Genomic DNA, 497071 nt, shown 5'->3' with positions numbered 1-497071 from the left:
CAGGGGAAGGGACCTCGAACTCATGAACAAAAGGTGAACATACTCGCGTCACAAAGAACAGCTTTCTTAAGGAAGTGTGTCGCAGAACGAAGCAGTTAGTCCACTTTCGTGTTTGGCAATACTGTACCCTCCGCAGGAGCCAAAGCAGAACGAAAATCACCTCAGTTGTCCCAGATGGCTCAGCCTCAGGACTGAAGATAAATTCCTTCAAGAGATGCAAATTACAGTGCATTACCCAGATGAAAAAAATCAGGCACATCATTTCATTATTTCCAAGGAGTGGACGCTGGCATGCAGTTTTGATTGATACTTGGAAAAGGACCAACAAAACCCTACACGAAACAAACAAACAAACAGAAGTCTGGTGTATGGCAATGCATTAAGAGAAGCACGGCGAAACTGGTTAGGTCACAGGATTGGAGCCTCCTCCAGGAGGGACCAGGACTGTATGGTGGGGTGTGGTAATGGAGGGCTGATGGATCTTTTCCCTCTGAGACTAGGTCTGCACCGTTTCTTACCAGTTCTTCTGCCTCATCTCATCTCTTTCAGCAACAATGGAAGAACTACAGGCGGGGGGATCATTAACCTTTCTCATCCCAGAAATTACCTTGGGCATTTGACTTTGGGTCTCTGTTCCAGGGCTGGGTCTCTGCTTAGTGTTATAAGCACCTCTGGTGTGATTACGAGCTTCCGGAGGGGTTCCGTACCTCGGCTTTTGTACTCAATGTGCTTCCCCAGATCTTTGAGTGCCTCGTTTCATCTTATTCAGATCTCAGCTTGCATGTCACCTCAGAGATGTCTTGGCTGACAACGTGGCTACCCGCCCCAGTCACCCTCGCTATCATGTTTTTGTTTTAATTGCTTCACAGCACTTATCTCTGATATTGTATTTTTGTTTAGCGGTTTACTGCCTGTCTCCCCCTACGAGGATATAAGCTTCATGAGAACAGGGGCTTGTCTAGCTTGTCCATCCTCAGGACACAGTACAGTTCCCGTTATACACTCATCATTTATTGAACTCCTGTGTAAAGGAAACAGTCCCACCATCCCTGCCCTGTCAGTGACTTGCAAAAGGCCTTGCCATGGGAGTGCCTCAGCAAATTTTTGCTGAACTTAAGTTCATTGATTTCCAATCTGTGAAATCAACAGGAGGGCCTCTGAACTACTTGCCTCATGGGAATGGCTGTAAAGGTTAGATTTCAAACAAAAACAGTTAGGCAGCATTATAGGTTTCTCAGAGATAAGTAATGTAGGTTCACATTGCTACTGTAACCACATTGTCATCACTCTTCTAGACTGTTCTTTGCCAGCCTTTTCTATACATTGGAAGTTGAAATACTCCCTTTAACTGAAACTGTGATTTTTAGCTTGGCGTTGGCCCCTTTTACATCACATGCCAATTATGCACTTGGTTCCTCAACCTGTTGGAGTCTCTGACACGTGTTGTTTCTAGGTTGCCAAAATTAAGCATAAACTCAGACTCCCACAGACAGAAAGATCTAGTCATTTCTGTGTAGAAATAAACCTATGTTCAGTTTATTTTATGAACTACCTATGCTTCTTGTGCAGGTTAAACAGTAAGAATGGGTTTTAGAAATACTTTCACCAAGGATTGCAGTTACAGTCTATTAGGGAGAGGAGAGAGGAGAGAAACTGTGATTCAGAAAGATGGATGATTTGATCAAAGAACCTCAAAGGAATTGATAAAGGAGGACGTTAGCTGGTAATAAGCAGGCAAGTTTAAAAAGCCTGGCAGACAGAAAAGAGAAAAGGCCCAGTAGAAAGAGTAACTTTGTGAAAGAGGCCAGAGCCAACTTTCCAACCCTCTATAGCCCTCCTGTAAAGCGATGGAGATTGCAAAAGGCAGTCTGTTCCATATTTGGACAGCTCTGATCATGAAAGCAGTCTCATTCTGGGCTGCATCCACCTCCCACTAGCTTCTCCTATACATTGGTTCTTGTTCAGCCCTCTGGAACAATTCTGAATAAGTTTAATTCCTCCTCTGTGTGAGATCCTTTTAAGTATTTCAAGATATCTATTGCGCTTTATAAAAGTCTCCTCTCTCAGCTAAAAAGAACAGTAGTCCCTGAGCTGTTCCTCCTGTAGCAGGAGTCTGCAACCCCTCAGTATCCTCCTTGTCCAGTCCTGGAGACACCCAATATGGAACACAAAAATCTAGGCAGCCTCGCAGTGGAGTGATCATTGTCTGCCTTTGTGCTGGACGCTTGCTCCTCACACGGTTTATTTGTATTAACAATCAACTGAAAACTGAATTCTGTATGTATAAACCGTAGTCATGTGAAATCTTCCCATTGTGTCCTCAAACTGTTGAATTTTTTTTAATCCAGGCACTGAACTCTGACTATAATGGAATGTTCTTGTGTTTATTTTGGCCCATCTTTGCCGTTTATCGTGGTCTTTTGGAGTCTTCATCTTCAAGGGATGTTTTAGCTATATGTTCTGGTTTGGGTGACACACAAATTTGATAAGCATGATTTATGACTTCTATGTCTTTACTCAATAGAACTTCTAGACATTCATTCCAGATTAGAAAATAACCAATCACCTGGATTTAGTGGTTCAACTGCTATACGAGTTGTGATCAGATAATACGGTGAATGTTTAAATAAAAAAATTATTACAGTAAAAGGCACATTGCCATTAATCCTCCTCAAAATACTCCCCCTCACTTTGAACATGGGATAAGGCATCGTTCTTGCCACTTTCTGAAGCAGTATTGGAAGTTCTCTTTTGTGAGTGCCTTTCGTTGTGCTGTCATGGCTGCCTCGATGTCCTGAATTGATTCAAAACGTTTACCTTTCATGGTCATTTTGACTTCGAGGAAGAGCCAGGAGTTGCATGGTGCCAGATCTGGTGAATAAGGTAGGTGAGGACACATTGTAATGTTTTTATTTGATAGAAATTGCTGTACCAGAAATGATGTGTGACATGGAGCCTTTTCTTTGTGATCACAAAATATGGTGAATGCCGCTGCCAAATACCATCCCATGGAAAGGCAGGGATGGTCAATATAGGAAGCGGCACATTGAACCTTGGTAACTGTGTGTGACAAGTTTCAACTTGTTCAGTCAGTGAGGTGTGAGCTATGGTTGAGAGAAGGTGTGTTTTAAAGTGTGCTATAAATCATCCTCCATCGTGACAACGCTCCATCACACATCACTTCTAGTACGGCAATTTCTGTCAAATAAAAATATTATGGTGTGTCCTCATCCACCTCATTCACCGGTCTGGCACTGTGCGATTTCTGGCTCTTCCCCAAAGTCAAAATGATTCAGGACATCGAGGCAGCCACAAAAGAGCAACTAAAGACTCTCACAAAAGAGAACTTCTAGAACCGCTTCAGAAAGTGGCAAGAATGATGGGCTAAGTGTGTTCGAAGCGAGGGGGAGCATTTTGAGGGGGATTAATGGCAATGTGTCTTTTACTGTAATAAATTTTTCTTCATTGAAACATTCACCGTATTTTTTGATCATACCTCAAATCAACTTCACCATAGGTTCCAAAGTCAGGAAATGAAAATCTTATAAGGCACACTGCTGCCTCCTTATCTCCCATAATACTTTGTTATACAGCATTAGAACAGACCATTCCTTTGGTTGAGCACCTGATGCAGCCAGCTTAAGGATTATGTTACATGAAAAATGCATATTTATGTGCTAGATTCAGAACTGGCACAGTAAGGTGTTTATAATTTTAGGCAGGTGGGAGCTAAGGCCATCCAACTTAATCACATCTGCCATCTCTTACTCTGGAACACATGCTTGTTGAGTGGGCAGTTGCCTGCACTGTTTAAATTCTTTGTTATGTAAATTAAAGTCTCTTAAGGTGATTATGGGATGTTAGTCCTCTGCACTATTAACCAGCCCACATTTCTCTACTTGTCCATAAGAACTTTCAAGGACTCTCCAATGTGTTGCTAAAATCTAGGTACAGTGTCTACAACAGGCTCCAAATCCATTCTAGTGATCTTTTCACAAAATGTGTCTAGTTTAGCATGGCTGGTGTTACTGAGCACATGCCAGAATCTAGTGACCACATTTTCTACATGCCCACAAACTATAATTTTAACTTCTGAGAATTTGCCAAACTTAACAGACTGTCTTTTCTAGATTTGCCTCCCTACCTCCATTAATAAGCATTCTTTTGATGGCTCAAGGTCAAAAAGACGACTGACTAGCTTATGCTTATTTAAAAAAGGACTTATTGGAACTAGAACAGCTTGATCCAGGAGCTCAAATGAAGTCACTGAGAATCTCTGTCTCTGGGTTCTGCTCCTTACCTTAGCTTTTTTGCTCTCAGGTGGGTGCTCACCAGATGGTAGCAGACATGGTCGCCAGCATCTCCAATTTAGAGTCCACCAAGTTTAGCGATGTCTGTGAAGGGAAAGGCCTAATACTTTCTCAAGGTCATGAGCCCCTCACTGAAGCAGGAGCTGTGGTCAGCCCCACCTGAATTACATGGGCTGAGAGTGGGGAGGAAGTGATTCCCTAGAGCAGTGGTCATCCAACGTTGGCAACCTCACCTGGAGGACTTATGAAAACACAGACTGCTAGCCCTATGTCCAGAATTCTCATTCAGCAGGTCTGGGATGGAACCAAGAATTTGCATTTCTAACAAGTTCCCAGGTGACAATAATCTGCTAGTTCAGGACCCACACCCTAGAAAACAACCCCCGAAAGGAAAATCATGGTGCTGGTACCAGAAGGAGGGGAATAAATGTTGGGGTGGCCAAACAAAAGATGTCCACCTCACTGAGGAAAGTCAAAGATCTAACTGGTTTGGAGGAATCAGAAGCAAGTAGCATGGAACACTGGAAACCTGGATTGAAGACGCCCTAGATTCTTCCACTGCATTTTTCAGTTTCACCTGCCACCACACCCTCCCCTCCAGTTCTAAGCTCCTGCCATAATAAACCGTTATCCGTGCCTCTGTACCTTCGCTCAGGCTGTTCCTGCTGCTTAGATCCGCCTGCTGAGCCCCTAATCATACTTCAGGATGAAGACTCAAATCTCACCCACTGTGGGAATGGCGCTCTCCATCACTTCCATCCCCACTACCCCAGATATGGGCTGCTACTTCTATGTCCCACACAGCATTTTGTGTATCGCTCCACTATATACTACAGTAACTCGGGCTTGCTTCCTATTTCTCTGGCTGATGCTTTCAGGCTTTTCATAAACCTCCCATCTTCTATTCCACTTGAAACGTGCCATAGCCCAGGACTTAGCACTTGGACTTCTTCCCTACCTACAATCTTCCCTTAGACACATTGCTTTAAATCCCACCTAAATATTAACATTTATAAGTCCAGACTCCTATACCCAGCTGTCTCCTTGGCCTTGCCCCTTGACTGGGATGCGGACTCACATGTGAGAGTGACAGGCGGGGGTGGGGCAGTAGGATGGTCACCTCTCTCTCTGAGACGTGAGCCATGACTCACATACAGTCATTGCATATTCAGAGCTGAGAAGAACAGCATTTGGGGCAGAAGGAAGAGCAAATGGCAAACATATGAATAGTACTCTTTCTTTCACAGCACTTACCACCTCAGTCACTTGTGTATCGTCTGTCTTCTTCTACCAGATTGTAAACTCCAGGAGAACAGGGATCATATGCACTTAGAAGGTGCACAATAATGAAGGAATGCATGATAATCATTTGCTTTGAGGACTTTGAGTCCCAAATTTGCTTTGTCTCCCCAGTGCCTAGTGTGGGGCATGTACCAGGCGCTCATTCCATATCCACCGAATTAATTCACTTCCTTTGCAACTGCTCTGAAAAAAATGTTGCCATTAGAAAAAAAAAAAAAAAAAACTGCTGAAGAAACCCATGCAGCCGTGCCAAACAAAGTACTGTGGAATGGTTTTCAAAACCATAGCTCCCTGATGGGATAATGTAGTTTAAATATAGAAACTATGTTTCCCTCTAGTCGGTTTGTTCTTTGATTTTCGGGGAAAGATTTCAAAAGTCTTCCTCCACTGCCCTCTTTCTTCACCCCTTAAGGTGCTCAGACCTTCAGCAGCAAAGCACTTAAAATGCAGGGATGGCTGGGCCTCCTGAGCTTGGTGGAAAAATGAACAGTGATTAGATGTGATTTTAATTTTAAATGACGAATTGCTCAGCCTCTCTCGACCCTGCTGGGTGCCAGGGTGCTGCTCCAGCAGCGGCAGTGGCACAGTGAGCAGGTAGAGTTTCCATCGGGCAGAAGTCCAAGGACTGAATGCAGTGGATAGGGTTGCAGTGGACAAATTCCTACAATAGGATCTTTGTTCTCAAGCTGACCAGCTCGCTCCCTTGATGTCCCACAATAGAAAAAAAGGGGGGGGGGTGGAGTATGGGGGGGTGCAGGCATGTTTGGATCTCCCGTTGTGATCCGGCTGTAGTTACCTGATAGTTCACAAAAGGTCCCAGGAGGTTGACTGCCCTCCCAAGTCACCTTGTGATTCTCTCCTGATGTGGGAGAGGGAGAGGAAGGGGGACAAGGTATCCTGAGGGAAGCATGTCCGACAAGCCTGATCTGTTCCATCTGGGAGGAGGCCTCAGGAGCCCCATGTGGCTCCAGCAGTCGCTGAGGCTCAGGCCGTGGTCCTCTCCCAGCACACCCCACCTGCTCCTGTCCCCCTCCAGCCCTCTCAGCCTTCACCTTCTCCCGAAACAAGAAGCTCCCACTTTCTCTCAGTGGCAAGACTACCCTCTCTTCCTAGCCCTTGCCTTCTCTGCTGAAGTCCCCTTTGCTCCTTTCTCCATCCTTCTGCAGACGTGGGATTAACTGGAAGTTCTCTCACGAAGGTCCCTTGGGACAGCTCTATTCATTCACTCAGTCCTCCTGCCACCACCCAGATCATGTCCTAATTGGAAGACAGATACACCCATCGTAAGGTCTTGTCCTGCATCTCACATGCTGGCATCTAGAGGTACAAGACAACTGCCTCCCCTTCTTTTTGCTGCTTTCCATCTCAAACCCATGCCTTCTGCTTTAGCCTTCAAGGGCAACATTTGAATCTTCTCAGGTGGGTCCAATTTCTGCATAGGTGGGGGATGGGTGGAGTAGAAAAAAGCAGAGGCTTGGCTGGAGACGTTTGCAAACGTTTCTCTTCCATGAGTCATATCGGAGGAGAGCAGAGTCCTCCCTCTTCCTGGAATGCAGCAAACCCATGGCCAACTCCTACCCCCACCCCACCCCCAAAATAAAACAACCCACACAGAGAGCTGTGTCCTCAAAAATCACATTTCCCTCAAAGATCTGACATGGCTGCTTGGGGGGAGGGGAGCATTTTTGAGGCTTCACACGAACAGCCTCTAAGGGCATTCTCTGACCTGGGGACAGAGGGAGCTGCACAAACAGCCTAATCATTTGAAAGCAAAAAAAGTGTCTGTATTGTTAGGATGGGAATTTTCGAGAAAGGTGCCTTCACCGTCCCACTCCCTTCTCCCAGCCTTTCTACTCAGTAGCTCCCTAATAGAAAACCTTGGATAGACAACCTTAAGATCATTCCAGCTAGGCTTGATTTCAGTGGTACATAAAAGAGTTCTAGGGAAAAGAAAAAAGAAAAAAAAAAAAAAAGGCTGATGCAGATAAAAAGGAAGGAAAGGAGACAAAAAGGAAGACATCATTTATTGAACATGCATTTGCCATGAATGCAATGTGTTAGGAACTTTTCATGTGTTGTCTCACTCCATCTTCAGGACAAGCCTGTCTGGCAGGTATCATTATCGTTCCTATTTTTCCAGATACTGAAAAATGATTCTCAGAAAGCTCAAGTCATTTGTTAAAGTCACACAATTAGAAATCACTATTCAAATAAACAGTGTTGAGAATAGATTATTTGTATAGAGAAGAATTAGATTGGATCCATTCATTCCTCACACCATGAAAAGCAATAAACTTCACATGGGAAACAGTTAAACATTAGGAAAAAATCTGTAAAATAAAAGAAGCAACGAAAGCATATATGTATGGAAAGGAGATACATTTCTAAATACTTCAGATAAAGAAATGTTTCAGATAAAGAAACGTTTTAAACTTGCATAACAAGACATTACAAAATAAATGGAGGGAATAGATGCAGTGTTTTGGAAACAAATTAGATGATTCCTGAAAAACCTTTAATGCAAGGAGTCTGTGATTCTGTGACTTTCTCAGATAAAGACACGTGCACACAGATCTCCACTGTAGCAAACATCTCTGGGGCTGGTCCTTGGACCAGTTTAATTTCTTGGTCCCAGACTGTCCCTTCTCCCACTATGGTAAGGGGAGGGGATCATTTTGAGTCCCACAGAACTGTGGCCTCCCCAGGGTGGGGAAGGGACATCTGTTTAATCCACTGCACATGGAGCTGAGAAAGAGGCAGAGATCCATCCACTAAAAACTGCACGAGAAGGCTTCCGCCAGCCGAATGCGGTGACCTGAGCTGGAATTCTGCCAGGACAACGGGATTAACTTTCCAAGCGCTGGCCAAAATGGGCCCCAGGATTTTTATTTTTATTCGTTTTCCATTACAACTGCACAGCAACGCAAACAAGCCCCAAAACAATGTGAGCCACCCAGAGTCATTTTCCCTTGCGGGGTGTCATCTCAACAGCACACACATCTTGCTGACCTTATCTTACCGAAGTTTTAAAACCAAGAGTTTGATTACTCACTTTCCCACCAATGATAATGGGGAAAAGGCATTATGATTGCCTGATTAAAGCAGTGTGCACACAAAAAGGGAAATAAAACAAGATGTGCCCATAATAAACAGGAATAATAACTTGAGAAGTCAGTGGAAATCTAAGAAGACAGCTCTTCCAGTCCCTCAAGATCAGGGGGCCAACACACTGGTATTGAAAGAGATTTGACTGCAGGCAACTAAATGTCAGTTAAGAAGATCACACGGTCAGGAGGGAAAGGGAAGGGCTTAGTGCCTTACACCCAGACTTCAGGCTAATGATACTCTCAGAGGATACTTTGTACTTGTCAGACATTAGGTATGTTTTCACTTGTGATTTGCTGTTCTTCCAGCTGCATGATTCCATGTTATCACAGATCTTCCACGTTTCACCTTTTGGAAATTGTAGGGAAACAAATTCAGAGAATTGCAGCCATCTGGTAACAAACGTATGCTCTCAGGCAAGCTACCTAACCCCTTTTCCTAGTTCCTCATTAGTCAAATGTGCATAATAGAATCTATCTCCTTTGGCTTTCGTGAGGGGTAAAGGAAAGAAGCCTTGGGAAGTGCACAGCACAGCCCTTGGCAGAGCTGGTAAGAGACTTTATTTTAGGCTCATCTTAAGATCCAGCCCTCTTAAAACAAACCATCTGGTTCAATCTCACAACAAACGCATCCATTAACATTATAGAGGATATAGAGACTTCATATTTTTCCTTTTTCCTTTTTTTAGTAAGAATCATGCCAGACATAAAAAAGTACAATAGAGGCCGGCCCAGTGGCTCAGGCGGTTGGAGCTCCGTGCTCCTAACTCCGAAGGCTGCCGGTTTGATTCCCACATCGGCCAGTAGGCTCTCAACCACAGTGGGCTCTGCCCGCTGCAACTAAGATTGAACTCGGCACCTTGAGCTGAGCTGCCTCCCCCATGGTTCAGTTGGTTGGAGGGCGGGCTCTCAACCACAAGGTTGCGGTTCGACTCCCGCAAGGGATGGTAAGCTGTGCCCCCTGCAACTAGCAACTGGCAACTGGACCTGGAGCTGAGCTGCGCCCTCCACAACTAAGATTGAAAGGACAACAACTTGACTTTGAAAAAAGTCAAGTACACACTTGAAAAAGGAAGTACACACTGTTCCCCAATAAAGTCCTGTACCCCTTCCCCAATAAAAAAAATCTTTAATAAAAGTACAATAATTATAATAATAAACACCCAAATAGCCACCATCCAGTTCAAGATATACAACATGATTGGTATAATGGGAGTTCCTTGAGAGCTCCTTTTCCTTGCTTTCCCAGTGGTAACCTCTATCCTGATCCTGAATTTGGAGTATGTCATTCTCATGCATAGTTTCATATTTTCACTACAGGTATATAAATCCATAAAGAACTTTACAAACTGTAATGTTTTCATTTTTCCAACTGTACATAAACCTTACCCATTCTGTGCGTCTTTTTTGTTTTCACTCACCATTGTGGGGTGTTGTTTTTTTCCAGGTTTATCCACATAGATATACATGTAGCTTTAGTTACTTCATTTCTGTTGTTATATAGTTACACATAATTTTTAAGTAAACAAGTGAAACTACATAGAAAACGATAAATCCTCATGGTTCCCTTTCTTCTGCAGTCTCTATACATGTAGTTTACAATGTTAGGTTTCCCAGAGAAAATCAAAGATGAGGATATCACTTTCTCTCTCTTCCCCAAAACACTTAGCTCTGTCTGTTCCTCTGCTTCCAAAATTGATGAGACTTCATTTATGGCTGCCAATTTTCACACAGCAGGTGCATGTAAATAGATTGGTTTGCCCTGTAGAGAATTCATCTTTGTGGGACAATCAAGTCCCACCTCCTCTTTCAGACCGAAGGCTGTTCCTACCTTGAAGAAAGCTGAAACCAGCATTGCCATGGGATCTGGGCTGATGACAATTTCTCAATTGTCTGGCTTTTGATAGAGCCTTAGTATTAAAGGAGAATAGAGTAAAACCTGCAGGTCAGCAGGAATTTTTCACTTACAACCCCACTCCCCATTAGAAATATTTCACAGTTATCTTAAAGGGAAAATGGTATGAATGCATGAACATCTGCATATAAACTTTCTGAGATATCTCACTAATTCTAACAGTTTAATTTGCCTGAGAATTAGTATATGGGAGGGTTGTTTACACAAAATCACATATAGTGTACTTTGTTGGCAATTTAAGGGACTTTCAGAGGTTGTTTTGACTATAGTTAATTTCCACCTTGCTCATCGTATATCATGTCATTCCAGTGTTGTAGTTTTCAATAAATGCTAGTTATTACTATTGTGATGATCGCAAAGTAAGTAACTGATTTGCAAAAATATTGGAAGGACAAAACCAGTTTGGGGTATTATGGAAAATGGCCAATGGGTATGAAGATGATGCTTTGGGTCTTCTAGATAATGTGTTCTAGGGTGGAACAGGTGGCTTGGTGAGGTTTGACAGGGCGCATGCCACGCCCTGTGGGTGGTGTACACCCATACAGCAGTCAGGCTTCCACCCCAAGAATCTGTACTGAGCTAACTAACCTTCAGCCCATGCATAATTGGAGCTTATCGTGCCCCACCTCCATTTTTTTTATTGTGGTAAAAACAGTAACATAAAATTTACCATCTTAACCATTTTTACATGTATAGTACAGTAGTATCGACTATATATACAATTGTCATGCAACAGCTTTCTAGAACTTTTTCATCTTGCGAAACTGAAACTCTATACCCATTGAACAACTCCTCTTTTCCCTCCTCTCCCCAGCCCCTGGCAACTACCATTCCACTTTCTGTTTCCAAGAGTGTGACTACTTTAGATACCTCAGTATTTGTCTTCTTGTGATTGGCTTATTTCATTTAGCATACTGTCTTCAAGATTCATCCATGTTGTAACATGTGACAGGATTTTCTTATTGTTTTTAAGGCTGTATTAATATTCCATTGTATATATACACCACATCTGTTGATGGGCATTTTGGTTGCTTCCACCTGTTGGCTATTGTGAATAATGCCGCAATGAACAGGGGTGTGCCAATATCTTATCAAGATCCTATTTTCAATTCTTTTGGATATATAGGCAGAAGTAGGGTTGCTGGGTCAGATGGTAGTTCTATTTTTAATTTTTCGAAGAACCTCCCTACTGTTTTTCACAGAGGCTGGTCCATTTTCCATTCCCCTCAAAAGTAGCGCCCACTTCCTTTTGATCCTTGCTATCTTGTCCTGCTTTGTCCTACCAGTTTGGTGAGCCCACCTTTTTACCTGTGCTCTCTAATCCTGTTCATTCAATTCCGGGTACACTACAGGCTTGGGGCTCTGGCACCTCCTCCCCACTCAGTCCCTTTTGGATTTGACGCCAAAAGCAAAAGCAACAACAGCAAAAATAGACAAGTGGGATGACATCAAACTAAAAAGCTTCTGTGCAGCAAATGAAACCATCAACAAAATGACGTTTCATTTCAACCTACAGAATGGGAGAAAATACATGCAATCATATATCTGAAAACGGGTTCATATCCAAAATATATAATGAACTCATACAACTTAATAGCAGGAAAACCAAGCAAACTGATTTTTAAATGGGCAGAGAACCTGAATAGACATTTTCCCAAAGAAGACTCACAAATTTCTAACAAGTATGTGAAAAGACACGCAAAAATCCCAAATTATCAGGGAAACGCAAATCAAAACTACAGTGAGATATGGCCTCACCCCTGTTAGAACGGCTGTCATCAGAAAGACAAGAAAGAACAAGTGTTGGTGAGGATGTGGAGAAAAGGGAACCCTTGGGCGCTGTGGTGGGAATGTAAATTGGTGCAGCCACTATGCAAAACAGTTTGGAGGTTCCTCAGAAAAATTAAAAATAGAACTGCCATATGATCCAGCAATCCCACTTCTGGGTGATTATCTAAAAGAACTGGAATCAGGGTCTTAAAGAGATATCTGCACCCCCATGCTCACTGCAGCAGCATTCACAATTGCCATGACACGGAAACAAACTACGTGTCTATCAATGGATAAAGAAGATGTAATACACACACACACACACACACACACACACCCCAGAATATTAGTCAACCATGAGAAAAAAGGAAATCTTGTAACTTGAGACAACATGAATGAACCTCAAGGGCATTATGCTGCGTGAAATAAGACAGTAGGAAAAGAGAAATATTGTGTGGTTTCATTTATATGCATATGTGGACTCTAAAAAACGAAGTCAAAATCAAAGAGTAGAAAAGTGGTTGCCACGGGCTAGGGGGTGGGGTTAGGGTGCGAGACATAGGGACAGGTTGGTAAAAGGGTACAAACTTCCAGTTATAAGACGAATAAAGTCTGAAGATCTAATGTACAGCACGGTGACCATAGTTTATAAACACTCTTAGATAATCAAAATTTTCAAAGAGAGTAGAACTTAAATATTTGCATATATATTATTTACATATATATATAAAATGAGAGATGACGGATGTGCTAATTAATTAGATGAGAAGGAGTTCTTTCACAATGTATAAGTGAACACATCAATTCGATTTGTCAATTATACCTTAGTAAAGCTGAAAAACACCGAAAACCCAGTGGACTTTAAGTAAACGAATGTATTCTAGACAAACTGGGTGGGCCTCATCCAGTTGGTTGAAAGACCTTAAGAGCAGAGCTGAGGTTTCCTTGATGGAGAAGAAATTCTGCCTGTGGGCAGCAGCTTCGGTTCCTGCCTGAGTTTCCTTCCAATCTGCCCTTCCTGATGGCAGGCCCTGCGGACTTCAGACTTTCCCGGCCAGCTCTCACTATCACCTCAGCCAATTCCTTCCAATCAATCTCTTACTGTACATCTCCCACTGGTTCTGTTTCTCTGGTGGAACTCCGATAGATACGGTACCCTGCCCGTGTGTTCTGGAGCAGCAAGAATGACTTTGCCATTCCCAAGTGTGCCAGTTGCATTTCTACCTCTGTGTTCCAGTTTGTTCCTTACCCCGCGCTGGAGAGTCCTCTTTCACGAGGCCACTTTTCAGGTCTTCTGTCTTGCCTTCAAGGTCCGGTTTGCAAAGCTGCCTCTGTGAAGACTGCCTGGCTGCCTCGGCTCTGCCCGCACTTCCTCCTCTGAATTCGTAAAGGATTGTGGGTGACTCCTTGCCTGCCCTGAAGACCAACCTGATCTTGTTACGACTCCGTGAAGGGTCAGAGGCATGACTTCGACATCTTTATTTCCCTAATCTTAACTGCTATTCTACCCAAAGATGATGCTATGAAGCTCTACTTGCATAAACAGAGTGGCATCTTGGGCTTTTTGACGCTTGTCATCATTCTGTCTCTTCACAAGTGCCATCCTTTTCAGGGTGTGGTGCACCCCACCCATCTTCCGGGGCTCTGAGATGCTAGAATAACAGAAGGGGGCCCTTTGAAACATGACCCCAAATAGAGCCGAAGACACAACTTTGATGTAAAGACACACAGGAGTTACGTCAAGAGGCTGAGGACAGGTCTTATTGTGCTGTCCTCAGGCCAGGTTTCCACTTTCTCTACTTCCCTGACCTGCGAGAATGTGAAGTCCCCTCTGGCTCATGCAGGCAAAACCTGACAGGACCTGAGCCAAAGTTCCTCAGTGGAGGTGAATAGCGGGACAATGGGGGCTAAGAGCTGGAGCTTGCCAGAGGAAAGAGTCCACAGAAGAGAGAGTCCCAAGTTCTCCAACGACAACAAGAGGAGCACCCAAAGTGAACACACTCTGTCTGGACAGGCATTTCAGCTGAGCCTAAAGCCAGGCAGTCTGTGCAAATTTCTTCTGGACTCTGAAGGTGCACATGACTAACTGTCTCTCCCCGGGCACTGGGCTGCACCACCTCTTGCTCCAGGGAGAAGGAGGGGATTACATAACCCATCGGAGATGATGGTGCATTCCTATCTAGCTCAAAGGTTGGCAGGGCACTTCAAAGACAGGGGTCCCTGTCAGAAAGCTCAGCCAGGGGGCTCATGAGAAAGCAAGTTTCTTCTGGCCCCCATCCCTTTCTCACCTCCACTGAGAACAAAAGGAATTGAAGTTTCTTGGGAAGAGAAAGCAGAGTTCATGGGCCTTCTGGCTGTAGCTCATCTACTTCCCGAATAAAATTATACTGTGTCCAGAATGGTCTGAGATTGCAGATTGACTGAAGGGAAACCTTGAACTCTGGCCTTTCCTTTGAGGTGGGGCAACTCTGAGGGAGTTACACAGGGTGGTGGGGGGTAAAAGGCAGAAGAGAGGGGCCAAAATGGGGACACTGGTCCTCATTAAGACCAAAGTTCTACTGGATATGTTAGACATGAAATTTTCCTTTGCTGATGCACCCCTAAATTATCTGGGTCCAGAATGAAACTCAAAATCAGCAGAGAGAGTGAGTGAGAGTGAGAGAGAAGTGCCAGCAGGACTGACAAGTTGCAATCTGTGACAATTACTCACGGATCTATGACTAATGAATGCACAAGAGAGAAGTTCAACCCCACTAGCAATCAAGGAAATGTAAATCAGAGATACAATTTTTATTGACCCAACTGGATTGTTCTGGAAGAGGATCTTCTCTTATACATGCTGGTGGGAGCGCATACTGGCTTTCTTGAAAGTCACTTGGTAATAAGTAATAAAGCTTTTCAAATGATGACTCAGTAATTTCACTTCTAGGAAATGATTTTAAAGGAATAACAAGAGATGTGAACACAGATGATTTTATGCATAGATGATCATTACTTCATTATGATAGCAAAAAAAAAAGGAAACAATTGAAATGTCTAAAAGAGAATGGTTAACCATGATGGGTCCATATTGGAGAATATTATGTAATCATTAAATAGGCAATTTGATTTTAAAATATGCATGAAATCCTGCGGGCATTTTAAGTCTTTATTAGGTAGGACAAGTTCCTTCATCTCTGTAAGGCCTCATTCCCTGTATCAGTATGTACCTGGAAGAGTTGCTGTGAGAATTAAGTGTGATAATTTAACTCCTAGCAGGGTTCCCAGCTTATGATAAGACTCAATCAATGTGAGCAATGATTACGTAGAATGGACATGGATATGATTTTAATAAGGAAAACAATCCCAATGTGCTATTTAAAAATATTTCAGGAGAATGTTTGGTGAGACAGAACACAAAAATAACATACTAAATATAAAAGCAGAACACCAACAATGCACGTGCATATAATTCCACATTTGCAAACGCACACACAGATACACACATGCATTTTAAACCACTCAAAGGAGCTACCTCAAAATATTACTAGTAATTACATTGTGGATTATGGGTGATTTTTGTTTTCTTCTTTATGCGTTAGTGTATTTTCAAAAGTTTCTACTGTAAATACTTTATCATTTTAAGAAGTAAAAATTGTCAGAAGATTCTGAATCTGCTGTGGGCAGAACCCAGAAGGGAAAACTGCGACCTCCAGGTGTGAGTGGCCCCTGTCGGTGTCATGCTCTACAAAAGCCGAGTCATCCCTGTGGGGCCAGGGTGTCCTGTGAAATATATAGACCAGGGTCAGACCAGCTCATGAGGCACGATGGCCTCGGCAGACCTTTCTGGGGAGTGGGCACTCTGCCACCGGGGCCTGTATCGTAATGAGATAATGTCTGTGAAAGCACTTTGCCAAAGAGAAAACTCTATCCAGATAGGTGATTCTGGGCTTATTCTAGAGAAAGGAGGCCCTCAGAACACATTCCATTAAGGAATTTCACACTCTGCCTTCTCCTCATCCAAACTCTTCTCCTTTTCTCCCTCCCCTGAACAGAAATATATTTAGTAACCCTATCTAAATCCCCTTCTTTCCATTAATTTGATTAAGGAGCTACGGGAACAAGGGATGAAGTGGGGGGTGAGAAGAGGGGGAGATTGAGTTATGGGGAAAGATTAGAGGAGCGGAATGGCTATCTCGGGCCGAGTGATGCCTGAGTGTGGACAGGACAAGGGCCTCCAGGATCTCAGTACAGAAGCGCAGAGGACAGAGGGAGGGGACACAGCTGATCACGGAGCAACCGCCTCTCTGGGAGAATGAGAACCAAATCAGGGAGAGTCAGGCTTTAAGGATTAACCGAGAGAATGGGGGACATTTCCTAAAGGCGGCGCTGGCATCTTCCCGAGTCTCTCCCGGCTTCCTGGAGCTTCAGGGTCTTCAGATCCTTAAGAATTTCCAAGAGACGAATGTGTTGAACTCCTGCTGTGTGTTAGGTACTTTCACATATGCCAGCTAATTCACTCTAAAGAAGGAAATTACTATCACTCATGAAGCTGATGCTCAGAAACGATTATTTTGCCCGTAAGCATACCGTCAGTACTGGGTGGAGACACTGAGGTTCCAATCCAGCTCTGCCTGCTTCTACCACTCTCCTTGGCAAGCATTATCTCAGGAGGAAAATAACAACAGGCAGCATTTATTTCGTCCTAAGTGCCTTACAAATAAGTAGTTTTGTTTAATCCTCATAAGGTCTCTACGAGATTAGATACTGTTAATAACCCCATTTGACAGATGGGCAACCTGATGCTTAGAATCAAGCTGAAGTTACAGAGTGAGAGGGTGGCGTCTAGATGATCCTGGGAAAGTAAAAGAACGTTGGGTCTGAGGCATTCTGAATGATAGGGGTCCCTGTCTTATGTGTGTCTGGTCACCCCTCAAAGACAGAGACCTTACCTTGTTTATCCCGTATTCCCAGCCCCGAACACAATGCCTGGAACGAAGGGAACATTTGCTGAAAGAACTAGTGGTACTTGATAAGTTTGGCCAAGTGAGTCTCCGCTGGGGGCCAGCTTGGTGAGGATTAAGTGAGACATATTTGTCTAGGGATTTCCAAGTCTGGAATGTCACGGTGCAGGGCTTCAGAAAAGGCTCCGTTGGCAGTGGGGATCCCTGTAGGAGGCTTTAAAGGTGACCAGGACCTTGACAATGGGCAGGCCCAGGGAGAGGGCTCCAGCTCCCCTTGTGGGTTTGGATTCAGACCAAAGTGACCAGGCAGGGGTCTGGCACACACTCCCCACTGGTTCCTTCCACAGGGACACCTCAAGGACATCTCCAAACCCTGGGGGATAAAACAGTACTGGAGATGGGTGGGGAAAAGGGTGGGGAGTGGCAGGAAAAGTGCCAACTGGGCAGCTCAGAAAGACAGGACAGAGAGAGAAGTGGGGAGATTAGTGCTTAATTAACAGAGGCCTTAGACTCTTCCTAAAATAGGTTTGAAAGAATAAAGGGCAGGAATTTGGTCTCTTCCAGAGAGAACTAATATCCTCCAGGAAGGGATGTCAGGCTTCAGCAAGAGTCTTCTTGTTTAATAAATACCCCATTGCCTTAGGGTCCACTGCAGCTTTAGATAAAGCGCTCCTGCTTTTCCTCCTTCTTTAACCCGTGGGGAAGGCTCCCAAAGGGCAGAGAACAGAAACAGTCACCCAGTTCCTGGGCCAAGTCCAGGCTTCCTGGCCTGTATTCAGACAGCCTCGGCCTTTCTCCCCCTCTTGCAATCGTTCTTGGTGTCTTTATGTGAGCTGCTTATTAACCAGAGGATATCAGGACGCTGGGAGAGGAGAGTTGGTGCTGGTTCCCAGTGCGTGTAATTCAGAAACGTAGCGTGGGGTGAAGCTGATGTGTGCAGTCTATGTGACAGAGGTGGCCTGGCAGGATGGAACCAGACTCTGCTCACCACACTGGAGCATCACATTGGAGGGTCCTGTGACCCAGGAGAGAGGCCAGGAGAGCCGGGGGTTCAAGGCCAACACTGTCGATCCATGGAAGAGTTCCGTCAGCCAGGACGAAGGACCATAGATGGCTCTGAAGGCAGCTGGAGGACTCCTAGTTGGGGTGGGACGAGGCATTGCATTGACACTCTTCTCTCAGAGCAGCACATGGAGGGAGCTCTTTCCATGCTACAGGAACTCCTCTACCGTCTTCCTTTTCCAGAGGCGACTTTTCAAGAAGAGGCCCCCAATTAAATTCACAAATCCAGGCCATCTTCCTCTCTCCTGTAAGCTGCAACTGACAGTCCCAGTCTGTAGAATTACTATATGGGCTTCAATAGCCAGCTGACCCCTTGGGTTCAAACCAAGGAAGCCGAGCCCCCTGGGGCCCTCAGATGGTTCCTTATCCTAGACCACAGAACACCTTCCTGCTGTGTCTAAAGAAACAGGGCTTAGCCAGGCTTCAGTTGGGCTGCAGAGCTATGTGTCTTAGGTTTCAAGTTGGTACCAGCTGCATGGAGGGGAAATGGTTGGGGAAGTTCTCCCATCTGGCTTCTTTCCACATGGAGGACGGCTAAAGGAAGAGAGAGCTTAGAGCTGCCGGTGCCTTAAAAATAATGATATAAGCACAGCCACAGGAGTCAGCCCGTGGAGTCCCTGCCGTGGACCGAGAAGGGTTGTCCTGACTTACCCTTCAATCCGTGTTCCGCAAACAGAAAAGACCCAGCACTCATGTATCACCTCAGAGGCTAAACAACTTCCTCAGATGGCACCATGCAATATAAATCAGCAGGGCCTTAGCTTCTAAGAAACATGTACACAACGACAGCCCTCAGAAATACTTGTCCTCGTGGTTTTTCTTCTTCCACTTTCAGGCTAGAGTGCCAACAAGTCATAATTGTAGATGAATACAGCAGGTTACCTTAAATATGTTATTCAACTTCCCTGAGCCCTAGCGCCTAGCAATGTTCTCACCTGTGAATGGGGATCCTGTCATGTCTACCTCGTGGGTTTGAGGTGGAAGTTAAAACGAGATAATTCAAGTAGAGGGCTCAGTATAGTACCTCGGTGAATGTTAGCTGCTATATCATTGGCTGAAGGCCATTCATTCCCAGGTACAAAGGAAAACAAACAAAAAACAAAATTGCCACTCCGAAGTCTAATCCCAAACAAGAAGAGCTGTGTGCCAGAGCCTCCGTGATCTCATAATGCACAAAGCTCCTTCCTCCTGCTGGCTCTCTCGCCAAATCTGTGCCAGACCTGGTTATACTTGGCAACCTCGGTGGCTTCCAACTTGTTTAAATTCTCACAGAGAATCCCAACGGATACTTAGACCTACTGAAGCAGAGACAAATTCAGACACACTGGGGGTGTAGTATAAGAAATCATCAAAAAGCACATTTTGCTGAAATCCTGAGTGCCTGAAGAGCTGGGGTGTGCACAGAGAGCCCCCATTTTTCAGACAAGCAGGGACACTAACTTACAAATCCTTTCCTCTCACACATACTTCCACAATAGCATCATAACATGCATAACAAACATGTTTGGCTCCCAACTGAACAGGTAAAGACACGATAGCACTTCTGTTTTAAAGCTATTGAATGCCAAAGCCTTTGCTTCTGCCCAGGTGTCCTAACCTTCCTGGCCCGGGAACTGGATCTGGGGTAATGGGTGACCCAGCAGGCACAGAGATGACAGATTCCTGCCTCACGTTGCCACACTGGGATAACCTGAGGCATCTTGCCTGCCAGGCAGGAAGGCAGGCAGGCAGGCAGGCAGGGAGAGGCAGCCTTAAGTACACTGACCTTTGTACCTGTTTGCTCTTGGCAAGGGCAGGCCCTGCCAGTGCCACTCTCCTCACTCCGTGTCCACTTGGGACTCCTGGCTAATCACAATGTTCTTGGGGAGAAGGCTTGACCCTGACGGGTGGCAGGCGGAGACCTCTTCAGGCAAAGGGCAGTCAGAATCTCGTTCGAGACACGGCAGGCGCAGAGCTCACAGGCATGGGTACATGTTTGCCCCCAAAAGAAATCTTTTCCCTTCCGGCTTTTTCCCCAGCTAGAAGGCTTATCATTAACTAGCTGTCCGCCCCTTTAGGAGACTCTGTCTTCTCTGGGGCACTCCTTCCTTCAAACCACGAAGGGGTCCAAGGGAACATATTAAAGGACAGTACCCCTGAGTCTGAGCTCAGCAGGGCTGCTGTCCTCTTTGCAGGCTTGTCCTCTGGGGGGCCAAATGCCCCTGTATCCGCCGTGCTCATGCCAATGAGCTGGCCATTCTGAGGAACCTGTGTGTTCTTCCTTCTGGCACGTTCTCCAGCCCTCCGGTTCCCCAGGTTGGACAACAAGAGGGTGATGGACACACCTATCTGGTGGGAAGGTGGGGGCATGCTTGGGTTCTTTCATGGCAAATCCTTTTTCATTTTGTTTTCTTTCTTTATTTTTATTAATTTTCCTGAATGATGCTTCTGGGACTTGAGACGTGTTGAAGCAGAAAAGCAACCTTTCTTGAGAAAAGTCTGAGGGGTTTCTCTTTTACGTAGGAAGACAGGCCCGGGTTCCCTACCCCCTTCACCTGCTGGAGGGCACTGCGCCGGCTGGCTCCCTTCCAGCTGGCAGGGGAGCCCATGGTCCGAGAGAAGCATCCTTCTCTTTCACAAATAAACAAACCCAATCCATGTGCTAGAGGACTTAGGGTATATTAATAGCCAGATATTTTGTTTTCCTATTCTGGTGCTTATCCCCTTCCACGAGTAGGAAAGATAAGAGAACACAAAATGTTCTCCACCAGCCACCCTTCACCCTTCTTCCCTCCCCCACGGAGAACCAAGCCAGTGGGGGTGAGCTATTCTGTTTAAAGCCCTTGCTGATGTCTGAACTCTGAGAAAATAGACTTAAAAGTTTATATTCGGTCTCTCTTAGCTACTGTTGCCGCTCAGCAAAGAAACTCTATATTGTTTAAACCCTCCAGGCACACAGGTTGCAAGGCAACCTTCAAACAATAGAAAATACCCCAAACTAAAAATAAAGGCACGAAAGAGTGGGAAGCATGGTGGTGCTTTGGCGAAGCAATTCCAAAATCAGGGTGAAGGAGAAGGCTATCAACTAGGCTGCTTTTACTCTTGTTAATCGCGTGTCTTATAATCCAGACACATTGGGTGCCTCTTCTGTTTATTTTGGGACTCAGTTCTTCACGGTCATCACCCCCTTTCTGGGGGACGGGGCTCAAAAGGCCTTTATGTCGGACTGCCTCCTGTCCTAAGTTAAGTTCCAAAGACTCTAACCAATGTACTTCTCACCAGCTCCCGGTCCTGACAATGACCGGAACTCCTGTTCCTGAGAAGTCCTTAGAAACCCAAGGGAGGAGAAGGCCAGGGCCCAACTTGATCATAAGTATCTTTGTACAAGGGAGGAGAGCAGGAGAGTCAGAGTTAGAAATGTGACGACGGAAACAAGGTTGCGGTGGTGTGTGTGGAAGGCAAAGGACCAGAAGCCAAGGAGTGCAGGCGGCCTCCAGAAGCTGGAAAAGACAAAGAGTAGGCTTCTTCCCCGGAGCCTCCAGAAGGAACCAGCCCTGCCCATACCTCGATTTTAACCTCATAGACTCTGACCTCCAGAAAGGTGAGAAAATACATTTGTATGGTTTTAAGTTTGTGGTAATTTGTTACAGCAACAGTAGGAGACTAATACAGCAACTGAAGACGCAAGGATCTTTTATAAGGACGAGAAGCCTGTGGGGAGTTCTTGGGCATTTTGTATTCTAGCATCGCAGGCAGATGACTGGGAAACCAAGGTCTTTCCTTCCTGATGCACCTGGCCATGCGTTACAGACCATCAGAGGGCACCGCATCAGCTGAGCTGATTTGCTGTCATGTATCATGGTTTCCTTTAAACAATCAAACACAAATCAATAAATAGGTTCCTCTTGCTCTTACCCTCCCTGACAGGGCAGGCTGATCAATGTTATTACCCGATAGAAAGATTCGAGCAGCGGGGTTATTGTTTTTCCCATAACCTACGGCTCCACCCTAACCAGTGTCAGTCAGAGAGATCATGCCAGAAAGGGAAACTGGGAGAAAGAAAAATAAATCACCTCCCACTCCAGGTTGCTGGCCAGAAACTGCCGAAGAATCTCTCGAACTTCTGTCTGGCAGGAAACTCTTAAGAGACTTCAAGGATCTCTTCTTTTGAGAGCAGTTTTGCTTTTTTTCCAGACTGTTTTCTGATTAAATGTCTTCGAGGGGCTTGCATAAGAGAGCCTCAGCAAAACCTATCTCAACAAAAAAGGAGAAAAAACACAGGGTTTCTCTAGTTCCTTGCCTCCTAGAAGCATAAGCAGGTTATGGGCATGATTTACTCTGTTCTTAACATTGCTAAGCGCTAAGAACCATCAGTTCGATGGGATAATTTGGGACCCTGAATTACAGCGAGGGCAAAGAACAGGGAGAGTCACATAGCAAAGCAGAGGAATTCGGCCAAACCAGAGCACAGCTTTCCCTCCCAACTCTCAGACTGGCACTGCCTTCCTGTTCTCAGGCAGTCTCAGGCCTTGCCTAACCAGGTCAGTAGGCTGTGGCCTCTGGGTAGGTGGTCTCCGTCAATGCAGAGATGTAAAACCATTAAACCTGTCATCACAAGGCAAGCTCCTGACGCCCCGGGGAAAGACGTTCCAGACCAGAGCTTTGAGTTGCTGTGTATGTCTGTTGTATGTATGTGTGTGTGTGGGGGGGAGGTTCTGGAAGGTAGGCAGGAGTGAGAAACGACTGCCAGGCAAAGGTATTTACATTCTACCTTGCATAAGCAAACCCACGGAGAGCCCTCATTGTTTTCCAGCATCAATACAAATCTTTTTCTAGATTCTCTCACATTCATCCATCCTCTTCCCTCTACCATTCTTCTCAGAGCCTGGGATCTAAGTTAGGAGCAAAACTAATCGCTTCCCAGGCTCACTGCAAGGGGGATGGAGCTGGCTGACACTGAATAGCTGCGGAAGCCTCAGGGCCAGAACTCTCCTGCCCACAGATCTGCGGGAATTGAGACGCTCCGCACGTCCTCTGCGTTTCTACTGCCCTTTCACACACAGGGGGCTATGCAGAGCCACGCTCATTTCTTGCCACCCACATTTGGGGACTCTCAAAAAACTGTGAAAGGATGCCCCCCTCTCTTTTCCTTAAGGTACAAAGGAGAATGGAGTGATTTGGTTTAAGTATCTTAAAAGTGCAACAGACTCCTAATGGGGTTGTTGTGGAGAAGTGAATGTAGAACTTAGGCTGGGGTGGCGAGGTGCCGACCCTAGGGGCCCGAGTGGGCAGAGCCACAACATGGACCCTCTGTCACGTCAGGCAGAGGGCAGAGGACAGCAGCAGACAGAGGCCAAGTCCCAACCTGAATGGAGGAAGGCGATGAAGCAACAGCATGGGGTCCAAGGATGCCAATACAAGAAGAAAGTTAGGAGTGGTGTGACATGGCAGGTGGAGATTGGCAGCGTCTCTTTAAACTTGAAGCTATCGGTGGACTCAGGTTTGGGATTGGTTGACTATCCCTCGACCTTATACGAGTCCTAAACTAAAAATAACCAATGCCCCCTAATTCCCTTCCCTTATGCTAGATACAGTATGTACACACAGGCATGGTAGGATGGAGAAATGGGTGTTATTGGCGGGAGAAGTAGGAAGGAAAGACTGTGATCCAGGGCAAAGGATCACATGGGGACATTTTCATAAGGTTGACTTCTGAGAAGAAAACGACTGAGGATCCAAAAGGTCTGCCACTTAAAGGCAGACACGTCATAAAAGATGTGTGGGTCAGGTGACTGGGAACTTCAGATTACTGGGGTAACTTCTACGCGTCTCTTAGATCTTTTTATACATGACATGCCTCCCCACTGTGGATAATCCAGGGAGAGTGCACCGTACTCAACCATCCTCTAATTAGACTCAAGAATGTGCACCAACAAATGAAGGGATGGCTTACAGGACATTGACAGAAGGAGGACCCTCTCACCCCCAATAAGAATTTGACAGTATTTATATAGCTTTACGCAGATGAGGACAGACACTCAGTCTCCTGGGTCAGTTTTCCCACCACCGCAGAACTGTACTTACATACTGGGAAGTAAAAATACCTTAGAGTCTGCAGCTACTTTTGCAGGAGCCCTGTAAGAGCTTCTGATTACCAACTGGGTGTCTCAGATCCCCTGATAACTGGAAAAGAGACAGCCTGGGAACTAGATAGAAACATTCTGGGCCCTGGGATCAGCTTACTAGATCTGCAAAACATTTAAAAAATTGTGGTAAAATATGCATAACATAAAATTTACCATTTTGACCATTTTTAAGTATAAATTTGGTGGCATTAGTGCATTCACATTGTTGTGCAACCATCACCACCATCCTAGATCTGCAAAACTTTTAATCAGATTCTGTAAAGTGATGATCACAGGAAGGTATTGATTTCCCTGGGGGGCCCTTCCTGGCCTTCCTTTATGACATCTCTCTTAAGTTTGAACTATAATAGCCCCCCAAAAGGTACCCCAAATCCTTGAGCTGGAAGATCTGGAAATATTAAGGTGGAGAGTAGTAATAAACCCTCCTATGTGCCGTACTGATTCCCCAGTCCACTTTCTTTTCAGGCTCCACCATCCCTACCACGTAGCAATAATTTTTGAGCTGATCCGAACCGAACCAGCCTGTTTCCAAAGTTCCCCTCTGCCAAACTTACTCCTTCCTTTTGCTTTCCCTGAGTAATTGCATATTTTAATATCTAAACGAAGAGGAACACTTGAAAGGTTGAGGGGTAAAGGTTTTCAGAGAATGACAACTGTGAAAGGATGCCCCTCTCTTTTCTTTAAGGTACACAGGAGAATGGAGTGATTTGGTTTAAGTATCTTAAAAGTGCAACAGACTCCTTATGGGGTTGTTGTGGAGAAGTGGATGTAGAACTTCTCTGGTCTGGAGAAGGGGGCAAACTCTCTGGTCTGGAGCACCTGTGAAGCTGTAAGGAAATAACTTGAGGAAGACTGTTGGGGGGAAACCCAAGAGAGCACAGAGGGACAAACCGGGGGATGGGAAGGGGCAGTGAGACCCACATGGTCTCTATTCTCACATCTTTATTTATCTTTATCTGCAGCCCTGACTCTCCTTGGAACACCAGGCTTCTAAATAAATGTAGCTCGTACCTGACAATTCCTCTCGTGTGTCTGAAAGGCACCTCAAACTTAACATGGACAGAGCTGAGCTCTTCGTTTGACCCACCTTACCTAAATCTGCTTCTCTCTTCATTTTTTCTCACTCAGTATATGGCAAAAATCTGAAAGTCATCCTTGACAGCCCTTTCCCCGACCCTCTTGCCTGTGGAAAGTCTTATTGACTCCACCTGCAAAACAACCCGAACCTGTCTACTTTCTCCACGTCCACTGCCCTCGTCCTAGTCAAAGCCATCGTCTCTCATCTCGGCTTCTATCATGGCCTCCCTAACTGATCTCCCTACTGTCATTCCACAACCCCTACACTCCACTTTCTACCCAGTGGTCAGTGATCTTTTAAAATTCAAATCAGATTGCATCACTTCCTTCTCTGCTGAATAGCTTCCAAGGTCTTATCAGTACTTTAAGAATAAGATACAATCTCCTTTCCCTAACTTCCACACATTCATAATCTGGACTCTATATTTCTTCCATTCCCTCCCTCCCTGCCTTCCTCCCTCCTTCACTCCCTTCCTCCCTCTCTCTTCCCACCTTCCTTCTCTTCCTTCCTTCAACTGTATCCTTCTTCCCCAACTCTGTTATAGCACACAGGCTATCGTGTTCGTCCGCAAACACACAGAGCTTCTTCCTACCTTGGAGCCTCCACACTAGTAGTATACTCTGTCTGGAACACTCACCCCACATATCAGTCCATGGCTGACTCCTGATTTATATCTTGGCTTAAATGACACATCTTCCGGGAAACTTTCTCTGCACATCTCATCTAACGTGGGCATGAGGTAATTTCTTACTATGTGATTCTTTTTTGCTTATTTGAGGGTCTTATCACATTAGAGTATAAGATCCATAAGAGCAGGGAACTTTGTCTTTTCTATAAGGGATCCCCAGTGACTAAAATAGTGTCTGACACAGAACAGGTATTCAATAAAAATAGTTGAATAAATGAGTCTAATGTGGAGAAACTGGAATCTTCATACTTTGCTGGTGAGAATGTAAAATGGTGCAGTTGCTTTGACAACGTTTTGAAGTTCCACAAAAAATTTAAACACAGAGTTGCCACATGACACAGCAATTCTACTCCAAGGTATATGCCCCAAAGAGCTGAAAACATCTACACAAAAACTTTAACGTGAATGTTCACAGTAGCACTATTCACAAGAACCCAAAAGTGGAAATAACCCAAATGTCCATCAACTGGTGAATGGATACACAAAATGTGGTCCAACCACACAATGGAATATTATTCAGTCATAAAAAGGAATGAAGCAGGAAGGAAATTCTGACACATGCTACAGCATGAATGATAAGTGAAACAAACCAGTCACAAAAGGACAAATACTGTATGATTCCACTCATGTGAGGTACCTAGCGGAGCCAAATTCATAGAGACAAAGTAGAATGGTGGGTGCCAGACGCTGGAGAAGAGGACAATGGGGATTTGTTGTTTAATGGGAATAGAGTTTAGTTTTACAAGATTAAGAGAGTTCTGGAGATTGGTGGCACAGCAATGTGAATATACTTAAAATACTGAAATGTACACTTAAAAATGGTTAAGATGGTAAATTTTATATTATGTTTATTTTTCCACAATTAAAAAAAAAGGAATGAAGTAATGATACGTATTATAGCATGGATGGCCTTGAAAACATTATACTACGAAAAGAAGCCAGACACAAAAGACCACATATTGGGGCAGCCGGTTAGCTCACTTGGTTGGAGAGTGGTGCTCTTAACAACTAGGTTGCCGGTTCGATCCCCACATGGGCCACTCTGAGCTGTGCCCTCCACAACTAGACTGAAACAACTACTTGACTTGGAGCTGATGGGTCCTGGCAAAACACACTTAAAATAAATAAAAGTTAAAAAAAAAAAGACCACATATGTCGTGCAGGGTCTCAGCTCCCACTCCCCGCCCAAGAACGCAGGACACGGTAAGGCCAAAAAGGAACACCCACGGAGCCATAAGTAGGGGAGTCAAACCAATATATTCTCGCTGGCGGCTGGGCTGGAGACACAGGAAGCAGGATCTACATAATCTGCCTAACAGCAGTCCACGCTTGCCAGCCACCATCTTCTTGCTAGCCCCCATTCCCTTCTCTGCTAGCGTAGCCACAGCCGTTATATTAGTGGCCAATGGCCTACGGGTTACAGCTGACGGCCAACTAGCCACAGCTGCTGGCATCTGATCACAGTTGATGGCCATTTACTACCCGAGCCAGCACCTTTCTATGTGAGGCCGAGAGCCTGGAAACTGCTTTTTTGGGGTTTTGTCCCCACACTCCACCCCTACAGGGTCTCGCCTCACAATCTACGCGACAAGCGTCTTCTGCGAGGGGCCCTGTGCAAGGAGCCTGGAGGTGAATACAATATCCTGGACACAGCCAGGCTCTCTGGGCACAGCCAGGGTTTCTCAGGGCACCACCACAGTACTTCTGGGCACAGCCAGACATCCTGGGCTTCTTAGGGTACCACCTGTTTCCCTGGGCACAGCCAGCTTTTCTCAGGGCACCACCACAGTACTTCTGGTCACAGCCAGACTTCCTGGGCTTCTTAGGGTACCACCTGTCTCCCCGGGCACAGCCAGAGTTTCTCAGGGCACTGCCACTCTCTCTGGACACAGCCAGACTTCCTGGACTCAGCCAGGGCCTCTCAGGGCACTGCCACTCTCTCTGGACACAGCCAGACTTCCTGGACACAGCCAGGGCCTCTCAGGGCACTGCCACTCTCTCTGGACACAGCCAGACTTCCTGGACACAGCCAGGGCTCTCAGGGCACTGCCACTCTCTGGACACAGCCAGACTTCCTGGACACAGCCAGGGCCTCAGGGCACTGCCACTCTCTCTCTGGGCCTCTCGGGGTACTGTGCTGGAACAACAGCGGCTCACATCAAGGTGCTTACATATTATCAATGGCGGCCAGTCAAGACACAAAAGCAAACATCCACCAGTCCCACTACATGATGGTATGTTCCCAAACAGTCAAGTGTCCATTAAGTTAGGGATGGAAGGCAATTCCCCATAGTCCATAGTCATTTGCCAGGGCTGTCCTGGGGGTGAGGGATGACCTTGACCTCGCCCTCATCTCCCACGGAGGACTCAGCAAGCGTTTCCTCCTGGGACTAAAAGTCCTGCATCCGGGCTGCCTCAGCAAGCAGTTCCCAGCCCACAGGGCGGCAACAACCTTCGCTTTCTCCACTTTCTCCGGCCTCTGCTGGTTGGGGAACCATCCACGTCTTTCCACCCCTCCACGGGAATCGAGCTCTCCGGCAGCTGCTCCTCCTGGTCTTCCTCAGACTGAGCTTTCATACGCACAAACTGCTCCACTGCCCTTCGGAAAGCTTTGGCCAGCACCGTATCCTGCCGACTACGCCATGTGTCACGCAGGGGACCCTGCTCGCTGCGCCATTTGTCATGCAGGGTCTCAGCTCCCACTCCCCGCCCAAGAACGCAGGACACGGTAAGGCCAAAAAGGAACACCCACGGAGCCATAAGTAGGGGAGTCAAACCAATATATTCTCGCTGGCGGCTGGGCTGGAGACACAGGAAGCAGGATCTACATAATCTGCCTAACAGCAGTCCACGCTTGCCAGCCACCATCTTCTTGCTAGCCCCCATTCCCTTCTCTGCTAGCGTAGCCACAGCCGTTATATTAGTGGCCAATGGCCTACGGGTTACAGCTGACGGCCAACTAGCCACAGCTGCTGGCATCTGATCACAGTTGATGGCCATTTACTACCCGAGCCAGCACCTTTCTATGTGAGGCCGAGAGCCTGGAAACTGCTTTTTTGGGGTTTTGTCCCCACAACATATTATATAGTTCTATTTCTATGAAATTTCAGAATAGGCAAATCTATAGAGATAGAAAGTTGTTTAGTGGTTGTCTAGGGCTGGGGGATCCAGGGTAAATGAGGGGTGACTGCTAATGGGTACAGGGTTTCTTTTGTGGGTGGTGAAATGTTCCCGTAATGAATGTGGTGATGATTGCACAATTCTGGGACTATGCTAAAAACCACTGAATTTTTAAATAGGTGAATTATATGGCAAGCAAAATTATATCTCAATATAGCTGTCAGAAAATTAAGATAGGAAGACTGAAAACTGAATAAACTTGTTTTTAAAGAATTACTATGGTTAGTCTCTGTGACATAACAATACATAGAGTTGACGGTTGCCCTCTCTGGAGCATGGCATTGTGGAGCACGAGGCTGTTGCCGGTGACAGAACAGGGGAGGAGTGTTATTCACAAACAATACAGCTAACTCAGTCTGAAGAAGTTGGAAAGATGGTCTGCAGGTGTGGAGAGAAAAAATAACCCAGCAGCAGGGACATACAGAGGGTGCTAAAAAAATGTATACACATTTTAAGAAAGGAAAAACCTGTATTAAAAGTGCAATACTCAATATATACCAATAACAAAAAATAAATACAAGTCACGTTTGACTTCTGCAATTACAAGAGGTGCTCAACGTGGTTACCATCAGCGCCCAGACACTTCTGATGATGGCAAACTACTGCTTGAGCAAAGTTGACCAAGGTGTCCACCTGTATATATTGTTTTAGCACCCTTGGTCTTAGAAGTTACTTTGAAAAAAAGGTGTAATAGGTCAAATATGTTTCCAGACAAACAAAAACAACTCAAAACCTTCAACACAAGGGCCTTGCAAAAGATCTTGCAAAAGACGTAGTTGCTAATTTAACATCAAATAGTTTTTCTCACACTGAGGAAGTCCACAATTTTAATTACTTCATAACCTCTTGATTTCTTGACAAGAGAATTTGGAAGGATAAGTGCGCCTTTCAACTTGCTTCTCATCATTCTGCATTTGATCGTGCTCTCGGACATTAAAATAGACAATACCTGCAAAGATGTTTAAAATTAAAAGAGACTGTACCATAAAAATGATACTAAAAAGGACAGTGTTCAGTCTTAAAAAGGAAGGAAATCCTGTCACACGCTACAGTGTGGATGAAACTTGAGGACATTATGCTGAGTGAAATAAACTGGTCACAAAAAGATAAATATTGTACGATTCCACTTATATAAGGAAACTAGAATAGTCAAATCATAGAGACAGAAAGAAGAACGGTGGTTGCCAGGGGCTGGGGGAAGTGGAAAGGATAGTTGTTTAATGAGTATAGAGTTTCTGTTTTGCAAGATGAAAACATTCTGGAGATATACTGTACAACAATGTCAACCTATTAACACTACTGAACTGTACACTTAAAGATGGTTAAGATGGTAAATTTTAGATTACGTGTTTTTTCACAATTAGAAAAACCATTTTTGAAAAGGACAGAGTTACAAGCCTTAATAAAAATTTCATTTTTATTCTGCTATTAAGGTATGACTGACATGGAAAGAATTTTCAAATTTGACAAAAAAAGTTGCTGGCTGTGTTTACCTTTACTTTTTATTCGCTGGAAAAAACAGATCCTTGGTTTAATTTTGTGATTATTTTTACTTCCTGGTTCCTGCCTGATTATGCAATGCTTTTGGTTGCAAATAGAAAAAAAGTAAAGTTTATATGCTAGCCTATTATTTTTACGGTATTACATTAAAGAGAACTGGATTGAGAAATATTCCTACTTATGTCAAGTTTTTATAAAAACTTATTTCTAAATAAATTGAAATATTGAGGCCTGAGCCACGGGGTAAGCTATCTTCCCTAAGGGCTATGAGCTGATACTATTTTGTATTTCCAAGAGTATTCGAACTGATTTTACAATAAACTTTACAATCGCTTCCTCTTTCAACTAACTTAAAAGCTCATAGAATCTATCTTGAGTAATACATAAAATCTTTCACTGATATTTTTTATTTGATCACATTAACTCCAAAGTGTAACCACTGCTTGGAAATTTCTCTGACAATTTGACACAAGGTAAGCCAAAAAGGACAAACGTTCATTCTAATAATGTCACTGAGAACAGCTACTAACTATTCCATACATATACCACATGCTTTCCTGAGTTATCATCTCTGTTCTTAAGCAGTAATCCTACAGATGCATGTCTAAAGTGTTTTAAAGGCATAACATTCACTTTCTATAAACTTTATCCTAGGCCTGATGGGTTTTCTAGTATTGGATTTTGAACACTGAGAATGAGGCAGTGGTTAAGGGGTCAAAGTCTTCAGAACACACTGGCGATTATTTATAATTATAAAGCTGCATTATATTTACTTTATTCTCTATTTGGTTAGCCAAAATGATCCTTGGGCAGTTGTTACAGTATAGCTTCCTTGACTAGGGCCTGAATGGCAGCTGATTTAGCTTTGTAAAAATAATGAGGCAATCAGCTTGGAGAGGGCTCACAGTATGACCCACCAACTTCATACATTACAGCTGTCCCTTGGCATCCGCGGGGGATTGGTTCCAGGACCCTTTCAGATACCAAAATCCACGGAGGCTCAAGTCCCTTATATAAAATGGTGTTGTATTTGCATGCAACCTACACACATCCTCCTGTATACTTTAAATCATCTCTAGATTACTTCTAATACTGAATAGAATGTAAATACTATGTAAATAAACGGCATTGTTGAAGGAATAATGACAAGAAAAGTCTGTACATGTTCAGTACAGATGCAAAGATCAACCACCATAGCCTAACTACGTATTATACGTCAGTAACAACTTAACTGTTTTTTTAAATATTTTTCACCCACGGTTGGTTGAGTCTGCAGATGTAGAACCCACCGGTATGGAGGGCCAACTGTACCTTATTTGATCCTTTCAATAATTCTTTGAAATTGTCAGAGAAGGAAACTGAGGTCCGGAGCAATTAAGTAATTTCCTCAAGGTCTCAGTCTTTCACTTTCATTCATTCGTTCTTCATTTAACTAGTATTTATTGATCAAAATTGCCTATGTGCCTCAGTAGTGAACACAAACCAATCCTGCATTCTATGTTCATACAAGACAAAAGGAGAATCAGATAAGGAAACATGATTACCATATAGGACTTGTGTCTTTGAATAGCTGACCCTGTATGTGAATCACTTTACTGTCTCCCAGGTGGCCACCACACTTTCTGCATGTTCCTATCCTGGCTCACTGATCTCATCTCCTGGTGTGTGTGTGTGTGTGTGTGTGTGTGTGTGTGTGTGTGTGTGTGTGTGTGTGTGTGTATGTGATAATTATATATATATATATATATAAACACATACATATATAACATAAACATATATACTTAAAGGACATGTTGTGTTCATTTTTTAAGCTACAGAATTCTATCTTCCATGCCATTAGGGATCATAGAGCCCCCTCTCTGCTAAAAGACCTATTGGCTCGTAGGAAATCCCATCCAGCCTGAGCTCTGGTAGTGACAGGACAGTGCCAAGGAAAGAATGCTAATGATTTTTCCACTCACTGATCCCAATGAATATTTACACAGTACCTTGATTAAAAGAGCTCAAAGCAGTATTCCAAGTAGCTGAATTATGGCCTCAGCTACTTGGTTATATAAATATTTTGTATTTAAATACGCAGCATTTAAATACAAAAATAAGCTCCTTTACCACTCCTAATTATTTCTTAAAAACAATCAGAAGATAAATTTCATGGAAGACTAGAAGTAAAACTGTAAATGGTGGTCACCTCTGGTTGCTGGAATTATAGGTGACTTTATTTTCTGTTTCAAAATTTTCTACAGTTAACATTATGGACAAGTGTTACATAAGACATTTTAAAATAGGCCATAAAAAAACTCAACTTCACTCATAATTTTAAAAACAGAAATTAAAATAATTCTTTAAACCTATCACATTGACACAGATGTTGTAAAGCCAGTATACCTAGCATAAGCAGGGGGACAGAAACTAGACAGTCATACATGACTGATAGAATTACAAACTATTACCAGCGTTCTGGAGGGCAACTTGGAGATATCTATGAAAACTTCTGAACTCAACCATTTTACTTCTAAGATTTTTTTCTCTTATAGATATACTTGCATAAGGATACAAAGATATATGTAGAAGGATGTTCAATAAGGAACTTGTTAAATTGTACTATATCCAGAGAGTGAAATCTTCTGCAACTGTTAAGACAACTCTATATATACATATGATTATAATTTACTGTTTAGTGCAAAAAGCAAATTGCAGGATAGTGACTTTTTATATGCAATTAAATAGTGACTTTTGTATATACAAAAGTTTAATGTTTCCAATTAAAACATCTGGAAGATTATTCTAAAACCTAATTGAAAATACCTGTGAGAAGTGAGAAGACTGAGGTAGGTGAGGGCTATTCATTTTTTTAAACTAATATTCCTTAAATTATTTGAATTGTTACACTGAGCATGTATTATTTTAACAGCTTTATTGGGACATAATTCTCATACCATACAATTCACCAACTTAAAGTGGCTCTTAGTGTGTTCACACATTCAATGTTTTTTGGTATACTCAGAGTTGTACAATCATCTCCACAGCATGTATTTTTTATTTATTTTTATTTTTTAGCATGTATTTTTTAAATGAAAAATATTTTTGAAAGATGCTCCAAAAGTAGCAAGAGAATGTGTGTATGAGATATGATCACAATAAGTTTGAATAGTAAGGGAATGATATACATAAACAGGAAGAAAAAATGAGAACAGAAGAAGATGGAGAGGGTCAGAGATGAAAAAAAAAAGATGTTAAAATGAGTTTTAATGAGGAACATGTTAAATCTGCCTTCACTAAATAAACACATCTGGAGTTTGTAACAAAAAGATCGAGGTAAGATATTTGGGCATGATAAGAAAAAGAAAAGAAAATAAAGAAACTCTTAATTTGATGGTACTGCAAATATTTGGATTCTATCTAAATCTGCAGACAGCTGGATATGAATGCTGTCTACAGAAGACACAGATAAAAAGAGTTTAGAGAAATATATTTACTTTGCAGTTGCTAGAAATCTCCCCTGTCTTACGGAGAACGCCAGAGAGATACTAATTCTCAAGCAAAGAGTGCTTAATGAACATCAATAATGCTCGGATTTGCTTAAGAGTATCTAAGACTATCAGGAGAGCTGGATAGAGAGAAAAGGGCACCTGAAAACACACTGACAAGCTTCAGCACACACCATGCAGGAATATTCTGACTCTTTGGCTCCAAGTTTTGTATGTTTTTAAAAGAAGGATGAGAAAACATACACCTGAAAGATAGCGTTTTATGAAAACATTCAGCAAGACTCATAATTAATCTCTGTGTTACTTAGAGTAAAATTACTTATACTTTGAGACTTTTACCTCATTTAAAACCTTCCTTGAGCACTACAGATCTTAGGAACGTTTTGTAGAATATCACTTTTATTTTTCCTTTTTCATACCTTTAAAAAGCACAGCTCAAAAGCTGTCTATTTGGAGGAGTCTCTGGCACCAGGAAAATCGATCTTCACTGCTTATCCTATAAAATCAATTAGCTTGGGTTCTATGAGCTCTTATTTACTTAATTAGGGCAGTGGTGACTGTAGCAATTGCTCTAGTTCAACAGCAATAAAATAATGGAAATGTACACAGAATAGTCACGCCCATGCAAAACCTGTTTTTATAAAGGAGTAAATGTCAGATTGAAAATAAAAGTCACCAGTTTTTGAGTTAGGAAATTGCAAAGTAATGCTGGTGCGATAATTTATAACAATTAAAAACTTAAGTTCGGTGTTATCTGATGGAACAGATCATCTTTAAAAGTATCATAAGTTAATAATTTTAAAATCTCTTGACTATCTCTTCAGAAATCATTCACCTTGTGGCTAACAGTTGATGTAATACTTGATTCCAAATCAAACAACAAGGAATCCTTGAGAACAAGCCATCCTTTGAAGTATTAAAATATGATATGTTTTTCTGTTTCTACATGTGCTTGTATGTGTGCACATGTAAGTAACACAACATTTTATTGGGAATTAATGTACTTCCCATGCTGGAGACTGTTGCTAACAACATAATTATCTCTATAAATGCTCTGATTAACTTTTAACATCTTAGGAAACCATATGAAAATAGAAAATGTTACTATCCCTGGTAATATGCCATGTGGGACAATAATCATACTGTAATTTTTAGTTATTTATTTGCTTAAAAGTAAAATTGCTTTATCTAAAAGATTACCTAACTCTTTTCCTGTGACTGAGACAACAAATTAAAAATGGAGCTGCTTAAACCTCCAAAATGGTAACTGAATGAATGTCATTTTAATGATAGTTAAAACCATCCATCTCCAGGGGCTAAATGTAGATAAAACTGGAAGCTAACCTTGGCTTTCAGGCTTGAGGTTAGATGAAGAGGCCTTGTATTGTCATCTGGACAGTTGGCAATAAACTTAGACAGGGATGTCAGCCTCCAAAGTCTTCTTTTAGATCTTACATCAAGCTACAATGAACCCTGGCTTCGAAATAAATTTTGAATGCCAGAAAGCAAAGGTGAAGGGTTAACTGCTTGTTATTTTTTCATTTCTTAGATGCTAAAATGTTTTAAAAAGAAAGGACAGCTCAATTTAGATTACTAAAAGGCACTCTGATGAAAAGCCAATGTGTTCCTAGATGTATTTTGAAGTGGATGGTTAGAAAGCTAATACAGAGTTTGTGGTCTAAATATATCATTCTTTTTGAGGCAGAACATACTGCTGGGGGGAGAAAACCCTCTGCCATACGACTTATGGCATATAGTAACTGAAATGTTTCTCCGTTAGTTGAATTTTCAATGTTGGGGAATATTATTCAGTAGAACCAGAGAGAAGTCCTAAATTGGAAAAGCAGCTGAGTCCAAGGTCATCTCTCTTGTTTCCAAATATATCTTGAAACAAATGCAAGAAGGGCACTTTGCTGAGTGTTATCTGGACATATATAGTTTCAATCAAATTCTTCAAGAAGTGTCAGAATAAACGTTGAACATTTGTTTGACATTGCCAAGTCACTAGCAAGTGGGTCCCTTCAAGGGCTGAGGCTCTCCTTGCAGACTTGGCAATTATTACAACAAAAAGGGGTTCTTTTTCTTACTATCAAGAAGAAGAAATCAAGCACAGTTAAACAGCAGCTCTAAATTTTTTCTCATATTTTTTGATATATAGGAAATCATATAAACTTATAAAAAATGTTTCCTGACAAAAATAGGACTTTTAAATATTCTGTTTCCCAGCTAAATTCCTTGGAATTATCAAATCTTTTCACATATCTGAAAATGTTATATGTAACAAAAAAGTGATGGCATAGTGATATACAGCTGTAAACTGAATCAACGACTAAAATGCTGATTCTCTGAGTTAGTGTAAAAAATATCCCCCCCCCCAAATACAATGAAACAAATAACTGGCTTATTGTCTATACTGCTCTCCCTTGTCATAAAAAATAAACCAAACGGAGTCCATGACAGCAGTCTTCTACGGAGACTGTCATTTGTCATTCTCTACAATGTATTGTATCTCTCCTTTCATCAAGGGTCCAAAAAGAAGCAGGAATATTAAGGACAACTCTGATTATTATATAGCAAATAGACAGTGATTCACAGTCGCAGAACTCAAAACTTGCAGCAGTTTGGTTTCCAACTCCTTTTCCAGTTTCAACTCCCTTATTTGCTCCAGTCTTGTCTGGCTCGTATCTCAGTGTAGTCCCTTCTTGGGGCTTCCTCTTCTGAGCCAAATTCTACCCATGCTTCCAGAAGGGTTCTAACTTGTACTGCCCAGATTGCTCCAGCCCTTTTTTCCTTTGAATTGCCTTAGGACTATTAACTTTTGATCCCATTCCAAAAAAGCTAAACAAACTTTTTAGAGACCCTCAACCCCAAAAAGAGTGTAGGGAAGCCCAACAGAGTTCTGATATTTTTCTAATGAAAACTTCTCTGAATTCTGAAATAGCAAACACTTTCAGAAAATTCAGGGTGCCTCTGTGTGCCCAGTGGATAGTCCAGTGCTGGAAAGTGCTTCGACCATTGCTTACATTTCTCATCTTGATAACTAGACTCTAAGTTCCCTCAAAGGAGAAATCATGCCTGTACCTGCTTGAAACGGAGCTGGAGGCAGGAGAGGGCAGATGAGTACTTGCTGGTTTCATTCTGGCTATCCATCCTCTTGTGCGCTCCCACGCCCCTGTCCAAACCTTACTTATCTTCCCATGTCCAGAGCATTTCTCCCTCTTTGACGAAGACTCCTGGACTCTCCCCTCTGACCCTTTCGTTTTCCCTAGGTCTCCGCTTCAACTGAAGTTCAATAGCATCACCAAATCGACCATGTGGCTATTAGGTTTTGATATATTTGCTGTTGTCCAATGTATTGTTAGTCCTGTTAAATGACAGGGGCCACGTCTTGTATGTTTACTGTGCCTTTTCAGAGTCCAGCTGAGTGCCCAGCACATCAAACTACAGAGCACAAGAGCTTGGCACACAATTGGAACTCCTTTCTCTCCCGCATGCACCTGGGTAACTTACTGCCCTACACTAGACTTTCTGTCATTTCCTGAACATGCCATGTTCTTAATGCCTTTATGGCTTCCACCTTTCCTATGCCTATCAAGTTCTTAACTCACCCTTACAAATCTAGCCCAAGTCCTACCTCTTCCATCTTTCCTCAGGCCCCCATGTCAGAATTAATTGCTTCTTCCTCTGAGATCCTTGCTCTTTTTATACATTTTTAAAGAGAACTTTAAAAAATTTTGCTACAGGATATTAAAGTTCTTCTAGAAAGTAAGCTCTTTGAGAGCAAAAATTTTATATTTTAGCACTTAGCACAGTATCAGGCACACAGAAGATACTCAATTAATAAATGCACATAAATGAACTTACAATTTCATTCTCCAATTAAGCAGTATCTTGCTAATTTCCTTGGTCTAGCATGTTCATAGGGAGAAGGCAAGAAATGTGAACAAAATTATTCAATGGGTTCTGGATTTGACCAAGTTAATTGTGTGGTTTTGCTTAATATTTTATTGTATTTCAATCTTTTTAAAAGTTTCATTGCATTATTACCCATAAAGTAAAAAAACTGGAATTGATCTGAATGTCCAGCAACAGGAGACGTGTGATTTTAACACTTTCATGGAGAAAGATTTAATTATAACTTATAAAGCTGTCATTTGCTCTGTATCTAAAACTACTATTCATTTCTTTTATGCATTTACTTGACATTCATTTTTAGTATAATTCCCTGATCTGGTTGGTTGAGTTTATTTTTAATCACTTAGTAAAGTTTGTTCTTCAGGTGTGGTAGCTGAACACATTAAAAAAAAGTTGTAAGAAGCATTAAAAATGTCACACATATTACAGTTCATAAATGGACTCGAACCTGTCTGCACATGTACAACCATATGTACATGGAACACACTGCATACAGTGCAGTAGTTAGGGGTACAGGTCTTAGACCCTGGCTCTGCCACAATTATTAGCTGTGTCAGACTGTGAAAGCCTGTCTGTGCCTCAGTTTCCTCCCTTATAAAATGGGATAATAGCACCTACTTCAGGCAGTTATTGGGAGAGTTACGTGAGTTCTTACACACAAAGCACTTAGGACAGGGTCTGCTATGTACTCAGTGCTCAGTGATGGGTTAGCTGCTAGCCTCCTTCTGATCATGTCCGTTATGGTTACAGAGCTACAGGGAGTCAGTCAGCTTGTTCCATCTGGCTTTGCCTAACTGCAGTTTAAACATTTTTCCTTCCTCTGTAAGTTTGCTTCAGTTTGAGACCAAGGAACGAGTCCGACTGGGCTCTTTCCCAATGTAACAGGTTCCCTCATGGGGAATGAGCTGCCCTGCGGTTATTCCACCACGCCTGGAAGGTGATTTGTGACGAGCCCTACAGCACCGATTCCTGCACTGTGGAGAGGCTGAAAGAGATCCTTCAAAGGTCCCAGTCTAATAAACAAGGACATGCCTCATTCTGGGGTTCCTTTCCAGCTTCGGAATTCTGTGACTGTTGATCAGGTTTTCACGTGCCGTGTTAAGCAGGGCCTTTCCAGAACCTGCTGTGACACTGAACTGAGGTGGAAACTAGTACTTTCACTGCAAAACAGGAATCTTTCATTTCCTCCTGTGGTCTGAATAGTGAATTTCCATAGCAGTGAACCAAGTTTGGTGACTCAAGTCTCTCAGCAGTTCAGGAAAGGAAATGGTGCAATTGTTTGCTGAGAAAGTACTTCCACTTGGCCAAAAGAGGGAGTACAGGAGCAGAGAGAGTATGTGGCCCAATCTTTGAAAAAATACTTATTTGGATTCTGGGTTTTCAGTGTTTGATTTCTTTTGCAAGGCTGAGATGGGACTAAATAACAGTTACAGCCAACTTTCTCTTTTCAAGGTTGTCTTAAGATCTGAGGGTCAAATCTTGAAAATATCCAGAGAACTTTGAATGATCCCTCTCTGCCCTCCCCAGACAAAGCGCTCACCTCCCGCCTGGCTTCCACACACCAATCAGCTCTGATGAACTGCTCTCGTTAGAAGAAAAGGGAGGAGGAGCTAAGCCAGTAGTTCCTCCTGAGTGGAGAAACAATTGCATATTTAATAAAAATGCAACATTACTTCTCTCTTGGCTGCCATGAATTGTTAAAAAAAAAATTCATTGTATATATAATCTGGATCACACCTTCACTAACAATGGAGAAGTTACTGATAACCAAGTTTACTGAAGGTTAATCATCAGGGTGCTAACTTACCCAGTCCCTAGGGCTAAACACTCCTTGTGCCAAGCAAGATGTATGATGCAAGCGCCTAGAACCCTCTGTAGAAACAAGTCTTTGATTCACTCATTAGACACTAATATTTAGTGAGTGCCTCAGTAAGACAGGGAAGATTCTATAAGACACATCTCTACACAAAGTCATTTTTCAATACAAACTTGATTTTACCTTCGCAAAGGCAGATTTGGCTAGTTACGCATTTGTGCATATTTTCAAATTCAATTCAGAAGAATTCTGCAAATTTATATTATTTTTAGTTTGAGCAACACAGTCAATCTCTTATTTTACTCAAATTACCAGAAAGTACTCTGATATCATGTTAGCCTAAAAACTTAAGAAACAAAACTATTTAGAAAATGCACAGAGCCAAAAAATTTCCAAAACATTTATATATGTTATACAAATTAGGTAGAATAATGCATTTGGATTTATTTGATAGTTTAATGAAATGGCTTCTTTTATTATTGCTGCCTCCTGAATTGAAGGAAAATGATAGAAAGTATTAGTCTAAAGGAGAAAGTTAAGTGTTCTGCAATTTCTTGAGATCAGGTTTGGTTTCCACATGCCTTTGAACAATGTTCTAAGACCCTTCCGCTAGTCTGGACCTGGAAAATACATGATCTTAGATTAAGTTGTCAATAGGTTTTTTCTTTTTCCCCCTTCTTCCGCCTCCCCACTCCATCCCACCCCAGTTCAAGCTGTTGTTTCTCAGTCTAGTTGTGTAGGACATAGTTAGTTCCCAAGCCCATGCTGATCTCTGAGCCTTCCTGCGCACGGCAGCTCTCTCCAGCTGCTGGCGACTGGCCGCTCCTGGCAGCACACAGCACGCAGCAGCTCACACCAACCTCTGGCTGTTCACGGCAGCCCAGCTCCAGGGAGAGCCACTGTTCTCAATCTTAGCTGTAGAGGGCGCAGCTCACTGGCCCATGTGGGAATCGAACCAGTGACCTCAGTGTTAGGAGCTGGGCTCTCCAACCACCTGAGCCCCAGTTGTCAATAGATTTATAACAGAAAAGACATTACCTATTTTGTAAGATTCTTCTTAAAGGACAACCATTAAAATTGGATTATTTCCCGAACTAATGCAGAAAGCAAGATAAGCAGTGGCCTTTTGAAATTTACAGTTTATACAGTCAGTTCCATGCAACAGTTGGCAACACTGAGTCCTAGGAGAAGGAAATCTGTGAACACAGAAGCAGATTTCACAGGCTACATTTTTCTCCTTTATTTGGGCCATCATGTGGAAGACAGATTATTTTCCGAAATGATTAAGTACTCTCATCAACCAGCCAGCTAGAGTGTCAATCCTGAAGAAAAAAATGTAATAAGCTCTTCTTCTGTTAGTGCCAGCTGTCAAAAACTGTTAGAGTTAGTCAAAGCTTTTTAACGTCACAATCAAATCACAAAATGAGTGGAAAGTCACTGTATAAAACCCATTAAACTGCATTACTAAATGTCCAATGTCACATAAAAACTATAAATAACTTTGTACTTTTGGGATTTTTTTTTTCAATTTGCTTTTCTTGAAGTAATGATGATGTTCTGCTTCAGTTAATAAAGTAATTTTGGAGTTGCTTTAGTGTTTAATCCACATACTCTTTCTGTGTGGAATAAAGATGGCAAGCAATGACCAAATCAGAATTAAAAGCATTCCTTGGAGTATCTGTCGTTAACAATTTTAAAAATTAAGAGAAGAGCACCAAAGATAGTGAATTTTTAATTTTATAAAAAAATTAAATACTAGGCATAATAATCTTACAAGTTGACTTTCCTTTGGGGAATCAAATGCTCTTTCTGTAAAGGGCATCTAGTCTTTTTCAAATATTTGCAAAGGAATTCATACTCTGGTTATGAAGGAACATTACTTACTACTGGCTTAAAAATAACAAGCCAGTAGCCAACACTGAATAAATACAGCTACTTCAATGTTCAAAAACTGCTTATTGAACTAAGGTTTTGTTTCCACATACTGAAACACTGCCTTTACTCTTTTAGTATATGGTTGATCTAACAGCTGATCTAAAGGCTCAAATGAGAATGCTGGTAGTTAATACTTGCCCATATGAGAGACGAAAGCTGAGGACCAGATTCCAACCACTTAATAACACTGAAATGCTTTTCTTCTTAAAATTTGTTTAAAATTTTTCCTTCTACACTTTCGTGGTAAGTTCTTCCTTGTTCTGATGGATCCCATCTCTTCTGGTAATAGCGCCTAGAATTACCAATAATCTCCATGCTAGTTAGTTTCTCTTATTACCAAGAAAGGAGCTTTGAAACAAAAATTAAGAGTAGAACACACCTGGGAACAAAGAGATCTAAAGCCATAATCAGGTTTGTATATTTTACAACGGGTAGAAACAATTTTCTTCATTAATTCTTCCCCATGATAGCTAAAAAGAACTAACCCAAATGGACATGCTAACAATGTGAAATTTGAGTTTTCAGATCTAAATGAAAAACATTTTGAAATGTATCTGAACACTGAAATGAAGTAAATGGTGGCAAATAAATTTAATATCTTTCTTTAATGAAAGATTTAAAAAAAAATCTTCAAATACCTTGTACAAATGAAGCAGAGATCAGAAGCACTTTGAACTCTTGAATTTCACTTGGAATCCTGTGCTAACATTTTAGCACATAATAACATCTATATTCTATGACAATTTTTTGAATTTAAAATAACCGTCCCCAAGACCTAAATATTCTATTAGATTTTTGGTGAAAATAAGTGGTAATCCTTAAATTTAATACAATGCTATAAGATGAATACTAATTTAAAAAATAAATTTTGACACAACTATATGATTTTTAAATAAATCGCCATGATTTGTGCACTGAGTTTTATTTGCCTTTAAATAATACAAATAGAACAAATGTTATTCAAAATATTAAATTTTCTTGAGTTTTACAGAAGAAAAAGAAACTGAAGTGAAACTGTAGGAATTGCTGAACTTCAGATTAATGTTTCTTCAAAACAAGAGATATTAGTTCCTAAAAGATTCTTCTAAAGTTAAAAAAAGATTAAGAAAAACATTAAGCCATTGGCTTATTACATTTAAAAAGAACTACATGTTTCTTAATGGAAATATGTTTACATTTACAGATAGTAAACTTAGTCTCCTGTCTCATAAAACTCAGAAGACACCACTGATGTCTAAACTCAGCAAAAATAAAAGGCTTTTTTTTCATATTAAAAAACTTTGAAACCAAAATCTACCTTAACATTATTTTCCAAGAAGACTTAATAGGGAATGGCTAATCTGAAAGCAAAATGTTGTACAAACCACTTTAAGAAATACAGCATGGGATTATGATCATAGATGGTTGTATCAACTAAAACCCCAAATGATGACACATGAATTCAGAGTATCAGGCGGTCCTCTCCTCCCTCCTGAATTACCTGACCAATGGAAGTTTGGCTTTGTTGTTTCAGAAAGCACTGTTTCTTACATTCCATCAATTGTTCAAAATCACGCCACATTTTTGCTTGTTTCATATTTGGACCATGACTTTCTCGTACAGCTCTTTGTTTTTCCCGAAGTTTCTATCATAAAAAAAAATGAGAATAATTAAATCTCAGTTACAGGGATTTACTTCTACTGCTATAATCAGAAGAATGTGGTACGCTTTGTACAACTGATGAGTAATAGTTAAGTAAACCAGGTTCTTCTGTGATGAATGGAAACTTAGATTATACAAGTTAATTAAATTTATAATAGACGTAGGACAGCCTGAAGTTAAAAAGAACAGACAAAAATAAAGGGAATCAGCAAAGTGGAACAGTATCATGGTGCAGAAAAAGAATGCAGATTTTGGAGTCAGAAGACTTGAGTTTCAACCTTGCCTTTGCCACAAACTCTAAGTAAGGTACTTAATGTCTCTGGACTTCAGTTTTCTGTCACTTAAGGCTAATTAGTGGGGATACTTATATAAGTATCTGCCTTATAAAATTAGTTTTTCCCACGACATAATTGATATAAGAATATATAATAAATTATCATTTGTTACATGTGTTACTGTTATTAAATATTGTATTCTTTCCTCACTCAGTGTATGCTCTATGTATGCCCAAATAAATCTAATTGTATGCATGTATTTCTCACAGAGAAGGTGTAGCGTTTGTTTAGAAAGTACACTTATTAAACAAGCCCAAATCCTTATTAGAATTGTTGTGGTTACTACTGGCTTACGTGGTTCCACCTGCCAAAACTGTTCTACTCACTGACTCCAAAATTATAAACAGGAATAAGGAAATATTTCAATAAATTGCAAAAATATACTTTGGGTCTATATTATGACAGATTGAGGAAGGGGGACTGAAAGGAGGAGTTGCATGAAGTCACAGATAATGAGAGGAAAGAAAGGAAGGAAGGAAAAAGGGAAACAGAAGACGATAGTGTACACATAAGGAAACACAGTGTGACCGAAATACATACACTGACATTGAGTGTGATAAATCATCAAAGACAGAAAAAGAAGAAAAGACACAGAAACGGAGTACAAAGAAATGTCCCCATCTTTTCCTCTTTTAGTATATCGTTGATCTAATAGCTGATCTAAGGACATAAATGAGAAGGTTGAACGTTGGTACTTGCCCAAATAAGAGGCTAAACTAAGCTGAGGACCAGATTCAAACCACTTAACTTACAACTGCCCTCCCCAGCAATGGCTAATGAAAGCAAAGCTAATAGCAAACAGCAGTAGGAAACAAAACAGAATTAAGAAAATATAATTTAAATATAACCAGCAAATTTCTGACATCATACCTCGCATGCAAATACATCTATTTAAGTCTGTGTTACAAATAAAGTATCTTAGAGCAAATGTTTTTATCCTCATAAACTAAAACAAAAGAGTGAGTCGGATCAAGAATTTTAAGAGTTCTGAGCATGATTTTAAGATTAAGGTACTACTTAAATGTAACTTTTTTTTATATTATTGGAATAATTTTCTTGTCAAAAATTCTAACAACCTATAAAAGTTATTTAAAGAACCAAAGACAGGATGTGGGCACTGTCTTGTGTCAGAAATATTAAACTTAAGTTGCTTCACAACCACGTGTGCTTGAAACCTTTAAGTTTATGAATGCAACTGACGTTAGTATAGAATTTACTTTTAATGTTACTGTCATTTAATACAGATTCATTTTGTTGATAGTTGCAATGTACAAAAAATACCCGTCACAGATTCCATTGTTCTTTAAAGGGGGAGGTGGGAGAGTGGCGGGAAAGCAGCACTGCTCAGTACAACATTCCGTAGTCCTTAGTCAGGCAAGCGCTAGTGTATGATAGTTGGGATTGTAGCACTGCTGGTTGGCCTACTTTCAGAAACTCAGTTGGCCTGAGGAGGTCTATGGATGTCCAGTCGATGCTGGTTTGGAAGGCTTAGGCTATCATCCAGCTGAAAGGCTAGATGTGTTCTGTTTGTCTCAAAAACGCAGACCATTTTTTTTCCCTTTCGAGTATGGCATGTCATCCCATGAATGGAATAAGGGGCCTAGAACTCACAAATTCTCTGATAAAATGGAGGAATAAGCTTTAAGGTTTCCTTTTATTTTTTACTTACTTGCATTATGATGGACATTTATTCACAAGTCGTACAGAAAGAACAGATGGATACTTTTTAGAGAAATGACGGATTCCATGTTTGGGACAGAAAATGTACAGGATAAGCCTGGAACATTTTGTCATACCAGAAAGTAAAGAAGCCATCAAAGTCTAGCAGGATTGTTTCAAAGGGATTCAGGAGCTGATTTCAAGAGACTTCCACTGGCCAAATATGGGGCAATTTGCCCACGGCCAGGAATAATAATTGCAGTAGATTGAAACATCAAATATGTTAAATCTATAAGTCATAAAGATAGTTTTGAAGGATGATACAGAACCAACGCATCATTTTGAAAGCCAGCAAATAAGCAAATCAAGCAGCATTCTGCCTTTCTTATATGAACTGTACCTTAGGGTAACTAAATAGTTGATAAGAAGAAGTGGCTCTTTACAGACTTATTCAGGCCATTAAATGAAAAAGGAACAACTTAACTAGATTGTCACCTTTTTGCAACATCTAATGAATTACTGGATCTAGGAAGTGATTATTAATGGCTGCCAACATTATAAAAAGAGAGCCTCCTGATAGAAGCACATACTACCATTTATGAAGTATGCTTCGCAAACATTGAGTCATGTATAATCAAGCCTATAGATCTAACTACCAATTCACAGGACATACTAAGGACAGAAGAACATGGTAATAACACCACCAGGATGCCATCACAAAAGTGCAGGATGTTGGAAACCCATCAGGCCAAGTGATCATGTATAAGTTTTCTTCCAACAAATCAATTGTAAAGAAGAAAGATGGAGGAGTAACCTAGAGAAAAAGAGACGTAGGTACAGCAACTAACAGCAATGTATGAACTCTTGTTAGGATCCTGATTTGAACAAATAAATCATTAAGAAATTACGAGACAGATGGTGAAACTGGAACATCGATTGGGTATTATGCAATTATTGTTAAATTATTTTTGGCATGATATGGTATTGTAGTTAAGTTCAAAAAGAGTCTTTATGATACATACTGAAATATGACCACATAAAATAATATCTCTGAGATTTGCCTAAAAATGATTTGGGCTGGGAAATGGGTGGGATTATAGATAACAAAAGACTGGTGATGGCTACATGTGAGTTCATTACATAATTTCCTCTACTTTTTATGTAGGCTTGAAATTTTCCATAATAAAAAGTTTTAAAGTCTTTCTTTAAAAGACTTTTAAAAAGTCTAGTTAACAATTACTCCATGGTTTTTCTGAAGTTCACCTTTATTACTTACAGGTTTATGGGAGTTAATTCAGTTTTTATGAAAAAGCATAGATACATGTATGTTTCTAATAATGATTCAAACCAGAAAATGTAAATAAGAATGAATAATTTTGTCATCACCAATTTATTGAGTCAGACCAAGAGCTAAATTATGCAATGCATTAAGACTGAAACAAAGTCATATTTTTCATTTGTACTTTCAGAATAGACAAACTTCAATATGTATAATCCTTTCCAGGTTGCAGACTCAAGAATATTTAAACAATGAAATTGGACACCCATATAGTCAATATTTTAAAGAAAAACTGCAGCTAAACAACCCTTACCCATGATGCTATAGACTTGACACTCTTGTTAGAAAAACTAATAAGAAACCTCAGCTTTCAATAGTGAAACTAAATAAGAAACAGGTAAAATGGTGCATAGGGAAGCGCAGTTAGCCTGCCATATGCAACACGGACTTAAAATAACTGAGGATGATCTTAGAACTCATGTAGATAATTTAATTAAAAATTTAAATCTACCTATTTTAGTTTAAATGTGAGGAAATGAACTCCAAAGTGGTTAAGGGGTTTATTCAGAACCACAAACTTAGGACTGAAGCCAGCCTAGTCCTGAGTTGTTGATAAATATAGATTGTTTTTTTTAAAAAAAGAGAATGACAGAAACGGTGTCTTTAAAATGACAGTCAAAACGTGTTGCTTTATGAAGTCAATTAGGATAAACAACTAGTTGGTCATTTATGTCCTGATGGTCCAGCCCCTTACTGTCTGCTACCTCTTCTACTTGGAGTAGCTCAGAGAACTGAGAAAACAAGATTCACTCAAACGCCCCTATTTTCAGCAGCCCTCATATAAGACTGGCAGGGAGGAAGCTGATTATCTCAAGGTTTTCTGATTATTTGTATTAAATGAATCGATGTTTGTAAAGTGCTTAGCCCAGAGCCTATGCATATTCAATAAAATAGATGAGTACATTTATACTTATCTCATAAACAGAGACACCTGAGAATAATCTGAAAACTTGGTAATTCATTACACATGGCATTTTTGTTTGTTGTGCAGAATCTTCTCATGACTTTTTGCTACTTAAAACTATATATTTTTTTTCTCCAAAAATCCATGTGCTTTCATTTTTATAAAACTAAATTCCGAAGGAAGAATCTTAATCTTTGAAAGGGATTAAGAAGGATCCAATTTCCCCTTGGAAACTGTACTGTAACCTTTTAAAAAGAATGACAATGTCAATCATGAACTGAAAGCCTGAATTAGACACATTTTAAAAAATAAATAATACATTCTTACCTTTCCAAGGTTTTCCTGTTCAGCAATATTTTTGGTATACTGTTCCCTAGGGAGTCAACACAATGATTAGTTTCAATTTCCTTCAATTCATTTGATCATACAACTAAATTATAAATCAATTTATCTACCTAAATATATTAAACAATATAGTTTAGAGTACTGGAGTCAGAATGAAACCCATTATTAAATATTCTCGTTCCCCATTTTCAGTCAGTTCATCTAGTAAATAGTAATTTAAGGGGAAAAAAGGCAAAACATTGCATAAGAAATTAAGAGAATTAAAATGTTAAGTACTATTTCTGGTTAATCTACCCTTAAAACAATGGCAACCCATTTGTTTAAATTACACTTTGTTATTGAAGAGGTTTCCAGAAGGGAGAAAGGATACACATTTTAAATAAACACTAGATAGCATCTAACTCTGGAATTCCACTTCTAGGAAGTCATCCTACAGAAAAAGTCATAATAAAGATAAAAGCAAAAAACATTTACTTCACCATTGCTTATAACAGTGCACATTTGCAAACAAACTAAAGTGGATAGATGGGGAAATGTTTAAGTAAATTATAGAATATCCATTCAAAGGACTAATTTAGAGCTGTAGAAAAGAATGAGGGAGATCTGAAAATACCGAAGTGGAAATAATTCTAGATAAATTATGAAGAAAAAAACTGTATATGTAGTTTAATTTTATTTTTGTATATACACACACAAATTTCCTATGCACATGCTACAACACACACACACACACACACACACAGCAAATGAATGGGAAAAGAATATGGAATAATGTACACCAAAATATTAACAGTAGACATTTCTGAAGCATGGCAATGTGGACATCACTGAATTTTTGTGTACTGTATTTCATAATGGTCACTTTTTGTTTTTATAAGTATTCTTTTGTAATTGAAAAAATCCCACAAGTTTTTAATGTAAAAATACAAATACAAATAACGTATTGTGTTTTTTTAAGTTAAATTTATTGGGATGACAGTGGTTAATAAAATTACATAGGTTTCAAGTGTACATTTCTATAATACTACATCATCTATATTGTGTGCTCACCACCCTGAGTCAGTTCTCCTACCATCACATTGTATTGTATTTTTAAACAAAAGCTTTTTAATATTATATAAGACAAAAAGTGAAATTTAAAGTATTAAGGACAAAGATTGAAGGATGAAGACAAAAGAACCAATGACAAAGAAGAGAGGCGTTAGACTTCAAATTTGGATGGAAAAAGACTATGTTTCTGTGTAAAGCTACACTGTAGTATTTAAGAAGAAATTAAACACAAAATTGGGAATCTAAGAAATCATGAACCACAAAGAGAAACCCTAGCAGCTTAAGTGAAGGAAGATAAACGTGATTAGAATAGAGAGAATGTCAACTGAAAGTAACCAAAGTCCTTACAGAGCTGAAGTGAAGGTAGAATTTTGCACAGGAATGAGGGTGGAAGGGAATAAACACAATCTTGATGAACCTTCATTTTGCTCTTAAAATTTATGAGACACTACATCGAACTGTTGGCCTTCCCAGCTCTCCAATGAAAAACAGCTAGGAGGATGTAATGACATATTGGCTCAAGAAGAATGCATGGTTATAATTCAGATGGCTTTCAAAAATTCATTTATTACCCTAGGACTGAGAAATGTCTAAATTGTTTTAGAATTTCCATTTATATTTTATCAAGAAATCAATAGGCTCATACTCTTTTACCATAACACTAATACGTAATTTCAATTTATTTAAGACATAATTATGGAGCACCTACTATGCACCAAGCTTGCCCTGGGATTTCAAGGAAAAAACAGGACAGACTGGGTCTTGCTCTCCAGGAATTCACAGGAAATGTAATTTCTAAAACACTGCTGCACACATTGTATTTAACTTGATCCTCTGTAGTATATATTGTTTACTTTGTTTTATAATAAGGAAGTGATTTGCTCAAGGTCACAAAACTAGGAACTAGAAAAACCAGGTTAGAAACAAATTCTGTAGTCCCGCTCTAGTATTGTGAAATAAAACAGGCTGCCTCTTTCAATAAAATTAAAATTTGCAGATGATCTTACAAAACCAAACTAATTTCTTAGACCTTTGGCCTTAAAAGAAAGTATCACAAAAGCAGAAAATGCAATAACAATAAAAATATTGTATCTATAATAGTAATAATGTTTTAAATATGTATCAGTGAGTTTAGAGTATAATTAACTCCATTATATTCCTAATAGCCTTATAATGTACTACTCTAGTCAGGGCCCAATATTTTTCTATAGTAAAACTAAGGAATGATAAAGGTATTTTATAATAATTTTTTAAATGATGTAGATGAACATCTGGTCAGAAAACTACTCAGAAAACCAATAGTTCAGGAGCACTGTTTCCTTCTTTACTATTTATGTTGATAATTTTGGAAGAAATGGAACTTAATTTCTAAAACTTTTTATTTTTCAAGAACAAAATTAACTTCTCACATTTGTGAAATATTAGCATTGACCATATAGATTTATTTGAGCTAAGTTTACAGTCAATGAAAGAATCTGAATAAGTACATTTAATATGTTTAATATGTTAGAGTATTAGAAAAAATATTCTATTTATAGGATATCTTCAGTCTGGCTTGTATTCCAGTGTATTATACGAGTACATATAAAAAACTTAGACTCTGCAAGATATTGTATTTCTTAGATTCCTTTTTTAAAAAATTACATATTTTTCAGTTATAATTGACATTCAATATTATTTTATATTAGTTTCAGGGGTACAGCATAGTGGTTAGATATTTATATAATTTATGCAGTGGTCCCCCTGACTAGTCTAGTACCCACCTAACACTATACATAGTTGTTGTTGCAACGTTATTGACTATATTCCCTATGTTGTACTTTACATCCCCATGACTATTTTGTAACTGCCGACTTGTATTTCTTAATCCCTCACCTTTTTCACCAGATCCCCAATCCCCCTTCTCTCTGGCAACCATCAGTTTGTTCTCTGTATCTGAATCTGTCTCTGCTTTGTTCGTTCATTTATTTTGTTCTTTAGATTCCACATATAAGTAAGGTCATATGGTATTTGTCTTTCTCATTCTGACTTATTTCACTTAGCGTAATACCTCCTACGTCCATCCGTGTTGTCACAAATGGCAAGATTTCATTCTTTCTTATGGCCAAGTAATATTCCATTATATCTAAGATTCCTTTTTGTAACACCAGTGTATATGCCACTAAAAATCTCAACTGAAATCTAGAATAAATGTGAATTCTACACTTTGAGTTCTCCCTGGATGATAAAAGCAAAACATCTGAAGTATAAGGGGCAAAGAAAGCTTATCTTGTTCAATTACTGCATTTTATCACAGCTGGCAATTCAACTACAAATGTAGTTTTTATGGCATCATTTGATTTATTACAAGATGCCGCAAGCTGGGATTACAAAAAACAAAACAAAAGAAAACCAAAAAACAAAGTCACCGTCTAAGGACCAGTGCTATTTACACACCCTTCCTTGTTTGAAGGCTGACACACTGCAATCACACGGTTTCTAGCTGAAATGTAGTCACTCAAACACTGTACAATGTCAGGCAGATGACTAGAGTCCAGGCCACGTGGGACTTTCAAAACAGACAAACTTTGTGCTTATAAAAAAGCAACTATGAAATTATATATATTCCTGAGAGTGGGGGAATGGACAGTTATTGATGATTACAAGAGTTCTTGTTTAGGGTGATAAAAATGTTTGGAATATACAATAATGATGGGTGAATGACATTGTGAATGTAATCAATGTAAATGAACTGTACAATTAAAAATGGCTACAATGGAAAATTTAATGTTACAGATCTTTTGCCACAATAGAAAAAGTAAGCAAGGTAGAAAATTATATGTATTCCTATTGAGTTAGCAGGATTGGACTATCCAGAAGATGTTTAACAAGATTTAAACCTAAATAATACGTTAGTATCTGCTTATTTAAGTACTCCAGATTCTACAATTTCATCTTATTTTTAAAACTTTCATAGGTGAAAACATTAAGTATCGCAATATAAAACAATATAAAAACAGTGAAATGACTTGCCTAATTGCCTTCTTTTTTTCTTGTTGATCAGAAGAGACATATGCCTTCATCTCATCAGTAGCACGACGCAGCTGTACTTGTAGGTTCTAAGTGGAAAGACTACGTTTCAGGTTAAGTCCTTGATACACAAAAATCTCAGAGCTAAGTTTTTGATCCACTCCCTTTGTCTTACCTTAGTCATACAATTTGTATAATGGTATTTACTTTCTTCTTGAAGACATTCTTCACGGAGTCCTCTGACTTCCTACAATATATAATTTTAAATGGGCACCATTACTGAAAGAATAATCAGATGCAGGGAAGATGACTAGATGTACAACAGAAATACTAGCAGTCATTTCTCCGTCTAATGGTAACTTTACCTACTATAACAGAGCAGCCTGCAATCTTTCCTAGAGACTATTCATATCACTCTCAAACCACAGGCTCTGTTATTTATTTATTAAGTACTCCTGTACGCCCAGCCCTGTGTTAGGTGCTGGAGACACAGCAGTGAACAAGACAGGGCCCTGCTCTCCTTCAAGTAGAGGAAACACACAAACAAGGAAACACATAATGAGGTTTTAGATGGGGACAAGTGCCATGAAGAAAATGTAGCAGTAGAATGGGATAGGGTGACTGAGTGGGCAGCGTTAGATAGGGTGATCAGAGAAGATCTCTAGGAGGTGACATTTAGGCTGAGGTCTGTGAGATGAAAAGGAGAGATCAAAGCAAAGAGTTGGGGGCAGAGTATCCCAGACTGAGAAGCGCACACGCAGAGACCCTAAGGTGAAAACAAGCTTGGCCTGTTCAAGTCCAAGAAGGCGGCCAGTGTGGCCTGAGCCCCATGGGGGAAGAGCAGAGTGCATGGAAGTGAAGCTTATGAGGCGAGGGGGCTTTGGAGACCATAGCGTGGAAGTTAGATTTTAAGTACAACGGGAAGCCTAAGTTTTATACAGGTTTCTTTGGCTGCTCTGTGGAGAATAAACTGCAGGAAGGCAAGAGTGGAAGTGGGAGAGCAGGTGGTGGGTTACTGTGGGATTCTAGGAAAGACATTCTGGGGCCTAGACTTTGGCAGCAGTGGTACAGATGGAGAATTCAGGGTGCACACATGAAGTTTGAAGAAATAAAAAGCTCTGGAACTTAGGAGAAAGACTCAGGGATGAGGGAAAAGACTTGGGGATCCTTTGACATTGGTGAAGTGAAAATATGCATACACATGCAGTTTCTGCTAAATTGTTAAAAATAAAAACTGTCTTCTTACCTGTTCTAATTTGGAACGATTGCTTTCGAGGCCTGCTGCACAGCTGTCATACTGGGATTTCTTTTCATCACACTCCTGGGTTAGTTCCTAGTATAAAAAGGGGAAATGACTGAATAAGTGAAAAACAAAGGACTTAAATGTGGCTCTGACATAATGCATGCCCTTGTCAGTCTTGTAACTTAACTCTAAGCTTTTGGCATACTTAAGAGTTATTTATAAAACAATCAGACATTTGAGAATTGTGACAGATGAAGGTGCTGATAAAAACAATAGCTACCATGTATTAAGCTGTGTGCCAGGCTGTTTGCTAGGAGCTGGGAATACAACAGTGAACAAAACAGCCCCAAACCCGTCCCCTCAAGTAATGTTCTGACAAGTAAACAGGCTGCTCAGTGCTGTGATGGGCAAATGTGAGGTGTTATAGGGGCACATGGGACTGTCACTGGACCTGACCCAAGCTTGGGGATCAACGGGGACAACTTCCTGGAGAAACTGATATCTAAGTTGAGGTATGAAGGATTAGTAAGAATAGTTAGGGGAAACATGGACAGGGGAGGAGAATGTTCATAGAAAAGAAACACCATGTATAAAGGCTTGGAAGCTAGAGGGAAGAGCAATTTAGGGTGTACAAGGACTTTATTACGCTGGAGCGCATATGGGAAGTGTGAGAAGAGGCTGAAGATTTCAGCACGGGCCTGACTGGAACTTTGTAAACCAGGTTGGGGCATCTGAGTTTTACCCCTGATGAAAACTAAATCTCACAAAACCCCCTTGAGGTATTAACATCCCCAGATCCCGCTTGGAAAAAGTTCAGGGAGGCCAACCACCTTGCCAAAGAGTATAGTGCTTGAAAGAGGTGTTGGGATGCGAATTCAGTCTGTTGGTTTCAAACTTTCTTCTAGGGTAATATTTAGAATTAGATAATCTCAAAATCTTCTACTATAAACACCTAGAAATGCCAAAAGTATCTACAATTGCTTGACTAGGTACAGTAAACATCCTTTCAAATCCAGAGCTGAACTGAACTTTCAAGGAAGTAAGGGGAACTACCAGGGCCAGGAACAAAGGATGACATTCTGTGGCTACTCTTGGTGGAGAGCTGGGAGCGGCCCCTCTTGGTTACCAGAGTGATTATAATGTCCGGGCAGGGCCGAGGACAAAGCCCTAGGCCAAAGCCCTAGGCCAGTGCAGAGTGGGAGGTCAGGACCAAGGACCCACAGGAAATCCAAACTGTTTTTCAACCGGGGAACCTGTGAGCAAAGGGCCAACCCCAGGCCTGGACTGGGGCAGGCCAGCCTCAGAATGACCTGGGTTTCACACAGCACAGTCTCCTTGGGAACCAGAGAGTGAACATAATTGGGTAAGGCTGTGGGTGTTTCCTTCATTGCGTGGGACTGCATCTGGTTTGGGTGACTAGCACAGTATAAGATTGGTAGAAAAAAGGAGCGGTGGCTTTTATGTATCAAAGCGACCTACAGACACCTAGGCTCTCCTGGGGGACAGTCATATACCCCCAAAGTGGGAGAAGGGGCACCAGAGACTGTGTGCTTAGGGAGCATCTGAGATGAAGATACCTGCACTTGAAAGCCTTTTTTTTGTCTGTGAGTCTGATGGCCAGAGTGATCAGTCAATAAAACTGTGCTGCTGCAGAGGTAGGTGGAAAAGGAGCCCATCCTGAGGCAGGTCTGGGGTTCGATGTTACCCCACCAACATGATCTGAGAACTCCCCAGCTGAGACATTTACTCAAAATTAGCTCCAAGCTGTGATACTCGTAAGACACCCGGCAGAACAACTGCAAAACCAGTCTGGAGGGACACACCTTCCATCCTAGCTGCCAGAATTCAAGAGACAGAACCTCAAGATAAGCTCACAATCCAAAAGTATAAACATATAAGAAAACAATCAATCCATTATGAGTGACAATCGGAAAATATGCAAAACAGGACTATACCTCCAGAAACTTTGACTACTATAGGCAAGCCTATTAAATAAGTATGTTTAAAATAATTAAAGTTATAAATGAGGAACTAAAAACAAGAGATTAAAAAAAGGTACAGTGAGTAAAAAGAGACAAAAATGAAAAAAAAGTCATTGAAATTAAAAACTAAGTAGTGGCATAAACGTAAGATTAGACACAGATCAGGAGACAAAAGAAAATAGAGTTGAAGAAATGATCCCAAATTCATCACAAAGAGACAAAAAGATGAAAATATGAAAGTGAGGTTAAGCAATAGGGAACGATATAAATATGTCTAACATATATCTAATAGGAATTGCTAGAGAACAGACTAGAAAAACCAGGAGAAAGAATATTTGAAGATAGTATGTAGAATTTTTCCATAATTAATGGAAGACAAAAAGCACAAAATCCATCAGGGCAAACAAAACTAAATCTATACTTAGATCATGATGGTGAAAATGGACAACAGCAAAGACAAAGGTAAAAATATTAAAACCAATTATAGGGAGGGCATTACATAAAAAGAAATGATAATTAAAATGATAGTAGACCCTTTAAGACAACAAGAGAAATCAGAAAGCAATGAAAGAAATTTTTTCCTGACCAAGCCCTTACTTAAGAAGAAGAAAAAAGATGGTTTACTTATACCGGTAATAATGATTCTTTACTGAGAGAATCATTAAAAGAAAACAAAACAACGAAATTTAATTTCAGGAAGAAGGAAACTGAATCCAGAAGGAAGGATTAAAATACAAGAAGCAACGAAGAGAACTGAGAGATATGTGGGTAAACCTAAACAGGAAATGATGACGAAGTAGTAATTATAACATTAACGACCACCATGACAATCACTCTTAGAAATGAAGAAACAAAATGGAAATAAAATACCAGATGATAACAACACACACGTAGCAGAAGAGGGTGTTAAATTATCCTAAGGTCCCTGTATTGTTTGAGAGATGCTGATTAACTTTAGACTTTAAGTCAGGAAAATATATGTTAAAAATTTAAGAATTAAACAATATCAGAATAGAAGACAGAAAAAAGAAAATGAAGGGGAAAAAAGATAAAAGAGAACGGGATTGATATAATGGAGGATGCACAAAATAGAAATAAACCCCAATGTATCAATAATAAGAATAAATGTAAATGGGACTAACATCACCAATTAAAAGATTCTCAAATTGAATATAAAATCATACCCACACAAAATCCAGCTATATGCTATTTATGAGACATATATAAAAATAAGGACATAGAAAGCTGAAAGTAAACAAATAAAAAGATATATCAAGCAATATTAATCCTAAGAAAGCCGGCACACTCACATTAACAGCAGACAAAATAAGACACCTCGACAAAAATAATTACCAACAATACAGGGAGTCAGAAAATAATGATAAAACAGATAATTTACCAGGACGTTGTTTTAAACCTGGAATCTATGTGACATTGTGGTAAAATATACATAACATAAAATTTACCATCTGAACCATTTTTAAGTGTACAGTACAGTAGGGTTATGTCCATCCACACTGTTACGCAGCCATCCATCTCCAGAGCTCTTTTCATCTTGCAAAAGTGAAACTCGGGACCCATTAAACAACAACTCTCCATTCACCAGGAAGTCTTGAACAACACATTGAAGAAGCTGGATGTGATGAATACATGGAGAACCCAGTACTCGACAACTGGAAAACACACATTCTTTGGAAGATCAAGTCACTAAAAAAATTAGGTTGGCTTCAGATCTCTCCATGAACACATTTAACTCTCAAAGACCATGGCACTATACTTTAAAAATCCTCAAGGAAAGATAGCATGATGTAAGAATTTTATGCTCAGTCAAGCTGTTGTTGAAATATTTAGGGCAACAAATTCTAGAACACGCAAGAACTGATCAGAGAATATTGTTCTTATGAGCCTGTTTTGAGGCCTCTACTAGAGGACAAATCAGAGACAATAAAAAGTGGGGGAAAGGATTGGTAATGAGCATTGAATCTAATAATTACAGACCTAATACTAAAAACAAAAGAGGGGACAAGGGTAAAAGAACGATGGAAATGTTCTTAACAACGTAGAAATCCTACAATAAAACCTGCAGGGAGGAGACGGGGTGGGGGGGGGGGGAGAAAGTAGCAGGCAGAATAAGAAAGCTGGTTTCCTCACTCTCTAATTGCTGGGGATAGACAGGTGGGGGGATGTCAAAGGATATAATGCGAAGCTGAGGAATCAAGGCATCGCCTACGCATATTAAAAGGATAAGGCAAACAGTAAGAAAGAATACAATGGACTAAAATCAGGTGCTAATGGAGAGGGCAGGGAGGGAGAAGGAAGAGGACATATACCAATTTCATCTCTGTTCACAGTGCGGATCAATAGATACTATCTACAGAAACAGATGATTAATGGTGCAGTTGCAGAACCACTAGAGCAAAACCACAAGCTGGAATACACACACACACACACACACACACACAGCATGGCGGTGGAGAGGAGGGAGAGAGAGAGAACTAGAATGAACAGAGAATTTTTTCATAGGCTTCAAAATCGAAAGCAAAACATAAAATGCACGGCTAAGGCCAAATATGTCTGCATATCAATAAATACAAACGGGCTAAATCTTATCTATTAAAATAACCTTTCAGATTACATCACATAACAAAACCCAATTCCGGATATATTCAGAGACACATCTAAAACAAGGTAATATTTTTAAAAGTTGAAAGCAAAACATGGGCAAAAGTATAGCAGGCAAATGCAAACGAAAGGAAGCAGGCATTTTGATCGTAATATCAATCAAGAGTTGAATTCTAGCCACACACAAAAAAAGGCTTTTTTTTTTTTTTTAATGAAGTAGAACAAAAGTGTGGAGAGCAAACTTTGGTAGCTAGTAAATAATTACCTATTCATTAATTCTCAGGAACTTTCTGTAAGACTAATAAGGAACTGTTAACAGTTATTACTTCTGGGGAGTGTGCTGGTGGGGTGCAGAGAGAGAAATAATTTCTATTCTTTCTTTGAAACATTTCTTTACTGTTTGAATTCTTGCTAATAGCATGGTTTTACCTTTGTAAGAAACAGTAATCAATAAGAAATGAGTAATTATCAGATTGCAAACTTAAAAATGAGTATTTCAGCCCTTTCCCATATATTAGCAATTATATGTCTTATGTCATTTAATTACATATGACTTACAGAACTTCTCCTAAGAAAACAAACATGAAATTTTCCTAGGTGCTACTCTATTTTTAGATAATTATAACAGATGTAAACATAAGTCATACATCTTAAGTTGTGATGCTCTAATTTTTAAACAATTGTTAATATTCATATTTAGAACAACACGCAATTACAAAAGAAGGGAAATATAATAATACTTCATTATAAAGTTTCTTAAATATTTGAAATTTGTCCCTTAAAGCAAGAAATAAGAAGTATTTTTAAATACTCCTGCCCTTTAATGTATGTATGGTACTACACCTATGTAGTTCCAAGTGTTAAATACACTTAAACAAGTTAAAAATAAATAGTATTCAAAGTAGAGAACAATTAAGAATTTCGGTTAATATTTAAAAACAGGTTCAAGTAAATGAAGTGGCTGACTTTTTTTCAGTATACTTTTTATCACAAAACGTTTCTAGGTAAAAATAGAACTATATGTGGATGTAGGAGAGTGGCAAAATGAGCATCAGCGCAGAACTCAAACATTAAAACAAAAGAACCAAACCAGTTAATGAGAGGGTAGGCAAATCCTGCACTCTCTCTAGATTTTTTTATTGTGGTAAAATATACATAACATAAAAATTACTACTTAAACCATTTTTAAGTGTGCAATTCAGTGGCATTAAGTGCATTCACATTGTTATGCAACCATCACCACCATCCAGCTCCAGAGCTCTTTTCATCTCCCCAAACTGAAACTCCACACCCATTAAATACACTGACTCCCTTTTCTCCCTTTTCCCTCTCCCTGGCAACCACCATCCTATTTTCTGTCTCTACAAATCGGACTATTCTAGGTGACTCATATAAATGAAACCAGTGTTTGTCTTTTCAACATGGCAGAAGACAGATGAAAATTCTTAGATGGCTTAGGCACCACTATGACTTGATGAATGTGGAAAGAACTGGAGAGCTGTATTATCTGAGAATGGTGGTGAGATAGCTACATTTCTTTGTAATGGGAAAGGTAGGCAGTGCTTCACACAGAGAGAAATCTAGTTACATCACGGGAAAATGAATATAATGTTGGATATAATGTTGTAATATATATAATGAATAAAATGAATATAATGTTGGTTACATTATAATAAATGACTTGTTAGAATTTAAAGTCTAGTATATGGTTTTACTTAGAAAACAATTGGGTTGAAAAGCAGCAATATTCCTTCTTTTACAGCTATTTTTAATAACTAGAAGGATAAATACCTTTTTAAAAAAGTTCTTATGTATTAGTCATTGTTGCAAAGTGCTTTATACATGTTATTTACTTATTACAACCACCCTATTAAGAAGGGACTAGTTTACAGAGAAGGAAACTAAAGTTTATAAAGTCACTTACCCAAGGTTATCTAGGGTCTGCCTGATTCTGCAGCCCATGTCCTGATCATTCTATTCAGATTGTCTCCCTATAATTAGTGCAACTGGTATCATTTGCCTTTCACCTGCTGAAGTGTTTCCCAACCATAGCATGTTGTAAAGTTTATCCTAAATCTATACTACATATGCCCTTATTGGTCCTGTATTGACAGATGGCACAGTTTAGTCACATACACCAAATGGCTCTTTTACTGAACTAATAAATTAGTAATATAGTTCAAAAGAATAAGCAAGTATGGAGAAGAAGGGATTAGTGTAGAGAAAACGGGCTTTGGACTCACATAGACTGTAGTTTGAGTCCCTGTGCCACCACTTAAACCATCTTAAACAAGTTATTTGAGTTCTCTACGCCTCAATTTCCTCATCTATAGAATATCTGAAAATATCTAATATTGTGAATATTAAATGTGTAAATGAGACATTGCAAAAGCTCAATAATCATTTAATTCTGTAGAGGTCTGCTTCTAGTTCTAGAAGATTCTTGACACGTGTATACTTGATTTGAGTTTTTACAAATGCTCTGTTTATTAATTCAACAAATATTTATTGAGCACCTAAATTATTCTAAACTTGGTTCTATAAACCAGACACTTACAATTCTGGTAGAGAGTATGGTAAGGATCTTAAAAGGGACATAGCTGTTTATTTTTTTTTTATTCCATAAAACCCCTCTAATTTAGTTCACAAAGTAATTTCATTTGCATTACATAGTGTTAAACCAAAATTCACATGGTCTTTCCTGAGGTGTTCTCCTCAGACTTCATCTATTCTCACACCATGCTCTGTGCTGATCGCCCCTTCTCCTGGGCTGTGCAAACATCGGATCTAGGCAAATGCTTACACACTTCAACTTGAGCCCTGATAGCTCCTCCTGAGTTCTTGTTGGATATTAACGTTTGTGTGTCTATAATGAATTCATCATTCCCTCTTCTTCACCCACTGCCACCACTAAAGTTAGCTCTTCATCATCCCTAACCTGCACTGTCAGTGGCTTCAAACCTCAAAAAAATGTTTTCGCTAGTGTTTTCCCGAAAATAAGACCAGGTCTTATATTAAGGTTTGCTCCAAAAGATGCATTAGGGCTTATGTTCAGGGGATGTCATCCTGAAAAATCATGCTAGGGCTTATTTTCTGGTTAGGTGTTATTTTCAGGGAAATGAGGTATCTTTTGTTCCCTTGCCCACAATTAATGTTCTTCCATATACAGAGGGTGCCAAAAAATGTATACATATTTTAAGAAAGGAAAATTATTAAAATTGCAATACTTTGGAAATGAAGATTGGTACAGCCACTATGGAAAGCAGTGTGGAGGTTCCTCAAAAAATTAAGAACAGAATATGACCCAGCTATCGCTCTCCTGGGTATCTACCCAAAAAATCTGAAAACATTTATCTGTAAAGATATATGTGCTTCAATGTTTACTGCAGCTTTATTTATGGTAGCCAAGACATGAAAACAACCAGTGTCCTTCGATAGATGATTGGATAAAGAAGATGTGGTATATATACACAGTGGAATACTCTTCTGCCATAAGAAAAGATGAAATAGTGTCATTTGCGAAAAAAATGGATGGATCTTGAGACTACTATGCTAAGCGAAAAAAGTCAGACAGAAGAAGTTGAGAATCACATGATTTCACTGATATGTGGTATATAAAACTGAAAACAACAAAGAAAGAAGACAAACAAATGAAGAAACAAAAACTCATAGACACAGACAATAGTTTAGTGGTTACCAGAAGGCAAGGGGGGAGGGGCCTGGTAGATGAGGGTAATGGGGGTCAAATATATGGTGATGGAAGGAGAACTGACTGGGTGGTGAACACACAATGGGATTTATAGATGATGTAATACAGAACTGTACCCCTGAAACCTATGTAACTTTACTAACCATTGTCACCCCAATAAACTTTGATTTAAAAAAAACTGTAATAATATATACCAATAACAAAAGATGAACACAAGTCACGTTTGACTTCTGCAATTACAAGAGGTGCTCAAGTGGTTACCATTGGCGTCCAGACACTTCTGATTACGGCAACTACTGCTTGAGCAACCTTGACCAAAGTGTTCACTTGTCTACATTTTTTTGGCGCTCCTGGTACTGTTCAGATCTATTTCTTCTTGTCCATTTCTTCCACCCTCATTACTTCTAACCTAGACTATCAAAAGACATTTGATGCTACTTTTATTTGTTGAAAGTATAATTATAAAGCCACAGAGTGAACCTGTGAAAATCCTAACAAGAACATGACAAACAAATAAGGAAAACAAAACAGTGAACTATAGACTGCAAAGGCTCGATACATCTCAGTCTTCAAGAAAGGAGATGCCAAGGAGTGTAATAACTATAGGATTACTACTCTAACTTCCTACACCAGCACAGTAATGCTCAAGGTGATGCAACAAAGGCTTCTGCCTTAGATGGAGGAAGAAATGCTGGATGTATGAGCAGGATTAAGGGGAAAAAAGAGGCACTTGAGACCTAATAGCAGTTATTTGCTGGATACTGGCATGGCCCTAAGAATTTCAGAAGAAGGTTGGTCTACATTTTATGGACCACAGGAAAGCCTTTGACTGCATCAATCATGAAAAGCCATGGGCTGCTCTGAAAGAAATGGACACGCATCAGCAGCCGACTGTCCTGATGTGTAACCTGTGTTGTGGACTGGAAGCCACTGTCAGGACAGAATATGGAGACAGAATGGTTTCCCACAGGCAAAAGTGTCAGACAGGGTGCATTTTATCTTCCTATTTGTTTAATCTGTACACAGAAAACATCATAGGAAAAACTGGGCTAGACTCAGAGAAAAGAGGAATGAAAATTGGTGTAAGAATAGCAATAACTTAAGATATGCAAATGATGCCATCTTCCCGGCAGAAAGTAGCAATGACCTGAAATGACTTCTGATGGAAGCGAAAGAATAAGTGCCAAAGCAGGACTGCATTTGAACATCAAGAAGACAAAAATCATGACTACAGAAGAAATACACAACTTTAACATAGACGATGAAGACATGGAAATTGTTAAAGATTTTGCTGACCTTGGTTCAATCATCAATTCAAATGGCGATGGCAGCCAAGAAATCAAGGGAAGGCTGAGACTCAGACGGGCAGCACTGGAAGGATTGGGAAAGATCACCAACAACAAAGAGGTGTCCTTGAAGACCAAGGCTAAGGTCATCCACGCCCTCGTCTTCCTAATTGTTGTGAATGGATGAGAAAGAAGACTGACAGGAAAACCATTCATTCATTTGCAAGGTGGAGGAGGTGCTGGAGGAGAGCTCTACAGATACCCTGGACTGCCGGAAAGACGGACATGTGTGTTCCAAACCTGAAACATCGCTCGAGGCAAACATGACAAACCTGAAGCCGTCCTGCTTCTGGTACATCATGAGAAGGCAGGGCTCTTTGGAAAAGACAATAATGCTGGGGAAAATAGAAAGCAGCAGGGAAGGAGGAGGATCAAATGTGAGGTGGAGGGACTCCCTAAAAGAAGCCGTAGGCACGCGTCTACAGGAGCCTCAACACCCTGCTGAGGACAGAACGTTGTGGACATCACTCATGCACAGGGTTGCACGAGTCAAGCTGACTGCATGTAACACACATAATTATAAAGACTATGGCAGACAAGGGCAATATGACAGAGTAACTGCATAGAACCTTAAAGTAACTGAATGCAATACATCCTACTACGTCACATTCTAACCATGTACAAAAGCAGACATGAGAGGACAAGGATAAAATGCAAAGATGAACACTGTTCAGTTGTTAGTAATAGGAGGATGGGTGGTTTACTACAGAGACCAATTAAAGTACCTGACATACGCATAGCCTCTCTAGAGGGAAAATTCTCTAGGCAGCCATGCTTGGTACCATGTCACCCTCCTTTCTTCCCACCCTTACCCACAAGTATAGCTGGCTAAGCTAAGAATCGACCCCTGAGGATAGCCTCACAGTCTTTCAGGTAGTCTGACATGAAAAACTGCCCAAAAAAGAGAGGAGCTGCACTAGGAATTTGAATTAGAAAATGCAGAGAAAATAGGGCAGGTAGTAGTGAAAACTTCACACAATGTGATGAGAAAGGCCATAGTGTGAGATATTAATGACAAGGATCCAGGAGCAAGCTGAGGTTACAAGTCTGCTAATTACAAAGAGCAAGGAGAAAGTATGACAGAGAGACGAGAAACAGAAGTGAAAAACCTGGCTGGTGGCAGGAACAAAGGGAGATGCCAATGCAAAGAGATTCACCGAGTCATGTTATTGGTGTAGTATTAGCGTGTAGAACTTGGCTCTGCCCTTTACCAGCTGTGGGACCTTGGGCAAGAAGTCCTTTACCTCCCCATGCCTTTATTTGCTCATTTGTGTAAAGAGGAGTCCCTACCTTACTGGGTGGTTGGGAGGCCAGAATGAGGAATGTAATAGCACTTGGCACACAGAAAGCACTCAATCAATGTTATTACTATCTTCTGCATCATCGTTATCCAAAAGATCCTGCTGCTAAGGTTCCTGAAGTTTCCCTGAACCAAAATGCTCTGTGGTTACAGTACCTCTATCTGTTCCAGATAGACTATGCTTCTGATTCTTGGATTTAATGAAAGAGCTAATTACAAACAGATTAATTAGCTTACTATTAGGGAGAAATGTTATCATCACTAGAAATACACATACCTGGTCCCTTGTGTCTCCAAGTTGCTCACTCAAGAAAAGCTTTATGAAAATCAATGAATTAGAAAGTAACTATGAAAATAATTGTTGATGTCCTCAATCTGAACACTTTGCTCAAAATTCTCCTTTCTGAAACCTTTCATTTCTGACAATCACTTCATTTGATTCCTCTTTCCTTATCAGTTAAGTATAAGATTCTGATTGTATTTCGTTCTATATTGTTCTCCAGTTGGGTTATCTTTTTTCTTGAATTTCTTCATGTGTTTGTCCCATCTTCATACCTATTAGAGTATGAACTCCAGAGAACAGGGACTTGTCTCTTCCATTTCTTTTGTGATGGCATTCGTGCATAATGGAACAAGCAGGAGGTTTGAAATAAGATGATATAGATGCTAGAGCCAGCCCCTAACTCTCACTTCCTACTTCTCTGTTTGTATATGTCACTAAAACCTGTCTCAGACTCCAGGGTATTTTCTATAAAAAGGAAATGATGTCTATCTGATTTCAAAGCCCATGTGATTTTTCACTGTGCTTCTCTGACTGACGGATGCCACTCACAAAGAGTTCTGTAGTTCCATCCTCAGGCACATGCAGTACAGCTCACATTCAAACCTAAACTACTACACGGAGAATGGTAACTACTGCTAACGTCAGTTAGCCACCTGATCTGGATTTGTGAAGGGCATTACCTTCTAACAGTTTATCTTTAAAACAGTGGTTTGAACTAGCTTCCAAGTCATGGTATTTCATCACTTATCATAAGCTATCATAGTTTGCCCCCTGGCAAAGCAAGTTCATTAATCTGAAGTTAACTTGTCACCACTCGTTGGCAGACTTTGAGCTTTTACCTGGCCACAGAAGAATGTGACTTCATATTTATAGCTCTGACATGCATATGATTTAAAGCAAAAAGCTCATCTGGCTGCACTTGTGATTTCAGCTTAAAACTCCTTCTTCTCCTTCCCCCAATAATATATGACAGAATAAGCAGCATAAATTAAACAGAAACCTTTGTAGGTCATATTATTCACTCTCTTTTGCAAAATAATATCAATATGATAGTAGTAGTAATAATAATAATAATGTTTTCTATAAATTACCTAAGTAAAATATTCAGGATTCTAACTACTACATCTCAACAAGATAGAATACTAAAAATATCACAATGTCAAATTCACTTACTTGACATTTCTGACGCAGCTGTCGTAGTTCTTTTATAACTGGGGCTAAAGCTGACTTCTTTTCAGATACCAGTGAATTCAGTTTTTTTACCTGTCATTTAAACAAAACATATCACATCTAAAAAAAAGAATTCAAAAGAACAAAAATACTCCATGAATCCAGGTATTTACTGAAGTGTTATATATATGTAAGAGTAAAAAAACTATAAATTACTTCAGTGCCAAACAATGGGGAAGTGATTTAGTAAATCTTGATTCCTTAGTAAGATGGAATGCCATTTAACTATTCAAAATGTCAATTATTAAGACTGCAAACCAATATGGGGAAATATTTATAATCTAACATTGAATGACCAAAACAAATTACAAAATTGCCTATATACAACTACAATCATGTTGTATTATGTAAAAAACACATAATTACATAGTTTATACAAAATATACACAAACATGGATGAAGTGATATTAAAAACGGTTAATAACCTGAATGGCATAAAGAATGACCAATCACAGTGGACAGCAGCCATAGAGGTGAACAGGGTCTCGGAGACCTCTGCTGTGATAAATGTGCATCTTTTTAGGAGTTACGACTGTGGTGAGATCCAGGGGGTTCTGGGCGAGTAGCCAATATGGACAAGACAGGCAGAGGTGGGTATTCTGAGAGTTTGGGGCAGAGCTATTTACCAGTAAGTAAGGAAAGATTTCAACATTTTAATGCCTGATGAGGGTGTACCAGTGAATTCTAGTTAAATAGCAGCCTTGAATATCAAAAGAGACTAAGGACATACATAAAAATCAAACGATTTTATTAGTTAGGGTGGTATGATTTGGGAAAACTTGTTTTTCATCTTGAATATTTCTTCATGTTTTATAACTTTCACACACCTCAAAAAACACAAAATATATAAACTGTTATAAGCTGAATAATCTTACTAAAATGGAAAAGTTCAAAACAGATTGATAGAATATAAAGAGAGGAAAGAATATAAACAATGTGCAGAAGTGAAAATTTGAATGTTTCACTGAAAATAGGACAAACACAAAAATATCTGCATTCTAGCTACACAATAAAAATTTTAAAAACCCTAAAAAAATGTGTAATCACCATTTCAGACATGTCATCCAGTGTTCGTCCTTTCATTTCATCAACTTCACTCTTCAGTGCAGATACTCTTTCTAGCTCTTCTTGAGTGTAACTATATCCAGATATACCCTTTTTTTCCTCAGTAGTTTGCTAAAAGTAAAGAATAAAAATAGGTGTCAAAAATGGGGTCCACAAAATGGGTATCAAAAACTTGATGATTCCATAAGAAGTATATAGATTTAATACATCACAATAAAGTTGTAAATAAATTAATTTAGAATCCTAAAGGACAATCTCTATTGACTTCAACAATAATTATAAACTTTATATGTTATAAATTTACACCTAATTTTATTATCTTCAGGTGCATAGGAAGTATTTCTAATTTTAGACTTTAAAATAATGCTGTGTACAAGTATTCTAATAATTCAAGTTAGAGGTGATGGTAGCATGAATCAGGTGGTGAGGGTAGGGGTAATGAGAAGTGGTTCTGTGTATATTGTGAAGAGAGAGCAAACAAGATATTGTGGCAGCTTAAATGTGGGGTGTGAGGAAAAGAGGGGTAAAGAATGACCCAAGGCTTCTGGGCTGAATAAGCTGGAGCTGTCATTTGTTGAAATGAGGACAACTTGGGAAGACCAGGTTTGAGGGAGCAGTAAAGATTAGAAGTTCAATTTTAGACATGTTACAAATGTGAAATGTCTAATAGACCCCCAACAGAGAGGTCAAGATGGTATAGGGACAAGATTGGAATTTGAGGAGACATCTAGACTGGAGACATAAATTTGTGAGTTGTCTGAATGGAGAAGGTCTTTTAAGCCATGTGACATGATAAGATTGGAGGAGTGAGGGTAAAGAAAAGATCCAAGGGCTAAGCCAAGGGAACTCCAACATTTAGACCTTGGAGAAATGAGAAGAAATCATCTATGGAGTAGAAAGAGGAATGTTAGTATTAGGTTGTTGGAGCAAAAGTAATTGCAGTTTAAAAGGTTTTTAAAAAAATTGCAAAACCCGCAATTCCTTTTGCACCAACCTAATATGAGGAAAACACCAGGAAAGCGAAGGGTACTAGAAGACAAGTAAAGAAAAATTTTACAGAAAGAGGGAATCAAACACTGCTAATAGATCAAGTAGGAAAAGAGCTAAGAACTGATCACTGGATTTGGCAATGTGAATGTATTGGAAACCTTGAAAAGACAAACTTCAGTGAAATGGTAGGTGTGAAACATGACTGGAGAGGGTTCAAAAGAGGACGGAACAACCAAAAGTAAAGAAAGACAAGAAGAGAGGGAATAAAATAAGAGTTGGAATTTGGGGTTGCCAATAAGATTGAAACTAATTCTGTATGCAATTTCCTCTTTGGCATCACCAAATCCTAAGCTGTGCAGATGCAGGGTAAAACTCCCAGAAACCAAGTGGAAATCAGCCGATGGCTTTCTAAAGAGATAAGCAAAGATGTCCCGTAGTGCTGGGGAGTCCGAGGTAGGAATGCAAGACTTGTCAAAGTGTAGGCGCCTTGGTAAGTGCTCCAGACTACAGAGGAAACTCCTGACGTTAGTCCTTAGGAGTAAGGGCTATAACGTAGGAGGAAAGTCCCTGCCACAAGTATAAGGGCTGCATCTTAGGGGTAAAACTGGGAAAATACCAGCTCAGCCAATGGCTGAGCACAGCAGTGGCACTAGTGTCGGTCCCTTCCTGCCTGACAGGGGACTCGGCTAACTGGTGACTGGCTCAGGAACTCACCATCATCCTGACCAAGACTTTCTTAGAGCTGCGCTGCAGGCTGAGGCCCTTCCTACCCATGCTCCTTCTTGCTCCCTCTCTCTTTACAGATTCCCAGACTTGCATTAGAGCCTAAAGGCTTTCCCTGCCTCCTCCTGCTCCCTTCCCTTTATCCTTCACAACTGTTTCCTCCATTAAATCCCTTCTACATCTAATCCTATCTTGGTGTCTGCTTCTTGGAGGCCCTAAACTGTCATAGGGATGTGCTAACTAGTACAACGTCACTAGCATTTGAGAAGTATGGAGAAATAGTAACTATACGGACTACAGAATTGGAGTGGCTGTTGCTAAGGTCCATTGACAGTTGAAGAGACAAAATGACAGGCTCAAATCCATTAATTAATCATTTAAAGCCAAGTGATAAGGTCAGAGAACCTCCTTAGGAGCTTTCATGAAACCCTCATTTCCTATGGCTAAAGGGAAGAGGGAGCGGAAAACCAGGCATAGGACTTAGTTGTAAGACTAACTTGAGAGTCTTACAGCAAAACTTGAGAGAAGGCTGACTATATCCCATAGCAAAGCCAGGACTCCGAAGGGAAGAGAAAGATGCTGAATCCGGGATTCGAACAACCGGATAGACTCACTTGAGCACCTTGAGCCCCCAGATTATCCTGTATCCTTTGGGCAGTGGCAAATGGCGTGGCTTGTTGGTCAGGGGGCTGGATGAAGCAAGATAGCAAGATTGGAAGATTGGGGCCAAGGAGGTCTGGGAAAGAGGCATGTGGATGGACCCATGTGAGTAGACAGACACCAAGTGTCAAGAGCTTTCCATCACATGTTACCGGTCACAGCAGAAGAGGTACTAAACAACCAAGTAGTAAGGATGGCCTGTCTAGTAGCTGTCAGCCAGCTTCTGTCACTGGCCACCCAGTGCTTAAATAATGGGCTCATGAACAGAATGGCTATGTTGGCAAAGATGGAGGCTAAGCTCGGGCAAAACAGCATGGGCTCTCTCTCACTAATGCCCACCTAGCTGCTGCCGCTGTCACTACCGAATGTCGGACCTGGCAGCAACAGAGACCAATTCTGAACTCTGGGAATGAAATCAGCCCTTGAGGAAACAAATCATCTACTTCGTGGCAATTTGATAACAGCAGATCCTTTCTGCTCTGAAAAGAACATTTCATTCTGACTGGGACTGGCCGATATTCTGGGTAGGGTTTGATTTTCTTGCCCGCAGCGCTTCTGCCAGCACCACCATGCAAGGGCTCAGAGTATCTAGTCTACTGAGGTGGAATCCCACATAATATCACTGAGGACCAAGGGACCTACTTTATGGCAAAGGAGGTACTATGGCAAAGTCAGTCACTGTACCACATACTACACCATCCAGAAAGCTAACAACCTGACAAAAGAGAGGAACAGCCACGTGAAGGGACAGCTAAGTTGCCAGCTTGGAAATGGTAGCCTGTGAGGATGAATTCTAGTCTTCAGGATGGAGTGTACATCTTAATCCAATGCCCATTAAATGGTGCTGTGTTCCAAACAGAGAATACCTGGGTCTTGAAACCACGAGATAAACATATGAGGTTGGACAATTAAGTTCGTGAACTTTGTTGCAACCATGTTGCTAACCTTTTTTTATATCAGAGGGATTATTCATTATGAATTTGTACCAACTGGACAAACTGTTAACCAACGTCACCATTTGGAAGTGCTGAAAAGGCTGCGTGAAAAAGTTAGACCACCTGAAGTTTCCGCCAATAATTCATGGCTCTTGCATCACGACAATGCACCAGCTCACATGGCACTGTCTATGAGAGCTTTTAGCCGGTAAACAAATAACTGTATTGGAACACCCTCCCTACTCACCTGATCTGGTCCCCAATGATTTCTTTCTTTACCCAAAGATAAAGGAAACATTGGAAGGAAGACATTCTGATGACATTCAGGACATCAAGGATAATATGACGACAGCTCTGCTGGCCATTCCAGAAAAAGAGTTCCAAAATTGCTTTCAAGGGTGGACTAGGTGCTGGCGTTGGAGGACTTCAAAGGTGACCGTAGTGATATTCAGCAATGAGGTATATAGCACTTTTTCTAGGATGAGTTGCAAACGTAACTGTCAGGCCTTGGATGAGTGTTACCACTCACCAGGATTCCCATGTATCTACTTAGGGAATTACACTTCCCTTCTCAACAATTTTAGGCTCTGTGGGTATAGATCTTCCAGTTTCCAGAGTGGGCATGCTTCCACCAGAAGGTATATGAAGAGGCACTCTAAACTAAATGCTCTGTCTGCCATCTTGTCACTTGGGCTCCTCATGCCAGTGGACCAGCAGGCAAAGAAAAGAGTTTTGAGGCAGGACGTTTTGAGGCTATATAAATGCTATTATATACCGGGGGCAGATAGGAACATGTCTGATGCTAAGGTGATCCATTAGGACATATCTTGGTACTCCCAGACCTAGCTTTAACAGTAAATGAGTAAGTATAGCACCCACAGCCTGACAAGGGCATGGTTACTAGAGTCTCATTCCTCTTAAGGAAGAGGCACTGAGTCACCCTACCAAGTGAGCCATCTAGACCAGTGGAAGTGCTAGGCAAAGGTGAGTGACATCAAGAGTGGATTGTAGAGGAAGGAGATGTTGAGTATCAATTATGTCCTTGGGACCAAAAGTAGCAATGAGTTTTAAATTTGTCCCAGAACCCTCCTCCTATAATTTTTCCTAGAAATTGTGACAAATCAGAGTCCTGTAGAAGCTATACCTGGATGAAGTGAATTTAACATAAGAAACAAGTAGATTTCAGCAGGTCAAGGGGTGGGTGGATTGTAGTGGATGTTGTTGGTGCCCTACTCAGACCTCATCTGCAAGCTGCTATGAGTATTGACTGCTCCTGGCTCATGGTTGCCCCCTTCTCCAGAGAATGCCCTTAGCCTTAGGGGAGCTGCCTCATCTAGGTGGCTACACCCTGCCATAGCCAATGATTGATTAATATGGGAGTACCCTTGCCTCAATGTGGAATCAGCTCTGTGATGCTATTTGTCCTCCAAAGTTCCTCACTGGATCAAAATGAAGCTGTCTGCAGTTGTGACTATGTCCTTGCTTGTTTTTTTTCCTGCTGCCCCATCTGTTTCCCTCACTCTCCTTCTTTTGATGGCACTCCCTCCCTCAATAAATCACTTGTACAAAGTATTTCCTTCTTAAGCTCTGCTTCTGGAAACCAACTTAATAAATATAAAGCAAAAAGTGATGGAACTAAAAGGAGATGCAGACAAAGCATGACCATAGTTAGAGATTTAAACACATCTCTATCAATAACTGATGGAACAAGTAGATGAAAATATCAACAGAAATATGGAAGATTTGAATATTATGGTTAACACACTTGACTGAATTGACATATACAGAACACCATTCCCAACCACTGCAGAATACAGAGTCTTCTCAACTGCACATGGAACAATTACCAAAACAGAACATATTCTGGGCCATAATGCAACACTCAACAAATTTCAAAGGACTAAATTCAGAGTATGTTCTCTGGTTATAGTGGAAAAATTACCTAGAAATCAGTAACAGCAAGGTAACTTCAAAACCTCCAGATGTTTGGTTTTAAGCAATAACCCATAGGTCAAAGAAATCACAATGGAAATTAGAACATATTTTGAAGTGAACAATAATGCAATTACTACATATCAATTTTAAAAGTTAGTGCTGTTAGACTCTATATTTGATGCACAATAAATTTTCAATCTTAAGTTCCCTACAAACAAACAATATCCAACCACATTAGACAGAAAAGTTCATATTGCCAGCTAACTACAACTGGTTGAAACTTCATTTACCTCTATCAGATTATTGTTAGTTGGTAAACAAACATCCTGATGAAATAATTTCCCCATAGGAGAAAGAAATAAAAAAATTCAAACCAAGAAAACTCAGACGAACTGGCACCCACAATGAAAACAGCTTTGCTGTTGAGGGATTACTTTGGTTTTAACTATTCTATGACAACCTAGGCACAAACAAATATGGAACAAGCCTGCAGACAAACTTCCATATAGAACCTTCCCTGAATATTTCTTTCCAAAGCTCCATGGAAGTAATTGCTTAGAAATTTCTGTCCAGCAGGCCGTGATAAATACATATTTTACAGTCAATCTCTTGGTATGATAATTTTGCTCATATTAACTAGGTACTCAAAAGAAAAAACTACTTAGAATTCAACTTTTAATTCCATCAAAGTCAGCATGCATAAAAAAGTTAGTGCTTACTGCTACATTAAAAATAAACGAATCAGTTCATATGACATTTCTAATTAATCAGAAAAAATTAATAATTTCATGGTTTTTTCCCAGCAGAAACAATGACTTCATTATAAGGCTATAAACCATAAACCTGGCATTTGGACTTTCGGTACCCAAAGATAATACTGCATTACCAGTTGATGTTGAATGTTTTCATGACGTTGCTTAAGCAGTTCTTCTGTCCTCTGCAAGATACCAAACTCAGCTTTAAATTCAGCTATTATCTGATGCTTCTTTTTGAAAACTGTACTCTTGCTTCGAAGTTTACTGACATATCGTTTGAACTGTAAAAGAATACAAAATGTAGTCTAATGAGTAGAAATATACTTGCTAAATATCTTATATTATCTCAATATATTAGAACATTTTTCTTTTCTATTGTCTAACACATGTGAGGTCTGACTTTGGGTGGTGAACACAACAATGCAATATACAGATGATGTATTATAGAATGTTACCCTTGAAACTTATGTAACTTTATAAACCAATGTCACCCCAATAAATTTAATTAACAAATTTTTTTAATTAGAAAAAAAAATAAGAAAATAAAACTTGGAAAGACTAATTGCTCAATTAATATACTTTGCGTATGTTTTCATTTTTTGAACCTCTTTAAATATTGTAAATCCTTTTGTAAAAGCTATTCATTTGGGGCTTTACAAATAAAGATGAGGAAGACAAACTCAACCCTCTAAAAGTAAAAAAGTTTAAAAAAGAAGAAGAAAAAGAGGAAGAACAACCTGGTTGTGGTCTTAATCGCGGTATCTCTTATGTACTGTACTATTTTGGGTAGCATTGGATCTACTGGGATTAATAGCGCCAACCAGAATTCAATACTTGTAGCCACTATTTATCATTTAGGAAATGTACTGTGACTATATACTCTAAGAAGCATCTGAGATTGGTAAACAAACATCCTGAGATTGGGTGAAACTCATCCCAAATGTTAAAAAGCTAAGAATATTCCAAGTCAGTAGGAACTCATAGTTGCCTAATTCAGCTATTTACCTACTAATGATATTAAACTTATAATTGCTCTATTGAAATGGAGACCCCATTATTAAGTAAAACCAACCAGAGTTTGGAAAAGCAAATAAAATAAATAAAAGAATTCATTTGATAAGTACTGTTTATTAACTATTTGGTACTAGGCCCTGTGCCAGACACTGAGAGTACAACCCCAGACAAGATACTCACAGGTCCTGCCCTCATCAAGCGTAAGGAATAGTGAGTAACCGATATTTACAATCATCACGAACATTATGAAGAAGTAAAGGGTCCCTGAGACTAAATAATAGGAGTTTAACATGCATTGGGATGAAGGTAGGAAAGGTGGGGGTGGGATTTAGGGGAGGTGGGTTATGGCAATCTTCTCAAAATAATTATATTTCAACCAAGACTAAAGATGTAGGAGTATGTTAGAGGAAGGAGAAAGAGGCAGGGAAGAGCATTCCAGGTAAAGAAAACAGCAGGGGTAAAGGTCGTGAGGCTCTGGCTCAATATGAAAAGCAAATGCCAAATGTGAGAAATTTCTGGTATTTCTGAAACAGAACATAATACTTAAAAAAAATCACTTCCTCTTATGTAATATTAGTACTAATGATTTTCAGATATTGTTTACTATATAAGTTTTACTGCTCTAACTATCCTTTTATTAACTACATTATAAAGAAAATGTCCATCGTAAGAATCTGGTCTATTATGTTTAAACACATCACTTGAAAACAAAAGCTTCCACATTACCCCATATTACCTAATATGCGATAATTCTTTGCAAATCTTAGCCTTTTTAACTCCCAGTCCTTTTGAAGGCTAATTTTTTTGGGGGTATTATAAATAGTTTTATAAATAATAAAAGTAATGAATATATTTCAGAAATTTTAGGAAAAAGGAAAAATTCCCTCAAAGCCACTATCCCAATGGAGGCTCTATTGCCGTGTTGGTTTTTTTTCCACCTACAGCCTTGATCACATTTATTCTTCACCTTGGTCGCCCTGGTCTCAACTGAGATTGGGGTTCGATGCTGGGGTAGATTTCCTCTTGTTGACCTTGACTGGAGAGGACTTCGCCCCAGGCTTCTTGGCCTGGACTGTGTTGTCTCTCATCCTGGGTGATGAAGACTCCATCATATCCTCACTGGAAGGTTCTTCCTGCCTGGGGTCACCGTAAGCGTCCTCACTCTCCAGGTCTTCCCGGCTGTGAGGCCTGGACTGACATCCTGGCCAACTAACTCCCTTGGGCTTATCGATCTGCTCAAGTCCAGAAGTGAAGATTCCCATTTAACTGGTCTTTTCTTCTTAGTCAGCTTGCCCTTCTTGACTTTTTTCTTCAGCTTTGCCTTCTCCTCCAAGTCCTCCTCCTCGTCTTTCTTTTTTTCCTTTTTCTTCTTGATAACCTTGCTGCCCTGGGACTTCCCGTGTGGGGCTCTCAGAGCGCCAGATGGTGATGGGAGCTGCTGAGTCCGGGCCCCCGTGACTGTGCCGTGGCCTATGCCTGCATCGGTAGGTGTGGTGCCCCTCCTGGGTTGGGATGGGAGGCTTGTTCTCTTCCTCCTCCTCCTCCTCACCTTTCTCTTCACTTAGGTCATCTGCCCTACACTTATGGTGGGGTGGGTCACTGCCTGTAGCTTTGGCACCAACCATACCAGAACCGCAACACATACTCTACCCCTGGGATGGGCTCACAGCAAGGGGTCTGGATGATGTTGAAACAGGTTGAGGCCACCTCTCGGGAGTAGGTTGGGCCTACATTTCAGGAGCCACTGCTTTCTGTCTTCTCTTCACACTCCTTCCCCCTAGAATCCCAGTTGCAGTGCAGGCAGATGCAGGTTGTGGTGGCCACAGCCAGTGGCGAAGGCGTGGGCCATGTGCCTGGTGCACTGCTTGTGTTTCCAGCAGCACCTGTCAGTGTCCTTGGATTCACCTTCAGAGGAGAAGGCAGAGGCCACAGTGCTAGACGCCACGCGCAGTTGTCCTCCTTTCCTGCTGGGTAACTTGTTCATATCCCTGCGGCTCTCATCCCAGACGTTGGCACTGTCCTCAGTCTTTTTCTCTGTCTACCTTTCAACTGTCCTTGTCGTCCCGACCCACATCGCTCTCAGCCCAGTTTGTCCTCTCTACAAGACCCTTCCTCGCAGAAGTCTGACCCTGAACCTCAGCTTGGCCAAGCCAACTGTAAATGCTAATCTCAGCCCTTTGCCCCCTTCCGTCTCGTCCTCGTGCTTGCCCAACCCTTTCACCACCTCCCCCGCCAGGTATTTTTCTTTTTTAATTTTAAGGCTAAATCTCCAGTCAGTAATTCTAAATTTGTAAGGCAGTAAAATAGAAAATATAACAATTCTAAAATATAGGTATTTTATTTTCTTAAAGACTTGATTCACTTCTGAGTATACACAGAATATCCTTAAAAATAGTTAAGATAAAAAATTCTTCACATAACAATAAACTTCTAATTCCTAGTTTAGACATCATTTTAAACTTGACTTATACTTTGAAAGAAATAAAGAACACATTGTGTTTTAAACGAAGTTCAAAATATTTTTCTATCCATAATGAAGTTAGTTTTAATATTAAGGAATTCAGTCCCCACACCATAAATTATCAATGGCTGGATTACAGTAACGGTTTTAAAAATTTTAGTCATTACCAATGTACCTAGAGCCTAATAACTTGCAATTTTTCCTTTTAAAGAATAAATGTGTAAGCCTGACATAACCACAGATTTAGAATCCCTAGAGTAACTATATGTTCTATTAAAAGTGTCCTGGGCAAAATGCCCAGAATGAAATCAACCCTGTTCATCTGCTATCCTCTGTATTATCTAGGCTAATTTTCTCCTTCTCCATCTTGCATGCTCCAGAACTATTTTTAAAAGCTAAAAGCTATAAATGTTTTCGGTGAAAGAACAAAACCCACCAATTACTCAATGTGCTTTATGCTGATTGGTTATTACTTGACATTCATTGGACAAACTACCTAAGGGAAGGGTAGTTGGGGTCAGATTAAAGAAGTTCCATACAATTAAGCAACAGGTGGCCATCAAAGCACTCGAAGGGCTCTACTATTATGCCCCAAATGATATGGAGGAAAGAAAACACATTACCAATGTGTTTCTTCCATTGGAAGTTTCTCCAGTTAAAAAAAACAGACAACAGGCCCAAAAGGAGTCCCTTATGCTCAACCCCACGTCACCAAACTAAGACTTAATACCTAACTTAATTATAGTTTCAGCCTCTCCCAGGAATGGAATCCTAAACCAGTCAATCAGGAATTACCTGGTCAGCACTAATAAGGTAATCTGCTAGATCCCTGACATCCCCTGAAGGAAGGTGACCTTGCCACAAACAATCCGCTTTTTGCTAGTATAACTTCCTCGTCTGTTCCCTTCTGCCTATAAAAGTCTTCCATTTTGTAAAGCTTCTCGAACTCCTCTCTATCTGCTAAATGGGATGCTGCCTGATTCATGAATTGCTGAATAAAGCCAGTAACATTTTAAAAATATACTCAGTTGAACTTTGTTTGTTAACACTTCTAACTATAATTTGGATTTAGATTATTTCTGAATTTTCAAGTTATAAAAAATAAAACCATGAGAAACATACTGTAGATAAATCTTCAGACATCTTTGCTTAATCATTTCTATCGGACATATTTCCAGAAATGGTCAAAAGGAAATAAGGTTTTGATACATCCTGAGAAAATGCCCTTCGAAGATGATTTATAGTACTTTCTATAATTGTCAATTTTATAAATAGTATCTTACTTTTTATTTGCATTTCTTTATGAAGGAACTTCATTTTTTCATCATGTTCATTGTGCATATGTGGGGATTTTTTTTTTTGTAATGACGTGCCTGTCTTTGGCTCACTGTTTTATTTAAGCCTTTGATGTTTTCCTGTGGATCTGTAACAGCAACTCTCTAAGTTTTTGGTCTCAGGAGTCCTTTATATACTTTAAAAATTATTGAAGATATCAAAGGGACTTTATTTATGAAGATTTGCCGGCATGGCAAATTTGAGGGAAAAGAATTAAATTTTCAATTAACAGCATAACATATAAAAATCAATTTCAATTGGATTATAGATTTAAATATGAAAGACAAAGCTAAAAATCTTTTAGAATATAGGAAAATATCACTACGATTTTGAGATAGGAAAAGATTTCTTAAACAAGACACACAAAAAAGTATACACTGAAAACAGATTGATAAACTTAACTTTGCTAAAATTAAGGACTTTGGTGCATCAAAATATATATTAAGAGATTAAGAATATAAGTCACAAGTTAGGAGAACATAGTTAGAATACAGTAAGGATTTGTATCCAAAATATATAAATTAAACCTACAAATCAATGAGAGAAAAGCAGATAATCTAATAGAAAAATGGATAAAATACTTGAATAGGCACTTCATAGAAGAGAAAGCCCAAAATGGCCAATAAACATATTAAAAATGTTCAACATCATTAGTAATCAAATTAGTAATAGAAATTAATACCACAATACGATACCGTTTTAATACCCACCCAATCAGCCAAAAGAAAAAGTTCTTCAATGCTAATTATTGGTAAAGATGCAGAGGAAGTGGAACGCTTATGCACCACTGGGAGTGGGGGATATAAAATTTAGAACAATAGATTGGAAAACAATATGGCATATATACTAAAGTTGACATTGTGCTCACCCTATGCCCACCAACTCCACTCCTAGGAATAGCAAGGCTTTTCATAGTGTTGGGCCAGTTTTTTAAAATTTCTAATTATTTGTGAACTGGATACTTCATAAGATAATAAAAATGTTTAGATAATATCAAATAACTGTAAATGTTTCTAAATGCTTCCTCTCAACTTAAATGGTTGTGGATTAGTAACCAATAGTTTGTGGACTAGAACTGGTCTTCAGACCACATATTGAGTAGCACTACTCCAGAGCAGAGCTTCCTAAATGGGGTATATCCAGTACACTCATATGGCACAAATATTATATGTGTGCCAAGATATTAATCCACTCAAACTTCACAGCAACATATGGGCAAGATATTATAAAGCACTCTCAAACCGGTCATGCTCAGCTATAAGCAGCCTTGTCTTTTTACCTCAGTATGCTAAGCAATGATCATTTTCTGTATGTGTCACATGCAAAAATAGTTAGAAAACACTGCCCTGGAAAAAGTCTCGCTCATGGTCAGTGGGAGACATACATAAGAGTGCTGACAGAAAACTGCAATAGCAAAAAACTGGAAAACAAGCCACAACAAATTATTGTATATTCACACATGTATGTTCATATGTTATAGTATATAGAATATATGTAGAATATACAGAGAGTATGCTTCCATTAGTATTGCTTAGGAAAACTAAATAATATATTGTGTAGGGATACAAGGGTATCATCAAACAGCAAATAAAAGAGAAATTGGATGAAATAGGGGAGAGGCACACAGGGAATCTCAAAGTTTCTTTTTTAAAGCTGAGTGATAAATATATATATTTTCATGACATTATTCTTTACATATAACACACACACAAACACATTTATAAACACAATTTACAATTTATAAACACTTACATAACACAATTTAAAAAATCAAACACTTAAAAAAGTAAATAAACATTAAAGAGTCAATCTATAAGGTCCCAAATCTAACCAATGAGTCCCAGGAAAAGCAAACAGAAACAAACAAACAAAAAAGCAGAAGCAATACAAGAAAATTCCCAGAACTAAAGGACATAAGATTCTAAATTAAAAGGGCCAGTGGAATGCCCAGCTCAATGAAAGAAAAAAAGTTATACTTAACTCCATAATCTTAAAAATTTAGAAAACCAGAAGTAAAGAGAGGATCCCAAAATTTCCAGAAGAAGTAAAATAACAATAACAATAAGAGTGCACATCAAAGGACTGGGAATCAGAACAGCCTCAGACAGCAAAAATGAATACTAGAAGACAAGAGAACACCTTCGAAATTCTCAGGGAGAAAGATTTTCAACCAGAATTTATTACCTAGTCAAACTATCAATTATGTATGAGAATGGAGTAAAGACAGTTTCAAACAAGCAAGATTCTCAAAAATTTATCTTCCAAGTATCCCTTTTAAAGAACATTCTCTGTTACAACAAGGAATTCAGAAGACTTAGGGTGTAGAAAGTAGGGGGTCCAAAACAGGAGAGTAGGAAGAGAAATTCTCAGGATAATGACTGTGAAGCCCCAGATTACAGTTGTATAGCAAGCCTAGAAATTTACCTCCTCAGACTGGAACCGAAGGATGAAAAGGGCTCCAGGAAGAATGAATCCAAGGTTTAAAAAATGTAATTAACAGATTACTGCGTATGACCATATGCTATATTAAGAGAACTGGTACAGTTCTCTGGAGCTGAGTGAGTGATAGATACATAAAAAACTAACCAAACAAAAAAAAAAAAAGTAAGGTTACAGTATCAATTTAGGGAAAAAAAACGAAAGTATGAGAAAGGATATATAATCAGTATACTATGTGGCTCAGCTATATACAATATGTTTATCCAGAAGGTGCCAAAAAAATTTATACCCATTTTAAAAAAGGAAAAAACTGTATTAATTGTAATACTCAATATATACCAATAACAGAAGATGAATACAAGTCACATTTGAGTTCTGCAATTACAAGAAGTGCTCAAAGTGGTTACCATCAGCATCCAGACACTTCTTATTACGGTGAACTACTGTTTGAGCATAGATAGCATCTCTTAAAATGTGTATACATTTTTTTGGCACCCCTGGTACAATCACCAAATTAACATACTAAATAATGATTTAACAAAAAACTATAATTCTATTGGGAGGCTATAGAAAAATGGAAGGATGGGTTTAGGGTGTAGACGGGGAATAGGAGTAAAGGGCTGAATTCTCATTACCTATGGAAGTATGTCTAAAATTGAAAAAAAAAACCAAGAAATTTTGTCATAAACATGTTATTTAGAGACATAGAAGTAAATTCTAGAAGAAACAACTAAAAGCATTAGGAGTAGTTGCCTCAAGGAAGTATGAACTTGGAAGTATGGAAAGGGACCATTACTTTCATTATGTGCTTTATAGTACTGTTTTATTTTTTAAACTACTTATTTGTATGAATCAAAGAAACTGTAATTAGGGGCTGGCCCGGTGGCTCAGGCAGTTAGAGCTCCATGCTCCTAACTCCGAAGGCTGCCGGTTATATTCCCACATGGGCCAGTGGGCTCTCAACCACAAGGTTGCCAGTTCAATTCCTCGAGTCCAGCAAGGGATGGTGGGCTGTGCCCCCTGCAACTAGAATAAAACGGCAACTGGACCTGGAGCTGAGCTGTGCCCTCCACAACTAAGATTGAAAGGACAACAACTTGACTTGGTAAAAAAGGCCTGGAAGTACACTCTGTTCCCCAATAAAGTCCTATTCCCCTTCCCCAATAAAAAAATAAACTGTAATTAAACTAAAAGAACAACTCAAAAAGCCCATCACCAACAAAACCTAACAGCTGATAGATTTCATTTTGAACAGACTTTAAGTATTAAAAATTAAATGTACTCATAATTCTGTGTTGCATAACTTCTGTGAGCAAAAATTCACCAATAATTTCATTTAGAACTTAGTCACTAAAGGTCCTAGGAGCAATACAACAGTCACAGAGGCAGTTCAGAAACTTATTAAGATCATGGGCTTTGCAGTCTGAGAAACACAATTTCAAATCGTGGCTCCCCCACTTAAAGTAACATTGGGCAAGTTACTTTTCTTTCGTCTTTACATATCAATTTTTTTCAACTGAAAAAAAAGAGGAGATAACAATACTTGGGAGTGATATGAAACTGTATGTAACGCAATTAGCACAATTCCTAGTGTAACAGAAGCTATCATTGTAACAATTATGCCAATATTGATTTAATAAAACAAAACAAAATTTTGACCTAAGTGTCTGCAATTATTAACAATCATAATTGCTACTGTTTAGTAGCCAATTCTTGAATATCCTTTATTACTGTGTAAAGGGTTCTTATAACCTTTGAGAATCAAAACATGTGTTAAACATTATATAATGAATATTTGTCTGTAATAAAACTAGATAGTTTTTAAATAAGACCTAAAAATGTACTAAAATTCTATAAAAATTGAATAATGGATAATGATCAATAATGTCTGTCATTCTGTTTGAATAGTTAAAGAGTACCTAGAAAATGAGATAATCACCATTCTTTCTATGTACTAAAGAAATGTCAAGTAATTCAAATAAACAGAAAAGTAAAGATCTAGGTGTGCTGAATACTCTTTAGAACTAAAATAGAATAATCCTTACTGCAAGCAATTACACACAAGTCTACACACTCTGAGTACAACTATGTGAAAATTTGTATACATGTCTATTAACCAAGATTAGGAGAGAATTAAGAAATTAAAACAGCTGTTGTGTTGGGCAGGTACAGTTATGAGTGAATTACCTGAGATTTATTTATTATTTAAAAAATTTAAAAATATTGCTGAAGGAACTCTGGAATAGGAAATATGTAATGAATGCTTGGAACATTAAGGGAAAAGCTTTCTATAGTGCACTCGGCAGGTCAATTAAGTAAATATGTCATTAAAATGACCTGTGAAGCTTGTCACTGCACAGGAAGGCCCATGATAGCAGCCATTACTAATCATGTGGACCAATACACATTTGTAATCTAAATTTGTCATTTATGAAAGAGCAGCCATTATTTTAGATGCTGAGATTGGTAAGGTTAATGCTTTCTAATGCTAGCTTCTGGCTTTGGGACCAGTTTTACAGACACAGCTCCTTTGTGATCAAAAGGAAATGTGACAGATGTGCTTTCTCCTCTTGTCCACTTAATGTTTTCGAACCTTTAATAGAAATGATCAAAATCTAGGCTAGCTTTTTAAATGGACAAGGCAGCTTCTTTCCCTAACTATGTAACCATTTCCAAATGCTTTCAAAGCTTATCTGGAACTCAAAAGTATTATTGGATTCCAGATATCATTCTGGATATTTATGTGGAAACAAGAATCTCTGCTCCTGCTGCAAATTTTCCATCTCAATACCTGGCGTGAAAATATTTCCACAGTAATCAGCTGTGAGGACTTTATAAGACAACACTATAATAAGGACTTCATATTGTCAAGAACCACAAAGAGCTATTTTTCTCTTTCAAAAGCATTATTCCCCCTTTCACAGAGAAGGAAACCTATAGAGAAATTAATACAACTCACCAAAGTTCAGCAAGTTAGAAAAACTGAACTAGAATGAGTACTTTCATCCTATTAGTCCAACATCCATGCTCTTTTCCATTTCTTAATTAAATCACATCTTTGTCAGTGATTTCATCAAAAGATTTTAAAGCATAGAAACCCACAAAAATAGGCCCCCAAGAATTAGGTATTAGATGACATAACACCAACCGTTCAAGAGTAGCATGAAAACACCCAATGGCCACATTTTTTTTCTGCCCACTTGTCAGTGTCTTGTATTCTGTCTGAATTCAGACTTGCAGAAAACCTGAAAAGGCCATCGTTGCACATCACACTTCATGTCATAAATCATTTGGACTCCCTGAAGTCTGGTCTTAGAATTGCTATTTCTTTTAAGGCAAGAAAAATATTTCAAAGCAACCTTTGTTTTCTGCTAAAATGATAGTCGTTTTAAATCACCCATCGTAACTAGTACCACATACAAATACAATTCTAACCTTTTCCAACCTGTTAGTATTACATTTTTACTTTAAATTAGAAAATATCACCAAGCCAAGCATGAACAATGTAATTACCTACATAAGGTAGTGGACAGTTAACTAATTCTTTTGAGAGAGCCTATGATAAGCAATGTGATATATGCTGGTAGAAAACTGGTTTAATAGAAACTTGCGCACAGGAACAGCCATGTGTGAGAAACAGTTAATCATACCATCCAAGGTCTCTGTGCTTCTATTATAAATCAAGTCACCGCCACACAACTGTTGCTATATCTCTAATGGGTTTTCCAACTGCTGTCCAAGCAGTTCACTCTCAAAAACAAATTCCTGTGAGAAGTTTGCAAATTTTGAGTTAAAATGGTGGCATTACCTAGATTGCATACATAATACACTGCTTCTATTACAGTGAATTGAGCCAAAGTTATTTGATTGTTTTGTTCCATCTCCTGGGAAATTTTAGGGGCCTCAGGTCCCGCTATGAACTCTTAAGAGGGTAATATGATCTGAAAAGTTCTAAAAATATCACAGGTTTTCCTAGGTTCACTGAGAAGGGTGGATGATTCAATTACCAGTGTCAAAATTTGATTCCTAATTTTTTGGGATCTGACAACTGCAGTAAATCTTGCCAGGATTCCCTTATTTTCATTGTGTTTCTCTTTGAAGTATTTAAAGAAGATTTCATAATCTTTGCAATTTAGCACTAGGATTTCTGTCAGTAGCTGTAGAGTAAATTGGTCGGGACTTTCTTAAGCTGCTCATAAATATTATTTGACCAAGCCCATTTTATTAAGTAGCCATTAACTGCAAAACAGCTGATCTTCTTGTAATGGTTAGGGGAGAAAATACAATGGACTCAACACCCATGCACCATAAACCTGGAGTGACCTTGCAATGGATGAAGTGGCAATGGAACTTTCACCACAGGTTCACCTGTTGCTATCACGTTCAGACCCAGAAGGCACGCATTCATCCGAATGACAGCTCTGGGAAGGGTACTAGCACTGCACCCCTGGGGCTGATTTTTTGTTTGCTTCTCAGATAATTAAAGCAGAGATTCGGAGATATCAAGGTGACTAAGATGGTAGAGGTCAGCAGTTACGTGGCACTACTGCAAGCAGCACAGGCTCTGTTTTTGCTCTTCCATTAAGTGAAACAAAGTCATCCAGCTCAGACTGCTGCCTATGAAAGGGGAAAGAAATCATACCAAAGAAATTGACTGGAGGCTACCATATTAAATGCCAAATTTAGGCTTGTGGCCAGGTTTTTAGAAATTACTTTATCTATACAATGAAATAAACAACTATGGTAAGAATGAAGAGTTACATATAAATAATTTTTCTTATTAACTGAAGTGCCAAAATATTTTTAATATCGTTTCCCCAAAAATAAGACCTAACCGGAAAATAAGTCCTAGCATGATTTTTCAGGATGACATCCCTTGAACATGAGCCTTAATGCGTCTTTTGGAGCAAAAATTAATGTAAGACCCGGTCTTATTTTCGGGGAAACACGGTAGTATGACTTTTCTAATGAAAAAAATGTATCTACATTAAACTATACATTTTCGTTCGGGTTTTCTACACATTTACCGAGTGCCTATTACAGGCCAGGTCTAAGTAAATGGTGGTGAACATGAGACCTACCTGTCATCACGGAGCCTATTGGTTTCTCAGGGGAAACAGAAATTGGACAAGTGATCTTAAGTGTGCTACATGTTACAACACACATGAACAGATGCTATGGGAATACATTTCAGGGTTGTGGGGTGTGAGCTAGGAAAACAGTAATAGGCTGTGCTTCCTGGAAGAGATGTTACTTAAGCTCTTTCTGTTATCTTTAAAAAAATCCTACTGTTCACAGCAACCTTTTATTGATAACTCAGCATCATAATTATGACCATTAACTATTATATTATGCTATAAAACTGTTTTTCTATGTCCTCTCATACTGAATCCTGCATAAAGTGAGATATTTCTATGCAAACATTTTTAAAACACTCCAAATTATGGGAAACTAAGGTCACTTAATATTAAAATCCTGTCCCAGTATTGGAAGTATAATATCTTGGAATAACAGCAATAATTTGCACTTTAAGTATATGCAGTTTATTGTGTTAATTATATCTCAATAAAGCTGTCTGGAAAAAAAAGGGAACAAAACCCTTTGTGACAAAAGACACCAATATACAAAGAGACAGATGATAGACTAGCAGAAAACAATTACCATTAATAACCAAAATAAATGTAAAAATATGATAAACAGATAAGAAAAAACATTCAATACGTTAGAAAAAAAATGGAGAAAGAAAATAAACAGGCAAATGACAGAAGAAATATAAATGACCAAACATGGTCATTTATGTGGACAGAGGCTCAATCTCACTCCTAATCAAGAAAAATGAAAATTAAAACAAAAATACTGTCAGAATGGCAAAAAGTTAAAAGACTGAGCATCAAATGCTGGTGAGAGTTTTAAGTAACAGGAAACAGATACTCTTGTACACTCTTAGTTGGAATAAATTTGGTACTTTCATTCTATGGAACACAATGTAGCAGTTAACTGAAAAGAAGCACATGATGATTGTTATTATAACTGTAGGTAACATTTATTGTTTGCTACAAGCCAGGCACTATTGTGGATTGTTTATTTGTATTAACTCATTTAGCCCTCACAACCACCTTACAAGGCGAGTACTGTTATTATCCCCACTTGATAGACAAGAAAACTGAGGCACAGAGGAGTTAGATACCCTGTTAAGGTTAAACAGCTAACAGGTGGCAGGCAGAACAGCGATCTGCACACAAATGTCCGTGCTCCAGAGCTGATTCTCTTCACCTCTACAGAATGGCCTCTTAATTTGCTGACATGGAAAAATCTCTAAGACATATTATTAAAAGCAAGTTGCACAATACACACTGCATAATACCACTTGTATTTTTAAAAACCCACAAAACAGTATTACCTATACGTATATTTACCTCCAGAGAAAGAACTGCAAGAATATACGAAACTAGTGGCAGTGGTTTCTCTTTGGAAAAGCAACCGAGGGACTGGGATTAGGGATAGATGGTAGTCAGGGGGACTTTTGTTTTATGTGTATTGTTTGATTTTCATACCATTATAATGGATTCAGGTAGTATTTGTATAATCAGATTTTTTAAGATTAAAAACCCCAAAGCATTGATCCAGTCCAATCTTTTTTTCTACTCAATGCACACATTACTTCTAAAATGTTGCTCGTCCAGTTTGTGAGACTATTTTAAATAGTGGAGCATTCTATTTCACCAAAGCAGCCTGCTTTATTACTGAAGAAAGCTTCAGTGTTTCTTACTAACCACCAGCCATTGGTACTAATTCTGCTTTCTGTCAAACAAGAGTAACACTAATCCATATGTATCTGGGGTCCCCAAGACCATCCCCGGGTTCAGTGATTTGTTATGAGGACTCACAAGAGTCAGCATCTAGTCATACTCATGGCTATTCTTTGTAACAGTGAAAAGATACAGAGCAAAACCAGCCAAGGGACAAGGGCACATGGGGTAAAGTTTGGAGGAAACCAGGGCAAGCTTCCAAGAGTCTTCCCCTTAATTCCTCCAGCAATGAGTCGTAACAATACCTGTGAAATGTTGCCACCCAAGGAAGTGCATTAGAGACACAGTGCCCAGCGTTTTTACTGGAGGCTGGTTACAGAGGCATACTCTGTGAAACCTATACCAAAATTCCAGACTCCCAGAAGGAAAGCAGGCGCTCAACATAAACCACACTCCCTGTACAGTGAGCCATTCTTATCAGGGAATGGTGGGCATCCTTGTAAAATCCAAGATCTCGGATGCCAGCCAAGGGCCAACCTTGCAAACAAGCTTTTCTAAGAATAGCAGTTTCAGTCCTGCTAACGTTAACTCTTTCCTGCACACCATCTTTTCCATAATCCTTTTGATATTTAAATGCAATTCTCTTCTGTCTTTCTTTCGTTTTTGATTTTTTTTTTGTTCTCAGTTAATACATAACTCTTTCTATGAAAGTTTCCAGACTTTTCATCCATTTTGGTCACCCTTAATTGGACTTTATGTCTCTTAAAACATGAAGCCAAAAATGTAAAATAATATCCCAGGCATAATTTCATGATAAATAGGGTATTACTTTTTTTAAAAAAAAGATTTTTGGGGGGAAGGGGAACAAGATTTTATTGGGGAACAGTGTGTACTTCCAGGCCTTTTTTCCAAGTCAAGATGTTGTCCTTTCAATCTTAGTTGTGGAGGGCGCAGCTCAGCTCCAGGTCCAGTTGATGTTGTTAGTTGCAGGGGGCGCTGCCCACCACCCCTTGAGGGACTCAAGGAATTGAACTGGCAACCTTGTGGTTGAGAGCCCACTGGCCCCTGTGGGAATCGAACCAGCAGCCTTCGTAGTTAGGAGCATGGAGCTCTAACAGCCTGAGCCACTGGGCCGGCCTGGGTATTACATTTTTATGAATAGAGTATAATATTTTATTTTTTTAAAGCTGCATTACTAATGAATGATATGTTTTGTTTTGTTTTGTTTTTTATTAGTTTCAGGTACACAAGACAAGGTAATACTTAGACGTTCATCATTTATATCCTTCACACTGTGGACTCCCCGCCCCCCCATCCCCCCATCCACTATCCCTCCGACATCGCACCGAGCCATCACATTATATATATAAAATTATAGTTGGCACTAATGAATGATATGTTGAGTTGGCAGACAAAACCTGAATTCTACAACATTATACTTATTAATATAATCCCATTAATGGCATTTTGTTTGTTTAAGCACAAGGCTCCTACCTACCAAGATAATTTTGAATTGTAATTCTATCATCTGTCTCAGGCTGACTGTTCCTTCTAGCTTCCTGTCCTATGCAAATAATTAAGGGTCCTGGAGTCAGACTACCTCAATTCAAATCATGGTCCTACTACTTATTAACAACATGATCTTGGGTCAGTTAGCACAAATCCTCTGTGTGCCTCAGTTCCCTTATCTATAAAAGCTAGAAACAATAATCCTATCTATCTCATAGAGCTGTTCAAGGAAATAAATAAGATAATGGATATCATAAGCTTAGCATGGTTTCTGGCATATTATAATTGCATGATAAACATTAATTATTATTAATCTAAATTATTGATAAGACTAATAAACAGGTCAGGATCAAAGACCAAGCTCTATAGCATTTTTTGGGTGACTTCATTCTGAGATACAGCAATCAAAGTTCTTTGAGAATATCATTTCAACCAGATTTATGCTGAATTATTTTATACTTAATGTAGATATAAAACAGTCAGAGAGTTATTATTATCAATTTGTATTTATGTTGAGATTGTGGCATCTAAACTTAACCTTTTCATCACCTACCTGGTGTGAAGAGAAATAAATCAAGACAGATTAGACTGGCAAGAAAATCTCTATCACTGAGAAGGTAATTTTAACTACTCAAAAAATTTCTCCCTATGTCAGAAGTCTGGCAGAATAAGATACACATATTCCTGTACTTGCTCCTATGTATGGCCTTAAGCGAGGCACAATGAAACTAAAATGTTAAAATGATAACCAAAGTATAATGAAAAAAAGAAGCATTTTTAGACATTTCATCTTTCATTAATAAGAAAAACCAAGGGAATGCTAATGAAAAGTCTATGAAGAACAAATGCCTCTAACACTTGTCTTCTGCAACCAGAAGAGCTCAAATTCTTAGCCAAATGTAACTTTAATGGCGGTGGGTGGCATCAAAATGCATACTTTAACACTGAACTTCAAAAACTACTAACTGACCTCTAAAAAGAAAATGACAAAGGAATAAAAATCATTATGAGTACAGTATCGTTACATTTATCCATATTAACAGTCACATTCCTAAATTTTCCCAGGAAAAGATTAATCAAGCAACTACATATGGATAACCAAGGAACGAAGGTTTCCACCCAAACAAATGACTGTCACGCTTTCTAGCAAGCTAACACTTTTGGTTAATGACTGCAACACAGTCCTCTTTGGAGTCAAGTCTGAATCTTGAAATGAACTCATTTTAACAGCGCCCTGGAGAGCAGCACAGTGTTCTCTCACGCACACAGCTGCAGAGGCCCTGAGATCTGGGTTCAAATCCTTGCTCTGCATGCAACTCACCGTGTGACTTTGGGAAGTCACTTGATTTCCCCTACGCCTCTTTCCTCAATTATAAAATGAAATTAGGAACTACCTCATAGGCTTTTTGAGGGGATTAATTAGAATATATTGTATGTGTGTTTTATGGTGAAATATACAGAACATAAAACTTACCATTTTCACCATTTGTAAGCGTACAGTTCGGTGGCACTGAGTGCATTCACACTGTTGCATTAATACAAACATCCCCAATGATGTGTTTTTAAAGTGCTCAAGACTGAGCACACAGGAACAGTTCAGTGAATGGCAGCTAAAATAATTCATTAGTGCTATCTTCTCAAACCATCTCAAATCTATGTAAATTATTTATCCCTCCACAGGAACTATTTCATACCGTGTTTCCCGAAAAATAAGACCTACTCAGAAAAGAAGCCGTAGCATGATTTTTCAGGATGACATCCCCTGAACATAAGCCCTAATGCGTCTTTTGGAGCAAAAATTAATATAAGACCCAGTTTTATTTTCGGGGAAACATGGTATTTCTTTCTACAGAACTGCTCCCCAATCTGGGAAATACTAATTTCAAGTTTTAAGCTATAAACTACATTCCTAACTTTCAAATTCTTCATTCAAGTGAATGACAAAAATATACAAATGTTAAGAGCTAACACTTACTGAGCACCTATATGTGCCTGGTGCTATTCTAGGCACTTTCCATGCATTCACTCATTTAATCTGCACAATAAGAATTCCAGGAGCTATTAATATATACTAGCAGCAGCCACATTTCACAGCTGAGTACAAAGGGGTTAAGGAATCTGCCGAAGGTCATCAAACTGGTAAACTGACAAAGTCAGGACATGCACTCAAACCACCGAGCTCTGGAGCCCATGCACTTCACCATTCCACACCCTGCTTCTCACACAGGCAGTAACACGCAACCCACAGGAATGGTTGTTTTCAGGCGTCAGATGTTATATGTTGACGGAGCCTTTGAGTTCTCGGAAGCTGTGACATCCACTATTTCGTGTGTCCTTCCTAAGGACAACAAAGAGCGATCACCCCCATTTTACAAACGGGGAAGTGATTTGCTCAAGGTCAGCCGGAACACGTGAGAGAGACCTGGATTCCGGCTGGGCCCTGAGCTTCACCCAGTTGTAAAATGGAAATAACATCTCTTACAAGAAGTAAAGGAGTCTATGTTTGCAAAATATCTAGCACAGAGCCTTGTATAAAAAGTGCTCAATCAACATTAGCCCCACCTCGTTCTCCTATTTGTGACTCCTGGCATAGAATTCTTTCCAAACCTCATGCTACTACATCCCAATACCCTCTCACCAACTGTGTTGACAGATGGGTGGCAAAGAACTGTTTTTTGGTGATTACCATGTGGTTTTAAATGAAACCTCAGTCAAGTCCAGCTATATTATATAATTATAACCAACTTCCTCACTTTTGTCCATATGGCCTATCGCTTTACCAAAGTAGAAAATAAAATTGGTCTACCAAGATTTGTTCTTTATAAAATTATGCTTAATGTTCCCCAATACCTTCTGTTCTTTTAGGTGACTGCCAAATGGTTTACTTGATTTGTTCTAGTTTCTGACCACTATTTAAAAATTAAGTTGACCTTATCATTTCCAAAGCTATCTTTCCTCCCTAAAAAAAGAAAAAAAAGCATGCTTTTTTTCTGTCATTAGATACTTCTCCGATTCACTACAATTTGTCAAAATTTGTCAAACATAAAGGCTAACAGCTTGGCACTAGGTTCTTTGCTCTCAAATTTACAGAGGGAATAGCTAATACTGAATTATAAGCACTACTCATGCCAAATGTGGCCATAGCAACTGGGCTATGTATTTCCTTCAGATGGGCAGCATTTTCTTAAGAAAAAGATTTTTTAAAAAATGCTAGGAGGTAACATGAATTTTGCTTCTCTTATGAAGCAAAATTGCTGCATATTTAATCTTTTTTTCCCCCTGGATAACAAGGATGTCATGCATGAAGTATACTTCCAACAAGTATACTTGTAGGCTTCCAAGTATCATTTTAAATACTCCCATGTCTTAAAGCAATCTGGAAGTGGATACCAAAGGCTGACTTCTGAAATCCACCACTTCCCTCTCAGCTAAAAGGCACATTTGGGAGGCCACAATCCAAAGTGCCACGGAAAAAAGTGTGTGGCAGTCAGTGAAGGCTCTCTGCCAGTTTGTAACAGTGAATTCAGCAACTTTCCAAAGCCAAAATGAAATCTGGACATGAGCAGCTTTTCAAAGTAGCTTTGCTGAGGCTTAGTAACTAATATAAAATTTAAAAGGCTGTAAGAGGTAGTGAAGTACAGGCAATATTTAGGAATTAAAATATGACCTATCACTTGATTTGCTAAAAAAAAGCAATGAGCTGAAGACAACATATTTTGCTTCATTCATTCATTCACTCTTTCTTGAGCTAACTTAATGAAAAGGCGATGAGGAATTATAGTTTTGGTGCTTAAGGTTAGCCATCCGTGAAGGACAATATTACTTGTCCTACTGATTTATGAGTCTGACAAAAGGATAAACGAAATAACAGCTGTTTAAGCATTGTTCAAAATTTTAAGCACATAGCAACACAAGTTATAAGTGTATTTTTAAAATTTGTAAGTATCAACAATGAAGTCATTTTAATGGTGTTAGAGCAACTGGTCAAACACACTACTGACAAAGTACTTGGTGATGATTTTTCTCAGCCCTTTACGGAATTACATTTATCAACAAATACGAATGTTTATGTTGTCTGTTCCTACTCATTTTGTTTCACTTTTATAACAATACTCAAATAAATCAAGTATAAACCCACTTAATTAAAAAGTGAAAATTTGGAACATTAGCTCATAAAATCACTAAGATCTCTATCTACTATTATACTTCACAAATATCTCAATATTACTGCAGAGTTTTCAGTTTTAAATAAATGGGTTTTATAAAATGAGATTAACTTCTCATCATTGACATTCAAAATAAAAAAGTCAAAAACATTAATGGCTTCAAACAAAAACAATACTCCTACCCTTGTCTCATGAGATACCTCAACTTACCTCATCTCCCTTCAAAACTTCAGTGCCATCAAATTCCCGGGTCTGATTTGTCTTCACTGACACCTCTTTCTCTAGGCTGGCTAACTTCTCCTTTGCTTCCTGAAGTTCCTCCGCTTTTGCTTCTTTTTTACGAGAAATGATGGATGCCTAATTGAACATTAAATATGAATGTAAAATAAAACATACCATCAACTTTCTATTATCTTGTGAAATTATCTATTGTTTAGATTTTACCAAGCTAAATTTTCAGTATCATGTTGGCTTCCCCTGACCTATATATAACTTGCCCTGCTGCCTATAATCACCAGTTACACATTTAGTGTGAATATGCAATGCACGTTAAATACCAACCTAAAAACATTTTGGAAGACCAAAGCCCTGAAAATATAGGACATATTAGCAAAGAAACAAAAATGCAATAGTAACAATATATTAAAATCTTGTCAAGTAACACTCAAATGCTAATGAAAACACATTCTAGGTGAGTACACAGAAGCTAATACTAAGTCTATTGTTTTTCTGCATGGTGAGTTTCCTTTCATTGGAAGAAAACAGGAACACTTTATTCTCAACACAGGTCATTTAATCTAAATTCTGTATCCATACCTTTAAAATGAAACGTTAAAACATCTATTATATATATGCATTTAAGATTTTCTAATAAATAAAATGCAGGTTCAAAGTCACACATTTAACTCACTAGAATTATGCAAATGTTTGCACAATCCAAATGGCTGCTCTTAGTCATGAATGCAGCTTTTTATATTAGTTAGCGACTCTCGGGGGATTTCCTTAAATGAATCATGGCTGTACTCATTTAAGACAAACGATAGCCAAACTGTCTTCTTAAGTGAAACAGTACAAATATTTTCTTCAAACAAATTTGACAGGAGAGGGGGAATCTCCAGTGCAAACCTTTTAAAAAGTTCTATTGTCCTTCCTGTTTAAAAACATGAAAAGACAGGTGATAAAGGAATGTTTCTCTTTAGGGAAGTATTCCAGCTAAAAAAAAAAAAGAGAGAGAGAAAGAAGGAATAAGAGTACCAGGGATTGATGGCGTACTTTCTTAACATGACAAAATAAATATAAACCTTAGCCCAAACCAGGATATTACTTAACAGAGCAAAGTGAGGGTATCTCCCAATAAAGTCTGGAACAAGATAATAATGACCACCACCTCCACTACAATTTAATACTGTGTTGAATGTATTTGCTTATACCATTGGACAAGAGAAATCAAAAGAAGCATAAGAATTGGAAAGGAAAAATTGGAATTTTCATAGCATATGATTATGGACCTAAAAGGCCAAAAGAATCTATGAGGAAACTACAGTAATCAAATCAATAGCTTTCATGGACAAATAAATCAGTCAGAAGATAGACATAAGGAAAGAAAAACCCTCATTTATAAAAGTAAAAAATAAAATATGTAAGCATAAATTTAACAAGAGAAATTCCAAACTTTATGAGGACAACTATGAAATGCCCCTGAAAGACACAAAAATAAACTTGAATAAACAGAGGGATATACTATGTTCTTAGACAGGAAGACGGAACATAGCAAAGATGTAAGTTCTGTGGTAATTGATAAATATAAAGCAACCCCCCCAAATTAAAAATTATGTTTTTTTCCCCTAGAACTATACAAGTTGATAATAAAGTTTATTTGGAAGAACATACAAACAAGAATTGTAAGGAAAATCCTGAAAAATTAGAGCAGTTGGAAATGAAGGTGGCTACTTTTAGTAGATATCAGAACTTGATTATAAAGCTTCTATAAATAAAACAGTTAATATGGGTCATGAACAGACAGGCCAATGGAAAAATAGAAAATCTAAAATAATCCAATAGCATTTTTTAATTCGGAATAAAATAAAGGCAGAATTTTAAATCCAGAGGGGAAAAATGGACTTTTTTACTAACTGGTATTGGGACAACTGGATAACTGGATAGCTATATGCAACAAATACCATACATCAGAAAAATTCTACATTGATCAGAGATTTAAATATAAAAAAATAAAATCATAGAAATCCAAAAAGAAAATTTGAGTAAATTTCTCTGTAACTTGCAAGAGGGAAAAATATCCCTTACTATGACTCAAAATCTGAAATAAGAAGAAAAAGAATTGATAAATTTCATTTCATACAAGTGTAGACCTTTCCCATGGCAAAATAACACCATAAACAAAATAAAAAGGCAAATATCATACTGAGGGAGGAGGAGAATGTTACACTTATAAGCTAGACAAAGAGTAAATATTCCTAATATATACAGTTTCTAAAACGAGGGGGGGAAAAAAGAGTCCAACAACCCTATAGAAAAATGGGTATAGATATGAAGGGACAATTCACAGAAAAAGAAATTTAAGATGAGTGTTACTCATGTGAAAAGATGTACAACCTTGTTTATGATAAGATAAATGAAAATTAAAACTATCATAGGATACTATCTCTCATCTACAAGAATTGACAAAAATCTAAAAGTTCAAAAACACTGTATTGGTGAGGCTGTGAGGAAACAGGCACATTGATATATTGCAGGTGGGAATGAAAAATGCTATAACCCGTATGGAGATGAATTTGGCAACATCTAGCAAACTTATATATGCATTTACCCTTTGATGTAGCAATCTTACTTCTGGGGCTATATCCCAAAGATACACTGGCAAAAATATGCAAAGAGGTAAATAAAAAGCTATTCATTGAAGCATGATTTGTAACAGCAAAAGAATGGCAACAACCCAAATGTCCATTGACTGGGGATTGGTTGAATGAACTGAAGTATACCCATACAATAGAGTACCATGTGACTGCAAACAGGAATAGCATACACACTAGGATGGTTATAATAAAAAAGACAGATAACAAGTATTGGTGAGAATGTGGAGAAATCAGAATCTTCATACATTGTTGGTGGGAATGTAAAATGGTGTAGCTGCTTTGGAAAACAGTTTGGTATTTCTTCAAAATGTTACATACAGAATTATGTGAACCAGCAATTCCACTCCTAGGAATATACTCAAGAGAAATGAAAATATATTTCCACACAAAACCTTGTACGAGAATGTTCATAGCTGTATCATTTATAATAGCCAAAAAGTAGAAACAACCCAAACATCCATCAACTGACGAATGGATAAACAAAATGTGATATATTCATACAATGGAATATTATTCAGTAATAAAAAAGAATGAAGTATTGATACATGGATCAATTTATTGATAACAAAAAAGAATGAAGTATTGATACATGGATCAATTTTAAAAACAGTAGGCTAAATAAAAGAAGACAGACATAGGACCACAATTGTATGATTTCATTATATGAAATGTCCATGACACAATTTGGTAGTTGCCTAGGTTTGAGGAGAATGGGAAGTGAGTGCTAACGCATTTATGATTTCTTTTCGGGGTGATAAAAATGTTCTAAAAATTGACTGTAGTGATGGTTGCACAGCTCTGTAAATATACAAAAAAGTCCCACTGAATTGTAAATTTTAGACGGGTGAATTGTATGGTATGTGAATTTATCTGTTACAAAAGAAGGAATAAAGATTATTCTACTATATACCAGCATATATTAAGAATAAAAAAAAATCAGAGTCATACAATGTGATATATAGATGATGTATTATAGAAAAGCAGACTTGAAACCTATGTAATTTTACTAACCAATGTCACTCCAATAAATTTAATTAAAAAAATAAATAAAATACTTGGAGGAGGTATACCAGTTGATGAACCAAGAATGGCCAAGAGGGTTTATTAAACTATTTTCTCTAGCTTTACATAGAGTTGAAATTTTCCATTATAAAAAGGGTTTTACAAATCCTAACATCCTTGAATAATGCTTTGTTATGCAGCTGTTATGTATTTTCTGAGGTTACAGAAAGCTCTTCACACTAAAGTCCTCCTGCCTGGGTTCTTTTCAGATAACCCATGGTTTTCGTGGAATTCTTTTGTCTAGAAATACATAATAACACATATACCCTCATAATCTAATAGTGTGAATAAAATGATAAAGGCCTTTGCACTAAAATTTAATTTACTCTATACCTGCAAACGAACTTTAAAACTTGAAATAGTATATTGCTCTTAATTCATAAAAGGTTATAAATGTTATGATTTGTATCACTTAAGGTAAGCTTTCGCTTAAACAATCAAATTCCACACTCACAGATATAGACACAAACAGCTCTTATCACCACAGTTGGCAGACACTAAGAAAACTAAGCATTATCAGGCGGATTGCATTTCAAATTTGAACATGCGTCTTTTGTGGCTTTTCCAAATTCCTTGTTATAATCTGGAGATTAGCAATGACAGAAGAACATTTATTCTTTACTTCCTTCTCACTTTAACACTATAGATAATACAGCCTGTGGTGTTTATGAACATGTTCAGATCTAAATAGGAATGGTCTTACCTGTTGCCTGTACAGTGAGAGTTTGCCCTCAATTGGCTCATTTCTCATCATTTTCTTTTCAATCAGCTGATTGATCTGTGTGTTTATTTCATTTATCTAAAACAGTATGAAAGTAAAAAAGGTTAAAATTCTCCCTATGATTACACAAAGGAAAGGACATATAGGCAAACCATGCTTTGAATTTACAGTTCCTATCATCCGTGATTTGATTGGAGGAACAGTTCCATTAATGTTATGAGTGGACTGTAATGATTACTTGAGAAATAATGAACATTTCATTATATATATTTATACAACTTGATTACTTATATGGATTTAATCACCCATGTCTAAATTATCCTGAAGTATTCTACATGAGATATTTATATATTATCAAAAAGACAATTTCTAAAAATCGGAAGTTATCCTCTCACCTAGTTGTGACTTTCATCACAGCAAGTGATAAAGCAAATCCAGACTAACATTCCTCAGGGATTTAGTACAAGGAATTCATGAACTCAGCTGTGAGTTGACATGAATGACATCTAAAAACCCTTCCTGTTCTAATAATCTGCAATTCTACCATAGCTATCATTTATCCTACTCATTAATCCAAACCTTTCCCAATGCAATAAAGTAAAACTGAATAAAGCCAATAGAAGCATGCAGTCTCTTGACAAATCAAAAAAATTACATGGCTTTCAATATATATGTGTCCTTTGAAAAGACTAGTATTCTTCTGTTAATTCTATGAAATTAGATTTGAGCCAAATCTGACTGGGACATCTAATTTCTGTAAGTAAATTAAAAGAATACACTGATCAGAATTATGCATTTAATTGTAGTTATTATTAAGCACATTAAAGGATTAGCACGTCAAGACTGTTCAATCGATTTTCAGAATATTTAACTGTTATTTAAAAATATATATATCTGATTAGTGTTTATCTCTAGGGAACAAAAATGTGATAATATGACACCAGGTTTCAATGAGCATTACAAGAAAGTATAGTAATTCCAAAGCTGGCATAAAAGACTAATAACTATATTAGTTTTAAGCATAAAATTGTTATAATATTATTCTTAGAAATAAAAATTAATATTTAAAATATACATATTTTAAAATTTGTTAATTATTATGCATTGATTATGTATTATGAATACATAAACCTATGAGTCAATTATATGCATTAATTTATATATCCAAGTTATTTAGTTTCTTAATCAGTTGACTAGGTTTTTATAATATCATGTATATTAAGCACCAGCATTTCATGCTATAATTCCTCATAAAGAACAACTCTTTACAAGAGGTGTCAACTCTTAGCACAGATTAACTTAAGAGTCAAGAATAGGACACTATAGAAAGTAGTTCACATAATTTTTACAGGACTGGTGATAGGATAAAATTGGGAGCTATAAAAAGAAAATGATTGTCACTTACTTTAGATTCAAGTTCAAGAAGATCAGAATGGCCCATAGCAGGCTCTGAAACCACTTTTTGTAAAAAATGCAGTTCTTTTTTCTTGTTCTCTAATTCTTTAGGAAATTTTTCAGTTACCATATATGAATTAAACTTTATCTCCTCCTCTAGTCTCTTCATTAGACCTTTAAAAATAAAATAAATGAATATTCAGCCCAAGAGAATATAGTGATATTCTGTACACTTTAAAATAAGAGAGCCGTATAGTAGGATGTATCTGTCCACATACCTAGTATATTTATCTGCATAATATCATATATATATAATATCAAGTATAGTACCATAAAAGATTGGCCACTGAAGTCTTTTGATGTTAATTAGAATGATAACAAAAAAAGACAATTTACATGGAAGAAATGTTTAAATAGCTACAGGAAAATTAATATTATGATCTTTCCAAATTGCCACCTAATTCTTTTATATTCCACAATATGCAAAAAGAACATTTGCAAAGTCAGATATACTATTGGGTCATATTTTGCCTTCTAAGAAATCCATGAATCAAATGACAAAAATCTAACCCAGTTTCTTTCCTCTGTAAGTGGTCATTTACTCTTTTTCTTTTGTAATAATTCTGAGGTGATTTACATTTCTATTATAATACTTTATAAATGATAATACATTATAATTTGTCAGCTTCAAAGCAATGAAGACATCACTAAAGGTACATGTTAAAATCCAAAAACGAGAAATTATCTACATTCATAAATGTTTTCAGTCTTCCATGTTTAGTAGTTTTGATTTTGTAAAGTATTAGTTTATAGTTAAATGGCAACTTACAGTTTTAAGATTTAATAGTTTTCTTATTTTGCAGAGTGCACAAATAAATATATAACCACAGATTTTCAGTGAATAATGGTTTTGTTATAAATTCCCAGCCTAGAGAGCTTTTAAAAGTTTATTTCAGATCTTTCCATTACAAATTCTGGCTTGACTTTTTAAAACACTGGATTTCCGGTTTAAGTAATCTACGTATGTAGATTGCATAATAAACCTGGCCCAAAGCCTTAAAATTATTTTTAGTTCTGTTATGCTAACCATATATTAACATGAAAAAATTTATTAATGGCAAATTCACCAATTTTTCATTCATCCCTACATTTTCCCCCTTTTTGTAGGGACTGGGGAAAGAGAGGGAAGAGAAAGTGTTTAATGAATCATACTATAATTAGGCAGTCATTCCTATGGTGGTTTCTGATTAAATCTACATCCTGGCTTCTTTGGCTATTAGATGACTAGTTTTTCCATCTTCAAGTTCTGAAACATACTGCATATAATCAGAGATGCAAGGAATCAAAGTCTAAAATTAAAAAATTTTAGAGAATTTTTATGAGTCTATTTGAGCCAAACTGATGACATATGCTGGGGAGCAAGATCTCAAATGCTTCTGAGAAAAGATTTAAAATTCTTAAATGTTCTTTTCCCTATTTAAAAAAAAAGTTTCTAATTCTAGAAAACACAAACTAATCTATCGTGACAGAAAGCAGATCAATGGTTGCCTGGGGATGGGTAGAGGGGCAGAGAAGGTCAGGTATGAGATACAACAAAGAGATATAAGGAAATGTTTGGATATATTTGGAGTGATGAATATATTTGTTATTGTGATTAGGTTGACAGTTCCATCAGTGTATACATGTCAACAGCTATCAAGTGTATACTTTAAATATATGCAGTTTATTATTTGTCCATTTCATCTCAATAAAGCTGTTAAAAAACATAAAAAGAGTTTCCATTACATTTTAAATTCTTCTCTTAAAAATTTTAACTTAGACCTTGAAAAGAAGTCATGCTTCTATGCAGTTTTTTAAAAATTATCTTTTGAAATCCTGGTGAAATTAAATATAAGGTCACTAAGATCTCAGAAACTTTTTGATTAAAAACCCTTCGAAAACATCTCACTGATCCTACTACATAATCAAATGAGTAGGCTCTTTTATGTAGTAAATCTCACAAATGTGTAGAGTATAAAGATGAATGTTTTATAATATGGCTGCTACTCTGAAAGAATACAAACTACATTGTTACACTAAAAATACTTTTTATGTTATCTAAGTAAATTGAAACTTCCTGTAAGCCATTTTTTTGTTACTAAAGAATTTAGATAGATACTATTAAACTAAATACCTGGATCGATTAACATCTATTTAATCTACTCTTTTCCTAGGCTACTTAATACAACCCTTAAATAGTTTCCCAGAAAGATGTCAACAAAGCAAGAACTCCTTAACTTCCTGCTCCACTTCCTGTCCACCCACAAAAAACACATACATACACATAGTATTTTATTTCTATATTTCAACAATTTTTTTTTCTTTCTTGGTCCCCCTCCTGTGTGTGAAAAAGATCCTTTTCTTCCTATCCAGGGTTAAGGTCTCTGTTCCCACCTCCCATCTACTTGACAGACTATTTACTGAATGCCTGCTGAGTGTAATCTAGTGTGCTAGGCCTGAAAACAGAAAGACCAATTACTACTCGGTGACCGGGCCTGGAGCTGAGTTGAGTCAGAGGCAGACACACCAACAATGAACACGTTGTGGTAACTGTTACAGAACATTCTATGCAATGCAGGGAGTGCAATGGGGGCACACAGGAAAGGTCATCAATTCTCACCTTTTCCTCCTGTATCTTTCCTCCCACATATAAAACCACTCCACACTACCCTCCCTCAATGTAGGCACAGTGCTGTCTCTCGTTGGTACTCTCTCTCTTGCCTTCTTTTCAAAGACAAGCAGTCAGAAGCTTATGCTTTGATCTCTACTTCTTCATCCCTCATTGCTCAGCCCATTATCTTTAAGTTCCTTCCGGTCACAGCGTCTTGGCGTGGAATGTCTTCCACTCTCTCACCTTTCCAACTTTAACTTAACTCAGTGGCCACCATGTCCCGGAAGCCATTTAACACTGTGTTAGGGTTTGCTGCTTTGCTTCTCTGTTCTCACAGAACCCTGTGCTGAGACTCCATCAGCACATTCATCACGCTGCATTATAACTGTCCACTGTTTGTTATTCCTCCATCAGAGTAGGATTTAATTAATTTTATAATTAATTAATAATTAATTATAATTAAAACAATTAATTAATTACAAAGTAATGTTTTCCTAAAATATTAATAGGAATATTTTTGCTTTCTATTCCTAACACTTAGCACAATACCTGATATGTAGGTGATCGATAAATACTGAATTAATGTACTGTTGGTTTGAGCCGATTATTTCTATTACTACTTAACAAAGCAATTGATTTTGTTTAGCAGCATCTACTAACATGTTACTTACATTACTATTTTAAACCAACATCCCAAGAGATGCCCCAAACAGAACTTTGTCCATTTTATTACTAAATAAATAATTATGCATTTCCTGGCCCAAGTTCTATATACACTAGACAGCCAAAGCAAAATAAAGACTATCAACTCAAATAAAAATTACTAATACTGGAAATATCTTTGGATATTCTGTTTAGTTGTCAGAATTAAAACATAATAACAAGAAATATTTAAACTAATAAAATTGAGGATAATAGATATTACAGAAACACATGTTCAAGCCAACATTTTAAATTGTATCAAACTGTACTGATCAACCAATTATTTATCTGCACACCAAAATCTTTCAATTCTTACATACATTACCTTCATTTCCCAAAATTTACTATTAGTGGTAAGTTCTAATAATTTCTTAGAAATAGTAGGCTTAGACAAACAAATTGCTTATTGATATTAATTTTTAAATGGCTATATTTAATGGATTTCTTTTGAAGATTCATCTCAATGTTTTTAGAGTAAAGATGTGAAGGAATCCACATCAAATCCAAAGAATATATATTAAAAAGATATATGCTACACCAAGGAGAAAAAGTATTTAAAAATTTTCTTTTGTCTTGAAAATTAACATTCCACTAAAAAGTGAAAACTCAGTGAATAAAGAATCAAATGACACCAGAAACTAACTGTATGACAACACCCAGGTATTGCTTGAATCTCAATTCATAATGACTGAGAGTAAAGATTCTATGGAAAGCCACTAGTTAACATGTATTAACCGTTTTGTAGGGGGTACTGCATTGGTTTTTTAAATATCAATTAAATATACCATATTTCCTTGATTTATACGATATCATCAATTTTAAGATACCATCAACTAAATCACAAATACCATGTTAAATGTACATATTATGTAAGATACATTCCAATCACAACGGGAAAGAATATGTGTCTAGAATCAAGGAAATACTGTATTATCTCTTTTTACAGCTTTCTTGAGATATTTTCATGCCATAAAATTCATCCATTTAAGTGTACAATTCAATGGCTTTTTGTGTATTTACAGAGTTATGCAATCATCACCACAACCAATCTTAGAACATTTTATCAGCTCCAAAAGAAGCTGTTAGTAGTCACTTCCTTTCCCCCCTCAGATGTCCTTCCCTACAATCCCCAACCATAGGCAATCAATCACTAGTTTGATTTCTATCTCTATAGATTTGCTTTAGCTGGACAATTCATACAAATAGGATCATATAATATGTGGTCTTTTGTGACTAGTTCCTTTCACTTAATGTGTTTCTGAGGTTCATACATGTAGCATGTATCAATACCTCATTCCTTTTATTATTGAATAATTTATTACATTGCATGGAGAGATCACATTTTGTTTACTCATTCATTAGTTTAGGGACATTTGGGCTGTTTCTACTTGTTGGCTATTATGAATAATGCTGCAATGAATATTGCTGTACAAGTTTTTGTGTGGACATATGTTTTCAGTTCTCTTGGGTATTTAGATATTTAGAAATGGAATTGTGGGGTCAATGGTAATTCTATGTGTAACATTTTGAAGAACTGCCTAACTATTCTTTAAAGAAGTTGCACTATTTTACATTCCCACCAGCAACATGAGGGCTCCAACTTCTCTCTACATTCTCACCCACACTTGTGATTATCTGTCTTCATTATTATAGCCATTCTATATATTGTATCTTAGAGTTAATATTTCATAGACTACTACAGAAAAATGAATTAACTCTCTATAGTTGGGTATTCTCAGTGGAGTATTTCTCCAATTCCAGTGGGAGCTTTGCACTGTTCTTCCACTTTACATGGTCTCCCTTCTGATGAACAAAAACACTTTAAAAATGCCTAGGATGGATTTCAGGGTGTAATCTGGGATAGCAAAACAATTTATTCTCTATGTAAAGCTAATGTGACAACAGAGCCAGGGACACTGATGTTATTTATTAGCACAATCCCAAATATGAAAAAGCACTCAGTTTTAAGGGTCCAGCATTTAATCCTTTTTTTTTTTTTGATAGCCCTGGCTCTTAAACAATGATTCACATTTTCTTCCATCCATCTTTTTCTTAACATCCATCTTAAGTACGGAACACACCACAGAGCCCCCCTCTACAACAGTTTTCATTACCTTTCATTACCTTTTACTCTCTGACAAAACACTGAACAGGAATTTAGAAACCCAGGTGAAAACAAGAATGTCTTCACCAGCTAGGAAATGGTGCTCTAAATGCTGAAAAATCATTTGACCAAAATTCCCATTAGTTAATTGCTTTACGGAAGATGACTGATGTAAGCTAATATTCTCTGATCATCTAGACCATATATTAATTTCCACTTACTTTCAGGCTTTGCATCGGCAGCTGCATGGCGCATACTTTTCAACTGGTTTTGTATTCTTTGCAGTCTCTGCACTGCATGAAATAGCTTTAAAATACAATTCAATCCATTACTTGCTTAGTCTGTTAAAATCTACCACTCATATAGACAAGCAATGAAAAATACAAGTTCCACACAATTCTTGTGATATAAAAGCAATACCTTTTCATGTAAAAAAAAAAATTTCTTTAATGATTTGTTGAATTTGGCGATCAAGGAAAAATACTTTGTCAAAGAAATATATGTACCAGGCTCTTCTTATTATAAAATGGTTTTCTTAACTTTAAGGAATATAAGCATTCTCACAAATGATGTCTCAGAATCAAAAATTGATGCTAAGCAACCATTCCGGGCCCAGGCAATGTAGTTCACTGCTGTAGTGGAACTACTATGACGCCAAGTCAAGTTCTAAGACAGCCAAATACCTAAACTGTCCATTTAGGAGGAGACGATTTGAACTATATTTTTAATGTATAAGTCTACTCGGTTTTAAAACACACTGCTAACAAAATAAAAGTAATATTTTCTGGCCAAATTATTTTTTCCTTAAGGCAAAGTCTAAGAATATGGAATACAGGTGTTTTTGAGCCTTGTCATGGTTTGCTTATTTGTCACTGGAGTGAAGGGTAAAGGATCCTATGATCAGTGGAATAGAAAGGATGTTCTCATAGCCCCAGAATCTCAGGACACCCTTGAGGAATTCTAGACTTTTTATCAACAGCAGTGAATATTCTGTAATGTTGAAACAACATGAGTTAAGCATAGGCCAAAAGGATAGTCTACAGATACATACGGAGTATAAAACCCAAAAGGTGGTATTGTTGCTGGTGGCACCACAAAATACTCTTTAAAAAGTGTTTCATCGTGTTCACAATGGGAAACATGAACTACAATTCTAAAATTCTTTCTTCACATTTGAATTACCAAAAGGAACTATTTCTTTCATCATGAGAATATAAACTCTTAGATGGATACCTGATTCTTTTGTTCCTGTTTTTGTTGTGCAAGAAGTTCTTCTCTCTCTTTTTCAACTCGAAGTTGTCTTGCTATTTTAAGCATTTGTTGATGATTCTGAACTGTCTCCACCTACAGTGAGGAAATAAGTAGTACATGTTACTGTCAGGTTTAAGAAAGAAATCAGCATGTCACGTGACTCAGACATCCACTTACCATTTCCTTTTGGTAAACCATACTCCCTAGAGATTCCAGTAAAGCTCCACACCCCAGCTCCTTAAAAACATTTTGGGCTACTGCCTAGGGAGATTCCCTTTCAGTGTTATTTGAGTTCATCCTCAGATGTACACCATGCCTTGCTTAATCTTTATTTGCATTCCTAAGTCTTTGCAAGTTCTTGGGACTTGGGGCCAAAGTCTTATAGTGCTAATTCTTGCCTTACCCTTTTCTTCAAACGTTCAACTCTCTTAATGAGCTGATCCTTTTCTTCCTCCATTGCACTGATATCCTAAAAAATGGTCAAGAAGACATGATAAGAAAAAGTATTTTTTGTAGAATTCAGATAAGAATTTTGTGTGATTATGGATCTACCATTTTCATCACTTATAACCAGAGCATTAAGGAACAAAGGTCCTCATTTGGATGAAGAACATTTCTATTTCCCCTCAGGGTTCTTTATGCATGGTAATTTATTTGGCAGGTTGGTGTTCATCAAGAAAAGCAACTAAAACAGGTTATAATGTAGCAAGGTAAAGTTGCCAGCCAGCACATTTGTGTTCTGATTCCAAATATGGGCACATGACTTTTCAAAAATCTTCTATAATGAAAGTGTGTAGGTCTAAAAACATGAACAACAGCTGCTGACATCCCATCTGCTCTGCTAAGTACCAAACTATATATTCTGCCAATTTTCCATTAAAATTATTTTTAAGACTACAGTGTTTTCAAGACATAACTCTGTATCTGGTTTTGTCAATTAACCAATTCCCTTCTTAAAAATAAAGACTTCAAAAATAACCTACCTTCCTTTTAACCAGCTCCATAATATTTTCTAAAGAAATCAAACAAACAAAAAAAATCCTTCCTAAACCTAAAAAACTAATAGCCTAACTAGCACAGTAATTCTAAAAAGGAAAACTATACATAGTAGTCAGTATAGATAGAATTTGGGGAAACAGGCATTCTTACGCACTACTGGTCTCATTGTATGAAAGAACAATATCAAAAGTCTTAAAATAAATGTGTATACCTTCTAGACCAGTAATTCTGCCTCTGAGAATTTGTCCTAATAACATATCCACGAAAGGTCACTGAGTTGCTATAAGAATTCTCATAGATGCTAATTATATCTAAAATTTGGAAATGACCCAAATGTCTGAGGATTGTCAAATGGAACTATGGTATAATACAATGAAAGTCATTAAAAATTATGCAGAAGAATGTCTAATGACATGAGAAAAAGTCATAATATGACATTACTTGAAAGCAGCAGATTACAACATTTATATATAATACCAAGAAAAAGATTTAAATAGATTCACTAAAATGTCAATAGCAGTTATCACTAGAGCACGGAATTATAAGTGAAGTATTTTTTTCTTTTTCTTTTTCTTTTTCTTTTTTTTTTTTTTTTGATGTATTTTATTGGGGAATATGGGGGAACAGTGTGTTTCTCCAGGGCCCATCAGCTCCAAGTCGTTGTCCTTCAATCTGGTTGTGGAGGGCGCAGCTCAGCTCCAAGTCCAGTCCCCGTTTTCAATCTTTAGTTGCAGGGGGCGCAGCCCACCATCCCATGCGGGAATTGAACTGGCAACCTTGTTGTTGAGAGTTCGTGCTCTAACCAACTGAGCCAGCCGGCTGCCCCTCTGGGAGCTCAGTGGCAACTCGTTGTCTTCAATCTAGTTGTGGAGGGTGCAGCTCACTGGCCCATGTGAGAATCGAACAGGCAACCCTGTTGTTCAGAGCTCGAACTCTAACCAACTGAGCCATCTAGCCACCCCAAATATTTTCTACCTTTCACTTAATCATATTTTCTACAAAGAATATGTTCAAAAATACTTTCTTTGGTAATAATTAGTGAAATTAAAATTACGGACTCTATTTTATCATTTTTGATTACTCATATGACATAATAGAGAAACAGTAGATGGACATTTATCACTCTTCTTCCATACTACGTTATAAATGTCTACTTACAGGTCTTTCTCCCCCATGAGATGTGAGTTCATCTTTCATTCTTAATACATTCAGCAAACTCTTACTGAGAACCTACCATTTGCAGGGCACTATGATAGGCAATGGGAATATAGAGGTGAACAAGATATAGAGACATGGTTCTTGGCCTCAAAGGGCTTAAATAAAGTTGGGAAGACAGATATTAAAGTAATTATAAGCATAATGAGTGTATAAATGAAAAGAACTGGGGGAATTAATCTATCTAGGGAATCAGGGAAGGCCTCCCTGCAGAAGCAACTCCCAGTGTTTCCTGATTGAGTTAGAAGGTAAAGATGGCATTGATAACTCAGGAATCATAAAAATACAACATCCATGAAAGTGAGAATCAGCAAATATTTGGGGAAAGAACTTACATTCCTGGTGAGGATGTAAAACATTTTTTTGGAGAACATTAAGTACCATGCATCAAAAGTCCTAAAACTTTTCATGTGCTTTAAAAAAGTAGTTCCATTTCTAGAAATGTATTCTAAGAAAATAATCACAGATATGCAAAAATAAATTTATATAGAAGACAATCATAGCATTATCTATAATAGCAAAAAATAAAAAAAAATTTAAAAAAACCAAAAGAACAAAAACGGTTAAACTATCCATACTATGGAGTACTATTTAGTCACTAACAATCATCATTTTGTAGAAAGACAACATTCTACGATATAATGATTTAAAAAGCAAACACAAATAATCATGGATAGTGTGATCCCAAACACACACCACACACATGCACACATGCTTGACAGGATATACAACAAAACATTAACAACTGGACAATTTTTTCCTTGTTGTTCTTTTCCCTACTTTTTATAATATATATCAGATATCTATATCTATATCCATGGTAGTGGTCTATAGCACAAGAGGACTCATCTTGAATTTACTCTGGCCTCATTAATTTCTTCAGTGAAGAACTAGCAAAGGTCCTACAAAACAAAATCCATCTTTTGCTGTCACTAAGTTTCCATATTGTCTTAAAACTCATACTGAATTAATTAAAAACAAAAATGATAAAGCTAATATTATTCAAATAAAAAAATATTATATTTTCTTTTCTTTACCCTTCTTATTTCTGCTGTAGAAAATCCAGATGTCTTAAGCTGCTGACATTCTTTATGCAAAGCTTTAAAGGCTTCCATCAATTCTTCATACTAAAAGAACAAGTTAAAAAACTTATAAACTAATGACTAGATCCAGTAGACTTTTCTTCATCAAGTTATCTATTAACTTACAGTAATTACTTAAATCATTATAAGAACAGAATTAAAAATACATCTTTAAACATTTATATAGGACACAAAAAAGTAGGTCTATATAATCTGGTCACTAAATGCTTCTTCCACTTCCTCTTTGGTTACTTTCCTACCTCGCACTCTATATTCTAGCCACATTAATCTTTTAGTCCCTGGAACATTCCACGCTCTCCCCTCCCATTTACACACACTATTCCCTCTGAGAATACTGTATGACTCTCGTCCTGGATAACTCCTATTCATCCTTCAGGTCTCAGCATAGATACCATTACCTTCAAGGAAGGCTTTTCTAGCCCTATATCATGATATCAGACTAGATAAAACTTAAAATTATAACTGTCTAATTACTTAGACAGTGAGAGCTAGAAAGACAAGAATCATATTGATCATGTATACTTTTGTATCCCTGGGGCCTAGCACAGTGCATAACTCATATAAGTGTTCAATAAAAAAATAGATGAATGAATGGAAAAAACTCAACTCTTACCCAAAGTTTAAAAAAATAGTAGTTTTTTGTGGGCAATGACAGGAAATTAATATTTTTCTCGACTGATCATATCCTACAAATCTATAAATCATTCTAAAATTCTTTATTCAGAGAGATAATCTTCATTTTTTTTATTAGTGTCTTAGCTAAATGAGTGGCTAATGTGTAAGCTATTTTATATACACACCTCAGATATGCTTCAAGAACAAATATGTCTTTATTATCATTAATTCTTCCATTAATTAGCTGGGCATATTTAGTAAAAACTATTAATAAACTGCCTTCAGAGGAATTCGTTATCAAATTTATTATTGAAGGAATATAGGGAGGAGAAAATATTTTGCATTTACACTTCCCTATTTCCTACATTATATAGGAATTACATAATTCCTACTATATATAATATATTACGTATTATATATAATGTGTATATACACATACATTATATATAAAGCTTTCAAAGGTAGGGGCTGGGGTGGTCTCGTTCTGCCATATTTCTCCAATGGCATCTAATATAATATTTGATATAATATTTGCATAAACCTTTCAACCCCAGAAATGTCTTAAGAGATCAATATTGGCTCTATTTTGAGTTACTGCCATGGCTACCCAAAATAACAAAATACATGGAAGAAAAAACATGTAGTTATTTTGATGCAATCCAAATTTTGAGCACAGACCATATAGAAGCAACTCTACAAAATCCTGGAGGTAAAAAGAAGATGATAAGACATGATATTTGTTTTCATAGACTTAACAGTCTATTGGGAGAGACAGACTGACAAACCACTCACAACTGGCACAAATCAGTCTAGGTATACATTATGGAATAAAAGCACAAAGTGATAAATGCAGGCACTTTTTCGTTTTTTTAAATCAAAAGCCTTTGGAATCTTAGCCCTGAATCCTCTCTTTCCATAGTCTCTGATCAGCAATGTACTTTGAATCCCAGGACACAGAAGCCAGACCAGCCAGAATCCTTAGCAGTCGTGAGCTTTAAGGCCTTAAGGCCCAAACCCAGTATTACCACCAAAACTCTAGTGAGGAAAGTATACTGAAATTTCAAAATCCTGGCCCTTTCTCTACCTTCTGCCTGACTGGAAAGTCCTTTGAGATTGCAAGCGTAGCTTCTTTATCTATATACAATCTTTCTGGGGACTCATACATGCCAGTTTATCTGGGATGGTGTCAATTTATACCTTCTGTCCTGATGTAATTGTCATGACAGCCCCTTTCTCTCTGATTCGGGTGACAAATTGTAGTCACATAACTGATAAGCAAAGTGCCTTGCAGTCCCACACCCAGGATCCTGTCTACCCACAATTCTTAAGCAATAGATTATCTTCAAATCCTAACTTCAAGGTTTCTTTTTTCAAACCCCTATCACTGAATTGGTACAAAGTCAATATATTGATACATGATTACAGTTGAACATTAGCTGATAACTGCTTTACTTTTTGGTGCTACCTAGAAATACAGAGACAAAAATAGAGATTAACACGTATTTGAACATGTGCACCTTGAAATCCATTACAGATAGTTTAAAAATAATATTCATATATTGACTACCTGTTTATTGGTATCAGCCACAGTTTCATCCTGAAGAAACTCATTGGGTACCTCAAGTTTTATCAAAAAACGGGCTAAATATGCTCTTTTCTTCAGTTCATTAGTCCTCTGAAGAAGCCAGTGGAGCACTGGGTAAATTACAGGTTTACTTCCAATCACCAGACCCTGACGAAAGGTACTCCTATGGAAAGAACACACACACACACACACACACACACACACACACACACACACACACACGCTGATAAGTAAACCTTGAAAAGAAGTCACATTTACTCAAAATCTGATTTACAATATGCTGCTTGCTTTCCATGACTATTTTAAAAAGATAAAACCAAAGCTATTCTAAAATCAGTCTGTACATCAACAACAAACATAAAATTAGGCCTTTAACATATGCATCATTAGAATATATGGGAAGGTTGTGTTGGAACCATCAACCAATCAGTCAGCCTTAATACTTCACTTCATTGACCGGGCAGGTTTAAGTTACTGTTTTTATCTAGGATGGCTACAGATGATAAAATGTAATAGATTTGCCTGACTTTCTTGATTAGAAGAACAAACGGACCCTCGTAAGACTTCTGCATGACAAAACAACACGAAAAGTTCAAGATTATTTTGAAAGTCAGTGATGTTTGGAGGCCATTGACTTAGGGAGACCAGGAATTGCCGAGGAAGACTGACAACACCCTAGGAAGGTTTGGATTGTAAAGCATCGTTTTAAGAAAGCAACAAGTGATCAGATTCTTACATGTCCGTGGCATTTCCTGGAGGTTTATATTTAAGGATACCAAGAAGGCTCAACATCCGTTTGGCTGTCTGCTCTGGCATCTCCTCTCTGATATCAACAACTTGCTAACAAAGAAAAAAATTGAAAAAATAGGTTATTGTTATTATTTCTAACAAAGAACAATACTTAAACTCACAAAATTGTTCTGCTGGAGCATAACAGGCACAATGGTATGGAGGTCCCCAGATTCCATGTGACGGTGCACACAAGTCAGATCAGGATTCATATTAAAAATGTCATGCTTAAAAGTCTCCAGTGGAAAATGGTAGACAAGAGACATGAGCTGACTTGCAATACAATAAAACCTTTTATAAAAGCATTTTCATTCCAGGACCCAATCTATGTATGTCTGGAAGTAGAGTCACTAAGGTACAAGTAGATAATGTAATTTTTGCACTAAGAGAGAAAACTTCAAGATCATTTACTATTGCACTGCAAATATAAAGCCTGTAAAATAAGACCTTATGAAAATAAGGCCTCGATGGTTAAATAATTTGCCCAAGACAGATATTTAGAGGCAGAAACTGGTTTTGCTGCCACCTTTTTCATCACAGAGGAAGGAAAAACTCTTACCTTTGGGTCAATCTCAGCCAGGACATCATTGAGAATTTGTAACAGTTGCATTGGCTCCAGGGAATCAAATGTGATTAAATTATAGTTCTTCCTAAAAGGCTCTTTATTGAGACTGTCCACAATGAATTTGATTTGATCACTCATGATTAGGTCTAATAACTTGAAGAGTAAAAGTAGAGAAAAAAATATTCCTCAATATTGATAACAAAATTCTGGAAAAAAACAATACTAAGTTTATAGGAAGTGAGCATGAAAAACATAATTCTACATCACATACAAAAGCTGTGACCAGGGTTATTTTGCTGAAAGAAATCAGAGTGTGAAGACTTTATTATGAATGCTATAATACATACTGTTAATATTTAATGCCAGATGTTTTTGTACATATATCTGGTGTGATAGTAATCACCTGAATTAACACAGACAAATCAATACTAAATCCCACTCACATTAATATCTCTCCCATTCAGCTCCACAACGTCGACTCAGGGAGAAAAACTTGTTTGCAGATATGCTTCTAATTTTATTTATTTATTTATTTTTAGTAGTAGCCCATGTTTAAAAATTGGGAGATATTCTTACATGAAAACCCAGATTTCCACTGTCTCTTGAAAAATCAGATCTGGCAGCCCTGGGCCCACATTTTTGCATGGCCACACCCAGCGGAAGCTGAGTAGAGGCTGCAAGCTTTAACCTTTCGCTTATTTTGTTTTGGTTTCCTCCACCAAGCACTTTCTACCCGTAGGCATCGACTCTGTCACCGCTGAGGAAGTCAGGCCTACATTAACTTTACCTTCAATAAGGTAACAGGCTCATGCTCCAGGTGCCCACCTTGCACATTCCAAGTCATTTGTAGGTTTCTCATTGCCTACAAAATACAGTTCAAACTTCTTGGATTTTGAGACACTTCAAGATCTAGCTCGATTTAGCCCTTCCCAACTTTATTTCCAAATCGTTACTTTTCACCCTTTCAAACTTCAGCAGATTGACATGGTCACGGCTCTCCAGCTGTTCCACCTCTGCCTTCAGTTAATGCTGTTTTCTCTGCCTAGAACTGTTCTCCCCTCTTCCCTCTCCAGTGGTGCAAATCCTAACCTTTTCTCAAGCTCTGCCATCCGAATGCACGTTCCTCCAGGAAATCTTTCTCAAGCTATCCCCCAGGTTAGCTTGAGATCACAATAACAGGGCCTACCCTCCAAGTTGACCACACTTTTCTATTTTGTACTAGTTACTTATGTCCATTTTCTTTTCTCTACTAAATTGTAAATTCCATGAGGCTATATCTGTGCCTAATTCCATCTTTGAATACACTGCATCTAAAATAGTGACTTCTTCCGCTAGACTCAATGAAGTTCATAGGCCCAAGGTAAAAAAAAAATGTAAGCGGTAAGTAGGTGAGCAGTGAGGCCATCATAACTTAAAAAAAAAAGGAGTATACCTGAAACTAATAATAAAAAAAAGGAATATCTGATTATTTAATTGCTGAAACAACTTTACCAATGTTCCTAGCGTTTCCTGCATGCAGGTATCACTTGTTTAATGTGGGAAAAAGTAGTAGAAATTTTGCAGGCAGGCAATTTTTTTAACTAGCAATTTTAAAAAATGAATTAAAAAATGAACTGGTAAAAAAAAAGAAAAAAAATTACTTCCGTACTCCTTAATAGTTTTTAACCATGTTATTTTTTATCCAAGGCATTAGTTGGGGCAGCATGCATCTTGCTCTGAAATAGGTTTCTTAAATTCGGTGGTTGGAGATGGATATTTAGAAAACATTAAAATGTAAAGACATCAGCATTTCTCCATAATCATGATAGAATTATGAGTAAATGATTATTATTGTTAAAAAATAAGTCAGAAACAGTAGAAAGGACAACCAATGTACTTTATAAATTGGAAGTTTTTTCTAAGCTGTGAAGAGAAAACCTTTACATAAATTGAATTAAAACCCACAGTGGAGATACAAGTTTTCAAAAGTATTTGAAGTGAAAGTCCATAACCCTCACACACCTATATAATTTTTAGTGATTCTGAAATTATATGTATATATATATATCACATTTTTCCCTTTCAAAAAAAACATTTGAATAAACGAGTAAAACGTTATCAAGGAGAGGACAAGAAACTAGCTGGGTTTCCCCCTGGTTGCCCACCAGAGATGGTCACCCATTAAGGACAAGGGTACACTGAACAGTTAGGCTGTCTATGCCCAATGGGCTCTGTGCTCTAAAATTAGCAAAAGCAATTACTCTCCCTCTTCCAGCGGAAAGTCGCCACACTAATTCACAGGCACTTACCCTCCTAAGAACCCGAGGGGATGGGGTGGGGGAAGAATTAAAACCAGGACAAGCGTTTATCTGGCACAACTGGGACAGAAACCACGCTGCCCTGGTCTCAGGCTGGCACGGCCGCTGGACCAGCACGCTCGTAGGATTCCCAAAAATAGTGCCCCCGACCCCGGGGCCCAGGACAGGAGATAGGGGGCCCACATCTGACCGAGGGCAAGGCCTGGATCACGGTGAGGCGCCGCAGTGGCCGCCCCCCGATGTGGGGCTTTAACTGCTGCGACCCCTTCACTTGCGAGATGCTGCACTGGGAAGGGCAGGGGAAGGGCGTTCTCTCCTATTCAGGGGTTCGGAGAAATTTCCGACCGCGAGTTGGAGAAGTTACCTCAAATTCTCCTCACGGAACCACTTTCCCCCACCCCCAGGAGGTATCCGGGGTCTAGTAGGATCCTAGAGACGAACTCCTTGGCAACGGTTGCTAGGCCGTGGCGTGCGTCACTTCCGGCAAGGAGGGCCGGCGCGTTTCCGGGGGCCGGGGCAGGGGAGCGCGCTGCGGCCGAGGCCCTAGAGGGCGAAAGGCGGAGGGATGAGGGATGCCGGGCGCTTGTGCACAGTGGGTTCCTCGGTTCTGAGCCCCTGTGGGCAGCGTAGAGAATTTGGGGTTGTTACCGATAATGAACCTTTCCGAACGTTCTGCGGTTTGCGTTTACAAATACTCTCTTCATTAACCCAAGTTAAATGAGTCTGCCCCTTCCTTCCCTCTTTTCCTCCCTTCCTTGCTTCCAAAAAGGACCAGCGGGATTTAGGTTTAGGAAGCATTTGGCCTGAGCTTCATATTTAGGTTTTTGATATAAGTATCTCCAAATTAGGTCAGACATAGGAATAACTGTAGTCTCTGGCAGGATTAAAAGAAGATACATTCATCATAGATTTCAGTTTCTTTGTCACATTACTGGGCCAAATAGCCTGTACTGGGAATTAAATTTTTTAATTCCAGTCATTTTTTTTAATAGGCTGAGAGCCTGGGGGGGGGGGGGGAAGGAAATGCCTAAGGCTCCTTAGGGCTTCTAAGAGCCTCTTTTTAGGCACCTGCAGAAATGAATGAAGTCGTCCTTGCGCCTTCATGGAGACCATGTCCTATGAAGTAAGCAGAAGAAAGATCTTCTGCCCGGATCACAGATGAGGCCAGAAAGTCCACTGGAACAGAACCCCCTCCCTCTACCCCCCAAAGCACTGACTGGCTTGGGAGAGACCTTACTTGGTGAATGGTATTTTGAACCCCTCCCCCATTAAACTGGAGACCACTGAACTTTGTGATGTCTAGTGGCAATGAAAAAATGAGAAAAAAAATGAAATTCCTCACACCCTGAAAACTTAGTTGCTTGCTCAAACATCTTGGAAGAAACCAACTATAGATTTAGCATCAGACCTCTAACAAAACAAATTCCCCATTAGGCGTCTATATGCCTTGTACTGTGCTGGCTGCTGGGGATGCCGTCAGGGGAGAGCAGGAATTACTGGCCCCTGTCCTCTGGAGCTGACCATCTAGTGCAGGGAGACCAGTGAACGGGCAACACCTAAGCAACTGTGATAAATATAAAAGGACCCAATGATGGGGGATCCCAGAAGTTTACTTGGGGCTGAAAAGGCCATACTATCAGGAGAGATTCCATCCGACAGAGTGATGTTTAAGGATCAGTAAAAACTAGCCAAACAGGAAAGGGGAGAGTTTATCAAACAGAGGGAACAGAACACTCCAAGATGGGTCCATTGCTGACTGCCTTATGACCATGGAACTATCAAGTGAAGACACTCTGCAGGGTGCTTGGAGAGAAACTGAGAGCAGTCCCAGCTCACAGATAGATACTCATGACCAGGAGCAGGCAACACTTAAAACCTTGACAAATTAAATAACTCTGGGAGAAACAATAAGTTTCATACAAGGAGTTACGTAATTAATTAATCCTACTGTGTGTGTTAGGACATTCTTCTGGCTGCCCGGATTTGAATCCTGGGTCTGCCATTGTGTGGCCTCACCTCTCTGAGCTTCTCTCATCTACAAAATGTGGCTATAATAAAACCTTCCTCAAAAGGGTTGATGTGAGGATTAAGTGAGTAGCTACCGGTAAAGCGATTAGAATAGTGCCTGATATTGGAAGACCTAAAAACATTTAACCTTTCTTCCCCTCCTTTTTAAAAAAGGAGACGGTTAGATTTGCTCCTTCTGTAGACTCTACAGATGTAGGCTATACAAAGATAATACTGGCTTATCTAGTAGTTTCTTGTTCCTCCTCTGCTTGTTGTTGCTGTTACTGAAACACATAACTGAAATATAACATTTCAGTTATGAGAATACAGTCCTGTGTAAATTCCAGTAAGCAATGGAATCCACTCTTTGCACTCAAAGTTGAATGGATTTTATGCTTCATGTGATTGCTCTGGAACATGGGAAAGAATGTGAAGCACGCTTCCTGAGATCTATATACTGAGAAGTTTATATTTCAACTTGAAGCAAAAAAGAGAGACATGGAGAGGCCTGCACATTGTTGGGTCACTACCTATATTTAGGGCCCAAACACAGGCCAAAGGAAGACCTGTGTGGGGACAGAGCCAGGAGCTGAGACCCCACATGACACCCTGCATGACAATGGGCTACCATCCTGATTCATTTACGATAAAAAGACTCAATGAGATGTCCAAGAGCTTCTCAGCAAGTTTCACAACAGTGAAGGCATCGCAATCCCAACTCAAGCCACCCACGTGAAGACTTTTGTTTTTCCTTAGATGCTATGTTGTCTTCCTTGCAAGCTTCCAAAGATTCCTCTTGGCTGAACTATATTTGACACTTTTAATAGGTGAAGGGAAGTCCCAGTCATAAGAGACAGCCCTTTGGAAAGATTCCTACTTCTACCCTCTCTCTCCTTTTTGTTTAATAGACTTAAGATATAATCACATGCATACAATTCATCCATTTAAAGTATACATTTCAATTGCTTTTAGCATATTCAATTGCTTTTAGCAACAGAGTTATGCAACCATCACCACTATCTAATCCCAGAACATTTTTATTACCCCAAGAAACCCCGTTCCTTTTAGCCATCATCTCCCAGTTTGCAATAAAAACAAAATAATGCCACTTCCCAGCCCTGACAACCACTAATCTATTTTTCTTCTCTATGGATTTGCCTTTTCTGGACATTTCCTATAAATGGAATCATAAAATATGTGGCTCTTTGTGTCTGGCTTTTTTCACTTAGTACAATGTTTTCAAGGTCCATCCATGTTGTAGTGTGTGTCCGTACATCATTCCTTTTTATGGCAGAATATTTCATTGTATGAATTTTTGTTCCTCCATTTATCGGTTGATGGAAATTTGGATTGTTCCCACTTTTGAACATAATGAACAATACTGCTATGAACTTTGGTGTCCATATCTCCACTCTCTTATGAGTAAAGCACTTCCATTGACTAAGTCAGGTGAGCAGGGTGTATATGAGTACATCGGGGATATGGGTAAGTGTGTGTGTGTATGGGGGGGTGTCCATTCATTCTTGGGTTTGTGTTTTTCTTACAATTGTTGTTAATTTGTGGTCTCTTGGGTGCTCACGGTTGCAGACTACAGGATCCAAGATGTGGATTCTACAGCAGTTTTTGGTTGTAACAACAGATTGTTGTTGAAACCTACTTATCCTTTGTTACCAAAGCACTAAAATTCCCAATCTGCTTTTCACCAGAAGCCTTCTGGTAAGATAATGATGTCATGTAGACATGAACTTTAAATGTTCACTGGCCTCTGGTGGAGGAGATGGTGGGAAGGGGTGTGGAGGAGGTGAAAGAGAAACCGGAAGCAGCCCCTTCCAACTCCCTTAATTTAATCTTGTAGGTACTGGAAAAAATATACACATCTGTGAACCTCTGCTCTGGTTATTTTGAGGGAGGGGGAAAAAAATCACTGCTGGTCACGTGTATTTTTCAAGACACAGTTTAATACAAGATAAAAATAAGGAGGGGTCATTATTTCGTGCAATTGTGAAGTCCCAGGATATTACTACCTTCAGGTATGGCTTGATCTATGAGCTCAGAGATGCTTTGACATTCTTTCTCCATCCATCTCGCTGTCTCTTATCCCCACTTTCCTCTGAATGCGCTGTTAGTAACAGGAGGCTTACATTTTTCCAGCCTAGCAACCTCAGTAAAAGTACAGTCTTTTCTTCCATAGTTCCAGCAAATTGCCAGGGCTGACTTTCATTGCTCTGAAGTGCGTTAGACCATTCTTGAATCAATGGCTATACTTTGGTGGACACAGTAATAGCCTGGGTGAGGGTGACTCCCGAAAAGGAAGGGCCAAATTCTGTTACCAGAGGTAGAGATGCTATGCAAACAGGAACAACAGATGCGCTGTACAGGTGGTCAGGGAAGGTGGTTGAATCTTAAAAGCTGGGAAAGCAAAACCAGAAGAGAAAGAAATGAGCTGATACTTACTGTGGGGAGTACCTGTATCAATGTGAACTTTCTCCCTGATTTCCTAGCAGCAAATTATCTTTCTTCAATTGTGGGCCAAAAGGTATCATGGGATAACAGCAGTCCCTCTAGGTCCCCACAAAAACCTGAGGATGCTGTGAACATACTGTCTCCAGCCCCTTCACATTTCAGAACTTCCAAACAAGAACTTTCCTGTGCAGAGTACAGAGAAGCCAAGCCAATTTTCTGTTTTTGGTATTAAATTTAGACCTTTCATCCTGACCATGAGATATTTCTGGATTCTGCACGAGTATTCAGCGAATGCCAGTTTTCAAGATGCTATCCCATCTGGGGCTACTCTGCACATTGCCCACTTTATCTCATTCTTTTAAAACTGGGAAAAATGACCCAGACACAGGAACAAATTCGGAAGTGGGTTATTCTGTTATCCATTAATTGTCATTTAATGCCTTAGCCATCTAGGTTACTTGGAGATGAAAGAAACTAAATTTAAATGGAAACCTGAATTGAGTTTTGCAGATATCCCAAATTGTCTCTGCTCTGGCAATTTAATCTTGTGGGTATGTTTAGTAGCAGAGTGTGCTTTCCTAAAAGGTAAAAAAGATAAATAATATGTGAAATATTATTTCAACTGAATGGATGACATGGCAGAGGTCTTATTCAATATGTGCCTGGTGCTACATTTTTGTCAAATTGTATTTTTAATGGGTTTGTGAGATTAATGAGCAACGTCAAGGAGTCAAGATAATATACAACTCATATTAATTCCTCAGTTATAAATATGGATTGAAAAATAGGAAGCACCTCACATACTTACTGGGCTCAAATAATAATCCATGTCATCACTTACTGAGTGCTTACTGTATGTCAGGAACTTTGTTAAATACAACACATGTGTATCAGAATTTATTAAAATATTAATTTATGTGTGTACTCCTTCTGTTTTCCCTCCTCTTGAAACAATTTGCATTGTCTTGAGTTTTGCAGGTTAGAATCAGAAGCTGTACCTCCTGTTTTTGTAAAGGTTTGAAGTCTTTGGAAGAGATTATACTGGTTGTCCTCAGTGGGGGAAAAAGAGAAAAGGGTTCCTTCTAAAGTAAGAAGAGAGAAGAGAGATGCTAAGAAGACTGGGAAAGGGTCCCAGGTTGATCATTCCAGGGCAGCTCCCGAGAAGGGGGAAATCCCCCAAAGAGGTATTTCTGGTGGCTTCCACTGTGGCCAAAGCTATCCTTGTCCCAGGCCTGACATGGAAGCATTAATGCCATTGGATCTGAAAGGACCAGGCAGCCTGGGATGATGGGTAGGTGACCGAGCAGTCACCAAGATGGGCCATTGACAGAAGACTTCAGGTGACTATTTAAAGCTTTCCCACTGCAACAAAGCCCAGGGACTTGGCAGCCCCCCAGGATGTGTATGAGGGGGAGATGCCAAATAATGACAGGATGGGGGCTCAGAGTTGGATTTCAGTTGATTTTAAAATCATATACTTCCTCTTGCAAATCTGAGTAGTGGACTGAAATGGATAACCTCAGTATCAGTCAGCGTCCTGGCAGGAGAAAGATGGCACACTCTGGGCAATTGAAGAGAACTTAATAAAGGACTATTTATAAAAGTGTGGACCGGGTTTAAGGAAACCAACAGGGTTACCAGCCATTGCTGCCCTAAGCCTGAAGCAGCCAGAGAAGAGAACAGGCACCAGAGTAGCTGTATGGAGAAGATTGCCTAGTATGAGGAGCCTTTATATACAGCCAGTCTGACTTCACATCCCTCCCACCCTCTGATCACCCAGACTGGCTTCCCATTAGCTAAATCCAGCAGGGCGCCAAAGGGGCAGGCGACCCTTTGAGGTCATCCATGCAGACTGGCCTCCCAAGGAAGGAAATCGCAGAATGGGGACCTGGAAGGGCAGACGGAATGAATTATGAATCGAATTATCTATTGAATTACAAAAATGATGAGCAATAAGGCCTCGTGAGGTCAGCTGAACTACCCCCATCTCCCAGCTGCCCTGGCTCTCTGGCCGAGTTCCAAGCATCGCATGGAGTTAGGCCTAACTTCATTTCAGCACACTGCCACCTCCCACATCATCTCATTTAAGCCTCACAACAATGCTGAAAGGACAGTATTGCTTTTTCCCATCTTATAATTAAGGACATTGAGGCCTGGAGAGTTAGTAGAGGACCCAAAGTCACACAGGTAGTAGCTGGCTAAGTCGAGACTCAAACACAGGTCTGCCCAATCCCAAAGCCATTCAATCAACCTCCTAAACTGGCTGAAACCTGGCTCAGCAGAGTCTGGATGAAGGACTGTAATAGACCTCTGAGGAAGGAAGTAAAGGGATTTTCTGTGCGGGATGGCCAGGGTTAATGCGCCGTTTGGCTCTGTCTGCCTACAAGGGCTTTGTCAAGGAAACTTCTCTTACCCATGGAGGCTAATGGTTCAAAATCCAAGTGCTTACCCCGCAATCAAAGGGGGGTGGGGGGGAGACGGAGAGAAAACACTTGGCCAATGATGGGAAAAAAGTGTATTTTCATTTCAGATGCCTTTCAAGTTCTTTTTTTCCCAGCTGAGTGTTGGTGTATTTATAGAATTCAGGGGGAGTATTTAAGGGTAATCAGCAGTGGAGCTGCATTTTGGGCTATCAGGAAGCTCCAGATCATGCAGGAAAAGGTTGATGGGAGGGGACAAGAAAAGGGCAGGAGCAGTGGGGCATTCTCCTTCATGCTGCCAAGGCCTTTTCTCCCTCCTGGGCTGATGACGTCAAATCAAGATCTGTAAGAATGCTATAGATGGAATTATAGAATCAAAATGATGGACAAACAGATGAGGTGCTAAACAAATTATGGTGCAAACATACACCAAAATATTATTCAGGCATAAAAAGAAATGAAGTACGGGTATGTGTTACAACAAGGATGAACCTTGAAAATATGAAGCTAAGTGAAAGAAGCCAGACACAAAAAGCTACATATTGTATGATTCCATTTACACGAAATGTCCAGAACAGGCAAATCCATAGAGACAAATGCAGATTCTTGGTTGCCAAGGGCTGGGAGGTAGGGGGGAACAGTGAGGGGTGGAGAATGTGGAGCAACTGCTTAGTGGGTACAGGATTTCTCTTTGGGGTGATGGAAATCTTCTGGAAATAGATAGAGGTGGTAGTTGTACAATATTGTCAGTGTACCACATGCCCATGAATTTTCCCTTTAAAAAGGCTAATTTTATGTTATGTGACTCTCACGTCAATTAAAACAAACCGCAGCAGTCAGGGCCTTGGGAGGTCAACCGTGCTCCCCAAGCCTTCCAAGCTGTCTTTGCTCTCTACAGCTGAGGTAACACGTGTGGCATGGCATAAGGCCTAATTTCATTCCAGGCTTCCCTTCTCTCTCTACTCCCCAACCACTGGCTTCCTTTCTGTTGCTCAATCACACCAAACCCATTCCAACCTCAAGACCTTTGCACTGCTGTTTCTTCTGCCTGGCTGTTCTTTCCTCAGATCTTCCCCAGCCGGGCTCCCTCTCTTCATTCAGGTCTCAGCTCAGATGTTACTTCCTCAGGGAGACCTTTTCTGACCTGTTTACTAAAGTAACCCACCTACCAGTCATCCCTCATCACCGTTTTTCAGACTGTTGGTAAGGGCCTATTAGTGGGTATTGAATTCAGTTTAAGAGGTCTTGATGAACATTATTTTAAAAAATGAAGTGGAATAAAAAATCTCACACAGAATAAAGGTAAATACTTCTGTGTCGGAAATACACATATTTTTTTGCTGTGTAACAAACCAACTTTATTGGCCTAAAACAACACCTTTCCCCCCCACAAATCTGTGGGGTGACTGGGCTCAGCTGGGCAGTTCTGCTCAACTTGGTATCTGCTGGGATCAATCACCATGTGTCTGAGCTCAGCTGGGAGCTCATCTGGAGCTAGAACATCCAAGACGGCTTCCCTCCTTCCCCAGCTTCAGTGCTGACTGCCGTTTCTCCCTCCTGTGAACTCTCTCTTTCTGCTTGTGGTCTCTCATCATCCAGTGGTCTACCCTGAGCTTCCTTACCTGGCAATGAAGTACTGTTAAAAGATAAACTGAGGCATATTAAAATTTTTAAGAGTTTATTTGAGCAAAGAATTGATTACCGGCGGGCAGTGCCAAACCGGAAGTGGTTAGGAGTGCATTCCGCTGATGGGAGCCAAGGGAAAGACTTCTGTAGAGAAAAATGTGGAAGCAAAGAAAAAAAATTATTTGATTGGCTATAGCTAAAAGCCTGGTTGGCTGTTTGTGATTGGTTGTCCTTTGTGTTTTGATTTTGTAACCTTGAGGCATTTATAGGCTTAGATTTTGGTTTGCTTACATAGGCTGCCATGGTGGGAGAACCACATCAGTCTAATGGCCTTCTTGTCTGATTAATTTAACAGTACCAAGAGCACAAAAGTGAAAGCCATCAAGCCTCTTAAAGCTGAGGCCCAGAACAGGGACAGCGTCATTTCCATCACATCCTATTAGCCAAAGCACGTCACAAGACCCACCCAGACTCAAAGAAAGGAGAACCAGACTCTACCTCTCCGTCAGGGAGTGGCATGTGCATACCAGCTAAATTGTTGGTAGACATCTTTGCAGGCAATCCACCACAACTGTTTTGTGAAAGTTTTATTTCAGTTTCTTAAACATGCATGTGTGTTCATTGGGTCACATAATAAACATTTTTTGCTGTGTGAGTCATAGTCCATAGGTTTGAAAAACACACTTCTTCCACATCCCTTTTAAAATTTCTTCCATAGCAAGTTGAATACTCTCTGAACTTAATTTACTTGACTGTATATGTCCCCCATTAGAATATAAGCTCCCTGAGGTCTGTCTTGTTCACTGCTCTATTTCCAGCACCTATCTGGGCTTTGGCACTTAATAGGTGCTTAATAAACATCTGCCATTGTTGAATAGATAGTAACAGCTATCATTTATTTGGTGGTGTGCACTTAAAAGCATTATCTCTTTAATTTGTTCAACACATATTTGAGCACCTACTGTGTGCCAGGCACTATTCTAGGTGCTGGTGAAACAACAGTGAACAGAACAGACAATAATCGCAGAGTTCACATTTCAATGTGATACTACAATAGTTATCAAGTAGATTTGTTACTATTTTGACAGATAAGGAAACAGAGTCAGAGAGGTCGGGCAACTTGCCCAAGGTCGCAGAGCTAATAATTTTACCCTGACACCTGGCTCTTCTCCATTCTGCTGCAAATGTTGGGTTTTGCCCAGCAATGGGCCTAAGTGGTTACAGATCTCAGTTCCTGCCATTGCTTCTCTGAAACATCAAACTTGACTTTCTCAGAATCAGACACGGGCTAGTGGGATGAGGTGAGTTCCATGACCTCAGAGTCCCTGCACACACCCCCACCCTCAGTCTGTGACCACAGCTCACACCTGGGGTGTTGCAGATTTGAGCCACAGGTCTCAGTCACCCCTACTGTCTTATCTGCATGTGACATCCCCAAGTGGCTGGGGCCTTGCAGGCCTGGCAAAGAATGCAGCCCGAACAAAAATAAACCTGCCACATTCCTTGGCAGCCCCCTGCCCCTTCCCGCTCTCTAGCCATCCATCCTCACAGCATAGCTTGCCAGGGAAGGCTGAAAGAGGGACAGTGGGGTGGAGGAAGCAAGTGCTGCTGCTGTCCAACCCCGAGAAAGAGAGGGAGAGGGGAAGAGAGGAAGAGAGAGAGAGAGAGAAAGAGAGATCACCTTATATGGGAACGTGCGCAGACAATGTGTGGCAATGGCTTAGAGGGCAGCAGAGGTCAGATACCAGACAGATGGAAGAAATTAAACATGGGACAGAGCGTGTTCCTGGGCCCTGCAAACAGCTCTTGTTTCGCAGCGAGTTCGCACAAAGCCTGGCCCCGTTTCCTTTTTTGCCTAAGCCGAGCAAGATGTGTGTCCTAAACTACAGGACTTTGAGCCAGGCCCCGGATTTTGGCTTGGCAGAGGTCTCAATCCCCTGAAGTCATTTCTTTGGTGAACAAAACTCCTCTTTGCAAATTAAAAGGAAAAGACTGGGCCTATTTCCCAAGAGTTTCCAGTATCTTCCTAAAGCACATAAATTAGTGGTTAATGAGTAAATACTCCTTCATTTGTCATTCATTCATTCATTCATTCATTCATTCATTCAACAAATATAAAAAACCAAGTCCGAACTGAGCCAGGGACCGGGAAGACACTGCTGCTGATGATAGTTACCATTTGTTGATTTGCATTCATCTAAATATTTCAATTCATAGTAATTTACTTAGCACCTTCTATGTTCTAGTCACTGGCGATACAGAACACTAATCTAGAATCATCTGGTCTCTGACCTGTGGAGTTTACAAGGCGGGATGAGTAGAAATGACAGATACAGAACAGAAGCTCCCACTGGATCCTCCTAACGGCCTTTTGAATTAGCTGTCATTACCATTCCCATTTAACACAGCATTTCCCCTCCTCAGCACTACAGCTATGTGGGGCTGGATCATTCTTTGGTGTCTGTGTGTGGGGTGGGGCTGCTTTGTGCACTGCAGGATATTTAGCAATATCCCTGGCCTCTACCCACTAGATAACCCCTCTCCCTCCAGTTCCTCTGGAGTAACAACCAAAAACTGTCTCTAGACATTGACAAATGTCCCCTAGGGGACAAAATCACTCCTGGTTGAGAATCACCGATTGGACAGATGAGGGAGACTCAGGGACGGTTAAGAAATGTCCTGAAGGTCATCCATTGGCAAGGAGGAGTCACATTTTAGTTGCTCCAATTCCAAAGCCCGTTGGCCTGACCATTACAATGTTAAACTCTGCTTCCTTGACAACTGACCATTGTGGGTTTGGATGGTTGTAGACTTCACTAGCTCATTCTACAAAATGGAGGTCATCTGTGTTAGCTCAGATATTCTGAGAAGCAGACACCAAGGCTAGCTTAGACTTGCAAAAGATTTACTGAAGATTTATTTATTCGTGCCTGTGAAGGATAAAGGGGAAGGGAGGAAGAGTAAGCAGGAGAGTCTTCAGACGGTGATGCTCGTCTGATACCTGTGAAAGGAGAGGGGGAAGGAAGGACCTCAGACAGCAGTGCAATTCGAAGAAAGTTTCCGCCATGTTGATGGGGAGTTCCTAAGCCAAAGTCACTTGTAAGAAGAATCCCAGATTAGGCAGCAGTGGGGCTGCATGTGCACTGCCACTGTGCTCAGTTATTGGCTGTGGGCAGCCCGGGGAAGTATGGCCTTGGCATGAACTTGGTGCATCCAGAGGGATGGGAACTAGGGCTGTCAGTCAACCGTGCTCTTTGCAGCAGCCTCTCCTGAAGGAGATCTGAGTGATGAGTGATTCACTCTGTGGCTGCCACATCGTCAGAGAAGTGCTGCCCAGTAGTTACATTCACCTCAGAGCAACGAGATTGAAAAGGCACCACAGAGGCAGCTGGGTATCAGATCCAGGCTGGCAACCTTTAAGCAAAGGGTTCATTTTCCTCGCACTGACCTGAGCTTTAGTGATCTTCGGTCAGCTCCCACTTGGGTATCATGAGCAAGGAGGTAAACAGTGCAGACTTGAAGGGCTACTTGGTAGCTTGTAGATGTGAGTACTCTCTGAGCCTCAGTTTCCCCATCTGCATAATGGAATTAACCTGCCTTATCTCCTAGGGTTGATGTGAGGACTGAACAAATGTTTATGGAATTGCTTCTCAGGAGAAGATGGAGGTCTTCCTGCATGAACTTTCTGCCCATCACTTGGTTTTGTATGCTCATCTCCCTGCTAGCCACCCTCTCATCCTTCCAACTAAGATTCAACTTGGCACCTACACAGGGACAACAAACTAGCTTCCCAGGGCTAAATTTGACAGACAAGTTGTATTTGGCTCACAGAGTGCTAAACAAACAGAATGCTAAACTTTTGTCCCTAGCAATAGGGAGTGGTGGGGACTGTGGCAAACTGGACAGTGTGTCTCATCTGAAGCAGGCAGCCTCTTCTCAGCTGTAGCCATCTGCCACACAGCATATTCAGATTTCCTAAAATTTCAAGGAAACCCAGAAATCCAGACAGTTCCAACAAATGGAATTGAGTCACAATGGTCTTGATTGGCCTGATGTAGTCATATGCCCATCCTTGAGCCAATCACTGACCAGAGGGATGTAGTGTTCTGATTGGTCAGACTAGGTCATGTGACCACCTCGAAACAAGGGTATGAAGTTAGCTTCACCAGAACAGGAGCTGAGGGTTGACGGTGGGTAAGAAGTGACTCCCCAAAGGAAAACTGGGTGCTGCTATCAGAAAAGGGAATGAATGTAGAATAGACCAAAAAAAGCAAATATACATAACACCTAGAATCTTCCCTACCACTAACTCCTTCCCTCTAACTTTCCAATATGCACCAGTCTTCTCCCCTACCCCTGTCCTGCCTTTGTTCCTGGGACATGCCCTTTCTCTCATTGCAAGGCACTCCTTTTATCCTCTTTCCTCACTCAAATGGATTTCGAGGCCCAGGTCAAGCCCTCCATTCAACCACTCCTGGCAACAATGAAGGGGTTCTTCTGGGAACTCCTAGTACGGTGAGAACCTGAACGACATACTCCAGCACTCAGCTCCATAGCTGTTGAATGAATGAACGAATGTATGATTTGCAATAATTAGAAAACAGGGCCAAGATTAGAAGGAAATAAACACAAGTGTTAACGGTAGCTGTCTCTGAGTGGTGGTTTATGGGTGATTCTGGCTTTTCTTCTTTATTCTTGCCAGTATTTTCTACAATAAAAAACACAAATGACACTAGTAAAAAGGAAGTAATGTGAGTCTGGTTTACAGTGAGACTACAAGCAAGGTGAAGACAAGGACCAAGCGTTGATTCTGTATTGTCCCCTAATTCCTGGCAACAGGCACCAATGTGTAAAGAGCTAGTTAGTCTTTGGGAGCTCAATTACAGCCTCAGGGTTTGTAATAGAAACTTTGATTCCCTTCCTGAAGTCAGTCCTCCTTTCCTCTTTCAGACTCTGAACTCACATTCTGCGAGGTGTCCTCCCACCTCTTCTCACTGCCATGGGCTCCACTGAAGCAGACCCCAGCCCCAGCCTACACTAGAGGGTGAATCCTGGTCAGTCTATCTCAGCCGAGGTACTACTGAGCTGGAGGCAGGATCATTCTGCTGGTGTGGTTCAGTTGCTCTATGAACCAGCTTGGGGTTTACAGATAACGCAAAATTTTCCTTAATGTTTAAGCTAATTTGAGTTGGCCTTTCTTTTACAGCATCTTAACCAACCCCGGGGTCTGATAAAGACATTGCACAAACATACATGTAGAACAATCCATCAAAAACAGCGGTTCTTTGGGTGGTTGGGGGTGGATATCAGAATCTGAAGTTGGGGACAGGTGTATCATTTGACAGTCCCTTTTGAGTACCACTGTTGATCTATAGCTACTCCAGTTCCACGCAGGATGCTAATAACCCAGGCAGATGCTGAGACAGCGAGAAGGGCTTCATTCCTTTTGCAAAACAAGGAGCAATATTTGGACTCGACCCCACTATATCCCATCACAACAAGTTGTGTAGCTTTTTTTTTTTTTTTTTATCGGGGAAGGGGAACAGGACTTTATTGGGGAACGGTGTGTACTTCCAGGCCTTTTTTCCAAGTCAAGTTGTTGTCCTTTCAATCTTAGCTGTGGAGGGTGCCGTTCAGCTTTAAGTTGTCCTTTTAGTCTTAGTGTGGAGGGCATAGCTCAGCTACCGTGTTCAATCTTAGTTGCAGGGGGCGGAGCCCACCATCCCTTGCAGGACTCGAGGAATTGAACTGGCAACCTTGTGGTTGAGAGCCCACTGGCCCATGTGGGAATTGAACCTGCAGCCTTCGGAGTTAGGAGCACGGAGCTCCAACTGCCTGAGCCACCGGGCTGGCCCAAGTTGTATAGCTTTTAAGCTAATATTTCTGGGAATCCGCCAAACAGCTTCTAAGATAGAGCTGATTAAGAAAATGCTAAGTCAAATGGCATAACCTCTAGAAGCTTCAGTTTACTCATCTATCTGTAAGCTGGATAGAATAGAGGAGAATTTTCTGACACAGAGAATCAGAAAGTGCTTCACGAAGCATAAAGAGGGTAATGGGTTATCAATGCTAAGCAGCCCATACATACAGCAATGCATTCCTAGCGTTCAAACAGTCTAAATTTAGGATATGGTGTGACCAAAATTGTCAGTGAATTGTGAATTGTTTGTATGTGGCTCTGTTAAGTTTCTGAGGCTCTGCTTCCTCATCTGTATGCTGTTGCAAGACCTCATTCTGACTGTGCACCGAGTATCGAATGAGGATCGTTGAAAAAGTGAAACCTATGCCACCATTATCATTTCACAATTCTCTTGTCCCAGGTCAGCAGATAGCAAAACAGAAAAAAACTGAACTTGGAGGTGGGCTCCAGAACGGATGTTGGTGCATCGCTGCCCTCTGCTGGTCAGTCGCGGTGCCACAGGTGGTTTCAGAGCGGACACAGTCTTTGGAGAGGGACCCCTGGGAAATTGAGGCGCAGAGACAGGAAGAGACTTGGCCGAGGGCACCTAGCTAGCTGTGGACAGAGCAAAGTCTCGAATCTGAGACTCCTGACTCTTCACTCTTTCTAGAGGGCAAAAAATGAGGACTGGAAAGTCACCCACTATGGTTTCACTCTGCTAGGCTCTCAAGGAGCTTTTCTAGGTGCTCTTACTAGGATTTTTCTTTCTTGCCCGCCCTCACCATCCAATCTGTTTGGACTTCCTGCCGTTTTCTTCATACCATTGTAGCCAGAGTTCTGATGGTTGTTGGGTGATTTACAAAAATGATCTTGTATCCTTACAACTGCTTTGTAAAGTGGATCAGGGTGGTTCAGACACTTTCCCAAAGTCCAACAGCTGGTAAGCACAGGAGCTGGGATCTGAACTCTAGCCGGAGACCCACATTCTAACTGCCACTAAAAAACAAAACTAAGTAAAACATCAACTTGTGTTGAAATGATAATTAAAGGTAATCTTGTATTTTTGGAATGCCCACAGTGGTACTCGCTGGGCAGACACATAAGGGAAATTTTTTGAGCACCTATCCTATTAACACATATATGATCTTGAATCCTGTCCACAATGTGGAGGCACAAAGGAGGAAACTCAGTTCAGAAATGTGCCCAAGGTCATTGGTGAAAGCTGCCATTCAGACTGTAATCCCCCTGTTTGGTGTCAGTATATAAATAAATTATGCTCTTCAAAACATAAATAGAGTAAGTACACAGTAGCCTGGGTCAGGCCAGACGACAGGCCTCTGCTACAACACCCCTCTGACTCTCCTGTAAACCATTACCTTCCTGGAGGCCTCAGGTTTCGAAGTCCTCCTGATCTGGGTTCGAACCCCAAATTTCTGACCACGCTATGTGCCAGGCCCTGGCTGGGTATATTTTTTCATTTAATTCTTGTGAGAACACTGTGAGGTAGATACGATTATTATCCCCATTTTACAGGTGAGCAAATCGAAGCTCTGAGAAGTTGAGTATCTTGCTCAAGTACATGGGTGAGCCTAGGTGTTGATAATTTGCTAACACGCTAGGAGACATTGTCTTCAGGTCGTATTCTTTCCCATTTGCAAACAGGAAAACAGAGTTACAGACAAGTGGAAGGGACTTGCCTCAGGGCCTTTGCAGTCACTGAGCTCTCTTCCTGCAATGCTTTTCCCAGACTTCCTGGTACCCACTCTCTTACCCTCTTAAGGTCTTTAATTAAAAATTATCTTCTCAGGCAGCCTTTTCTGACAACCCTATTTAAAAGTTCAACCCCCACTCTCACATCTCAATGACAAAAAGACAAACAACCCAATTCAAAAGTGGGCAAAGGACTTAAATAGACACTTCCCTAAGAAGATATACAAATGGCCAACGAGCACATGAAAAAATGGTCAACACCCAGTGATGTGTATTAGGGGAATGGCAAATCAAAAGTATGTGAGATACCACTTCTTACCACTAGGATGGCTATTATTTACAAAATGGAAAATAACAAGTGTTGGCGAGAATGGCGAGAAATCAGAACCCTCATATATTGCTAGTGGGAAAGTAAAATGATGCAGCTTCTGTGGAATACAGTTTGGCAGTTCCCAAAAAGTTAAACATATGACCCAGAAATGCCACTCTTAGTTTTTTTCTGGAACAACTGAAGACAGCAACTCAAATACTTGTACCAGAAAGTTCACGGTAACGTTATTCACAATAGCCAAAGGTGGAAACAACCTAAGTGTCCATCAACTGACGAATAGGTATATAAAATGTGATATATCCATACAACAAAATATTATTCAGACATAAAAAGGAATGAACTACTGATATATGCTAAAACGTGGATGAACCTCAAAAAATACTACACTATGTAAAAGAAGCCAGTCATAAAAGGCCACATAGTACATGATTCCACTCATGTGAAATGCCCAGAATAGTTAAGTCCACAAAGATAGAAAGAAAATTGGTGGTTGCCAGGGATTGGTGAATCCATAGAGACAGCAGATTGATGGTTGCTAGGGGCTTCGGGGGAGGAGGGCATGACAGACTAATGGGCACAGGGTTTCCTTTTAAAGTGATGAAAGTGTTCTGGGACTAGATAGACATGGTGAAGGCACTAACTGCCACTGAACTGTACCCTGTAAGATGGTTAGTTTTATGTTATGTAAATTTCACCTCAATTTAACCACTAAGTTCAACCCCAAACACATCTTTCCCTGCTTGGTTTTCCTCCATAGTGTACATGGCCCTCTCACATTCTCTATATCAGACTTACTTATCTGTTGTTCATGCTGTTTCTTTAGAATATAAGCTCCAAGCGGGTAAGGATTTGGGTCTTTTTGTTAACTCACATGTCCCCCAAAGAGTCCCTGGCACTCAGTAAATATTTGTTACATGAATGAATTAGGAAGAGTGTGGTGATACTGCAGTCCTGCCCCCAGCCCTCTACCCTTCTCTCATCCTAATGGACTCTTGATCCTCAAGCATGTTAACTACCCTTAGTCTGGGCTCCTTTTTTCCTCTTTCCTAGAGAGCTGAATCCACAGGCTCTTGCTCAGCTCAGCCCTTTAAACCCTTCTCTGCTGAGAGTTTGAGAGAAGACAATAAATGCATCACAATGTGGAGAAATACTGTCTGCCCCTTTGGTTGGTGGCTTCCCACAGAAAGGTATTGTGACTCCAAACTGTAGCTGTCAGGCCATCTTGTTCCCCAGCCAGGAGGACATCATTCCCAGCTGTGCACAGGTGGCTCTTCAAGGGGAAAAATTTGCGGGAACGGGTCAATAACCTTTTACTGAACAGCTACTCTGAAACAGTCCTGTTCCAGGCACGTGGCCAAATTACAAATGAAAGATATAACCATTCATTCATTCATTCACTCATTATCAAACATTCATTGAACACCCTCTATGTGCCTTGCACTGTGGCCCTTGAGTTCAGTTTACAATTGAATTTACAGCTTAGGTGCCAATACCGTGCAGACCAGGGTTTCTCAGCCTTGGCACTAGTGACATTTTGGACCAGACAATTTTTGTCATGGGGGGTTGATCTGTGCACTGTCAGTTATTACCTGACGTGGTCCACTGTCTTGACTCAGAAATAGATTTTAAAAGTTCCTAAGGAGAACATATGTCTTGGGCATGGATGGAGTGGAAAAGAGGGGAGGTCTTAGGATGAAAAGAAATCCAGCATCCCTAAGAAGGATAGAGCAATTATACCCAGAATAAAGTGAGTGAAGCAAGTCATTCCGGGTGCCCGGGTTGAATTAAGGGGCACAGAGAAGCTTCCTGCCCTGTGTTGAGGGGCTGGCAAAGGATGCGAGCTCCCAGGGAAGGGTGCTTTAGGGGGAGGGAAAGACAGACATGTAGCTTTGCTCACGGTTTCTGAAACAAATGCAGAAGACACAATAAACGTAGTACATACCAATGATTACAAATTCTGAAACCATTCGAACTACTGGGCAAGACCTGGTGGGTCTCTGTGTGGGGAGGTGGACCCTGCAGATGGGAAGGCCCCCCAGCCGTCCGGGCGTAACCTCAGTCATTAGCCTGTTGCAATGATAACTTTAGAGTCTTTAATTGTCGACGCCACCCTGGAATTCCTGTTTTCCCTTTTGGCTCTCTTCTCCTGTTCACCATAGCAACTGTTTTGAACCTTTTTCACTCTCATCAAACCTCCCACCCCTCTGCCTTCGCTTTCTCTCTCATCAGGCAGCTCTGCCTCCTATCTCACACAGAAAATAGATGCCATCTGATTGCACCCACCCTATCCTTCCTCATTTACCTGCAACCTCACTCCCCTTTTCCTCGATCCCACATATTTTTTCGTCAGTGGTGCGGTTTAACAGCACTTTCTATGATGGCGGAAATGTTCTCTATCTTCACCATCCAGTGGGGTAGCCATTAGCCACTTATGGATATTGACCACTTGAAAAAGGGCGGGCATGACAGAAAATCGAATTTTAAATTTCACTTCATTTTAATTCATTTAAATTTAAATAGCCACATGTGGTTAGTAGTCACGCTGTCAGACACAACTAGTTCACTAAAACTCAAGGAAAACCATTTTTGGATACCAGGTCACTGGGTTTTCTCCTAACTCTGCGACACCCCTAAGCAGCCAACGAATTAATTATAAGAATTCTGAATTAAGTGATGAGAAACAAGGAAGAGAGGGTCAGAAACGCATGTTCATGAGAAATTGCCATGGAGAAATATAGAGGGGGGGAAAAACATTACTTTGACACGCTTTTTTAGTAGCTCCAGTTCCCAAGGAAGAAACCACAGTGAATCCTGGCTGAAACATTGAACTCCTGAAGGAGAGTAAGAGTCTGGTATCATTGTATCGCTGCAAATCCAAGCTGCTATTGACAGCAATGTGGAGTCTGAGTGGGAGGAAGAACAAAATGCCAGCCTGGTGAGAGTGTGGTGTCTTACCGGCTTCCTTCAGGGATCTGCCCTCAGCCCTCCTCCATGCCACTATAGCCTCTCTGGGCAGACCCCCTTCCTCCACCCTCACCCCTTCCGTTTTCCACGTGCAGCCAGAGTGATTTTACTAAAGTGCAAATGAGCTCATGCCACACTTCTGCTTATAAACCCACCAATTGCTCTCAGGATAAATTCCAGACTCCTTAACAACAGCACAGGAGACTGAAGTCTACGCGTATTGGGTTTCCTTGAAACACACCCTGAGACAAGGATTCTGGTGCAAGTAGATTATTTGGCAGGCTGAGGCCAAAAAGGAGAGTGAGGAAGTGAGACAGGAAGGCAGTCAATGCAGGAGGCATTCAAGAACAGGTCACTGCTCTGGGCATCAGGGGCTCAATGCCACTAGGGACCTCTGTGAGACCGCCCAGACGGCCTCAGTGTCGTGTCACCTGGGACAGAGGAGCTGGGGTATTTAACTACAGTCCCCAGGCTTGGAGTCTCTATTCTGAGAGCTGCACCTTTCTCCCTCCCTTCCTTCTCCTAGCTTTTCCTCCTCCCCCTCCTCACAAAAGCAGCCCCAATGCCTTGTTTGTTCTGTGAACCCACCCACGGCCATACCTAATCGAACCAGAAATAAATAGCTGGACCAGTCAGATTCATTCCTCTGGGATTCTGAAATAGGGCAATGATCTGGAGCTTTCACTTGGCAAGTGGACACATAACCATGATAGGCGTGTTGGGCCACATGCCCTCAGAGAAGCAGAGAAGTCACACACATAGTGGGTGCACAGGGAGACAGGCAGAGGCCAGACTGCACAGCTTCAGACAAACTGAACGAGCACCCTCAATGCAGGACATTTTAGTTTCTGATTCTACCACCAGGTTCTTGCAAGGTTGGGCCACATTTCCTGTATTTGAGTTCTGTGACATAACAGTGTTTTCTCTAAAAATCTCCCTCTTCCACTGAAGAAAATCACTTGATTTTCTGCGCTGTAACCAGAAACACACACACATACACCCCTTGACTAAGAAATTCACCCAAGCCTCTCCAACCCCCAATTCCTTCAGGTATTCCATTCTGAAGATGTGATTTGAAGTGTCTGTGGGCTATTTAGGTCTGGAGGTTCATAGACTTATACGCCATAGGTGTGGAGCTCAGAAGGCAGCAGAGATGGAAGAGCACGAGCGATCAGTGTGAATTCAGCGAAAGCCTAGGGGAAAGCATATGTCTATGGGTGGTACCACAGGCAGTACTGGACAGATGTGCCCCTTCTGGACATTTCCTACAAATGGCATCATACCATATGTGGCCTTTGTGTCTGGTTTCTTTACTTTAGCATGTTTTCTAGGCTCATCCACGGTGTAGCGTGTGTCAATACTTCATTCCATTTTATGGCTGAATAATATCCCATTGTATGGATAGGCCACATTTTGTGTATCCATTCATCTGTTGATACACATCTGGGCTGTCTTTCCTGTTCACTGCTATATCTGCTAGTGGCTGGTGCTCTTGGGAATGAATGAAGGAATAGCATAAACAGCATTGTCCAATGTCACTAAGGTGGTAAGGTGTGACACCAGAATTGGAAGCCAGACAGCTAGTCCCACAGTGCCTGTGTTCTAACCATCAGGCTTTACTGCCCTTATGGGAGTCCTGTGGAACTACTCTTTTACTGGTGAAGATGACTGTATATTCAGAGTCCCAGGAGACAAGTGATGGCATACTCCAATGGGGTAACTAATGGCGGGAAGCATTTATAAAGATGTCAGCAGAATAAAGAACAAGCAATAAGGGATGGTGAGTCACCTGGGGCTGGCAACAGCAGGAAGCCCTTACCACCCCGAGGTCTGAGGAGCAAAGAGAGAGTGGTGCCCCGAGAGGAGAGGAGAGGAGCCGGGAAAACTCACATTTACCCTCTCCGTCCTCCTGCTCTCCAGTCACCCAAACTGGAAACCAGGAGGTAAAGGAGCGCCTGAGGCAGCTCAAGTGCGTGGGTGAGAGGAACGTTTAGCTCAGACTGGAAAAGTGAAAACCAGCCTGGCCACTTAGCAAGCTGGAAGAGTAGAAATGGACAAAGTCAGCTGCAAAAATAAGAGGAAACAATGTTTCTCTGGAGCTGCTGTAAAGTGATGCCTCCCATCTTTGAGGAAGCGACTCCTGCTTTCTTACTCACTGAGAAATGTCACCCTCTAAAATGACAGACTGTCAGAAACGTTGCTATTTGAAACTGTACCAGTAAGAACCAGAGACTCCCCTTTGCCTGGAGGATCTAAGCCATTTTGCCATCGAGAAGCAGCTTCAGTGTGCACCTCAGGTGCAGAGCGTCGGATCAAGGGTTCCTGGACACAACGTTCGAGAGCCATCTCAGCTTCATCGCTTCCAAGCAAACAGGGCCCTGGGTCCATTTAGCAATCCAGATCTGACATTGACTGTTTCATAGAAAACCTGCTTTTATGTAAAACCTCACCAAATGGGTCAAAACTTAGTTTTGTTGGATGGCAAGTTTGTTCCTGGTGGTCTTAGGCTGATTGGCCTAGGTCATGGGGGGGTCCTCCCGGGGCACAGGGCAGGAGGAAGAGAGGGATCCAGAGGGTCACACGGGAAATATTCAGCATAGGAATGAAATCCTCCCCCTAACCCCTTCAGCAAGTCTGATTCCCCCTATAAACCGAGTGGGGAGGAGGGAGGGAAGGGGGGAAGTGTTCATATACATCTGGGGCTGAATGAAGGGTTGTAGAAATCAATCACTCTCTGAGTGGGGCTTGAGGCAATGGAAAGATCAAGGCCCTTTACTAAAGCACAATGGAAGCACTGGGTCCCCTGACATTTGAAGGGCTACCCCTTTCCCCCCAACTGAAATGAGTCAAAAAAGTGAAAGGAAAAGGGGAAAAGGCAGAATTCTTAACATGCCCTTCCTTTGAACACCGTCTTTGTGCAGGCATCTGGGGGAGGCCAGCTGGGGCGAGGTCATCTGCCAGGCAGGCCTGTAGGACTTGGTTTCTCTTGTTTATCCCTAGCCACATCTGGGCAGCTGCCAGGGCCCGCCCCCACTCTGCCATCATTGGAGGAACTCAAACTTAAAGGCTCCTGCTAAGAATCAGGATGTTTCATTTTCCTCTTGCTGGTGGGCCTGCTGCGACCCGTCCCGGAGGGTGGAGTCCTGGTCCAGCCCGGAGCAGACAGGGAGCCTCTCACCATGCCAGCCTGCTGTATATACAGTGATGTTTTCCAGTACGAGACGAACAAAGTCACCCGGATTGAGAGCATGAACTATGGCACCATTAAGTGGATCTTTCACATGATCGTCTTTTCCTATGTTAGGTAAGTGGAGTGTGGGGATGACCCCAAATCTCTGCAGTGGTTGACAGCCTAGGAAACCCCAAGGTGCAGCTTTTAGTGCATATCCAGAATTCCACATGGTGTAAAATCTGAGATGTGTGTCTCTCAGCATGCTGGGAGGGGGAATGGCAAGGAAGCAATAGGCAGGAGGAAGCAGTGCCAGTCTGCGGCAGACAGTAGCCACAGGAGGTGAGTGTGATACTTTGGGTTCTATCCCAAGCCTGTCTGGATGAGCCAGGCAGGGCATGCCTGGGGAAAGTGGGAAAACACAGGGCAACACCCTAGATTCCCAGGGAGAGGCAAGGAATCAGGGCCCACCTGGCGATAATGCAGGCAACTTACCTGAGTCATCACCGCTTAGGGGGAGGAACAGGGCCAGACTTGTAAATGTGACTTTAGGCCTCTCCCTTGCCTTTTTTTTTTTTTAACAGTTTATTGAGATATAATTTGCATACTATACAACTCACCCATTTTTAGTGTACAATTTAGTGGTGTTTAGTATATTCAGAGTTGTGCAATCATCACAATTTTAGAATGTTTTGATCACCTCAAAAAGAAATGCCCCATTCTTAGCCATCATTCCCCTGCAGCCCCAGGCAACAACTGACCTGCTTTCTCTCTATGAATTTGCCTAGTCTGGACATTTCATATGAATGGAATCATATAGTATTGTGGTCCTTGGTGTCTGGCTTCTTCCACATGGCATCATGTTTTCAAGGTTCATTCATGTTGGAGCATGTATCAGTACTTCGTTCCTTTTCATGGCCAAGTAATATTCCATTGTATGGATGTGCCACATTTTGGTGGACATTTGGGTTGTTTCCAGTTTGGGGCTATGATGAATAATGCTGCTATGAACATTTGTGTACAGGTTTTTGCATGAACATGTTTTCGGTTTTCTTGGGTATGTAACTATGAATGGAATTGTTGGATCATTTAGTGGCTCTATTTTCAACCTTTTGAAGAACCACCAAACTGTTTTTCACAGTGGCTGCAACAACTCGTTTTCCTACCAGCAATGTAATCCAATTTCTCCACATCCTCATCAACACTTGTTATTGTCTGTCTTTTGAATTATAGCCGTGAGATGTCATGTGGTAGCTCCTTGTGGTTTTGATGCACATTTCCCTAATGGCTAGCTAAGGGTTAGAGCAACCCACTTTATAATCCTGGATAAGTTTCCTTGGTCAAACCACTTAAACTCTCTGAGCCTCCATTTTTGCACCTATTCTTAAAATTGTTGTGATAATTAAACCAGAAAAGGCATGCAAGCCCTTATTGATGCCTGACATAACATAAGAGCTCCACAAATGGTAGCCATTTTTAAAAATAATCTTTTTGAACCTAACAGGTACTTTCATATACAGTACATCCCCTCTTTGGACTGTCAAAGTAACCACACTCAAGCTTGGGGTGTGAGATCTGAATGTGGATTCAAAATCCTTCACCTCTTTGAGCCTTGGTTTCCTTATCTGTAAAATGGGGATGATGGTTGTTGTGAGAATTAAATGAATTAATAAATGCAGAGCTGCTAGAAAAATACCTAGCATATGACAAGCCCTTACTAACTGTTAATTCTTATTAATATTAATTATTAGGATTATCATTATTTGATTCATGTTTACTATGCAACAAATATTGAATAAACATGTTAGAATTCTAAAAAAAGACACATGACTTAGACCATATATCATAGAACTGATGATAAAGAGCATAGTTGGTAATTGTTCCCTTATGTATCAATACATAGATCATATGTCACAATTCCATGTAAGAGATGATGAACTTCCTGGTATTCTTGGGTTCAGCACACGATTTTTTAAAAGCAGATTACTGTACATATAAGAACAGATTATTATGCAAACACTTTGCAATGATATTTTTCTTTCATATGGTGGCATCCTAACTTTACCCACATTTAATTCCCTCAAATTCAGTTATACATGTTCCACGGGGACACGGAAAGAGACTGCATTTTAAACCAGACAATGATTCAGTGACTGGGTGCTCCAGCGTTAAGTGTGAGATGGGATGCTGAGTTGGGGTTCCCTCAGTTAGTGTCTTCCCACATGCTTCTCACAGAGGGATCATTTTGCTGCCCTACCTGTGAATCTAGACACATATTTTCACCCAACATGTCCACTAAAATAAGCCAATTCCTTCACTTTCACCTGGAGCAAAACTGGAAAAACAGCACTTTGTTCCAGAGCTGGAAAAAAAATTGACTCTGATGGCCTCACTGGGAGGTGGCAGGTCTGTTTCCTATGCTTTGTGCACAACGCAATTGTTTAGCAAAGGCAATTTTGACCAGACACAATTTTTACTTTAAGTGCTGACTTTAGAAGGTAACCCCGTGTAAGATGCTTCTCCATTATTTATATTTTAAAATATACAGTTGAAGAGAAATTATTGCCAGCTTTGCTTTGCCCCACTATGTTCACAGAAGATTTACAGCTCTATGGGACTCACTGAATAGAGTCCCATAAAACACAGCTTGGGAAATACTGCCTTAAATTAACTGTACGGTGAGACCTCAAGTTGATATGACTGCAAGCTGGCCATCTGTGAAATTGGGGAGACCCCTAGTGCACAGGGGCTGGGGGAGGTTGCTGCATCATGTAGGACTGGTGTGGACCAGATAATTATCCAGATAATTCAGGATCTACAGAAGCAGGTGGTGGGTCCTGGGTTCAGAGGCTGTCCATACTAGGGCTGAAGAGACAAAGAGCCAGGATAATGAAATAAGACAAGTACATCAGTTATTGAGACTGGGGTACAAAGCAGGGGCTGGCAACAGAGGAAATAAGACAAGAAGCTGATCAACTTCTCAGAGTCCCTCGCAACCAAGTTCAGATTTAGAGTCAAGGGCAGGGGCTGCAGCTTTCAGGGTTGCAGGAGTGTGTAGACAGGATGCTGAGTAGGTCTGTGTTAGAAAGAATTATTTGGATACATTTCAGAAACCCTTGGCAAGCTGCCAAGCCACACAGGGGGATTTATTGTCGGGTCACTGGGGAGAGGAAGAGATGGAGCTGTCCACAGACATTGATGGTTATAAAAGTTCAAACGGTGCCATCAGGGCTGGGTCTCTCTTCCCAAGTCTTGGTTCTATGTGACTTTCTTCTCAAATAGGCTCTCTATGTAGCAAGATAGGACAGTCATAGGAGCCTCACATCCTCCCCTTCTAACAGCCCCTCAGGAACAATCAAGTCTGTCCTGATAGCTCTGTCAGGAAAGTCCCAGGAAAGACTCTGATTGGTTGAGCTTGAGTTACATATCCATCCCTCAACCAATCGCTGTGGTAGGGGCATGGTGTCACCTGGTTGGCCAGCCCTGGGTCATGTGTTCCCCACCCCCAACACACACACACAAGAAGTGGGGGTGGTGGAGGGAAACAGAGCAGTATGAACCTGACCTGAATCATATCCAGTGGCTTTTCCTTAGGAAAGAACAATTCTGTGGCCAGGAGAAATGGGCAAAGAAAGTGGCAGGTGGGGGTGGTAAAAGACAGACAAAAAACAAACATCGATTACAATGTCTCATGGTGGGTAATCATGATTTGAACAGCGTTTAACTATGAGGAAATCTCATATTATGGACTCTACTTCTTGACTACGTGTCATAACCTTATTTTCCCAGACTCCCTTGGAGCTAAAACACAGGCATGAGACCCAAGTATTCCAAACGTAAGCGCCACACAACACTTTAGTACACAGGGAATAACATGAGGTGCTGGGTGTGAGCAGAATTCATCATTAGGAATTTATGGGGGCAGTACCAACCTTGACTTACACAGTAGGGACGACTTTCTTGGATCCCATGCTTTCGAAACCCTGCTCTGCTGGCCGCAAGCTTCCCCATGGAGAAAGGAGCCTGTGGAGCTGTATACTTTTCTATTGCTGCTTAACAAATTACCACAAACTTCAAATCTCTGGCTTCTCTTCTGGGACCAGCCAAAGAAAACTTTCTGTTTTTGAAGGACTCATGTGATTCCATCAGGCCCATTCAGATAATCTTTCCTTCTCATCTTAAGGCCAAGTGTATAATATAACCTAATTGTGGAAGAATATCCATCATACTCAAAGTTTGGGGGATTAGGCAGGGTGTATACACCAGGATATAGGAAATATTGGGGTCATCTTAGAAGTCTGCCTGCCACAGGGGCAGAACGTGCCCATCCAGAGCTGCACTCCCCCATCCCACCATGCTCTGGGTCTGCAGATTTCTCTTCCAAATGGCTCTGAACCTCTTCGCAGATTTCTTCTCTTGAGAGAAGACCATAGCATCCACGGGCATGGCAGCTGTATGATGGTGGAAGAGATGGAGGGAGCCTGGGCACAGAGGAGATAGGAATACAAATGGACGAAGAGAGACCATGTAGGAGGCTATTGGGTGATCGGAGAGTGATGGTGGCCCGGACTGAGGAGGTGACAGTGGTAAAGGAGAGAAGTTGAGGGATTTGAATAACATGAGGAAGATAACACAATAGAATGGCTATGGGAGAGTGAGGGAAAAGATGAAGTAAGGAATGTGCCATGTTTCTGGCTTGGGCAACTGAAGGGTAGTGGAAGAACTTAATGGGATACGAAATATGGGATAAGAAGCCCATTTGGGGTGGAAGATGAGTTCAGAACTGAAGGCACTGACTTTGACAGGTCTATGGGACATACAAATGTCATAGTGGGTGGTTGGATATATGAAACTGGAGCTGGAGATGTACATTTATGTATCATCAGCATATATATGATACACATACATATATATGGTAACTAGAACCATGGAAGGAGCTGCAACTGAGCAGCAAGAGAGGTAGATGAGAAGGCAAGATGGCTTAGAACAGACCCCTGAGGAATGCTAACCATGTAGTGATGGGGAGCACAGAAATCCCCAAAGGATTCTCAGGAGGGTGGCCACGAGACCCAAGGAAGTCAGGAGAATGCAGATTCCGGGGAAGCTAAGGAAAAAAAGGGGAGGGAAGTTGTGCATGATCATTGGAGGCAAATGCTGCTGAGAGTTCCAGGAAGATCGGGTCTGTGGGTGTCTGTCGGATTCAGTGAAGAGGAAGTTGTTTACTTGGCAAGATAGGCTTTAGAGGAGTGGTGGGGGCGGGAGCCAGACTGGAGTGGGCGGAGGAGTGAATGGAGATGCGGAAATGGATGTGGTGACTCACTCTTTCAGGGACTTGAGGACAAAAGAGAAGAGAGGCATCAGTAGTGGCAGAAGAGGAATGTGGAGTCCAGGGAGGGTTTATTTTTAAGGTGGGAAATGGTGTTGAAATGCAGATGGCAATGGGAAGGAGAGAGGGAGATGATGTGATAAATGGAAATCATCATCACTGTCACCAACTAGCAAGCACAAGGAAAGCTAGTTCTGTTCTGGGACTGCTCTAATGGTTAGACATTTCTTTTTACGTTGAGTCAAAATCTATCTCCCTTGCAAGTCTCCCCTTTGGTTAGAGTTCTGCCTTGTGGTTCCCTCTTTTACTTGACACTCTTCAAACGGCTCATCCCTGGTTGTTATTATTTCTCCTCTTCTTCAAAACAGTAGCCCCAATCCCTCCAGCCAGGTGTCCCCAACACGGTATCCAGACCTTTTACTATCTCAGCCAAGCCCACACAACCACACTTGTTTGTCAAGGCCCTCTTAAAAAGCGGTGCATGCACTCTGGCTTTGCTGGTGGAAGCATGGAACAATTCAACATTTTGTGGTTTGAGATAAAATGACCACATCCAGAAGTTTATCTTAAGGTGTGAACAGATTCTTGTACAAGTGGCACATGAGAGAGGAGAGTGGAGAGGCAGTGAAGCACAGTGCTTACGAGACTAAACAGAGCCGCCATGGTGAGACTCAACACTTCCCCCAGATCAAGAACAAGACAAGGATACCTGTTCACCACTGCTATTCAACACTACTGCAAGTTTTGGACTGAGCAATGAGGCAAGAAAAAGAAATAAAAGGCATCCAAACTGAAAATAAAGAAGTAAAACCATACTCAGATAATATGATCCTGTAAGTGGAGAACCCTAAAGACTTCAGACACACAAAAAAACCTGTTAAAGTTAATAAACCAATTCAGTAAAGTTTCAAGGTGTAAGATCAACACACAAAAACCAGTTGTTTCTATACACCAACAATGAGCAATCCAAAAAGGACATTAAGAAAACAATTCCATTTACAATAGCATCTCAAAGAGCGTAAGCTGTGGAGCCAGTGTTGTTACTTACTATGTGTCTTAGTCCGTTGGGGCCACTATAACAAAATACCACAGACTACATGGCTTATAAACAACAGATATTCATTTCTCACAGTTCTGGAGGCTGGGAAATCCAAGATCAATCAGCAAGCAGATATGGTGTCTGGTGAGAATCCATTTCCTGGTTCATAGATGGCCACCTTCTTGCTCTGCCCTCCGGTGATAAGAGGCAGGGGTCTCTGAGATCTCTTTCATACAGACATTAATCCCATTAAGAAGGCTCCACCTTCATAACCTAATCACTTCCCAAAGGCCCTACCCGCTGAGGGTTAGGTTTCATCATATGAATTTGAAGGCAGGTGGGGGAGGGGCAGGTCACAAGCATTCCATCTGTAGCACTATGTGAACCTAGGGTCACTTTCTCTGCCAGCTTGCTCAGCTATAAGATGGGGGTAATACTAGTATCTTCATTACAGGGTTGTTTTTGGGGGGGAGGTGAGGGTTGAAAGAGTTCATATATGTTATCCATGAATGCTTAGAAGAGTGCTTGGCACATAGTAAGAGCTATGTCAGGGTTACCAGAAAAGATGTTTATAATTGGGGAAACTGACCAAAAGTTCCCGTTCAATATCCATCAATAATAGACTGGCTGGCAATAATCACAACTATCCCCTTAGGTGAGTATTCCATTTCTCTCACCGAAGCTTAAGATCACATGAGTGGTTTTGGTTTTGGTTTTGTTTTATTTTTTTTCCTTCCTGGATGATATAACACAATGTTGGTTTATATGAGTTTAGGATTATCTAAAATTTTCGAGCCTGTGACATAAACCTCTGTCAATTTGGGTGGTTCATGGCTTGCATTTGTGTAACTAAGTTTTTGGCTCAAGACCAGGACTTTCCATGTATCAATTATATTTCCTCTAATTGGTAACCATTAACTAATAGGTTAGACTCACTCCCCACTCTCTGTATAGTAGAACGTGTAGTAGACTGTGTTCTGGGGTAGGAGCCTTTTGAATGAGAGAGATAGAGAACTCAGGAAGTATGAAAAGGAAGAGTTTTCCAGACGTGCTAGGTTACAGAGGAGAAGCACAAGAGCCAAAGGGAATTAGAAAAGAAGATGATGTCTTAGTCAAGCTGTCAGGCAGCTCAAGGAAGGTGGGGCAGAGGGTAACGGGGGATAAGGGGGGCTCTTAGAGATAAAGCTGCAACAGGCCTACCATTAATATACTGTGATAGGCTGAGTAACACTCTCCCCTCCCCCGCCCCAAATCTTAAGGTCCTAATCCCCAGAACCTGTGACTATGTCACCTTATATGGCAAAAGGAACTTCGCAGATGTGATTAAGATCCAGGTCCTGAGAGGGGGCGAGTATCCTTGATTATCTGAGTGGCCCCAATGTAATCACAAGAGTCCTTACTAGAGAGAAGCAGGAGGGTCCATGTTAGAGAAAGGAGATGTGACAATAGGAGCAAAGGTTGGAGTGGCAAGGCTATGAGCCCAGGAATGTCCAGGCGGCCTCTAGAAGCTGGAAGAAGTGGGGAGGAGGCTCTCTTGTGGAGCCTCCAGGAGGAGCCAGCACTGCCATCACCTTGATGTCAGCCCTGTAAGACTGATTTTAAGCATCTGACCCCCAGAATTTAAATAGACTAAACCTGTGTTATTTTAAGCCACTAAATTCATGATTTGTTACAGCAGCAATGGGTAACTAATACAATCAGTATTTAACTTGCCCTGAGGGTCTAGGCTCTCTCCCACTTCCTTCTTTGTGCACCTCTTGCTGCCCTGGCCCCTTGCTGACCTCTCCCCACAGCTGAGTGGACCAGGGATGGACATAATCTGATTCTTTTCTTGGGATTTTACACATAAAAAGCAGAGGTCTGCAGGCCCAACTTCTCCACGAGGCACAGAAGGCACAGTGTATGGGCCCACAGTTCTTCTAGGGGCTCATGAAAATGTCTGCTGCCCCGGGGGGGGTAGGCTTTGGTTAGTCAGATGGGAGGTAGTGCACTTTCAGTTCCTGTCCTTTCACTTTAGAGTTACCTTTGTTCAGTGAGCTCAGACTCGGTGAGGGAAAGCCAGGCTTGGCCGAGAGGCACTTCCTCCCCACTGAACTTTGAGGACCCTCTCACCATGCCTGCAGGGGGCCAATTTGCGCTGATATGCAAGTCTGTGAAAATCACGAAAGTCATTGAGATTCAGAGCATGTGGATTGGGACTCTGAAGAACCTCTTTACAGTGGGCACCTTCGTCTACATCTGGTGAGTTGGGTGCAGTGTGCCAGCCTGAGGGCTCCATGGGCTGACCTCACTCTCCATCCTTCCCTCCACCCTCCTCTTCAGCCTCCTCTCACGTTAACCCTCTCCACCTTCTCAGATTCTCTTCAGCTTTCCTCTCCCCCATCATCTCTACCCATCCTACAAGGCCCAGCTAACTCCCAAGACCCTTTGTGCCTGTTTGCTCCAGGGACCAGTTTTGCAGGCTTCTGAATGCACAGGATTGTAGCTTCTTAGAGCTGACAGGTCCTAAGGGTTAGGGAGCCAGGCAGTTATCTCATTTAGTGAGTCAGGAAGAGAGCTGCTGGGACAGTCGTTAAGACTGTTCTTTCTATAGGGCAGGGGACTGCAAACTCATTTTCCATTGATGAGGCTCTGAAGCACTTTAATTCTTAAAATGACATGTTCACTATAATACAAAGACAAGTTTTCTGATTTACGAGAGGGCTAGATTCCATTACAGCTAATCTCTAACGTGTGCATTCTGGAATGAATATGAGAGATCAGAAATGAGCTTCCCAAATGGTGGGCCATACTAACCCAATGTTATTCCGAGGGAACGCTGCAATATCCCACACACAAAACACGGCACATACCACTACACATTGTGATGCAATGCCGAAATGTATTGTTGAACAAGCGTTTTCTATTTGTCTATGGAATTATATTTAATAGCTTAGTCTCATATATGCTGATTGGATCTCAAATCTGAACTCTAGCCCAATGTCTTTCCTGATGAGCTTTCTTTTTTAATGGATGTTATAGAGATATTAAAATATATTGAGAATAATATGATAAACACCCATATACCACCATCCAATTTAAGAAATAAAAACATTACTAATCCAGTTTTAGCTCCCTGCAAACTCAGCCTTTATCCCATTTCCTTCCTCGCTGCTTAAAAATACCATCCTGAATTTGGTGCTTGTCATCCTCTTTGTTTTTATATTTCTACAACATGTTTATATCTATAAAAATATTTTCCCTTTTTTTATTGAGGTGAAATTCATATAACATGAAAGTAACTATTTTAAAGTGTACAATTCAGTGGCATTTAGTGCCTTCGCAATGTCGTGCCACCATCACCTCTACCTAGTTCCAAAACATTTTTACCCCAAAAAACCCCACACCCATTATGCAGTTAATCCCATTTCCCCCTCCCCCAACCCTTGGCAGCCATCAATCTATTCTCTGTCTCTATGGATTTACCTATTCTGGATCTTTCATATCAATGGAATCCGACAATATGTGACCTTTTGCCCTGGTCTTCTTTCACTTGGTGTCATGTTTTCGAGGTTCATGCACAGCATAGTAGGTCTTAGTATTTTGTTCCTTTTATGGCTGAAAAATATCATATGGATGGACCACATTTTGTTTATCCATTCCTCTACTGATGAACATTTGGGTTGTTTCCACCTTTCGGCTGTTGTGAATAGTGTGAATATGGATGTGTATTTGCCTGAGTATATAATATTGTTTAGGATTTCTTTAAACCTTGTACTGTGGGATGCTCTGTGTGATCAACATCATGTCATTTTCATCCTGAAACAAGTAGTTCTCCTTTCATTTTCACTGCTGTAGAACAACAGCCCATTGTATGAATCCAACAATTTATTTACCCATTCGGTGTTCGAGGACATTTAAGTTATCTCCAGTTTTCCCTCTTACAAGTAATGCCGCCATAGATATTCTTGTACAGAACTCCATGGGCACACGTACGAGGGTGTCTCTAGGGCATGCATCTAAGTGGGACTGTTGGGTCATAGGGAATGCACTTCTTCAAGCGGATTTCATATTGCCAAATGTGAGCTGTCTTTTCATGAGTCTCCCAGGAGTTCTCAACCCTGGCTGTACATTAGAATCAGCTGAGGAACTTTTAAAAGATATATAGATACCTGGATAACCACCCATACCTACTGAACCAGAGTTTCCAAGGATGGGCCTGGGGGGGCTGCAATTTTGAAAGCTCCCTGGGTGATTACACATCACAGCCAAGATTGAGAGCAGCTCGGGCAACGTCTTAGCCCCTCCTCTGTTTTGCTTTCCAAGGTCAGCTGCTAGAGGGCAGCCATTGGATTAGATGTCCTAATAACGTATTAGGGGCTAGACAGAGGGAAGAGACCAAATAAATACAAGCTGAACAAATAACAAAGCATCTAGAATACACACTTAATTATTCAGGGCAATGGGAGACCAGGAACACAGATACCTGGGATGGGGTCTACTTTTTTGTTTTTCAATTTGTATAGGGGAATATTGGGGGACAGTGCCTTTCTGCAGGGTCCATCAGCTCCAAGTCATTGTCCTTCAATCTAGTTGTGGAGGGCGCAGCTCAGCTCCAAGTCCAGTTGCCGTTTTCAATCTTTAGTTGCAGGGGACGCAGCCCACCATCCCATGGGGGAATTGAACTGGCAAACTTGTTGAGAGCTCGCGCTCTAATCAACTGGGCCATCCAGGCCACCCCTCCGGGGGCTCAGAGGCAGCTCAATGTCTTCAATCTAGTTGTGGAGGGCACAGCTCACTGGCCCATATGGGAATCAAACCAGCAACCCTGTTGCTCATAGCTCGTGCTCTAACCAACTGAGCCATCCGACCGCCCCTACCATTTTTAATGATCAATTCCACTCTCCCCCGCCAGTTCCCCCACCTTAATAATTTACACTTATATTCTAAATAAGGTATTAACAGCTAATGAACTGACCAAAAGGCTGGAAACCAGAGGCAGAGCCATCTCATGCATGAACAAATAGAGCAGATGATTAGAGGTCTGGCTCCAGGCTATAAGGGAGACCAAGTGAGGACTTCAGTGCTGCCACAATCTGTGTGACCTTGGGCAAGTTCCTTCACCTCTCTGAGCCCATTCCCTTGTCTACAGTAACAATCTCCTATTGTGAGGATTAAAGGAGATGATGCATGCAGAACATGTGGCACCTATTAAGTGCTCAATAAAGGGTAGCTCCTATTAACATTATTTATAAACCAGGTGTGTCTTTCTGGCAAATAGGTGGCTGACCTGCCGGACACACCCTTAAATAGGTGCTGATGTGTTTACGGAGGCCCAGAACAAAGCTGGTGAACAATGTGGGGGTGAACTCGGGCATTTGAGAAGCTGTCCTGTAGACAAGGGCCTATATTAGGCAGTACTAGAGGTTGGCACGGGGGCCATAGTTTCCACATAATGAGCGCTCACTGCGTGGCAGATACAATACTAAGCAGTGTGCATACATAGCTCATTTCATCCTCCAAACAGCCCCATGACTAGTCTTCCAATCTTACCCATAAGGAAAATGAGTCCCAGAGAAGGCAAGTCACTTACCCAAAGTCACCCAGGACAGCTAGGGTTTGAATGGAGGCAGCTTTCGGCACCTGCATTCAAAACCGCTGCTCTGTGCCTCTCTGGAGCAAACCACTGATGTTTTTCTGTGTTTGCCACTTAGCTTTGCTCTGGTGAGTGACAAGCTGTACCAACGGAAGGAACCTCTCATCAGCTCTGTCCACACCAAGGTGAAAGGTGTAGCAGAGGTGAGAGAGGAGATTTTGGAGAATGGAATAAAGAAGGAGGTGAAGAGGGTCTTCGACACTGCGGATTACACCTTCCCTTTGCAGGTGAGCACCTATCAGCATCCTCCCAGGACTCATCTCTTGTCACTGTCACCAGGGCTTGCCCCGTCCATCTCCAGAAAAACACTGAAAAAGCTATTTGAAAAGCTCTGTGAAAATCCCAACTGAGAAAACCTAAAAATTGCAAAATTGGGTCAGGTCCAACAGCTCCAAAGAGATGATTCTTTGCTTTATTGAGTCCTGCAGGCTTTCTCAAAATAGCAGGGTGTCCTAGTGCATTTAAAACACGATTTAATTCCCTCACACTCTGATTCACACGCCGCTTTTTAGAGGCAGGGCCATCGAGTCGGCACGAAAGGGCAAAGAACTTCCTGCCTGGAGAGGACCTGCCCTTCTATATTGTTTATGTGGCATTTTATCAATAAAAATGTCTCCAGAAAAATGCCTGGGTATGTTTTTGCACAAAGGAAGGAAACAGATGACAAAAAGAAAGAAAGGGTGTGGGTCACAGAGAAAGGGCACGTGACTGTTTAACTTTGAAATTAGAATTGTCAAAAAAGGAGAAATCCAAGTGGGGTTGAGAACACCAAAGAACAGACACGGGGGCGGGAGGGGCAAAGGTTCACACATGCAGGTGTGGGAGCTGGAACGCTTTGCAAAACCATAAAATCCAAGTTGCTATCGGTTTCTAACTGCGAGCCATTAAAATCTCCAGCTACTTCCCGAGTGGTGGGATGTCCTATTGCCCTTTCATGAACAACCCGGATAATCTGAGCAGCACGGTGATGAAGCCAACAGCCCCGCCTCCGCCTCCCCAGGTCTCTCGAGCTTCAGTATAATGGGATTTTACTGTGTCCAAAAAATGAAAAGGCTGTTTTGGAGGCTGGAACGGAAATGAATACTCAATTGGTTTCAATGTGCCTCTGCTCCCCCTTGGCTCAGAAGGGGCGGCTCCTCCAGCTTTGATATTCAGCCCTCCATGTAGTCCTGAGTGGCTCCTGGTCGCTGATTTTCTAGATTGAAGCTTAGAAGAGTGGAAAGGTTCGCCCTGGCACTTAGCAAGCTGGTTTATTGTGATTAAGTGGTTCTGTTCCCAAAGGCTTGGCACTTGACTTCTCTCCTTTTCTCTGCAGGGGAATTCCTTCTTTGTGATGACAAACTTTCTCAAGACAGAAGGTCAGAAGCAGGGGCTGTGTCCTGAGGTAACGAGGGGACTTAGAATTGTTGATGGGTGATCAGAGTTACTGGAGGAGGCACAGGTCAGAGGAAGCAGAAATTGAGGTCAGGGGTATCTTCGAGCCCACAAATGCTTATTGAGCCTCTTTTGTGGGGAGTAGGTCTGGGCTGGGTGGAAGAAGAGTGAGAAGACGTCGCAGTGCTCTCTGTAGCCACCCAATCGGTGTCTGTACCCACGGTCTCCAGCTCTGGCATTAAGAGCCTGTGCAGACTTCGAGGCCTGCTTTCTCCATCGCTTGCTCCTGTGCAGCTCATGGCAACTGATCCTTGGCACTTGGGCAGCATTTCACATTTTAGAGGGAGCCTCACAACAACCTTAGGAGAGTAACAGCACTCCCAGCCCTATTTTACAGGTCAGAACTCAGATCAGAGAGATTAAGTACTTCACCCAGGTCACCAAGCTTGCTGGAGGCAGAGCCAAGCTTCGAACCCAGGTATCCTCTGACAGTTTCTCTTACCGTGTTTCCCCGAAAATAAGACCTAGCCGGACAATCAGCTCTAATGCATCTTTTGGAGCAAATTAATATAAGACCCGGTCATATTTTACTGTAAGACTGGGTCTTACACTAAGTTTTGCTCCAAAAGACGCATTAGAACTGACTGTCCGGCTAGGTCTTATTTTGGGGAAACGGTAGCACAATCTGCTGAGAACTGTCTGCAGGGCCAGGCCTGGGAAGGTTGTCACAAAGCTCAAGTGTGCCTTTTCAGCCCAATCTTAGTTTTAGCCTCTAGTAGCAGCTGAATGCTCCATGTCCCCCCACCACCACAACGCATGCAGTCTTTCCCAACTTGGCTTCGCCCTCTCCAGACTTGTGACCTTCCCCTATCTGTTTCTGGAAAACTTCCCTCCCTATTCAAATGTACTGGTCTTATTCTGTCCCTTCCCAGTCCTGTTCTCAGCCCTTTAAGATGATAACTAGCTATTCTGGTAAGTTTATCTAGAACGATGTGTTACGTACTAGGCATTACCTGTTGCTTGCACCCTGCCTCCCTCTCCCTCTCAGGTAACATACCTGCTCTTCACCAGGGAACATCCCAACACAGCACTGTTGACTATAGCAGGTCTCCTGCCTATGGGAGGACCAGCCTTGCCTGTGGGTCTTGCTTATCAGCCCACTCAGGTGACAAGCTTGAGAGCTCAGAGTAGATGTGCTCTCTCCTACTACAGTCTTTGCTGTCATTTCTACCTAAACTTGGAACCAAGCTAACATGCCCTTGGTATCTATCTCAATAATGCTCATTTAATCTTCACAATAACCACTTAAGACAACTCTGTTCATCCCCCTTCGACAGATGAGAAAACTGAGGCTCAGAGAGGTGCCGTGACTTGGCCAAGGTCACTCAGCTAGAAAATGGTGCAGCTACTGCCCAAACCAGGTGTCCCTAAGTCCTTCCGTTGGATCCCTGTAAAAGCCACAAACTGCACAGAAGATAATGAGCAGAGGCCATTTCCACAGGGACTATGTCATGTTCTGGTTTCCCTAAGACTGGCCATTAAACCTGGTCCCTGGAAAATGGGAAGTCGAATGTGCATAACCACACATCTCTCTCTTCCTTATTCTGTCCTTAGCCCTCAGTGCTGAGACCTGACTGCTGTCCCTTATTCCCACATTTCCCGCTGAGCCTTTGTGTCTGTTTGCTTCACTCAGTTCTGCAGCCACAGGGCTGCGTGGGCCAGGCCATCTGGGCTTCATCCACCCCAGGGCTGTCCCTGAAAGTGCTCCCAGCTGCCCTGATGTCCACTTCTTAGATTTTTATTTATTTTGTATTGAGATATACTTCAGATACCATAAAACCCACCATGTTAAAGTGTATGACTCACTGGTTTTTAGTATATTCACAATGTTGTGCAACCATCACCACTGTCTCATTTCAGAACATTTCCATCACCCCAGAAAGAAACCTCGTACCCATTAGCAGTCACTCCCCTCCCTCAGCCCCTGGCGACCACTGGCCTACTTTCTGTCTCTATGGACTTGCATATTCTGGAATTTCATATAGATGGAACCGTACAATACGTGGCCTTTTGTGTCTGGCTCCTTTCACGTTCCACAGTGTTTTCAAGGTTCACTCATGTTGTAGCGCGTGTCAGTACTTGATTCCTTTTTTATGGTCAGATAATATTCCATTGTGTGAATGTACTGCATTTTATTTGTTCCTTCACTGGTTGATGGATATTTGGGCTATTTCCACTTTTTGGCTATTATGAACAGTGGTGCTATGTACCTCTGCGTACAAGTTTTTGCATGGCGATAGACATCTGCTTTTCCTCACCTTAGGGACACACGATGCTTACTCCCCACTATCCTGTCCTTCTCTCTGCAGCATCCTGCCCGCAGGACACTCTGTTCCTCTGACCGCAACTGTAAAAAGGGATGGATGGACCCGCAGAGCAAAGGTATGCTCCGGTTTGGGGTGGGACCCTGGGGATGGATGGTCTGGCATCTTGGTGACATTCGCAATGTTCTAAAGTTCAAATCTTTAGCTCTGGCTCTCAGCTGCCCTCTCCTTCCCTCACTAAGCCATAGGCAAACCTGTTGTCTGCCTCATGCTTTGGCTGTCCCCAGAGGACCAGCTGCTGACTATAAATGTGACTCTAATTCCCCAGTGAAGGCAGCTCCTGAAAACCTTGCCGAATAAGCACCTTCAAGGTTCTGACAGAAAAATCAAATGACCTATAGCATCACCTGAGCATTCTAAACTTTCTCTCTTGAATTTCCCCAAAGATTGAGGAGCTTAAACTTATACCCTCAGGACACCTGGGGCCATCCCTACATCAACCTGGGGGATTTCCATATCTATTGTTTAACTTAAAGAGGCACACGACAATAAAATAAGTAACCACAAAAGAAAAAAAATCAGTGGTTATAAAACACACAGACACAAAAAGCCATACGAATGTTACATTTTTCCATCATACATGTGTGTTGGAATTGGTAGAAAGCCAATTTTAACATGACTTACCATTTAACTTCCCCCTTGGAAATCTCTGACACTGAGACTCCAGAAAGATGCACCATGTTTATTCTGTGAGCGTGCACATCCGTGGACATGCTGGACACTCTGAAGGGGACTCAAAGGCCCACTGAGAAGCCAAGTTCTAGTTCACTTATTGCAGGCGAGAGAATACACTCTGTCCAGGTCCCTTCTCAGGACTCTTTTCTTGCAATGAAGCAAAAAAGCCACAAGCATCCATGCTCGCTCTGTGTTCTGATGCTTTAAAAAACAACCAAAAAACCATGTTTGCTTTGTTGTGTATTTGTTTGGCCTAATATCAGTTTGAGGTTTCATGGAAACTGAAACTGCTCAGGTTGAAAAACATAAAGTCTCTCGCTTCGGGTGAATTAGTGATGAGCCTCCTGGAGTTTCCTCCCTGCCTCTGCCATTTTTTCACACATGTGCTTCTGTGACCCTTTGACCCCACAGGAATCCAGACCGGAAGGTGTATAGTGTATAAAGGGAACCAGAAGACCTGTGAGGTCTCTGCCTGGTGTCCCACCGAGGCAACGGAAGAGGCGCCCCGGTGAGTGGCAGGGTGGGGACACATATGGTTGCCCTCAGCAGTGAGCAGATGAGGCCTTGCCAGGCGCGGCCCCAGCTTCTCTTCTCAGGGAAGTCCTGCAAAGACCCGGGTCCTACAGGCTTGGTGGCCCCTGTGCCAGGCACATTGGTGGCCGCTGGGAGGGCCATGCTGGTTGTTAAAATACTGAGGTAATTCTGACTGGTTGGTGAATAGCTACTACCCTGAGCACTCTAAGGTGCCCCTGTCCCCCCTCTGCACCAGCACGTCCCAGGGCTCCTCCAGATCCCTCTTCCAGAGCTACAGCAAGATCCATGCTGGCTAGTCAGTGTCCATGCTGAGTGCTTAAGGATGGGAAGGGAGGGTGGAAAGGAAAAAGGAAGGGAGGGGGAAGGAAGGAAAAGGAATGGAAGGAAGGAAGGGAAGTTTGCTTAAATTAAATGGTCACTGTGACATATAGATTTGGAGGTCCCTGTAATGATTCTTCTCTTGAACACACAAGGTCAGGCGCAGAAGGCAGAACTTGATGTTAAACCTCAGAAACCATAGGGACTGAAGCATTTCAGCAGAGACTAGAGAACTGATTCAAATCCTGGCTCTAACACTTTCTTTCTGTGTGACCTTGGGCAAGTGGGTTAACCTCTCTGAGCTTCAGTTTCCTCATCTGTAAGCTGAGGTAATAACTGCTCCTACCTCACTGGGCTGTTGTAAGAATTAAATGAGATGACACTTGTATAGTGGTTGCAATGTGAGCCCCAAGCCTGGCATATAGTAAATGCTAACACACACACACACACACACACACACACACAATCTGCCCCTAGAAGTTTGGTGTTTCTAGACTAGCACTGTCCAATGGAACTTTCTGCAATAATGGAAGTGTCCTGTGCCTATCCCGTCTAACATGGCAGCCACCAGCTACAGGTGGCTATTGAGCACTTGAAATGTGGCTACTACAACCGAGTAACTGTATCTTAAATTAAATTAAATCCAACGAAATTTAACTTAAATTTAATTAGCCACACTTGCCTAGGGGATGTTGGACTATCCTGGACAGCACAGCTCTAGACAAAATGTGACTCAGCCACCCCATCAGCATCTGTGGGGCAAAGAGAAGACTTTCCTCTAACTGACTTTTTAGAAGATTCAGGCAAAGGTTCCCAATGTCAGGGTGGGAAGCACCAGGCAGCGTTAGCCTGTCTGACCCTTAATCAGTTCATGGACCCACCCAGGTTCATTTCCAAGTCAAGGAAGTTTGTCACAGAAGGAATTGCTCAGGGACAGTAGCCTACACTCAAGTAGTCCCTAGTTCAAGGCAAGGCGCCACTTGATTGTCAGTGGCTTTCAGTCCTGGCTCTGCCACCACCTCACTCATCAGATAAATACTGTGTATCTCCCATGTGCTGGTCTCTGGACTGCAGTTGTACATGACCGTGGGCGAGCGACTCCCTGAACTTCAGTTTCCTCATCTATTACATGAAGGTATTACCAAAATCATTCATGTAATGATTCATTCATTCATTCAACACATCCACTACCATGTAGTAGGTGTCAGGTATTTAGTTCCTGTGTAACTATACACAAGAGGCTGTGCTAAATTTTATGTGAAATACCAAAAAAAACCAAAGATATGGACCAGGTGGCAAGGCTCTTGCCATCTAATAGAAGAGATAAAATATATGCACAGAGAGCTGTAATTCAAGATAGAAAACTATACTCGAAAGTGTCATGAGAGAGGAATAAAGGGCTTTGACCCTTAAACTTTCGGGGTCCTGTAGTCCTCTGATTCTTAGAGTGCTGTGTAGGAAGCATGAGCTGTAGAATGCTCTAAAGGCAAACAATCTGGCACATAGCAGGCATTTGTCATAAATAAGATTTTCTTTTATGCAAGTGACATATATAACCTAAAATGGCTTCAAGAACAAAGGAATGTTACTTTTTGGCTTGTGTTTTTGACTCCTTTAAATGAGAAGTCCAGAAATATAGCTTCAGGCAAGGCTTGATCCAGGCTTCAAGTGATGTCATTAAGATTCTCTCTCTCTTCCTCCCCTCACCCCCAGTTATTTTTCCTTTCATTTTGGATGTCCTCACACTGTGGTCTGGGGAACTTCAGGTTTACACTGTCCTTACCACTAACAGTCCAAATGAAAATTAATTTTTCTTTCCCACTAGTTCCTACAAAAGCACAGAAATGTTCTTATTGGCCTAAGTCATGTGACAATCTGTGACCCAATCCCTATGGCCAAGGGGATTGGATTACACTGTTTGGCCAGCTCTGGGTCACTTGCCCACACCAGCAGCTGTAGGGATGAGCAGGAGATGGACTCTTCCCCACCCAACCCTCTAGTCTGAGAGACCCAGCTTCGCCAAAGGGAGAAAAGTGAAGAGCTACTGACAGAAGGGGTATGGATGCTGAACAGGCAAACATTACACTGTTCTCTATGATTATGTCCCAAACAGAGCCAAAGTTGGGCTCTGGAAGTCCTGGAATGAAAAGCAGATCATTCTTGGTGCCTCCCCCACTCCAAATTCCCTCCACCTTTTCCTGGTGCTACTCCCAACATATTCTGCCCTATTCAGTCAATGGGTACCGGCTGTACATTTTTATCCACAGCCAGTTCTCTCCATCTTTAACAGATTGTTAAAAACCTTGACTGTATCACTATATCCACAATGCCCAGCCCCATGCCTCGTACAGTAAGTATTTGCTGGATGGATGGATGGCTGGCTGGCTGGCTGGCTGGCTGGCTGGCTGGCTGGCTGGATGGATGGATGGATGGATGGATGGATGGTGGGTAGACCTTCCTGCAGTCTAGAATTTGGGCTCAACTGACTCATGCAAAATTTTATGATACTCAGAGCCTCTAGAAAATGACTGATAGAGTCAAACAACGGGAGTGGCTCCATGCTAAAGGATGAGAGTGTCAAGATAAGAAACCTATCATCCCAGCCTTGCAGTAACGCCAAGCCTACTGGGAAAGATACAAGATGGGGTGTGCTGGAGCTGGCTTGTACCGGCTCTGAGCCAATTATGCTCATCTCTTCCCAGCTCCAAGTTCAGTGATGTCCCATTGGTAGCTTGAAATCAGACACGGAGGGAGTATTTATACCACAATAATCAGTAAATGCTACATATGAGGGCTTTTTTTCTTCCCCTTGGAGAGCTGGTTGGTAAATGTTTACCAGCACACTAGTGCACATACCTACGCATATAATCATATCGGAGTGTGAGAAGTGTCACAGAAAGTGCCATCAGGTCTCAAGAAGGGAGAAATTCTTCCTGGAGAAGCTGGAGAATTTTAGTAGGTTTTGTCCACCACCTTGCATTTCTCTTCACTCCTTACAGTGACCCAAGCAAGAAACCAGAAGCTTCTGGACCCCTGGGCGGCCGACTCCCTTGGTCCCTGTAGTTACTGACCCTGGTTTGTAGTCACTGACCCTGGTTTGCATGTCTCTCTCTCAGGCCTGCCCTCTTGACCAGTGCCGAAAACTTCACTGTGCTCATCAAGAATAATATTGACTTTCCTGGCCACAACTACACCACGTAAGTGAATGTCTGGCCATGTTAGTTATCTACTGCTGTGTAACCAATTACTCCAAAAGTTAGAAGCTTAAAACCACAAACACATATCATCTCAGTTTTGTGGATCAGGAATCTGGAAATGACTCCACTGAATGGTTCTGGCTCACGGCCTCTCAAGTTGCAGTTAAGCTGTCAACAAGGCTGGAGTCACCTCCACATTTGACTGGGGCTAGAGAATCCTCTTCCAGCCACTCATGTGGCTGTTGGCAGGAGGGCTCAGTTCCTCACCACGTGGACCTCTCCCTAGGGCTGCTTCAGTGCCCTTGGGACATGGCAGCTGGCTTCCCCCAGCGCAAAGGATCCAAGAAAGACAGAGCAAGCGAGCAACACTGTAACCAAGATAGAAGCAGTAGTCTCTTATAACCTAATCTTGGAAGTTAACACACCATCACTTCTGCCATATGCTACGGGCCACACAGACCCACCCTGGTACGAGATGGGAGGGGACTAGTCAAGGTGTGACTATCAGGAGGTGGAAGTCACTGGGGGCCCTCATGGAGCCCAGTTACCACACGGGCTCACTCCTACGAGATATGGATCCCAGTTTTCAATAGCGATATTTGTTTGTTTGCTTTCCATTATGTGCAGGAGAAACGTCTTGCCAGATTTAAACATCTCTTGCACCTTTCACAAGATTCAGAATCCACTGTGTCCCATTTTCCGACTGGGAGATATCTTCCGAGAAACAGGAGATAATTTTTCAGAAATGGCAATTCAGGTTGGTGGTGCCTTTGTACCATGAGGCGTGAGTGTTGGGTTGGAAGATGTCAAATGGCCAAGAGGCTGGGCCACTGGGTCTTAATACGATGGCTCCCTTTATTGAGCATTCAGTAAATCCACGCACAGTGCCAAGGATTTTCAGTACATTACCTCATCTATGTGTGACATACAACCTTATGAGTGACATACTTGGTATATTAATTTCCTAGGGCTGCTGTAAAAAATTACCACAAACTTGATGGCTTAAAACACACCCACTTTTTTTTTTTTTTTTCCTTTTAACACTTCTGCAGTCAGAAGTTCAAAATCACTTTCACAGGGCAAAATCAAGTTGTCAGCAGGGCCACTGCTTCCACCAAAGGCTCTAGGGGAGAATTTCCTTGCCTTCTCCACTTTCTAGAGCTGCATTCCTTGCCTTTCTTGGCTCATAGCCCCCTTCTTCCAGCTTCAAAGCCAGCAGCATAGCATCTTGCTTCAGTGGTCACAGTGATTTCTTATCCTGTGTCACATCTCCCTCTGCCTCCATTTACATAAGAGGCAGCATTTAGGGCCCATCCAGATAATCCAGGACAATCTTCCCATCTCAAGATCCTTAATTTAATTGCAGCTGTAACGTCTCCATATAAGGTAACATATTTGGAGGTTCCAGGGATCAGGACCTGAGGTTAGGAATGTCTTTGGAGGCTATTGTTTAGACTCCCACACTTGGATTAGTCAGGATTCTTCTAGTTGCAGTTTATAGAAATCCAACTCAAATGATGTTCGCGAAAAATTAAAAAGTAATTTTTGGGGGCAAATAACAGAAACCAAACTCAACTGGCTTAAGCCAAAAAAATGGAACCATATTTGTGTAAAAAGACCACGGGGAACAGACCTGCTAAGAGACCCAAGGCATCTTCCTACCTCGGGAATTTTCTCTTGCTGTTCTCTCTGCCTAGAACAGTCTTGACCCAGACATAGCATTAGCTGTGTCCCTCACATACTTCCAATATTTGCTCAGATATAAGCTCAGTGACGCTTTCCCTTACCACTATATTTAAAATTACAATTAATAATTTAATTAAAATGAGGTGAAATTAAATTTTATTTATTCAGTCATACTAGCTACATTTCAAGTGCCCAATAGCTATGTGGCCAATAGCTGCTGTTTTGTACAGCATGAATATAGAATATTTCCATCATCATAGAAAATTCTATTGAACAATGCTGGTCTAGACTTCCATTCTTAATAGCTAGTGGTTCCAGCCAATAGAGGACCTCTTTTCTTATGGTTCTGGCAAAAAGTCTCAGGGAGGGCTCTTATTGGTCTACCTTGGGCCACATCCCTATCCCTGAACCCATCACCAGGCACAGCGGGACACACTTTCCTGACTGGGCCTGGGTCATGTGCCCACTCCTGGAGCTGGGAGAGAGGGCAGCCCCCGTCAAAACACAGAGTTGGAGAGGTGTTTCTCAAAGGAAAGTCCAGGTCCTCTTAGCAGAAGAAGGAGAATTAGATGCTGAGTGACAAAAACATTAGATATTCACTATAGTATGTAGCGTGCTTGGCTTAGTGTGTGACAATAAGTGACAGTTGAGATTCTTCTGTATTATTTCCCCTTTCTCCAAGTCAGAGCCTGCCTGTTATTCCTCTGTATCCCCAACATCTAGCATATGGTCTGGAAATGCCGGATTTCATGATTCAAAGACAGTTTTTCACATCTTAATAGTTCTGAAATCAGGAAATGCCTTCAGTTGATGGAGTCTCAGTTTAATTGGCAGTATTTTCTTCTTAGAGGAACATAAAAAAAATTACATGTCTTACAAGCAATGGTGGCATAGATTAAATGAAATATGATAGTCAGTGCTCAAAATATTTGTAGAATATAAAGAAGTACAAGTACAGGTAAGAGATTAAGAGATTCCTTAGAATTTCAGGGTGGGGAAGGGTGGAGGCTGAGGAAAGAGGTAAATTGGGTCTTTCTCGGAAGATAAAGGGGATTTAGCTAGAGGAGAGGAGAGAAACATTTCATTGGGAGAAAAGGGTAAGGGCCAAGATTTAAAAGTTCAAAATGTCTCCAGCAATTCCACTCCTAAGTATATACCCAAGAGAAACGACAACACATGTCCACACAAAAACTTGGACATAAATGTTCACAGCAGCATTATTCACAATAGCCAAAAGGTGGAAACAACCCAAATGTCTATCAAAGGATGAATAGATACACAAAATGCAGCAGATCCATACAATGGAATAGTCTTCCACCGCACAAAGGACACATGCTATAATGTGGATGAACTTCAAAAACATTATGCTAAAGTGAAAGAAGCCAGACACAAAAGATCACATATTATTTGACATCTTTCATATGAAAGTTCAGAATAAGGAACTCTGTAGAGACAGAGAGGAGATTAGTGGTCCCTTAGGACTGGGAGAGGAGACACAGGGATGATGACTAAAGGTTATGGGGTTTCTTTTGGACAGTTGCACGTATATGTGGACATACTAAAACGTGTTGAATTGTACTTTAAATGGCTGAACTGTATGTCAATGAAGATGTATTTAAAAAAGAAATGAAAGTACAAAATGTGTTCAGGGAAAAGTGTACACAGTTTGGAATAAGAGCTTTCTCTTAGGGGAGTGTTGGCAGGTAAAGCAGAAGAAACATGTGATGGAGCACCCTGAATTCCAGTCTAACAAGTTTCAACTTAATCTTTAATAAGGGAGCTGGTAAAGTGTTTGATTACGGGAGTGGTTTGTTGAAAGGTACATTGTAGGAAAACAGATCTAATTTTTTCCTACAATCTGATGACGGGAGGAGCAGGGAGCTGTTTGCAGCTGCCACAGTAATAGTAATACCTGCGTGAGTCGGACAGGGCTGCGCTCATGGCTCTGAAACCTTTAAGCAGCATCTTTCCTTGAAAAAGAAAACCTTCCCTTCAGTGATCATCGCTATGCAGGGAGATGTCCGGTGGCTTCATGCCACGTCCCGCAGGACTCAGAGATCGCCTCTTGTCTTCCCCAGGGAGGAATCATGGGCATTGAGATCTACTGGGACTGCAACCTGGACAGTTGGTCTCATCACTGCCATCCAAAATACAGTTTCCGTCGCCTTGATGACAGGACAACCAATGATTCCTCGTACATGAGTCCAAGGAGTCCTGGCTACAACTTCAGGTAACAGCGCTCCAGGTCAGAAAGGCCACCCTTGGCTCCCCAGGGACCCAGGCCCAGCTGAACTGCATCATCTCCAGCAGTCAGCAAGACCAGATTGGGTTCCCAACGCCACAAGATAAATGAAAAGGACTTCCTCTCAGAGCTAGGTGGTGACTGAATTTTTGTATGACTGTTTTTTCTTTTTAATTCTTAAAGGGATGCACACTCTTAGTAAAACACAACAAAACTTTGGAAACAGAAAAAAGAACAGAAAAGAGGACAAAAATCACCAATTCCTCTACCCCAAGATAATCGATAACCCCCTGGTGAATTTTCCTTCGTGTAACCAATTCTTTCATGAGGCTTATATGAGATCATATCACAGTTATGATTTGGCATTCCTATGGCTGTATTTCTCACTTGTCGGATTTATATTTCTTTCTTTCTCAAAGCCATCTATTATTGTTTCAGTGAAACCCATTCTTATCTTATGGATCCTACCGTGTTTCCCTGAAAATAAGACCTAGCCAGACCATCAGCTCTAATGCGTCTTTTGGAGCAAAAATTAATATAACACCCGGTCTTATTTTACTATAAGACCAGGAATATAATATAATATTAATATTGATATAATATAATATAATATGACATAATATAATATAATACTAGGTCTTACATTAATTTTTGCTCCAAAAGACGCATTAGAGCTCATGGTCCAGCTAAGCCTTATTTTCGGGGAAACAGGGTATTCATCTGGTCCCTTCTACTCTATAACCCCTTTCACACTGACTTATCACCCACAGTAACGTGCATGGAATTTCTGCTGTGGGGCTTTGGCATCTCTGTTGGTGGGCTTCCGCTGGAATGATCTTGTGTAAAGCTGTGTATGCCGTGGGACATGGAGGCCTTCCTCGGGGGTGATTATATCATTTTGTAGTTGTTCCCTGCCGGGACTGTCTGGCATCTAGCCATTATGACCAGGTTTTAGTTTAATCTGTGGGCACCAGATGTCTTCGTCTGCTAAAAGTCTCCCACCCCTGTTCTCTTACTATGTAGGGCTTCCGTAGCCTCAGCTCCCTTCCCCGGAAGTGTGTTAAAAGTCTAGCCCCTCAGGTACAGACCTGGCCCGGTACGCCTAGGGGTCACAGGGCGTCAGTCCCCACTCCCCACTTATCTCTAGCACCTAGAAAATGCCTTTCTTTGCTTTGAGGTCAGTGATATATTAATATGATTTTTAAATATTTCATCTTGCACTTCTTTGCGTATGGGGTGAGGGGGGGTGGGCTCCCTGTACTAGCTCAGGTTGCCACCTTGATCTGAAGTCCTTCTGGTAAGAACATCTTAAGGACTCCTGATATCCTGGGCCATGTTGCTTCTTCACTGCAGTCTGGTCTCACTTTCAAGGTTCTTTGCAGTATCGTGTGTGCTTCTGGCTTCTGGACTTCAACCCTGTGAGTTCACTAGAATCCTGGTTCTTGTTCACTCTTACGCTGGCTGGTGCTTGGTTTGGTGCTGATTTATTCTTGTTTTGACCCTCTGTACCGTTCACTCCTCTGATCCTGACCTGACTTTTGCCCAGTGGTCACCCCGTGCCATCCTAACTTATTTTCCACATTACCTCCTATGTCTGCGTCATTTTTTCAGCCTGTTCCTACAACTCTGTCCCAGCACTAACTTGGCCTTCAGTTCGAGGTTTCTAACACAGCCTCCATGACTTATCTTTGCCTATGGGAGCCCGGCAGGTTTCTGTAAGTGTGGTGATGGCTCGTCATTTTATGCCCGGGTTCCAGGAACAAAGTAAGCTTATGCTGTTCCCTTTTCAGAAAGAGTTGCCAAGTTGCCATATTCCCTACAATCATAGTTATACAATTTGCCTATAAAGGTGGCAGGAAATTGTTATTGGCATTCCTCATTTGTTCATTCATCAAACATATGTATACTGCAGAAAAAAGTATTGGTTGTTTTAATGGGTATATATTGGTAAACAAAATAGACAAAATGATTTAATGGAGCTTATATTCCAGTAGGACATAAATATAAGAATATTATAAGTATAATATATGACAAAAATATAAGTAAATTAAAAACTCCAGAAAGCAGCATCATTAATCATCAGGGAAATGCAAATTTAAACCACAATGAGATACAACTACACACCCACCAGAACTGCTGAAATTTAAAAAGACTGGCAATTCCAAATGTTTACACTCCAGGTGGGAGTGTAAGATGGTACAACCACATTAGAGAACTGTTGAAAAGTTTCTTACCAAGCTCAACATACATTTACCCTATAATCCAGAAATCCCATTCTTCGGTATTTACCCAAGAGAAATGGAAACATATGTCCACACAAAGATTTGTACACGAACGTTCACAGCAACGTTTGTTCATAATAGCCAAAAACTGGAAACAACCCAAATATCCAACCACCGGTGGATGAAGAAATAAATTGTGATATAGTTATACAATAAAACACTACTCAGTAGAAATAAAAAAGGAAGTAACTATTGATACATGCAACAACATAGACAAATCACACAGACATTATGTTGAGTGAAAGCAGCCAGATCTAAACGAGTACATACTACTATATGATGCCATTTATATGAAATGTAAGAACAGGCAAACTTATCTATTTGATAAAAGACAGAACAGGGGATTCTGGGCAGGGGAGTAGGGGTTATGAGAGGAGGGGGAATAGGAACTGATTGGAAAAGAGTACAAGAGAATTTTCTAGGGTAATGGAATGTTCTAGATCTTGAGGAGGTATAGGTTACCCAGGGTATTCATTTCTGAAAACTCACTGAACTGAACCCCTAGGACTTGTGCATCTTATTGTATGTAAATTATACCTTAAGAGAACAATAAACAACTCCAACAAGACCATTTCAGATGATGATAAATGCTGTGAAGAAAATCAAACAAGATACTGTGATGAGGGGTGCGCAGTTGGAGACACGACCAGGGAAGGCCTCTCCAAAGCAAGCATCATGTGCTTTCCTGAGGACCGGCTTTCTTAGTTGAGAAGAGAAATTGTACACACAGGAGTCCATGTTAGGGGAATCCACTTGCAAAACATTTTAGCATCTCCTGATACCTTCAGCACGAATGGTCTAGACCAGTGGTTCTCAAAGTGTGGTCCCCAACGTCAGCATCACACGGGAGGGAACTTGTTAGAAATGCCCATTCTCAGGCTGTACCCCAGACACCCGAGGGGATGGTCTTCACAGGCCCATCTGGTGCACACTCACGTTTGAGAACCACTGATGTATAAAACTCAGAATGTGGTCCTAGAACCAGCAGCAGGGGCCTCACCTGGGAGCTTGTTATGCAGAATCTCAGGCCCCAGTTGCTGAATCAAAAGCTGCATTCTAACAAGATTCCCAGGAGATTCGTGTGCACATTCAAGTTTGAGAAGTGCTGGTCTAGGATACATCATCTAGCACCCCAATTACTTCCTTCTCAGATGTTACTTAAAGCAGCCTCATAAACTGGTAAGCAGCCTTCAACTATGGTGTCTTTTCCAGGGCCCATCAGCTCCAAGTCGCTGACTTCTATCTAGTTGTGGAAGGTGTAGCTCAGCTCCAAGTCCAGTCACTGTTTTCAATCTTTAGTTGCAGGGGGCGCAGCCCACCATTCCATGGAGGGAATTGAACCGGCAACCTTGTTGTTGAGAACAAGCGCTCTAACCAACTGAGCCATCCGGCCGCCCAACTATGTTTTTATTTTTGTTTTTTAACCTGCATAATGTTTGGAAAGTTGGGACGTTCTACATAAAAATCTCGACTTCCTACTTTTCTCGAAAAATTAAACTATTTGGAAAAAAAGAAATTAAACCATTTGACAATTCTGGGTTTATAACTTATACAGCAGCACTCAGCCAGAGCTATTAGTGGTTCACTTTAGATTTGCCACTGTCCCCACCATTCCTTATTGATTGATATGTGGCCTGCATGACCCATTTCTGTTATCTGCTGGGCCTCTGTAGGAATTTGAGTTTGAGAGCCTTGACCTAAGAATGGCTGAGATCAAGACACAAGAGGTTTTTTTAGGGGGGGGTTTTTTGGCCTCCTCTGGTCACCATAGTTTCATCCAGGGCTTTGAAACCAGCTCCTAGTTTATGGAATGTTTTGCTCATCCCCTGCTGCTCTACTGAGTAGGCTTATGGCCATTAGCAAGAAGAAAGGATGGGATCAGTGGTCCCCTGACTGCCCTCGCAGGCTGCTTTTTTCATTTTTTTATTTTTTTCAGCAATCAGCAGAAGCATGCAGGGCAATGTACCAACCAGATGTTAGCAAATGTCCTTCAAGTCGCTGAGTCAAGCCCAAGAACATTAGCTCCCGGAGAGATCTGAGCTTTCTGAAGAACTGAAATTGTTATGATGTTAATTAAGTCTTTTAGAACAAAGTGTTGAGCATTTGTTGTGTAGAATAAACACCAGAAGAAACCTTTGGCCAAAAATAAACTGTCCAGATCTGATGGGTGAAACTGGCCAAGTTATTTTCAAATAGCCACACACAAAAAATGGTAATTGCTGGTGGTATGAGGTATATGAGAAAAATGTAACTTTCTAAAACACAGGAATTTAAAGAAGTTGATCATAGTACAGAATTTTGTCCTTTACCAAAAGATGTCCTTGGCAAAAGGTCCTTAGTAGGTGAACATGCGATTCAGTTTATTGACAGCATGTGTAGGTGGGGCAGACCCACACAGAGTGCCTGGTACACTTCTCTGGTTCAGAATGGGTATGTGATTGTATTGGTTTCCTGTGCCTACTGTGACAAATTACCACATACTTGGTTTAAACAACAGAAATGTATTCTCTCACAGTTCTGGAGGCCAGAAGTCCAACATCAAGGTGTTGGCAGGAACACACTCTCTTTGAAGGCTCTAGGGAAGGATCTTTCTTGCCTCTTCGGGGTCTTGGTGGCTCTCGATGTTCTTTAACTTGTGGCTGCATCACTCCAATCTCTGCCTCTGTCTTTACATGGCCTTCTCTTTTGTGTTTGTTTCAACTCTCCCTCTCCTTTCTCTTGCAAGGACCCCAGTCATTGGTTTTAGGGCTCACTCTAAATTCAGGATGATATCATCTTAAGATCCTTAATTACATCTGCACACTGTATTTCCAAATAAGGTCACGCTCACAGGTACAGGGGTTAGGTACTTGGGTGTATTTTTTTGGAGGGAGCTATTCAACCCATTCATTACAGGGTGCAAAAAAATATACCTGCTCACGACCTACTCTTTCTCAGAACGTGACCCACTTAACACCTGCACCAGAACCACCTGGTACCTACCTTTCCTGGAAATACAGATTCCTAGAAACACCTCAGTCCCTCTGAAACCACCCTTTGAGAGCAATGCCCAAGGATCTGCATTTGAACACACTTCCCAAGTGATTCTTGCTCTCAGTTTGAGAACCACTGTACCAAGACCTTGAAGGCAGAAATTCAACATTATCGCATAATATTAACCTTCCCAGTCAAACCATCTTGCATAAAATGATAATACACCTCCTGGGCATGGAGTGACCCATGCTTGCTCCGTGTATTAAAAAACAAGTCACTCAATAGAGCAGTAGAAGAAGGAACTGTCATGAAATGAGAACAATCAGATGTAAAGATAGATATTGAAACCCCTCTGGCCGGAAACCTGCGCCTGAAAATATCTAATCCATCTCAACGTCAGATTTTGAGAGTTAAAAAAAAAAAGTTTCAGATGTTCCATACTGTATTGTGGCAGAGCGTCTGTCTCCTATTGTTTTTTTCTCCCTTCACCTGTAAATGGACTGTGAATTAATAACTCGGAAAGAAAATATATATACCCTTACCTAAAAACCACCACCAAGAGATGGTAAGAAGGAGAGACAGATTTAAGAGTTTCTTGAGGCATGTGGTTTAAGCTTCCCTAATTACTTATGAAAAAGAAAACACACCACTTTTTCTGACTGCAGCACTGGTGAAAGATGTGTATTTGGGGTGACTGTGATTTGTGCCCCGGTCTTCACTCATAAAGGTGACTGAGTGATAACAGAGAGGTGAATGCCTTTGAAATGAGAATTTTATTCTACTCCCAAAGAGGACAGGCACGCCAGCACACACAGGGCCACAGAGGGAAGCACCCGGTTTGGTTAGGAGGTAGCTGGAGTGAAGGGAAAGCAAGGCCCAGAGCCTTGTGGGAAAGGCAAGGCAGGGCAGGGAAAACAGCTTAGGATTGGCTAGTTTGAGTCATGTGGGAAGACTCTGGGCTATAGGCTTGATCTCTAGTTGTCTGATACCTGGTCCTGGGTGATTCACTGGCTGAGTGTGTGAGTTACATCAAAGAGGTGATTGGGGATATGGTCCGAGGGTCTGTAACATGATTTTCATGCACTTGCAAAAGCTGGATTACAGGGGACATGTAAACAACTTTAGTTGTTAGTTCGGTCCTGTGATCATGGCTGCCAAGTAGATAAATACAGAATCTAAGAAAATAAGAGTTAGAAGAGATTGCTGAGGGGCACCTGTCCCCGATCCAGCAATTACTATCTAAGATTCACCCCCGCCCCCCACAAAACTTGGTTCTAGAAAACCTATTTTTCCCTCTTAAGGAATAAATCCGATTGCTTGAAGTTTTTCAATTTCTCTGCTTTTTGTTAATCCTGTGTTGGTTTAAAAGTGGTCCTTTTAATCTTCAACAATAAGCAATTTTTCATTACTCTGTGACGGCAAAAGTGGAGGAGGTGATGTGGGCAACTGGCGCTTCGGTTCCAGGTGGTCACAGAGAGTAAGCCCTAGGTTTGGACTGTGTTCTTCCCTCCACCAACCACCACAGAGCCAGAGGATGGATTAAGAAGACTAGATTAAGGACCGGCCCGGTGGTGCAGGCCCTTAGAGCTCCGTGCTCCTAACTCCGAAGGCTGCCGGTTCGATTCCCACATGGGCCTGTGGGCTCTCAACAACAAAAAAAATAGTAATAAAAAAATAAAAGAAGACTAGATTAGCTATGGTTTTGATTCTTCTTTTCCTAAAATACCAGCACTTTCAGACAGATCTTTATAAATACGGATCCTTTTCCTCCGACAGATACGCCAAGTACTATAAGGAAAACAATGTTGAAAAGAGGACTCTGATAAAAGTCTTTGGGATCCGTTTCGACATCCTGGTTTTTGGCACCGTAAGTCTCTGCTCCCAGCCGCTGGCACCTCCATTCCTATGACCATGTCCTAATTTTTGCTGTCATGCCTCAAGGGGTGAATGCTGGGGTGATAGTCATTAGCTGACACTGTGCATCCCCCCTGTGGGATAAGAGACGGGGAAGAGGTGTCCTTGAGGTTCTGTCCGTGAACAAGTCATCTGATGAATACAAGAGTGAGAGTGGGAGGAAAAAATCTAATAGTCAAATTTAAAAGTATTCTGATGCTTAAGAAAAAGAAAAGAAATCCTTCTGTAAAATACAGTAGTTAGTTAGTAACGGAATCCAACTCATATTGCCTTAGGAAAAAAAAGAGGTTTGTTTGTTTGTTTAGTTCGCATAACTGACACTTTCAGGGGCAATTTCAGGCTTCCAACATGGCTGGATCCAGATGCTCACACGGCGTTGTCAGGAATCTGCCTCCCTCCACCTCTGACATCCGTTCTCGTCTGCTTTGGCCTTATCCTCAGCAGTCCACCTCTACGTGGTGGTGTCAGGCAGCTCCTTATATCTTACCAACCTCAACTAATCACTGTGAGCAGGGTCATGTCATACTCTAAATGGCTGGTCTTAGACCAACCCTGAATCAGCCCCTTCCCCAAAAACTACAAGGACCAAGTGTTAGTACACAGACCCAGGGAAAGTTCCAGGAACTGAAAATCTACCTCTGTAAGCAGAGGAAAAGAAAAGACCGAAGAAAGAGGCAGGCCACTCCAGTCTGATAATTAACAAAGTTTATTAAGGGAACTTACTACTTCCAAAGTGCATCTTGGGTGGCTGCAAAACAAAATGGATTCCTGTGCCACTTACCAGGCACCAAAGAATTACATAGGGCAAAAGGGGACAGTCACAGGTACTAGTACATGAAGGCTAACAGGTACGGGAAATTACATACTTAACCAGGTCAGGACAATGGCCTGTTCCAGGAACCAGCAGGTAGCAGGAGGCAGGGAGGGTGCTGATTTATGTCAGCATGAACATCGATTACCATCAGACAGTCTCCAAGTGGGGGTTGTGGTAAGCAATATCCGTTCTGGTCCGGGTCCAGCTCTCGAGTCAGACAGCGGTAACATCATGGAACAGTCTTTCCTACACACTGAATACGGGCACAGATAGTTCTCCAAAGGAAAGCTGGGGTGCTGTCTCCGGAAGAAGGAAGGAGGACATGGTGGGCATGGAAAAATCAAGATGCCCCCAACATCTTGTCGGACAGCCTATTATTTATGTAACATGGTGATAAGCATCACAAGAATCAATGAGCCTTAGCTGAGAGGGTAGAAAGACCATTGAGAAGAAAAACGACAAGGATGCCTAAGGGAAAAGTTTGTGCAGACATTCCTTCCCTCTGCTTCCAAAGTAATCTCAAACCACTTTCAGGGAAAGCTTGCCTGAAACTAGGTGTATGGAAAAACAACCTCCAGTGGTTCTCTCAATGTGTGGGTTCCAGTGCTTCTCTGTTTAAAACAGTCATGGTTTCAAGCACATCTCGGAAGGCAGAAACAGGACGATGAGAATCACATTTTCAGTCTCTGCAGTTTCTGTTGCCGTGAACACCTTGGAGGCACTTATCAAAGTCACAGCACCAGACTCCCCCCTTTGTTGAAACTAACAATTAGACGTTGGAACAAAAGAACATGGCTCTGAATTTCAGCCGAGTAACTTTTCCCACTCTGTTCTCAGGGAGGAAAACTTGACGTCATCCATCTAATCGTGTACATCGGCTCAACCCTCTCTTACTTTGGTTTGGTAAGGCGTTCTCTTTCTCACGCTTTATGAAAATGATTTGGCAAAAAAAAAAAAGTTTCACTGACACGGCACTTGTCGGGGTTCTTCCCAGGCCACTGTGTTCATTGACTTCCTCATCAACACGTACTCGAGTAAGTGCTGCCGATCCCACGTGTATCCCTATTGCAAATGCTGCGAGTGCTGTGCAGTCAATGAGTACTACTACACGAAGAAATGTGAGTCCATTGTGGAGCCAAAGCCGGTAAGGCTCACTGTGTTTGTAAGACACCCAATACCTGGGCAGTCCGTTAGATCACCGAGAAATGGGCACCAACAGGCCAGAATCACAGGTGTGACCACATGGCGGACACATCTCTGGACTCTACCCTGATCCATCATCTCGCAGATGAATCCTGTGGTCTTAGAGAAGAAGGGGAACAAAAATGGAGGCAAGATGTAGGGAGAACAAATTTTTACGTTCTAGGACTTGTCAGTTTTGTCAGATTTACTAAATTGGGACAGTCAAAAAACTAGCATAATGACTCGGGAGAACAATTAGGCAGTATCTAATAACAAATGGGACATATGTACAGCCTGGCATTCCTACTTCTCCATACCTGCCCTAGAGCAACCCTCACATGAGTACCCAAGTACTACACGTGCACAAGACGTCCACTACAGCACTGTTTGTAACTGAAGAAAGAGCATCCACCCAAATGTCCTATAGGTGAAGGTACATGAAACTATGATAAATCTATAGCAAGAAATGACAGGCACCAGGTTGAGGTAGATAAGAATGAGGTAGGTAATAATAATAGGAAACATTTATATAGCACTTTGAAGTGTTTTATCTATATTAACTCACTGAATCTTCACAACAACCCTATAGGTAGGTGCTACTATTATGTCTTTCTATAGTTGAGGAAATTGAGGCACAGGAGGGTTGAACGGTTTGTCCAAAGTCATACAGCTAGTAAGTGGTGAAGCTGGAATCCCAACTGAGGCAGGCTGGTTTCAGAATCCATGTTCATAACCACTATGATACAGGTACTGGCGCAAGCAAATATTCAAGACAGTTTCTTGTGGGGGGGGGGGAAGCAAACTATAGAATAACATATGTGGTACAATATATAGGTTAAAAAACAACTACACATATAAACTAATTCTATGTGTTTTCTACATGTATATTACATATGTACATATATACACACATACATATACATTCTATATGTTTTCTACATGTATTATACACACATGTGGGGGGTGGGTAATATGTATGTATACAAAAAGGCATGGACACATACAAAAAAGCGATAATAATGATTCCTTCTGGAAAGAAGTCTAACATGGGGGACTAGTCAAAGAGAATTTTAGCTCATCTGTATTGTTCTGATTGCTCAATTTGGACTTTACTAAGCAGGTCCTCTACACTTGACTTCCCCCGATCAACGAGAAATCTCTGGTCCTTAAAAACAACAGAGGGTTTCTTTGTCTTTCCCTGAGCCACGAACATCACTGTCCTTTCCCAGCAGCTGAATGCACCATTCATTGTCCATTGTACGTGTATACACAATTTGAAATAAAAGTTCATCTTTGCAAGTAAAAATCATCACTATTTCATGGCCCAGGATAGGATGAAATTTAATGAAAATATAAATAATATAAGTAGCAACAGTATAATTTTCTGGAGATATTCAATCTAGAGAAGCTGACACTGAGGAAACACAACAAAGAAATTTTCGATAGTCTTGGGGAACCTAAAACATTAGGCATTAGGCTGAGGATACTCTGAGTCCACAAATTAAGGTGCATGGGGTTCCGTTTCTGATTTTCCTTTAAACTCAGAAATCTTACATTCTTGGTTAGCAAGAGATTTGGGTTAACTTGTTTAACAGTTTGTCATTTGGTAAATGGGAATAATACTTGCCTTTAGATATGTTCAGGTAGATAATTCTTGATAATTCTATGCAAAAATAGGTAACCGTTTAAACCTTCTTTCCCTAGACGTTAAAATATGTGTCCTTTGTGGATGAACTCCACATTAGGAGGGTGGATCAGCAGCTACTTGGGAGAAGCCTACAAGATGTCAAGGGCGAAAAAGTCCCAGTAAGTTAAAACATATAGTTGTGTGTGTGTGTGTGTGTGTGTGTGTGTGTGTGTAAGAAAACTTATTACTAAATATAAATACATCTAGAAATTTGTACAAATCACACTTGATGAATTTTAACAAAGTAAATACATGGGACCAGCAAACCAAGCACGCAGGTTAAAAAAGTGGGTATTTTTACTAGCAGAAGTAAAAATGCCCTTTCATGCTTCTACCCAATCCCCGCTCTCCCTTAAAAGTCATCATTATCCTGTATCCAAAGGTTAATTTGATCTCTTCTAGAATTTTAAAAAACATATTTTTTATTTTTTATTTACAGTTGACATCCGATATTATATTAGTTTCAGGTGTACGGTACAGTGGTTACCTCTTCTAGAATTTTATAAAATTTGAATCCTATAGTATATACTCAGTACATATATTCTGTTGCGTGTCTGCCTTCTTTCACTCAACATTATTTTTGGAAAAGTCATTCATGGTATTGCATATAGCAACAGTTCATTCTCGCTGTTGTATAATTTCTATTTTACAAACATCCAGTTTATTTATCCCTTCTATTGTTGATGGACATTTGGATAGTTTTCAGTTTGGGGCTCATACCAGTGATGGTAAACATATGGCACCTAAAAGTGGAACTGCTGAGTCACGAGGCAGGCATACGTTCGGCTTTAGCAGGTACGACCAAACCGTTCTCTAAGTGGCTGTTCTAATTCGCACTCTCCCCAGCAGTTCTGGTTGGTGGACATCTTCACTAACGGATTCATCTTCTATGGCTGCCGTAATAAATTACCACAAAGTAGCTTAAAACAACAGAAATTTACTGTCTCGCAGTTCTGGAGCTAAAAGTCTGAAACCAAGGTGTGCTGCTGTGAACATTCATGTACAAGAACTATTGAGTTGTAATGTACTTGACTCAGACTTTATCTGGTGAATGAAGGTATACATCATGAAGAATAGACATTTATAAATGATGGCAATTATGGCAACTTCTCTTGGAGCATAACAAATGGATTCGTCAGAAGAGAGAGCCTGGTGGGAAAACAGAGAGTGGAGTGAAGTCAACAACTATGTACTGTCTCCTATGTGCTGGGTCCTGTCTGTCCTAGGCATTGGGGATGTGACAAGAAATAAAGTAGACAGGCCCATGCTGTCATGCAGAGGGAGAATCACCAAGTAAACGGGTGGTAATGAGTACTATAAAGAACGTAAAATCTCATGACGCAGTAAGCGAATGACCTGGGAGGAGAGGGACTACCTAGATTGGGTGGTCAGGGCAAGGTCTCTTTGAAGAGATGATATATGCATTGAGGCCTGGCTATTCTGAATTTCACTTTCTAAATATGAACAGTGGCGATAAGGACACATACACATATCTCATGAGGTTCTTCGAAGGCTTAAATAAGACAATGCTTGTAAAAGAGTTACAGTCCTGATACATGTTTAATAAATGATAGCTACTCGTATTGACGTAATATTAAATGTAATTTTATAAGTTAATAATAAAATGAAAGAACCTAGAACCCTAGGGGTTGTCCCTGCTGATGGTTATGGAAACTTGACTTTTTCAGAGACCCTTGATGGACTTTACAGATCTGTCCAGGCTGCCACTGTCTCTCCAAGACCCAAGCCCCATTCCGGGACAACCAGAGCAAATCCAGCTGCTTAGTGCAGAGGCGACTCCGAGACCCGGCAATAGCCCGGGCTGGTGCCAATGTGGAAACTGTCTCCCATCCCAACTGCCCGAGAGGCGCCGAAGCCTGGAGGAGCTGTGCTGTCGGAAAAAGCCGGGCGCCTGCATCACTACCTCAGAGCTGTTCGGGAAGCTCATCCTGTCCAGACGTGTCCTGCAGTTCCTCCTACTGTACCAGGAGCCCCTGCTGGTGCTGGACGTGGAGTCCACCAACAGCCGGCTGCGGCACTGCGCCTACAGGTGCTACACCACCTGGCGCTTCGGCTCCCAGGACCTGGCTGACTTCGCGATCCTGCCCAGCTGCTGCCGCTGGAGGATCCGGAGAGAGTTTCCCAAGAGTGATGGCCAGTACAGTGGCTTCAAGAGTCCTTACTGATGGCACAGGGCTGAGCCATCATTTTGACACCACCTTTGCTTGCACCTTGAGCTTCACCTGCAAAGATCTGTGGCCAGATTTTCAGACAAAGGGAAATGTGCTTTCCCCTGCAGAGACCTGGGTAAACACATACACACACTCCAGAATCCCTCAGCATGGACCAAGAGTCTGTCTCGATTCTGTCCCCAGGGAGTTGTGTGATCCCAGGCCTCGAGCCTCTGTACCTCAGGCACCTCCTTATCCAATCTACTATCTCACAGAGACACTGGGAGGAAAAACGGAGACAGTGTACATGAACTTTCTTGTTAATGCATGAAGAGCTACATGAATACAAAGCAGCTCATTATGAGATCAGACTAGGATAATGGCCAACTATGAAGAAACCCTTTGGGTCCTGGTTGGAGAATGTGCGGAATCAAAAGTGACCACAAATTCTTTGGCACTTGTCCCTCAGGACCTGAGGGTTATGTCTCTTCCCTTTGTGTCTGGGCAGCTCTGATTGCTTATCCAATAGTGGAAGTGACACTGTGGCAGCTTCAAGGTCTCAGTCTTAAGAGGCTGTAGCTTCCACTCCCTGTCTCTTGGCATTCTTGCTGTGAAGGAAGCCAGCCACCAGGTGAAAGTCAGACTGTCCTGAGACCGCCCTGCTGTGAGGAAGCCCAAGCAGCCACGTGGAGAGGAGAGATGCCCCACCAGTCCCCAGCTGTCACACATCCAAGCCCAGTCACTAGATGTGGGAGAGAAGAAGCTTTCAGATGACGCCAGAGCCTGCCAATATCTGACTGCAACTTCACGAGACACCTCAAGTGAGAGCTGCCCAGTGAACCCACAGAACAAAACTGTTTTAAGCCACTAAGTTCTGGGTAGTTTGTTACACAGCAATAGATAACTGAGACAAGAGAGCAAGCCTGACTCGTGGGGCCACACACTCAGCCCATACCTTCCCTGGTTCTAAAGTTCTTAGGGAGCCTGGAGCACCCGTGGAGCCCCTCAGGAGCCTAGGTTTCTATTGGGCAGTTCTAGGAGGGCTGCAGACCAAATCAGGTACCGCACCAGCCCAGCCCTGGAATCCCATCAAACCTAACTGCCGAGCTACCCAATACATGCCAATCATATCACATTTCTATTGACTGGAAGTCAGCTGTTCTATTGACTGGAAGTCACTGCTGTTCAAACTGGAAAAGCCCGCCTTTATGCCTTTAACATCTGTTACTTTGCAGCCAATTAGAATGGATACAGTCCGGATGCTACTTAAAAAGCAACCCACACCCAAACCCTTACTATTTCTATACATCAACCACTAAAAACATGAAAATGTCGCAGGTTTTAGGATCCTCCTCCAGGATTTCCTTTTCATGGTTTTGGAACTAGACTGGATTATTTCTAAACAACTGTTTTAAAGAAGAAATACAGGCCGCTATTCAACACTGTGACTGATGAAGGATCTGTTTTTCATACATCCTCGAAGATTTACCATTTTGATACTTTTTAAAAACCAGCAGCTTTGAACTGTATTAATGTAAACTAAGATGAACAAAACCCATCTTTTTGTGACCCAGGATTTTATCTGGCTTTCAACTCAGGAATCAAGTTAATTGGGCCAGACTGAACTTTCATTTTTACTACCTTTCCGAGATATTTTTGAAAAGTGGATTATATATGACTTCTTCAGAATTGAAAGAAGTCTTACTCCTAGAATTCTAGGTAACGACTACAGATTTCCATTCTGATGGCCTCTGAGCCTTTAAACCTTTATTTTTTGGTGCCTTATTACTGGCATGTTTCTCTCACCTTGTGGAGGCCCCAGATGGAGTCGGAATTTGCAATGACAAATAATCACTGGATCCACCCACTGCTTTCCCTCACCCTCACCACAGATGTTTTAGGTGAGAAAATGATGTGTTACGCCAATGTGTGTAAAATGTCTGCCACTTCCTACAATAACATGTATCATATTTGTATTCTTATTTTTAGTCTACTGCATAAAATGATGCCATGGCCAAAGGCATGTCAAAGAGAATCACATTTTGTAGGATCTGTTATCTTACACGTAAATCTATTCTTCTTTTGTGGTCACTGCACAGTATTCACTGCTCCATCTGCGTATCAGAGACCGGCTTTTTTATAACACTGACTGATTTCAAGCAGAACTGGTAATGGACTTGCATTTCTCTTTTTAGAAGGAACCATTTTTTAAAAAACACTTCTTAATTCTGGCTTGGCAATGTAGGTGTCTTTTTTATTTCCCCAATGTAGATGTCTTAACTTGACTGTTTTGATAATAAAAAGAATGTATAATTCATGATTATTGAAGTGTTCCTTTTATTTTCTCAGCAAATCCCCGAATCACAGCTCATTCATTGACATTCATTCAATTGAGGCGCTGTGACATAACAAGATATATATTTGGTCTCTGCCTCCGTTTCCTGACACAGAGCTCCTAATCGCTTGGGACTTCCTGAGTGATAAGAGTGTCTTGTGCTCTAATGAGGTGACTCCTGGTGAGCTCCTGGATATCTTCAGGATGGGGACTGGTCACCAGAAAGACCAAGTTATGGTTAGGATCTTGGGACTTTCAGGCCCACCCCCTTATCCTCCAGGGTGAGGAGGGCTGGAAATTGAGTTAGTAATGATTGTGTCTATGTAATGAAGCCCCATAAAAATGCCTAAACTATGAGGTTCAGAGAATTTCTGGTTGATGACCACATCCACATGCTAGGAGGTGGTGCACCCCAATTTCACAGGTACAGAAACCTGCGGTCAGGACCCTTCCGGACCTTGCCTTATGTAACTCTTCACACAGTTGTTCATCAGTACCTTTTATTATATCCTTTAAAATAAACCTATAAATGTAAGTAAGGATTTCCCTGAGGTCTAAGAGTTGTTAGAGCAAACATTTGAACCTGGGGAGGCGGTTATGGGAACACCCAATTTATAGCCAATTGGTCAGAAGTACAGGTTACAACCTGGAACTTTTGACTGGCATCTGAAATGGGGCACCATCTGGTGAGACTGAGCCCTTAATTTCTGGAATCTGTGCTAACTCCAGGTCGTTAATGTCATAACTGAATTGTAGGACACCCAGTTGGTGTCTGGAGTGTTGGCTAGTTGGTTGGTGTGGAACGAACCCCTACACATTTGGTGTCAGAAGTGTTATGAGTAAAGGAAAACAGGAGTTTTCTTTTAGGCACTCACTGGAGCCCAGCGATAAGAGAAGTTTGCTGCTGTCATAAAGATGTGAGGAGACAGACATTAATCATCTAATTCAAAAAAATGTAAACTTGTATCTTGTGAGAAGTATCATGAAGATAAATTCCGAGATTCCGAGAGCTTATGATAGGGATATTTTCCCTCTTTGAGGAGATCAGAGAAGTCCTGAAAGAGTCCTTCAGCCAAAGTCTGAAGGATAACTAGTCAATAACTAGGTGAATAGGGGAGGAAAGAGCTTTCTAGGCAGAGACACCTGCATGTGCAAAGGCTCAGGGGCAGAAAAAACACAGCAGGTTTGCAGAACTTAAAAGAGACCTATGTTGCCTGTTCCATAAATAGGAGGAGGAAGAAGGGCACAAAATAAGACTGGACAGACAGGCAAGGGCCAGACTGCATGGAGCCTTGTAGGCCATGGCAAGGAGTTTGGTCTTTCACCTGAGAAAGACCAACGGAGACCACTGAATAGTTTTAAGTAGGAGACTGGTAAGATTATAGTTGCTTTTTAAAAGGTCATTCTGATTGCTGTGTGGAGAATGAACTACGGGTGATGGAAGACATACATTTTCATTTTTATTTCAGTCTTTCCCTCCTCAGTGAAACGTTTGCCCCAAATATGCAGCAAAGTGGACTGATTCTCTTTTCTCTCCTCTTCCTCTTGGGAAGTCACAAAAAGATCAGCCGCAAGAAAAAAAGAGGGGAAAGCTTAAATATGCCTTTGGTTTAGACTATCTCCTGTCCCAAGTTGGTGAGAATGAGACCGCTTGCTGAGCTTCGGGTCTGGGGCAGGAATGTGCCAAATCTAGAGATGAGGGCAGTCGTCAGAGCCTGCTGATGTGTTCCACCCTGTAGCGGAACACAAGGCCCGTAAGGTCTTAATACCAGGACTAATAGCACATGCTGGCTTGACATCTGGTGATACAGGAGGGCCTAAAATGGCTTCACTGCGTGTTCCTCTCCCCATCTGCTCCTTCCTTATCAAATGGACCAGATGTGATTCCTGCTGACACCTAAACAGTGGGTCTGAGTTCCCCACCAGTCCATGGAAATTATCCAAAACAATCAATCACATCCTCCTGTGGAAATCACAGGAGACCTCACCTCCTTGATACTACAAAGTAAACTTGTCTCCTTGCCTCTGGTTGTTCGCTCTGCTCCCAAATGCAACCCCATGTGACCCTGCAAGGCATGTGGTGTCCTCTTCCCTGATGCTGTGAGGATATGTGACTAATAAATTACTGCCAGCTTCAACTGTCCAGCACTGGCTGTCATGTGCTTGGCCATCCCCATAATCCTAGGTTGGGAATCCCTCCCTCGTTACCAAAGGGGTAACGAGGATGTGATTAACGCACCCCTAATTCCAAGCTCACCAGCTGCCCTCAAAAATTAGAGGCTTGGCTTTTGTAGTCATTGTCTACACAAAGCCCTGCTTCGGGGAACCCACAAGGAACTGAGATTCCTCCCTCCCACCCCCCCGCTGCCATTTATTCAATTTAGCCACATGAGTGTAGTGGGTGTGGTTTTACTTTCTGGGGCTTGTGTATTTCTCAACCCATATTCTAATCCTGTGCAGTCATCCCTGAGTGGTTTCCTGACCCAACTCCTTCTGCTCTCTTTTGAATAGGTCCAGACATCACTACCTTCTTTTGCTTTTACTGTGATATTTCAGTTTCCTCTTTGCAGTCCCAGAAGGGTTATGAATCATGTTTCTAAAATAAATGATGATCTATGGCAGGTATTTTTCATTTCAAACATCCTTAGTTCTTCTTAATGAATTACCAAGGCCACATCAGCCTGAGCCTTCAAGAATCAGAGGAGGAGGTGGCCAACACTGCCTGGCCATTTTAACGAAATAATTGCTGTACTTGACAGGCTTGGATAAGGGCCTTATGCAAGCCTGTTGAGAATAGAGAGTGACAAGTTATATTTTACTTCCCCAAGCAAACAATAAGCTCCTCAAAGGCAAAGGGCTCGTCTTGGTTTTGTGTCCCTTCCGTGCCTATTCCAGCACAGTGGTGCAGTGGGGAAGAGACACTGGAAACTGACCATCTGGGTTCAAATCCTGGCTCGCCCACTAATGAGCTGTGTGCGGCCTCAGACAGCTTATCCAGTCCTTAGACACCTCAGTTGTATCTTTGTGTCCAGGGGTTGTTTTAAGTCTTAAATGTTGTAAGTGTAAATGTAAAGCACTTAGCTCACGGCCTGTTTCAGAGTAAGCACTCAATAAATGTTAGCTATTAGTATTAATGCTATTCTTCTTATTATTATTAAAGTATTAATTATACGTCTAACTATGCTAGCTATTATTATTATTTGGATAGTGCCCAAGCATCCCTCCTAAGCTCCAGGCCCATATGCCATATATTTAACCGCTTCAGGATATTCTATTTAAACAGTTTAGAGGCAAAGCAAAAGGAGAAATCACTATCCCTGCTCCCTCCACCACACCCACAGGTGCTCGTCCCGAACTACCAAGCTCAGTTGGTAGCACCAGCTGCCATCAGCTCAGTTTCTCAAGCCAGAAATCCAAGAGACAGTCTCCACGTCCCGTCTCCCTTCTTCCCCGTTCCATCCAATATCATTAATTCATTCAGCTAACATTCATTGAGCAGCCTGGCACAGTGAAGGTGCTAGGGGTAAACGGGTGAACAAGACGGCTTGTGAGGTGTAGGAGGGAAGACAGACATGCAACAAATAAAGAAGTGAGAAGAGAAGAGCTTGGAATAAAAGAACCAAGCAATAATGCTGTGATAGAAACAATGGGGTTACTTCTGATGAGGGTCAGGAATTGCCTCTCCAAGGAAGTGACAGTTAAGCTTGATTTCAGGGTCAAGAAGCAGCTGGCTGTGACACTGTTGGAGGAAGGGCATTCTAGCACAGAGCACTCAAGTGGGAAAGAAATGCGTGTGTTCCAAGAACTGTCAGATGGCCAGCGCCACGGGGACCTTAAGGACATAGTCCCCACATTATAAGTCTCTCCAGAGAGGGACACAGGCTTCCTTGTTTTCTTACATCTCCAGGAACTGTGTGGCCCCATCTCAGTGAAACGAAAATGTAAAGGCCAAATCCATACAGGCAAGAGTAATCACAAGGGCTTTCTGAAGCTCGTAAGGCATAAGCTGGCCCTCGCCACATGAAGAGACCGGAAACGTGGTGGGAGGAGATGAGCTATTCCCAATAGGACCAGTGGCACAAGCCAGGTCCAGAAGGAAACGAGTAAGGTATGTGCCGAGATTACAAATAGACTTGGCTGGCTCCGAAGATTGGAAAGACAGTGGATGGAGGTCAAATAGAGACTGATTTGGGGAAATCTTAAAAGAAAAAAAAGGCTCAAATGTTTAGCCAAATTACAAAGTCAAGATGTAACCATTCTTGGGCTGACAGGAGACAGGAGGAAAGCAGTGAGTTAGGACATCCTTCAGACAGACATGAAAATGTGGATGGATGGGGAAACCTGGGGAAGAAAGATTACTTAGAGGTCAGCTGGGGTCATATAAGAGTGACTCAATAAGCACTTGGACTACTAATTGAGTGGTGGTGGTAGAAAGAAAAGGAAGAATCTGAGAAAGAATTTTTAAAATTCGTTTAAGTCCAACAATAGAGCATGGGTAAAATAAATGACGTCACACTCACGTGACAAACTGTATGCAGCTATTTAAATGATGTACAAGAAGGAAAGCAAATGACATGGAAAGATGTTCAAGGCAGAACACAATCTGCATGACATTTCTTCCTTAAGGATAATGTCAGCCTTCAATTAGAGCTCATTTTTTTCCCTACAAGAATTAGTATTTATTAAAAGCTTTTAACCTTGAATGCACATGTAAGGTGACAAAGAAGAACCACCTCATTCCTTATTGGAATATGTCATGGACAGTGACAAATGTAATCATTCAGAGATACCAGAAAAAGTCAATGGCATTTCCTAACACCCAGAAATCAACCCTGAAAACCATCTTCTGGGTTTTTCTCTACCATGATTTATTTTGGGTAAAGTCAATTAAGAGTTGGCAAATCGATGGCTTTCTCTCTCTTATTTGGGGCTGAAATTTGCACTCCCCACCCCCATGCACATGTATTTGGAGATGGAGCCTTTGATAAGGTAACTAACATGAAAGCCCTAATCCAATCTGACTCCTTGTGCGAAGAGATTAGGACACAGGCACAGAGAGAAAAGCCAGGGAGAAGATGGCTATCTGGAAGACAAGGAGAGAAGCCTTAGAAAGAAACAGATTCTGCCGACACGTTGATGTTAACTGCCAACCTCCAGAACTAGGAGAAAAATTTGTTATTTAAACCACCCTATCTGTGGTGCTTCGTTATGGCAGCCCGACCAAATACAACCTCTCTTCTTTCTTTTTCATTGTGACAAATACATTTTGAATACAAAATCTAATGCTTGGGCTTGGCAATTCCTCTAACACTTAAATATAGAGTTTCCATTCGTTCCAGCTATTCCCAAACGAATTGAAAGCAGGGACTCAAATAGATACTTGAAAACAAATGTTCATAGCAGCCTTACTGAACAGCCAGTCATAAGATGGAAATAACCCAAGTGTCTATCAGCAGATGAATAAACAACATGTGGTCTATTCATACAATGGAATATTATTTGGCCATAAAAAGGAATGACATATTTATTGACTAACACATACTACAACATGAATGACCATGAAACATGATGCTAAGTGAAATAAGCCAGTCACAAAAGGCCACATATTGTATGATTCCACTTATATGAAATGTCCAGAATAGGCAGATCCATAGAGACAAAAAGTTATCAGTGGTCACCAGGGGCTGAGGAAAGGCGGGTAATGGGGAGTTAGTGTTTAATGGGTACAGAGCTTCTGTTTGGGATGACAAAAAAATTCTGGAAAGGGATGGTGATGATGGTTGCACAACAATGTGAATGTACTTAATGCCACTGAATTATACACTTAAAAATAGTTAGAATCATAAATTTATGTTATACATATTTACCACAATTTTTTAAATTGCCAAAACCAAAAACTAGAGGCTTGGGTCAGCTTTCTGTTCGTATTTCCTCGTGTCCTCCAAATGCATATAAATGTGTCTGGTAAGAAAATGCTCCAGAGGAGATCCCCAGCATGGCCAGAAAGCCAGAACAATATTTGCGAGGATTTGCATGGAAGAAGGGATGAGCCAATGGTTGGCGGATATAAGCCTTACCTTTGGCTTTCTTAAGGTGGAATGTGAGCCACTGACCTTGCCTGCGGCACTGACTTTGCCATCCACCATCAGGAAAGAAATTTCTACTTTTCTGATGGGAATAAATCTGCCTTCCAATTCAGATAAAGCACTGAAGGACAGGTCCACAAAGGCACTTGCTGATCAGGTCGAGCCAGGTCACACACAGGCAGACCCTGTATTGTGCCGTGCCTGGAATCAGCTTTTGCTTGCTCAGGGTACACACAGGTTTGCTCCCATGTCAATCTCAGGAGGGTCAGGTGGGAAAACCCGTGTGCAGCCAGGTTGTGCCAATGGCTAATTACTATGAGTGTCTTTGCAAATGGAGGCTTTTGACTGCGCCACAGAGACCTCATCAAAAGGGCTGGGACAGGTTGTCCTGGACATGAAGGTGGCTCCCAAGAGAACGCAGCTGCTGCCTCACAGAGACACAGATCCAAATGGCGAAGTGAAACAGAGAGAAGTCAAAGTAAAGTGAGCAGAGTATTTTCGGAGAGGAAGGAATACTTGTGGGAAACTCACTTTAAATACATCCAATGTATAAAAATCTAGATTTATAAAGTAAGTAAATAGGATGTGTGAGAGTGGTTTCTGCTTCACAAAAGGGTTCATAACAAGATAAGATTCCTTTCAATAACATTTGGATGAAATTATATAAAGATGGACTCCTGCTTTTTTAGAGCTTATCTATCAAAGAGACAGGGGTCATGTCCAGAGTCTGGCTCCCACTGACTAGCTCCCCTCTTTACCTCCTCTTAGTTTCCTTACTTTCAAAGGAAAACCACTGGGCGCAATACAATCTCTAAGGTACTTTTAAGCTCAAAATGCGCCCTCCATCGTATAAAATAAGATCACTTTGAACTTGACATTAATCTTATAGGAATTGTTTAGCACATTACCTAGTAAGTGGTAAATGAATATACTATTAATTAAAAATCAAAAGTCCATACCATGGCCTCTCAGGCCCTACTTATTCTGGCCCCTGACTACCTCTCAGGACCTTAGCTCACCTCACCCTCCTCCTTACCCACTAGGCTCCCTCCATTCACACTGACCTTCTTTCTGATCCTGGAAACACCACGCTCATACCTACCTCAGGGGATCTGCACTTGCTGTTCCCTATTCCTGGAATCCCTTCCTCCCAGATTTCCAGAGAGTAGGCTCCTTCCTGACATTCAGATCTCAGCACAAATATACTTCCTTAGAGAGGGCCTCCCTTGAGCTAACAAATATATAGACAATTCAATACCCAAGTAAGTATGCACATTCTTTTAGGGTCCACATGGAACATTTACAAAAACAGACATGCACCAGACCAGGTATTTCCTTCAATACATTCCCAGTGATTAATATGACACAAACCAGGTTCTCCAACTGCATTTCAATGAAATTAGAAATTAATTTTAAAGAGATGAATTTTAAATTATTTGACTATCAAATAAAATATTGCTAAATGACTCTTGGAAATATTTAGAACTGGAAGATAGAAAACACTACACGTCAAAATTGGTGAGGCAAAAAAAAAAAAAAAATTTGGTGAGGCACAGTGAAATCACTACTTTACAGGGAAATTTATAGCTTTCTATACATTTATCAGGAAACAAGAACGGTTTAAAAAGACATAAGCTAAGCATTCAACTCAAAACATTGGAAATAGATCAACAGAACCAACGGAAAGAAACAAGAAGGAAATGATAACTATTAGGGCAGAAATCAATGAAATACAGAACAACTGAGACAACTAACAAAACAAAAGTGGGTTCTATGAAAGATTAATAAGATAGAAGTCATGCCAGAGGTGTCAAAAAAGTAGTAGGTAACTATGGTCACAATAGAGATTTTTTTTAAATAGTAAGACTATTACAAACAAGCATATGCTAATAAATTTCCATGGCTTTCCTTCACTGCCCCTACCTATTATTTTATTGCCTGTCTCCTGGCCCTGGAATGTAAGCTCCTGGAGGCAGAGATATTTGTCTGTTTGGTTTATAGATAAACACCAAGCACTGTAACTATTTGATGAATGCACAAATGAATGTCCTCAAAAAGCCTGCAAGACAAGGTCAGATAATTCTTCCCAACACAGATGTTTTGGTTTGTCTTTAGCAGATTCACTCAGGTACAAAAACAACTGCAGAGGAATACGGGCAAAGGTCTGTGTTATCTGATCATACCAATGGCACAGTTTACTGTACCTTCGTTATTTCTGGAGCCACTCAAAGAATCTAAGACTTTTTGGCCACAACTGTGTGCACATCCTGGGTATGAAAAGTAAAAGGGGGGCCGGCCCGGTGGCTCAGGCATTTGGAGCTCCGTGCTCCTAACTCCGAAGGCTGTCGGTTCGATTCCCACATGGGCCTGTGGGCTCTCAAACACAAGGTTGCCGGTTCAACTCCTCGAGTCCCGCAAGGGATGGTGGGCTCCGCCCCCCTGCAACTAAGATTGAACATGGCACCTTGTGCTGAGCTGCCTCCCAGATGGCTCAGTTGTTGGTTGGAGCATGTCCTCTCAACCACAAGGTTGCCAGTTTGACTCCCGCAAGGGATGGTGGGTTGCACCCCCTGCAACTACCAACGGCAACTGGAAGGACAACTTGAAGCTGAACAGCACCTTCCACAACTAAGATTGAAAGGACATCAACTTGACTTGGAAAAAAGTCCTGGAAGTACACACTGTTCCCCAATAAAGTCCTGTTCCCCTTCCCCAATAAAAAATCTTTAAAAAAAAAAAAGAAGAGTAAAAGGAGAAAACAGTCTGGTGGCGCCTCAAAAACTTAAACATAGAATTATCATAGGACCCAGCAATTCTACTATAAGGCACACGCCCCCAAAAATTGAAAACAGGGACTCAAACTAATACCTGTACACACATATTTATAGCCACATTGTTCACAATAGCCAAAAGGTAGAAGCAACCCAAATGTCCATCAATTGACAAGTGGATAAACGACATGTGGCCTATCCATACAACAGAAAATGATTCAGCCATAAAAAGGAATGAAGTACTAATACACGCTACAACGTGGATGAACCTTGACAACATGCTAAATGAAAGAAGCCAGACACAAAAGGTCACGTTACCTGATTCCATTCATATGGACTATTCAGACTAGGTGAATCCATAAAGACCCCGAGGGCAGTTTGGTGGTTGCCAAAGGATGGGGAGGAGGGGAAATGGGGAGTGACTGCATAATGGGTTGGGGTTTCCTTTCGGGGAAATGAAAGTGTTTTGGAACCAGCTGGAATAGTGGTTGCCCAACAATGTGAGATGCCTACTTCAACATCACTTCTGGCCTCTCTGAACTTATATGTGATCAGTGACTGTGAGATCACGTAAGTAATCATTGTCAGAGTACCAATGTCAGTGATAGAAATGAGGCCCGCCATTGGGATTTGTTGTTAATATGTGGATATTCACCTCTGAATGGAGGTGAGCATTCTAGTTATAACTGCAGTGGAAAAAAAAATCTCTTTAGATACTCTATATGTTGAATTTCTATCAGTTTAAGCATACATTGAGAATTATTATTGCTAAAATAAAATAATCATTGATTAGAAACTATTTTATTTTTATATAAATAAAGTAAAAAGAGAGGGCAGCACTGATGGTAATGGAGGCATCTGACTGCTTGGCCTTCCAGAAGCTGGGACCAAAACCAAAGCCAAATGGCAGATTTGGGCCTAACAGAAGACTGAAGCTGACGGGATCTCACCCCTAGTAAAGTGGTCAGCAGCAGAGAGCAGGAGGAGATGAGCATTCTGGATAATTCTCAGGGCAAGAAAGAGGCAACCTTTACCCTCAACTGACCCAAAGAAAGTGACTGCAGTTTGTCACCACACTTCTCTATGGAATTTCTACTGACTAAGAAATGGAAAAACCAGAAAAAGGGAAGCAACCAAAGAAAAGGACAGGACGCTACCCTCCGCAAACATTTCCTGTTGGTTGTGCTAACTTACAACTGCACGCCACACATCTCATGTATCTCAGCAAGGTTCATGTCACACACGCCTAACACTTGAGAGTTATAAAACTACTCCGGTGCACAGTGTCCGCTGATTTTCAGGGGCTACACTTAAGGACAGGAAATTGGGAAAATCCCAAGAGAATGTTTTGGGATTTGCCTCCGTGAACTTAGAGGTCATTCTTATCGGCACCCCGACAATGGAAATTTAAAATGTTATCATCGGGTTGTCAACCCTCTGTGCTTCTGTTCTCTTAGCTACCAACTGTTATCAAGAGAAATCTCTTAACGAAAGATAGAGGGAGACAAGATAACTAGAAAACACAATAAAACCCAGAATGTTTTTTGTTTGTTTGTTTGTTTGTGGGTTTTTTTACGCCCTTTCCCTTTTAATCTGTTTGTGTCTTTGGATTTAAAGTGAGTCTCTAATAGACAGCATGTAGTTGGATCATATGTTTTTACCCATTCTGCCTATTTGTCTTTTTACTTTTTTTAAGATTTTATTGGGGAAGGGGAACAGGACTTTATTGGGGAACAGTGTGTACTTCCAGGACTTTTTTTTTTTTTTAATCAAACACTAATGAGGCTGAGCTCTGTCTCAACTGTAAAACGGAATTCTGAGTATCACTTACATGAAGGTGGTTTTCAAAATAGAAACTGCTGTGAGGAGCTGAAGAAACATGGATTCCCACTGTGCTGGATTTAGATCTACTAAAAACGGTTTATTTAGCTAATAACCCAATAATTGTTAAGGGAGGTATGGGAGAGATGAACACACAGTCAGTGTATTCCAGAAAACTTTCTTCACTAGAGAAAAAAGCAGATGGGTTTTCATAATGGGACAAGCCCCATAAAAACAACTTTATGCTATTTGTTGTTTTGTTTTTATTCAAACGTCTAAGTCAGCTTGAAGTTGTCTGATAAAAGATGAGAAGTACAGTTACGAGGCTACATTAGACCGCTTCTTGCAACAACCTCTTGTGTTTCTTTTTAACAGATCTATCTCAAGTTTAGTCAGTACAAGTCTCTAGAGTGCAAAGCTTGGGGTGGACAAACTGAGGAAATGTGTCGATGGCCTCTGGGGTCCTGGCTCAGAACCCAGAATCATGTACTGTGTTTCCCCAAAAATAAGACCTAGCCAGACAATCAACTCTAATGCGTCTTTTGGAGCAAAAATTAATATAGTAAAATAAGACCAGGTCTTATTATAATGTAATATAATATAATATATAATATATATAATAAATATGATATATGATATGACGTGACGTGACGTGATGTGATATGATATAATATAATAATATAATAAACCAGGTCTTATATTAATTTTTGCTCCAAAAGACGCATTAGAGCTGATTGTCCAGCTAAGTCTTATTTTTGGGGAAACAGGGTATCATAACTATCTTGAACCCAGCTAACTTAATCCTTCCGAAGGTGACCAACTCTTCCTGCTTGCAAGTGACTTACCCAGTTTTAGCACTGAAAGTTCCACATTCTGGGAAATGTCTCAGGGCCAGCAACACAGGACAGTTGATCATTTAAGGATTTACCTCCCTGGCTTGAAGCTATACCATACACAAACAAGACATCCTGAATGGCATTCAAACTGCTATATGCTTTTCAAGTTAAATCGATATATTTTGTAGCCTTTGTCTCTTTGGTCTATTACATATCACAGCATCAGTCTTCTTCTACCATTGAATACAATTCCGACCTAGTTATCGCCAAAATGTATTAAGAACATTAAATGAGGCAAACATTTCTGCTGTTAAAAATCTTTATTTTCCACTTAATTTTTAAGGGCAAAAAAATCTAAATTCACACAAATGGTCTTGAACTTTTTTTTTTTTTTTTTAAGGAGGGCGCGGCTCACAGTGGCCCATGCGGGGATCCAACAACCGGCAACCTTGGTGCTATTAGCACCATGCTCTAACCAACTGAGCTAACCGGCCACCCAGATCTTGACTTTTTTTAAGTTCTTATTTTGTCTGGGTAAGAAATTTTCTGTGCTTATAAAAATTACTTTATGGACAAAAAAATCATGTACCTAGTATAGTTAGCTTTGTATTTCTTCCTTAAGCCCTGGTCTCTTGCCACCTATTTGAGTGTACATAAAAAAACATAAACCAAAATCTCCCCAAATGAAAACAAATCAAGCTATCCCAAGATTAAAGAAGACTAAAGATAGTAAATGACATTCTTTGTGGCTTAACCTGAATTAAGAATCTTATGTTTCTAATATTTCTATGGAGCTAGTAACTGTATTAGTTTTCTATCACTGCTGTAACAGACTACCACAAATTTAGTGGCTTAAGACAACACAAATACGCTCGTGTATTATTTTACAGTTCTGGAAGTCAGAAGTCTGAAATGGGTCTTATCAGCTAAAATCAAAGTGTTGGCAGGGCTGCGTTCCTTCTGCAGGCTCTGGGACAAAACCCATCTCTTGCCTTTTCCAGCATCATTCCTTGGCTCATGGCCCTAGCTAGCTTTCTCATCACTCTGACCTGTGCTACTGTCATCACATGGCCGTCATAGTGCCAGGTAAGATAGCATATTCTGGGAATTAGAACATGAATATCTTGTGAAGGGTGGTGGTTATTCTCCCACAGTAATTAAGATACCATCTAAGAAAGTTACCAGATTTGACACTAATGGGACTTTTTCTTTGGGTCTTATTCTCCTGAGTCTGTTGGGTCATCCTTCCAAATATTTAGGTATCTAATAGCTTCTAAATAAATTTGAAAAATATTTCATTACACTGTACCCTAATGTCAGGAAACATGTTGGAATGTATAGGAGTTCCAATAACTATCATCTCCACAAGCAAGATTTCTCCCATTTCAAGGTGACCCCATGATCCTAATGATCCTTAATCTTGGGACACACCAAGCAAGGCAACCATAAAAATAGTCCCACATAATATTATACAATGTTTCAGAGGAGACAAAATGATTTCACAGCACTTTAAGGCTACATAATAAAATGATTAAGAGCAAAGATTCTGGAATTAGACAGGGAGTGAGATCTTGACTTAACCATTTGTATGATCTCTATAAGTCTCAGTTCTATTTCTCAGTGCCTACCTCACGGTTCATGTGAGATTGAATGAAATGAAGCCTATAAAGCATTTAGCAGTGTGTCAGCTATTATCATAAAGATGTCATACTTGACACTCAGAACAATGCTGATCCCTATTTTATATATCAAGAAACAGATTCCCGTGCACAACTAGTAAATAATCTTACATATATCCACACACAGCCTGGCACACATAGTATCCACTCCTGAATCCTGTTGTTTTCAATAAAATCAGACACAGTCCCCACAGGTTGACCTCCCAACTGCTCCATCACTTCTTGTATTCATGGCTTTTTTCCCCTGTCTGTATTCTATTCTCCGTTGCCTATCAAAGGATGTGCTCTTTGAGGTCTTTTTACATCCTAGAGACCCAATGTCAAATGTGCTGGGATTTCAAGACACAATTACAAAAATAGGTCCAGTTCATCTGCAAGAATATCATACATTCCATTTTCTCCACTGCAATCCTCTGTAATTTGCCCTGCCCACTCTATGGGAGAAAACATTTGCAGATCATCTATCTGATAAAAAATTTTATCTAGATTACATAAAGAACTCTTACAATTTAAAATAGACAACCCAATTTAAAAATGGAAAAAGGAGCTGAACAAACATTTCTCCAGATAGGCAAATGGCCAATAAGCACATTAAAAGCTCAACATTATTAATCATTATGAAAATGCAAACCAACGTATTTATATACACATTTATATACATACATATTTAATTGAGTTCAGGAAGATTATATTCTATATTAATTTCTTTCAGGACTATTAATGGGTATTAGAAAATATTGCTTTCTAAAGGGACATTGAGTCTCATAGGTTTGAGATCCACTGATCTAGCAAATACCGCAGAGGATTATCTGTGATCAGCATATGGCTTATTAGATAAGAGTCCGTTTTTTTTCTTCTTTGTCCACAACAACTTCACCCTCAAGGATTCCATGGGGAAAGCAACAGCAAAATGATAACATAATTTGTAATTCCTCACTTGTGCTACCAACTTGTTCTTCATTTCGGGGATGTGCTATTTTTGGAGGTATATATAATTATACATTTGGACCACATGTACCTGTCACTATGTTATACAATGATGTATTTCACAATGAGTGCCAGATAACTGAATCTTATGTCTTTAAATGTCTGAACATTTAATTTAAACATTTTTTCCATTGAAGCTGATCCTGAATAAAGGGTACTGCTTCATCTGGCTGGCCTTTTGTAGCTCAAGGCCATGGTGACAAACATTACTGTGACATGTTATAACCAAATGACACCCTAAGGCACACAGAGGTTGGCCACTGCTGGCCTCTCAACTAAATGGTCCCAGACTGATGAGCTCTAAGGAATTCTTGGCTCTGCTTTTTATAGGGCTTATTCCTTTTTATGGGCCATTATTGCTGCTCTTAATATTGGAAGCCTCTAGCAGTGCCTCCCATGGCTCTTTCTAATTTGCTACATTCCAACAAACATTCATTTTAACACCTACATTGCCGGTGAGGGTACATTTTTCATCTCTTGGAATCTAGCACTGTACCCAAAGTTATTTTCAATTCCCAGTTTCAGGAGCTTACCAGCTTAAGGAAAAAAATGAACATTTATTTTAAGGGTATGGAGGTATCTTAAGAGCCAAGGTAAACCAAGAGGACAGAACCAGGAAGTAGAAACTCAGCAAAAACCAGAGGCCATTTCCTTAGTCTCTCTCACCTGCGCCTCCCTTGCCGTGTGTTTCATTCTTTTGCTTCTGCAGAGTCCCTTTCTTGGCTTCTCTACAAACACGACTGCCACAATCTCTGAGGTTACTCAACTCAGTTCCAGTGATTTGCAGAGAACAAAGTGCTGCCTCTCTCCCGGTACAATAGTCCCAGAGGAGAGAATCAGAATGACCCTATTTGGGTCAGGTTCCCTCTGTGGTTCAATTGATAAGGTCCCATAGAATAAAAACCGCTGCTGGGGCCATCTCCTTGAGGAAGGGCAGTTTTTAGAGGAAGGATGTTGCAGTGAACTGGCTTAACATACAACAAAGGATACCACATAAGCCAGACTGTTAGAACTTTATGTAACATAAATATAAGCCGTGTGTGAGGGCCTGCGGTGTTCCCCCATGAAGAAAGAACATGAGGTATGGCCCCATTATTTTGTGGCATGTACTTTGTTTTTTTCTCTGAGGACTTGGTTGTCTACTCCATTTCTTTTTTGTAATTTGAGATGTAATTCACATAGCATCAAATCTGCCCTTTTAAAGTGTACAATTCAGTGACTTTTCGTATATTCACAAAGGTTCTACAAATAAACTTCCAGAACATTTTCATCATACTAAATGGACACCTCATATTCTTTAGCAATCACTCCCCATTCTCAATGCCCCTCTCCCCCTGGAAACCACTAATCTGTTTTCTGTCTCTATAGATTGGCCTACTCTGGACATTTCATATAAACAGAATTATACAATATGCGACCTTTTATGACTGTCTTCTTTCACTCAGCAAAGCATTTTCAAGGTTCACATGCATTGTAGCCTGTATCGGTGTTTTTCCTTTTTATGGCTAAACAATATTCCATTGTATAGATATACCACATTTTATGTATCTATTCATCAGTTGATGGATATTTAAGTTATTTCCACTTTTTAGCTATTAGTTAGGAATAATGTTGCTATGAATATTCATGTACAAGTTTCTGCATGAACATATCTTTTACATTCTCTTGGGTATATATCTAGGAGTAGAATTGCTAGGTCATATGGTAATACTGTATTTAAAGAATTGCCAAACTGTTTTCCTAAGTTGTTGTACCATTTTACTTTCCCATCAGCAGTGTATGAGGCTTCCAATTTCTCCACAGAGTTGTCATCTTTTTGATTGTCCCTTTTGATTATAGCCATGCTGGTGGGATGAAGTATATCATTGTGATTTTGACTTGCATTTCCCTAATGACTACGGAACATGTTTTCATGTCCTTATTGACCATTTGTGTTTCTTTTTTGTAGAAATGTCTATTCAAATCTCTTGCCCATTTTTAATTGGGTTGTCATTTTTATTGATGAGTTGTAAGAGTTCTAAAGATTCTTAAGATACTAGATCTTCACCAGATATAGGATTTGCAAATATTTTTCCCATTCTGTGGATTCTCTTTTCACTTTCTTGATGGTGTCCTTTGAACCACAAAAGTTTTAAATTTTGATGAAGTCAAAATTATCTGTTTTTTTTTGTCACCTGTGCTATAGGTGTCATATCTAAAAAACCATTGCCTAATCCAAAGATTTACACCTATATTTTCATCTGAGTCTTATAGTTTAGCTTTTACATTTAGGTCTTTGATCCAATTTGAGTTAATTTTTATATATGGCGTGAGGTAGGGGGTCCAATTTGATCTTTTCGTATGTGGATATCCAGTTGCTCCAGCACCATTTGTTAAAAAAACTATTATTTCCTCACTGAATCGTCTTGGCACCTTAATTTATGTTTTAAACTAAATCTTATTTCTTTTTAAACTAAATTCCCAAGGTTGCTCAATAAGTGACTACACTCAGTCAAACACACTATAATATAAACTGAATGAGGTTAAGATGTGTGTATGTGAAAAGCCCCACCTGTAATCATCAGTTACTTTCACTTTATATAAACTAAGAGTATTCTGGCCAGTGCATTGGATATATTCACTATCTTGACTGTGGTGATGGTTTCATGGGTGTATACATGTCAAACTTATCAAATTGTACACTTTACATATGTTCAATTTATTGTACGTCAATTATACCTCAAGCAATTTTTGGTTTTTTTCTTTGTTTTTTTAAAGAGATAATCTAAGGGCAAGAGAGTAAATGAAATAACTTCTTTTCCTAATCAATTTTTAGGAGCAGCTTCTCTGGACCTAAAGATGTATTACCAACTAATAATTTAGGAAAACTTGTACTTCTACATTTCTCTTAACCAGCTTTGTTTCAAAATGTAAGGAAACCATTTAAATTCAATATTTGTAAGGCTGGGACCAACTCATCACTATGGGATAAGAATTAATGAGAGATGGAAATGTGTTTTGACTCTTAAGGAAAAGCATTTTTAGGTCTCCTTCCAGTGAGAAGTTAGAGACTGGGTTTTCTTTTTCTACATAAAATGTAAATCCTCCCAACGGCAGCAAGCTCCACTTTGGTAGAGACTTCATGTCTATTCACCTTCATATTCCTATGAAGAACACGTCCAACCACACAACAGGCACTCAGTAAATATCTGCCCAATGAATGAATAAAATCCCACTTAACCTGGCACCAGTTTTTCCTGAGACCATTTTGGCCTGAGGTAGGTGGCAGCTCTGTTCCTCCCTCTAACTCAACAATTCCATCTCTTGAGACAGATGCTGTTTTCTGCAAATTTTCTTATTATTCAACTTTTAATGTTTGGAAAAACAAGGTAATGTGGCTTAAGAATCTCACATCCAAGAAATGGGCTAAAATAGTGTATAAAATAGTATGCATAGGATCCATATACTAGAAGCAATCAGATGAAAGCAGTTAGGGAAATCATAGCATACCCCATGGAAGAAATAGTCCATAGACTTAAAATGATAATTATGATGAGTCTGCAGTAACATGGAAAACGAGTAGTGTGAATCAGGAAATGAAAAGCACCTCATTGACTATAATTACAAACTAAAATTTTATACACAATTATCTGCTAGAATTTATACTCCATGAAGGCAAGATCTTTTGGCTTGTTCTGATTATTGGACAGTGCCTGGCATATAGAAGGTGCTTATTAATACTTGCCAGGTGAATAAACGAAATATAGAAACATACCTATGAAAACATACCTGAAGGAAATGAACAAACGTGGGAAAGTATGTTCAGGAAGTGGAAGTGAGTTGTTTCTCCATTTCCCCTCTAGTTTCCACTTCTCCCTAAAGTTGTAATAAGACTTTTTCAGTTGAAAGGATGGCCACAGAAACACCCTACCAAGCTCTGGCTGCTTCCTTCCCTGTCCTGTAACTAAGGAAGCATTTGATTTGGAGTGGGAAGTGGCCTGGCTTCAAAACCAAGAGGGGCATTTTACAGGCTGTGTGGCTCCAGCCAAGGGCTCCTAGGGCACCTGGTATTTAGGCTTTCCCCCCCCCCCACCCCCCCAGAGGCTGAGATGGCAGCGCCGCCCCTGGCTCTCCCCGTCCCCCATAAAAGCCTGAAGTCTGGACCTCCAGAGGCATCTCTCTTTCTCCTAAGCTGCCCCCACGCCCGCCGCACTCCCCCGCTTCCATCGTTCGTAAATTCTTGACCCCTAAGGGGGTCGCGCATTACCCTTGACTCGAACTAGATCCCTGAGGGGGCAACCCATCCCCAAGGGAGAAGTCACTCTCTCTTCGAGGGCTCCATCTCCTCAAAGAGGGTCATTCATTGTCCTCAGCCCTCCTGAGGGGATCGAGTGATGCCCTGTCCCCAGGCTCCTCTCAGGGGGGCGGGTCACTTGTCCTCCCCGTCCTCTTGAAGGGGTAATTTTGTCCCCGAAAGGAAGGTCATTCCTTCCCGGCAGAACCCATCCCACTTGGGGGCGCCGCTCGTACCCGCCGGCAGTTTGAGGGAATCATTACTCCCCCACCCGGCTCCTGAGGGGAGTCATTCGTCCCCAACGGGGAAGTCACCCCTTCCCCACGGGCCCCAGTCCCACTGAGCGGGACTTTCGTCGCCCCTTTTCCCCGGGCCCGCGAGAGGCATCACCCATCCCCGAGGGGGAGGTCACGCCTTCCGCCCGGCCCCGTCCCCCGAGGGCCCGCCCCGCCTCCTTCCGGCCCCCCCGCCCCCGGCGGACGATGGCGCCGCGGGCTGGCGGGGCTGCCTGGGCTGCCAGGGCGGGGCTCCCGGGAGAAGCCAGGCGGCGGGTCCCGAGGCTGGGCCCAGAGAGCGGAGCCGCGGCGTTGCGGCAGCGGCGGGCGCAGGCATGGCGCGCTGCTGCTCGGTGCTGGCGGCCTTCCTGTTCGAGTACGACACGCCGCGCATCGTGCTCATCCGCAGCCGTAAAGTCGGGCTCATGAACCGGGCGGTGCAGCTGCTCATCCTGGCCTACGTCATCGGGTGAGCGCGGCGGCGGGCGGCGACCCCGTGGGGTCCGGGGACCAGGGGTAACCCGATCGCGGGGGACTGCCCCCTTCGGGTCCTCGCCGTGCGCCTGCGTGTCCTGGCCTAGGTCCTCGGGTGAGCCCCGCGGGCGCCCTCCAGGTGGGGTCCAGGGGGTAGCGACCCGAGGCCGGTGACACCCCTCCTGGGACCCCACGGAGGAACTGGCTCTGTGCCAGGAGACCGCTTTGATGTTGTATTTTAAGGGCAAAGCCTAGCTAGACCTTCATCCTCGCCTTTCCTGCCTCTTGTCATTCTGATCTGCTCCATGATGTCCATTGGCTGGGAATGGGGGGAGCGCTTCCCCCCCCCCCCCAAACGTCTCAATCTGTTACTCACTTCCCATTCTGATGATCTGCTGACAGCAACCAAGGTTGGTGATTTCCACATGGTCCTTTCGGGTCTGTGGCTTCCGGTTCTGTCCTTTCAGCACCATGTGGTAACCCAAGATAATCGAGAGGTCATACTTCCAAAAAGCATTTAAAGTTCACTTCCTTCGGTTTGTGGCGTTGTTGGTGTAGGTACGTACCTGCCGTTAGCCTCATCACTCCCGATGCTGCCCTCTTAGCTTAGATATGCCCTGACATCACATTCCTCACCAAATGTTTAATTGTAATTGAATGCATCGCTTACAATTTAATAAAACTCGAGAGAGGAGGTGGAAATTAACTTACCAACTGGGCCTGCTTTCAAGGTCAGCCTGGGGTATTATGGTGTCTACAATTGCTGTGCTGACAGATGTTATCTGCTCAGTCTTTCCTTTTAAAAGGCCTAATGCAGTGGTCCCCAAACTACACATAGAACCATTTGGGAATCTTTAAAAATCATCGACTGCTGGCTCTCATCCCCAGGCCTTCTGATTTCATTGCTATAGAGTATGACCAACGACCCAGGTGATTCTGATGTGCAGCAAAGTTTGGGAACTAGCATCCTTGTGTTTCCCAGATCTACCTGATCAGAAGTGACTCACCTGAGGAATTGATTAAAAGTAACCTGGGGTGGTGCTTGGAATCTGTTAACACTGCCCGAGGGAATTCACCTGATCAGGCAGGTTTGGCCTCTAACATCTCAGCCCAACAGCAGTAGGTGCTGACAGTATTCAATGAAATGGATTTCCAGGTGTGGACTCTACATCAGAACCACCTAGCCAACCCCTAGGTTTGGACTTAAGTTTCATTAAGTCCTGTCATGACCTCCTCACCCCTCCAGTGATTGTGATGCCCCCTTAAATTTTGAGACCCAATACTAGCTGGTTAACGAAGCTCACATTGCTGAGTTGGACCTCAAGCATTTGGAACCAGGAGCTCTCATAGAGCTTTTTCCTCTTGGCTTTTGATGCTTATGGGAGGATCAGTTGACATCTCCCTTAGGGTACCAGTAAAGTTCTAGACTGCAGAAATTGCAGTTAGTCCCCCCTTATCCATGCTTTCGCTTTCCACAGTTTTAGTTACCAGCGTCTGAAAATATTGAATGGAAAATTCCAGGAAAAACAATTCATAAGTTTTAAATTGCACGCCGACCATTCTGAGTAGCATGATGAAATCTCAAAGGCCCTGCTCCATTCCATCTGGGCCATGATCATCCCTTTATCCAAGGTCTCCATGCTATATGTGTCCACTCCTGCTAGTTACTGAGTAGCCATCTCAGTTATCAGATGGGTTGTCAAAGAGCGGGAGACCACATTCACATAATTCTAATTACAGTATATTGTTATAATTGTTCTATTTTTTTCGTCTCTTACTGTGCCTAATTTATAAATTAAACTTTATCATAGGTATATATCTATAGGAAAAAACATGGTATATACAGGGTTCAGTACTATCTGAAGTTTTAGGCATCCACTAGGGGTCTTGGACCATATCCCCAGCAGATAAGGGGGGAGTACTGTATCTATATCTGCACTGTGCGATATGGTAACCACTAGTCACGTGTGGCTATTGAGCACTTGAAATGTTCCTACTCCAAATGGAGATGTGGTATCACTGTAAAATACACACTGGATTTCGAAGACATAGTACAAAAAAAAAAACTCAGTAAAATATCACACTAACATATATTGATAACATGTTAAAATATATTGCGTTACATAAATATATTATTAAAATTAATTTTACCTGTTTCTTTTTATTTTTTTAACATAGTTACTAGAAATTTTTACGTTACATATGTGGCTCATGTTATATTTCTCTTGGGCAGCACAGCTTTCTAGGGTTCCCATGAAGTGGAATCTTCCTGGATTATGAGAATGTTTAAAGTGGTAAATGCTTTGCTTTCATCCATCTTGCTATGATCGAAATTGACTCAGGATTTAAATTAAGGGCTTTTTTTTTTTAAACTCATCTCTTAATTTCCTGAACCAGTTCATCTTCATGACCTACAGCAGTCCTTCCTCAAACAAAGACTGAACATTCATTTCTCAGTTAACTAATTCTGTTATAAGTCACACAATAAGGAAATTGTATGAAACAATGTGTCTCTGATTTAGCAACTCACTGTACCGGTAGTAAAATAATAATGACCTTCCTGCCCTAAGCTTCGATGTATCCAACTAGAACTCAAGGGAAGCTTATATTGCAGCTGAATTCCTAGAATCCCTGAAGAAGAGGACTTGTTAGGGGAAAAGCCCATCTCTAGGATGGGCAATGAATTTGGAAACTGCTCAGATCAGACAAACCCATAAAAAGTAACCAAAACCAGTGAATTTCTGAAGTCTTAGCATCTAGGGCTTATAAGGAGGGGAGACGGATGCTAGCATTTCTTGACTGTAGAAAAATAACAACAATAATAGTCACTAGTAGATGATTAACAATAGCTCTGGTGGGGAAGAGTTCTGATTTGAAGTATTGGCCAATTTCCATGGTGTGAGATACTCCCATCATGGCCAATTTCAGCCCTTCCCCCACCCCCCGTCAGATGGTGACTCACAGACATTGTTCTAAGCATTTGACATGCATTAACTTATAAAACCTCCCAACAACACTCCTGCATATGAAGTCTTGTTATTCCCATCTTATAGATGGGAGCAACTGAGGCACAGAGTAGTTAAGTAGCTTGGCCAAAGTTATGCCTAGTGAGTGGTGGAGCTGAGACATAAACTGGAGATCCCCTGGCTTCAGCCTGTTTTCCAGTGTCCTAACCATCATGTGTCAATGCCTTTAGATTTTTAATTATTCATACTAATAGTAATGCCCCCACTTCAGAGGAAAGAAACATACATGTGACTTGAATTCATGGAGGAAAAACAAAAACGATTCTGAAAAGCTATTTGAGGGGCGGCCGGATGGCTCAGTTGGTTAGAGCATGAGCTCTCAACAACAAGGTTGTCAGTTCAATTCCCGCATGGGATGGTGGGCTGCGTCCCCTGCAACTGAGATTGAAAACGACAACTGGACTTGGATCTGTGCTGCATCCTCCACAACTGGATTGAAGGACAATGACTTGGACCTGATGGGCCTTGGAGAAGCACACTGTTCCCTAGTATTCCCCAATTAAAAAAAAATTAAGAAAGCTATTTGAAAGGTGTCTTTTGCTAGAGGGGGGTATTGCATAGAGGGCAAGAGAAGAGGTTTCAGAGTCAGAAGGCTTGAAGTCAAATCCTGACTCTGCCACTCACTAGCTGTGTGACTTTCGGCAAGTGACTTAACCTCTCTGTGTCTCAGTTTCCTTCTCTGTAAAATGGAGATAATGATGCCTGCTTTACAAAGTAATCAATTAAATTAGTTAATACATATGATGAATTTAGATCAGTGCCTGGCACCTAGAAACACTCAAATGGTGACTATTATTATAACTTTTATTATCTCTTAGTGATTCTGCAGGTCATAGTGCATTCAAAGTGCTCAAATATCTAATAAAGACAGCGTTCACTGAGCATTTTTCTCTGTGCTGATCACTGCACTAAGTGCTTTACTTGCATCATCTCATTAATTTCCCACAAACCACCGTGTGGTTTAGGTGCTATAATGCCTATTTTGCAGAAGTGAAAATGGAGCCCCGACTCCCACCCCCTATGAAGTTAAGCAGCTTTTGCCAAGTCACATAATGAGTGAATGCGGTACCTTCAGCCTCTGGCTATCAGAAGCTCCCTAACATCAACTTAAATACACCAAATCCTAATTGCGATTCAAGAGGCCTGTTTTATTTTGTAGGTGGGTGTTTGTGTGGGAAAAGGGCTACCAGGAAATGGACTCTGTTGTCAGCTCAGTTACTACCAAAGCCAAGGGCGTGACTAAGACCAACACTTCTGACCTGGGATTCCGGATCTGGGATGTGGCTGATTATGTGATTCCAGCTCAGGTATGCCACCCGCTGTATCTGTTTAACCCTAAAGCCTCGTTAGCTCCTTTCTCGCTGCTGACTTTGCACACCTCATTAATGATTAGCGTGGCCAGCGTTCTAATGTCACAAGTGCCCAGACTGTTCATCCAAGAAAGCAGTACAGATAGATTTTGGCTTACGATCTAAGAGGTCACATTCAATCAGCTATGTTTCTTTAGCTCTAGAACATGGCTGGCCTAAAACACAGAAAGCTTTCCATATGGATATTTCAATCTGTCTCAAGCCCTGAAAGGTGAAAAGGCAAATGTCTTAAATCCTGGGGAAAATTCCGGTGGAAATAACACGTTTACACATTTTGTATTTGCTTTATGGTTGTAAAGCCACAAGGTAAACCTCTTCAGATAGCCTTGAAAACTTTCACAGCAACTAGAGACCAAAAGCCAAACAAGAAGGAAACAAACATACCCGCACAGGATTCCATCAAGAACAAAAGCAAGAAAGTGTTTGTTGCAGGATCTTAGTCTGTTAATCCACCAAGCTCCCAGTTAAATATTGACTCCCTTTCACCTTGGTAATGGCTATGGTCCACATGGCCAAACCCCAACATACCCCTCCAGATGGCTTACGTGCTAGGGTGACTGGGGTGGCTAAGGGCAGATAAGCTGTCAACACGGCTCTGCAATGGAAAGCAGGGACTTCAACTCCTTCAAGTGTGTTCATTTTCTCCCTGCCTTCTCAAGAGAGAGGTCTTGCAGGGTTTCACAGAGAGAAGACAGAGCTAATGAGCCATAAAGGTCAAATGGAACAAGGGATTTGTAGTTGGCTGGAGGTAGCTGGTCCTGTTGGCATACACCTGTCTCAACAGAGACCTCTGCTTCTGTGCTGGCACAGCCTTGTCCTGGCAAGCTCTGGAAATATCACTCAGTCTATTTACTAGAACCAAGGAAGGATACGGCCCTCGGCTTCTCCCCTCAGTGGCAAGGAACACGCAGCAACTCTGCCTTCCATCTTGGATCTGGGCTGGGGGCTGTGTGAGTTCCACAAGGCTCTCTTCATGAGCTTTCATGACGTCCTTTGCTTCTGCAAAGTGGAACACAAACGTCTGTTTGTATCATATCTACTTGTCTCATTTTCAGACTGAAATTTCCCTAAACTTAAGAAAAAGTAAACCATATTGTTCATATCTAACTCAGGAGAGGCGTAGGAGCAGCCTTCTGTAAACACCAGGTAAATAATAGTGTGTTTACATATGGAACACCTGGGAACCTAACAGGTGCCAGGAGAGAAACTCGGGCCCCATGCCTCCTCTGGTGGTCATTTCCTCGTCTGCCAACATGGTTTGTTCTGGGCCTTTCTTTGGAAAATGCCAGCTATTCCCAAAGCTTCCACCACCTTGTCAGACCTGGGGGTGGAGATACCTACAAACCCCTTGGTACTCAAGTTACTCTGATCCCCCAGGTGGCTCCCAGCACTGGCTCCTGTCTTCCCAGGACTTTGAGATGCCAAGAGAAAGCTCCTGGCATTTCATTTTAGAATGGAAGCGCCCAAGGAAGGGGAGTCCAGCTAGAATCTTTGGGGTCTTTGTCTTTTACTCCTTATACTGGGAAGTCATGATTAGCAATTCTTCAATCTCATCCCTAGCAAATTGCTCTTGAATTTGTTAGAAATTCTAATAAATTAATCATTTGGCACCTTCCTACTTATGAGAAAAATGGAACCTTCTCAAAGGTACAAGTGTCGGTTGCTGACCCTGACTGAGTCTTCTCTAGAATGTTTTATTTATTTTAATTCTGGTTAGGGAAGAAAACCAGCCAAATGTGAGACCTTTAAAGCCTCCTGTTTTTGTGCCTCGGAGATCATCTGGTTGGCAGAAAATATTTTGAGCACTTGTTGGCTCTTCCTTCAACAAATCAAACTTTATTAAGGAAACATTTTAGGTGATAGACTTTTTTTTTAATTGAGGTGAAATTCATATGTCATAATGTTAGTCATCTCAAAATGAAAAACTCAGAGGCACATAACCATCACCTCAATCTAGTTCCGGGACATTTTCATCTCCCTCAAAGGAAACCCCTTGGTCATTATTAAGCTGTCACTCCCCATTCTACCCTCCCTCTCACCCCGCAGCAACCACTAATCTACTTTCTGTCTCTATGGATTTGCCTCTTCTTAATACTTCAGATCAGTGGAATCCTTCAATACGTGGTCTTTTTTCAATACATGGATCATTTTTGAGGTTCATCCATGTTGTAGTGTGTGTCAGTGCTTCCTTCCTTTTTATGGCTTTCTCATATTCCATGTATAGGTATAGACCACAATTCTTGTATCCATTTGTCTGTCGATAGATACGGGTTGTTTCTACCTTTGGGCTCGGAAGAGTAATGCTGCTGTGAACATACATACACAAGTATTTGTTGGAGTCCCCGTTTTCAGTTTGGTTATAAACTCTCCTAGGAGAGTAGGGGAGACCATAAGATCAGTTTTTTTCATTCTTTTCTGCATGGCATGTGGGAGAAGTGAAAGGTACGGTCCTGCTAAATGAACGTCCGGGTTTCTTTGTGGCTTCGCTTGGCTCCTCCAAAAGTAACACGGCAGCGTTCTCCCCCCTCTGCCCACTCTGCAGGAGGAAAACTCCCTCTTCATCATGACCAACATGATCGTCACCTTGAACCAGACCCAGGGCCTCTGTCCGGAGGTAAGTAGCTTCTTGGGAAGAGCCTCAGGACTCACACCCCCTTCTCCACGCCTGACCCACTGTGACTGGGGCCGGACCACGTAGAACTTGTTTTCTCTCATTCTTCTTTCTCCAGATTCCAGATAAGAGCACTGTGTGTAAGTCAGACGCTGACTGTGCTGCTGGCTCCACAGGCACCCACAGCAATGGTAGGAACACGTGGCTGTAAACCCTCAGCAGACACTTAGCCTGGGGACAGCAGCCCTGACCTCACCTGTGGGCTTCCCTGATAGAGAAATCTCAGGATAAAGAAATTCCCCATGTGCCCCCAATGCCTTCACATGACCTGGGGGAGCCTGGTATCCAAATTAAGATGTCCCAGGACCTTCTTGACAGTCATCTGTCATCTGTGCCCCAGAAGCCATTGCAGATCTTGCCCTATGCTGTGGCTCGGTAGCCCTGCATTTACCCTAGCCCTGCGATTGGCAAAACAGAGATGTGCCTAGAACTCAGGCAGCCCTTGTTCTCCAATTCCAATTTTTGGACACAAAATCCCAGAATTGGAATAGCTCAGGACTGATTGCATAGGATGCAATGTGAGGCTTCCACTCTCTACTTCACAAAAGTAGAAAACAGGCGCCCACCTGTGGACCTGGGTCCTCCTTGCCCCTGTAGGAGTTGCAACAGGAAGATGCGTGCAGTTTGATGAGACTGTGAAGACATGCGAGGTGGAAGCCTGGTGCCCGGTGGAGAATGACACATATGTACCCAAGTGAGTCCTGACCAGGGGAAAGAAGTGCCCTAAACTCTGGTTCTCAGGACGGAGGGAAGACAGCCAGGGGTATGAGTGAAGCCTGTGTGCTGCGGTCTTGTGCTTTTGGTGTCTGGAGTCCGTCTTTCCTGGGGTGGTTCTCAACCACAAGGCAGCAATCATCAGTGGTGAGGTGGGTCAGTGTTTGTCTTAATAAGAGGGCAGATGACTTATTTCTGTGTTAGGACTCTGTCAATTGCAAGCCACTGACAGGAAACAGTTCTCAGTGCCTTAAATTGATTCCTCATAAAGAACAAGTCCCCACCCTCATCAGCACCTTGGACAGACAATAATTTTAACTACAACTGTTAGTAACACTGTTTTGACTTTGCTATGTTTATTTGAACAATGATCTCTAACTTGTGGCAAATGAGGTTTTTTATGGCCAAGATGGAAAGTTTCATTTCAAAATGAATGTCAGTAAAAAAGTGAGTTGATCCTAAAGGTGGAAACAACCCACATGTTCATCAACAGATGAAGAGATGGATTGTGCTCCATCCACACAATGGAATATTAGTCAGCCCTAAAAAGGAATGCTGTTCTGAAATAGGTTCCCACATGAGTGAACCTCAAATACATGCTAAGTGAAAAAAGCCAGGCACAAAAGACCACATATGAAACATCCATTCATATGAAATATCCAGAATAAATTCAGAGACAGAAAGTACATTGGTGGTGCTAGAGGCCTGAGAGGCGAAGAGAACAGAGAGTTAACTGTTTAATGGGTACATGGTTTCCTTCTGAGATGATGAAAATGTGCTGGAACTAGATAGAGGGGATTGTTGCACAACACTGTGAATGTGCTAAATGCCACTGAAAGAGCTGCATGTGAGATGCACAGATCTAGGGGAAAGGTTATGGTATAGGGGATGACAAAAGTTTGAAAAACCCTGATACAGTCCATCCCCTGGATACGAGGATGACAGAATTTGAAGCCCCCAGAGATGTGTGTTTAGCTGGTCTTTAGGTCACAGTTTTTAGCTGTCAGCAGTGCTGACAAACTCCACCTTCCTCGTGTGGCCTTATCGTTGGCCTTGCTCTGGTCTCAGGGCTGGAAAGACTTCTGTTTATAGTTTTCAAAGATTGCATCTGGGTCAGGGAGGCCTCCCCCATTGAGGGGTCAGCCTATAGTGCCAGATTCTCCTGTAGAAATCCATCAAAGAAGTGGAGTCCCCTTGGGGACAGATTCCACTCGTATTGTCACCCAGGAGCTGATGTGGCACTTCTGAGGAAGCTTTGGGCCAGTGGACACCGCTTTTTGTGTATTTTTGAGAGGTCAGGATCCAGTCTATAGGTGAATTTACCAGGTCTGTTGAGCATTTCCCGGAACCCCAACAGCTGAGTGACTTCCAGGGAGGCCATTCCTTAGCAGTTCCTCAGGCACTTCAATTCCCATGGCTTTGGGCAAGAGGCCATGAGAGGAAGAATCCGGAAGGCTTGGTCTGTAGTCTCCTTTCTTGACCTAGTGTTTATGCAGAGGACAGCAGAAAATGCTAGAAATGTTTCACTGTTTTTTTGACAATGATATTGTAAGACACCTATGTACATGCTTTTGAAAAATATTCCATAGGTATGTGAGTGTACATATATTTGTACTTATAGTAACAATAACAATATGTTATAATTAACAGTGTAATTTTTTTTCAGACCTGCTTTTTTAAAGGCTGCAGAAAACTTCACCCTTTTGGTTAAGAACAACATCTGGTATCCCAAATTTAATTTCAGCAAGTAAGTCGTGGCCAGCTGTGGGGGTTCACCAGTGTCTTGGAGAAACTTCTGGCTTTTTTTTTTTAAAGATTTTCCTTGCTTTTATTTTCTGCTTCCTCCCGACTTTAGGAGGAATATTCTTCCCAACATCACCACCACATACCTCAAATCGTGCATTTATAATGCGATAACAGATCCTTTCTGTCCCATATTCCGCCTTGGCAAAATAGTGGAGGCGGCAGGGCACAGCTTCCAGGACATGGCTGTCGAGGTAAACACAGGCCCTGGCTTTTCTAACACAGCCTTCGATACGTTTCGTTCTAGAACAGGCTCTGAGGAAAGCTTACTCTGTCCCTGCTTGCAACCCACAGGGAGGCATCATGGGCATCCAGATCAGATGGGATTGCAACCTGGACATAGCCGCCTCCTACTGCCTGCCCAAGTATTCCTTCCGCCGCCTGGACACCCGGGACATGGACCACAATGTGTCCCCCGGCTACAATTTCAGGTGGGTTTGAGCTTGGGCCCTCATGTGTTTGGGGTGATGGCGGTGGGATCACTGCCAAGTGGGGGAATCCACACCCACCAAAGACCAGCACTCAGGCAGCCTCCAAGGGCAGGTGGCAAGGCCATGTGCCAGGGACAGTGTTCCAAGCAGGGACTTGTGCCTGTGGCCTCCTGGCCTGTGAGGGTCTTCCTTTCCTTAAGAAACAGGTTGGGATAATTTTCAGAGCAGCCAAGATAGGCTGGCTGCTTTAGCTTTCTCGAGCCAGCCCCAGCCAGGACATCCGCTCACTCATTTTGAGGAGTGGGTGAGCTTGTGACCCTCCAGGCCCAAGGCGTCTGGGGCCTGACCCAGGAATTAGTTTCTCAAAGACTGAGACTGCCCCCTGGAATCTCCAAAGCGCAGAGGATACAGGTTTTAGCCTCAGGAGAAGCCTTCACTGGTATTTTCCTGCTGAAAATGCTATGTATTAGTTTCCTAGGGTTGCTGTAACTGATTACCACAAACCAGGTGGCTCTCGAAACAACAGGAATTTATTCTCACAGTTCCAGAAGCTAGAGGCCCGAAATCAAGGTGTTAGTAGGACCAGCCTCCTTCCTGGCCTCTTCCAGCTTCTTGTAGCTCCTGACAATCCTTGGTATTCCTTGGAGATAGACACATCACTCCTGTCATCACATGGCCTCTTCCCCTCTGTGTCTTCTCTTCTTATAAGGACATTGGTCATATTGGATTCAGGGCCCATCCTAATGATCTCGTCTTAACTAATTACATCTGCAAAGACCCATTTCCAAGTATGGTCATAATCACAGGTTTCAGATAGACATGAATTCGGGGGGGATAATATTTAACCCAGTACAGCGGGTAATCTGATGAGAGGGCAAGGGGCCAGGGTCACATCTGCCTCTTTCTTGAGGCAGTAAAATCTGCAGCCACGTACATTTTCATGTGCCTTTTGTGTCCTTCACACGCATAGCCAGTCTTAAAAGTAGGCCCCAAGAGGGGCCACTGGAGGTCAGTGGTGCTTTTATGTTGCACTTGTCTCCCTCTAGTGGTGACGCGCGGAATCAAATGCAGGTACGTAGGATCTGCTGTCTTTTTTTTTTTGAACCATCTGGTTACTGATAGAAGGGCAGATACTCGAATTTTTTCCTAGTAGGGAGTTAGATCTGTGTTGCTCTATCTCTGCTGTTACACAGTTCTTATAGAAGCCACTGTGGAAAACCTCAAGCTTGGCCTGGAACCCCAGAACAGAGAGAAGCCGATGGGGCCCTCACGAGGACACCCATCTCCCTGACCTCTGCCAGCATCAGGCCCACCCGAGTCCCCCAGGCCTGGATCATGACATGGAAGTTGTGGGCAGGACCGATCATGGGCAAGAGTTTAGGCTCCTGGTGGATCCCCTGCGTAACACAGGGGCAGCAAATAGTGTAGTGTCTCTATGGTCCTCCCCCCATCACTTCCCCTCATGTTTTTTACGTAATGGCTTTACTGATACGTAGCTCACATACCAGACAGGTCAGCCATTTAAAGTGTAGAATTCAATCATTTTAATATATTCAGAGCTGTGCGACCACCACCAGTCAATTTTAGAACATTTTCATCACCTCAAAACATTCCCATCACCCCTTTAGCTACCACTTGTCCAACCCCATCGACCCCAGCCCCTGGCGACCACTAATCTACTTTCTGTCTCTATGGATTTGCCTGTTCTGGTCTGGGATGTGAGTAGAATCATACAATAGGTAGCCTTGTGTGACTCTTCCTTCACTTAGCCTCATGTTTTGAGGTTCTTCCTTGCTGCACTACTCAGTACTTCATCCTTATTATGGTCAAATAATATCCCATTGTGAAAATGTACGTTTTATTTATCCATTCACCCAGGGATGGATCAATGGTTCATTAAGAAAAAAAATGTCGAATGATGATGCTGTTTCGTGACTGGTGTGGCCCCACCCACCTAGTCTGGGAGCTTGCTGTTGGCTGCGTCCTCTTGTCCTTGAGAGAGGCAGGTGGCTCTGCCGCCAGGAAGGGCATTTAGAGCAAGAAGTTCTGGCTGAAGCCATCGTGATAATAGCAGGGAGCTCATCCTGTGCCCTGGCGCCTTTTGTCAAGAGCTACCCTGCTGCTGCCTGCCCCATAAGCTGGGAGAGTCCCCAAAATGCTCACGGGTCATCTCCAGCAGGCAGAGCGAATCTGTGGCCAGCGCCAACTCTGCGAGGATGTTCCACCAGAACATCCCTCACCCAGCCCCAGAGGCTGGGTCCAGCCACTGTCTCACGCTAACCTGTGCCTTTACCTCTCACCTGTCCTCCTGTCTCCAGGTTTGCCAAATACTACATTGACCTGACTGGCGCCGAGCACCGCACGCTCATCAAGGCCTACGGCATTCGCTTTGACATCATTGTGTTTGGAAAGGTAGCCTGGCCACTGAGTCTTGTCATGCAGACCGTTAGTCCTCTTCTAGGCTGGCCGGGGGCAAGGGACCCTCTCCCCACGCGTCTTCTACTCTCGCCCACCCAGCGCAACTCTTTCTTCTTTTTCTCCCGTCATGTGCAGGCTGGGAAATTTGACATCATCCCAACCATGATCAACATTGGCTCCGGCTTGGCGCTCCTAGGGGTGGTGAGTGACTTGGACCTGTCCGTCTGTTCCCCTGGGGCTGGGGCCTCCTCAGTGGTCATTAGCACAGTGCACTGAGCTAAAGGCCTGGTTCTTCCCCTTGACCCTCTGGGCTTGTTCCCTTTACCCCATCGCGCCTGCCCACCTTCCCTTCCCGAAGACCGTGCCCCTCAGGGCCTAGCCTTCTCCCGGGAGATGGAGGAGGCTTTCTTTTATTTGAAAGATTCCAGACTTTGTGGGAGTAATGGACTAAAGTATCCTGGCTCATTCTTTCTCACCCTGTGCTACACGCAGGCTACAGTGCTGTGTGACATCATAGTCCTCTACTGCATGAAGAAAAGATTCTACTATCGGGAGAAGAAATACAAATATGTGGAAGATTATGAGCAGGTAGGCCACCTCCTGAACTCCGCAGGCAGGACAGTCCAAATACAAAGGTTGGTGCTATGGAGGTGTGTTATCAGCCCAGGCAGTCACACGCCACTTGTCATCTGCTCCATTTCTAGACCATCTGTGCTAGTGTTTACTTCATACATTTCTTCAGATGGACTCTGTCTTTAAAATTGAGCCTCATTTTCATGAGCTTAGTTATGATAATGAATATTACGACAAAATCTGTGTCCACATACTGCTTAAATTTGCCTCACAAGTGGGCTTGGGTACCATGCTTTGAGACCACTGCACTAGGATCCACTTGAGTACACACAGTTAGGAAGGGCTGTCCAAAATCCTCAGGAAAAGCTCCTGGCTCTCGCCTGCCCCAAGTGCTCCAGGCTTGCCTGAGAGCAGTGCAAGGTAGATGTACATTTATCCATGTCAATTAACAATAAGCTGATCGTTCTTTGCAGCCTATCATCAGTGAGACAGACCGGTGATGCCGACCCCACAGCTGGGCTCCTCACGGTTCTCATCACAGCAGTGGAGAGCAAAGATAAATGAGAAAAGGCTGCCATGGCACCCCAGAGAAAGTTCCAGATTGAGTCAGTCTCCACTCCACAAGTACTTCCGGGTTGCCCAGCTCTTCCCATGTTTGTGTTGTAGGATTTGCATAGGAAAGCACTCTGTAGTGGGTTACTGGTCTGTCCTTGGCTGGGTCACCTCTGTTGTTCTCTCAACTTGGGGTCATTCCGGTGAGCTAAGGCCAAGGGCTGTGACTGCAGGGGTGGGGCCTTCTCCAGGGCCGGCTTTCCTCAAGCTCCCTCTACAGCCCCCTGCAAGACAGGACCAGCAGCTTCGTTCCAGTGCTTTATACAGAAACCAAGGACACCTGGGGGTCACTTGACCTGCAGCAGCAAAAAGGGCTGCTATTCCTGTTCCCCCGACCAGAGACTTTGTCCGTGAGGCGGAGTTAGTGTTTCTCTTTTGAGAAGAGCTATCTTGAGATAACAGAGGACCAAACATTAAAACAAATGATTTTCTTCATCTTTGTGTGTGTGGTTTCATAGCATGAGCTACAACTTTCCTTCTACTGTCTCTTTTATTTTGAGGGTAAATCCATTTGTTGTCCCAGCTCACTGTGCTCAGAAAAGGTTCCTGAAACAGTTTGTTGCTAGAGTTCAGGCATTTTCCCCCCCTATTTTTAACATTCTCTTCAAGGCTTAAGAATTTTGGTCTGCTCATAGAGTTTACAAGATTTTTTTCCTATAGTGACAACTTGCCTCACCTGTGCTTACATGTTACCTAAAATTGTGTTCCACTCTAGGGAACATGCTCTAGGGAGTGGAACACAATTTTAGGTAACATGAACACGGCTTATCCTCCCCCCTCCCATTTGCTTTCCAGAAGTCTCCATCCAAAAGCAGCACCACCTACACCTACCTTGTCACCGGTTTGAAAGGTTAATGAAGCTATTTCTAGCTTAGCCTTCACACCGACTTATTTCTGCATCAGGTGTTCAGGAACTCCCCTAAGAAAGTAGCTTGTCCTCCCCTTCATCATGAATTCATTTCCAAGTACTAAAGGAACGTTTATTTTTAAAGTGCTCTGCTTCTGTTGGATAAATGACCGACCTGGGCTTTTGTTGCTTTGGGGGAGGGAGTTTACTGAACCCTCTTGAAAAATCTGCTTCCTGCTGGCTTTTTAAATAATGCCTGCTGGAACACACTGGTCAAATGGAGCTGGAATTTTTATTTTTTATTTTTTATTTATTTTTTATTTTTTTTTTTTGGAGCTGGAATTTTTAGAATGGCTTCTGATCTTGCAGGCAAAGGATTGATGGTTACTGGAGTTGGGGAGACTCCTTTTAGCCTTCCCTTTTCAAAGATAGAACGCTAACGCCAGTATGGGGTGAGGGATGGGGGTGGCATTGTGTATTTTACTCACCAAAATCATCTTGCGTTCAGCTGCACCCCCACTTGTTGGCTCCCCGGCGCTGCCTCTTAAGTAGGGGTCTTTCCACCTTGCATCTAGGAATGGGCTTCCGGGAGTCTCCGAAACCTCGAGAACGCTGCCAAGCGATGTACCTGTGTGCATTCTGTTAGCTTTCGTCAGGTTCCCAGTGGGGTCTCTAACAGGAACACCTGCTCTTAACTCGCAGAGGCCCGTGTCAGTGTTGTTTCTGCAGCCATGGAACCGGAATCTCTCAGACTGTATCTGCTGTCCTTTGAAAACTGGGGTGCAAAGCCAGTGAGGCGATGCCAGGGGCTAAACTGACCGTGGAACGCAGGAAACCACTCAGCCCCTCGTCCAGAGCGTGTCCATTCTAAAACGGTCTCCAGACACCATGAAAACCAGGGCCCATGGAGGCGCTCCAGCACACTGGCTTTGCTCACAAAACTCACACAGAGCCCTAGGACAAGCGACTTTTCTGAGCGTGTTTACAGGAGATGCCCCATAACATGGGGTTAATACCTACCACATGGGATGAAGGGTCATGTAGCATGCCTGCCCAGGGGACCTGTTCAATGTGTGATTAAAACTGCTCCGACAGGTTTGGTCTCCTCATGAAGAATCTAGCAATTACCTGCCTGCGAGAGCAATTACCTCAACCTTCAGCGTGCAGGTGAGCCACCTGGGAAATCTTGTTTAAGTGAGGCCTGGGGATCTGCATTTTTAACCCGCTCCCAGGTGATGCTGGTGCTGCTGGTCCGGGGACCACACTTTGAGTCGCGAGACACGAACTAGAACATGCTTAAATTAGCGACGAATAATGTAATGCTGGATACAGTAGCCCTGACAGGCATCTGATCTCGCCATCAGCCTAAGGAAGGAAAACAGACATTAGGACAGATGTCCTAGAGAATACTGACTTCAATAACAACCAACAGAAAAATCCCAGAGGCCCAGGCTTTGCACCATTTTGCTGTCTGTTTATTTCAAGTTTACAGAGAAGCTTAAACATCTGTGGAAAAACACCAAAGGCTTATTTTTCTCTTAAGTTCATGTATTTTTTTAAGTGATAAATACACAGTATTTAACTTTGTACACCTGATAAAAGGAAAATGCATAGTAGAAAGGATCAGGAATAAACAGAAGCATCGGGCAGTAAATCAATCAATCACAGAATAGCAAAGTCAGCAGTCCCACAAAACTCAGCCCGTAAAGCTGGAGAGAGGATGGGAACTGACAACCTTGAAACCATCCCTAGCACCTTAGAAGCCAGTGGAGGTCATCGTTCTTCCCCCCCGGCAACGTGAAGCTCCCCTTTGGAAGATGGGTGAGAGTGACAGGTCGAGCCTATGTGTCTAAGTGCACAGGTATTCGCCTCCTTTTCCCAGAAAGGCTTTGAGGATGGGAGCCCTAACTCACGGGAAAGGCTGGACCAGTGGGGAGACAGCCTCTCCAGCCCCTAGTGCTGACAAGGGGCTAGATAAGGCTTTATGGGAGCCACTGGTAAGCCTATGGAATAGATGGGGGAAGTAGAACAGGGCAGAGGAAAGATGTGGAGAGCACCTGTGCTTTCTTCAAGGCCACAGGTTGCTTACACCAAATTGGACCCACAGATAAGCCAGCACTGGAGGAAACTAATGGGTCCCTTTTTGCTCACCTGATAAAGCTGCACCTAACAGCTTCTCCCCTTTCCTGATAGAGCTGGCTTTTACAAAATCACTGTTTGTGCTCCAAGAGAGTGGTGGTTAATGCTTTGTGTTACAGCCCGCTCTGCTTATACTTTTTGGGGGTGGCGGTTTCTTTCCACAGCATTCTTTTTAAAAAAAAGAAAAACAAAGTTATGAACTTGGACCTCCCTCAACCCACCCACCTAAACAGCTGGATGCTGCCTGATGGCTGGCATTCCACATAGGAAACCTTATCCGAGAGTGTCGTGCAGGAGAAATAGCATCGCCCAATGCGGTCATGTAAACACAGATTTGCAGAAGCTCTGCATGCTGCCCAGCCTCCCTGGGCGAGCTACTGAGTCAGGCCAGAGTCCACACAGACAGGCTGGGACCAAGACTAAGCACCCCTGTCTTTAACTACTGCAAGGTGCTTATTGCAAACTAACCAGACCCCCCATCTGCTCTCGGAAGGGGCAGAGCCCATAAATTTAAACAAGCGCAGGAAGGCAAGAGGAAGTACTAGGTCACAAAAAGAAAGACAGCAGGCGAGAGGAACCTCCATCAGACGGTGTCCTTTGCTCTAGGAAACCAGCAGTTTCTAATTCTGTACTGTTTATAAGATAGCAGGATGTCTGGCTACAATGACATTCAAGAGCTTACGAAGATCTATGGAAGCCAAGAACGCCTGTGCTCTGTGAACACACTGGGCATGGGAGTGCATGGCCTTCCTTCTCTGTCTCTGCAAAAAGTCCTCGTACCAACGCTGATCAGACAGAAACTACAGAAATGCACATCCGAGCCCACGATCTATTTCTGCCAAGTCAGGTTCTACAAAGCACTGGGAATCTCCTGGGGCAAAGGAGATTTCTTACTGCTTGAACTTCAGACTCACCCATGTTTGGCTCTGGAAGAAGTTGCACTTGAACTGCAACCAAACTTCCCAATATTAGGTGGAAGTCAAAAAAATCAACCTGTTCTCTCTGGACTTTGGGCTACAGAAGGGAACATCCTATGCCAAGCCCTGGTTCCCTTGGACCCTAAGGCCTGGGTTTCAACAGCCTTCTCTCAGTGGGTACCCGAAATTCATGTCAATCCTAACAGAGCTTTGCTGGTAAGGACAATCATTTGTGTTTCAGTCGAATGAAAGTATTTTCTAACTGGCCCTCCAGAAACTGGACTAAGTGTTTCACTAACTATAGCACTCAGCTAGTATTTAAGAAGAAAACAAAACCTTAGTAGTCTCTAGAACACACAGGTTATAAACAAGCTAAGCCGCTAATATACAAGCATGGGTTTCACTGGCATTTAACTCCATTCACATGCCTGAAGCTGTGGACTATACCCTCGAAGCTCTAAATGATTTCGGAACTACTCTGGAGTTCAGGCTAGTTGGAGAATTGAAAACTTTTGTTTACTCTTAAGCCATGTAATGTACATGGAAGTGTAGATATTACCCTGAAGTTTTTGTAATTTAACAAGAGATTTACTAAGAGAGCTCAATCAACTCTTTCAGAAACCCGTTTTAAGTGGCTGTCATAAACGTGAAACTTCTCCCACCACAACCACCGAATGCCCTTCTAGGGTTGGAAAATCCCCCTTGTGAAGCAATTAAAAGTCAAGCCCTTTCCGTTTTCCTGATGACAACTCTAGTCGTAGAAAAATGTTCAAGTCCTTCTTACAAATAAGTTGCATCAAAGCTCCATGCAGCTACTGAGGGCTAGCCCTACCCTGACTCCTGAGTCCATGGTTCTGGAAGGTGGTGTGGTTTGAGGGTTGACGTTTTGGGGTTTGCAGAAGTCACACCGCATTCATCCCCTGGCTTTCAAATGCAGCTGCTTTAACTCTGTGGTGTCAGACCACGCCCCCGGAGTTTTCTGCCAGTTCTTCACGATTTTCAAACCCCACACACATTCACGTGGTATATGTGGCATGGTTCTGAGTTCACAAGGAAGGAGTTTTGGCATAAAAACGTTTTAAAAAGCAATTGTCCCCAAATGCACAGGACTCCGGGTCTGCAACTCCTCACACCCGCCCGTTCAGCCAGCCAGCGGCCAAGGTCGATGTCATGGAGTCAAGTCTTTTTTTGTTTTGGTTTTTTTGTTCCCTTTCAAACAACAAAGGAAAAACGAAAACACAACCAGAGATGACGGCCAAGGCTCTACACACGTGCTCGGTTTCCGTAGGACATGCTGCTATGGAAACGCGGGGTGCGCACCCCCAGAGGTGAGACGCCAGCATGCGAGGTGGACGCAGTCCCGCGGCTACTCCATCGCCTCGTCCGGCGGATGCGTGCGTGCGCGGCAGCCGGGGGCCTGGGCCCCCCAACTCTCCAGGCGGGGACCGCCTTTCACAAGAGTACTTCCTCCTCCCCCACGGGGGGAGGGTCGGGGCCCCGGAGGCCGTCTTCGCTGCCTCGCTTCCTGCTCAGCGAACAGAAAACCTACGTTAGGACTGGGGCCATAGTGTCACAGCCCTGCCCCAACGTCTCCCTGTTCCCGCACCGCCTGGAATGTTCTTTACTTAACCTCTTCTTGTAGATTCTCTCCCCCCTTTTTTCTTCCTTACATGTAATTTTCAAAGGAGACTTTGTATCCCCTCTGTAAACGGAAAACCAACATCGTTTGCCAAAAATAGCAAGGAGCTATAAAAATAATCTATCTGCCTAACACCTAAAATCATGGCACTGTATGTACTGTGTGGGCCCCACATTGCCGTCTGTTTTTTTTTCTCCAGGTATCTCAATTCCCTCCCGTCCCCACCCACCCCAACCCCACTCCCCCCCACACACACACACATGCGCCCTTTAGGCTATAAGCTCTTGCAGGGCAGGAACCATGACACTTGTCTTCAGTCACCAACTGAACTTCTTGGGGGCAGGGAGCGGGACTGCCTGGGCTTGGCCTAGCACATAGCCAGCCTTCAGGAAACAGCTGTCAACAGAACTGCCCCAGCACACATGCTTAAGGGACACTTTGGATACAGAGGAGGGCCCTCCTCTGCGCGATGTGAATGATCAGTGCAGGACAGACCAAGGTGGTGGGAGGAAAGGTGACCCTGTGTCCTGGAGAAGCCATATCCCAAAGCACCCCAGCTAGAGCTGCCTGGGTGACAGACATGGGCAGAGTGATGGGAGATGTGAAGGAAAATCCCTAAGGAGAGGCCCCCACCCTTTGCCACCATCAGGCAAAGCTGCATCCCCGAAGGGTAGCCACTGGACTTGTCACACAGGACAAATGTGCACTGTGTGCCCCTGGCCAGAAGGGAAACTGCCCCTGCACGAGAGAAAGGAAAGGGTGATGTCTGTACATTCCTAGGAAGAAAGCCCTCTTTGTTTAAAAATCACACTCATTGGCTTTATGTTTCTGCCAAAGAAGAAGGGGTCAAGTCTCCCGGGGAGAGCTGTGTCACTAGATGCCCAAAAGGGTCCTCAGTTTCTGCCCTAGCAGCTGCCTGCTCCTACCGGCTGTTCTTGCTGCAGACAGATGGTGGCCATGGGACCAAGGCCTCCAACAACTGACTCAGGCCTACGAGCTCCAGAGTGCTGGACCATTTGGACTACCAAAGCATCCCACTCAGGGACTGAGGGCAAGGGCAGGTAAGCCCCAGGTGTTGCTGGGATTGCAGGTAAGGGAATAAAAGGGCAATAAAGCTCTTTGGGCCAATCTCAGTCTGTTGGCATCTTGCAATTTTGATCTCATTGAAAAAACAGAAAACAAAAATGTCAGCATGGCTCACAGATGGGAGGCAAACCCTAAAACTGAGGTTGAGAAGACAAAGGCTGAGTAAAGCTCAGCCCATTACATTTCCACTCCCCGTCACCCTGTGCGGCTCAAACCGTAGGCAGGACCCCCGTTATCTGGCTGCCTTCTCAGGCTGTCAACGACTGGCACAGATTGCTAATTGCTGCTCTCCCTGCTCCAGAAGAGGATAAATAATCGCCAAGCAAGCGTTCCTCCTATGTTACAGTATAAGCCCCAACTCCTATGGTATGGGTGGCCAATGAATCTCCTCTCATAAGCCAACTGCTAACACAGAGAAAAAGCTGCCACTTGTACAGGAATGTTCATGGCCACGTTACTCATTCATGACAGTCAAAAAGTAGAAACTGTCCATCACCAGATGAATAGAAATCAAATGTGGTCCCTTCATAGGGAATATTATTCAGCCATAAAAAGGAACAAGGCACTGACATCTACACCATAGATGAACCTTGCAAACATGATGGTGAGTGAAAGAAGCCAAAGACGAAAGGCCACATTCTGTGCGATTCCATTTATATGTAGTGTCCAGAAGGGGCAAATCTGTGGAACCTAAAAGTAGATTAAATGGTAGCTGGAGAATGGGAGCGTTGGATAGTGATAGCTAAGGGTGCAGGGTTTCTTCTTGGGCTAATGAAAATGTTCTAAAATTGATTGTACTGATGGTTGTACAACTCTGTGACTATATTAAAAACCACTGAATTATATACTCTAAATGGGCAAATTGTATGTGAGGTGAATTATGTCTCAATAAAGTTGCTTTTAAATCACAGAAACGGCTGCCTGGAGCTCCCAGCTGAGGTTGAGATAGTAAGCTGGGCTCAGTGGGAAGAGTGCTGGGGCTGCTACCCTGCCACAGGCCCTGGGGGGATGAGTAGCAGAATGGGTGCCACGTATGAGTAGCACGTATGGGTGCTCATCTGTCTGGGAGGTGCTGGTAACAGTTTGGAAGAGTAATGGCTGACTGGGACAGAGGGCTCTTACACTAATTTGCAGCAGGCTGGAAGGGACCTTGTTTTCTAGGTCTTAACCCATCAGAAAAGGGCGAAGCTGGAGAGCCGTAAGGGACAGCCAGAGAGCAGTATGCCTGATCTGTGTTCTGACCACACCAACGCAGAGCAGCAGCAGCCAAAGGGCCCTGTGACAGACAGAGTTCAATGCCACTGACGTGCACTGAGCATATGTGGGTGCCTGACTGGTCGTAAGAGCTGGGTGAATTCACAGGCAGTCGGGGTGCAGCGCCATGCACCCACAGCCCAGCTCACATGCACGGCCCACTGTTGGGTCCAAGCCCCTGGAGGCCCCTCTTTTTCATCCTGGGTCCAGAGGCCCAAGGTGGACCTGGGCACAGAGGAAAGAATGTCCTGGTGGGTGGGGATGCCCCGTGCTCTGCAGCTGCCCCCGCCCCCAGGCCCCGGCAGAGGCTACTGCGCAGGCAGGCAGGTGTTACCTTGGGCTCAGACAGGGGCTCCCATTCCCTGGTTGGTTTTTTGCTGGAATCACCAGAGGGGAGGGAAAAGGGAAGTGAGAAGGGACACTTGGGATCCATGGGATGCCAGACCTCCACCCCAGAGATACTCACACCCCAAACACCAGCATCATAGAGCTGTTGCCAGGGCAGTTGTGAGCAGGACTCTGCTCTGCCATGACACGTAGGCTCCCATGAATGACACTGGCTTGCTCACCCAGCACAGGGCCGAAAACCTCACCATCGAGCATGCCTGCTTTGGGGCCACAAAGGTGCTTTCTGATTGTTGAGAGCCCCCAGTTAAAGTGAAAGTCCCCCGACAAAGGAAAAACTTCAGGGTGGAGGAGCTATCAGCAAAAGGAGGCCGGCTGAGGCCCAGGGTGGGTGAAACCACCGCCAGGAGCTGCTGACATCCCCAGTGTTCCCATGCGTCTGCTCTGGGTCTTTCCAGATGGTACCACTCCAGGGATGGGCCCAGGCAGAGTGGGCTGAGCGGGGCTGCCCTGTATTCAGCCTCCAGCTCCCCACCCCACAGAAAGACAGGCAGACACTCACACGAGCAGGTTTCCAGGTGCTGAAAACGAGCGCTCCTCCCGCCGGCTGCCCTCAAAGGGGTTCCCAAAGGAGCGTTTCCGTATCATAGTCTTCACCAGGATCTGAAGGAGAGAAGCAGAAGCTCAGCCACCTGGGAGGGAAGGATTCCAGGCAGCATCCTCCCTCATGCCGCTCCACAAGGGCCGTGGCCCTCTTCCTTCCTCCCCCAGTCCCTTGCCAGCTGCCAGGGCTTGTGGCTGATGGCAGGCCTTTGGGAAACACTGGCCAGCATGCTTTCCACCCAGGATATAGCAGTCAAAGCTATCCCCAGGCCTGACTGGTCCTCTCCCAAAAACCTTCCATGGCTCCCTGGCTGCTAAGGTCCAAACTTCTTGGTCTGACATTCAAGGTCGGTCACAACCCCCCACGCCAGGGGACCCTGTGCTGCAGGAGAGCTGGCCCCCACTGTCCCTCCAGTACACCTACACCATCTGCCTCGCCTGAGCCACTTCTGGATGGGCCCCTGGCTGGTCAACCTGTCTCATCTTCAAGGCCAGGTCTTGATATTCGGTGAAAGCCATCTATAACCACCCCAACAAGAGCCAACTATGGTTTCTCAGGAGTAACTGGAGGAGAGACGCTCCATTTTTTTTTAACAGAAATATAATTACCACAGCATAAAATTCACCATTTTGAAATGTACAATTCCACGTTGTGTAGTATATTCATGTCACCACTATCTAATTTCAGAACATTTCCATCACCCCAAAAAGAAACCCTGTCCCCATTAACAGTCACTCCCCATTTCCCCTCCCCGCTACCCCTAGCATTCACCAATCTGTTTTCTGTCTCTGTGAATCTGTCTATTCTGAACATTTCATATAAATGGAATCATACAGTATGTGGCCTTTTGTGTCTGGCTTCTTTGACTCAGCATGTTTTCGAGATTCATTCATGTGTGTCAGCACTTCATTCCTTCTAATGGCTAAATAATATTCCTTTGTGTGGATATATATTTTCTTTATCCATTCATCCACTGGTGGACATTTGGGTTGTTTCCACGTTGGGGCTATTGTGAATAGTGCTGCTGTGACCATTTGTGTCCCAGTGTTTGTATGGACATATGTTTTCAACACAAAATGTTTCCATTTCTCTTGGATGTATAATCAGGAGTAAAACTCTTAGACCACATGTAACTCTATGTTTAACATTTTGAGGAACTGCCAGGCTGTTTTCTAAAGTGGCTGCACCATTTCCACTCTCACTAGCAACATCTAAGGATACCATTTTCTCAGGGGGGCTGCATTTTTGTCAAGAACAGAAAACACTTGACTAAGTATAAGGAGCCGAGGAAACACCCCAGGACACTGAGCCCAGCCAGTCCACAGGTTGATGGGTGTGAGAGCTCCAGAGCTCAGAGGTCCCAAAGGTCTTCTAAGTCTGAGAGGTGCTGGGGTCTGGCTTGTCCATTGCCAGGGGTGGGAACTCTTTGGTGCGCCCCCCTCAAACACTCTAACACAGACTGGCTCTGCAGCTTGGTTGGGAAACACCTGCTTCAGATGTTTTAGGTAAAGGTAAGAGCCCCTCAGTTTCCCTCTGCCTCCCAGCCCTCCACCTCCCCCGGCCAATCTGCCCTAATCCTTTCGGAAATTTGGGTCTGGTTCCCTTCGCCCTGACTTAGAATCTCTCACCCATAGGAGTTTGGAACTTATCCTGTTGCCAACAGGGGGGCCGTGGAAGGTTCTGGAGCAAGGGAGTGAACCAGTCAACTTTGGTGAGCTTTTGGATGCTATATCCTGTGAAGGAATGAGCAAGGAAATGGCCTCAACGCTGGCCTGCTCCCCGCCTCAGGAAGAGCATGGTGCCTCTTCAAGCTGTTTCACGTATTGACTGAGATTCTGATTTGTTTAAGGGTCTGCTGATAAGAAGATAAATGTTTCAAAAAAACACTGATTTACCATTTGGGTGGAAACACCCAAATATCCAACCGAAGAACAGATACACAAAATGTAGTCTATCCATGCAGTGGAATATTATTCAGCCACAAAAAGGAATGACATGCTACATATGTGGGTGAACCTCAAAAACATTATACTAAATGAAAAGGCACAAAAGGTTCCACATGTACGATTCCCTTTGTATGGAACGTCCAGAAGAGGCAAATCTGTAGACACAGAAAACAGATTGGTGGTTGCCAGGGGGTGGGGGAGGAGAGAATAGAGTGACTACTAATGGGACAAGGTTTCTTTTGGGTGATGATAGTCCAGAACTATAGAAGTGATAGCTGCATAATATTGTAAATGTTATAAATGCCACTGTATTGTTCACTTTAAAATGTTACATGAATTTTACTCAATAAAAAAGAAGGAAAAAAAACACTGACTTAAAGAATGAAGACCATACCCCCGGCAAGGCACCAGCGGCCCCTCCCTTGCCAAGACCCGTGCTCTGTGGTTCCCAGAACACACCAGCCCCTCTCCTCTGGGTCTTGGAGGTGTCACTCCCCTGGCAAGACCACCCTGCCCTGCCCCTTCCCTGTGCCCTTGTCAAACCAGGTAACGCTTCCCACCCTCAGGACCCCACGGAAGGCGCTGTTCTTGCTCCTCTCAGTGCTGGCCTGACACCATGTGATGGCACAAGAGGGTGATTCTTTCCGGTCCATCTTTCTTAGGAGGCCGGGAGCCCCAGGACGCCTGGCACTGTGCCTTGTTCACCTCTGAAATCACATGTCTGGCCCACGCTGGGTGCCAGGAGAAGGGGCACCCCCTAATCAGACGGCTGCGGTAGCCCCCACTTCCTCCCTGGCCGCCACCGTCCATTGTCCACGTGAGATCTTTCTAAGGCCACCCCTCATCATGCTACTCCCAATTCAAACCACTTCTTTTGAGAGGTCTTCTCCAACCTATCACCTGGGTCACATGCCCCTCTGGGGTACGCCGTGCAGCCCCTCAGTTACACCATACATTTATTTGCTGGTTGTTTGCCCAGCAACTGCCTCTCCAGGATGGCAGTGTCCATGCTGAGTTTATTCATCACTGTACACCCGCTGCCAGCGCAGGCCTGAGAAACCACTCAGTGTTCAAGTGCTTCCTGAATAACCAATGACTATTTCAGACCTCTAGGGTCAGACGCCTTCTCCCAAGGACATCCCGAACAGAATAACCCAAGGTGGGTACCAGGGTCCGATGCCAGCTGCCTCCCCCACTATCGGCGCAGGATGTGAGTGCAGTGGGTGGATGAGAAAGAGTGAGTGGGTGTGGGTGAGTTTCCAACAGTGAAGGTCATGCAGAGGCCCCAGGTGGGGGAGGAGGAGGAAGATGTGAATGGATGCCCCCCCAGGGGCTCAGGGTTTGGGAGAAGGAGAAAGTGTGTGGGGAAGCAGGAGGGAGACGTGCAAAGCTGGGAGAGGAGCAGCCAGCATTTGGGCTCCTAAAGGGGCAGTCACTCGAGGCTGGACAGTGTGTCTTTAAAGACAGTCCCACCGGTCCCCTCCAGAGCCCAGTGCCCTGAGTGTCTGCTGGGGCCAGAGCCAGCCAAGCACAGCCCAGGGCTTTGGAGGTGGCCAGGGTGGGGTGGCCAGCAGCATTCTGCCGTAGGACTGCTGCCTGGACCCGGGCCCCTGAGGGTCCTGGTCTCCCTCCTGGAGCCAGACACCCTCCAGGGCAGCGGCTTGGCAAGTGGGTGATTCCCAGAATCTCCGGGGTTAGGCCTGAAGACTCCACTTTCTGGTTCCTTCAACCTGGGTCAGGACCCAAGTGTGAGGCCATAAAAGGGGCCTGATGGCTCGTGAGCTAACTCCCACTCTCCAGAGTGGGGAAGAATTCTCAGAGGCGTGTGACGTGGGAGCCCCTGCCCCAAGCCCCAGAGCTGTCCACACAGCACACAAGATAAGGTAGGCTGTCCACTCTGGAGACTGGAGATCGAGCCAGGTGAGAATCCTGTCAGAGAGACCTCAGCTACAGCTTCATTCCTGGCACCTGCCTTGGTCCTTCTCCTCTTCCAGCTCCCCCTGACATGCTCTGAAAGCAGGAATTCCAGAAGGGGCAGTAGGATCCTTAGAGAGGGGCTATTTCTCTCTACAGTAACATGGGACCTGGCTGTAGATAGAAGTAAAGCTAGAAGGTGCAGGGGTCAGCTGGCCTGATGTGTGCCCATGGCTCAGAGGCTGATGGCTATGGGTTAGGGGCAGGTCCAGCCATCTCCTGACTCTGGAGCCCAACACCTGCTTCTCAGATGCCAGCCTGTGTCCTGGCCTCTCCTCACCAGGCCCGCCTCAGGCTCTCTCTGTCCCTGCTCTTGGTCAGTGGTTCATCTGCCTTACCACGGTCGCCAGGCTGGGAATGTGTTTGACTGAATTCTCGACCTCCTCTTCAGTCACCTCGACCAGCGTGCAGTTCTCGTCCTCCGATGGCAACGGCTCCGCCCCGTGCCTCGTGACCCAGGGGTGCAGCTTCAACGAATGACAGGAGGGGTGAGGGGAAGGCGCAGCTGGCTCCCAGCGGCAGGAGAGTGGAGCCAGGGAGGGGATGCAGAGAGGGAGAAGCAGTGGCCTGAGGTCAGGCATGCAACAGAGCTGGCAAGCCAGGCAAACAGTGGGGGTGAGCAAGATGGGAGGAAACGTGGAGAAGACGAGAGACAGAGAATGGGAGGGAGCTACGAGGCTGGGATGTGCGCGGATTGGATTCTCCCTCTGGCCGCAAGTCTTGGCAGAAGTGACTAGAATTTGGCATCTGCCTCACACGGTTGCCCAAGGAGCACCCATCACTCCTCAGCAACACTCCCTGATGCCCGGAAGGCTCAACTCAGAGCAGGCAGCATCCTCCCCATTTCACAGAAGGGCAAACAGAGGCTCGGGGAGGCACAGCGAACGCAAACCAGTGGAAGGACACAATCAGGAGAGGACCCAGGCAGGGCTAGGTCCCCCCACTACTCACCCCTGAGGTCCAAACCCTTATCTGTAACCTTTTAGGCTTCCCCCTCTTCAAATACTAGTTAGCTAGGTACCTAGAAGTTTCCAGAGCAAATCTCTAGATTTTTTAAAGGGCCAGATGTGTGTGTGTGGCATTGGTTGGAGTGTTGGGGTTAAACAAGGGTCTCTTTTAACATGCTTTTTTTTACAACAGGGTGAAATTAGGCAGGGCAGGGTGGGCGGTGGGGTCGAACTGTTCACTGACTTCCTCCCACCCTGACTGCAACTTCTCAAAGGGATGGGCAGGGTCAAGGCAAGGGCCCAGGCTAGGACGCGGAACACACAGAGGCCCCGGACTAACCTGGTCCGGGGCGGGTAAATGCCATCAGCCCAAGCCAATCAGAGCAAGCGCTAACTGCCTGGCTGGCAGCAGATCCCACTTACACAATCTCATGAACACAAGCCCCAAATCTTCCTCCGCACCCTCACCAGCCCCCAACAGCCTAGAGGCCCCAGGGCATGGGAGAGCAGTGGTGCCAAGGAGCATGTGGCACTGTGAACATGGGGCAAGGAGCCTGGCCAAGACAGGGTTGAGCCAAACAATTCCAAGCAGAGGACACAGGCCAAGCCCCCAGCACACGCCCCACGGGGCAGTGGAGGCCCCCAGCTACCTTGATCTCCGGCACCACAATCCTCGACTCGGGGTTCTTGTCCAACATGCGGGTAATCAGGTCCTTCAAGTCCTCAGCTATGTCAGGCCTGGGGGTGGGAGACGCATCAGGAGTGGGAGACGCAGGACCACCAAGGGCTCGGAGAGGGAGGTGGCTCAGAATAGCCAGGTCATACTCACTGGTCTGGAAATTCCAGGGCCTGACTCTTGATCTTACTATGTAAACACATGATCCGCTCGTCCATGAACGGGCACTGCAAAGAGAGGTAAGAGCCGCTGTCAATGGCTGGCATGCCTGTCCTGTAAAGGCCCCCCGGTGCTGGCATCATTTCACATGGGTTACAGCAGAGAAATAAGCAGTCCAGTAGTGGCCTGGTCCAGGGAGGGAGCAGTTCCCCTCCCCCCCAAAGTTCTAGAAGGACTAGGAATGTCCTTCTAGAAGGGCTAGAGCCCTTTCCACCACATCATGGCTTTCCTCAGCAGCTGTGATTTAATTTGCCTATTTATACAAAAGCAAACACTCTTCTTCATCCACCTGCCAGGTGAACAATAATAATAGCTAGAACAATACAAAAGATACCACAGCTAGGGGTTCCAGGTGGGCACTCCCTCCCGTTCTCAGGATTGTTTTTTGCTTTCCCGTTCCCGAATCCGGAGATATAAACTGGTTTCTGTTCTCCACAATGAGTCTTTTCCACAAAGTGACGGCCATTACTACCAACCACCTGGGTTCAAGGAGCCGATTTTCCCGATTTCTTGACCAACTTTCCTCAGGATTCGGGAACGGGAAAGCGAAAAAAATTCCTGAGAACGGGCAGGAATTCCCGCCTGGAAACCTGAGTCACAGCAACAGAGATTTACAAGGGCTTAGCCTGGGCCAGGCCCTGTACTGAGGTTTCTCATGACCAACGTTTCATTGGCTGTTCCCTCTACCTGGAGTGTTCTTCCCACCAACATCTGCCTGGCTTGTTTTCTCCCATCATTCAGGTGTCTATCAAAGCTCACCTTCTCAGGGAGGCCTTCCTGAGCTCGTCTGAAACAGACATGCCCACCCACTGCCACTGCCACGTGACTTCTCATCATAGCACCTATCCCTGCTATTATATTGCATATGTATTTGTTTATTGTTTAACTCCTGCACTGGCACGTCCGCTCCAAGAGGGCCAGGATTTTTGTCTGTCTTGCTCACTGCAGACTCTCCAGTATTCAGAAACATCCCAGTGCCTGGGAATAAAGTGGAGGCTCAATAATTACCTGAGGAATTAATGAGTGCTTGAATTATTTCTGTCGATCCTCTCAGAACCCATAAGTATTATTCTCATTTTACAGAAAAGAAAAACAAGAACTGAGAGAGGTGATGTGTCCCAGAATGTACAAACTTGGGATTTAAGCCTCGCCGAGGCTGAATCTGCAGCTCATTCACGCACCACATCCTGGGTGACAAATCAACGCTCTCACCCAGCGTAGGGCCTCAACCAGGAAGAGCTCAGGTATTGTGTAGAAAAGAGAAACCTTTATGTGGGGTGCTTAGAAGGCTGGGAAAAATCTCAGAAAGTGACCTGGCCCAGTCTTGTCCAAGGAAAATTATTTCATTAAGAGTAGTAACTTGAGATAGTTTACATTACACAAGTATACCCATTTGACAGAACTCATTAAATGGTACGCTTAAGATCTGTCTGTACATTTCATTATATGTCAATTTTACCACAAAAGAAAAAAAAGAGAACCACAAACAAATAGTGAGCTTTAGCTAATGATTGCACTCTGAAGCATTTGGAAGAAGTATAGAGATGTTGGTAAGTTCCCCTGAAATGTGTAAAAAAATAAGATTGAGGATGGATAAGCATGTGATAAAGCAAGTACAATAAAATGTTTACGGTAGAATCCAGGTAGCAGCGGCATGGGTGTTTACTGTACAACCCTTTTACTTTGCTATGTGATTGAAAATTTTCTAATCAAATTTTGGGGGGAGAAGATTACAAACTCCTTTACATCCTCACAGGACAAGTTTCTTAAGCTTTCTCAACAGGAACACAACCTCATGAAAAGGAAAACTCCACAATTTTACTGCTCATAGTTAATCTGAACTTCAGAGTTAAGAAGAGAAGGCCCTAAATATCAATAACATAAAAACAACAACAAAAGAATGACCGAAAAAAAAAGACAAACCAGCACACCCTAAATCAATAAAGCTAAATGGATTTTAACTTCCATTCCGATTCTACCCTCCAATAACAGCTTCTAGGGACACTGTTGAGAAGAATATCAAAGCAGTGTCAGGCTCAGGAGGAAAGAGTGCAGTTATTGACTAGTGATGTCTGTCTTGGGTTTAGGAGTGGCCAAATGACACGTTTGCTGCCCTTGCTCTGTCAACTATTTACAACTTGTAGAGCCTCTGCCAATCCTTCTGTTTTAACAGATGCGACTATCATATACAGATATGCACATTTGGGAAGGCATCCTTTTTCATATTCAGATCTAACTGTGGAAATAAAATTATGTAACTTTTAATGAATAAGTGCTATCTCCCCTGCAAAGGTAACTATTAATCCAAGGGGGCCACCCAGCCACACTCAGCAAGCAGGACACCCTCACCCTGTTACCTGGCCAAACACAAAGCAGTACAGCGTAACTCCCATGGCCCAGACATCCAAGGCCTGCAAGGAAAAAAAAGAGCTTCGTGTGAGGGCATAAGGGGCGGTGAACGGTGACTACTACTTTTGCCTGTCTAGCATCCAATTCCTCCAGCTTGCCTTTGGGGAACTACCTCTCCTTGACTCTCAGTCCATGAGGCTAATCCTGCCCCTAGCCTCTGGGTCAGCACATACCCCATGCCTGACCAAGGAGAATACCATTTCTCCCAGCCACAGTAATTGGTTCAAAAGTGGGCACCTGACCCATGCTGGGCCAATCAGAGCCAATTCCAGGATTTGTGCTAGAGCTCTTCAGGAAGAGGAATGGTCTCTCTACTGAGGTTGGTAAAATGATAGAAAATAGACTGGAGCTGAAGAGACCAACCCACCAGGGGAGGAAATCAATTCATGAGAACAGACCTAAGAGATGAAGAGACAGATTCCTATCTGAATCTCGGTAGCTAGCCAATCCCCAAGCCAAATATATCCCATCATCTACATGATTTAATGGATTCACTGTTTAAGCCAGTCTGAGTTGGATTTTTGCACTTACAACTGAGAAAACCCTAACACAGGAAGTACTCAGCATCTCAGGCAGGTCCAAACCTACCTTCCCAGAGAAGATTTTCCGGGTTTCTGAGAGCGACTCGGGCGCCATGAAGGCGGGCGTGCCCACAGTGTTAGAGAGGAGTGCATCGCTGCCCTTGAACTCATTGCTCACGCCAAAATCAGCAATCTTGATGTGCCCATCTTCTCCGACCAGCAGATTGGAAGGTTTGATGTCCCGGTGGATGATCTTCTGGTAGTGTACTAGGGACGGGGTCCACACAGGATGGGAGACAGGGGGCAGAAAAACCACGTGAGGAGCTCCAGGTGGCCCACACTGCCCAAGACACAGGCAGGGACCCCTCTATTCTCCCACAGCCCCAGGCCCTTCCCAGCCTCCCCTTCCCAGCCCTGCTGGACACTCACAGCTCTGAAAGATAAGGGAGAAAGAGTGTCTTTAAGGACATTCTCCGTCCTCTGAAATGAGGAGTGAAACACAAACTGCCAATAGTGATTAGGAACTGCCTGCTATAGTCTAAGTCGCCAGTGACCGAGCATAGAGCGTTTTTGTGGAGCTTGACTCTTGGCTAGAAGCCTTAGGAATTCAAACATATTTTCATTTACCAATGCCAACACTCAACCTGTTCACCCAACCAATAATGACAGAGCAGGTCGATTTGAAGTGTGAACCATAAAGCACGATTGGGGACTTGGCTAACTGTCAGCCCATGAGAGAGGGCAGTCCTACGGTCTGGAAGCTCCCACTGCATTTTTGTGGTGGTGATAAGGAGGATGACGGGGGAGGAGATGATGACACAGGTAAGAGGAGCAGCAGCTCCCTGAGGTGAGTGCTCAGTCTGGGGCCTAGCCCTGTAAGTGCTTCCCATTTACCCCGTTTAAATCCCCCAACAATCCTATGGGACAGGCAAGGGTAAGAGTCAAAATGTTTAACAACCAGAAGCACAAAGGACACGTTGTGTGTACTGGCTGATTTCAGGCCTGGTGAGAGACACTTTAGTACCATTTTAGAGATGAGGAAACTACGGTTCCAGGAGAGTAGCAGGATCCCCGTCCCAGGGCTGTTAGGAATAAGGGACGATGGGGGTAGAGCCCCTAACAATGCCTGGTACACACAGAAAGCGCTGGGTAAACAGTCCCTACTGGCATTGCTCTTCATTTTCCTGTGTGGCAGAAGGAAGGTTCCTGCTGCCGGGCCATGGCCACAGAGGGCTCTCTGCAGCTGCTCGTGACTGCCTCTCAGACGATTCTGTTTCCCACCCACCTCCTTATGCTCCAAAAGTGAAAAAAGAAACTTCCCACTTTCCACCCACTACCTGGGAACGACAACCACCTCTGGGAGAGACTCCTCCCCCAGACCCCACTTACAATACTCAATGCCTTTGATCAGATCCTGGAAGTAGAAACGGGCCTGATCTTCGGAGAGCGGTTTGAGGGTGGGCACTTCCATCACAGGCCTGAAAGGTTGACACACGCATGAGAAGCAAACCAGAGGCCCCGGCCGTGGCTCCCTCTCACAGCAGAGCCCAGCACCGCCTTGCTCAGCTTTGTAGCCCAAGGAGCACCAGGCATCACACCCACCGGGCATGGGGATACTCACCCCTGGTTGACCAGTTCAAACACTGTAGGGAAGAGAAGGGGTGAATTGTTACACTGGGTAATTGGAAATCTATCTCCCTCCCGCTCATCCCCAACTCCCAAACTAATATTGGACTGGAGAGAGGAACAGTCTACCAAACCAAAGCCGCTCTAAATCCTGCTGTTCTAAGTTTCCATCAGGAGGCTAGGGGTCAGAGATTCCTGATGTTCCTGCGACCCCAGCCTGGCTGGACTTCTAGTCCTCACAACAGCCAGAGAAAACAAAGCAGGGAGACAGGACACAGGTGGGGACAGCTCATGGGCCCCTCTCATTTCTTCACTCCTACCTCAGGGTTCCAGGGATAAGACTGATGCTAAACTATGGCAGGTGTAAGGGGACACAACCCAAACATCTAAGGGGACACAACCCAAACATCGGCTGACTCAGGCACAGAGAAGTAGCCCGAAGAGTCTTCAGAACCCTAGGAAAGTTCCGATTCAAGAAACAGCCTGAGCAGGTTTCAACAATCCCTCCCTAGTTCTCCAAGTTGCCAGGCTGCGTCAGGCTACAGACCAAGAACGGTTCAACAATATTTTTCCAACTCCTCACCATTCCGTGGTCTGCTGGCCCTCGGACCCTTTCCCGACTCTCAATCAATCCAAAGCAAGACTTGGCGCTAGTGGTGGGGCTAAGGATTTCCCCACCAGCTCAAAGGCCAGCTCCTCCTGTTCCTCCTAGACACAGCTCTTCCTGACTCCCATTCACACATGACACACAAATGTCTCCTACCACGTCAGCTTCCTCCCAGCCCTGTGCATACAACAGACAACCACCCTCATCGCATACTAGATCAAGTGTTCAGGAAATGCAGTGTTTTTGTGGTTGAGTTTGTTTGTTTTGGAGTGCTTTTTTTTGCATTTTAAAAACTGGAGGTGAATTTTTCAAAATATAAAATGTCACTAAAGTATAGAATTCAGTGGTTTTTCGTATTCACAATGTTGTAAAACCATCACTTCTGTCTAGTATATACCTAGGAGTAGAACTGCTGAGTCATATGGCATGGTCATTTAATTTTGTTCTGCTTAGACAAACATACTCGTAACTAGGAATAGGAAGCTGCACATTTTCATCACCCAAAATTAAACCCTGTACCCATTAGCAGTCATTTCCTATCTCCCCACGACCCCCCAGCCCTTGGCAATTACTAATCTTTCTGTCTCTATGGATTTGCCTAGTCTGGACATTTCATATATACGGAGCCAGACAATATGTGACCTTCTGTGACTGGCTTTTTCACTCAGTGCAATGTTTTCAAGGTTCATCCACTCATCAGTTGATGGATATTTGGGTTGTTTCCAGCTATTGTGAACAATGCTGCTGTGAACCATTTATGTACAAGTATTTGCATGGTTATGTTTTCAATTCTTTTTTTTTGAAGGGAACAGGACTTTATTGGGGAACAGTGTGTACTTCCAGGACTTTTTTTTTCCCCAAGTCAAGTTGTTGTCCTTTCAGTCTTAGTTGTGGAGGGCGCAGCTCAGCTCCAGGTCCAGTTGCTGTTGCTAGTTGCAGGGGGCGCAGCCCACCATCCCTTGCGGGAGTCGAACGGGCAACCTTGTGGTTGAGAGGATGCGCTCCAACCAACTGAACCATCCGGGAGCTCAGCGGCAGCTCAGCTCAAGGTGCCATGTTCAATCTTAGTTGCAGGGGGAGGAGCCCACCATCCCTTGCGGGACTCCAGGAATTGAACTGGCAACCTTGTGGTTCAGAGCGCACTGGCCCATGCGGGAATCGAACCGGCAGCCTTCAGAGTTAGGAGCACGGAGCTCTAACCGCCTGAGCCACTGGCCCCCGTTTTCAATTCTTTTGAGTATATATGTAGGAGTGGAATTGCTGGGTCATGTGGCATAGCTATTAGATTGAGGCAAAAGTAATTGCGGTTTTAAAGGCTAAAAATTGCAAAAACCACAATTACTTTTGCACCAACCTAATATTTTAATTTTGTTCTGCTTGGACAAACATACTCGTAACTAGGAATAAGAAGCTGTACTTTGGAAAGTGAATAGCACGGTAGATTTTGCCATCCAGGAGAGAATGACTGGAGTTATTCTGGAATCATCGGCCCACATTGCCGTGAGTGCATGGAAGAAAGCAAAGGGTTTATCAAAGGTCTCCGAGGGCTGAGGTAGCCAAAGGGAAAGAGCCAGCTCCTCAGACAAAAGACAGGCTTACAGGTTCTAACCGGAAAAGGAACTTGACTGCCCAGGGCTCCTCCGCCTTCAGGTTCAACAACCAGCACTGGGCACACCTGCCAGAGGGCAGCCCCACGGTGGCTTCGGGCTGCGGCCAAAAGCAAACTAAAGCTTTCACGGACAGGAGCGCTGGGCCCTCAGCTCTGGCCTATCACACCTTGGGTATGTGAGTGTCAGCTTTCAAGAGCTGCTTCATGAATTTCTGCGCCTCCTTCCCACCCACCCAGCCACCCAACTGACCATAAGTCAGCTGGCATGGAGGAAGCCGGCCTGCTGAAACAGGTCTATTTTCAATCACTAACAGCATAACCACGCTTGGGACTGAGCAGCGGGCGGGAAGTTTTTAACCTCTAGAAATAGTGATCGTGTTCTCCACCCTTTGATGGTCAGATCCGCAGCGGTGGGACCTTTGCTGGGACTTGCTATGGGCCTCGCGTGCTACCCTGGAAAAATTCCCCAAACCACCAGAATCAAATGCCAAAGGTCAGCATGGCTCCTTGTCACACTGGTGCCTCAAGAGGTGAAATTTCTGTCCAGGAGGCTGCCTGGTTCAGACTTACAAAACTCCTCTTTAGAACTTGGGTCATGTTCTTTTTGTATTCATTGGACTCCTCTGCTCAGACCCTCCGATGGCTCCCTTCTCGCCCAGAGTTAATTACAAGGCAAGGTCTTACAATGGTATAAAATGTCTTCTGCCACCTGGTCCCCACTATCCTGCACAAATGTCACCTCAGTGAGACATCTCAAGGAGCCAGTACCCAACCCAGACTCCTGGCTCCCCTGACCCTGCTCAGGTTTGCTTTTCTCCATGGTGTTGACAGTTTCGAAGCAATGCATAAAGCTTACATCCTGTGTGTCCGTCTGTCCTCACTAGAGCAATAAACTACCTCAAGGGCAGAGAGTTTTGAGTTTTATTCCCTAAGGAACCTGGAACCGGGTCTGACAAACTATAATGTTTGTTGAATGAATAAACAACCTCCTTAGAAACAGCCCAAAGCTATGCAGGGTCAGGTATGGGGTCCTAAGTGGGCGCATTAGGCTGGAGGTACATTCTGAGTCAAAAACTATCTGTTGTTACATTTTGTGATTTCTGCTGTATTTCCCCAGACTTCACTCATTTGCCTACAATGTTCATAATCTGGCCGTACCTATATACCATGTAAACTATTATTTGTTTGGTATTTTTCTTTAAATTGACTCCATTTTAAAATTCTTAGTCTTACCCTGTGTAATGATATCCATGAAATCATGCTTGTAGTGTGCAGGTTATAGTTTTTCTTATATAATGGTAAATTAAATCTAAAAATTGTTTTAAATGTCTGTCATATGCCCCCTAAAATCATCTCATGTATTTCAAGTGGTGACAGTACCACATTTGGAGAAATATCGCAATTCTGTATTGTTCACATTTTTATGTTTCCTTCATAGTTTTTTTGAAGTTAACATATCTAATGTTATTTACTGTGTTGCTTCTAAATTGTTTGTTGAGGAAGATTTAAATTTGAATATGGAATTCACACTAGATGCTCTCAGGGAACCGGTGTAAACTTCTACTTTACTTTTGGACTGTTCAGCAAAAAAATACAGAGCAATGGATGGGTGGGTGGCTAGACAGATGAAGCAAATGACAAGGAGATACTAACATGAAGCTGGGTGGTAGGGATACAGGTATTCATTATACTATTCTTTCAACTTTTCTGTAGGTGTAATGTTTTTCATAATAAAAACCCAGGGAGACAAATGGAAAGTAAAATGTCCTAAGCAACAAAAGTGTCCTTGGAAACGAACCATAGCAATGACTTTAGGGGAAGTTGAACTCGGAGATTTATTTTCAAGCCACGTTCATGACTTTATGATCCGTCACTCCTTATGGAGCAAAGGATCGTCCCCGTGCTCATTCAGGAGATTCTGGATTCCAGGCTGGGCTTGGCCATGCCACCTCCCTCATCTCTTTGATCCCCCTCCTGGCTGTCATCTGTGCCTGTGCAAAATGCACAGACTCCACCGAGTGCCCACCCAAGCCACACATTACGAGGACGTGTGACCAGTCAATCACTCATTCCTGGGTCCAACAGTCTGCTGTGCAGTTTTGAATTAACTTTGCCCTCCCTTCCTTCATCAGCACTTATGCTGAGATCTGACTGAGGGCTGCCCCATGTCCTCACCATTTTTTTAAAATGAGGTCTCTGAGGTCATGCCCGAGTCGTTGCATTTCCGTGTGCGGTGCCCAGACCCTTTGATGGTCCCTCAGGGCTCCAAATGCCCCACCATGGCCTCCCGGACCCTCCATCCTCCTCTCTGGTTTACTCTACCTGACCCAGCCACATTTTTCTCAAACACAGTAAGCTCCCACCAGCCTCAGGACTTTTGTGCCTGCCATTCCCTCTGCCTGAAATACTCTTCCGTGGATGTTACAGGATTGTGTCCTTGACATTCAGGCGCTGAATGGTCACCTCCTATCAGAAGTGGTCCCTCCATCTCTCTCTCTCTCACACCACCCTACTTAACCCTCCTCAGAGCATCTACCTGAAGTTATCTGGTTTGTTTAGTTGTTGACTATGTGTCTTCCCCAACTAGCCTGTCAGCTTCACAAGAGCAGGGCCTTATCGTTCATACGGATCACTGCATCCTTAGGGCCTAGAAAAGCGCCCAGCACAGAGCAGATGCTCAATACATATCTGCAAATGAATGACTAGAACATCTAGATAAAGGAAGTCCCAGCAAGAACTCCCTTCTACCTCCTCCTTCGAATCAGGGGTGCAGCCTTCTGTGGGCTCACTGTGGGGCCTAGCTAGAGCAGGAAAGAAAAAGCTGTCCTGGGTGGGAGATGCCTGGCGGCGGGGCTGCCTCGAGAGGACCCCTGGGCTCTGGCAGGCACAGCTGCCTGAGCAGGGATGGCAGAAGGCAAGGGCACGAGTCTTACCCATGTACAGATGGTCCTCAGTGGGGTCATCCAGAACCTGTTGGCACAGCCACGAGGAACAGGCCGGAGACATGGAGCAGGGAGAGAAAAGGGAGAGAAAAGACATGAGCAGACAGGAAGCAGGAGCCACACGACTGCGTTGGCTACCGGGAGGGCTGTGCTTTCCACTGTTTTTCCTAGTTAAGATGCAGGGCACCGGAAAAAAACCAAATGTGAGATCCAAATGGCCATCTGGAAAAGCAGCACCTTCTAGCCCAACCCGCAAGGGTCCAAAACACTCAGAAAGGAAGTTACAAAAGGGAAGGGGAAAATTCCTCTCTGGGAAATGTCTCAGCTTGAATAAAAATCCCACCTGTCGCCTAGGAGAAAACAACTGGTCCACACAGTGAAAATTCAAATCCTGTCCCCATCCCACCCCCACCACCAGCAGGAAATGATGTCTCCTGGCCTGGAACTGCCACAGCACTTCCTCTCTCTGGCTTTCTTCTCTCATGACCCTCCTGCTTCCATCTTAGCACTATTTCTATCTTTCTCCTTCTCTCCAAAGGGCAGGCACCAGGCTGTATCCACGTCAGTTGCTTCCATGGTGCCCTGTACAGGCTGAGGCACACAGTAGGAGCTCAGAAAATGTCTGATGAGCAAGCGGGCTGGTAAACAACTTCATTGGGTGGAGAAGCCACATGTCACAGGGCAGCGGGGAGAAGGGAGACCCTGCCAGGACTGAGAGCCACTCACTAACCAGTGCCCTCGGGCTTCCTCTGAGGTGCCCATTCAAGCATCTGTGAGTTGAGACAGTGATGGCCTGCAGCCACATCTCTCCTTTGGGAAGAAACAAAGGCAGGCCCTTTGGCTAGACTGGTCCTCCCGCCTCTTCCCGCATCACACGCACCTTCCCCAGCTATCCAAGGGCCACAGGACAAGAGCCCTGAGAAAGGGCTGCATCCTAGGAAGACACCTGGAGCAGCCAAGCTGGAGCCCTAAGCCTTGCCCTGTGCCAGGCTGGCACACCTACAGTTCTGCACCTGATAGGTCCCAGGTAGTGTGGCTGCTAACCCTCCCACCTACCAAAGGCGGGGCTAAACCCCCCAAAAAGAGGCCCCCAGGCCTTTACATATGCTATTCCTTCCGATGATGCCCTTCCCCATCTTTCCCATCTGGGAACAACCAGACTATCTCAAACATCACTTCCCCTGAGAAGCCCTTCCCTGCTCCTTCAGGCCGAGCTGGCTGCTCCCACTTCCTACTCCTAGAGCACTCTGCACATGTATCCATAAAGTCCTTTATCACACAGGGGTTTTTACAAGTTCTTGTCATCTAGACCGGAGGTGCTCCAAATGCGGTCCCAGGGCTTCGGGGAGTCCCTAAGATGCTTTCAGGGTCCACAAGGTCAAAACTATGTTCATTCTAAAACTAAGATAATATTTGCCTTTTTCACTTGCATTCTCTACTAGTGTGGTTTTCCAGAAACCACAATGACATGTGATGTCACAACAGGCTGAATGCAGGAGCAGATATGACAATCCAGCCATCTTCTATTAAGCCAGATATTAACGACGACAAAACTTCGCAAAAATGTAAAACTACGCCACTCTTCTCACTACATCTTTTGTTTCAGAAAATAGTTATTTTTCATAAAAAGATATCACTTATGCTAACATAAATATTATTGTTTTAAATGCACTAATTTTTAGATTTCTCCATTTTAAATTATAAAGTGACAAATATTAATAAACGTAACCCACATAAGCTCTTTGGGGTCTTCAATAAATTTTAAGAGCATAAATGAGTCCTGAAACCAGAAAGTATGAGAACTGATGATCCAGAGTGGTGGTTGGCAAACCATAGCATACAGACCAGATCCAGCCCTCCACCTGTTTTTGTAAATAAAGTTTTATTAGAACACTGTCACACCCATTTGTTTACATGTGTATGGCTGCTTTTGTGCTACAACTATACGTGTGCATTAAAAAAAAACCCAGCTCCAAAGAGACAGAAATGGGGGAAGGGCGAGCCTCGGTACCCCACTGAGCCTCAATTCCTTCATCTGTAAAACAGGAGTGATAAATAGTCTTAGAGAGGGGTGAGGATTAGTGAAATAACAGGAGTGAAGGAGCCTGGAGCAATTAACCACCACTCAGTCCTGCAGTCAGCTGTCTGATGCCATGTGGTTCTCCCTAGAAACCAATGGTGTGGCGTTTGGGTAATAACAGAGCCAGAGCCCGCCCACCATCAGCCTCCCTCCCCCGTCCAGGTCCCCCTACCTCACCTCCACTAGCTTCACCACGTTGGGGTGGTCCAGCTTCTTGAGGATGGCGATTTCCTGGTACACCTGCTCAATGGGGCCCCTGGGCTGGATGCAGCCTCCTGGGGCTGGCCGGGTGCCTCGGGGTGGGGGGCGCCCTAAAGGAGACACAAACCATCTCAGGAACAGGGTAAAGAGACTTTCCCCTGCAGAGGGCTGGAGTGGCTGATGCCTCCTGGGGCTTTACACAGCCTTCCCATCAGTCTCATCTGTGCTGAAAATCAGTGAAGCTGGAACCACAGTCCCCTTGCTCAGCCTTCTGTTAACCCCCTCCTTCCCATCCTATGCCCCAGGTCACAGTGAGTCAGGAGGTCACCAAGGGGAAAAGAAGTCTGGGGTCTGACTTGGCAATCTCAACATCTCAGCATTAGCCCACCACTTCTCCTGTGTGGGGATCAGTTTTCCCACTCCATAAGATGGACGAACACATTACTCCCTTCTCCTTAACTCATGGATATAGCAGAGATATAAAATGAAGTCAGAAATAGAAAACTAAGTAAGAGTCAATGAGACAAAAAACAAAAACCGATGCCAAAAAGAAAGGCAATCCGTTCATTGCTTGGCCTTGCAGAGAGTGAGTCAAAGGTCACAATGATGGAAAGACCCACAGTTAAAACATGTATGATGTCACACACCATATGTAAGCGAGGATCTAAGTGGGATTAACAGAACTGGACGAAGACGTGATCAGCATTGGAAAAGTAAGAGCAAAGGTGTAAGTGTCAGAAGTGGGATATGAAAGGAGGGAGGAGTTCTAGGCAAAGAAGCGGGGGCACTAACTGCCTCCTCCTACAAAGGGAGGGGTCAGGAGACACTTGCTACAGCTGCCAAAACGAGGAGGGAAGTGACAAGTGTAGTAATAACAGAGGAGCTAAACATCACGGTATCACTTCATTGCCTGGCTGGGAAAAGGAGGGAAGGAGTGGTTTAAGCACACAAAATCCTCCTGTCTTCAGAGGAAGTCAGAAGTAGATGTCCAACATTGATCAATCAAGAAATAATGGCACAAAATATCTATCTTGGCGTTCAGTTACGCAGGATACACAAGGGTCCTGGGGACAGGATGGGGTTTCCATTTTTTTCTTATCCACTTTCTCTTTTTTGGCCCCCAGCAATGCCGGCAGGGAGCTACGCTGCAACAGTTTCCGATCTGCTCACCAGCAGGGCTATCATTTGGTCACGTGCTGTAATTACCAGCTCCGAAAAGAGTGAAAAGTGGGGGCTGCCTGGAGGGAGTGGGGGGAGTACAGTGAGAACCTGTAGTTCTCCATTGTAAGCCCTCCTGTTCTTTGACTGCTTTTTTAGGTAGATATAATTCAAATACCTCATGGTATTTGTTTTAAATTCATCATTTTGAAAGGTAGATAATACAATGGTTTTTAGTACATTCACAAGGTTATGCAACCATCACCACTTTCTTATCCAGAACATTTTCATGTCCCCCCAAAAAAGCCCCATACCTATTAGCAGTCTTCCCCCATTCCTCTCACCTCCAGCCCCTGGAAACCTCTAACCTGCTGTCTCTATGGATTTATGTATTCTGGACATTTCCTATAAGTAGAATCATATGTGACTTTTTGTGTCTGGCTTCCTTCATTTAGCATCATGATTTCAAGGTTCATCCATGTAGCATGTCAGTGCTTCATTCCTTTTTAATGGCTGAATAATATTCCACTGGATGGACAGACCAGCTTTGGTTTATCCATTCATCCACTGATGGACACTTGGGCTGTTTCCATCTTTTGGCTATCATGAATAATGCTGCTATGTGCATTTGTGTATAAGCTTTAGTGTGAACATGTGTTTTCAATTCTCTTCTCCTGGGTATATTCAATTCAATTCTCTTAGGTATATATACCTAGGAAGAGAATTGTTAAGTCATGTGATAACTCCATATTTAACTTTTTGAGGCACTGTCAAACTGTTTTTTTCCAATGGCTTGTTTGACTTGAAACCTATAATACTTTAAGAAATAGTTTTTTTTAATGAAAATGAATTAAAAAACCTCACTAGGAAGCCCAGCACTGTCTTTGGGATATCTAGCCAAGCAGGGCATTCTCTGCAGGAGACACCATTCAGTGGCATCTTCTCTGCCTTGCCCCAACCCCTGTATCGAAGAACAAGGTCCCACCTGGCTCATCAAACTTACTTGGAAAACCCGCCTGTCGGATCAGCTTCTTTTTGGACAGCACCTTCATCGCCTGTGGGAGAGAAGACCCCACATCCCAGTTAGAGCAGGCAGGAGGGAGGAGGGAAAGTTCCTGCCACTCCTAGGCCTGCCAAAGCTCCTGGACCTCTGGCAGTTTTAGGACAATGTAGTGAACGACTCGTCACCAGAGGAGGTCAGGCAACCACTTGCTTCATGGAGGCTGGACTTATGGAGTCCCTCCAGCTCTGAGGGTGCGTCTGAGGGCCCAGGTCAGCTCTCCCAGCTGGGAGAACACAAGCCTTGAAACTCACTGCCACTGAGTCAAGACACGAGTAAGCTGGAGTGATGGGCAGGGAAGGGTATGACTGGCTGTTTCACACATGGGGAAACTGAGGTTCAACAGTTAGGTCACTTGCCCAAAGTCACGAGTTGGCACATGGGAGAGCCAGGATGTGAACCCACAGTGGACTGACTCCAAAGCCTCAGCTCTAAGGGCCATTTGGCTCACTACTGCCTGATTCTCAATAGGAGAACGTAGAACTGGTAGCCCAGAGTAAGGCTATAAGATGTTTGCTGAGTTTCTTTATTCATTCATTCTTCCTCAGCCATCACTTTACTCATTTCCCCACCTGTAAAATGGGAATACCACTTCCTCCCAAATGCACAAAATGAATGTGACCTAAGAATAAAATAAGACAACAACTAAGAAAACCTTCCAGGAAGCTGAGTGCTGGAAAGAAGTCATTTTCTTTGGACAGGGATGGGAGCGGGGAGGGGGTGTGGGTACTCACATAGTAGGTATTGTCATTTTCATTGTAGGCCAACTTGACCACGCCATAGGAGCCCTGGATAAAGGGAGATGACCATGACATTCTATCCAGAGTCATGGTCTGCAAAATGAGGACCCTCATACAGAGGCTGCAAACGGGCCGACCACGGGCCAAATCGGCCCTACAATTGTATTTCGCTGGATCTATAGTTTTTAGAACGTTTGCATTAGTCGCCAACATTTAAAAGCGGAAAGCTTGGATATAAAAATCCAGATTCGCAACCTCTTTTGGAAAAATCGGAAGATCTGACCATATGGAACCGTAATCGTTTCCATGTTCCAGTTTGCCACAGACCTCACTTCTCTCTACTGTCCCCTGCCTGCTTCATTCACAAGCACTCATTTCCAGGGGAGTCCACACCACTCCCTTCTGTCTTAGCCCTAGCATGCTGTGCTCACTGATATTACTCTCTCGTTCTCTCTTGGCAAGCAAGCCTTTGACTCCGGCAAAGCACTGACCATCGGCTGAAACAAAAGCAAAAATGGATGTGGGAGTACCTTATGGGGAAAAAACAACACTAATGGGGGTGGATATAACTATCATCCTAGTGATATGGGACTTACCTGGAGGCTTTCTGTCCTTCTGCAGAAATACATTAATATTATGATGTAAAAACAAAACAAATGGGCCATTATTCACAAAACTCCGCCCCCTAACCTTGCCTTCAAAGACTCCTCTCCCACTCCTAGCTCTAGCGGGCTCCCCTCCCCAGCCCCCGTTACATGTGGAAAACCAGCCTGGCTCCTAGGATACTTACCTTTCCAATTTCATCCTTCAGTGTGTACTGATTCAGCTGTACACAATCCTGGAAAGTAAGTAGAAACACACACAGGACATGAATCGTAAGTTTGCAGCTAGATAGAATTTCCACAAATGAAACAAACACTTGTAACCAGGACCCAAATCATGAAAGAACACATTCCCAGCTCCCCTGGAAGCAAGTCTAGTCACTGGCCCCTCTCCAGGGGGACCGCTGTCCCAAACTCTAACAGCAGTTTTGTATGTCGTAAAAATGTAATCAAACAGTGTACACACTTTTAATACCCATTTTTAAAAGGTTGTCCCCACTTATAAAAAGTTAATTTTGAATTAAACATGTAATCCATGATTATGCTGTCCTGTATCCAATAAAGTGATCCAATAAGAGACAATCTCTGTGACCTTGAGACAAACAAAGGCTTCTTAGATAATACACAAAAAAGTACAAAACATCAAAGGAAACAAATGATAAATGACTTCATCAAAATTAAAACTTTTGCACTACTAAGAAAATGAAAGGCAAGCCACAGACTGAAAGAAACTGTTTGCGACACATGTATCAGACAAAGGACTGGTATCCAGAATATATAAAGAAATCTTGGGGCCGGTGGGCCCGGTGGCTCAGGCAGTTGGAGCTCCGTGCTCCTAACTCCAAAGGCTGCCGGTTCGATTCCCACATGGGCCAGTGGGCTCTCAACCACAAGGTTGCCAGTTCAATTCCTCGAGTCCCGCAAGGGAGGGTGGGCAGCGCCCCTGCAACTAAGATTGAACATGGCACTTTGAGCTGAGCTGCCGCTGAGCTGCCTCCCAGACGGCTCAGCTGGTTGGAGCGCGTCCTCTCAACCACAAGGTTGCCGGTTTGACTCCCGCAAGGGATGGTGGGCTGTGTCCCCTGCAACTAGAAAACGGCAACTGGACCTGGAGCTGAGCTGCGCACTCCACAACTAAGACTGAAAGGACAACTTGAAGCTGAACGGGGCACCCTCCACAACTAAGATTGAAAGGACAACAACTTGACTTGGGGGAAAAAAAAAGTCCTGGAAGTACACACTGTTCCCCAATAAAAGACCTGTTCCACTTCCCCAATAAAATCTTTATAAATAAATAAATAAATCTTACCACTCGTTAATAAGAAGACAACCTAATTAAAAAAATGGGCAAAAGATCTGAACAGACTTTCTCCAAAGAAGATACAAATGATCAATGAGCACACGAAAAGGTCCTTAACATCCTGAATCACGGGGAAATGCAAATTAAAACCACACCCATGAGATTAACTGAAACCCTTGATGTGGTCAGAAGGTAGGGCATGTAGAACCTTCATATACCACGGGTGGATATCTAAACTGGTGCAGCCTCTTCGGAAAACATGTGGGCAGTTTCTTAACAAACACCTACCATATGACCCAGTCAGTCTACTCCTAGGTATTTACCCAAGAGAAATGAAAACACGTGTCCAGGCAAAGACTTATGTACAAATAAATGTTCCTAACAGCTTTATCTGTAAAAGTCAAACTGGAAACAACCCAAATGTCCATCAGTGGGTAAATGGATAAACGAGCTGGGGCATATCTGAACAATGGAGTACTATTTTGCAATAAAAAGAAAGGAACTGCTAGTATATGGAAAAATCTCAATCATTTTACCGTGAAAGAAGCTAAGCTACAAAAGAGTATGTCCTAAACGATTCCACTTATATAAAATCCAAGAACTTGCAAACTAATCTATAATGATAACAAGCAGGCCAGGGTACCTGGGAATGGGTGTGTGGGGAGACAGACGTATTGCTGGGTGTGCTGGAAAAGTCTGTAATGGGGAGATGGTTTTACAGATGTACACATACATCAAAACTGATCCTATCATACACTTGAAATATGTGCAGTTTATTTTATTTCAATTATACCTCAATATAGTTAGGGGGAAATGCTAAATGATACAAGAAGCAAAACAGGAAAGTAACGTGACAGAAAACAGAACTTCGTAGTTTTGTTGACCATTGTCACTCCAATAAATTTCAATTAAAAAAAAAACAAACAAAATAGAGACCTTCGAATTGTCGGCAGATAAGCCCAACATCTCCCTTGCACCTCCCACCCCAATGTAATCCTCTCCTCCCCAAACCTTGATATCAGTCTGGTGTATAAACTCCCAGGCCTTTTCTATGTAAATGAACGGATACAGGCACCAGTGTATTGTTTTGGAACGCAGTATGGGGAGGCATAAATGGTGTCACACTAAATCATTTCTCGACTTCCTTTCACTAGACACAGATAGTATACACATGAGCTGCTGTCCAGCAGTCCACAGCTTACAGAGTCCTACCCTCACTGGTAGTCATTTTAGGTTGTTTCCAGTGTTTCTCTGCAGTCTTGCTTTCATTTCCCTGAGTCCTGGAGGGATGGGGGTGGGGGGCTGTCCTAAAGGATCTCACTGCTTCCTAATCCAACCCCCACACAGGGCTGAATTAATTCATCCTCCAAGAGTCCCCTCCGACCATGAGAGCCTCAACTCCAGGCTTCTCCCAAATAAGTTCATTCATTCCATCAACAAATATTTTCCAGCTCCTACTATGGGCAGGCACAGTGCAAGGTGCTGGGGACACAGTGGTAGCCAAGGTTATTCCTACGGAGCTTACATTGCCGCTGGGAGATGGGCGATAAGCAACTAAACAAACACACAAGATAATCAGATGGTGATGAGCGTTGTGATGAACAGGGCGTCAGGACAGACAGGGCCTGGGGCTCAGGGCTGCTTAGGAGAGGGTAGGTCGAGAGACCTTTCGGAGGAGGTGACCTTTGAGTTCACAAGTGGACGTCAGATGGAGGTGACCTTGCAAAGATGGGAGAGGTTCCAAGGAGAGGGACAGCAAAGACACAGGCCTAAGAGGGAATGAGCGTGGGTATCTGAGGTATGTAAGGAAGTGGGTATGGATGGAGCTCTGTGACCCGGCAGCAGAAATGTCAGAGACGGGGCGGGAGAAGGGGCAGGGGCAGATCACGCAGGGCCCTGTGAATCGGGTCAGGGTCTGGGTTCTAATCTACCTCCCAGCTTACTGAAAGGATCACGTGAGAAATGCACTCCCAGGGCTGAGCGCAGCGCCTGGTGCAGGCACACACTTGGCTACAGGGGTCAATCCTGCTGCTAGACCGTGAGGCCTCTGTGACCCGCCATCTCCATTTCAGAGCCCCCCACATACACACAACTTCCACCTGCAGGCACCTGCATCTCTCTGCTAGAGGCTCTCTCTGGTCCCAGAGCTGCCCTGCCCTCAATCAGGGCAAGTCACCCATCCCCAGCAGCCCTCACCTGAGACAGCCAGGAGTTGGTGGAAAAGTTCCAACTCCCTCCGCCTCAGGTGGGCTAACTCTAAGACAACCTGTACTACCTGTCTCTCCCAGACAGATGGAGCCCCAGTAGGCCACAGTGGTAACCCACTCCATAACTGCCCCCTTCCGTTGACTTCCCTTCCCTCGTGCTCACCTCCCTGACCTCGGTTTCCTGGGGTCACCTCCCAAAGGGCCCACCTAACACGGGGAGCCCCCGGCCCAGCTCCCGCCTGCTCACGCACCTGCATACCAGTGATGGAGACGTGGTGGGACTCCACCGTGGGCCGCCGGGGCAGGCGCGGCGAGGACTGAGGGGAGGCGACGGGCGACGAGGGCTGGACCGAGTGGAGGCAGCGTCCGTTCGCGTCCAGCTGCGACCGCTCCTGTAGCGACAGCTTGCGACTGGAGAGGTGGGGCCGGGCCTGGGACCCGGCGTCCAGGGCGACCTCTGGACCATCCGTGTCCAGGGGCGGGTCCCGGGCCAGGCCGCGGTCCCCAGCGCAACCCGGCTCACACTCGGCGACCACAATGAAGGACTCCATGCCCAGGCGGATGCTCAGGGACGAGAGACCCCGTAGGGCCTCGCACGGCTTCTGGCCTTCGCTGCTGCTGCCACCCCCGCCCCCCAGCTCATCCTGGGGGGCGGCCCGGCCACTGCTGGGCTGGCTAGAGACGCATGATGACATGGTGCATGCGCCAATCTCAGCCAACGAGGACACGCGGAGGCATTGCCATCCGGCAGCGGCGCCACCTGCAGAGAGAGGAGGAAGGAGTCAGCGAACCCCACCCTGGGTGCAGGGCCAGGGATGGGGTCCTCTCCCGCGGGCCCAGGCTGGGGCCTCATTCCTGCCTCGGGTTGACATCCTAAACAAATCTTGCAAAACATGTGATATGATCTTAGTCCACACAGAAGAGCATACTCCACATTTCCTTATTTTAAAAGCCCCTCGTCACATATAAAACAAGAATTCCAAGTTCCATTCCAGTGAGAACCAATATGAGAAAAGCCCAAAACAGAGCACACATGTCCCTTAGAGAGGCCACAGCTACTGGCAGCTCAAGCCAATTGTTGCTAAGCAGGGATCTGGGCCTGTACTACCTGATTGTCCCTTTTTTTTTCTTTTTCCTCAAGAAAAGCCCTTGGGGTGGCCGGTTAACTTGGTCAGAGCGTGGTGCTAATAACACCAAGGTTGCCGGTTCCATCCCGAATAGGCCACTGTGAGCTGCACCTTCCTTAAAAAATAAAAAATAAAAAGAGAGAGAGAAGCCCTAAACCCAGGACGTTCAATGAGCTGTCTCGATCAGCTTTTGTTCATTAGCAATTATTTCAAATATTTTTGACAGCTGGGCAGGCCCAATGAAACCCTTCTGCATGGCGACCTCTGGGCTGCATCACTTCACCATGGCAATGACTCAGGCAGCACTTCACAGTTTACAAAACATCTTCCACACATCTGCATAATCCCACAAGCACCCTAGGTTGTTGGTTTGCTATTACATCCCCATTCTGTAAGTGGGGGAACTGACGCTTGACAGAAGAAGAAAAGCGATTTGTCCAAGGTCTCCTAATGCAAAGCCTCAACTGAGAAGTGGAGTCAGGGGTCACATGGGAGGAAGGACAGGCGCGCCCAGGGGGTGTGAGCCAGGACACTTCCTGTTGTGTGAAGAGCCAGGCTGGACACCTCTACTATCTAATGTTTCCCTAGTTCAGCCAGCCCCCAGCTGGTGCCTGCCAGACGTAAAGCAAACGTGAGGTCAAAAACGCTCTATCAAATACCTTGGTGGGGCCTCAAAAAATTAAACAGGGAGTTACCCTATGACCTAGCAATTCTGTTCCTAGGTATATACCCAAATAGTATCACTCACAACGGCCAAAAGTGGAAACAAGCTCCTTATCTGCCAACAGATGAATGGATAAGCAAAACCCAGTCGAGCCACACAGTGGAATATGATTCAGGCCTAAAGGGAGTGAAGCGCTGGCACGTGCTACAATCTAGATGAACCTTGAAAACATAATGCTGAGTGAAGGAAGCCAGACCCAAAAGGTCACATCTATATGATCCTAATTATACAAAATTTCTAGAATAGGCAAGTCCATAGACAGGAAGTAGATCAGTGGTTTTCTAGGACTGAGGAGGTGCTGGGCAGAACAGGAGTGACAGCTAATGGGGACAGGGTCTCCTTTTGGGATGACAAAAATGTTCTGGAATGAAATAAAGAGGGTAGTTGCATGACACTGAATGTGCTAAATGCCACTGAATTGTGTATTTTTAAATGGTTGATTTTATGTTATTAAAAAAAGATTGACACACTCAGACTGTCAATTCCTTCCGTCTCTCAGACACAATGTTCAACTATGGTTCTTGTGTTTGACAAATTCTTCTGGACAAATGTCACAGGTGCCACTGGACTTCAGGGAGACCATCTGCAGATGTGTACAGTGGCAGCTTCGTGCCAATCACCCACATCACCAAGGTGCCAGGAAAACGGTACATGCTGAGTAGAGGGATTTCATGAGTAAATAAAATCATCTCTTGATGATAGTGGGTGGCAGTGAGGGGACAGAGAGAAAGGTGTAGAGGGAGCAGAAAGCCAGTGTTCCCTGGAGAAACTGGATGAGGGACACAGAAAGGCCACTTGCCTTCTTGGGACAGACCTACAAGAAGTATTTATGGAACAATCTGGACAGTGACGTAGACAGATGGGGTTCCTGCTCTCGTGGAGCACAGAAATACCAATGGACAGGAATTAAAGAAATAACCACAGCATTCTGGCCCGGATACAGCACAATTTATGAACACAGTTTACGGTGAAAGAACACCACAAAATCCAATCATGTGACAAGATGCTCAGCCTCAGTTATAGTAAGAGAAGTGCATATTCAAACTACGATGAGATGGTTTGGTAGGTCCTCAAAAAGATAAATGCAGAATTACCACACGACCCAGCAATTTCTCTCCCAAGTACGAGTATATATCCAAAAGAATTGAAAGCAGGGATTCAAACAGATATATACATATACCCATGTTCACAGCAGCATTATTCACAATAGCCAAAAGGTGCAAACAACTTATTGTCTATCAACTGATGACAGATAAACAGAACGTGGTCTATCCATATAGTGGAATATTCAGCCATAAAAAGGAATGATGTTCTAACATGTGCTACAACTTGAGAACATGCTAAGTCAAACAAGCCAGACATTAAAGGACAAATACTCTATGATTTCACTTACATTAGGTACCTAAAACAGGCAAATTCAGAGAAAGAAAGTAGAAAAGAGGCTACCTGGGGCTGGCAGAGAGGGAGACTAGGAAATCATTATTTAAGGGGTACGGGGTTTCTGTTTGGGGTGATGAAAAAGTTCTGGAAATAGTGGTGATGGTTGCACAACATTGTGAATTTAATGTCACTGAATCATACACCTAAAAATGGTTGAAATTGTCAATTTTGTGTTATGCACATATTACCAAAATTAAGAAAAATAACCGTAAAATTCCAGTGAAAATCACTGTTTTCAACTATCAGATAGGCAAAGACAAAAAATGTAATAAAAACACTGTTTACGGGAGGCTACGAGGAATAGGAATTGGTACCATCCTTACGAAGGGAAATTCACCAATATCTAGCAAAATCGCAAATGTACGGATTTTTGACTAGGCAACCCCGCACCTGAGTATCCTACGAACAACCTCACACATGTAAAAAATGATGTACATACAAGATTATCTGGTTTGAAAGGACCATCCATGGGGAACTGAGTAAATAAAATGAGGTGCATGCATCCCAGGAGAAAAACCACGCATTTATTTTCAAAGAGGTGACGCTATACTTCCTAATATGAATTAGCTCCAAGACGCACTGCTACACAGAAAAAAACACACAGCATTAATTAAGCATCAGGATGTTGCTTGCTGTTGGCGGAGGGGGAAGGCCGTGCCTGCGTACATAAATGCATGTGCACAGCATATTTCTGGAAAGGTACACAGGAAAGTGGTAACAGTGGCCTCAAGAGGTAAGAACTGGTTTGCAGAAGTTGGTGGGAGGGACTTACGTTTCACTGTATTTACCTTTACTTTAAAAGTAAAAATTCAGAAATGAAGTTTTTAAAAGAAAGATCACTGTTGCCACGATAGGAGTCGGGGTGAGAGGCAGGGGAGGGAGCAGTTGGTCCATCTCCTGTTCCTCTACCCCACCTTTACCGTATCTGAGAAAGAAATCACTAGCTGTGTCCCTGTCTTGGCTTCAGTATCAGTGAAAGAATACAACCCCACTTCAACGTTCTCTGTGGCCCCAGCTGCTGATACTTTACACATCCCTCTTACGGTCCTTGTCTCTCCAGAGGGGAAAAGCAGGGCCCCTGAAGTTCAACTGCTTAGGTCTGCCATGGACAAGTGACTTAGCCTCTCTCGGGCTCAGTTTTCTTATCTATAAAATGGGCACTCACCGATGGTCACGAGGATTTTATTAAATGAGTTAAGCACTCAATATTCAGTCTGGAACATGGTTAAGTGCTCAAAAAGGTATTCTTTCCACAAATACCTGTTGAATGCCTACTGCCTGCCAGGCTGTGTTCCAGAATGTCACTATGAGGCACTGATGTCCAAGCAAGCCAGTTAGCTCTTGGGTAGGTTCCAGAGCCCTGGCCATGTGGACCTGCCTCCCCCAGGGCAGGAGAGCACCTCCACTGGCCTGTCCTCCCTCCCACAGCCACCTCTGACAGGGCTGCAAAGTTCCTGAAAAGAAAACAAGTCTGGCAGCACCTGAGAAAGTTAATGGAGAATTTCTTTTTCTTGCCAAAAGAAAAACAATTGCTTATTGATCTCCACTCCAGGCCAAGGACACCAAGCCATCCGCCTCGAGCATAGCTGCTTTTAATCAGTCTCCTTGACAAGCTGGCATCTGGCCAGGCCTTGGCCCTTAAGGTCCGGAGGAGGGTGGGGAGGAGATATGCACAGGCTGAGCCTGAGATGGGTGCCTCTGTGCAGCGGGGGCAGGTGCGGTCAGGTCTCAGACAAGAGAGCTCAGACCTCAAGGCCACCTGGAGGCCGCTGGTCTGCGGTGGGGCCTGGCAGGAATGGCCAGTCAGTCTGAGGAGTAAGTTCTGCCACTGTCCCCTGCAGAGAGTCCAAGCCAATGGTCTGAAAGGCTGTGGGGTCACATACCCTACACAGTCACAGGCCCTAGAAGGATTTGATGAAACCTATCAACACTCTTACCAAGAGAAAAAAATTGTACAGGACAATGGTTTGCATAATAACAGCAGTAGTTAACATCTGACTGAGCACGTATCATGCGCCAAGCACAGCTAACTGCTCTGCCTGGGTCATTTAATCTTCACAGGCCCTCTTCGAGGAAGGCTAAGGCTAAGCATTCGATTTCGATTTCAGGGCCCCAGAGTAAGAGGACCTTTCTGCAAAGAAGCTTGGGTTTGACAAAATGCCAAGAGCACTCTTGCCCTGAGCCTCCAGCTCCAACCCTGCGTCCTTCCCGGCCCCGAAAGCCTCCCCCACCGCCCGTGGCTGGCAACCCCGAGCTGGCCTCTGCTCTCACAGGGCAGCTCAACGGAGCCACCAGACCCTTCCTGGAGCAGATGGACGGGGGCTTAGGGCCAGGATGAAAGGAAATGTTCCTTCCTCTGGCAGGAAGCCAAGTGGCACAGGTCTCTAGGAAACACGTTCCCATTTCCTGGGGGCCGTTTCCAACCTGTGCCTGCTCACCAAATTACGAGCCACCACGGGAGCTGCAGCATGCCAGTGAGCATGCCAGGGACGTGCCCGACCTGAGACACACTTTGTGCAGCTGTGCAGGGTCCCATGAGGTCCCAGGCACCAAGGAACAACAAAGGGGCCCCAAACAGCTGCAAGGATCCTGCCAAGGCCGGCAGGACATCTTTGGCCAGCTGCATTCTCTCTCATGTGGGGAAACTGAGGTCCTCAAGGAAATTCTTTCAAGTAATTTCAAGTAAATTCAAGTGTTCTTTCAAGTAATTTCTGAGGACCTACCATGTGCTGGATAAACAAAACAGACATGATTTCTTAAAAGTAGGCACACAAGTGACTCTACAAGCACAATGGGGGAGGAAACCAGGATGAGATCAAAGAGAATAGAGGGGCGCACTTTAGATCTGAATGGGAGGGGAGTTAAGGGAGGCTTCGTGTGGGGAAATTATATTTAGGTTGAGAGCTCCAAGGGAGAGTAGGTGCTGAGGGGGCAGGAAGTTGTTCCAGCTGAGGAAATAGCTTCTGAGAAGGGCCTGTGGCAGGAAAGAGGTGGGAGATTGGAGGGAACAGAAAGAAGGCCCCTGGGACTGCCAGCGTGAGCAGAGGGTAGGGGGCGGGCAGGAGGGGCCAGAGTGCAAAAGCTTTGTAGGCAGCTGACGGAGAGTGGAAGGGGCAATCCTAGGCAAAGCCACAGAGACCCCACTCAGCGCCTGTTATGAGTTGAATTGTGACCCCCGTTAAAAAGATGTTAGAGTCCTCACCCAGGACCTCAGAAAGTGGCCTCATTTAGAAAGAGGGTCTTTACGGATCTAATCAAGTTAGGATGAGATCAGTAGAATGGGTCTTAATCCAATACGACTGGTGTCCTTATCAAAAGGAAAAATTCTGACAGAGACCCTCACGTGGGGAGAACGCCCTGAGAATGGGAAAGCAGAGGCCGGTGCTGCACCTACAAGCCAGGGAACGATAAAGGCTGCCCACTAGTCACAGAAGCCGGGGCAGGGGCCTAAAGCAGATTCTCCCTCTGGGCCAGAAGGAACCAACCCTGCTGACACCTTGATCTTGGACTTCTGGCCTCTAGAACTGAGAGAGAATCCATTTCTGCTGCTTAAGCCCCCCAGCTGTGGTCCTTTGTCTCGGCAACCCTAGCAAACTAACACAGCCCCCCACCCAACCAGCGAGGCTGGCTGCCTGAGAGGCCATGATTCCAAAGGAGTTGCCCAGAGCTTGACGGGGAGACCTAGGAGCCCAGCGGGACCAGCCGCAGAGCTGGGGTTTGACACCAGCTGGAATAGTCCAAATTCAGGACCATGGCCCAGCCAAGCCATCTTATTAGATTCAGTGACACCAACTCTTACAACCGTCTCTCCTGGAACACTCTTGCCTCTGGAGGCCCTGAACCTGACGGTCTCCCCATCGGCAAAAGCCGTCCCTTGGCAGATGGCACGAGGACAAGCTCTGGTTTCCGAGTGCGCAGACTCCATCCCCATCACAGTTCTTAAGGCAAAACGATGGCAAACGGTGATCTCAGGTGACATCTGGTCACCGGTGTATTTTGCTTAGCCTACACTGTGTTTAAAAACCATCAGAAGATGGCAACATTTCAGAGCTGGGAGATTTCACATTGAAATCAAAATTTCCAGTCTCTTCAAGAACTGGACACGGGGGGCCGGCCCGGTGGCTCAGGCGGTTGGAGCTCTGTGCTCCTAACTCCAAAGGCTGCCAGTTCGATTCCCACATGGGCCAGTGGGCTCTCAATCACAAGGTTGCCGGTTCGACTCCCTGCAACTAGATACCGCAACTGGACTTGGAGCTGAGCTGCGCCCTCAACAACTAAGACTGAAAGGACAACAACTTGAAGCTGAAGAGCACCCTCCACATCTAAGATCGAAAGGACAACTTGACTCGGAAAAAAAAAAAAAGTCCTGGAAGTACACACTGTTCCCCAATAAAGTCCTGTTCCCCTTCCCCAATAAAATCTTTAAGAAAAAAAGAAAAAGAAAAAAAAAAGAACTGGACACGGATAGCACTGGGCCTGTATTCTCTCCTGAAAACAACTCACTGCATCTTTGGACCACACGCCACCGTCCCCACCACACCCCCTTGCCTACCCAACACCAGGACACACTGAGCACCAAGGACAGGTTGAGTGCCAGTTCACATGCCCGCCCCTTTTTCACACCTCACAGCCTGTCTCACCCCTACAAGGCCCTACTCCGAGATGCATTAGATGTTAGTGCTAAAAAGAACACGTCCATGGTCACTTGCTCCAGCCATTTCATTTCACCAATGAGAAAATGAAGGCTCCGAAAGATTTAGATTTGCCCAAGGTCACACCATGGTTCTAGGCAGAGCTAAAATTGGTCTGAGTTTTTCAGGAAGGGACTAAAAATTCCACGTACAGTCTTGCAATGGCCACGTACTGTGTCCTGAATAAAGTCCAGGCTGGACCAAAATCTCTAACAAAGGAAAGCATATAGCCCATGCCTCTGGCTTCTTGAGACGGCCTCCTGTGTGAGAGGCGAGAGAGTGAAGGCAGGGTCTTACAGGGCGCAGAAAGAAATGCACAGGATTTGGACATGGAAACACTGATTTAACTTAACTTACAAGAGCCACAACTTGGCCTTTCTTGTTTATCACTGAACTCCAGAACCTAGAAATTTCTAGAATACTACTGGCACTCAGTAAACATTGGCTAGAGGTCACTGTTTATTTCACTCATTCCAAGGCCATTCAAAAGTCAGAAGCTGTCTTTAGCTCACCTAGAATCTATACTCCTTTAGTGTGATAACAGGCTAATTTGTACCTGGGAACCCATCTTCCCGTGTGAAAGGTGATTCCATGGAGCTGTCTGCACCATCCGCTTCAGAGGTCCCCATCGGACTCAAGGCTGGTCAACTGGGCAGCAACTGCTCTGGTGAAGTGATTGATTCAAGAGTAGATGAGTGGCCCAAGTAGTCTACAAGCCTTATTCTAAAATTCTTTGGAAGTATTAGGAAGAATGTCTCTTTCTGTAGAGCTTAGAGCTATGAGGATATACCGTGTTTCCGCGAAAATGAAGCCAGGTCTCATATTAATTTTTGCTCCAAAGATGCATTAGGGCTTATGCTCAGGGGATGTCATCCTGAAAGATCACGTTAGGGCTTATTTTCCGGTTAGGTCTTATTTTTGGGGAAACACGGTACTTACAGAGTTATCAGGGGTTGGGGAGAACCCTGCTTTAGAATGAAGTCAAGAGAGACGGAAGAGGGGCAACAGATGGGGAAGAACTGAGACTGGAGACATTGTTTTGCAGCTGGATCCAGCCATGCCTGAAGCCCATGACCCCAGGAGTTTTGAACTACAAGTGTCAATAAATTCACTTTTGTTTAAATGAGTTTGCCATTGGTTTTCTGTCGCTTCCAACCAAGCATCCTGACTAGCAGATGGCACAGGGCAGTGACAGAAAAATCTTCTCCACTAAGCTCTCTGCCAGATAGTCCCTACACCATAAGGCTCCCAACCGGGCTAACACGCCAGGCACCTGCAAGTCCCCTAGACACCCAGAAAGCCTTCACCTTGACAGTCAGGCAGAAACCAGAACTTCCAAAGTCCCTCCCTCTCTCTCTTTTTTTTAAATATTAAAGAAAAAAAATCAAGGATGGGAAAGGGCTGATGAACAAGACAGTGAAGGAAAAAAACTAACTAACCAGCATTGTCAACACAAGAATTGCATCATTGCAGCAGCAGCCTTGGTGGTTTTAAATGCAGTGACAGTGAGGGTTAGCCTTCTTTCATGCTTGTCAAGTGCCAGGCACGGTTCTAAGCACTTTGTATTTATCATTTTGTTTAATCATCACAACAACGTTAGGAGTTAGGTACTGTGATCATGCTTATGTCCCAGGTGAGGAAACTGAAGCACAGAGTCTGAGCAACTTGCCCACAGTCACACAGTGCTTTGGGAGAGCACAGGTGTGAAATCAAAGGTTCCTAGAGAGGCGGGACCTTGTGATCAGGCGGACACACACATCCCTTCTCCTTAGCCATGCTACCTTGGGGACAATACCTACCTCACCTACAGCACAGGTCTCTGCACACAGAAAATGCTCCCCAAACGGAAGCTGTTGCCAACAAAGCACTTGAGCGGCCATCAAGTGCAAGCCCTGCGATGGGTTTTAATGTATAGGAAAACACAAACATTTGTTATCTCTAATCCCACCATGCTAACTGAATTCTTTTCCTCTTCCCCTCCAAATTTTGTCCCTAGGCATCCCTTTTCACAAAATGAAAGAGTGATGTAACTACTGTATCATTTCACATCCTTGCTTACTTGTGTCCTAAGAACTTGCACACACTCTCTCACGTGGCTTTCACAATCAGCGCAGGGGGGCTGCAGATGGAGTAACTGAGACCCAGGGAGGTGAGATGACCTCTCCAAGGCAGCCCAGCAGGTTCCAGGATAGGCCGGGAGGAGAACCAGGTGCCCTGACCCCCGCAGCCTGTGTCCTCTGCGGCCCTGGCCACTTACAGAGCAAGAAAAGCTCAGACATCTGAAGACGCTAGGCAGCTACTGTACAGTCAGTGAAGGACACAGGGGCCCCAATCACACAGCCAGGGAGCTAAAGCCAGGTGAGCACAGGTGGCCCCACTTTGAAGAGTGGGGAAGTGTGAACGCATAAGTGGGGTGGGGGCGGGGGCATTTGGAAAAGGGAGGTAGGGACCATCTTACTTCCTCTTCTCCCACTGAATCCCTCCCAATCTTTCACTGAACAAATCCAAGGAAGAAGCAGGGAAACAATTGGCATTGCAACTTGTAATGAAAAGAGAAAGACTGCCTCTACAATTCTGCAGCTTAGCAAACCAGAGAGAGGGGGCCATCCCCGCATCAATAGGCACCCTGCCCGGCCCACCCACAACCCTCCTCCCACCCTCTTCTCTGCCGGTTTGGAGGTGATGCTAAATCTAGCTCCCTCCCTCCCCAGCCTCCAGCACAAAGCAACCACAGGCAGGGGCAAAGAGGGGCTGGGAGTGGGTTCTGGAGACCCAACCCTGTCCCCCACCTAGACCCAGGGGCAGGGAGAACTGTCTGGGATGAATCCAAATGAAATCTCTTTTCGCCAGAGGAACTGAAGGCAAAATGCCCAAATACCTTTAGGGCAGCATAGGGAGGTACCATTTCTTTGACACCCTGCCCCCGACCCAAACCACTGGTTCCCCATTCAAACTTCTCCAGCAGAGGCTTCTCTCTGATACCACCCCCAACACCCCTTCCCCACCCACTCACTTCCTACCTTGTGTCCAGGCCGCCCCCCAACCCCCATTTCCTTAGGGGACAGGATGCAATTAGCATTTTTCTCTCTCCTACTGCCATCTCTCAACTATTTACAGGAGCCACCAGGATAAAAAGAGACAACTTAAAAATAGTTTCCCAACAGCTTTCAGGATGGGGTGGGGGTGGGGCACCACGGACTCTTGGAATTGTTTTTTCTCTCCTTTTCAAAAGGGAAAATTGCTAGAATCATTTATCTTTTCCAAAGCGTTCCCCAAAAGGTCACAGACCGCTTTCCTGGGAGTTCCTCAGGGGAATGGACCAATCCCCCTCATCCTCAGTTCCCAGGGCAGGGCTTGTCACCAGCCCCCAAAAGGTGTGGATTCAGTGAAAGCTCCTCAGGTTGCCAGAGTGAGAGCTAAGTAATAGGGGCGCCCCGCTCTGCCCTCTTTCCATCAACTCCTGGGCCTCTTTCCAGCCTTCCAAAAACATGAGCCAGTCAACAAAACTTTGGCTTTTCTCTGTGCTTAAAATGTTTCATAATTGAATAAAAAGAATTCAGGAGCAACTACAAACACGACTGAAATGGAAAACATCAGGGGCTAACATAATTCCTTCCCCATTTTGGTTACTAACACGCCCCAGCAGGGATTGCCAGAGCTGGGGTTTTCCCTACGAAGTCTCACCAAACTCACCTCCTTTTAAAATACCTTTTTCTTTTCTTTTTTTCTTTTGGTTTAGTTAAGGAAGGGATCCAAGCATTCAAACTCATTTTTCAGAGAGCAAAATCATTTGGAAATTATTTCCACGCCATAACCTCCTGGAGAAGGTAGAGTCCACACTCTGAGAAAATGGGATATCCTTTATCAGCAAGCGAAGGCCAAGGGAGACTTAAGAACTCAGCATTGGAAAGCCCGTCAGGAAATCATACAGATCCCAGGGGACCAGAGCCTTGATTTTCTCATCTGTAAAATGGAGCCACCACGGCCTACATAGAGGGTAGCTGTACAGTCATTCTCTATACGAAAGTGCCCAGCACACAGCATGGCTCACAGTCAATGCTCTGAAAAGACCCTGTTCTCCTTTCTGTACCCCACCTCCCCCAGCGGTCAAATGGGAGCACTTGTGGGGCACCTGAGTCCTTGGTGGGCATTCTTGGAAAAGCCATCAGGAGAGATGGCGCTGACTGCATGCCTGGCCACAGGGTTAGGGCACCATCTGCCTGGTGAGGCTTTCTTTACTTTGTGGATTTACTTACCTGGAAAAAGTCTCACAAAATATACACTGATGAAATCACATGGGGACCTACATTTAATAAATCATGGTGTCTGAAAAGAATGGAACTGCATGGGATCAAGACTTTTGCTGAAAATCACACCTGTACTACTTGTGCATGGCCCTGGGGGGGGGGGGGTGCTTAGAAGGGAGCTAGGATTCTTGCATAGGAGCAGGTGAGGGTGAACTTAAGGGAGTCCCGAAAACCTTGTTCTGGAAAGCTGATCCCCCACTGATTTTAGGGAACCTTTCTTCCATCACCCTCTTCCTGCAAATGCAGTGACAAAATGTTTTGTGCCCAGAAGTTTGTTAATTGGAGGTTACAGAGGAATGGATAAAGTGACCTTAAGAAGCCCTTACGGTGGAAACAACCCAAGTGCCCATCAACAGATTAATGGATAAACAAAATGTGGTCCATCCACACAAAGGAATATTACTCAGCCTTAAAAAGGAAGCACTGATATATTCTACAACATGGATGAACCTTGTAAATACTATGCTTGATGGAAGAAGCCAGACACAAAATGTCCCATGTTATTAATAGCCTGAAAGAAGAAAAGTCCATTCCACAAGGGAAATGTCATTTCCTCAACCTCCACAAAAGAAGGCACAGAAGTGAGGGTGAAGACCACTGCAGAGCCATGCAGCCACGCCCCTCTAACCGGGTCCAAAGGGAGGAGCTACTGGCAGAGCAAAACATCTGCGGAAAAACAGCAATACAAGGCCCTCTGACACAAAGGAAAATCGGAAATAACAGTTTGCCCCAAATCTCCTGGATCAAGAAAGGAAATGGGAACCATATGCTCCCCACAGCCACCAGAAGGCATGCCAGGGAGAAGGTCACCAGTGACCCTAAACAAGTTACTTAGCCTCTCTGAGCCCTTCCATAAAATGGGTTCACAGTGGGGTAAGTGCGACTCTGTGGCCCATGTTAAAATCTGGGCCCAAATGCCTTGAAATCAGGCTTGGCCTACCCCACCCAGACCATCACTTTCGCCTAAGAGAGGTGCCTGCCCACCCACCAGCCCATTTTGGATCCAGGCTGAGGCTCTCAAGGAGTCTGCAGAAAGTTTCCTCTGCCAGGTCATCCTGTCCTAGCTCCCTCCCCTCCTCCTCCCATCCAATCTCTACTTTTTAACCCATCCTTCAAGGCTCAGCACAAATGACACCTCCTTCAGGGAGCCTCCTGGATTCAGCCAGCCAGAAGGGATTTCTCCAGAACCCCCACTGCCCTCTGCTTCCTTCATTCTCACAGCGCTTATTCCTCCTGGTGTTTCTCAACAGGAGCACTCCTGGCATCTAGGGCAGGGCAATTCTCCACGTCTGCCGTGGATTTGGCCTGCTTGCAGGACATTTGGCATCCCACTTTCTGCCAAACAAAAAACCAGGCATCATTTTGACAACAAAAACTCACCCCCACACTTTTCCAAACACATGCTTGAAAGGTAGGACCACCCTTGATGAGAGCTACTACGTCATTATTAGTAAATATATTTGGCTACCAGACCATTAACAACCCAGGGAGCAAAGAAAAGCCTATGGTGATCAGCATCACCACCATGCCTCCTTAGATCTGTGCTCTAATAGGCAGGTTTTGTAAACAAATCTGGACTCAAGAAACTGAGGGTGGCCTAGCAAGGGCTCCTGCTCTAGAACAGGTGGTAGAGTGCAAAGGCTCTAAGACCTAACATACTCGGTTGGCTGTGTGACCCCGGGCAAGTTACTTAACCTCTCTGAGCCCCTCCAGAAAATGAGGCTAACTCCCAGCAACACTGCAGGATTGTATCAAGCCTCAATCTCCTCATCTCTACAGTGGGGATAAAAATCTCAGTCTCGCAGAATTTTGTTAGGCATTAAATGAGAGAATGCATGCAACACATAGCATAGTATTTAGGGGCTCATCAGATGGTAGCTATTTTTATTACAAAAATAGGACATGTGCTCTCACTACAAATGGCTGCTTTCTATATAGAAAAGGTTTATGAGCCGCAGTATGGAAGGAGGGTCCAGGCTCACCGAGAGGCTTCGTTTGCAGAGCATACACACTGTTTATTCTTAACTTGCATGTTTCTGAGGGGTGGTTTGGGAGGAGGGATCTAACTCCCCCAAAGCCCTCCCCCTGTTTGAGCCCCTGCCTCCCCCTAGGGACAAGGGGCACCTATGGGGACAAAGAGCTCTCCTCTTCTCTGTCCTCTGGGGGCAGAGCCAGAAGAGGGGAGTAACAAATGGCCGCACAGAGTTAGGGCACATAAAGTTTCTGTGTGGCTGTGGGGATTACCAGTCTGAGAAAGGCAAAAGTTGCCTCTAAGGAACTGGACACACTGAACGTCCCACCCCGAGGCCAGCGTGCCCCTCTCTTGCTGACTGAGTTCTCCGCCCCCCAAACGCCACCCCCCCCCAGTCTTCTGGGGGAGACAGGAGGGGCTGCGGTGCACCCTCTCCAACACCAAGTGACAGCACCAGGGCAGTTGGCAGAGCCGTGAAAACACCCTGCTTCCCAAACTGGGCAGCGGAGAGGATGGGAAAGCCAGGAAAAAGCTCGAGGATGGAGCGGGTGAACCGCAAGCACCAAGACCCAATCCCCTTGCCCCGAAGAGTCAGGCAGAGGGTGCCGGTGAAGACACCTACCTCTCTGCATGCCCAGCGTGCTGCGGCCCGAGGTGAATTTAGGTCAAAAAGACCAAGCCTAAGAGGTTCCGGCCGAGAGATGGGGGGAGGGAGGGGCGAAAGCAAAGAGCCGGCCGTGGAGAGGCAGCGGTCCCCGGCCGCACAGCGGCTGGCCGAGGGTCCTGCCGCCTGGTGTCCATCCCCGCAGGGCCTGGGTTTGCCCCCAAGACCAGCGAGCGGGGTGCGTAGGTGGGGTGCTCCCAGTCCGCGGGCCCTCTCCTCCCCTGCGCGCTCCAGTTTTCCCCACCTGTCAAACACGAGGCGTGGGCCTAGGCCGCCTCCAAGATTGCAGGCTGCCCCGGCCCCCGGTGACCTCGGTTCCAAACTCTGCGGCCGCCCCTGCCACCCCGGGCCGGGCGCGGCCCAGCCGAGCGGCAACCCCAAGGCCCCGGCACTCCAAGGGTGCGGAGGAAGGGGCGCAGGGGACCTCGTCCCCCACGTGGCGGGGCGTCGGGAGACGCACATGGGGTCCCCTGGGTGGAGGGAGCACCGGGTTGGCCTCAGGGCTTTGTCTGCGATGCCGGCAGTGGTTCCCCGCCCGCAGAGGCCGAGGGCGCTGACGCTGCGGCGGCTGCGTCCTCCGCCCGCGGCCCGGCTCCCACCAGCTCACCTGGGCTCCGCGCCGCCGCCGCCGCCGCCGCCTCCCGCGCTCTGCGTCCCCGGCTCGGCGCGGCGCGGCCCCGCGGGCGGCGAGGGCGGGAGGAGCCGCCCGGTCCGGCTGGGGCGCGGCGCCGCCGCGGGCTGCGCGGGGATTGGCCGCAGCCGCTGGAAACCCCGGCGCGGAGCCGCCCCGCCCGCGTCCGCCGCGCGCGGCCCTCGGCGCGCCCCCGCCGCTCGGCCCCGGGGAGGGCGGGGAGGCGGGAGCCGGCGGAGACCAAAGTACCCGCGAGGCGGAAAGAAAGGAGAAGGAAAAAAGGGGAGGGGACGGGAGGGGAGGGGACGGGAGGGGAGTGCGGCCCCGCGGGGAGGGGGGTGGGGGGAGACTCGCCGCGGCGCCCGGGCGCGGGCGGCTGCGCTGCAACTGGGCGCACCTGCCGGGGATCCCCCCGCGGCGGCCGCGCCACCCTCGGTGGATTTAGCTTAATTTAGCCAAAGGCGGGGACTGCAGGGCGGCGGCTGAGTCGCGGAAAGTTCCCCCGAGGCAGCGGCACACCCACTCGGGGAAACCCCCTTCCGCCCCCGCGCTGACGCCCAACCGCTGACCACTGCTTAGGGCCCGCAGTAGATGCCGGAGGACCGTGTACCTGCCCCATCCCCATTCCACCTGATCGTACCTAACGACACGAAACCCAAGAAGTCAGGCTTTCCCCGAAGACTGCTTAGATGCTTTGTGCGAACATTGTACCCCTTTGGGTGCCCTACTTTGCGGGAGTCTAACTTAAGTGTATGGATGGTCTCCAGCTGGGTAACAGCGCTGCAGGGGGAGTGGGGGAGAGAAGACCTACATCAAGGGCTGCCTGACCTGCCGGCTTTAGGTGGCTGCGAAACCCAGTCTTGAACCGGCAGTTACCCAGGGACTGTCTCGCTGACCCTGCCAAGCAGCCAAAAGGGAATCAAGAGTGGAGAAGGGAGTCAAGGGCCACATTAACTAAAGGTTCAAAGCCCTCCTATCAACTGGGTGGATTTTCAGTGCCCTTCTGTTTAGCTCCTTCCAGGCTGCGGGGGCGCTCACAAACAATCCAGAGAGTTCCAATTAGGATGAGCACCCCGTCCTGATGTTATTCAACATGCAAGCATTTGTTGGGAATAGTGAAAACCTGGGAACACCTACTAAATGATCATCAGGGGAACGGATAAATGAAACGTGTTGTAGTCATTTGATGAATGTTGTCAAATTTTTTGCCTTTTATTTATAAATGGATTTGAAGCAAATGGCAAAATGTTAAGTCAATTTTGAATGGTGGATGCTTAGTTCGATATTTTTCTGTTTTCTCCCCAGAAATGTGTACTGGGGCTGATGGGGTATTTTGAACATTTCTGACTCTATGACAGGGATCAGCAAACTTCTGTAAATGACCATATAGTAAATATTTTAGGGTTTGCGGGCATATGATGTCTGTTGCAGCTACTCTCTGCCATTCTACCAGCCACAAACAAAAGTAGATGAATGGGCATGGCTGTGTTCCAATAAAACTTTATTTACAACACTAAAAGTTGAATTTCATATAATTTTCACGTGTCCCAAAATACTGTTTTCATTTTTCTTCAACCGTTCAAAATGTATAAACTATTAACTAGAAAGCCATATAAAAACAGGTGGCATGCCAGATTCCGCCCATTTGACAACCCATGCTTTACTAAAGAAACCAAACAGATATTGGTTGATGTATTTTCCTGTGACTTGTTAAAATATACAACTCCATATGTTTATATCATATTACTAAATTGCCTCTGTTTTATTAGAACACTAGCGAACAGGCAGGAACACAGATATAAGTACAGCTGTGTAAAGTTAGAAGCCAACTATGTGAGAATGGTAAGAAAGTACCCATTCAAATCCCAACTCTAGCTCATGATCGACTTCTTTCTGGAAGAATTTCCTGAAATGCTATGACCCAGGCCCTCTTTGCCCTCTCTCATCTCCTGTAACAAGGCCATACCATTTATCTGATGCTCAGCCACTGTGACTTCCTTATTCTTGACTCTTCACTCATGCATTCTGACTTTCCCAGAGCTACAAATTCCTGTAGTAAAGCACCACATCTGAAGCGTTTGTTTACCTTCCACACTGTGTGAAAGCAGTGACTGTGGAGTCAGACAGGCCTAGTTCAAATCTCAACTTCACTAGTGTGGGGACAGAGCCCCAGAAAGCAGTTTCCAGGCTCTCGGCCTCACACAGAAAGGTGCCGGCTCAGGTAGTAAATGGCCATCAACTGTGATTGGATGGCCATCAGCTGTGGCTAGTTGGCCGTCAGCTGTAACCAGTGAGCCATTGGGCACTAGTATAACTGCCATGGCTATGCTAGCAGAAAGATGGGGGCTAGCAAGAGCAGATTGCAGAGCGGTGGATGCCGCCAGCGAGAATATAATGGTATGACTCCCCTATCTATGGCTCCATGGGTGTTCCTGTTTGGCCTCACCATATCCTGAGTTCTTATGTGGGGAGTGGGACTAGAGATCCCAGAAGAGACCCCGCAGGCCGCCCCACACGACAAATGGCAAATGGCGCAGCGAGCAGGGTCTCCCACATGACAACTAGTTACCAGCCCTGTGGCCCTGGACAGTGACTTTGGTTTCATCAGCTGTCCGATAGGGATAATAAACCTAGCTCACAGGCTCAGCTTGAGGTTTACATACAATTGTGTGCGAAGATAATAGCTCAGTGCCTGGCACATAAGTGCTCACAGGTGCTATTAATATACTTAGCACAAAGCTAAAAACTCCATCAACGATGTGCCTTTCTTATTAAAGTGAATTAGAACAAAGCAGAGAACATCACAATTGCCTTTCATTGATATTCCGCCCTTCTTGTGATACGAATCATCCCACTCAAAGAGACCATTTTCTTCTTAGAGATATGGAAATAAGAATTGGTTTTGCTTTTTGAGGTTTCTCCCCCAAGAATATCAGCAAAACTTATTCAAGGCAAACAGATTTTGTTGTGCCAACACAGATTGCCAAGAAAATAAGTAAACAAAGCATCTGAGTCTTTTTAAGAAAACTTGGACAGTACAGGGAACGGACTGAAAAGACAAAGATTTTAAAATTCTCTCAGCCATTAGGACAGCATCCTAAGCTCCTGCCAAGGCTTTGTCTTCTCCTGTCTGAACTGTTCTGTGTTCCACCCAAGTTGTTCACTGAAAGGTTCCACCCCCCAAACCTTGAAGATCCAGGTAGAAATGTCAGGATTAATCACACTGTGTACTTTAGTTGTTGAGTTCTTTCCCATTCAACAGAACAGTAGGAAAATTCTGGGGGGAAAATAGACCCTGAGCAGTTTCCATTCAGCAGGCAGTGAATATGTTTGTTAGCCCCCCAAATTAACAACAAACAGTATGAAAGGGGAAGTCAGGGGCTGGGGCAGAGACGAAGTTCCTTTGTCTTAGATGTACCATAAGAACAGAATCAGCGGAACCACTCAAAAACATAAGGACAAAATTTGAAACACTGAACCAGTAGAAGTAGTCAAGGTATGTAGGTGAACACAAAAGCAGTCTGGTGATGAGAAAGGAGGTCGGGCAGCCTGTCACACGGGGAAAGAATCCTGACTGGTCCTTACTGGTGGGCGCTGGGGCAGGCCAAATCTCTGGGGCTCAGCTTCTTTTTTATCTGTAAAATGGTATTTAGCTTACAAGCATTGGAGACAGTATGTGGAAAGGTTCCTAGCACTGTGTCTGGCCAATATTGGGCACTAGATAATGCACAAATGACAACTGAGATGATCAATTATGTGTTCCACAAACTGGAAAAAAAAATTCACAATAACAGTGCAGTACTTCTCAAAACTCGGAGAACAGGTAGCTCTAGGATAATGCACCAATTACTAGGTTGGATTCCCAGCTCTGCAACCTCAACCTACTCGCTATGTGACTTTGGGGGGAGCAAATCACTTAACCTTCTTATTCCTGTTTCTACATCTGTTAAATGGGATTAATGCTTATTGCCTATCTCTCAGGATTGTAATGAAGATTAAATGTACGTAAATAACTTACAACAGGGCACGCTGTGTTATTTGTTCCCACCTGCCCCAGGGCTGGAAAAACATTCAACACCAAATCTTCTAGGTAGAGTTCCCACCGTGCCAAGCCACTGGCTCAGGTCACCATAACTTTCTTCTCTTCCCCTTTAACAATGTACCCTAAGATCTCAAGTATAGACACAAATGCCCACTGGCTATTTAGCTGCAATTCTTTCACTAAACCCTTTCCCTGTTTAACCAAATCATCAATTTTTACACCCCTACATTAAACCACCCATAATTGTACCAGTCTGACTCTCCCTTCCCCCACCAAATGCTCCACCAGGAAAAAAGCCAATTATCTGTAACCCAGACAGTTCTGAGTTTGGGGATCACTCTGATGTTTCAAATTTGCCATTTAACCCACGATTCCTTCCAGGAAGAGATGGGTCCCAGACAACAAATCTGTCACAGGTAGCAGGTAGCCACAGATTTTTTATTAGCTTTGGATTCAGTCCTTCCAGGGTAAGCTGAGGGCTGGCTTCACAGGTGTGCAACCGGCATTTACACAGGGCTCTAGGCTTAGAAGGGCCCCCTACCTGGTGTAAGGCTCTGCTTAATATATAGGCCTTGTATTTGCACTTTGCACTTGTCCTACAAATGATGTAGCCAGGTTTGACGACTTCTGGTTTTTAATGTTGATACCTGAGGGGTCAGCTGAGCAACCTTGCCCCATCTCCTGGACCTTCTTACACTGAGGCAGAGTGATTAAGATCACTTCTTAGATTCAGAAGGATCTTCGTTTAAATACATTGACCAAAAATGACATCAGATAAAATAATGTATTTGGAAGAATAAAAAGAAACTGATATTGTGGCAACTTCCTGGGAGGAAGAATTATTTGTTTACTATACAGCCTTTAAAAACATTTAATTTTTACCCTCTACATATATAACCTTTCAAAGAAATTTTAGGAAAAATTTTTAAACATCAACATACCAATTAGTGTCTCTATCTCTACCTTGAATCCCTCGTTTCCAGAGCAGCTGTCTTGGCTAGCAAACGCACCCTAATGAGTGGGAGTTGTTTAACACTGTTTCAAAGAGCTTTGGAGATAAATGATTTTTCATCAGGTTTGAATTTAACAAAGAGCCAATGATAGAAGCTGCAAAATTTGGTTGATGTATTGTCACTGTTTTGGGATTTTTCCATGAACAATCAAGGATAATGTTAAGTTCTTGAACAAAGCAATAACCAGCTTCTGCTTAATTGCAGCGCTGAGATATGTCAATTATATACACTGTTTATTTGAGTGATGGCATCCATACACCTCTGAGCTTCAGATGCTTTAATTTATAATCACCTTATTCATGATGAATTTCTAGACTTAAGGTATCATCATCCCCCATTTATATTGTTAAATATAGAAAAAAATATACCCATGCAGAAGATACAAGAAAGCTAACACCCCAAAAGTCACTGAAATACGCTTTCTGTCATTGATTCAAAAACCATGAACAGAGCTTTTTCTTTTAACTCCACTCAGGGATCAACATGTACTCACGCGCACGCACGGGTCCACGACAAGCACCATGCAACCCAACAAGGCGGGGATGCTTCCGAAGGAAATTCCAGCCGCAGAGAAACCTGCACTGACCCCTCCACAGATCTACTGCTACCCGAAGGGGTTTTGCCTGAGCACCTGCGTAAACGAATTTACATAATGAAGGAGGGTATGCACAGTTTCTACTAAGATATTGGCAATTTTGCCCAGAAAGAACATAATCTTTAACACTTACACTGAGGGCGGTTTATTAACAAGAAGTTGGTGTCCTTTGCCATCAAAAGGAAAAGGGAGAACAAAACAAATATGTATATTCTAGCAGCAAAATAAGACAAATGAATCAGAATGCAGTTTATTGACCAGACAGACATCAAATACATCATTTATGTGGAAGGAGGGAGTGTAAACAGTCCAAAATCTTATACTCTGCACAGTGGTCCAGCGTCACGTTCTCTCTAGAGATGATTTATCAAGGGCACCCCGTGAGAGGGCAGTTCCTGATGCAGCTGCCGGAAGAGCATTGCACATCGGTTCCTCTCCTGCGTCTTCCCCAGGGTGTGGTAGAGTCTGGCCTGGAAGTAAACGACGTCTCTGATTTGCTCTTTGCAGTCGACCTTTGCAAAATAGTTCTTGGCTTCGTTGAGGTTCTCAATGGCAGCCTCCAGAGCTGATGCAAAGTGGGGGGAAATACCACGTTTTGACTCAACACTTCACATAGAGTTTACAAAACTTGATATCTACTTTTATTGACTTAACATATACCAGACACTTTTATATTCAATTCTATGAGAAGAAAAAAATACACTACAGTAAGGCTTATAAAGGTCTTTAATCCTGATTTCCAGCCCCATGCCTGGTTCTATAGGGTAAATAACCATTCATTTGCCTTCAACCTTTGTACCAAGCATGCACGTGGAAGCGTTTGGAATGCCACGTGAAACTTGAACATAGAATTTCTTCTTCTGGGTCCTACATTTCTAAAGTTTTGTGATAGTATTGCCGAACAACCTTTGTATGGCTTCCTACCTTCCGCTTTCTTTGGTGGATCATAGGAAGCAGCTGAAGCCACCTGGCACTTGGCCACCAAGAACATGGCACGACCTTTGTCCAGGACAGCTCCATCAGCCAAGATGGGCTCAATGGCCATGTGGAGAAGACTTAAGGCCTGTTCTGGGATTCCAAGGATGAGCTGAAAAAGAAACATGGTGGTACTGTACACACCCACACCCACTGCCCAAGACAGGAACGACTTCCTTTCTGGCTCTTTTCTCCTGAAGTGCCATGTCTGGCTTACCTTCTCCCTGATATGCATTCTATTCAATGTACTACACTCTTAGAAAATATAATGTGTGACATCAGACTTCAGACTACAACAGATATAGTAGGGAATAGTTATTCACACTATGGAAAGGTTTCTGTCTTTACAAAAAGATTCAGCACCAAAATCCTTTAGATTGGTGATTCCAAAGGGTCGAACTAGCTGTGTAGAATCACTGGAGGAAGGGAACCCCTAAGAAAATATCTCAAAAGTATATAGTAAAAGAAACAACAGGGGGTGGGGGGTGGGTGATGAGGGTAAAGGGGATCAAATATATGGCGATGGAAGGAGAACTGACTCTGGGTGGTGAACACACAATGGGATTTATAGACGATGTAATACAGAATTGTACACCTGAAATCTATGTAGGTTTACTAACAATTGTCACCCCAATAAATTTAATAAAAAAGAAGAAAAAAAAAAGAAACAACAGGGAATTAAATTGGTACACTAGAAAATATCGATTTAACACGCAAGAAAGCAGTAATGGAGGAACTAAGGGAAAAAACGATGTAAGACATATAGAAAAAAATAACAAAATAGAATAAGTCCTTTCTTATCCATAATTACATTAAATGCAAATAGATTAAACTTTCCAAATAAAAGACAGAGATTGGCAGAATAGATTTAAAAAATTATCTAACTATACGCTATCTACAAGAGACTCACTTTGTTTTTTATACTCTTAATTAATTTATTTTTTAATTTATTGGGGTGACATTTGTTAGTAAAATTATATAGATTTCAGGTGTACAATTCTGTATTACATCATCTATAAATCCCATTGTATGTTCACCACCCAGAGTCAGTTCTCCTTCCATCACCATATATTTGATCCCCCTTACCCTCATCTTCCACCCCCCACCTCCCCCAAGAGACTCACTTTAGATTAAAAGACACAAACAGGCTGAAAGTAAAAGGATAGAAAAAGATACTCCACGCAAACAGTAACCAAAAGAGAGCTGGAGTGACTACACTAATATCAGACAAAATAGACTTTAAGTTAAAAACTGTTACAAGAGACAAAGAAGGACACTATTGCTGATAAAAGGGTCAGTTCATTAAGAAGGGACAATTATAAATATAAGAAGTAAAAACTGACTGAAGAGACAAATAAGAGTCCAGCAAATGACAGTTTGAGAGTATGATACTCTATTTTCAATAATGGATAGAATGAGCAAGGAAATAAAAGACTTGAACAACACTAGAAACCAACTAGCCCTAATAGTCATCTATAGAGCACTCCACCCAACAATAACACAAAACACATTCTTCTCAAGTGAACGTGGAACATATTCCAGGACAGATTACATGTTAGGCTACAAAGCAATACTCAATAAATTTAAAATGACTGAAATCACATAATGTATCTTCTCTGACCACATGGAATGAAATAAGAAGTCAGTAACAGAAAGGAATCCAGGAAATTCATAAATATATGGAAATTAACCAATACAACCTTAAATAACCAATGGGTCAAAGAAGAAATCACAAGAGAAATTAGAAAATACTTTTAGATTAACAAAAACACAACATACCAAAACCTACAGGATGCAGTAAAAGAAATTTAAAGCTGTAGAAGGCATACACCTAAAAAGAAAGATCTCAAAATCAGTAAGCTAAACTTCGACCAATCTAGGAAAAGAAAAACCCAAAGCTAACAGAGGCAAAGAAATAATAAAGATCAGAATGAAGATAAACAAAACAGAGAGTAGAAAAATAGTGAGAACCAATGAAACTGAAAGTTGGTTCACTGAAAAGACCAAGAAAATAAACGTTTAGCTATACTGACCAAGAAAAAAATAAGATCCAAATGACTAAAATCAGGAATGGAAGTGGGACTTAACAATCTTATAGAAGTAAAAAGGATTAGATAAGCATACTATGAACAATTGTATGCCAACAGATTAGATCAATTATATGAACAAATTTCTAGAAAGACACAGATTACCAAAACAGACTCAAGAAGAAACAGAGTATCTGTAGAGACCTATAAATCAAGAGATTGAATCAGTAACCAAAAAAAAATTCCAACAAAGAAAAGCCCAGGATTAGATGGCTTCACAGGTGAATTTTACAAAATGTTTAAAGAATTAGCATCAATCCTTCTCAAATTATTTCAAAAAATAGAAGAGGCCAGTATTTGTGAGGTCATTATTACCCTAATACCAAAGCAAAATAAAGCTATCATAAGAAAACTACAGACCAATATCCTTTATGAATATAGAAGCAAAAATCTTCAACAAACACTAGCAAACCAAATCCAGCAGCATATTAAAAGGATCATACACCAAGACCAAGTGGGATTTATCCCAGCATTGCAAGTGCAATATACAAAAATCAATCAAGTTAAACAGAATTATCATGTTAGTAATTCCATTCCTAAGTGTATCCAAGAGAAATGAAAACAGATATTCATACAAAGAGTTGCACTTCAATGAACCGCTATTCATAACAGATGGAAACAACCCAATTGTCCATCAATCAATGAATGGATAAATTAAATGGGTATACATCATGGAGTATTATTCAGTCATTAAAATGAATGAAATACAGACACACGCTACAACATGAATGAACCCTGAAAACATTACACTAAGTGAAGAAGTCAGACACAAAAGGCCAGGTATTGTATGATTCCATTATATGAAATGTCCAGAATAGGGAAACCCATAGAGACAGAAAGTAGATTGGTGGTTGCCAGGGGCTGGAAGGAGGGGGATTGGGGAGGGACTGATTAATGGACATAGGGCCTTCTTTTGGTGTGATAAAAATATTCTGGAATTAGACAGTGTAATGGTTACAAAACACTGCAGATATTGTAAATTAGTCTATATTTATAGCTAATGTAGGTATGATATAGATGTTCTAAAATCCACTGAATTACATACTTTAAAATGGTTAAAATGGTAAATTTTATGTTATGTAAATTTTATCTTAATTAAGAAAAAGAAAGAATTATTGGGGAAGCCACTAAGGAAAACAGATTTCTAGGTTCCACCCCTAGAGTTCTGACTCAGTAGTTTCAAGGTAAGGCCAGGTAAATATTTTTTAAATTTCCCAATAATTCTGATGCACGGTTAGTTTGGGGAACCTCTGCTTTAGTTAGTCAATTCCTGCAGTGAGTTCAAAAGGCATTCATTCAGTAAATATTAAAAGCCTATTATATGCAGGTCCTACTAGGTACCATGGGATACAGTAGGGAAAAAAACAAGAGTCCCTTCTCTCATGACCTTTCGCTTCTACAGAGGGAGATAGAAAACAGACATAAAACAATTTAATTTTCAAAATCTTCTAGTGAACATATGACTTCCTCATTTCTTTCTTCTATTCACCCCCTTGTTAAATGCAACACGGCTCTGGGCCAGCTAATCATCACTACGATGCAAGTAGCCCCCAGGAAGAGGCAAGTCTTCCTTACAACACGCAGCCTGGTGAAGCCAGTGCCATTGGGAGGTGTCAGCCTGTCACCACATTCACAACTCCAGACTTCTGTGGACAGTTTGCCATGGAGACCACATTCCCAGACTTCAACATTGAGAAGTGAAAGCGCATTATCGTCCTTTTCAAAACCAAAACGTAGTAACAGACTTGCCAGTTCTTGACTACAAATATGTACTATAAAAACAGAGATCAGCTTACCTGGGCAAAAGCCAAGTTCAGCACTGTTTCGGAGGCCAAGTACTGCAGCCGGTACTCCTTGGAGAGGGCCAGAGCCTGCAGGAGAACGGGCAGCGCGATGGTGGGGGAGGAAGACCGCCGGTACAGCTCTGCCACGGACAGCAGGACACTGCCCGAAAGAGGAAGACACAGGATGAGAGGATCCACCACAAAGCACGTCGGTAGGTGAGATGAGGAGACACCTCCCTTACCTGATCACCATTTCTGTGTTCCTGATTTTCTGACAATGAATCAACAATTTTTGTAAAAGCTTGTGTGCCTCTGACATTTGGTTCTGAGCTTGTAGCACAATTGCTTTTCTGACAGAGAAACAAAGTAAATGTAAGTGGTTATGCTGAGGTTTTGCAAGGGTTATAAGTATAGTCACTGTTAAGATTAGAATCCCTATTTCCTCAATTAGACTGTAATTAGACCCCCAAAGGGAAGAACTGTGCCTGACAGGATTTTTGTTAAAAGAGGGAAAATTTTTTTTTGTTAAATACACACACACACACACACACACAGTCTGGAACTATAGATATCAGAATGTTAATGATTATCTCTGGGTGGTATTTATTTTCTCCATTTGCTTATCTGTATTTTCTCATTTCCTGTAATAAATACATGGCTATTATAATGAATCAATCCATACAAAACAAGTTAGAATACAGCCATCTGAGAATGTCTGGGTTGGAGCTTTCCAAGTTTCTTACCTATATACACCCTCTACGCTGTTGAGAGCTGTGATTCCTGTAACGAGTGAATCAGCCAAATGATATTTGCCATCATTCATTGCTCTGTCAAACTGTATTTTTTGATCACATAGCATCCATAACTAATAAGAAAAAAACACAATTAGGGACAAAATGGCAAGTGTTCACCTCATTATTCAACAGAGAAAAAACATACTCTGGCTTGCTAAGCAAGTATCTTTACAATTCACACAGATTCCTTTTTGTTTGCAATTTTAAAAATATTTTTAAATATTTCAAGTATGTGAAAAAGTACTAAGAATAAAATAACAAACACATGTATGCCAATCATCAACCGTCAAATCACATTTTGCTTTATCTGCTTCAGATACTACTTAACGTACTATTGGGAGTTCTTTACAAATTTCATTCCCCTCTCTTTTTCCAAAGCACGCTCTTGATTTGGTATTTATCATTCATGTTCTTATACTTTGACAACATATACACTTAGCCTTAAACAATATACCATATGATCCCGTATGCTTTTCAATTTTGTATAAATAAATAATATACTGTAGGCAGCCGCTGACAACTTGCTTTGAAGCTCAACGTTATTTTGGGGACGTACACATGTTAATAGAAGAACTTCTACTTCACTCCTTTTCACTGATGAATGGCTTTCAGTTATATTAATATGCGACTGCTTTTCTAGTGTGCTGATGGGCATAGAGATAGTACAGGTTTTTCACTCTTCTGAATAGTGCTGCAATACACATTTTCGTACACCTCTCCGTGTGCAAGAGTCTATCTCGAGCGTACAGCAAGCAGTGGAAATGCTGGGCTGTAGGACAGACACTTCACTTAACATAGTGCCCATTTGCTCTTCAAATGTGCCAGTTTACACTCCCACCAGTAGTGTAATGACATTACTCGTTGCTCCACCACCTCACCAAGTATTGTTAGATTCTTCACTTGTGGCCAATCTGATGGGTATAAAATATCTCATTATTGTTTTCATTTGTATTTCCCCGACCACCAACCAGGCTAAGTATCTTGTTACATATTTATCAGCCATACATGTTTTTTTCTGTAAACTGTGAATTGTCTTTTTTTTTTTTTTTACTGTGCACCATCTGAAACAATGGCTAGAACTATAACCCAAACTATTGCATTGCAATAGCACCACCACAGAGCGACACTTCATCCTTGGGTGCTATCTGCCACCCTATTTGCATACTGCCTTTCGCTCTGGGTACTCTGAATTCAGATCCCAGCATAGTTCACATGCAGATGGGCATTCACGTCGTATCTAATGAGTGGGAGACAACAACCCACGTGAATGGCAGCCCTAGGAGATGCCAGGCCAAGGTCTCTTATGATTTCAAATTCCCTAACCCACTGAAGACTAAACTTGGTAAGGGGAGGAAGGGAAAAAGGCCCCTTGCAACAGTTTTCTCAACCCCATCAGAGATAAAAAACCATTGCAATCAGGAACAGAGGGCCTAGGACTCCTTTATAAAGTTCATTCCTTCTGGGTACATGTTCCCAAAAGGTCATTCCGTTTGGGGAGGAAAAGATTAGAGTTGCCAAGTATGAGACAAAATAACAAAACTGAGACCTTATTCTCCAGCTATCAGAACAGACACTGATGATTTCTTACTCCCACACTTAGAGATACAAGGAATACTAACTTAGAATTACTAAGATGGGAAGAAAAAAAGTACCCTACTTGAAATCTTTTCTCAGAGTTTATTTCTCAGCCTTTCAGAAGACAGCTTACAATAAAAAGTCTTTTCAGAAATAAATCCATTGCCACGCAAGACAGGTTACCTGGGCATGCTGACTATTGGGTGGGAATCGCTCCCTCAGGTGCTTCAGCACTTCTGAAGCTGCAGCGAAACAGCCCTAAACAGAAAGATGCGATGTGATGAGCACACTTGGGTTGAAACCACACCTGCCGCACCCCGTGCAGGATGCAGCTACGACTCATCCGTTCTTGGAGCAGAACCTGGAAGACACTAGCCAGAGACTGTCAAGTATCAAAGGGCTTTTTTTTTAGGTTCTAATACATTTTATTTGTTAAGTTACTCATGTAATACGTGTTCACTCTAGGAAAAAACCTCATAAAATACACGTAAACAAGAAAGAGACAAATTACTTTCAACCTCACCAAAAAAAGTCATAGTTGATGTTTTGGTACATATCCTTCTAGACCTCTTTTATGAACATAAATATAAAACAAATAGATATTCCAAAAGTAGATATACGTACAACTTTTGTAAATTGCCTATAACACTGTTTACCACATGGTAAGCACTCAATAGTTTCTCAATGAAAGAAATCTTTCCAGTGTCAGTAAATACAAATCTATATCATATTTATTAGGTAAATAAATTATGGCATACCAAAATAATCTCATAGTTTGGGATATTTTGGTTGTGTCCGATTTTTTTCATTTTAAAAAATGCTACAATGACTATCTTGGTGCATATATCTTTGCACAGTTGTCCAATTGTTTCCTTAGGATAAAAACTTAGAAGTTGAATTGCTAAGCAAAATGACAGGCACTTGTAAGTGCTTTGATACATATTACTAATTACTCTCCAGAAATGTACTAAGCACTTTCACATCAGCACTCAATGCTTTCTCTCCCCAATACTCAAGCATCTTGGCCTGTTTGGTGAAACTGATATTTCACTGTATTAATTTGAATTTTTTCATCACCAAATTAAATTTTTTTTCATGGTTTTTTTTTGGCCATTTATGCTTTTTCTGTGAATGCATGTTGATGTCTTTTTAACACTCTTATATTGTTGGGATATTCATGTTCACTTTATTGACTCCAAAAGCTTTTCAGTTTGTTCCAATCTTTGATTAGGTAATGTATCTTCTGTCTATACAGAAGCTCAATTAGACTGCAAGTGAACTTCTATTTGAAGTGGAAATTACATTGAATTATAAGAGATCATTAATCTCTTTCTTCTTGTGATTTTAACTGACCAATCCTGCCAATTATTTTCATGACTGCCATGGGGAGTGGGGCACATGGATCCAGATGGGTTGTCATCGGTCAGGCCGGGTAGAGAGAACAGTGTGCATGCTGCATACCCCCCACCCCCCAAAACATTCCCACTGAAGCCTGCCATTGCTGAGGCTAGGAGAGGAATGACACATGATGAACCAGAATTACGCAGAAAGAGCAACGGGGGCGGTACTTCCTCTGGGCTGCAGGAGGAAGCTCGGAAACTGCAGTTCAGTCTAACCTGTGTAATTAAAAATATGACAGTCATCAGCCCTGTGGGTATATCTACATGGTTGATGTTCTAACACTAGAAAGGTCTTTCTAAGGCAGGTTAAAGAAAGGGGTGAAAGAAATTGAACTGAAATAAAGAGGTCACTGACTATCTTTTGTGCAATCAAAACATTCCCTAACACATCCGGTCATTGGAGCTGAGCAATGATAGGGTTAGCAAGTTTTTCACATAAGCCCAGAGATGAAAGGGGGATGAAAACGGAAATATTAATATAGATCCAAAGAGCACCGTTACTTTTCAAGGTCTTATCCCCAGGAAAAAAAAAATCACAGAACAATAGGCCTTAGAGAAAGTTTCAAGACTAAAGAATTTAGCCAAAACAAGATTTTTGTAGAGTACTTTTCCATTCCAACAGGAAAAAAAAAGCATTTCTACTGTACATAAAGAGAACTGAACGAAATTACTCCACTGTTTAAGGTTAGGGTCAGTGGGGAGAATCCCACTTCAAAAAGCCACATGGGAGCCTTCAAATGGGTGAACTATATGGTGTGTGAATTATGTCTCAATAAAACTGTTGGGGAAAAAAGTCGCATGAAGCGCACACCAAATACCTAACTGAAGGTTCACTGACTCATCTGTTACCATGTCACCAGGACAGGAAAAGAAGGATGTCAAAGAGGTTCCAGTGCCATTAAGAGGGGGGGGAAAACCAAGAAAGTGATGAACATGAACATTCCTGGAGAAACGCAAACAGCAAGTCCAGCTGGCTGGCCTGCTGTTTTGAGGTCAGAAAGTGAGGGTGATGCTCCCCAGTTCCAGGAAGAAACAGCAGCTGAAAGTGCATTCAGAACCCACCAGCCGGAGCTCACCACCTGCTGTTTACACAGCTATCTATAGGACTGCAAAATGCTAAAATATAAGGGAGACTTCTGAAAGGGGTGGAAACTCACAAAGATCTTCAGGTTGCAGATTGGGGAATGCTGAGTGTTCTGATGCAACCGAAAAACAATGGGTACTACCACAAAGATGGAGAAAAATAACACGATCAAGGAAACGTATTTATAGCAAGGCAGTGTTTAGTGGGCGAGAGGGCTTAGCTTAGAGTTTCCCTGACCTCTTGCCCATGAAAGGAGAGAGAGAGAGCCTAGAGCAGCATGAGACCCTTTAATCAATCCCCTATAAAGAGAACCATGTAAAATTACTTGGGCTCTAAGTCAAGGTTATGTCCAATTCCCACTGTCCTTGAAGTCGATCAGACTTGGGTTGAAGCCCTGACTGATATGTACTGATTGTGGGTATAGGACTTAGCTCCCTGGATCTCCTTTTCTTGTTCTGTGAAATAGGAATAATAATAAAGCTGACCTCATGGGGCTATTATAAGGATTCAATAAGATAATATACTTGAAAAACCAAGCACAGGGCCTGGCACAGAACAAGTTCATAACAAACACTGAATATTATCATTTTAGCAATCCTTTTATTACGCTCCCCTCTCTCCTGTAAACAGAGCTCTACAACCAGAAACTTCAAAGACTCCTTTTTATTCCACTTGTCACATGGAAACAGCTGACCTTCGCTGATGCCAAAAGGAATCCAAGTTCAACAAACTTTGCAGACCCCACACTCAGCCCATTTCCAATGGTTCGGGACTGCACCCTTTCCACCACCTGCATCCAACCAGGCCTGGCCAAGACACGACCAGTGCTTTTCTCAAGCACTGGAGGAGAAAGGGCAGAGCCTCCATTGCTCTGGAAGCGCTCTGGCCCGGCCCGCCTACCTGCTCTGCGTGCAGCTCCGCGAGGTGACAGAGCGCGACAGCGAACGACTCCGTGTTGTTCTGCTGCACGCCCGCATTCACCGACTCCAGGCTGTTCATGCTCAACAACATCTGGGCCTGCTGCAGCGCCATGGTGCTGGGCGAGGAGACGGCGGGGGCGCCCATCAGTCAAGGGACCCAGGCCGCGTCCCCCCACCCCCCACGCCCCGGTTATCTTCAGTGGAAATGGGAGGAAGTTAAGGCCCTCTGCCGGTTCTGGTTTCGTGCCAGCAGCTGCCTCCAGGCGCCAGCTCTCCCACCCTCAGGACTAGCAGAGCCCTGGATGTGAGGCACTGAAGGAAAGAGGCAGGGGTTACGCACGACCTGGAGCTCTGAGCTCCAGACGCCCCACCACCTCTGGTTTCCCATGGTCACAGTATGTTCATTAGTTTTCACGGGTAAATTCGGACCCGATGCCATCCTGGCACCAGCTGCTCCGGCAGTATAAGCTGTGGCCAGCATCTGCAGCTGTTTCAGACCACACTGTGCCAAAAAATTATCTCAAGTACAAAAACAAGACTGAAAATAAATAAATAAATAAAAAACAAGACTGGCGAACTAGGCGCTTCCTTTCATGATGGAATTCCTACAAACAGCAGATTGTCAGGTGAAAGGTTAGGTAAGTGACAGGGCTCCAGGATTAAAACTCTGGTTCGGAAGTTTACTTCCAGGCTAAATGGAAACTAAACACAAGGCTATCGATATTCATTCCAGAGAACACACCTCAGTTAACAGGGAGCAGCTTTCTTTACATAACAGTTTTGGGGTTCAGGCGATGCTCAGCTTCAGCGACCTCGGCCCATGCCTCCTGCAAACAGGAAGAGGTTCCTATCTCAGAGCGCAGGGGCAGTGCTTGGAGTCAAGAGGACCTGGCTTTGAGTTCCGGCTCTGCCACTTAGTCAGCACAGTTGTGATCTTGGGCAGATGAGATGTGTGAACTTTGGTTTATCCATCTCAGAAGGGACATCACCCACCAATTATCTCAGAGCAGTGAGGAGGCGTAAATAAGAACAGGGTGGGGCAAAAACTCTGCAAAGCCTGTGCAAAGTACAAAATGTTTTGAAACTATAAAGCACTGTCTTTACTCCCCTGCATGAACCACTTCCATCAAAGGGGGAAACACTTGTAGGTTTGGTCTCTCACAGAACCAGTCTGCCAGCCCCTGCTTGTCCATAAAGGGGTTCACACCGCACGGCCTTGACCCTGTGCCTGAAGACCCACCTGCGGCCGTACAGCCTCCAGATGGCAGTTTTCTGTGCGATGCTGATGTCAATGAGCTCCGACAGGCTGTGTTTCCAGTGCAGGAGGTCGGAGTCCTTTAGGGCATCCATCAGTTTGTTGGCTGTCTTCCCAGCAAAAGCCCTCTGCTGAACTAGGGACTGTATCCCCAGGGAGGCGAGGTACTAGGGGGACGGACACAGCCATGGCCCAAGACAGAGATCACACAACAGAATTTGTTCTTCAGAATTTCACATATTTTACATTGTAGCACATGCACAGTGACAGCACTATTTAAAAGGAAGTACCTATAGCCTGATCCTGACCCATAGAGCTGTGTTCCTGAACTGTGCTCCAGTTCCTAGTATACTGGGAATAGCCAGGGCTTTGACATTAAATGGACCTGAGCTTAAACATTGCCTCTGCCACTTACTATGTGATCTGGAGCCAGTCACTTAGCTGCTTAGCCAAGCCTCAGCTTCCTCATCTGTAAAATGGGCATCGAACCTATCGTAAAGAATTGCTGTGAGGATTAAAATGAAATCGTTATGTCAAACCGTGCTAGGCATATTATGTATTAGGAGATTTATAAAGGATGCCTATTATAAGCATAATTATCTTTTCATTAACTTTTAGTAACATTTTCAAGGATGAAAACTCAACTAAAAAACAGTCAACTTAAATCCACAACAAAAATTGTACTTAAGAAGTTTACCGTTAATTTTAAGGAGCCACTTACTTTTGTCACTATAACTAATTCTGTACATAAAACTTTCCTTTTCCAGAAATGAGTCCAGTGGACAATTTACAGATTTGAAAAGCATATATTTTAAATTATTACATATAATTACTTTCATTTTTACTGGAATTTGTTGCAAACAGATGCTTAAGCAGTCCCACTGTCTATAGTCCAGTTTTCAGTAGATGTTTTTGAGACGGAATAAGGTTCTTTGTGCAACAGTAATCTAGATTCGTTATTCCTTCACATGTAGAGACTATGCTCTTCCGATGCCCCTCAGCATCTGTCATCGAGGACTGTAATTCAGGTCCTTCCCTGTCACTCAAAATGAGAAAGGACGAATCTGCCTATCAGGTTTACTGGTGCCTGGCTTTGTTTATTGTTGAAACAAGGATCAGCAAACTTGTGCTGTAAAGGGCCATATAGTGAATAATTTAGGTTTTTCAGACCACATTTTATCTCTATTACTAGTCTTCTTTATTGTTTTCTCCCCCAACTGTTTAAAAATGTAAAACCTGGGGCAAATGGGTGGCTCAGTTGGTTAGAGCCCGAGCTCTGGGCAACAGGACTGCCGGTTCGATTCCCACATGGGCCAGCAAGCTGTGCCCTCCACAACTGGAGTGAAGTCAATGAGCCGCTCAGCTCCGGGTGGCCAGACGACTCGGTTGGTTGGAGCGTGGGCTCTCAATCACAAGGTTGCCAGTTTGATTCCTCCACTCCCGCAAGGGATGGTGGGCTGTGTCCCTTGCAACTAACAAGGGCAACTGGACCTGGAGCTGAGCTGCACCCTCCACAACTAAGATTGAAAGGACAACAACTTAACTTGGAAAAGTCCTGGAAGTACACACTGTTCCCCAATAAAGTCCTGTTCCCCTTTCCCACTAAAATCTGGAAAAAAAAAACGTAAAAATTTTTTTTAAATAAATAAATAAATAAATAAATAAAAATGTAAAACCCAGGGCGGCCGGTTAGCTCAGTTGGTTAGAACATGGTGCTCTTAAAAAGGTTGCCAGTTCGAACCCCACATGGGCCGGTGAGCTGCGCCCTCCACAACTAGATTGAAACAACTACTTGATTTGGACTTGATGGGTCCTGGAAAAACATTTAAAATAAATAAGAGTTAAAAAAAAAAAAAAAAGTAAAGCCCATTCTTAGCCCGAGAGCCATACAGAAGCAGGCAGTGAGCCAGATGTGGCCCAAAGGCTGTAAAGTTTTCCAATCCCTGGTTTAAAATTAAGCCTTTCCTGAAATTTTTCTGATATGTGAAAGTTAACGTTGATCAATAAACTAAAAAAAAACAAAAAAAAAACAACTCATCAAATTGAACTTTCACAGGTGTTACCAGGATAAAGGGAGAAACCTATCTCACAGAATTTAGTAGTTTAATTGATAATTAAGGTCATATGAAACTACCAAGAATAAAACCACACCATTTATTTAAACAATCTCACAGGATGATGAGCCTTACCGGTAACCCAAAATGTACTGCTTTCTTCACGGAATGCTCTAACAGAACATAGCTATCGGATCTCTTCTGCCCCAGCACATAAAGCCAGCTCTGGTAAGAGAAATCATCAAAATATATCCTAACAGTGAAATGGTTACTGTCCTATTGAAATATCGGCATGGTTGCAAAAAATAATTAACAAGGGACAAAATAAATCCTCTAACATGCTCTTTCATGAATGATGAACCTAAGTGAAACCTGTCAAACACAGGAAAACTGTCAAATAAACAAGCCACTGACTTTCTTCACTTCTGACAGCAGTGAGTGTCAAGTGTTCCAGAAAAAAAGCATGAAACCCCATATGGCCTTTAATTGAGAAAGTGAGATTCTCAGGTGATTGTTAAATGAATCCAGCATTTTACTTGTACTTGGTTTTACTTATGCTTTTACAGGACAACGACTCAACCAGCGACAAGGTGCTGTATACACCTTTTTGTTAATGCCAATGTTTAATGTGATAATTTTCATGTCAAATTGCACTAAAATTTGTAGGTAAGAGACGCCGCCCAAGCAAAACAGATGTCGTGAATTAAGACAGATAAATACAGTTGCCTTTCCTGCATTCCCATGACTACCTAACTACTGTCCCGTCACTGCTAAGGACCTTTGCTCCAACGACAAAACAACTCTATTCAAACGGGGCCTTCCAAAGGCCAACTCAACCCGTGGGCAGAACTCCCAAGGCAGGAGGGTGGCCTCACCAAGCAATGCTGGAGACACACGTGATCGTTGGACTCCTGGGCAATCCGAATCGCCTCCTGCAGGGCGAGCTCTGCCTGTTGACTAAGGAAAGAATGAACATTAATCTCAATAACAATCACAAACATGCACAAACAACAGTAGCAGGAAACTGTCTGTACAGTAATTCATCTGAGTGCAGGCCTCTGCGTTGGAAGCTGTACTGATGGGCTTATTCCCCAGAGGCGGTCCCCTCCCCCAGCAGCAAGAAACATTAACAAAGGAGACACAGGACAGGCCCCTTCTAAGGTGGATTTCTACTAAAAAGGGAATCAGGGATTAGCTTTTCTTGGTATCAGCTCCAAGAGTTTTAATTTAGCTGTCTATGGCTAAGGGAAGGGGCAAGGAGCGAATACAGTATTTTACTTTTCACTGTATTCTCTTCTGCATTATTTGAATTTTTTTTTTTTTTTACTATGGCATTTGACACTTTTTCCCAAAACTAATTTTAAAAAGTATTTTGAGGATGATCCACTTCTGAGATTTTTTTTTCTGCTCATGTGATTCCCCTCCATCTGGGATGTCTCCCCCCAATCTCTCAACTTCTGAGGAAATTCAGCAAAACGTTCTTGGCTCTACTGAACTCTCACTTATGAAAATTCCCACAGAAATGCCACCTGTACCCCACCTTGCAATGCTTGATTAAAAACTACTGTGGGTCATCTCTTTATTTAATCTGTGTTCATTTTATTTTTTCAACTAGTTGATAAACCTGTAGAGGACATGGGTAATGTCTTAAAGTTTGGGTTTCCCAGTGGCAAGTCACGAAATAGAAGTTCTAGCAATGCTGGGTCACTGAGACTCTCAGTGAAAAATTTATATAAGGAATTTTATTTCAACGTGAGCCCCAGCCTCAGCTGAATTGGTCCTCAATAACTGGGACAGCTGAATTGGTCCTCAATAACTACTGTGTGAATAAAGAAACCAGATACATTATTACCCATTTTACATTTCTTTCACATTCTGTTAGTAATGAGGAGTAACATCATAAACTACTTGAGAGCAGGAAGCATATCTTCACACACACAGGCCCTCAGCAAATACCGGTTGACTTTATCAAACATGTGATGATCAAACACATGTTATATTTAGAAAAAAGGCTTTTGGGAGAACTATATGCTAAATCAAGACTAAAGAGAGATTATTTTTCACAGGTAGGAAGTAAAGGTAGATTATCACCAACACAGAAACTTAACGTCAGGTAAATCCTCAAAGTTTTGGACTTTATGGTTTCCACTGCTGCTAAGTAGAAAAACCTCTGATAAAAATTTTCAGGGCTGGCCCAATGGCTCACGCGGTTAGAGCTCCATGCTCCTAACTCCGAAAGCTGCCGGTTCGATTCCCACATGGGCCAGTGGGCTCTCAACCACAAGGCTGTCAGTTCAATTCCTCTAGTCCTGCAAGGGATGGTGGGCAGCGCCCCCTGCAACTAAGATTGAACACGGCACCTTGTGCTGAGCTGCCGCTGAGCTCCGGGATGGCTCGGTTGTAGCACGTCCTATCAACCACAGGTTGCCGGTTCAACTCCCGCAAGGGATAGTGGGCTGTGCCCCCTGCAACTAGCAACGGCAACTGGACCTGGAGCTGAGCTGCGCCCTCCACAACTAAGACTGAAAGGACAATAACTTGAAGCTGAACAGCACCCTCCACAACTAAGATTGAAAGGACAACTTAACTTGGAAAAAAGTCCTGGAAGTATACACTGTTCCCCAATAAAGTCCTGTTCCCCTTCCCCAATAAAATATTAAAATTTTTTTTTTTTTTTCAGTAACGGAGCAGGAGGCAAAATGGCTGTAATATCTGAAATGCACTGGCTGTTCACTGTTTTCAAAATGCCAGAGCAGAAAGGTCTGGTGCCTCCACAAAACAACTTCCCATGTCAGTCACAGGAAAAGCCGAAGTCCTACCTGGGCCTACAGGACCCTAATTGCACCGCCCGCCCACTTACTTACAGAACTCTAACCACAGTACTTGCTCCTCCTCAGACACCCCCAGGAGACTACTGCCGCATGGCCTTTGCACCCGCTGTTCTAGCTGATACATGACTCACTCCCTAAATCTCTGTTCAAATACTAAGGTAGCAGTGGTCAGGGAGGGCTGACCTGCTACCTTAATATTTAAACAGATTTACAAACCGAGGGAGGGAGAGATCTGTGCGTACACCTGGAGGAAGAGTGTTCCTTAGGAAAACAATAGCACTCCCTACCCTCACTCTCTAAGCCCCTACCTGACCTACTACTGCTGGTATATGTTTAGTGTTATTTGCTGTTTATCTCTCCCACTGTGAACTCCATGAAAACAGGGGCCTTTTCCTCTTTTTTCACTGCTATATCTCCAGCACCTGTGCCCAGTACACAGTAGATGCTTAATAAACAACTATAAAGATGTTCAAGAAATCTCCACAGTTCTATCAGTTAAGTGACAAAGATTTACACAGGCCCATAGTTTCAGGACTAGAAACAAAGACTGGACTTGAGTACATCAGGAATTAATTACCTATTAAATTCCATGCAATTAGCCGCCTATCCATTGATAATATTGTAAATATAAACAAATTTTGTACAAAAGGTTATTTATATCTAGAAGGCTGTATATAAATTTCCAAGCCCTAGGGAAAGCTGTTTTGAACACAGAAATAGGCTATTGAAAAATATTACAAATGGTGTTGCTATTTATCATGATACGTAAGAAAGACCCCAATCAAGAGGTATTAAAGCTGGGCAGACAAAAAGAAGCTGATTATTAAAATATAATATTGAATCTCATAAAATCATGGCGTGTGGAGTAGCCAAACATTACCAGGTACAACTATCAAGCTGATGCTTCAATTGTCTTAATGGCACCCCCTGTTCTAGGCTTGAGAACCCCACTGGCATCTTTCTCAGAGGATTTCAGCAGGGGAAACTTCCTTCTTTTAATGAGGAAAACTATTTTGCCCTGTAACTTGCACTTACCAGCTCTCACTCATCTCTAGTAGTCACAACCACGACCGATGTTAAACCGTGGTTGTAGCCCACGACCAAGCCCTTTCCACATGACTTTTTATTACATGAATATGTCAGACACACATTTAGCCAAATCATTTTTCTTCAGGTTAAACATTCTCACAACCTTCCTACATAATTGATATGACATGGCTTTGAATGGTTCCAATGAGACTGTCCCCCATACAAGCTCGGGCTCATCTATGTCCCTTTTAAAATGTGATAACCAGAAGTTAACAGAACTTCCTGGGTGTTGCCTGGCCCACACAGCAAGAGGCAAAACTCTCAATTCTTGAACTCTGGACACTCTGTTTCCATTAATACACCCTAGAGTCCCGATTCAAAGATACCTATAGCAGAAACCACATTTCTCTCAAACAGGAAAAAAACCACAGGGGGTGGAGAGACTCTTTGAATCAGTGATTTTCTATCTTTTCACCATTATTCACATTATTTTGTTGTTTATAAAATAGCCTCCATGTTTTGAAAATTTTTCACCCTTTAACTCTATTTACTAAATAACTGATCAGTTTTTCTATTTTTATTTATTAAAATCATAGGCATATGTTAGCAATGGCAGAAGCCAAGTGTCATCTGACTGAGCATAAACATGGGACTTTTAATAAGCCAGTGCAGTCTTTTATTCAGTAAAGACACAACTTCCTTTTGTTTTTTTTAAATACTTCAAATAGCTTTTACATCCCCATTATTACCTCCGAAAAATCCTTTTGGGACTCTCTGGCCTAATGACCCAATTTCCTCTTAATTCAAAGGCCGTTGTTCTTAGAAGTAATGAAAGAAAGAGGCCACGTATTAAGACAGTAATGCTAAACAGTGACACCAGGGGGCAGACTGTTTAGGTAGAAGGTTTTCATTAACTTCTGTCCTGTTAAAAATCTTCCCTTTTGGAAGTTATTGAGTCCAGGTCAAACAGTCAGCTCCCTTCCTTTCTTTTCTTCTTCTTTTTAATACAGCATTAAAAAAAAAACCATCTCAATTAACACTTGACGTTATGTCTTCAATTTCTACGTGGATAAACCATCTATAAACTTACTAGTGTCCGAAGCGGCAGTGCAGGGCGGCCAGGTTCAGAGCAGCATATCTCAAGCTCCGGCCGTAGCCCTCTTCCCCGTTACTTTTGCTTTCGGCTCCAGTAAGAATCAAGCGGTCAAAATAATGCAGGAGGCTGTGTGTTGAGCTGAAAACATCTTGGACCCGGAGGTTGTTTAAGTAGCTGAGATAATGCTAAAACAAGAAACAGTCCGCTTATTGTAAATGTAACGCTTCCTCTTGTGTGAGACAAATTCAGTCCCACTTACTGGCTGCAGACACCTGGGTATCCTTACCCTTCTAACAAGACAGCTGTAGTTTAGGTTCATATTTCCCCCCCAGGCAGAGAAAACAGGTTTAAGATACAATGGTTTGTTTCCTCCCAGAAGGAGGCCTCAAATGAAAAACAGGAGCCATTGGTATGCGCGTCAGCATTTTATCCTAAACCTACATCCACTGCGTCACTGGTTCGTTCTATCAGGTGACATGTAAGGATGGAGAGGCGACTCACCTAGCTCGGGGCGTAAGGAATATTGAGAGTTCAAAAATAAAGACTTTAAAACCTAAATTCATACTAAAAACTATACAATTAATTTTTCTAAATGTCCAAATTAAAACACAGTGATACTTGTACTAGTCTACCAAGTTAATTATTTTCTATCTTGAAACTGTTTTCATTTTGTTTGATTTCTCTGAATTAAAATTCCCTCCAAACAGGCAGATCCCAGTTACCAGGGAGCAAAACAGGTATCTTTCTACATGTGCATAAAGTCACATGCCAAAGCCAGGTGCTATTAAGAAAAGTTTTTCAGGGTAAAAATCCATTAAGGAATGGTGTTAAACCTTAAACACAAAACAAAAACTACACTGACCAAAGTGGAGAAAGGAAAGAATTTTTAGGAACTCAATTCTTAAAAAACTCGGTCACCTCTATCACACCCATTATTCACAACATCAGAGAGATGACGAATGAAAGAGAACATCATTAGGTTGAAGCAATCCCTACTGGGCCAGGAGTCGGGGCAGGAGGGACATCTGCCACCCAGGCTGAGCTATTATTTACTTGTCCTCAACATGGTTTCTTCCCAAGAATCTAGGCCACTACCGATCCTCCTTTGCATGGCTACCAGATATGGAGAGTAGCCTTGTCGTTTCTTTTCCGCTCAGCAACAAACTCTGGAAAAGACTCACCGCTTCAGCAAAATCAGGATTAAATTTCAACAAGTTGTTCAGTTCTTTCTGCAAAGAAGCTGGAGTGAGGGCTTTAGTCTCATCATTCTTTAACAAAGAAGCCTGAAATGTAAACATGACAACTCAGTAGACAGAACCGGCCAGTAAACATGTGGAAACATTACACTAAACAGCATCATCTGATTCTTTTCTTTTCTGAGGCTACTCTTGCCTCTTGCCCAGAAAGAACACTGTTCCCTCTTCCTGAAACAGTAAGCCTCCCCATTCACACACCCCGCCCATGCAAACTCCTGCTAATCCTGCAGGCCGCAATTTAGATACCATGTTTCCCCGAAAATAAGACCGGGTCTTATAATACTTTTTGCTCCAAAAGATACATGAGGGCTTATGTTCAGGGGATGTCATCCTGAAAAATCATGCTCGGGCTTATTTTCTAGTTAGGTCTTATTTTCGAGGAAACACAGTAAACCTGCTTCTAACCTTCTAGACTAGGTAAGGTCCTATAAGCCCCTACTTGCTCCCATAAGCCCCTGCACTAACCCTCCCTGTAGTACTTACCAAGCTATATAAAAAAGTGCCAGTCTGACCCTACCCACAGGCTGGAAGCCCCTTCAAGGCAGGCAGAGGGTGTTACAGTGCTGCAAAGGGCCGTACGGCACCCAGTTGCCCTACTCCTAGTTATTTGTTTCAAATGGATGGTATCAGCAATGATTATATAAAACATGTAGAACACTAGTTCCAAGTTAAATATTAGTACTTAACTGGGTTATAGACACTTCAATTCTATCTAGACAAATTTTTCTTTATAAGTGATAATTTCTAAGTCCATTTTAATTCATTATATCATTATTGAAGATTCCAAAACTATAGAAAAGCTTACACAAAACAAAAACCATCTGTAATCCCTCTACCCAGAAATAACACTATTAATTCTTTAGTGTATCTTATTCCAATGTCTTTTGTGTGTGTGTGTGTGTATGTATATGAGCACACATATATGTACACACGATATTTTTAACAAAATTAGAACACATAATTTTCCTTCCTGCTCTTTTTACTTAATATTATTACAGACTTTGTCTCATCATCAAAGTCTTTGAAAATATGATTTTTAAAGCAAAAGTATTAACCCTTTGACTGTCATATATATTGCAAATACTGTCTTCACTTTGTTGTTTGCCTTTTAATGTTGTGAGAATGTGTTCTGACATGCAGACATTTTTAATTTTGATGCTGGAAAATCAAATGATCCTCTCCTATGTGTTTCTTTCACAGCTTTTATGTTTAGAAAGTCTTTCCCCACCCAGAGATCAATTAAAAGTTTATAGTTCTTTCTAGTTTAATTACAGCTTTAAATATTTACATTTATCCCTTTAATCCATCTGTAATATACTGAGGTGTGAGGATCCAGCTCTATTTTCTCCTCTATAGTTAACCAATTGTCTAGATGGGTTTTTTTAATCTGTTTGAAATTTCATCTACAGGGATGTTTCTACCACTTTTATCTAGAACTAAACATTACATTTTCTGCAGAAAGAAAATTAAGATAAAAATTAGGGAAAACTCGGAAGTTCAACAAAAAAAAAATCAAAAGGAAGGAAGAAAGGAAGGAAAGAAGGAAGAAAGAGAAATGGAAAGAGGATAGGTAGATACATGTGATAAATAGCAAAATATTAATTGTAGGAAGTAGGTGATAGGTATATGGGTATTCACTGTATAATGCTTTTCAATTTTTCTTTCTGTTCCAAAATGTCCATAATAAAATGTTGGAGAAAGGGATGTAAGTCTTCTAAATCATGTTTAGAAGCATTTTTGGGGGCTGTATTCATCACACACCATTACTAAATGAACCTGTACTATAACTTAAATAGAAAAATAAAATCCCTCACGAAATAGGAAGGGCCACATAGTGACATTTGCATTGTTAGTGAAGAAAGAGGGCCAAGAGTAAGAGATAATGCAAGAGTAGGGCATAATTTCCCAATAAACCTACTAATATAACAGGCGTATCCCGTACCATATTATACAATGTCACAGAATTTTAAAGAAAGTTCATGATAAATTACAGAATTAACATACCTGTTGAGAAAGAAAAAATTCTGCTTGTTTTTGGGACAGTGGACCACTACAAGATACCTCCTCTTCTCTAGAAAAAATAAAACAAAAATAATATAAAGAATTACAGCATAGTGGAAATGGTAATGCTTAAAAGTCAAATACATTCTTTACCAGAAGAGTTCACAAACTGTGACCTGTCAAACAATATAATTATGGACACATACAGATCTATATTCTACCCAGCTCTCAGCATGATCTTTCTAAAATGCAAAGCGATCATGCTGTCTCTGATTTAGAGCTCTTCAATGGATCCTATCAGCTTCCAGAATAAAGTCTACATGTTCAGCAGGGCAGGTGCAATGCTTCCTCCGCGGTCCTACCTCCCACCTCTCTCCTTTGCCTTCTCTTCCTCACCTACACTCCAGCCCTGATGAGCTCCTTCCAGGTCTCCAATCAGGACAAGATGACAAGCAGCACCCCCCCCCCAAAGCCCCAACCCCGACTTCCTCTATGCAAGGCCCATTTTCCCACTCTGCTGGACTGTTGCACACAATCCATCACTCTACATTACCACAAGTGTCATACCTTCCAAGAATCTCTCCTGAAACCTCTCATTTGAGCTGCCACTGTCTCCTAGGGATGCTCATCACAGCACTTGTGTCCCCACTGGCGAGCCTGGTGGTTCTTACCCGCAATGGTATGTGAATACCCGGTGCCAGGCCCTGCACACGCCCAGGCACATGGGCACTCAGAGTTTGGGAAATGAATGAATGAAGAGTTTCTGACTCCATGCTACAGAGACAAGATGGTACTCTATTCAAGAGCAGGAAAAAGAGGCTTCACCTAAGAAATAACCATCTGCCTAGAAGTTTAGGTTACAAAGAACCAATGAACAAGACATGTACTACTGTAAATCGAGACGTGACAAATCTGTACATTTGTCAATAAGACAGTCTTATTTTGAGGGCAAAGTATCAATATTACCCTTTTACCACGACTCTGATGAAATGGCTTCTCTATAAAGGACTATGATAAGTATAAAAGTCAGTATTTACTCATAAGTAATACTTGTATAAGCACCTGGGTCTAATACAGCAGTTCTCCAACTGTCTCATGCAAACAATATGTAAACAGGTATTCTAAAAAAAGTGCTTCTGAGGTTCATTGGGGGAAAGTTGTATACTCTGGCTCGCTTTGAGAGTAGTGATGTACATTAGAGAATTCCAACAAAAAAACCTTGACTTTTGTTTAACACACCATTGACTAAACTCACTGGTACCAAAAGTCCCTCCCTCACGTCTCTCAAGAAGCACTAGTGTTCCATAGAAAACACTCTGGGAAGAGCAGCTCTAATACGCTCTTGGTTTCATTTCCAATAAATATCACCTAACAACCCCAAGGCAGTATATCATCGCAGCTGCCAAGAACCGGCCCTGACCCAGGCCTAACAAAGATCCGTGACACAATAGTGACCCAGAGGGAAATGGAAAAAAAATCCACAGGCCAAGTTCTCAAATGGATAACAGTTAAGTGTCTGGGCAATAACAAGCCCTTTCCTCTTAACATGTCCTTAAACAAAATAAGCCCAAGGCTTGAAATAAATATAACTCTCCACAAAAAAGCTAGAGACAGGTGCGAGTCTGAGTGAAACTGGACACACCACTACTAGCCCCGTCCTCCTCTAAGGTCCATGATGCTCAGTGTTACCAAATGCTTGATTTACTTAAACCCTGTCCTGAAAACAGATTTGGGGTTGCGTATACTGAAGGACAGAGGAGCAATAGCTTAATAAAATAGAGATCATCAGAGTCATGCAATGTAAAACTGCTACAAATGAAGGCAAATAGTTATTATAAATGAAGATCACATTTGGCTCTGTTTCCATAGTGGCAACATGGTGGCCGACATAAACAAGCTTGGGAAGAGCGAATAAAAGTATCACAGCCCAAACCATGCTTTACTGACTCATCCTTTGCTTCCTAGGCCAAAATACATGCAGGAGAAAGTAACTCTCAAGCCAAAGAGGCATTCCTTTCAGGAAAAGAGCTCAAGTATACTTTGTTTATGATTCCAATTCTCAGCTGGACAGAAGTTTAGACATACTAGTGCCGTGAATCAAGGGCACTTGACCTGGGTCCGTGGATGGGCTTTAAGGAGTCTATGAACCTTATAAAACCACACGCAAAGTTTGCACAGATGTACATTTTTAATGTGGAGGTTGTACATGGCATTCAGCAGATTCTCAAAAAAAGTCTGCAAACTCTTTTAAAGAGCTTAGATCTACCATTACAATTGAAAAATTAAAAATATAACATAGGATTGATCAATCAACAAACTTTTGTTTTGTTCTGAGTACTTGCAATGCATAAAACACTAGTTGGGGTCCAGGGGGAATACAATGTCTTAATGGGCTTACTGTCTATTAAGGCTATGAAGGCAAAGACCAGCCATGTGAAAGACGGCAGTAAACGACAAATACCAAGGATGAATACAAACTCTGTACTTAGGAAAGGGAGAAACCACTGCAGCTGGAGTGGTGAGGGACTTGAAAGTCGGGAAGGAGCGGGGGAAATAATGAGGACGGAAGAAAGCATTCCAGGACAAGAAAACGAAAGAGGCAGAACGGAAAAAGGCCGGGCGTGTTAGAGGGATACAAGCAGACCCGGCTGGCTGGGGTAAAGGATCCAAGTTGAGAACAGAAGGTAAGGTCAGAAAGGTCAACTGTGGACGGCCTTCCACAGCAGGCTGGGAGAATGTGTGGAATCTCAGGCGCTCTCTGAACAGGGCAGTGACAGGACAAAGCAGAGGACAGGAGGCACTGAGACAGAACAGCTACTAAACATCCAAGGAGACCACAAGGACCTGAGCCCTTCCGAGGGGTGTGGCCAGAGGGGGTGATCCAGCCCTTCCTCCCAGCCTTATACCGTCCTCCCTCCCATCCCTCCACTATGTCAGCCTGTCCTGTCTGGGCAACTCTTCTCCGGGCCGCCTAGCTTCATCACCCAGCTCCCAGTCTTAAAGAGGCCTTCCCTAACAGTACCCCCCATTATTCTCTGTCTTTGTGTCCCATTTCATGTCTTTATTGTACCAACACTCTCTGAAATTACATTACTTTATTAATATAGTTACCTCTCTATTACCTGACTCTCTCCACCTAACTCCATGAGGACAGGGACACTCCCCTTTTCACTGACAGCACAGCACCTAACTTAGCACCTGCACACAGGAAGTAGTCAGTAAGTATTGGTTGAATACATTTAATGAATTGGGAAAGTTATATGAAATCATTGGCAAGTGAAGAAATACTGAAGAATTTCTACTTTTGTTAGGTCCTTTTAGAAGCACCGAGAAGATGCAGTTCCTGCAGCTTGCAGACTAGCCGACTCCACTCACGCTCACGTGGTGTAATCCTACATGCCGGACTTCTTACTGCAGGACACAAAGCTGCCCCTGAGCTAAAGGAGGCTGAAGCCAAATTTTAGTTTGCACTTTCTTCTGCAATTGGATTTTTAAAGACACCTGATGAACATTTGTTGCCTGACTATCCCCTCCCTTAAATTAACAGTTGGGTTCCATTTTCAAATAGGAATAATTTCATTGTAAGATGGGAGATTTGCAAGCTATTCAATATTACTTTCCCTCTTCTAATTTCAGTACAAATTTCTAGGGCAAAAAAAAATCCTGTCCCTGGAGAAAAGGAATCTAAAAACATTCCAATAACTCAAAAAACAACAGAAGAAAGGGCTAAAGTGAGAAGCTTCTCATAATGCAACAAAACATTAGAAAAGATCACAAAAAAACATGAAATTTTCTTTTTTAAAAACATCAAGAAATATAAGTAAATATATATTGTAAAATAAACAACATCCCATACCAAGTAAAATTGTTTCTTTTTGGACAAAGGATTACACTATTTAATTAGAACAACATATAAATAATATGTTTCTTTCATTTCAGTGATGAAATTCAGTTGACTAAATGTATACTATTTTCTGAAACCATATACCTTAATACTAAATACAATGGATTACACACAAATGAATTCTGAGAATAGGATAAAATAAAAAAGATGCAGTTAGGCCTAATAAAAGCAGGTTAATTTAGGAGAAAGCCAAATTATAGTAAGAAAAGTGTGAATTTTAACATTTCTGAATAAGTGACATTCTGCTACTTTAAGCATGTAAAGTAGCTAGAACAAAGATCACACTGTTACCTGGAAGCCTTCCTTACAGAAGTAAGAACAATAGTCAAAGAAATTAGAGGAGAATAATAGTATTTGTTGACTTTACTACACACTAGGCACTGTTCTAAACACTTTGTATGGCTGTATCATTTAATTCTCACATCCACCTTCTGAGGAGGTGACATCTCCCCATTTTGCAGAAAAAAAAAATTGAAGCACAGAGAGGGTGAGTGACTGGCCCAAGGTCTGACAGGGAATAAGGGAAGGAGCCAGAATGCAAACTCAGTGGTCTGACTCCAGGGCCAGACCCTCAGCCCTGCACTATATGCAGTTCCAAGACGTGAGAAGTGTTGCTAAGCTATGCTAAGTGAGGGAGGTTTGGGAAGTAGTTAATGGTACTATAGTCTTGCCCCCAGGATGTATTGAACGAATCACATGACTGTACAAAGACCACTCACAGGAACTGCAGGGAAGCATTCTCTGTCTACACACAGTCACCCCACCTGCATGGAGCTTCTCCAGCCTGCTTAGGGCAGGCGAGGCTTACGTAAATCAGAGCTCTGAACACACTGGATTGTAATGATCTGTTTACGTGTCCATCTTCCTCACCACATTGTCAGCTCGAGATCAGGGAATACGAAACACACACACACACACACACACACACACACACACGTTTTTCTTTCCAAGTACAAGTAGTTTATTTGGGACGTGATCCCAGGTAACAGTTGGGGAGAGAAGAGAGACAGCAAAGAACAGGAAGTCAACAAAAAGTATGTTATGGGACAAGTTACCAGCGTGGGCAATAAAATATGTATTTTAATTTTCTGCACTCATTTATCCGATACACATTTACAGACACACTGAGCCAGACACTGTACCAAGTGATGGGAAAAATGCAGTGAAACAAGACAGAAAGGGTCTTAGCTCTGAAGGCGTGCGGAGGCAGAGGGAACAGATATAAACAAGTAAGCAAACAAACGTAAAAAGCTACTTAGTGATGAGAGCTATGAAGGAAATAAAGAGCTGGACATATCTGGGATGGCGATTACTTCAGATATGTGGTCGGGGGAGGCTGGTGTGAGGACACAGGAGTGAGATCTGAATGGTAAAAGGGAACAAGCGAGGTGAGAAGCCAGGGCTGAGCCAGGCAACCTGAGGCAGAAATCAGCTCGGGGTAGTCACGAAACTGACAGCAAGCGGAGCAGTTAGACGGCTGAAGGCGAAGGGAGAGAAAGCAGAACAAGGTAGGGTAGGTGACAGGGACCAGACCATGCAGGCAGCGGCCGTGGTAAGCTTGGCTTTCTGTCTGAATTCCAAGGACAGTCAATGAGGGTTCAGGGTAGAAGCGGGCCATGGTGTGATTTACATCCATACAGGTGCCCACGCATGCTCCCTACGGATCGTAGAAGACAAGAGTGGAGGCCAGGAGACCAGTTAGGACACTGGAGAAGTCATCCAGTAAAGATGACGGGGAGAGCAGGGATGACAAAAGTGACCTAATTCCAAAAGTACTGTGGAGGAAAAACTGACTGACTGGGTGTGCTCACAGACTGGCTGCTGGGGTGAAAGAGGAAGGAACCCAAGCCACTCTAGTTTTCGAACAACTAGGTGAGCCGTGGCACCACATTCCCAGCGGCTACTTAAACTTTAGTAGGCACTCAATAAATTTCCACTGAATTAATCAACTGTTCATTTACTCTGATGTAACGAACACTACCAGTCGGGGTCCCCGCAGAAAACAAATGGCACATTCACACAGGGTACTTTGAAAAGAGTTTAATAAATTACCACTTACAAAAATGGGGGCACACAATCCCCGGGGCGGGTAACAGCGAGGCACCTTACACACTTTACACACCAGGCACCTTACACACCTTACACACCACGCCTGGGAAATCGCCCTAGTTGCCGGACCCCAGAGGAATGCAGGGAGGGCTACCTGATCGGAGCTGTGACCTTAAGCCGGGCCACCGTGACCCCGAAGGAAGGGAGCCAGTGAATCACCACCCTGATCTTGGCCCTCCTTGGCCCTCCGACTTCCCACCAGTGCCTTCCAATCAGAAGTCGGAGGCAAGGAGCCCACTGATGTAGCCCATGTGAACCAACTTCCTAGATCCGGAAGGGCAAAAAGAGGACAGCCAGCTGTCAGGGCATTCAGATGACATGAACTCTGAATGAATGAGGACGGACTGCACCTGTAACTACACTGTTTTGCAGAAAAAGGATCCCTGTCGGAAAAACCCAAGTTACCTTATAGATACATCAAGTTCTTCTTTCTCCATTTTTCTTTCGCCCTCCTCTGTGCTGGTCAGTTCCATATGCGCATCCTCCACTGTCTTTTTCTCACCATTTTGGAAGTACTGTTGAAGGGCAGTGTACAGTTTAAACACTTGACTGAAAGAAAGCTTACTGTAGGCCAAGATCATGTGACGCAGAAATAAACCTACAACATAAGACACAGACAAGGTGAAGGCACTAAAAGAAATCAGGTTACACAAATTTGATGAATATGTGTTGCAATTCTTCCTTCGAAAGAATCAAAAAGAGACACCTGCAGTATCCATTCCCTCCATCTAGAATGTTCTTCCCCCATCCTTTATAAATCTGGTTTCTTCTTATTCAGGGCTCAGTCCACCCACCTGCTCTCCATCATCTTTAGCCACCCAATATATTTTCTCGTGGCTGTTATAACTATCTGAAATTATCGTATTTGTTTACTTTTTACCATCTGGCCCCACCCACCAGACTGTAGTCTCCATAAAAAAAGAGGCCCGTGCCTCTCTTGTCAAGTCCACATCCTGGTATACAAGAAATCAATAAATAACAGAGGTGGAATAACAAAAACAACCTTGTAAAAAAAGTCAGATGGACAGAACATAGGTATAAAGCTAATAGAACAACATCAAGAAGTTTCACGTATACCCTCACCTTATAAACTGTATCACTAACATATTCTTACTTACCTCTTTTCATACAAGTTTAGTTGGTGACCTTGACTTAGAGTTGTGCAATGCAGTCAAGTGACCCATAGGACTGTGAGAAAGAGCTGAGAAACCCTAAAAACCCCTGGGACCAGGCTAATACCTTGACTATTATAGACAAAACAGAAGATGCTTTTCCACAAGACAGTTATTTAAACATAGATCAAAATGGCAAAGCAATGTAAGCAAACCAAAACATGTCCAACTCCCCCACTGTGTTTATTCAGTGTAGCAGAGTAAAGATAGATGTAATTTAGAAAGTCGCTCACTTCAATAAAAATATTCTCTGCTCTCTTTAGAAGACCTTCATACCTACTACACTCGTTTTGTGAACCTCTGGTTCAGTTCCAGAAAAAGAATCCGAAAGGTCATCAAAAAATTGTTCCATATCCTTCAATTCGCCTTCAGCCATCAGTTTGATCCTGAATGAGAAAATTGAAGTGCATATTTTAGGAAGGCCCTTTGAACGCCTTCCCACGTTTCATATTTCACAATTATCAAAAGAAATCTATTTTAAAAGGAATTCAGAGATTCATATTAAATGACGGCATATAAAACAAACTTGATAATCCAAAACGTCACTCCCATATTCTAAAAAGTATCGTCACTGATGTTTTCTTGATCATAGAATCTGTCACAATAACACATCAGCCAGTAAAGATGGAATGTTCAGCAACGTTTAAAAAGAACAAGGTAAATTTATATAGAAAAATAAATTTTGAAGCAGTGTTTAATGTTAACCACTTTTCCAAAAAAGTTTAAAGTACTTAGGAAAACAACATAGAATGACAAAGATATCTTTTTTAAAGAATTGCCATGTGCCGTTTTAGCATTTTATCTACTTTGACATCTTTTCATATACATACAGAAAATGAAGATTACCTGATCTGCACTGAATTTGCCAGCTGAGGACAAGATTCTTCAATTAACTTGTACAGTTTGGACAGTGTAATATCTGGGCCCTGGTAAAGGAAAGAGAGGGAGGCTATGGGCAAATTTTAAAGAGGTAAAGAATGATAAACAGGTATAAACATGAATTCACTTATCAATCTCTCTGCTTTAACAATTACTCCAAACACGAAATCTCAAATCAGGAAGGGAAAAATACCTATCCATCTAATCCACTCCAGTAATACATGACACTTGCATAGCATTCTCATTTAGTCAGTGGAACGGCTTAAAATGGAAGAAACGCATAGGATCTGTAGTCCAAGGATCCACCATTCCTTCCTTCTTAGTGTTGTAATCACGGCAAAGTGAAAGCCTCCCTGAGCTCTGCATCAGCAAACTGGAGATAACAACCATCTCTCTTGTTTGTGGCAAAGATTAAGTAAGATAACGCTTTGTAAACTGGGAAATATTATACAAACACAGGTGCCCTATTTTTCATCAACATATTCTCGTTTGATCCTTCCCAAGACCTTGTCAGGGAGGCAGACATACTACGTGTCCAAGTTCATATAAGGAATCACAAATGCTTAGCACACAGTAGGTGTTCAATGGATGTTCACTGTTAAGCTTTACATCAGTATCACTACTTATTAAGGTCCTCTAGGATACGGAGCTTGTTTGATTCATCTGTCTTCAACGCTCAGGACTACGTGTAGCCCTATTTTACAAAAGACAGAGGATCTGAGAAAATAAATCTTCTACCAGTCACTTAGCGCATAAATGCGAGAGCCAGATATGAGCCTGAAAAGAAAAACAAAAAAGTACGTAAAGCGCCTGGCCCATGTTAAGTACTCATTGTTAGCTGGTGGTATTAACTTTTTTTCCCCCGAGGCCCTCCAGGGTTGAGAGAATTATCTGATGAGCACCCTCGGACCACCCGTGGGTAGGAGTGTGGCACAGAGCAGGTGCTCGGTAAAGGTTTGCTGAAAGAGCGGGAGCCGGCAGGGGCCCCTCACCTGCAGGAGTGGCAGGAGCAGCTGGTTGAGCCTCCGCCGCTCCATGAGGCTGACGGCAGCCTCGCCAGTACGACCCATCTCGTTCAGCAGCACCAGCACCGCGATCTTATAAGGCGTCACCCAGTCCTTGATGCCGAACACGTTGGCGTGCACCACCCCATTGGTCATCATGGGGTTGAAGTAGAGGCTCTCGTGGACGCTGGCCATGGTGCCCCGGGACTAAATCCAGGAGCCCAGGCGCCACTAGCGCCCAAGTTCCTTCCCAGGGCACACCACAACCCACCCTACGCCTCCGCCCGCCGGCGCTCCGAATCTCAGGAAACAAGCTTCTTCGCGCTCGCGGCATGACGTCGGCCAATCAGAGCAGCCAGATCAGAGCACATGGGAGGGCTATAGCCAATCAGGATATCCAGAAGGGCTGTAGCGGTGGAGGCAAAGACGGTGCACATAAAAACTGAGTCCCTACAGAAACTCTTGCAGAAGGAGAGCAGGTTCCCGGGCGACTTTAACTGGGACCGAGTATAAGTGAGTGGAAGCTTGGGGACCAGGGCCGAAGCGCCAAGGGGCCTATCGTTTGTTCATTTAATTTGAAAACAATTCAAATTGAATTTTAAAAATGTTGTGTTTAAAAGCAACGAAATTAAATTTGCACCTTTAAAATTTGTATTTGATTCCTTATGTTACTATTTAAACTCAAAGCTTGGGATTTTCATTTACCTCTTTTAAGACACGAATAAACATTTTTTGTCGGAATTCACCAATGCCGTTTGGAAACAGCCAGGTCAGGTTGCAAGTGTCCTTGGATTTTTACGTGAAATAGAAGATAATACCTCCGTGTGGTGAGCCTGTTTCCTTCCTAATAAACGACAAAATCCGTACTCTGGCACTCATAGCCCTCCATAATCAATCCCCAGACAATATTTTCAATCCGATTTGTCACAATTACCCTTTCATTCATTTGTACCTCTCCCGAGACACTGTTCTATAGCCTGAATTATATGAATAATGATTTGCCTTCTGTACTAGATAGACTATATGACCAGTGAAAAAAACGTACTGTTTAACTTTGGCCACACACGCACTCACCCACACACACACACTGTGTCTAGTGCCTGGTTTTTTGTTTGTTTCAATTACTATTTGTTTAATGAATAATGAATGAATAGGTGGTTTTAGTTCGCAAAAAAAAAACAGACAAGGAGGCAGATACATACAGACTAAGTGCCAGAAAAGAAGCCATTGATAGCCTGGAATGAAAGAACTGGCCTCCATTTCGTGAGAACTCTGTACATTTTAGACATACAATCACATATATTTTAGACATACAACTTGGTATATTTTACCTCATACAATTCTAATATAACTGTCTTTTATTTGTGAAAGGGGAAACTGGCTTTTTGCAGGAAATTTAATTCTTTCTTTGCCTCAGTTTATTTTTGTCTCCCCCCCCCCCTTTTGAAGTAGCATACTTATAATTTGAAAAATTATACTTACAATTTCACAGCTCTCTCACGATCTTTTTGCATAGTGGGTATAGTATAACATAAAGTTTGGGAAAGGATATTTGTGGAATAAACTTCTAGTCAACCTTAAAATCCCAAAAAGAAAAACACTTTACTGATCGTAAAGAGAAAAGTAATTTTTATAAAATCCTAAGTAACAGTTTTACTCTAAATTGGTAAGGCTTTCAAGTCATTTGCTCATTTATTGAATAAATATGTGCCGAGTTCCTAATATATCTAATGCCCTGTTCTAGGTGCTGGAGATAAAATGGGGTGAACTTCTCGACCAGAAGTTGCAAACTGGTGACCTCTGAACCAAATGTGGCCCATCAAATATGTTTCATTTGCTTTGCATAGTGTTTGCCAACATTTAAAAACTGAGAAATTTTAGCCCCCAAAAGCCGGTTAGTTCAGTTGGTTTGAGCATTGTGCTAATAACACCAAGGTTGCTGGTTCGATCCCCGCATGGGCCACTGTGAACTGTGCCATCCTTAAAAAATTCACCCCAGTTACGGCCATTCATTATTGTCTTTTAAAAGGCAGCTTGTGTCACCCATTTACCCTGTTTTACCCACAGACCCAGCATTTGGATGGGACACTCCTGTTTTAGACTCTTCCATTTGTATATATCTGATTTTAAGAACATGGCTAAATATTATCAAAATCCTGAAACATTTTAACTCTTAGGGCTTTACTCCATCATCTCCTTAGAGATTATGTGACTATTTCCATACCACTTTGTTCAAATCTCATTTATCACATGTATGAATTTATATCAATGACTTCCATAAGTAGCTACCTCCTCTGATGGACTGTGAGTGCCTTACGGGCAAGGACCAGGTATTTGTTTTTGCAAGGACCAGGTATTTGTTTTTCAATCTTTGCAGCCTCAATTCCTGCCACAGCACCTGGCATCTGGTATGTGCTCAATTATTGCCAAGATTTCTTTGAGTCAGCTGTGCTTCAAATCCTTGATATTAACTCCACAAATATCTTTGAGTACCTACTGTGTGTCAGGTATTGTGCTAAGTCCTAGAGATACAGCAGTGAATATACAAACTAGTTATTTAACCTCATAGAGGAAAACCGTGGCACAGACATACGTCAAAAATCCCTTTGATGAACCAGTTTGTCTCCAAGAGGCTAAGAAGTACCTGCTGTTACACACTTGTAGTTGCCCTCCCTTACTTTTCACAATTAAATCTTAATGCTCGTCTCCTTTACCATTCACATTTCAAAGCAGTCCTCCAATCCAATAAAATAACCGATGATTTATTACTTGTAGTGGACTTTGGTTTATTTATTTTGTCATGTCTAGCATGCTCCACTGTCCTCCCCACAAGTGTGTTGTCTTTAATTTGAACAAAATTACAGAACATGCCCTCTGAGTAAAGGAATGGGCGTATGGTCCTAGCAGAGCCAGTCAGAGCCTTCTCTGGGATTGCTACATGGACGTTAGAGAAAGAAGAGTCCTCTTTCTCTTGGGGTTGCTAGGCAAGGCTGCTGGTGCCATATTCCTTGCTGCCAGAAAAAGGCTACCTGTGGGAAGAGAGAACAAGGCCAATTTGCAAAGAGAAACAGAATCAAGCAGAATCCAGGCGGGTGGGAAGAGAGAGAAACAGACAGCTCTGGTCCATTGAGTTCTATTTCCATCTTGAGACCATAGATCTTTGCAGCAATTTCTTCAACTTTCATAGCATATAATCCCCCAACCTCAAAAATTAGCAAACGTTTGCTGGTTTAGCTTTGGGTGTTTGTTTTGTTCGCTTTTTGCTTTAGCTTGATGAAGGTTTTTGGCTCTTGCAACTAATGTCATCTTTATTAATACATAATTGAAAATACTGAATGCAATTCGTCCTGCCAGAACAGTTTAGTACCCAGAAAGATCTTCAGGCTCCTCAATTTGTTCCTATATGAGCCTTTATCTCATCTTATGTATTATTTAGTGACTGACCCCTTCCTTCCCGGTCAACAAATACTCTCCTGCCAAACAGAGAAAAGATGAGTCAAATATAGTGATGACTGATGAGACAACAAGAAAGTTGTCCTGGGAATCTGAGCCCCCAGGTTCTAGTCTTGGCCTTGAAACTAGCTAGCTCTGTGATTCAGGCACCCACTTAATCTTCCCTGGAACTTGGGTCAGACACATTAACAATGAAAGGTTTGGATTGGATGATGTGTGAAGTGCTCTGCAGTGCTCTATTTCCATGATTCATGACTCTTTTTTTTTTTAATTTTTTAAAAAATTTATTAGTTTCAGGTGTACAAGACAAGGTACTACTTAGACGTTCATCATTTATATCCCTCATACTGTGAAACCCCCCCTCGTGACTCTTTTTTAAGTTTCATTAAATTTTTCTTTAATTGTGGTAAACAACACATAACAAAATTGGCCCTTTTAACCACTTGAAGGGCACAGTGCAGAGGCATTACACTGATGTCCAACCTTCACTACTACCTACTACCAGAATGTTACTGTCACCCTGAAAAGAAAACCCATACACATTAGCAATAAGTCCCCATTCTTCATATGATGATAATGCACAGTATTGGTTTGGAGGACACTGGCCATTTCACCTACTACTGGACGGAATGTAAGTTGGTAGAACCCTTATAAGAGTCCAGGCAGGAAAGAGAAGCCACTTTAGATGTTTCAAACAGAGGGAAACTAATACAGAGAATCGGCTCCACAGGTGATGGAAGGTCTGAGAGGCCAACCAGGAGGTAGAGATTAGCAATAACAAGAGCATGCTACCACTCCCAGGACAGAAGGAACAAAAAAGAGGTGGTTACCAGAGCCCAGAAGCTGAGGCCGCTGGGTGGGAGCTGGAGCTGCAGGCAAATCCAGCCGCTGCAGGAGGATGTTGCCTGAGGTAGAGAGAGAGGGTAAAAATGCCGTGGCTTCTCCCTTTCTCCCACCCTCCAAGCTCTCTCCAAGTCTTTCATTAGTTCAATCCAGCCAGTTGATTCGGGTGCTGGGAAACGAAGCCCGCAAGCATCACCACTATCTAATTCCAGAACATTTTAATGACCCCCAAAAGGAACCCTATCCCCAGAAGCAGTCACTCCCCATTCCTCCTCCCCCCAAATCTGGCAACTACTAATCTTTCTGTCTATTGATTTGCATATTCCGGACACTTTATGTAAATGAAATCATACAATAGGTGACCTTCTGTGTCGGTTTCTTTCATTTCGCATGTTTCTGAGGTTCATCCACATTGTAGTGTGTGTCAGTGCTTCATTTCTTTTTGCAGCTGAATATTTCATTGTACTGACAGACTACGTTTTGTTTATTCATCTGTCAATGGACATTTGGGTTGTTTCCACCTTTTGGCTACTGTGACTCATGCTGCTGAACATTGATAGATATATTTTTGTGTAAACATGTTTTCAGTTCTCTTGGGTATGTACCTAGGAGTGGAATTTCTGGGTCACATGGTAACTCTGTGTTTAACTTTTTGAGGAGCTGTCAGACTCTTTTCCACAGTGGCTGCACCATTTCACATTTCCATCAGCAGTGAATGAAGGTGGCCTCTACATTTCAATGAGGATCAGGAACCCAGCTTCCTATCAGGAATCATGATTAGCAATGCCATGATTATGCAAGAACTGAATAATTATCCAAGATGTTTATTGTGAGAAATGGATGACTATACTCATGGTTTTCTGAATCTCTGAACACTGTACACCGTAAGGAGAATTGTGCCAAGTAGAACCAATTTTCCCCATTGCTCATCAGACAGTAGCTCACCAGCAGCAAAGTGCTGACACCTCATCTGCCTGCAGCTCCCGTGACAGATGAGAAACCCAGCAGTGTCACAGAATGCGTGCTTTACCTGCTGATCAGATCCAAAACTTGGGCAAATGACAAATCCTGACCATGGTTGTTGTGCAATTCTGAGACATTGTGTTAGAGGAAATAGATAATCGCTCTGATGGCTCTGAACAAGGGAAACAGAATGTGTGAGCCAGATCTCCTGTGTGCATGCATAAACAGTCTCTTTTGATACTCCAAGAAAAATCCAGCTGAGAGAGAAGAAAATATCTTCTATTGAATAAAATGAGCCCGACTTTGAAAGAGTCATGCAGCGTTTCAGGGCTCAATCAATACAGAAAGTTCTGGGTAATTAACTGAGCTGCTGGGGAAACTTGATCTCTGGCCTGACAAGCGTCACTAAGTATTTCCAGACCCAAGGTAACATTCCAGCTTCTCAAAGCTCACGAACTGACTTGACCTCACTCCCAGGGGAAAGAAACTCTTGGTATTATCTCTGGACCTTCTTTTTCATCCAAAGTAGATGTCACCATCTGCAGCTGCAAGGATCAATGAACCAATTAATTGGTGCTGAGTTTACATTTCTATTGTCAACTGTCATCACTTGTTTGCTTGATCCCACTTGGCATAAGTTAGTGCTGGTAAGCGAAAGATAACATTATCTTACATTACGTAATTTTTCACAAGTATATGAGTACATTTTACACCCACCGACTTCATTTCTTTGTGGACACCCTGACTCACTCTCAATAACTGACTTAACGGCAGTTTCCAGTAGAAGTGGCTGCTTTCAATAATAGAAGCAGAAACTACATGTGCTCATTGCTTTTCTTTCTTGGAGGGAGATTAATTCCTTGGTTTGTAAAAACTGCATACATTTCAGTTTGCAAGAGTTTCTGGACCTGTGATGTTTGGTGACCATCTAGTGCCAAATAGCGGTGATGTATAGTTCTCTGCTGCAGCATTGATGCTCTGTAACAACTACAAAATCTCGAAGGTATAACAAGAAGCATGTTTGCTGACACAACAGGGTGGGAGCCTCATCTTGTTGGGGGGTCGATCACAAATCTGAGGGCTGGCTGACTGGATGATTTAGAATGCACGTAATTGGGGACAACTGGAGTGGCTGTCTCTGTGTCTCTCCTTCTCTAGCAGGCTACCCAGAAGAATGGGGTAAGAGAGGATTAAGAGAGAAAGTAAAAACAAGTGTATCCTAGAGTCCTAAGCTCAGCGGTGGCACACACTGGTATTTCCGCCACATTCTATTTACTACAGCATAAGGCCGGCTCAGATTCAATGTAGGGAAATAGGTTCTGCCTCTTTAGCAAGAGGAGCTGCAAAGTCACATGGCAACAAGTGTGGATACAGGAAAAGGTAAAGAATCAGGGTCCATGCTGCAATCTACTAGAGGCAGTCCATCCTCATCCCCTGCATACTCCATTCTTAAACCTCAGTGTATTTAGGCAAAGGGAAGGTTGGCTCCAAGAGGAATAGATACGACCAATTTTTGTGTTTTTAATATCACCAAACAATTACATAATTAGAAGTACGGCTGGGCTGTCTTAGGTTGCTCAGGCTGCCATAACAAAATACCATATGCTGAGTGGCTTAAACAGCAGTGATTTATTTTCTTACAGTTCTGGAGGCTGGGAAGTCCAAGGTCAAGGTGCAGGCCAATTCAGTCTCTGGTAAGAGCTCCCCTCTTGGCTTATAGATGGCCACCTTCTCACTGAGTCCTCATATGTCGGAAAGAGAGACAGAGAGCTCTCTGGTGTCTCTGCTTAATAAGGACATTTATCCCATCGCGAGGGCCCCATCCTCATGACCTCAGTTAAATCTAATCACCTCCCAAAGGCCCAGCTACAAATACCATCACACTGGGGGCTAGGGCTTCAACACTTGAAGGGGGGGGGGGCACAATTTACTCCATAGTATGAACTAAATTTAATATTTTTAGACGTAGGATCTTTATTCCTTTTTAATTCTGTCCCCCAAATATATCTCTCACTTTATATTGGGACCAGCTATGCATAAAACTTCCTAATATTAGAAATCAAAGTCAGAACTTAATATTGAAGTCTCAAGAGATGGATTAGAACAAATTGGAATCATATCCACAGCATTTCTTATTTAAACTTTTAAAACATATAACATATACTTTACTAAAACCACACTGGGTCTAAAGCAGGGGTGTCCAAACTGCGCCCAGCGGGCCAACTGCGGCCCATGAGCCATTGTTAATTGGCCCGTAGCCAATTCCAAAAATTGCAAAACTATATTTAGTTTACTTAAATAAACCAGGTGAGGCAATGCATACTTCCCCTTGAGTGAGTGGCCCAGCTGTTTGTGTATTTTACCGCATACGGCCTTTGGTGAAAAATGTTGAAAAAAGTTTGGACACCCCTGGTCTAAAGCTTGAAATATTGATCAACCAGTCCTTGTCAAGCCAGATTTGTTGGAAATTCAAAGTGTTTTCATGCTTCCCAAGCAAAGCTTTGAAGGTCATGGTCATCTTTCCCATAAGTTGCTGGAACCTCTGAGCATTATTCATTTCATCTTAAAAACTGTGTGATTCTTTCAGTCTTTATTTTCAGGCTCTTAATGGCCTTGAACCACAAAAGCAATTAAGTTGCCAGAGCACTTCTCCAAAATCCTGTTCACAAGTTAAGTTTTTTGAACAGGTATTTTATTCATTGTATGTGTAGGAGAGAAAAGAAGGAAGGAAATTCAAGATCTTAATTTGTGTTGATTAATGTATAAAAGAACAGACATTTTTAAGATGAAAGAAACATTTGGCAGTTCCTCAAAAAGCTAAACACAGAGTTACCACATGGCACAGCAATTTCACTTTCTACCTCTATGGTTTTACCTGTTCTGGATATTCCATATCCAGATGAAAATGTTCTGGAATTAGATAATGGTGATTTTTACCCTACATTGTGAATGTATTAAATGCCACAGAACTGTACAATTTAAATGGTTAATATGGTGCATTTTATGTTATGTGAATTTTCCCACAATAAAATATATGGACATCAGCATTTTTTTTAAAAGATTTTATTGGGGGAAGAACAGGACTTTATTGGGGAACAGTGTGTACTTCTAGGACTTTTTTTTTCCAAGTTAAGTTGTTGTTCTTTCAGTCTTAGTTGTGGAGGGCGCAGCTCAGCTCCAGGTCCAGTTGCCGTTGCTAGTTGCAGGGGGCACAGCCCACCATCCCTTGCGGGACTCAAGGAATTGAACCTTGTGGTTGAGAGTCCACTGGCCCATGTGGGAATCGAACCGGCAGCCTTCAGAGTTAGGAGCACAGAGCTCAAACCACCTGAGCCACCGGGCCGGCCCAGTATTTTTTTTTTTAATTAAAGTTTATTGGCATGACAATTGTTAGTAAAGTTACATAGATTTCGGGTGTACATTCTGTATTACATCATCTATAAATCCCATTGTGTATTCACCACCCAGAGTCAGTTCTCCTTCCATCATTATATATTTGGTTATATTTTCTAATGAAAGCTACTTGCTGGTGATCTCAAAATTAATTTGAAGCCTACAGGATGAGGAAACTGAGGCCTCAAGGTCACTGGACTATTTGGTGGCACAATAGAGTCCAGATTCCTTATTTCCTAATCCCTGCCTTTCCTGCTCTCAACCAATAGGGCAAAAACCAATTTTAAACACAGCATTCTATTAGATTGCAAGAAACCAGAGGTCAAGATCTACACCTCAATGCCTGCAATCTACTTTGGGAAACAAAATTGTCACCTGAGTACAAATGAGGTATTGGCAAATGCAAAATCCTATGTACATACAAATGGAGTACAGTTAAACGTCATTAAACAAGAGTCTATGAATCTTGAATTTATTGGAAAGTCAGCTCTGAGGAGTCTTCTCTTACTGCACGGGAAGCAATTCTAAGTAAATGAACCACACACACCAGTCCACAGTAGGCACTGCCTAACCTATTTGAAATACAGTGTTTCTGCCCTTCTGAAGTACCTGTAGTGAGCCTGATACTTGTAAGATCATGGTTAGAGGTGTGGGCCCTGTAATCAGACTGCCTGGGTTTGAATCCGGCCCCATCACTTACTATCATGGGACTTTGGGCAAGTTACTTAATCCTCTGTGCCTCAATTTTCTTGTCTATAAAATGGGAATAAAAATAGTACAAACCTGAGGGGTTATTATAAGCATTGAATAAGAGGATAGATGTAAAGTCCTCAGAATAGTGCCTGGGACTTAGTAAATCACAATAAATGTTAGCTGTTATTATTACATTTAAAAAACTAATAAGTTGCATGATTGTTTACATCTAGTCCAAACCAGTCACTAGCTTTCTTATTACCTCTAAAATGGAAAATGTAATAGCAGTCCCTCCTACTGCTGAGGCTGAGGATCAAAATAAATAATAAAGGCAAAGTGTTTTGAAAATGATAAAGCACTACACAAACATAAACTTGTTATTGAATGCAGGGGAAATCACATTTATCTATTCATAAAATCAAATTTCCAAGATTTTCAATTTCCCTAAATTTTGTTTGGCTTATTCAGTTATTGAATATACTTGAATGTGCTAAAATCATGTCTTTTTCAAAATTATCATAATTCAGATTTTTCATGAATTTAGAGAGGCATTTTCTCAATGGATGCATATTTTGCAATTTTATATAAAAAAAATACTATTGTGGATTTATGCTCTTGTAGGAATTTGAACAAGGAGATTTCTAACGTCTCTTCCAACCTCATGCTGATGGAATCCAAACAGAAAAGGCCTCAGGTGTAGGCAGAGTCAGATGAATTTGATCAGGGAAAAGATTTTAAGTCCAATAAAAAGTTATAATTTGGGAAGAAGGAGGAAGCATAAGAGGGCAAGTATACAAGACTACAAAGATAGTTGTTGGATGAGAAAGAAAAAGAAAATCTAGAAGGAAATGGTGTTCACAGCAGTTATCTTCTAGGTTAGAAGATTTGGGAATAGTATCAGTCTTCTTACATGTTGCATTCGTCCACCCTGGCTGCCATAGCCTCAGTGGCTTAAACAACATAAATTTATTTTCTCACAGTTCTGGACACTGGCAAGTCCAAGATCAAGGTGACAGCTGATGCAGTCTCTGGTGACAGCACTCTCCTGGCTGGCAGATGGCTGCTTTCTTGTTGTGTCCTCACTGGCCAGACAGAGGGGTGGAGGGACCTCTCTTCCTCTTAGAAGTCCACCAACCATATAGGATTTGGACCTCACCCTTATGACCTCATTTAACCTTAATTACCTCCTAAAAGCCTTATCCCAAATACAGTCACCCTAGGGGTTAGGACGTCGACGTATAAATTTGGGGGGACACATTCAGTCCGTGTGTGTGTGTGTGTGTGTGTGTGTGTGTTTGCATTTTCCGCATTTCTACAAACAGCATGCATAATTTGTCGTTTAAAGACAGAAATGGAAAGAAAGGGGAACTTCCTAGAAGATGCTACAAGTTAGTGATAATCAAGATTACTCCCCAAAGTAAGCCTGCTAACATTTTTGATAACACCCCTTTGCCTAACTTAGAAACTACTAATTACTCAGCCAGGCATTTGAAGCCATTTCCAAGATAATTTTCAGAGTGGCTCAAAATGTGTGGGTTTGTTGGTTTCCTTTTTGTTTCCTTCTCAATCTAAGTGTTGGAGTTTTGGCTTCCAGCTTTGGAACTTTAAAGTTCACACCCAGAGATAAAAGTGTCAAGAGCACACTACAAGAGCTCTGTTCTTTGGGTGTCACCACCATATATCTACATTAAGTCCTTACTTAGTATCGTTGAGAGGTTCTTGGAACTTCAGAGAAAAGACATATAACAAACCAGCTTTTCCACAGGCTAATTGGTATAAACAAGAGTTAAGTCCCTATTGCACCTCAGCAATGTTATAATGAAAGGAAGTTGAAGGACACGCTATTATTCAAGGACCTGCTGTGTGTGGTTGAAAAGAAAACTCAGTAACTTTTCAGGGAAGGATGTGTCTATTTAATAATCTTTACATATGGTAGGAAATTCCCAGCCATGTGGTTGGGTCCCACTTTCAGCCAATGGATGGCTCTCATTCCTCAGCCAGTGATTGGTTCAGTGATAGGCACATGACCCTAAGTTAGGCCAATCAGATTGTTTCTGGATATTTGCTTAAACCATTTCCCACTGAACAGACAGGAGAAAGAAGGGCGCCTCAGAGCAGGTAGCTGCCATGTAGAGACTTCAGTGGGAAAACTGGCTTGAAAATGGAGCCCGAATGGAGAACGTGAAGCTGAGAAATGGTGAGAAACAGATGTGCCTTAGTCCCAGTGTGAGAGCTCTAGATTTAGATTGGCCTAAAGGAGTCTTGTTAAATTGGCCTGTTCAGTCGAGTTAGTACCTTCCGCCCTCTGTTCTGGATCAAGCATATTTGGATCAGTTACTTGTGACTGAAGAATCCTGATTCAGGAGGAAAGACTATAAAAGCCAAAACAGTCAAAGAATTTAATCATAATTAATTAAAAATACACTAGATCATAAGTAATTTAAAATCAAGCATGACTGTTTCGTACATTGGTCATGTTCATATTTCTTCAATTGTGGCTCATTGAACAAAATGCTGTATCTCAAATAATATAACACTCCTCTCTTACATCTAGCCTTCTTCCCTGTGAAGTAGTATTTGTCCTACTTCACAAGAAACTATTTTTTTAGGTGTCAAATATTGAAAGAATTAACTTTTCAAATAAAATAAGCCATTCTAAATCAAAAGTTACCTTGAATTAGAAGAGATAAGGATCAAATAGAATTAAGTCAGTTGAAACAAAAAAATCTTTCATGCAAGGTCAAAAGAGCTCTGTTTTGGAAATCCTTCCAACAGTGATCAAAAGAAAAGGCTATTTTATTTTAGCAAACAGTGTGTTTGGGAATATCATTTGAAATCATGATCGATACAAAATTGCTACAAGCATAATGACCCTAGAAGGTATAAGGATGGACAAAAGGTTGACATTTTAAGGAACAATTATGAGGCACATAGATATTTTTATATAATTGTAAATGAATATAGTGGTGGTGAAGAGAGAAAAGTACTAAGCTTTTTATCTTACATAGCCTGAAATTGGAAATTCTCAAGACAACTCTCCTTATCTCAACCATCTGAATATCTCCATCTCTGAATGTTTACCTTGTTCATTTATGAGTTGACTTAATGTTTGTATTCCATTGTGTCTGTCCAATTGGCCTGTAAATGTGAATGAGCCGCCAGCCTGTCTGCCTTGGATTGTAAACTGTTAGAAGACGCAAGGTTTAGCTAATTTTCTCTGTGAATCATTTAGCATGGCATAGCACCACACACTATTAGAGATTTCATAAATGTGTTTATTATGACCTTTGGAAGGAGGCTTAGTCCCATTTATTGCCTTCTTAATCCTGCCAGCACTTCTCAAGAGGGTAGAGAAAGTTGACTTGATCTACTTTTCATACATTGTTAGCCTGGAAGAATATGCTGAATGTGGTAACTGAAGCCTGTCAGTGATGTCTATTGGTCAATGTCCGTGGTATAAAAAGAAATATATTTGGTCTTTGTCCCCAGATTCCTGACAAAGAGCCCCTAAAACCCTCGGAATTTCCTGAATGGTGGTAGTGTATTTTGTTGTTCATAAAGAGCCCCTTTTATACACACCTGAGTTTACGGTAATGAGGTGACATAGGGTGACTTAGGATGGAGCTGGTCACCAGAAAGATCAAGTGATTAGAGGGTTGGAATTTGAAGCACCACCCACCAACCTCTGGGAAGGTGAGTGGGGCTGGAGATTTAAGTTCTATAACATTTCTTGAACAAGACTTAATGGGATTCTGGGTTGGTGAACACATGCCAGGAGGACAGTGTACCTCAGTTCCATGGGGACAGATGCTCCCGCACTCAGGACTTTTCCAGGCCTCACTCTGTGTACCTCTTCATCTGGTGTTCATCTGTAGCCTTTGTTTTTTCCTTTCTAATAAACTGGTAAATGTAGTCAGTGTTTCCCTGAGCTTTTGAGCCATTCTGGCAAATTATTAGACCAGAGGAGGGGATGGTGGGAACTCCAGTTTCTAGGCAGTTGGTCAGAAGTACAAGTGACGACCTGGACTTGAAATTGGCATGTGAAGTGCGGGCAGTCTTGTGGGCGTGAGCCCTTAACCTGTGGGATCTGATGCTATTTCAGGTAGTGTCAGAACTGAGTTAAATTTGTAGGACACCCAGTTGGGGTCCAATGAGGAGAATTAGAGTTGCTTGGTGGTGTTGGAAAATACTCCAGTCTGAAATGTATTTTCACATTTCTGTAGCTGTTTGATGTTATATTATTACATACACTTGGCAACTTGAAATAAATAGTGTTCTAAAAATTTTTTTCCCTTTATCCGCCTCCCCATCCTCACTCCGGTTCAAGCCGTTGTCTCTCAGCCTAGTTGTGTAGGACACAGCTCCCTGGCCCACGCTGGTGTTATGAGCCTTGGGCTCCCCCACTGAGGCAGTCGGTCACCGGTCGTTGGTTGGCTGCTCACAGCCAGCTCTCGCTGGCTGCCGGCCACTCATGCTGGCCACTGCTGCTCCTAGCAGCACACAGTAGCCCACAGCAGCCCACCCAACCTCTGGCTGCTCATGGCAGCCCAGCTCCAGGGAGAGTCGTTGTTCACAATCTTAGCTGTAGAGGGCGCAGCTCACTGGCCCATGTGGGAATCGAACTGGGGACCTTGGCATTAGGAACACAGGCTCCAACCGCCTGAGTCACCGGGCCTGCCCTAATGTTCTAAATTTTGATTCACTTTAGTGTGAAATTCAAAGTTTGTAATTCAAAGAGCTTTAAATAAGTGGAGAATTACAAAGCTTTATTTTGACTTTAACAACTGTTATTGGGGGTGGAATGCTTAATCCTTGAATTGTAACATGGGCAAGAGCAGTTTCTTGTTACCAGTACAGTTGCAGAACCTGGACAAAGGTCCAGGGAGACAGGGCACTTCTATTTTCTGCTCTGTTCATTATTGATTTGGTACAATAACATTTAGTTTTATGTTACCTGATCCCATATGCTAATAACCGCTGTATGAGGTTTAACAAACATCTACAAAAGCATTTGATAATAAAAACTTTTTATAAAAATCTATGAAAGCAGAAACTCTCGACTTGGAGTACCTCAAAACTGGAAACTAGAAGTAGGGTTCTTCTTAAGTGTGTGGAGGTTTAGCAGGAGTACAAAGCAGCCGGTCAGATCAGGAGGCTAGCTGAGGCTAACTATGGGGAAGGGAAGGGTTCCAAGAAATTGTAAACACTGTCTCGGATGTAAACACTGTTGTTGTTGCAGTTAACAATATTAACCTTTAAGATATCCAAATAAATTAATCACTCCAGTTTTCTATCCCTTCTGTCAATGGTCCATGAATTCATTCGTGCACCCATATATACTGAGTGCGTATTATGTGCTAGGTTTTGAAATGTACAAAGAATGTAGACATGGTCACTGCCCTCATGGAGCTTCCAGACTATTCAGGCAAGTTACACAGTGGGTTGCCTTTGCTGGTGGGAGGGGCTGTTCACTGGAGGACACGAGGGAACTTTCTGGGGTGATGGAAATACTCTGTTTTGGGTGGTGATTACATGGGTGTATGCAGTCACCAAAACACTGGACTGAACACTTAAGATCCAAGCATTTTTTTATATCTTAATTGTACCTCAGCTTTAAAGCAGCAGCAGCCACTCCCCGCCCCCCTCCGCTGCCAAAAGCAGTTACAATACAATGTGACAAGTGCTATAACAGAATGAGTGTCGGGTATGATGTACATATATCAGGGTACCCGATCCAGCGTTGGGGGTTCAGAGAAAGCTTCCCTGCAAAACTATGCAGAGGTGGTATGTCAACATTGATTACTGATAACCAGGCGAAGAAGCCAATGAAGAACTCCTTCAGTAGAGAAACTGCATGTGCGAAGCCCAGAGGCAGGATAGAGGGTGAGCTATTTAGGGCATTGCAAGCAGTTCAGTATGGTTAGAGTGGAGGTTTAGGCCAGGTTGGTGGCAGATGGGGCTGGAGGCCTGAGCAAGGAACAGGACAGGAAAGGCTCTCTGTACGGCTATTTTAACAAGTTTGGATGTTATCATAAAGCCATTTGGAAGCCCCAGAGGAAGAGACAAGGCCGAACTCATGGTATACAAAGGCAATTTGTCTTCAGGGAAGAGAAGGGATTGGATGTGGGTAAGACTAACAGCGAGAGGCAGTTAGGAGACAGCTGCAATAAAGAGAAGATGTGGCCTGAGTGTGGGTCCTGGCTAAGGGCTTGGGGAAGTGGATGGAGTTGAGTGAAAGAAGGGGACAGAGTGCCCGGATATGGGATTGAGGGAGAAGTCAAAGCTACGGATGACTCCTAGGTGTGCAGTGTGGTGCCACGTACCATGACAAGGGCCCAGGGAATGGAGCAGGAGTGGGAGGGAGGTGGGTCAGGAGCAGACAGATCTTTTCCACAGGTGAAGATGTGCATGGTCTGTGGCTCAAGAGAATGATTGGCAGAGCTAGACGTGGAATTCATAGGGCTTGTCCAATGTCAACAGTGTGGAAGCTGAGAAACTCTGGTTTAAATCTTCACATTTTTTCCTACTTACTACAACATAATGATTCAATATTTGTATATGTTGCAAAATGGTCACCACAATGCCTAGTTAACATCCGTCACCATATATAGTCACAGATTTCTTTTTCTTTTGATGAGAACTTGGAAGGTTTACTCTTTTAGCAACTTTCAAATATGCAATACAGTATGATTAACTATGGTCACCATGCATCCCCGTGACTTATTTTATAACTGAAGCTTGTACCTTTTGACTCCTTTCACCCATTTCACCCCCCACCCCACTGACCAATGTCTTTCAGATGAAGGGATGTTATACACCTAAAACTAATACAGTGTTATATCTCAATAAAACCGGGGGTGGGGGGAGAAAAGACAGAGAAGGCCACGTGCAGATGGAGGCAGAGACTAGAATGATGCAACTACAGCCAAGGATCAGCTGGAGCCGCCAGAAACTGGAAGAGGCAGGAAGGATCCTCCCCTAGAAACTTGGGAGGAAGCACAGCCCTGCTGACACCTTGATTTGGGATTTCTGGCCTCCAAAGCTGTGAGAGAACAAATTTCTGTTGTTTTAAGCCACCAAGTTTATATTTTTCAATATGGCAGCCCCACGAAACCAATACACTTCTTACGACATTTTTCTTTTATCATGTCCATTTGAGCTCTATGAGGAGAAGGGCTATGTCCCTTTTTTGGTGCTTGGCACATAGTGGGTACTTGATAGACTCAAATATCAAATGATGTATCAATACCAGTGGGAAACTTCCCTGACTCGTTTACAATATCCATAAAGAGGTTATATGCACAGGAATTAACTTGTTTTGCAAGATCTGTCTCTTTATTAGAATAGTAATACAGGTGAGCATAATCCTGGGCTGGGGATAGGAGCCTTGGCAGCTATTCTAGCTTTCATCACTACCTCATAAGCCTCAGGCAAGAGAGATGACTTCTGTGGCTCAGTTTCCCAAGCCATGAAAGGAAAATCCTGTCCCTTTTCTGCCTACTAAGGAAGATCATGGGGGACAAGAGGCAGCCTGTACAGTGCTCCATCTTACTTCAGAGAAATATAAAATGGGCCTCCATTATTTGCTTTACTGTCTGGAAACCAGTTTAAAGTTCTGTTTCTGTTTCACTTTCGGCATCAGAATTCTTCAACCATTCAGCAAAGTATGAGATCAAAGCTGCCAGTTAATAATCATTATGTCCATTTTATAGCTGGAGAAACTCAAGGCAGAAGAGAGTGATATGTTCAAGTCAGCAAAGAATTTACCGGACTTCCAAAAAGATTCTGAATCCCAAAAATACTGATTCTGTGGAACCAACTGCAGAGACGGCTCTCTAAAATACAGTAAATGCTACTGAAACGGTTTTTACTGTAACACAAGTCAATCAGACAGCTGGGATTCAGCTAAGACCTGGCTTAAGCATTCCAATGAAGAGATGCTTTTTCATTCTGTCGGTGAATAGATTCTATGACCCATTTGGCGTTTGCAAACTCAGGTTGAATGAGGGCAGTAGAGAATACTTTTGGTCTCCTAAGTGATGAAATTTAAGTAATGGCCACAAAGATGGAGTACCTTGACTAGGTAAAACAGTTCTATCTGTGAAGGTGACCATGGATAAACACAACATAGCAAAGCAGATTCAATTCTCAGATACTTTCATTTGGCTCAGAGCTAGGCAACCAGAGTCATGCACTACTCTAACGATGCATGTTAGCTCAGATGGGAGGGGTGGAGAGTGGGTGGAGAGATGAAAGTGTTGGAGATGAGACAAGAATGGCAGAATGTAGAGAAAGAACTGTTAAAACTGGGTGATGGATACATGGGAGTCCATCACAGTATTCTATTTGCTTCATATATGTTTGAAATTTTCCAAAATAAGAAATGGCTTAGTATAGCAAGTTGCTAACCAACTTTGCAAAAGGTTCATATGGTCTTCCATAATTTATTATTGTTGAGAGAGTCCGTTGTTAGAATAAAAATAGCTAGCTTTCTACCCTCTTGTTTTATGCATATACATGATGTTGAAAGAAACAAGGTTATTCAGTAACTTAAAAAAATTTAGATAATGACACTTTTGCTGCTTCTTGAATTTGAGAGAGGTTTTGAAATTACTTAATTGACTTTATGAATTCAATGAAAGAATGTTTTTGAGGGATTAAAAAACAAAACTCAGAGAACAGCCCCATTATGTCCTAAGCAACTAGTTGAGCTGCAATAAATTATCCCACGTGTCTTGGTAATACCTTTTGACTCTGACATACAAAGTATTTGGCAGTTATGACTATGTTAGCAGACCACATTTTCCTGAACCACAATTGGTACAATTAGTACACAACTGAAAAATTGTGTTATTACATAAAGTTTGAATCAAAGAAAAAATTTTGATAACATAATACACATCACTATTACTGAAAAGTATGTTTAAGCACAAAATGCTTCTCAAGCTTCACCAGGTCCCAATTTCAAGTATTTAGGGATTGTGAACTCATCTGTATTCTATTTACTCTTTTTTTTTCAACATTATAATCCTCAGTCCTCCAGAAGAAAGAATTCACTCAAGCATTTATTAGGAGCTTGCTTTATGCTAGGCACATGTTGTGGGGGGTGTCCGGCGGGGCGGCCTGCAGGGTCTCTGCTCCCGCTCCCCACCTAAGAACGCAGGACATGGTGAGGCCAAAAAGGAACACCCACGGAGCCATAGATAGGGGTGTCAAACCAATATATTCTCGCTGGCAGCTGGGCTGGAGAAACAGGAAGCAGGATCTACATAATCTGCCTAACAGCAGTCCGCGCTTGCCAGCCACCATCTTCTTGCTAGCCCCCATTCTTTCTGCTAGCGTAGCCACAGCCGTTATATTAGTGGCCAATGGCTTACGGGTTACAGCTGACGGCCAACTAGCCACAGCTGCTGGCCATCTGATCACAGTTGATGGCCATTTACTACCCGAGCCAGCACCTTTCTATGTGAGGCCGAGAGCCTGGAAACTGCTTTTTTGGGGCTTTGTCCCCACAGCACAGAATAAGACAAGTCTTCCTCAAGAACAGTTTTAAAATGGTCCCCAATACTTAAATTTCTCCATACCTTTGTTTTGTTGTTCCATTAGATTGGTGCAAAAGTAATTGCAGTTTTTGCAATTTTTAACCTTTTAAACTGCAATTACTTTTGCACCAACCTAATAGTTGCTTTTCTCTGGCCACTGCAAAAAGAGTTATCTGCATTAACTCTTTTTTTGTGTGTTGTTCTTCAGTATCTTTATTATCATTATTACAGCTTTATTGAAATAAAATTCATCCATATAATTTACTCACTTAAATTATACAGTTCAATAGTTTTTAAAATATTTACAGAGTTGTGCAACCAATTTTAGAACATCACCTCAAAAAGAAACTCTGCCTCTTAGCAGTCACTCCATTTCCTCCTAACTCTCTCAATCCTAGGCAACTGATACTCTTTTTTTCTCTGTGGATTTACTTACACTGGACATTTCATATAAATGGAATCATACAATATGTGGTTGCTTTTGACTGGCATCTTTCACTTAGCATCATGTTTTCAAGGTTCGCATTATAGCGCGTGTCAGTACTTCATTCCCATTTTGACTAAAATTCCATTGTATGGATATGCCACATTTCATTTGTCTATTAATCAAATAATGGACATTTGGGTTGTTTCCACTTTGTGGCTATTTTGATTACGCTGCTATGAACATTCAAGTATACAGGTTTTCTTGTGGACATGTGTTTTCATTTCTCTTGGGTTTATACCTATAAGTGGAATTGCTGGGTCATATGGTAACTCTGTGTTTAACATTTTGAGGAACTGCCAGACTTTTCCAAAGCAGCTGCACCATTTTACGGACTCACCAGCAATGTATTAAGGTTCCAATTTCTCCACATCCTCAACAATACTTATTATCTGTCTTTTTAATTTTACTGATCCTAATGGGTATGAAGTGGCATCTCATTGTGGTTTTGATTAGCATTTCACTGATGGCTAATGATGTTGAGCTTTTTTTCACGTGTTTGTTTATTAACTCTTGAGGTAGATCTGCCAGCTTCCTTTGTAATGACAAATATGGCTTTGTATCACTTGCAATGCTTTACTGAATTTCTTCGTGCTAGATCATTAGAATTAATACTTTCTCTTCCAGTGAAGCTAAGCTGCTACTCCAACATGGTGAAAGGCTTTCTTTGCATTTTTCCAAAGAAGAAAACCCAGGACTAGACTGGGCATGAAGTAAAATTACGTTATCTGAGCAGTACTTGAAGCAAGAAAAAGCAGCTAAAAAATACGTGTCGTTTCAGCCTAAGTAAGTGGTGTGGCTTTGTTTTAATCTGACACAGTATACATAAACAAATCTATTAAAAGGGATAGAACAGTCTTAGCTTTTCATGACAAGTGACTTGACATCTTTATGTCTTTCTGTTTACTCGTAAATACTTAAAACCCTGGTTGAGTTAGAGGGAGAGGAAGAAGCGTAGGAAAATCAACTGCCATCCAGTTGGGCTGGAAAAAAAAATCGGTACTTTAATTTACAACTTCACTTTCTCTCTTCAAATAAAGGCAACTCCTCGGACTCACCCGAATTCTCTCATTGTGCTAGAATTTGACTGTTTCGAACATCACTCTAAAAGAGCAGCTGGGATTTGAGAACCGTTAGTTGAAATGTTTTCAATAAAACCTTGTTTTTAAAACCGCGTCCATGCGTGCGCAGCTGCGGCTGCTCACCCTACCCTCGAGTGAGGAGACCTGAGGTCATTACCAAGTATGAGAGCCTTGCAAGTCTCGGGAGGAAATCTAAGGCCCTGCTCTGACGGTTATAACAAAAGCCTTCAAACCAATCGGCGTTTCAAATTTACCACGCCCCTTCCTGCCCGCACCGCCCGGGGAACTTGACCTAAAGCCAAACGTCTGCCGCAGAAATGCCTCAGGGCGCTATGACTCCGATTTCAGCCACCCAACCAAGAAAACCGCGGGTAGAAAGCCACCCGTCACGCCCAGATCCGCTCACCTCCGCTCGTGGCCGGATGGCGTCTTCCTCCGCCCACCTGGACGCGTCAGAGGCCCCGCCCCATTTCTACCACATGATTGGCTCTGGTGAGCGTCTCCCCCGAGTTTCGGCTCTGGATTGGCCGATTCGGCCGCCGCTCGGCTTTCTTCCCGAGGGCGCGCGGCGGGCGTGTCCACGCCCCTTACGTCGGGACGCTGGGTTGCCTCAAGAGGCACCGTAATCGCTGCCCGGAAAGAAGGAGGGCGTCTGTGCGAGGATCGGCTATGGTGTTGAGTTGCCGGGCAGAGCCGACCGAGACGCGGCGGTCGCGGCCATGAAGGTGAGGGGCCGGTGGAGCAAGGCAGTCCCTCCTCGCCTCTGCTTTCCGGCCGGGGCGCCCGAATTGCCTTCTTTTCGCCTCAGCGATTACCCCGCCGGCACCTCTCTAGAGAGCTCCGCTAAGGGGCGTCCCCGGCCGGCATCTGGGTCCCTGACCGGCCCAGGGCGGAGATCCTGGGCTCCTGGACTTCTCCAACTCCCACATTGCTTCCCATCAGCGAGCCCGAGGAGGGGGAAGAGGCCGGGCACCCCCCGCGCTCACGCCGGGGGCCCCCTCTCTGATCTGGGCCCCGTCCGAGTCCCCAGGGGCCTGAGGCAGACCCACTCGTGCCCGCCTCGGTCCTCCGTGCCATTGTCCACAGCGTGCCCTCTCCCGCCCCGAGTCCTTGAACTAACCCAAATGTCGGGATCAACACCGGACTGTCGCAGGACGAAACTGCAGGACGAAGGGCAGAGGAGTGGTGCGGGGAGTCGTGAGGCGGGGGCCAGGCTAACATGTTAGAAAGGCCTCGGGGCTCCCCCTCTGAAGGATTTCTTCGTAGGCTTAACGTTGGGGCCGTGACTTAGAGCGCTAGCAAGCTGCCCGTGTCTCCGTCGTCAGTAGGTACGCAGCACGTAATTTGACAGCTTGAGATCTTCAAGGTGGGTGTGAGAGCGTGGGAGCATCACTGAGGGAGAAGTTTAAGGGAAGGGGAGAGGTTCTGGCCTACTTTTGGGAACTGAGGATTCTAAGGAGCTCTGTGTACGACAATAATCAATTCGGGTATTGATTCCACTTGCCGACCTCCAAGTGGGATGAGTCATAAGGTGATGATGCTCTTTCAGACGCGGACGATTTCATTAATTTCAATGAAGACGTGTGCTTGATGTCGGTAAGAAAAAGAACGAGCTGCTAGCTTAAAACTCTTTTATCTTCACAAAGTCCCGAAGATTTCCTGTGGGAGATTGAGAAGGGAGTGTCAGGTGGCTAGAGAAATTCAGCAAATATTTTGTTGAACTTTCTTATGTGTTAGCTCAGCATGAGATGTAAGCTGGAGTAATTCACAACACAGCCCCACCCTTTAAAAGTGTGCCAATCAAAAGAGAAGAGAGATTCTCAAGTAACCACATTAGGAGAGTGAAAAACTGTGAAACCCTCAGGAGCAAAAAGATATTTCTGGCTGCAGAAAGCAAGGAAGCTTTTTCGAATAGGTAACTTTTGACCTATGCATCGTTAAAGTGTGAGGCTATCATAGGAGCTTATTTTTAAATATTTAGTTATAAAATATTTCAACGTAGAATAACTATTAAAATGTCTAAAACTAGCTTTTTGTCCTGAAACCCATCATCTTCACTGTGTTAAGATCCAAAACCAAAGTAGGGATCTTTGTATATACTGCCTCAAAGAATGTCATTATCTTTATTAGTATTAAATTTGTGGTCCATTAAGGAACTAAAAGTAGATAGAAAGAATTAGGGACAGGTCCACTGTTGAATTTTTCAATCAAGTTCTTTAAAACCAAGTGTTTTTGAATTTAGGTGGAAGATACTGCTTTCTGAGTTGAAATTTTAGAAACAGTTTGGTGGCAGTTGAAAATGGAAAAGATGTATATTTTATGAAGTAAAATGCAGACCTAAAGAGACATCAATCTGAGTGGGATGACAATTATGAAGATACTGCTTTTTGTTTGTTCTTGTGAAAACTGGATTCACAAAATTTAAGATTTGGGCTATTATTTAACTGTTTTATCGTGAAATTGTTTAAGTGTGGGGTATGCTCATCTGTAGATTTCTGTGCACGGTCAGTGATTTCCTGATGGCATGGAATTCTAACATGTGAATGTTCATCTAAGCAAGTACTTCTTTCAGTGGAATTGAAATTACCTTAAAAGCTAAGCATCAGATAAGCACATCTTCACTCAAACCCAGGAGCAGCCTGATTTTAGTATACGTGTGGAATGGGTATTTACTTTCTTCTTTAATTTGTTTGTTTAGAAACTGATGTTTTGAAATTGGTTTTACGTCTGAAGACTCAGTAACTGTTTAACCTTAGAGTAGCATCTAATTAACTCCTGTAATGGATTTTTTAAAAATCAAAACTGATATCCTATGTTAATTTGATTTAATCCTGCTTGTTTTTCCATAGTTATGTTGATCTTACCCTTCCTTAATTGTACTAATCATTTTTATTCTTCCAAGCTCAAAATGAGATATCAAGGAGAAAGTAATCTGTTGACTGTAATTTCCTTTTCTTTTTTTTTTCTCTGAAAGGTGGGGGAGTGGTGCTAAGGATCAAGTATACTGTTTAGAAAAAGAAAACAAAACCCAAACATGAGGAAGGTATGATCTCCAGCACACAATGTAAAACTATCAATTTGACCAAATGTCTTGCCTGAAAATATTACAATATCAGCATCTGTTTTTGCAACCTGCTTAATATCCAAATGGAATGAAGAAAGAATTTAAGATGTAGTTAGAATTTCCTCCTTCGTGGTATATGGTCTGATATTTGGTCATTAATATAGCAGAGTTCCTTGCATATTGAAGCAGTGGTTTCAATAAGAAATCCTTTCACATTTTAAGGAGCATATGTTTTTCTGGTGGCCCTAAATAGGGTAAAGGTTTTTGCTTATTATCACAACTGTTTCTTCTGTTTTGCTTTAAGTTCTGGAGGAAAGTTTAACCTTATTGAAATTTAAACGAAAACATTGTTTTATATTACTGGTTTTAAGATTTGAAACATCTTTTTCATATTGTTTAGCACAAGAACATTGAGTTTTACCAAACTAAAGGTTGTTTGGAGTTTAAAACAAAGCCTCCAGTGGTTGAATTATCTGAGGAAACTTTCATTAGTGGAAGCACTGAATCTATGCCTGGTCCTTGTAGCTTCTTACAACATCCAAGAAAATTAATGTTCTTGAATTTGAAACTTAAGGTTTACCCTTAAAATAACTGTGAAGTATATTACTATATTTAAGTTAGAGTTGCGGCAAGCAACTCTTAGGAGGTAACATTATGATCACTGCTGCTTACCTAGTTTAATCAAAAGCAGATGATTTAGAACTGTGATCATTTAGTTTTCTGCTGTTTTCAAACCCATCCACTCTCTTTGGCTGTTATTTAATCTTCATGGAAACCACCCTAGCTTTTCTTACTCCTTCATTCTAGTTTGCCTGATTAGTACTACATTTGGTGGAATCATTAGAAGGGATCACATCCTGATGTAGTTTAGAATTGGATTCAAAATTTGTAGTAAACTTCGTGTATGTTCTTTAAATCGACCATTTGGGAAGTATTCCCCTCCCCCGCAGGGATTCTAAAAGCATATTAGATCATACACAAACACACACAATCAAAGACAGCTGAACCTTGAGGCCATTTGAAAACTGGCACTCTGCCAGAAATAGGCCGCTGCTCTTACAAAGAAACAACACATTTCTCCTTGCTTTGTTGACTGAAATGATCCAGAATGAGCTTATATCTTGTGAATCTGACTGAGGAACCTGACAGACCGCTTATAAATTGGTAGTCTATTATTGTTGAGGAATTATGTGTCACAGCGCTGGAAACTGTCAGTTCCATTCTCATCCAAATTGTTTAGGTTTGTGGGTAACACTCCACTCCCTTCATATTCCTACACAGGGCACAGAATTTCTCATTCATTCTCTAGGAAGGAACAATGTAGGAGGAACTTTCAGCCTTTCTGTTACCCGAGAAAAAAAGAGAAACTTTTACGTTGGTGAGCGTTAGCAAAGGAGCTAAATATCCTTTGGCTCAGCACTTCCCGGGACCGTCTCAGATCTGTCTTCCTAAGGGGTGGCAGTCTGGATGGTAAGCTGCTGTTGGTCAGCTGTGGCAGTGCCTGGGTGTCATATCAAGACCAGTTCGCTGCAGAGCTAAAGTCAGTCTTATTTATTCCAAATTGGGAGTGAAAAAAAGGTGTAATTAGCCCTCAAAAATCTTAGTGCACTGGCTTTGGAAAAAGATGCAAGGACTGGCATTGGGTAGCAGAATAACATGAGGAGATCTAGGTGTCTGTCCAGATAGGAGGCTTTAGAATTTAATGTCTTACTATGGATCATGTAAGTTTTTAATTGGTTCTTAACTGATAACAAGCCAGGCAGGCCATAGTCCATCCCATGGTTACTAATCTATTCAGGAGCAATTTTGGCCGAAGGGTGTATGTAGGAAAGAGATTAGATTATGAAGGAAAAGTCATTTTCAGTAATTTTTGGCTAGAAAATAAACTGCAAACACAGCTAAATTCCTTCAGCTAGGCGTTTTGTGACAGGCATAGGTAAATAGTTGCCTTTTTCAGTTATTCTCTTGTTTTGAACTACATTCTTGGTTAAGGGAGGAAATGTATTCATCTTTACAGACTGTTGTTTTCTAACCTCTTAGATTCATGTGGTTTAGCCTGTAGAGTCCTGCTTTCAACCGTGGTCCCAAGTAGGACTTAGAATTGTTAGTCACATAAGTCCAGATCATAGTTTTAGTTTTCAGCAATCCAGACTTTGGCTTCATTCATGGAAAGGTAAGTAAAGGATGGATGGTGACCTCTGTGTAAGGAATATACCTCTTTGGAATTGAGGCAGAGCAACAACTCAGTGAATTCAGTGCAAGTTCAAAAAGCCAAAGGTCTGTGCCTTGCATGCTGTATGTCTAGGAATTGGGTCTGCTCAGAAAATCTAGGAGGAAATAGAGTATGGGAAATCTGTTTCAATCTTTTTACCAAAATATGAGCAGAGAGTGAATAAAATAAAAATAAGGGAATTCAGGCTGATTGAACTGGCAGAAGGTATTAGAGGTTAGTGAAGACAGAAATAGAAAGTACATGAACTTGGGTCTTAAAGCTTTTAAAGGGAGGGTGCAAAAGGGGGAAACTTTGGTTATTACCCGACCAGATACAGTAACTGTGCTCCAAGGAAATATAACAGAGGCAGAGTCAAGAGCTCAGAGAATAAATTGGCAAGCCCCCCACCTTCAAGAACCCACATTTAATAAACTGTTGGGAAAATGCGCCCTTAAATAGTTCCTCAATTCCTTTTATAGATTTTATCACTTGAAAATTCAGATTTTCAAGTCTGTTATATCAAGTAATAACAGAACATTTGGACAGATCTGTAAAGGGTATAGGACACCTCAAGCATTATTAAGAGAATGTCAGGGTAACAGTTGTTACGTTACGGAGGGATGCCTGTGCCCTGACGGACATGCAGGTGAAAATAAGGAAATTGGGACTTTAAGGGAAAGTACAGGAAGATGAAACATACCAAAGGGGGGCGCAAGGGGATAGAGCCCAAGCCTGAGAGGATTCATCTTCTGGATTGATTGTTCAACTTGGAGGTGAAGGAGGACAAAAATAGTTTGAACACTGGCTGTTTTTGACAGACCCAGTAACCACTGTCTTTCTTCCAATGTGGACATTGCACACAAGAAAACATGTAGAAGAATAAGTTAGAAAATAAAAAGTTTGGGCCAAAGAAGCAAAGAGCAAATAAAATGAAGGCACCAAATTCCAGCAAAAGTTTCATGCTGATATGTGGTAAAAAGAAATGAACAAATTTAAGAATCAGATTAAGTTGTGAACACTCAGCTGAGCTTTTTAAAGGTTTAGGAGAAACCATAGGGAAAGGAAGCACTAAAGGCATGTTTCACTACTTGGCGGGGGTGGAGGGGAGGGAATGTAGATAAGTCATGAGGAGCACCTGGCCAAAGTGTTGGTCTTAGAACTCTAGAGACACAGGCTTCAGAGGTAACCACAGCCCTTCCATGCAGGAATCTGCTGAGAGTGGTTCTCCAGCTGAAGTAGGCAGGAAGAAGAAATCCCCTAGACTGAGCAGTTACTAATCTTTTAACCTCAGGTATACATTTGAATCACATGGGGAATTTTGAAAAGATTCTGATGCCCAAGCTGTACCCCAGACCAGTTAAGGCAGAATCTTTGGGGCTGGGACCTAGGCATCAGTATTTTTTATGGCTCCCTGGTGAGTTCAGCCACTGTCTTAAGGGTGGCTTCCCAGGACTAGGCACTGCCTTAGCCAGAGGCAGTGACAGCAGCCACTGTGGTACAGGACTCTTAACTGCTCCGAAGAAGGTCGAATCACTAAAGAGATCACCTTCGTTTCAGCACTTGAGTGCTAGAAAACGAAGATTGAAGGGGAAATGGAAATTGGAAGTTTTTAAAATATGCTTGATGGGAAAGAAAAGTACTTTAAATAAAACTAGTGACGGGGGCTTCCACTGTTTCAAATTTCTGACCTTTCAAGAAGGCTGGAGTGTTGCAAATGCTACTGTCAGAGGATAACAATATAGGTAGGATAGGTAGGCTTAATCTTCAGGATGATGCTAAAAGTATTTTCTTATTGGGAGGTTATTTTCTTGTTGGGAGAGTTTGTCCAAATTTAAGTTCACAGATCTAATGAGGCTGAAACCTAGATTTTTCAGTGTTTCTTCTTTCCCTCTGCTGTGGTCGGTTGAGTTGTGCCAAATATTAGGTTATAGCAACATACTTTTGCCCACGACAACACTGAAGGTTGGCTTGGGCTCTGTTCTTTCATTTTTATTTTTTTAAGAGGTGGCCAAAAGAAGATAGAATTGTTCTTTTCATTATTTTCCCTTCTAGGGAATGAAGAAGGAATTCCCTTCCCTTTATAGAAACAGGAATGGGACAAAATTGTACCCTCTAATATTGATGACTACACAGAGCTTCCACCTGTTTTCCCAGAATAAATCCTTCTGTTTCCTTCACCAGAGCTGTGAATATTTCCAGCCTAGAATTTAAAGATCATACTCATTAGCAGTTTTGAAAATTTGTATCCTTCCTTAACTCTCATTTTAAGATCGATTTCTGATAGAAATGTGTGATAATGCTGCTTTTAGAAGGGACTGTCATTGAGATTTTTAGCCTGCTAGGTCAGAATCGTTTATTACTTTATTACTCTTTCTTAATAAGACAATTTGGACTTTCTAGGTAGCATGAAAATTTTAAATAATATTACATTGCCTTTAAAGAAGCAATAAAAGAAACCTTTTACACAGGTACCGTGTTTCCCCGAAAATAAGACCTAGCCGTACAATCAGCTCTAATGCGTCTTTTGGAGCAAAAATGAATATAAGACCAGGTATTATATTATAGTAAAATAAGACGGGGTATTATATTTATATCATATCATATCATCATAAGACCCGGTTTTATAGTAAAATAAGACCTGGTCTTATATTAATTTTTGCTCCCAAAAACGCTTTAGAGCTGATGGTCCGGCTAGGTCTTATTTTCGGGGAAACACGGTATTTACTTACCAATAGTGATGGTTGAACTAGATGCTGTGAAAGAAAGCAATTCCGTCCATGAGGAACTTGCACTGGAGCTGAGGAGACAACATCTCCCAGGAATCAGAAGGGGGATAAAAGCTAACACAGCTGTTTAACTGTTTAGTAGCTAAGTCAGCAGGAAGCTGAAGCTTCTCAAAAACTACTTTTCATTCCTGGAATGAAGAAAAGATTATCTCAGTGGTATGTTCTCCAGTTGATGTATAATCCCCCAAAAAATGTTATGTGCAAATTGAATTTTTAAAAACATTTTCAGTTTTTAAGAGCTCATTGTTCAAAGCACTATAGATGAATCCTTTGGTAAAAGAACACTCACTTGAAATGAACTGTTAGTAAATCTGGATTTTCATCCTTTTATGTTTAAATAAACCATGGCACTAGAGTGAGGTATATTTTTACTTAAAGACATGAACTATTAACTATAATTTAACCTGACTTTTAAAGGCATTGCTATTTCTTGAGAATTATAGGGTATGAAGCTACATAATACTTAAGTCAGTGACCCTGACACTTAAGTGATCACTGACACTTAAGTCAGTGACACTTAAAACTGTTTGAACCTCATATTGTGGTTTCTTGCTGCTTTACCTTCTCCTTTCCCTAAATTTAATATAGCATATTACTTTGGGTAGTAGCAAGAACAGCATGATCCTTCTATAGCATTCCAAATAGCCTTTTAAGGTTGTTAAACAATTGTTTTTTTTTAAAGAGCTTGTTGGACAAACAGTACGTGTTTGACAGAGTTAGATAGTTAAATGAACTGTGCCACTGTCATGAGCTGCCGTCATAACTAAGAGCTCATCTCCCCGGACTTCTGTTACCTGTCAGCATTATCTAGAGTCTAGAATATGCTTAAGAATTAGGACAAGGGGCAAAAGCCCACTGGTTCTGAACACTACAGCTTTTATAATTTAAGTATGGGAAAATACCTTGAGCCCTCACTAAAACTATATTTATATATATATATATTTTTTTGACTTTAAGGGGGGATGATTTTAATACTTATTTTTAATTTATTGGGCTGACAATTGTTAGTAAAATTACATAGATTTCAGGTGTACAATTCTGTATTACATCATCTATAAATCCCATTGTGTGATCACCACCTAGAGTCAGTTCTCCTTCCATCACCATATATTTGATCCCCCTTACTATATTTATATTTAATATAAATAAAAAATGAGAAAGGTTGCTAGCAGTCGGTATAGCGAGAGCAGTGGAGGTTCACAGAAAGAGAGGAGAGAAAACAAACAAAAGCCAATACAGTAGTTTCAGGCCAGTCAGTGGGCTGGCAAATGGCCTGTCCACTTTGCGAAGTCATGGTTACCAAGTCATCAAAAATCGTGTTCAGTATTTTCAGTTTGAAGAGGTAGGATAACTGCTTTCTAAAAGTATTTTGCTTAACATCAAATTAATATATTCTTTATAAAATTGGAAAGTAGAGAAAATCCAAGAAAGTAAATTATACAAGATACATTAAAACCTAGAGAGAGCTTCAGTTAGCATTTTGATGTTTTCCCAGTCATTCTGTAACAGTAAAACATTTTTATATATGCCATAGTTTATTATGCCCAGCTATGAATGAGAACAGAAGTTTAATGAAATTAAGTAATTTGTATTTATATTATTTCTGCTGAACAACAGCTGGGAAAGTCTGCCTTGTCCTATAGAACTGCTTTCTAGTGTGGTAGTCACCACTCTAATGTTGTTAGATCGAATACGGGGTGCTCGGTTCAATTTGAATTTCAGATAAACAACAAACAATTTTGGGGGTTAAATATTCTTTGCAAATACTAGGAAGTTTTCTCTTTCCGAATAGCTTAAAATTTTGATGCTTAAAAGAAAAATCTCGAAGTTATTTAGGGCAAACATCTCTCTCCAGAATGGCATTCCCTGAGGATCCCAGAGCCCAGGTTCCACTTAGCTTTAAACTGGTCCCTCCTTGTGTTCTTTCCAGGCAGGCGCCACGTCCATGTGGGCTTCGTGCTGTGGGCTGCTGAATGAAGTCATGGGAACCGGAGCGGTCAGGGGCCAGCAGTCAGGGTTTGCCGGAGGCACCGGTCCATTTCGTTTTACACCAAACTCTGATTTTTCCACTTACCCACCAGCACCTGCAGAAGGGCCTAATATAGTTTGCAAAGCCTGTGGACTGTCATTTTCAGTCTTTAGAAAGAAGGTGAGTTGGATGAAATATTATATGCAAAAGACATAGTTATCCAAATTCTTGATTGTATGTAATTTTGAATACTAATGAATCTTCATTTCTTTTTATAAAAATATCAAAAAGTCCTGTTAACCGTTTCCTATTTAGAAAAGTCCTCAGTTGAAGGTACTGTACTACTGTTCAGGTTTTCTGACTAGATAATGTTATTTGAAACGTTGCTTAGGCATCCTTTCTCCTGAACTCTGACCTGTTTATATACTTTGATTCTTCCTCATGATGCTTATGCTGTGAAGCAAGAGATTTAATTAGTCTGCAGTTTTGTTCAGAAATGATTTACTACACCTCTGATCTCTAGTTTTAAAAAATGTGTCTCTGAGTTGCCGCCTGGCCCTCTGGAGAAAAAAAAATGTGTCTCTATGCATATTCTTAACTCGACTGAAGAAATGAATGTAAGTATTAAGATTACTCTTTAGTGGGCCGGCCCGGTGGCGCAGGCGGTTAGAGCTCCGTGCTCCTAACTCCGAAGGCTGCGGGTTCGAGTCCCACATGGGCCAGTGGGCTCTCAACAAAAAACAAAAAAAAAAAAAATAAAAAAAATAAAAATAAAAAGATTACTCTTTAGAAATTCAACATAAAACACTTGGGTTAACAGTTATTTTCTCTAGGACAGAAAGTTGCTCTTTGTGAGAACTGTCCTATTGCAAGGCCCTCTCGTAGTCTTTGTCAATTCAGTCCTTTGAAATACTTAAGGAACAAGGTGTTGGCTGGTGGGAACAATGCACCAGGCAGAAACGACCACATCTCAGTGTCTTCTTTGAGTTTCGCTTTGTGATTAAGGCCGTATAGGGTACATATATTAGTGGGGTCCTCTTGCTTGGATTGACCTTGAGAGATCAGTTTCCACTCTCCCTTCTCTTTAAATGCTTTCCCCCTTCTCTTTAAATGGGGGAAATTGTTCATATAGGAAAAGAGCAGGAAGAGTGTGTGGTTGTGTTTTCTGCTCCATGTGGTTCAAGTCAGCTCTGTTCTGCTAATTACATGTTTGCACCAAGGGGTGGGAAGGTTGTAATTCTTTAACACAAGAGTGTATGTTTTTCTTAAAGGGCTGATTTGAACTTCTGTGAATCCAAACTGCCTCGGCAGTGACTGTTTTGATTTTCATGCCTTTTGGAACACAAAAACGCCTGTGAGAATAGTCGTGCCACAGAGGACTTCCTAAGAACTAGAATTGAATTTAATTGAAGGCAGAAAGAAAAAACTAGTGCTTTCACAACTGCTCAGATCTGGCTATCATTAAACGCTTCTTTTCTGTTTCTTCAGCATGTATGTTGTGACTGCAAGAAGGATTTTTGCTCCGTTTGTTCGGTCTTACAAGAAAATCTTCGTAGATGTTCCACTTGTCACTTACTACAAGAGACGGCCTTTCAGCGCCCTCAGTTAATGCGACTGAAAGTGAAGGATCTACGGCAATATCTCCTTCTTAGAAACATACCAATTGATACCTGTCGAGAGAAAGAAGACTTGGTAGATCTAGTATTGTGCCATCATGGGCTGGGCTCTGAGGATGACCTGGACACAAGCAGTCTGAATTCCTCAAGGTCCCAGAATTCTAGCTTTTTTACACATTCATTTTTTTCAAACTATACAGCCCCCTCTGCTACCATGTCTTCGTTTCAGGGAGAACTTATGGGTAGAGACCGGACCTTAGGATCTGGAGCGCTGGCACAGGTACGAGGGAGTAACTACCTGAGGGCCGGGCATGTCCACACTCAGCCCTGTGTGGGGGGCCTGCAGGGCTTCACGTCTCCTTGCGGGAGCAGAGATTCCACACGCTGCTGGACCTGCACTCACAGGCTCTCCTGACGTGAGTCTCCAAGCTTAGGTGCTAGGTGGCCGCCAAGTCAACTCTCTGAAGGGACCAAAATAACTCGTTAGTCTCTTGACCTTAGTTACCTCAGTTTCCCTGTCTTATATAGTTAAATACTAACTGTTGAAATAATGACTGAAAAGTAGCTTATAAACGTTTGCGGGACTATTTGTGTGTCTGTCTTCTAAAGTCATAGATAAGTCCAAGTTAGGAGTTTTGTCATTTCCAAATGAGAGCTGGTATAATTATTTGGCAAACATGAGACTCATCTGCCTTTTGTGCCACTTTTGGGTTTATGACACCACTTGGGAGGTGTGGGTCTTTGGATGCCGCCGGATGGTGCTTGTGAACCAGTGGGGTGGAATATTTGAAACTGGGAACTGACCTAGACTGTTGTAGAGCTATGGTCAAAATAAAATCGAAAGAGAAAGATGTAAAGGAAGGTACATAAACCAAATCAAAAGGATTTCTGTCCTTCCTAAAGAAAAGAGGACCTCTGGCTACTGAGGATTTCTAAAAACTAGAACTAGCTTTAACCATCAGTGAAGAAGTCTAGAAAGCATTCTTTGGAATTAAGAATGAGACCTTTCCAACTGAATATCCCTGACACTTGGGCTGATCTAAGAGCTTTCTTTTCTATCTGTAGTTTAGAGGCTCCAGTTAGACCAGCTACATGCAGGTCCTTTGATAATGTCTCAGTGCAATTCCATATGCTTACGGCTTGGGAATTCCACAATGGGACCCTCCTTGGGAGTTCAAGTTCTGGTCAGGTTTTATAAATTCATATACGTCTAGGAATTTGGCTCTTGAGATAACTTTATGGAAGGTGAGTGGTTTGTTGAATCGTGTGGGGCCAAGCTCTTTGGGAGAGGAAGCAGCCTTCCGGATCCAAAGCAGTCATGGAGTCTCCCCGGTGCTGAGGTCATTCTTGGGGTTTGCTCCTTTCCACAGGAGAAAGGTTGACAAGAAACTGTCATTCTGGACTTAACCCAGATCCATTGTGTGTATAGGTACAAAGTGAAATAGCTTCAGCAAACACAGAAGAAGAAGAAGATGATGATGATGATGAAGATGATGATGAAGACGATGATGAAGAACACTTGGAAGAACGGGTGAGATTTCCTGTAAAATTTGGTGTCCCTGAGGTGTCAGCCTGGCAGGCGGGACACGTGCCCATGTGCACTTTTGCTGGATTAGCACAGGATTTTCTTCTGCTTTGGACGTAGCACAACATATAAAACACTGAGGCCTGACCAGAAGTCTGGGAAGAATGTCCAGGGCCAGTGACGGCTGTAGGGTGAGGGGAGCACATTGTTTTCCTTGCTGTGGAAGGTCTTCATAAAAGTGCTCTGATTTCAGACACCTGGCCTTTCTAAGAAGAGAGTGAGAGCTTCGCTGTCGGATCTGTCAAGCCTTGAAGATGTGGAAGGGATGAGCGTGCGCCAGCTGAAGGAAATCCTGGCTCGGAATTTTGTCAACTATTCTGGCTGTTGTGAAAAATGGGAGCTGGTGGAGAAAGTCAACCGGTTATACAGAGAGAATGAAGAAAACCAAAAGTCATGTAGGTTTATTTTTTCTTTTTCCCCCTCTGGTATCCTGCCGTAGGCTTTAGAAACTGGGCTGTTTTCTGTCACAATTAAGTCAAATATATTTCTTAGAAAATTATGTATCCTTTTATTGGGTGGATTAGTTATATGAACCTGTTTATAGATCTGTCAGGAAGTAAGTTCATCATGTGATTTTGGCTGTGAGACCACCACTGATTGCCAAGTGAGGCAGAAAATCATTTGCTCAGTCTGGTTTTTCCTGCCATGATTTGTTTGAACTGTAATGAAATTCCTTGTCTATAAAAATGCTTGTTTTCTAACTAACCCCTCAGGTATACCAATACTTCGGTTATCTCAGTTGTACCTTTTAAATCCTAAAACTCCCCAGGGCCAAGCTGTTAAGTAGTTCTTGGCATCAAGTATTACTAGGTTTCTGTGTAAGTCACAAAAATCTGAGGTCAAGAACTTGTGAACTATTGATTGATGAAGCGTGGAACAAATCCTCAGCTGCTAACAGGACCAAGCCACAGAGCATTTACAGGCAAGAAAAAAGAATTCAGTTGTGTTCAGACTGACAAATACTGTGTTCTTATCTAGACTTAAAGTCTTCCCATCACCAACTTTTATCGTCTTGAGTTTTTTCTTTGAAAGCTGGTTAGCTGTTGCTACAATGGTAGATAACAGGAATCTTAATCCTTGAGCCTTCAGAGGTCGTAGGCTATGGCTGGGGAATGGCATTCCAGGAGTGAGGCGAGAGCGGAAGTCAAGTTTACTCAGTAAATATAAATGCCACACTGTGTACAGTACACACTGGTAGGCAAGGCCATTCCCACCCTCAAGGAGTTATGGTAGAAGCCACGACACGCATCACTGCCTAAGGACCTTTCTCAGTTGCCTCACAATCTGTTGCTGGTCCAGTCTCCAAGCTCACGGAATCTTTCCTGCTTTGACTGGCTTCAGCCACTTATGCAGAGATTCACCCCAATAGCCCTACCCAGAAGCCTGATAGTCTCTGGCTTCTTTGCTATATGCTCGGAAGTTTTAAGAGTTGGAAGGAACCTTCCATGCAGGAGACGAAAGCCCATATGGATTACTCTCAAGTGCCTTCTAGTGTCTTCATCGGCTCATCTGTCATCTTATCCTGTGGATCCTTTCTGCCCACTCCCCAGTGGTGGCATAGACTGTGAACCAGGTTACAAGAATCTCTTGACATGACAGTGTTTATTTCTCTTAAGTCCAGGGACAACTACTACTGGCTTTTCAAGCTTGAATTCCTGTTCTTTTCTTCTAACCATATCCATGATTCCCATCGATCCTTTCTATGATCTGTAGAAAGGGAAACTCAATGTCCATAGCTCTATGGCCAAATCTCAGGCTGCGATGAACTTTTCAAACTCATTCAGTACCTTGCTTATTCAAAGTCTGGATTTTCTCAACCTAATCTGGGGCCAAAGAACCAGGATGACCCATCCCTTTTGAATTAGACAGACTCCAGCAGCACCAGGGTAGCCAGTTTGAAACACGACTTTTGAGGTACTTTCAAGGCTAGGGGATGTGAGGGGGGTGCCTACCCCCAACTGCAGGCTACTTGATGTACAGCTCTTCATAATTTCCCCATCAGTGTGAAAATATAGCTCTTCTTCCTACTAAGATGAGCCTGGAGACTGCGACTTTCCCAAAGCCACACAGGTGGGCTAGAAATTCCAATGGTGTTCTGACTCCAAGGTCCATGTTTAGGACAACCTAGGGGTTCTTCGTTTTTATTTACAGAGGCAATCTATCTTTCTAACAAAAACCCTGAATTACATAGAAAATGAATTAAATAGCTAACATTTGTTAGGCTCTTCATACATGGCCCTAAGCTAAGCATTTCTCATTTATCCTTCACAAAACCCTACTGGGTGTAGGCATTACTACTATCACCATTGCTAGTGAAGGAAAGTTGGAACTATCATGTTTCCCTGAAAATAAAACCTAGCCGGCCCATCAACTCTAATGCGTCTTCTGGAGCAAAAATTAATATAAGACCCGGTCTTATTTTACTATGAGACCAGGCCTAATATAATACTGGGTCTTATATTAATAAACACGGTGCAGTGGGGTCATTTTGGGCCTGGCGCCGTCACTCAGCAGGTGGCTGCTGAGCCTGGGGTGGGGGCGGGGATGTCTTGCTGCAGCCCCAGCTCTGTTGCCTTTCAGATGGTGAGCGGCTGCAACTGCAGGACGAGGAAGACGACAGCCTGTGCCGCATCTGCATGGATGCCGTCATCGACTGCGTCCTGCTTGAGTGCGGCCACATGGTCACCTGCACCAAGTGCGGCAAGCGCATGAGCGAGTGTCCCATCTGCCGGCAGTACGTGGTGCGTGCCGTGCACGTGTTCAAGTCCTGAGGCGGCGTCCCCACCGGCCACTTGCCTCCAGGCTCGGTCCCAGGCAGCTCAGTGCACAGAGGGACTGGAAGCTTACTGTTGAAAGCTCTTCTTAGAAGTTATTTTCACTACTACCTAGGGACAAAGCTCCATCCGACGTTACAGCAGCTCTGGCCCATGCCATGCACCCGTCAGCTTGGGGCCTCGCTCGGTTTCCCAGGTTCAGCCGGGCTTCTTCACACGTCTGTGACCATTAATGGCTGGAGTCAGACTGCGTATGGCATCAGCTACTCTCCCTTGGGAGCACATTTATGCTCTTATTTCTCCTTCCTTCTATTTTTGACTTAAACTACTCAGATGTTTGAAACTTTTATTCTCTGGGTGAGATCGCTGTCCACAAGTGACCGACATGGTACAGTGAGCAGTGGCACCTTTGAATGTCCAGTTTCATTAGTCGTGTATATTTCAAATGCTATTTGATGAATGTAAGTTTCCCCATTGTTGCTGTTTCTGCATTTAAACATAATTGAGAACAACTGACATTCTGTAGTCTACTGCCAGGGCCTTAGACTAAACATGTCCCGTTTCTGTTCAGGTACAGCTTTTTATAGCAAGGGCTGCATCTAGCTGCTTTCATTAGAGAAGTGTGTGTGTGTTAAATTCTTTATTAATGTGTAATTGGTTTACACTGTTTTGTATAGTGAAAGTGTATTTTCAGTGCTACCGCTAGCTGATTTGAACTTTAGGAATAAAATTAGATTTTCAAAAATGCTTTTATTTACATTGTCTGGTCAGTTCCTGATTCACTTTACAGCATAAATGGGTGTCTTCGCAGAGAAGGGAGCACCTCCCCCTTTGCCGCTGACTGACTGGTAAGTTTTCGCTGTTTACTGTGACCAGGTATTGTTCTAGCTTTAAGGTTATCTCCAGCATTCTGAAATAGGTCCTGCCTCCCATTGCAGGTGGGGAGCCTGATCTCTGAGAAGTTAAAGAACTTACCTAAAATCTCAGTGAAAAAGTGGCCATGTCAGAATTTGAACTTAGCTCTGAGGCCAATGTTTTAAATTTTTTTCAATTTGAAACAGATTTTTTAAAAGTACTTTACAAAAGTGTAAGAGATGAAAGACAGAATAAAAACCATTAAGAACAAGAAAGGGCCCGCTTACTCCTCTGCAGCCTCAGCCAGGCCACACCAAGGGTGTCTTCTATGCTGCAGGCTATGGGGTGGGCCCAGTCCTCTGCATCTGGGCACTGCGCTGGGCACACAGCGGGGATATCCACCAACGCTGTGTTGGGCACAGCTGCCCCGGGCTCCTCTGAGCCTCAGGCCCAGGCCCAGCACACAACCAAATGGAGGCAGGAACGGGACACAGAGCCTGGCCACTTGGGTGTGTAGGCTTGGGAATAGACTCGCTGATGTTTTTTCTTTATTCTTCCAACACCACATATCAAATGAGAAACCTGAAACGTTAGCTTCTGCAAAAAGTTTCTTGGGACGTTAATGATCTGAAGTCTCTTCTAGGGTCTAACTCTAATAGGGTGGGTTTTTTGGTTGAAATGAGACCAACTGGATTACCACTGGTAGTGGACAGGTGTTTTTAAGGAACATCTTTTTTTTGGGGTGATTTAAAATAGCATTGTAAATACTGAGGTTTTTTTTAAGTTGCTGGACAGTATTCAATTGTACACATACACATTTTATATTTTTTACTTCATTCCCATCTCCCCTTTGGCAGCCAATAGCTTGTTCTCTGTATCTCTGTGTCTGTATTTTGTTTATTCGTTAGATTCCACATACATATATGTGAAATTATACAGTGTTTGTCTTGTCCCTTGTCTGATTTATCTCACTTAGCATACCATACTCTAGGTCCATCCGAGTTGGGCTCTATTCCATTGATCTACATACCTGTTTATGCCAGTACCATACTATTTTGATTATTGTAGCTTTAGAGTATAGTTTCATATCAGGGAGCATAATACTTCCCACTTGGTTCTTCCTCAAAATTTCTTTGGCTATTTGGAGTCTCCTGTGGTTCCATATAAATTTTAGAATTAGTTCTATTAGGTTGGTGCAAAAGTAATTGCAGTTTTTGCAATTAACCTTTTAAATTGCATTTACTTTTGCACCAATCTAATTCTGAGAAGAATGCCATTGGTATTTTAATAGGAATTGCGCTGAATCTGTAATATTGCTTTAGGTCATAAGGACATTCTAATATTAATCTTTCCATTTATTTGTATCTCTTTCGATTTCTTTCTTCAATGTCCTATAGTTTTCAGAATATAGGTCTTTTCACCTCTGGTTAAATTTACTCCTAGATATTTTGTTTTTTGATGCAATTGTAAATAGGATTTTAAAAAATTTTCTCCTTCTGTCTGTTTTGTTATTAGTATTTAGCAATGCAACAACAGATTTCTGTATATTGATTCTGTATCTTGCAACTTGACTGAATTCATTTATCCTAATAGTTTTTTATCCTGTCACTGTGATGTATCATGGTGACTTACAGATGCAGCCTTGCGTCCCTGGGCTAAATCCCACTTGGTCCTGGTCTACAACCCTTTTAATGTACTGTTGAATCTGGTTTGCTAATTTGTTGAGAATTTTCCCATCTTTGTTGATCAAGGATATTGGCCTATCATTTTCTTTTTTTTGCAATATCTTTGTCTGGTTTTGGTATCAGGGTAATGCTGGCTTCGTAGAATGAGTTTGGAAAAAATGAATGCCTAATTTCTCAGCTTAATTTCTCAGCTAAGTCCTGGTGGGTTATCTTTTGACTCTGCAGTGGTAATGCACATGCAGGTACTTGGGGTCTGAGTCAATAGACAGACCTGAAAATTATAGCAAGGGAAGCAGATAGTCTGCTCCTGTGCTTAGGACAGAAAGTTTGGCAGGTGTGAAGAAAAACATGCCTTTCTACCTTTTCTGGTTTTGAGGGTCAAAGCATGTAAATCAGGGCCCCATGGGTATTTTCAAATACACTTATCTCATTTGCCTAGAACCCAGGGAGGGTGTCAGCCACAATTCACACAAACCAGCATAAGCAGATCATTACCTCCCTACATTAGCAGGAAAAGGTCAGCCCCCGCTGAAGCCATAGAGTACTTACCTTGTCTGTACTTTTTGTGAGACAGTGTACTCCAGAAAGCAAACCTTCCCCACAAATTGCTAATTTGGTAGAGGGAAGTCTTCAAATCCAGGCCAGGAGATGAGAGTAAACTAGAAGCTGAGCAGAAGGTGCTGGTTTGTCTAAAGTTAAATTAGAGAATTGAAATTTATTTGCATATAGTCTCAGCTTAAAACTTGTTCAATGGTTTCCTCTTAGATTTAAATATATTAAGTTTCAAGTGCTTGTTTTTAGCAAAAGAACAAAAACTCAATGGTGGATCTTTTTAGGTGATTTAGTGAGAAGCCAACAAACACATTTTTAGCCTAACGAACTTGACACTGGAATAACTGGATTACGAGGTGCTTACTTATGTGGCAGAGGACACAGATTTCCCTCTCTGGAATGTGCATTTTGCAGCTGGCATGCCATGCCTGTTTAATTTTCTGAATGGGTACTATCACATACAGGTAAAATTCTGAAGGCGCAAAATGGAATACAATGGCATCTTGTCCCTGTCCTCACAGTATGGAAGGATGGGAGGATGGGAGTCCTCTTTTCTGGGTTAAGAAGCTGTGCTCCAACACAGGAAGCACTCCCGTGGTTTACGGTACTTTCCTTACATAGGCAGATGTGGTGCATGGACACAGGTCAGCTATTTGCAAGCATCTGATTACATGACCTTATCTAAAGCTCATTTTTAAATAACTGGTCTGTACAGAGACTGTGCTGGGGTAAAATCTTAATTGGGACGTTTTAGTACACTTGGGGGGATGGGCAGAAACTCACCTGTGACCACTGCACTACAGCAACCTGCCTGAAGCCCGGAGACGGTGTGTCTTGGCTCTGTGATGTGTCCCTGTGGTAGCTTTGGCTCCCCAGCTCTGGCAGCCCCTCCTTTGCTTCCTCTCTCAGCAGACTTGCATGCTGCCAGAAACGTTACAGGAAAATCAATGGCCTCTAACCCTGAAGACTTCACCTGGAAACCACTATGACCCTTAAAACAATTTCCAAGGAAGAGGATGCTTCTACTAGACATTAGGGTAACTCTTACTCGGAGGTTAAGAGAACTCAGCTGTGAAGACAACTGCAATTGGGCCTCTTCCGGGGGTGCTCCATGAATGACCAGGCTTGCAAAGGTAGGCCACATTTTATGAAAAACCAGAGCTCAGTACATCGCCTGAGTTAAGTTCTGGGGTGCAGCATCCTCAGGTGTCTCCAGCTTGAGTCAGAAAAGATCTCTGGGTTTAAATTAACAGGAGGCACGAACCTGGATGGGATCTAGGACCATTTTTTGCCATGGAGAAACTATGGCAAATATGAAAACTACCATTAGTGGAAAAGGCTTGTCCCATGAGACCCAAGTCTTCGCTGCTGATTACTGAGGAAAAAAGTTGGGTTACCTTCTCCATTTCCAGATACCATAGAACAGTTGTTTCTGCAATGGAGTATGAGGTTCCAGGGCCCCGTCATTAAAAAAATACTGTGATCTAAAATTACTTCTCACTGGTTTCTGTGTCTGCCACTTGGGGAAGTTGCCTCCAGTGGAGGTTGAGGAAATGGACCCACCTTTTATAGTGGAAATACTAATTGGCTGTGGACATTATATTATAGAGGGGTGGTCAGAAGTAACCAAGCAGGTAAGCCACCCTGCCCCTAAGGCCGTTTGTGTCTAATTCCTACATCTGGCCATTGGTGTAGCATAGTTCTTTCCCCTTACCTTTATTAGCCAAAACAGATCCCTTTCTGAAGGCGGAAAAAAACATGTATGAAGGAGCCACTGCATTTCTCAGATGAATAAGAAATTATAGCTTGTTTGGCTTCAAAACAAGGTATACTAGGGTTGAGATGACTGCCTCTTGACTTTCCAGTCAAATGTCTAGTCCACTCCTAGAACAGAAACCCTCAAAGTCCAAGAGTGTTTTTTTGTACAATTGTTTATACAAACTCAACAAAGGTAAAACCGCGTCAGGGAAGGTCTAGGAAAACAACACCTTACGACAATGGCACTTATGAATGCATAACTGGACAACTGGGAAATAGCCGTTAGAAACCTTAAAAGAGAACTCAACTCACACTTCAAAGGAGAGAAAACAGGAAAAGAAAGGCTATGTTGGGCCATTTATTCTACTTCTTGACTCACCATATTAAATTAGATCTATGTAGAGAACAAGAGCTCATGCTGGAGCAAAACCCTCCTGAGTGCAAAGGCTGAAGTTGGAATTTCAAAATTTGAGAAAAAGGTGAATTCTATACAGAAGAAACTTGGCAAAGTGTCTTACGTCGACTATAATTTACATCTATGCACAACATGCTTATGTAACTTCTTGACATACAAAGCAGCCTCTCAGCTTCCAGATAAACATGCTTTTAAATGGAAGGTCTCAGTCTGCTTCGCCAGATCTGGGCACATGTGCAGATGGATTATTTGTGTTGATGAAGTACAGGTTAAGTTCTCTCCTACCTTAAGGAAATCAGGAAAGTTGGCAATCATAAAACAAAAACACTGGTATGCATTCAGACCTTGCATAAATAACTTTTAAACAATTTGTACAAAAATAGTTCTGCGTAATGTAAGAGTTAACAAAACCAAACAAATATGTCAAGATGGCAGATGTGGTGTGTGGTCCACTTTATGCTGACACCCAAAACCCTGGAGTTGCAAGGAATAAGGTGGCCAAAATAAAACACCACCACAAAACAAACAAAAAACACCTCTCCTAAGCTCATGCTTTGATAAGAGAATTTATCCAAAGTCCATCCTCCTCTTCAACAGGAATGTCTTCTTGGTAAAGGCCGCCTTAGAAATGGTCCAGGAAGCAGTGCAGTTACGATTCAGACCAAGGGAAAGCGTCCGGCTCATCATCCCCGGGTGGGGGAACGGCTTATCCCTCAGCAAGACTTGCAAAATGGAATCGTTCTGTGGTGTGTTATCCCAGGTTCCAAATGGAAAATAAAAGCCCTAGTTTTTGTAAAGTCTTTTATCCTCCCCTGCCACGTCCCTTCCCCCTTCCCCACCCTGTATTTACACACTAGTCCTTCGACTAACTCAGTTTTTGCAGGAGTTTTTCTTCCACTTGCCCAAACTGGACACTCACAGACATTTCAGCTATGAACTGCTCACAGCCTTCCTTGGTAACTTGCTTGCAGTACCTCAGGTCAATATGACAGATATTTCCACAGCGTTTGAAGAAGGACAGGCACTGGTCAGTGACCTTATTACAGTCTACAGGAAAGAGGAAACAATGTGAGGTGGAAGGAGCGTGGAGCCCAAAAGTCCCCCCAAAGCCCAGGAGCTCAGTAATTGAGAAACGGGACTGAACTTGAGCATATTGCAGCCCCTGGTGCCCTAAGGAAAATGACTTGCTTGAAAGCTCTCTTCAAAGGGGGCCTGGTTTCATCTACCAATTTGAAAGAAAGGTTAACATATGCTTGAAAAGCATTCAGACTGTTCCAAGCAAAACCACTTAGAATCTTCTACCTTTGTATGTACATGGTCTCATGTAAACAGGTCTCCTGTGTGTTGTAAAGATAGGATCACAGATATGTTAACTAGCTTGCTTTTCCCATGTTACATTGCTGACGACCTCTCTGCACATTATTGTGTGTGCACTTATCTGCTTATATTCTTCAGATACATTCCAGGGGAGAAATGCTAGGTGGGAAAGAGAATGTCTGGTCATCTTGGGATCCTTTTTGCTTGTGGGCAGCAGTGCATCAGAGTGAGACACAGCCAGCCTGCCAGCCCTTTTACTGCAAGGTCTCCTGAAACCAATGTGCTAGAAGGGGCTGGGGAGAGTCTCCACAGAGAGCAAAACCAGAAGTCAGAATCCTTTGTCATGCACCCTACAACCGTGTATTTCTATCTATTTGTACTTTGATTCCGTCATACTCTTTTTTAGAACTGAATTCGCCGTCAACTGGCTTCAATGCCAGTTAGCATCTCACTGAGACTCAGTGTCCCCACTCTGAGCAGGATGAATGATTCATCTCAATGGTGTTAACCTTGAAACCTTTGCTTGTCATCAGTCGTATCCACACGTTCAATTTTCTACTAAATTGAGTAGGAATAAAAACAGTAAGGGCAAGCTGCAGTAATGCATACGAAGCTGGTGCTCCCTCTGTCTTATCAAAGTCCCTGCAGATTAGGAGGTGGCATAAAGAAGTAAAATCATAGCACCACGTGAGTTACCAAAGAACCGACCACCTTTATACAAGTAGCCCCTTTCAGATAATCTCAGGTCAGCACAAAATCTTTGCACACACACATTCTTGGATGCACATTTCAGACAAGGTAAACAACCTGATTTCATAAAGGCAGGTGGGGAGTTGAGATGGGGGAGGGGGAGAAGCTGAAGACTCAGGACTGACGTGACCTAAAGCGGGTCCCTGAGGGATCCAGAAATGGTTGCCAGCGGAGGGGAGCACCCGTGAGGTGTGGAGGCCCATTCAGAGTGTGCTGCTACACTCAGCACTGCCACTGCTGAGAACACCCTAAAGATGAGCACGATTATGTTGTCACAGCGGGAGATGTACAAAGTACATAACCATCACCTATGTGGTTTTCTTGCCAAAAGTGTCTAACTGGAATCTAAACAAGCCTCTGGAACTAACTGGCAATTTAAGGAAATACAGGAGATTTGAGTGCAAGCTAAAGGATACCATGAAGACAGTAAACTCAAATGTGGGACATTTTGGAAGAAAATCACGCTGGGTCAGTTCAAAGGTCAATGTTGGGGGCCGGGAGAAGACTACATGGATGGTTCTAGAATAAGAGATTACTTTGGTTGTCTTAACTCTTTAATCTTTTCCTTTGGTGTGACAGTGTTATTACTGTACTTATGTGGGGAAAATGTCACACTTAGAAAGTGCATGCTGAAGTATCTAGGTGTTTATGGGTAAAGTGTCACAATGTTTGCAATTTTCAAATCACTAAACAAAAAAAGGGTCTATATCAAACAATGTGGCCTATAAAGATGAACTCCTACAAAACACATTCTAGACAGATCAATGCATTAAATTTTATAAAGTGATCCTTAGGAAAAGAAGTAGAATTATCTCTGCTTGCAGATAACATGATTTTATATGTGAAAACTGTAAAATTACACACTACTAGTTCTAAATGAATTTAGCAAAGTTGCAGGATACAAAATAAACACAAAAATTGGTTGCATTTTTCAATATACTAACAAATGAACACTCTGAAAGAAAACTGTAACAATTCCATTTACAATAGCATCAAAAATAACACTTAGGATTAAATTTAACAAAGGAAGTGAAAGACTTATACACTGAAAATTTAAAGACATTGCTGAAAGAAATTAAAGAAGATATAAATAAATGGTAAGACATCCCATACTGATGGACTGAAAGACTTAATTTTGTTAAAGTATCAATACTACCCATAGCAATCTGTAGATTCAATGAAATTGCTATAAAATACCAACAGTATTTTTGCAGAAATAGAAGAATCCATCATAAAATTTATGTAGAATTTTAAGGGGCCCTGAATTGCCAAACAATCTTGAAAAACCAAAAAAATTGGAGGACTTCCTGATTTCACAACTTTACTACAAAGCTGCAGTATGTGTTACAGATATACAGACCAATGGAATAGCAAAACAAACCCTCAAACGGTCAAATAATTTTTGACAGGGGCCAAAAAATTTAGTGGGGGAAAAGACAGACTTTTCAACAAATGGTGCTGGGAATACTGGATATCCACATGCAAAAGAACAAAGTTGAACCCCTACCTAACACCATATACTTAAAATTATCCAAAGACTTTTAGAATCGGAGCTAAAACTAGAAACTCTTTAGAAGAAAATGGGAAAATCTTCATGACCTTGAATTTGCCAATAATTTGTTAAACATGACACCCAAAGCACAGGCAAGCAACGAAAGAGAAAACAGATTGAACTTCATCAAAATTAAAAAACCTGTGCAAAGGACACCATCAAGAGAGTGAAAGACAACACAGAATGGGAGGAATATTCGCAAATTCATGTATCTGATAAAGAATTAATATGAAGAATACACATACAACTCTTACAACTCAACAACTAAAAACCTGATTAAAAAATGGGCAACAGATGTGAATAGACATTTCTTCAAAGATGATATACAAATGGCAAATAAGTAAATTAAAAGATACGCAACACCACTAATTATGAGGGAAATGCAAGTTGAAACTACATTAAGATCTTTCGTACCCATTAAAATGGCTATTTAAAAAAAAAGTGATAATAAAGATATAGAGAGAGTAAAGATGGAGAAATTGGAATCCTTGTGCACTAATACAAGTAACACATGTAAAATGGTTGAAGCTGGTGTGGAAAACAATATTCCTAAAATATTAAACACAGAACATATGATCCAGCTAATCCATTTCTGGGTGTATAGGCAGACCTCAGATATCGTGGGTATGGTCCCGAAGCACTGCAATAAAGCGAGTTACACAAATGTTTTGGTTTCTGCTGCATATATAGAAGTTATGTTTACATTATGCTGTAGTCTACTAAGTGTGCAATAGCATTATGTCTAAAACAATGAACATAATTTTAAATTATTGCAAAAAATGCTAACTATTATCTGAGCCTTCAGCAATTCGTAATCTTTTTGCTGGTGGAGGGTCTTACCTTCAATTTGTAAAAAAACCCCGCAATATCTGTGAAACACCATAAAACAAAATATGCCTGTATACCCAAAAGAACTGAAAGTGGGGACTCAAACAAGTATTTGTACACCCATGCTCATAGCGGAATTATTCACAACAGCCAAAAGATAGAAGCAAACCAAGTGTCGATTGATGGAAGACTGGATAAACAAAATGTGATCTATACATAGAATACCATTCAGCTTTAAAAAGGAAGGACATTCTGACACAGGCTACACCATGGTTGAACCTTGAAAACACGTGCTAACTACGTAAAATAAGCCAGTCACAAAAACAAAAAAAACAATTACTGTGTGATCCCACTAATATGAAGTAACTAGGGATCAGATTCACAGAAACAGATAGAATGGTGGGTGCCAGAGACAGGGAGAAGGGGGAACGGGGAGTTACTATATAGTGGGTGCAGCATTTCTGATGGGGTGAAGAAAAAGATCTCAAGATGGATGGCGGTAGCTGCTGTACAACAATGTGAGTGTACTTAATATGCTAATTAACTGTACACTTAAAAATGGTTAAAATGGTAAATTTTATGTGTATTTTACCACAATAATTTTTTTTAATTTTGAAAGCTGGAGAAGAGGTAACAATTCAGTAGACTTGAGTAAGCTTAACCTTAAACTGGCTGAAGGGAAAGAAGAGAAACAGATTTATTCTACAAAACACCTCAAAGATTCAGGTTCTGCAGCAACAGGTACATTGGAAGTGGGGCTGAAGAAAACCATCTGTGCAGGGGTTAGACACAGAAGGACTGGGTGAAAATCTGTGTAAGGAGCAACAGATGCCGAGACTCCCTTTCCCAGCAGCAGAGTGGAGTTTTAGTCTCTGATGGGTAAGAGAAAGTCTCTGGACTGGACGTAACCAGGAACCGTGGAGGGTAGGGGCACCCACTCAAAATCAGGGGGCTTTGGGGAAACGTACCTGCTGACTAGATCTCCTGCCAAGCCCCAGAACACTGGCAGCCTAGCCTGCACCCTCAAGGTGGGGACCTCACTCCTGACAATCTTGAGCAGCTGAAGAGGAAAGAATGAAAGACCTCACATATGAGTTTCCCCACAGAAACGATGCATGCTGACCACTGAGTAACTGTCCATCGCAGACCAGCTCCACCTCCAATTACGGTAAAGTGGACAACCACGCATCGACACTAAATCTAGGAGGGCCACTGACTGTACCTGAAGGAAACTATCTGTGCAGGAAGAAAATAAAACTATCAGTATCCTCAGGATGGAAAATACCTGGATTCAAAAAAACAAACCACTCTACGAAAGTTCAGAGGACAAAACAGCGGTAAAATTAAAAATATAGGTTGAACCATGAAACTGCCAACATTTGACTGTTTTGACCTATATAAACAGCAGCTTCCTATGGTTCAACCTAACGACAGAAGACATGAAAACCTCACTCTATGAACTGTGTGATAAAATGAAGGAAAACTCCCAGAAAATAGAGTAAAAAGACACAAAGGTAGAAGATGGGAGGGGAAATAAGATACCATAGGACTAGTAAAGAAAGAGAAAACTGAAGGGACGGAAATTAAATAATTCAAGGAAATTTCCCAGAACTGAAGGACTGAAAGGGCTCATGAGTATTCAGTGTGGTATTTTAAAACAGACTTAAAACAAGGCTCGTCATTGAGAACTGCAGAAAACTGGAAACATAAAGGGTTCTACGAACTTCCAAAATAGACTCACTGAGGGATGAAGAAACAAATGGTTTTGGACTTTGACTCTGGGCAAATATGGGGTATCAAGGAAAAGGGGTCCCCTTCACCAGACAGACCAAGGGAAGCCCTGAGATGGCAGCTGGGCAGCAGGCAGAAGCAGCCAGTTCAAAGAGTGCAGGAGTCCACAAGGAAAAAAGGGAAGGAAAGGAAGCCCAGGAGGATGGTCTACAAAACTGTCAGGGCCCCGGTGAGTGGGGCAAAACTAGTACTCAGGTCTGTTTAGAAACTCAGCAAACAAAAATGAGCCAATTATTAACTCTAGGGGAGAAAACTGCAAGAAAGGAAAACATACTCATAATACACAATTGGCCCAACAGTGGACAATACTTAGGTGACTGTAAACAATAGTGACTTAACCACAAATTAGAAAGCTGGAGAGAGTAAAAACGTTAAGAGTAGTAATTCGTGTGTTATACAAAACACTGAATGTCTGAATGGGAAAAAAAATAAAATCAAGAAGTAGCAACGCAAGTTTGCTATTTGGAAATATAGAGGTGAATACAGAAAGCACTTGAGTTGATGGTAGTTCCCTCCGGACGAGGTCAGGGTGGGGAGGGAAAAAGGCAAAGGGCTGGCTGCCTTGAGTATCCAATAAGTATTTCTAAGGAAATTCAGCCTAAATAACATATGCTGGACAACTGCGACTTCACTTTGTCACCAGGCCAGACCCTCCAACCAAGTTCAAGGACCCTGAAACGTGTCACATGCCACCCATTTCGTGGCGCAGATTTATTTTATCATTAACTCACCTAATACTGATGGGAAGGGAACACATCTGAAAAACAAATGAATCTGGAAGACACTGGATAAAGAGATTTGCCTTCACAACTCAACAAGAATGCAGAGATCTGCAAGTCCTGAGATGAAAAGGTGACCTGAATGGACTGCGGTGGAAAACAAAATGCAAAAGAGGATTTACACAGCCACACATCACGGGCCACGCTGCAGGGAGGGGGTTCGTCCTGAGACCTCTGCTCCGCATACACAGCCACTAAAGTGGAATAAATAAAAAGCGCTCACTGGATACCAAGCGCTTAGAACACGACGTCGCTCAGGCAGCTAGCTCCAGCATCAATCCAAGACCACGAGCTGAAATGGGATCCTGGGAAACCTCCCGCAATATGGCTCTCTGTCCTCTGCCTCCAGGGCGTGGGACAACCCTGCACCAAAACTGAGGAGAAATGTTTTCCTAGTCACGTAGGGACAGAATTATCTCGTGCCGTCCAAACTTCCCTGCTCCCGCTTAAAGTGGCACTGGGAACAGGAAGGTTTTTGTCAGGCATGGATGTAGGATGTAAAGAGGCAAACAACTAAACAGCAAGTGAGTCCTGATGAAGCAAAACACAAGACTGGATTGTGTCAAAATGTAATTTTGACACAAGACTGGATTGTGTCAAAATGTAATTTAAATGAGATACTTAAATTATTGCTTGGTAAACTTCTGCAGGTTTCGTTTCTTCTTTTTTTGTTTTTGGTCTCGTCTAAAGCTTACAGACCCAATGCAGCCATCCTTATGCTTTCAGACCAGTACTGGGTTAGCTGGGCTGAGAACGGGCAGTGTTGAGAACTGTCCACCTCACTGTCCCTCACGTCCCAGGTCCTTAAGAACCGACTCCGGCCCCACTAACAAGCAGATTCCACTGCGTGTGTGACAGGTACAGAAGCCTAAGGGCACCAGCTGTGGGGTTTCCTGCGTCTCAGCCACCGGCCCTTTGACAGCAGGGTCGGGAGTCATAGAGGAACCAAGCCTCCCCCTCCGCCTGCTGAACCTGCTCGCCTGGCCCGGCCTCACTGCCCAGCGCTGCCACCCCCTGCTGCCAGGTGCCAGCCCACCCGCAGCACTGACAGAAGCTTCCCGGCAATGTGTGTCAGGTCAGAAACCACAGTTACGTGCGCGCTCAGTGCTACCAGCACTGCTTTCTCGGTAGCGATTATTACAAATCCGGCAGTAACTTCTTTGTTTAACATGTTTCCCCTCTACATTAGGCTGTGTGTCTGATGCGATCACTGGCATGTCCCAGCACCTGACCCTGCGCCACTGTGACAGCAGGCGCACAAATGTGGAATTCCCCGCCCATCCCAGGGGGCACCCCCAACTGACCTGACAGGTTGATTTCAGTTAAGGAGTCTCGGGTGGTGGTGCCCACAGCAGTGAGCAGGTTGATGGACTGGTCAGTAACATGGTTACAGTAACTAAGGTGGAGCTTAGAGAGCAGGGGCATATGGCGAATGATGAGCCTCAGGGAGGCATCCGTGATGTCCAGGCCGGCGAGACGCAGCTCCACGATGTTCCGGAGCTTGCTCCGATTGTCCATCTGACCTGGGGGGCAGGGAGCAGGCAACACATCAGCCTGACAAGCCTTGAAAGGCCTACTGGCCAAGTGTTAACACTTGGGTTTCATTTTGCCGTTTCCCCCCAAAAAATCAGAAGTAGTTCCAACATTTAAAAGTCAGAAGATTCCACATCGAATTTTACACTTCTAGGTTCTTGAAAAATCAGGCGACCTGGAAACACAGAGCCCCCATTTCCACCCAGCAGTCCTGGGCCAATAGCGCCGAGCCAGCACAGCAGCCCTGGGTCCCGCTTTCCTCATGTGAACTACTGGCAGGGAGCAGTAACTCCCAAGACCCTCTGTGAGACGCTGTCCAACCACACGGACCCCGATGCCCTCAGGGACCTGAAGCCGACGCAGTCAGATGTACGCAGAGGCCCGAGTAGGTGTGCACGAGCCCCCTGGCACCCGAAGCCGAGAACATGGCAGCTGGGACTCATGTCTGTGTCCTCTGGAGAAGCTCTGAGGCCAGAGGAGGCTTGAGGACGCGCATGCCTGACAGGGAGGGTCTGTGGCGAAATCCAGCTCAGTTATACCCTCCCAGTGACCCCCCTGGCCACTCACCTGGCCTGTTATCCGTGGGTGGGGATAGGAGATCCCGCATCTGGGCATCCTTTAGCCCTTCTACCCACTGGACATCCAAGGTCCGGAGCAACGGACAACTGGAGCTACAGAGGGCTGAGACCGCGATCCATGAACAGCCCGACAGCACCAAGTCTCGGAGCCCTAGGGGGCAGAGAAGGGGGTGGCAGGTCAGGTGACACACCCCAGACCCCACTCCTGCACACCTGGGGGCCTTAGCCCAGTGCTCACCAGGCAACCGGTTGATGAGCCAGCTCAGCTGTTTCTTGGAGATATTGGTCCAGCTGAGGTCCAGCGAGACAGGCTGGCGCCGGATGATGCCGCTCAGCATCAGGGGCGTGATGGACTTGCAGTGGTTCAGATCGATGCGGGTCCACAACCGCTTATCACAGCACCTGGAGGCCAGGCCAGCAGAGGGGGCACCGTCAGAAAGGAGGATCACGAGGGGAGCCCCTGCACAGCTGTGCTAACTCCCCGCCTACCTAGCTCGGGAGGTGGCTCCTTACTCCACTCTCTGGCACCTTCTCTGCTTAACTCCCATCTGCCGCACATGGGCAACACTGCCACAGGGGCCCCATGGAAGGCAGTGGTACCTGCTCTCCATCAAGTCCTTACTGGGGGATTTACTATGCCCTCTCTACACCATCGCTCAAAACAGCCTGCGGGGCAGGCATCAGACCCATTCACAGATCAAGGTAAATGACTCGGCCACAAAGCTAGGAAGTATCAAAGCTGCCATTAAGGTCACTAACTGGCTCCCTTGCTGTGAACCTGGGCTGACACTTTAAGGACACGACTCCAGCTTGTCCTCAGTTCATCTCCCAAGAAGCAAAATCAGAGACGCAAATAGGGTTCACCTCTTCTGACAAGACCAGACTGACTGGAATGACGTAACTGCCTGGAACTCTTTGAGGAGGATAATTAAGCTCGAATGGCCTTAGAAGGAGTGTGACGAGTGACTCAGGTGGGACACATGTCACACTTGCACCATCCCTAGTGTAGCCTAAGCCTCAGCCGAGAGGCCGACAGGGCCAGTCTCCCGCTGCCTCCCGGTCCGAGCTTGGCCAGCGGCTGCTCACCAGCGGTTCCAGGTCCTGCAGACCCGCATGCAGACACATAGGTCTTGGTGGCTGAGGTAGCTGAAGACGGCCATCCACACCTCCCTGTGCATGACGTGGGCCGCCCCATCATCCAGGGGCAGCGAGTCGGGCGGGGGGCTGATGGGCGGCGGCCGGATCACGTGCCGCTCCATCTGGATGCACTTGGGTGGGGACACAGAGGGAGGGGGCCGGGAGATGACACGGGGCGGGCTGCGCAGGCCAGGCCCCAGCTGGTGCCGCAGCTCCCGAGAGGGGCCGTTGAGCCCCTTGCTGAAGCGGTGGGGGCGTTCGCAGATGCCCAGGGGCCGCTTGGGCTCCTCGTTCTCACTCTCAGGCTCCGACTTGATGGGCTGGTGGTTCTCGTTGGCCAGGCTGCTCTCGGTTTTCTGGATCTCCTGGTTGAGCTCCTTGCTCAGCTCCTTGCTCAGCTCCTTGTTGGGGAGCCGCCGTTTCCGGCGCATCTTCACCTTCTTCTTCTTCTCCTCGGGGCCCTCAGCCCCCTCGGTGCTGGGCCCGGCTGTGGGGGAGCTAGAGCGGGAGTGGTCGCTCTCCCTGGTCTTGGGGGGCGCCTCGGGCAGATCATCCTCCGGCTCCTGCTTGAAGCGCGGAAGCGGCTTGTTGGCTAGAGCCATCCGGTCCTCGGCGTTCTTCCAGGACCGTCGCTGAGGGAGGGGGAGCGAGGGCAGGTAAGCCCCGGCTTAGGGCTCTGCCCACCCAGGCCCCCCGAACCCTTCTCCCGGGACCCACTGCACCAGGCCTAGGGTGAAGGGAGGAGCAGATGGTACCTTTTTCCTGAAAAGCTTATCTTCTTTGCCAGGTTTTAGCTGTCACAGGAAAGAAAGGATGCAGAGCTTGCTCCCCGGGCTGGTAGGATGTGGTTCCCTCCACACCCAACCTCACCACCAGTCCAGTCTCTAGAGCAGGGGCTAGAGGGGTGCCTTCCCTACAAATCCCATCTCCTCCACTCCGACAGACCACTGGGCCCTCCCGCTGGTTTTAAGAATCTGGAAGTGGAGGAGTGCGGTCGAATTGTTCCCACCCAATTGACCTCCCACCCTTGACCAGAGCCAGAGCTATGCAGTGGCCTGTTCAGGTTGAGACTTGGCCCTGGGAGCCAGTCCTGGGGGCAGAGCCTGCAGATTCCCAGCCGAGCCTTAATGGCTAAAGCTGGGAGAAGACGACCAGGCGCCACCTCGTGGCTGATGCTGGAAGGGCCGGTGGGAGGAGCTGGGCCGCCGGGATCCTCCGAGGTTCCCCGATCTGCAGGGCTTCCCCGCGCAGCTTCAGCTTCCCAGGCCTCACGCCAGAACCACGAGCCAGAGACCTGGGCTGAGGCCTGGGAAGCTCCGGGGCACGGGCGCCTGGGAGCGGCTGCGGCATTGGGCTGGAGGACCAGTGGGGCGGGGGCGGGGAAGGCCCAGGCTCGCAAGTCCCCAAGGCCTCGGGAGGGCGGGGCGACGTGGGAGCACCTGCTGCTGGAAGTAAGTGAGGCTGGATCTCCACCAAGGGCTGAGGCTGCTGCCTAGAGGGGGCCTCGGCGAGAGGTGAGAGGAGGAACCAGGGGACGTTTGAAGCGTCGAGGCCTAAAGGGGAGGGAAGAGGAGTGACTCGCTGGCTACCCCTCCTCTGGGGCCGGGCGCTCAGGGCTGAGGTGACTTGCTCAGAGCAGCCGCAGGCCAGGGTCCCGAGTTCTCCCCACGGCCCCTCCACGCCCCCTCACCCCTGCACCCCGGACCAGACCGGCCAGGCCAGGCCACCCGGCGCCTCGCCCCTCCCAGTCCGTACTCGCTTGCGTCCACTGGGCTCTTGGGGCTTCTCGTATTTCCGCTTCCTCCTCAGGTGCACGTCGTCCGACTTTCGGCGCAGGATACCGTCAGGGGGCACCTTCTTGGGGTGCTCGTCCGACCTGCGCCGGGGAGCCTCCTCACACTCACTCCGCCGCTTGGCAGGCTCCTGCCCTTCCTTGTTGTCCCGGTTCATCTTCTGCTCCTTAAGCAGGGAGCCGGGTAGGTTGGAGGCGTACTTAAAGCCAGGGCCACGCTTTTGCTTGTAGGCCAAAAAGAGAGAAGGGACAAACGAACTGTATATCTTTGGACGAGCTGCACCCTCCCCCAGCCCGCGTGCACCCTACCGGCATCAGGCAAATGATGCAGGGACAGGCTGGGCCTGGGAAAGCCAAGGTCTGTCCCTCCCGGGCTGGCCCCTGGACTGGGACGCCGACACTCACTTTCCCGGTCTTGCCAGCGTGGTTACACTTGGGACACTCCCAGCAGTTGGGAAGCTCATCATTGACCACGCCCTCTGACTCCTTAATCTGCAAGCGACAAGGCCAGTCACCAGACAGGGAGGGGAGGGGGCAGGAACATTAACACCCCAGTCCCAAATGCCACTGCCATCCCACCTTTGGCCAAAAGGAGACAAGAGTGGAACCAGGTGGCTCTGGATTCAGGCTCAAAGCTGTATTCTGCCTCCCACGAGTTCAGTGACCCTGCGCCAGTCACTGCACCCCCCTGGGCCAATGCCCCCATCCTGGATCTGGGGGGTCCCTATCTCACCAGGGCCCTGTGAGAACGCGATGAAATAACCAGGTAGAGCAATTAGCTCAGGGCCTGGTGCCCAGAAGGACCCAACAAATTGTTCAGTCATTTCGCACCCCGTACTGGGTGCTGTTCTGGCCCCGGTGGCGCTTCTGATCTGGGAGAGAGACAAGCAAGCAGGTGACGACAACATGAAGGTCTGACTGCCAAGGCGAGGGAACGTCAGAGCCCCCTTCAGGGTGGGTGGTGTGTGTGGCATCAAAACAAACCCCCACTGCCTCCACAGAGGGAAAGGGACCACTTCAGGGCTGAGGTACCATTGGGGGCAGGCCCAACCTGATCTCGGAGACACAGACACACACGGCTGACACCTGGGCTGACAGGAAGGTACAGGTATGATGACATTCTCTTGGGACAGAAGCTTGTGCCAACCCAGAGCGGTCTCTTTCTTTCAAAGGAAGAACCTGTTACCCAAGACAGGCAGGTCCAGCATGGCGGTCCCCAGGAAAAGGCTGGCCGGCCCTGGACACACCAAGGGCAGGTCCCTGGCGCACAGGAACAGGAGCACAACCTTTCGTTGTTACCAGACCGGCCCTCACCTGGCTGGCCCTGTTCTCTCAGAAGCCCCGAGCGTGGGTTCCAGCAAGCAGCCTAACTGCCCAGTCTGTCCTGCTGGCCCAGGAGCAAGCCTCTGGGAACTCTCCGTGGCTCTGAGGTATGGAGGTGGGGTGGGAGGGTGGCCATTCCCTCACAGACACGAGCGAAAGGTCTGAACTATCCAGACCCTTCTCGCCCCCAGCTCATCACCTGACACACAGAATCCCCCAGCTTTGGGGGTCTTCCAGGGAAAGATGCTAAACACCTGCCCTGCCCTGGGCCCAGCGGCAGCCCTCCCACAGGCGCTGGGTGGGGGTGTGGAGCAGCACAGGCAGGTCCCCGGGGATGGCTCACCTTAAGGCATCCGGGGTGGATGATTTCATTGCAGATGGAGCACTCCATGAGCATGAGGTTAAACTTGCCTTCTTCCTCTTCTACTGTGTCCTCTTTCCCCGCCTCGCCACACACTAGGCACACAGCGGTGTGGGGCAGCACTGGCTGGAGAGCCGGGGAGAGCAGAAAAGTCAGCAAGGGCCAGACCCCCGTGGGCAATGGGTCAAGTGCCATAAGTAGCTCTCGGGCCTGCCAGGGGATAGCAGAGAACTGGCCTGGCACTGCCATCCATCCATCCATCCATCCACTCACTCACTCATCAGGCTCCTACTACCTCTACGCGCCAGGTACTGCTCTAAGTGCTGGGAATATAGCAATGAATAAGAGAGAGAAACACCTCTGTTGCCTGAGCTTACATCTTAGTGGAGGGGGGACAAAATGGGGAATGATACAGTATATCACATGGTAACAAGGGAAATGGAGAAAACTACAGCAAGGAGGGCCAGGGTAAGAGGTGGGGGTGCGGTAATCTGAAATGTGGAGGTCAGAGACAGCCTCACATTTGAGGCTGGGGGGTGAACCAAGCCCAGATCTGTGGGGGCTGAGGCTGCATCTCACCAGCGGGTATCAAAGCAGAGCCCATGGACTCGGAGGTCCCCACGACCTTTACAGGGAGGCCTGGGAGGTGAAGACTCCGTTCAGAATAATACTAAGACGATACTTGTCCTTCTCGCTGTGCTGACATTTGCATGGCTAACTGGTGGCACTAGTTGGGGCAGGGCTCCCAAGCGTGCTGGCAATCATTGGGCGACTCCTGGCCACACACTCATGAAAAAGATCACCCGTTTCATTGAAGAGCGTCTCTGATGAAGCAGTCAAAATTATTCATTTCATTCAAACTTTGACCTTTGATCCTTTCTATATTCTGCGTGACAAAAGAGGAAGTGTGCACCGAGCACTTCTGTGGCATACCAAAGGACGATGGCTATCTGAAGGAAAAGCACCCGCGTGGCCAAGTTGGGGGATGACTTGGCCACTTTTTCCACAGAACATCATTTTACTTAGAAGAAGTACTGATTTAAAAACACAAAACAAAACATGGGTATTGGCATATTTTCTCAAAGATGAAACAAGTAAGCCTATCACTTGTAGAAAAATAGCTTACAGCATGTGTTGCAAATGATAAAATTCTAATTTTCAAACAAAACTTAGAATTTTAGAAAACACGTTAGCCACCACCAACTGGACAGCTTCCCTATACCCGATACCTATAACTTCCCTATACATATACCTATATATGACAAGGCGGGTGGTGAGAACACATGTGGCTTGGTTTTGGTTTACACTGTACAATGCTATGCACCAGGTATTTAGAAAATCTGTGTAACTCCGGTGAGCCAGTATTTTCCATATGGCCAATGCATGACGTTACAACATTGTGTTTGAACAAATGAGCTATTCAATGGGCAGCAAAGACTAATGAACTTTAATGTAACAGTATGAAAAATTTGTTGATACAGTTTCAGATTCCACATTACAACTAACCTTTAAGAAATTGCCATCATATTCTTTCTGGGGGAGTACCAGAAAAGAATAGGGAAGGACTATTAAAATACTCCCTTTCCAACTACCTGAGTGAGGCCAGATTTTACTCATATACCGTGTTTCCCCGAAAATAAGACCTAGCTGGACAATCAGCTCTAATGTGTCTTTTGATGCAAAAATTAATATAAGACCCATATCATATCAGTATTATATGATATGTTATACATTATACCCGGTCTTACATTATATAAGACACAGTCATATGATATGATATGATACCTAGTATTATATATTATATATTACATAAGACCCAGTCTTATAGTAGAATAAGACCGGGTCTTGTATTAATTTTTTCTCCAAACGACGCATTAGAGCTGATTGTCCAGCTAGGTCTTATTTTCAGGGAAACACGGTAGTTCCTCCAAAACAACATATTGCAACAGAAGAATTATAAAAATAAATAGGAAAAGCCAGGTTTTTTACAATGAACCAGACATAAAAGAGATTTACGAGAACATATGAGTAAACAATGCCATTCTCCCTACTAATTTTTGTTTTGGAAGAGGTAGTTATTTCTCATAGGAATGTTAACATGTAGTGAGTTTATTTTTAAATGAATTGAAAATATTTTCTGTATTTCCCAGTATTAATTTTGAATATAGTAATATTAATAAATAACTCATATAAGCAAAAGGTCTTTGGGGTCTTCATGATTTTTAAGAGGGTACAGGGGTCCTGAAACCACAAAGTTTGAGAACTGGTGTACTAGGCTGTAAAACCCTACCCTTCCACTCTGCCCCATACATGCCTGTCTCCCAGCACCGGATATAGGACCCAGGATCCAGAGGAAACACAGGCAATTTTTACTAATCTGAGTGAGAGGAGCTTCAAATAAACTGGGATATTACTCTCCACCGTATCCCAGTGAAGAAGCCCACAAAATGGATCAAACATTTAAATTAAAAGAAATAGAACACTGAAGGTCAAAGAGTAACTGTTCCTTCAACAAATACTTAATAAACATCTGCTAAAGCCTAAAGCAAGTGGCCGAGAGGGGAACAGTGACAAGGGAGAGGGCTGCTTCCTCAAGGTGTTTGGGATGAGGAAGACAGACCGTGCTGAAATCCTAGGAAAACACGGAGAAGTCATGTGCAAGTGTTATCAGAAGCAGCAGAGGCTGGCTGCTGGAGCAACTCGCAGGCCAGGGAATTTGGGCTCCTGCAGGCAGCGGGAAGAGGGGAGCGAAGCTAGACTGGAACTGGGAGCACTGGTCTACCATGGGGTAGGAGGCTGACTGAAGAAGGTGATGAGAAGTAGAAACAGAAGTGAAGCTGCTGCAGAGATCCACGAGGGAGACCCAGGTGCTGTAGATGGTGCTGGACAGTGGGAAGGGAGAATGTCTGTGGAGGAAGCCTCGTGGAGAGGGGAGGGGCAAAGGGAAGGTGCGTACGGGAGAGGGAGGCTCTGGCACATCAAAAGAGAAGGGCCTGGAAAAGGAAGAGAGGTGAGCCTGTCAGAGATGGGTAAAACATGGCAGGAAGTATCCCAACAAAGTGGAGAGGCTAGAATAAGAGTAAGAAGGTCCCCGAGGGTCAGGCCAAGTCAGCAGTTGCTACCAGTTCCAGAAGCCACATCAGGGTGGGGAAAAGACACCGAAGTGAGGTTTCCTTCAACCAGCACTGACTGCCAGGCAGCAGCCTAGCGTCAGAGCTGCAAAGACTAGGTGACAGCAGACAGGTTTCCTGTAACGGCCCGGACACTGCATGCAGGGAGGGGGTGGCAGACAACAGCGCTAACGAGGAGACAGTCCTGGGTCACTGCCAACATGCCAAGTTTTAGGTGACACTGTTCAAAACCAACAGTCCCTATAGATGACCTCACTTAAATCCCGACAAGGCAACGAGTCACATGGACCCTTGCTCCAGAAAAATGCACACACACACACAGGCACACAGATAAAAATCTGTATTTAATTTCAAGGGAGAGCTCAAATTCTCTGAAATCCATTCAAATGACCTGGGTACAGTACAGGTAACAAAAACACAAGCAGTGAAACTTAAAAAACTTCTGCACAGCAAAGGAAACAACCAACAAAGCTTTGAAAAGGCAGCCTATGGAGTGGGAGGAAATATTTACAAACCATGTATCTGACAAGGGGCTAATGTCCAGATTATATGAAGAACTGCTACAACAACAAAAATACAAACGATTCAATTTTTAAAAATGGGCAAAGGACTTCCACAGGCATTTCTCCAAAGAAGCTACTACACAAGATGGCCAACAAACAGGAAAAGACGCTCAACACCACTAACCATCAGGGAAATGCAAATCAAAGCTATAATGAGGTATCACCTCGCACCCATTAAGATAGCCATTATCAAAACTCCAGAAAATAACAAGAAACTGTCGCGATACACAAGAAATGCAGACAAATGGGAACCCTTGTACACTGCTGGTGGGAAAGTAAAATGGAGCAGCCTCTCTGGAAAACAGTGTTTAATTTTTAACAATTAAAAATAGAATTATCGAATGACCCAGTAATCCCACTTCTGGCTATATATACAAAAGAATTCAAAAAAGGACCTCGGAGATATTGGCACACCCATGTTCATTGCAGCTCTATTCACAACAGCCAAGAGTCCGTGGAAGCCACCAAAATGCCCAACAACAGATGAATGGGGGAAGAAAACACAGTATAAATATACAAAGGAATACTATTCAGCCTTTAAAAAGAAGGAAATGCTGTCACACGCTACAAAGTGGATGAACCTTGAAGACATCATGCTGCGTGAAATAAGCCAGTCATAGAAGGAGAAATCCTGTTTGATTCCACTTACACCAGGTGTTTAAAGTAATCCCAACTGAGAAACAGAAAGTAGAAACAGAAAGTAGAAAGGTGGCTGCCCAGGGCTGGGGGAGGGGGAGGAGGAAAGAGGCGGAGCCGTTCCATGCACCCAGTTTCCACTTGGCAAGATGAAAATGTTCTAGAGATCAGTTTTCATGACAATGGGCATATAGGTAATGTGACTGTACTGTAATTTAAAAATGGTTAAGATGGTAAATTTTACGTTATCTATTTTTACTACCCACCCACAGCCAAAAACCACAGGCAATGTGTGTGGAGGGAGAAGGGGAAGGTGGCCCTGTGCCTGCAGGGGCACCACAGACAGGGAGAAAGGCTCCCGCCAGGCTGGCCTGCAGAGGAGCCTGCTTTCACATGGGAGCACGGACACCATTCCCCCCACATGGAGGAGCGGGGGCCCTGAAAGCAGTGCCCCAGGGAAAGCACAGTGTGTGGGGGGGTGTGCCTGCGCAGACCCTGGGCATGCCAAGCTGTCAGCGTCTGCACCCACTGCCCGTCCTGGGGCAGCACGAGTGGCGGGGAGAGGCATCAGGGGACTGGCCAGGCTCTCCAGGGCCCCAATCCTGGGCACCATAAATCAGTCCCCCTGATCCAGGGCAGCCCTTCCAGGAGGGGCACTGACCTCCCACCCAGACCTCTGACTTTGAAGACAGGACAGGAAGGAAGGGCGGGAGGGAGGGCCTAGAACCGTCTTGAACTGAACCATAAATGTTGGCAATAAGGTCACAGACAGGACAGGCTGCCCTGACATCTGCAGTGGCAGACACTTCAAAGCCCCCAGTCGTCTAGGGAAGGAAGGAGTTGTAAGATCATCAGACGTTGAAGGAAACGGAGCCCGAGCACGTGGCAGGCCCACCCCGAGTCCGCGGGTGGAATCTGAAAACAGCACTCCTCTTCCTCAGGGAGCATCTCTCAGGAGTTTCTGCCGCTGAAACACTCCTTAAGCAGAGGGACTGGGCAGACCAACAGGTAGAGGGGGCCAGGGTCCTGGAGGAAAAGGGCCGAGGGCGGGGCACCCCCCCCCCCCCCCCCCCCGCGCACTCACCGCGATGCACTGCCGCATAATACAGCTCTGCTTCATGCGCCCGGGGCCCCCGAACTTCTTCATGTCCTTGCAGAAGTGGCACTCCCCGCACTCGGTCCGCAGGCAGGCCTCGCACTTGCGGCATCGCGTCCGGCGCCGGCGAGCTCCCGCCGTGGTCCGGTTGGCGGCCAACTTCACCGCGGAGGCCGGGCCCAGCTTCCCCTTGGGCCGCCCTACCGCCCGGTTCTGCGGGAGAACACACAGGACTGGTGAAACTCCAGGCTGCAGGGCTGGTCAGACGCCCCGCTGATGGTGCCCCCCAGGGGGTAACCCCAGGACCTCAGAATGTGACCTTCTTTCCGGAGGCAACCAAAGTAAAGCCAAGTCATTAGGGGGTCCTAATCCAACACGGCCAGTGTCCTGAGGAAAGGGGGGAATTTGGACATAGGCAGAGGAATCATATGTGAAGACGCAGGCAGAAGACGGCCACGTGACCGGAGTGACGCCGGCAAGCTGAGAAATGCCCAGGACTTCCAGGGAAGTCCAGAAGCTGGAGGAAGCAAGCAGCCTCCCCTAGGGCCTTCCGAGGGAGCATGGCCCTGTCGGCACCTTGACCTCAGACGTCTAGTCACCTGACCTGGGAGAGAATGAAGTTTGCTTTAAGCCACCCCGTTTGTGGTGCTTCATCATGGCAGCCCCAGGAAAGGAAGGCAGAGGGCGTCCTGGTTTCTGAGGGCAGCATGGCCCTGGCTCCAGTCACTTTCGTGGCCCCAAAGTCAGGCCAGGCCCCGTGACTTGTGCTTCCCCAGAGACTACGCAGGGCCACGCGATCAGGCCCTGTCCCCTCTGCCAGGAACACCCACCCTGCCCAGTGGGCTAACACCTCCTCACCCTGCAGGACCCAGTGTGCACAATGCTTTCTACGGCAGCCCTCCCTGAGCACCCGGCACTGCCAGGCCCCTCACAGCACTTCTCATAATTGTCTGGTCTTCTGCAGGCCTTCCCTTTGAGACAGGAAGCTTAAGAAGGCAGTTATCAAGGGTGTCTTGTCACCACTGTCCCTCAACAAGATGACGGGTGCATGTAGACATGCTCAAGAAACCAACAAACCCCAGGAGAATGAGACAGTAACCCTAAGGAACCTTGACTTCTGAGACCGTCTCTAAATGGGTTCCAAATCCATCTTACGTGGTGACTCAGAAGGAAACAGAGACAGGTAGTGTAAATGCTACACAGGGAACGAGCCAGCTGCAGGGCCTGCTCTGAGCTCCTTACATCCTGCCACTGGCCTCCGCGCCCTGCACACCCGCTTCTGTGCTGCAGCTCCTGTCTGCAGCGGTGTCCTGTCCCCCGGGGACTGAGGGAGGGAGGATCGGAATGATAGAGTATGTCTCGTCTGAAGCACCTGAGTAGCACAAGTTTGCTGAGAAATGGTTCATCCCCCTGTCAGGGAGACACACTATGCACCCCAAAACTTCTGATCTAAATGGCATGTACTGCGCAAAGCCCCTTCTCAGCCAGTTCAACAAGCTCAGTCCATCCCAGCCTTTCCATTTAAATTGCTTGTCATACTTGGATCCTTAAACAAAATCGTATCCTCTTGTTAGCTCCCGGGCACAGCAGGATGGTTACACTGTACCTCCTTCCAGAGACCTTCCGCCCCCACAACACACACTGCAACTCCCCCAACACCACAGGTGCTATCTAGAAACGTACAACCCCATCAGGAAGAAAAACAGTCAGTCCACCTTGCTCCGTGCATAAAGCCTCACCGTCATCAATCTTCTGCTGCTGGCCCCTGCGGAGAGCTCAAAGTCTCATATGCACCGTCCCACACGCACCTTCAGGTGTTGACACCTGAGTGGATCGTTCCCCCACGTTTATATTCGCAGCAGCCTGAAGCATTCAAGGAGAAGGCAAGGCCGCTGACGGCAGGAGGTGCCCACCTCACGCACCGCTGCTGCTGATTTTCATCCAGCTCAACACGCTCCGACTCCGCAGAGGAAGAGGAAAGACCCGGCTCCACTGGCCCCGTGTCCTCACCTCCCCCAGCGCCATGCCCACCAGCCCCGGGGCAGCCCCGGGCGGGCCTACACACCAACCAGCTGCTTCAGTAATGGCCGCTCCACCACGTAGCGAAGGGTGTCACAGGCCTCCTCACATGGGTCCCTATACTACACCACAGGGAGGCCAGGGGCGCCCCAAGTCTCCCATTCTGCGGCGATACCACCTTCAGAGAGATAAATTGACCTACACCCTGCACACGTCAACTCAGGTCAGGTCCTGCTGCCAGAGGAGCAGGAAAAAAAAGAGGCTAGTTTTCAGAGCCTTTGGATTTGAGAATGGCACGTAAGGGACCGTGACCTGAAAACCAAGCAATGACAAGGACGGTGTCAATAGCAAAGGTGGATATTTGCCGAGTGCCCGCTATTGTATGCTGATCAGTTTACATATATTAATTTTCCCAATAACCCCATGAGATGCCATTTTTCAGATGAGGAAACTGGAGCTAGAGGTTGAGTGACTTATTCAAGGTCACAGAGCCAGGAGAAGACACGCACACACCCCTCCCTGATCCATGCTCTGAACACCACAAACTACAGTGACCCACCGGCAAGGTAGGGTGAGAGCCCAGAGTCCACTGGAACCGACCACACACCCCTGGAAGAGGTTCACAGCGGCTGCTCCAACGCCCTCAACGGGCGCCTACATGAGGTGCAGAGAGGCACGTATGTCTACTTTCAGAAAGATGGAACCCAGGAAGGTTCCTCCCTCTCTTCCTCTTCTCACAGCCCGGAAGACTTTCTGATACAGACCGCACGCACCTCCTGTTACCAATTCACTCTTCAAATCATCACAGTGTGGGCAATGAGGTAGGCGACTCAGAGCCCCAACTCAGGTACAGAGACGGCAGCGCACGGGCCAGCCTCCAAGGACAAAACCAGAGCCCTGACCCCGGAGGAGGAGATTCTAAGGTCTAAGTTTCCTAGGTGAAGGACTGAAAAAGGAAAAAGAAAAAAAAAAAAAAACTCCAGGAGTCCAAACGTGGCTCTTCCCTCCCCCTTGGGAACAGCAGGTATTAATAGCCACTGAGCCAGGCCTCTGCCCACAAGGGCAGTGTCTCTTGGAAGTAAAAGAGTTGGGCAGATCCAGCCAGAGTCACAAAGCTTGTACGTGACTGTGCCAAGCCCACTTTCCCATGCTTTCCCAAGCACACTGCTATCTGAAGAAGCACTTTTCCAACCTATGCAAAAAACAAATCTGCCTGGATTTCAATGGCAGCTGCGACATCTTGGAAAACGACAGAGCAAATAACAAACACCTCGAAAGATGAGGTGTAAGGAACTACTGTTCCTAAAGACCTTGACTCAGGCCCTTTCTAGCCGGCTGCCAAATCAGGCTGGAAAAGCTGATGCTGCCTGCAGCCTCACGGGCCAGCCTCTGCAGGGCGTGCGCAACAGCGGGCTTGTCAGGAGGCAGTTGGGTGACATCTGAAACGCAGCATCCTAATAAAGACCACTGAGGATCGACAAGCAAGAGAAGACATCAGAGGGTCTCTATTAAGGATGGTGAACAAGCCTCTCATTTTGGCCTGAAGCTTCTGTCCTATTATCTTTTGGGTGACATCTAAAGGTTCACAAACCAGTACGAAATATTCCACTATATTCTGCCCTTGCTTCTGTTTGTTCGAGTAACCCAGAAGGTGCCTGTTAATTTCAGCATGAAATGTTCTTCTCAGCAAAAGGCAGTGGTGGGATCCACTGACTTCCACTGGCAAACCCCAAGGCCACTCGTTCATTATTTCAGTCCAGGTTCCATATCCTCCCCATCTCTGGTTAGGACAATCGAGAGTCCACACGCCCCAGACACAAATCATAGTATTCCAACACCTTTTTTCTATCAATAACTCATAAGCATCATCTTTAAAAGGAATACTGTCAAAGTAGTCCTTTGATTCATTCCACAAATATTAACTGAGAGCCTCCTATCAGATCCGATTCTTCAGAATGTTCATGGGCAGATCCTCTTGAATTCCTCATCTCTAAAGTCCTGGGATTAAAATTACTTGGCTTATCCCAAAATACTGAAGAGACGTCCATATTCACGGATTGAAAGACAACAGTTAAGATGGCAGGACTCCCCAAAGTGGTCTGTAGATTCAATGCAGTCAAAATCCCAGCTGGAGTTTTCGCAGAAAGTGACAAACTGATCCTAAAATTCACATGGAAATGCAAGGGACCTGGAACAGCCAAAACAATCTTGAAAATGAAAAGTTGGGGCACTCATACTTCCTGATTTCAAAACTTTCTATGAAGCTACAGGAAACAAAACTGTGGTACTGGCATAAGGACACACATTCAGACCAATGGAATGGAACTGCAAGTCGGGGAATAAACCCTTACAATATTTGTGACCAACTGATTTAGAAAAGAGTGTCAAGACAATTTGGTGTGGGGGGAGAGGAGGGGGATGAGAGGAGAATCGTCTTTTCAGAGAATGGTGTGGGGATAAGTGGATATCCACATGCAAAAGAATAAAGTTGGGCCCCTACTTTATATGATATGCAAAACCAACTCAAAATTGGATTGAAGACCTAAGTGCAAGAGCTAAAACTATGAAATCATCAGCAGAAGAAAGCCTAAGGATAAAATCTTCATGACCTTAAACTAGGCAAGGGTTTCTTGGATATCACACCAAAAGCATAGGGGATAAAAGAAAGATAAACTGGGCCTCAAAATGTAAAACTTTTGTGCTTAAAACAGCACTATCAAGTGAAAAAGACCACAGAATGGGAGAAAATACTTGCAAATCATACATCTTGTAAGGAGCTAATGCCTAGAATATATAAAGAACTCTAACATCTCAAAAAAAAATCCCATTTTAAAATGGGCAAAGGATTTAAACAGATATTTCTCCAAAACAGACATACGAATGCACAATAAGCACTGTAGCCACCAGAGTATGTGATGTGCCCCGGAGACTCATTCATTAACCCCCTCACTCACACATTCTCCCACCCACCCACCCACCCATTTTCTGGCTGTGGATTACGTGCTGGAGGTAGTGCCAGGTGCTGGGACGACACAAATGAATAAGAGGGGTTCCCTGACAAAGGCACTCCAGCCTGTGGGGAGAAAGCCATGTAACCACATGACCACGGTGCAACACAATGACAAGAATAGCAAAAGCTAACATTTATCCAAGTAGTACTCTGTTCAATATTTGTATCAATAATCGATGACGTGGAGATTATTATCTCCATTTAGAAATGAGGAAACCGAGGCACTGCACAGTTAAGTAACCTGCCCAGTGTCATAGTGTCAATAAATGATAAGCCAAGGTATGAATGAACCCAGACGGTGGCTCTAAAGCCTGGAACCTGGCAGGCTAACCCAGAAGAAATGCCTCATCTTACTGGTAGGGAAAAGTGTCACAGTCACAGGAAGTGGTGACTACGGTGCGTCTTAGAGGGGAACTAGGACTCTGCAGGCCAGGGGTAGGGGTGGGGTTAGGGAGTAGATATTCTAGGCAGAAGGCAGAGCAAGATAGAGACATAAAACAACGCCGCACATTCAAGGAATAGCTTGATATGGCTGTTGGGAAAGAGTCCTGCGGTGGCAGGAAGGTGGTCCCTAGGGCTTTGGATGCTACATGAGAGAAATGGTGGCCCCGTAAGAGTAGTTCAAGGACCTTACAGGAGCAACATGACGGTATTCTGACAACAATGCGGGGAATGGCTATTTCTTGGGCGGTGGGCAAGATGACAGGCAGGAGGACAGTAGTCCAGGCTGAAGATTATGAAGGCATGAATAGAGGCACGGCAAGGATGAGAGGAGCGGTAACTCAGGAGATGCTTTAGAAGCAGACCCAGGGTTAGAAGACCTGGAGGCTGAGTGAACAATGGGTCTGCAAGCAGGAAGAGTCCTGGAAAACTTGGAGATTTCTGGATTGGCCAACAGGAGAACAAAGAGTTGAGGGCTGGAGAGAGAACAATGACTCCTCGAGGAATGACACGTGGAATCTGAGGGACCCATGGGACGGACATCCAAGGAAGGCGGCCAGCAGGCAGGAGGGAGAGAGCTGATATATATGTATATACACAGCTGAGAATCGACATCACATACAGTTAAACTAGTTAAGTCCCTGATGGTGTCCAAGGAGAATAGGCAGAGTCAAAAGAGGGTCCTGGACAATTACCTTCAAGACTAAAAACATCTAAGGCCAGGTGACAAAGAGAAACCTGCCTTGGAATGACCAGAATGGCAGGAAAAGCAGCAGAAGGTGTGGCATCACGGAAGGGAGTGGGCTCGAGTTTCATCTGTCAAGCGGAGTCAGTGAGAAAAACAGTAAAACGTGGGGGGATGTTTTCACAATTAAGATAGTTCCATGTTTCCCACCAAACTACCCCTAACAGTAGCACACTGACACTTAGCCCCACAAGGGGGTGCCCCCCAAAACGTCAAGGGAGTCCTTTGTCATGCTAATGTTGCATTCTACTGCAATAAGAGATTTATTTCAATATGACATATGTTCCCAAATCTTCAAGCATAATGGATATCCCAGGAAAAGCTGGATTTCAGCAGCACTGCGTGGAGGGGTGGGGGTTAACACATACCTGTAGACCCCAGGGGGGGCTTCAGTTTGTTTATATGCTGAGGGTAAGGAGCCAGAGAATAAAAACACAAGAGCCACCAGAAACCCAGGGGATGGGAGGACCTCTGGAGAGTCTGAGGGAAGCTCAGGACCTTTTCTCCAGGAAAACGCATGGGTACAAAGTCACAAAACTTTTGCGTATAATTCCAGGAATGTCTTAAAATGTCACTATTTAAGAAGCTATAATGACTTAACACAGTGGTTAGGGCTGCATGAATTTCTGAAAGATTTTCTTCTTTATAATTTCCTAATTATCATTTTTACAATTCTCAATATGCAATAATCATTTTTATAGAAAAAAAGGAATAAAGCTATTTTCACTTCCGGGGTTAAAAATAAACAAGATGGAACAAGAATTCTTCTCACTAACAAGCCCCTCTTTAAGGGGCATCTCCTCAAACTGAAAAGCAGAGCTGAAGAGTTTTCAGGCACATTCTGCAGTGGAGAAGCAAATGAAGTCGATGGGAGAAGGCCCAGCCAAAGATGAGCATTGGCAAAGCGCACGCGAGGGGTCTCCTCCCACCCACTCCTTCACTCTGGTGCCGAAGTCCCGACATCAGGAGAAGGGCAAACCCAGGCTGCTGTGGGAAAGCATGGGGTAGACAGGCCAGCCCAGCTGAACAGGCCTAAGGAAGCCTGATGTGGCCCAGGTCTGGACCCCAGCCTCGGGTGGGGACGAGAGAAGTGCACACTTACGGAGCAGCATGCAAAATTCTGATGAGGGGTGAGGGGGTTCTAGGCACAGCTGCAGGGAAGGACAAGGCTACAGGAACCTCCCAACAGGGCCTCCCCTGGGTCATCTCATGCAGCAGGTGGGTATACACCTGCACGCCCACACTCTCACACCTCAGGAAGGGGCTCTCCTTCTGTGCCGGGTCGGGTGGAAGCGGGCAACTCACGCCCCCGAGCCCTACTGGAAGGAGACTTAGAGAAGAGTGGGGTCTAGAGCCTGCGAACTGGAGACTCCAGAGACTGCGTGTTGTCTCGTGTGGAATACACAACTGCCTTTAAGGTGACTAGAGGAAGCCACTCTTCTTCGGGCAATCCCGGGGCTAAGGAAACTGGTCAGGAAAGGGTGGAGGGAGGCCACCTGCAGTAAGACACAGCCTGGAGTGTCCCCTGTGCAGGTTTCCTTAGCGCACAACCATCTTCTCTGTTGAGACTGTGGGAAAAACCTGCTGCCTGTTGACCTGGCTTAGAGGTCATCTCAATGCACCTGAGTGGAAAAAATCATCTTAATGTGAACGGGGCGACTTTGAGCACTGTTGCTACCAAGTCCAAGTGCCACAACCCGGCCAACTGAAGTGAGCAGGAGGGAAACAAAATCTGGCTCCCGGGGACACAGGTCCTCTTGATGAGATCGACCTCTCTCTCAGCAGTAGCAGGACCTGAAAACGTGTGTTTAAGCCCAGAGACATACTAAGTCTCATCTTATAGTGTCAAAGATTGTATCTACTACAGGCCATGGGGTGTGGCCAAATTAAAAAAACAAACAAAACAAAATAGGTACCAGAAACCTCAATCCTGAAACACCAAAGTGCAGTCAATCCTGAAGAAGAGTCTTGCAAGTGCCTTATGAATAACTAGATGCCCCAGAAATGATAAACTGTAGGCAGGGAGACGGTAGACCCGAAATGAACCGAAACTTCCAAACCAAGAGAGAGGTGCGAACCAAGTGGCAAGAACACGAGAGCCATTCATTCGCGGGCTGTGCCACAGACTTGATAAAAGTTCCCGGCCCCCAAACGGCTTGGGTCGTCTCTGGGTTAACCCAATCCATAAAACCTGTGAGATTCAGGAATATCTCCTAAAGTACACGTGCCTGGAAGATGTCCAGTGAAACTGAGAAAACAATACAATTTAACTTCATCTCTGTTACATAAAACCACTTAATAACTTGTGCGAAATGACTTAAGTGTAGCACAGACAGTACTTCCTCAATCACGCCTAATGGAAAGAAAAAACGTTCCTACATCTAGGCCTGAACTCTCCGAACATCTTAACCCCACGGAGGACGTGCTCCCAGGATTATAAGCAAGCATCGTATTCGCCTCGTCCCGCGCCCACAGGACAACTCAACCCTCCGACGCTTAATTCCTTGGACGAGTCTCCGTCGCCTGTGTCCTGTTTTAAATACTGAGCAGACTATACTTCCTAAAACCTCCACTTTCTTCTCCCGCTTCCTACACACGCATCTTCCCGTAGTCAATTCACACCGTAAACACACCCAGGGCTTTGTTTTATACAAAGATTTCTCCCCCCGCCACCCCCGGTCCCAAGAGAGGTTGTTTTCCCCTCTAAACCCAACCCAGGCCAAAAGCTGCCATCTGGGGTCACGGCTTCCTCCCGCCGCCGCCGCCGCCGCCGCGGAGCGCACTCGCCGGGTTCCGGATCCCCCGCGCCGGCCGAGGCTCGCACCCCTTCCTGTCTCCGTCAGCCCACGGCGGGCGCGCGGCACCCAGACAAAAGCTCGGGCCGTCGGGCCCACGGGCCCCGGGCCGCCCACCCTCCCGGCCGCCGCGTCCTTCAGCCCAGAGGCCGAGCGTCCCGGTGCAACTTTGCAAACGAAAAGGAAGGAGGCGCCGGCGCCCGCAGGTCCGGGTGCGCCCGCGGCAGCCGTCACGCGCGTGGGCCGCGGGCGAGGGCGCGAGGGGAGGGTGAGGCGCGCCCCTGCCGCAACTTGCCCGCGGGCCCTGGCCCGCGCCCGGCAGGGCCGGCCCGACGGCCAGGCCCACATTGTCCCCGCGGCTCGGCCGGCCACCCTCACGCACAGCCGCTCGCACACGCCCCCTGCCCCGGCCAGCTGCGGGGCCCACGGCGCCCGCCGGCCTGCCGCGCTCCTCCACGCCCCGCTCGGGCCCGGCCCTGGCGGCCCCGCCGGCGGCGGCTGCAAAACTTTCTCCTCATCGCGGCGGAGCGACGTCGCGACCGCCCTGGGCGCGTCAGTCGGTCGGTCGGGAGGTCGGGTGGCGCGTCCCTCCCTCAGCCCCACCCCGGGCCCCCGACCTGGTCCGGCTCCGATTCATAGTCGTCGTCCTCGGCGCTCACGGACATGGCCATGGCTCATGGTGGGCCCAGGCTCGCGCGCGCTGACATGGCTGGAGCGCCGCCGCCGCCGCCGCCCGCCCGGAGCAGGCTCGGCTCGCCCTGGCTCGGGCTCGGGCTCGGGCTCGGGCTCCGGCTCCCGCTGCCGCGAGGAGGGAGCCGCGCCGCGCGCCTCGCACGCCCGCGCGGGAGGGGGCGGGGAGGGGCCGGCGGGGGGAGGGCCGGGGCGTTCATGCATATGCATGAGGCGAGCCAGGAAGGGGCTGGCCCCCCGGGCCGGCGGGCCAATGGCGCGGCCGCGGCGCTTGGGCCGCACACAAAGGGAGCCCGGCCTGCGGTGACACAGGGGCGGGCCCGCCGAGGGCGGCCCCTCGCGGCTGGCGCTCCGGGACTGGGGCTGCGTGGGGGCGTGCCCCGTGCCCCGCCCGGCCCGCGCGCCGCGGGATGCACATGGGTGGCTGCACGCCACCGCCAATCTAACAGGAAATGTACGCCCGACCTGGGGTGGGGTCTTTTGTGTCCTGCGGGGCGTCTCGCGGGAGACCCGGGGAGCACGGGCCACGCGACGCCAGGCACGGGTCCCTGTGCCCCCAATGGCTGGCACCCTGCCTCCCGGATTTGCACAAGCTCTGGGAGCAGGACCGAATGTCCGCGAACCCGGAGTCCCGTATGCGGAGCTTACAGGCCCGCTGGCCTAAATAGAGTCTGGGGGCCCAGTTTTCCCAGACTCGGACAGTTGGGTTGGGCCGGTCCTCTGTCGCCGCCCTCTCTGTCCTCAGACTTGCCTTTCCAGGTCGAGAGGGAATTAGCGTAAAAAGTGGGGTAGTGCAGATGGGAGTGCAGATCGAGCTGGCTTGGAGGCGGCTGCAGAGAAGCCCTGAATGTACTCTCCCCCCAGGTGGGGGCCCCACCCTCCTGGACCGGAATCTCTCCTTCTCGCGGTGCCCAGGAGTCTAACTGGAAGGGTTGAGGGGGCTGCAGGCCAGAGCCCAGTTCTCCTAGGACACTGACAACCCCGGAGGCTGGCCTAGAAGGTCTGGTTTTCTACATTCTTAAACTGTAAAGGTTCCTAGTGCTTACTCCAAAAGCACTTTCTCCACTTCTGCAGAAAATTGTTACTGTAAACCCAGATTGAGATTTTTTTTTTTTTAATGTCTTTGGGGCACTTATGCCTGCAGCCCTTACTTTGGAGGAGGAGCTCCGACCATTAGCTAAAGTGATCAATGCTGTCTGTTACAAACGTCAAAACCATAGCTGATGGCAAGTTAAGGAGCAGGACCACACAGCTGAGCAGCTGGCATGCTTATCATCTAACTAGAAATGTCCGAGGCAACACTAAACATGAATACCCGTACCTGCTCAGACTCATCTGTAACATGGGAAGGTTTGCCTAACAGAGGGATGGATGATCTCCCATAAAGAAATCAGAGGCTTTCCCAAGAAAAAGCCCCTTTGCTGTGAAATCTGGATCAACTCTGCAATGTTGTCCAACCATTATTCATGCTCAGACCACTAGCTCCAAAATCCACTGTAAGAACAGAAGGGACCCACAGGCAGGTCATGGCCTGGGCTTTCAAAGAAGGCAGAAAGTGTGGCAGAGAACTTGTAAATAAAACTCAGGAGGCTTCTAGCAGGGAGTCCCCACAGGAGTGCATAAACAGCGATGTCAGTTTTACTGAGTGGATTTTAAAGTCTGTCTGAAATGTACACACCCACTGACACTATGCGGGGAGAAAACCTCAGCAGACTTACTCTTTATAGAAACATATCGGTTCTGAGTTTCTTAAATTTTTCACAATCCACTCAGGGTTAACAACAAAACAAGCAAAAGAATACCCCCCATACATTTCATCCCCAAAGGATTCAGCTTTGCAAAAGCTACCTTGTCAGGACTGAAGTCTTTATCTCAGGATGTCTTAGGGGACACTACCCAGTAAGAAGCCCCTTAATGGATAGGGAGAGACTGATAAAAAGCTAATCATGCTCTCACTTCATTGTAATTGGTCAAAACTGTAAGGGTACAGAGATACCCAAATAACATAGCATCAAGAGACAAGTAAGGGAGAAGGACTTTTGAAGGTCTCTCTCATTATGTACCAGGAGTGCAAGCTTATTTAAACTTGCCTTTGGGCTGATTTCTTTTGCAAACTCTCAAAAGCTCACTTCTGTATTTAAGAAAGTAAAAAGACAGTTCTCAATTATGGCTCATAGAAGAGAACGGGAAAGTGTTGATAAACAGAAGCTGTAGCTAACACAAACTTCCTTCTGTCATATCATTTCAGAGCTAGAAGGGGCCTTGCCAGATCCCCTTATTTCACAGGTGAGGAAATGGAGGCCCAAAGAAAACTACAAAAGAGCTCTCCAGCCCACGGCCCCTCACAACACGATCCAGAGACCCTCTGGGAATCCAGACAATAGCAGCAGCTAAGATTTACGAAAAACCATGGTTGAAGGGCTAGACTGGTGCTAAGTGTGCTGTAGCTATTATCTCATTTATTCCTTAAACAGCCCCATCTCGTATGTAGCATTGTTCATCTATTTTACAGATGAGGAAACTGAGGCACGTCGCTGCTAGGAAATGAAAGGACTTAGATTTGAACCCTCGGGCAGTTGGAGGCTGGAGCCTGGACTGTCAATCATACCACTCTGATGCCTGACACCAGACACAAGACCGGAACATGCCAAATGAGCAGCTGCAATAATCCAAATGAACAACGTCAACTTACATGACCTGTCCCTTACTAAATCTTGGACATTCTGTATTCTCTGTTGAAATTCAATTTCAGGACAGGTATGTAGATAGGGTTTTGGTAACCAAACTGCGGGCTGAATGCTCTGTTGGGGGCTGCAGGGGGATGGAGCATGTCTGGAAGTAGGAAGCCAGAACTAAGACATGAGTATGTGGTGGGTTCTCTCCAAAGGTTAAGAAGGCAGCTCTGGCCGGCCACTATCTGAACACCTCTAAAAAATTCCTCTTCTGACATTTGCGAGGAGCTTCCCACTCCTCTCCTTTACTCTGTCAAGTTTCCTTTAGCTAATTGGTACAATCATCCAACATTTGTTTTGTATTAATAGTGTGCCGGACTGTATATCAAATGCATCACACCAGCCCTTGCCCAATAGAATTGCCACCTTAAATTTTAGCATTGACATCGTGCCTGAGGCTCGTCTTTTCTCCCTCTCGTCATCATCTTTGAGTGACCTGGAGAACTGAACTCTCTCCCAGCTCCACTTAGCCTAGGCTTCCTTTCTTAGAAAGTGCTCCCCAAAGCTGATGCCACCGGGCAGTTGGCACTTGCCCTGAGCCAGGAGGATCCAGAATTTTCACCAAGTGGTGAGGACATCAAAACCGGTGGAAGCCAAGTCCGCCTCCGTCAGTCATCACTCACTTCCCTGCCTTCTCTGAGTGTCAGCCAATTTTCTGGTCTGCCTATCAGATCGTGAGACACCAGGAAAGACGGACCCCTTTCTGCGGAGAGATTTTGCCCAGACTTAGCCACCTAAGGGTGCTGCAGGTTGTCCCAGGGTGGGAACAGGCAGAAAGAGAAGGTAAAAGGACAAGGGAAGCCATCCTCTCTCTCCATCCCCAATTCCAAGAACGGGAAGGGAAAAGGGCAGATTGGGCAAGTGGCCCCTGGACTCTGTTTCCTTAGACTGAGAGTTTCTCCTGAATGTGGCCCCTTTCCTGGTGCCCCTGTCACAAAGGGCATGGCTACAGCCTGGGAACATTACCTTCCAGAGGATCAGGGTAGGAAAAGATAATGGATTCTCTGTGTCCAGACCAGTAATTGGCTGGTACACTCCTGAACCAAGGGACCCCTTTTGTCAACGTGCCCCTAAGAAGGGAACAGAAATGACAGAGTAGGCATGCAAAGGGTTGCTTCCTAATGCCAGTAATAATTTATACTTAACAAGCAATAGAGAATGCATGCTTCAGTTAGTTTACTATTATTTTACCATTTGTCTCTCTGTTCTTCAATAGGTTTTTTTTCTCCCTTAGTAGCAAAAGGAGGTCTTTTGGAGAATTATTTTTCTAATAAAATGTAAGTAAGAGGAATTTTTGCAGTGTCACATAGCAACTTAGGACTGATTCCAGGATTGCCTGGATAAAACCATGGTTCAAAGAGTGACTTTATGACAGACAAAGGGCTGCAGTGATTTCTGTTAATTACTAATTATTTAATTGCTTTTGTTATTTAATTACTAATGTAATTTAACTGCTTTTTATTTTTCCCAGGAAAGGCATTCCACCAGCATTTAAAAACCACGTATACTGGTCATAGGGGTCCTTTAAACAGACCAAGCTTTCTGTTAAATGGCCTTCGTCTCCTAATAATGTCTCCTTACATTACCAAAATCAACCAGTAAATACCATGTTTCCCCAAAAATAAGACCGGGTCTTATATTAAGGTTTGCTCCAAAAGACTCATTAGGGTTTATATGTTCAGGGGATGTCACTGAGGAAAATCATGCTAGGGCTTATTTTCTGGGTAGGTCTTATTTTTGGGGAAACACGGTATTCACATTCACTGGAAGATTTGTGATGGTGTATAGGACTTTTTTATTATTATTATTAAATTTATTGGGGTGACAATTGTTAGTAAATTTACATAGATTTCAGGTGTACAATTCTGTATTACATCATCTATAAATCCCATTGTGTGTTCACCACCCAGAGTCAGTTCTACTTCCATCACCATATATTTGATCCCCCTTACCCTCATCACCTACCCCCCACCCCCGACTTTTTTTTTTTTTAATTAACTAGTTTAACAGGTGAATGGCACTGATTCCAAGAAATGTTTTCCCACCATCCACCCCATTTCCAGTTCATTCGCTGACCTTAGAAAGTTACTTCCCTTCTTTATTTCCCTAAAAAAATCCAGGCTAAGGCTGAGTGCTCAGACAATCTGGACGAGACAAATGGTTTCACTTTACAAACACCCCCTAACACACCAACTCCAGAAACTATAAGGGACTAAAAATACATGAAATACCAGCGTAATTCCAGCCTATAACCAAGACTTTTAGAATTTAAAAATACTCCTCGTAACAAGACCAGATCTCCTCCTGGGTTTCCTGGTACCGGAGCACCTATCACGGAATACCTATCGCGTTGTGAATCCCACCATCCTCCAAAGACAAACTTCGGAGAAACAGGATGTAAAGTGCTGGGTGTGGATCTTAGACTCAAAAGAAAAGACCAAATACAAAGATTAGTCAAAAGGGGATGATGAAGCAGACGGTAAAGGAGTAAAAGTATGTTCGTCATTGACAGCAGCTCTCTCTGTTCACAAGGGCCAAAATGTGGAGACAACCCGAATTCCATCCAGCGATGAAAAGATATAATGGGGTCCATCCACACAAAGGAATCTTACTCAGCCATAAAAAGGGATGTGACACATGCTACAATGTACAAAAACCTTGAAAACATGATGCTGAGTGCAGGAAGCCAGTCACAAAAGGCCACATAGTATACGATTTCATTTATAGGAGATGTCCAGAATAGGTAAATGCACAGAGACAGAAAGCAGATTAGTGGGTGCCGGGGGGAGTGGGGAGTGACTGCTACAGGGTACAGGCTTTCTTTTTGGAGTGACAAAAATATCTTGGAATTTAGATAGAGGTGATGGTTGCACAACATCATGAATGTACTAAATGCCACCGAACTGTACACTTAAAATGATTAATTTTATGGTAGTTGAATTTTACCTAAATAAAAATGTGTGTGTGGTACCAAAAAAAATTTACACACATTTTAAGAAAGGAAAACTGTATTAAAATTGTAATACTCAATATATACCGGTAACAAGATGAATATGAGTCCCCCTTGACTTCTGCAATGACAAGAGGTGCTCAAAGTGGTTACCATCGGCGTCCAGACACTTCTGATGACGGCGAACTACTGCTTGAGCAACGTTGACCAAAGTGTCCAACTGTATACATTTGTTTTGGCACCCCCGGTATATCAGCCATCACTTAATAGTGATCTTAGTTCATTCCTATCCCTAGAAGGTAACCTGTTGGGAATGTTTGCCCTAAACCCTGGGGCATGTTGAAACTAACCAAACCAAACAGATAGTTGAACCACCTCTTCAATGGGCTGCTAACAGTCACTGTGGGGGCTGATAGGCTCTGACAAACTTTAATGCCTTTCACTTTCACAGGGATGCAGGCCTGACAAATGCACATTTGTGCAGGTTGGAGTGGCTAGGGGAATAGTTTGCATCTCTCTCTCTCTCTCTCTCTCTCTCCTGCTAGGGGCCTCTCTTGATTTAGTCTTGCTTTTCTTTCAAAGTGGCTCATCTCCAGCCGGCCAATTTTCCTTCAAAATCCCCCTGGATCTATGAAAATCCATGAGTTTATCATGACACTCAAAATAGAAAAAGATGACAAAACTCATCTGTCACCATTTGAAGCTGCCATTAAACCGACTTCTTACTTTGAAAATGGGTCTGTAAAGGGAAAGAATTAGCGTGCATGCTACCTTTTCAGGAGGAACGGTATTTAAGGGCAGCCCTGATAGATGAGGGGCAGCTCTGGGCAAGAAAGGCAGCCAATTCATAGGGGCGGGACGATACGCCTGAAAGCTTCATTCAGCATCTCCTGATAAAACTATTGATACAGGAAAGAATGATCAATGAGCGATGAAACTGTCAGTGAATGGTGGAGGGAAGCAGGGGGACAAACGCATCCCCTTCCAGATTGTTCTTCAGAGGAAAGAGCGACCAACATAAGGGAATTAGACCACCACCACCACTCTAATCCAGTAACTGTGATATTTAGCTTTAATCTAACCAACCCTCTAGCTCAGAGGTGTCCAAACTTTTTTCACCAAGGGCCATATGCGGTAAAATACACAAACAGCCGGGCCACTCACTCGAGGTGAAGTATGTATTGCCTCACCTGGTTTATTTAAGTAAACTAAATCAATCAGCCTACAGCACTGCTTTTCATGAATGGGATTTTTTTTTAGAACAAAAAAGGTTGGCAGTTCATTCTCAAAACAGCTGCCTCTGATTGCTTCTGGATGGTGGTCCTTCTTGACAGACCTGGCGGGGGTGAGGATATAAAATAAAGTATATACTATTTTTCAAGCTTATTATGTAAATAAGTTTGGATTGTAAACAGATCAACTAATATTTGTTTTAAAAATGCTATCAACATAAAATGATTACATTTATTAAGTAATAGGGCTTAATAACACATGGAACATGTAATATATTTTGAACTCAGGGGAACACGGTTGCGCTCAGTGGGAAAAATGAAGTTGCACTTTGGCCTGCAGGATTGCTGGCAGGTCCGGAGTCAGTTTTTCGGTTGACATGCAAAGGACGTCACAGAGATGGTCGTTGGTCATTTTGGTTCTCAGTCTGCTTTTGTTCAGCCTCATCAGAAAAAATGTTTGTTCACATATGTATGTTAAGCCGAACAGACTCATCATTCTTTTTGCGTGGAGTCTCATCAGAGGAAACTTGGCTTCTTCCAAGCTCCAGCAGAAGTCAGGTAAGGAGAGAAGCTGATGTTGATTCTTCAGAGAATCATCACACTGCAGTTCTATAAGTTCTAATTGCAGACTCTCTTCCACTTCTGCATTTATCATGAAGGGAGTCGCGAACAGCTTGATATCGTTCTCAATGGTAGAGAAATCTTGGAAGCACTGAGAAAATTCTGTCATGAGAGATGTGATCACAGACATATATTTCCCCTTTTTATCAGAGAGATCGGCCTGTGGAAACGCAGATCTGATTTCGGACAGTGTGGGGAAGTGCGCGACATTGAAGGTGCGCAACAGTGCCTCAAACAGTCGGAGCTTCACACAGAATGCTTTCCTGTGTGCGTGAAGCTGGGGTACGAGTTGGTCTTTGCCTTGTAGGTTTTTGTTGAGTGTGTTGAGGTGTTCAGTGAGATCAACTGAAAACGCCAGGTCTGCCAACCATACAGGGTCACTCAGCTCGTGAAGAGGTCGGTCCTTTTCTTTCAAAAACTGGTCGATCTCTGATCTCAGAGAATAAAACCGCCAAAGCACGGAGCCACGACTTGGCCAGCGCACTTCTGAATGGTAGAGCAGGCCCCCATATTCAGCATCAACGTCAGGTAAGAAAGTTTGAAATGCTCTGTGGTAGAGTGCTTGTACTCGAATTATGTTTATCATTTTTACAACAGTGTTCATCACGTCGCTGAGCTGTACCGTCTTGGCACAGAGTGCTTGTTGGTGGGTGATACAGTCCACTTTACCTGCCTCCCCTCCGCTCTCCTGCACCTTGGCGCACACCAGAGGCCATTCCTTTGCGCTCGCCTGTCACAGCTGGAGCGCCATCCATTGTAACTCCACACAACTTGTCCCATTTAAGTCCTATCTTGTCAATTGCATTTGACACAGCTTCAAAAACGTCTTTACCCGTTGTTGTGGTATTTAGACTGCTGAGATCAAGCAGCTCCTCCGCAACGCAAAAGTTATTGTCAACTCCCCGCAAAACAACGAATAACTGGGCGGTATCTGTGGCGTCTATGCTCTCATCACGTGCAATGGAGTAGAAATCAAAAGCATACGTTTTGTATGACAGTTGATGTTTTATGTTGGCTGACAAGTGTTCGATTCACAGCACAACTCTGTTTCTTGATAGGCTAACGATGTCGAATTCTTGACTTTTTTCTGGGCACATTATTCCTGCGACTTTAGTGAGGCACTGTTTTATAAATTCACCATCTGATAAAGCCTTCCCACGCTGGGTAATGAGTTGAGCCACCTCATGGCTGGCTATTGTGGCATTTTCTTGAGTTTTTTTGGCACAGGAAAAATACTGTTGTTGAGCTAGCAAGATAGTTGTCATCGGCTTAACCTTCTGTTCTCGTTCCACACCAGTGTAGGACATGTAGGTCTGATGTTTGGTTTCGTAGTGTCGTCTTACATTGTACTCCTTCATCACTGCGACACTCTCATTACAAATCAAACACACACACTTCCCCTTGACTTCCATAAAGAAGTATTCATTTTCCCACCGTGCCTGAAATTTTCTACATTCACTTGCTATCTTGTGTTTCTTTGGTGTTGTCATTTTCAGTGCGCTGTGGCAAAACTTTTCCTTCCTTAATTTTGTTTTGCAGAGGAACTGCCTTGATCAACTCAGTAGCTCCACCTAGAGTTAAAACCAAGAAATGCAATACCGCCAGGTTTCAAGTGCGGGCCATATTCTGGTATATTTTTGGAATTTGCTGCGGGCCAATTAAAAATGGATCGCGGGCTGCAGTTGGCCCCACGGCCGTAGTTTGGACACCCCTGCTGTAGAGCTAATGTCTAATTTACAGGTATTGTAAGAAAAAGGGAAAACGATAAATGACACCACAAGGAAGTAATCAGATGCATGCATAAAGTGGCATATTCTGCAGGACAAATGGTTCCATATTCTGTACAAATCACTGTCCTGAGAAACGTCTAAATTAAAAGAGAGAATTAAGGACAGATTCAATGTGGCGGTCCTGGTTTGGATCCGGGTTTGCTCAAAGCAGCTGTAAGGATAATTTGGGAAATCGGAGTATTACCAGACATTGGATGGCATTAAGGAATTATAAATTTTGCTAAGTGCAATACCATTATTTTGGCTATGTAGAAAACATTCTTCTTTTTCAGAGATGTAAACCTAAGTATTAAGGAGTAGAACGTCATGATGTCTATATTTCTTTAAAAATAATTCAGCGTAAAAACTAAAGTGAGTTAAAAAGAAATAACAGGGCCAGGCCGGTGGCTCAGGCAGTTAGAGCTCCATGCTCCTAACTCCGAAGGCTGCCAGTTCGATTCCCACATGGGCCAGTGGGCTCTCAACCACAGGTTGCCGGTTCAATTCCTCGAGTCCCGCAAGGGATGGTGGGCAGCGCCCCCTGCAACTAAGATTGAACACCGCACCTTGAGCTGAGCTGCTGCTGAGCTCCCAGATGGCTCAGTTGGTTGGAGCACGGGCTCTCAACCACAAGGTTGCCAGTTCAATTCCTCAAGTCCTGCAAGGTATGGTGGGTTGTGTCCCCTGCAATTAGAAACGGCAACTGGACCTGAAGCTGAGCTGCACCCTCCACAACTAAGACTGAAAGGACAACAACTTGAAGCTGAATGGTACCCTCCACAACTAAGATTGAAAGGACAACAACTTGACTTGGAAAAAAGGCCTGGAAGTACACACTGTTCCCCAATAAAGTCCTATTCCCTTTAAAAAAAAAGAAAAGAAAAGAAAAAAGAAATAACACCCATTTGGATGGCTATTATAAAAAAATAATGACAGTGCTGGCAAGGATTGGAACCCTGTGTATTGTTGGTGGGAATGTAAAATGGTGCGGCTGCTGTGGAAAACAGTATGGCAGCTCCTCAAAAAATTAAACATACAATTAGCCATATGATCCAGCAATCCCATTTCTGGGTATATGCCCAAAAGAAATGAAAGGACGGACTTGAAAAGATGTTTATACTCACGTTCATTGCAGCGTCATTTACCATAGCCAAAGAAGCAACCCAAGCATCCATCAACAGGAGAATGAATAAACAAAATGTGATCTATCCATACAATGGAATATTATTCAGCCATCAAAAGGAAGGAAATTCTGACCCATGCTACAACACGGATGAACCTTGAAAACATTGTCAGTGAAATAAGCCAGTTACAAAAAAGACATACTGTGTGATTTCACTTATACAAGGTACTGCTAAGAATAGTCACAAATCATAGAAACAGAAAATATCAGGTTGGTGCAAAAGTAACTGCGGTTTCAAAGGTTAAAAATAATTGCAGAAACAGCAATTACTTTTGTACCAACCTAATAGAAGGGTGGCGATCAGGGGCTGAGGAGAGGAGCAGACTGGGAAGTTAGTGTTTAATGGGGACAACTTTTAGCTTTGGAAAACGAAAATGTTCTGTTGGTGGATGGTGGTAATGGTTGTACAACAATGTGAACGGACTTAATACCACTGCATTGTATACCTAAAAGTGGTTAAAATAGTCAATTTTACATTATAAACATTTTCCCACAATTAAAAAGTGCTAAAAAGAAATAAAAGAAACAACACCCTTCTCCGGAAGAATCAATCAACTGGGAACAGTCAAACCAACCAGTCCTCTCCAGCCATTTTCTCTTAAACATTAACTGACAGAGAAATGAATCTAAATAGGAAGCCCGCCCCCCCAAAAAAAATCATTTTTTCAAGTGAGATTATCTCTGAACTCCTGCAAATGCTTTGCTACTTAGTCATCTACAATTGGTGGAGAAGGTCAGTGGGTTAGTGCAGGTTTTACTGTCGCTTTCACTTCCCACCTACTTTCTGTCTCCAAAAATACCTTTCCACCTTGTCTGTCACATGAAGTAAAATTAAACAATGCAAACATTTTCACCTAAGCATGCCCTTTTTTTCTCTAGATCACCTGAATGTGGAGAACAGATCATCTGACAACAGCATTTGGTTGCACACACATCCATCTTTCTAACAAAGCCAAATCATAGAGAAGCGGGGAGAGAACACGACAACTTACTCCCAGTGTCAGTGATCAAGTGTCTCCTCTTAAAATGGGAAATATATGATGACATTTGACAAAAAAAAAAAAAAAAAAAATGTCTGAAGGATACGCCATTGTTCCAGAAATATAACCATGATAAAGGAAAGTAATCATTTACAGTGCCGGCCTGGCTTTCTAATTACTCCACAAAAGGCAGGGGCTCTCAGTATCGCAATTGCTTTCTAAGACTTTGTCTTTGGAATTAACCCAGATAGCTGAACAGGTTATCCGACTAAGAAAGAAATCCTGGGCTGCAGACTTTAATTACAGGTGATTTCAGTTGAACGCTGTCTTAAAGTTCCAATAAAGTGGTTCTACAATGACATAGACGATGACTGAAAGAGTCCAGGTGAGATTAGATCTAAGTCAGTGGGATAAAAGGGGATGCCTAACTTTGAGGGACAAAACGATCTAGGGAGTACCAAGGAGCCCATCTTACTCTTCTATTTAGCGTTCTTTCAACAGTTAGTTGGCTGGCACGGGGACACAAAAGTTAAAATAAGGAGAGAACCTTATTCGCACCAAAGAGAGGACTCGGAGGCATTAGGAGAACAGGTCAGGGACCAAAGAGACTGAAACTGATTGAACTTAATTCCATCTTTTAGACGCTCTGGGAAGATCTTGCTATCAAGTTCATTCATTCAACAATTTCCTGGGCCCTTGCTATCTGGGAGCAATCACACACGACAGGATACAAAAAAGGATAAGGAAAAAATAAGACGAGCCCTAGTCTCAATAAGCTAGTGGAGGCTTAGGACAGATGTGCAAGACAGTGCAGAGCAGAATGTGAACATCCAGTGAAAAGAGAAATTGGGGAAGTATATCAGTGAGGATCTTGGCAGGAAATGGATGGCACCCCGGCACCCTCCCACCTGGTCGAGCAGAAGAGTTTAACAGAGGCTCAATTTACAGAGATAAGTAGTGTTAGAGAAACCAACAAAGCATGGTGATGCACCGAGCCTCCTGGCAATAATAAACCATTACCTCCCTTAGGCCCATAGACTAGGGGCAGGAATGGTTACCAGAAACAGAGAAAAGTTGGAGAAGGCCACGGGATCCGTGATCTTCAATGGAAGGAAACAACCAACCTGCAGTGATCTCAGGGGGAGAAAGCTGGAGGGAAAAATACCCCAGCCTCTCTCTTCCCACCTTCCTATCTCCTACTGGTCCCTCCCATTGACTGAGCCCAACCAGAAGCCAGAGAGCCCAGGAAGCCCTTTGATGCAGCCCACAGAGCCAGCTGGAGAAGCCTGGAGAGGCTCTGGGGGTACAACTAGAAAACAGCCCAGGAAGCTTCCTGCTGAAGAAGGAATTAGGTTTGGCCTAAAGGTGGAGACTCTGTACATGGGGAAGTAAGAAGGGAATTCCCAAAAGGGGAACAGGCTCAGTGAAGCCAAGGCCAGCAAGTAAATAGAAAACATGGCATAATTCAGTTCCCCTGCGATTCAGACAAGATGAGAGGACATCTTGAGATTCTAAGGCAGGGCTACAGGTGGGGACTTGGGCACTCAAGGCCAGGATAGGGGTTTTAAAGAACATGGAGAGTCACTGAAGGTTTGATAACAAGTTTATAGGCTGAACTGTATTTTCCCAAAAATTCATATGATGAAGTCCTAATCCCCGTATATTAGAAGGTGACTATTTAGACACACGGTGTTTCCAGAGGTGATGAAGTTAAAATCGGGGCCCTAATCCAGTGATTCATGTCCTTACGAAAAGAGGAGATAGGAAACAGACACGTACAGAGGGAAGACAGTGTGAAGACACAGGGAGAAGACGGCTAGACCTCTTACAAAAAGCCAGCGGCAAAGCTACTGATCTGTCCTGCCTAGATGTCACATGGTATGATTCTAGAAATTTCCACTTCCTGGCTTGTTTGGTCCTAAGGGAGTGGGGGGCGGGGGGGCTCTGACGGGATCCTTGTGGTTCAGCTACCAAGAAATTTTGGAATCGGAGCTCACGTAAACCTGCCAGAGATCCTGGGTCACAGCTTATAAGAAACGGTGGTATTCCTGAACCATCAACAATGTTCCTTCAACTGGATTTTCCTGTTGTTGACGTTGTCTACAACTCTGTGCAGAATGAGCCATCTTTTGTGGGCATTCTTTCATCAGAGGTTTTTGCTGCACTCGTGGGAACCTGCTGGACTCCCACGTCCACAAATGATTTAGTCGTCACTTAGGAAAACCCTGGGGATTCCAGACAAGGGTCTCACAGATTGTTTTCCACTGGATTCCCCTCCCTGTTTGTTGAGCATCACCTGTGCCCATCAGCGGAGGCTGCTCTCCCACCTTTTCCTGCTCACGGAAGGGTCAAAGGACTGAACATGCCTGACATCCTTGACTTTCAACACCCTCTCCTCCTAACCTGGCCCAGCAACGAAGCTGGTGGCCTCAGCTGCCTCAAACCCCCAGGGGCTGTCACATTCTAAGGTGACAGTCACCCTCCCCAGCTCACCGGACCCTCTCCCTTCAGGGGAGTGAGAAAGGGATAAAGAAGCACTTTCTTAACCCAGCCCCCTCGTAGGAAACACCAGCCATTTCTGCACCACCCATGACTGCTTTAGGGAAATTTAGCCATTCAGGCCCTTGTTGGAGATTAAGATTTTGTATCAGCCAAGAATAACTTAGGGGTGGGAAATGTCTCTAAACAACTCACCCCCTTCTGCTGCGGCTCTTCCTTCTGTGTTCTCTATTTCTATTGAGAAAATCACCACCCTTGTGGGAAGGCAATTCAGGGTCAACATTGACTTATGAACCATATTATGAAAACTTATAATTGCTATCACTGACTGATGGCCTACTATTGAGGTATTTTACAGACAGCATCTCACAGCAGCCTTGAAGAAAAGGCACTATGAGCCCTTTTTACAGATGAGTAAACTGAGGCTCAGACTCCCCTACAACCCCACAGCTAGTAAGTGGCAGAGCCAGGATTCAATCCCCAGGTGCACCTGACCCCAGAGCTCCCCCTAATCATGCAGGAGAATTACCGGCTCAGTGTTTAGAAAGTGCAGATTCCCTGGCCCCACCCCAAACTCACCAAGTCACAGTGTCCAGGGTGGGGCCCAGAAAGCTGTATTTTTTAAAACACGTTCCCGAGGTAAAGCTGATGCCTGAGGACCAGTCCTCATTGGACCATACTGCCTTTCTAGGAAACTGCCTGGCCCTGATTAGGCAACATAAATGGTAGCCACTCTCACCATTGTCATCCTCCTCCTCCTCCCCAAATCTACACCATCAACTTAGTTACTGCAGCGGTTACAGGAATTGGGAGCAGAGTAGGACCAAGAAATACATGGGGACCTCCCTCACTGAATCAGATGCGTCTCCTTCAGGGAAAGGCTGTGTGTCCCTCCCAAGGGACACTAGACTTATCAGACTTCCCAGATCTAAATGACCAACCAGGGAGGGAGGGGAAGAGAAGCAAAGCAGAACTGAGGGTGACACACACATCAGGTGAGTATGTGTCGCTTCCTCCTCTGGTTCCTGGGTGGCCCCGTAACATCCCCATAAGGAAGCTGATTCAGTAACTGCTGAAAAGGGCTGTCCCCATGTCCCCTGTCAGGGTACTTGTTCGTACACACTCCCGCCTCTCTGCTTCTACACTCCACAAAAATTGCCAGTAATTAAAATTCAAGTGGCAGCCTGCCTTGGTCACTAGAAATAATGGATTAAGAAGTAGAATGCTTCAACAGGCTTACTTTCCATAGGCAGCTGTGGCTCGACCTTCCTTCCTTCCTCAGTTTCCTTCTCCGTGAATAACCAGCAAGTTAGCCGGATAGAAGTGTCTGGCTGGTGAGCAGAAGGTGAACTCGCTACTGAGGTCAGAGGTCAGGCCTCAAATAAGCTCAATTCCTTCAGCTGAGTTCTAAGGTCACAGACAGGCCCCCCCAGATCCCACCACCTGGTCATAAAAGGAAGCGGCCAGAGTGTAGTCGGATCAAACAACTCCATCACCACTGGTGGAAACAGCCAATCGGGTGAATGGTGATGGATGGTGATTCAGCAGCATCTTTGATTTGAAAGACACCACATCAGAAATGACCTCACAGCACCTAATCAGTTCCAGAATAGAACCTTGTCCTCCAGGAGGCAAGGTGGGAGATCAAAGCACTTCTAGCTAATCATCATTTATCATTAATTGCTTGTTAAGTAACCTGACCCAGACCCAATGCCGCTCCCTACCTCGCATCCTGACAACCTCAGTGAGCACCCTTGATCTTTCAAGCCAACCTGCATCAAATTGGGAGGAAGCCGGCTGCAAACCTGGGAACCCAGAGACCCCGGGCGGCCCAGGCACTCAGTCGTTTACTTACTTCTTCCGTTCCGTTAACTTTTTAACCCCACTGGCCAGGAAATGCATAAACATAGCAGTGAGCCTCTCCTCCCCCTTCCCTCCACATTTCACTAAGTTCCTCACAGCAAGGGACAGATCTGGGGATGAGTGCCTTACTCTTCACAAGCTGTGTGGCCCCAAGCATGCCAGAGTACCTCTCTGAGCCCCCAGTTTTCACTACACCATGGCGAGGATACTATCCGCCTCCCAGCCCTGCTGTAAGGCTTCAGTAAGATGTAAAACCTGCATGGAGAGATTACTGCACACAATGAAGAGAAACACCCAGAGGACGCGGGCTGTGTTGACTGGTAATCATTTGTTTCTATAGCTAAGTAGGAGGCCACGGTATTCATTACTGTATTATTCATATCTTTTTGTGGCTCTGAAATAATTTATAATAAATGTTATGGGCTGAATTATGTCCTCCCAAAATTCATAACCCCCAGGACCTCAGAATGGGACAGTATTTGGAGATGGGTTTTTAAAGAGGTAACTAAGTTAAAATGAGGTCATTAGGGTGCAGCCCTAATTCAGTCTATGATGAGTGTCATTAGAAGAGATTAGAACACAGACACTCAAAGGGAAGACACAGAGACAATGGCCATCCGCAAGCCAGAAATGGCCAGTCCTCAGCAGAAATACATCCTGCCAAGTGGTGCCTTCATCTCAGACTTCTGGCCCCCAGAATGGTGAGAAAACTAGTATCTGTCATTTAAGCCACACAGTCTGTGGCGGCCCTTGCACACTCATAAAATTCAAGCGCTATGGCGGCCCTTGCACACTCATAAAATTCAAATAAATGATAGAAAACACAAACTACATTGAAAAAAAAAAAGACTGCACTAGTATGGCTCTCATCAAAACGGCAGACAGTATGTGTTGGTGAGGATACGGAGAAACTGGAACCCTCATCCACTGCTGCTGGGAATGGAAACCGGTGCAGCCACTTTGGAAAACCATCTGGCACGTCCTCAAAAAGTTAAACATAGAGTTACCATCTGACCAGTCAGTTTTACTCCTCGGTATCTACCCACGAGAAGTGAAGATGTACGTTCACATAAAAACCTGTACACAAATGTTCATAGCTGCATCATTCACAACAGCCAAAAGGTAAAAACAGCTCAAGTGCCCACCACCACATGGCTGGATAAACAGAGTATGGTCCATCCATCCAGTGGAACATTATTCAGCCATATAAAGGAATGAAGCACCAACAGATGCTACAAGTTGGATGAAGCTTAAAAATATTATGCTACATGAAAGAAGCCAGTCACAGAAGGCTACATACTGTAGGATGCCATTTCTGTGAAATGTCCAGAATAGGCAAGTCCATAGAGACAGAGCGTAGATTAGTGGTTGGCAGGGGCTGGAAGAAGGGAACCTGGGGGAAGGCTGGAATGACTGCCGAAGGGGTTTCTTTTAGGGGGTACAAAAATGTTCTAAAATTAGATTGTGGTGACAATTGCACAACTCTGACCATTTTCAATATACTAAAAACATCTCATTGTACACTTTGGGAGAAGAGTATGGTATGTGAATTATATTTGTTTTATTATAGGTGTTAAAAAAAAAAAAAAAAAGGACCGGCACCACATAAGTGTTACTAAATGTCAAAGGTTCTTCCTTCTCCGTCACACTCAGTCTTTCCCAACCAGCCTAAGGGCACCAGTTTCTCCCACCAGTGTCGATACCAGCCTGTACCACACTCATGTGCAGACCAGTACTTATAACCTCCACAGGAATCTTAGGTAAAGGCTACTCCTGTAAAAGCCAGCTTCCAGGCCTTTGGAGGAAGGGGGACAGAGAATTGATTTTTCTTTTTTTCTTTCTTTTTTTTTTTTTTTTTAATGCCTAAAACCCCTGAGGAATGGAGAAAAGACAGGGCACATCCGTAGTCCTGAAGTGATTTCCTCCAGAGAGGCTCATTTGGACCCCTCCATGAACTGGGACGACAGTGGGGTAGTGGAGTTTGTTGTTTTAAAAGCCCAGGCTCTGCAAACCCTAATCCCTCCCCTGGAGTAATCCATCAGCGAGGAGGGGAGCAGGTAGTGAGGCAAAGCCACTGTTTCCTCTTCAGGCTCAGAGCAGCTGGGGCTGGGTTCTTTCAAGGTGCTATATCTGCAAAGTACAGTTTGTGGTCTGATAAATGGCACTTATATTTATTGCCCAAGTAGGGGAAAGCCAACTTTAAAACCCCACACGGATTGGGAACTAAAGGCAGAAGACATGGAGGTGAATCCTTTTCCATTCTTATTGCCAACACAACACAAATAATGTGAGCCACATACAGATTTAGAAAATATTTTTGTGGCCACATTTTAAAAGGTAAAGCAAAACGAATCCAAACAGGTAAAATTAATAATCCATTTGGTTTAACCAATGTATCCAAAATATTATTGTTTCAACTAGGGTTGCTAGATTTAGCAAATAAAAATACAGTACACCCAATTACATTTCAAATGAACAATGAATAATCTTTTTTTAGCGTAAGTATATCCTGTGTAAAACATACTAAAAATTTTATTTGTTGTTTATGAAATCCAAATTTAAATGGGCATCTTTTTTTTTAAATCTGGCAACCCTAATTTCAAAATGCAATCATATAAAAAATAAAGAGGTATTTTAACCATTGTTTTTTGGAATAAGTCTTTGGAATCTGCTGTGTATTTTACACTTACAGCACATCTCAGTTTGGGCTCACCACATTTCAAGTGCTTAACAGACACATGCGGCTTAGTGGCTACCATTCTGAACAGCACAGATCTAGAATGTTCCTCACAGTGTTTTTTTCGTTTTGTCAGTTTTACCCCAGAGTGCATGCTCTAGTCACAGTGTTCTTTTTATAACGGGCGGGAAAAATCAGAAATTAGCAAAACACCCATCAACAAGGAGGCTGCTTAAGTTACAACTAACATTTAAAGAGCACTAACCATCAATCAATCCTTGTCCTAAGGATTTCGCGTGCATTATCTCATTTAGTCCTCACAACAACCATTCGAAGCAGATACGGTATAACCCCTGTTACAAACGAGAAAGGTAAGGTTCTTGCTCAAGAAAGTCGTGAAGCTGGGGCAGTCGAATGGCTCAGTTGGTTAGAGTGCGAGCTCTGAACAACAAAGTTGCTGGTTCGGTTCCTGCATGGGATGGTGTGCTGTGCCCCCTGCAACTAAAATTGAAAACAGTGACTGGAATTGGAGCTGAGCTGCGCCCTCCACAACTAGATTGAAGGACAATGACTTGACTTGGAGCTGATGGGCCCTGGAGAAACACAGTTACCCAGTTAAAAAAAAACAAAAAAAAAAAAAAGGAAGAAAGTGGTGAAACTGAGCACAAACTGATTGATGGTAAATCAGTGGGTTGATATCCCACCCTAGCACAGCCTTTGGAAGGAGACACACCAAAATGTTATTGGTTTTCTCTGGACTGTGGGCTTTTACGTGGGCACTGGCTGAAAGTTTGGTCTCAGCTGTCAATCAGACTGTCCTTCACATCCTGCCCAGTAACCCTAACAGGCGACTTCGCCTTTTTGAGGCTCAGTGCCCCCATCTGTAAAATGAGTCACAAGTGTCCACCCCACAGGGTTGGTGGAGTGTAAATAAGACAACGGATGGAGAGGACTAGGCAAAACGAGCTGATCCAATAAGTTTTAGAGTTCTCACTAGTACGCTTCCTAGTCTCGTTGTCCTTTTCCAGTTTGATTATAGACTTTTTTTATGGGGAGCATCAATCAATTGTACAAAGAGAAAAAAGTTACTTTCTAAAGAAGATAAAACAGCCCATGAAGCAGCTGGAGGAAAAAGGATGGAAGGAAATAAAGAAAGCAGAGAGGGAGGGAGGGAGGGAAGAAAAGAAAGGGAAGAAAATTCACCTAATGACAAAAGTGAGGCATCACTTCCCTGCAGTTTCCTGAGTGACCACCAGGGAACACTGCCTGCAGTTTCCATGACGAGGGAAAACAATGCTTTTACAAAACCAAGAACTTGGAATGAACAAATCACCAAAACCATCTTAACTGGATGCCCTCTCCCAGGAGTCCCCCTTAGAGAGGTGCCGACATTCACCTTACAGGAAATGTGAAAGGCCACGGAAACAGTCTACCAGCCGCGGGCAACCTGTGGTCTTACCTTTGGAGTCTTCTTTGGCCAAGTGACTACAGGGACCCCAGTGATGGCCAGACTGGGGTCGTCGTCCGCATGCTCCTTCAGGACACTCTGTGGCCAAACAAAGGAGCCATATTAGCCCAGAGTATGGGGGAGGCCTCTGAAGGGGGCTAGAGGCCAGACCTAACCCAGCAAAAAAAAGAGCCCTAGGGGCTCTCCACAGACTCAACGCCTGCCCACCACTCCACCACCACCCACACACGCAGTAGAAACCACGTCACTGATTTATAAATGCTGTCTATAAATGTCTTGGTTGACTTCTGTGTGCCCAAAGCCTCACACAATGACTAACCTATGGTAAGCTTCCAGTAAATAACTTTTAAAAACAACAACAAAAAAACCCCACTAATACCCAAACAGGGACTTTCTACAAAATGCCTGAACAGTACTCCTCACATCTGTTAAGGTCAACAAAAACAAGGGAAGTCTAAGAACTGTCACAGCCAAGAGGAACCTGAGGAGACATGACAACTAATGTAACATGATGTCCTAGGTGGGATCCTGGAACAGATGTAGGACATGATGTAAAATCTGAGGACATATGAACAAACTAGAGACTTTAGTTAATAATAATGTATCAATATTGGTTTGTTGATTGTTAACAAATGTACTATATTAATGTAAGATGTTAAGACTAAGGGAAACGGGGTGTGTGCAGGGTATGTGGAAACCGTCCTATCTGCTGAATTTTTCTGTAAATCTGAAACTGTTCTAAAACATAGTCTATTAATAGAAAATACTTTTTTCTTTCTTTTTTCTTTTTTTTTGATATTGTTTCAGGTGTACAAAGCAACATAATAGTTAGACATTTACACCCCTCACAAAATGATAACCCCCCCAATCTACTACCCCTCTGACATCATATATAGATGTTACAATTCCATTGACTATACGAAAAATAATTTTTAAAATGCCAATCAGACAGTAGTAACAGCTACAATAAAGTAAATAAGAATTCTTAGGGTGCCAATTTTTCTAACAGGTGCATATTTAAAAGGAAATACAACAGAAAGGACATGATTGGACATGATTCAACTCCAGTGTGGGCTTCACATGGGACATGAGAGAGGCTACCAACACTTGGGGACAGTGGGAAGAATTTCACCACTGGGGGAAATTTCATCACTGACATTGATTAAAATTGCCAGTTCCTGATGATTATAAAAAGCAGGCCAACTTTTCATCACTTTTGGTTCTTAATTATTGTTTAAATATCCTGCAGACATTGTATCCTTTTTTTAATGTGCAGCCAGGTGGGCCATTCCACTGCCCTCTCCCCACCTCGGTCCGCCGCTCTGGGTAGGTGGAACTGGCTAGATGAGGGGTGCCCATGTAAACGTCGGAGGGCCGACACCACACATTTTGTTGAATGAATGTATGAGGGCAGAAGTATTGAGTATTTTCTCTGTGCCGGGGACCATAATTACTATTTCATATCCACTCTCTCATTCAATCTTCTTGACCACTCTGTGAGATGGACTATCATCATTTCCATGGCGCAGATGAGGAAACCAGGGCTTGGGGGGAGCGGGTGTGTATGAAGGGAAAGGTCCACGACCACTCAGCCAGTAAGTGATGGAGACTCCTCTACCCCACAACCGTGTTCTTTAACCATAGTATCGTTCAGCCTATCCTTTACAAAAGGGAGGGGGCCCATGTTCACAGCAGCATTATTCACAACAGCCCAAAGGTGGAAGCAACCCAAGTGTCCATCATTGGATGAATGAATAAACAAACTGTGATCAAACCATACAATGCAATATGATGCAGCCTTAAAAAGGAAGGAAATTCTGACATATGCTACAATATGGATGAACCTGGAGGACATTATACTGAGTGAAATAAGCCAGTCACAGATGGACAAATGCTGTATGATTCCACTTATATGAGGTACCTAGAGTAGTCAGATTCATACAAGCAGAAAGTAGAATGGTGGTCCTGGGTTGGGAGGTGGGAGGAATGGGGAGTTGTTGTTTAATGGGTTCAGAGTTTCACTTTGGGACAATGAAAAAGTTCTGGAGATGGATGGTGGAGAACGTGGAACGACAATGTGAATGTACTTAATGCCACTGAACTGCACATTTAAAAATGGTTAAAATGGTCAATTTTATGTTACGGAGTTATTTACCACAATTTTTGAAAAGGGGAGGAAGGAGTGGGGCAAAGCAATCCCTCCCCAAGGAATAGAATTAGAGATCCTATAAAGTACAGGTTAGGGACCTAATATCTCACTAGTTAAACTGTCACTGTTATGCTTGGGACAAATCTAGTTGTAGAGTCAGGACATCTGGGTTCGAGTTCTGCAAATTACAGATTGTGTGACCACGAGTAAGCAGCAGCTTCTTGTGGTCTTACCTGGATGTAAAAAAGTGTTACCCATCTTGATTTTACACTATGACGCTGGATGTGATTTTACTACCATGCTTAGGAGCGTTTGTTAAGTGCTTGCTCTAGACATTAAAAAAATCCTATCTGTGGGGTCAGGCCAATTCTTCCCATTTCGCCAAAGCAGAAACTAAAATTCAGGGAGGTCAAGTGACTTGCCCAAGGTCACACAGCTGGGAGGAACCTGGCGCTGACCAGGTCTATCTGCCTACAGGCCTAGGTCATAACACAGGGTGACAAGGGCTCAGGAAACCATTCCAGTAACCTCTGGAGCTGACCTACAAAAATAGGACACCTAGGAGACAATTGAGGCACCACAGTCAGCATTCTATTAACAAATACAGAAGTGACCCATCCTTGTCTATTCCTTGCAAATACGCCAGAGAGTAATTCAGCCACTAACTCCTTAGAAGGCATTTCTCAAACTATCCCCACATCACAGAAGAGGCACTTGTGCCCAAAGTGGGCCTGCCCGAGCACAAAATTTCATTATTTCATGGTTTCTCTTAATAATCCATATGAATTTCGCACCCTCCCCCACAATACATCAGAATTTGTTTTTTCTAAAAATAATGTCCTCCCCCCCAAAAAAAAGTCACTTAAAGGCTTTCCAGGAAGACATTCCATGTTTACCTAAAGCTTTTCTATATGTCCCCATATGGTTGGGACAGGGGCCCATCACGTCCACAGGACATTCTGCTGCCTTCTCCCTATCTCAGTCTCTAGGCTGAGGTGACAAGCTCAGATGCTTCCAGGAACCAGTCAGGTAAAGTAAAAGATGTAAATGGACTCGGGTTATTGGGAACGGTGTGGCCTGTGGCGAACCAGAGGCTACATGCCCCTTTTAAAGAGGACAAATGCTACTTACTCCCAACCTACTAACCTCCTGTGGGAATGAGAGCCCTGCCAGATATCTGATTTCTCAGAAGTCAAAGTTCCAGAGTTTTATTTGAAATCTCTCCACTTTTAAATGTTGGCGACTGATGGAAAATATATATATTTTTAAATCACTGTGAAGCAAACACATTTGTGGGCTGTCTTGGACCACAGGCCACCGGTTTACAAACGCTGCTCTGCATATGACTGAAAATAACGCCTACTCCCCTCGATTTTCTCTGAGCTTCCTTCTGAATTACCTCAAGATTTCTTGTCATTTCAATATCAGAGCTGGAGTCGGGAACTCACAAGCATTGAAGCAAGAGGCCTCTTTAGAGGGATGACCGGTTACCAAAACCTATTACTGAAGGTGTGAATATTAATCATGATTCACAAATTAATAATGATGAATAATAGTTAAAAGTTAATAAAGAGACCTCTCCAAGTGCCTACTTGTCTGGCAATCCTATACACACACTCTCTGCAGGAAGCCACGCGCCCCCCCACCCGTGGCCCTCAGTGGCCACCAGGGGGCGCCATGGGCTCTGCCCCTCAGGAAAGGCCACGTTTTCATTTGTATGTGACAGGCTGCAAGAAGAGATGATCCTAATTGGAGATTTTCTCTCTGAGAAATAAATTGTGCTGAAGGTAATCACGTCACTGGCTTTCCTAGGCTCTGTCAGAATTTATGCACTTCCTGGGGCTCTTGGAAGCAGAGACAAGGAAGCCTGAGTGCCTGCACCAGCCCAGTCTGGTTCAGGCTACACCCTACAAGCCTTCACTAGGAAAGGCCAGGGCAGGTGTGAAAAAGAGAAAGATTGGGGCCACCGGACCCTTTTGGCTGGAAACTGCCCTGTTTATGACCTAACAAGATAACCACAGACAATGGAGGTGCTGGGTCTGCTCCCCCTTATGACAACTTCTCTCAAAGAGCTTAATGTGAACAATGGATTCAGGTCCCATTGTTTCCGGGGGGTGGGGGGGTTTGAGCATTAATAATTAGAATCACCATGTGACTAAAAATACCACCACTGTGATAATAAAGCAAAGGCAGACATCAAGAAATATCACCTGGGGCTGGCCCGGTGGCTCAAGTGGTTAGAGCTCCATGCTCCTAACTCCTAAGGATGCCGGTTCGATTCCCACATGGGCCAGTGGGCTCTCAACCACAAGGCTGCCGGTTCAACTCCTCGAGTCCCGCAAGGGATGGTGGGCAGCGCCCCCTGCAACTAAGATTGAACACAGCACCTTGAGCTAAGCTGCCTCCCGGATGGCTCAGTTGGTTGGAGCGCATCCTCTCAGCCACAAGGTTGCTGGTTCTACTCCCATCTCCGCAAGAGATGGTGGGCTGCGCCCCCTGCAACTAGCAATGGCAACTGGACTTGGAGCTGAGCTGCGCCCTCCACAACTAAGATTGAAAGGACAACAACTTGACTTGGAAAAAAGAAAAAGTCCTGAAAGTACACACTGTTCCCCAATAAAGTCTCACTCCCTTCCCCCCCCCCAAAAAAAAAAAAAAAAAAAAAGAAATATCACCAAACCACACGCCGGTTAGACAGCACGGAGCAGCTCAGACTGCTGCTCGGGGGACACAGCCGTCTCAGGAGGACCGACCCCCTGGCCAGGGCCCCTACAATCAGGTGTCAGTGCACCTTGGGTGTCCCAGGACCCCTTCATCCACTCCAGCCCAACACCTGTGCCTGCTTGGGCTGAACTGTCTCAAAAAGACACATTCAAGTCCTAACTCCTAGCACCTCTGAATGTGACCTTACTTGGAAAAAGGGTCTCTGCAGATATAGTTAAGAATCTCAAGATGAAATGACCCCGGATTTACTTTATAAGAGAAAGGAGAGGGGGATCTGACAGAGACCCAAGGAAAAAGGTCATGGGAAGACGGAGGCAGAGACTGGAGTGACGCAGCCACAAGCCAAGGGACACCAGGAACCACTAGAAGCTGCAAGAGCAAACAGCAAAACCAGGAGAGGCAACTTAAGTGAGCAGGTGTGTTCGCAGTCAGGACCTGATGACCCCGCGATCGAAAAGCTGGACATACCTTCCACGGTTGTGGGTTTCACAAACTCTCACACTTGGCTGTAAATGGGCCTATTTTCATTCCATGGTAGTGTCTGAAACAATCATATCAGCTCTAGCTTACTGAACACTTAAAAGACCCTGTACTAGTGTCACCACGCTGAATCCGCTGAGGCATGTGCTCTTACTATCCCCATCTTATCGGGTTCCCCCAAAGAGCATTCAACTGATTAATGGATGGCACAGAGGATTCAGTCTGACTCCGGAACCTTTGGTCTTACAAGATAACGTCTGCTTGGATAACATACTCTTAATTTAGGATTATTTTCTATTATATTTGGGTTTTGATGAAAGAACAATACGATTGATTTTTTTTAGTGTTAAAAAAAGGTAACATTTGAAAACTAGCTCTTTATTCTCTCTTCCAGCCCCTTAAGTCCATGTGGTCCCATAATTCTCTGCAGCCTCCTAATTCCACACAGTCCCACAATTCCACACAATAAGAAAAGCGGCTGTCTAAGATTTGCTTTATAGGGATGTTTACTACCGAGTTCTTTTGCCTGGCAACTTTCCCGCATTACAAGATTTTAATTTTACAGCACTTGTAGGGGACACACCTGCTATAGAAAATGAACTCTACCTGGATGAATGATTTTGTACACTGGCTCCCTCTGCTGGTGGTACCTGTCAGGCTACCTGCTGTGGGTCCCAGGTCTCAAAACTCCAGCCCCTGGTCACTAAGCACCTCCAGGGCAGGAGAATCTTAATATTTCTATACCCCGGCGCCTGACACGTTTCCTAAATGAAGAAATGAACTAATTAACAAGTCCTGGGTAGAGTTTGCAGGCATCAAAAAAGAGACTTCAATTCGGTTTCCAATCCCAGCAGGCAGCCAGATTTATGTGGGAACCAGATGTTGGAGAAGAAAGCCCAAATGTCTGAGGACTCACACCAAAAAGCCTTAGCAATGCTGAGACAGGAAGCGTTCCACATAGTGGTGTCCACATGGGAGTCTGGAAGCATTCCTGGGTCCTCATCCCAGCTCTGTCACCTCAGGCATGTCCCTTAACCTCTCTGTGACTACTTTCTCATGGGGTAAGTGCAGATAATAAGAGTACTGACCACTTGCCTAGCACTGGTACCTGGCAGGTAGTGAGCGTCCAACAGATGTTATGATTATGATGGCTACAGGACAAGGCGCAGTGTATTTCCTGTTTCTTAAACACACTGCCCATGAGCAGTCTGCCTAGGACAGCATTCCACACCTGGAGAACTCCTATGCAGCCTCTAAGGCCCAGCTCGAATGCCCTCTCTGTATAACGGTCCCAGAACCCTGGCCGGCTCCCAGGCCCTAGGTATGCACAGTACACTCAGTGGCACTTAATTCCCTGTCACCTGATTTCTTCACCTGCCTGTTTCCTTTGCTAGACAATGAACTACCTGAGAACAGTGACCTCCTGCTTTCCGTCCCCCCACAGCCAGCACAGCTGGTGCTCAGTGAGAGTAGGCTCCATAACTAGGCTCTACTTGGAGACCTCTGAACCCTGGGTGGCCACGTGGCCCACCTTGGCTGGCCACCTCGAGTACCAGCAAAACGTACAATCTGCTCACGTGAAAACGATATGCTCCAGGGGAAGCCAGCCCAGAGCACAAACCTCCGTGACCAGGACGAAGGAGTCTGTCCCCAAACCCAACGGCAGCTACTCCAGTAGCACCTGTTATCGGTACAGCCTCAGATTTTCAACAAGTACGAGAAAGAATTCATTGTCAGCCACAGAGCCAGCTTCCACCAAGGGGTGCCCCGGAGGTCTCAATGGTGGCCTCAGCTTGGACACCCTAGATGAGCTGGTTTGAACCAGGGCCCCTCCCCGTGCAGGGACACAACCCCAAGAGAGTCTGCACCGAGCCGCCTGGAACCCAGCTGCCCTTGGGAAGCTGTGCTGTGAACACAACCTGCCCAGCCCTCAGCTGCCCAGCCCCAGAGGCGACTTCCTGCCCACCTTTACACCCTCCAGGAGTGCCTGGGGGTCCTCGATGCCCTCGGGGACACACTTCTTGTTTTCCGGGAGGGATTCAAGTTTCTCCACCAGAGCTTTCAGGCCCTTCAGTTCAAACTCGGTGAGGTGCGTCCATTTGGCAGAGACCTCAGTGCTGGGCGAGCCGGTGGGCGTCTTGGGGTAGTCTGTGGGCATTGTCGTGGACTTCACACTCTCCTCCGACTCATTCGACAAAGTCCTTTTGAGGAACCGCATGGCGGGGGCTTTGGGCTTCTTCCCGGGGGGCTCCTGGTCCTCAGAGGGGGTGCTGGTGGGCGAGGCAGGGCCATCAGCGGGTGGCTTGGGCACCTTATCTGCACCTTCGTCCTCCTGTTCTTCTTCCTTCTCCTCCTCCTCCTGGGGCTGCTGCTCACAGGACTCCTCCTCCATCTCCAGCCAGGAATCAGATGAGAAGCCGTCTATACTGGGCTTTCTTGGGGCATCTACAGGGGGTGGAGGAGTGTCACAATAAAGACTGAGATGAACACCCGGACTCCCTGCTAGAAGTCCCGGGAACCTCTACTCACTGTACCCCCCCTTTACTCTGGAGATCGAGCTGCTTTGGACAATTCTAAGGTCTATGCCTCCCTCAGCTTCCAGAAAGGTTACGGTCAGTCAGATATAGGTTCAAATCCCAGGTCAGCTTCCTCAAGTTTTGTGTACCTAGATAGGTTGCTTTACCTCGCTGAACATACCTGGCATTTTATATTTTAACGTATAAAAATAAGACAAACAGAGCATATATGATTCCATTCATATAAAACGTCCGGAAGAAGAGAACATCCATAGAGACAGAAAGTAGATTAGTGACTGCTTACGGCTGCAGGGGGGCGAGGGAGATAAGGAGATGACAACTAAAGAATATGGGTATCTTTCTAGGGTGCTGAAAATGTTCTAAAACTTGACCGTGGTGATGGTTACACAACTCTGGGAATAGACTGAAAACCATTGGATTAAACACATTAAATGGGTGAATTGTATGATATGTGAACTACACCCCAATAACGCTCTTTTAAAAATGAGGCAAATAAATAAATAAATAAAATAAGGCAAAGACTACTTCCTCTGAAGGCTTGTGAGGATTAAATAAGGAAGGCATCACGAGCACAGCTCCCGGCACACAACTAGCACTCAGTAAATGACGCGTTTCCCTAATGCCCCCTTTCTCTTTGGCAGATGGACCAGAGAGGCAGAAGAAAATAGTGGCAAGAAAATTTAAGAAAAAATGGGCACCAATGACCCAAACAGTGCTTTAAGATTTCCTCTTGTGCCTGGTAACAGAATTGGGGATGTTCTTTTTGTTTTTTGAGTTTTTTTTCTTTGTTTGTTTTTGCCAGGCCAGGAATGTTTTTCCACAGCCCTAAGTATCCAAATGAGGGAAGTGACCCTCATTTCTTGGTCACTTCCCTTGTTTGGGGACTACCACAAAAACAAGCCTCCAATCCCCACAGGAACATGTAGCTACCACTACAACCAGGGGTTCCCACACTAGTTCATAATCAATTTTATCTTCTATCAGGCTGGGAGCTTCAGAAAAGCAGGTTGTAGGGTTTCCGTATTTTTCACACCTGAATATTGCCTCATCTGACAGGAACAGGACGCAAAACAGAACCCCACTCCCAACTCCAGACACAACTGAGTTTCCAGGAGGTGAAGGAGTAGTTCCCAATGAAGACCCCAGCAGAAAAATTTGCTCCCCATCATATGCCCGCCTGAAATCCCTCAAATCACCAAGCATGGGAGTTCAAGGGAAGAAAGGAAGAAGCCTTAGCAAGAAAAGAAAACAAAAAATCTAAAACTCCTGGAGATTATGGCAGAAATCGTGCAGACCAATCGCATTTTTCTATCCTGTGATGAGAAAGATGGAGTGATTGAGGAACTGGGGACTCTGCATCTAGGAAAACCCCTCAGCCCTCACAGCTCAGAGGCAGAGGGGAAGAAGCAGGGCTGTCACAGCTGGGTGGAACTTCAGAGCAGGCGTCTGTGAGTCAGGATTCAAGGACCAAACCATTTTGGGGGGGATGATGTCCCTTTAAGTAACAACAGTGGGGCTGCAGCTGCGGCTACAAGCGCTGTCTCCCTGCCTCTGTCAGAACCACCCACTGCTCTGCCAAGCTTGCATCTCCAGCCCTGGCCACCCCTCCCAATAGCTCAAAGCTGGCCTGGTATTTGGGGGCCTGCCTATATCTCACGGGACTGCTCCTATATAGACAAAAATTCAACCCCAGGGTGCAGGGAGCCAGGGGATCAGCTACTAAGAAATAAAAAGAACCAGGATTCTTTACTCCATTGGGATCCTGTTTCAGCAGTCATGACTGGGACTGGCCCCTCCCCACATCAGCATGGTCACCAGTAAGACCTGGAAGCCACCGATGTGACTCTGTTGGGGTCATGATTTCATTTTCTTGGACTCTGTATTCTGAGTGGGAAGCTGAGAGGGATGGCTTCCCCTGCTAAAGGGTCTCTAGCAATCTGCCTGACACTCTGGCTCAAAAGAATTCCTAGAACCCAGGGACTCTCAAGGGCCCCACTGAAAAAATGGTTTCTGCCCCTGCTGAGCAGTGAGACAGTGGGCCCCACCGTTCACTCACCAATCAGCATTGATTCTCTCTGGTATTCCTGAGTGAGGTAGGACCGCTGGGTCACACAGTACACATATCTCTCCAAGACATACCAGCACATCTCATAGTAGAAGGGGTAACGGAATTTAGGCTGCACCTGAAAGCAAAGACCCAGGGGCAGAGGTCAGTTTCTGTAGGGCAAGGGGAAAGGAGGGAGAAAACTGGGGACGTGGGTATTCCTGGGGGTGGGACTTATTTTCATCATCTTAGCAAGAGCACAAATGGTGTGAGGGAAAAATGGGGTGATGGGGTTGGGGAGGCTGGAAGGCAGGAGGGAGGCGCTGGAAAGGGCAAGATATCAGGAGCATGCACGAATGAGAAGGAGGAAGAGGGGAGGAAGAAGCCTGTGACAGCATCATTTCAGGGTTCCCTGAGCTACATGCCGATGGGGAAGGTGGATGGGGTCCGCTTGTGCTTCGTGAGATGCAGAGTTGTCTCCTGACCTGCTGACGGAGGGTTCGGGGGACCACAAATGTGAGCCACTGCCTAATTCTAGCTACAACAGACACCGGCTCATAGCCGTTCTCAAAAATTCTTGCAACAGATTCTGCTATCCCTCCCTCCCCCTTGAAAAACGGAAATCAACTCCCATACCTTACCCATATGCAGACAATCAAGTATCTCCTGCATTCTAGGAGGGAGGTCACACCAAAATGGACCAATGAGAATGGAGGGGTGTGGCCTCTCCTACCCCTGGGGGCAGGGCTTCGGAGAGGGCTGCCTCCTGCCCCCCACCTCCGCCACCATCTGGCACTGCCCAGCCTGTATTCCCAGGGGACACCCTTGGACACAAGTCCCTGGTGTGACCCTAACGCCGGAATACACACCCACAGGTCTGGAGCAGGAGTCCAGATGGAGATCCCCTTTCCGCTGTTTCTTATAGGGGAGGAAGTGTAGGTGCAGATAGTTTTGTGTATCAGAACTGTGAAAAGGCCTGGGCCCCGGGGCAGCACGGGTCTATACCGATAAGATGGCAACGAAAGCTGGGAAGGAAGCAATACCACTGACGGCCCTGGCACAGAACCTTACGGAAACTGCATCCCGAGAGGACAAGGGAGGACTGAAGTGGTGGGAGGGGTGACCCTGTCTCCCACCTCATTTCCAAGGAGGGATCCTGCACGTGCACACTCACTCTTCTCCTGCTCTCTTGCCCTCTCACCAAGGTGTGTCTGCCTTGAGGGATCTCTGCAGGGGCCAGAGACCCCTCTTCACATCTCCTATCTCCCAGAAACTCAGGAAGCTGAGAGTTAAGCAAGCACACTCTCCACCTCTCTCTGCTGACAATCAACAGGCAACACTCTACATGTGGGATGAAGACAAATACAAGCAGATCCAGGTCCTCCATATGCCCTAAAATACTATTTCCCTGCCTCTCTCACAGTACCCACCTAGAAAAGGCCAACTCTGCCGTCTTTGAGAGTCCCAGCTCTGTTCCCCGTTCACCCTAGGCTCCTCTGACTCAGTTTTCAGCAGTGAGGCCCTTTTCCCACGTTGGGGGCCTCACTTTTCCCATCTGTGTATTGGGTCCAATTGACCTCCCTGGCTCAGGTGGATGGTATGCCTGGGAATGAGATCCTGGCCGCCACATGCGTTTGAGCTCCTAGGGGGGATGCACAGAATTGGGAACATCATGTAGCGGTTTCCTTGATTCCAGCTACTCTCCTGAGAACCCCAGTTTTATTGCTGGGACAGTATATTAATAATGACATTTTTTCAGTCACCAGATCAGTGCCCTCCGGAGTTTAAAAAGGTCAGCCTGAAGCAGCCCCTGACCTCCTGTGAAGACGGGTTTGGGGGTTTCGGCCCCACCCCCACTCCAGAACAAGGGTCAAGTGATTTTGAAACAAATTGACAATACCTACAGCAGTCTGAGGACAGGCAGGGCTGCCTCCTCTCAAACCCTCTCTCACATCTCCAAGACTTTAGTTGGCAAAACTTAGAAGTTGCTTTTCACTTTTCAAATTTTGGAAGATTGTCAGAGCCACTCTTCATTGATGTGCCTGAGAATTTTCTAGATGGGGGGAGAGGTGGTTTTTTTGGTTGTTATTTCAGGAAAGGAAGATAAGTCTCCCCTCCTTGTTGCTGAGCCCAAAGGAAACCAGCTGGGTGAAGACAAATGCTGATGAAGGAATTACAATTTTTTTCTTTTTCTTTTTTTTTTTTTTCCAAGAGAGCACCGCAGGAAACAAAATTGGCAAAGAATTGACTTACAAACGGGTTGTCGCCTTCTACCCTTCGCCTTCAAAAGGTTTCAGCCACAACATGCCTGGGGAACATTAAACACACGATTGCTCAACATTATTTGTTGACAAATTCGGAGCCTCACCAAACTGAGTTGTTCACCGAAAGGCAAGGCAGTCAGAAAGCATGCAATGCTCCCCGCCTGGGGGGTCATTAACATCTCGGCGGATCTCCAGGGGTCAGTTTGACTTCCTAAAGGCCCATTCAAGTGGCATCTGGCTTTAGCCTTTCCTCAGAGCAGAGTGACCTCAGGAGATCAGAACCCAAGTTGGTGCATCTAGAACTCCCAGGTCTTGAGGACTTGAACAACTAAAATGTGAAGGTGGGTGGAAGTGCCTTAACATTTGTTTTTCTCCTGGAAAAACAAAAACAAAAATTCAATGGGGGCATAAAATCCAATGGTAGGAGAAAGGTGAGAGGAAGGGTAAATTATTTGCAATTTCCAAATAGATTGATTGGCTGAGAGGAAATGGGATGTCCTGGCATTACCTTTCCTGAGAAGGCTGCTTTCTCTAGCACCATGGCGGGGAGGGAGGAAGATAAATAAGAGAGACCGCAGTTTAATGAATTGATCATTTGGACCATCCCTATCCCTCATCAACCAAACTAGAGTTAAAAATATGCAGCGCTAATGGCTGAGATGTTATCTTCAAATAATAAACATGCAACACATCCATTCTTTGGTATAGTTCTTGCACCCCTTGGAACAGTTTTAGAATGAGAGGGGAAAGATTTCATCTCCAAAGGGGGCAGGAAATGGAAACCCACTGGTCCCAGAATGCGGGCACCGGGCTTGTGCTTGCCTAGGGGCAGCAGATAAAGTCACCTCTCATTCCGGCCCAGAAAAATTAAAATCATGAGAGCAAGACATGGCTTCCTAAACCCAGATAAATGTCGGGGTTTCCCTGGTCTGGATGGGGGCGGGGGGTGCCACCACATTGAGCCACAAAGGCAAATTCTTTTGCTAAGACAAAACCACACAGTGAGGCTTAGAGACTGCCAGTGTGGTCCTTTGTCCCACCCTCTGTATTTGTTTTCTAAGCAAAGCTATCTTTTAGGACTCTTGAAAAACTATGTTTAAATGGCCATAACCTTCTTAAGGAAGCTCACAGGGGTGTAAAGAATTAAGCTGTAGCGAGCTGACAATGAGCCCTGGCACCTTTTCTGGCTTCCAGTGCTCCCTCCCCAGTGTCTTTTGTCTGCGTTGGCTCCTAAGACATGAACAATCGGGCCTCGTAGCTAAGCCCTCGCCAAGGATCAGAAATCAAAGCAGATTAAACAGCCTGCCAGTGGTTCCAGGCTAGCCTGGCCACCAGGCCCCCGCCCATCAACCAGCTTCAGGGAAACCAGATGGGGTGCCTACTCAGATGAGGGACAGTGGGCCTTGGGGGAGGGGACCCTGCAGCGCTCATCTGGATGTGGGCGCGACAATCCACAGGCGCTCAGCATGAGGCTCAGGGTTCCACTCCATTACCTCCCTCCCGCCTCCTGCTTAAAGGGGAGGAGAGCTGGGCTCCTCACAAAATGATGGGGCCCAAATCCACTGAGATGTATGATCCAGATTCCTGGGGGGAGGGGCAGCCGCCAAGCAAGTGGCCGAAGCCTTTAGAAATCCCAGCCTGACTCCGGCTTTCAGTAATTGCCTTCTAGCTTTCTCCTTTTCTATCCCACACTTCCTATGGGCCACACTTCTAGGTTGCTCACAAACTGGCCCATTCTTCAGGGCCGGCCAAAGAACAGTTGGCCAGGGCCCCAGACAGCACTTGATCCAGACTCTAAGATGACCACTTGCACCCAAATGGTGCCTGTCTCCCAAACACCATGAATAACACCCCCCAGCCCAGCCCTGGGAAAGGGAGGGTGGGCAGGCGACAGAGAAGAGAGGCACCCACGTCCACAAAATGAGACCCAGTCTCTGCAGATCCGGGCATCCCGGGCAACAAACCCACCAATCTGAAGATAAGCACTCTCCCTTTTGTGCACTTGGCCACTGTATGTGGCTAACGTGGTCCCCGGGACGCCCCTGGACAGAGTTCCTCCATATCAGGACGCAAAAAGGTTAGATATAGACATAGTGGCGAAGACTCTGCCTTATGTACATGATTCCATGCAGACCCAGGCCGGAAGATAAGACCAGGAAAGGCAGGGACTCTGAGCAACAGGAATCTGTCTCCATGAGACATTTCTTTAAGGTCCAGACACAGCAACACTTCTTTGGGGCAAAAAAGTCATCTCCTTGGCAAAGCCCAAGAAGACATGGTATGGTCTGTCCATCCACAAAGTGGAATATTATTCAGCCATGAAAAAGAACGAAGCACTGACACATGCCAAAACATGGATGAAACTTACAGTCATCACGCTAAAGGAAAGCCAGTCACAAAAGGCCACCATTATGATTCCCTATATATGAAATGTCCAGAACAGGCAAATCCATAGAGTCAAAGCAGATTAGTGATTGGGGGAGGGTAAGCGGGGAGTGACTGCTAATGGGGACTGGGTTTTTTTGGGGGTGAGGACAATGTCCTGGAAGTAGACAGAGGTGATGGCTGCATAACATAGTGACGGTGCTCAGTGCCATGGAATTGTGCACTTTAAATGGTGAAATGTATGGTATGTGCATTCTAGCTCCATAAGAAAAAAGGAAATACTTGAATAACAGTAAGAAAAAAAGGAAAAGAAATGGGCCCTTTTTGCCCCAGTTTCCCCACCCTTGGACCTGTCTCAAATGCCTGGGGACACTTGATCAAGTTCCAGCAGGGAAAGAGGGTGGCAATTTCCCAAGTAGCCAGTGCTTTTCAGGGGACGCTCATGGAGTACAGTGGAAGTCGCACGTCACCTGAGACAGCTCAGAGGCAGAACATGGCAAAAGCACAGGCACTGGCCTCCTCGGGTTCTACATCACCTTTGGGAGCCATCAAATCCCCGAGGACACGGGGCCAGGACCTGACCTTCTTTCCAAGGTCCCAGCCCCCCTGCAAACCACAGCAACAGCCACCACGAAATTCCCCACCCTCCCTCGAATCCCTTCTCCACGTGAGAAGGAAAAAGATACAGGGTACATGACATCTCACGGTGCTTTCTCAAAAGACACTTCCTCTTCGGCAAGGGGATTTTGGCTGCCACCAACCTGCCACCGGCCTGGAGGTGAAGAGAAACTCCCGGGGTTTTGGGAGGGGCTCCTGTGGGCACCCTCTGCCCCACAGAACCAGGACCAAGACCTGGCTTGAGGCAGGAAGCGGGAGGGAGGGGGACATCAAAGAACTTCGGAGTGACTTGCCTACACACCCGAGCACTCAGCAGAGCTCAGGAGCCGGCAAGCCCACAAGGAGAGAAGGAAGCCGCCTTACCCGTGTCCTGTCCTCGATCTCGTAGATCCGCAGCTGCATGGGCACGTTAAAGCTATGCAGGATGTTTCCGCCGAATACCAGAGAGTCTACAGGAGTGTAGACTGCATGGATCCAGCCTGGCATGGGGCGGGAGAGACAAGGTCAGCCACAGGCCCCACCTATGCCGGCATGCAGGAGGGCATAAGAGGCCCAAGTGAGCCCCAGGGCCCGGGCGGAGCATGCTCGGGGCTGCCCGAGGGAAAGCGGAGCTCTGGCTGGCCTAGAGGACTCAGGCCGGCAGGCAGCTGGACCACTGCAGGCAGTACCTCTGGCTGGCTCAAGCTGGGTGATGGGCAGCTGACCAGCCCCCTTCTCTTGAGGACCTTGATGACAAAGGTTTCCTCATGTTGTTTCAGAGCTGGCTGCGGCAGGCCTGTCCCCCCTCCCATGCTGGCTGGGGAGCTGGAAACCCCTCACTCTGGCTGTTCAAATGTCCTAGAGCCTTTTGCTGGACATCCCAGGGACTGTCAATCTCAGGGAGGGTCACAGAGGATTGTTCAGGGCCACAACTAAGAAGTGACATCTTACCAGGGCTATGGCCCCACTTTCCTCTGTCCGAGTCCACCTTCTGCCATCAAAGCCTGCAAGGCGCATTTTCAGGTGGTCTCCATAGCCACGTGACACTTGTACCCCCACATCAGCTCTGCCCTACAGGCCGTGAGCTGCTGACAAGTCTCTCTAGAGCCGAATGCAGCTTCTTAACGGCTTGGGGCTTTTTCATCTCCCTGAGCTCCTAGCCCAAAGCCTGGCACAGTAATCATGAAAATGATTATTGAGTCCTGCCCTGTACCAGGCATTGGTCTAAGGGCTTTACAGGGCTTATCTTATTTCTCACAAAATCCCTAAAAAGTATATACTGTATTCACCCCAATTTACAGATGAGGTGACTGAAGCAGAGAAAGTAAAGTCACTTATCAGGATTAGAACCCAGGGAGTCAGCCTCCACTTGGTCTGTGAAGTTTAGGGACAAAGCAGGACACCTAATTCCTTCAGTGACTCTCAGAGTGGCCATATTTCAAGTGCTCAGTATATCTACACGAGGCTCCCGTTCCCGGCATAGACAGCGCAGAGCTGAGGGACAGGTAATAAATCTCCTGATCTACTCCCATTTACAGATGCCGAAATGGAGGCTGAGAGAAGCTAAGTCCCTTGCTGAATGAAGTCACAGCTGGTAAGTGACAGCACCTCCGTTTTTAACCGCGATGCTATATTGCCACTACATCAAAGGTTAGCATGGGCCTGCAAGTCCCAGGAGGCAGGCCTGCCAACACGGAGGGGAGGCAGAGGGAAACGCAGAGAGAAACGAGAGACGGAGGCAAAGACAGGCCAGGCAGAGGGGGAGAAACTAGCGGTGAAAGACACAGGAAGAGCAGAGGGGGAAGGGGACAGGCAGGGACAAGCCAAGACGTGGAGCCAGGCGCCACCATCCCCTCTCTTCCCGCCTGAGCAGTCCCACCCTCTTTCCTCCTGTGAGCTGAACACATGCCAGCCGGGAATCACAGACAGCCATGGGTGGCCACGGCTGCCGCAGCCAAGCTGCCACCTGGGAAGAGAGTGCGGAGGCTGCGAGGCCACTGCAGACATCTGGGCCAACGGTCCTCCCCTGGCTTGGGCACTGGGTGGGACAGAGCTGGCGGTCCTGGGGGGAGGCCAGGACAAGACCACCAGCCAAGAGCATAGGAACGAAGGCTTTATGTAACCTGGCTGCACTGTCGCTGGCTCCGGTGTGGCAGAGGGAGCTGCTCTGTCAGTAGGTGTGCCCTATCCAGTCACCTGGGCCTCCGTCCCCACCCCCTTCACGCCCCCTGTGCAGATGAGTATGGCTGCCCTTAAACGCCCGTTTCCACATCTGCTTCAGCCTCTCCGCCTCCACTGTGTGCTGCCTGATTTCCTCAGCTATGTTTTTATGTGTCCACCAAGCAGAGCTACTCTGTTATGATTGTTACCATCAGCGGTTTGTAAGCAACATTTCCTAAGACTGGACCTAGGACCCCCGGGTTTACGCACGTGCACACGGCAGGCTGAAGCCTGAACGGGGCAAGGATTCCTGGGACCTGTTCCCACGCTCCTCACACGCCCGCCTAGCGTCCTGCAGAAAGGCCAGGTCCCAGGGCCTGGGTGAGACACTGCCCCCCTCCTGGCCTCCCTATGCCCGAGTGAAAAGAGGGAGACCGCTGCCTCCCTGTGGACAACTTGGTGAGCAAGAACTCACTCCACCTAAGCACCTGCCACCCAGGCCTCGTCCGCTGCAGGGCTTCGGAAAGAACGGGGCCCACGTGACTCGCATTTATCAGCCCTGAACTCTCCTCCTCTCCTGTGGGGTGGCAACATAGACACACCTGACTTACATCTGTTACCCTGATGTGTGAGCACAGAGGGCAACAGAAGACAGGTGCTGTTGCCAATAGGGCAGCAGGGAATCTACTCCCAGTAATAAATACTCCCATTCAAGGGGTTCTAGAAGCTTCTACCCGCTCTCCTCTCCTCCCCAAACCAGGGCCTCACAGGTGGGTCAGAGAGGCTCCTCTTGGATTAGAGTCACTGCCACATCGTGCCCTGCCAGCCCTCCCCATGTCTGTTCCATTACATAAACGCTTCCCTCCAGAAGAACCAGAGAGGGGAACTAATATTCTTCATAAGCCCCATCAGACGGTGTGGGGACAGAGACAGGAGTGCAGTTTCCAGGTTCTTGGCCTCATGTGGAAAGGTGCTGGCTCAGGTAGTAAATGGCCATCAACTGTGATTAGATGGCCATCAGCTGTGGCTAGTTGGCCGTCAGCTGTAACCAGTGAGCCATTGGCCACTAATATAACTGCTGTGGCTACACTAGCAGAAAGATGGGGACTAGCAAGAAGATGGGGGCTGAGCTAGCAAGATTGGATTGCAGTTAGCACAGCGGATTGCAGCTAGCAAGTGGGGTTGGTTGGCAGAGACAAGTGGACGGCAGGTTGCGGATCGTGTGGCTCCTGCTTCCTGTGTCTCCAACCCAGCCGCCAGTGAGACTATAGTGGTATGACTCCCCTATCTATGGCTCCGGGGGTATTCCTTTCTGGCCTCACCATGTCCTGCGTTCTTATGTGGGGGGGCGGGACCAGAGACCCTGCATGACACCCTGCATGACAGATGGCATCTCGTTTGCCTTACCCCAGAAAGCAGAAGAGAGCAGGTGTCCCAGGTGGATGACTGGGCTGGGGAGGCTGGCATCTGCTTCCTGCTCCCAGGCCAGAGTCACCAACGACACGAAGGCATTAACAGAGGCTATTCAGGCCAAGCAACCAGGGACAGAGCCAGTCGTGGAAGGAAAGCAGGCAACCCACAAAACCTGAGCCCCCCTCACTCCCAGAAGGACAGCAAGGGCCCATGGAGTCTTGCCCACAACCCAGACTTCAGGATTCGGAATCCAGGGCCCCTAATCCCACCCCGCCCCCACGTTTGTCTATTTTTGTGGCTATCTTTTCATCTTCGCAGATATAAAATTCAAGGGCACAGGACTCAGTGCCACACAGAGGCCCACAACCTGCTTCCTTCACAAGCACTGACCCACTCACTCCCCATGCCGGGCCAGGCCTGGGGCTAGGCACTGCGTCTACCACAATGAAGCAAGGATGGCCTCTCCTCTCTGGGACCTGGAAGCTGGCACCAGGGGCCCAAACTGGCAGACCATGGTCTGCACTAGGGCCGAGGGGTGTGCTTAATTTGACCCACCCGTGTTACAAAAATGGGAAAATTTCCCAAGACCATCTGAATTGCTTCCTTCCCTAGAAAAATGAGAAGATAGGCCCACCAGGCCCCATTCCTGCCCCGCCCTACCTGGCTGGAGCTGAGCAGCGGTTGCCCCATTTCCCACAGTCCCCCCACCCTCCGCCTCAAGTCTGCTTCACTGCCACCTTTTCCCTGCTCTGTACCCATTTTACAGATGGATCATGTGAGGCCCAAGTCTTGTTACGCTATTACTAAGTAACAACTGGTTAGTTTCTCAGACCTGCCCACATCTAAGAAACACCTGGGGCTACCTTGAATTTTGGGTCTTAGGTAGTTTTTACTACGAAAGATGGGAAATACTTCCAGGCCAGCAGAAGTCACTGACCCCAGGTTCCTTCCCAGGTCCCTATGCTGGGCTCTACCATCCTGATGCTGCCTGGCTAGACATGCACTCAGAACGAAGGGACTTGCTCATGTCCTCCACAGCACCTCCAGACTGTCAAGTGTGCCCTTAAGAAAGTTTGTTAAATGAGCAAATATCTCTCCCAAAGTCACACAGCCGAGAAAGGGGACCAGATCCCAAGTCTACCGACTCCTAGGCTAACAGGGAACCAGGTGGGCCTTGAAACTAGACACACCAGGGTTCTCACCGTACCCTGTCACATATTAACTGTGTGACCTTGGGCTAGTTTGTTAACCTCTCTGGGCCACAGGAAACTTCTTTATTTAAAAAAAAACTGCACAGGGGATATGATTTTTCTTACATGCTTGTAGAGAAGGTAAATAATATACATAAAGTATTTGCTGCCCAGGAATAACGATTATTATTACTATTAACCATAGTACAACTGGGCAGGTGCAGCCAGAGAGGGAGGCCGAGCCCATGAATGGAGAAGGTGTAAATTTTCATAACTCAAAGCTATCAAATTAAAAGTACTGCCCTTTATTTGAAATTATGTACTTCTGACATTTTTAGTGTCAGAATAGTCTTCCTTTCATGAAACATCAGCAAAAGTTGATTCCAGGTTGTTGTTGTTTTTTTTAAATTAATGACCACCTTTCGCAAAACTACTAGTAACCCTGTATCAGCTTCCAACTTTTTTTGTTTATTTCATTGGTCCATGAAATCAGTGCCTGGAAACTACATGTACCCTGGCCTCTGAGAAGGTGACAAATTCCAAATGTCCCTTTTTTAACTTCCCCATAATCCAGGAAAAGTCCTGGTGTCTCAGTAAGGACCAGGACCCTGTAGGGACAAGGACAGAAACAGAAGTTGCCTGCTTGCTGAAGTTCAAATCCACTTCCTGCCTTCAAGCGCCAGTCACACCCCTGCTGTGGCTCAGAGGTTGCTTCTCCAAACATTTTCTGACTTTCTTAAGTCACCAAAATTAACACCCTCCTATATGAGCTCTGCATGAAGCCCTGAGAGAAGGCCCATCCTCCCAGGGAGGGTGGGAGGCTTTCAGTCAGCCGATAGGGTTGGGAGGGATCCCAAGCGTCAGCCCCACCTGTCCCCTTTGTAGAAAGGGGAAGAGACCAGTCTAAGGTCACAAAGAGAGTCAGTACCAAGGCCAAGAACATTCCAGTTTCTTGGAATCCACCACAGCCAATCCTCCAACACACATTAGGGTACCACCTCCTTCCTGACTGTCCATGCCACATCATCGGGGTTTGGACCATGAACATCCCACCAACTACAATCCCTTCCTGTCCCAAGCAGGGGTGCCTCCCCTCCCCGAGTCAAACAGGTCCGAGGATGGACCTGGGGCCATGGTAAAATTTACCCCCACTAAACCCCACCACCATTTCCCTAATAGGGAAGTCTCCACCTTCTGTCCAGCTTTCTGGAAGAGCCCAGTACGCAGATCCCATCCCCAGGTGAGAACTGCTACCACAACCACCCCCACTTCACTTGATACCATACCCTAGTGCTTGATGTCCAGACCCAAGGCCAGCTTCCTGCCCAACTCTCAGAAACCAAAGTATGACCAGCTTCACCCAATGTATCTTAGCAGCCTCAAAGGATACTCTTATCCTAAGGTCCAAGCTTCCACACAGTGGCAAATTCCCTGCAGGCTCCTTGCACAACCATGTATAGCCTCTATTTGTATATCTCCAGTGATGGGGAGCTCACTACCTAGCAGAACAAATCATTCCAATACCACTTGGCTATACCTCTTCTTCCAGGAGATGCTCCTTCAATTGGCTAACTGCTGTTACCAGACACCTTCACTTCCCGAGGAAAAAGAACCCAATTCCTCCTCCAAGTTCATCTCACCTGAGGTGATATCCAGACTCTTGTTTCTCCAGGTCAACCTACCCTCCAAAGTACAATAACCAAGAGGACCACTACATGTGGCCTGACCCCCTCACTCTGTACAGTGGGACTGTCCCCTCCCTCATCTCAAACAAAATGCTTCCCTTAATGCAGCCTAAGACTGCAGCCCCTGACTCCTAGGTCACCTGTCACGTCCACCAGTGACTCAGCCTATAACCAGCTCAAGCCCTCAGGCCATCTCCAGATAGCTGCAGGCAAGTAGGTGTTCACTCACTCAGTCCTCACAACCACCGAGGGAAATCTTATTCCCATTTTAGAGATGAGAACACTGAGACACAGAGAGGTGAAGCCACAGCTTGCAGGGAGCAGAGCCAGATTCAAACTAGGGCCATCCAGTCTGTCTCGAGGGCGAGTGCTCCTTCATTACTATCCTCTGCTATAGTTGTGGAGTTAATTTTTTGTTTTAGAGTGGGGAATCTAAGTGTGGGAATGGACACTGATCCCTATTACATTTCATCTTGTTCTGCTGGAAGGACGCTGTCACTCTGGGTCATTCCCTGATGACACATTCCCCTCTATCCAAGCTTTGGGGCACCTCTGTAAAATCCCCTGCCCCCAGGGCCTGCCCCCCAGAGTCCTCAGGGTAAACCTACCTCACCCTCCCCACAGGACCATTCTCTTCAAGCAGAAAGTCCTGGAGAAGGCATTCAAACTAGGGAGGGCCTAGGCTTTCTCCTAGGAGGGAATTCTAGCCCACAGGTAGAGTGATACAGGTTAGGTATGAGAGGAAAACAGGAATGTTTTTCCCTGCAGCTAGAGCTCTGCTCCTCTCAGGAATTGTCAATGGCCAGGAGGCCCAGAGAAACCCAGTTGCTTGGCCTAAAACGTTGGCTGAGGCCACAGGGACACGGGCACGGTAGCTGATAACAAACCCAGTGGCACCCTCGCAGGAACCTACCGGAAGGGATGAAAAACGTGTAGCCCTGTTTCAGCTCAATTCTTTGGCAGCGTTCCACACGGTCTCCCAGGAAGATGTCGCTCTGTTTACCTGACAGCACCCACTCCTCATACAGTGCCAAATTGTGCAGGGTTGGGGGAATCAGCCAGAAGATCTTGGGAGAAAAAGGAGGCAATCAGCTGAAGATCCAGACCGAGTCTCTGATTTTTTCCAGGCTCAACCATAACCCAAGCAGATAGCTCCACCTGCCTGGGAAGCGGGAGGACCCATCCCCAGGAACCCCATCAGGACCGGGCTCAAAGGAACTCTGGGGTGGCAGGAAGGGCTGTGCCGCCCTTCTGGGACATCCCTAGCCTGCCTTTAGGGAATCTCTCTCACAGATGAAACACCAGGGTGGGAAGACTTCCTGGACTAGGTGGAACAGTCTTTCTCCTGAGCCACGGGCTTGCTGGTGAGGTGGGGGGAAGAGAGGAAGGGCAATTTCCGAAGTTGTATGATAAAATGGCCCAATAAATAAACCCGGCTTGTGCTCACTCTGGAGAAGGAGGAAAAACATGTGGAACCAAGTAGGATGACTTCCCAGCCAGAATTTCCTCCACCATGTTTGGTTAAAAGAAGCGTACCCACAGAGCCAGACAAGCAGGGTGGCACATATATATTCTCAGGGAGCACCCACATCCCTGCGGGGAGGCCTACGCCCCCATGTGGATGTGCACACAGAAGCAAATGAAGCAGGAGTGCCCTGAATGCACCTTCCACCTTCTTTCTCTGGGTCCCTAATGTAAAATGTTCTTGGACGCACATGATGCTGGAAACCAGTTTTAAGTTAAAAGGTCTCAGTGCTGGAGCTGAAATTACAGCCGGGGGAAATGAATGCTGGAGTTTCTTGGGAGCCACATCTGGAGTTCTAATTTGGCCTAAGGTGCTTAGAACATCAGACTGGGCGAGCAGATGTGAACGGGTGACCAAATATGATTCAAAAGAGGTGACCTTGATCTTTCCCTCCAGAAGACAGAGAATTAGGAGATGGCCCCAGAGGGACCAAGTGGCCCTGAGAGTACTCACAGGCCAGGGGCTGCCTGGAGGAGGGGGGCAGAAAGGGAAGGTGATCGAGCCTGCCATGCAGAAACAGCCAGAGACGTACAGAATGGAAAAGACTCAACTCACCTTCCCACCACGGAAAACATGGTACCAAACGGAAGTGCCTCCAAAGTCGATGTGGAAGTCAGTGAAACAACCTTTCACGCTCATCAGACAGTACCTGCAGCACAGAGCAGGGGAGCAGGAAACAAACAATTCAATGCCTGAATCACAGGAGGTGAAAAAAGAGCTTCAGAGATGCTTGATCTCCTGCCCTTTTATCAACGCTGACACTGGGGAATTTTCTTTACTTTGCTTTTTTTTAAACCCAAATCTAATTGGAGTTCCCCAGGGGGAAGCCCCTGTTGTCAGGTGACCCATCTGAAGCATTGGCCACCTGCCCCCCAAGGCTGAAGGAGCCTTTTCTGTTTTCAGGTTCCCAGGAGAGAGCTGGCAACACACAGGCCACTTGGGTCCTTCCTCTAGGAAGGTTTCTACTCTTGGCCAACTCACATTCCTATCCAAGAAAGAAGCTTCCTTTCTCCTCCTTCACAGCTCCTATATCTGCAGCTCTCCCATACTGCCAGGCCCCTTTGCAGCCTGGGTCCCCTAGAATTCAGTTGTAAACCACCTGCATAGCTTGCCAATTACCGGTCCCCATTCATCTCCTCATTCATTCAACAATTAGACAGCCAACCAGCATTCCAGCTCAGAACTAGGCAAAAGATCCCTGCCCTTAAGGATGGGACACTCTTGGAGCACTGCACAAGAAAAGTTAAATGGCAACTGACGGCAAAGTAAGCAAAGCAGCTAAAAGTACAGGGGTACCAGCCACAAAAGAACACACCGTGTATGAATCCACATCTATGAAATGTCCAGAGTAGGCAAATCGACAGAAACAGCGTAGATTAGATTAGTGATGGCCAAGGACTGGGGGGAGGAGGTTGGGAGGAAGTGGAGAGTGACTGCTCAAGAGTACGGGGTTCCGTTTTAGGGTGATAAAATGTTCCAAAATTGATTGTTGCACAACTCTGTAAACATACTAAAAACCATTAAATTGTACAATTTAAATGGGTGAATGGCATGTGACTTACATCTCAAAGCAGCTAAAAAATAGTAAAGGGATTAAGAGAAGCCCCTGGGAGTGGGAGGGTGGAAAGGCAGAAGTGGGGAGAGGGCGGGAGGGAGAGTCTGGGCCTCAGAGGCTTAGGCTGGGGGAGTGCATTCTGGAGTGCATTCGGGAGGGGAGGAAACCAGTCAGCAGTCCCCTTTCTGAGCTCTAGCAAGGGGCCAGATAACCTGGCTTCCTTACAGGAACTCACCAGTCTCCTCCCATCTCCCTCCACATGCTGCTCTCCTAGAGGTGGGCAGTCCTTAAGGAGGAGCAGGGACAGCGCAGGCTTCCAAGTCCAGGCCTGACAGACAGGGGTGCTGGCGTCCCCACCCTCCTCCCCACCCCTTCCCACAAGAGCCACCGGAGGCACGGATGGGGCAGCCTCCCCAGGGCTCATGCTCATGCACCTTGGCACCTCCGGAGGCCCGCGCACCGCTTACCCCACTGACCTCTTTTCCCAGGTGCACTTTGCTTTTCCATGGTTTGGGGAAGAGGGGAGGAATGGGGCGGGGACGGGCAGGGAGGAGCCAGCAGCAAGCGGGAGTGGAGATAATGAAGGGCGTGGGGGCTGGGCTGAGCTGGTTAGAAGGCTGGAGGGCTCCAAGTGCCTCCTCCCTCTGGCTGCCTTGTGCACCTCACATTCAGGTGGACCCCGGGCTCGGCAGTATGCAGGCAGCGTGCCCCGTGTCCCTCCTCCGGATAGGCTGGAAGGAGCCTTAACCATGTGTCTGCAGGAGGCTGACAAATCAGAAGGCCTTCCCGCACATCAGAGCCCCGCTGCCTAGCAACCCCATCGGAGGGGTGTAGTTGACAGCACAGGACGCAGCCCTGTCACGAAGACAGGCTCAGGCTCGGGCTGCGGTGCTGGCGCTGGGGTTGTTAGTCCCAGCTCCGTCTGGGGCTCCACACCCTCTCTCCTCCGTCCCAGCCCAGCCCCAGCCCCAGGCGTGACCCCACTCTCAAGGCCCGGGTGATCCGGGGGTGTGGGGGGAGTTTGAAATCCTAACCTCACCACCACCCCACACACCACACTGGCCTCTTCTCTCCAAGCACCACTTCAAAATATTAGTCCTCATTTTCCTAAAACCACCTCCTCTTCCTCTCAGATTTTTTCTTTCTTCTTCAAATCTAACCTTGGTTTCCACCCCCTCCAGGCCTCAGCAGAACAGTCTAAGGGAAACAATTTAAGTGTGTGTGGGGTGGAGCAAGAGATGCACTTCCTTCAGTCCGCAGCTGTGTGCTCAGCCAGGTGCCCACATGGGCGAGGCCCCAGGCCTACAAGGCCAAACGCCCACCTGAGCCCAACCTCCTGCCCCTGCCCCAACCTCCCAGCACGTGTGGAAAACGGAATCCCTGTGAGCTGCAGCTGCTGTGGACCGGGAAAGTTCTCCAAGTTGAGCTTGTGTCTGATCTGCCCTCCCAGTCACCCTCCAGCATCCTGTAAGGTCTCTGGGAACTTGGGGGCGCCACTTCCAGACCTGCCTCCTGGAGAGGCCCCTCCTCCTCCGTCCCTCATTTCCCAGCGGCCAGGCCTGGGCTGCCCCTCCCGCCTGGCAACTGCATGCATTAAGGCTGCATTAGGGCGACCTGGGTGACTGTGACAGGGTGGCTTTGTCCTGGCCCCTGCGACCCTCCAACCGTCACCCCAGCCCGCCCTCCTGCGGCCGTAGCTCCTTCAGGGTCTCCCCCCTCACTCCTGCTCTCGCTCGCTCCGGCGTGACGCCTTTGCACTGACCTCTACAGCTTCCTCTTCCAAAGCGCACCGCAGTCACATGGGCACCCCGGCTCGGTGCCACGGCGGCTAAGCTCTCCCCGCGGCCGGCCAGCCAGCCTGGCTTCCGCCAAGGCCTCCCCCTGGCCGGAAAGCCGCGCCCCTCCACACCCCCACCCACAGTCCAGTGGCTTGTGTCGGAGAGCACCCTCTGAGAGTTGGGGGATGAAAATCGGAGCCCCGAGCTAAGCCTCTAAAGGGTTCCCGCCTCCCATGGCCCGGACTGGCTGGGGAGGAGCTTCGTGGAGGGGGTGCTGCACCTGCCGCACCAACTTTGGGGTGCTGCCTGGGGCCTGGAGAGCAGGGAGGCCCCACCCCGCCCTTTTCCTTCCAACTTCACTAAACTCCCGGGCAGCCCAGGCGGCGTCCCCTCGAGCAAAGGTGTGGCGCGGGGACTGGGAAGGCTAGCACTGGGTGACGGGGCTGGAGGCGCCGACGCGAGCACACACACTAGACACTTACTCGCAGCCCCGGGAGACACAAAGAGCTGCTCGCGACACCACCGTGCAGCCCGCGGGCGGGAGGCCACCCCCACCCCGCCCCGGCGCGCCCCAAAGGCGCGCCCCAAGGAAGCGGAGGCGTCAGCGGGGCACAGCTCGGGGACGCCCGCCCGGCCCCGCCCGGCGCGCCCGCGGTTACCCTCGGCGGCGGCGCGGCTCCCGGGTGTCCCCTTCGGGGCCGGAGACTCGACGCGCGCCCAGCCCTGGCGACCGGAGCCGAGCCCCCTCCACAGCGCTGCAAGGCCCCAAGCCAAGCACCGTGGAGCCCCCGCTCGCTTCCTTCCTTCCTCGGGAAGCCGGGCGCAGGCTGCGCTCATCCCCGCTCTGAAACTGAACACCGGCGCGGCGCGGCGGCCGCCAAGGAGGCGGAGGGAGGCCACCGCGGCGACAGGGAAGCGAGCGCGCCGGCCAGAGCCAAGGGACGCCGCCGCCCCCTCGCCCCTCTGAGTGGGGGCATGAGGGTAGCTCTCCCCAACCCCGTTCTATAGGCAGGGGCTCGAGGTTCCCCACACCCGTTTTCAGGGAACGTGGACACCGTCCTGCTGCTGGAGGTGAAGACCAGCAAAGCCACCTTCCTTAAATGTGCCCATGTTGGAACAGCTAGAGAAAGGACCAGTGTTACGGGCTGGACGGATGTCAGATCCAGGGTATGGCAGCCCAGAGACCTGGGATGCGGCGCTGGCCCTAAGACAGACTATGTGACCTTGGACAACTTCCCCTCTGAGCCATTTCCTCGTCCTAACAGCAGGGAGGTGACCTGAAGTTCAACTCTGCATTCTAAGATGCTTTTTTGCTGCCCCTCCCCCTACCTGCCCTCTTAGTAACTGTAAAACCCTACATCACATTATTATTGTGGAATTCACAATAATTCACAGAATTGTGGGAATTATTGTGGGAAATACATGTTAACACATACCTGGCACTATGATACTTTGATATTTAACACAATTTTCACAACAGTCCTGAGGTCATTCGCAGGATTGTCCCCATTTTACAGGCAAGAAAGCAGAGTCTCTACCCTACAATAGTAGTGCTTACCCAAGCAGCCTATCTTGAAATTTCTCAGTCCCTTCTCCCCAGGTCTACCTGGTAAACCCCAACACTCTCAAAAATCGGACTCTGCAGTTAGAGCCAAACCTCCACCACTGATTTCTGGCTGAAGGAGTTGGTCCAGCTCAAATCAGAAATCCCACCCTCCAGGGCATGCTCATCAGGACCACTGCTTGCCTCCCATCCTGTCCCCACACCCTTCCCCAAAACCACAAGGGAACAGGAGACCTGTGTATAACCTCTGCAGGGGCAAAAATCAAGCTTCTCCATTCTTTGACCAAATGCCACCCACTGGGGCTACCCACCAATGTTAAGTTTCCAATTATCAAGTGCTCATAATAATAGCTGTTTACATGCACATTAACTTTTCACCCTTCAAAAACCCCATAACCCCCATTTTAGGGAAGTGAACAACGAAGCCATTCCAAGGTGGTCCAACACCCTGGGCCAGAGTGTTGCTTCCTGGTATTTATGGGATGGCCTGCCATGAGGTTAGACTGTGAACTCTGAAACTGGTTGGATTTTCACCATAAGTAGCTTTTGTCTATTTAAAAGAAAAAGTCATAATTACCAGAACTATATCACCCTTCTTGGATTTGAGCAGTCATTGAGTAGGTATCCTTTAGTAAGGGCTTTGCCACACACACAACGGAGGTGAAGTTAAATGAGCTAAGACAGAAGGCCCTGCCAGCGGGACCAGGACGTCCACATGGGAGAAGTATCATTCCTTTTTTAGTCACAAACGCCTCAGCTCCTCAACAGCAGGAACTCTGTCACCTTCATCTGTGTAATTGCAGCGCCCGACAACAGTCCTATAATGATTCTCATCAGCTGTGTGACACTGGACTAAATCCTTCCCATCTGGAACTCAGTGGCCCCGTTCGTTTAACTAGTCAGGGGCCTCTCACTGGTGGTCCTCAGGTGTCAAATCAAGTCCTAGATGTGCTTGGTTTGGCCAGCACTGTTTTTTTTTTTAAATTGTTTTGAAAGCCTGCCTCTGCAGTTACCCACAAGCCACATCAGCCCCTACTGTCTTACACTCAGTTGCTACACCCATTACCTTGCATTGAAGCTTTATGACCTTCAGTTTTCTTGTCTGTACAAGGAGGATAGTCACACCTGCTTCAGTACTGAGAGATGCGCTAAGCGTCTTACACAGTGCCGGGGTCCATACATGGCCACACAGAAAAGGCTGGCTTTATTTGTTCCTCTTTTAAAGGTAGAAAGGTAGTGAGGAAAAGCCAGGAATCCACAGCTTCCTCCCTGTGTGACATGAGCAGCCTCTCTAGGTCAGTGTCCCTGTCTGATCCATTACACAGGGATGATCATTTACGATGCCAGCACACACGGCTGATGAGAGTGAAAAGGTGAATGGGGGTTGCAGAGATACATGCCCTACAGAAGTGTGAGGGAGAGGAGATTGAAAAGCAGAGGATGTAAGAATTCCAATGGACACTGAAGCCCTGTGTGTCCAGGCCACATGGACAAGTATCTTGCCCCTTCTGCTGTAGGCTCTGTCTTCCCCATGGTGTGGACAGATATGATACAATCCCCACTTTGCAGAAGGTAAAACTGAGTCTCTAAGAGGAGATGAAAAGACTTGCTGTGACCACCGGCGTGGCAGAGGCAGCCCCTGAAACTTGCTCATCCTGTGCCCATTTTCATCCTGTTTCAGCTCTGCACCTCAAAATTTGCCCAGTTCTTCCTGCCACCCCCAGAAAGTATACGGGGAGAAAAATGCAGTCAACTCTCAGTTATTTGGGAGCCAAACATTGCTGAGCTTTTGAGCGCTTTCAGTCCACAGTATATCTCCATTAGGCTAGCGACCTCATTTTTGCCAGCCCTGTGTGCTCCGGGAGCACATGAGGAGAGAAAAGACTTGCTAATTTCCTTCTGGAATGAGTTATAATACATAATGATCTGAAATAAAAAAGTTATGCCCAGGTCATACACCTAGGAGATTGTGAAGCGTTTAAAACATGTCCAACATTCTTTGATACGCCTCCCTTCCAGAGGCAGAGCCAAATTCCCCTCCCCTTAAGTGTGGGCCAGATGCAATGACTCACTTTTAATTAATAGAATATGGCAGAAGTAAACAGTATGCAACGTCCAAAATTAGGCCGTAATAGGCACTGTGGCTTCCTCCTTGCTCTCTCAAACCACTCGCTCTGGGGGGACCAGCTGCCATGTCACAATGATACTCAAGCAGCCCTGTGGAGAGGCCCACATGATGAGGAACTGAGGCCTCCTGCCAACAGCCAAGTGAGTGTGCCATCTTGGAAGTGGGCCCTCCAGCTCCAGTCCAGCCTTCGGATGAGTGCAGCCCGGGCCTGTCTTGACACGAGCTCGTCAGAGCCAGAACCATGAGACTACACCACTCCTGGATTCCTGATCTACACAAACTGTGAGGTAATGTCTGTTGTTTTATGTTGTTTAACATCTGTTTTCTTTTTTCAAGTTGTGAAGTATTAGAGTAATCTGTTATGTAGAAATACACAACTAATACAGGGACACTCCCAAATAATCATCACTGTTTATCATCATCACTGTTTATATGATTATAAGGAATTTTCCTAGACAATTCCATCCAGCCAAACCATTTCTGCAGCCTTGAGATGGAGGGGAACCAGTAACAGAAATGCACAGTGCAGTTGACATTCATCGTCTATCCCTTTCTCCTGCTTTATGTTTCTTCACGACACTTATCACCTAAAGTATATTATTCACTTGTTTGCTTGTCTGTCTCTTCTACCAGACTAGAAGCTCCATGAAAACGGGGAGTCCACCAACTAATTAAAATAGTGTCTTGCACATAAAAGGCATTCAATAAATGCAGCAATAGATAACTAATACACTAACATATTTTGACAAATCTTTTGTCTCCTACACTTGCAACTACCCTCTCGAGAACTGTCGATACCTTAAGTATCTCAACCAAAACCCATTAAAATTCCTAACCCCTCACGAAGACTCAGCAGCATAAATCTGGAGCCAAGGAGAAGGCAGTGATGGTTTGTAACACTTCTGTCTTCCCTCCTGCAAACCCCCAATTCCGGTGGCCCAGGAGCTGTCTTCACTCTCCTGGCAGCTCCAGCATGAAAGCTCTGTGACTTTTAGAAACAGTGTCATTGTAATTAAATTCCACAGAACCATTCTACAGTCCAAGAGGACTTCATCATCATGGGATTTTTACCTTGCTTATTAAATGAAATCAGCATTCTTTTCAGCCAAACAAATGAACTAGTTCCTAGGTGACAATTCCTGCCTAACAAGGTTCAAAGCCTATAACAAGTTCCTACAGCCACTGACAGAGTTTGTAAACCTATTTGCCACACAATCCAACGAATATGTCAAAGACATGTGGTCCTAGAAAATTGTGTGTGAACCTTTTAAGGATAATTACATAGGATTCTCGATGTATTAAGAATTTACTATTTATGGGCCGGCCCCGTGGCTCAGGTGGTTAGAGCTCCATGCCCTAACTCCGAAGGCTGCCAGTTCGATTCCCACATGGGCCAGTGAGCTCTCAACCACAAGGTTACCAGTTCAATCCTTTGAGTCCCACAAGGGATGATGGGCAGCGCCCCCTGCAACTAAGATTGAACACAGCATCTTGAGCTGAGCTGCCGCTGAGCTCCTGGATGGCTCAGTTGGTTGGAGTGCATCCTCTCAACCACAAGGTTGCCAGTTCGATTCCTCGACTCCCGCAAGGGATGGTGGGCTGTGCTCCCTGCAACTAGCAACGGCAACTGGACCTGGAGCTGAGCTGCGCCCTCCACAACTAAGACTGAAAGGACAACAACTTGAAGCTGAATGGCACCCTCCACAACTAAGATTGAAAGGACAACTTGACTTGGAAAGAAAAGTCCTAAAAGTACACACTGTTCCCCAATAAAGTCCCGTTCCCCTTCCACAATTAAATCTTTAAAAAAAAAAAAAAAGAATTTAGTATTTAGAGAAACCTTTCAAAAAAGCAAAATTCTTCCCTGAATGTCTCATGGAGGCAGAGAGGCATAGATTAACTGAAATCTCTGTCACCCAGTGCTATCTATTTTACCTTCCCAGATACATGTCCAGTTCATCCTCTGCTCTCCTCTCCCCTGACCATTCACCCTCATCTTGACAATCTAATGGTCCTCATCCTCTTCTTACCTCTACTATCTTCAATCCACTCGGCATCCGGGAAATGTGCAGAATGCAACTCTGAACACATTCTTCTCAGCTTCAAATTTCAGAGAGGTTTCTGACTGCTCTTAGGAGAAACAGACCCCTCACTATGGCCTGTCAGGCCCTGCTCAGCTTAGCCCACCCGTCCTGCACGCACTGCCACCCCCTTGCTCTCCAGCCTCACCGGCAGTCCTCCTGCCCACCCCACCCCACCACCCCAGGCTCTCTGCACAGCCAGGAAAGCTCTTCCCAGGCCTCTTCAGCTAAGTAACCCCTCCTTCCCCTTCAGGCCCCAGCTCGGAGATGCCTGCCCTGCCCTCCCTGACCAGGTGACCCCCTGGTACATGCTCCCGTAGCACCAGGGGTCTCTGCCTTGTGGCCTCATCACAGCTGCAAGGTTTTATTTGTTTCTCTGGTTATTGGATTAACATCTGTCTCCCAGATAGACAGTAATTTTCGTGAGGGCAGGGACCTCTTCTGGTTTTCTCCTCACTATATGCCCAGTGCCCAGCACCCATCAGTTCTTCAGCACCCATCAGTTCTTGAGTACGTATACTGAACAAACGAACGAATGAATCAATTAATCAATGAGAGCCGTGGTCTGCCTCTAATTAATCTCTGAGTCCCACACTCTTTCCTCAAGTTCGATCTTCTTGGTTCCTTCAAGGCCCTTGGAATTTCTCTACCTCCATCCCTGCCCACTTCCCTCCCATCTCCTCTGCCATTTAAAGCCCAGGTTCAATGGTCCCTCCCAGAGGACTTCTGGATGCCACCAGCTGAAAAGGATTCCTGCTGTCCCTGTTCCCCTCCTGGAGTGTCTCCCTCTGCCTGGGGTGACAGCTGCACCTATGCCTTGTGTTACGTGGCATTCTCCAGAGAGTAGGGGCTTTTAGCCTTGTTCATCTTTTTTACTTCCCTGTCCCAGGGGCTCCTTGAGCCCAGTTGCCTTTGATGCAGCCCAGATCCAAGGAGTGTACGGGGCTTCAGCTTTCAGGGGAGGAAAAATGCCTGAGAAGTAATTAAAGAGAGAGAGAGAGAGCTTGAAAGCAAAATCTTGAGAATCCCAGGGCCAGCATGCTGGCCTCCCTTACAAAATCTGGCAGAGTCTGTATTCAATATGAACTGAATGAAGGGCAGATTGAATGAAAAGTTCACAGCCTCTAAGCTCCTGGGGGCAGTCCTGGCAGTGGGGCTGAGCAGAGATGCTAATGGATTTGGGGCATCAAAGCCAACTCTTCTAGGAAGCCCAGAGCAACAGTCTTGCCGGAGACAGCCAGCGTCTCCTTCCCAATTTGGAAATGGAAACACAGATAGCCTGAGATAGTCGGAGCCCCAAGGTGACTTCCTCCTCACAGGGGTCCATCATGCAAATTCTAGAACATGCAGGGGCTTAGAGATGCCTCTGACTGTGTTAAGCAATCGGTCTCATGACTTGCTGGTCATGCCACATGTAGTGATGCCCCTGTGACTGGAATATGGCCACCTACCCAGCCCAGCACCAACCTCCCTCTTAGAGGGTAGCATTTAGAGAATGTCTGGTGAGGAAGTAGTCTCTGGGCTTGCTCTGGGAAAGGTTCTTCTGGATCAGAGGCCCTGGGTCTTGACAGCAAGAAGCCAAAGAACACGAGGCCCCTACCCATCCCTCAGCAAAAGCAGCATTGATGGTGGGCAAGTCTCCCTGAAAACACCCCCTCCCAGGACACGCTGTCACTCAGAGGTAGCAGACAAAAGTTTGACAAGTGTGCAGACACACACGTGTGCACACGCGCATACAGAGATGGTCCCCATTACTCTTCCTCCTCTTCAGGTCATATCCCCTGAGGAGAGCTGGCAGGGAGGCCACAGGACCATCTGGAAAGAGACGGCAGCCCCAGAGCAGAACACAGAGCCCCTGCGTTCCAAGAAAGTAAGATGCCAACCGGCCCACACCAAGGACCCCCATCCCTCCCGTCCCGGTGGTGCTGTGGCCTCAGCCAAGGCTCACTTCCAGCCCCCGCCCCCAAGACGGGAAGTCACGCCCTCCCAGCTCCCGCTGCCAGCCAGGCATCTTACTTCTTCACTTTTGGGTACTTCATCTCTGCAATGGCGTTCGTGGCTTCCATCTGCTTCTCCTTCAGGTGCTGGGGCCACATGTTGTCCACCCAGTCCACCAGGTCTACCTGAAAGCCAGACCGCCGTCAGCACGTCCTGTCTCTGGTGCCCTAAAGCGGGCTCGGTCACCACCTCCCTCCCTCCTTCCTTCCCCAGGTGGGCACAGACAGCAGGGCAGGCAGGGCAAGGCCGGGAGGTAGAAGGTGTCAGGGGGAGGCCCTTGGCCGGCCCTACCACAGTCGGACGCTTGACCAAGTGCTCCAGCTTCGTGTGGCTGAATTCCAGGCTGATGACGTTGTACAGCTTGTCCCGCTGAGCCTCGGGAGTCTCGTAGTAGCGCACGAACTGGGACATGCTCATCTCTGTGCCCTTCTGGGTGTTTACATCCATCACGTCCACTACCCGCCGGCTACCTGGGGACAGAATCCACACGCTGCTGGCTGCTGCAGGCTGGGGGTCCAGGTCCTACTTGGGAGCCCCCATAAACCAAAACCTCCTCCTTCTCCGGGGTTCCCCATTTACCTCACCCCTATGCTGTGTCAGCTCAATTACCTCGTCCTGTCAGTTCTCCTCACTGAATCTCGCCGATCCACCTGCTTCCTCCAACACCACAGCCTCCACTCCAGTCCACTTCCCTATGACTGCTCTCCACGGTGACCTCAGAGCCTCCTAAGGTTCTCCAGACCGTGCCTCCTACGCACCCTCCACACTGCTGCCCGCCTGAGCTTTCTCAAACAGAGACCCGACCATGGACACTCCCCTCTCTGCTTCAAATATCAAGGGCTCCTCAGTGCCAACATGAGTCCTATGCACGGCACTCAAGGCCTCTGTGTTTATTCTCAGCACTAGGATAGGACTTCTCTCTCCAGATCATTAGCTGTTCCGTAGTCTGTGAGGCCAGGAAAGTTACTTGGCTTCTCTGAGTATCCACGGCTTCACCCTGCCTTCTCTTCTCACAGTTTAATTGTGAGCATTACACCAGACGATGCTTACAGAAGTCCTCACTCAGCACAGGGGCTGGTACGTAAATGAATGGGGTCCCTCTGTTATTCGCTGACACTGGTCCCAACTCCTAAATACGTTTCTCTACTTTGTTGTCTTTCTTCCTTGTACTCTGTAATCGTGGTGAGGGCAGGAGCCCTCACTCTTTTACCCCAAGTATCTGGGGAACTGGGCACAGAGTAGGAGCTCAGTAAATACTTTGGAACAAATAAACAATGAATGTTGGTTGTCCTGTACAGCATGTGACATGTGACCTCTCATATGAATTACTGAGCTTTAAAGAGTGAACGTCCCTCCTCAGGAAAGTCCAGCCTTCATCTCAGTAGTGAACTCCATGCTTCTCACTATTTCCCAGAGAGAAAGGAATGAGTTCTGGAGCCTTCGGTGCTAGCCCTGGGGCCACCACTGACCACAAACACTCATGGAAACATGACCCTTTTGGAGACTCTGATTCCCCATCTGTAAAATGGGAATCATCATGGCTCCGGCACTTCAGCCAAGATGGAAGCAACAACCGAAGCTAAGTGGACGGGCTTTGAAAGGGGAGAAAACAAAGACAGACAAAGCAGACTGCCAAATTCGTGGGGCTTTATGATAAAAGCTGGTAATTCCTGTCTGTTAGGAGTGGGATGAGAGCTCATCAACTGGTAGGACCCCAATTCCCCATTAGCTCAGTGACAAATATACAGTCCATGGAGACTTAAAAGTGTGTAAACCGGAAAAAAAAAAAAGAAGAAAAGAACAAGAAGCAGGTGAGCTACCCCCCAAATTAAAAATAAACTAAGCAATGAATGGGCCTACAACCCAGCTTTTGTATGGCCCACAGCTAAGAATGGTTTTTACGTTTTTAATGGTGGAGGGGCCAAAAAAAAATAAAAATAAAAATAATAGTATTTTGTGACGTGAAAATTACACGAAACTCAAACTTCTGGATCCATATATAAAGTTTTATTGGCACACAGCCACGCTGACTGGTTCGCATGCCTCTCTCTGGCTGATTCCATGCTACAACGGCCAAGCTGGGTAGCTGACGGAGACTGAATAGCTGGCAAAGCCTGAAATATTTACTCTCTGGCTCTTCACAAAGAAAGTGTGCCGACTCTTGAAGCAGACAAAATCCTCATGGAGCTTACATGCTGAGGTGAGTAATATTCCATTCCCATCCCGTTCACTGCTACTTGCCCAGCTCTGTGCACAGACCCTGCCCCGTGGCAGGCCCACGGTCAGTTATTTGTTGAATAAACACACAGTGCCTTTCACCTAGTAAGAACTGGACAATAAAAGGCATGCCCTAAGCATGTAGAAGAACTTGGGTGTTACTATTTTGGGGGTTTAGTATCTAATTTTCACAACCACCCCAGGAGCTCGGTCAGACTATCCCTGTCTTACAAATGAGGAAACCAAGGTCTGGAGATGGATGTGATTGGCCCAAGAACACACTCTTTCTACGGATTACAATAGTTCCTGAGCGCTTCAGCACAGGCAAGCTCTCTACACAGGCAAGCTCTCTACACAGGCAAGCTCTCTACATAGGTTAACTGTGGGAACAGTTCTGTGAGGTGCAACTTCAATTACACCCACTTGATGGATGAGAAACTGAGGCTTGGACAACTAACTTGCTCCAAAATGTCCAGTCTGGAGCCCAGGTGCTCATCCCCACCCCCACCCACACCCCGTCCTACGCAATACTGAATCCTGATCACGTGCAAAGGTTGAAACACGATCCTGCCTTCTTCAGTGGCAGGCTCCTGGCCCCACAGATCCTGGGAAGCCTGGAAGAACAGCTTTGTCTGCGTTGGGAGTACAGAGCCAGCAGGGGGCACCCCTGAACTTTGCTGAAAATTCTGGCATGCCTTTGGCCTGGCTGGCTCCTTACCAGGAACAGGTGGGCTCTGCTCAGCTTTTCCAGAAACCCCACCTGGCAGAGAGCCTGCTGTTAGAATCTGGGAACTGAGGGCAGAACAGGCCCCCAAACCTCTTTCCCCATCTGCCAGCCTCCCACCTACCTCCTCCTGCCTCTCCTCCCTAACTTTGCTCAAGGTCATGTCTGTGAAGCCCCCTGTGGAAGGGGGTTTGCTGGCATATAGATATCGAGAATCACAGCCCTAGACATGTGTGCAAATCAGAACCGAAGGTCTGGAGCCCTTCTGCCCCCATCAGCGCAATGCAGTGACAGAGCAAGACTTGGTGGGTTCAAAGCCCTCCTGGGTCTCAGGCCCCTCAACCTCTTTCCCCATCTGTCACATGGGGGCAGCCAGCCCACGAGGTTGTCCTGGGACTGAAATGAGATAATGCATGTGAAAATGACACTCCTGAGAAGTGCCTACATGGAGGCTGGCACAGTAATCAACCAATTCCTTCTATTACAAGTGGAGAAAGGGAGGCGGTGGGAAGTCAGAGCCGGTTTAAACCTCTTAAGATCCTAAAACATACCCAGGATGGCTAAGGGGCGAGGGGTTTTTATGGAGAGGAGGTGATGAAAAAGTTCTAAAATTGACTGCGGTGACAGCCTCACAAATCTGTGAACAGACCAGAAATCACTGAACTGTATATTTTAAATAGGTAAATTAATTACATGATATGTACATTATATCTTGATAACGCTGTGATTAAACAACAACAAAAAACCTCAGGCACTAATGACCAAAGTTGGTTTTGCTACAAGTATTGTTTTCTTTCCAAAGTCTATCAACTTAAAAAACACATAATCAGAAATGTAAATTACTCAACCATAGAAAGAAATGCCGTACTGATCCTTGTTACAACATGGAGCCTCAAAAACATTACGCTGAGTGACAGAAGCCAGACACAAATGGTCACGTGTTACATGATGCCCTTTGTACGAGATGTTCAGAACAAGTAAATCCATACAGAAAGGAGATTCATGGTTGTCAGGGGCTGGGGTGGAGGAATGGAGTGATTGCTCATAGGTATGAGTTACCTCTCAGGGTAACGAAAATGTTCTGGAACTAGCAGAAGGAATGGTCGCACACACTGTGAATGTACTACATGCCACTGAACTGTACACATTAAAATGGTTCATTTTACGTTACGTGAATTTCACCTCAATAATTTTTTTTAAAGCAGTGTAAGACACTATTTTAAATCTCATATACTTCCTCTACTCTGACAAGATCAGGACTTCATTTCTTCTGCTCCTTCTCTCCTTTTACCTAATTGTTTCTGTCATGTGAGTCTTTCTCGTCCTCATGGCCTAGGAGCTTGGACCATGGACTCTTTCAGCTCCACAAACTGGCCACAATGTCCTTCCCTCCCCCAGCCAGGTGTGCACATGGGCTCGGTTCTTACCATCCTGAGGGCTTATGGATGTAGGCACAGATGGAAAAAGCTAAAGAAAGGCCAGGAAATGACCAACACAATTTAGGAATGGAATGGAATGGAAGTGTAGAACCGTGGACCCCCCCAAAAAATATATCTACCCAGAACCTATGAATAGGAACATATTTGGAAAAAGGGTCTTTGCAGAAGTAATTAAGGTAAGGATCTTGAGAGATCATCCTGGACCTAGGGTGGGCCGTACATCCAATGACTAGTGTCCTCGTGAGAAGGTCACGTAAAGACAGAGGCAGAGAGAGTGAAGTGATGTGTCTACAAGCCAGGCAATGCCTGGGCTACCAACTGGAAGAGGCAAGGAAAGATTCTTACTCAGAATCTCTGGGAGGAACTAATGCTGCCAACACCTCAATTTTGGACTTCTGGCTTCCAAAACTATGACAGAATTAAATGTTTGTAGTTTTAAGCCACCCAAATTGTGGCACTTTGTTATGGCAGCCCCAGGAAAGGACTATAAGACAATGGTGACCTCCGGAGCAGGAAGAGCTACACGGGAGCATCTAAGGAATTGCGATGTTTCCAACCTGGGTGGCAGGTGCTCATTTCCATTTTCCTTTAAACTTTTTTGGCATATGTAAAATATTTAACATACACCCTCCCCCCCAAAAAAATGGGTCAAAGGACTCAGATGTTTCAGGTTCCAGTCTTCATAACATAAGATTTTTTAGGCAAGGTATCCCAGTGTCCTCATCAGAAACATGGAGATAAGACAATCTACCTCAAAAAACAGTTGTGAAAAAAAATTAATATTCAGACAACTAATGCTGGAGGCAAATGAAAGGCCGTTAAGGACACCAAAAGTGCCATAGCATCTCACTGCACAGAAGTTAAAGATTTGCATGCAAGCCATAGCTTCCCGTCCTTGCCAACCTAAAACAAGAAGACTGTATACATAAGCCCCTTTCCGAACAATTCTGACTCACCAACCTGATCCCCAAACTTGCACAATAAACATAAAACTTTGCCCACCGCAGAATGGTAGGTCGTCACCTCGGTGTTCTATAAAGTTGGTATTATGTATGATGCCAACTTATATACAACCCAATGCAAAACAGACTATAATAAAAAGATTGCACTCGGCCATAAGAAAAAATGAAACACCGCCATTTATGATAATGTGGATGGGTCTTGGGATTATCATGCTAAGTGAAATAAGTCAGACAGAAAAAGTTGAGAACAAAATGACTTCACTCATATGTGGGATACAAAACTGAAAGCAACAAAGGAACAAGACAAACAAGTAAAGAAACAAAACTCAATAGACACAGACAACAGTTTAGTGGTTACTAAAGGGTAAGGTGGAAGGGAGGGTGTTGGAAGAGGAGAAAGGGGGTCAAATATATGGTGATGGAAGGAGAACTAACTCTGGGTGGTAAACACAAAACGCAATATACAGATTATGTATTATAGAAACATACACTTGAAACCTATATAATTTTACTAACCAAAGTCACCCTAATAAATTTAATAAATAAAAAGTAATAATAAATTTAAAAAAAGACTTGAGCCCAAATCTAGTTCTAAAAAAATCCCCCTAAAACAGAGTAAATTTACCAGCTTTTATTAGCATATATTATATATACATGTGTGACATACATATAATGCATGTAACACATGTTTATATAAATATATTATACAAGCATTAGTATAGATATATGTGCAATACATGTGTATGTACATTCAGAGAAACTCTTTACAATAAATTAGACGTCATATATTCAGTTATTCATGGTCAGCACACATCAATGTACAAATTACTGACTTTTTTTTAAACACATAACACATGCCTTAAAGGACATAAATATCCACATGTAATTGTGAGTAAAATGTGGGCACAAAAGTGTTTTCAAATAAGTGCACACCTTGCATATATCATACTTGCGGTTTGTAAAATAGCTTATGCAACATTTGTAAATTCACATTTAATCCCATGGATATATACCTCCCCCACAGGCATGCATATAATAATCTATAAACTATCATTTTCATTCTTAGTCCAAATGTAGACAAAATGAAGATCATCTGGGTGGGATTCATTATCCTTTGGTAAATGCAAGAATAAACAACAAATCATACTTTGTGAAAAAGAGGGATAGCTTTAAAATTATCTACTTTAATAGTATCATTCAGTTCAGGATGCAATGATTTGCAAAATTGTGCCTTAATACCCAGAAAATATTTACCTTGCAAATGTCAAGGTGTTAAAAAAATAAAACTAGTCTTAGGGAAAAAAATTTAGTAATAATTTAAAAAATAAGGAAATAAAAATTTTAATTTTAATTAAAAAAAAAAACAGTTGTGGAATAACTGACCAACATAAAATAGAAGATACAACCCAGAGGCTGGCTCCCTCCTCTCCTGGGCCCAACTTCAATTCCTCCTATGCTGCTAACAGACTTACCTCCAGGGCTGTTGTGGGTTGACTTGTGTTCCCCAAAAAGAAATGTGCAAGTCCTAACCCCAGTACCGGTGACTGTGACCTTATTTGGAAACAGGGTCTTTGCAGATGTGATCAAGCTAAAATGAGGTCATACTGGATTAGGGTGGGCCCTAAACCACTGACTGGTGTCCTTATAAGACAAGGGATATTTGGATAGGGACACAGAGGGAAAACAGCCCTGTGAGGACGGAAACAGAGAGTGGAGTGGTGTATGTATGTACGAGCCAAGGAACACCGAGAAAACCACCGGCAAGCAGAGAGGCTGGAAGAGGCGAGGCAGGACCTTCCTCCAGAGCCTTCAGAGGGAGCCCGACCCTACCAACACCTTGATGTCGGACTTTTGGCCCCCAGAACTAGGAGAATAAACTTCTGTGGTTTGAAGGCCCCCAGTTTGCAATACTTTGTTACAGAAGGCCCCAAGAAACGAACACAAAGGCTGGTGAGAGAAATACTGGGTAAATGTACATGGCTCCATAAATGTCAAATCTGAAAGCAGAGAAGGGTGATTGTGCCCCAGCTCTGCCAAAGGTGCCTAGTACAAGGTGTCACAGGGCAAACACCCCATGTAACTAAAGCTATATAGCTTACCTAGTAGCTTTGCATAGAGGAAAATGTCATCCCTGAATGACAGGAAGTACTGAGAGGGCAGAAGTCTTATCTGTCTTGCTCACTATTCTATCTCGAGTATCTAGAATGGAGAGCCCGCACATTGTAGGAGCTCAGGAAATATTTGTGAAATGAAACAATAAATGTTGGGTGTCAGTCACTTTCATGTTCTGTCCAGCACGTGACACAAGACTCCACATACAAAATGACAGCTGAAGAAATGACGTAGGGTGCCTGGAGGTGGGTGTGTGTAGCCCTCTCCACACGAGGGAAGATGAACCCCCAATCAACCTGGAAAACACCTAGGCGTCCTGAGCAGTCAGGAGTCCCACCCCTGGGAGAGCCACCACCGAACACAGAAGGACATGGGTGGGGAAATCCTGCTTTTACTCTTTTGAGTGCTACCGAAGACTCCTTATGTGCCCCCTCTTGCCTCAACTCTTAACCAGGTACAGATCCCCAGCTGACGCCACGCAAGCCTGCTCCGGCCTCTGACGAAATGGAAAGCCAGGACTTGGAGTGGTTAGAGCAGTGAGGGAGCAGCTGGGGTGGCATTGAAGGGGAGGGCCCGGGGCGGGGTGGGATGTGCAGGGGAGAAGCCCCAGGGTGGGAGAGCCAGTGACTATCTGGATCAGAAGAAGGTTGGGATACTTGGTTCTGAGAATAGCTCCCTTGGCGTGCAGGGAGCTCCACAGTCTGTAGGACAGGTCAGAGTGGGAGAGAAGGCAGGAGGTAAGGAAATCAGTTCCTTTGGGTGCCTGGGCTCCATAAACTCCCAGGGGAACACAATGCACCAGTAACCAGAAAATTCAACACTGCTGGGTTCCAGTGAGTGTGTAGCAGTGAGAAATGCAGGGATGATGGCACACTTCCTAAAGAGGCAGAATGATACTGGTAGAAACGACCATGGGCTTTGGAGTCTGACACATCTGAGATAAGGGCCAGCTCTGAGCCAAACAGCACATGAGAGGGAGCTTCTCCGCGTAGATGTAACCCAGCTGATAAATGATAGGATTAGATCATCACCACTTTGCAGCCCCTAATAAACTGATGGAGCTAGACCTCAAACATCAATGGCTGCTAACAAGAGAGAGAGACAGAGAATATGACCTGACATGTGTCTGTTGATGTAAAAATAGAACTCTATCTAACGTAGTCTTGCCAGAATATATGAATGAATGAATGAACAAATGAACGAACAAACAAACAGGTGTGCATTATTGTATGTGGAGAGAGAGAGAGACCCTGGATCTGATCAACCGTCGTCTACATACAATTACCAATTTACAGGAACTACAGAGGCCAGAGAAACATGTCAAACCACTCCTAGAAAATGCCTTGGTAAAATACAGAAAATGGAAAACTCCACAGGTCAAACAACCCAACTTCTTCAGTTTGGAGGGAGATGGAGGGAGAACCCAGAGATTGTAAGAGACTTAAAAGGCATCTCAACCAATCACAATGTAAGGACCATATTTACATTCTGTCACATACCACTGCCAAAAAAAAAAAAAGGTAACATTTATGATATATATGAAATAACTGGAAATTTGAACAATGAATATAGATAGTTACTAATTTTAAGGAATTATTGTTCTTAAAAGATTAGGTATGATAATGCCATTGTGATTGTGTTTTTTAAAATCCCTTCTTGGCCGGCCCAGAGGCCCAGGTGGTTGGAGCGCCATGCTCCTAATGCCAAGGTCACCGGTTCGATTCCCACATGGGCCAGTGAGCTGCGCCCTCTACGGCTAAGATTGTGAACAGCGGCTCTCCCTGGAGCTGGGCTTCGGAGAGCAACTGGAGGTTGGCGTATGCTGCCATAGGCTACCTTGTGCTGCCATGAGTGGCTGGTGGCCAGGGTGAGTGGCCGGCAGCCAGCGTGAGCGGCCATGGCTGCTGTGTGCTGCCAAGGGCTGCTGTGTGCTGCCATGGGCTAGCAAGGCTCATAATACCAGCGTGGGCCAGGGAGCTGTGTCCCACACAACAAGGCTGAGAAACAATGGCTTGAACCAGAGTGGGGTGTGGGGCGGAGGAAGGGGGGCGAAAATCCCTTCTCAATCCCTTCATTTAGAACCATATACTGAAAACTTTATGAATCAAATGATACAATGTCTGGAAATACTTCAAATATTGCAGGAGAACAGAAAGCGAATTGGGGGGGAAGGGGAGGAGGACCATAGATGATGAGTGTTGGGGCTTGGTGATGGGTACATGGGAGTTCATTATACTTTCTGTCTACTCCTGTTACTTTTTAAATTCTCTCCAATGAAAGTATTTTATAAATTCCAGCTCTATTACTAGCTCTGTGGCTCTAGAGGACTCACCCTTTCTAGATTTGGAGGGTCTTTATTTGAAAATAGGCCCATTAATGTAAGAGAGACTAACATGATGTCTGGTACATGGTAGGGTCTGCAATGTACTCAGCCACCAGCCACTAAGAAAATCTGGGGCTGTGGAAAGAACCATGAAGCTCTGAATATGAAGTGCGGTGTCTCAATCAAACAGAAAGAGAAAGGGGGGCTCCTTCTCTCTCATATGTGTACTGCTCTGGCAACCAAATTTTAACCTGGAAGCCACAGCCCCATTCAGGCGCTTTTACTCTCACTTGAAGAACCAGGTAGAGAGAGGTACAGACGCCTGACTTGTTCCTCAGTCAGTGACAGCCTACAGGAAGCCACGGAATGAGCGGTGGGTGCCTCAAGGTCACTTGGGACAGTGCCAAGAGCCCTGGACTGAGCTCCAGTCTCAGCCACCTCACCTGACCCTGCTCTAGGCCTCAACTGCCTCATGTGTAAAGACAGGAAGTAACTGACCTTTATACTCCCCCTTCTGCCCCCACTGCCACAACTCTTTCTTCAAACAGAAGCTTTGACAAGGGCCAAATGCATAAATAAAAACAAGCAGCTCAGGCTGAAGCAGGAAGGGGGCAGGGGCGCTAAGAATTCAGACCCAGATTCTTGGGATTTCCCTTGGAAAACCACTAAGTTAGGTCATTTGTATGTCCCCTTCCTGGGCTGAGGCACAGACTTTTAGCCCGGTTCTAAAATCCTCACATCAGATCCCTGAACTGGGGGAAGGAGGAGGGCAAAGAGACCCAGAGGCCCACCTGAGGGATCACTGGGGACACTTGGGGCCTGCCAGTCCCTTTCAGGCTGAGCTGGGGGATTATGAGTTGGCACTCCATCTTCCAGGTTCCCAATCTGATCTGCCACTGGTGGCAAAGGAGAGCTGGGTACAAGTGCCCAGTCTCTGAGCAGGAAGCCTAGTACCAGAGAGAAGGCAAGCACCCAAAGGGACAGAAGGGACAGATCAGTGCTAAGATGGAACGTGTCACTCCAAGCTTTGGGGAGCAGCCACCACCCCTGGTGCAGGTGACTGGGACAAGCTGCCGTTTGGAGCCTGCAAGGGACCCACAGCGTTGGAAATGCTCAGGCCCCTGAAGGCCATGGGTGACAGGAGAAATTTTCCACATCGGAGCTGCAGTGCCTGGTGTTCCTAAGTAGGCCAACAGCTCGGCCCCTCCTCCCCCCCCGTCCCTCCCTCCCGGTCTCATTGGTTCTCTGGGCTCACAGGCTGCACACACATCCAACAAATTCCAGCTGCAGAAATTAATCCGTGGCCCCATGGCCCTTGCTTTGACGGCCCCATCAGTCAGCTCCAAGAGTCACGGGCTCGGAGTCGGGGAGAGGCTGCTCAAAGTCACCTTGAACACTAATACGAAGCATACATGGGCCCTGACCCAAACTCCCCCGAGCCTGCTCTTCAGAGAGTGTACACAACAGCCCCGCATCATCATTCTGGAACCTTCTCTAACATCCTCAGGTTTCTGGACCGGTTTTTTATTCTGCTCCTTGGGAGTCTGTCCTTATCCATCTCGCAGAGGCAGTGTGTATTAACAAGAACACTGGCCATGGGTCAAATCGCACTCTGCTATTTCTAGCTGTGAGGCCCAGGGTATATCCCTGAACCACTCTGGTCCTCAGTTTCCTAATCTGTAAAGTAGAGATAATAGGACCTGCCCTAGTGATCTGACACAATTATTGAAAGAAATTCATAAACTTAAAAGCAGGCGTCCTAGTAAGGACACTGTCTCAAATTAAAGGTGCAGGGTGTCGGACGGTGAGGGCCAAACCTCTTTCCAGACCTCGGCCACAGTTTCCTCAATGTGAAATAAGAGGATGCTTGCAAAAGTCCCCAGGTTTTCCAGCAGCACTAATCTTCCCGCTCCTCCCCAGGACAGATCAGCGCCAGGCTATCCTCTGCCCTGAGCTCAAGACTCTGACCCTCATACACAGATGGGTATAAGAAGATACAAACCCAGACTAACAAATCGGGGCAGAACCCAATCAGCCAAGAAAATTGGAAAGGACACTCAAACCAAGAAAAACAAACACTTCTGGATGAGGACATGGGGAGTGCCAGCCACAGTCCTGTGCAGAAGGTACAGGAGAAGCTCTACGGTGGGACAGATACGGGCACAAATTTCAGCTATTCCACACACTAGTTATTGGACTGTGGACAGGTCACTCTGAGCCTTAGTTTTCACATCTATAAAATGGAGATAGTGATAAATACAGTTTTACATGGATCAGACAAAATAATATAGGAGAGATCCCTGGCTTATTAATAAGAGCTCAGTGAACAGTAGCTAATGCTATTATTTAAATTCAAAGGAGCTACCCCACAGGGAAGCGATTCGTATTAGGCTAACAGCAGGCAGTCTCGAGCATAGTTCCCCACGGCCCCTAGCGTGATCAAGATTTTGATTTTAAGAAAAGGAAAATAAAACAAATCAATGAGATGGGCGTTCATCTTAAAGAGAAAACACCTGAGGACATCATCGAAACTGCCCCCTCCGACACCCTGCTCCCTTGGGGCTTATGAGCCTCAGCTCTCCTGGCCTCACACACCTTTCCCTCCTTGCATTTCTATCTGTTCTGCCAGTTGGATGCCTCCCCTATCTGGTCTGTCCAACCTTGACTTCTCTCCTGAGCTCAAATTCAATGTAGTCAGAAGTGAACTCATCTACACCCTCCCACATACACGTATACTTTTTCTCTAGGGTTCTGTTACAAGCATCATCTTCTCCCAATTGCTGAAATTCAAACCTACATTTGAATCTGATGTGCCATCTATTGTCTGGGCAACTTGCAAGTCATTTCTCTCCAGGCCTCAGTTTTTTCCACCTGTGAAATGGGAAAGCAGAACTACAAGAGTTTCAAGAACTCTTTCAGAGTGTAAAACTTTTTAAGTCTACGATTTTAAACCAACTTAAAGGTCTGGGGACAAGTCAGCTACCGTTGATTTCTAAGGAGTAAGGCTAAATAAATAGTCTTTTCCCTAAACACAGCCAATCAAGGGCAGAGACTAGGTATCAGGAGTCTCCTTAACCAGATACAACACAGACAGCTACTAAATCTGTGAGTGAAAAAAGAAGGGAGGAGGGTTAGGGTTAGGCTTAGGGTTAGGCTACTAAGGCATAAAGCAAAAGCATGGGCTTTGGAAACACCTAGAGCTGGGTTCAGGTCTTAACTGCACTGCTCACGAGCTGTGTGGTTTGTTCTCTCCTGAGCCTCAGATGCCCCAGCTGGAAAAGTGAACAATAACAATTTATATGATTATTGGTGAGGACAAAATGAAATTATATGACAAACATCCAGTAAAAGATAGGTGGTTATTACTATAATTGGATGAAAAAATGAATACCGAATGAGGTGATTTGCCATGAAGATTTTTCAAGAAAAGGGGCCAAAGGAAGCATCGGTTGGCTGAGGTAGCCTCATTAGCGAGAACTATAAAAAAAGATAATATTCAAGACCCCACAGCCATGGGCCATCCCAATCCGCAGTGACATAATATGAACAATGAGTCACTTTATGGATACATTTTTTCTGAGGATTTAAATCATCTTCAGGGCAAGTAGAATTATCTCTTCCCCAGTCTTCCTATCCCCCAGCTCCCAACCCAGGGCTGTGAAAATATCCCAGTCTCCTTAAGTGAACTATCCAGGATAGAGAGCCTGTGGGGGAAACAGATTTGAGCATCCATAAACAAACCCCCACAAATGCAGTCCACTGATTTACCACAAAGACAACAGTTCAGTGCCATGGGGAGAGGGTGCTCTTTCAATAATGGTACTGGATCAACTGGATAGTCATATAGGAAAACAAAGGACCTTGACCCCTACCTTGTACCAAATACAAAAATCAATTCCAGGTGAATGACAGATATAAATGGGAGAGTTCAAACAATGAAGCTTTTTGAGAAAAATATATGAACATCTTCGTGACCTTGGAGTATGCAAAAATGTCTTAAACAAGACACAGAAAGCACTAATGAACCAGATGACCTAAATGGTCTATGTTAGAATTAAGAACTTCTGTTTACGCAGACACATTTAAGAGGATGAAAGGCGAGGTGGCCAGGTGGCTCAGTTGGTTAGAGCGCAAGCTCTGAACAACAGGGTTGCCAGTTCAATTCCCGCATGGGATGGTGGGCTTCGCCCCCTACAACTAAACTGGACTCGGTGCTGAGCTGCACCCTCCACAACTAGACTGAAGGACAACGGCTTGACTGGAAGCTGATGGGCCCTAGAGAAACACACTGTTCCCTAATAAAATTACTTACAAAAAAAAAAAGAGTATGAAAAGGCAACCCACAAAGTTATGGGAAGATTCTGGAATGTGTACTCATACGCAGAATATAGAAAGAATCTTTATGTTATGGGCTAAATTATGTCCCCAAAAATCCATATGTTCAAATCTTAACCCCCAATAAACTCAATATGTAACCATATTTAGAGATAAGGTCTTTAAAGAGGTAATTAAGTTAAAATGAGTTCTTTGGAGTGGGCCCTAATCGAATAAGCTTGCTATCCTCTTAAAAAGAGGAGATAGAACACAGATACAGAGGGAAGACCACGTGAAGACATGAAGAAAAGATGGCAATCTACAAGCCAAGGAGAGAGACCTTTGAAGAAACCAACCAAACTGACACAATGATCTTTGACTTCCAGCTCCAGAATTATGAAAAACTAAATTTCTGTTGTTTAAATCATCCAGCCTGTGGTACTCTGTGATGTGGCCCTAGCAAACTAATACATCTTACGATCAAAAAAGAGGCAATCCTTTAAAATAATGGAGGAAAAACCTGATCAGACGCTTCACAAAGGGGACATCCAAATAGTAAATAAACAATGAAATGGAGCTCAATTTCATTCGTCATTAGAGAAATGCAAACTAAAACCATAGTGAGATTCAACTGTACTCCCACCAGCATGGAAGCATGACTAATATGAAAAGGACAAAAATACCAACTCTTGGTGAGGATGTGAAGCAATCAGAACCAGAATACCCTCTGGACAATTATTTGACAGTATATACAAAAACTGAACATATATATGCATTTTCTGTGACCCAAGCAATTCCACTCTTAGATATGTGTCCAACGGAAATGCATCCATCTGTTCACCAGAAGTCATGTTCTAGAATGTTCGTAGCATGTACTATACATGTAGTCCTAAACTGACAGCTTCTCAAGCTCTCAGTAATAATAGAATGAATAAATTGTGAATAGTCACAAAGTGCAAAACTATATAGCAATGAAAATAAATCAATTACAAGTACACACAACAATATGGATGAATCTCGTAAACACAAAGTTGAGTGCAAGAAGCCAAAACCGAAAGGAAACACCCTGTGTGATTCCACTAACACACAGTATGCAAACCGGTAAAATTCATTCACACTATTAGAAGTCAAGATGACAGTGGAGGGTAGTGGCTGGATGAGAATACAAGGTGGGGCTGTTGCTGGTGATTACTCTGGTTTGTTCAATTTGTTAAAATTAATCAAGCTGTATGATTATCACATGTGCACTTTTCTTTCTATGTGTATATTACATATACTTCGATAAAAAGTTTTATATTCAGTGTACAGCATCCTAAAAATGGAAAGTGCCTTTTCTTTTTTTAAAGGCAGGGAGCTAGTAATAGAGTCTGGATGCCTGTCTTCCCAGTATTACATTCCCGGCGGGCAGGTAAATAGGGCTGATAGAGAAAGGTCTGGTTTTAGGACATCAGAGAAGAATCTATACCGTGTTTCCTAAAAAATAAGACCTACCCCGAAAATAAGCCCCAGGTAAGATCGTCAGCCAGGTGGACGCATTTAATACATTATGACAATGTTCCAGAAGAAGATGGCATGACTGTATTTGAATAAATGTAGATTGCTGTACATGAAAAAATAAGACATCCCCTGAAAATATGCCCTAATGTGTCTTTTGGAGCAAAAATTAATATGAGACCCGGTCTTATTTTTGAGGAAATACGGTATAAGACTCGGTCTTATTTTTTGGGAAACACCGTAGTCCAAGTTGTGGCCTGAATAGCGAGCTGGCGATTGCACCAGCCACCTTCTCAAACAGTTGCCTCCCAAGATACAGGGCCTGAGGAGGGGGCAGGAGGCTAGAAGATAGAGGCTGAGACCCCACACTAACTGGGGGGTTGATGCAGCCTCCCGCATACACTGCCCTCCAAAGCAGAACTCCCATTATGGCAACCCTGGAGCGACACTCCCTCCCGCTCTCGGAGCACACGCTCCAGAGGCTGGGGTGTGCCAAGCCTCTCAGGAGGACCCCGGGCTGAAGATGGAAGCCTGGAGCTGCTCGTTCCCCACCTTTGCCACCACATGGGAGAAGCTTACCCGAGAATGAAGCAGAAAAAGGAAGCGAAAAAGGGAAGCAGAAAGGAAAAGTATGAGTCAACTTGAGATCTTCTAGACGCACCTAGATCTAGACGTACCTGGAAGCCACCCCTCGGACTTATGTAAGCCAATGAAGTCTGTTTTGCTTAGGCCAGCTTGAGTTCCATTTGTCACTCATGTCACTATAATGAAGGTGGCCTGTGCCGCTCTCCGGAAGCCTGTGTGCACTCTCAGAGACTAAAACGGGCGTAGTAATACCCCAGGCTAACCACAATGACAGGCACCCCTCCCAGCGCCAGTGCTCGCTATACCTTCACAAAGCACTTTAATCGTCATCAGCCCCTTTGATCACCACAGAAATGCCAACGGAGAGAGGGTGCAGGTCCTGCTGCTCCTTCTCTCTTTGCCATCCTAGACTTTCCGAGAGCTGGCAAGGACATTGGGACCATCTAATCGCTCCCATGACGAGAAGAATGAAGCTCGAGGAAAGAAGAGGTGGCTTGGATGCAACCGAAGCCCAGTAAAACTACTGAGGCTTTGAAATTTCCTCAAAAGGGCCACGAGCAACATTATTAAGACTGTGATGTTGCCTGAACCCCACTCCTGAGAATCTGGTTTAATCTTTGCTCATAAAAAGACTCATTCCTTCCATGTCCTTCTGTTATAACAAATAATAATGAGGACCGTTCATGGAGTACCCACCATCCAGCATAATTCAAAGCATTCATTCATTCTAATAGGCTCCTTCTTTGAGGTGGATTCTATTATTAGTTCCATTTTGCAGATGAGGAGATTGAGGCTTAAGGAGGTTAAGTAGTTTGTCCAAAATCATTCATGCAGCTAGCAGAGTCGGGCCTCAAGCTAAGGTTGTTTACCAGCAAAGGCTGGGGCTGGGTTGAGGCATCAGAGCAAGTTGCCTGGGCCAAGACTAGATTTATGGAGTCCATCATCCAATCCGCCCACTGGCAGAATGTTTGTTCCTTTCTGCTTTTTCACTTCCTGCAGCTTCCTTCACTTCCTTTCACTTCCTTCACTTCCTTCCTTCAGGAATCCAGTTTAAAAAAAAAAAAAATCTATCTCCTGAACAAGTCTTTGCCAATTAACTGAGATCCTTCTGTCATCAGCGCTATCCCCTTACAGTCAATTGGTCCACCCTTCTGAGTATCTGTTAACACACTTTTGGGCCAATTATTCAAGCTGGATTATCTGACACACCCCCCAGTCAGCTGTCTTCATTCTCCACACAGCCACCAGAGTCGGCTTTTATAAAACTTAAATCAGATCACACTACTTCACACCCATTAGGATCGCTGTCATCAAAAAGACAGACAATAACAAGTGTTGGCGAGGATGTGGAGAAATTGAAACCCTCATACGTTGCTAATGGGAACATAAAATGTCACAGCTGTTTTGAAAAACAGTCTGGCAGTTCCTCAGGAGGTTAAATACCAGAGGTGCCAAAAAATTGTATACAAGTGGACACTTTGGTCAATGTTGCTCAAGCAGTAGTTTGCCAGTAACCAGAAGTATCTGGACGCTGATGGGAACTACTTTGAGCATTCTTGTAATTGCGGAAGTCAAATACAACTTGTATTCATCTTTTGTTATTGGTGCGTGATGAGTATTACGATTTTAATAGTCATCCTTTCTTAAAATGTGTATACTTTTTTTTTTTTTTGGCACTCTCTGTGTAATGACTGTATGACCTAGCAATTCCACTCCTCGGTATACACCCAAGAGAAATAAAAATGTATGTCCAGGGGCGGCCCGGTGGCTCAGGTGATTAGAGTTCCATGCCCGAACTCTGAAGGCTGCCAGTTTGATTCCCACATGGGCCAGTGGGCTCTCAGCCACAAGGTTGCCAGTTCAATCCCTCGAGTCCCACAAGGAATGGTGGGCAGCGCCCTCTGCAACTAGTAAGGCAACTGGACCTGGAGCTGAGCTGCGCCCTCCACATTTAAGACTGAAAGGACAACAATTTGAAGATGAACGGCACCCTCCACAACTAAGATTCAAAGGACAACAACTTGACTTGGAAAAAAAAGTCCTGAAAGTACATACTGTTCCCCAATAAAGTCCTGTTCCCCTTCCCCAATCAAAAAAACCTTAAAAAAAAGAAATGTTTTTTTTTTTTTTAAATGTATGCCCACACAAAACTGTACATGAATATTCATAGCATTACTCATAATTGCTAAGGAGAAACAACCAAAATGTCCATCAACTGACAAATGGATAAACAAAACGTGGTCCATCCATACAATGGGATACTATTCAGCGATAAACAGGAATGAAACACTGACACATGCTTCAACATGGATGAACCTAGAAAACGTGATGCTGAGTGAAAGAAGCCACACAAAGGACCACATGTTACATGATTCCAGTTACATGAAATGTCCAGAATAGGCAAATCCACAGAGGCAAAAAAACAGATCAGTTGTTGCCAGGAAATAGAGCCAGAGGGGAATTGAGAGGTACGGGGTTTATTTTGGGGGTAACAGAAATGTTCTGGAATGAGATTGTGGTGATGATTGCACAACATTGTGAATATACTAAAAACACTCTCAAAAAGGCCAAATGGTTAATTTTATGGTATATGCATTTTAACTCAGTTGTTAAAAAAATGTTTAAACCCACCCTTCCCAAAGGAAAATCATCAGATTACCCCCTCACTGCACTTTAAAACTCCCAATGACTTTCCATCACACTAAGAGTCAAACCCAAATTCTCTACCAGAGCCTATCAGGCCCCAAATGAACCTGGTCATGTGACCTCCCCTCAATCCTACTAATTTCCCCCTCACTCATTCCACTCCTCCCACCCCTCCTGAACTTTGCCCTTGCTCATCCCACAATCTGGAATGTTCTTCCCCACAGCCAGCTTTTCACAAGTCAGATCTCTACTCAAATGTCCTCAACCTCTCTCCCTACTGAGGCCCTCCCTTGAGCACCCCATCTAAAATACAGCTCCACCACACTCCATCTCATTGCCCTGCTTTATTTCTTCCTGGCTCTCAACACCCTCCAGAAAGATACATATTTTTAAAAACTGTTTATTTCTTTGTTGCCTGTCACTCTAACCAAGAGAGCAGGAATCTTGTCTGTCATGTTCACAGCTCTGAACTTGCCTGCCACGTAGGTGCTACCTGAGAAATTCTTCTGGAAATAATGGATTTGCCGAAAGACTTCCAATAAATCTGAAATGCCGCCTGCTACCTGATCAGGAGTCTGGAGCATTGAGGGAGCAGCCAGGCTCTGCAGGTGTTCAGACAGCTAGTTAATCAGCATTTGCAGGCCACTCAGTGGCCAGCCCCACCCTAGACCTGCCTAGAACCCTGAGGAAGCAGGAAAAATGAATGATCCCTCCCCTGGAAAGTCTGAAAGTCCTTCAGGGGTCACAAAGCACGCAGTGTGTACCCAGCAACCCACAAACAAACGCAAAGGAGAGATCTAAGATTGCATCGCTGACACCCAAGCTGGAGGCTAGGATCCAAACTGTCCTGGCAAATACCCTCGGCTCCAGCTTCTTAGGACTTTGTGACCTGACCTATTCTCCACAATGACACAGTTGCAGCTCACGCCTGCTCCTGCCTCCACCCCCAGGGCCTTTCTTTTCAGAGGCAGTGAAAAATCTAATCAGGCAGGTGGAATAGGCCTTCTCCTCCTCTTCCTCCTCCTCCTCCTCCATCCTGCTTCAGCGTCTCTGAGCCACACATGCAGCAAGCAACTTACCCACTAAGAGTTTGACATCTCGGACTGTGAAGTCAGGAGCAGGCATCCTGGAAAATGAGGAGCACAGACGTTTGGTGAGAAGCAAGAAACAATGGAGTTAGACCCAACTCTGGGGGCCAGGGGCCATTTTTCCAAGAGGGTTCCCTTGCTCTCAGTTTGGGAACCCAACATTAGCTAACCCAGAGGAACAGTGACAGACCAGCTGGTGCTTCAAGAGAGGGTCACCACTGAGCCCCTTCCTCACCCCAATGGGCAAACCAAACCCCGACCTTCTCCCCAACACCTGAACTTAGCACTGCTACAGTAAAGAGAAGAGATATCCAGTGTCCACCCGCTTTTCCAGGGAAGACGGAAGTGTGGTGTCAAACGTAAGGGCCAGAGCCAGGCATTCAAACACCTGTTTCTTTTAGGGTGGGGAGCTCTTTCTGTGTCTCTCCCTCTAGAAAATACTCTCCGTAATGAGTTGTATGGAGGGTGGAAGGGACCCCTTTAAGTTCAGAGGGAAATAAAAGACACCCATCACACCAACTCCAAGAATATGTAACACAGCTATAATGACTGTGGTGACATTCATTATTAATTAACATTGATGCTGAAGGTTTAATTTCTACCCGTAGGAATGAGACTCCTGAGCAACTCTGGCAGTAGATGCTGGAGAAGGCAGCAGGCCGAGATGACACCCTCAGCCTCCTCCCCACCCCTGCCCAAGGGGTGGAAACCTGTTCTTCCAGCCTGCCTCCCAGATGTCTCCCCCACCTGGAGCTCTGACAGATCGCTAAGAGAACATAAAGCAAACAAGACCCAGTGCAGAGGCAGGGGCTGGCTGGGACAGGCTGAGAAAGGAGGTAACATGGGAGCTTAGCATCCTAGGAACCACACCCTCCACAGAAAAGGACCAATTTCCTACAAGTGGAGTCTGAGTAGAATATATACCCAGGTGTCCTGCCTCTGGCTAATGCTTTCCCAGCCCAGGCCCTCCCTCAGTTTCCTGATTTTTTGGGGGGAGCACAATTCTCTTTAGGAAGTCACTGCACATAACTCGGGTGGGTAGGGGGGAAAAATCAACACTGTTTAAGCACCTTACATCCTGTCAGCCCAAATTCTCTGAAAAATACCAATCTTTGGAGAGTCTTTCCCCTTTTGTCATGCCCTGAATAACAAGATACTATCTGCCAGATAATAAGATCCTTCTCAGGGATGAGAGGTAAGGAAAAGCATGGAAGAAATCCATCCCAAGCTATAAACTGTGTTAAGGAGGGAGACGGAGGAAAAGCTATTAGTTTCAGCAACTTACTTAATTCCCAGTCCATCCTTTTCTCGAAATATCAGGGGAACCCTGAGCGCTTCTCTCTGTACATACTCATAGTTGAAATCTGTTTGGATATTGGAATTAAACAAGTTCGTTAAGTCATGAAGGAGCAAATGAATCACGATCAATTGGTTAGGGGAAGAAAAATGATGAAGGAAGGGGAAGGGGTGATGCTAGATGCAGGCACCAGCTCCAGGGCAAAAGCTCCCTGGAAAATGACAGGGAAATGGATTAGGCAAAGCCCAAGAGAAGCCATGCCAACTATCAGCTCTTCTGCCTACTCAGTCATTCCCAGCATGCCCCACGGGTCAGAACTTGTCAATGAACAGCCAGCCCAAGGCTGGCAAGGGTTTGGGAGGAAAACTCATGAAAGAGCCCCACACAGTAAGAGCCCCAGCTAATGCTGGGAAAGAGGGACAGACAGAAACGCACATCCAAGCTGAACTCGGAAAGTAAAGGGACTGCAAAATTGAAGAATGCCACCTGGGAGGATCTGAAGGCCCAGAGAGGAGGCTGGGAGAGGATTCTCATTGTAGCCGAACATCAGGGAAGATCTTATTGTAATATCCTGCACAGTGAAGGGGAGGGGGGGAAAGCTGGTTTCCCTGGAAACTGTGTATTTGGTGCCAAAATAACTAGGGAACTGGGCACAGCTTTGTTGTCTTAATACTGAAATTCTGCTGCAGCCATTGCAATACTTGCTCCAACTGGATAACCAACAGGGATGCTCCGCTCCCCAGGGGAAGGCTGGGCAAGGGGACACCGTGAGACCCTAAAAAAATTCACAGCGTAGTTTTCTGTCTGAGGTTTGCCTAGTGTAGGTCACAAAATCCTAACCCTAAATATAAAGATAAAGGAGGCTGAGATAAACCCTCACATCCCCAAACCCTCAGGTACTAGAAGCAATCCGCAGGAGCGGGCACAAGGCCTCCCTGGCTGGTCAGACAAGGAGACAGAAGAGCTCTTAGGCCACCAAAGCCCCTGCCCCAGGCACAGTTCACTGGGGGAGCTTGGAGGGGAAGGAGGCCAAGGCAACTCAGCTCAGAGCAGAGGGAGAGAACAAAACCAGAGCTGGGGAAAGCCCTGACCTTAGCGGCTCAGATCCCCAGGGGCTCACAGTGAATGGGGATTCCTAAGGATCTAAAGGCAGAAAAGTTTAAGAAGCTTCTATGTGGAATCCAAGCTAAGGGCTCCTTCTGTTTCTCAGCTCCTCCCTCGGATTTTGGGGCCAGATCAGAATTAACTACCAAAATCCTAAGGCCCTCTCCTTTGAAAGGAGCCTGGACAGAAGATTTAAGGAATTTCCCTTGTTGGAACCCTCACCCCCTCCATACACCCCCAAAGCCCACCCCGCCACTCTCCCCACCCACCCCCCACCCCCCAGGTTCAGCTTCAACTTCCTCCTCTGAGATCCTGGGGCGAGAATCCTCACAAATGACTAGGAAGAGTCTGCATATTGTTTTCTCATGGGATCTGCCCACTGATTGCCACCAGAAGAAAGGAGAGGAATTAAAATCCCATTTGTGCTAAGGAAATTTAAATGCAGTTGAGAATGTCCCCTGAACTGTGCAGCCATTCTCTTAAGACCAGGCAGGCTAAAAGAAATTTCTTCCCTCCCCCCACAACTACCCCCTACCACTGAAGCCCAGCGCCCCAGGAAACAGTGGCCACAAAAGAGAAACTTCAAAAATGCAAAGCCTGGATGGTCTCTCCTAGGGGCTAACCCCACAGCCCAGCCACTCAACCGGAACCTGGAAGCAGGAGGCGCTTCCTGGTTATCAGCTCACTGAGGGATGGAAGGGTTTTCCAAGGGGTTGGGGAAGTACACAAAATCGAAAAGAAGTAATATAAAGAAAACTCGAATATCTGAGGGGGAAAATATGAACTTATAAGCCTCAAGAGGGCAAAAGGAGATGCATAGGTAGGAAGGGCACCTCCAAAACCCCAACCCCACAGGCAGAACCAGGGGCCACGCAGGACCTCTGGAGGCCTCAGACCCAAGCCAGAGCATCACCCCAATGTCCGGAGGACACACACACCCCTTCCTAGTACCAAGGGCAGGGAAATATTTGGGCCCTGAAGGTCTCAGGCTGGGGTGGCACCCTAAAATCCTAGAGGCTTTCTCAACTTCTGCCCTAAACTGGCAGGGTCCACAAGAGGGACAGAGCTTTCAAGGTCTCAGGCCTGGTAAGAGACCCCGTGTCCCAGAGGGGTACCCCAAGTCTTCGCTTCAAAGTGCCACAGGACAAGGAACTCTGCTTTAAGCTTGAGGGAGTACCCCTTATCCCCAGTCTCCACTTCAAACTGTCAGGGCTGCAGGGCTAGAGGCCTCAGGCTTAAGTAGGGGCTATCGCCAACAACTCGGAACTCACCCAGACCCTGTTCCAATCTGGCACAGCCAACCAGGTGAAGGGGTTCCACAGACCCCAGGCCTGAGGAGGCCCGTCACTCAGTGCACCCCAGGCGCCCCCAGTGCCAGCTCCTAACCGGCAGGGCGCGAAATAGCACGGGTTTCGGGAGGCTTCAGGCCCCGGGGTCCCTCACTTCAATGCCCAATGGGGTACCCCAGTCGGCTACAGCCAGGCAGCGCACCTCACGCAGCGCAAGGCGCTGGGCTGGCCCCGGGAGGGGTAGAACGCCGCGCGACCGCCCTCCCTCCGTCTGCCCGTCAGTCCCCAGATCCTTCTGTCCGCTGTACCCCTGGCTCTGACCACCCTGAGTCTGGTGGTGGGCGCGGGACGGGCCTAGGCCCACGCCCAGCCCCGGTTCCCGCCTGCCCTCCTCCCTCGCCACCCCACCCACCCCCCCAACCCCCCCTCCAGTGCTCGGCTTCGTTTCGTCACCGGATCCCCTGGAATGGGGGACGCGGGCGCGAAATACGAACCCAGCCACCGGCAGCTCCCTCCCCACGTGCGCTCGGCCCGTGGAGTGTAGGGCAGCCCGAGGAGGGGGCGACTCACCTTTGCCCTCCATGGCGTGCACGAAGTCCCCCTGGTACAGCTGGCTGCGCAGCTTCTCCTCCAGACTGAAGCCGCGGACGCTAACTATCTCCTCCACGTCCGACAAGTCCTCGTTCTCGTCGTATCTCTGGCGGTCAATCGGACGCTGCGAGGACCCAAACCAGACAGCCCGGGACGTTATCGGGGGAACTGAGGGTTGCCTCTCACCCTTGGGCCCAGCTCGAACAGGTGCAGAAGCTGCGCGCCCCCTGCACCCCACCACTGCGACCTGAGCAACTTTGCGCAAATGCCAAAGATGCTGAAAATGGGGATGAGAGGGGTCCGCACCCCCAGGATCTGCCTGCGCCCTATACAGGGCACTCCCCTCCTGAGTCTTTGGAGGCCAAGAAAGGGACATCTGGGGGGCTCTCCCTTGCCTCCACCCCCGAGAGGTGTTGAGTTTTTCCCACTCGGCCGGGAACCTGGTTATGTAACCCGCGAAGGGGGCTCCGCGGACAAGCTGGCGGGGCATTTGTAGGCCCCGGCAGGAGCCGCCGCAGCGCTCGGCTCGGCGGTAACAGCAGCCGTGGCGGCCGCGGCGGCAGAGCCGGGAAGCCGGAACCGGAGGCCGGCGGCATTTCTAAGACTGGATCTGCCCCCGACCTACCGGGGAAGCTGGAAAGCTGAAATGGAAGGGCTGAGACCCCAGCCGCCCCCGCCGACCGCCCGCCAGTGTAAGAAGAAGAGGTGGGAGGGGGGGTTCGGGGCTTGGGAGGGGGAGAGGCAGACCGCCCGCCACAAAGCTCCCATCCGAGACCCCAAAACGCACCAGCAGCTGCCTCATCTCCCCACGAGCGCGCGCGCACACTCACTTCCTAAGGAGACTCCCCCGCCACTCCCCGCATCCCCTGCCTCCTCCCTCCACCGCCCAGCGCTCGGCCCCGCAGCCCCCCAGATTCCGGGTGAACCCCGAGACCGCTCAGCCCCCTTCCAAGCCTTTCCCGGCTACCACCTCCCCACTTAAGTGTCTGAGACTCTGAGCCTCACAAGGGACTGGAGGAGTAAGCTGCTGGCTTCCTTTTGCATGCAATTTATTATATTTTTTTCCGGCCCTCTTGAAAAATACAGAAAAGGAAAGAACAGGCAGCAAGAAACAACAAAAAAAAACAGATCTATCATATATCAGATACAGATTTGGAAAAAAAAAAAAAGCTACACACCAATCTTCTTCCAGAGTCTTTCTCTGCCTCCATTTTTTTAGGAGAGTTCACCAATTAATTGTCAACACTCCTGCCCCCTGCATTTTGGCGGAGGGGGAAGGAGAGAAGACCAAAGAAAACAAACCAAAAAAATAAATAAATAAAGCAAGCCAGAGCCGAGATCTACAAAGTTTTGCACCAACACTTAAGCAGATCCGTTTGCAAAGTCCTAGGAAACCATTTTCAGCAGTTGTGGGGGGGGGGAGGCGTCGACGTCATAATCCCCGGAACGTAAACATTGTTGCCGACCGCGCTCAGAGCCCGCGGCCCGGCTAGTTGGGGGTGGGGGGGGCACTCGGCCCGGGACCCGGGTGGGGGCGGGGGCGGCGGCTGGAGGAGGTGTGGGGCAGGGAGGGCGCCCGGGAGGCACCGGGCGCCGTTAGCGCCCTGGCATCGCTGTTTTGTTGTTGGGTCACGAGTGCGCCTCTGCACGCAGGCGCCGCCGCCGCCCGGGAGTTGTGTGCAGAGCTGACTTTTGGAGGGCTGAGTTGCAGGCAGCGGGCGCATCCCCGGAGATGGCGGGGCAGGGAGAGGGAAGGAGGAGGGGGTGGGGAGGAAGGTGCAGATTTGCACGGCTGGCCTCAGCGGGAGGCGCGGAAATGCAAGCCGAGCATGCTGGCGTGAAAGCCCCCGGGCTTGGCACCCCCAGAAAACGACCCTCCAGCTCAATCCCTGCCCCTATGGCCCACAGACCCCACGAGCTACTGCTCTTCCTCTTCCTTCAGCCACCTCACCCATTACCTACGGGGCCCAACCAAATTCAAAGCATTTTGTATATATATATATATATTTTTTTTTTCTTTACTGCTGCTGCATGTCTTTTCTTTTTCTTTCTTTTTTTCTTGTTTTTGAGGGGGCGATCCTCCCAGACTCCCATATGCGGACCTACCGTAGGGAGGAGGGATTTGGGAGCTCAGGATGAAATTAGCGTAGCTCCATACCTGTACGGACTGCATAACTTTTAAACTCCGGGACTCAAAGATATGGACACACACACACACACACACACACACACAGACACACACGTACAGGAACTACAGCCAGACCACAGACTTCAGATCCGAGCTGACCGGAAGACGTTGCCTTTCATTCATTCATTCTGCCCGCGTCTGTGGAGTCCTGTGCTAAGCGATGAACCCTGAAACAGAAGTTGGACATTTTTTAAAGGTCTCTGTGCTCGCCAAGAGGAGGAAATAGATGCTTAAGAGTGAAATACCGAGAGAATTGGATCTGGCGCCTCCTAACGCAGCTGGCAAACAGGCGAAGGGTAAGCCTTTATCGGCGATTAATACGAGAAAAGTGGGCAGAAAGATGCCAGGCGCTCTGGGACGGACGCGGGGAACTCTGGGCGCCCCATGATTACTCCTATAGGGCTTCCTGGCGGAGGTATGGGCACCCTGTGTACATATATGGAGTAGCTTTGGGTATGTTTCCCTGTCCACATACCTAGTTCACTGTGACCATCCCCAAAATGAATCCTCAATATGTTGGCCTATAATTCCATCACGAACGGGTCAGGTCGACTTTGGTTGTGAGAAAAGCCGGCCCTGACATTCCTCTAGCCCAGCTAGGCCTGATCTTGGGTGTAAAGATCACAATGAGATGACATGGCACTGGGACTACAATAAAGGAAGGTTATAGCAGGCTTTTTATTTTCATTTTATTTCTGCCATTAACCCTGTGGGATAGTTGGAGCACGCCATTGTGCAGCAAGGGAAACTGAGGCTCATAGAAGTTATGAATCTGGATGATTGCACTGCCCTCGTGTAGTCCCCATATCAACACAGCAATCAGACAGGTATGCAGAGAGGAAGTGGCTTCCCCATCAGAGATTAGATGTGAACCATCAGCTGCATATTGGTCACCCAATGAGACACCTTCCCCCTCACTCACCTTAAAGTTTCCTGTCCTGTCTTTTTGTATTCTCCCTGCACCTTCACCAAAGACTACTCTTACAAGTGTGTTTTCACCCAAGTCCACGAGCTGGCAAACCTCAAAAATTATTTTGAGGAACCAGGGACCATTTTATTCATTTCTCTCTCACAAGAACCCTTTAAAGGAAATAGTCTTGTTATTCCTCATTTTGCAAACGAGGAAACTACAACTCGGAAAGGCAAAGACACTCACCCAAGATCACACAGCTTATAAGGTGGGTTGCTGGGGCTCAAACCAGAGCCTGGTTAGGATATCACATGCTGCTTTTTCAGATACTGACCATATTTACTTCTCCCACATAATTAAATAAACATGTTCAAAGGAGGGCGCATGGCCCGGGAGGGTCCTGGAAAGTGAGTTAAGTGGGATAAAGGAAAACTGAAATAAAACGCTTAATCTTATTTTTTTCCTCCTAGAGACCCTTCTCTCTCCTCATGTGGCCTCCTGGTGCCCCCAAAAGCTGGTGTCAAGAAAATACCTGATGACAGCCACCTTAGGGTAAAACAGTTAAGTCTATATATCACCCCAATGGGGAGTTCCTGGCCTGTCACAGTGGGAAGGGGTAGGGTAGTCACCTAATTTAATCCCCTCCCTTTACAAACCTCAAGGAAACCACAGACCAGAGAGAAGAATGGGCCAGCCGGGGTTTGTTCCCCTCTGACTCCCCCAGAATGCCTACCCTGCCGCCTGGTCCTAAGTGGTCACTCAATAAATGTTGAGCCCGTGATGGATCACCTTCCCCAGCGATATTTGCATTTTCCCTTTATCAGTAATTGGCAGATGAAAGGCTTTGTCCTCCTGGTGAAAGAATTCCAGGCATTTGCTCAAAGTGGGGGAGGAGGTTATTTTGGGCCAAAGGGGGAAGGGCCAAGACCCTAGAGCTCTTGGTGTTGGCTAATTGTCCGAGAGGAGCGGGCAGTAGGTGAGAAAGGGAAGGGAAGGTTAAGGTAATTCTCCAAGAGAGATACTTTTTCTTGCAGGAAGAAAGACCAGGGCAGTTGTATTTGAAACATCATCATAATGACTTCCTGGACCCTCCTGCTCTTTCTTACAAAAGGCCTAGTCAAATCCTGACTGTGTTAGCCCCTTTCATTCACTTCTTCATTCACCAAAGGTTGATTGAGCAGCTGTGTGCTTTAAGACAGAGGGTCTACACCAGGGGTGTCCAAACTTTTTTCAACGTTTTTCACCAAGGGCCATATGCAGTAAAATACACAAACAGCCGGGCCACTCACTTGAGGTGAAGTACGTGTTGCCTCACCTGGTTTATTTAAGTAAACTAAATATATTTTTGGAATTTGCTGCGGGCCAATTAACAATGGATCATGGGCCGCAGTTTGGACACTCCTGGTCTAGAAGAAACTGCTCAAATTGTAGACATACTCCAGGCTGGGCAGGGAGTGGACCACTGGCTTCCCAAGGGGGTTAGGATGGGCTGATACTGGATGGAACACTCAGATTTCAGGATTTTCAAACCGTTAGGAACTGAAGCTATTGTCATATTTTTAGATAATGACAATAGCTCCTGGTTTTTGAGAGCTTACTATGAGCAAAGACACTCACCTTCATTATCTCTAAATCCTCATCCAAGTTCTATGAAGGAGGACGGTCTGTCGTGTCCCACTTTTATAGCTGAGGCTCAAAGAGAAGTCAGGTTACCTGCCCAAAATTTATAGCTGTGAAATAATAGCAAAGACAGGACTTGAACCCAGTGCTTGTAGGAATCCAGAGCCCGCAGGCTTTTACCACTGTGCCTCCCTGCATGTCCCTAGAATATGACAGAAATGTTCTCAGTCTGCGCTGCCTAATGCAGGAGCCTCTAGCCATATGTGGCTATTGAGCAATTGAAACGTGGGTAATGGGTTTAAGGAACTGAATGTTAAATTTTACTTAATTGTAATTACATTTAAATAGCTCTATGTAACTAACGTCTATCTGATTGGACAGTGCAACCTTAGAGTGTTTTCCAGAATTTGCTATAATTCAACTACCGGGCTATATATACCTCAGGGTCTGATTTGGCACAAGGTCCCCAGAATCAACCTTCTGGAAATATGTGTGGAATGAAGGAAGAAAAATGAAGTATTGTAATGATGAGGTGAGGGAACGGGGACAGACAGCTGCACAGGTTTCCCAGAAGGAGCCATCTGGGACAATGTGAATGTTTGCAGTGCTAGCCCTTCCACCACTCACTGCGAGTGCCTGCCAAGAGCATGGCACTATAGGCACCCGGTGATGCCAGCTGGATAAAAGATTGTCCCAGCTGCCCAGGTCTGACACACTCCTCAAGGACAGGTAAGTGGTGATGGGGCTGGAAGCCTTACAAATGGATAACCACTTCCTGATATATGTCTGTCCCGCTGAAAGATGCAAATACAAAGATGCAATCTATTGTAGCCTTGTTTGCAACAGAAAACTATGGAAAACTATCTAAAAGTTAGAGAACTGATTAAATAATTCTTGGACCATTTGTCTGCCCAATGAAATGCTATTAAGTCATTGAAAAAATAAGGTAGCTCTATATGTACTGATGTGGAATGATTTCATATCCTTAAAACAAAGCAAGGTGAAGAATACTAATTCCAAAATTGTGCTGACCACTTATGTTAAACAAGGGGATATATCGATATCTACATATGTACTTTTATATGCGTAGAATTTTCATGGAAAGAAATACAGTCAAAAGTAGAAAAGAACCTAAAAAAGAGAAGAAAATCTATTCTTTGGTAGTGTGACATTTTTACATGTTTCCTGATTTTGAACCTGATAAACTTATTTCATTTTATATGCTGTAGTACATTTTGGATTTTCTATGATGGAGATGTATTACCTATTCAAAAATGAGTTTCATTTTATTCATCTTTTTTGAGGCTCTAAAGGTCAAAATCAGGCACGTCTAAACCAAATAAATATTGTGTAGATATATGTATAAGTGCTAAAACAGAAATAAAAGCAAAAGAGTGATTAAAACAAAATGCAGGAAAAGACTCAACTCTAGAGATACAGGACGTGAACAGCCAGAGGTAGGGGTTAATTTTCTTTCTCTTCTGAATCTATATGGTGGGCACCCAAATAGAATTCTTGAAACTGTACTTCAATATTTTAGAAATTCTATTGTAATTATAAAATAGTCTACAATTTAAAACTTGTTTTAAAGTTGCTTTGTCTTTGTCCCCAACCCCACCTCACTCAGTTTCTCCCCTTCACACACTCCCAACCCAGAAAGTCATTAGCAAGTCTCTTGGGTATCCTCTCAGAAATAGTTTATACATTTACAAACATCTACATATATTTTCTTTTATTACTGTGTCACACAAATCTACACACTGTCCTATCCCTCCCTTTTCATTTAATATGGTCTTGGAGATCGGTCCATGTACTATTTGTAGTACGGCCTCATTCTAAAATATTATTTAAGGATGAGGTAAATTTGAATGTTGTGATACAGGAGAAATTCAGGACTGGTTAAGAAACAAAAAGAAAGTCACAAAATAACATATGTTATGATTCCATTTATGTTAAAACAAACTACATATACATAATGTATAGATACAAAACAAAGAAAAACTTGAATGGAGCAGCAAATCATTGTTCCTTCTGAGGAGGGGAGAAAATTTTTGAAAGGGCTTTATAGACTACTTAATATTCCTTGCATTTTAACAATCATTGTGCCCTTTTAAATGTATCAAATATTTCAAATACAAAGACAGAAAAATATAACCAAAAAATACAGGGAAGACTTGTGTATTGAGCACCTAGTTCTGATAAACTGTAGTTTTGCCATATTTTGTGTTACTTTTGCAATTAAAAAAATACTTCAGGGGACAACAGACCCACTACTTCTGTTAAAAGTGACTAGACTCCCAAAAACCCCTTTTGTTTTTCTTTCTATTCCTCTGTCCCTGGTAGAGTGAAGTATCAGAGTAAGAGCAGACTTACACATAGCTTTGGTCATTTGGGGAAGACTCAAGTTTATGTCTAGAGGTCTGCATTTTCTAGTATCTCTTTTCCTTTGTCAACATTGGAAGGAAACTTGAAAATAACAGGTGAGTTTATTAAGGGGTTAATGTCAGGAAGCAAGTCATAAAAGTTCAAAGATACTTTCAAAACTTGCATCTTTGGATTGATGGACAAGTGTGTCAACCAATGGAAATCAAAACCCAAGCATTACTTCATCATGCTAAATAATCATTGGTTGCAAATCCCCAAGGGCCAGAGGAGCAAAGCTGGCAGTTAACCCTTTCAGGGATGGCCATGCCCTTTAATTTTATTTTGAAAGATGACGTAAGGACCGATGAAAAACCTAGAAAGGTCCCCAGATCTTTAAGTGCCACCTTTGGATCTCCCCACAGAAGGCAGAATTTCGCCTGGCAAAGGAACACCCAGCAACAAATTTCCTGGAGAAAAGTTTTCAGATTTTTAAAAACGGGGAATCAACTGACCTTGCTTAGTAAGAGGAGAGGGGAGAAGTTTGATTCACTTTTTGTGCTGTCAGAACAGAGTCCAGGATTGGAGACGATCCCATTAATCTTGCAGAACCATCAGTCACTGAGAGGATTGAATTGCATTTCCTGCCCAAAGATGTAGAGACAGATGACCTTTGCCGGAGCCCTCAGACCCCCAGTTCACAGCTGGAGAGAGGATGTGTCAGCATTTACTTTCGGGTTTCACCCTGCCCTTTGTTCAAAATTCAAACTCTTTGTGTTCAGGCTGCTGCAGTTTTTGTAGTTGTTGATGCTGCTGATTTTTTTTTTTTAACCTCCCACGTCTTGCAACTTCTGAGAAACAAACTCTCTATTTGGCAGAAGATAATATCTGGAGGTGCCCCAGAGAGGGAACCAGAATAGACCGGGGGAATTGCAGGGGAATTTTAAGAGAGGCCATTGGGCCTTTTGGCTTTCATTCTTGCCCCTTCCTGGGCTCCGTGAATGCTGCAGGCTGAACTGGATGGAGCCAGAAGTCCAGCGAAACTAATACTAATGCCTCATGTTTACATGGCTCTATTACAAAAAAGCTTTTACATGCATTACCTCATGTAAAAGGAACTGCTAGAACAGAAGCATTTACATAAAGGAACATTCTAAATCCCCGAGTATGACCTTGGACGAGGGGCAGTCATCCCATCTGTAAAATGGGAGTCATATTGTCAAAGGTATCAGAGTTCTACAAGGATTGAATGAGCTGATGTTCCATAACAGGGTGGTCAGTAAATGATGTGTCTTCATTCAAATGTCACTCCTGGATGGAGTCATAACCCTAACGAGATGCAGATTGGGGAAATTCAGTTGTCCCCCAAGGGGAAGAATGAGACTGGGGGGAAGGCTGCCTGAGATGAGTGCAACAGCCCTGCATTTCTCTCCAACATCCTTTCCCCAAAGGGCTACCTCAAAGTCTGAACAGGCTAAACTATTTTGAGTTCTTTGAATAAACCTGCTTTGTCTCCTCCATGCTTTTGCATATGCTGATCCCTTTCTCCAGAGCCCCATCTCCTGCCAGCGCTCTTCTCAATAACTCTTATCCTCCTGGAACCAGCTTAGGTATCTTCTGGTTCCAGCCCTCTCAGAATGCTTGTTGCATTAGCTTATGGCTGACTTTGCTCTCACCAGACTGTGAGCTCTAGGAGGGCAGGGACCCTGCCTGTGTCTTCAGTGCCAGCAACTACTGTTGAGTGGAAGTCCAGCCCCCAAGTCATGCAGTGCCTCCCCTAGTCCCCGAATTCCTCTTCCAGAAATCTAGAAATAAGGGTGCTGAGATGTCTTTTTCTTAACAGGCCATACACCCTTAACCTTCCTTGAAATGGCATTCATTAATTCAACAGTTATTTGTTGTGAGCCTCCTAAATTCAAACACAGGAAACCCTCTTCTTCGTCCCACAGCACCTATTCAGGGCAGAGAGCGGGCCTTTTGCCCTGGTGAGGCCAGGACGTTCCCAAACGAAATGGACAGTTGGCTCTTGACCCCAGTCTGAAGAGAGAAATCACTGAGACCGACTCTTGGAAACTGAACAAGTGAGTTTGCCCAGTTTACCCAAGCACAAAACCCTTTCTCATTCAGAACACTTTTCACAATTATTATAAAATACTCATATGTTAATAGTCTGATGTCTGTCTCATTAAAAGGAAAAGGCCCAGAGGAGACTGACCTTGGTCTTCTTCATTGCTTATCCTCAGCCCCTAGGGCCTGGCTTATAAAATATACTCAACAAATGTTTGTTGAATGAATGAATTCCTCAAACTCCAAAATATATGTTTTCAGCTTGATGAACTAAACCTTTAAAAGTGTACCTCTTTAAAGAAATGCAAAGGTTCTAACAGGCCCTCCTGAAGTGCAACAGACCAGGTGGTGTGCCTGAGGGATGGGTTTGCTCTCCACCTTTGCAGCCCCAAAGTCGGGGCTCTCCTCCACTCTATTCCACACTGCCCCTCCCCCCCTTCATGAGCTCTGCTGGGCAGAAACTGAGTCGCAGGGCCACCTGGGGCAGGGGACCAGCTGTCAGCGCCCCAGAACCCCACCTGGGAGGCCTCTTGCAGCCCTTGCTGGGTGGGGGAGGGGTGGTCGCTATTTGCATATGAGTGTGGCTTCCCCAGGGCAGGGCCCGGGCTTATCACTTGGTCACTAGCCACTTTCTCTCGGCCTGATGGCCCGGAGGCAGGCCATCAAGGCTGAAAGGGACAAGGCTTAGAGCTGGCTGTGGGGGCAGGGCAGGGACTGGAGGGCCAGTGAATCACCAACAGCCCCAGGCCCTAGGCAGCCTTAGTCTTCTGCTCCTATCTCTGGAATCAATTCCTCCGCCTCTGCCTGGACTCCAGCTTCAGCATTTCCCATAGGCGATCACGCCTAATGGCCCCTGGGCACAGCTAGACACTTCCGTGTAGCTTTCGGTGTGTTCCACTCACCTAGGTCAACTTACTTGCCTGTCAAATCTTAAACTCATGGAAGAAAGTTTGATGCTCCTTCTGTCTCCACAATCCTAGACACTTGGTAGGCACACAGCCAAGATGGATGGGCGGGATGGAATCCTCAGTCTTTCCAGAGTCGACTTCTCAGCCTATGAGCTGTGTGCCTGTGAGGAAGTGACTTCACCTCTCTGAATCTCATTATCAATGGCAAAAGAGAACAGATTGTTAGGAGGATAAAATAAGATCACAGAAACCCCAGTCATCACGCTCCGTATTTCCTTGTTCTGCTTTCATTTTCCTCTGTAGTACTGATCACCATCTACCAAAATAATATTTTATTTGTTTTGTTTAATTTTTTTTCTCTCCCCCCTAGGATGTCAGCTTCCCAAAGCAGGGGTTTTATTCTGTTTTGTTCACCACTGAACCCCATGTTCCTCGAACACAGCTTGGCACATGGTAGGTTCTCAGTAAATGCTGCTGAATAAATGCATGGATGGGTGCAAAGTGATTCGGACCCAACAAATGCCCCATAGTGGTAGATACCATTAATTTACCATTGTGATTACGAACTTAGTCTCTGGAATCTGAAAGCAGTGTAATTTGGGCAGGAGAAATTTAGCATCATGATAGAAGGTTAGGAGCCTTGGCTGGGACATCCTGTCAGCACCATTTCCTCGTTGTGTGATCTGGAACAAGTGACTATTTACTCATCTGTAAAGGCTGTTTACTCATCTATAAAATGGAGGTAATAATAGTACCTCCCTGATAGACTGTGAGGGTGGGATGAGATGGTACATAGAAAGCCCTTAGAGTGCCAGGCACATAATAAGTGCTTGATAAACAGTAGCCATCACTACTCATAGCAATGCTCGGACTAGAGGTGACTTCTGAGTCTATTCAACAGTTGCTAAGCACTTCAAACACATCAGTGAGCTCAGTAATGTTTATTGACCTTTATCTGTGAGTTCCTCAAGGAAAGAGATTGTGTTTACATGGTCATGATCTTGGCCCCCAGTAAATGCTAATTAGTGTTAAAACATGCTGGGATTGGGTGGCCAGTTAGCTCAGTTGGTTAGAGCGCGGTGCTAATAACACCAAGGTTGCCAGTTCAATCCCCACATGGGCCACTGTGAGCTGTGCCCTCCTGAAAAAATTAAAAAATTACAAAAAAACCATGCTGGAAAAGGTGCACACTGAACTCAAATATGAGTAAGAACATAGAATAGCCATTAGAATAATAATATCAATTGCCTACTATGTGCCAGGCACAGTGTTGGGTGCTGGCGATATGACAGTAAACTTCAACGAATATGGAGGTCACTACTTTCAGGCTGGTGCAACTTAGCGGAGTTGCCAGACTTTGTTCCAATAGTTGTACAGGTAGATGAAGCACTGCACCTGATGAGTGTGTGACAACAGGGCGGTATATGAGGCCATGAGATACATAACGTGGGCTGGGGGAGAGGAGCTGACCTGGCCTGGGGTTGAGGAGGAAGTCAGGAAGCTGTCCCAAGGAAGTTGGGCACTGCGCTGAGCTCTGTGGAAAGGGGGGCCAGGCTAGGCTGAGTGTGGGGAAGTGTTCTCAGCAGAACAAAATAGACGCAAAGACCTTGTGCTGGGAAGCCCATGTGCTAACGGAACTGAAAGAAGGCTTGTGTGACCGAACCTAGAGCTGGGGGAGGGTAGGGCCAAAGGTGAAATCAACTGGAAAAATAAGGAGGCACTTGGGGAATTCCTCGGGCAATATCTGGTAGAGCTGAAGGAGTGTCAACCTACGATCCAGCAGACCCACTGCTAGGAACAGTCTAGAGAAACAGAAACAAGTGCCCCGGGAAGCACGAACAAGGATATGGCCCTAGCCACACTGTGTGCAATCTCAGAAACTTGGAAGAACTCCAAGGTTCGTCAACAGGAGAGTGGACACATTGCAGTGTCTTTCTTGGATTCCCCAGAAAGCAGATCTGAGTCAGAAGTTTGTGCAGTACTTTGTTGGGGAGCATAGTGCTAAGGAAGCAAGAGGGAGGAAAAGTGGGGGTGAGTCAATATGAGGGTGCTCAGGAGAGGTCCTATTTACTATGGATTCTTAGGATAGTTCGGGGTGGGGGCAGAAGAAGGGAGAAGAATGATCTACCGGCTCCCTGTCAAAGGTTTGCCCCATATGTAAGCCCCTGGGAGGTTCCTCAGTGTGGCACACCTCAGCTGCACAGAGAAACCCCAGACAGAGGCCAGTTGGTTAGAGCCCACACAGGATCTGTTGTCATAGTAATGGTCAGGATGGAACGAGTGGCCAAGGGAGATGACCTAAGAAGGGGAGGCTGAGAGGACCTGAAGAAGTCCGGAATATGTATGTTGTGAGGTGGACAACTATACAGCAGTGAAAAAGAAGACAGCTCCATGCATCCACATGGATGACTGACAAAAAAATGTCCAACTGAAATGCAACGAGTTGCAGGAGTAGGCGCACAGTAAAATTTATTTATATAAAGTTCAAAGACAGGGCAAAGAAAACAGTATATATGTAGTAAAGCAATGGGACAAATAAGGGGTAAATCCAAAACTTCTGGGGCGTTAGGAGGAGACTGGGATGGAGCCATGGAGAATTTCAAAGAAAGGTGCTGATAATGGTTTTTTGTTGTTGTTTTAAATATGAAATGTTCCACAGTTTTGCATGTTACCCCTGTGCATTGGGCCATGATAATCTCCTCTGTTTTGTTCCAATTTTAGTAAATGTACTGCTGAATTGAGCACCTTTTTTTTTCCAATTGTGGCCAAATATATAGGGGATGCCAAAAAAATGTATACACATTTTAAAATTTAAAATTGTATTAAAATTGTAATACTCAACATGTACTGATAACAAAAGATGAATACAAGTCACATTTGACTTCTGCAATGACAAGAGGTGCTCAAAGTGGTTCCCATCAGTCCAGACACTTCTGATGACGGCGAACTACAGCTTGAGCAACGTTGACCAAAGTGTCCACTAGCATACATTTCTTTTGGCACCCCCGGTATGTAAGGCAGGATTTACCATTTTAACCATTTTCAGGTCTATAGTTTAGTGGCATTAAGTACATTCACATTGTTGTACAACCATCACCACCATCCAACTCTAGAACTTTCTCATCATTCCTGTCTTAGCTTGGGCTACTATAACTATATAACAAAATAGACTGGGGGGCTTAAACAACAGACATTTATTTCTCACAGTTCTGGAGGCTGGGAAGTCCAAGGTCAAGGTGCCAGCAGATTCCGTTCCTGGGGAAGGCTTGGTTTGTAGACAGATGCCTTATCCCTGTGTGCTCACATGGCCTTTCCTGGGGGTGTGTACAGAGAGCGCTCTCTCTTCTCTCTCTCTCTCTCTCTCTCTCTCTCTCTCTCTCTCTCTCTCTCTCTCTCTGTCTCTTTCTCTCTTATAAGGGCACTAATCCCCTCCTAAGGGTGTCACTGTCATGGCCTAATGTAAACCTAATCACCTCCCGGAGACTCTACCTCCAAATACCACCACACTGGGGGTTAGGGCCTCAACACATGAGTTTGGGGAGGACACAAACATTCAGGCCATAACAATCCCAAACAGAAACTCTTCGTCTGATGAGTAAATAACTTCCCACGAGTTCCCCTGGGCGCGCAACACAATGTACTTAATGCTACCAAACTGTACACTTTGAAATGGTTCAAGTGGTAAATTTGATGTTGTATATATTTTACCACAATTAAAAGAAGGAGGGGCGTAGGGAAGGATAGTATCAGATCAGGCAAAGCCTTGTGACTATGGTAAGGATTTGAGCCTTTAACAACTTCTGTGCATTGTCTGAATTTTTACAAGAAATCCAGGCAAGGGGTTGTACCAAGGAGGGGGACCCAAATCCTTCATTCACAGCTGGGAAAGTCAGGCCACATGGGAGAGGAGTCGCCTGTCGGAGACTTCTGGCTCACCGGCAGCAGGGCCCAGACAACAGACACTGAACACGTGCTGCAGGCAAAGTCCTTACTGGGTGCCCAAGGGACAGACAGGCAGGTATGTGAGGGGCAAATCAACCTGACCTTCAGAGAGCTGGTCCCAGGTGAGGAGATAAGAGTCTGGGAAAGGTACTTGGCAGTACTAGGTGACAAGGGGCACTGTACTCTGAGCACGCCCACATGAGATCCGCATCTCTGCCTCTGCGTGCTAGACTTGTTTATTTACAGGCCACTCCAGAAGGAAGATTGGGGCTCCTGGAAGGCATGCATTGATTGAGGCATTTATTGAATTACTATGTATGCAGGTACTGTGTACACTGCCTAGCATTCAGTAGGCCAGGCCTGGCACACAGTAGGTGTTCAATAAATGTTGAACTCCATGAAGGGAGGACTAGCACAGGGCCTGGCACACAGGAAGTACTCGTTTGATGTTGTGCACTCCTGCCATTCTGACCTACCTCCATCCTGAGCCTGGACCCTGGACACTGAAGCCCAGGGACCACCCCAGATGTCCAGACTATCATCTACCCATTCAACAGGCATTTAACGAGGATCCGCTAAGTACCAGTTACTAGGGATGCCGAGGTTAACGAGGCAAGGGCGGCTTTATGTCATGTGCTCACATTCTAGTGGGAGAGACACTAAATAAGTAAACAAATTTAAAAAACAAGACGAGGTAATGATAAAGGCTTCTGTTGCATTAAGCAAACCCTGGTGGTGTGAGACTGCAGGGAGGGGTGGGCCAGACGGATTAATCAGGGAAAGGCCTCTGAGAAGGTGACATTGAGCTAAAGTCTAAAAGGTAAGAGGCAGCCAGCCATGTGATGATCTGGAGGAAGAGCATTTAGGCAGTGGGAACAGCATGTGTGTGCAGAGGCCTTGAGGACTTGGCCAATGGGAAGTGCGCAGCTGCTATGCAAATAAGCTGAGGGGAGGCGGGGAGTACGGTGTACGAGAGACAGGAAGGGGCTACATCTGGTAAGACCTTCCCTCCATGGGTAAGGAGCTTGGGTTTTATTCTAAGTCAGATGCAAAGGCACTGCAGGGCTTTAAGCAGTGTGGATGGCTGAATAATGACTCCCTAAAGATGTCCACATCCTAATCCTTGGGACCTGTGAATATGGTACCTTAGATGGCAGAATGGGCTTTGCAGATGTGATCAAGTCACGATCTTGAGAGGGGGGGCACTGTCCTGGATTATCCAGGTGACCTGAGGTAATCACAAAGGTCCTTATAAGAGGTGCGCGGGAGGGTCAGAGAGGGAAGGAGATGAGACAATGGAAGCAGAGGTTGGACTGATGAGCTTTGAAGAAGGAGGAAGGGGTCTCAAGCCACTAGAAGCTGAAAAACGCAAGGCAACAGATTTACCCTCAGAGCTTCCAGAAGGAACCAGCCCTGCCATCACCTTACTCTTAGCCCCCCCCCCATGACTCACTTTGTACTTCTGACCTCCAGAACTGTAAGAGAACAAATGTATATTAAGTCACTACATTTGTGATAATTTGTTACAGCAGCAATGGGAAACTAATACAACCAGAGAGGGGACAGGATCAGATTTGTTACCGTTAAGTTTTCTGGTTGCTGTTACAGAATGGCCTGAGAAGGATCAAGGGTAGAAGCAGGATGACAGGGAGCAGGTTACTGCAGACTTTTCTGGGCAAGTGATGATGGCGGCCTGGACAAAATGGAAGCAGAGATGCTGGAGAGACAAGCTCAGATGTTAGGAAAATGTTAGGGTTACTGCAGTTGACTAGGGTTTCCGATGGACTAGGTGGTGGTGGAGGAAGGACAAGGTGAAGGAAAGCAAGGACTCGAGTGACTCCGAGGGAGATCAGAACCCCAATTTCCCTACTTTCCCCAGGGCCTCAAAGAAACCCCACATTGCACTTGACAGGTTGTTCCTGGGAGGCTAGGCATTTTTATGTGATTAGGCTGGAACCGTTCTTTAGGAAATAAATGCCCTCAGTTAAAAGGCTTTTATAAGCCAGGGCCAGGGATTAAAGGCGGCCCAGGGTCAGTAGACGGCTGAGCGTGGAGACTTTTAATCTAAACCTTAAACGTTTTTATTTTTTCCTCCCTGAACCCAGGGTGTCACTTTAAACACATGTTTGGCAACATCGGCTGTTCTATTTTTCTTTTTAATTATACAAAGAGAGAGTCTGGAGACGGCTCAGCCCGGGATGGAGGAGGCAAGGAAAGTTTGGCAGCAGTTGGAAACAGAGACACCAAATAAAAATTGAGTGGATTTGAAATCCTTTTGAAGGAGCGTGGAGACCAAACTCCCAACTACCGCACACTTCAGTGGTCAGCCCTGACTCAGGAGTTCTAAAAGGAGACTGAGAGTCACCAGCTTAGAACGGGGAGGGGACAGGGGGGCACGTCTCTAAGATAAAAATATCACAGCACCAGCACTGCTCCTGTACCTTGAGTTTATTCCCAGGCCTCTGTCCCTCCTTTCATCCTCTGAGCAGAAAACAGCTAACTAGATTGTTCATTCACATTTGCAAGGTACTTCCCTACTGTGTGCCAGGTACTGGGCTAAACCGTTTATCTGTGTTGTATAGTTTTGTGTGTTCAATTATTCTGAGTAGATACTCATAGATACCATTATCCCCAATTTCAGAGAGGTTAAATGTAACCCCTACTTACAAGTGTTTGCCCTCAAAGCCATTCCTCGCCCTTCCTCTGCTTTGCTGTTTCAGAGTGGCCAATCCCTGCAGGCCAATCAACTGGCTCCCTGCATACATTGCCCATTGGGAGGTGGTGGAGGGGGGCAGGAGGAAGCTGGGGTATTTCACCCTCTCTCCAGCAGCAGCTACATTTCCTGTGGGACCAGCTTCTATCTGGAGACTCCAGTCCTTCCTGGGTTCCAGAAACATGGTATCCTCCTGCTCTTTCCTACCCTAGGGGTGGTAGTGGCCCTCCTGCCGTTAATCTGTAGGTTAGTCACCCTCCCATTTGCCTTCTTCCACACTTCTTCCATTACCTATGAAGCAATTCTCTGTATAAATTCCTCTATTCTGTTTGACCTAGTTGGAGTTTTACTAATACTTTTGTAAATACTCACAGATTAGCTGATTCATTAGATTTGGAATGAGATGATCCCCTTTCATTGAGCACAGAACATCCAACAAGAAGGAAAATAGTAACCACTGTTTCTTGAGCATTGTGCTAATTGCCAGACAAATGTTCCTTCGCAAAACACTCATAACAACCCTTTCTGCCAAGTCCCATTACTATTCCCATTTGACAGGTGGGACTCAGGGAGGTTGGTTTGCTTGCCCAAAGTGGCACGGTTATCAATCAACAAAGCCAGGATTCGAATCAAGGTGGGCCTAGCTCTAAAGCCCCCTGATAAATGCATTGGACCTCAACTTCCTTGGCTGGCTGAAGACCCCACCTCAACTTACTACAGGGAATTTATGTTAGCTTTCTAGGGCTGCTGTAACAAAGTATCACAAACTGGGTGGCTGAGAACACTAGAAAGTTATTTTCTAACAGTTCTGGAGGACTAAGTCTGAAATGAAGGTCTCGGCAAGGCCAGGTACTGGCTGAAAGCTCTATGAAAGAATCTATTGCCAGCCTCTCTCCTGGCTTCTGAGAGCCTCAGGCATTCCCCAATTCTCCCTGTTTCTCTTTACATCATCTTCTCTTTGGGCATATCTGTGTGTTCAAATGTCCCCTTTTCATAAGCACACTAGTCACATTGGACTAGAACTCACCCTAATGACCTCTTTTTAACTTGGGTACCTCTATAAAGACCGTCTCCAAATAGGGTCACATTCTAAGGTGATGGGAGTTAGGACTTGAATGTATCTTTTTGGGGGGAACACAATTCAACCCATAGTAATCTCTGATCTCAGGTGCTCAGTCCCTACAGTGTGATCTAGTTGATCCTGTTTTTCTAAGGGAGGATTAGATCAGAAGATATTTAACTCTGCTGATACCTTGCCCCTTTAAGAAATGCAATGATTCCCAAAGCATGTATGTATTGACAAAATTTATCCCAATATTTTACTCCAAAATATATAGAGTGATGTAAAGCACCTCGTATAGCCAAACCAATTTTGAAAAAGAATAAACTTGAAAGACTTAATCTACATGGCTGCGAGATTTATTTTAAAGCTCAAGTAATCAAGACGGTGTATACTGACAGAGGAATAGACAGAGAGCAATGGAACAGAATAGAGTCCAGAAACAGACCCTCATGTATAGTCACTTGAGTTTTGACAAAAATGTCCATGCATTTCAATAGGGAAACCTACGGATTTCACTCAAAAATCAGTTTGAGGTGGACCAGACAAGTAAACATACAAGTAAAAACACTAAAGATTTTTAAAAAATCTATGTTTTAAGGTTTTAAAACGTAGGTAAATATCTGCATGACCTTGGGTTTGGAAGGATTTCTTAGCCAGGACACGAAAAGCACGTCCCATAAAAGGCCTGGGCACGAAGCCATAGACCCAGCAATGGTTTTTGAGCAGGGGGAAGAGTAATCCCTACAAGCCCAGGAACTGGGGCGCAGGAAGGCAGACGGGGGTTCCCCTAGACATGATCTCTGAGCTCCAAGTCCAGAGAATCATTTTGAGAACGACATAAACCCTAATTCTGAATTTTGCAACCCGTCCCCTGACCGTATCTAACTGTTTCCAGCTTCCTTCACCCAGTTCTTTGACTGTGAAAGCCTTGCCGATCACTAGCTAAAGCTGCCTCCCAGATGTCCTGTGGAGTTGGCACCAGGGCTGGGCAGCTGAGATTTCATACATTCTATGTGACCCATAGAGGGAGTCATAGGGAGGCTAATGCCAACTCCACAGAAGGACCACTTTTGAACTACTAGGAAAAAAACCGATACAGAAATTCATGGCTTCTGGAAGGAATGAACTTCCCATCGTCAGAGGTATACAAGCACAGTTCTGTAAACGAGCTCAAGAAATGGTGGTTCTTATTAATTTGGGATTTCAAACCTCAGAGCAGTCAGAAGGGAGGCATGGATGAAGAAAGGGAGTAAATAGGCAAGCGACCACGATGGGCTCTGACAAAATGCTCGTTTTGAACGGAAGTGAAAGTAGTGACTTCCTGGAGGACTTATTTGGGCAGGAAGGGGTGTGGGGTCCCTCTTCACTTGGACATCAGATTTACCCCTCCTAAACATCTGCCTGCGGATGGGTGACTGGGTAGTCAAATTCAGGGTCCCTGAATAGGTATCTGTAAGACCTCGATTTTTGTTCAAAAGGAGTGGGGGTTCAGAGAGGCTAATGTCATACTGCAGCTGAGTGGCCAAGGGGACAGCCAACCTTATCCACGGTAAAGACTAAAAGTACTTAAAACCCAAGCTCATTTAGTGCGGTAGTTCTCGAACTTCACCCGGAGAACTTGTTAAAACTAAACTGCTTGGGTAGGTGTTTGTAGTAACTCGCATTTTAACAAAATACCTCTGGACATTCTGATGCAGAGGCCGTGGAGACTTTGGTGGTGGTTAAGCCCCAAACTCTGGAGAGCCACCAAATGAGTTTAATGTCCTGTACCACTGCCTACCGGCTCTGTCCATTTTTCTCACCTGTAAAACCAACTGGGTTGTTGTAAGGAATTTCTGAGTTCAATATAATAAAATAATATATAATTATTTTATATTAGATATAATAAATTATAATAGATACGTAATTTAATATATTTCATAAATAAATTTTATAGTATGTATTCACTTGTAGTGAATATATACATTATTTATTAAAAAGGGCTTAGAATAGTGCCTGTCACTGTAAATACTAAAATGTTAATTATTTTTTTCGCCCCATACAATAATGAACTTGCTACCTGTCAAGGCAGCTTATGCCATCTTTGAACAGCCCTGGGTTATGCCCATCGATCATAGTGGGCGGGTTGCAACAGCCCTTTCGGTTGGATCTTTATACCTTCATGCGCAGAGTTGACTGAAAAACTCTACTTGGCTTCTTGGGATATAAACCCCAAAATGCAGAGAATACACCTCCCTGGCCACTAGGGGGAGCCACACACGGTGCTTGGAGGCACTGCGGGGGTGGGAAGCCAGAGGTCCAATTTCGGATCCTTTCCCATTGGCCTGTTTGGTGTCCTTGGGCAAGGTGCTCTTTCTCTGGGGCCTCAGTTTCTCCATCTGTTAAATAGGCGTTTGTGATGGGGTTGGTGCATCTCTCTGTTCCAGGTGGCTTCCACAAAGGTGGGGAAAAGTTAGCAACCACATGCGCAGTCTAGGCCCCAGGGAGAGTAACGAGTTGTTCAGAAGCCTCCCCAACTCTGGAGAGCACTTTTTGTTTTCCTCTGTGCAGATGGTGGCATTCAAACCCCAGAGAATTAGGAGAGGGGGAGGAGCATGATATAGGAGCAGGAGAAAGAAAACCTGGCCCCATCCCCCCAGAGCCCTCAGTTGAGTTGCACCTGCCCCCACCCCCCCATCCTTTTGTTCTACTTAATCAGCAAATCTCTCCTCCCAGCTTCCAGCCTCTTCCCCTTTCTAGACCTGCTGGCCTCCCTCAGGCCCCATCAGCCTCCGAATATGTGTACCCAATTCTGAACTGGGGGCTTTTCGGAACCAGGGACATTTCATTATTTTATTTATTGAGCATTTTCCATTGGGAGTCTCTGGCGTGTGCGAGACCCTGAGAGACTCTGGGGTGATAGCAAAATGATTTAAACAGACAGGAACTTGGCTCTCAGGACGCTCATGTGGGGGGGGGGCACGGAACAACAGGTAAATACATAAATAGCGATTTTAGATACTGTGGCGATCATAGCTATGAAAGAAATAAAACAGGGTGAAGTGACAGAACGTGAAATAGGGAAGGTCTCTCTTTGGAGGTGATATTTGAGCTGACACAGATGGCAAGTACAAAGGCCACCAAAGAAACAAGTCCAGTGGGGTGAGATTTCAAATTCCAAGTGCTCTACCCTAGTGTTCATAAAAACAGAGAAAGGCCTCTGGGGAATCCCAGAAACTTTTTTTGGGGGGGAGGGGGGCCGGACTTCAGTTTTATTTCATAATATGGGTGAGTGGAGGGGCGCTCTCTAGTGGTGACAAGAGTTATACTTCACAACTGGCGGACCTGGAACGCCAGTTGCTTGTGACTTGACTCTGGGCTAATGAGCATCACTCACTCCTGTCTCTCCCACACTTATCCATTCAAATATTTACTGAGCACCGCGTATGTACCAAGCAATATTCTAGGTACTGGAGGTTGAGTTCGACAGTGAAGATCGCTGTCTTCCTGATATCCGGAGGGGACATTTCCTAGTCCAGTACTCTACCTCCACCAAACTTCTGTCCTCCATTATTCTGCAGTTAAATTGGCCTTCTAACACTCCAACAGCCAGAGATTGCTGCTTCGGAGTCTTTGCACCTGCTGTTCCCTTCCCCCATAGAAAGCAGGTCGCTGGCTGTTTGCATTACTAATTCAGGTCTCAGCTCAAATATGACCAAGTCAGACATGTGCCCCTCTGTACACGAAAAATGAGATTCCATTGAAAGTTACCATTTTCCTGGAATCCCTCAGCCTAGCATTTAATAGGTGCTCAATAAACACTTTGCTGAATGTTGTGTTATCCGATACCGGCCAGTGTACTTTGTGTCAGACGGTGAACTGTAAGTGAACAAAACAGACAAAAAATCCCCGCCCAGAGCATTAAAATTGAAGCCTGGCCCATCCCCTTTACCCTGCCTCATTTTTTTCTATCCATTTAGCACCTCTAAACTATATTATAATTTACTCCTTGGTGTTTGTGTCTCAGGGCGGGGGATTTTGTCCGTCTGGTTCACTATCTTACCCTCGGCGCCTAGAAGTGTTGCATCCAGTAGGTGCTCAATAAATACAGGATGAATGAACTCTAAGGTCTTGGCCTTTTCCTTCAGACCTTGAGCTACCTTGTTCCAAGGGGGAAACGGGCCTCAGGAAGCGCCCAGAGGTGACCTCAGGCAGCCGGACCAAGGAGTCCGAAGTCCGGGAGAAGCGCCATCGAAGCAGCTGCGGAGATGGGAGGCGCCGGGACACCGAGCATGGCGGGGTTAGGGGGTCTGGGGCACTTCCAGGAAGAGGCGCGGACGCCGGCGGCGTCGCGCCAGGGTTTGTGGGCGGTGCCGTCGAAGGAGCGGGTCACATGACTCGCGCCGGCACCACCCACCCCTCGTGGGCGGAGTGCTAGGGTGGGCGGGGGCGCATGCAAATCAGCCTGAGGCGGCGGCCAATCGCGGCGCGCGCCGAGGGTCCTGGCCGGGGGATCCGGGACGCTGGCTCGCGCGCAGGCTCGCGTCGCTGCCGCCCGGGTTTTTGCAAGCGGTGCTGCTGGCCTGCGAGCCGAGGCTGCAGCTGCTTCCTCGACCTCCTCTTAGTCCTTCGCGGCCGGTCGCGTTAGGCCCGGCCCGCACGAGCTGCAGGCGGCGGCTGCCTTAGGCGGAGGCGGAGGTGCGGCGGGGAGTGGGGGCCGCTGCCTCCTCAGGCGCCCGGGCGGGCCCGCGCCTTTGCAGCGTGCTCCATGCATCCGGAGCCCGCCCCGCCCCCGAGCAGCAACAGCCCGGAGCTTCCCCTCAGCGGCGGCAGCACCACCAGCGGCAGCCGCCGGAGCCGCCGCCGCAGCGGGGACGGGGAGCCCTCGGGGTCGCCGCCGCCGCCTGCCGTCACCTACCCGGACTGGATCGGTCAGAGTTACTCCGAGGTGATGAGCCTCAACGAGCACTCGATGCAGGCGCTGTCCTGGCGCAAGCTCTACTTGAGTCGCGCCAAGCTCAAAGCCTCCAGCCGGACCTCGGCTCTGCTCTCCGGCTTCGCCATGGTGAGCCTGGGCCGCCCTGCCCTGCCCCCTCTCCTGTCCCGGCCGCTCCAGCCCGCAGCCCCGACGGGGCCCACAGGGGCGCAAGCTGGGCGGGCCGGGGGTGAGGGGAAGAGCTGGGAGAAGGCTGTCGTGGACGCTGGAAGGCGCCAGAGGGGCTTGACGTGAGAAGAGGTGGGCGACGAGTGACACCGACGTGGGCGATTAGGTGTCATACAATGTCCGGGGTTGGGGGGGGGCGGCTCTGGAGCCTTCAGATGGGCAAGCTTGGTGCACGAGGAGGGAGAAACAGCTGGATCCTTGAAGTAGATTTGTAAGACCACCATCCCACATACGTTTTGGGGAAAGAAAGGACATAAAGGGATCTCGCGAGCAGGTGTCAGAGGTGGGAAAGCGGAGCTAGACCCCAGAGCTGTCTGTCGTGCACCCACGCTGGAGAGCAGACGTATTGGCTGTGTTCTTTTACCACCTAATGGAGGGGATTTCCTGACACCCTTCCTCCTACTACACTTTCCGAGAGCCTCAACCCTGGGGGTTTGACAGCCACTCCCCACCCTCAGTTTCTTCTCCAGCAACTTGCCACTGAGTCACTGGGTGTGGGGGAGGAGGATGGGACATGTTCCCCGTTGAATGGGCTCTTTCTTGATTTGGGGGGTAGGCCTGGTTTCTACTCCCAGTGCAGGGCTGGTCTGGAGCGAGAAGGGAGCCTCTGAGGGGGCGGGTAAGTGAGGCAGCTGGGTGGGCAGAGAAGTGGCCCTGCCGATGCCTTCAGGCCGGGAATCTTGAAGTCTCCCAGGGCGGGGCACTACAATGCGTGATTATCTGCCGGCCTGAATGGGATCTGCCCACATCCCCACACACACACCCCCACCCTCGCCAAAAAAAAAAAAAAAAAAGGTCTCCAGCTCGGAGTACTCCTGCTTGTCAGTGTTGTCAGTGAGTGAGCTAAGCCCTTAGCTTTGAGGGAGGGAGTGGCTGCACCCTTGTGTTTTCTCGGGAAGGGAGTATGTCTGGTACTCTCCCTGTGTCCTGCAAACAAGTGGGCCAAGACCGTGGAGCCTGCACTTTTTAGGAGCCCTGAGCAGACCCAGGACACACTGGGCCACAGTGCAGAGCCCAGGTGATTAGGGGTGGGAAGACCTCTCCCAGCTCTGCCACCGGCTGCCTGTGTGACCTCAGACAAAACTCTCTCTGGGCCTCGACTTCTGAATCGGTAAATGAAGGCTGCTACTCAAGTTTTTCTGACTTGAAGAATTATATCAATTGAGGGAGCCTTGAGAAAAGAAGAAAGAAACTGTGTGTGTAAGGGAGTGACACTAGTTTGTAGTTTAGGCTGACGTGATGAAATTCTGGTGTTTCAATCCCAGATCATAAGAGACCAGTCTCTGCGTTTGCCTGGGGAATGTCTAAGAAGAGCTGGCGTTTACCAAGCACTCACTATGTACGAGGCATTGTGTAGGTTTCCTAACTTCCACACCGACGCCTCAGCCCCCCTTGGAGGTGTTTTTTGTCATGGGACTTTGTCAAGGCCACACAGCTAGTCTGCTGGAGCGGGATTTGAACCCAGGTCAGTTGGCACCCAGAACTCTCTTGGGCGCTTTTGTCATTTGTGTGTATGGAGCTCTGATTGATGCCCAGCCAGGGACATGTTTGGACTAGGCCTCTTAGGGAATGAGAAATAGAGCAGAAAAGTTTCTTTTCAGCAAAATAAAATGCTGTGGTTTGGGGGAGGGAGTCACACCAGGGATTGTCAGCTCTTCACAGCGGTGCTCTGGGTTTAAGATGGTGGGATCCCTGTTCCCCTTTTTCTTGGGGTCATAATTGCATAGCTGCTCAGGCCCCATCCCACTCCAGAAGTGAGGATCCCGTCGGTGACACTGTCCTACCTTCTCTAGTCCTCTCTTCCTTCCGAAGAAGCCTGGTCTGCTAATCAAATGTCACCTCCCTCTTTTGCTAAAAACAGTGAGGGAAGTCTGGAGTCAGGGGCAGCCAGCCGCATTGGGAGGGTCTTGGCTCACCCAGACTGTCTCTTGGGTACCCTTATTTTCCACGGTCAGTGTGGCAAAGGCTTCCTGGCTTCACTGATGGAATCCCCAAAAGTTCAGCCGGCAAGGGCTGAACCCCATGACAATCTCCATTCTGGGGAAGCAGTTACGAGAGGGTAACTGTGTGTCATGTGCCTGGAAATCTATGGGAGAGATGGGGTTGTGTTGGGGAGGGGGGCTCAGCAGGCAGGTCTGCCTGTGCCCCACCCCACCGCAGACACCCAGCCTTGTGAGTAAGCCTCTGAGAGGAAGGGGTGCCACACAGCCCAGCACCATGGAAACGAAGTGAGTGGAGTTTCCTGGACTACTCTCCCTTGTCCTGTGAGTCAGCACTACCAATTTCCTGCCCCCACGACTTCCTAGATACCTGGAAAACCAGAGGAGCTGACATGACCTTTGATCTCTAAGAGGGATGCCAGACTCACCTGGTCTCCAGGTGTGATTGAGGGAGGGTCTCCCAAGAGTGTAGAGGGGATGGCGAGACTCCCCCTTCATGGGTGGAAGGGCCTGGCCAGGTGTCCTCGTGTGTTGGGGAGATAGGCCGTGGGATCTCAGACAAACGGCTTTACTCTTTAGGGCCAGTTTTTTCATGTGTACAAACAGGAGACAACTTGCTATCCCAGGGACTTGTACGAGGACTCGTTACGAGACCCAGTTGGGCCCACGAAAGGTTGAGGAATTTTCAGGATCTGATGATGTACAACTTAGCTGGACCCTCTATTCTGCAGACAAGATTCCCTCTCCTGCTGGCACTTCTAGAAACAAGGTGCTGTGTCTGAGCTCAGCATCCATACGCCAAACCTGCCAGGGACCTGGATATAGTACATGGTCAGCATCCTGGAGGTGCTCTTGAGCCAAAGGTACTCTCCAGGGCTATGATTCAGACCACTTGTGCCTCAGTTTACCTCAGTGAGAGGCTGCCAGGCTTGGCCTGACCCTATCCCCTGCAGGACTGTGGCAAACACACATGGCAATGTTGGTTTGCTGGGGAGGGCAGGCTGTAACGTTAGCCTAAGCAGAAGATAATTGGGAAGGTCAGACTGCTGCCGTAAACAAAATGCTTTCCACGACCTGGGATCAATTATTTTTGGATTATCTGCCTCCTCAAGTTCTCGGCCCGCCAGCACCCTTTTGTTCCCAGGTTCCAGAGCGAGTTTAAAAGTTGCTTGGAATTTCTGTGAAAATGAGTTGGAAGGAAGGGCTCAAATCATAAGACATTATTTTGAGCCTTTGTGACAGATTCAGAGTGCAAGGGGCACGGAGATAAGTAAGACATTGCTTTTACTACTCATAGTACTAATTACTACTCATTGTGCTAATTATTACTCATAGTGCTAATTACTAATAGTTATCATTGCTGTTGTTGATTGGGTCCTTGTGAGAGGCTAGACGCTGTGCTTGTGCTAAGTATTGGACTTGTACCATCTTGTGTGACCAGCACACAACCTGGTGAAGGTTGAATGACTTGCCCGAGGTTACCTGGCTGATAAGCGACAGAGCCCTCTGTCTGTGGTGTCGCCCCACTGCTATGAGAGAGGAAGCATCAGAGTGCTGGGAGGCTTGGGTATGCTCAAGCAAAGTAAGAACGGGGACTCTGGAGCCAGACATCTTGGGTTCAAATCCTGGCTCTTCCACATAGTGGGGAAGACACTTAATGTCTCTGGGCCTCAGTTTCCTCATCTGTAAAATGGGGGTGATAGCAATACCAACTTCATTCATTGTACAGATAGTCCCTGACTTAAAAGGTTTGACTTAACGGATTTTTCGACTTTATGATGGGGTGCAAGTGGTCTGCATGATAAATTACATGAGATATTCAACACTTTATTATAGAACAGGCTTTATGTTAGATGGTTTTGATCCATGTAGGCTAATGTCAGTGATCTGAGACTACGTTTAAGGTCGGCAAGGCTAAGCTATGACGTTCAGTAGTTAAGTTGTATTAAATGCATTTTTGACTTATGATATTTTCAACTTACAGTCGTTTTATTGGGATGTAACCCCATCAGAAATCAAGGGGCATCTGTATTTGCAAAGCACTTAGAATATACCTGGCCCGGGTATCCAGGAATCTCATTCACCCTTGTTCCCATGGTGTTGGGGCTGCTTTTATAAGACTTAACTAATTTAGAAGAATGATTCCAGCTAAGCCTTGAGGATGGTAGAGTTAGGGCTTGGGGTAGAGTTAGGGCTTGGGGAAGAGCCCTCTGATTAGAGGAAGTGTCAGGGACCATTAGTTACAAAGATGAGAAATGATAGGGTCTCGGGGAAAGGCAGAGGGGCTGGTACGGTTGGAGTTGAGGGTGTGTAGGAAGTTGTAGAGAAAGATGAATATGGCCAGGCAAGATGGTGCAGGGCCTTGGATGGCTGTTAGGAAGTTTGAACTCTTGTATAGGCACTGAGGAGCCATGGAAGGTATTGGAGCGGAGGAGTCACATGATGAGTTCTAGAATAATGTTGATGATGTTGCTATTTACTGAACACCAGGCATGTGCCTTTTTCTTTCACACTAATTTAATCCTCAGCTCTACAGGTATGTACATAGAAAGGAACACGAAGCCTCAGAGGTTATAATTACCCAGCTAGTAGAATGCAAGCCCTGGTCTGTCTGACTCGGAGTCTTTCTACTCAACTACCCTCTCTCACGTCCCCTGTAGCTGGTCGATAACTAGGCCTTTGAAGTCTTCCAGATGTCCAGTTTGGGGCTGTGCAGAAATGAAATTTTGCTGAATGCCCCAAGGGGACGGCGCTGCATGCCTAGCTGAAAAGCCTTTTGTAAAACTTCACAAGTGCCTGTGGCACATTTCTGGAATTTTCAGTTGGGATCTGTATTGAGCTCTGCTGGTTGCTGGGTCCAGGACTCGTGAAGAACTCTAGGGCTTCCCAACGGTGCACTATGGTTATCAGTGTGGTGAGGGGTTCCCTTGGAGAAATAAAAGTGAGAAAGTTTAGACAAAAGCCAGCCGGTTTTTCTCTGGTGGGACTTCTGGGGGCCTCTAATGCACTCCCCAGAAGTGATGTCTCAAACGGATGGGACCACAGACTCTTTTCTTCAGAGGAGATTCTCCTGGGACTGTGATATGACAGATCTCTTTGGGAGCCTTGGTCTAACCCAGGAATCAGCCAACTTTTTCTGTAAAGGGCCGGAGAGGAAATACTTTTGGCTTTGCAGGCCATGAGATCTTGGTGCTGGTTTCTCAACTTGGCCATTTTAGCTCAGATGATAGGTAAATGAGGGGGCGTGGCTATATGCCAACAAAACTACAAAATCTGTAGTCTGCAGGCCACAGTTTGCCGACCTCTGGTCTAAATGGTGGTCTCCAAACTTTTGAGTGCACACGCCTCTCAAAAAATTGCCAGCCTCAGTATTTGTATGCTTACGCATACGAATGTGTATGCATATTATGTGCATTATCCATTCATCTTATGTATGCTTATGTACATGTGCTCTAATAAAACACCGTGTGTATGAAAACATACATAAAAATACACTGAAAAGTTGAAAGGATGCGCTCACTAACAACTGAATGTCATCAGAAGTTCTAATATGATCTCCCGATTTCCAGTGGATCAACATAGGATTGTCTGTCAGACACTTTAGAGGCCTTGGACCAAATTACCCGAAGGTCGGGTCTTACCTCCACTTATTCCTTCCACATTCTTTTACTGAGGCCCCTAGAGGGCCAGGCCCGGCGCTGGGCGCTGCGGAAACAGAAATCTAGTGGAGTGGAGGAAAGCAGACATGTCTCTACATCTTCCGAATATGTTGGTCAGTGTGATGGTGAAGAAACACTGATTCAAGGACACTAATCACCACCTGAAAATACTTATTTGCTTAAATGTTTGGTGCCTGCCATCCTTCCTGGGGCAGGCAGTTGCTGTCTTACAGTACTTGCTGCTTTCTCTCCAGCAGAATCACGAGACCATCCAGGCACACAGTTGGTTCTCAATAAATATCTTCCGTGGATGAATGAATGGCCATGGAATGGGTGACGTGGAAGGTAAAATCTAAAGAAGTCGGATTAGCCAGATGAAGACAGAGTCTAGGGCTGTTCTCTCCCCCTCCCCGCCCCGCTCAGCAGGTTCCACCTATTAGTGGCTTATGACGTCAGTTTAGTGAGTTGCAACCAGCACTTTATTTTTTTTAATGGAATGAAATAGAAAGCGTGCATGGCATATTGCGCGTGTTGTAAGAATAGACCATGTTCATGCTTTTAAGGATAAGTATTATTTGGTGGAACTTTTGTTTCTGTTAAAATGTGTGTGTGTCTATTTATAGAAACATTTGGAGTACTGGACTGTAGTGGTCAAAAGAGTTTGTAAACTGCTGGACTAGGCCTCAATCCTCGCTTAATAGATGGCTTGCATCTGAGGTGGGGCCGGCAGGCGCTGACAGCTGTGGGTGACCCTGGGTGACTGCGGCTTGGCGGCCCTCCTGTTCCAGGCTGCAGCCACCCACCCTCCTCAAAGTGAACAAGCCCAGGCTTGGGAAAGGGGAGTTGTGTCTCCCATCTGTGGGTGCTGGGGTCGGGCCAGCCATGGGAGGGCTGCCTCAGAAGGGCCTGGACTTCCAGTCGCCAGGTGGCCTGGGTCTCCATGGAGCCCAGCAGGAATGAGGAGAGGTGGTTGGCATTCAGGCATAGTGGGCAGACACCTGGCAAAGCCAGCCAGGTCCTACCCTTCAGAATCACATGAGATGCTTCGTGGCTCATGCTTGAAAATTGGCATCCCAATGTTCCCCGTGGAGGGGTCCATGGACCAGTGTGAGGTGTGGCTGGCTGTCTCTTGCCCTTCCTATCCCTTTGGGACCCCTGTGGCCAGGTTGAAGCAGGCCTGTGGCTGGCTGGGAGCTGTTTATTTTGGGTTAACGGGCTCCGGCTATATTTACCTTGTGAAGCTGCTTGCAATCTGATCTGATTTCTCTGGGACTCAGCTGGGGCCCTGGGAGTCACTTGCCAGATTCCGTGAGGCCCCCCTGACTTTACTCTTCCTTCCCAAGGGGAGATTTCCCAAGCCGGAAGCATTCTGGAAAAGGCAGTGTCTTTTATTCCAATGAACAGTTTCCATCAGGCTCCACCAGGATTTGTGCCAACCACTTCTTTACGCAGCGTAGCACTGAACTTGGTCCCCAGTTTGGGAACGCTACATACAACCAGCCTGCGTAGAAAGTTCCAGGAAGTGTAGGGTCCAGCGAGGGTGATGGGGTTTCTTCCGGAACCCAGCAGCAGGCCCCTTGCTCTTCCTCAGAGGGCCCACATTGCAGACTGAGCCACCCAGCCCAAGAACCGGAGGAGGGCTGGCCAGTTCTGGTATCCCCAGGCCAGGGGTGTCCCAACAGCCTATGAGCCTATGGATGTGACACATGGTGTGGAAAGAGTGGTCTCTGTCCTGCTGATGTGGCCATCTGGCCAGGTGTGGTTTGGGGGAACATTCTCCTTGTGCCCAGATATTGTAGCTGGGGCAGATGAGGCCTGCTGGTAGACCATGGGCACATGGGGTCAGCTCTCTCCAGCCAGAGCAGAGGGTGTCCAGGCACCATTTCTCTTCTGCTTCAAGCCCTGTCTTTTTAACTAAGATTTATTGAGCACGTCCTGTGGGCCGGCCCTGTGTTAAACACTTACATGTCAAGACCTCATTTAATCTCTTCGGCAACTGTCTTAGTCCATCTGGGCAGATATAACAGAACACCACAGGCTGGGTGGCTTATAAACAACGTTTATTTCTCACAGCTCTGGAGGCTGCAAGTCCCAGATCAAGGCACCCGTAGATTTGATCGATGTCTGGCAAAGGCCGGCTTCCGGGATGACGGACACCTCTTCTCACCTGTGTCCTCACATGGTGGGAGCCGAGGGGTCTTGCCTTATAAGGGTGCTAATCCCATCATGGGGGCTCCACCCTCATGACCTAATCACCCCCCAAAGATCCCACCTCCTAACGCTATCACATTGGGGGTTAGGGTTGCAACACATACATTCAGAGGGGATACAAACTTTGTCTAGCGTAGCAACTGTGTGAGAGAAGCGCCATTACCACCTTTGCACACAGGCTTCAGAGCCAAGTGGACTTGAGTTCAGGTCCCTGGGGGACAACCAACCACCTCTCGGAGCCTCAGTTTCCTCATTTGTAAAAGAAGAATAATGATGTTACTAATGATCATTGACACTTTGTTAAGCTTATTTTATGCCAGGTCTTATTCTAAGGGCTTTTTATATTTGTGAATTCATTGAATCCTCAACACCTATAAGAAGTAGGCGCCTGTTTTTATAGGTGCAGAAGCTCTGGCCCAGAGAGCTTGAAATATTTGTCCGAGGTCACCAGCTTTGTAAATGAAGGAGCCAATTCATGCTGAAGACCTATACAGAAGGGGAGATACCAGGAAGGGAACAGATTGGAAGCGTTACCTGTGTGTATGGCCCCACTTTCACCACCACCAGGGCCTGACACACCTAACGGGTTCATACATTTCCAGTGAGGGTGTAAGTAGCCAGTGGACCTGGGGCAGCTAAGCAGCACGTTTTCCTGCTTGTCCCTTCTCGGGTTTCAGGTTCCGGGGCAGCAGGCCAAAACAGGAAAAGGAAGTGCTGGGGGTGGGGAGGTGGCAGGAGGCACCACTGCTAGAGGGTGTGTGCCCCCCTTCTCCAGTGTGGGCAACCCTGGCAACAGACTACAGGGCCTCCGGATGTGGCCTTTGATTCACCATGCCCTGGTGGCCTGCCCTGATGCCCCATATCCCTCACTGGCATATACTAAGAATTCTCAGGGTTGGCATTAGGCCTCCAGTGGTCTTAAAAGCAGTTAAAATCCTAATGGCACTGCTCCAGAGTTATAGGAACTTGTAACATTTTGTAAACTCCTGGGCTGAAAAGTTCATATAATCATCAACTGTGGGAAATCCAGAGCAAAATCTGAGTCCCATTGAAATTGCCTGAAAAGTCCTATGAATATATTGTACCTGGGTGTTCTAAGGAAGGTGTCCATTATTGTCACCAGAGTCTCAAAGGCGTCGGACCCCAAATCAGCTCTAGATTGTGCGTATCCCTCCTGGAGGAGGGTAGAAACCCCAGATGATTTCACATAGAGACAGTGAGTTTGGGAGTGAGCTTCCTAAACTGAATAATAGTAATAAAGCTTTCACTGAGGGTTTACTCTGTGCCAGGCACTCAGTGTTTTACATGGGATTAACTCAGTCCTCACCATAAACCTCTGAGCCATGTGCCATTGTTCCCATTTTACAGAGAAGGAAACTGAGGCCCAGAAAGTTGGAGAAACTGGCCAGAGTCACAGCCTAATAAAAGGGCAGAGGAGTCAGGATTCATAGTCAAGCTGCCTGGCTCCAGAGCCGGGGGTCCTAACCATGGGCCCACCTTGCCTTTCCAGACCATAGTAAGGATACAGAGGAACAAGAAATGAAGCAAGCAAACAGGGCCAGGTATTCCAGGCAGAAGGAGAGCTGGTGGGGAAAGAAGGAGCCCACCGCCCTCCCCAGGACTAAGGAGGGGTCAGGGCATGCTGACTTGGGGCTGGTGGACACATTTCAGCATTAGACCTCCCGCGCTCAGAGCCTGGCACGTACTTGGTGAACATTTCATGAAGGGTCACGGCCCTTAATGGTATTGCCATCGGTGCTCACTACCCCAGGCCCGTTAGACAGGCCCTGGCAGTATGCCCGCCACCCGCTGCTCCTGGTGCAGATCTGACGAGCTGGCTCCTTTTCATGGGGGTGATTTGCAAGGCCCAGGTGAGAAGCAGCGGGCGGTGCGCCCAGAGTGTGCCCCTGGTGACCCTGGATCCACAGGTCCCCAGGAACTGGAGAGCAGCCTGTACCTCAGCCCTGGGGCCCTAAGCCCAGAGCTGGGGCCGGGGGAGGAGATGGCCCCAGGGCTGTCCCACCACACTGGGCTAGAGCCCATCTCTTCTGGGAAACCTCTCGTGGTTCCTTGTTGGTTGGTGTACTATGTTCTCAGAAAGGGCCTGGGCATGACCTGCGAGGGCCTTCATTCACCCCCCACCCCTCTGCTTGAGAATGGGAGTGTGGGGCCAACAGGGAGAGGGGTGGGAGCTTTTTTTTTTAATGCAAACTTTATTCTAGTGAGATACACACACAACACCATTTTAACCATTTGTGGTGGTTGGTTTTGAATACCTGGCTGGGTGGTAACCTCAGTGGTTACTATTTGGGAGGTGTTTGCCATGTACCAGGAGCTCTCATTGAATTGTTAAAATAATCCTATGAATTAATACAATGTCCCTGTTTCGCAAGTAAGAAAGTTGAAGTTGAGTCTCAGAGAGGTTCAGTGACTTTGCCAAGGAAATCAGGTAGTAAGTAGCAGAATTAGGATTCACATCCAGGCAGCCTGGGCTCCAAGCCTGCTTTCTTCACTTGTACTTTCTACCACTTACGACACCACGGTGGTGGGTCTTATTATCCCCATTGTATAGATGTGGAAACAGAGGCTTCGAGAGGCCAAGTGACGTACCCAGTGTCAGAGCTTGACAGAGCAAAGCCCCAGTGAGCTGTGACCCACCGTCCTGGTGCTCAGCCCACCTCTTCCCTACCCCCCCCCCAGGTGGCGATGGTGGAGGTGCAGTTGGATGCTGACCATGACTATCCGCCGGGGCTGCTCATTGCCTTCAGTGCCTGCACCACGGTGCTGGTGGCTGTGCACCTGTTTGCGCTTATGATCAGCACCTGCATCCTGCCCAACATCGAGGCGGTGAGCAATGTGCACAACCTCAACTCAGTCAAGGAGTCGCCCCACGAGCGCATGCACCGCCACATCGAGCTGGCCTGGGCCTTCTCCACCGTCATCGGCACGCTGCTCTTCCTGGCCGAGGTCGTGCTGCTCTGTTGGGTCAAGTTCTTGCCCCTCAAGAAGCAGCCGGGCCAGCCTCGGCCCACCAGCAAGCCCCCAGCCGCCGGCGCCGTCGCCAATGTCAGCAGTAGCGGCATCACCCCGGGCCAGGCTGCCGCCATCGCCTCCACCACCATCATGGTCCCCTTCGGCCTGGTCTTCATTGTCTTCGCCGTCCACTTCTACCGCTCACTGGTCAGCCATAAGACGGACCGACAGTTCCAGGAGCTCAACGAGCTGGCTGAGTTCGCCCGCTTGCAGGACCAGCTGGACCACAGAGGGGACCACCCCCTGACGCCTGGCAGCCATTATGCCTAAGCCCTCTCAGGCCCGGGCACTTCCTAGCTTTGGCCTTATGCCCTTCCCCATGACCTTGTCCTGCTCCAGCCTCAAGGACAGCCTGTGCAGGAGGCCAGGCTTTCGTCATGGGGCAGAGAGTAGAGGGAAGAGGCTCTTTTTAAAGAGAAATGACTGCACTTTGAAACTTTCCTCTAAGAGAATAAGCACTTCCTGTTCTTCCAGCTCCAGGTTCACCTCCTGTTAGGAGGCCACCGGTGGGAGCCAGAGCAGGGACAAAAGCTCCCTTTGTCCCTCCTCCTCCCCCATGCCAGTGCCACCTGGATTCTTCCTGTCCTTTCCGTCTTGACCTGCCCACCCTGTTCAGCGTCGAGTGTGTGCGTGTGTGTGAACACATAAATATACTTATAAGGGACACCTCCCTGTGTCTATTTGTTGGTTCTGGGCTGCCTGGTATTTCTCTTGGTGCCCCAATCAGTCAGGTGAGCCTCTAAGCAAATGGTTTTTTCAACATTTTGAGAAATGTCAAACCTACAAAAACATTGCATGAATAGCCACTAAAATATATATAGTCAATTCTTGTTAATCCCAATAGTTCTGTTCTGGAAAGGCACCGTGAACATGAATTAGCCAATACCAAACCATCGCTCCTATGGGAAATACAGTGTTAGGTTCCTGTGAGCCTCTGGTCGCAATATTTTTGTCAACTGATGAATACGTTACCTTGTTTTATGTACGTTTCTATTTAAAGACAACTTATACAATATATGTTGTTGAGTCATTGGCATTGAACTCAGGGCCAACAGAGCTGTCACGCATGCCTGCATGAAGCTTGCCTACCTGGCACAGACACTTTTTGTTTTCTGTAAGGCACATCACATCCTTCCTGCACTCAGGAACACTACGCAGCACTTCACTATGCTTGAGGACCATTTTGAACAACGAAATCAACAAAAAGCATAAAACGTGGCACTAAATAAGACAGTGAAAAGGATACTTATTCCCAGTGTGAGAGCTGAAACAAGGCAGTGTGTCTCCTTGTTCAGCCTCAGCAAGCAGGCAAATTCTCAAATATAGAAACCATGAATAAGGAGGATTGCTGTATGTTTTTCCCCCCGAGCCATATGCATAGTTCCCTTTGTGCCTAAATACTTCCTCCTAAAACCAAGGACATTCCCCTGAGTAACCACAATTCAGTGATCAAATTCAGGAAACTTGACATTGATACCATGCTACTATCTAATAGAATGTTTGTGTTCACGTTCCGATTTGTCCCAATCATGTCCTTTCTAGCAGTGATTTTTCCATCTGCGATCATGGGTTGCATTGAGTTGAAACAGCCTCTCTTTGTCCTTTGTAACATTGACATTTTTGAAGCAACCAGGCCTGTGGTTTTGTAGAATGTTGCCTTAGTCTGGTTTCTCTGATGTTTTATCATTATTACAATCAGGTTGTGCATTTTGGCAGGAATGTTTATCTCCATTTTTCAGATGACAAAATTGATGTCCAAAGAGGTTAAGTAATTGGCCAGAATTAGAACCTGGAAAGTCTGGCTCAGCGCCTGGGCACTCACAGCGATCTTAAATGGGCGGATTCTGGCTTTGCTTAAGAAATAGGAAGACCCAGCAGTAGTACTGGGCCCACCTTACCGAGCTGCAATGGACAGGAGCTCAGTAGCAGCCACCCTCTCCCTCAGGACGTATGTTTGCCACAGTCCCCACTGCTCCCTCTTGTCTCACACCAGGCCAGCTGTGTCTGTGTTCACTCGCCTGGCCCCCATGGGCCTTTGAGTTTCAGAGCTCTGTTTGTCCCAGAAACCCAATACAGAAAGTGATCGTAGGAACACAAAGTGCTCTGGCTGAAGTGAAGGTTGGTTCTGGGAGAGTGTGGTCTTAAGCTCTTGTCCTTCTGTGCGGACGTGGACATGGCCAACAGCTGCTTCGTGAGCTGAGTGGGGAATGGAGCCTTCCTTTGTCCTCTCACAGCTTCTTGCCCCCATCCTGTGTCACAGGCACCAGGGCCAACCCCTCCACCACTCCCTGTGGGAAACCCTCCACCGCTCCCCAGAGAAGACTAAGGCATCTTCCATGCATTTCCATAAGAGATCCATCTCTTGACTTCAGAGACCTGGGATCTGGCTCGAATGATTTCTGGAGGTGACTCTGTAATCACCAGATTGGCTTGTAAAATGCACATATCCAAGCCCCTCCCCTGGGTGTGTCTGGATTCTGTATTTTTAACAAGCACTCCAGGTTACTTTCAACCCCAGGTAAGTTAGGGAAACACTGGTTGTTGAGAACAGCCTCTTTAATTTCAGTTTTATTTATATTTTGAATAGCTAATACATTCACGTGGTTCCAAATACACTGTGAAAAGTTGCCCTCCCTTGTTCCCAGTTCTCCCCAGAGAACCATTGTTTGCCAGTTTATTGTGGTCCTATCTGGAGAAATTTTATAAACAAGCACACGCACCCTACTTTTTCTGGAACATGGTAGCCGTCAAGACACTGCCACTTCTGCATCTTAAGAACAGATAGACTTTGAAACCTATGTAATTTTACTAACCATTGTCACCCCTTCCACCCCTTCCCCCATAAAGTCTCAAAAATAAAAGAGCAGATAGACCTCTGTTTAACTACAGTCACTTTCTAGCTTGGTGACTTGTGAACCTCCCACCTCGGTTTCCTCTAAAATGGCCCTCAGAATAGCAGGAAATCTCATAGAGTCATGAAAGAGGACACGTGTAAAGCTGCCAGCACAGGGCCTGGCACTGAGTGAGTGTTATCTGTGAGTTAATGCTGCACCCCAAGGTAGCCAGACTTAACTTCCAGGTGTCAGAGGCACAGACCGAGCCCCAGGCCTCGAGTCAGGCCACCTTGCTTATGCTGTCGAGGCAGAGAGACGCTCAACAGTGTCAGTGAGCATTTATTAAGCCTTTATTATGTGCCATGCACTGGGTGAGGCCTTTACGAACATCATGGTGTTTCAAGGTTACACTGCTGACAGTGGGCTGAATCATTATTTTGTAGAGCACATCATAGCATGTTTAGCAAGATCCCTAACCTCTACGCAATAGGTGCCAGTAGCATTCTTGCCTGCCAGCTGTCACAGCCAAAAATGTTTCCAGACATCCCAAATGTCCCCAGGGAGGGAGGGGGATGAAATCATCCTCAGAACCGTGCCTTATTTGACCTTCTCCATATTTGATCTTCACCGTAATCACAACAACCCTGGGTGGTAAGTACCGTTATTGTCTCGTATTAGTGGGGAGGAAATCTGGAGAACCCAAGAACACACAGCTAATAAATCACAGTGGAGTCACACCCAGGCAGTTTGCCGAGCTCATGTTTCTACCCATTACATAAGAGTTTGTCTTATCTTGCAGAAATATTGTCTAGATTAGTATTACGCAAAGCCCTTCCCAGATACCTGCTTCACAACTAACCTCAATACATGTTATTCATTATGATTCCATCTGTTCCCAAATCCTCAAAACACCCTTGTGAAATCTAAGTCCCATTTTACAGATGGGCATGGAGGACACATGCTAAAGGTCACAAACCAGTGAGCCAGGGGTCCTTGGCCCCAGCTGCACATTAGAATCAGCTGGGGAAATCCTGAAGGGCCAGGCTTCACCCCAGACAGATGTGAAACTGGGTGTGGGACCTGGGCGTCTGTAGCTTTTGAAGCTCCCACGGGATTCCAAGGTTGAGAGTCTCCGTGTTAGACCAAGAAGCCAGGTCAGGTTTTCACCCTAAATCTTGGTGACCAGTGTGACCAGATGCAGGCTCGCTCTCCTCTCTGGAGTACCTCCTGTCTCTCCCCCAAGGTCAATCCATGCAGTCCATGGGAATGTCTTCCCTCTTCTCTACCTGAAATCCTTCCCAAGCCTCACCCCATAGTTCCTAGGCTAATGCTACCAGGTTCTCCTTTATTCTCAGGCACTCAGGGATGGGGTGCTAGAATGAAAGCCATAACAAGAGAGTCCCCAAGGCCAGGGGGTGGAAGAAGCACTGGCCTCCCATTGGCAATGATCCAGTGCTGGGAGGCGTGAGTCCCTCTGAGAGTGCCAAGGGTGTGCCTGGAGCCACCATTCACTCCTCCAGTGGGAGCCACACTGGTCTGAGCAGTCGGGTGATGTGGGCTTCACTTTCTCCTGCAGCTCTGGTATTCTCTCTGCAGAGGCGAGGGCTTGGTAGGAGCTGGCGATTCAGACACTGTCCCAACACCCTCTCCTCGAACCCTATTTACACCCACACCAGGAGGGGCTAGGATGGGAGGAGGCCCACTGGACAGATGTGCAAGTGGAGGCCTGAGGCAAACCATCTTACTCAAGGCATTTGGGGTGAGCCAGCCACTTGACTCCAAGCAGTGTTCCTCCCTGGAAGCCCAGGGTACAAATGGGAGGATTTGGGCAGGCCTGGAATGAACTGGTCTTCAGGGAAATGAGTTTTGAAGGGGAGGAACCAAAAAGGACCAGCTGGACTGCAGGAGGCAAGAAACCCAGCCTCTCTGGTCCTGTCCCCGAGTCAAAGGAGACCTCAAGAAGCTGCGTCGTCCACATAGAGGGTGACAGGAGTGCCTACTCCCTCACCTGGCATCAATCTTCTTGTGTCTTCTTGAACCTGGCCAAGGCTTCGTCCAGTACGCTGTCGGGATCTAGAAGTTTGATCTGGAGGGAAGCAGCAGGGGTTGGTTTGAGGAGCACAGAAGTCCCAGGCCGCCAATTTTATAAGGTGCTGCCTGCTTTTCAGGGTGCTGCTGCCAGCCTCGGTGGGGGTGGTGCTGCCTGCCTTGTGGGGTGCTGTCTACCTCCCTGGAGATGCCGTGACTGAAAACAAAACCTTGTTTGTTTCCTGCTTGGGCTGGGCTGGGCCAGGCTAGGTGTGGCTGGTGGGGTGGGGTGCTGTTTGCCATCTCTTTCTGGATTTGGCCACAGGGCCCTTAGTGAGAGCTGCCCACCTCAGGAATGGGGAACTGGGTGGGCTCAGGGGCCTCATCACGACCGAAGTCGATCATTGTGCCACACTTGGCCACATCGTCCACCCAGAAGCCTTCAAACAGCTGACCATGGTCCAGGTGGAAGAAACGCCCAGACCCGTTCTTCAAGCCTCGCTGCCAGTATCCCTCATAGCGGTTCCCATTCTCTGGAAGAAAGGACAGGGAGGCGTGGGTGCTGGGCATAGCAACCCAAGCCAGACCACCAGGCTGGCCCCTCCACCACACCTGGGCCGGCCTTCTGCCACTGGTGGGGACAACTGACCTAGAAACATTAGAGCCCTGGGGTGTCAGCGACTTCCAGAGTCAGACCTGGTTCATGTCTTGCCTCCACTACTTACTTGAATTTGAATGAGCAACATGGTTTCCTATTTGTAAAATAATATAGCTAATAATATGAATTGGCAATGTTTTTTCAGCACTTACTCTGTGTCTGGTTCCATGCTATGTTTCTGACCTCAGTCCTCACAAAAACAGCCCTGTGAAGGATGCTGGATTCCATTTTACAGATGGAGCTTGTAAAGCTCAAGGAGTTTGATTGACCCACTCAAGGTCACAGAGCTAGGGCAGCTACGAAAAGGTCCAATTTACAAAGTTCACCCTGGTTGCTATGTAGAGAATGGATCCTGACACTAATGGGGGTTTCTCATTACTCTTCCCTCTGCAATGTTCTTCACTAGCTCAGTACATATCCAGCCCCTTCTCTTCCCTCAGATCTCAGTCCAAAGGTCACCTCCTAAGGGAGGTATTCGCTGACCCTAAGTGAATCTAAATATCCCATCCCCAACTCCTTTGTCATTCTCCAACACACCTTCCTATTTTTAAGGGGAATTCCTGTGTGACCTTGAGCAGGTGACTTAACATCTCTGCTTCAGTTCATTTGTAAAGTGGGAATGATAAGAGTACCTATTTTATAGGATTGTAGTGAGGATTAAATGAGCTCAGGGCTGTATAAGTGTAGGCTTTGATTGTTATGACCATAAGAAAATGTCTTAATTGTTTATGTTTATTGTTAGACTCGCCTTTTAGCGTATAAGCACCCTGAGGGCAGGGATCTGGTCCTGTCATTTACCTTAACCCTCACTGAAGCGGGGAGTTGCGGGGGCGTGCCCAGGGGGCGTGGTCACGCAGGGCCAAAAGGAGTGCGGCTTCGAGGGCAGGCCGGGTGGGAGGGGCCAGCAGGCCATTTGGGCGGGGCCGGTTGAGGGGGATGGGGCACTCACTCAAGCGCAACATGCCCTCCCCATCAGGCTTGTCGTTCCGCCACTGGCCTTCGTAGATGTTGCCGTTGCTGTAGTACATGCGGCCCCACCCGCTGCGCTGGTTGCCACACCACTCACCCTCGTAATACTCCTTGGGTCCGAAAAACTGGATCCCATAGCCCTGAAAGCAGGAAAGTATCCATGTTCACGGAGCGCAGCCACTACTAGGAAAGCCCTTCCATCCTCCCTGGCACGCAAGCCACACCTGAACTTCTTCCTTGCTTCCTCCCTCAGTTCTACGCACCGGCTGATGGTCGTGTATTGCAAAATTGCCCCAGGCTGTCCAATTCCTTCAGTCCCTCTGCAATCGCCTTCATGCAGCCCACCATCATTTCTCCCCTCCTCACTGGTCCCCTCCTCCACTCTCCCGTTCTCCCAGCCCCCATGCATCCTCCAGACAACAGCTAGAAGGATCTCTACATGGCCCATCTGATCAGGTTTGTCCGGTTTCCCCAACTCTGATTCTACCCTACGAAAAGTCACAGATGCCTCTGAGAATCAGATCAAAGCTACGGACTTTCTCCCCAGAAAAGTGAATTCATCAACACCACATTCAGAGTCCAACCACAGAGAATCATGGACTCCCTGCAGATCACACCTAAGGAGGCTGGGTTAAGCAGCCCAAGTCCCTCCCTCGAAATTTTGGTTCCCTATCTACCCTTCAAGGCCCCCACCTACTTGTCCCTTCAACCCCACCCGTGGGGACACACACCTTGCGGACATATCCTTCCTTTAGCTACTTCTGCCTCCTGTGCTACTTCCTCTTCTTTTTTGTTCTCCATGGTTAACGCTTTGTATCTTTTGGTGTCACTTCCTACGGGAAGCCTGCCCTGACTGTTTAATGATCTTCCTCTGGGCTGCCTGTGCAAACTTCTATCCTAACACCATATTATATGTAAGTTGTTTATTTTTGGATCTCTCTATCCACTGGTCATTCAACAATTTGAGAGCAGAAATCCTGAAATCTTAGGCTCTACCACTTGCCAGCAGTGTGACCCCAGGTGAGGCACTGCACCTCTCTGAGCTTGTTTCCTCATTAATAAAATGGAATGACAATGATGGTGATGATGACGATGTATCATGTAGCATATCGTGTTCCAGGACTGCAGTAGCAGTTGTTCAATAGCGATACTGGATTTTTATCTGTCTCCATGGCCTATGGCGAGGATTAGATGTTTATGGGTTGAGGACATGCCCCTGTCTGGCTTCTACATCTGGGGCCTTCCTCTCTAGTCCTGTGACTTAGGGTGTGGCCTCAGCTTTCTTGCTCTCACTTTTCCTACCCTCCTCTTATCCTGGCCCAAGAGAAGGGGGATTCTTAGGAAGGGCTGCCCAGGGAAAAGAAAGCCAGGAAATGAGTAGGGGAGAGGGGGGAGGAGACTTCACCCCCACACTGCCTGGCGGCTTCTTATAGCCACAGAGTTTCACAGTCTCCTCCCTGAGCCCTTTCCTCTGGCTTCCTGTTTCCTGGGTTTTGTTCTGAGAAGCCTTAATGGTTCCCCACGCCTTCCTTCTCCTATCTACAAGGTACCCCTGTTCTCCTCCCCTCAAACCTTCCCTTTCTCCCAGACCTCTCAGACTGCTCCCCCTTACACACACACACACACACACCCTGCTTTCAGCCTGGCCCACGCACCAGGCATGACGGGAACCACTCACCGATTTCTTATCGCCTTTCCACCAGCCCGAGTATACTTTCCTGTACTTTCCCGTCTCTTGGTCAGGACGGCTAAGGGTGCCATAGCCATCTCGCTTTCCAAACTTCCAGTCTCCCTCATAGATGGCCCCTTTCTTCTTCCAGATCTGTGTTCCTTTTCCTGATGACACACAGATGGGCCACACTGCAGACATGGCTGCCATGGATCTGGGGGACAGCTGCTGGGTCTGTCTGGGCCTCCGGGGCCCCAAGATTTGGTGATTCTTAAGGGCTGGGACAGGTTCTGTGCCTTGTCTCTAGACCCCCAACACCCAGGAAAAGCCCAAGAAAGTTCCACTTCTACAAACTGTTTCTCCAGCCATTTGCCCTGAAGCTAGATTGACATAGCAAACCTGAAATAGAAACCTACCTACCCCTTCAGCTTCATTTCTTAATAATACAGAATGGATACGCTGATGACCAGGGTTTTGTGAATAAAAGGGGTATCTTGGCAAGCCCGACAAGCTCAATAACTAAAAGTAACCACAAGGGATGTTTTGATTAAAAAAACAAAATCCTAACTGAATAAATTGTGGTGGTAAGTCACATTCGAAGGCCTGTGTGATAGATTAATCTCTATCTTGAACAAGCCCTATCCATTGTTTTTGCGCATCTAGAATAACATACTAAAACGTCAAAATGATCTCCAGACCCTGATGTGGGGAAGACAACTTCAACATTCCTCATCATTATCTTTTACCTGCAACCTCTGTAAACTATGTATGTGAACTGTAACTACCCTGCACCCGTCAATGTAAAGAAGTACTATGTATCTCTCTTACTTTTTTATCCAGTCTTAGAGATTTCCCCTTTGCCTTCTCCTGCCTCCCTAATCTACCACCAAGGAATTTCATGCACCTGCCTTACCTCTTCTGCTTTGATTCTAACGTATAAAATAAGCAGCAAAATTGCCATTCTCGGGAGCATTACCTCAATTCTTTAAGACTTTGCTTCTGGGACTAGCCTTCAGACTCTTGGCTCATAATCAACTCTTTAAACCTTTCTTTAAGTCTGGAATTTCTTTCATTGACAGTTTCTAGGTAGTGTTCTGCATATTTCTTCAGCGAACACACATGGAGACCCATCTCATACTACTCTAGTCCCTTCTGTGCCCTCCAATCCCACCTGTCAGATTGCCCTCCAAACACTATGGCCTCTATGCTGTTTCTGGAACCCACCAGATATGCTTCTGCCTCAGGGCCTTTGCATCTGTTTGTTCCTTGGCCTGGAAGGCTTTTCTCCAAATATTCACTCACGCCCTACCTCCTGCAAGTCTTTGCTCAAATCTCATTTTCCCAATGAGGCCCACCCTGACCATCTGATTTAAAATGACAAGTCTCTCCTATGCTCTTACTTTGCTCTGTTTCTTTCCATATCACTTATCAACTCCTAACATAATAGATAATTCACTTACTGTGTATTGTCTGTCTCTTCCAGGAGAGTATGCGCTCCGTGAGGGCACAGAGTTTGGTCTGCTTTGTTCACTGCTCTATTCCCAGGAATGAAAAGCAGTGCCTGGCATGTTGTAGATGACCAATATTTGTGGAACAAAGGGATGACTAAAATATTTGTGGAGTACCTACCTACACGGGCCAATCACGTCTTGGAAGTTCAGGAACAAATGTAACATTTTTCCTGTGAGCTTACTGATCTCGGGTGAGTAACTTAACTCCCTGGGTCTCACGTTCCTTATCTTTAAAATGGGGATAAGAATATCTCATGGGGTTATTCTGATCATTAAATTCATTAATATACGTAGAACACTTAGAACAGTGCCTGCATTTAGGAAAGATGATATCAATTATTTTTGCCCTTGAGGTAGGGCCCAGTCGTATTGTAGGGGACATCATGGTTGTTTGTGCCTATCCTTCTCCTAGTTTTATTTCCAGCCCTCTGGCACTCTCAATCCCTGAGGCTAGCCATGGAACTGACTCCTCTTCCTTGCAAGACTGGCCAATCAGTGAAGTCCACTCACCCAGTTACCATGATTGGTTCAGTGAAGGGAATATGACCAAGTTGGTCCAATGAGACTGTTTGCCTGCAGAATAAAGGCAGAACTTACCATGCATGGCCTGTGAGTCCCTATGTGATGGGCTCTCGTGACCTGCCCACTCTCTCTCCTCTTGCTCTCTCTGCTCCAGCCACACTGGCTTCCAGTGAACAAGACTTAACACCCCAAAGCATCCCTCCATTCTGATTCCATTATCTAGAAGACATGCCACTCTGCCTGGATAATCATTCTGATCCTCCTGGGCTCAGCTCAAACTTCACCTCTCGGATTATGTCCTCTTTTGTGTCTCCTCTCTGGTCCGGTGCACAGCCTGATGCCACCACTTTCAGCTGTATGACCTTGACTAAGTCACTTCCTTTCTCTGAGTCCTAATTTCCTCATCTGTAAAATGGGATATTATCTATTGTGCAGGTTCTCTGTGAGACTGTTAGCTCCCTGTGCTTGGAATTATGCCAGATGCCCAGCACAGGGTGTGGCGTGGACTGAGCACAGTAAGCGTTAGTGGAGTGAATGAATGACACCCTGGGGAGCCACCCTCTCCTTGCCCTGCATGGTGACTTTTTTTTAAAACCTCTTCCAATCTACTCTGTATACCACAGCAACTCACTTCAGCTTGGTCAAAAGATGTGTCTTGAAGGGGGTGGGGGGGGGTTGGGCCTCCATTCTCCGACAGGTCTGCTTTCTACAGCCCCAGCCCCATTAGCTTGAAGGGAGGCAGGACTCATACAGGAAGAGGGCTCAGAAGGCCACAAAAACCCACAAGGTCATATCACTGGTAGGGCAGCAAAGATCCAGAGAATAGGAAATGACTTACCCAAAGTCACATAGCTACTCTGTGGTAGAGCCAGGCTCAGAACTTCAGGGTTCTGACTCCGAGTCCAGGGCTGTGTCCATACCACATGCTGCCACCAAGGACTGAAGCACACACACAGGCGCACACACCGAGCTCTGAGTAACCACATAAAGCCTGGACTTTAAGTCAGTGCTGAGTGTGGATGTTGTGTCACGCACTGAGTGGGGTCAGCTTTGGAGGGCTTCTTGGACAAGGAAGGTTCTGAGTAGCATCCCTGCGACGCTCAGCCCACAGAGAACATTCCAGAAATTCCCCTTTCCTTTCGTATAGACCCTGGGCTACATAATTGACAGATGTCATCTCTTATCTTTACAGATAGGTATCATTCCCATTTTACAGATGGGGAACTCAGGCTTAGAGATCACTCAAGGTCATAGCTGGTGGAGCTGAGATTCTGACCCAAGTTTATGTATTCCAAAGCACTTCCTGCAGGAAGGCAGGAGAGAACAGTGGTTAAGAGTATAGAATCTGGAATTGCAAGACTGAAGTGAGAAGTCATGCGCCTTTTTAAAATTAAAACTTTTTTTTTCTTCAGGGCTTAAATTGTATCACAAGGACCCCTGTGCCCCCTGCCAGTTAGACCCAGAACCCAGTCCAGTTAAAGTCTGAGCCCCAGCAACTTGAGGGAGGGGGTCCTCGCTCACCCCCTGCTGGTCAGACCCCAGGTCAGAGCTGAGTCTGAAGACCAGTATCCCCCTTGCAAGCTGGTTTCTGGGATCTGCCTTTTCCTCCTGCTAGCCAGCCCCATGCTCACCACAGGTCTCAGAGGGGCGGGACGGAGCTAGTCTCCAGAACCCCAGCTGGGGCTGGGGCTGGAGTCTCAAGACTGCTTTGTGCCCTGCTGGTCCCTGAGACCTTCTCTCAGCTGACATCAGTGCTGAGTTCCTTTCCAGAGCCCCGGCATATGGAGGCCCCTGGCTGGTCCAGGTCATCATTCCCCCCTGAGAGGAGCCTCAGGGACACATCTTATGTACTCAGTGAACTCTGCACGCTGCTTCCTTGGCTCAGGCCCCACACTTGCTGCTCAGCCCAGAGGGTCCCTCACTTACCGTGTTTCATGTTGTCCTTCCATTCTCCCAAATAGCGGTCGCCATTGACCTCATATACCTGGCGCCTCGGTCCGTTCTTCTGGGCCTTCTTTTCCCATTCCTTCCACAGGGGCTCGGACTTTTTCAGGCACTTGGAGACAGGCATGTTTGCTGCTTCTGCTGGGCCAGAGGGTGCTGGCAAAGGGTTGGGGACATCAGGGGCTCAGTGTGCCCCGCGTTATGCCAGGGTTCTGGGGCTTCCCAGGGAGCCACCTGTCTCAGCTCAAGTGGGGTGAGTCATGTGTGTTCCGAGTCCCTGGGGCAGGTGACCTGCCCTCGGAGGGGATCGTTTTGTGTTGGACTGACCCTCAGCTCTCCCCTTCCTTGCTTCTCCAGGGAATCCTTGGGGGTGGGGTCTGATGGCACAATTGCTTGGGAACCCAGGGAAACCAGTAGAGCATTTGGGTTTGTGATGGCATCAGGAAGAATCTGCCCTTGGGCAGCGGGTGACAGTCACACATTTAATAACCAGTATGACCAATCGGGGTAGATGCTGGCCCTAAGGCACCACTGGAGCTCCCAGTGGTGGGGAGCAGAGAACCACCTCAGGGGCGTGGGGGGTCGGGGTAGCCGGGCTGCTCTGGGCTGGAGACAGCTACCATGGCACAAGCCCACAGGACACCCCCTTACACACACACCAGCCCGACACCCAGTACTTTAGCCCCCTTGGTCCTGTCACCTGTCAGGCAGATGGGGTAGTGGAAAAGCCCTGCGGCTGGTTTTGCAGAGGTTTGCAAGCTGTCAGGAGAGCCCACCAAAGATACTGCCTCTGGTGTGCCAAGTGTCCCGGTGTGCCCAGGACTGAAGGGTTTCCTAGGGCCTTGGAATTTTCAGTGCTGAAGCTTGGGTAGTCCCAGGCACACCAGGATGATTGGTCGCTCTTCTATCTCTGACCTCTCACCTCTGCCTTAGTACTTTACCTGTTTGCTCATCACCTGGCCAGGATTTTCCATCAGACCGGAGATCTCCTCCCTGGTGGGGTTGCAGAGAGACTTTGGGTGATCTAGGGTCTCTCTCCAGTCTGGGAGCCCCCATCTGTGTTCTTCCTGTCCCCAGGATCTCCAGTGTAGACATTTATGTCCACCTGTCTATCTCCGTGGGAATTTTGCGAGGTGATAAAGATGGTCCCCTCCAAAGCTGAGGATCCCTGTTCCCCTGCAGCATGTACCATTATCCTGCGCATGGGTTTGGGGAACACACACACACACACACACACACACACACACACACACCACACCAGCAGTGCTAGCAGCAGGGGCTAGTGAAATATTTGACCATCAGCATGCAGAGAACCTGACCAATCAGAATGACCTCAGGGCTGAGCAGGTTCCAGGAGATCATGGTGTCCCACGCATCCACCCACCCAGGGCGAGCGTCCCAGGTGTGCAGCTTGAGCAGTCACACAGAGCCCAGCCCTTAGAAGGGCCCATACTTGTTTACTAATCTGTCACTGGCTTGACATTCTCATATTTTCTGAGCAAGGGCCCTGCATTTTCATTTTGCACTGGGCCCCACCCATAGAGGTGCGCCTTCTGTTGGGCTACCAGGGGCCTTCAGGAGTCTGACCAGGCTGACCAGCCATACTGGCTGGTACATATTTTGACAATTATACCTAGAAATAAGGACGGTCACTCCAGGCAATAAAAAACAGCAAGGGCAAAAGCTGGAAGGGGCAGGAAACAGTCTCAGGTCCTAAATTTAGTGTTTTCCTTTTTTCTCCTAGTTCCAAGGACTACCTGTACTATGATGAATCTTGATATTTAAATGAATTCACTTTTAAAAATCAATACATTTATCCAAGAAAGAAACGTCAGGTAGAATTACCATAAATGGAAAACCAGTATCAGGTACCCTAAGGGGAAGGGAACTATAAAAATAAAAATACTAAAAAGAAACCAATGTAAGTCTTAGCTAGATTGAGATTAGCAAGTGTTTAGAAAGATGTTAATGCCCTATCAGCCCAGACTGACACTTGTTCCTTGGAGTACTCAGAATTGTGAGAGAACCCAGAATCTAATAACCTTCTTACGATGTTACGGGGTGTTACTTAATGCCCCATCAGCAGCGTAACAGAAACTCATCCTGTGTCCCACACTTTCGGGAGCATAGGTTATACTCAAGAGGAGGTTAGAGTCTTACTACAGGAGCTACTGATAAAGAAAAGAAAGCCTTGCAACGCGGTGCACGGACTCCGCGAAGGTTGTTTAGATGCTGAACAACAGTAATTCGCACAATGGAAGGTGGACGGGCCAGGCACACACACACAGGGCTCGTGGTCCGTCCCAGCCCTCGCCCATTGCCCCCTGAGCACTCTCACCTGCGCTCACCTGAGGGGCGGAGCCTGGATCCGGAGTCTCGGGGCGGAAGCAGTGGGGTCGCAGCCTCCGGCCTCTAGCGCAGCCTGCGGCGCGCGTGCTCCGGCGTCCGGGGCGCGGCCAGGGTCGCTATGGTAACGCGGGGCCCCTGCAACGCCACCGCGCAGTGCCCGCCCCTTCCTGCCCAGGCTGTGCGCTCGCGGGACCGCGCGTGGAGAAGGGTGCGGATCCTTGGGCGTCCACGGAAGGACGTCTGCCGGCCTGTGGAGGTCGAGTGCCGGCTGGTGGTGGCCAAAGGCTGGTGGACGAGCTGGGAAGCCCTGATATCCGCGGAGCGTGGGCCACGGTGTGCCCCGGCAGGTTACTACCCCACGGCTCTCTTGTCTGGGGTTTCCCAGAGCAAGTACAATGGCCGAAACGGGCAGGAGAGGGTTAAAGGCTGTTCTGTCTAGAGGCAAAGACGGAGCGGCAATGTTTGAAGGGAAAACCACATCACACCGGTCCTTAGGCTTGTAGGGGTTTACTAGACGCCTTTGAGAATCTGAGGGAAGTTTTATAGCCCTTCCAACCCTGAATGATGTACACAAGTTGACCCGAGTCACTCCTCCTGGGCTCACACCCTTGTCACTCGGAGTAAAAACCACAGCCCTAGTGGCCTTGAAAGCCCTGCTTCATCTGCCCACCTCCCTCCCCTTTCCTCTTTGACCCTGAGCCTTACTCAGCGCCTGGAGTCGCACTGTTCCAGCCCCACACGCTTTCTTTCTGGAAAATGCTGGGCATGTTCCTGCCTCAGGGCTTTTACCTCTTCTGTGCCCTCTGCCAGGACTTCTTTTCCTCCAGGTAGCAGCCTGGCCCTATTCAAACATCACCTTCTCAGTAAGGAGTTCCTAGATCACTCTATTTAAAATTGAAATCTCCATATACGAGCTTATACTTCCAAATCTGTATTGCTCTTTTCCCAATCTCATTCCTGTTTCATGTGTTTACCCTTTAGCATCATTGTACACACACACACACACACACACACACACACACACCCCTTATTTATTGTATGTCTCTTTGAAGGCAGGTTTTTATCCTTCCAATTTTTAAGTGAAAAATGTTAAACACACACAAAAAAACATAACTAATAGTACAGTGAATACCTGTCATAACCTCTGCCTATATTCAGCAATTATTGGTTATGTCACCATATTTGAAGTCAAAGAAGTTTTTGTGTTTTTTCACTGCTGTTTTTCTAGGGCCTAGAAGAAATGCCTGGCACCTAGCAGTTGCTCGGTAATTTGTCGAATGAATGAATGATGTGTTTCCAAGGACTCCTGCTCCAGGAGTCCCAGGTCCTCAGGTTGAGGGCTCCTGCTACAGGAATTAGAAGCTCCAGGCCCACTTGTGGACAAATTAATAGTATCCTGCCCAGGAATACGCAGCTTGCCCCAGCTGTGTGCCCAAGAGGTTATTGTCCTCTTGTAGGGACTTTTTCTGATTTGCACAAATGGACAGTATGGGCTAGAGGCAGCCTTTCTGGGGTGGAGGCTTCCGCTAGCTATACAGAAGCACCTCTATCTTGCCCAAACTGTGTTCTCTCTCTGTGCTATTCCAGGCTGCACCCCAACTATCTAGCACAGTCCTGGCACATAGCACGCACTTACTATGTCTTTGTTGAATAGAAGAATGGTAAGTGTGTTGCTTATTGGCCTTTTGTCCTCAGATCCATTTTCCGTCCTTCCCCTGCTCTACTGTGTTTGGCAGGGCAGGGGTTGGGGATGGGTTGCCTCCTGCCAGCTGCATTTTTGAGGCCTCTGGTCTGTTGTCTTCCAGCTGCATTGATACAATGGGAGACACTGGCAGAAGACTGAGTGGCAGACAGAGAGAGGGTGGTGTCTCTGGCAGACAGGGCATCTCCTGCCGATCAGGTCTGGCCCCTGGGCTCTGTCACAGCCTCCTCTCTCTGTCTGTCCAGTCCTACGCATCATGATGGCTTCCTCAGTTGCTCACATTGGGACTTCTCTTCTAGAGCTCTTTTGGTGCATACACCTTCGTAACTAACTGCCCCCATTTCAAGTCTCTTCATCAAACTACCTGGCATGGAGTTCAGTTTTCCATCTAGACTCTGCTTGATGGAGTAGTGTAGTCAGGTAACCAAAACATGTAACCTGCTGACCAGTTGGTGCAGGTGACCTGAGACTGGGTACAGTGGACACTGTGGGTGCTCATCCTGTTCCTTTCAACCCCTCTTACCAGTTCTGTGTACTCATCCGCAGGGTTCTATGTGCTTTGCTTCTTCCATCTGCAGTTCTTCTGAGGACTGTCCCTGAGCTCCTGGAGCCACTTCACTGTTTGGGCAGAGAACTGGAAAGGACTGGGAGCTGATGGCCCTCCAGGGTGGCCCTGACTGACACAGGATAATGATTGACACAGGAGTGTGAACGCCTTGGCTTCAAGATCGAAGGACCTCAGGTGCAATTTTTTTTTCTTTCTTTTGTTCTTTCTTTCTTTTTTCTTTTTTTTGTGTGTGTGATTCTTTTTTTATTGTGGTAATACATGCATAGCATAAAATTTACCATTTTAATCAATTTTAAGTGTACAGTTCAGTGGCATTAAGTACATTTATAATATTGTGCAATCATTATCACTATCCATTTCCAGAACTTTTCATCATCCCAAACTGAAATTCATGTGCCCATTAAGCAAGTAACTCCCCATTCCCTTGTCCGCCAGCCCTTGATAACTTCTATTGTACTTTCTGTCTTTATAAATTTGCCTATTCTGGATGCCTCATGTAAGTGGATTCATACTGTATTTGTTGAGGTGTGATTTTTGCTCCAGTGGACTCTCCTTTATTGCTTTGCTCTTCACTCCTGTTGGAATGGGAATTTTGCTCTGATTTCCACACTTAGCATATCATTTGTAGTTCATCTGTAGAGTGTGTGTGTTTCTCTCAGTAGATGGTAATTAATGGACGCAGAACTTCCACAATGTATCTTCTTGCTTTATCCAACAGTCTTTTGGTTGCAAGTAGAGACACCATCTCATACTGTCCAATAAAGGAAATGTATTAAGGATACAAGAGTGTTGGGAAGCTGTCAACAGCAGAGCCATCTCCTCTCTGTCTCTCCTTCATTGGTCTCATTCTGCCAATTGGCTTTTTTCATGCTCATGAAAAAGGTGGAAAATGGCTGCCCCTTGTATCACCTCAGTTCCAATCACTCACAGAAGTTATTGGCTCTTTCCAAATTCCAATCCCGAATTCCTGAGTTGCCTAGCTAGCGTCCAGAGTCGCCGCTGGCCAGCCATGCTGCTGACACTGTGTGGTTTTCCTCATGACATTTTCCTCTCCTCCTCAGATACCTGGCCAGCAGCCTCAGCCAGGTAGGTCAAAGTGTCCCTTGGCTTTTGGCTTTGTCCAAAGCTGCCCTCTTGCCTGTCTCCCTAAGACACAATCATAAGCCTCAGTCCTACCACTGCAAGGAGTCCTCTCACAGCCTCTAATTAGACCCTGCTTCAGGGGAAGGCAGGACTGTCCCCTAGAGAAGAATCTGGGGCAGGTTAAATCTTATCTATATCCGCAGGCAGCTGGAAGGACAGGTCACAAATCTATGAGATTATTTTCTCTATGGAGGCAGAGTGTGATAGCATTATTCACAAACTCCTGAGTAGGTGCTTTGGACTGACTACTCTCCAATATTTAAGTGTTGAGAGCATCAAGAATGATAGCTTCTGTCCCAAATACTCTTCTGATAATTTCTTGCTAGATTTGAATGACTAGAATTTGGCTAGGTTCCTCTCAAAGAACTTGTT

At 44.4% G+C, this 497071-nt stretch overlaps 9 protein-coding genes and 1 pseudogene across 35 annotated transcripts; 4 read left to right on the top strand and 6 right to left on the bottom strand.

Annotated features, from left to right (window-relative positions):
- Window positions 1–41736: 41736 nt before the first annotated feature.
- On the bottom strand, window positions 41737–196968 carry IFT81 (intraflagellar transport 81). 6 transcript variants are annotated; one of them, XM_081036739.1, is made up of 20 exons: window positions 115155–115261; window positions 112488–112646; window positions 111876–111979; window positions 111122–111302; window positions 108874–108963; window positions 106026–106091; window positions 105605–105715; window positions 104593–104677; window positions 98926–99089; window positions 97503–97598; window positions 93075–93221; window positions 73323–73472; window positions 67176–67304; window positions 66072–66161; window positions 53660–53746; window positions 52589–52660; window positions 52417–52502; window positions 48337–48382; window positions 43612–43755; window positions 41737–42423 (listed from the first exon to the last, which is right to left on the bottom strand). In XM_081036739.1, the coding sequence occupies exons 2-20, from the start codon at window positions 112629–112631 to the stop codon at window positions 42310–42312; spliced, it is 2106 nt and encodes a 701-aa protein (XP_080892865.1). In that variant the 5' UTR covers window positions 112632–112646; window positions 115155–115261; the 3' UTR covers window positions 41737–42309. The 6 variants fall into 6 exon arrangements, with proteins under 6 accessions (XP_080892865.1, XP_080892869.1, XP_080892870.1 ...); XM_081036743.1 differs by lacking the exons at window positions 41737–42423; window positions 115155–115261 and adding exons at window positions 195096–195182; window positions 196726–196968 and having other exon boundaries at window positions 42719–43755; XM_081036744.1 differs by lacking the exons at window positions 41737–42423; window positions 115155–115261 and adding exons at window positions 195096–195182; window positions 195837–196004 and having other exon boundaries at window positions 42719–43755.
- On the bottom strand, window positions 75189–76279 carry LOC308492519 (protein PROCA1-like; annotated as a pseudogene). Its single transcript has one exon. The product of its transcript is annotated as a protein PROCA1-like (transcript).
- On the top strand, window positions 137390–177134 carry P2RX7 (purinergic receptor P2X 7; the record flags this gene model as incomplete). 2 transcript variants are annotated; one of them, XM_081036758.1, is made up of 13 exons in its annotated part: window positions 137390–137514; window positions 149438–149606; window positions 150695–150763; window positions 153123–153195; window positions 154224–154320; window positions 157781–157861; window positions 158489–158618; window positions 161626–161777; window positions 168821–168911; window positions 170610–170675; window positions 170767–170916; window positions 172659–172760; window positions 174330–177134. In XM_081036758.1, 13 exons carry the CDS (start codon window positions 137390–137392, stop codon window positions 174825–174827), a joined length of 1803 nt encoding a protein of 600 aa, XP_080892884.1. In that variant the 3' UTR covers window positions 174828–177134. The 2 variants fall into 2 exon arrangements, with proteins under 2 accessions (XP_080892884.1, XP_080892885.1); XM_081036759.1 differs by lacking the exon at window positions 137390–137514 and adding an exon at window positions 145858–145985.
- On the top strand, window positions 196069–210402 carry P2RX4 (purinergic receptor P2X 4). Of its 3 annotated transcripts, none has more exons than XM_081036761.1 (12): window positions 196069–196344; window positions 200535–200682; window positions 203288–203359; window positions 203475–203547; window positions 204014–204110; window positions 205797–205877; window positions 205986–206127; window positions 206228–206364; window positions 208683–208776; window positions 208918–208983; window positions 209275–209370; window positions 209829–210402. In XM_081036761.1, the coding sequence occupies exons 1-12, from the start codon at window positions 196211–196213 to the stop codon at window positions 209853–209855; spliced, it is 1167 nt and encodes a 388-aa protein (XP_080892887.1). In that variant the 5' UTR covers window positions 196069–196210; the 3' UTR covers window positions 209856–210402. The 3 variants fall into 3 exon arrangements, with proteins under 3 accessions (XP_080892887.1, XP_080892889.1, XP_080892888.1); XM_081036763.1 differs by having other exon boundaries at window positions 196163–196464; XM_081036762.1 differs by lacking the exon at window positions 196069–196344 and adding an exon at window positions 196752–196907.
- Window positions 210403–212269: 1867 nt separating this feature from the next.
- Window positions 212270–259255, bottom strand: CAMKK2 (calcium/calmodulin dependent protein kinase kinase 2). 5 transcript variants are annotated; one of them, XM_081036754.1, is made up of 17 exons: window positions 259155–259255; window positions 243874–244382; window positions 240304–240351; window positions 239508–239561; window positions 238717–238768; window positions 236532–236665; window positions 234266–234302; window positions 229112–229133; window positions 228880–228968; window positions 227558–227757; window positions 226918–226971; window positions 224495–224568; window positions 224316–224403; window positions 223057–223185; window positions 218757–218857; window positions 218184–218226; window positions 212271–215395 (listed from the first exon to the last, which is right to left on the bottom strand). In XM_081036754.1, exons 2-17 carry the CDS (start codon window positions 244315–244317, stop codon window positions 215237–215239), a joined length of 1728 nt encoding a protein of 575 aa, XP_080892880.1. In that variant the 5' UTR covers window positions 244318–244382; window positions 259155–259255; the 3' UTR covers window positions 212271–215236. The 5 variants fall into 5 exon arrangements, with proteins under 5 accessions (XP_080892883.1, XP_080892880.1, XP_080892879.1 ...); XM_081036753.1 differs by lacking the exon at window positions 259155–259255 and adding an exon at window positions 258506–258559; XM_081036755.1 differs by lacking the exon at window positions 218184–218226.
- Window positions 259256–264949: 5694 nt separating this feature from the next.
- ANAPC5 (anaphase promoting complex subunit 5) lies at window positions 264950–296358 on the bottom strand. Its single transcript, XM_081036738.1, has 17 exons — window positions 296026–296358; window positions 295001–295080; window positions 294431–294540; window positions 293388–293580; window positions 286973–287039; window positions 284894–284995; window positions 283707–283897; window positions 279632–279713; window positions 278892–278981; window positions 276688–276869; window positions 275428–275563; window positions 272227–272301; window positions 270418–270539; window positions 269917–270024; window positions 269687–269834; window positions 265753–265915; window positions 264950–265393 (listed from the first exon to the last, which is right to left on the bottom strand). The coding sequence occupies exons 1-17, from the start codon at window positions 296230–296232 to the stop codon at window positions 265182–265184; spliced, it is 2268 nt and encodes a 755-aa protein (XP_080892864.1). The 5' UTR covers window positions 296233–296358; the 3' UTR covers window positions 264950–265181.
- Window positions 296359–317074: 20716 nt separating this feature from the next.
- RNF34 (ring finger protein 34) lies at window positions 317075–333249 on the top strand. Of its 7 annotated transcripts, none has more exons than XM_081036780.1 (8): window positions 317115–317215; window positions 317757–317856; window positions 319465–319533; window positions 326483–326701; window positions 328010–328417; window positions 329567–329668; window positions 329916–330117; window positions 332303–333249. In XM_081036780.1, the coding sequence occupies exons 3-8, from the start codon at window positions 319525–319527 to the stop codon at window positions 332491–332493; spliced, it is 1131 nt and encodes a 376-aa protein (XP_080892906.1). In that variant the 5' UTR covers window positions 317115–317215; window positions 317757–317856; window positions 319465–319524; the 3' UTR covers window positions 332494–333249. The 7 variants fall into 7 exon arrangements, with proteins under 7 accessions (XP_080892902.1, XP_080892905.1, XP_080892908.1 ...); XM_081036781.1 differs by having other exon boundaries at window positions 317131–317215; window positions 317757–317818; XM_081036779.1 differs by lacking the exon at window positions 317757–317856 and having other exon boundaries at window positions 317080–317215.
- A 4261-nt stretch (window positions 333250–337510) lies between these two features.
- KDM2B (lysine demethylase 2B) lies at window positions 337511–446517 on the bottom strand. Of its 4 annotated transcripts, none has more exons than XM_081036727.1 (23): window positions 446223–446517; window positions 445024–445168; window positions 442049–442127; window positions 440755–440801; window positions 421151–421329; window positions 420878–420984; window positions 410311–410404; window positions 409144–409297; window positions 402167–402282; window positions 396549–396675; window positions 393922–394400; window positions 386594–386680; window positions 356917–357141; window positions 351485–351628; window positions 350224–350310; window positions 349782–350042; window positions 349466–349579; window positions 348782–348820; window positions 347976–348658; window positions 347128–347291; window positions 346879–347040; window positions 346083–346301; window positions 337511–338808 (listed from the first exon to the last, which is right to left on the bottom strand). In XM_081036727.1, exons 1-23 carry the CDS (start codon window positions 446253–446255, stop codon window positions 338627–338629), a joined length of 3927 nt encoding a protein of 1308 aa, XP_080892853.1. In that variant the 5' UTR covers window positions 446256–446517; the 3' UTR covers window positions 337511–338626. The 4 variants fall into 4 exon arrangements, with proteins under 4 accessions (XP_080892853.1, XP_080892854.1, XP_080892855.1 ...); XM_081036728.1 differs by lacking the exon at window positions 446223–446517 and adding an exon at window positions 445832–445879; XM_081036729.1 differs by lacking the exons at window positions 442049–442127; window positions 446223–446517 and adding an exon at window positions 445832–445860.
- A 20770-nt stretch (window positions 446518–467287) lies between these two features.
- LOC308492167 (calcium release-activated calcium channel protein 1) lies at window positions 467288–481689 on the top strand. Its single transcript, XM_081036790.1, has 2 exons — window positions 467288–467860; window positions 478470–481689. Exons 1-2 carry the CDS (start codon window positions 467564–467566, stop codon window positions 479070–479072), a joined length of 900 nt encoding a protein of 299 aa, XP_080892916.1. The 5' UTR covers window positions 467288–467563; the 3' UTR covers window positions 479073–481689.
- MORN3 (MORN repeat containing 3) lies at window positions 481346–493383 on the bottom strand. 5 transcript variants are annotated; one of them, XM_081036792.1, is made up of 8 exons: window positions 493286–493383; window positions 491879–491930; window positions 490920–491093; window positions 486970–487127; window positions 485272–485431; window positions 484013–484197; window positions 483645–483722; window positions 481346–483226 (listed from the first exon to the last, which is right to left on the bottom strand). In XM_081036792.1, exons 3-7 carry the CDS (start codon window positions 491062–491064, stop codon window positions 483651–483653), a joined length of 720 nt encoding a protein of 239 aa, XP_080892918.1. In that variant the 5' UTR covers window positions 491065–491093; window positions 491879–491930; window positions 493286–493383; the 3' UTR covers window positions 481346–483226; window positions 483645–483650. The 5 variants fall into 5 exon arrangements, with proteins under 5 accessions (XP_080892918.1, XP_080892921.1, XP_080892917.1 ...); XM_081036795.1 differs by having other exon boundaries at window positions 485389–485431; window positions 493286–493366; XM_081036791.1 differs by lacking the exons at window positions 481346–483226; window positions 490920–491093; window positions 491879–491930; window positions 493286–493383 and adding an exon at window positions 489832–490122 and having other exon boundaries at window positions 483511–483722.
- Between the last annotated feature and the right edge of the window lie 3688 nt (window positions 493384–497071).

Source organism: Rhinolophus hipposideros (genome assembly GCF_964194185.1).
Source record: "Rhinolophus hipposideros genome assembly, chromosome: 24".
Lineage (NCBI taxonomy): Eukaryota > Metazoa > Chordata > Mammalia > Chiroptera > Rhinolophidae > Rhinolophus > Rhinolophus hipposideros.
This window is presented reverse-complemented; position numbering and strand designations above follow the sequence as displayed.

Excerpts from the sequence above, each read along its gene's own strand:
- MORN3 (XM_081036791.1), bottom strand. The coding sequence starts at position 489,979 with ATGTGGTTACTCAGAGCTCGGTGTGTGCGCCTGTGTGTGTGCTTCAGT. Across the intron at positions 485,432-486,969 it reads GGAAAGGCGATAAGAAATCG|GGCTATGGGATCCAGTTTTT; the intron begins GTGAGTGGTTCC and ends TCCTGCTTTCAG. Across the intron at positions 483,723-484,012 it reads CCCAGTTCCCCATTCCTGAG|ATCAAACTTCTAGATCCCGA; the intron begins GTGGGCAGCTCT and ends GCTTCCCTCCAG.
- P2RX4 (XM_081036761.1), top strand. The coding sequence starts at position 196,211 with ATGGCGCGCTGCTGCTCGGTGCTGGCGGCCTTCCTGTTCGAGTACGAC. Across the intron at positions 206,365-208,682 it reads TCCCCCGGCTACAATTTCAG|GTTTGCCAAATACTACATTG; the intron begins GTGGGTTTGAGC and ends TCCTGTCTCCAG. Across the intron at positions 209,371-209,828 it reads ATGTGGAAGATTATGAGCAG|CCTATCATCAGTGAGACAGA; the intron begins GTAGGCCACCTC and ends CGTTCTTTGCAG.
- RNF34 (XM_081036779.1), top strand. Across the intron at positions 326,702-328,009 it reads TTTCAGTCTTTAGAAAGAAG|CATGTATGTTGTGACTGCAA; the intron begins GTGAGTTGGATG and ends CTGTTTCTTCAG. Across the intron at positions 328,418-329,566 it reads GATCTGGAGCGCTGGCACAG|GTACAAAGTGAAATAGCTTC; the intron begins GTACGAGGGAGT and ends TTGTGTGTATAG.
- CAMKK2 (XM_081036753.1), bottom strand. Across the intron at positions 239,562-240,303 it reads TGAAGGATGAAATTGGAAAG|GGCTCCTATGGCGTGGTCAA; the intron begins GTAAGTATCCTA and ends CCCTTTATCCAG. Across the intron at positions 226,972-227,557 it reads GGAAAATCTTCTCTGGGAAG|GCCTTGGATGTCTGGGCCAT; the intron begins GTAGGTTTGGAC and ends TTTTCCTTGCAG.
- KDM2B (XM_081036727.1), bottom strand. The coding sequence starts at position 446,255 with ATGGAGGCAGAGAAAGACTCTGGAAGAAGATTG. Across the intron at positions 409,298-410,310 it reads ATGTTTTCCGTGGTGGGAAG|ATCTTCTGGCTGATTCCCCC; the intron begins GTGAGTTGAGTC and ends TTTTCTCCCAAG. Across the intron at positions 394,401-396,548 it reads GAGAGAATCAATGCTGATTG|ATGCCCCAAGAAAGCCCAGT; the intron begins GTGAGTGAACGG and ends CACCCCCTGTAG.
- ANAPC5 (XM_081036738.1), bottom strand. The coding sequence starts at position 296,232 with ATGGCCAGCGTCCACGAGAGCCTCTACTTCAACCCCATGATGACCAAT. Across the intron at positions 294,541-295,000 it reads GCAAATTCAGTGCAGATCAG|GATCAAACTGATGGCTGAAG; the intron begins GTAATCTTCATT and ends TTTCTCATTCAG. Across the intron at positions 265,916-269,686 it reads TGAACTTGGCTTTTGCCCAG|CTCATCCTTGGAATCCCAGA; the intron begins GTAAGCTGATCT and ends TTTCTTTTTCAG.
- IFT81 (XM_081036740.1), bottom strand. The coding sequence starts at position 113,352 with ATGAGAAACCTACAAATGACTTGGAATGTGCAAGGTGGGCACCTGGAG. Across the intron at positions 104,678-105,604 it reads AACAGGAACAAAAGAATCAG|CTATTTCATGCAGTGCAGAG; the intron begins GTATCCATCTAA and ends TGTATTTTAAAG. Across the intron at positions 48,383-52,416 it reads GAAAAAAAGAAGGCAATTAG|GGAACAGTATACCAAAAATA; the intron begins GCAAGTCATTTC and ends TTGACTCCCTAG.
- LOC308492167 (XM_081036790.1), top strand. The coding sequence starts at position 467,564 with ATGCATCCGGAGCCCGCCCCGCCCCCGAGCAGCAACAGCCCGGAGCTT. Across the intron at positions 467,861-478,469 it reads TGCTCTCCGGCTTCGCCATG|GTGGCGATGGTGGAGGTGCA; the intron begins GTGAGCCTGGGC and ends CCCCCCCCCCAG.